The 481,544-nt window shown below is 56.8% G+C and overlaps 18 protein-coding genes and 4 long non-coding RNA genes across 61 annotated transcripts; 11 read left to right on the forward strand and 11 right to left on the reverse strand.

Annotated features, from left to right (window-relative positions):
* Positions 1 to 1,037: 1,037 nt before the first annotated feature.
* Positions 1,038 to 2,903, reverse strand: LOC310896217. Its single transcript, XR_014581289.1, has 2 exons — positions 2,334 to 2,903; positions 1,038 to 2,231 (listed from the first exon to the last, which is right to left on the reverse strand). It is a non-coding gene; the product is annotated as an uncharacterized lncRNA (long non-coding RNA).
* A 7-nt stretch (positions 2,904 to 2,910) lies between these two features.
* LOC310896216 lies at positions 2,911 to 5,882 on the forward strand. Of its 3 annotated transcripts, none has more exons than XR_014581287.1 (3): positions 2,911 to 3,279; positions 3,809 to 4,476; positions 4,616 to 5,882. It is a non-coding gene; the product is annotated as an uncharacterized lncRNA (long non-coding RNA). The 3 variants fall into 3 exon arrangements; XR_014581288.1 differs by having other exon boundaries at positions 3,809 to 4,253; XR_014581286.1 differs by having other exon boundaries at positions 3,809 to 5,882.
* An 11,607-nt stretch (positions 5,883 to 17,489) lies between these two features.
* Positions 17,490 to 20,189, reverse strand: CIMIP2C (ciliary microtubule inner protein 2C; the record flags this gene model as incomplete). Its single annotated transcript, XM_083831117.1, has 3 exons — positions 17,490 to 18,389; positions 19,401 to 19,513; positions 20,067 to 20,189. The coding sequence occupies 3 exons, from the start codon at positions 20,187 to 20,189 to the stop codon at positions 18,245 to 18,247; spliced, it is 381 nt and encodes a 126-aa protein (XP_083687243.1). The 3' UTR covers positions 17,490 to 18,244.
* Positions 20,190 to 22,549: 2,360 nt separating this feature from the next.
* LOC310895958 lies at positions 22,550 to 26,474 on the reverse strand. The gene is made up of 3 exons (XR_014581072.1): positions 25,093 to 26,474; positions 24,862 to 24,950; positions 22,550 to 24,742 (listed from the first exon to the last, which is right to left on the reverse strand). It is a non-coding gene; the product is annotated as an uncharacterized lncRNA (long non-coding RNA).
* Positions 26,475 to 26,993: 519 nt separating this feature from the next.
* On the forward strand, positions 26,994 to 104,699 carry OTOF (otoferlin). Of its 3 annotated transcripts, XM_083827680.1 has the most exons (52): positions 26,994 to 27,470; positions 31,890 to 31,948; positions 36,252 to 36,340; positions 50,537 to 50,636; positions 53,999 to 54,210; positions 56,862 to 56,948; positions 59,825 to 59,860; positions 61,061 to 61,096; positions 61,602 to 61,622; positions 63,015 to 63,062; positions 64,500 to 64,529; positions 69,029 to 69,102; positions 70,970 to 71,096; positions 71,366 to 71,420; positions 73,040 to 73,171; positions 73,531 to 73,593; positions 74,234 to 74,318; positions 75,620 to 75,779; positions 76,855 to 77,041; positions 77,576 to 77,762; positions 78,484 to 78,707; positions 79,943 to 80,051; positions 80,403 to 80,586; positions 82,479 to 82,599; positions 83,378 to 83,478; positions 83,956 to 84,046; positions 84,529 to 84,645; positions 85,919 to 86,071; positions 86,514 to 86,703; positions 87,087 to 87,211; positions 87,521 to 87,655; positions 88,167 to 88,328; positions 89,329 to 89,448; positions 90,044 to 90,205; positions 90,482 to 90,644; positions 91,505 to 91,635; positions 92,759 to 92,788; positions 93,379 to 93,525; positions 93,881 to 93,947; positions 95,408 to 95,562; positions 95,686 to 95,820; positions 96,518 to 96,655; positions 96,910 to 97,037; positions 97,511 to 97,681; positions 98,182 to 98,342; positions 99,144 to 99,286; positions 99,763 to 99,851; positions 100,095 to 100,193; positions 100,837 to 101,078; positions 101,920 to 102,098; positions 102,262 to 102,362; positions 102,831 to 104,699. In XM_083827680.1, exons 1-52 carry the CDS (start codon positions 27,392 to 27,394, stop codon positions 103,009 to 103,011), a joined length of 6,321 nt encoding a protein of 2,106 aa, XP_083683806.1. In that variant the 5' UTR covers positions 26,994 to 27,391; the 3' UTR covers positions 103,012 to 104,699. The 3 variants fall into 3 exon arrangements, with proteins under 3 accessions (XP_083683806.1, XP_083683805.1, XP_083683807.1); XM_083827679.1 differs by lacking the exons at positions 56,862 to 56,948; positions 59,825 to 59,860; positions 61,061 to 61,096; ... (1 more) ...; positions 63,015 to 63,062; positions 64,500 to 64,529; XM_083827681.1 differs by lacking the exons at positions 56,862 to 56,948; positions 59,825 to 59,860; positions 61,061 to 61,096; ... (1 more) ...; positions 63,015 to 63,062; positions 64,500 to 64,529 and having other exon boundaries at positions 95,438 to 95,562.
* Positions 104,700 to 105,253: 554 nt separating this feature from the next.
* LOC310897196 (uncharacterized protein) lies at positions 105,254 to 106,821 on the reverse strand. The gene is made up of 3 exons (XM_083830549.1): positions 106,069 to 106,821; positions 105,811 to 105,914; positions 105,254 to 105,564 (listed from the first exon to the last, which is right to left on the reverse strand). The coding sequence occupies exons 1-3, from the start codon at positions 106,213 to 106,215 to the stop codon at positions 105,348 to 105,350; spliced, it is 468 nt and encodes a 155-aa protein (XP_083686675.1). The 5' UTR covers positions 106,216 to 106,821; the 3' UTR covers positions 105,254 to 105,347.
* A 3,140-nt stretch (positions 106,822 to 109,961) lies between these two features.
* On the reverse strand, positions 109,962 to 110,848 carry LOC310897777. Its single transcript, XR_014582584.1, has 3 exons — positions 110,655 to 110,848; positions 110,398 to 110,501; positions 109,962 to 110,152 (listed from the first exon to the last, which is right to left on the reverse strand). It is a non-coding gene; the product is annotated as an uncharacterized lncRNA (long non-coding RNA).
* A 5,931-nt stretch (positions 110,849 to 116,779) lies between these two features.
* DRC1 (dynein regulatory complex subunit 1) lies at positions 116,780 to 129,987 on the forward strand (the record flags this gene model as incomplete). Its single annotated transcript, XM_083831118.1, has 17 exons — positions 116,780 to 116,985; positions 118,473 to 118,563; positions 118,794 to 118,906; positions 120,130 to 120,313; positions 120,522 to 120,659; positions 121,396 to 121,482; positions 121,715 to 121,837; positions 125,170 to 125,309; positions 125,642 to 125,776; positions 125,901 to 126,130; positions 126,509 to 126,765; positions 126,974 to 127,063; positions 127,926 to 128,012; positions 128,620 to 128,804; positions 129,057 to 129,200; positions 129,609 to 129,711; positions 129,826 to 129,987. The coding sequence occupies 17 exons, from the start codon at positions 116,780 to 116,782 to the stop codon at positions 129,940 to 129,942; spliced, it is 2,430 nt and encodes an 809-aa protein (XP_083687244.1). The 3' UTR covers positions 129,943 to 129,987.
* Positions 129,988 to 130,584: 597 nt separating this feature from the next.
* On the forward strand, positions 130,585 to 135,751 carry TRIM35 (tripartite motif containing 35). Of its 4 annotated transcripts, none has more exons than XM_083830545.1 (7): positions 130,585 to 131,016; positions 131,689 to 132,196; positions 133,112 to 133,243; positions 133,643 to 133,873; positions 134,028 to 134,050; positions 134,549 to 134,670; positions 135,010 to 135,751. In XM_083830545.1, the coding sequence occupies exons 1-7, from the start codon at positions 130,781 to 130,783 to the stop codon at positions 135,573 to 135,575; spliced, it is 1,818 nt and encodes a 605-aa protein (XP_083686671.1). In that variant the 5' UTR covers positions 130,585 to 130,780; the 3' UTR covers positions 135,576 to 135,751. The 4 variants fall into 4 exon arrangements, with proteins under 4 accessions (XP_083686671.1, XP_083686672.1, XP_083686673.1 ...); XM_083830546.1 differs by having other exon boundaries at positions 130,589 to 131,016; positions 133,148 to 133,243; XM_083830547.1 differs by having other exon boundaries at positions 130,590 to 131,016; positions 131,749 to 132,196.
* A 4,888-nt stretch (positions 135,752 to 140,639) lies between these two features.
* On the forward strand, positions 140,640 to 147,112 carry STMN4 (stathmin 4). Of its 6 annotated transcripts, none has more exons than XM_083831152.1 (6): positions 140,640 to 140,742; positions 143,209 to 143,266; positions 143,703 to 143,798; positions 144,395 to 144,603; positions 144,875 to 145,066; positions 145,778 to 147,112. In XM_083831152.1, the coding sequence occupies exons 2-6, from the start codon at positions 143,254 to 143,256 to the stop codon at positions 145,835 to 145,837; spliced, it is 570 nt and encodes a 189-aa protein (XP_083687278.1). In that variant the 5' UTR covers positions 140,640 to 140,742; positions 143,209 to 143,253; the 3' UTR covers positions 145,838 to 147,112. The 6 variants fall into 6 exon arrangements, with proteins under 6 accessions (XP_083687278.1, XP_083687279.1, XP_083687274.1 ...); XM_083831153.1 differs by having other exon boundaries at positions 144,398 to 144,603; XM_083831148.1 differs by lacking the exon at positions 145,778 to 147,112 and adding an exon at positions 145,313 to 145,767.
* Positions 147,113 to 148,726: 1,614 nt separating this feature from the next.
* LOC310897728 (angiopoietin-4-like) lies at positions 148,727 to 161,848 on the reverse strand. The gene is made up of 6 exons (XM_083831617.1): positions 160,471 to 161,848; positions 155,926 to 156,148; positions 152,821 to 152,958; positions 151,277 to 151,493; positions 150,306 to 150,501; positions 148,727 to 149,894 (listed from the first exon to the last, which is right to left on the reverse strand). Exons 1-6 carry the CDS (start codon positions 161,158 to 161,160, stop codon positions 149,748 to 149,750), a joined length of 1,611 nt encoding a protein of 536 aa, XP_083687743.1. The 5' UTR covers positions 161,161 to 161,848; the 3' UTR covers positions 148,727 to 149,747.
* Positions 161,849 to 170,859: 9,011 nt separating this feature from the next.
* Positions 170,860 to 174,811, forward strand: POMC (proopiomelanocortin). The gene is made up of 3 exons (XM_083831180.1): positions 170,860 to 171,020; positions 172,834 to 172,991; positions 173,820 to 174,811. The coding sequence occupies exons 2-3, from the start codon at positions 172,863 to 172,865 to the stop codon at positions 174,447 to 174,449; spliced, it is 759 nt and encodes a 252-aa protein (XP_083687306.1). The 5' UTR covers positions 170,860 to 171,020; positions 172,834 to 172,862; the 3' UTR covers positions 174,450 to 174,811.
* A 1,074-nt stretch (positions 174,812 to 175,885) lies between these two features.
* Positions 175,886 to 214,834, reverse strand: EFR3B (EFR3 homolog B). Of its 9 annotated transcripts, none has more exons than XM_083831166.1 (24): positions 214,817 to 214,834; positions 214,071 to 214,115; positions 201,004 to 201,080; positions 200,270 to 200,397; positions 197,242 to 197,392; positions 192,923 to 193,044; positions 190,698 to 190,847; positions 189,373 to 189,507; positions 188,954 to 189,032; positions 187,623 to 187,758; positions 186,947 to 187,108; positions 186,253 to 186,364; positions 184,398 to 184,449; positions 183,996 to 184,168; positions 183,219 to 183,294; positions 182,320 to 182,481; positions 181,782 to 181,913; positions 181,625 to 181,692; positions 180,756 to 180,883; positions 180,296 to 180,387; positions 179,726 to 179,774; positions 179,323 to 179,429; positions 179,080 to 179,129; positions 175,886 to 178,793 (listed from the first exon to the last, which is right to left on the reverse strand). In XM_083831166.1, the coding sequence occupies exons 2-24, from the start codon at positions 214,084 to 214,086 to the stop codon at positions 178,688 to 178,690; spliced, it is 2,463 nt and encodes an 820-aa protein (XP_083687292.1). In that variant the 5' UTR covers positions 214,087 to 214,115; positions 214,817 to 214,834; the 3' UTR covers positions 175,886 to 178,687. The 9 variants fall into 9 exon arrangements, with proteins under 9 accessions (XP_083687292.1, XP_083687291.1, XP_083687290.1 ...); XM_083831165.1 differs by lacking the exon at positions 214,817 to 214,834 and adding an exon at positions 214,422 to 214,736; XM_083831164.1 differs by lacking the exon at positions 214,817 to 214,834 and adding an exon at positions 214,649 to 214,734.
* On the forward strand, positions 214,730 to 466,617 carry ZNF395 (zinc finger protein 395). Of its 3 annotated transcripts, none has more exons than XM_083831173.1 (10): positions 214,730 to 214,736; positions 457,180 to 457,420; positions 459,243 to 459,430; positions 459,767 to 459,879; positions 460,483 to 460,718; positions 460,811 to 460,911; positions 461,668 to 461,932; positions 462,723 to 462,815; positions 462,905 to 463,008; positions 463,291 to 466,617. In XM_083831173.1, the coding sequence occupies exons 2-10, from the start codon at positions 457,190 to 457,192 to the stop codon at positions 463,400 to 463,402; spliced, it is 1,443 nt and encodes a 480-aa protein (XP_083687299.1). In that variant the 5' UTR covers positions 214,730 to 214,736; positions 457,180 to 457,189; the 3' UTR covers positions 463,403 to 466,617. The 3 variants fall into 3 exon arrangements, with proteins under 3 accessions (XP_083687299.1, XP_083687297.1, XP_083687298.1); XM_083831171.1 differs by lacking the exon at positions 214,730 to 214,736 and adding an exon at positions 451,601 to 452,221; XM_083831172.1 differs by lacking the exon at positions 214,730 to 214,736 and adding an exon at positions 453,109 to 453,282.
* On the forward strand, positions 214,823 to 221,657 carry DNAJC27 (DnaJ heat shock protein family (Hsp40) member C27). Of its 2 annotated transcripts, none has more exons than XM_083831174.1 (7): positions 214,823 to 215,197; positions 216,361 to 216,443; positions 216,934 to 217,003; positions 217,737 to 217,901; positions 218,342 to 218,464; positions 218,691 to 218,851; positions 220,121 to 221,657. In XM_083831174.1, the coding sequence occupies exons 1-7, from the start codon at positions 214,967 to 214,969 to the stop codon at positions 220,251 to 220,253; spliced, it is 966 nt and encodes a 321-aa protein (XP_083687300.1). In that variant the 5' UTR covers positions 214,823 to 214,966; the 3' UTR covers positions 220,254 to 221,657. The 2 variants fall into 2 exon arrangements, with proteins under 2 accessions (XP_083687300.1, XP_083687301.1); XM_083831175.1 differs by having other exon boundaries at positions 214,826 to 215,053.
* Positions 221,795 to 237,247, forward strand: ADCY3 (adenylate cyclase 3). Of its 2 annotated transcripts, none has more exons than XM_083831160.1 (20): positions 221,795 to 224,443; positions 227,612 to 227,761; positions 229,812 to 229,942; positions 230,287 to 230,398; positions 230,687 to 230,814; positions 231,130 to 231,288; positions 231,377 to 231,539; positions 231,618 to 231,776; positions 231,959 to 232,101; positions 232,177 to 232,338; positions 232,434 to 232,521; positions 232,761 to 232,877; positions 233,151 to 233,410; positions 233,488 to 233,572; positions 233,968 to 234,126; positions 234,439 to 234,585; positions 234,683 to 234,796; positions 234,871 to 234,997; positions 235,101 to 235,225; positions 235,549 to 237,247. In XM_083831160.1, exons 1-20 carry the CDS (start codon positions 223,769 to 223,771, stop codon positions 235,729 to 235,731), a joined length of 3,387 nt encoding a protein of 1,128 aa, XP_083687286.1. In that variant the 5' UTR covers positions 221,795 to 223,768; the 3' UTR covers positions 235,732 to 237,247. The 2 variants fall into 2 exon arrangements, with proteins under 2 accessions (XP_083687286.1, XP_083687287.1); XM_083831161.1 differs by having other exon boundaries at positions 233,491 to 233,572.
* Positions 236,346 to 243,615, reverse strand: CENPO (centromere protein O). Of its 2 annotated transcripts, none has more exons than XM_083831177.1 (7): positions 243,486 to 243,615; positions 242,033 to 242,243; positions 241,388 to 241,557; positions 240,923 to 241,034; positions 239,878 to 240,137; positions 239,191 to 239,362; positions 236,346 to 238,199 (listed from the first exon to the last, which is right to left on the reverse strand). In XM_083831177.1, the coding sequence occupies exons 2-7, from the start codon at positions 242,061 to 242,063 to the stop codon at positions 238,051 to 238,053; spliced, it is 894 nt and encodes a 297-aa protein (XP_083687303.1). In that variant the 5' UTR covers positions 242,064 to 242,243; positions 243,486 to 243,615; the 3' UTR covers positions 236,346 to 238,050. The 2 variants fall into 2 exon arrangements, with proteins under 2 accessions (XP_083687303.1, XP_083687302.1); XM_083831176.1 differs by lacking the exon at positions 243,486 to 243,615 and adding an exon at positions 243,335 to 243,435.
* Positions 243,515 to 244,848, forward strand: PTRHD1 (peptidyl-tRNA hydrolase domain containing 1; the record flags this gene model as incomplete). Its single annotated transcript, XM_083831183.1, has 2 exons — positions 243,515 to 243,718; positions 244,483 to 244,848. 2 exons carry the CDS (start codon positions 243,515 to 243,517, stop codon positions 244,651 to 244,653), a joined length of 375 nt encoding a protein of 124 aa, XP_083687309.1. The 3' UTR covers positions 244,654 to 244,848.
* Positions 246,053 to 412,466, reverse strand: NCOA1 (nuclear receptor coactivator 1). Of its 6 annotated transcripts, none has more exons than XM_083831159.1 (23): positions 412,027 to 412,466; positions 363,760 to 363,928; positions 309,993 to 310,095; positions 305,367 to 305,533; positions 284,523 to 284,617; positions 279,411 to 279,588; positions 276,410 to 276,589; positions 275,264 to 275,359; positions 273,962 to 274,102; positions 272,936 to 273,083; positions 270,879 to 272,241; positions 265,876 to 266,050; positions 263,925 to 264,110; positions 260,654 to 260,780; positions 256,463 to 256,631; positions 253,681 to 253,998; positions 253,420 to 253,521; positions 251,918 to 252,317; positions 250,757 to 250,931; positions 249,628 to 249,811; positions 248,622 to 248,711; positions 247,603 to 247,659; positions 247,369 to 247,509 (listed from the first exon to the last, which is right to left on the reverse strand). In XM_083831159.1, exons 3-22 carry the CDS (start codon positions 310,076 to 310,078, stop codon positions 247,615 to 247,617), a joined length of 4,425 nt encoding a protein of 1,474 aa, XP_083687285.1. In that variant the 5' UTR covers positions 310,079 to 310,095; positions 363,760 to 363,928; positions 412,027 to 412,466; the 3' UTR covers positions 247,369 to 247,509; positions 247,603 to 247,614. The 6 variants fall into 6 exon arrangements, with proteins under 6 accessions (XP_083687283.1, XP_083687280.1, XP_083687282.1 ...); XM_083831158.1 differs by having other exon boundaries at positions 247,371 to 247,512; XM_083831157.1 differs by lacking the exon at positions 247,603 to 247,659 and having other exon boundaries at positions 246,053 to 247,509.
* On the forward strand, positions 433,586 to 442,170 carry LOC310897499 (uncharacterized protein). 2 transcript variants are annotated; one of them, XR_014582344.1, is made up of 6 exons: positions 433,586 to 434,124; positions 435,297 to 435,392; positions 435,493 to 435,639; positions 436,562 to 436,613; positions 438,000 to 438,504; positions 440,347 to 442,170. XR_014582344.1 is itself a non-coding variant. In XM_083831178.1 (5 exons), the coding sequence occupies exons 1-5, from the start codon at positions 433,993 to 433,995 to the stop codon at positions 438,449 to 438,451; spliced, it is 879 nt and encodes a 292-aa protein (XP_083687304.1). In that variant the 5' UTR covers positions 433,587 to 433,992; the 3' UTR covers positions 438,452 to 439,403. The 2 variants fall into 2 exon arrangements, 1 of the variants encoding a protein (XP_083687304.1); XM_083831178.1 differs by lacking the exon at positions 440,347 to 442,170 and having other exon boundaries at positions 433,587 to 434,124; positions 438,000 to 439,403.
* Positions 441,662 to 454,646, reverse strand: LOC310897500 (uncharacterized protein). Of its 8 annotated transcripts, none has more exons than XR_014582345.1 (5): positions 447,760 to 447,973; positions 446,172 to 446,304; positions 444,867 to 445,057; positions 442,455 to 443,898; positions 441,662 to 441,796 (listed from the first exon to the last, which is right to left on the reverse strand). XR_014582345.1 is itself a non-coding variant. In XM_083831179.1 (5 exons), the coding sequence occupies exons 1-5, from the start codon at positions 454,399 to 454,401 to the stop codon at positions 441,693 to 441,695; spliced, it is 774 nt and encodes a 257-aa protein (XP_083687305.1). In that variant the 5' UTR covers positions 454,402 to 454,646; the 3' UTR covers positions 441,662 to 441,692. The 8 variants fall into 8 exon arrangements, 1 of the variants encoding a protein (XP_083687305.1); XR_014582346.1 differs by having other exon boundaries at positions 447,736 to 447,769; XR_014582347.1 differs by having other exon boundaries at positions 442,455 to 442,658; positions 444,777 to 445,057; positions 447,736 to 447,769.
* Positions 466,618 to 468,152: 1,535 nt separating the features above from the next.
* On the reverse strand, positions 468,153 to 477,956 carry PNOC (prepronociceptin). Of its 2 annotated transcripts, XM_083831181.1 has the most exons (4): positions 477,786 to 477,956; positions 474,216 to 474,352; positions 470,363 to 470,780; positions 468,153 to 469,303 (listed from the first exon to the last, which is right to left on the reverse strand). In XM_083831181.1, exons 2-4 carry the CDS (start codon positions 474,333 to 474,335, stop codon positions 469,254 to 469,256), a joined length of 588 nt encoding a protein of 195 aa, XP_083687307.1. In that variant the 5' UTR covers positions 474,336 to 474,352; positions 477,786 to 477,956; the 3' UTR covers positions 468,153 to 469,253. The 2 variants fall into 2 exon arrangements, with proteins under 2 accessions (XP_083687307.1, XP_083687308.1); XM_083831182.1 differs by having other exon boundaries at positions 468,153 to 470,780; positions 477,786 to 477,933.
* Between the last annotated feature and the right edge of the window lie 3,588 nt (positions 477,957 to 481,544).

Here is a 481,544-nt window from a genome sequence, read left to right on the forward strand (position 1 = left end):
AGAGCAGGGCTGCTGAAAATAACCTCGGCGCGTGGCGGCAGCTGAAGCCTCCTTCCCCTGATTTACTGCGTCTCCAGCTGCATCCCCACGCATCGCAGCTGCACGGTGCTGAGCCCTGAGAGTGCCCAGGCTGGTCCCAGTCCTTAATGACCCGGCTGAGGTTAATTAGTGCCTGCAGGAGCCATGGGGAGCAGAGGCAGCGGGTCACGGGGCAACATCACCCACCTTTATGAGAGGTTTGGGTTTTTCCTCCGTTTTTCAGCATTGTGAGAGCATCACCAGCGTGTTCTGCTTGTGACTTTTATTGAAAATCCCATCGTGTCGTGCTTCCTGGGGTATTTTATTTTTTTCATATGCTTGCCATCTGCCAGCATCTGCTCTCCCCAGTCCCTGCTCCCGCTGCTGAGCGTTTGGATGGGGAATAAAAACACCGGGTAGGGGATAAATAATTCATGGGGCAGGTTACCGAGTGTGGCAGGGACTGAAAAAAACCACTTTTTTTGGCCAAACCATGCCCCTGGCACCCTGCTCCCTGCATCGCCAGGGCTGGGAGCACGGTGTGCCTGGTGCCACCGGTGTGCCACATCGATGTGCCTGGTGCCACCGGTGTGCCACGTCGCGTCCAGCCTCATCCCGAGGCTCAGGATTGCTGGCAGGGAAAAGGGAGAGGGAGATAAATCAGCTGGCAGGGCTGGATGGGTGCTCGGGGGAGGCAGAGCACTCCTCCTCCTCCTCCTCCTCCTCCTCCTTCCCCATCACTTTCTGCTGCAGTGACCCAGGGTGGTGAGAGCATGCCTCAATCAGTTGAAAAATGATTCAAAATTCAAAATTCAATCAAAAATGATTCACAAAATTCAAATCCAATCTAAGCTCCTGTTTGCCATTCAGCCCTGGGCAAAATCCCCGGTGTGTCTCCTCTGGGGCTGGTGGCACCCCTGGGTGCTGTGGGGGCACACGAATCCTGACCCGGAGGAGAATGGGACACTGGGGACACCTGGGGTGGCCTCATCCTGCCCCAAGGGTGTCCGAGCCCCCCAGCTCCCACCCCTGAGAGCAAGCAGCTCGTTAGTGCTGCCTAATTGCTGTCCTGCCAAGTTTTTTTTTTTTAGCCCCTAATCCAGGGGTGGATTTATTTACCAGGTCTGACCTCAGGGGCTTCAGCTGGGGTTTCCCTTCGGCATTCTGGTTTTACTTTCAGCGTTTTTGGGGTGATGTGAAGTGAGACCAGGACGGGTCCCCACCTGCGTGCAGGGGGTGAAGCCCCCCCGGTTCCACCCTCCTTGCTGGGCCCCCCCTGCCCCTCACCGTCCCTCCTCCTCCTCTTCCCCCAGGACCTGGTTTTTTATTTCGGTCGGGGCTGGAGGAGGGAAGGGGCGAGCAGGATACGTGCGGGCCGTGCCAGCCCACCGCAGTCACAGGCTCGTTTTAGCTCGGCCGAGGTGCCAGGGCATTGTCAGCAAGGAGAAAGGGACAGCGAGGGGACAAGGGCTGGCTGCCGCGGGGTGGCCGAGGGGTTTTGCGCAGGAACCTGCCCCACACGGGGGCTGTCCCCTGCGTGTCCCCTCCGTCCCTGCTGCCTTAGCCAGGGCGGAGCGGCACGGGGCTGTCCACAGCTCGGGACGTGCCTGGAGCTGGGATGGGTGGGTGCAGGAGCTGGGGGTGGGATGCTCAGCATCCTGGTGCTCAGCTCCCGGCACCGACCCTGGCCTGATCCCCTGAGACCCTGCCCCAAAGCGAGTGATGCTGCAGCCACACAACTAAAAAGAGCATTTTGATTTTTTTTTTTTGCTCCATCCTTGGGAAATCTGCCCCAAAAGTTAGGGCTGCAGTGCTGAAGGCTTTTATTTTCTTTTTTATCCTGAGCAACACAATCTGCCAGGTCCTGCACGCGGGGGCTTACCCAGCTGCTGCCGCTTGTCTCGCCGGCACCAAGGGACAAAGGAAGGGTCACGGCCATGAAACAGGACACCAGCAGGACACCAGCAGGACACCCGGTGTGCCCCGGGCAGGGAGGAGCTGGAGTGGGAATAAACCCCCGTGGGGCAGCCAGGGCACGGCACAGGGCTGCCCGGTGCTCCCAGCATCCTGGCCCCAGGGCTGGGCTTGGCACCTCCGAGGCAAGGAGCGATGCCTTAGGAAGGGAAATTAAAAATCAACCTCTTCCCAGCAAGGCGCTGGCGTTTATCCTTGTCAGGTGTCAGCCTGGGTCTGTCACTGGTCTCGGGACTCTTCTGCCAAGGGAAAAGAGAGAGAAGAGTTTGTTGGGTGGTGGAGCCCGGGCGCACAGGGCTCTGGTTTGGCACCCAGGAGCACCTCGGATAACCCATTTCCACCTTTATTAATGCAGGGGAGCGTCTTAAGCAGCGACTTGCATTTAACCCATGTCCAAACAGCTCCTTGCAGGGCTCCCTGGGTGTGAATGAGCCCCAGGGCCACGAGCAGCCCGGAGCTGGCATCGCCCCGTGCCCCCCAGCCCCGCTGCTCCGCTGAGCCTGGCGCAGAGAGCCACCAGCCCTGCCGATGGAGCCTGGGGGAAGCACCAGCGTTTATCTGCACGGTGTTTGACTCTGCACGTCTGTGCCTGCAACGTGGCTGGTCCCTCCGGCTGCTCGTTATCCTGTTGACCCTATTTAGTGGGGTCTTGCTTCCTCGTTCATCATCCGGAGCCTGCGCTGGCTTCGTTGCGGCCGTGGGGAGTGCTCCCGCCTGTGCCAGGAGGCTCAGCCTCCCTCGGAGGCCAGATTGCCCGGCCACAGCACCCCAGCTCCTTCCAAATTAATTTCTCCAGCCCTTCAGACTAGGTCCGAAGCGGCAGCCTTCCCGTGGGAAGCAGAGAGAAGCGATTGCAGAACCCTCCGCGCTGCCGGCCGCCTCCGTGCCCGTCATCTAAGAGCCAAGAGCTGGGTGAGCAAAGGGATGAGAAGCATCCTTCGTCCTCCCTGGCCGATTCCTGCCAGGCAAAGCCCTCGGAGGGCTGGGACAAGCATCTCCCCAAGAGCTGGACCCTCCAGCAGTCAGGAGGGCAGCCTGGCTGTGCCCCCGGGCGGCGCAGGCAGCAGCCAGAGTGGGCAGAGGCAGGGACAGCACGCCCTGCTATCAGCCCAGCCAGGTGTCTGATGGAAAGCTGCGATTGCCACAGCAGGTCCCCAAAATGCAATTAGTGCCCTTAAAACAGCAGCCCCGTGCAGCTCCTGCTTCCAAGGGCAGCGTGGAGGGCAAGGCTTGGCTGGCTGGCTGGGGGGAGCCTGCAGATAGCGCCCCGGCGGTGACACTGGAGAGGTTTGCAGGGGGAAGGAAGGTTTTGGGGGGCTCAGAGCGGGGATATCACAGCCCACATCTGCTTTGGAGCTGCTGGAGGATGGCAGGAGAGGGGCTGAGGCCACCCAGCCATGCAGAGAGCATCTCGGTTTGTCCTGGGGCTGCCTCCATCCTGCCCCCTTCACCGCTCCCCCCGTGCGCCCCTTTCCCCACGCGGATGGGGGCACAGCTCGGGTGTGGGGCAGGCAGGAGGGATTGAGGTCCACATCTCCCTTTGGATGGAAGAAGATCAGGGCACAAATTATTCATCATCTGCTTTCCCCTCCACACCCCACCCTGCGCTAAAACCCTTCTGTTCCTTCCCCTTTCCACGGCAGAGCGCACCGGGCCAGCTTTTCGTGGCTCTAATTGCAGCTCTGCTCCGTGTCAGGCTCTTGGCTGCTCTCAAGGATCACGAGGAATTGATTTTTTTTTTTTGCCTTTGAAGCACTCAAAAGGCTTATTTTTAAATTCTGCTTTCCTCTAAAGCATCCCATTTTTCTTCCTGCAGAATTTAGATCCTCGGATAAACAAGATCCCTGCGCGGATAATAAATATTCCTGACCCCATCTGAGCCCTTCGGGGTGGGTTTGTAGTGCACTGGCTCCTGTCTGGCTGCACGGGGAGAACAATTAACGCCGTGCTGCAGAAACCTGCCCATCAGCACAGGAAGATAAAAAGGGCTGCGAGATCCAGACGTTAAGAAAGAAGTTTAAATACCCAAAGACTGGCTGCGTGACCCGGTGCCATTTGGGCACATTTGGGTCCCAAAGGTCCCAAAGCTGCTGCTCGGGGGGGCAGGACCAGGCTGGCAGCGGGCAGGGGGTGAGGCTCGTTAATTTTTGCCTCCCCGTGGTGAGGGTGAGAGTGTTTTATGCTACAGGACCTCGTGCCCAGGTTTGCCCTTGGGCAGTTTCCCAGCACGGGATGCTTCGGTTGAGGCAGTTTTGAGCTTGGTAAGGCTGCAGATAAATGAATTGCTGCTGGGCACCAGGGGTGCTACAGCTTTGGGATGTCCTACAGCCCCACTGCCTTCCTACAAACGTGTCCTGCTGGGGTGGGTCGGACCACCAACTCCCAGGCTTCTGGGGCCAACAGACCCCCCAGCCTCACCCCCCCTTCCCGTGGGTAATTTGGCCCCAGAGCGGCGGTGGTGGAGCACGCTGGGGCCGTGGGGAGGTGAGGACTGGAAGGAGGATGGAGCTGGGGGAGGTGGCGAGGAGCAGGATTCCCCTCCCCGAGACCACGAGCTGCAGCGACATCTCAGCGTGGCTTGATTTTAGTGTCTCCTTCTCTTTCTCTGTCTCTTTTTTTGCAGCAAAGACACACGTAACACATACCCAGGAGGCGTCCTGCGGACTGGTTTCATACTGGTCTTCTCTCTTCCCCAGGGCCAGGAGAAGAGCATCCTGGTGCAGGACAGAGGCTGCGGCACCGGGTTTGTGCCCAGGGCTGGGACACTTCTCAGGGTCCCACACTCCTCGGGGTCCCTATCCCCTCCACGGGACCTGTCGGAGCCTGGTTCACTCCTTCCACCCACCTCGTCTGGGGCTTTGTGGGTGTTGGTGTTGGGCAGCAGCGCTGTTGGCACCAGGAGGGGCTCCAATCCCTTTCCCACTTTTCCAGCCCCATGCATCTGAAGAGGGTTGGGAGCTTTTGAGGAAGCTCCGAGACTTCTGGTACCGATGCAGGACCCTTGGTGTCACGTTGGAGCCACATCCAGCCTCTGCCTGCTCGAAAGCCTTGAGTGGAGCTGGGATGCAGAGCCTGGACCCCATCCAACCCGAACATGGACCTTTGCATAAGAGGTCTGGTGAGCTGAAGGCGCTGGCCTGGAGAAGATACCCCACACTGTGTCCCACCAGCCCTGGTCGTGTCCCAGCCCCATCCCAGGCTGCCTTTAACCTTGGGTTTCACCTCGGTGGCCTCTTTGCATTCTTGCACACCGGGCAGCGTTGCCCGCTCCTCTTTGATCTGGTCTCCCAAGCGCCACGGTAAAGTTTGCTTCGCAAACCAATCGATAATAAGCTATCTGAGCAGTGCTGTGTTGGGGTAATAGCATTAGAGAGTCCGGGGGGAATTAAGGAAATAACAACTGGCTTTATTAAGGAGCTTAATTAAATTACAGGGGCAGGATGGTTTAAGCTCCAGTCCTGAGCTCTCGGGGCGGGATGCTCAGCGGCAGCAGCGAGCGCACAGCCCGAACCCTCGCAGGACGCCCTGGAAAACTTCAGCACGGGGTAGTAATTCGGATCGAGGTTTCCATGAACAAGTGAGCCTGCAAAATGCTTGCACCCACCTGGGTGCACAGCTGAACAAAGGCAGGACCAGGACACACCTGGGACGAAGGCAGCCTGCAGCCAGCGCAGCTTCGGGCACGCGGTGGCCACGAGGATGCTGGTGGCAGAACAAGGGGGGACGTCCGACAGGTCCCAGCACCCACACAAAGCCCTGGGCTCGGTCTCCCTCGGAGGCCAAACAACAACGAGGAGGCTGCTTTGTCTCCAGGACACCAGGGGGGAGAGCTGGAGCGCTCGCCCTGAACGGCAGCAGTGTCATAAACACGTAGCAGGAGCGGCGAGGGACATCTGCCTAAGACGCGTAATTGAATTTTATGGCAGCGAGTGGATTAAGGGATCTGCAACGGGAGTTTTGAAATCATAACAGCGCAAGGCGAGGGACGTTGCACAACCTGGCTCGGCTGCAGACCATGGAGATGAATACATTAATCCCGGGAGGGCAGGAGCCGAAATATCCGGGAGGCAGCGAGCGGGGCTCGCGTGTGCGCAGCTCGAACTGCAATGCCTGCCTTCCTGCCCCTGCGAGGGTTATAGAAAAAAATGTGGGGCCATCCGAGCCTTTTTCTGCCTCTTTTGGCGAGGTTTGCCAGCACCCTTTGAGAGCCAGAGACCCGAGACCTTTTGGGGGTGGAGATGCCTCATGTCTCATCGCAATTACAAGATCGGGTGCCCTGGATGCTGCCCCCAAGCACAAGCAGGGCGCACGGGGCTGATATTTCAGGTCGCCAGACACTCCTGGCAGCCAGAGGAAGGTCTCAGATATCGCATAAAGGAGCCAGACGCTCTCGCAGAGCACCGTGCTGAGCAGATATAGAGGACCCTCGGATGAGTCCGGCTCTGTTCTGACCCCACGTACGGGTCTGACATCCTGTAGCGACATTCCTGGCACCACACAGTGACAGGCACCACGTGCGGCACTTCCCTGTTTGCTTTCGAAGCCTCTTATCTTTCCCCCAGGGTTGAAAGTCCAGCCGCTTCGGATGGCACCGGGGCGTGCATCTGCCAGGTAATTCACCCCGATCAAAGTGCTGGCTGCAGGATGGGAAAGGTAACCGTGAGAGGTAAGGGGGCTGAGACAGGAGCCCTCCCCATAAATGAGCCCCACGGGGGGGGGGCGAGGGGGGCAGGTTGTCTAGGTGTCAGCGTAAGAGCGAGCAGAGATAAGCTGCAAACAATGAAGTGAAGGCTGTGAGTTACATGGCACTCGTAGTGTGAGCCTGGGCACGTTCAGCCTGGGCTCCTCCTCCCCAAAATCCGCCCCCGCTGATGCCAGCAGGGATGGCACAGGACAAGCCCCTAGGAGCAGGGGGTCACCTCGTGTCTCCTCCACCTCTCCCTCCCTGAAATGCAGTAAAAACACCGGCAAAACCTCGCCGTGCCCCAGCTCCCAGACGTCTGCTGCTGGTGGCTGCTGGGGACAAAGAACCTCCTACGTGGACCTTCCTCCCACCCCATCCGTCCTTCTCTTCCTCGGTGCAAAAGGGGCCTTCCGAGGTGGTCTTGGATCTTCCTGCATCACAAGGCACACCAGCAGCCTTTATTAAGGGTCCCTGAAAGGGGTCCCTCGTGCCTTCAGCTTATTTATTTTGGGGAAAGGAGGGCCTGCATCAGTCTGCGGTGCCGGAGGGCGAAGCAGTTTCTGCAGCTGGCCTCACAGCTCCCAGGTGGTCATGGCACGGGGAGGTTGTCTTTCTCTTCTGGCAGGATGGATCTGGAAAAAGGGCCTCAAAAACAGGGCCTGAATTAGTTCTGGTTCTGGAGATGGGGTGGGACGGGATGAAACGGGATGAGACGAGATGGGGTGAGGTGGGGTGGGAAGGTGAGAGGGTGAGAGGGTGAGAGGAGACGGTGCTGGGGATCACAGGGCCCTTGGGCAGATGACCCCATGGGCTCATGCCATCCCTTAGCACACACACACAGACCCCAAAGAGACAGAATCTGCAACAGCCAAACGAGGCAGCTGGGAAGCAAAACCCCAAACCGGAGCTGGAGCAGGGGAAGGACCCCCAGTCCCAAGGGATGGCCCAGCTCCCCCGGGCACCTGCAGGACACCCGGCCAAACACCCCGAACCAGGAATTCCTGCCCAGCAGGACCAAGCAGGTGAGATAACAATTCTGAAGCAAATTTTTACCCTGGTCCCATTTCCCCCTGGTTTCCCCTCAGTGAGCAGCAGCAGCTCCTGCGCTCAGCGCCCAGCAGGCAGGAGCGACGTCTTCCCTCTGCTGCTTTCTGGAGTCCTGCTTCGATAAAGAGGGGAATTTAATTGCTTCGTTACCAAATACTGGATGACAAAATAATAGCCCTGCACAGTTTCATTCTCCTGAATGAAAACATCTCAGGGAAGCTGTGATCTATTTCATTTTTTTCTCCCGCACTCCTCGGCAGCTCACACATCTGCCCAACAACAATCTAATTAGGAGTGTTGTCCTCGCTCCCTTTCACACACACAGAGGAGCAGCAAAACAGAAAGAGAACAGTTGTATGAAATTATCTCATCCCAGCCTCTTCTGAGCGGGAGAGGACCAAGAGGGTGTTCTCCTCCCTGCACTTTGTGCTGGGTGTGGGGAGGCGAAGAGGCTCTGGCCGTGCATGGGGCGCGCGTTGGGTGCAAGCTGCCTGATGCTCCGTTGTTCTCCTTGCTTCCAAATATTGTTTTTACATTATTCCAAGGCCAGGCTTGCACGGCCAAAAGGACCTTGCTCACCTCTTCCAGCCCTGGAGGGTAATTTGGCTTTCAGCTTGCTGACACCCCTACCGGCACCCCCACCTCTGTGCTTGGAAAGCATCGCCCAGGTCCCCTCTGCTGCCTCTCCGGGGCACACAGAGCAGAAGGTCACTCTGCACTGCCCTGCTGGACACATCAGGACCCAAAAATCTCACGGGGACCCCCAAAAATCCCTTCCCACCACCAAGCCCTGCCTGGTGCCGTCCCCAAACAAGGAGAGCCCTGCGTCACGGTCTGGGCACAGGCAGTGCCTGCAAGCGCCCGGGTTTCTCGTGCGGCCCGGCTCCTCCCAGCTTTCATCTCCGACACAACGTGGGAAGGAGTCTCTGAGGACCGCTTTATTGCATTTCCTTGGAAATTTCGCTGCCCAAATGTGGTCGATGACTGAGCGAATGCAGGCAAGCTAAGCCGCGGCCAGAGAGGCCAAGGAGCGCCAGCGAGTCCAAGCGACACACTAAAAGGGCAGCGATTACCCATCCGGTTCCCTGGAGGAATTAATTCCTCCAAGTACAACTTGCAGAGTATTACTCAGACTGCTGGTTCTCGCCACACGCAGACATTCAGGACTGAGGTTGGGACAAAGCTGGGAGGGTTTTTTTGGCACTGTTTTCGAGCTGTTTCCTCCCGCAGATGCTCCATTTCTGGGGTGCTGCTGGGACGGGGGAGCGGGCACTGGGGTGATTCCTGCCCCAGCGAGCAGTCCCAGGCGGGAAGGGTTCTTTTTGGGCAGGTGGTGCTGGCATTCCTCCTTCGTTTCCAAGCACTTTCTGGGAATGAGTCAACGCACACAAGCCCATCCATCAGCCTGTCCTCCAGCCGCCCGGGGCGGAAATGGATGCAGTGGGTGAGGGCAGCTTGGCTTTGCTAAAAGCACATCCATCTTCCAGCCTCGCTCAGTGCCTGGGGATGGGGATGGGGCAGAGAAAAGCTGGAACGGGAGCCGGAGGCACTGAGGAGAGCTCATGTTTCCGGAGGAGGCTTCAGACCACGATAGCTCTCAGGGGAAAGAGTGCTTTCTGTGCAAAGGAGCCCAGGACAAGCCGGGGTCTGCATTTTGTGCCATCCTCAGCCCCGCATTTCATGGGGATCCAGTTCTCTAAGTCAGTAAATGCTCTCTCTTCTCCATCTCCCACGAGAAGAGCTCCTCACGTCAAGGCAAAGCCATCTGCCTGCCCCTTCATCTCCCCCAAACCCAGCAGGTCCCCAGCAGTCCGTGTGAACGGGGTGGGTTTATCCGCGCTGCTGGCCCAGGGACATTTGGGATGGATGTTCCCTTTCAACGCTGCTGTGAGCAAGTTTGCACCCTGATTTGTGTTTAGGATGAGTGTGATCCACAGCCCTTGTTCATTGGTTCATCAGGCACGGGGGAAAACAAATGTTTTATTTTACTCCCATCCAACCCATTGCCCGTGGCAGCTGACCTCGGAGGATGCCGTAATTGAGCGGAGGATGCTAACAAGAGCGATGCTGAGCAGAGCAGGGTGAGTAAGGGATAATTGGGTTTAGTGACTGAACTGACGAGTCAAAACCTAAAGTTATTCTGTGAACGGGGAAATTCTTTAAGCCCCAGCGCCCCCACCACCCGCAGCCCCCGGGGTACCGCAGCGGGCGAGCACAGCATGGCCGTGACACCTCCGCATCCATCCTGCCGGCGGAGGGGCACGCAGGAGCCTTGTATCTGGGCACAAAAATCATTTTACGCTTCCCATCATGAGTCTGGGCTTTAACAAGTTTCCCCGCTGCCCACACGGAGCATCGTCGTCAGTGCAGGCAGCCCAACAAGTGCAGCAAAGCTGGGACCCGATGCTGACCCATGTGCTGCGTTGCCTCGAAGGGGATTACATATGCAGAGCATGCAGCCATGTCTCCTTTTTTTTTTAATTTTCCCTTTGTCATTTCCCTTTTCAATCATTCTGCATGCTTTAGGGATTAAACGCCTCGTTAGAAAACCCACATTACACGCGTCTCACGTCCCCAGGAGAGAGGACGCACCGCTGCCTGTACGCCCCGAGAATAATGCGCCTGTTTCATTTTATTTTATTAACGGGGAAACTGCACATGTAGAGCTTACAGAAACACTGCTGCCTGGCGTGCCCGGCGGGGAGGGAAGCGCTGGCTCCCGCAGCAGGGCTGATGGATGGATTGCTCCCCGTCCGGCGCTGCTCGGTACTGTCAGCGCTCGGAGAAAACCCTAAATCCTCCCGCAGGGACTGTGCCTCCGGCACGATGGGGGACCCAGGTGGCTCATTATGGACTAGCGGGGACACTAAGCCACCCAGGGTTTGAGGCGGCTGCGTACGAGGTGGCGTTGCTTGGGGGGACACCACCAGTGCCACCACCCCCTAGGGAAGGGGACGCAGCTCGGCTGGGCTCCGGCTGCCGGGGGGGTCTCCAAACCTGCAGAGGAGGCTCCGGATGGGGAATCAGGAGCTGGGGAGTTTGCTGGTGGAGAGGAAGCTCTACAGATTTTATTTTTTTTTTGAGCTGGGATCTTCTGATCCTGTTGGCATTCCTGGCCTGTCCCTGCTGCAGTGGGTCAGCTGAGCCGGCTGCCTGCTGCTGGCTGCCGATCGCCCTCCTGATAATTTCATTCCGTCCCCTTCACGCTTGGGATTTGCAAAAGCAAAATGGTTTTTCCTGCTCGCTTCCTGCTGCGAAACCTTCGCTGTGCTCCTGGTTCCTGGCTCCTGGTTCCTGGCTCCCAGTTCCCAGCTCCCAGCTCCCAGTTCCCAGCTCCTAGATCCCAGTCCCCAGCTCCCAGCTCCTGTATGTATTTTATATATTTTTTTTTTCCTGAAAACCACTTGGGTATCGTGACATGACAGTCGCATTTATTGCCCAGGGCCGAAAGCTGCTCGGCTCTTCCCAAGATGGGAACACGGTCCTGCTCGAGGCGTGTGCCGTCGGCCCTAAATAACTCCCCAACTGTCCTAAACACATCTTCCTGACTTTCAAGCAAAACTGCCGTGCTCATCCTTTACAGGCAAATCCCCGTCCTCGCTGCAGCAGCTCAGCACCACGCCGGAGGCTTTGCTGTCTGCAGCCAGGGCCCCCGCGAAGCCCCCAGCCCTGGCTCTGCTGCTCGCCCTGCCTTTCTGCAAGACCCCTAAATATTTTGGGAGCTTTAGCCCCAAAGCTAAAAGATTGCAGACAGGAAGGTAAGGAGCTAGGGATGTACACTGATCCCGTGCCAGGGCGTTTCGTCTGCCACAGCAGCCCCAGGGGGGACTCGGCCAGCAGCTCACGTCACCCCCACACCCCTGAACATCTGCGGAAGCCAGGAAGGATTTACCAGGATTTCCTCTCTCCTCTGGGCTTGAAATACAAATGAATCATGCAGAGGATTCAGGCCTTTTCACATCTTTCCTCTTGCTTTTCTTTTCTTTTTTTTTTTCTTTTTCCCCTCCTCCTTTGTAGTTTCTCCAGCTGTGGAAAAGCCGCAGAGGGGCTGTGAGAGCTGCTGGGAGGAGAGCTGAGAAGCCCTGCTGCTGGTCTGGGGGCTGCTCCTGGGCTTTGCTCTGCTTTACCCTGCCGGCTCTGGATAAATCTGGACCTTGTGTTTTGCTGCTTTTCACGCTCCCCACCCCAGGGCAGGTCCGGGTCCCCAAACCGCTCCCCGCCGCGCGTCCTCGTGCACCTCGTGTCCCCTGTCACCCCGGCAAAACTCGGGTCCGTGCAAAGAGCCACCCACAGGAGCTGCCCCAAATGGGATGGGGCAGAGGAAAGGAGGAGATGGGGCAAAGTATGGTGATAGGAGAGGCAAGGACTTCAGAGTTTCCTTGGGGTGCTTGTGCCCCCCGTGCCAGCCGCGCACCCCAGACCGTGCCACGCTCCGTGCGGCTACGCACCGCCGTGCCCCTGCTGGGAGAGAGGCTGCTCCTTTCCCCAGGGTGCTGTAGCAGAAGCCAAGGACGCTTTAATGATCAGTCTCGTGTAATTACTTCCCCTCGGCGGTGCAGATGGCAGGGGGTGGGGGACAGATGCTCGCCACGAGCCGCAGCCCCAGCACGGCCCCCGGCCCCAGCTGCGTCACCGCAGGATTACGCTGCCGAGGGAAAAAGCAGGGTAAGTGCAAGGGGGAGGAAACGTCTTTCACTTCACACTGCTATTTCACGTCGTGCCACAAACCTGCCCTCAGGGAGGAGAGGAGAACCTGGGGACGGATCTCTTTGGGGCAGCAGGAGCCCGAGTGGGGTTGTCCCTCCTGCCCTCTGCAGCCCCCCTTGTGCTGCCTCTGGTGCACCCGAGGACCTTGGGGTGTTCCTGCGGGGGCTTCAGCGCCAGTGCCACACTTTCTGATCCATTAAAAAAAAAAAAAAAGAAAAGGTTTCTCAGAAGACAAAAAAACAAATGAGCAACTTCACCATTTCTCTCATCAGAGAGATTCTCTTGTGGCAACCCGTCCAGGTTTCCTCCTGACGTCAGCAGCATCCGTCATCTGTCCAGGGCTTAAAATTTGGGAAATCAGGAGTGAAAAGAGCAAATTCCTGTGCGGGAACCGTTCCTCTGTCCCAAAGAAGAGCAAAAGAGTGAAGAGGGAGTAGACTGAGCTGTGCTTAAGAAATCAAACTATCGCTCTGGAGGGCTTAATTAAAACCCAAGAGCTAAGAGTATTTAGATAAGCTGTCAGCCTGCATTAAGCCGAGCGCGTTTGACTTCCCTACGTTTAATTAAAGCTATCTGCGTGAAGGGCTGCACAAATCTCACAGCTCAACTTTACCAGCTCCTGGAAGAAACGCTGTAAGAGCGAAGAGCTGTCAGGGGCATTAGAAGTTAAGACAAAACAAAGCTGGAAGAGGAGGGGCACCGCATCTCCACGTATGTCGGAGGGGCGGGTGGGAGGGCACGTTTTGGGGGGGCTTTGTGCTCGGTGAGTGTCGATGGAGGTCCTCCCACGAGGCTCTGGCAGGTCCCAAAGGTGCGGAGACCACCAAGGAGGCAGCAGAAAAGGCCCCTGAACCTCCCCAATTTCTCTTCATTTCAGAAAGTGCACACCAACCATCTGCAGAAAGTCTAGCTCTCCAAACCAACCCAACCCAACCCAACCCAACCCAACCCAACCCAAACCAAACCAAACCAAACCAAACCAGCAGAAGATACGTTTAAATCATGCTCAGATTGCTCAAAGCTCTGCTCCTCTGCCTGATCTTCGAGCAAAGCCCAAATCATGAAGGTCTTTGTACAAAAAACGGACCACGTGAGGCTGAAAACGCCTGAGCTGGCCGGGACCCTTCCCGAGGTTAGGGGTTAAGTCCCACAGCCCCAGCTCAGGGACGTTTGTCCCCAGGCAAAGCAGCCGGGACATTTCCCTGGGACTGCCTGCGAGGTCTCACAGCCCGGGGATGACGCAGGAGCTCCCAGGCACGCGCCTCCAGCAGCGTCTGATTGACCCTGCCAGGGAAAAAGCAACTCCCAGGGCAGCCGGGAACGCTGCCTGGACCACAGAGCTTTGTTTTTTCTTGTTTTCCTGAAAAAAATGGGGTTTCAAATGAAAGGATTTTAAGGCCAGGTTCCCAGCTGGGGTGGTCCGTGCAGGGTCACTGCTGGTGGCAGGGGTGGCAGCAGCACCTTGCGGGGCCACCACGGCCCCTGCTGGAAACCTTCAGCGCCCTGCCCCGCTGCTTGCTTACCTGCAATCCGCCTGCTTCCTCCTGTGTGCGTGGCTCCTGCATCTCCCTCTGCGCTCAGGATTGTGCCAGAGGCTTAAAACCCGAGGGAAATAGGGCTGGAAGGGTGCTTGGAGTTTAGCAGTGTTTCTCCCTTCCTGCCCTTGGATAGCAGCGTGCTCCTGCTGACACCCGCCTGCCCCACGCCCAGGCTGCACCCTCCCTGCCTCTCATCCCCGTGGAAAACCATAGGGACATTTTTTTTTCACGTTTTCTAGTGGGAAAACGAGCACTTTGTTATTCTGGATCGTCTGTTTTCTGCCCAGCGCCTGGCTTGGTGCTGCTGGCGGAGCGAGCGCACAATAAAACACATCCCCAGGCCAAAGGAGCTCGGCAGTCTAAACAGGGAGAGGTGGGACAGAGCCAACACCGCTGGCGCACGGGGAGATTAAACAAGTTGTCCCGGCGGGGGCGAGCGCTGGACCGATCCCATAAACCGGGCTGATCCACCTGCAGGCTGCTGGGACGAGGGGCGCCCACGCTGGGGGGCCGAGGGGGGAAGCACCCGGCTCGGAGGGCAGGGGGAGAGGCGGGAGGTGGTTTTCCAGGCGCACAGGAGGAGGGGGCTTGCTCGGAGACATCAGGGGGTTGTGCCAAACGCGGAGCCCGCCCGAATTTGTGGGATGTGGGAAGGGGGCCGCAAGCGGTGGGGTTGCTGCTCCATGACATTTCTGCTGTGACGGATGAGAGGCGAGCTGGGAAACGAGGCGGGGGCCTTCCCTTTCCCCCTCTGCCCCACGGCTGCGTGAAAGGCAGGGGACCCACGTGCCGGGCTTTCTGCAGCTCTGTGCCCAGAGGAAGACGCGGGGAAGCGTCCCCGAGCGGTGCTGGGGCGCTCAGCACCCCCCAAAGCACCTTATATAGTCCTCTGTGACGCTGCGGGCTCCGTCCCTACATCATCCTTCTGATGGCTGGAGCTTTTCCAGGGGAGGAAAATTCCTTTGGATAACACCAGTCCCTGGATCACGGCACATTTTTTTTTTTTTTCATTTCTTTGCTCTCTCTCGGGTTCAGCGGACCCCGGGGGCTCTGCCCGGTCCCTGCTGAGCATCCTGGGGCTGGGGACCTGTTCCCAGCACCTCTCCCTCCAAGCTGCCCAGCTCAAGCTCCCCATTAGGGCACCCCAGGCCCAGCAGCTCCTCCTCACGGCGCAGCCCCCAGCAGGTTCCTCGTGGCTCCTGAGGGCTCACTCCTGAAGGGCTCCTGAAGATTTGAACACATTTTCACCCAAGAGCCCCAACCTTCGCAGGGTGTTTCATCTTCATCCCCTGCCCTTGGCTTTTGCTGCAGAGAGCACGCACCAACCCTTCATTCCTTTATTTCTGCCTGCTGCCCTTCCCTCCTGCCCCCACCACGGCAGAACAACCCACTGTGCCCCCCTTCCAGTGCCACGGGGGCAGCAAAACGCGCCAGCCAGCCTCGCCGAACCACAGAGGAAAATCCCGTCGCCCTGCGCCAGCAGACATGCAGCAGCCTTGCTCGGGTGATGGGTTTTAATCCCGGACACAGCTGAGCCATCCCCCTCCCCAGATGGTGCAAGGACCCAGCTCCTTCCAGCCCCAGCCCCATGCAGGTCCCATAATATTGCAGGTCCCATACAAAGTGCAGGTCCCATACAAATGCAAGTCCCATACAAAGTGCAGGTCCCATACAATTGCAGGTCCCATACAAAGTGCAGTTCCCATACAATTGCAGGTCCCATACAAAGTGCAGGTCCCATACAATTGCAGGTCCCATACAGGTGCAGACCCCATACAAAGTGCAGATCCCATACACTTACAGGACCCCCAGCACCCAGACCTGGACCCAGCGGGCAGAGCCCAGCCCAGGACCCCCGCGGTGCGGCACGATCCGGATCAGGCCCCGGTCCCGGTGCGCGCATCCTGCGGGGCTGCGCTGCCCTCTAACGGGGGAAGCGGGGGGAAAATCGCGGACCGAGCCCTGCTCCGAGCCTCTGGGGAGCTGCGAGAGCTGCAGAGCCAAGGGACAAGGGCATTTTTTTTTTGCACAAACCCTTTTCTACCCTTTTTTGGGGTAGAAACCTGAGGCTGCTTCAATTTGCGCCTTGTTTTAGGGAGAGTTGTAAGTGCTACACCCGCGGCAAGCACTGCGTTTTCTGTGCAAGGATGAGCCACAAACCCCGCAAACCCCCTTAAAATAAGGCTGCAAGGGCTGTGAGCATCCTTGGAGGGGTTTGGGTGCTCTTGTGCTGCAAACACCCCCGTTTCTCTTGGCGTTTGGGGGCTCACCAGGACTGGGAAGGCAGAGGTGTTCCCAGTGCTGCACGGAGCCCTGGGGAGCAGAGGGTAAAGGGGTTCAAAATCTGCTGAAGCAGCTCCATCACGCTGCACACAGCAATTGCCAGCATGGTTTAAGGCTCACAGACCCACCCCAATGCTTCCAGGAGCATCCCATGACCACATTTCCTACAACCAAGAGGAGAGGGCGAGATATCCCCTGTGGAAGCATCCCTCAGGGCACCGAGCTCCGTGGGGTCTCCATGTGCCGGGAGGGTGCTCATGGGGCTGAAACTGCCTTGGAAATGTTGGCCAGGACAAAACATGATGAGATTTCCTTCCTCGGAGGTGTGGGGAGCTGCCAAGTCCCCAGAGGACGATGCTGGAGGGGGGCAAGGAGCTGCAGAGGGGTCTCGCAGGGCCGTGGAAAGCCCCTCCAGGGAGGCAAAATGAATTCAGGAAAAAGGGTGAAAATGGTGCCACGAACAAATTTTTTTCTCATATTCCAAAGAAATACATGTCCCTTGGTGTCTGGTCTTGGCACCGCTGGCACAAAGAGACCTTCTTCATCGTGTCTGCGGGCAGCTGCTAAAATCGTGCACAGTGTGAAGAGGAGTTTCAGGTGATTTTGGAAATGCACTAAAATGCACAAGAACTTTCCTCGGTGTGTTAAAATTAGCTTTTGGAGTGCTGGAGCAGTCGGTCCCCACCAGCCCATCTAATGGGATGACACAAGCTCACAGGGGGAGGGCTGAGCTTTAAAAGAGTTATTTCACTTCAGATGTCAGCGAGTGGAAAAAAAAATCAATAAAAAAATGCTAAAAAAACACATTTCTGGGTTTTCAAATGCGCAAACACCCGGGGGGTTGCATGTCCCCTTCCGAGCTGGCTTCGTAGTGGTCACTGGGAACACTGCTTGGCCTGGGATATTGGTACGGATGTGCTGAGCATCGTCCTGAGCCCATGCAGAATCCGACCCTGGGAGGACGTGGCAGCAGAGCAGGGCTCGTGGGAGCCCAGGGGACACCCCTGGGACACGAGCACCGCTTGCAGGGCTGCTCCCTGGGGACAGTTGGGTGGCACTGCCCTGCAATGTGTCACCCACGTCCAAGTCACAGCAGAAAAGGTGTTTTTTTTTTTTTTTTGCAGAAATGGAGCAGGGCTAAGGCTGTGCCCAACCCCTCGCAGCACCACACACCACCCAGCAGCAGGAGGAGCCTCCCAGCTGCCTCCCCCCGCAGAGCACCCCCGGGCTTGCTGGCCCTAAATTCTGCAGTCCTAAGCACAACGATTTTAGGAAGTGGTCTCAAATCGCCCCAGGGGAGCCTCAGATTGGATATTGGGCAGAATTTCTTCATGGAGAGGGTGGCGAGGGACTGGCACGGGCTGCCCGGTGCACTGGTGGCATCCCCGTCCCTGGAGGTGTTTAAGAGATGCGTGGTCGTGGGGACATGGTTTAATGATGGGAATGAGATGATCTTGAAGGTCCCTTCCAACCCAACCCACCCTACGATGCTATGGGACTCGGAAGGTCAGGCTGGCGGTTGGGCTTGATGAACTTGAAGGTCTTCTCCACCCTACACGATTCCATGAGTCTACGATTCCATTATTTTATGATTTCTGCTTCCCAAACCCGCCTGTTTTCCCTCCCATCCTGCCACATCTCTCGAAGACCCCTTGCAGCCCCCCAGCCAGTGGGCTCCCAGGTGCCCACCACCACCACCAGCAGACCCCCGGGCAGTGGCGCAGCGCAGGGGCTCCTTGCCTGGCAGACGGTGACCCCACCACACCAAGCTAATCCCCTTCTCTTCCCCAGTCCCTGCCAGCCTCTGATGGCCTGGAGCGGCAGGAGGAGTTCCCCATGGGTGGCTGCCCCCTCTCTTTAGGGTCCCCGGGCAGTGCCCGTGCGCACAGAGCCCACCCAGCACCATCTCCCTCTGCTTCACATTTATTTTACGGCTCTGCCCCCCCCATCCAGGAGACCACCTCACCACCGAGGGCAGCCTGGTTGCTGTGGCTCACGCTCGGTACTCAAAGAAGCTGTCGCGGACCTCCCTCTCCTCGGAGGTGACCCTCTTGCCCGAGGGGAAGGTCTGGTAGGTCCGCAGGTTCTCCGGGGACACGCGCAGCAAATGCCACCGGGTCTTCCCGCTGAGCGGGGGGCTGGGGGGGGCAAGGCACCAGGTTACCAGGTAGGGACTGAATTTCTGGTCTCTGGGGGCTGGTGGTAAAGCTGCCAGCAGGTCCTGAAGGCAGGGAGGCACCGGGCATTGCCCACAGCTTTGTTCTCCACCGCCCTTAGCAGCGCAGGAGCTGGCCGTGCACTTTGCCAGCTGAACCCCCAGGAGAAGGATGTGTGCCCGGCCCTGGCAGCAGCTGCTCCCCTCTTCGTCCTCCCCTTCCCACTCTTTCCTCCTCCTCAAAATGGGACCGGGGAGGTGAAGGACACCCTCCTCGCTGCTGTGCACTGCCCTCATTTCAGGTGGCACAGGGCAGGTAACCCGGCGGTGGCCAGTCCGGAGGGGCACAGCATGCAGGGTGGGGGCAAAGTGCTCCGTGCCTACCTATTAACCACTGGGTTAAGCAGCTTTTCGGAGCTCCACACACAAAATTTAAGGGATTCATGGGCTTCCAGGCTTGGTCAGTCCGTGCTGATGCTCCCAGGGGCTCTAGGGGCCTGGAGGGTGCTGTGCCTTCGCAGGCAGTGGGTTTGTCCTAAATCTTTTTACCTTTACGCACCAGCAGGGGCTAGCTTCACCTGGAGGGGCACAACGAGGGCTCCCCAAGGAGAGGCAGTGAGCGGGGTGGGTTTGTCCACAAGGGGTAAGGGGGATGCCACGATCATCCACCCAGCAGAGAGGGGTGAGGAGAGGTGGGGCGGGATGGGCACAGGGGCTGGGGGGACCTGTAGTGCCCAGGAGCCCCCCCGCCTGGTGCCGGCAGCACGAATCGCTGCTTGAGCAGTAGCAGAGGGCGAGTTTTGCCTTTCAGTTTCTCTGGCCTCCTCTCTTCTCCAGGACCCCTATTTTGGAGGTAGCTGCTTGGCAGAGGACCCCCAGCTCTGCCTGGACCAGGTGTGGGGCTGGCTCTCCCCACACCCCTCAGGCTCGGTCCCACAGCCCCGGCTGGGTCACCGGGTGCTGCTGTGTCCTGGGGTGCCCCCCGGGTACTCACAGGTCCAGCGGGTGCGGGTATCTCTCCTTCTCCTTCCCGGGCAGCACAAAGTAGGGGACGGGGTAAAGCCTCCCAGTCTTGTCCTGGTAAAACTCGCGGTGCTGCTGGGCCAACTGTGGTCAAAGACAAAGTTTCGGGGGTCTGGGCAAGCAGCAGGTGCCTCTCTCCAGTGCAGCCCCCAACCCTTATTTGCAACAGGACTTTATGGGGGGTTCTTTTCCTTTGCAAGCCCACCGCTGTCACCTCCACCCCCTAACAGAGCAGTGCTGCCTCTTGGGCACTGGGTTATCCCTGGTGTTGTGCACACAGGTCCCTGCCTGTGGGATGATGCACATCAGACAGTCCCTGTTGCATTCAAAACCTCCCCCCCAAAAAAAAAACCCAGAGATGGGAGCAATGCAACCTCCGGCTGCCCGCCTGCAGCAGCCATGCACAGCACACGCTGCCATGCAAATACAAGAGCAATGCTCGGGCTGAAACACCCGGGGCTTGTTTCGGCTCTGTGAGCACCCCGGGGTGCTCAGGCTGCCTGCGCTCCCAATTTGGGTGCTGCGGTGCCATCCCTGCCCGCTGCCCCTGCATGGGTCCAGGGGATGGAGCCCCCTGGGTGCAGGCAGCAGAGGAGGGGACACCAGCTTTGTCCCCCATCATCGTCCCCGTCCCCACCTGGTAAAACCTGCCCAGCTCCAGGGCTCGGCCACCATCCAGGTCGAAGCGGGTGCGCAGCGGGGTGCGGGGCACCTCCTCCGGGTAGGGCGCAGGGGGCTGGGGGCTCCGCGGCTGCGTCATGGTGGTGGTCCTGGGGTGTGCAGGATGATGGGCCTTCCACACCTGCGTGGGAAACACCTGGTCGGAGTTCCCCTGGTGAGCATCCTTCCTCGCCTTCCTCACCCCCCCAAGCCACCAGGACATGGTGGCAGGGTCTGCAGGCAGGGAAGGGCTGCACGTACCCATTTCTACCACTTCTTTCACTCAAAATTCGTTATTCGGAAGGTCCCCGAGCCCTTTGCATGCTCACAGCTGCGAATCCAGTTATCACTAACAATAATTGTTCAAAAAGTGTGTTTCCCTTTCGGCTGCCCCAAAGGGTCCATACGATTCCCTGTGTGTTTGCCCAGAAGATGGAAATGCGTCCTCTACATCCTCGCCCTCCCTGCAGCTCACTGCTACGGCTGCGTGCCATCAGTGTTCCCAAAAATCCTGGTGTGCCCATTTCACGGGGCCAGGGGAAGCCGCTTCTTTACCCAGGCTCTGCACAGGACCTGAAACCAGGCTTTCAGGTGTTGCACAGCACCTCTTGGTGCACGTAGAGCAGCTTTCCCAGGAAAACCCTTCCTGACCTGCACACCGAAACCAATCCCTTTGCTCATATTGGAGCAAGACGCAGCACCACAGCTCTGCTCGTCGGGGACCCGGGTGAGTTTTCACCAGGTCGTCAATCCAGACCTCGCTGTTAGGTGGGCACTGCTTGCCCGGGGGGGGCTTTTCCTTGTTCTTGCCTGCAGCGTGGCTGCAGTTTGGTGTTGGCCGGAGCAGCCGGGAGAAAAGGAACGGGAGAGATCTGGCAGCAAATCTGCTCCAGGGTTAAAGCACCGAGAGCCCTTCAGCCACAAGCCAGCAGGGGGCTGCCAACAGGGTGCTGGGCCACAGGATGATGCTCTCAGACGAGCCGAGGAAAATTATTTATATATATATGTGTGTATCCTACAGCCACAGCTCTGCCTAGACGGGAGACGTGCTCAGGGAGCAGCAGCAGATCGCTGCCAGCCGGGCACGTAGCCCTGCTAGCCACAGACTGTGGGCAGGGGGATACCAGGGGTGCTGAGACATCTTGCAGTAATTTGGACAAGCCCTGACGGCAGCGGCATTCTTTGCTCATAAAAAACAAAGGGAGAGGTGGAAGAGAGCAAGAGGAGGTGGGGAGAAGCCACTTGGGGATGGGAAGGGGCCAGGGGGCAGAGGGAGGGCAAGCAGGAGCTCGGCGCTGCTGGCAGGGCTGAGGGATGTTTAGGATCCGTGGGGAAAAGCCCCCGATCTCCCCCCGGGACCCGGCAGTGTTTCGGCAGGGAGCACAGCCTCTGCCAAAGGCAGTTACATGAGGACTGAGCAGCGCATTCCCCAGCAAGAGCCCTCTCACGGTACCTTGGATACCTTGGGATGCGCTCAGTGCTTCGGGGCCAAACCCAAGCTGTCGGCACAGCCCCGGGGTTGGATTTGCCACGCAGGAGGGCAGAAGGGAAGCCCCAAAAGCTGCCAGCGAGAGCGTGGTGTCTGCGGACACAGCCCGCGCTGACCAAGCGTAGGATCTGCGCAGGGTGGAGAGGGCAGGGTGCAGGATCCATGCAGTGTCCGGGATCCCTGGGACAAGGTGCAGGATCCATGCAGGGTGCTGGATCCACACAAGGTGCAGGATCCACGCAGGGTGCAGGATCCACACAGGGTGCAGGATCCACGCAGGGTGCAGGATCCACACAGGGTGCAGGATCCATGCAGGGTGCAGGATCCACGCGGGGTGCAGGATCCATGCAGGGTGCAGGATCCACGCAGGGTGCAGGATCCACGCAGGGTGCAGCCTTTACCTGCCGCAGGTGCCCACAGCCCGACCTGGATCCCTCCTGTTCTGCCCTGCCCGCCCCAGCCACGTCACAAACACTAACACCAGGCAACGGGGGGAGCCCAGCGCCATCTCCCCCAGACCTTCCTGCACCCCCCTGCACCCCAACACCCCTTGCACCCCACAGCACCCACTCGTGAGCATCGCCTGCTGCCACTGCCTGCACCCCCCTGGCACCATTGCCTGCACCCCCCGACCAACCCCTGCACCCCTCAACCCACCCTCTGCAATAAAAGTCCCCATATTTCCATTTTTTATGTTTTTTTTTTGTTGTTGTTTCTTTTTGGGGGGGCGGGGGTGTGTGTTTGTTTTGCTTTAGGCAGTTCCTTTGTGAAAGGGGAACCGTGGGCATTTTTCCTGCCCGAGGAAGGTAACTGGGGACCTGCCCCCAAAAACTTTGGGAAGGGTGAATCGCCTGCGTGGAACCAGTGCAGACAACAGTTGCACACACAGACAGAGGCACATTCGGTTAAAATAATTTAAAAATCCCTTTAGGCTTGCAAGGGCGAGCGCTCGAGCTTGGGGACATGCGGGAATTGGAGGGGCAGGTCTTTATCTGAATCTTGATCAGAAAGGTCTGAGATATTGCAAATAAAAAATAAATAAATTAATTAAATTAAAATTAAAAAAAAAAGGAGAGAAAGAAAAGAAAAAGAAAAGGAAAGAAAACAGAAATCCAGAGACCTTCCGGCACCTGCATCGTGCTAGGATTTGCAGCTCTGGCTCCGGAGATGTCCTGGCCACCTCTCCTGGCCAGCTCATGACCCAAATGCTCGAGCTCTTGTGGCCGTCTTGTCTGGTTCCCAGTGAAATGTGGATTCATCCAGCATGGGAGTGGTGGGAAGAGAGAATGGTTCAATCCATTCCATAGGAGTTTTCTACGAAAAACCTCGTGGAAAAGCACCGCGCGTCCTCACAACCTGCTCCTCCGCAGTGCGCATGGATTAGGAAAGCTGGGTTTGTTAGTTGTGCTGAGTTCAAGAAAATGGGAAAACCTCCATATCAGAACTTGTTAAAAAAAAAAAAGAAAAAAAAGAAAAAAAAGGAAAATTTCCCCAAGGAGAGAGCTGCTGCAGAGCTGAGGCTGCCGAGTAACAGGATCAGCTCTGGCATTTAAGGAAGGGCGAGGAGCTTGCCTGGCGTCCAAGCGCGGCTCTCCAGGCGGTCTCGGAGGATACCATGGGAAGGAAAGAAGGTAAATGGAAAATGATGCAAAAGGCCACATGGATTTTTTTTCCATTTCCCCCCGCGCTTTCTTAGCAAGCCCTTGCGTTTGCTCACGCTTCTGCTTTATGTACAGAAACTGCCTCCACAGCATTTTTCCCCCTTTCTTCCGAGACCAGCACGCGCGTGCAGAGCCGCCCACCACCGCGCTCCGAACTGCAGATGATGCCGCGGTGCGGCGTTACCCCACAAAGCCTCGCTCGTGACGGTGGCGTCCCAAAAAACCCTGCAAAATGCAAGAGACTCGATGCGGGGGGTGGGGGGGACACAGCTGGTGCGGAGAGACCTGCAGTGGGCGAGTCGGGTTTGGGAAGAGCAGGGATGGGGAAAGACGGAGGCTGGGCAGCGTGGGGCTGGCCCGAGGAAGGTCTGAGCCGCACAAGGGTCGCTTCTGCTCCTCGCTGGCCTGTCCCCAGCAGCAGCAGGCGATGGAGAAGTGTTTTTGGTTGCCGCTCCCATTCCGTGGGGTTTGGGATGGCGGCTGCCAAAGCCAGAGGGCTGTGGCTGGCGGAGATGAGCGGGGTGCCCCAGGTTTTGAAGCCCAAGCCGCTGCTGAGCTCGGCGGACAGGGGAACCTGCAGCGCTTCGGCGATGGAATAAAGACCCTGCGGGAAAAGGGCAGGCGATGGCTCTCTCAGCAAAATCACCCACTGGAAAACGAAATCCTCTCTATCCTCGCACAAAGCCGCTGCTTGGGCCAGCTCAGGAGCTCCCTGATAAGGGTGGTTTCTGTGTCTGAGAGGAGCCCATCGGCCAGAGCTGCATTAATGCTCGTCCCAGCAGCGAGGCGAGCCTGCGGCGGGGTGAAAAGCCACGGGCTGGGCTGCGCGAGCACATCTCCATCCCCTGTGTCCCCATCCAGCAGGATGAAGCACTCGCAGGACTTCTGGATGTGTTAAATGCCAAATTCCTGCTCCCAGGGGCTCAGGGAGCAGCTCTCCCAAGCTGCTTTCATGGCAGATGCAACGGAAGGGAATTGCTCAGGCATCCTTCGGGGCTTTCTAGCAATCAGAAGGAGATTTGGAGAAGCTCATTTGGCAGAGACAGCTCCTTTGGGTGTGCTCTTTGTGCCGTAGGTCTGGGTACAGCCCTGGAAGGAGCTCTCTGCCTCCTCCAGGCTGAGCAGCAGCTTGGAGCTGGGGCTGCTCGGGCTGTGGAGCTGCTGGGACTTGAGGCAGCACCCCACATGCCATGGAAAAAGAAACCTAACACATGAAAATCTGCCTCTATGCGTGTTCACACACAGCCCTTGAATAATACACGGGCATCCCGGTAGCATTGGCTTGGAGCCTGTCCCAGAGGTTCCTGGTTCCCAGCTCAGTCCCCAGCACGATGCCCCTCTCCGGCTCTCCGACGAGCTGGCGCTGCCCACAAAATCAGGGAAAAGAAAAACATACAAAAAAAAAAAACAACATAGAAACTTTCTGTAATTAATATAAAGGATCTCAGCGGTTTGACAAATGGGGAGGTTGATATGATTTCTCCAAGCGTAGGAGGAAAAGAGCTGGAAAAAAAATAGAGAAAAAGAGTTAAGAAGAGAAAATTTCATTAATTTTGGACGTGAAGTCCTGTAGCATCATCATAAGGCCATTGTTTTGGGATGGATGATTGGATTGGGCTTACTTTGGTGGGATACTGGTGCTGTGGGAGGTGCACGCAGAGGGTCTAGCTGAGGCCTGATCCTGCCCTGGCAAGCTGTGCTTTCCCCTTGCCTTTGGTGTAAACCCATAGTAAATAGGAACAATCAGCAGTGATTCAGAGGTGGGTGTGGGATTTTATTCACATGCAGCGATGTGAAAATTGCAGAGAGGTTGTGAAAATCGAGATTTATGTTTATGAAGGGCATTTTCTCACCTTGCTCTGCTGATCACATCCAGCTGGGGGAACGCTTCGGGTGCGCCGTGCTTCGGGGCCCCGTGTGTTGGCTTGGCTTGAAATCGGGTTCCTGCGTTGTTCCTGCTCACCTTCATTATCCCATTTAATTGTGTAATGGGTCGATAAATCACCAGCGGTGCAGGTGGAGACCTTCTCCCATCTAAAAAAAGCACCGAGCCTCTTCAGCTACGAGCAGACAAACACCAGCAGAGTTTGTGCAGGGACGTGACCAGGGTGCAGCTCCATCCAGAAGACCCATGGGGGATATTTGCACACCCGTGGAGCTCCTGCAAACCCTAACCCCCAGGACGGCTGGGGCTGGGGGCACCCCTGGGTGCCCCTGTCCCCCCCTGCCCCAGCAGGGTGCCCAGCCCCATGTCCCTGGGCTCGGGGAGCTCTCCAAGGAGCAGCCCCCGGCCCCTCTCCGTGGGCTGCAACCCACCAAAGCCAAGCACGTGCCCGGGGTCTCGGTCGCCACTGACCAGGGTCCCACCAAACCCCGAGCAATGTGGGTTTGCCTCCAGCCAGGTCCTTCTTTAAAGATCGCTCATGTGATGTATAAAGAGTAATTTATAACAGCTCGGATATCTGCTTTCTGGTGCTGGGGGGGAGGTTAAAATCAGCTCCGTGGTGCAGGAGGTGCTCTCTGTGTTCTCTGTGGTGCCGGAGCTTTTGGGGCAACGTGGGTTGCTCTGACGGTGACTGCCTGAAGCACTGGTGTAATTTGCCTGCTCTAAAACAGAATTTGAGAAGCGGAGCTGGGGGAGATAAAGGCGAGGACATCTTCTGCTGGATCTCCAGAAAGTACAAGTGGTACCAGCGGGAGGTTTCACACCACTGGTTCTCTCCAGAGCTGCTCACAATGATTTGGAGGAACCCAGGGGCTGACGCTCATCCAGCTGCACATTGGCCTCACAGCAGGGGAGAGCCAAGCACCTGCAGGGTAAAACTCGTGCCAAAACCCATGAGAGCTGCTCTGGATGATCAGGACAAACCCCAGAGAAACCCTCGTTGCCCCCAGCCTCCAGCATTTTAGCAAGAGCGAAGGCAGAGGGGGGAAAGGGGCTGCAAAAGCAGCAGCAGCCTGCGCAGCTCTGCCGAGAAGGACCAAAAAGGAACCAAGAAAATGTTGTTGGATGGAACCAGGTGCCCTATTTCCAGGGCTTTATTACCCATTTATGAAGGCTGCACCCTCGCTTGTCTCTCTCTGGTGACACTACAGCCTCCTGGGCTCGCTCCCCACCACAGAAGTATTTTTCTGGGAAGCGTCCAAGCAGGAAAGCAAGACGTCAGGCTCGCAGCCCCCACCTCCGTGCTCTTCCTCTTCACAAGCCCACATTTTAAAGCTGTTATTTATGTCTCGACCCCCCCCCCCCCCCCCCGTTTTGAGGCTCAGAGCACGACGAGTGCGGACTGCAGAGCGGTGCATGAGCTCCCAGCATTTCCACCAACCTCTGGCCCCAACCCAGAGCAGCTGAAGGGCCGAGGTCCAGCGCCCCTGGGGGGACTCTGAGCCTGTCCCCCCACCCCCAGGGGCTGGCACAGGCGGGGGGATGGATCTCAGGCCCCCCACCACTTGCTCCCCACCCCAGGAGATGCTGAGAGCAGCGGGGTCCCCACGCACCCCATGTCCCCATGGTGGTCCTGGGTGGTGGGACATGAGCTCAGGTCCCCCCAGCCACCATGTCCCCCCCTGTGACATGCTTGGGGGGAGGGGGACACACACGTTTATTCTACCCCCCCAGCCAGCAGCACACCTGGGAGGTGCCTCGCAGCGGGGGGGGGGGGGGCCTGCCTCAGTTTCCCCACTGGGAGATTGGGGGGGGGGGGGTCTGGGGGTGGTTCCTGCATCCCTTTCCCCCCCCCCCCCCCCCCTTCAACCACCTCCAGCCCCGGGGAGGGGCGTGCAGGCGGGGCCGCTGCTGAATAAAGGGATTAATTCGGCGCTGGGGAGGGAGAGGGGGCACCGCACCGCACCGCACCGAGCACCGCGCACGGCACCGCGCAGAGCCCCGCGCATCTCCGGACGCATCGCTCCGCACCCCGCGCATCTCCCGGCGCATCTCCCGGTGGAGACCCCCGCGCATCTCCCCGCGCATCTCCCCCCACATCTCCCCGCACATCTCCCCGCACAGCCCCGCGCATCTCTGGGCGCATCGCTCCGCACCCCGCGCATCTCCCGGTGGAGAGCCCCCGCACATCTCCCTGCGCATCTCCCGGTGGAGAGCCTCCGCGCGTCTCCCCGCACATCCCCGCGCGTCTCCCCGCTCCGCACCCCATGGCTCTGCAGCTCCAGCTCCGCACCGTCTCCGGCCTCCGCGGCAGAGCCGACCGCATCGCCAAGGCGGCTTTCCGAGGTAGCGGGGAGGGGGCCGCGGGAGGCGGATTTTGGGGGGAGGGTCCCGCCTTGGGCCGTGCCCGGGAGCCCCTGCCTCAGTTTCCCCATGGTGGGCGCACCCAGGGGGTCGCACAGCCCTCCCCGAGGGGGTGTGAGCCCCCTTGTAGAGCTGTCCCCCCCCATCCCTGCTGCCCTGGGGAGGGGAATGGGGAGGGAGGGGGAAGTCCTAGGGTGGTGAACCCCACTTCCCAGGGGATAGCTGGGGGGAGCTGGGCCCCTTTTAGGGTCAGGGCTACAGCTCGGGTGGCAAAGCGGTGCCGCCAGGGCAGTGTCACCAGAAGGGCTGGGAGAGGAACTTGCCTGGCTCCAGGACCCGCCGCGTGCTGGGATTTCTTCTGAGGCTGCAGCTTTGGTTCTGCTCGGGTCCCCTCCAGCCCCAAAGCCTTCCCAGGGGGGCTGAAAAAGGAGCCAAACCTCCCCAGGGGTCTGTGCTCTCAGCACAGCCACTCCTGCCCCATCCCTTCCTCCCAAAATCAGCACAGGGATAACCCCCCCGGGAACAGGTTGCACCTTGGACCGATGGAGAAGCCCAGGATGGTCCCAGCCCCAAAACGCTCCCACCTGGAGATGCTCCCTTGTCCCCATCCCATGTTCCCATCCCTATTTCCCGGCACAGTGCAGGATTGCCACCGCTGTCACGCCGGGCAGCGCTGGCTCCAGGCAGGATGACACCAAACCTCACGGCCCCGCTTCCTTCCCCGTGGTGCTGAGCCACCAGCTGGGCTCCTCGTGGGCGTTTCTTTGCCTCTAAGAAATTCGGTGTCGTGGCCGAGGAGGTTAGGAGCTGTTTTCCTGGTAGCCTGCTGCACTCAGCCTCTGTGCGCAGCGGGGACTTGGCCTCGTGCTGCCCATCTCACCGCCATGTGCGGCTGGGGATGATTTTTTTCCCCAGCTCCTCCTGGGCAGCGCAGTCCACGGCCAGGACACCAGCTGCTGCTGTTCTCTGCAAGCTCAGCCCTGGAGGAGAAGCATTTGGCAGCCAGACCCAGCAGGGCTGGATCCTGAGGTTGTGGCTGGCAAAACCCCATGGCTAAAAGGGCAGCGGCGGGTTAGGGAGTGATCCCCATCACGGCTGGGGCAGGACGGGCCCCCTTTCCTCGCCCAGCGGGTGGAGGAGCTTTGGTCCCGTTCCCTCCTGTGCCACTCTGTCTGTGCCAGAAGCTGCAGCGAGCCTTGCCCATGAAGGGACCCATAGCTTAAAGTGCCCTGTTTGTGCCGTGTTAGCGCCATCCAGCACACCCAGCCCCAAATCCTGCCCCAAACTGCTTGTGGTCCCTAAAGGGGACAAGAGGAGACTGCTCGGTGCCTGCCCTGCGTGCAGGGGTGTCCGGGGGCAGAAGCTGTGGGTGTTTTGTGGATGCAGGACATCACAGCTCTCTGCTGCAGGAGAGCACGGGGCTGGGGGTGCTGGCTAACGTGGGGCACGAACCTGGGACAGGTCCTTGTTGTGTGGGGCTGCATCACCCTGCTCCGGATGGATGGGCTGGAGTTATCAGTGTGCCATGATACAGGAGCTGTGCGATCGTTGTAGGAAGGCGATCTCCCCGAGATACCCCTTGTTCAAGAGCTCTGCCAGCTGTAAGGCAGGAAGGAGGATTTGCCCCACCAGCTGGAGCTCCCTGGCGTTGGACCAGAGCTGGGTGGCAGCACACGGTGGGAAGGAGCAAGGAGAGAAGCAGTGGCAAGCTGAGCTGCTGGTTGCTATTCGGACGTCAGAGCCTCAGACCAGACGTGTTGGCAGCCCCGGGGGCTTGGACAGGCTCACGTGCTCACCTCGCGGTCATTTCTCGGTGGGCTTTGTGGATGCTTGCCTGGCTCCTTGCCCCGTGATAATTTAGGATTGATGGGGAGCAGGGTGATGGTGTGGGGACGTTGTGTTATTGGTGTCCTGTTGGCTTCCCAGCCCTGTGCTGGGCTGGGGCCAGCAATGTTGGTGTTGCCCTGAGAGGGGCCGGGGGCTGCTCCTTGGAGAGCTCCCCGAGCCCAGGGACCTGGGGCTGAGCACCCTGATGGGGCAGGGGGGGGACAGGGGCACCCAGGGGTGCCTCCAGCCCCAATCATTCTGGGTTCTGTGACCCTAGTGTCAGCCCCGGGGGAGCATCCCCGGGTGGGCAGCTGAGGTTGGTGCCCAGGAGTTGAGGGAGGAGACTCGTGCCACCCTCCGTTGACTCTACAGGCAGCGTTAGACCCCAGTTTTTGCGGGGAAGGAGTTAAGGAAGGAGCCGGACCCGGTGCGACAGGCTGCTCTGTGCGTTCCTGCGGGCTGTGCTCTGAAATGCTGCTCGGCTCCAGCTCGAGGAGGGGATTAATAAGTCACAGCTCCGATAAAAGGGCTCCGATTAGGGTCCGACGTGGGAGGGGAACAGATCAGGGCTGCTCGTCTTACACCAGGGGCCCCATGCACCCGGTGGCTGCCCTGGTTGTGCTTTGCAAATAGGAGAAACTGAGGCACGGACGGGAGCTGGTTGTTGCTCTCGGTTGCAGGAGGAGCTGCCAGCTTGTCCCCCCCAGGAGGAGAGAAGGGGATAGCCAAAATCCCACCCCGAACATCAGGGGCTCCCCTCCCACCGCAACGTGGGACTTGACTCACCAGGCACCAAAGGGCCACCTGTACCTGGGGGACCGGGCTGTGTGAGCCAAAATCCCGTGTCTTTTTGAGACCCTCAGCTTTCTTAGGAGGTGTGGGGCTGGTTCTGAACTCCATCACGCTGTCGGTGCCCTGTGCGTGCCCCAGGCTGGCTCACAGGGGTCTGCACAGCCCCACGTCCGCTGCCTCTGCAGCTTTCCAGCTTTCCACCCCTTTATTCTGCAGGGAGGACTCAGAAGTGAGCTAATTTGGGCTTTTAAGCAAATCTTTGCGCTGCAAACTGGCTTCAAGGGAAGAGCGGAAAAATGTCCAGGGGCTGGAGCACAAACAAGCACGGTGGGAGGGGGAACACCGGAGGTGTCCGCTGGTGAATTTTCCCCACCCTGCTCATTTTGTGGGGGCCAGCTCCTGTCTCCCAGCAGGATCTGAGCTTTTCCAGGGCTGCAGTGGGACAAGAGCATCCCAGACCCCTGTGCAGGGTGCAGGACGTTTCCCTGCCCTCTTCGTGCTGTTGTGCACCCAGGGCTGTGCCGGTCCCCTGCTGGAGACAGGTCTGCCCCTAGCGCAGTGTTTTCCCTTAAACCTGGTGCAATCAGAGCACTTGTCAGCTAATCGATCACAGGAGCTGGAGAAGAGCTTGGTGAGGTCTCTGGATTAGCTGTGCGTAAATGAGAGACCAGCCAGAGACCCCGCAGCACGCCAGGCACCGTGGCTGATGGCATCACTTTAAGGAAACAATTCCTGGCTGGGCATAGGGCAGGGGCTCCCACCACCTTCGCTTGCTGTAATACCTGCTCTCAGGTCAAATAGGGTGGGTGGCAGATTGCCCACCTTGGGTGGAGTGTCTTCTCCAACCTGCACGTGCCCACCGGTGGCTGATTGTCCCCCCCCGACCTGCGCACGTCTCATTACCCTGGTCTGGTATCTTGGTGTGCATGGGGATGCTCAGCACCCCCCCCTGGGAGCCCACAGCGGTGCTTAGGCGCTGCCTGCACCGACACACGGTGCCTGACCCCATAGCTGGGGACTTTTAGGGTCTGGCTCCTGGTGGCTCCGTCCCTGGTCCTGCAGGTGGAGCTGGCTGGTGTGAGGTCCTCGAGAAAATCCCCCATTTGTGGGTGGAAAGATTCATGGCAGGGGACCGGGAGGGTGGTTTGGGATGTGTGGTGCACCTTCTGGCTTTGCTCCCAGCACCTGGCAAAGGGATTTTCTGCCTCTCCTTGGGTAACGATTAAATCCGAAAGGGCCCAGCTATGGGATGGGGCATTCCCTGCAAAGAGCCGTGCCCGCAGGATGTCTCAGTTTTGGTAAAATGAAGCTGGTGGCACAGTGGGAATGGGGGTGCCCCGGCCTCCAGGGGCTGCCTGTGTAGGCTTGGCCCAAAGCACCCGCCCTGAGGCAGCTTTAATTACCCAGGAAGGAAAAAAAAAAGAAAAAAAACTCAATTTGATTCAGTGAGATATTATTAGCATTTTCATAACACCACAAGAGGCAACGTTATGAAGTGGCTATTAACTAGAAATATCGGTTTGGGGATGGGGGGGGTGAGGTTATCCCACGAGGGCAGCCAAAAACACCAGGCTGGGGCTCCCGGGACGTGGTTTCGTGGTAGCCCTGGCAGCGCTGGGTGAATGGCTGGACCTGATGGCCTCAGAGGGCTTTTACACCTCAGCGATCCTACGATTCCCTGGGGAAGCCGATCTCAGCAGCCACCCCAAAGGCTCGGCACAGAGGCTTCTCTCCCCGTCGCCCTGCTCACAACCAACCCGTGTCTCCTCATCCCCTCTGCAGGGCTCTCCTTCTACACCCGAGTGCTGGAAAGCTGCGAGGACGAGGCCAGGTTTGACGAGGTAAGAGGAGACGTGCCTGCCCCCTGGTCCATCTCACGTGCCTGGCTTGCTTTGCCGTGACTGATTTTCCATAAAAATATCCATTCTCCCTCTGGAGCAGAGGGATTCCCAAGGCAGCAATACCTCCTTGCAAGGACAGAGGGGGAAAAAAAATGCAGTTACAGGTGAAAAACTCAAATTTAAGCGTGTTGGCACCATCTTTATGAGCTCCAGCATTTCTCTGGTGGGTGCTGAACGGATCTCATGGACCACAGGACCCCGGTCTGGTGGGGCTGGGGGTGTCGGGGGTGTGAGACCTGCAGCACTTCCCCATGGTGTGGACGCTCCTGGGAGCACGGCTCTGCCTTCCGCCTGCCTTTCCCCTCAAACGCAGCCCTGGTGCATGTGGGGCACGGTTAATTAAAAAAACAACCCGTGTGGTTGGCACTGAGGTTTCAGGAAAAAATACGGGGGGAACCCCACGGGCTCGTGGCTCGCCGTCCCCTTGCCTAGGAAGGAAGAAGCCCTTCTTGTCCCAAATCTTTGCTCGGTGCCAGCCCCCGTCCCCTGCCCTCGCATCGTGGTGGTGACAAGCTGATTGATCCCTTTTTGGGGGCCCACGGGGTGACGGATCAGCCCGGCGTGGGGCTTGGGAAGGGGGGCGAGAAGGAACCGCAGCCCCAGCCCTGCGTGGTGTTAAAATGCAGCTTTGCCCTCGGCGGTTACCGAGAAAATATTCAGAGATGATTGAAATAAGGTCACCCACACAGGCAGGGAGTAGAGCTGCTGCTCTGAAGTCACTTTCAGAATGGAAATAGGCATTCAGAGGAGAAGGGGTGCTTCCTTCGATCGTTCTGCGCTTCTCCGAGAAGACAACCCATTCCCAGGGGCGGGAGAATAGGTGAGCCCAGGAGAAATATGAAGATTTTAAAGCTGTTTATCACATTTAAAGCTTTTTTTACCGTTAGAAAATAAGATTCCTTCCTGGTTCTGGGTGTGGGGTGTGTCTGTGGGGCGACAGCCCCGAGCTGCTCCGAGGTCGAGGCACCCCCAGCTGCTGGATGTGACCCTGGGGGGGTTTTGCCCTCAGTGCAGGTTTTGGGGGCAGAGCCCAGCCTGGGCTCCCCCCAGTGCCAGCAGGATGGGGTCAATAATTGCTGGCAGGAAAGGCAAGCCCCCGCTCCTGGGCTCACCCCTCCAGCTCTGCGGGTGACTTGTTGGCAGCTCACAGCCCTGCAGGATCGGACCGAGGGTGCTGTGCCTCCTCTGGGTGCTGGAACGGGGCTGCTGCTGCAAAAGGTGTTATAGGTGCAGTCTTGTTTCCTCCCACCCCATTAAATCCCTAATTAATTGCTCGTGCTGCTGAAGCAATGGCCAGGGCAGGAACGTGGGTGTTGGAGCCAGCGAGGGGGTCCTGGGCTGCCCCCAGCAATTAGCCGATGGGAGAGTCCGGGAGAGAAATATTTCCACCTGGGTATACACAAATAACAAGTAATCGACAAGCCCAGATGACAACTTCTTTTTTAAATTAATTTTTATTATTGCCTCACTGCAGCACCCCGAAGTCCCCCCACCAGGAGCCTTCACAGGGAAGGGAAGAGCACATCAGCTTCCCCGCCCCCGCTTAGCATTCGCGAATCCCACCACCAGGCTGGATTTGGGCTGCCCCAGTGGTTTCCTTTTTGTTTGTTTTCCTCCCGTTTCTTTTTTGCAATTATTTTTATTCATGGCTTAATGAATTATGCAGAACCTGGGCCTCTCCAGAGCCTGGGGAAGAAAAGCTGCTGGCTATTCCGCAGGGTGGCCGCGGCGCTGTGGCTGTTTCACATAACCAGGAACAGTCACATCGTGACATCCCACGTGCACCCCGAGTGGTTTCTGCTCCAAGGGGAGAAGAAACCTTTTTTTTCTTCTTTTTTTTTTTCTTTTTTTTTTTCCCTTTGTTAATAAAACAGATAAAACTGACCCAGCAGACATCACTCGCTTGGCTTTGCACAGGGCTTTTGATAAGACTTCTAACAACAAACCAGCGAGGAGAATCACCTGCCAGCCAGCTGGGGAAGGAGGGAGCGCAAGGAAAGCAGGGGGGGAGCTCGGGGAGCAGCCCCAGCTCTGGGAGGTGTCACGGTGATGGATGGTGGGGATAGATGTGCTCTGGGTCTGTGTTAACGGGGTCTGCTCATGGGGTTTGGGGGGCAGAGAGCAGGGGGCAGCCCTTCCCCACATCCCACTGCAGCCTTGACACCTGCAGGTTCAAGGCAGAAATACCCTGCAAATATTTACTACTGAAGGTAACCAGCTGTAGAAGCCACTTATCTGGAAGGGTAATTAATTGCTGATTGAATTCTGGTGTGTCTTTTTTTTTTCCCCTGTTTGTTATTTGTTATGAGTGAGGCACAGGGCATCTCTGATTTAGGAGCCTCTGAGTAAAACACAAAAAAAATCCGTGGTCTGGGTTGTATTAGAGGTCAGTGAGTGACTATAATAATCCTTTCCAGGCTTAAAAATATATATATATATATATATAAAATTCTTCCTAAGGCTTAGAGCACAGCATCCTTGGGGGAGCGATGGCCACGTTTTGCTGCAGGATGCCCCAGGGCATGGGATGGTGCATCTGTAAGAAGAAGAGGGAGCAGGGCTGAATACCCCAAATCATCTGGATCAGTTTTCCACGCACGGGGATAAAACCAGGAGGAGAAGGAGTGTGGATGGGCAGGGCACGGGTCGTCCCCGTGCTGGGGAAGATGTCACAGCTCTCTGTGGTTGGGGATCTGGGTGACGTTCCTTGTCCTGCTGGTGGTTTTTGGGGGGTTGTGGACAACTTTCAGAGCAGGGCGCTCTCCTTTACTGAATCGCATTCCCCAGGGTTTGAGGCAGACCGCCAGCAGTTAGCAGGCTGCGTGCGTGGCTGCGGGTGGGGGTCCCTCTGGAAACAGCCTGCAGAGCTGGAGAGCTGGACACACGGCTGCTTCTCCTCCCGGGGCTGGAGACCTCTTCCAGCACAGAGCACAGCGCCGTGGTGTGCAGCAGGGCACGAATAATGCTGGGAAGAGGAGTGGAGCTGCAGAGAGCAGCAGACTGGGGCTCGTCCCTGTGCTTTGCTGCTCTCCCAGGTGCAGGGCTTTGGCATTTGCTCGCTGGCTGTGGTGTGAACATCCCCCAACAGGCTGCGTGGCATGGAGGGCTCTCAGCAAGGCTCAGCGGGGATGCTCGGAGGGCTCGCCCGTGCTGGGGCTGCAAAAACCCAGAGGGCAAGGGGCAGCTGGGTCCCCGACCCCACAGCCCAGGAACATGGGGCAGGGACTCACCCATGTGCGTTCAGGACAGGGGGATGCTCGTTCCAGTTCCTCCCCAAAATTTGGTCTGTGGACAGTGATGTGCCCAAGGAAGACGTTCTGGGGCACTTTATCCAAAAGCCTGACTGCCCCACTCCGGTGGGTGCCGGAGCCCTGGCACAGGTCCTGAGCACGGGGCCTTGCTCCCCATCCCTGTGGGAAGCAAAGCGATGTCGTGAGGCCATTTCTCTTTTTTTTTTTTTTTTTCCCCTATTTCTGGATGTTTTTATATTTGCTTCCTTGACTCACTGCAGGAAACATAAAAGGGAAAAAATTAGCTTCGGAGATAAGCATTTGAATGTTTCTGAAGAGTCGCAAACATCTTCCTGTGAAGCTGCTTGGCCAGCACTTTCCCTTCCAGGCTCTGAATGCAGCCCTGCAGCGGTGCGGGGCTCGGTCCCGCTGCCGCATCCCCGTTTGCTGGTGCTGCTGCCCCCGAGGCACCGAGGGCAGCTCGGCTGGGGCTCTGCTCGGACATGGGAGGCTGCAAGGGATGCGAGACTTGGAAAATGAGGGAAGCTCGGGTGGTTTGGCCTGGCAGGGTGATTCCTTAGCTTGGGGAGGAAAAAAAAGCAAAAAAATTGAAACCCAAATATATCTATATCTATAACCCAAATATATCTATATCTAATCCAAATCTATATCCATCTATATCTAATCCATCTATATCTAATCTATCTATATTTATATCTATGTAGATATAGATATAGATATAGATATATAGATATAGATATAGATATAGATATAGATATAGATATAGATATAGATATAGATATAGATATAGATATAGATATAGATATAGATATAGATATAGATATATTTGGCTCCAGGACACATGGTTAGCAAGCCTCCTGTGAGACAGCCCTGCCTTTTGCTGGGCAGAAGGGGTGCTCAGCATCCCCCCGTGGCCCTCCCAGCCCCATCCTCATCACCTCTGCCGCCTCTCCCTGTCGCCAGCCTGACATCTCCCCGTCCTTCCTCCCCAGACCTTCCGCTGGCCGGTTGCAAGCAACGTCGATGGGAACGAGATCCTGGAGATCCAGGTCTTCAACTACAGCAAGGTCTTCACCAACAGGTGAGAGCGGGGCTGCCCTTCCCTCCCACCATCCTGCTTGAGCTGGGGCCACATCCCTCGTGGGTTTGGGGGCCGGAGGGTGACGAAGAGGTCGGTGGTGTTTCCTGGGTTGGGCAAGGAAGCCCAAATGTTTTGTGAAATAACACAGCTTGTGAGTGCAGCTGCTAGCACCCAACAATTCAGTTGTGGTCGCAGCCACGTCTACACCATGGTTTTGTGAAGGTGCTGCCGTCTGGTTCAGTACGCTTTGCATGTGTTTAAGAGAAAATTAAATATTTTTGTAAGTTAAAAAGGTGGAAGTTTCTTTAGTAAGTTAACAAGGTGGAAGTTGATACCTGAAAGCGTCTCTCCGGCTTTGCAAATTCTGCACTTGGTTATTTATCTTACTATTTGTTTTAATTTGTTTTCACCTGGATATGGTCGTTGTCAGGACTTATGCATTATGTGCGATGTTATGAGGGTTTTTTTTTTTAAGGTTTATTCCAGTTAAAGTTTTGCCCACACATTGATAATGAACACAAGAGAGGAAAAGTTTGTCCTCTCTGTCAGCCTTAGTGTTTTTCATACATTTTTCCATGCTGTCACTGCAAAAATACGGGAGCGTTTCACAAAAACATGAATGAGATGTGGGTTGTCCTACAGAACATTTACGCTGATATTATAGAGGGAAAAAACAAAAAAAAGATCCTTTTTTTTCAAGGTTTGCAGACTGCATTAACAGACAGCTGATGGGCAGCCAAGGAGAGGTTCTGCAGGGCTTGTCCTGCTGCTGTGCTCATCCCATAGCCAGGCCCTTTCCTCTCCCACGAGCTTTGGCTTCAGAAATAGAAGCCAGGACTTCACGGTGAGCCTAGGAATGGGAAGAGGAAGAAGGTTTGAGAACTGGTGGACAGAAGGAGGGGACCTGGGTGACGTGCAGGTGCTGGTGCCCACGGACAGGGGCAGTCACCGTGAATCCATTTCTTGTGTGTGCAGTGGGGCCAGGCGCTGAGCCCCCCCTTACTGCGAGGTGTAACCCAGCCGTGGCGTGTCCTGGGGTTTGCTGTCACTCCCAACTGTCCTCCCTGGTGCCTTGTCTTTATAAACCCTTCTGCAGCCAAGGAAGGGCTTGGGCTCGTGGCTGGATGTTGGATGTTGCTGTTGGTTTGCCTGTGGTTGGACGTTGCTTGGGTCTGGCTCTCTGGAGGAACACACGTTGCTGAAAGGATTTGTTGTAGCAAAAAACACAGTGGCAAACATTTTCGCTCTGAAAACAAAGTGTCTTCCCCAGCTGGGGCTCAGCGGGGTCCCCAGAACATCTCCCAGATGCACGCAGACGTTCATGCAAAAGCTTGCTTCGCGGCCCAAAAACGAGGAGCCAGATGGTGTGCAGGGCAGGCGTGCTAAATACGCACAATTAAAAAAAAAAAAAAAAAAGAGAAAAAAAGATTACCTACCTTCATCTTGCTTTTAAGTCGGAGCTTGAGCAGCAGAAGAGTTGAAAAACTTGTGCCATTCAAGGAGCAAGGCAAGGAGCCCCCAGGGGATGGTGGCTGGGCTGGGGGGGAAGCATGGCAGATGCAGAGAGAGGAGGGGGCCAGGGAGATCCCAGCTCTGCTTGGTGTGAGCCACCTTGGGCCACGTTCAGACCACTTACTAAAGGCACCTACACTGAGACAGTGGAGCTGGAGAGGTCTCCAGGCTCATGAGCGATGCCCACAGGGCATGTGTGAACACCTTTGTCCCCTGGGTACTGTCACTGCCACGCGGTGCAAGGCACTTGCGGCCAAGGCAGGCTCGCTCCAGCCTGGAGACAGACGATGGGAAGGGACGGGGCATCCCGCCAGCCATGGTGGCTCCAGGCCTCCTATCTTCATCACCCATCAAAAATAAACAAAGTCAGGCCAGCTGAATCAGACGGTTTTGCCTTATCAAACTGCGCTTCAGGGCGTACCTCATTTACCGCCTGGACAGCAGTGTGGTGTGCACACAAAGAAGCAATCCCCTCTCCTCTCTCTCTCTCTCTGAACCTGAAAAAAAAAACACTTGAAAGATGCACTAAGAAGTAGAAAGTGCAGTACGTGTGTCTGCAAACAAAGGACTGTTGGTGTTCCTCTGTGGGACCTGGGAAGAGGAAAAGCCAGGGCATGGCAGCAGGCTGCACTGATCAGAGGCTGAGCCAGCAATCACTCGGGTAATTCCTTCCTCCCCCTGGGCGACCAAATTCTCTTAGAAATCTCCAAATACCCAGCACAAAATAAATATCCCAATAAAGCAGCCAAATTAATCAGTGACTTTTTTCCTTTGACGAACTGCTTATACAGCTGCATCAAGCCAGCTGAGAGCCACTTCCACTCCCAGGACAACCTTCAGTATTAGCATTCCCATCACTTTGGTTATTTTCCTCAGTTTGCCTTTGGCTCATGGGGGCCTGGGCTGCCCACGCCTATCAGCCTTACTTTCAGCAGCAGCTGGTGGTGCAGGAGGGAGCAGGCTGCAGCCTTGGGTCTGCACCTCTGCCTTCCACGGACACTCAGCCGGTGCTTGCTCCCTACGACCCCATCTTCAGCATGAACCAAGCAGCACCGTCACCTTTATCCCTTGCTGCTCTGCACTGAGCAGGGATCCGACCCCAGCTCCCACCAGCTCATCCCCCTCAGTACAGAGAAAGCCCCACGCTGTGCTCAGTGCCCCAGGGACACAGGAGTCACAGCTGAGGCAGCAGGGCTCCTGTCGTGGTGCCTGCAGCCCCCAAAACCAGGAGCACCTCTGCCTGCTTCTTGGCAGGCATTTTCATCCCTTGAAAGTTCTCACGCCTTTGTAGTCAGAGCATCCCTCTGCCTTGCTTTTGAGAAGGCTGCTCCTGGTTTTTTTTTTTTTTTTTACCATCCCCAATCATCTTTGCAGCTCATTATCCCACCAGTGTTCAGTTTTCAACGCCTCCCCTCCAAAGCGCAGGCTGGACACACCTTACCCACCTCCCTCCTCCCTTCACGCAGCCAGGCAGTAATTGCTTCGTTACGCTCCGTGGTGCAAACTCCTGCAGGGCTGTGGATGCACCAGCTTCTTGGAGCTGTTCCCAGGAGTGCAGACCACGATCTGCCAGCCTGAGGTGCTGCTTCTTGGAGGTGTTTTTGGCCCGTGAGTGCGCGTTTGGGTTGGCTCAGGCACACTGTGAGGTCCTCACCATCCTGCGGGGCTGCCTCCACTCCCCAGTGATTGAGTGCTCATTATTTGGAAATTGTTTTGTAAGTCATTTTTACATGTCAGTCACCAATGTAGTAGTCATCGGGGTTTAATAGCAAAATTGCACTATAGCACTGCCATTCAGCGATGACTATCAACTGATATCCTATTTTTAGAGTTTCTCCATTAATCTGCTCTTGTTAGTGTGTAGCATCGATAGCAGGCACTGTAAAACCAAACGTTTTGTAGAAACCTATTCCTCTCACGCAGTTACCAAAAAAAAGATGACTCTGAAGAAGCACACCGAGCTTGTTTTGACATGCTCCGTCTCCTCATAAACCTACCTCGAATGTCATTGATTACACTCCAGTTTTTAATTGCATTTCTGTTGAATCCTATACAGGATTTTCTATGATTTTCCTAGGATGGCTGCCAGGTGAGCCGGGCTCTCTCCATTCACCCCGCGTGAACGCTTTGCTGTGCCGGGATTTCTCTGTTATTCCAACTTCATTACAAATGCTGTCAGTGGATCAGGGGCTGCCAGCTTGTGTGTGATGATTACCCACAAACTACCTCTGGAACAACGCACAGAAATATTTATCCAGCATGTTTGCCTGCTTTATATCATTATGGGCTGGAACAGCAGCTACTGCCCCTGTTTCTGGGCTGCATTTGCCTTCAAAAGTGGAGCTTATTGTCCCCAGTACTGCTGGGGCCAGAGGCCGGCTGGAGGATGCTATCGTCCTGCTGTGGTCCTGGGGTGGGCGCTGGGAGCATCCTGACACCATCAGGACCAGGCTCAGGTGCTGGCACGGGGCTAATCTCAGAAAGATGCTCTGTGGCGGAGCATCCCCAGCTCCCCGCAGCAGCTTTCCAGAGTTTAATTCCCTGTTCCATCTCTCTGCTAAATTAAAAAGCACTTCAGGTTGGAAACAGTTTCCTCGTGCTGGCATTTGCAGACAGTGGTGAAGTGATCCCCGAAGCATCCCTGCAGTGGTGTGTGTGTCCCAGCAGCGAAGGGAGCCCCAGCACGGGGTGCTCTGGTTGTGTGGGGCCCCCAAACCATCCGTCCATACAGCACAGCCCAGGGCAGGGGTGGGGAGCAGGGAACCCCCTCGGCAGGCACCCAAAAGACACCACCTCGAAGGAGCTGGCACCTCTATTAGCGTTGTTATTACAACCGGGCACGATCTTGTCATAGCATATCAGACCTCAGACAGGAACCAAAAGACGGGGTGAGCAGCGAGGTGTTAAATCAGGGAGGTGAGAAACTGGGGAAAGTGCTGAAGGTTTGGGGTCAGGGTGGCAGCTTTGTGTCGCAGCACGAAGCCAGGAGAGCTTTGAAATCTGGGCATGGTAGGCCCATCACGCAGGCACCGCAGGTGGACGGGGACCCTTGTCATAGCCCCCTGGGATGGCTGGGGCTGGGGGCACCCCTGGGCGCCCGCCCGGCCCAGCGGTGCTGCCTGAGGGGCAGGGGGAGCCGCCGGGGCTCCGGGCTGGGCCCGGGGCCTCCGGGCCCGGCCCTGGGCACCGCCGAGCAGAGCCCGGCTCCGGCCTCTCCGCACCTCCCTGCGGGTCCTGACGGCCATGGGGGAGCTCCCCCGGAGCCTCCTCTGCTCCAGGCCGAGCAGCCCCAGCTCTCGCAGCCTCTCCTCACAGCACGGGGGCTCCAGCAGTAACGGCAGCAGTAACGGGCATCAGGGCTGCCACCGAGACAACGTGAAGGAGAAATGAGGTTTCAGGAAACGACCTGCCATTGACCAAGTAACCCTCCGAGTAGCTGAACCCGCAGTGAGCGGCGAGGGCTCTGGAAGAGCTGGGAGCAGCAAAACGCATCCTGCCCTGGGACCATGTGTTTTGGGACCGGGGGGTGGACAAGTTCCTGAAGTTCCCCGAGGCAGAAGGCCACCAGGAGCCCAAGGGGGCAATGGCAGCAGAGCCTCGGTCCAAGCCTACAGGCTGCCTAATGGGGGTGGAAGGAACTGGCTTCAGATCTGAGCATCGGCAGCAGGAATCAACCTGCAGAAGAATGCTCCAAGTCAGAAATATAAAGGGATTAGCCGTGGATTTATGTCCTGCCTGCTGAGAAATGCCCACACCAGTACATCAGTGCCAGGTCCCGAGGCAGGGCCACAACCACAGCCCGTCCTTCTGTCCCAGGAGGAGGAGGACAGACAGACACAAATCTTGGCCAGGAGGGAGAGGAGAAGGGAGAAGCAGGGCCCTGTCCCCAGGCTTTGGAAAGGCGAGCCGTGGTGAATAATTCACGTGCAGCTGATTAGCACAACTTATCAAAGCCCCAGATAAAGGCACGACACCCGATGCAGGCCTGCCGTGAATAATGGAGGGGGCCGGTGCCGAGCCGCAGCTTCGTGGCTATTGCCTTGCCTTTGTCTGCTGCTCTGTGGCCAGCACCATGCAGCTAATTAGCTGGTAAGATAATCCTTCCCTGGCCCTGGTCCCCTGACAGCAGCTGATTGCTTCTGGCTCCACGGAGGGGCTGTGGGCTTGTGCCTGGTGGCTGTCCTTGGGAGCCGTTCCCCAGGGCAATGCATGGCTGGGTGCCCGAAGAAGGGGGCAGTGCCTTGAGACAGTTCATGAGGGCAATGAGGGCACCTTAAATGAGGAATACCATCCTCCAGCCATGGTCGGTGGCAGTTTCTTCAGTAAAAATGTGTAAAGAACCTCCTGACTTCCACGGTGGCCAAAGGACATTTCCCCTGGGATGTTTATTCTCCATCTCCAAACCACTCTCTTCTCTTCCTTGGTCAACACTGCCCAATGTCAACTTGTTGGGGACCAAGCGGAAGCAGGGTGCCCCATGCCAAGGTATAAAATTGTGTCAGTGCACGTCCACAGCCAGAACTACAGAACCACAGCTTCCCTGCCCCTACCTCAGCACCACGGCCGGGCTGGGAACTCTCCCTTCCAGCCCAGACCCATCCAAACCACCCTGGGGACACCCTGCCCTGGTGTGGGTGGATGAGGGACAGTGCTGCATCCTGGTGGAGGTTAATTCACTGGAGAAGGTGCAGATTTAAAATCCTGCACCCGAGAGCCCAAGAGAAGGACAAATAGGAACATTCTTATGCACCCACCCTGAAAGCATGAGATTCTTCATCTGATGCCACGCATCGTGTTATGGAAAGCACGTGATGAAACCAAACAGCTGCTGCATTGTGAAGTGATTTGTAGGAACTCAGTGAGGAACTCCTACAGGAGAACAATTCATTTTTGCCCTTTTCCTTCTGGTCCCCTGGGGAAACCTAAAAAATATCTCCAGGGTGAGTGAAAATTCATGGCTTATGATGCCACAGTGCCCTGGGGGGGGAGCATGTGCAGGAGGAAGGTGTGTGATGTGGGGTCCCAGATGTGGACCCGAGTGTGTCCGGGCAGTAGAAGACACCGTGAGCCACGTCCCAGCGACCTGGGGCAGGGGACCACATGTGTGGGAGATGCAGAGAGAAGCAAGGAGCAAGCGGAGGCAGCAGCCAGGGCCGCACGCCGTGATGGGGAGACACCAGAGGACACCAAGTGGTCCAGCAGCCACAGAGCAGATCCCCAAGACAGGAGGTCCTGCCCTGACCTGGGGGACCGCCGGGAGCAGCTTCTTCTGCGCCCCACGTTCTCCCCGTGCCTGGAGCCAGGACATCCCGTAAGGATGGAGAAAGCTGCACGAAACCTCATGCCTTTTGCTCCGAGGAGGTTTGTTTTCCTCCCCGCTGGCTGCATGTCACCGTTTTCCTCTCCGGGGTGAGAAGAAGCAGTAACCAGATCTGGACAAGGGTGATGCCGGGGTGGGCACGCAGATAACACCCCCGGCAGAAAGCCGATCCGAGGAGAGCAGGCGGCAGCTGGCTCCCCTTACCTGGCCAAGAGACAGAGGGACTAATACCAAGGGCTTTTAATACAGCTCTCTGGGATAAAAATAGAGCTTCGTTTTGTCCTTCGTGCTCCGGCTTCTTCGGTAATCCGGGTCTCTGCAGGATTTGTGCCTTTAGTGAGAAGCTGCCCTCAGCGGGACTTGGGGACGCCGAGGTGCTCACCGCTTCTGCACGCCCGCGGACGGTGACGTGCTGCAGAGTCACCGCAGGAGCCTGCAGCGCTGGGACCTTTCTGCCGCCAGCCGCGCCGAAACGTCGCGGGCAGCCCCTGCAGCATCAGCGGTGCGGCAGCAGGACCGGTGCTCCCCAGTTCCCCCTCAGTGTGCCAGGTCCCAGGGACGCCACGAGGTCGCACCCGGGGGCCTGCGTCCCACCCAGTGGAGCCCTGGGCGCACGCATAAAAATGTGCTTTTTGCGCAAAGAATTGCTCAAAGGCAGAAAATAACTGCACCTCTGCAAATAAAACCGTGTGCTTTTAACCCAGACAAAATGTTTGCAAAATATTTCATCTAATAGATCGAAATGGATCTAATAGACCAGAAAAGGGGCCAAACGCTCTGGAGCTGCTTTATTTTATTTTATTTTATTTTATTATTTTATTTTATTTTATTTTATTTTATTTTATTTTATTTTTTTTTATTTTATTTTATTTTATTTTATTTTATTTTATTTTAATTATTTTATTTTATTTTATTTTATTTTATTTTATTTTAATTATTTTATTTTATTTTATTTTATTTTATTTTATTTTATTTTATTTTAATTATTTTATTTTATTTTATTTTATTTTATTTTATTTTATTTTATTTTATTTTAATTTTTAAACAGTAAATTAAATTAGACCTCTTCAGTTCAGAAGGGGAGATAACTTGCTCTAACTTTTGCTTAGCCCTGAAGTGGTCAGAGAGCTGGACTTGATCTTTGAAGGTCCCTTCCAAGTGAACTATTCTACACTGCGCTATGCTGTGCTATGCTATGCTATGCTATGCTATAACAGACCGACATCCGTCAGGCTAAACCAGGGAGGCAGCAGTTATTCATCCCCTGTTCCAGCAGAAAAATGTGAAGGTTTAAAAGAAGACATCAAGAGGCAGGCTCAGGATGAAGTGAGTCTTCAGACGAAGCCAGCTGGGCTGTGGAGGACCCCAGGACGTCTTGTGGATACCAGAAGTTTACAGGCTCAAAACTGAATTTGGCATCTTCATGGAATAAAAATCTACATGAGTTTATTGAACACCAAGATATTTCCTCTGGGCCAGGAGCCCTACCGTGGGCATTTTTGATGGGCCAGAAGACATGTACACTGACCAACAGGGCTTGATGAGCTGCCTGATGTGTCTGGGTTATCAGTACAAACTGATTTTTCCTCCTGAGAGCCCAGGCTCCCTACCCTTTGCGATCCATGGACCGTACTTTTTATTTTTTTATTTTTTTTTCCTAAAATCCGCACTTCCTCTGCATTTTCCATTGCATTTGTTGGGCTGTGGGGTTATTCGCCTCCAAGGCAGGTCCATGTCCAACCTCTTTTCCAGGAGCTACCAAATGAGTTTGGTGGGATCAGTGAGCAGGGTCTCCTCGAACATCCCCCTGCACTTGGACGCTGCAGAGCTTGCAGTGGCAACCACTGGCCGTGCCTTTAGGTACAAAACAGGGTTCATGCCATGCTGTTAGATGCAAAACATTCCCTCCTGTGGCTTACATGATGTGCGCCCAGAGCCTGAAGCAGCCTGAAGAGCTTTTTTCACGGCACAGCCAAACCGCTGCTTCTTTTGTAATCATCCTGCTGCAGCCAAAGCTTCCCAAATCGCTTACCTCCTCATCACCCTGCTGCGCCCTGCCTGCGTGGACGGTAAATTGGCTTACCCTGTGAGTGTGTGCAATCATTCCTGGTTTGTTAATGGCTGGATAACCCAGAGAAACGTAGGACACCCCAGCTGCTCCACCCCAGCAGCCTCCAGATATGAAAAGTTGCTTCGGTGAATTAACTTTATTTTTTCCCAAGCAAACTCTCGCAAAAATTCTCATTAAATATGAATGGATTTTCATTCACCCTGGAAGACAAGTGGAATAACATAATGAGTGCCAGTCAGCCCTGTCTTGTAGAAACAGATCCTGTCAGGAAAGTCGCTGGGGATGCGATTACAGACCTGGTTGCCAAAGGTGCTGACGTGGATGCGCTCAGGCTTGGCACGGTGTCTGACTCGGCGACACACAATATTTTGACTAAGAAATGAAAACCCAGCAAATCTTGTCACGGCGGGCGCTGGGGGTGTCGTGCACGTGCTAAGATACCCGCAGAGACTGGGGACAGGGATGTGTCACCAGGGAGGATGGCAGCCTGGAGAGCCCTGCGGGGATCAGGGCTCCTCGTGCGGCCGTGCGCACCTCCCCGCACTGGTGAAGGAGAAGGATGGATGGATGGATGGATGGATGGATGGATGGATGGATGGATGGATGGATGAAGGGATGGATGAAGGGATGGATGAAGGGATGGATGAAGGGATGGAAGGATGGATGAGTACAGGGAGGGATGAGAGTCCACCTGCATTCCAGAGGCTCTCCCAGGTTCCAGGAGCAGAATTTGCCCAGGGAGCAAATGGCATCCAAGGGCTGAGCTAGCAGGGAAGGAGGGACAAGCCTTCATGGCCTGGAGGATGCTGTTGGCAGAACTGGACCAAGCTGCACAGACTTCAGCTTTTTTTTTTTTGCCTAATAACATCTCGGGCTTCAGTGCTGCAGCCTTTGCTTTGAGGGAGTGAGCACTTCAGTGCAGGCAACGCCTGGCAGGGTTCTGCATCCCCCCGGGCACTGTCTGTCCTGAACTGCTCTGGGCATGGCATGCAGAGGGATTATTGGAAAGGTGGCACGTGCCACGAGGGCAAAGAGCAAAGGGCAGCACGTGGTGGGATGTGCAGCAGTCCCAGACCGCCCCAGTCCAGGGCTGCAAGCCCAGAACCGGGCTGGGCTGGTAACAGAAGATGCTCGAACAATCTGATAAAATTACGAGTGACCCAGAAAAACTCCCTCTCTCTTTCCATCAGCAGAAATGCCAGGGAAGGGAGCAGGGCACTCGATGAATTATGAAAGGCTCGGAAGTGAAAGGCGGCGCAGACAAGTGCTGAATATTTGATCCCCTCTGGCTTGGCTCTTGCTGGAGACGTGGGCTGGGAGGGGGCCAAGGAAGGAGACCACCGCCCCAAGCCTGACGTGGGTGCATCTTTCTGGTCCTTCCCAGACATGAGCTGGGCTGAGGTCTGCGAGCAGAGTCACAGCTCACAACGGGCTGCAAAGACATGGAAAGAAAGTGGTGCAAGGGCCAACGTGTGGCTGCCTGCTCGGAGGCAGGAGCACCTGCTCGGTGCCTGCTGCCACGATACGGATATTGCGGCTGGGGAAAAACTGTCAGGGGGCCAGAGCTGGCACTGAGACTCCTGCTCTTCTCCAGCCTCAATTAGGAGCACTCACAGGCAGCTTTCGTGTGCTTTTTGGCTGCAGCTCAGTGGGGGGGGAGCTGAGAAGTGCTGGAGGTGGGCATGATGTTGCTCCCCCTCCGGATTTCTCTCGGTCCCAGACAGGAGCAGCACAACAGCAGGGCACAGAAGAAGGGGGGTGGCAGCTTCAGGTGGGTCTGGGGGCTCAGGAGCCCTCTGCTCTCTGCTGCAGCCGGGTCCTGCTGCCCGGGATGTTCCCACTGCCTGCTTGGGGGCAGAGATGTCTCCCCTGTGACTCTGGGGTCTCCCCATCCACAACCACGCTCTGGACGACTTCTGACTGCATGTCACCAGTCCTTGTGATGCTGGGAGGGGGGCTGGATGGGTGCTGAGCCCGCGTCCTCACCCCCTGCATGAGGAACCCGACACTCGGACGTGTCAGATGAGGTCTGCGGGGCCGCTTCGCTCTTCTCAACTGTTCCCCCTGGAGCCCAGCGGGACGCAGAGGGCTGCTTGCGAAGCGCCTCCTGGAGATGTTTGCTCCTTGTTGGCCTCCCGGGCTCTTTTCCCACTCTTCTTAAGATGCATTTTGACAGCGATGGATCCAAACACGCTCTCAGGGAGAGCTGCAGCACAAGCGTCTGGCTGCTGCCATGCCCTAAAGCCCTGAGCCCTCCTGGCACGGCCCAAGCAGCACTGGGGACACCCCCAGGCTGTGCCCTGTCCCAAAATGATGTTGGTGTTAAGACACGAGATGGGCAGAGCTGGGGCCTCTCGCAGCTGCCTGCTGTAGGGGTTTGTTCCCCACAAAGCACCAGGGAAGCGCACGCGCTTTGCCACTGCTATTTGTCTGAACCACGCTTTTTAAGAGCAGCCTGCCCTGTCCCACCAGCAAGGAAGGTCGTAGAGGAAGCAGAATCAGCATCCATGGAAGGATGGATATGGGGGGGGGGAGGGGTCAGCATCCACGGAAGGTTTTGAGGTTTGGCAGGACAAAGCCAATGGCCAGCCTCATCCGGAGCTGGTGGTGCTCACCGCAGGAGGTCCCTTCTGCACAGCCAGACGTAGTGACCCTTGAACGAAAAGCTCCATCCCGGTGTGAGATTCCTTCGGAAAAATTAAGTAAAAAAACCAAAAAAAACACAAGACAAAACACAACTGCTTTGTTGTTGGAGCAGCAGCAGCTGTGAGCCCTGGGCTGCAGGGGATTTCAGACGGGAAGCAGATGTCCAGGTGGTAAGAGCTGGGCACGGGCACGTTCCCACCCCTCTGCAACTAAAACAAGCCAAGGCAGCTTGAAACCACTTCAGAGCGCTCGCTGCAGTGTACGTGGGAAGCAGAAATGTCCAGGAATGAGGAGCTGCAGTCGCACTTTGTTTCTCCTGCCTCCACCAGCCCGAGGATGCTGGAGAGGGCGGTGGAGGCAGCCGGAGCCCAGGGCAGGTTCCCCGGCTGCCTCCAAGTAGCTGCAGCTCATTTCCCTCCACGCTAGTAAGGACTTTCCGGGACTTCCCCACCCCTCTGGGGGTGTTTCCGCTTACAGACACCTCTGCCATGTGCACCAGCCCTGCACCTTAGGGCTGTGCAGCATCGCCAAGGGGCTGCATTTTGTGCCAGCAGGTTAAATACCAGCAGCTACAAACATGCAGGAACACGAACTGCACAGTGAGCTGCCAGCCGAGCCTAGAAACCTTCACAAATAAACTTCCCTAGTAAGCAACCGTACTGAAATAACCTGATTTAGAGCTCAGGCCACAAGAGAAGCCCTCCAAACTGACTTTGAGCAGCTACCTGCTGACATGGATCCAGCCAGCCCAGGGGACAGCCCTCCAGAGCCCCCCAGCACAGCCTGTGATGAGGTTTGAGAGATGAAGACATCTCTAGCAGAAGCCTTTCCAAAGCAACAGAGAGCAGCTTCTCTTGCAAACAGCAAACCTCATTATTTAGCAAACCCTGAAATCCAGGCTGATACGGCATTTTTCCCCTGATAAGTGCATCCCTGAGAAGACGCGGGTCTCGGTGGGAAGCGGTGCTGCATTATTCATGTGTGCAGCAATGGGGAACGCTTGGAGAAAAGGAGTTTGTGATCAACCTGGCGTCTTGGGGGTGCACCAGGGAGCTGGGGCGGGGAGGTGCAGGTCCTGCAGGGTGCTCACGGGTGGGTGGGAGCGCGGCACACAGGAACAGCCCTGCCCTGTGCTGCCCTCTGCTCCTGGAGCATCACGCACCGCCACGGCACCCTGCAGCGGGGTCCCCCTGCTGCTGCTGCAAGCCAGGGCTGGGTAAGTGGTTGAGCCACAGAAAGGTCATTTTTCTGTTCTTTCTCAGGTGGTTTATTAATGTCCCCCCCAGCAGGTCACTTGGCGAGGGGTGGGAAATTGAGTAACTACATGGCACAGCTTGTTTTCTGGTCAGACACCCCTGGGGCTCTGGGCAGCTCCATCCCAGGTCAGCCTGGACACAGCATCGGTGCTTGGGCTGCACAGGGGCAGAAGCGCCCTCCGTGGCCCACACACAGCACGGGCAGTTCCTCTCTGATATCTTATCTTGATAAATCAGCGTCACAGGGATGCCTCGAGGTTCACAAGAAAGCGGTTTTGTCAGCAGCTGCTTCCTTGCTGGAGCAGAGTACTGCAGAAATGTTCCTGGTGCACCACCTCTGTCACCTGGGATCGTGGCGCTGGAGGTGCCATGCGAGGCCAGTGGTGTAAGGCAGCTCCACTTTCACCTTTTCAGGGCTTTTTCCGTGTCGGGAGCCACTTGTTTACTCACAGCTGGCTCTTTCCTCGGGCTGACTCAGCCCGGTCTGCACAGGTCCCTCTGGTGCCGCACCAGCACACGGAGAACATAAAGCCACAGCTCCTTGACAAGCCATGAGCTGGCGAATAAGTAATGGCTTTTATTAGCGAGCGCCAGGCTTCTCTGCTCCCCGTGGCATCCTCTTGGGCTTTTAATTTAACTAGCAGGGCTGCTTTTAGTGCACGGTGCTGCACTCCTGGCTGCGAGAGCAGCGGGGCGCAAAGAGCCTGGGCAGGAGCCACAAAGAGCGACGAGGTGTCTGCAGTCGGGGGGCTCAGGTGCTGGTGCGACGCTTGGGGAGAAGGATCCACGGTGGTCGGGAGGTGTTGTACGCCCTGCATCAGCCTCGGTGCTTGTTGTATGCCCTACATCAGCCTCGGCGTTTCTTGCAGCCCGTGGTGGGAGCCAGCGGGTCCGGTGGGGACAGATGAGAGCCCTCGAGCACAGGAGTGGGAACAGCTTGGGAAGTGTATTATTGCATTGTATTATTGCACAGTGTATTATTGCTCCACGCCTGCCGCACGTGTCTACCTTCAGCCACGAGCCCCTGTGGCTCTGGGACCTGTGCTGCTGGCTCGGGGCAGGCTGTCAGCTGCTGCAGGAGGTGTGACAGCCACGCAGAGACTGGGCACAAAGGTGTCCTGAACCCTACAGATCACAGCAGTAATGGCAATATTGTAGGATAAAGGGTAATATCGAAGGATCTCAGGATGGTTCATACTGGAAGGCTTTCCAGGAGTTCTCTAGCCCAGCCTCACGCTCAAATAAAAATAAAAAATAATAATAATAAAAAAAAGAAGCAGGCTCAGCATCGCCTACAGCAATTAAAATTTTCCCATTTTTTCCCTTTCCCATTAAAAATGAATTCTGGCGGGTGCTCGCTGCAGCTCGCCTGACTTTGCTCTGCTCCGTAGGCTCATCGGCACGTTCCGCATGGTCCTGCAGAAGGTGGTGGAGGAAGGGCACGTGGAGGTGACGGATACGCTCATAGATGACAACAACTCAGCCATCCAGGTAGGTCACGGCCCCCTTCCCGAGGTTATCTACCCGCCTGTCTGCATTTGCTTTTGTGCAATTGCTTGTGCGCAGTTCAGAAATGGCCTGAAAGTGTCCTGCTGCTGGTTGCACTGGTTGTCTGCAATGCTCTGCGTTCACAGCATTTTGCCGTGACCCCAACGCTGCTTTTATCCGACCCTGATAGTGCACGAGAAACGTGAAGTCCCACTCTTTGTGCCTCTCTGGGGAAATCTGGGATAAGAAAAATGGCCCGATCTGGGTGTGCACCCCTCATCCAGAGCTCCCCAGGTCTGGCTGATGCACCTCATGGGAGCTGTCTACCATGGAGACTGAGTTTTATAACACACTTGGAAATACAGCTACTTTTGATCTTCCTGTGTATAAAAACACTGGTGTCTTGATAAAAAAAAAAAAAAGTAAAATTTCTGCCTCCCTCCCTGCTAGACACAAGACTTTCCTGACCCTTTATAAGCGGGTTCCTAGGCTCAGCACAAGGGAGCTTCATCAGCAGAGACACGAGGTGACTTCTCGGGGGGGGAGAGGGAATGAAACTGATAAAATGAATGGGAAGAAGTCCTGAGGAGGGGCAGGGGAGCAGAGGCAGCACAGCCCCAGGATGCGGCGGTGATTTCAGGGCTGGAGAAGGCACCTCCTGGTGTTGTTGGTGTCGAACCTCTGAAGGAAGAAAATCCCGTATTCCCAACTCACGGTGTCACAGGGGAAGAGAGGAAATATCGACGGGTGGAAATTAGGTCCAGGTAACTCCTCGATGCCGAAAATGATGAAATTTTAGAATGAACTGACCTAGGAACAAGGAGGCACCTGCACAATCGGGCACCCGGGGGCCTGGCCAGGTGCCTGGTGGAGCAGTGCAGAGGGTGGACGAAATTTTCTGCTCTCCTTCCCCTCTGAACAAGCCACGTGCTGCTCACTGGTGGTCCCTGGAGAAAATCAACCTTCCCCAGCCCGTGCTGGTGTGCTGGGTAACCTGTGCTCATCACCTCCCCTCGGAGGTCCTGAAGCCCACGTCTCCTCTGCATTGTGTTTTAGCTGGGTATGGGTCCCCCTGGGGTAAGAGGAGGAATCCCCCACATTCTGCAGGCTGCAAGCCACGTGCGTGCACCCACAGACCTTTTGGGGCTTGCTTTGGGCAGAAATGCCACATCCCTTTATTGCCCCTTCATTTTGGGGATGGTTTAGCCCCAGGTCTCGCCTGCTCAAGCAGGAGCCGGGAGGTGAGGGTGCAAGCTCGTTTTTTGGGCTTTCATCAGGATTTCGGTCCCTTCTCCCATGCAGTCTCCATGGCAACTCCAGGAGAGTCAAAACTCACAAATTTGTCTCCAAACCACTGCCGGACTCCGCTCTACGAGGAGGAGGAATTCCCTCAACCCATGGTCCCGGAGGCGTGTGTCCTCTGCGTGGGCACGGCTCCGGCACCGCAGCAGGAGGGCAGGGACGTGGGGGGCAGGTGCCCAGGGACCCTGTGCCGCTGGACCCCCCCGTGCTGTGGGACCCCAAATTTTGGGACCCCTGCACTTCGGGACCCCTGTGCCGCAGGGCTCCAGGTGGGTCCAGTTCAGTGTCACCATCTGGAACCAAACACAGGGAAAGGGCTGAAAAAGGCTTCTCTTTTTCTTTGCTGCCCAGCCCTAATAATAGCGTTACTGACCGAAAGACCCAAGAGCTGCAAAGCCAGGAGGGGTTTCGTGGTCGCGTAATACGGCCATCAACAAGGGGCTCTGGGACACCTCAGAAATTATTGGTAGCTGGCAGGGGAGCAAATAAAATAAAAGCAAAGATAAAAATAAAAATAAAAATAAATAAATAAAAATAAAAATAAAAATAAAAATAAAAATAAAAATAAAAATAAAAATAAAAATAAAAATAAAAATAAAAATAAAAATAAAAATAAAAATAAAATAAAATAAATAAAAATAAAAATAAAAAAACAATACAAATACAAATACAAATATTTTAAAATGTCCAGTGACAGAGGAACCAGCAGTCCTTCAGTGAACTATTCCACTGAGTAATTTTCTTTACCATTAAAAGTCAGAGTTTCGTTTGCAGTGTGAATTTGGTTTCACTTTATAACTACAATTTTCCCTTCAAACGAGCGGCAATTTTATTCAGCCCCAAGACAAAATCATTCATTTTATTGCACCCATCATTTCTAGTTTCTTTTTAAGGATTTTTTTAACTTTTAAAGAAAGTTTTAAAATAAGATTTCAAGAGAAAATGTCTCATAACAGCACTGAAGTGGCTTAAAAATATGAAAACATAATGGTTCAGCGTGGATCTCTCCCTCTCCTCTGTATTTGCTTTTTTGAACCATTTGAAACAGCTTGGTGGGGGCAGCACAGTGGGGCAAATCATTCTGATTGACTCAAATTTGCATTTTGCTGTGGAAAGAACAAAATCAGTCAAAACCTTCCGCAAAGCTGTGTCCAGCTGGGCTCGCTGAATGCCCTGAATCCCCCCCCGGCCACATCCTGCGTCTCCCAGCTCTTCTCCCTCCCTCGGACAGGCAGCACCAGGATGTCCCCCGTTCTCCTAAAAATACAGGTGGTTCTCTTAAAAATACAGGAAAAGGAAGGTTTTCCATCGCATTTTTTCCTGCTCAGGGTTTGCGTCTCCAGCGGTTGCTGGCAGCTGACTCCTGGTGGATGCTAACGGTGGGAAATTACTTGTGCCAAAAAAAAAAAAATAATAATAAAAAATAATCCTAGATTTACAGAATCATAGAATATCCTGAGTTGGAAGGGACCCATAAGGATCATACTGGGATGCAGAAGCTCGGCCACCTGATGCAGGGCAGCGCTGCTCCTCCTGGGGTCCCTCTGCTGGGGACGTGTCCTCCCTCTTCAGGGGTCCTGCCACCACCTCTCCCATCCCTGTGCATGGTGCCGAATTCTCCTTTCTGCTAGGAGCATCCCGTCCTCGTGTCCAACACCAGTTGTGTTTGCATTGAGAGCTACCCGGTAACTTCCCAGCGGAAGGTGGAGAAAGGTTTGGGGTTCGGGTTTGGTTTAATCTTTGCAGCAGCTCGTTCCATAACTGCCTTTCCCAAATTCTCTGGTTTTAGTAGAGTCACTTTACTGGCTAGTCTGACCAAAGCAGAGTTTTTAGGACTGTGGCCATCAGGACAAGCGTGGTGTTGGTGGCTCTTTGCAGCACGATGAGCTCACACATCCTCAGCCGGGCCTTAAACCCCGAAGGCCCAGTCCCCAAATGCCTCATGCTCTGGAAGAGAAGAGGCCCGGGGACGTCAGGCAGCCAAGGCAGCAGCTCCTCCTGCCTTTTGGATTTCGTGGGACCTGCCTTCCTCGGGGCTGAGCCCGTCTCTTCGTGTGTTGCAGACCAGCATCTCCATAGAGATCCGGTACCAGGCCCAGGACGGGACGGTGGGCACGTGGAGCGACAAGGAGTTCCTGGAGACCCCCGGCCTGCGCCCGGAGGGGGACGGCAGGTGCCCTCTGGAGACGGACAGCCTCCTCCCCGGCCTTCGGCAGAGCTCCGACGTGTCCCCGGGGAAATCCAGCCAGCAGCCTGCCGACAGGAGCTTCAGGAGGTAATGGGGGCAGCATGGCGGTGGCCGGGCTGTCGCCAAAAGGCTGCGGTGTCCCCAGCACCCATCTGAGGAGCTTCCCGCCCCATAGCACTCCTCCTCCTCCTCCCCAGCCTCTGTGAGACCCGCACCAGAGCTGGAGGTGAGGATGGGCCGTATGGGGCCTCGTGCCGGTGCCAACAGGACCCGGTGCTCCTCCAGGGCCCTCCAGAACGGAGCCAAGGCCTCCCACAAGCATCGGGATTTGGAAGGCATGGCAGGCGTTGGGTTATAAACGTGATTAAATACAGATCTGAGGAGGGTGAAGGGTCTGGCTGCTGGCAAACCTCCTCGTATCGGGTGGGACTGGGGCTGGTCGATGAAGTGTGGGGTCCCGCACCTCGACCCCCAGCGCAGGAGGTGGAGGTGTGCTGGGGGCAGGAGGCAGGCCGTGATCCCACACCGATGAGGATGCTTCTGGGGTGGTGACAGTGCCTTTGACCTGTGTCCATGTGCCAGGAGCATTACGAGTGTGCACGTCCCGTGGTGAGGCTGGAGGAGAAACCAGGGGTGCTGTGGAACAGAGGCGATAAGCCCTGTTTTCTGCTTTGTCCCCCTGAACGTCACCAGGTTTAAATGACATCTCCATCCCCATGCCGGGGAAGGCGAGCCCTGTTCGGGTTAGCTGAGAACCCCTGGATGGCAGGGGGACACCTCCAGGCCTCTAAGGGATGCCGTTACCGGCTTTCTGTTAGTTTACAGCACCTTGGCATCACCTTTGCGTCTTCCTAAGATCACGGGATGTGATCCCAGATGAAAACAAGCCCAGGAACGGTCTCCCTCCATTGCTTGACACAGAGCTGCTGCAACCAGTTGCAAAGGATGTGTGGGGAGGGCTCGGGGCTGGGGACGCTGCAGGTGGCTGTGCTTTGGGGTGAGGTGAGGGCTGAGGCTGCTGCTTGCGGGTGCTCGGGACCCCAAGGAACAGCCCCTTTACCACTTTGTATGCCACCCACAAGGCCAAGGCACGGATGGACCACAGAGACGCTGGGCTGGATTTCGCCCATTCTGAGCCCCGTGCTCAATCCCTCATCCAGTTTTTAGGCAACAGGAGGGCTTTGCAAGTGTAAAACCACTCAGGTATAACAGCATCGGGTTCACGAGCTGCCAAGCCACGTTTTCAGGCAAATTTATGTCATTTATGTAGTTGTGCTGTCCTGACAGTCACTCCATCTGCCTGGCTCCACTCCAGTAGCTCTTGAACCCAGCTGGAAAAGTGGAGACCTCAAAGCCCTGAACTTGCTTAAAATCTCGTAGAAATTGATAAACAGTAGAGGAGGGGGAGCTGTGCACGGAGGGTGCAGAGCTGGGTGCTCCGGTCGCTCTACACCCCCCAGGACCACGCAGTCCCTGGATGAAGGTCACAGCCCAACTGCTTGCAAGGTGAATCAAAGCATAACCCTAGGAATTGACCGCTTTTTTAAAAAATATTTGCATCTGTGGTGCTGCTGCAGCCATGCATCCCCCACCCTGCGCTTCTGCAGTCGTGTGCTCCGGCACTGTTTGCTTTCTGCCTGCGTTTAGCACTTTATTACCGCCATATAAGGGCAAAATTTCTTTTTCCCCACGGTGAGATTGAGGAAAGATATTCCCAGTCACTCGCATCACTCCTAGGCACTTAATTAACTGTGTGAACTGGGCCGAAACCTGTGAATTTTCAGGCAAATGGAAAGCGCAGACTCGTTTCCCGGCTCGGCGGACTGTGATGCTGCCGGGAGGGAAGGTGCTGAGGGCTTTGGGGGGGTCTTGGGATGGTGTGCAGGCACGGCCCTGCTTGCACAGCCCCCTCACAGGGTCCCATCCTGCCCGTACAGCTCTCAAACGAGACACGAGGAGACTCTGATGTGTCTCTGCTGTGCCCGGGGGCTCTGCACGAGGTCTCCGGGGGCTGCGGATGAGGCTGAGCCGGCCAGCTTAGCCCACCAGGGGCAATTTTCAGGGCAGGCGCCTGGTTTGCTGAGCACCCCTGGTGCTGGAGGCTGCTGAGCTGCCCCCGTGCTGGTGCAGAAGGACATTTTGAGGCCGGTTTGCACCCAGTGGGTGACCCATCCTTCCTACCGGGGAGCTGAAATGAATGCGGCAGTTTAGGAACAGGCAGCAGGGACGTGTGCAGGTTGAACACCACCATGGCAAATCCTACTCGGCACTGATCCTTTCGCTGCGTTCCCCCCACAGCTCAGCAGGAGGGAGAGCGGCTCTCAGGGGTCACAGTCTGGCAAAAGCCTCCGAAACTTGGCAGCATTTTTTCCTTGATATCCACAATACTTTTCAAAAAAAAAAAATCTCCTCCGCAGGGCTGACCCAGAGCCAGGCTGCTGCAGCTCCTTCCCTGGGCATCCCAGGAGCAGGCAGCGGCACTGCAGTCACCCCAAAAATGCAGGGCCTGCTCTAATCACTGTCCCAAGCAGGATATCATGAGGATAAGTGCACTAAAGCTTGAGGGTGGCCCAGGGCTTCACCTGCTGCCTTTGTCCCAAGGAGAAGAGGGGACGGAGAAGATTTGTCCCGCAGCAGCAGCACAGGGGGCTTCGGTCCCCCGTGGCCATCAATGTCACCCCCAATATGAACACCAGGGAGGAAAGGGGCTCACGTTTCCCATCCTACCACCCCCGCAGGATGGAAGAGGACGAGATGTACTACCACAGCGAAGACGAGCTCCTGGGCGAGGGGGACAGCCTTAGCCAGGGCTCCCTCAGCACGAGGTAGGGAGCCTGCCAGCGCCCACCCGTGCTGGTGGCCGTGGGGAGTGCAGTGCTGCGTTGCTCCTGCCGTGTCCCTGGGGATGTCCCGCAGGCGTTGCTGCTGGATTCCCACTTCCCAGCTGTGGGAGAGCTGTGATGGAGCAGCTGTAGCAGCATCCTTGGAAAGGATGCTCAGGTGCTGTGATGCAGGAGGAAAGGCCGTGGGGTGAGGCTGCAGCTGGGGTGCTGCCTCGCCTCGGAGGCCTCTCCATCTCCACAGTTGTCCCCAGAACCTGAGACCAGCCCTGTCCAGAGCAGGGGAAAGATCCTTGTGATGTGTGTTTCCGTTTGCAGTGGCTTTTCTTGCTGTGCAGTGCTGTGGGTTGTTCCCCACCGTGCCCAGAAAGTGTTCGGGGAGGAGACGCAGCAAAGAGAAGTTCGGGTAAAACCCAGGCACAAAGCTGACACCGGGGCCAGCTCCACAGGGCAGATTTGGGGTTATTTCCCGTCCAAAACCTTTCTTTGGATGGGGGAGATCAGGACGGGTGTGATGATTGCCAGGCAGTGTGTCTTCAAAGGCAGGGAGCATGCCCTTGCACCTTTAATCTGGCAGTGCAGAGGTACGAGGCTGCTGTACGTGCCCAGAGAGCAGGATGAAATCTCCTTGGCAGCCCCTTTCATGTAATCCCACATGTCTTCTCAGCCTGCTTCCATCATCTGTGTCCTCCTGGGGATGTTTGGATCCGGCTGAAGGCAGTGGAAAGATCCCCCTGGATTTCCACGGGCTGTCGGTGTCTCCATCACAGAGCTGCCTGCCTCCTCCCGCGGCTCATTAGGGACATTATTTTGTTATTCAGCCGACTCCCTTTCCTGAGAGGGTGCACGGGGGGGGGGGGGGGGAGAACAAACGGGCCTTGAAAGGGAAAGAGCAGCAGCAGCAACCAGGAGCGCACAAATAGTGCCGTGCTTGCCGGGAACTCGCCAGGCGTTCATGTGCAGCTAGGACCAAGGGGGCTGCCTGCAGCTCGAGCCCCGTGTCCTGGGAGCAGGCGCGCACACATCCTGCAGGCAAACACCTCCGTCAGGTGCTCCAGGTCACTCCTCCATCACCAGAGAAAAAAAACATCAGTTCCCAAAAGATGCTCATGCAAAGTGAATGATCTTATATCCTGGACAAAAATAACGTTGGCCCCAAACTCGCCCCCCCCCCCCCCTTTTGCTGTGGCCTGGGGCTGGCTGAAATCCTGCCTGGACCTTGCAGCTGGGCACAGGAGCTCGGACACGGGTGCAGGTGGCTGGGAAGAGGTGGCCAGCTCAATATCAGGGTCACCTCCCTTGGGTGGCTTGGTGGCGGTGAGGTCCTTAGGTGCAGGGGCTGCCCAGGGAGGTAACAGCACTCGGGCGGGGATGATGGGGATGCTCTGGCACTCAGTTATTTTGCAGCAGTGAGCAAGGGATGCCAGCTTTGCCATCTCTCTGCTTTATGTCCCTTCTGCCCAAGGCCACCCTGCCCTCAGCCCTAGGCACAAGGGGACGGCCATTTGCTCCCCATAAAGTCCCAGCAGGATTCCTGGCAAGAAAGTACAGACACAAAGCCATTTTGCTATTATTTTTTTTTTCCCTCCACGACAGGGAAAAATACCAAAGAGCCTGGAGCACCTCCCGGGCTCCCTGCTAATGGTTCTGGCAGAGACGAACAGCACGGTGAGAAATCAGGCTGCGGTCAATAACCTGCAGAAAGCAGCTCGTTGGAGGCTGCAGCCTCGCTGCAAAGCCTGCTTCGTGTCTAGCACCAGCAGCCCCAGAGCTAAACCTCATCACCCCCAGCAGGAGCATCCCCAAACCCATCAGGGACTGTTCGAGGAAGCTATAAAAGCCCTCGTCCTCTGCGGGCTTCTGTGACCCATCACGTTGTTATTTCAGAGGCAGGCTGAGCGACAGCAGGAGGCTGCTCTTTGGGCAAATAGTCCTAAAACACAGCCCCCGGATGTGCTTCCTTATGGCTTAACCCCTGCCTGACGGATCCCCCGGGAGCCTGGGCTCATCCTCTGCTTGCACGCATGCTGCAGCCTGGCTGGAGGCAGGCGGAGGGTCCCCGTGCTGCTCCTGGGGGTCCCAGCCCACCAGTTGTTGTTGTTTCTATTATACCGGAACGTTAGGTGAGAAAAAAGTCAAGGAGATTGCAGAGATCTATCTCAGAAAGGCAGGTTTTTCAGGAATAACAGGGCTGGAAGCTTGCAGCAGGAAGGAAAAGACGCAGAAAATGTCAGTGCAGCCTGTCCCATCCCTGGGACAAAGCCCTGGGACAGGGGAGCTCAGCCCCCAGCTCACCCCAGTCTGCCCCATCGAGGTTTTGGGGCTTTGCTTCGGGGTTTCACCTTGTGCTGCTTCTACCAGGTCCATCTGCAGCCCAAAAGGGGCTGCAAGCTGCATTCGTTCCAGCTCCTGCAGACCCCCTGGATGCTCTGCACCAGGTGCTCACCCCACAGGGGACCTACCCACCTACCAACCAACTGCCAGCCCCACCAGAGCTGAAATCCAGCAGTAAACCCATCCTGACTGCCGCTCTGGTCCCAGGTGGGCTGCCTTTGTGCTTTGCATGCTGGTTTTTTTGGGTGGCCGAGCAAGCTGGAGACAAGACAGAGAAGGCAGGTGCTACAAGTGGGGTGAGGGAAGCCACTGCCACCCCAGCTGAAAAAAAAAAATCAAGCTCAGCTCAGCTCAGACTGGTTGTGGGTCCTCAGGCATGCGTGGAGTGCTTTGCTGTGGTGCTGTGCTCTGAGGTTATTCCTGTACTGGAGCAAATCATCCCTTTTTTAAAAATTCTGGCACAACGGAGGAGCCCTCCAACTTCTTATCACAGTGTTATTTTCCCTCTCTCTCTGTAAATGCCCCAGCCTTGGAGACGACGCAGAAGAAGATCAGCACATTAGGTAAATACCCCCAGCAGCCCTGCTCAGACCATGGCCCTGAAATCCTGCCTCTGACCCACTGAGACACGCTCAGAGTCTTGCTCTCCAGAGACCAATTCCTTAAATCCAGGCCAAAATGTCAAAACCTGGGGGCGCAGATCTGCCACATCCAGGTTTATACATTTCACCGGGGCTCTCCGTTCGGAGCCTGCTCACCCTGCGGTGTCCATAAGACACCGAAGTGTCCAACACAAGCTGCATCGTGGCCAGAGAACGAGCTCTGGTCCATCTATTTCCCATCTATTTGTCCCTGGGTTCCCTCTGATGGGCACTTCCAGAGCAGATCAGGTAGAGCAGCGACTGCTGGCCTGCCCAAATTTCGGTGGGATGGGGCTGTGTGCATCACATTTGCCCTCCACCTTGAAACCGAGCCCCCACGACGCATCACCTGATAGCCGCTGGCCTTGAAATATTGATGGGCAGCGCAGAGCCCTCAGCCGAAAGCAATCTGGGCACGGTGAATTATTGATCGCGCCTTTTTTTGTGCGTGCCCAGCAGACCCTAACCGTGTCCGACCGGGTTCAGCCCTCTGCCCTCCACTAATTATCCCCACGGGTCGCTTGATCCGAAGCTGGCATCGTTGCCAAGCTCTGGCGTTGAGCTTGGTGATGGAAACCTCCAGGACGTGAGGCGGGGAGGTGCAGACCCCCTGCCTCTGTCATGCCTGGGCACCCCCCTGGCCAGGTTCAAAACCTCCACGTCCAAGTAGATAAGGAGGTCTGGAATTGATGGTACAAGCGTGGCATTTGGGCACACACGTCAGGGGTGTTGCACAACGCCTCTGTCAGCACGACTGTGCAACCTGGGTCTTTTTTGTCCTGGGCAAAGGCAATGAAACGACCTCCCAAAGACTACCAGTCCCTGCCACGCTTCCCCCATCCTTTTTGCAACCCTTCCCATATGCAATGAAGTTGCTGGAGATCTTCCAGATCCAGAGGAGCACTGGATGTTGCCTGCTGCCAGCTGGTGACAGCTCCCATGCCTTGTGCCATGAAAGGCAGCCCCTGCCACCCCAGGACCTTCCCTGGGGATGGCATGAGCAGCTATGCTGGAGAAGCCTGGAAGGCACTGGCCAGCTCAGCACGTGCCTTGCTGCTGGTGGGATGCCTCAAGAAGCCTGACGTTGTGGTTGTTTTTCTCTCTTTTCGGTGCCTCGCTCAGGATTAAGTTCAACGACGGATACAAGTCGGTAGCAAGGTACCAAAATGTCATGGCTGGTGGGGGGTTGCCCTCATCCTGGCCCATCTTGGTCGTAGAATCAGGGAATCCTGCTGTGGTTTGGGCTGGAGGGGACCTTAAAGACCATTTAGTTCCAACCCCTGCCCTGACACAGTGTCAGTCACCGGAGGAGATGCAGGAGGAGGTCTGTGCTTTGCTCCTGCTGCTCAGTACCTGGGGGAGGTGGAGAGGATTCAGAATTTGGGACAGGATCGCTGTCCTGCTGCCGGGACGGTGCCTCCTCGCTGCCTGGCCATGCAGTGCTGGCTGAGGCTGGAGCAAACCGTGCCCTTTGCTGTGCATTGCAGTGAGTGAACCTTCTCAGCATCATCTCCAGGAGATCATTCTTGGGGTGGGGAGGGCAGCCGGTGTTCCCTTCTCCTCTTGTGGTGGGCTTCCATGGGCTGTAGGAGGGTACGTCTGTATGGGGGGGGGGTTGGTTCTTCCTCACGTTCACCCTCCTGGTTGTGTCTCTTCCAAACAGTGAAGACCCTGAAGATCCCAGGTACGGGGGATGGTATCTCTTCTTGTCTCAGGCCCTTTGGCCACTCTGTGTGCACGCATGTGACATGTGTTGGCATAACAATCCCTGCATGGTGTTTGGCCCCAAGGAAGGATCCTAACTGCTTCCTGCCCTCTTCTTACTGGCAGGCAGAGCTTTCTCGTGCTCACCCCACTCCCTCCTCCCCAAAGGGCAGGTCTTCTCTGGGTTTGGTCTGTTCTTCCCTATGACCAACAAGGACATACTTCCTTCTACTTGGGGGCCTTTTGAAGGAGCTTGTAGGATGGGATTTATCTGTCTGCCTAGCTATCCATCCATCCACCCACTCATCCACCCACTCATCCACCCACTCATCCACCCACTCATCCATCCATCCATCCATCCATCCATCATGCATTCATCCCAACACAGTTCTTACTAGCCACCACCTCATCCTAATGTTATTTTCTCCACCTGTCCGTCTGTGCTTTGATCCATCCCAATCAAATCCACCCATCTCATTGAATTTCTTTCCATTCATCTGTCAGTGCAATTCTTTCCATCCATCCCTCCCTGCATCTACTTCTATATAGGTCCGTCTCTCTGTCCATCAATCCCAGTGCCATACCATCCATCCATCCATCCATCCATCCATCCATCCACCCATCCCTTCATTTATCCATCCATCCATCCATCCATCCATCCATCCATCCATCCATCCACCCATCCCTTCATTTATCCACCCATCCATCCATCCATCCATCCACCCATCCATCCATCCACCCATCCACCCATCCATCCATCCGTCCATCCATCCAACCATCCCTTCATCCATCCACCCATCCACCCATCCATCCATCCATCCATCCATCCATCCATCCATCCAACCATCCCTTCATCCATCCATCCATCCATCCATCCATCCATCCATCCATCCATCCACCCATCCCTTCATTTATCCACCCATCCGTCCATCCATCCATCCATCCATCCAACCATCCATCCATCCACCCACCCATCCATCCATCCACCCATCCATCCAACCATCCCTTCATCCATCCATCCACCCATCCATCCATCCATCCCTTCATCCATCCATCCATCCACCCATCCATCCATCCACCCATCCATCTATCCATCTTTCTATCCATCCATCCATCCATCCATCCATCCATCCATCCATCCATCCATCCGTCCATCTGTCTGTCCGTCCACCCGTCCATCCTTCCATCCACCCACCCATCCATGCACACGGCCAGTCAGCCAGCACTTTCCCATCCCATTCTCATCTGGCGTGCCTGCTTGGTGCCTGATGCATGCTGCTGAGCATGGTTTTGAGGGGGAGAAGGCGGGTGCAGGTTTTGTCACTGCAGCAGGACGAATCTCACCCGAACTCATCGATCTTTGTGGTTGCAGAGCTAAGGCTAAGGGCAGAGAGAAAAAACACCTCGTGTTGCCATTCAGGTACCTGACTCCCCCTTCCCTGCTTTGGCCCGGGCTCACTTTCCTATCGCTCTCCCTTGGAACAGCTCCAGGGCAGGGCCACAAGTTCAGCTGTGCTAACGACAGTGCTTAAGAACAAGTTTCATGACGACATAAAGTGGGAATTCCCTGGTGATGCCATCCCGGGAAATCCGTGTCCTTCTCTGGCACCAAAATGCCAAACTGTGGCAGTCGGAGAAGCTTCTTTCTGCAACGAGGGTTGGAGCAGGAGAGGCAGGGGATGAAGGATGGGACAGCGAGAGAAATGCAGCATCAGCTGCTCCACGGGGCACTGGAGGAGGGATCTCTGAGCCCCTCACGGAGCTCAGCACTTCTGCAGCCCTCGCGTCCACCCAGGTTAATGGGATCAGCCACCTGAGGACGCTGATCCCCATCCAGAGAGGGGGGCAGGGGAGCCCCAGGGGCACCCCAGGGTGCTTTGGATGGGCTCTGGCTGTGGCAGGGAAAGGTCCTGCAGGGATGAGTCCCTTGGGGAGATGCAGCAGCTCATCCCCATGGCCTGTGCGTGCAGAGACAGCCGAACCAGTCCCGCAGCACTGGAACCAGTTTGGTGCAGGCTGGGCTGCAGGGATTATTGGGGTCCCTCTCCTTTATTTATATTTATATTTTTTTATTTATATATGCTTATATATATATAGCTTATATTTATATGATATATACATTATATTTATATTTATATTTATATTTATATTTATATTTATATTTATATTTATATTTATATTTATATTTTGGGTCATGTGATTTGCTGGTGATTTTATTTTCATTTAGTTGATTTTCTGCTGAAGTTCAGTGTCCCTCCTCGCTGTTTCTATCTGTCTCCGTAACGCAGAAAACACAAGCAGCCCTTTTTTTTTTTTTTTTTTTAAGAGGAAGCTGAGGTCCAAGAGCTGAGGCTTTAAGAAAGCCAAAGCCAAGAGCCCAGCGAGGTGGGGCTGGGAGCTGGCACAGCCAGGAGATGAACCCCCAGGCCAGGGTGAGGAAAAGCCACAGCTTTTCAGGGAGCTTGGACCACATGCATGAACCACAGAGGAAAGCCTGGCGTGATTTAAATCCCTCTCCGCCCCGGGCAGATTTACAATGTAGATGGCGCAGCTGAGCGGCTGCCATCGGTGTTTGCTTTTCTGGGTGGATCTCCTTGGCTGCTCCCCAGCTCCAGGCTGACCCCTGCCCGTGCTGGGCTGAGCAGAAGAGCCCTGCTTCCCCTGCACCTAATGTCTGGGGTCAGCCTGGCTGAGAAAAGGTGCCCGTGGCCACAGCTGGGGATGGGGTACCCGGGAGCGCCCCTGAGGAGCAGGAGAGCTGCAGGAGGGCTGCTTTAGTGGGCTGGCTGGAGCTCCTGAAACGCACTGAAACTCATTTGCCTTTTTTTTTCCCCTGACACCCGGCCACCGGCTCCAGCAAAGGCAGAGAGAAGACGAAGGAGCACAAGTAGGTTTGCTCTCCCCGCTCCTTCTCCTCCTCCTTGTTTCCAGCTGTCCTAGCTCACCTTGGGGCTGGCCCGGTGCCTGCTGTGCTCCCCCCTTCTCTAAATCTGAGCCTGTCGGGTCCGGAGGAGCTCGGGTCTCTTGGATGCTTGGATGTTTGGGGCAGGAGAGGGGTTTGGCACAGGGCTGAGCACACAGGACTTGGCACCAGCTTTACAGCTCCGGTGCCCGTGGGTCAGGCTGCCACAGCATCCACGGGGACGTGTTTCTTCACCTCTTGCCTTGCTTTTATCCCGGTCGCTTGTGCTGGTACCAGACCAGGCTGTGCCTGAGCAGCACCCCCCAGCCCCCTGACACAGATCTGCTGGCGCTTAAGCTCGAGTCTCCTGCGAGTACAGGCTAATATCTGCTGCCCGGGGGACAACCCCTGCCCCACCAGGGCACTTCCCCACCAGTGTGGTTTCCTCCGGCTCATGCTCACTGCACTGCTGCTTAAAGACCGGTTTATGGCAGGATTTTGCTGTGTTGGTCAGGCATGAACAGAACAGGCACTCGTGTAAAGACAGGAGACGGGGAGGAGGTGGGGAAAGGAGAGAAACGTCCTGAAGGCAGACACGAGAAGAGGTGGGAAGAAAACTCCCTGCCCTGAACAGCCCAGCCCTTGCTGGCCTTCCTCCCACACTGGTTGGAAGGGGGAGGAGAGGGCTGGGGTTGGGCTTGGGGCTGGGGTTGGGGTCTTCCCTGCACATTATTAAAGCTGTCTGGAGGACGGTGTGGCCCTGGGGTCTGTCCTTGGCACACGTGGAGGCAGCACCCACCTTACGGACAGAATTCCTGCGGAGAAACGAGCCGTGACAGCCCCGCTCTCCATCCCTGCTCTCAACTCCCCAGTAAAAAGCAATGATTAGAGCTTCCTTTCTACCCCTGAATAATTAACCAGTAACCCGCCACCAGATCTTTAACCAGAAGCTGCCCAGGAGAGGGGCTGCTTCCAGCTCCCTGCACGTGCTGCAGGTTCGCCTGCCCCTGCTGCGGGGCTGCGCTCTCCTGGGAGCTGCAGGCAAAACGTGGATGTGCCTTCCTCCATCGGCCGAAGACGATTAATCTGCTCAGTCCCATGTCAGGCACCAGAAAATCCCAGGGAAGAGCACCGGGGGAGGCTGGGTGGATGCTCTGGTGTCTAATATGGGGCTAAGCTTGCTTGGAGGCACCAAACCAGGTTGCAACGGGCCAGCAGCTGGCACTGTTTCGGAGGGAGCGGGCGGGCAGGCTGGCGGCATCCCGGTGCTGCAGGAGGCTAAGCTCAGGCTGCGGCAGAGGGGGTTGTGGCACAGCTTGTGTCGGCATCTCAGGTTCACGGGTCCTCATGCAATATTCATGCGGGGACGGTGTCAGCTCTCCGCCGGCTCCCACCCGGCTGCTGCCTGCCTCCACGTTTTAGCCCAGCAGGAGCAACGGAGGGGCTGGCACGGCCTTTCCTTAACGCTGCCAAAAAACCCCAGCTGTGCCCGGAGAGGAGGCTTTTGGCCAGGGTCCCCGTCCCTGCTTGACCCTGACCTGCTCGTGGGGCACGAGGACATGGCCATCCTGCCATAGATGTTGGCGGCTCTCCCGTCTCGGCGGAGCTCTTCCAGTGTCTCCTGGAGGAAGCCAGCTCCTGGCGGCCGGCGGGTGAAGGTAGTACCCCCATGGGACGGGGAGGGGATGGGGGCAGCGACTGGGACCTGTCGGTGCTCATCTGGCTTGGAGAGGGTGACACAGGGGGCTTGGGAAGGGGCTGGAGCTTCTGGGGGGGGTTACCTGGGTGTCTGCCCCCAAAGCACCTGGGATGGCTTCCTCCTGGTCCTTTGCTTGCTTCTTCCCTTGTCCTTGATATTTGCCACGCACGCTGCCAAAATCCACCCAAATCCACTCCCTTGTGCTTTTTTTTGGTTTTCCTCGGTGGCTGTTTCCTAAACACTCGTCCCCCTAGGACTGCAGTGCCCGGGGGAACACCAGGAGGGGCAGGGCGAGGGAAGAACTGGGGCTGAGCCGAGCATGGGGACGTGGCTGGGTACCCTCTGAACTCTGCTCTGGAGCTTATGCTCATCTTACAGGTGGGCTGGAGGCTCTCAGGATATGTATTTCCCATTTCTGGGGCCTCTTCATGGAATCCTAGAATGGGTTAGAAGAGACCTTAAAGACCACCCAGTTCCACCCCCCTGCCATGGGCAGGGACACCTCCCACCAGACCAGGTTGCCCAAAGCCCCTTCCCACATGGCCTTGAACACCTCCAGGGCCACCAACCTGCCCTAGTCCCATCCCCAAATCATGTCCCCTAGTGCCACATCCACACGCCTTGTTCCACATGGCCCCAAGCCAGCCCCATCGTTCCCCTGAGGGGGCCATCAGACGCTGTGCTCTCCAGGACCCTATAAACCCTTGGTGGCCCTGGAAGGAGCTCGATATTTCGGTGGGGCAGCAGCACTGCCAGTGTCTTCTCTGCAGGTTCCTTCTGGATCCATCACCAGCTGCTTTTCTGCTTTGTTTTACTTCCCAAGGAAAAAGGCAAAGCCTGGAGCAGGCTGCCCGAGGAGCTGTGGGTGCCCCATCCCTGGTAGTGCCCGAGGCCAGGCTGGATGGGGCTGGGGGCAGCCTGGGCGGGTGGAAGGTGTCCCTGCCCATGGCAGGGGGTGGCACCAGGGGGGCTTTAAGGTCCCTGCCAGCCCAAACCATTCCACAATTCTGGAAGTAAATTCCCAGGACAGATACAGTGATTTTATCACCAACCATCTGCAAGCAAATTGCCTGCACGGCAGCTCGGGGGCTGGTGAGATTTTCTTCCCCATTTTTTAAGATATGTCTTGAAAAGAAGGGAACATAACCAACACCAGAGGTGTGCAGCTTGCCGAGGGGCCGTTTGTCTGCTAGAAGGAAACTTGGCAGTGGAGAGTGGTCTCGGAGCAGAGTTTTACAGCCTGAGCTCCTGCATTTGCTCATAAAAGAGGGAGTTTGCAAAGGGTTTAACAGTGCTGCTGCCCCCGCAGCTGCTCTGGGAACGTAGATCCCATTCCTCACCCATCCTCTGGCTGCCCAGCGAGGGGCTGCCCCTGTCTTTGGGTCCTGCAGGCAAATCACAGCCACCAGAGTGCCCTGAGACCCTGAGCACTGCTACATCCCAGCCAAAGTCCAAGCATCTCTCCAGCAACTCACTCTTTAATTTAGAAGGGAGTTATCGCACGGTGTGATTGTGCTTCTGCCGGTTCAAGTTCTGCAGATGCTGTGGCTACTTTGTGGATTTTCAGCTGATTCTTGAGGCTAAAAATCCACATTACTTCCAGTCTTGTGCAACTCTGAAGCTCCCAAGTCTTTGCAACAGCAGCACGGCCTTGCATCCAAGTAACAGTGAACGGTCTCGCAAAAATGCAAATCTGTTGTTGCCTTCAGCAATCTCTGACCTTTGGTTAAATCTCTATTTTAGAGCAGTCTGGCCGGTGTTGTGATAATCCTGTCGCGTACCGAGTGCTGCATTTTAAGGGCATTTTCTATCACCCTGCAGTACTGTGCTGTACGCAGGTTAGAGTATTTGGTGCTCTACCAGAGCAAGCCAGGGACTAGAAATTAAGTTCATTTAAATGGTCCCAGTCCGTGAGGCTGTGCTGAGCTGAGAAAACACCCCGGGAGGCACCCATTTAAAAAGCTACTCGAAAGTCTGCTTGTTTCCTTCTGAACTGGGAGAGGTGTAAATGGATGTTAACAATAAGGTGAATTTTGAGCTCCAGAAGCCAAACATTTTATCTCAGACTCCTGAGATGCTTCTGTTGAAATGGGGAAGTAACACAGGGTCCGGATGCCTGAAGCACTTGTGGTAGCATCCCACCGCAGCATTTGGAGCTAGGGGAAGTTTTCCTTCTGACGCTTGGCTTAAAGTGATTAACATTTTTGGAAAGCAACTGGCAGGCAAGTTGCAAACCTTTGCCAATCCAGCCCAAACCCTCCCGAGCGAATTTGACCCCAGCCCAGAGAGCAGGCGGGGAGCTCAGCCCTGGCCCCCCGGCTTTGCTGCATACCTAGCCAAAGACGTTACTGATTTTTCACACCAAGGTGGTTAGAATTGGTTATTTTTAGTGAACAATTTTTTTAGGTAATTGCCCTAGGGAGCAATCGCACAGGGGTTAGGAGAGGAAGGGAGCAGCGGGGGCAAGCAGAGAGCGGGGGCATGGGGCAGGTGGAAGAGTTTGCTGGTGCTGTTGCTGTGCTCCAGCCTCGTGCTTTATCTCAGTGTGGGGCATTTCTGAGAAAATGTGAGACCCAAGACTCAGAGGCAGTGCATTTATGGGGACTCTGGCGTGCCGGCCCTCGTTTGCTGCTGTCCGTGTCTGCTCTGTCAGCTGACATTCCTCTCTTGATTTGACCTGTGGAAAGCTCCTACTGCTCTCACATCCAAATCCCAAACAATGGCACTGAAAACACAGGATTCAATGTGTTTTTTTGTTGTTGTTGTTGTTTTTTTTCCCTTTCAGAGCCGGGAAAGGAGTATTTTCAGCCATGAAGCTCGGCAAGGCGCGTCCCACAAAGGATGACCATCGGAAGCAAGGTAGGTGCCGGGAGGAGGGTGTTCCCTGCTGTGCTGCTTTTCCACCATCTCCCACGCCCCAGGAAAGCACCTGAGAGAACCCACGAGGGGCTCACGTTGGGCACAGCACGTCTGTAACTCGGGGATGGGGCAGGGAGTGCTTGGTGCAGAGAGAAGAGCTGGAGGGAAGGTCTCCATGGGGAAATGGGGAGTGGGACCTGATGGAGAGAGTTCCACGATGAACCCTTTGCCAGACAGCAATGTGCAACGGTGGTGAAAAGCCTGGAGGTCACGCAGGCAGCTTCCAGCTTCTTTTTAGGGATAATTCACAGATGTGATGATGCCAAGCACAGTTTTGCCCTTGCACCTTGGTGCTTGCACAGGCATCAGCAGAGCAAAGGACGGGCTCAGCCGCCGCGGGGCCGCCTGAAATCGGACGCCTTCCTGGAGACGCACGAGGGGCAGCGATCGGAAATTCATTGCTGTTTCCATCCAGATCGAATATTGGGTTTCAATGGCAAAGAGTTGGGGCAGTGCGTTCTTGTGGGGAAGGAGGAAACGTTGCATTAGACGCTGGTTCTGGCGACCTCCCCGCACCTGGTGGCAGCTGGTACACGGCAATAACTTCTTCCCCAGCTATCCACGTGCCCCTGGCTTTTGCACGCTTTGCAGGGGCTCTGCTCACTTCACACCACCTCTGTCAGACCCCTGGTCCTGCCAGCTGGTGTTGGGATGGGGTGGCTGTCTTCCCTCCTTTGGTTATACGGCAACATGCGCTGGGTTTCCTGCTGTCAGACCACACTGCAGTGCTCCATGAGCAACACGTCGGTTTTGTGATTCACAGAGTCACGGAACCATAGAATCATGGAATCATAGATTTATAGAACCACGGAGCTGTTTGGGTTGGAAGGGACCTTAAAGATCACCTAATTCCAGCCCCCTGCCATGGCAGGGACACCTCCCACCAGCCCAGGCTGCCCCCAGCCCCATCCAGCCTGGCCTTGGGCACTGCCAGGGATGGGGCACCCACAGGGCACCCTGTTCCCAGTGCCTCACCACCCTCTAACTGATGAATTTCCTCCTAACACCTCATCTAAATCTCCCCTCTTTTATTTTAAAACCATTCCCCTTGCCCCTGGAGCAAGCTGGGGGCCTGCCTAGGCTGGTAGAGACAGGAAACCTGTCCCTCAGGAGCAACGCCCGTGCTGCGAGAGCAGGTTTGGTGCTACCCCGTGGTGCCACCAAGCCAAGCTGTGTTCCACCACCTACACCGGGATGTCTGACTCAAAGGACAGGGACTGTCCCTGCTTTGCTCGTTGCCTCTGAAACTGCTCGTTTCTTGCCCAGAGCAAAGGCAGGAAGGCAGGCACTGCATGCACGTGACCCCCACACAAGGAAGCTCAGCATCTCAGCAACTTCTTTCAACAGAAATGCAGACCTCTGGGTCTGCAATTGCCAGTTGGCTTTGGGGGCTTGACCCACCTGGGACGTGACCCCTTTCTCCTGTTTTTCCAGACCCAACCACCCCTGAGCTGGAGAGCTGGTTGCCTTTGCATCTGCTCTCCTGGTAGCTCGCTCTGCAGCTTGCTCCAGTGTTGCTTTACCCCTTGAAGTCTGGGCTGTTTCTCATTTCTCAGTTTTCCAAAGCTTCCTGCTGTCACAAAGCTGTATACAGCACGTTCCCCGGGTGGAATAATATGTCACATGAGGCAAACCTCCTTTTAATCCTTTTTGGACCAGGCTGCCTGTGAGCTGACCTGGCGCCCATTGTTCTTTGTGTTATCGGGTGAGGTCGATAGGACGTATTGGTTACCTTTCTCTGCGCCTTTAATTATTCACTGAGTGGAAACAACAAGAGACATTCTTTTGTCTCCGTGTGCCTATGCAGATGAACCCGCTGTTCTGGAGGCAGAAGACCTGGACCGAAAAGCCATGAGGCTCGGAGGGGGGCTGGACCCGGACACGATCTCCTTGGCCTCCGTCACGGCTGTAACCACCAATGTCTCGAATAAAAGGTGAGGGCCAGACGTGAGCTTGTGCAAGCAGGGGGGGCACGCTGGCACACGGGGGTAAGGGAAAAATCATGTCATCCTGTGCAAGCAGTGCTTTTTGGAAATGTCCAACAAAAGAGCACGAATGTGCCGTGGTGGCTTGCAACCCTGGGGTTTGTGTTCCTCACATTCACGGGGATTCCCTGCAGATTGCAGGGCTGCCCATGCTCTGTCCCAGCTGGCAGCAAGTCCATCTGTTGGTTGACTGACGGTTCCCTCTGCCCCCCCCAAAGGTCCAAGCCCGACATCAAAATGGAGCCGAGTGCCGGGAGGCCGATGGATTACCAGGTAGGCGACAGCGCTGTGTCCGCAGCTCTCAGAGGGGAGGATGCTCGGCTGGATGCTTTTAGGAGAGGAAGAGGCAGACTGAGAGCTTTTATTTCGAACCTTCTTGGACCATGAATGTCAGCAGAGTCGCTGCCTGAGGAGCAGGAGCTCCTCATCCCGGCACGTGTCCCCCACTTCCCGCGGGACAGCTCAGGGGCCAGGAGGAAGGACCAGTGTGGCTTCCCATGAGCTGGAGTTTCAATAGCAGAGCAACACGTTCTGCATTAAGTCACTTGCTGGTGTGGCTCCCCATCCTGAATCCGATCGCCCAGCTCAGAAAGCCCAGATTAATCTGTAATAGCAGCAGGCCACCTCCAAGGCATTTCTCTTACTTCCCAAGACCTTTCAGTCTGCCAGTTCATACTGAAGACTGGAGAGCCTGGCAGTTAGCAGCCAGAAAATCGCTGTGTTTCCTCGGGTAGGCTGGGACATGGCTGCTGCTCTCTTCTTCAGCAGTGCTCCATTCCTGCCACTTTAATCCAGCACTAAAAGAACACACATTTGGTTTCCCAAGGCTCATATGAGCCATATTACTCCCATTTTTTTTACCAGTTGGTGTCGGCGTGATTCATAAATTGGTTTCTCTCCTCATTTTCACCAAGGCGCGCTGATTCGGCAGCAATTTCGCTTTATGTCCTCGCCTCTCGGCACAGCAACACCTTCCTGGGGACATCTCGGAATGACAGAAACAATGATTTTTGTTAGAGATTTATTGCAGGGCATTGCCAGATCCACTTGTGCATCCCAGATGAGACCAAACAGGAGAAGCAGTTAGAGCAGTATGTATGTGGAGGAGGTTTAATTAGACACATAATGAACCTAGACCGAACAGTGAGGCTTGCGGGCAGTGGGTGTGCTCGGTTCAGGAGTGGTGCAACTAGAACATAAAGAGGAGGGGGAAGGAATTGCAGCCAAGAGACAGAAGGGACACAAGTTCTGGTTATTCCACCCCTGCAAGCAAGAGGATCGCAGGACAGTGTCTGTGGGGGATGGCTCATTTCTGGAGTATGACGGGTTTGCGGGATGCTTTTACACCTCAGCTCCATTGTGCTGGGTTGGTTTGTGCACCGATTTTAAGGACTGGTGGGAGATGTGGAGGTAGGGAGCCGTCTTGGGCAGAGTGACCATGACATGGTAGAGCTCTCTATTCTGTTCTATGACAAACACCAGGCAGCCTTGCCCTCTTCCTCAGGGGGCTCCGTTACCCTTTCTCAGCTGCCTTGCAGGAGCACTGCACCCTTTGCATTTTCTAGCAGAAGCACCTTAAGCCAGCTGGGGTGTCACCAACCAAACCTCTCCTCCCAAAATCCCCTGGACTTTACGCCTTGTGGGAAGCAAACCCATGTTCCGTGCTCTGGGGAGGAAGGATCAGGGATGCCCTGGGTCTCCTGCTCTCACCACCTCACAGCTCTCAGGCTTGTCCGAGCAGCTGGGTGTCCTTGGTGTGACAAGGAAACCCCACAGCTGCCAACACTGTGATGAAAACGCTTCAAAACCAAAAGCCAGGTGGAGATGGGAGTCAAGGAGCGGCATCTGATGCTGCCCTCGCGAGGGGAAGGCTCACGAATCCCTCTCCGCAGGTCAGCGTCACCATCATCGAGGCCCGGCAGCTGGTTGGGCTCAACATGGACCCCGTGGTCTGCGTGGAGGTCGGAGAGGAAAAGAAATACACGTCCATGAAGGAATCGACCAACTGCCCTTATTACAATGAGGTGGGTCTGTCCCCCAGCGATGCTCACAGAACCCCTGTTTCTACATAGTCAATTAAATGGGATCTTTTTTCACCCGGGGTTTCTTTCTTCTGTCAGTTCTTGTCAGAATAAGATGAAATCTCAAACCACAGAGAAAAAGAAAGGGAGCCTTTGCCCTCTGGCATTTTACAAAGTGGTACAAAGCGATCTGTGCCGACCTCTTCTCGGTTTTTCCAAGCAGTCAGTTCTTCCTCCTGGTTGCTCGGACCGCAGATGCTGCCAGGGGCTGGGGTTGTCCTGGTGGAGTGGGCACCATAACACTGTCTTTCATCCCCAAAGGAGCTGCTCTCCTGCCCTCACGCCTGCCCTTTCCCTTTCAGTACTTCGTCTTTGATTTCCACGTCCCCCCAGACGTCATGTTCGACAAGATCATCAAGCTGTCCGTGAGTGAGCGCAGTCGTGTTGTCCTTTTTACCAGGCTTTAAAGAAAACGACACAATTTTGCTCATGCACTGGGAATGGATGTAAAGTCCCCGACAGGAGCCGAGGTGTTCGGCCCTACAAGCCTCACCTTTTTTGCTGAGCCCTGGTCCCTCTCTGCCACTGGCCTTCAATTGCTGGGGCCACACAGCTCCGCTGCCGTGTCCGCTGTGCCCTCCGTGGCTGACTGTGGGTGTTTTGACTCACCAACTAGGAGCCCCCACATCCATCCCATGCACAGACCGCTTGTACAATTTCTCCCACAAAGGGAATTAGGGCACCGATTTTGATCATCCTAAAGACCTTTCATGTAAATGTCCTGGTGCCCTGGTGTCCTGTTGCCATAGTGGCTAGAAAACTGCACCTTGTTGCAAAAATGAATTTATTTGCATTGCTTCTGTTCAATCCAATTAATACAGGCTTGCAAGGCTGCTAAGCAAGAGCTGCCAACCCATCTCTGCCTCTTAGAGTCCTAGTACAGACTAAGGTCCTGCACCGAGCAAGGAAAATGCATCAGCTCCCTTCCTGCCTGACACTGAACACCTCTGGAAAGAGCCGGGGCATAGGCAAACCTCTGACTTGATTTCCCCTCTCGATTTCCAGGTGATCCACTCAAAAAACCTCCTGCGCAGTGGGACTTTGGTAGGCTCCTTCAAGATGGATGTTGGAACCGTTTATACCCAGCCAGGTACGTAGCCACGGTGTGCGACTGCCGTGCGTGCCTACCTGCACCCCTTAATAAATGCCTTTGCAAGGCAGCCAGGCAGGCACTGCTCCCTTGGGTGATGCCAATCTCACTTAATTAGTGTCCTAGACATAAGCAAGTCACCTGGGCTCCCTCTGCAGCCGAGAAAGAGCACTTGGCACCCCCAGAGAAAGTGGCATATCCTACCCGGAATAAGGTGGCACCGCTGCATGTGCCAGCTCTCTGCTGACCCACTGCAGAAGCCCAGGGTAGCTTTGCAAGCACGGCATTGACCTTTCAAATAGCCCAAAGTCCTGGGATGAGGTCCTGGGATCTTGCCCTCTGTGTCTCACATTTAAACCAAGAAAGGGAGATGCTCAGTGTGCAATGAAAAAGAGAAAGAGGTTGATTAGCGCTGCTGCTGTGTTGCTGGCTGATGATAAAGCCCGCAGTGACTTAGTGCAGATGGGCCTAACGAGCGCTCCTGAAATCTGCTGCGCAATTATGGGCCTCGTTTATAGCACATCTGTTTCAGGGAAGCCTGTTTTATAGAACTATAAATGAGAAGTGAATGCTTTTGGCATTCTGTCCTTAAGCGCGGGCAGTGAGAGCAGGCGCGGATGGGATTAGTTTAGGGAATTGTGTAAAAGAGGTCCAGAGGGGTCCCTGGAAAGCTCATTCAGTCCATGCCTCGCTCCCTGCCAGTTTCTCCAGGACACTTCTGCCTGAAAAGCCCAGTCCCTGAATCAGGGAGTCGTGCTGGTCCTGCCTGGGGGACTGACAAAGCAAACACACACCCAGGGGACCTATGAAATGCCTGCTCTCTGCAGAAGAGCATTGCCCCTCTGAGGGCCCCGTGCTTGCAGCATGCCAGAGCCGAACACATCAACTTCCCTTTGGAAAAGATAGCTCCAAGATCACTGCATTTTTTTTTCCTTGCTCCCATGTCATGCCTATTGCAGCAGTCTGCCTCTGTAAATAAGCCTGAGAGCTCAGGTGTAAATGCAGCCTCCAGTGCCTGCACTTCAGGGGTGCTCAGCAAATGGTGCTGGGGGGACAGAGGGAGCATCTGGTCAGGTTCCCTGCTCCACATGGGGATGAAATCTGTCTCACACCATCCAGAAGGCACATTAGGCCTTAAAGACTTCCAGTGGTCGAGGCTACATCCCGCTACAGACAGTTTATCCCGTTGTTTCTCTGTCTTTAACATGAGACAGATCTTTTAATGAATTTTTCGGGAGGTTCTGTCCGAATTCCTGCTGTGCGCCGTTCCAACAGTGACTGTCTTGTCCCCTGGCTTCCAGAGCACCAGTTCTACCACAAGTGGGCCATCCTGTCCGACCCCGAGGATCTCACCGCCGGGCTGAAAGGTTACCTGAAGTGTGACATCGCCGTCGTAGGGAAGGGTGACAACATCAAGACTCCACACAAAGCCAACGAGACAGACGAGGATGATATCGAAGGGTAAGGATTTGCAGAGCCAGCTTCACACATCCGTTCTCGGGATTCATGCCTCTTTACCTTGGGTTGTACGATGCAGAGAGCAGCCTTCCCAGATCACCCTTCTTATGCCCATGCTTACCTTGTGCAATGAAACCAGAGGGACCGAATAAGTTGATTTTTCAGAGAGAAAACAGGACCCTGTGACCCTGCAGACCCTCTAAAAGACTGTGGAAGGAAAAGAAAAACAAAAACCAAAACCCCCCAAAAAAACAAAAACCAAACCAAACCAACCAACAACAAAAAACAAACAGACAAAAAACAAAAGAGTTTAAAACATAGTTCTATCCTCAAATGTTTCAGGCTAATTAAATATCTCCATGTGCATCCACAAGCTTTAAAATCCACTTCCCACCCTCTCACCACACGGTCAGAAACCCAGACTAGGAGCAAAATGGCCAAGTAGCTTTCTTGACTTGCTGGGATCCAGGGCTGGAGGCACCACCTGAGCTGTTATAGGTCATAGTTCTGTGCTATATTTATGATATTTTGTCACTTTTTCTTGGACAGCTCCATTTCTTGGACAGGTCCAGCAATTCCTCTAGAAATTATTTTGTTCACATCATCCCCCACGGCTCTCATTTCTTCTCCTAGAAAAGGCAAAGATCTGCCAATAAAAGGCATGTGGTGGAGTTCAGGTCTCACCCCCAAATGATCATCCCTCCTACCATGAAAAAGGAAAGGCTCTTCTAACATCCCTTTAATAGGGCCTGCTTTATCTAAATTAGGCCAAGTTTAATTGTTCCCTAGACTCCACTGACTATAATGACTATACCCCTTAGGTGGGACGCAGATTGTCCCAGGGGCACCTCAAGGGACTCCTTTAGGATTTTGCTTACAAAACCATCCCTTCCTATCCCAAAACAGGAGGACGGGTGGAGGCAGGACAGCAATAAAATGCAGGGCTGCAGAAATAGTCCTCTTTCCACCTCCCCGAGCTGGTGCTCAGAAAGTGGGGCAGCTTCTCGTCCTTCATTAGCCTCTCCTGCCCAACCTGGCCACCCAAGGGCTGTGCCCAGCCCAATTTGTGCCGTTGCAGGAACCTCCTCCTCCCAGATGGGGTTCCTCCGGAGAGGCAGTGGGCTCGTTTCTACATCAAGATCTATCGAGCAGAGGGCCTGCCCCGTATGAACACCAGCATCATGGCCAACGTGAAGAAGGCTCTCATTGGCGAGAACAAGGACTTGGTAGACCCCTACGTGCAGGTGGTCTTCGCGGGGCAGAAGGTGAGGGAGTTGCATGCAGTACTGGGGGGGTGACGTGAGCAGGAGCAGTCTTGGCACAAGGACACCAGGGGAGGTTTAGGTTGGATATTAGGAAAAACTTCTTTATCGAAAGGGTTGTTAGGCATTGGAATGGGCTGCCCAGGGAAGTGGTTGAGTCACCATCCCTGGAGGTCTTTAAAAGATGTTTAGGTGTAGGGCTTAGTGATACGGTTTAGTGGAGGACTTGTTAGTGTTAGGTCAGAGGTTGGACCAGGTGATCTTGGAGGTCTCTTCCAACCTAAATGATTCTGTGATTCTATGACACGGAGGCACGGAAAAGCCGCTGTGTTTGCTGCGTACGACATTCCCCTCTCTTGTGCAGACTAGGATGGGGTGGCAGCAGCCCCAGTAGAGGAGAAGAGCCTGTTACAGGGGGAGCCACACGGCAAAATGTGGGTTTTGGCGGTCGCTAGCAAGGAGGAATTCAAGTTGTGATGGGTTTTGAGCTCAGACCACCCAAGAGATGTCAAACACCTTTCTTGTCCTGCTTGGCAGGGGAAGACGTCAGTGCAAAAAAGCAGCTACGAGCCTCTCTGGAATGAGCAGATAATCTTCACAGAAATGTTCCCCCCCTTGTGCAAGCGGATAAAGGTCCAGATTCGAGACTCAGACAAAGTTAATGACGTGGCCATTGGTACCCATTTCATTGACCTGCGGAAGATCTCTAATGAAGGAGACAAAGGTAAAGCTACAGCGGGGTGCAGATGGAGAGATATCGCTTTGGCAGAGGTGCAGCACAATAGCCCAGGCTCTGTTTCCACCCCTGGAGGTAGCTGCTTCGTGGTGCCCTGCTGGAGGGACCTTAGCTTGCTGCAGCGGCCTTCCGAGGTCACTGGACACACACTTTTTGAGAACCAAGCCCCATCACAAGCCCCCAGTCCAACACTTGAAGGCAAAGACGCCCAGGAACAGCTGGCCCTTCCAAAAAAATGTGTTTCCAAGAAGGGGTGAATATCTCACAGGCTGCCACTTCCACACACCCAGGAACACACCAGCACACGTGGGCAGGAGCAATGCAAAAACAAAGATGGGTTTTGAAAAAGGGCTGAGGGGGGAGTCCTCTTTTTCTTCACTCTCCCATTGTGTGACTTGTCCCATGGGAGACTCGCTCCTGTTTTTGGGCTGGTGCACTGCATGGAGCCCATCACTGCCTTCACTGCAAACCTGTCTCCACGTGCAGTTGCAAGAAGGCATTTCCATGCACACACATCACTAGATGATCTTATAGGTCCTTTCCAACCTTGTGTTTCTATGATTCTATGATTCTACGTGCATATTTAAGTCCACATCACTGCACACACACCAGGAAAGTGATGCCAACCCATGAGCATGTTTGCACCCTGAGACACAGACGTGCCCTCCTTGCACACCCCCTCCCTACGTGCACGTCTGGTCTGCTGCAGGCTACCTGCCCACCTTCGGCCCCGCATGGGTCAACATGTACGGCTCCACTCGCAACTACACCCTGATGGACGAGCACCAGGAGCTGAACGAGGGCCTGGGCGAGGGTGTCTCCTTCCGGGCCAGGCTTCTGATGAGCCTTGCTGTGGAGATCTTGGACACCAGCAACCCGGAGATCAACAGCTCCACCGAGGTGCAAGTCGAGCAGGCCACATCAGTTGCTGATGTAAGTCTCCCCTAACTGTGCAGAGCTGAAGAGTGAAGAGTTATCTCAGTTATCTCAGTTAGTTATCTCTGTTATCACAAACTGAGGATCTCATTTAGCGTTGCCCTAAATGTTCTGGATCGCCCAGCATAATGAAAGCAAGTCCTGCAAGGATTTCAGGTTTTATGATCATTCAGATGATGGGAGTTAGAGACAATGAGAGTCATCTCCTAATGCCAGTGTTCTCACTCCCATCTTTGGAGGTGGGGTTAAAACAGAAGCCAAGAGCAACTTTTTAGTTGGGCAGATAATGATAGGACAAGTGGGAGTGGTTTTAAACTACAAGAGGGGAGATTTAGATGAGATGTTAGGAGGAAATTCTTCCCTCAGAGGGCAGTGAGGCACTGGCACAGGTTGCCCAGAGAAGCTGTGGATGCCCCATCCCTGGAGGTGTTCAAGGCCAGGCTGGATGGGGCTTTGGGCAACCTGATCTCACGGGTGCCAACCCTGCCTATGGAAGGGGTTGGAAATGGATGGTCTTTGAGGTCCCTTCCAACCCAAACCATACTATTATATGATTCTATCAAATCTATTTCCCAACCATTTCTGGCAGGGTGAAACTGCTCAGAGAAATTAAACTGCTGCTTCCTGACAAAAGGAAGTCCCACGGCTTTAGTCCTGATGTCTAAAGCCTGCAAAGCCCATGCCCTGCGTAAATGGGCACATCCAGGCTTGGATGCCCACGCATGCCAATCCATGGAGCCAAGTGTGGGAAGTAGAAGCGGAGCAGTCGGATGGCAGTGCACATTTAGTGTATTTTGGAAATTAAGTGGTCTCAGCTCACCTCCAGGGGAAATTAAGCCACCTGGAAATAAAGCCGTTCCAGTTCTGAGAGACCATCCAGGTTCGATGCAGTTTGGTAATTTCACTTGGAGAACAAACTCGGGTTCATATTCCTGAGTGTCACTTAGACAGTCCCTCACAAATGAGGGATGGCTGATCTCAGTTTATCCACCACATTTAAACATTAGGCTCAAATCTTCAACTAAACTCTCTCTGCAGTGAGCCTGAGACCCCTCAAGTAGGTCAGGCTGAGGGGGACACCCCAGGGTCTCCTCGAGAACCCATAGGTGGTGGCACCTCACCTCCAGAGGGCCCCTGGGGTGCTGAGAGGTACCAGGTGATGCACCCCTCTGCCCAGCACGGGGTGTCCCTCGGGCTGGCCTGAACCCCGATCCCTGGGATTTCCCCTGCAGAACTGCACTGGGAAGATGGAGGAGTTCTTCCTCTTTGGAGCCTTCCTGGAAGCGACCATGATCGACAGGAAGATTGGTGACAAACCCATCAACTTCGAGGTCACGATAGGTTGGTTGGGTTTCGGCGAGGGTGGTTTCGGAGCATTTACAGGGGGGAATGCAGGATCCAGAGCCAAGAGCAGCTGTCCCCTTTTCCATGCTACCACGTGCCAGAGCACACGGACCAGGGATGATTGAGGGCCCTGGTAAAGCAGCCAGGGGGCAGGGATGGAGAGCAGGGGATGGAGATCTGCCATCAATTTGTGGCTTCTGGGCAGGGTTTTGGAGAGCTTAACACTGCTGTCCCGCATGGGTCCTGCAGAGAAAATATCCCCAGCCTGAATGAGAGGCAGGTCACTGAGCTCGTTTAACCCCCGATAAATTACAGCCCCATGACTTCGTTTCACATTTTATTCTCGAGGTAATTATGGGAACCAGATCGACGGCATGGCCAAGCCCGTCCTGCGGAGGAAGAAGGAAGGAGGGGATGGCGACGAGGAGGAGTCCGAGCTGCTGCAGAACTCGAGTGAGGATGAAGGTGGCGAGGACGGAGAGATGGTCTCCGTCTCCTCATCCCAGCCCATGAAGCCGCTGGTCACAGACAGGTGACGTGCCCGCCTGGCCACAAAAGGGGGCAGAGATGGGCTCCATGGGTGTCCCCACATGTGCTGGGCGTCCATGGGGCCGTCACGGGGCCTAGCAGGCCTAGGGCCACAGGTGCCTTATGGAGGGAACCCCATTCCCTGCTCCGGCAGGGGGATTGGACTAGATGGTCTTTCAAGGTCCCTTCCAATCCCTGACATTCTGTGATTCTGTGATTCTCTGATGTCTTATAAGGGTTGAATTCATGTCTCCCCCACTTGGCCAGCTGAACACCCAACACTCGTGGCTGTCCATTGCTCTAACCCTGTGGTAAACTGGGATGAGGCTAAGCAGTGGATTCAAAAAGCATTCAGAAAATAGGTCCGTTCCTGTACACGTAAGTTCCATGCGTTCAGGAAACTAGTCTAAACCCAGGTCGTTCCCGATGAGCACCGCCACCCTTGGCACTGCACATCATGGGGAGAGGTCTGGGCTTCACCTCTTTGCTCTCTTTATCTGCATGACAGAAAAATGTCACAGGAACCATGTGGAGGCAGGCAATATCCAGCTAGAGATAAGGCACGGATTTCAGTAGTGAGGGTCATTTGTGCTGGGACAAGCTGCATTTTCTCATCACATGGGATCTTAAAAGCTATACAAGGTCACGGCCACCCAGAGAGGGGAGGGTGAAAAAAAAAAAACAAACAAAAAACCACTGGAAAAAGTTCTTGAGAATGAGCTAGGCGGGACACTGGGATGAAAGACAAAATCTTCTCTCTCCCTAGTTTGCAGCATCTCTTTTGGTCAGTCTGTCTATCCCCATTGCTTGCAGTCGTGGACAGGCCACTGGCTGGTGCTTGACAGAGCCAGACTTGGTCCTACCTTTGGTCTGGATGCACGTCTGGTTGTCAGCAGACAGACTCCTTCTCCTCTACCTGCCTCAGTTTCCCCAGCTGCAAAATTAAGACAACCTTTTGCGCCTCCTTAACAAATTGCCATGTAGTGTGCAGGTAGCAACGACCTTAACGTACAGACAAGATCCAGACAGCTGCAAAGTGGGATTCTGGTTGGTGCTTTCTGCCCCAAGCAGCTGGATCAGAAAACCCCAAACTGAGCGGGATCAGCCCATGTCTTAGTGCGTCTGGGCTGGCCTTCAGCCCCAGCCCGGGTCTGCACGTAAAGGACTTGTACTCAGGAAAGTTAATTGGATGTAACCTAATGAGAAGTACTTACAGCAGATTATTTTCGCTGTGTTTTACCAGTAAACAGATGTTATTTATCAGAATTGATTGGCTGACTGAACTCAGATGGGAAACAAAGCAAACCACGTTGAACTGGGGCTGTTTGCCCTCCAGTTAAGGTGTCTGCCTGGGGGTCCCTGGCTTGTTCACCAGCTCCTTGTGGGGGGGAACACCAAACGCTGAGGGGACACACTTGGAGAGCCTGGGCTCAGCTGCTCATGCTCCCTTCCTCAGGGCCTCCAGCCTCTGTGTGCCGGGAGCCTCTCGCTCGAGCACAGGGCTCTGCTGACATCTTCTGGATGGAAATACCCTCGATGGCTTCAGCAGGATGAGCTGAGGCTGGTTTTGGACTAAGGGTGACCCCTGCAAGATCTGCAGTAGCTTAATGCTAGTAGCTTTATGCAATAGCTTTATGTTTGGGTGGGCTCTGGCTGGGGACAGAGTGGGGTTCCCTCCTGGCAATGGCCAGACTGGATGGGGTTTGGGGCAGGGAAGGGTGCTGGGAGAGATGGAGCCTCTGTCCTCGAGGGCACAGCTCACGTCAGCCCCCTTTCTCCCAGCCTGACCCCCCATGTGCCCCTTCCCCATCACAGCTCTGCCTCCGTGGGAGAGGCAGGGGACAGGGTTTGGTGCTGGCCAGGGGCACTGAGCGCCCCTTCTGCCTCCTCCCGCAGGAACTACTTCCACCTGCCCTACTTTGAGAAGAAGCCCTGCATCTACATCAAGAGCTGGTGGCAGGACCAGCGCCGCAGGCTGTATAACGCCAACATCATGGACAAGATTGCAGACAAGCTGGTCAGTGCGGGCCGGGGAGGGAGGCAGCCAGGGCTTGAGTTGGCCATGAGGCACTTCCAGGCTCCCCGAGCATCTCTGCAGCTTGCCACAAAGCTGGGACAAACTGCAGGACTCAGTAACCCACTTGTGCAGAAAGGGGAAAGTTCCCCCATGTGAAATGCTCGATTTGAACGTCCAAATCCCAGAGGCTCATTGAATTTTCTGTGAGTTTGACCCAGGGGTCCCCACCAAGGGCAGCAAGAGGGGGTTGGCTTTGCCTTCATGGACCTTAGGCATGGGCAGGCCACTGGGAGGTCTCCCCGGAGCCTTCTCCTCCCCAGGCCCAACACCCCCAGCTCCCTCAGCCTGGCTCCAGAGCAGAGGGGCTCCAGCCTCTGCTCATCCTCGGGGCCTCCTCTGGACTTGTTTTAATATATCTGTGTCCTTCTGGTGCTGGGGCCCAGAGCTGAATGCAGTGCAGGTGGAGGCTCACAAGAGCAGACAGTGGAGTAGAGGGGTCCAAATAGGACCCACAAAGAGAAAACCTACCAGGTCCAGCCAAGACACTGTGGCCCTTGCTCAGCCACTCTCACTGGGGGTAATGGAGCTATTCCCACCACCCAGAACCATCTCCCCCATACAAAACTGCCCCAAACCCTAGCCCTGTGGACATCAGGTCTGGAAAAGGAGCAGATGCTTCCCTCTGGCAGCACCCCAATGGGGCTGCTGTCTGTGGGGCTGCTGTGGGGCCGGACCCCACCCCACTGCCCCCCTCACGGCTTCCCCCGTTGTGCTGCAGGAGGAAGGGCTCAACGACGTGCAGGAGATGATCAAGACGGAGAAGCCGCACCCGGAGCGCCGGCTGCGAGGGGTCCTGGAGGAGCTGAGCAGTGGGTGCCTGTGAGTAAAAGATGGGCAAAGGAGGTGTGCTGCACACCCCTGCTCTCTGCAGGGCTACGGGCAAGGCTGTGGCACTGGGAGTGTGACCTCACCTTGACTGGTCGTCCTCTGGAGGATGGGAGAGCATTTCAGCCATAGGACTGTAGAATCCCATAATTCCAGCGGGATTATAATCCCATAATTCCAGCGGGATTATAATCCCATAATTCCAGCCAGCCTGGCCGTGGGCACTGCCAGGGATGGGGCACCCACAGCTCCTTGGGGCAGCCTGCTCAGTGCCTCACCACCCTCAAAATAAAGGATTTCTTCCTTTCCTTTCCTTCCATTGCATTGGCGCCACTCCATATTGGCTGCCTTGTGGCTTGGGCAAAAAGACTGAGGACATTTCTCCCTAGACCTGGTGGCACAGAGGCAGCCACACTGCTTGAGGGACCCATCAGGATCCCGCAGGATTCATGCTGCTGACCCTTTCCGTAGGCGCTTCGTGACGTTGGCTGACAAGGACCAGCACCACTCTTCCCGCACGAGGCTGGACCGGGAGAGGCTCAAGTCCTGCATGCGGGAGCTGGTGAGTGTGATGCAGCCAGGCAGGGAAATGAGGAGGTTTCGGGAACAGAGCTAGACCTTGTCAGTGCAGTGGGGAGTTTGGTCCTGGGGTGTTCTGGTTTCTCTGTGCATGGAGGGATGGGGGTTGTTTCTGAACAGAGGAGCCCAAGAGCACTTGGGTCTGGTAAGGGTCCCAGGTGTCCCGTGGGTTCACAAACAGCTGAGGGCACTGGAAAGGAGGATTTTTGGGAGCCCTGCAGAGCACAGATGCTTCAGCAGTAGAGAAAACCTAAATATTTGGGGCTGGTAGCCCAGCTCCTTACACAAGGGAGTTAAACAAGCAAATAGACATCCAAAAGAGAAATACAAAGAGCAGAGGCTTATCCAGCTGGCACAGCACAGGCCATCAGCTTCTGTAGCCAGCTGCATACCACTAAGCTACAAATTTATCCTGTGAAAACCTACATGCCCCTTGTTCTGTCCCGGGCTCTCCTTTAACCGCAGGAGAACATGGGCCAGCAAGCCACGACCCTGCGGTCGCAGGTGAAGAAGAACACCATGAAGGACAAGCTGAAGTTGGTGCAGAACTTCCTGCAGAAGCTCCGCTTCCTGGCGGACGAGGTGAGAGCCCTGCCACGGGGACGGGGACGGAGCCGCGAGGCAGCAGCCAGGCCTCATGGAGGCCTCTGCACGCCCTGAGGGGGGAGAGGGCCTCAGCGCACAGCTCTCGGCCCAAGGAGCCTCTCCGCTTTTCTGCGCTGCCCCAGGCCTCCCAGGCTTGTCTGGTTGGAATGAGTCAGTGCTAGAAGGAGTTTAAGAGCCCTTCTCAACTGGCCACAGAGCTGGGCCCTCTTGCAGCTGAGCTGAAGGTGGTCTCGCCAGCCTCCAGCCATGGCGAGGCCATGCAGGTCCCCACACACCAGCCATGGGAAGGCAGCACCATGTCCACACAGCACTGAAATCATCACCAGGGGGATGCTTCTGGCTAGGCAGGGAGCTGTTAAAGTACATGGCTCTTCAGAGAGCTGTGGGATAAAGCCCTGTTCCCCTGCAGGACTCAAGCCATCTCATTTTTATCACAGCAGCATGCTCTTGCTTCACTCTGGCTCATGGGTAAGAGAGAATACACCATTACATGACAGCTCCTCACAGCACTTCCAAAGAGATGCTGCATCAGCAGGATCTTGTTTTCCTTCCTTCAGAAAATTACCGTTCCTCTGATATTTCCAGTTTCAGATTGGATCAGTGGGGTGCAGCCAGTGGGGGGTTCCTGGCCCTCGTGGAAGCTGTAGTCGTTGCCCCTCCTGTTCTCACTTCCCATGGCAAGCTCCCAGGCTCAACTACATATTCCTTGCTGCAGTAAGGGCTGCCTCGGCTTGGACTCTCCACTACAGAACATAAAACAGACTGTAGGGCATGGTGGGGAATGTGCAGACAGGGAACCTCTTCCAGAGCAGGGAACAGAGGAATGGCCCCTGCCCTACAGTCCCCATGGCCACCGAGTGAAGAGGGAAGAAAAATCTTTAGTCTTTTAACCCAACATTATTATTATTATTATTACTGTTATTATTACTGTTATTGTTATTGTAATAATAATAATAATAATAATAATAATAATAATAATAATAATAATAATAATTAGAAAAAATGTAAATCCCAGTTTCTTTCCTGCTAGGCTTCACCCTGTTGAGATTGGCTCTCAGCAGCTTTGCTTAAGCAGACAAGGTTCTGCAGTGGGAGGCTCAAAACCATTTCTATGGCCCCAAGGTGGCACGAGGCACGTCCATCTCCTGTGGGATCTGCTGAAGTTGCCTTCCAAAGGTCTACAGCCCTGCCAGTGCCTCAGTGGTCAAAGAGCTGAGACACTGACAGGGCTCTTTGCCGGTGTTCGCAGCCCCAACACACCATTCCCGACATCTTCATCTGGATGATAAGCAACAACAAACGCATTGCCTACGCCCGCGTCCCTTCCAAGGACATCCTCTACTCCATCGTGGATGAGGAGATGGGCAAGGACTGCGCCAAAGTGAAGACCGTCTTCCTCAAGGTGCCTGCCCGTCTTCCCTGGGGAACTGCAGCCGGGAGGAGGGAGATGGAGAAGGGACAAACTGGGAGGATGGGAGCTGGAGATGAGGGAGCTGGGTATCCAGTTTTGCTGGTGATTGAATACTACGCACAACAGATCCACCACTGATAGTGGAAATGTGCTGCTAGGAAGTGTAAACCACTGGTCATATGCAGTCTGGTGGGTGAGAAATGGCTGTAAGGAGAGAGATGTTCGATCCGGCTGGCCAGGAAAGGGAAATTTGTCTTGGAAAGAGGAAGCCAATGTGGTAGGAAAAAGATAACGCATGAGACAGAGTAGTGGGCATGATCCAAATTGATGAGGGCTGCGTCCCTGGGTGTAAGTGGGGTACAAGCAATGGTGGTCTGTCCAGCTCTAAGGCCTCCCCTATTGCCACCTAAACTCATCTGTCCTTTGCACCCAGCTACCTGGGAAGAGGGGTTTTGGACCTGCTGGCTGGACGGTTCAGGCCAAGATGGAGATTTACTTGTGGCTGGGCCTCAACAAGCAGCGCAAGGACTTCCTGAGCGGCCTGCCCTGTGGCTTCGAGGAGAAGAAGATCGCCAGAGGCCAAAACCTGCCGTCCTTCCCACCCATCAGCCTCCTTTACACCAGTAAGAGCTTGCTGCCCTTGGTGGCTCTGGGGACAGGACACGGAGGGCAGGGGGAGCCTGGTTGGACACCACTTGGGCCAAGGGTCTTCCAGGAGCTAAGGGGAAATACTTCCAGTTGTCCCATGGGGAGTTCTATGGGGAGCTGGGGTGTGGGAATTGTACCTCCTCCTCCCTGCCCCGTTCATAGCTGCCGTTCTGCATGCTGAGAGCAGGATGCTGAGGAAGTCCTTATCCATTTGGGAATCGTGTTTTGAACCAATTTCCTTCATTAGTGCCGGCCCTGAGCAATAGCATGCCTCAGAGACCTTGCTCTCCAGTCTGAGCCCTACGGCTGGGCTCCAGACTTGTGTACCAACCTGTCTCACTGCCCCTCTCCATTGCAGAGAAGCAGGTTTTCCAGCTACGAGCCCACATGTACCAGGCCAGGAGTTTGTTTGCTGCCGACAGCAGCGGCCTCTCGGACCCCTTTGCCCGAGTCTTCTTCACCTCCCAGAGCCAATGCACTGAGGTGAGCACCATCTCCTGACCTGGAAAGCTGGTGGGAAGTGGGAATAACTTGTGTCTGCTTTCCCGTTGTTGTGGCTTTTTACTACCGGGAAAAGTTCTTGGGAGATGCCCCATGGCTTGCTGGCCCAAAAAACACGTATGCAGCCAGGCGCTGGAGCTGCAGCCTGAGACGTGGCTGAGACAGGCTGGGGCTGTGCTCATTCTCCAGAACCCATCCCTGTGACTGCCCCTGGTGCAGGAGAACTGAGACCAACAGCCTGCGTGCCGCCCCTGCCCAGGGTCCCAGTAAGTCCCTCTCCCTTTCTTCCAGGTCCTCAATGAGACCCTTTGCCCAACCTGGGACCAGCTGCTGGTCTTCGACAACGTGGAGCTGTACGGAGAAGCCCATGAGATGCGGGACGACCCCCCTATAATTGTCATTGAGATCTATGACCAGGACACTGTGGTAAGACGAATCTCAGCAGAGGAAAATCTCTGATATAGATGCTGCAATCGCTCCTGGCTCACAGGCAAGGCGAATAGTGCATAGGGTGCAAGAAGCAGCCTTTCTCCTGACCCTTGGGAGAAGGTCTCCCCACATCTCCCAGGGCATGGACTAGGAGCCTCTGCTTCTCATTAAATCTCTTAGACTCAACTGAATGATATCTTATTTATGGAGAGTGAAGCGAGAGTTTTTGTGAGGTGGGAATCAAGGAGACGTTACCTCAGTCTTTCCCTTCGGAGTGGCTGCTCAACCCTGGCCTTCTTGCTGTCCCAGCCCTAGGCCATCTCCTTCACCTTACTTGAAGATGCTGATGCTTTAGGAAGCGCCTTTGGATGGGAAGCCAGGAGTGAAAGCTGGCGCTGAGCTTTGGTGGCCCAGGCCCAGGGGGCTGGTCCTGTTCTGACCACGGTGGGGAGAGCTGGGAGGCGTCGTGCTGGGCCAGCAAACCCGAGCGCTCTCTTCCCCTCCCCAGGGCAAAGCTGACTTCATGGGCCGCACCTTTGCCAAACCGGTGGTGAAGATGTCAGATGAGCAGTACTGCCCGCCGCGGTTCCCCCCGCAGCTGGAGTACTACCAGATCTACAGGGGCAACTCCACCGCGGGCGACCTGCTGGCGGCCTTCGAGCTGCTCCAGGTACCAACAACCCCAGCCTGAGGGAGGGCAAGGACGGGCTGGAGGGTTGCAAGGCAGTGGGGTCTTTACACAAAGAGCAGGTAGTTCGTACATCTTAGAGGAGCTAGAAGGGTTTAACGCAGCTACTGAGCCAGCAAGAGGGTAGCTCCTGCCCAGTTATGCTGGTCAAGATGATGCACAGCGAGTCCCAGCTTCCTTCTGTACAGGGCACCCCACTAAAGGGTTGCATGAGCCCAAACTCTCTACAGCATCACTGGGAGATGCCAATGGGAGTCTTGGGGCTCTCTGAGATGCCAGGTTGAAGGTATAAGGAAAAAGGGATGAGAAATCAGATCAGCATCCCAAGAATATGGCAAAATTTTATCCGCATAGTGCATGGAGGTACCAGGGTTAAACCCTCCCTCTCTCCTGCCTTCTTTTCCATGCACTGATACTGTCACATTTGTACGGCCACGTCTCAGCAGTCTCCTGGTGTGCAGGGAGGGGGTGAGACCTCCCAGCTGAGAGGAGAAAGGCCCTGGCAAACTCATCACAGTGGTGGCTTTGGATGTGCTGAATGGCTGCAGGCTCCTCTAATGCAGCTGAGCACCAGCTGGGGCAGCGGTCTCAGGGCTGGCCACGCATCTTTGTGCACCAGGAGCAGGCAGTGCCTGGGAGGTGGCCGCTGGGGGTCCCTCTGCACTGATTGAGCCATCCAAAGAACCACCCCAGCAGCCATCTCATCCTCCCCAGCACCGGTGATGTGCTCCAAAGACAAGGCACCCCGGAGTTGGGGCTTTGGTCTCTGCCATGCCACGATGCTGAGGGCTGTGGTGGCGATCAGACGGGGTCGTGTCCTCAGAGCCCCGGGGCAATAGGGTGGCTCACATGGGCAGCCTGGGCTTCTGGGAGGTGTCCCTGCCCGTGGCAGAGGGGTTGAACTAGGTGGGCTTTAAGGGTCCCCTCCAACCCAACCCATCCTATCATTCTGTGATCCTAATCCGAGCTGCATCTCTTCCAGATTGGTCCTGGGGGCAAGTCGGACCTGCCCCCAATCGACGGCCCCACAGACATGGACCGGGGCCCCATCCTGCCGGTGCCACTGGGGATTCGGCCGGTGCTGAGTAAATACAGAGTGGAGGTAATTGCATCGGAGCACCAGATTTTAATGTTCAGCAGCGAGGCGGATACACAGCAAAAGCTGCTGTGTTGGCATGGCCTTGGCCGGGTCACGCTGTGAGTGCTGCTTCTGATGGGTTGTGTAGGGCAGGAGAGCCTGTCCGTGGGTGTTTGGAGGCCAGGGGGGGATCACTGGTGGCTAGCTGGGCACCAAGCCCAGATGTCTGCACTGCAGGGATCTGTCTGTAGTGGCTGCACGGGGAGCTAGGCTGCAGCCACCCCAAAAGAGCAGACGACTGGATCACCCCTTGCTTAAACGTGGGCACCACAGCGAGCCTAGAGCCTGCAGTAAAAGGCACTTGGGCTTGGCCATCAGCATCCCTCTCCCTTGGCTGCCTTGTTAGATAGTGCAGGTGGAGGCAATACAGCCCGAGATGTTCTGTGCACAATTCACCCGTGGGTTCGGGTGTCTCTGCTGGATGGAGATGCTGCAGGACTCCAAAGAGATCCCATTTCCCTGTCTCAGACACTCCCAGGGGATGCTCAGAACCAACTCCTTTGGCCTCCAAGCTGAGGGCAGCCCTCTCATGTTCATGCCTTGCCTCCTCCTCTCCTAGATCTTGTTCTGGGGGCTCAGGGACCTGAAGAGAGTGAACCTGGCGCAGGTGGACCGGCCCCGGGTGGACATCGAGTGTGCTGGGAAGGGGGTGCAGTCCGCCCTCATCCAGAACTACAAGAAAAACCCCAACTTCAGCACTTTGGTCAAGTGGTTCGAAGTGGTGAGTGTTTCCCCCTGGGTCCTCAGCCGAAACCCAGCTTTCTGAAACCCAAACCGGGGCTCCCAGACCCTTGCTTCAAGCTCCCCTGCAACAACAGAGGACTTGAGCTCCATCCCAGCCAGCGGGGGGGCTTTTTCTGCAGGCTCCCAAGCCCTGCTCTGCTGAGCTGCTCTAAACCATCCCTGCTTTAGTCCCTGCTGGTTTTTCCAACCACCAAAGTGAACATCCCACAGCTGACACCCGTCCCTTGCTAACCAGCCCCCCTCTGCTCCCCAGGACCTCCCGGAGAACGAGCTGCTCCACCCGCCCCTGAACATCAGGGTGGTGGACTGCCGGGCCTTCGGGCGCTACACCCTGGTGGGCTCCCACGGCGTCAGCTCCCTCCGAAAATTCATCTACCGCCCGCCAGACAAGAAGGCCCAGCACTGGAACATGACGGGTAACCAGGAGCATGGTTGCGGACAACGGAGGGGCGCGGACTAAGAGGGAGATGAGATGTTTCCTCATCTTGGTGAAGGGAGCTGTGCTGCATGGATGGGGACAACGGGGTGGGAAGCTGCAGGGTGTAAGGCCCCAAGTCCCCTCCGAGTTTTTCATCTGTGGATCTCACTGCAATAACTGCATGCTCCCCCGACACCTGTAAGACAAGGAAGGCTGGTTCACCTCTAACCTCTCTGCGTCTTCATGAGCCCACACTCTCCCCAAGCCTGGGAGGTGGATTTGCCATGCTCTCTGCCTGCTGCCATTATTTGGGTAAAACCGGAAAGCTACAGATGGGGGCCACCCTCCGAATCCCAACCTCCATTCTCTATCAGCCCTGGGGAATCCTCCACGGCAAAACCATCACAAGTTACTGTCCCTGCACCCAGCCCAGCAGCCTGGGGCTTGGTGATCCACTGGAATCGCTCCCCTTCTCAAGGGACTTGCTGGAGGTGGAGGCACTCCTGGCTGGGCAGAGATGGGAGGTCTGGGGGGTTTGCTGGGGTCTGTCCCTGCCTTCAGACACAGATCTGGAGCTGTGTTGCATCTGTGTGCTGCTACTTTCAGGGCAATCTCTTCTCCTTGTCTTTTCTCCTTGGGAGGCTGGGCAGGTGCCTTTGTCACCATCTGCTTTCCTTTGCTATGGGATTTTTTTTTTCATGCTGTAAGGGGCTGTGCTCGTTTTCCCTGCTCTTCTTCTCTGAGCAAGGCGGCCACACATCACTCCAGCATGAATCCTGAGGGATCTCACCTGAGCTCTCAGTTTCTTCTCTACACTGTCCTTCTCCCTTGTTCTCTCTTTCTCTGTCCCCTGTCCAGCTAAACATCTCAAAGGCTACCTGGCAATGGCCAACGGGGCCCCTCGCTCTCGCCCCACAGGGGAGATCGTTGTCAACATGGAGCCTGAGGTTCCCATCAAGAAGATGGAGACGATGGTGAAGCTGGAAGCTGTGAGTATCTGTGTGTCAGCGCCACGTTAGCATCTCTCCCCTCACTGAGTTGCCAATCCCACCCAACGGAGGGCCACCTCGTCCTGCTGAACATGGGGCCGGGCTGACCCCCGGAATGAAGGGCCTTGGGGTTATCAGCAGTCCTACAAAGCAGCCCCTTTCCGTCCTGGCTGGGCTCAGCTGGACTATCCTGGGCTAAGCAAATCAGGCAGCTCGATGTTTTCCTTCAAAAACAGCCAGATGGGAACGAGCACCCGTGAGCACAACCCTGTTCCTCTCTGTGACCAGCGGTGGACAGGCAATGTGTCCCCGAGGCACGGGGCTTTGTGCACAGCCTGAATGTACCTGTGCTCGTTTTCTTGTCCAGAATGGGAATTTCTGCTCCTTCTTATACCCTTCTGCACCAGAGCTTCATCCACGAAAAAGAAAGAAGTTTCTTTTTGCAGGGGGCCTTTTGCAGCAACAAACACACACAGATGAGCAGAACACGCATGTGCCTGCAGGCACGTTGTGGGCTCCAGATGTGCATGGCCCCTCACACGTGCACTTTTACAGAAAGGCTATGGCACACACGTGCCTTACAAGCACACGTACAGGTGCACACATGTGCACACACCCCAAAGTCCCTGGTGCATTTACACGTGCAGCTGTATGCAGAGTTTCTAGCACCCGCACAAGAAGCTGTATCATGTACATCTCACACAGCTTCGTGCAAGAGGAGCAACTGCACATATGAGCACATCTGGAAAGCCCCAGCAGCCTACCACAGTAGCCTGCAAACCTCCCTGGCTGGGCAGGAAAGCTCCAAGAGGGCAGAGAGGAGTTATCTGTGCTGAAAGCCAGGGTACGTCCCCAGAGCCAGGCTCTCATTTTGTGGGACTTTCCCTTGGAATCCCAGAGAGGTGTGTCCCCTGGGTTTGGCATCTCACAGGATTCGTTTCCCATGTACGAGCAGCGTGCCCAGCCAGGGCTCTTCATTCAAGGCTTGTGGTTCCTTCAGCCCTGGCGAGCGGTCTGTGACTCCTCCGGCTCACCGTGCACGCGTGTGCCTGTGTGTGCTTGTACTCGGCTGCGCTGCTAACCTGCTCTCCCTCTCCCTGTTCCCTTCCACCCCGGGCGGCAGAACTCCGACGCGGTGGTGAAGGTGGACGTGGTAAGTGATGGAGCTGCTCTTCATCCCTGCTCCCAACCCTCCGTGCCCCCTCTTGCCCTTCTGTGCGGCTGTCAAAGGGGACCAGCACCCCCTTCGTCCCAAGGCAGAGACAGAACAGCGCTGGTCCCTGCAGACTGGGAAGCACTTCTGGACCTGCACTTCCCAGCCCTGCTGTGTCGGGAGCAGCAGGGCAGCATCCTGGGAGGGGGACGCTGGTTTCTGCCAGCACAGCCAGACACCAGCTCCAAAAAGGACTTGTGGTACCTCTAGGTGGATGCAGGGCACTTTCCTGGGCTAAGAGAGGATTGCTGCCGTGTACAGTGCGGGTGCTGTAGCCTAGAAAATGCATTGATGATAGGGATAGACAGGAGGGGATGTCTTAGGACTCTGACACTGTGTCTTGCTGGAGCCCTGGGCACCTTGCTGCTCCATGCCTGTGGCTGTAAAAGGGGGAAAGAGCCAAGGAGGCCACCCAGCCAGGAGGGCTCTGCCTTCTCATGTGCTTTACCCGCCTCCTTTGCACATCAAGAGACATTTTGTTTTCATCTGATCCCTCTCCTTCTCTGTCTTTGCTTCCCTTGTCCCTGCAGTCTGAGGAAGAGAAGGAGAAAAAGAAAAAGAAGAAGAAAGGAGGAGGAGGAGGAGGAGGAGGAGAGGAAGTAGAAGAGGAGGAGCCGGACGAGAGCATGCTGGACTGGTGGTCCAAGTATTTTGCTTCAATTGAGACTATGAAGGAGGTGGGTATAGAGCAGGGGGGTGAGACACGTAAGGTAGAATAGGAAAACCTTGTCTCCTGTAGGCAAGGTCTCAGCTCTCTCAGCTATTTCCAAAAGCTTGGGGCTGTGCTGCTTTCCTTGCTAGCCTGCTGGCAAGGCTTTTACCTGGCAGAACTGAGCAGGCTTCCCCTTCCTTGGGTGCACTTGGGGTGCGTGGCTTGCAGGCAGACACGGTTCTTTCAGAGCTCGAGGCTCTGCCAGACCCCAGCTCCCTGCTTGGACAGCTGGAGAGCTGCGACCCCCAGGCAGCCACTTCTAGCGAGCACAAGGACCTCGACACAGTCACCCACTCCTTGCTCACTTCTTTCCTTCCCAGCAACTCCGGCAGCAGGAAGCGGCCGCAGCAGAAGCAGAGGAGAAGGAAGAAATGGAGATTGCAGAAGGTGAGCAGAGGGGGAGCGGGGCCACCATGGGAAGGACCGGGGCTCCTCTCGGTGCTCGGGCACCCCTTTTGGTGCATGCAGTTGTTCCTCTGCCACACCAGGTGCTCCCAGCATGTACAGCCCAAAGCAGGATCGATTTTTGTGACTGCAGATGTGGCGTGGGCAGTGCTGGGCTGACACGGCCGGGGTGCAGAGCCTGGGATTGCGGCAGCCTCCAACCCGTCCCTGCTGGGAGAAGGCTGCAGGGGAGCAATGCGGGGTGCTGGCTGGGGGTTGTGCTGTTGTCCCAGGGCATTTTTGTGCAACCACAAGTCACTATGTCATTGGAAGTGTTGCTTTGGCCATGCAGATGTTTTAGCTTCTGCTAAGCGTGCCAAGGAGCAGGTGTTCTAGATCGCCTTCGTGGGGTTTTCCATCCTCATTCTGCAGGAAGCTTTAAAGAAAGAAAACTTGTTTTGCCCCAGCTTTTCAAGGGAAGGTTCAGCCAGACAAAAGGTCTGGAGTTCCTCTAACCTGACCGCTTTTACCTGTGCGTAGAGGCATCCTGGTCTGCTCTCCCTGCCTAGCATAGGCAGAAGAAAAACGTGAGCTTCTAGTGCCAGATCTCTGACCCCTTTTCAGTACTGCGTTGCAATAGGATAAATTGTGCCCTAAATGCATCTGTCTCCGAAGGAAATTGGAGGGGTTGTAGCTCCTACAGGGGCATTGCAGGTGTCTAAAGTTGGCTGAAATAAAATTTGTAACACAAGTGATATGGGCCAAGAATACCAATGAGATGGGCTGTATGGGCCAGGGGTGACCTTGTCCATTTGCAGCCCCTTGCCGGTCCCTCCAGCAGGGCTGGGAAGGGTTTCCCTGAGGACTTTCACTCATCTTCTCCATATGTCCCACATTCACACGACGGAAGGTTGTTGTCTTGCCTGGGTAATGCAAAATTTCTTGGCTGAGATGACTCCAAGCATACTTGGAGATGACTCTGAGCAGCTTCTTCCTGGGCTTGCTGTCATGGCAGGGCTGCCGGGGGGTGTCTTGAGTCCCACATCACTCTTGTCCTGTCTTCTGAGCAGAATCCATTTCCCCTTGGCACTCCCATTCCTTCCTCCTTTCCTTTCCACACCAAGTCCTTGTGGTCGTCTGTCTGTCCCCGTCTGCACTGCCCAGCAGTCATGAAAGCTGGCGGATCGAGGCAGTGAGGGATGGGGATTGTGAGGGCTGGCAGAATGGTCCAGCATTGCCTGGGCTCCTGGAAATGCTGTGAGCTGGGCAGCGATGGCCAGGCTCAGGGAAAGACAGGAGAGGGCTTGAAAGGTTGCTCCGGGGCTGGGCTGGGAGCTGCAGGCAGTCACAGCTGTCAGCTTTCATGTTCCTTCTGTGTTAAGGACTTTGATCAAGACCCCCTTCCCTGTCTTCCCCCCCTCATTTCCATCTCCTCCATCCCCGCTGCTTCCCCTCGGCCTCAGAAATCAAACTTGATGACTCTCCCATGAAAGGCTTCAAGGGCCAGGCAAAGAACAAGGAGAAGTCCAAGACACCCAAAGATGACAAGAAGAAGAAGCAGCAGTCGGCCCCTGAGCTTCCTGAGAAGAAGAACAAGCAGAAGATCGACGAGCTGAAGGTGCGTGTGTCAGCAGGAGAGGAGGAGGCTCTGCCTGCTCAACAGAAGCAGGATGGGAGTCAGTCCCAGCTATCTGGAGCCTTTTTTTTTTTTTACCTGATTCCCCTCCTTTCCATCATCTAGGTCTTCAACAAAGAGCTGGAAGCAGAGTTTGATAACTTTGAGGACTGGCTGCACACCTTCAACCTGCTCCGTGGGAAGATTGGGGACAACGACGACAACGCAACAGAAGAGGAGAGGATAGTGGGGAGGTTCAAAGTGAGTTTGGTTGCTGAGTTAAACCAAGACTAGGGCAGCCCTTGCCTACAGGCTTCTCTCCTGAAGGTGCTTTAGCAGGAATAGAAATAGGAAGCGATTTGACTTGACCCAGCCACAGCACCTTGCAGGGAGGGAAAGCCTCCACGGGCAGCCCCAGGAATCAGATGGCTCCAGGTAGAGCATCCACAGAGGGGATGATCTGCAGGCAAATGGATGTTTCACAGTTCTTGAAGAAGGCCAAGGGAAAAGCAGATCCTCTTTGCTGGCCACTGGAGAAATAAGTCTTGCCCCGGGTTTTCTCTGAGAACCCTTTCTCACCAGTAGTGCTCACCTGGACTCACTGGCACCAGCGCCAGCCCCCAGGCAATGCAGGAGCACCTCTGCCAGCTGTAAGATTCTTGGACAAGTGGAGCTGCTTTTGGAGGTTGTGAGCCTGGCAGATTAAGCCAATTAATGCCAATTTAGCTCTTTGCTTGCATTTAAGTGACGTAAAGAGCGTGGCTGCCTCCTCCAGCTGCTCTGGCCCAGGACTGCCCCTGCCCAGCACAGGATCCCAGCTCGGTGCCAAGGCTCTTGTCCCAATGTCACTTTTACTCTTGGAAATCCCTGCCCATGCACCCTGCTAGTCTGATTCCTAGGCAAGCCTCTTTCCCGGGGCAGCAGGACTCTGATCAGGCTGTGCACTCCATCCCTCCAGGGCTCCATGTGCGTCTACAAAGTGCCTCTCCCCGATGATATCACCAAGGAGGCAGGATACGACCCCAACTTCGGCATGTTCCAGGGGATCCCCAGCAACGACCCCATCAATGTGCTGGTCCGAGTCTACATTGTGCGGGTGAGTGTAACTGCATGGTGTGGCAAAGTGTGATCCTGTGCTCCCTTCCACAGCTCAAACCCACAAACCGGTCCAGCATGCAGCAGGCCTTCTCACCAGTTTAATCCAAGTGACTCAGCTGAGAGGGACCAAAGAGCTCAGCCACGTGGCTGTGGCTGGGAAGGGACTGCTGGTTTCAGGGACCAAGATCGGGGCCATTCCTGATTTGATCTCTAGCACGGATGGAGCTGATCTCTCTCGTTTCTCCCCCCTAGGCCACGGACCTGCACCCAGCTGACATCAACGGGAAAGCTGACCCCTACATTGCCATCAAGCTGGGGAAGACAGACATCAAAGACAAGGAGAACTACATCTCCAAGCAGTTGAACCCTGTCTTTGGAAAGTGAGTTGCCCAAGCTCTGCTACCTGTTTGCTCCTGGAAAGGGTGAGCTAAGCCTGAGCCAAGCTTGACAGCCCTTGGACCTGCACCCTGTTCATCCCACAGCTGTTTGGGGTTCAAAAGATGGGACTCATCACAATGAACTTTCCTTACGAGCAGCGTAGGCACCCTCATTTAAGCCATTTCTCCTTTAGCAGGAGTATGGTCAATACGATAAAGGATGTTTAGATGTCCATATCTGATCACAATTAAGTATCTGCTGTAGGAAACATGAGGCCTGAACTCCAGTGAGAGGGTTGCCTGGCTCCCCAGTGACACAAACTTAGTTTCAGGGCTGTTGAGGCACCCAGGCCAAGCAATGACCATGTGCCACCTCCTGCCTAGGGACAGACCCACCTCACCCACGGGTGGCTTTGAGCACCAGCCAAGTACTTCAGCTTGTTCTCTTCCTCTTCATCTGCTTTCCCCTGGCCTAGATCCTTTGACATTGAGGCCACCTTCCCCATGGAGTCCATGCTGACGGTGGCAGTGTACGACTGGGACCTGGTGGGGACAGATGACCTCATTGGGGAGACCAAGATCGACCTGGAGAACCGCTACTACAGCAAGCACCGAGCTACGTGCGGGGTGTCACAGACTTACTCCATGTACGAACACAGCTTTCCCTGCCCGGTCTCCTGCCTGGACCCATGTCTGTCTCGTCTTCCACACCAAGCCTAGGTTTCCTGCAGGAATCTCCCTCTTCCATTGGCTGCTGATGGGGAAGTCTGTGCTGTACCTTTACTCTTAAAGGGGTTTAGGATCAAAACAGATGGGCAATGGCAACAGAAGGGGCTGAGGGGCACTGGTGGGGCTCAGTAGATGGGTGAGCAAAGGAACAAAGCTGAGCTTCAAAGTCAAGTAGGGTGCACTGGGGTCTGAGTTAGCACAAAGTAAAGGGATTGGGGTGGAAAGGTGCTAGCAAAGGGTAGAGATTGGGGTGCAGAGCGACCTCATCTGCTCTGAGGCCTCACATTTGGAGCCTCAGATCCTTCCCCCGTGAATGCTGGATGCTTCATGGCAGGAGTATTTACGTCACTGGGGAGCAAAATGGCTTTTGCCTTCGGGTCTTGCTACTACCTCACTGACCTTGCGCTCCTATTTGCAGACATGGGTATAATGTGTGGCGTGACCCCATGAAGCCCTCACAAATCCTGTCCAAGCTGTGCAAAGAGGGCAAGGTGGACGGGCCGCACTTCGGGCCGGGAGGAAGAGTAAAAGTGGCCAACAGGGTCTTCACCGGCCCCACGGAGATCGAGGATGAAAACGGTACCTGCCCCGTGGGGTAAGGGTTGGGGGCAGCAAGGCTCTGGGCGTCTCTTCATCATCTAGGGCTGGAGGCAGGTCCAGTGGCCCCATCACCTGAAGCAGCACGGCAATCATTCCCCATCCACCACCTTGCAAAGATCCTGCAGTATGTGGCCTGCCAGTGTCTTACAGACCACCCAGGCACGTGGGTTGCTGTCAGAGTCACCCACAGGTGTCCGCGGCATGGCCAAAAGCTGCCTTCAGAAACCTCCTCCTGGTATGCCTGAGGAGCAATGAAAACTGCCCACCCCGGCCCTTCCAGGGCTTAGGAAGCCACGCGCTATGTAGTTGAATCCTCAAAGGTTGTGTCCCAGCGCACCCACGTGCTCAAGAAAGATGAAGGCAGGCCAGGAGGGGTGCGGAGGACGAGAACACGGTCAATGGACATGGAGCTCGTTTAGCCTCGGAAGAAGCAGACTGGCTGGGGACCACCTTCCGTGAATGGTTACGGTTAGAGAGAGGAGAAAGAAAAGAGTTAGGAAATGTTGGCTCGAGGACAAGGTGGGCACAAGGCAATGGAGAGGAGTAGCTACTCGGCAGCACTGCTCCTTGCAGCAGGGAGGAGCTGGAAGAGGAATCCAAGGGGAGTGTGTGTGCGTGGGCACATCCCTGGGGAAGGTGCTGTGGCTAGAGGTTTGCCAGCCCAGTTGGGATGCCAGGAAGAGCCGGGGTCCTTCTTGGGGCAGGGGAAGAGGGTTTTTTGCTGTCCTTGGTGTCCTTCTGCCCAGACCTCCACGCTCAGCCCTCCCTTTGCCCTCGCAGGTCAGAAGAAGCAGACCGACGAACACCTGGCCCTGAGTGTGCTGCGCCACTGGGAGGACATCCCACGGGCAGGCTGCAAGCTGGTCCCCGAGCACGTGGAGACGCGCCCGCTGCTGAACCCCGACAAGCCGGGCATCGAGCAGGTCCTGGCGGCCCCAGGGCAGCGGGGACACAGCCTGTAGGGTGCAGGGACCTCAGCTGGGCACACCAGCCTTGTCGTGGTCAGCGGAGGGGATAGAGGCGCCCTCCAAACAGCAGCGCTCGGGCACCAACAGCCCTTAGCACCCTCCTGGTGACCCCAACAGACTGAACCTCCAGTGTCTCTCCCTCCCCTGCCTTCATCCACTTCATACCCCCAAGTCTCTGGGTCCCCTGGATCCCCCGTGTCCGTGCACATTGGCACCACACCATGCCAGGAGGGTGGGCAAGGACTCCTGGCACAGGGCAGCCCTGTCCCACCCCACATCTGGCAGGGTTCGGCGTGGTGCTGCAGCCCCTGCCCCACATCTGGCACAGCCAGACTGATGTTGAAGGGCAGGAGGAGCTGGGGGGGGAATGCTACGGGGTCTGGGAGCAAGGAGGGACCCAGGGAGCTGACTGCACCTCTCCAACCCTGCAGGGTCGCCTGGAGATGTGGGTGGACATGTTCCCCATGGATATGCCAGCGCCTGGCCCTGCCACCGATATTTCCCCCAGGAAACCAAAGAAGTAAGGAAATCTCCCAAATCTGTGGGGAAAACCCAAGGCTGGGGGGGGGGGGGGAGCCCCGCTTCTCCCTGCTCTGCTGCTGCTCCACAGCCCAGCCCTCTGCCTGGGCACCCCGACCACCCTGGCGTTTCCAGACATCCCAAGACTGGAGGCACCAGGTGGTGTCTTCCCCTTCCGGAGGGTTCCCCTTTCTCCTGCCCCTTCCCCACCGTCTCCCCTCTTTGTCTCCCTCCCTCCTGCCAGATACGAGCTCCGAGTGATAGTGTGGAACACAGACGAGGTCATCCTGGAGGACGACGACTACTTCACGGGCGAGAAATCCAGCGACATTTTTGTCCGGGGGTAGGTACAGCGTGGTCAGCCCGTGCCACCCCCTCTGCTTCAACCTGGGGGGTGCTGGTGCTTGGGGGGACCCCAGGGTGGGTTTTGGGGGAGCTGTGGGTGTGGGGTCAGTGAGCACCAACACTGCTGTTGTCTTCTGTGCTGTCTCTGCCTCTCCATCTCCATCTCTGGCTGCGTGACCTCCGTGCGTGCCTGTCCCAGACACCCAGCTTGGAGCTGTGGGTTATTATCCAGCCAAGCTGGGCTCCTCAGGTCCCTTTGCTGGAGGCTGGGTCAGCAGAGACAACCCCACCCCAAAGCAGACCCTGCATCAGACCCTAAATCCTTACAAGGGGCTCAAATAAATGTAAAATAAGGAGTCCATGGACACCTGCGGTCAGTGGAGGTCAGACTAGAGGGTTTCTTGCCCTCAAACCCCACTGGTATCCCTAGGACCTTGTGCCCCATGCCCATGCTGCCCCTCGGAGAGGTTGCTGCAGTGCTTCACGCAGCCCCAGCCCAAAGCTTATGGCTCTAGGTCCTTCCAGTCCGTCCATGCCTTGCTGGCCTGGAGACGTCCCGGCTGCACGTGCAGGATGTCCCCGTGCCCTCTGCTCCCTGCTGTTAGGGCACGCCACCCCTGTCACCCCTCTGGGCCCTGCAGGTGGCTGAAGGGCCAGCAGGAGGACAAGCAGGACACGGACGTCCATTACCACTCGCTGACTGGTGAAGGCAACTTCAACTGGCGCTACATCTTCCCCTTCGACTACCTGATGGCGGAGGAGAAGATTGTCATCTCCAAGAAGGAGTCCATGTTCTCCTGGGACGAGACCGAGTACAAGATCCCGGCCCGGCTCACCCTGCAGGTGTGGGACGCCGACCACTTCTCGGCCGATGATTTCCTCGGTAAGAAGGGGCTGAACTGGGGCAATGGGGCGGCCGGCGGGGGTCCCTCAGCGGCAGGAGGAGCAGGGGTGATGTGCGGCGAGACGACACCAAGATGGGAACGGAGCCTGGGAGGGCAGCCCTGGTCCTCAAGCCCAAATCTCCTGCAAGCCCCTGTGAGAAACAATCTGCAGCCAGTAACACCGGATCTCAGTGAAGGAGCATTTTTATTCGTGATTGCCATGGCAGGCGTCCTGCAAGCAGGAGTGCACAGCAGAAGTATATCATAACCTTACATTCCCTATCACCCGACGCTTGATTCCTCCCATTTCCTTGTTGGCTGAGTACTACAGGTTCACAACCTACTCCACACCTTTCTATACCATATATATACAATTTTGTTTGACCAACCACTAATTTCTCCTTTTCCTCTTTTTTTTTTCCTTCTTCTCTTGTGACTAGATATCCCATGATTTTTTTTTTTTACTAATTTGTAGTGCTCATCCTTTTTTTCTTAGCTATCCCTGTTATTTTGGGGCAGTGGGACCTTTCGCTGTCCCCTTTTGTGCTTAACATACTCCCCCCTGTTATGCCACTGTTATGGCTGCACAATCACTTTCAAATATGCAACGTTAGTGTAATTTTACGCTGTAAAAACACAACTTTAATTCTCACACCCCTTTAGGTATAAGAGCAGATAGAACGAGAGCCTTTATTTCCACTGCTGCTGTTCAAAGGCTGTTCCCATAGCAAAGATGTCAGCTTTTTAGTTCCCCAAAAAAAAGTTTTCCAGGACTGTCTCTAGACAAGGTCTCTCATTTCGGGTCTGCCAACATCTTTGCTTCCCATCGTCTCCTGCCAGGGGCCATCGAGCTGGACCTGAACCGCTTCCCCCGGGGAGCCAAGACGTCAAAGCAGTGCAGCCTGGAGATGGTGACAAACGAGGCGGAGCTGCCCATGGTCTCAATCTTCAAGCAGAAGAGGGTGAAAGGCTGGTGGCCGTTTGTGGCCAGGGATGAGAATGATGAGCTGGAGGTCACCGTAAGGATGGGGAGAAGGGGGTGATTTTCTGTCGTGGGGATTGTGCTCTTTGCAGAACACCCCCTACAGCCAATTCTGCTCCCTCAGGCCCCCTCTGTTCCTATGTCTCGGGGGGGCAGGTGGGGAGCACTGCCTCGCGTTCAGCAGAGCTCTCTCTGTGCAGGGGAAAGTTGAGGCTGAACTACACCTCCTGACTGCAGAGGAGGCAGAGAAATCCCCCGCCGGGCTGGCTCGCAATGAGCCTGACCCGCTGGAAAAACCCAAGTAAGTAGGAAAGCCCTCTCCCCAGCAGATACCTGGGCTTGTAGGAGATGCTGTTGGGTGGTCCCTTGGGGAGGGAGGCATACATGGGGAGGTGAAGAAGGCTTACACCTCAGGGGATGTAGAAATGAGAACTATGGGCAGAGCCATCTCCTGTGGTTCCCACCATTGCCCGCTGTTCACTGCCCTGTTCCGTTCCTCTCTTCCTCTTCTCCCTCCCTTCTTGCCTCCATCCCCTTTTCCTGGCCTCCCACCTCCTGCCCTCTAGTCCTGATGCCCAGGACACCAACTTCACCTGACTCCCTCACACTCCTGCATCACTCTCTCTGGCACACATCCTGCTGACTCCCCTTGCAAAATAGGCCAGGGAAGGGGGTCCCAGGGCCTCCCTTTGCCCACCATGGCTCTAGCTGTGCTGCCTGCCCTCCCCATGGCCATGGCATTCGTGACAGGCGTTTCCTTCCCCGGCAGCCGCCCAGACACGTCTTTCATCTGGTTCCTCAACCCACTCAAGTCCATCAAATACCTCATCTGTACCCGCTACAAGTGGCTCATCATCAAAATTGTGCTGGCCCTCTTGCTCCTCATCATGGTGGCCCTCTTCCTCTACAGCATGCCAGGCTACATGGTCAAGAAGCTCCTGGGGGCATGAAGCATGGGGGCAGCCAGCCCCCAGCCCAGCACCACCACCTGCCCCAACCCCGTGCCCTTCTCCTGCCCAAGGCCTCACAGCAGCCTCGGGGGACATCTCACTGCTGCTGGCCCTCCTCTGCTGCATTTATCCACGAATCCCATTTCTGCCTTCATTCCCAGAGAAATGGGTCTGGAGGAAGGCTCTGACCCCGAGGCTGAGCATCTTTCCCCTGGGCTAGTAGCAGTGACCAGCCGGCTGTGGCGGGGCACTCAGGCTGGGGGTCTTGGACACCTTTGCCCAGTGGGGAAGGAGCCGGTGCTCTGCTGCAGCGGGAAGGGGAGCAAGAGCTGGGGCTGCATTTCTGGAGCCGTGGGAGCGCTCCCCAAATGCTCTTTGAGGGACACTGAGAAATGGAGCCCTGGGGCTGTGCAAGGGGCCAGCCCAGCCCTGCTCTGCCCTCCCCGGGGTACTGGAAGAGGCAGGGAAGCATCCAGCAGCACAAGCATCTTCCCAGGGCCACCAACCCAGCACGGCTGCTGGCTGGACACCCCTGGGGCTCATGGGGAGCCACAGCCTCTGTCACCGTGTGAGCTCCCCCTGCCCATCTCACTTATGGCTTTGGTTTGTGCTCATCCAGGTGCATTGGGGCTGGGGCATTTCTGGCTGTGTATATTGGGGATGAGGGAGGGAAGGGCTCTCTTCTAAACTCTCTGCCATACTCAGCTGTTGAAGACCCACCATGCTCAGCTTCAAGTGTGCAAGAACCTCATTCACTACTGGAATGACTCTCGGGGATGTTTTTAGGACGCTGCTGTTGTACTCTGTCAATAAAGTCTCGGTTTCACCGCTGAGTTCTCTGCCGAGCTCCCATGTTGCTCTCATGCTGCTGGTAACTGTCAGTGCTGGCACTCTCTCCATCATCACAGTGTGGAGATCTTAAATGGCAGAGCAGGTGGCAGCCAGTGGTACCCTCCCATGGTGCCACCAAGTGCCGAGCTCTCTGGTGTCCCCAGCTGTCCCCGCTTGCTCCCAGTGCTCCCCCGCTTGCTCCCAGTGCTCCTCCGCACTCTGTCCTCCATCCTGCCCCAGGGCTGCCGGAGGCAGTGCACCCTGCTGCCCTTTCTCAGGCCCTGGGCTCCAGCCCAGCTCCCTGCAGCTGGTCCAGGGCCATCGGGGAGGGCAGATGTGCCCATGGGGCAGGGGAGACGTGGGACCTCACACGGTGAGGGGTCCCAGACATCGTCCGGCCATGGGCAAGAGCTCTGAGAACAGCACGCCCAGCAGCCATGTTGTGGCAAACAAGGCAGCCATTTTGTGAGGTGTCATGGCCGCCTTGGCGGACATCTTGTCCTGGCAGAGGGGAGGACACGCAGCACGGCTGTGGCTGGGGCTGGACAGGGGCTCTGCTGTCTGTGGGTGCTGCTGGAGCTGCTCCTCCCCTGGGGCTGGGTCCTACCAGCCCTTCTCTGCTGCCTGACCAGCCAACACTGCTGTCTTCTGTGCTGTCTCTGCCTCTCCGTCTCCATCTCTGGCTGCATGACCTCTGTGTGTGCCTGGCAAGGCCACCCAGCTCGGAGCTGTGGGTTGGTACTCCCACAGCAGATGGATTTGGTGGTTTGTGTGCCCAACAGTCCCTTGTGGGGGGCTCTTCGGAGACCTCCTGTGACATGGGCAGCTGCCGGCAAAGCACCAGTGGCACTGCAGGCAGACGGGGTGTTCCCTCTTCGAGGCTATTGGTTTCCCCGAGGGACATTTGTCAGGGCAGTGGGAACTAGCCCAAGCCACTGCTTCCCTGCAACCTGGACGTTCACACACAAAAGAGTGGTGCAGGAGGCAGTGAAGCCCTTGGGGAAGCTGCCCCAACACCCCTCCATTGAGGGTTTGTGGGTGCAGAACACCCCAGGAGGCAGCCCCAGGTCTGTGGGGGAGCGGGCAGGGAAGGTCCCTGTGATAGCAACTGGGACCAGGTAACAACCACTGTGATAGCCGCAGTGCTGGTGGCACTGGGGCTGCTGTCACCAGCCTCCCTCTGAGGGCCACCAAGGACGCCCCATGGGCCTCTGGGGACATGCTGGTGGCCATGGCAGGAGCCCACCGCTCCCATCCCCAGGCTGATGGCTTGTCACCACTCCAGGGCACCTCAGGGGTCCCTTCTCCTCTGCACTGTACCAGGGATCCCGGACAGGCCCCTGCACACCCCATTGGGGTGTTTGTGTGGCTGCGAGGACGAGAATGGAGGAGCGTGAAACGGGAGGGAAAGGGGAGGGAGCAAGTCAGGACAAATCGCATCAAGGGTTTCTCAAATAAAACTCCTGGCCATGTTCAAGAACCACCCCCCTTTATTTGCAATATTACTATTTCCCAAAGCGGATTCGTTTCACCCTGTGAGGTGCAGGTGACGATGGAGGTGAGCTGATCAGCACCTCACCCGGCACTCCTGCAGGCATGGAGACAGCCACCGTTGGCACCGAGGGGGGCTGCTGCAGGTCGCAGAAGATGCAGCCCCTTCTCCTCACTGACCGCAGCCAGTACCGCCGGGGCTGCCCAGCACGCAGCCACTTCTGTCTCAGGCTGGGAGGGAGAAAGGAGGTGGTGAGGGACTGCAGGGCTCCCTTTGGGCCCCCTTGAGCTGGAAACCCCATCAGGGAGGCCCTGCAGAGGCCCAGGCTGGGCAGAGCGAGACCCTGGGTTGGGGCATCCAACCAAGGGTGCTCTGAGCAAAGGGGCTGCGCTGTGTGTGAGCAGCGGGCAGCTCCTGGGCATTGCTTGGATCGACCCTGGCCCTCCGTCAGCCGTTCCGCCTTCCATGACACCCACCTCCCTTTGCATCTTCCACTGCGGACGTGCCTCTCCACGAGCCTCCTCAGGGCTCTTCGCCGGATCCTCCTGCTCCTCCATGTGCTTCTCCTCTTAGCAGTCCCCTGGGAGTGCACAGAAAGCACCGCTTAGCCGGGCACAGTTCCCCTCCACCATGATCCATCCCCCTGGCCCTGGGGGCAGATGCCCTGAGGAGCCCAGGAGCAGCTCTTAGTGCTGGAGGAGGGCAGTGCACTTGGGCATCGGGTGCTTCCTTACCTCTGGCGATACCATCCTCACGGACTTGGCAACCACGATGGCTGCCGAAATGGTTTGGCCCCAGACAGAGTGGAAGCCAAGCGCCTTCATCAGAGTCTGCAGCTGGACGATGAAGAACCACAAGGCCAGCTGTCCGAGCACCCCCATCAGGCCACAGGGACCGCACCTCGCAGATAGTCAATGATTTGTGCTCAGTCCCAGTCCTGTGTAACAGAGCCATCCAAAACACAACCAGAGGTTAGCAGTCGGGCTCCTCACGCTCTCATCCCAACACTCCCAGAGCACAGTATGTTTCCCTACACAAACACCTCCTCAACAAAAAGGCTTTCACAACTGCATGAGATATGTCCCCATCCTCCCCAGCTGTGTTCACCCTGCCCAGCCCCACGTCTGGCAGCATCAACCTGCGCACCCAGGGCTGGAAGGAGCCCCGGGCAGGCTGACAAACCCAAGGGGAGGGGAGGCTGGGGCCACAGCAATGCCGCCTGCTCCTACCCGCCTCCTTGCTCCTTCTCCCGGCTCCACGGCCACACTCCTAGCCCAATAATTCGGCTGCTCGCTCTGCCTCTTGCTCACTGCCACGAAGGCAAAGTGACACTGAGCCACCTGAAGCCCACCGAAGCCACCTGAAGCCCACCGAAGCTGGCCGTGGGTGTGATGCAACAATTCCATCCCACTGACACACAATGGGTGGAATGGCCCCAGGACACAGCTGCACCCAGGGTCCCCATGCAGGGACAGCAGGGACAAATCTCAGCGTACCGGCTTCACGTGTCAAAGGTTTTGGTGGCCGAGGGTCGGCAGGAGTAAGCCCTTCTGAGAATGGAAGGGAGCCCCCCATGGTGGGCACAGCCATATGCAGCCAGATGAGAAAGGGGGAGAGTGAAACAGGCGAGGAAGGAGCAGCTCAGGAAAACTCAAGTCAAGGGATTCTCAAATAAAGCTCCTGTCCTCACTCACTCGCTGTCGGGGTTGTGAGAAAAATCTCAGCAATTTTCTTCAGACAGGAATCTTCTGTGAAGCTATTTATTTTGTTTGCGATTGCAATGGCGGGCATCCTGCAAGCAGGAGCGCACAGTAAAAGTTTATCCTAACCTTATATTCCCTATTACCCGACACCTGATTTCTCCCGTTTCCTCTCTGGCTGAGTACTGCAGGTTCACAACCTACTCGATGCACTTCTATACCACAGATGTAAAATTTTGTTTGACCAACTGTTAATTTCGTACTGCTCATCCTTTTTTTTTCTTAGCTATCCCCCTTATTCTGGGACAGCGAGACCTTCCCCTCATCTGCTTAACACACTCCCCACTGCTATGCCACACAATCACTTTTGCATATGCAAGGTATGTGGAATTTCCCACTGCAAAACACCTTCTATTGCAAAAACACAACTTTGTTTCTCGCAGGGTGGCTTTTATGGCCGGTTCTCTCTCCACCCAGGTCAGGGACTGATGAGGTTAAACCACAGGCCCATACTGGTCTGAGCTCTTGGCATGTTGTCACCCCCTGCACTTCCCCTACCCGTTCATTTTGGTTCTGAGCCCTCATGTTGGCCATGGGGTGGACGGACACCATCTGGGGGCGTTCAGGGAAAGGTTGTGATTCGTGGAAGAACTCTACAACTCAAAGCAAATGAGTTATAAAGTAGGTATGTGGTTTATTTCGGCGCCGGGCGCATGTGGGATAGCTCCCAAAGGCATGCGCGCCCTAACACGGCAACTTGCTTTGGTTATACGCAGTAAAGGGTTACATATGCACGAAGTTTCCCAGTACACCTATACATACGCATAACCTATCCCTGCTTTGAAATAAAATCAGCTCCAAGAAGTCATTTCCATAAACTCCTCCTGTTTGCGCCTGCGCAGTGCCTTCTGGTGGTGGTCGTCAGGGGGTCGTGGGGATGAAGGCCGATAATTCCTCTTCATCCCAGCACCATGTCACTGACTCAGAAGCTGAGAAGAGCCCCATCCAAAACTCACCCGTACAGAGGAAGGGAAGCATCCAGCAGCACAAGCATCTTCCCAGGGCCACCAACCCAGCACGGCTGCTGGCTGGACACCCCTGGGGCTCACAGGGAGCCACAGCCTCTGTCACCGTGTGAGCTCCCCCTGCCCATCTCACTTATGGCTTTGGTTTGTGCTCATCCAGGTGCATTGGGGCTGGGGCATTTCTGGCTGTGTATACTGGGGACGAGGGAGGGAAGGGCTCTCGTCTAAACTCTCTGCCATACTCAGCTGTTGAAGACCCACCATGCTCAGCTTCAAGTGTGCAAGACCCTCATTCACTACTGGAATGACTCTCGGGGATGTTTTTAGGACGCTGCTGTTGTACTCTGTCAATAAAGTCTCGGTTTCACTGCTGAGTTCTCTGCCGAGCTCCCATGTTGCTCTCATGCTGCTGGTAACTGTCAGTGCTGGCACTCTCTCCATCATCACAGTGTGGAGATCTTAAATGGCAGAGCAGGTGGCAGCCAGTGGTACCCTCCCATGGTGCCACCAAGTGCCGAGCTCTCTGGTGTCCCCAGCTGTCCCCGCGTGCTCCCAGTGCTCCCCTGCTTGCTCCCAGTGCTCCTCTGCACTCTGTCCTCCATCCTGCCCCAGGGCTGCCGGAGGCAGTGCACCCTGCTGCCCTTTCTCAGGCCCTGGGCTCCAGCCCAGCTCCCTGCAGCTGGTCCAGGGCCTTCGGGGAGGGCGGCTGTGCCCATGGGGCAGGGGAGACGTGGGACCTCACACGGTGAGGGGTCCCAGACATCGTCCGGCCATGGGCAAGAGCTCTGAGAACAGCACGCCCAGCAGCCATGTTGTGGCAAACAAGGCAGCCATTTTGTGAGGTATCATGGCCGCCTTGGCGGACATCTTGTCCTGGCAGAGGGGAGGACACGCAGCACGGCTGTGGCTGGGGCTGGAGGGGGCTCTGCTGTCTGTGGGTGCTGCTGGAGCTGCTCCTCCCCTGGGGCTGGGTCCTACCAGCCCTTCTCTGCTGCCTGACCAGCCAACACTGCCGTCTTCTGTGCTGTCTCTGCCTCTCCGTCTCCATCTCTGGCTGCATGACCTCTGTGTGTGCCTGGCAAGGCCACCCAGCTCGGAGCTGTGGGTTGTTGCTCCCACAGCAGATGGATTTGGTGGTTTGTGTGCCCAACAGTCCCTTGTGGGGGGCTCTTCGGAGACCTCCTGTGACATGGGCAGCTGCCGGCAAAGCACCAGTGGCACTGCAGGCAGACGGGGTGTTCCCTCTTCGAGGCTATTGGTTTCCCCGAGGGACATTTGTCAGGGCAGTGGGAACTAGCCCGAGCCACTCCTTCCCTGCAACCTGGACGTTCACACACAAAAGAGTGGCGCAGGAGGCAGTGAAGCCCTTGGGGAAGCTGCCCCAACACCCCTCCATTGAGGGTTTGTGGGTGCAGAACACCCCAGGAGGCAGCCCCAGGTCTGTGGGGGAGCGGGCAGGGAAGGTCCCTGTGATGGCAACTGGGACCGGGTAACAACCACTGTGATAGCCGCAGTGCTGCTGGCACTGGGGCTGCTGTCACCAGCCTCCCTCTGAGGGCCACCAAGCACGCCCCATGGGCCTCTGGGGACACGCTGGTGGCCATGGCAGGAGCCCACCGCTCCCATCCCCAGGCTGATGGCTTGTCACCACTCCAGGGCACCTCAGGGGTCCCTTCTCCTCTGCACTGTACCAGGGATCCCGGACAGGCCCCTGCACACCCCATTGGGGTGTTTGTGTGGCTGCGAGGAGGACAATGGAGGAGCGTGAAACGGGAGGGAAAGGGGAGGGAGCAAGTCAGGACAAATCGCATCAAGGGTTTCTCAAATAAAACTCCTGGCCATGTTCAAGAACCACCCCCCTTTATTTCCATTGTTACTATTTCCCGAAGCGGATTCGTTTCACCCTGTGAGGTGCAGGTGACGATGGAGGTGAGCTGATCAGCACCTCACCCGGCACTCCTGCAGGCACGGAGACAGCCACCGTTGGCACCGAGGGGGGCTGCTGCAGGTCGCAGAAGATGCAGCCCCTTCTCCTCACTGACCGCAGCCAGTACCGCCGGGGCTGCCCAGCACGCAGCCACTTCTGTCTCAGGCTGGGAGGGAGAAAGGAGGTGGTGAGGGACTGCAGGGCTCCCTTTGGGCCCCCTTGAGCTCGAAACCCCATCAGGGAGGCCCTGCAGAGGCCCAGGCTGGGCAGAGCGAGACCCTGGGTTGGGGCATCCAACGAGGGGGCTCTGAGCAAAGGGGCTGCACTCTGTGTGAGCAGCGGGCAGCTCCTGGGCATTGCTTGGATCGACCCTGGCCCTCCGTCAGCCGTTCCGCCTTCCATGACACCCACCTCCCTTTGCATCTTCCACTGCGGACGTGCCTCTCCACGAGCCTCCTCAGGGCTCTTCGCCGGATCCTCCTGCTCCTCCATGTGCTTCTCCTCTTAGCAGTCCCCTGGGAGTGCACAGAAAGCATCGCTTAGCCGGGCACAGTTCCCCTCCACCATGATCCACCCCCTGGCCCTGGGGGCAGATGCCCTGAGGAGCCCAGGAGCAGCTCTTCGTGCTGGAGGAGGGCAGTGCACTTGGGCATCGGGTGCTTCTTTACCTCTGGCGATACCATCCTCACGGACTTGGCAACCACGATGGCTGCCGAAATGGTTTGGCCCCAGACAGAGTGGAAGCCAAGCGCCTTCATCAGAGTCTGCAGCTGGACGATGAAGAACCACAAGGCCAGCTGTCCGAGCACCCCCATCAGGCCACAGGGACCGCACCTCGTGGTAGGCAATGACCTGTGCTCAGTCCCAGTCCTGTGTAACAGAGCCATCCAAAACACAACCAGAGGTTAGCAGTCGGGCTCCTCACGCTCTCATCCCAACACTCCCAGAGCACAGTATCTCTCCCTACACAAACACCTCCTCAACAAAAAGGCTTTCACAACTGCATGAGATATGTCCCCATCCTCCCCAGCTGTGTTCACCCTGCCCAGCCCCACGTCTGGCAGCATCAACCTGCGCACCCAGGGCTGGAAGGAGCCCCGGGCAGGCTGACAAACCCAAGGGGAGGGGAGGCTGGGGCCACAGCAATGCCGCCTGCTCCTACCCGCCTCCTTGCTCCTTCTCCCGGCTCCACGGCCACACTCCTAGCCCAATAATTCGGCTGCTCGCTCTGCCTCTTGCTCACTGCCACGAAGACAAAGTGACACTGAGCCACCTGAAGCCCACCGAAGCCACCTGAAGCCCACCGAAGCTGGCCGTGGGTGTGATGCAACAATTCCATCCCACTGACACACAATGGGTGGAATGGCCCCAGGACACAGCCGCACCCAGAGTCCCCATGCAGGGACAGCAGGGACAAATCTGAGCGTACCGGCTTCACGTGTCAAAGGTTTTGGTGGCTGAGGGTCGGCAGGAGTAAGCCCTTCTGAGAAGGGAAGGGAGCTGCCCCATGGTGGGCACAGCCATATCCAGCCAGATGAGAATGGGGGAGCATGAAACAGGTGGGGAAGGAGCAGCTCAGGAAAACTCAAGTCAAGGGATTCTCAAATAAAGCTCCTGTCCTCACTCACTTGCTGTCGGGGTTGTGAGAAAAATATCAGTAATTTTCTTCAGGCAGGATCTAGTATGAAGCTATTTATTTTATTTGCAATTGCAATGGCGGGCATCCTGCAAGCAGGAGCGCGCAGTAAAAGTTTATCCTAACCTTATATTCCCTATTACCCGACACCTGATTTCTCCTGTTTCCTCTCTGGCTGAGTACTGCAGGTTCACAACCTACTCGATGCACTTCTATACCACAGATGTACAATTTTGTTTGACCAACTGTTAATTTCGTACTGCTCATCCTTTTTTTTCTTAGCTATCCCCCTTATTCTGGGACAGCGAGACCTTCCCCTCATCTGCTTAACACACTCCCCACTGCTATGCCACACAATCACTTTTGAATATGCAAGGTTAGTGGAATTTCCCACTGCAAAAACACCTTCTATTGCAAAAACACAACTTTGTTTCTCGCAGGGTGACTTTTATGGCCGGTTCTCTCTCCACCCAGGTCAGGGACTGACGAGGTTAAACCACAGGCCCATACTGGTCTGAGCTCTTGGCATGTTGTCACCCCCTGCACTTCCCCTACCCGTTCATTTTGGCTCTGAGCCCTCATGTTGGCCATGGGGTGGACAGACACCATCTGGGGGCGTTCAGGGAAAGGTTGTGATTCGTGGAAGAACTCTACAACTCAAAGCAAATGAGTTATAAAGTAGGTATGTGGTTTATTTCGGCGCCGGGCGCATGTGGGATAGCTCCCAAAGGCATGCGCGCCCTAACGCGGCAACTTGCTTTGGTTATACGCAGTAAAGGGTTACATATGCACGAAGTTTCCCAGTACACCTATACATACGCATAACCTATCCCTGCTTTGAATTAAAATCAGCTCCAAGAAGTCATTTCCATAAACTCCTCCTGTTTGCGCCTGCGCAGTGCCTTCTGGTGGTGGTCGTCAAGGGGTCGTGGGGATGAAGGCCGATAATTCCTCTTCATCCCAGCACCATGTCACTGACTCAGAAGCTGAGAAGAGCCCCATCCAAAACTCACCCGTACAGAGGAAGGGAAGCATCCAGCAGCACAAGCATCTTCCCAGGGCCACCAACCCAGCACGGCTGCTGGCTGGACACCCCTGGGGCTCACAGGGAGCCACAGCCTCTGTCACCGCGTGAGCTCCCCCTGCCCGTCTCACTTATGGCTTTGGTTTGTGCTCATCCAGGTGCATTGGGGCTGGGGCATTTCTGGCTGTGTATATTGGGGACGAGGGAGGGAAGGGCTCTCTTCTAAACTCTCTGCCATACTCAGCTGTTGAAGACCCACCATGCTCAGCTTCAAGTGTGCAAGACCCTCATTCACTACTGGAGTGACTCTCGGGGATGTTTTTAGGACGCTGCTGTTGTACTCTGTCAATAAAGTCTCGGTTTCACTGCTGAGTTCTCTGCCGAGCTCCCATGTTGCTCTCATGCTGCTGGTAACTGTCAGTGCTGGCACTCTCTCCATCATCACAGTGTGGAGGTCTTAAATGGCAGAGCAGGTGGCAGCCAGTGGTACCCTCCCATGGTGCCACCAAGTGCCGAGCTCTCTGGTGTCCCCAGCTGTCCCCGCTTGCTCCCAGTGCTCCTCTGCACTCTGTCCTCCATCCTGCCCCAGGGCTGCCGGAGGCAGTGCACCCTGCTGCCCTTTCTCAGGCCCTGGGCTCCAGCCCAGCTCCCTGCAGCTGGTCCAGGGCCATCGGGGAGGGCGGCTGTGCCCATGGGGCAGGGGAGACGTGGGACCTCACACGGTGAGGGGTCCCAGACATCGTCCGGCCATGGGCAAGAGCTCTGAGAACAGCACGCCCAGCAGCCATGCTGTGGCAAACAAGGCAGCCATTTTGTGAGGTGTCATGGCCGCCTTGGCGGACATCTTGTCCTGGCAGAGGGGAGGACACGCAGCACGGCTGGGGCTGGGGCTGGAGGGGGCTCTGCTGTCTGTGGGTGCTGCTGGAGCTGCTCCTCCCCTGGGGCTGGGTCCTACCAGCCCTTCTCTGCTGCCTGACCAGCCAACACTGCCGTCTTCTGTGCTGTCTCTGCCTCTCCATCTCCATCTCTGGCTGCATGACCTCTGTGTGTGCCTGGCAAGGCCACCCAGCTCGGAGCTGTGGGTTGTTGCTCCCACAGCAGATGGATTTGGTGGTTTGTGTGCCCAACAGTCCCTTGTGGGGGGCTCTTCGGAGACCTCCTGTGACATGGGCAGCTGCCGGCAAAGCACCAGTGGCACTGCAGGCAGACGGGGTGTTCCCTCTTCGAGGCTATTGGTTTCCCCGAGGGACATTTGTCAGGGCAGTGGGAACTAGCCCGAGCCACTCCTTCCCTGCAACCTGGACGTTCACACACAAAAGAGTGGCGCAGGAGGCAGTGAAGCCCTTGGGGAAGCTGCCCCAACACCCCTCCATTGAGGGTTTGTGGGTGCAGAACACCCCAGGAGGCAGCCCCGGGTCTGTGGGGGAGCGGGCAGGGAAGGTCCCTATGATGGCAACTGGGACCAGGTAACAACCACTGTGATAGCCGCAGTGCTGGTGGCACTGGGGCTGCTGTCACCAGCCTCCCTCTGAGGGCCACCAAGGACGCCCCATGGGCCTCTGGGGACATGCTGGTGGCCATGGCAGGAGCCCACCGCTCCCATCCCCAGGCTGATGGCTTGTCACCACTCCAGGACACCTCAGGGGTCCCTTCTCCTCTGCACTGTACCAGGGATCCCGGACAGGCCCCTGCACACCCCATTGGGGTGTTTGTGTGGCTGCGAGGAGGACAATGGAGGAGTGTGAAACGGGAGGGAAAGGGGAGGGAGCAAGTCAGGACAAATCGCATCAAGGGTTTCTCAAATAAAACTCCAGGCCATGTTCAAGAACCACCCCCCTTTATTTGCAATATTACTATTTCCCGAAGCGGATTCGTTTCACCCTGTGAGGTGCAGGTGACGATGGAGGTGAGCTGATCAGCACCTCACCCGGCACTCCTGCAGGCATGGAGACAGCCACCTTTGGCACCGAGGGGGGCTGCTGCAGGTCGCAGAAGATGCAGCCCCTTCTCCTCACTGACCGCAGCCAGTACCGCCGGGGCTGCCCAGCACGCAGCCACTTCTGTCTCAGGCTGGGAGGGAGAAAGGAGGTGGTGAGGAACTGCAGGGCTCCCTTTGGGCCCCCTTGAGATGGAAACCCCATCAGGGAGGCCCTGCAGAGACCCAGGCTGGGCACAGAGGGGGGCCCTGGGTTTGGGGCATTCAACCAAGGGTGCTCTGAGCAAAGGGGCTGCACTCTGTGTGAGCAGCGGGCAGCTCCTGGGCATTGCTTGGATCGACCCTGGCCCTCCGTCAGCCGTTCCGCCTTCCATGACACCCACCTCCCTTTGCATCTTCCACTGCGGACGTGCCTCTCCACGAGCCTCCTCAGGGCTCTTCGCCGGATCCTCCTGCTCCTCCATGTGCTTCTCCTCTTAGCAGTCCCCTGGGAGTGCACAGAAAGCACCGCTTAGCCGGGCACAGTTCCCCTCCACCATGATCCACCCCCTGGCCCTGGGGGCAGATGCCCTGAGGAGCCCAGGAGCAGCTCTTAGTGCTGGAGGAGGGCAGTGCACTTGGGCATCGGGTGCTTCCTTACCTCTGGCGATACCATCCTCACGGACTTGGCAACCACGATGGCTGCCGAAATGGTTTGGCCCCAGACAGAGTGGAAGCCAAGCGCCTTCATCAGAGTCTGCAGCTGGACGATGAAGAACCACAAGGCCAGCTGTCCGAGCACCCCCATCAGGCCACAGGGACCGCACCTCGCGGTAGGCAATGACCTGTGCTCAGTCCCAGTCCTGTGTAACAGAGCCATCCAAAACACAACCAGAGGTTAGCAGTCGGGCTCCTCACGCTCTCATCCCAACACTCCCAGAGCACAGTATCTCTCCCTACACAAACACCTCCTCAACAAAAAGGCTTTCACAACTGCATGAGATATGTCCCCATCCTCCCCAGCTGTGTTCACCCTGCCCAGCCCCACGTCTGGCAGCATCAACCTGCGCACCCAGGGCTGGAAGGAGCCCCGGGCAGGCTGACAAACCCAAGGGGAGGGGAGGCTGGGGCCACAGCAATGCCGCCTGCTCCTACCCGCCTCCTTGCTCCTTCTCCCGGCTCCACGGCCACACTCCTAGCCCAATAATTTGGCTGCTCGCTCTGCCTCTTGCTCCCTGCCACGAAGACAAAGTGACACTGAGCCACCTGAAGCCCACTGAAGCCACCTGAAGCCCACCGAAGCTGGCCGTGGGTGTGATGCAACAATTCCATCCCACTGACACACAATGGGTGGAATGGCCCCAGGGCACAGCTGCACCCAGAGTCCCCATGCAGGGACAGCAGGGACAAATCTGAGCGTACCGGCTTCACGTGTCAAGGGTCTGGTGGCCGAGGGTCGGCAGGAGTCAGCCCTTCTGAGAAGGGAAGGGAGCCCCCCATGGTGGGCACAGCCATATCCAGCCAGATGAGAAAGGGGGAGCGTGAAACAGGCAGGGAAGGAGCAGCTCAGGAAAACTCAAGGGATTCTCAAATAAAGCTCCTGTCCTCACTCACTCGCTGTTGGGGTTGTGAGAAAAATCTCAGCAATTTTCTTCAGACAGGAATCTTCTGTGAAGCTATTTATTTTGTTTGCAATTGCAATGGCGGGCATCCTGTAAGCAGGAGTGCACAGTAAAAGTTTATCCTAACCTCATATTCCCTATTACCCGACGTGCGAGTAAGCAAAGACACTCAGCAATATCTACTTTTAATGCCATTAAGCAAGCCCCTATTCTTCCGTTCCTGGCTTTAATAATAACGAGTGTTTTATTCCGAAATGATTAGTGTGATTGAGCAAGCCCCCACTCTTCTATCCCTGGCTTCAGCTGGACGTGCTGCTGAGGGACACGGTTTATTGGTGACACCGGTGGCAGGGGGACGTTGGACCAGGTGATCTGGGAGGGCTTTACAAGCCTTGCTGGCTCTGTGTTTCCATGACGGAGCCCCCAGAACCCCACCAACACCCCACGGTTACCCCTTCCCACGGATACCCCCTTGCAGCCCCCACATCCAGCCCCCCCCACTTCGCCTCACCCCCCCCCCCGCCATCTTCCCCCCCTTCCCGCCGCCGCCGCACCGCGCATGCGCAGCGGCCGCGTTGCCTAGCGACGGGGGCAGCATGAGGCGCAGGGCGGGCGCGGAGGCGGCTCCGGGGGGCCAGGCCCCGGCCCCGACCCCGGCCCCGGCCCCGGCCCCGGCCCCGGCCCCGACCCCGGCCCCGGCCCCTCACGACCCGGACCCCGATCCCGGCCCCGATCCCGGCCCCGAGGAGCGCATCGCCGCTCGCCGCCGCCGCATCGCCGCCCGCCTCGATGCCAAGCGCCGGTGAGGAACGGGGAGCCCCGGGGCCCTCCCGCGGACCTGACTGGGCCGGGCCCGGCTCCCACCCGAGCAGCGCCCCCGGAACAGCGCCACTGTTCCACTGCCTGCTCCCCAAAATCCAGCGGCTGGTCGTGGATGGCTTCCTTTTCCCTGAGCTGGCACCCCCCAAACCAGGACCAGTTCACCCTGAGCTAATAGCCTGTCCTGAAGGGTTGTTAGGCGTTGGAATGGGCTGCCCAGGGAAGTGGTTGAGTCGCCATCCCTGGAGGTCTTTAAAAGACGTTTAGATGTAGAGCTCAGTGATATGGTTTAGTGGAGGACTTGGTGGTGTTAGGTCAGAGGTTGGACTGGGTGATCTTGGAGGTCTCTTCCAACCTAGATGATTCTGTGATCTCCCACAAGCTCAGGGACCATCCTCCTTGAGCAGGCACCAGGTCTCGGAATATCCCCTACCCCACACGGGCACTGGGCCTGAGCACCCCGACCATGAGCTGGCAGGGGGCAGGGACCCAGCGTGCCTGTGACAGCCTTCAGTGGGTCCAGGACCTCTCCCCCAGCTGGTTCTGGGTCAGGGACTGCCCCAAATCCCCGCTCCCTGCCAGTTGGCGCAGGGTCCCAGTTGCAAAGCGGCACTGGGTTAGGGTTAGGACAGCTTCAGCCTGGATCTGGAGCGGGTCAGTGCACCCTGCGGGCCAGGGCCAGGTCAGTTTCCTATATCAGGGGTCCCCAGCCCCCTGACCCTGTCCTGTCCCCAGCTCAGCACTGGGGCAGTGATTCCCCCTGCTCCAAGACAAGGCCCTGCCACAGACCATCTGCCCCCTGGACAAAATCAGCACCACACCAGTGGCTTCCTGGATCAGGCCCCAGCTGTTCCTTAAACTGGGACTCGCCAGCGATGGAGCACGCCTTCCCCCAAACCAGGACTGAACCGAGGTCCTCTTGCAAGCCTCAGCTGTCCCTCCGGGCTGGGTGGGATCAGAGCAGCAGGTGGCAGTACCCTGCCACCCTCCCCTGACCTGGGGCTGGGTCAGGGACCCAATCTTCCCCCAGCTGGGACTTGGGGACCTCCCTGGGCTGGAACTGCACCAAGGCATTGCCCCTTCCTCCCTGCCAGGCAGTTTTGGACCAGGCCTCAGCAATGCCATCCCCTTGAGCCAGAGCTACTCTGACCGAGTCGTGGGCACCACCCAACATCTCCTCCCCAAACCGAGAGGGAACCACAAGGTGCTTGGGGACCCCGTTGCCAAACCATGGGGCCAAACCTTAACGGTAACGTCCACTTCCACCCAAACAGGCTCGTTTTCCCCTTCCTGAGCTCAGAGCCTTTCCTTCAGGTGAGATCCCAGGGGACTAGAATGGGGTCAGTGATGACCCCCCAATGGGTCCAGACAGCTCCGTGTGGTGGAGCTGCAAGCTTTGCAAGGTGGTTTCTGAACATCAGGAAGTTAGTGTGGTGCAAAATGTTCTGTCTTTTCCTCCCCTCCGCCCAGGCAAGCCCTTGGAGAAGATGAGCCAAAGGAGGAGGCTAAGGAGGAAGAAGAGGAGAGAAGGAGCCACAAGGAGGTGGAGGAGAGCCAGCAGGTGTGGCAGTAGGACAGGAAGGTCCTCTCGTGTCCCTGACCTGTAGGCATTTGCTTTCACCCTTCTAGCTTTGTGCAGTTCCCAGCGTCACAGCAATCTCTACGTGAAAAGATGCAGTGACAGAAACTCCTCGGGAGCGGGGGGGAGGTGATTCCTGGGGCAAATCCCGAGTGTCCCTCCTTGCAGAGCTCAGCTCTCAGGGTGTGATGCGTGCACCTCCTCCTTCACAGAGGCTGGCCAAGCTGCTCTTCGAAGGCACGCAGCTGGTGACGAACATCCAGGTGGCTGCCGACTCGAGGGAAATGCAGAGGAGGGCAGAAGAGGCAGAGCTGAAGCAGCAGAGGTAAGAGGTTGTGCCGTGGGTCTGCGCCGCTGGGAAGGAGCAGTCCAGATGTCGGTGCAGCTCTCGGAGCACCTCGCAGGATGGTTATGTTGTGCCACATACTTGGGGTCTCCGTGCTTGAGAGGCACGGACACAGCTGCCCTCATTCCTGGCCGTCCAAGCAGCGCTCCTGAGCCTGGAGGTGCCACCCTCTGCTGAGGCGGCTCAGCAAACGGCCTCTTTCCGGCAGTTGCCCGCCATCCGTAGGCGTGAGGATGTGCTGGGACAGCCGCACGGGGCTCTGGTGTGTGAGGAGTGGGAGAAACGTGAGGCTGTGCTAGTCTGAGAAGCTGGATGTTGATGTTTTCACAGCAAGAGTGGTCAGATGTGGGGTCAGGGTGATGATGTAGGGATTTTCCTCCTTGGAGATCCTCAGCCCTTGCCTGGATGAGGCCCTGCACAGCCTGCTCTGACGTTCACGTTGATCCTGAGACTTTTCCAGCCTCGGTTATTCTCTGATCCCCTCTGTGTGGCTTCCCAGGCAAACACATCCTGCTCCGCCGGAGGAGCTGGGCGGTCTCCGAGGGACTGGCTCTTTCAGCCCTGCCTGCAGGGCACCGAGATCAGCTGGGAAACACCAAGTCCGAGCTCCTGGCTGCCTTTGGAGGGCACTGTAGGAACAGTTTATGGGAAACTGGCTGTAGCAAGAGCTCTGTCCCTTTTTCAGACGGTTTCCCAATAGGAATTTTGAAGGAACCAGGTGCTGTGCCCAGAAACTGCCCATAGAGGAGGTTTTGGGGTGGCAAGGGTGGGCTGCACATGGGAGAAGCTCAGCCCAGCTGCACGACCGAGCAGTGCCTGTGGATGCCTGAAGGGCCTTCTCCTCAGACGGGCATTTCTGCGTCCAGTGCGCTTTGAATTCCTTCCAGTTGCGGAACCCTTTGGTGCTCCAGGGACTCTGGAGCCTAACGGGTTACCTGAAGGGCTAAGCAGGCTTGGATCTGGCGGCTCCGGCAGCTCTGCTCAGAGGGTGCGGGGCACTGGGTCGGGCTGCGTCGCTGCGCTTGCGGGGAAGCTGCTGCTCCGCTGACATCTGGAAGGACACTTGTCAGATTCAGTCATGCAGGGGGGTGCTCCCGTGGCTCCGTACGCGGTGCGGGCCGCTGAACCGCGTCTGGAGCAGCTGAATAACCTGCTGCCCTGCCCCAGCGCCCCGTTTGCCTTGTGCTCCCCGCTGCCTGCAGGGTGAGGAAGCTGGAGGAGGAAGCCAAGTCCAGCGCCTCCGAGTTTGAGAAGATCGCCTCCAAGTGGGCCTCGGCTGAGGGTGTGACGGTCCCGCAGGAGCTGTGGCAGCTGCTGAACCAACAGCAGCAGCAGTGCGCGCTGCTTCTGGAGGAGAAGAACAAGCTCATTGGTGAACTGCGGCAGGTAGCACAGGGACCGTGGCAGTGGTGAACTGCCTTTCCTCCCACCTTCCCTCCCTGGAACCACCCCTGGACTCTCTAGCCCTTTGCCCTTGTCACCTCTTCCTCTTTGGAAAAGGCAGCATCTGGGTCTCACATTCTCTGTTAGCCCTGGAGGGTATTTCCTAGAAAAATACTTCTCTCTGATTTCAGCATCTCCTGTCCTCCTCCAGGAGCTGAAAAGCAAAGATGAGCACTATGTGCAGGCCATTAAGAAGCAGTCAGATGACATCCACCTGCTTCTGGAGAGAATGGAGGAACAGATCAGGACCATGCTGAAAGCTTACCGTCACAAACTGCATCACATTGAGGTACGGTCCGTTGGGTGGAGGGAGAGCCCAGTTAGAAAGCCTGCAGTCGCTCCCTCCTCCACATCTCTGGCAAAAAAGGCCTCAGGCTCGTTGCACGGGCTGGGCTGACTGCTGCCCGGAGCAGTGGGGCTGATATTTTGGTGAATGAGGCTGAAATACGTCTAAGCAAGAGTGCAGAATGGTGCTGAGTGCTGCGGGGCTGGTTTGTACAATGCTGTGAGTGGCCGTGGTTCAGCACAGAGCAACCTGGGAGCTTGTAGAAGCTGTTGCTGCCTGCTGGCTGGTTATCCGCCTCCCTAAAAGCCCCGAAGGAGCCTTGGGGTCATTTAGCCTTACCTTTCGCAGAGCACAGGAGGTCCCACTTCGCGGATCGAGTTTGTATTTGCTGATGAGTGAGGGCGCCTCCCCTCGTTTAACATCTCGTTAGGCGAAATCAAGTGGCTGTCAGACCCAGCTCCACTCCTAACCTGCAGACAGCGATTTCGTACTGGGTCTGGCTGGGACGGAGTTAACTTCCCACAGATTTCCAGCGAATTCTCGGGGCTACCCGGCACCACAGGCGTCCACCCCTCTGGGTGGCTGTTAGCAGCAGCGCCGGTGGGGCCGCAGCATCAGGTCTCCGCCTGTGAGAGGAGACGTCGGGCAGCAGCGCCAGATCCTCTCCTGGTGCGAACTGGTGTGAGGTGATGGTGAAGGGCTCGCCATCTGACGGTGAAGGGCTCTGCCTCCTTTACAGAAAGCTTTTGAGCTCGAGCGGCGAGAGCTGCTGGACAGCAACAGGAAGAAGTGGGAGGAGGCCATCCAGGCCCACAACACGAAACAGGTAACGTCCCCACGAGGTACGTAAAGGACCAGTGCTGCCGTCCGGCAGTGGGCTGCCGTGAAAGACAAGTGTGTGGGGAGGCGTCTGGCTCCCTCGGGCAGAGGGGCGGTTTTTCAGACCGCTCCGCTGGGGAATTAGCCGTGCACGACCTTGCTTTGCACTGGCTGAGGGAGCTGTGATCGTGGGAGGAAGCCGCCACCGTTAATGGATGGTGTTCTGCCTTTGCCCTCAGCTGGAATACCTGCATGCCCGCGTGAGGAAGGTGGAAGAGTTTGAGAAACAGCTGAATCAGCTGCGGGTGCAGGACGAGGAGGAGTATAACAGCATGAAGATCCAGCTGGAGAATGACGTGCAGGTATGGAAAGGGCGGACGCATGCCACGGGAGCGGCTCTCCCTGGGTTTTTCACTGTACTGCTGGCTCTGGGGGGCAGCTAACCGGAGTGAGAGCTGCACCTGGTATCTGCTCATCGCAGCTCTTCAGCCCCACATCAACAGGGTGATGGAGCTGTTTGTGTCGCATCTCGGTGGGACTCGCACTGCAGTGCCCGGCTGCCCTTGGCTCTTAGGTTTCTGTAGCACGTGAACTGGGATGAATGAAGCAGCTGGGAAGGCTGAGTGCTTTGTTACTTCTGGGATCGTGATCACTAGGAGAATCAAACAGTATGAGTGTCCTGACACCAGATCGTTTCAGATCGAACTAATTGCCTCCTTTACTGGGGTCCTTGGCCGAGGAAGTATGAGCTTTTCCCTCTGACATCTAACCACAGACCCACAATTTCTCTAATGCCCTTGAAGCCCACATCACACAAAAATTACGAGTTTGCCCTTACTGAGGTAGCCAGGCACGTGGTGGCAGAGCACGGCCCTCACACACCGCTGGCTGAGCAACCACTAGGCATCCACACCTCGGAGCCGTGGCTTCCCGGAGATACGGACACCTCTTAATCCACCAAATTGTCTGCGAGGAGCAGTGGGAACAAAGCAGCGCACCTCTGGCTTTCCACAACCCTGCTGGCCTGCAGCTCCAGTGCTTCCCTAGGCTGTGAGGTTTGGCACCCCGGTGTTTGCCCTAGGCTCTGAGATTTGGCTTTCCCCACCATTTTTTAGCCTCCTCAGCTCAGCAGAGGACCCGGCCGCAGCTGACACCTTACCTGCTCGCTGTCATTTGTCGTTTCCCAGGCTGCACGGTAGAAATGGGACATGTTGTTACATTTACTTTAGTAAGGCTCTTTGTTTATCCCTCGTGGTGTTCTCCTAGGAAGCCCAGGGATACGCGGGCTAGGGACGATGTCTGGAAGGTTTTGCACAACCACAGGGGAAGCATTACTGTCACAAGCTCCCTGTCAGCCTGAAGGGGCAAGTCCAGGGGGCCAGTCCTGACTCCGTGCCTTCTTCATCTTCATTTGATAACCCGGAGGGCGATACAGTGTGTAACGTCCAAAAACAGCCCTGAAACACTTGGGGAGGGAGGCAGCAGCACGCTGGAGATCAAGGTTCACAAATGACACCGTGGTGCTGTTGTAAAAATGCACCTGCTATCTCTAGCTGCAGTTTCAGGAGGGTTTTACGTAAGGCAGGGAAGTAACCGTTCCTCTCGGCTTTGTACCTACGTGTCCTTGTCCAGGTTTGGCGACACGCGAGGGAGTAGGGGGGAGAGTCCTGAACAGAGCAAGCAAACAAATGACCTGTAATAAAAGGGTGAAAGACTGGCTCTGTTTAGACAAGGGGAGAGGTTTGTGTTGGGAGATTTGTCTGCAAATATGCACAGTTCAATGGGATGGAGGAGGAGAATGACTTCTCTGCGTCTGTACTAGATGCAAGTAAAAGTTACGGATTTGAGTTTTGGTGGGGAAGATTTAAATTAACCTTCAGATCAAGGTTTGAGATTTCAAGCTAGGAAAGCTGAGAAATGGCAAGGATTTGCTTGGTGGTTATCAGGAGCGTCAGTGCCGTTGGTTTGCTCTTCTTTGATGCAGGGTTTTAGGAATAGCATAAATCAACTTCTGCTGGGCCTGGCTTGGTAAAGTTGTTCCCTCAGTGGGGCAGAGGGATGAGCAAGATTTGTGTAACTCTTTACAGCCCAGACTTCACCTTTCCAGCTCAGGGATAAGAAAAGAGAAGTGGGAAACACCTAATTTCCTCATTAACAGGTGATGTCACTGTCCGGAGGTGTCTCTGAAACAGAGCTTAGTCGAGAGCTAAAGATGAAGACTGTGTTTTTGAGGCTAATTAGTATTCCCCGGTTTTATGAGATGGTAGTCAGCATTTTAATTGCGGGGTTTGGGCCATGGCTTTTCTCTGTCTGCTGCAAGGGGAACGTCCCTTGTCCCTGCAGGGATTTGCCTTCATCATCTCTTTAGGCAAGCTTTGATCCCAGGCCAGTGGGACTGCTGCTGGGTGTCTAAGCATGTGGTGAAGAGCTGGGTCTCTCTGCTGTGCAGTTTGCTGTGACCTTGAAGGAAATTCTCCCCTCAGAGGGCGGTGAGGCACTGGCACAGGCTGCCCGGAGAAGCTGTGGGTGCCCCATCCCTGGAGGTGTTCAAGGCCGGGTTGGACGAGGCCCTGGGCAACCTGATCCGGTGGGCGGCATCCCTGCTATGGCAGGGGGTTGGAACTGGGGGGGCTTTGAGGTCCCTTCCATCCCAAACCATTCTGAGATTCTGTTCTTCTTTCTCTGCACAGCTGAGCCAGTAATTGATGCTTTTATACGGGGCTACGTAGCAACTTAATTCAAATCACTTTCTATTGTGGAAGAAATCTTTCTGGGCCACCCCAGTAAAGCACTGCGCTGTAAATTTTTTCAGTAGCAGATTTTTGCCTCCTCTCCCACATGGAACGTGCTCAAACTGATGAATTAAATTATGCAAGGCCCCAGCACTGCCTCTCATCCATCCACGCAGCCGCGCTGCCCACACCCCACTGAGTCTGGGGTTCCCCGGATCGCGTGCCGTCACGTCCCCTTGAGCTTCTTTCCGAATGGCATTTAGGGCTGACAGAGAGCAGCAATCGTAGGTAGGGTGTGATGCCTTCCCGCTGAAAGCAGCACCCCCGGGAGACAGCAGCAATCAGCCCTGGAAGCGGCTCTTCTCTCCGTCAGCTGTTGAGCAAATGGGGTGCTGAGAAGCCAAGAAAGATGTCTCCATCTCAGCTGTGGAGTAATGGGGAGGGCTCGCTGTCTGCTTCGTGTCCTCCAGGCTACACAGCGAGACATCACGTTCGCAAATGCGTCAGTGCAGAAAGAGAAGCGTTAGTTATTTTGTTCTGGTTTCTGCGAGACCTGGAGTTCATGCAGTCACTCCTTTGCGCGCCTTCCTCCAACTTCTGCGCCTTTTGGCTAATTCAACGAAACCGGCAGGAGGGCAGGGGTCCCAAAGGCACGCAGTTCTTAAAACTGCCGTGAAAATCAGCAGCTAAGGTGAGGAGCGAGGCCCGTGTTAGTGCCCCGGTGAGTGTAAGCTGGGTACAGCTTCAGTCCCTTCTCCTTTCCCCAGAAATGGTCCTGCAGCATGGACAGCCAATATCTCCATCACTCACCAGCGCGTGCCACGTGGCCAGCCAGGCAGGAGGGGTTAGCTGGGAGAAATTGTAGGAAGATGGGACCTGGAGGTGCAGACTCAGTAAGATCCGGGCTTCAGTGTGGCTTTTGCTCACGGCACAGCTCCTTTTCGTGTTTTCTGAAATGCCAGAACCTGGAGAGGCAGCTCCAGCAGACGAAAGCCGCCTATCTGCTGAACCAGGAGAAGCTGGAGTACAACCTTCAGGTGCTTAAGAAGCAGGATGAGGAGAACACCATCACCAAATCCCAGCAGAAGAGGAAGATCAACAGGTAACAGAAACATCCCTGGGAGATGGGCTCTGCCTTACCCACTGTCACCTCCCAGTATTTTATTTTATTTTATTTTATTTTTTTTGTGGAAACTGCCACCTAGCACAGGCCGGTGACCTCTGTCCCAGCCCATCCCAGGGCAGGGCCATCCCCAAAGCAGTTTGAATAAGCTAGCAGTGGGGAAACTCTGCCAGCTGGGTCAGGGTCAGTCAGGCCTCGGCACTGAGTAGTCCCTAGCAGATAGGCAGCCCCAAGTCCCGGAGCCTTCATCCACGCTGGAATTGCCCGGAGGTGCCTCTTCGGGAACCCCCAGCTTTGCTGTCCCTCTTCAGGCTCCACAGCTTACTGAATAACCTGAGAACAAAACTGGAGAAACAAGAGAAGCAGTTCAGGGAGGAGAACCAGAGCCTGGCAGCTGACTGCGAGCGCATCACAGGGCAGTGCAAGGAGGTGCAGAAGAGGATGAGGTGGGCTGCGTGCGGGGGCCTGGCCACCCACCCCTGACGAGGCCTCAGAGTGAGGTACGAAGGGAAGCTGACTCGTTTTGGGGCACAGGGCCTGCTGCCATGGTGCTTTCTCTCTCCCGCACAGGCAGTTCGCTGCTAGCAACGCTGAGAAGTTCACGGAGGTCTGGCTTATGAACGAGCAGGAAGCCAAACGGCTGGTGCGGAAAGCCCTCGATGCAGATCGCATCATTCACACCCAGCAGCTGGGGCTGCCCTGGGAGGAGCCTCGGTACTGGTTCCTCAACAACGTCGGCCCCCTCAGGCGTTACAAGGCAAAGAGGACGGCGACCAAGCTGGCTGCTGAGGTCCTGGCAGGTGGGACACAGCCTCAGCGCCCCTGTGGCACTGGGAGACCCTCACCTTCCTCCGTGAGAGCCCCTTCTGTCTCTCCGTTCTGTCTCTCCTGTCTTTGCCATCGCAAGGTGGGATCTTACTGACTCTGTGAGCCCAGCCAGGGTCTGGAATGCGTCCAGCTCTGAGTTGGCTCGTGCCGAGGCAGCCTGGGGAGCCAGCGTCTCCCAGTTCCAAGTGAGCTACCCCAGAGCCAGCTCGCATCCTGGGCTCTTTGGGCTGCTTTCCAGGTCTCAGGGAACAGCTGTGATTTCCCTGGTGTCCCTACAGTGTTCAGTGCTGGTTTGGGGAGTGCAGTCGTAGCATACAAAGACTTTTTCAAACCCTTTTTCTGTGTTTCAGAGAGCAGCTGTGGAGGAGAGGAGGAGGAGGACAAAGAGGAGGAGAAGGAGAAAGAGGAGGAGAAGGAGAAGAAGGAAGAAGTGGGGAATGGAGAAGGAGGAAAAGAAAACATAGCAAAGGCTGAGGAGAAGGAAGAAGTGAGTGACGGAGAAAGAAGAAAAGAAAGCACAGCAAAGGCTGGGGATAGAGTCACACCTCTGAAAAATATCTCCAGGAAGACTGCCAAGAGGATCCTGGAGCTCTTGAGTGACGAGTCGGTGAGTGGCGATGCAGCACCTGCCCTGATCGGGAAGGGCGGGCTGCCGAGGAGCATCCTCACGCTGCCCAGCTGCTGCCAGCCCTCCCCGTGCAGCCTGCGCTTGCAGGGTGGTGCAGCCATACCATGGGCTGGCTGCAGGGGGCTGAGTTCCGGGCGTGGACGGAGACGCTCCTGTTCCTATGCTTCCTCTTTGTGTGTCTCCCGAGGGTTTCCTCATTGAGAGAAAGCTGCTGAGGCCGCTGCGCGCACTGGGAAAGCACGAACGCACCCTCCTGAGGCTCGACTCCATCTTCTCGGTGAGTTGTCAGTTCACAGAATCACCTAGGTTGGAAGAGACCTCCAAGATCACCCAGTCCAACCTCTGACCTAACACTTAACAAGCCCTCCACTAAACCGTATCACTGAGCTCTACATCTAAACCCGTCAGGGGCTGCCGGGATGCATTTCCTGTGGGAAGGCTGCCAGTCACACGTGAAAGCTCTGGACGCAGGACACGGTGGCCCAAGAAATGGCCCCAGAAAAATGACTGGGTGCATTTCGGGAGGGACAAATAGATGTAGGCCGGAAAAATCGTGTCCCAAAGGGTGGGAGCCAGCCAGGGAGGCAGCCGTTCGTTTAGGCCGCAGACTAAGCGTTGGGAGAAAGGAAGCCACGTGTCACACGCGTAGCCACGAGGGTGTCATAGCAGTCACAGTGTTTTGTTCTGCGCCGCTCAGGCCGCTTCACAGAGGGGGCACAAAATCCAAGAGCGGCCTTCAGAGATGCACGGGGTTGTTGCGCAGGGCAGGCGAGGCGCCTCTGCCACGTGTGGCGTGGGACTGAGCCGCCCAAGGGACGTCCAGCTGGGCCGCTAGGGGCACTTTGCGGCGGGGAGGGGAGAGAAGCACCACAGGAGGGCAGGAAGCACCGTGGCCGGGTACTTCGTGGCTCAAGGCCGTCCTGCTGATAGTTGACACCTCCAGGCCCCCCTGCTCTGTTCTCAGACGCTCCCATGCACAGAAACCTCCGTCTGTCTCACGCAGACCCCATCTTACCGCTCACCCCCCTCTCAGGTCCTGCCACAGCCCTTGGCAGAAGGGCACCCTGAAACATGCGGTTCGTTTAGCTCCCCCTCCCACGGTGCCTCAGAGACGCTAGCCACGTTCCTCTGCCCCCCAGGCCCTCGAGATCGACAGCGAGGATGACCTGCGCCGGCTGGTGGATTTCTTCCTGAAGTACAAAGCCCAGGAGGCGGCTCTCAGCCAGGTGGGACTGCAGAGACAGCAGTGGGGAGAGCCGAAGGGGGTGCGGAGAAGGGGAAGCAGAACATCGCCTGAACCCCTGGGGCAGGGAACGTTACGGTGACCCTGAAATGTTTCCCCGTGACTGGAGGAAGGAGGTGAACGGTGCCAGGGCCGCCCTGCAGCCACACACCCAGGGACATAACCCACCCGGCGCGGGGAAACCGGGCCAGCGCGCCCAGCCCCAGCCCTTCCAGGGGCTCATGGCAGGGCAGTAGCGGAGGTGGAGCTGGGTGGATCCCAACAAAACATTTAAACCAGGTCCCTCGTTTTAGCAATTCTGTCCCCAGGGATGTAGCCAGGCAATGCCAGTCGACCTCCAAGCTGGAGAACACCCTGGCCCATTTTCTGTGGCGCAAAGCAGAGCCTAGGGTAAAAAAAGAGGCTGAGGGGTTGTGAGGATCTTCTGCCGTGGCTGCCCAGGGCCTCTTGCACATGCGTTCTTGCCCGAGCTCCCTAAATATGCTAGAGGACAAAGCTGCGGGTGGCTGGAAGCCCAAGGTGGCTTTTGGGGAGGAGGAGGTGGTAGAAGGGCACCGTGCCCAGCCTGCTGACCTTCCTTCCGCAACCAGGGAAGCCCGGGTGGAGAAGATGTCACGGATCTGCGGGAGGACAGAGCGGGCAGTGAGTCCGGTGCCCAGAGTGATGAGCTCAAACCTCCTCAGAGACCGCTGGGCTCCCTTCCGTCTGCGTACATCCGCGCTGATGATGTCCTAAGGATCCTGAAAGCGTTCGTTCAGGGCTTTGACAAGCCGAGGTAGGACTAAGGGCAGGGCAGAGCAGTTGTCACTGGGAGAGAGCAAGGCAGTGCTGGGACAAGGGGACAAGGGGCTTTGGGGTTGTGTGGGCAGGGCTGGGGGACACCGAATTGCCTTTGAGGCAGCTGATCCCACAGCAGCTGCGGGGGTCTGTGATGATGGCGAAGGCGCTCAGCGCAGCTGAAGGCTGCGGGGCTGTTTGTCCCCCACGAAGGATTGCGCCCCTCAGGGCTTTGTTCTCTGTCCCTCAGGGAGGAGGACGGCTCAGCAAAGGAGGTGCTACGGGTTCGGGACAGCTCCAAGGACGGGGAGTACTGGGAAGCCCTGGCACACGTTATCCCAGAGAGAACTCTGAAGCTGTGGGACGCGCTGGCGGCGGCGCTGGAGGAATATTAGTGAGCGCCTGGCTCCTGGGGACGGGGCAGGCTGGTGGGGAGCTCAGGAGGGGCTGACCCCGTGGCCTTGCTGCGAGAGGGGTTTGCCAACGTGGTTGACGCTGCTCCTGCGGGCAGGGGCTCAGCAGGGAGCTCTGCGACGTCCCCTGGGTGGCCGAGGGGGTGAGTGGGAGCGGTGTGCGGGGCTGCCTTTGTGGGGCTGCCGGCTCTCAGTGGCAGGAGAGCGGTGCTGGTGCTGGGTCTGTGCCGGAGAGCAGCCCGAGGGCACCCAGCGGGGAGGCGGAGGCGGCCCACCTCCCCGTATCCCTGCAGGTGGGCTTCGCCGGGCTCTCTGGGACCCCAGGGACCCTGCTGCCACCTCCCCGCCCGTCCCTGGGGGCCGCCTTAACTCTGCCCTCCCCGCAACAGCACCGTCCTCAGGCGGAGGGCCAGCCTGCTCGCCGAGCTGGACGAGCTGCAGCAGCAGAACGTGGAGCTGTGCCTGATGCTGGAGCGGTACGGCGCCTCCGGGGTGAGAGCGCGGCGTCCCCCCGCAGCACGGGGACGTGTCCCCCGGCTGTCCCCACGCAGAGGACGTGGAGGCAGGGACCTGGACGCCGTCACCACCGGGTTCCTCTCCCCGCAGGTGACCAGCAAGCCGCCGTCCCCTCCCGCGCAGTGCCTGGATCTGGAGCTGCTCTGCCCCGGGGGAGCACGAGGAGTGCCGGGGGCTCTTCTCCGCCCCAAGCTGTTGCCGCCGTGAGCCAGGGCTTCCTGGCCGGGGCTAATAAACCTCTCCCACACCTGGGCCAGGCGTGAGTGTGTGTGTGTGTGTGTGTGCGCGTACCTTCCAAGCGCTCCTCTCACCTCTGAAGGCGCTGGGGGGCAGCGGGGCTGCGTCGCTGTCCCAGCCCATCGTTTCCCGTGGTGGGAGCCGGGGGCGGTCGGGGCACCACGGCTGCGGGACCCCTCCAGGGGGCCTGAGCCAGGACCCCGCTCCCTGACCCCTTCCAGTCCTTCCACCTTGTGGTCCCTCGGCATCCTCCTTGGCCAGAGTCCTGCTGCCAGCTCCCGCACCTCCCTGGGGAGGTGTTTGTGCTGCTGGAAAATCCCTGCCAGAGCTTCTGAAGGCCTATGGGGTCTGTCCCTTGCAGACTCCACCCAAACAACCCACCCCCAGTTATTTTTCCCTCATCAGTCCCAGCTCTGTACCCAAATTCCACGCTTCCGGGCCGATACCAGCCCAAAGCAGTGCCAGGGGAGGAATTATCCTGAGGAATGCCGCGTCGCGTCCCTCCCGCTCCCTGCTTCACCCCAGGCACGTCTCGCTCCCAGCACGGGTGTCCAGGCCGGCTTTATCTTGACCTTTATCTTTACCCTTGACTCCCCTGCGCGGCACCAGCGCTTTCTCACTGCGCGTGCATACCAGAGCAGCACAACACCCTCCTCTGCTCGCTGCCTATCTTGTGCCCTTGAAAATCGTTTTCAGCCTCCTCCTGCTCCCCGCCGGGGGCCCTGCCAGGGCTGATGCCCCTTATGGGGCCGCTGTCCTTACGGGGCTGGGGGCGCCAGCCCCGGGACGAGCCCCGCGCCCCGTGAGGATGCTCCGGGGGGCAGCAGCAGGGCAGCGGCAAGCCCGGAGGGGGCCGGGCCGGCTGCCGAGAGCCCTCCCCGCAGCCCGGCCCCCTCCCGCCCCGTTCCGCCTCCCGGGGCTCCCTCGCCGCCGCCAGCCCGGTGCGAGCCCCGGCCCCGGGATGCTGCCGGCCCCCGCACGGCCCCCGCACCGCCCCGCACGGCGGAGGGGACGCTGCAAACGCTGCCGCTCGCCCCCCGCAAGGTACGGGGCACCCGGGGGGGTGGGGGGGACACCGGGTACCGGGGGGTCCAGGCACCGGGGTGGGGATCCGGGACACCGGAGTGGGGGTCCGGGCACCGGGATGGGGGTCCGGGCACCGGGGGTGGGGGGGGTCTGGGCAGCGGGGGGGGCACCTGGGGTAAGGGGACAGACCCCGGGGTGGCACCGGGGGGAAGGGACAGGGCACCTGGGGCTGGGGGGCGGGCACCGGGGGCGAGGAACCGAGCACCGGGGGCGAGGAGCCGAGCACCGGGGCTGCACCGGGGCAGGGGAAGCGGCCGCCGGGGTTGCGCCGGGGGCGAGCATCCGGAGCGGGGGAAAAGCACCGGGATCCGAGCACGCCACCGCGGGTACTGGGGGGGGGGGGCGGCTTTCCGGGGATAAGGGGGGGGCTTGCGGTGATTTTGCCGGGGTCGGGCGCTGGGGCTGCAGCGGGGCTGGGGCTGCGAGCACGGGCACGGGACCGGGACGAGCCCCGCGCACGGTGCGGCCACCGGCGGCTCCTGCCCCGCAGCATCCCGGAGCCCGCCCGGGGCCGCCGGCAGTGGCCCGGAGCGGTGTCACTCAGGGCCGGTGCCCGGCCGGGAAGGGAGCCGGAGGGGGTGAGTCAGAGGCAGGAAGCCGATTGCATCAGGAACGGGGCTGTTTTTCCAGTCGGGGCTCTCGGAAACCCGGCTCCTGCCTCCCTCCAAGCCTCCTTCCCCCCGTCCCCAGCGCCATGGAGAAGGGAGCCAGCCCCCCGCCCGGCAGCTCGGTGGCCTTGGCCTCGTCCTCCACGGCCACCTTCAAGGAGGAGCTGCTGTGCCCCATCTGCTACGAGCCCTTCCGAGAGGCCGTGACGCTCTGCTGCGGCCACAACTTCTGCAAGGGCTGCGTGAGCCGCTCCTGGGAGCACCGGCACCACGTGTGCCCCGTCTGCAAGGAGGCCTCCTCGCTCGACGACCTCCGCGTCAACCACACGCTCAACAACCTGGTGGAGATGATCCTCAAGGAGGAAGGGCAGCGGCGGGGCCGCCCGGCCGCCCTCTGCACCGTGCACCAGGAGGAAGCCAAGCTCTTCTGCCTGGACGACAAGGAGCTGGCGTGCTTCGCCTGCCAGAGCTCCAAGCAGCACGAAGGGCACAAGATGCGGCCGGTGCAGGAGACGGCCGCGGATTTCAGGGTGAGTGCGAGATGTTCCGGGAAGGAGGGGGGATCGGTTGCATGGGGAGCACCCCGACATCTGGAGGGCTGCGGCCCGCGCGCACCCCGGCACGTACGCTTGCGCCCGCCGGGGTGAAGCCACCACGCTGCGAGGGCGGGTCCCCAGCACCGCTCCTGCCCCTGCGGCACCGCTGCCGACGCTCTGCCTGGCTTCATCACCGCCCGGTGCCACCCCGTCCCCGAGGGCGCAGCGCTTCGCCCCAAAAGCCTGCGGTGAAGGGGAGCTGCTCCGAGGGCTTGGGAGGGGTTTGGAGAGCCGCCCGCTCCCCGCGTTTTTTTGGCTCGCCGGGCTGAGCCGGATCCAGCCGCGCCGGTTGGTGCAGCAGCGCCTCGGGGCTGGGAGCGCTGATTTTTGGGGAGGGGGGTTGCACAACCCAGCCGGCTGCTCCCGGCCCCCCGCAGAGCCGGGGGGGGGGGACGCGGGAGAGGCAGCCCCGAGCCCAGCCCCGCGGAGCCACGCGGGCTGCGGAGGAGGAGGAGGAGACGGGGCTGGGGCCAGGCACCGTGCCAGGACCCGCCGCTGCCGTGACTCAGCCCGCGGGGAGCACGCCAGATTTCAAATGTCGCGGGGCGGCTGTTCCGCACGCAGCCGGCTTGGCGGGCTGCCCACGGTGTGATAGGCACAGGGGCAGGCCGGGATTTGACAGTGCATTTAAAAAAAAAAAAAAAAAAAGGGCTCGAAAACGAGGTGGAGGACTTGCCATGGAGCCAACGTCCTCCGCCTCGCTGGTGCACAGCCCCGAGGTGCGGGTGGGCAGCGCTGGCAGACTGCGGCTGCAGGAGGGGAAGGGATGGACTGAGCAAGGATCCTGCTTAACCGCGTCCTGCTGGGGTTGGGGCTCTTGTCTTTCCGCATTTGAAACCCGGGGCGTAGGCTCGCGAGGGTCCTGAAGGCGTCTCCCCCCCGCAGGCCAAGCTGAAGAACATGGAGACCTCCCTGCGGGACAAGGTGAAGGATTTCGGGGCCGTGCACCGCTCCTACGAGTCCATCTCCAAACACAACCAGGTGCGAGGCTGGCACTGGGGTGGGGGCAGCCACACGGTCCCCCCCCGGCAGGGTGACAACGAGCCCAGCTCCCCGCACATGCATGCACACGCAGGCACACGTGTGTACACACACCCTGGGCAGGAACGCAGCCAGCTCCGGGGTGGAGGCTGCACCCGTCCTGGGCTGCTCCATCGCCCAGTGAGGACGGTGATGCCGGGAGGAAGGACTCGGAGGTGGCGTGGGGTGGCGCCCGCCTTGGCAGCGGGGCCATTTATTTTGGGGAGGGCAGCTCCCAGCGAGAAGCTCGGCGAGCGCCAGAGCTGGCCGAGCATTTTGGGGAGGACGGAGGGGAGCCCGGGGGGTGCTGAGCACACGGGGGCTCCCGTGGGGAAGCCGTGACGTCCCCACTCCGGGCAGGTGGAAGCCGTGCGGCTGGAGGAGCAGATCAAGAGGGAGTTTGAGAAGCTGCACGAGTTCCTGCGGGACGAGCAGAAGGCGCTGCTGTCGCAGCTGCAGGAGGAGACGCGCCACAAGCACGGCCTCATCGAGGGCAAGATGAAGCGGCTGTCGGACGAGAGCCGGGCTCTGCTCAACGAGGCCCGCCAGCTCCAGGCCGACCTCACGGAAGACGACTACACCTTCCTCATGGTAAAGCCCCGCCGGGGTGCTGCCCGTGCCCTGGGGTCCCCGTGGCTCCACCAAGCAAGGGCACAGCGGCTCTGGGCGATCCTCGGGGCATTTGCAAGCCCCCAGGACCCCATACAAGCAGAGGTTTGATGCCCGGTGTCTCCTTCTCTTTCAGACCCACAAGAACCGCAAGCGCAGGTGAGTCCTGGCCCCGGCTGCGTCCCCCGTATCCCTGCCCACGGCACAAAGCGAGGTCTCTGCCCTGTGCAAGGTCCTGTGCCCGCACGTCCCCTCCTGCTGTGGCCGCTCGGGGCAGCGTGCTCCAGCGGGACAAGGTGCTGGGGGCCCCCATGGGTGCCTCAGGCAGGGAGAAAGCACCCAGACATGAAGCAGCATTGCAGGTTTGGGGTTGAAGCATTAAAACCCCGATAGTGGAAGAGGGGCATCCGTGGGATTTTGGTGCTGGGACCTTCCCAGTATGATTTGCAGCCCCCTCCCTGGGATGAGAGCAAGGTGGGGGCCCAGGGGCTAGGGCAGGACCTTCTCTTGCTCTGCTCATGCACCGAGCCCTGCTGGGGAAGCCAGCCCAGGAGGAGATGCAGGGTGCTGGTAGGGAAGCCCCTGCAGAAACCCGGGGTGCCAGGAGACCCAGCCCAGCCCCTGCCTCCACCCCGACCCGGCTCTGTCCTGCCCTAGGATCGCCTGCACGGCCGAGGAGCCAGAGGCTGTGCCCTCAGGGATGCTCATCGACGCCGCCAAGTACCTGGGCTCGCTGCAGTACAACGTGTGGAAGAAGATGCTGGACATCATCACCGTAGGTGAGGCACCAGGGGACGTGGGGGTGCCTCCCAAAGGGCGAGAGCAGCCTTTGCACGGGGCAGCCTGGGGGCGATGGGTGCTGGATCAGTTGTGCCTGCCTCTGATGGGGCTGGGGAGATGGGGGTTGGAGAGCAAGAAAGTGCTCTGGGGCACTTGCTCCCCAAAAAGGAAGCCCCAGAAAGTGCATTTCTCCATGTAGGGCAGGGCTTGTGCCTTTGGTTGTCCCCAGAAAGGAAAGGATGGGTAGGTGGGTGCTTGCAGGGCTGCGCTCCCCCCCCATAAAGCTCATCCCCGTGGCAAGCCAGGCTCGGCCCTCCTAACGCTTGTCCCCATTGCAGTCCCCTTCAGCTTCGACCCCAACTCCGCTGCGGGCTGGCTCTCGGTGTCCGAGGACCTCACCAGCGTCACCAACGGGGGCTACAAGCTGCTGGTGGAGAACCCCGAGCGCTTCACCTCGGCCCCCTGCATCCTGGGCTCCCGCGGCTTCTCCGCCGGCTTCCACACCTGGGAGGTGGACCTGGGTGGCATCACGAACTGGCGGGTGGGGGTGGCCCGGCCGCGGGGGGGCACCCACTGGACCTTCCACCACGACGCCCGCTCCGGTTTCTGGTACATCTACCGCCTGCCCGGGGCGGACGGCGAGACGTGCCGGGCGTCCAACGCGGCTCGCTCGGAGGCGGCGCTGGGCGACCTGGCGCGGATCCGGGTGGAGCTGGACTGCGACGAAGGGGAGCTCTCCTTCTACGACGCCGACCGCAAGACCCACATCTACACCTTCCACGAGAAATTCGGGGGCACCGTCTTCCCCTACTTCTACGTGGGGGGCACGCCGGTGGGCGCGCTGCCCGAGGCGCTGCGCATCTGCCCCCTCCGGGTGCGCGTCCACGAGGACGTCCCCATGTAGCTGCCGCCGTGCCCCCCCCCATCCCGTGCCGCCTCTGCCTGCAGCCGGGGCTCCCCGGGTGCTGTTTTAAGGCAAGCTTTCCCTGGGAAAAAAAAAAAAAAAAGGGAAAAAAAAGAATTTATGTATGTACCGCCTGTTTTTTTTTAATCTTTAATAAACATCCAGTTCTTCTGGTATTGCTGTGTCAACATTTCTCAACATCTGTCCCCAGACTGCTCTGGCTCCTCTCCTGCTCCTCCAGCAAGCGAGCTCAGCCCTCCCAGCCTGGGGGCTGTAAATAGAAAATGAAAGCAGCCGGGGGCTTTCCGAGCTCGTACAGTGGTGCTGCAGCTCGGGGAGCTCCAGGACTCCCTGCTGTGGGTAAAACAACCCAAGGGGGGAAGCTGGGAGAGCTGGCAGAGCCCGGCTGGATGTGGGCAGAAGTGCACATTTCCCTCTGCAAGAATAACCGCCAGTGGGGACATCGGGGACGGCAACGTCCCTTCTCTTCCAACCCTCCTGCCCCGGACTTCAAGGGACCTTTCCATAAATCCCCGGCTCCAGATGTGCAGTTTGTGTTTGGAGGCGCAGAGGTGGGACGGAGGGGACAAAAAGCTCCTCTGGAGCAGGGCCGCCAGCCTCGGGAAAGCCTGGAGGAGCGGTGAGGACTCAACAGCGGCCGCCCCTTGTCCCCACGTCCCCTCCGAGCATCCTGAACGCCCGTGGGCGTGAGCGCCGTGATTGAGCGACTTTTGCTTTGCATCAAAAAAAAAAGGTTTTCCCCCGTAAATCCCTGCCTGGTGCCAAGGCCACCCGGGTGCCCCCAGCCTTGTAGCGTTGACCGGATCCCCCAAAAACGGGACGGCTTCTTCGGGCGGGTCCCTGTCCCCTGCACGCTGGCCCTGCCCATGCCGCCCGGTGGTCCAGGAGCTGCGGGCAGGATGATGATATTAACGCCGGTTTCCATGGTTTCTCACCATTTGCATAGGATGCTCCTTAGGAACCGGAGCTGCTGGCAGGAAAACAAAAGGGAGATGTCGGAGGAGCGCTGCGGGGAGGGCAGAGGGGGGGCTGCGGCGCGGGGGCCACCTGGGGGTCCTTCGCCTCGCTTACGTTGGCTGACGCGATCCCTTTCCAGCAGCGTCCCTGGTACGGGGAACCGGGGAAAATCGGTGTCGGCACCCCGTATCCCTCCCATCCCCGTGGGGATGCTGCCCATCACCCCTTGGCACAGCCTCGAGCTGGCAGCGTTTGGAAATTCGGGCACCCCTCGTCCCGTCTGGGCACACGGAGCACGGTTTTTGGGGGGGCGAGGAGCAAGGCAGCGAGGCTGTTGGAGCCGCCCGGGCTCGAGCGGGGTGAGCTGTTTTGCTTCGTCAGGCCCGAAGGGAACGCTTCCCTGCGGCGTCTGGAGTAAAAAATGGCACTACGGGGTGAAACGAGGCATCGCTGGGGATCGCAGAAGTGAGACGTTCTGACTTTTTCTGACCAATTTGGTGAAAAAAATGTTTTGGGGAAAATATATCAATTAATGAACTACTTAGCTCCCTGAGACTCTGTTTTTTCAGTGTGATCGGGGTACCCGCTTCTTCCCCAGAACTTAATTTCCTTCCCACGGAGGCGGAGAAATGGCTTTAGGTGGAAATCAAGGCAGCGAGCGCCGCTCCTCGCACCCACCCAGACCCCCCCGGGGCCAGCAGCGAGGCCGATGTCGTCCCCCCCCCGGCGCTGAGCACAGGCTCACACGTTTGAGCACCCACTGGGGAAAAGCAGGTGGGGGTGTGTGTGGGGGGGGGGGGGGGGGGGGGGGTTTGTGCCCCAAAACCTGAGCGTGGTCAACACCCGAGCCCAAACCTTCCTCCTTGCGGCAATCGGAAGGCTCCCCGTTTCTTTTCAATCACCCTTTCTGACTTATTTTTGGCTGTGGGAGCTCTGGGGGCTCCCCAGCCAAACGCACGCAGGCCAGGATCGATGCTCCCCCCCCACCCTTCGGGGCATCCCCAACCCTATAGACCCCATACGTTCCTACATCCCCGACCCCACACATCCCTGCATCCCCCCCAGATGGGCACGGAGCTCCCCAGTGCCGGGGGGTTGGGCGGGGGGTTTCAGGGCTGCAACCCCCCTGGGGGGGGGGATGAACCGGCTGCCACGGAGCCCCCCCAGCTGCCATTCGCCCCCCATCCCTGCAGCACCCAGGATTTATAGGGACGGGCGAGATTTCGGAGAAGCAGGCGGCTCTCCCATTGGCTGGCGGCCGGGCGATGATGTCATTTCTGCCCAATCTGGGGGAGGGCGGTGCTTTTTTATATTTTATTTATTTATTATTCCCCCCCCCCCCTTCCCCCCTCCCTGCTTTTCATCCCCTCCCCAGCCCCAGGGCTGGTGCTGGAGCCCTCAGCATCCTTTTTGGAGGCGCAGAGCCTCCGCTCCCGGGGGGGGGGTCCCCAGCCCCGGCAAGGGGGACCCCGGCTTGGGAGGAGCTGGGAAGGGGAAGGGGGAGCTCGGGGGGGAGCTGGAAAAAAGGGGGCTGAACAGCCGAAATTAGGCAGTGGCGTAAATGCCGCGCGTGGGGAGAACGAGGAGGGTCCAAAGAAGGTGGGGGTCTGAAAGATCGGGGGCTGAGCCGTGGCTGCACCGAGGCTGCGGGATGTGTGCCCAGGGGGAAACCTTTCCCGGGTCCCTTCCATCCCCTTCGACCCCATAGCCAGGAAGGTTTGGGTGTCAGCACCAGGGTGCTGAGCAGGTTGTTAGGCACACAGGTGCTGCCAGACCCGGGGGCTTCTCCCACGGCCTCGGCTCGCTGCCAGCGCTCGTTCCTACCTGCCACCAGCTTCGTGCCCAGCTTCTCCTCCAGCCCCGTCCCACCTGGAGCTGGGGACAGCCCCGTGCCATGCTGACCCCCCCCTCACCCCCCCCATCCCACCCGTCCCACCTGGGGACAGCCCCGCGCGGATGGGAAACGGGTGGCACGTGGCAGCCCGCGGTCCCCAGGGCCCTGGCTAGACCCAAATCTCCTTGGCCTCCTTTTTCTGGGCCTCGTTTAGCTGAAAGCAGGACGGAGAGAGGCTGCTGCTGGACGTGCCCCCCCCAGGGATGGGTTTGTGCCCTGAGCCTGCACCCGCGGGGAGCTCAAAGGAGGAATTGTGCAGAGCCCCCCCCGCGGGGTGCCACGCGCCCGGTGCCAGCCGCGGCCGGGCCCGTCCCGCTCCCGCGTGGTCCCCACAACGGCTGTTTGTCCCCCTGCCCGATGCTACAGCTCGATTCTTCCCTCCCCTCGTCCCCGCTGTGCGTTCCCTTCCCTCCGCAGCTCCTCGTCCCACAGGGGTCCCACGGCCCCCACACCTGCGTGGGTGCCACGGGGGCTCTGGCGCGGAGCTCGCCTCCCGCCGGCGCACGGGAGCATCCTTTCCGAGGACGCGATGCCCCATCCAGCTTCAGCGGGAGGTGTTATAAAAGCCCCCCGAGGAGACGAATCAGGCCCCAGGGCCCTTTTCCCTGCACTGACACAACGGTGCTGTGCACCCATGGGCGCAGGTGCGTGCAAAAGTGTGTGCAAGGACATGAGGGGGGGGTGCCAGGGGCACGTCCCCGCTTGTGCTGCCCCGTGCCAGTGCTGCCCCTCGGACCCCGTCACCATCTCCACCAGCGCCCCACGGAGCCACGGACTGGTTTGGGTCGGAAGGGACCTCAAAGACCACCTAATTCCAGCCCCCATCCTGTGTCCTGCTCCCTGCCAGCACCCCGCATCTCTCCCCTCTGCCTGCTCCGCTCCCCGCTGCTCCCCCAGTTTGCTCCTGCTCCTTCCCCAGTCTGCTCCCACTGCTCCCCCAGTTTGCTCCCACTTCTCCCCCAATTTGCTCCCGCTGCTCCCCCAGTCTGCTCCCACTTCTCCCCCAGTTTGCTCCCTGCCAGCTCAATTTTTGGGGGGGAGGGGGGGGGGTCCGACCATCACACCAAACCCCACGTCTCCGCTACACGGAGGGCAGCCCGTGCCAAACGGTCGGCGTCACCTCCCCGAGGTCTGCCGAGCTGCGGTGTCCCCCCGCACGGTGTCACCCCAATTTCCATCTGTGGCCATCCTGGGGCTGCAGGCTCCGCGAAGCCACCCGCCGGGGGCATTTTTTTTGGGGGGGGGGAAACACCTCCCCGCAGCCCGACGCCCGCGGTGTGACGGAGGGGACCGGTGCCTAAATTTACCTGCACGGTCCCCTGGAGGTGCCGGGCTCGTGATCGCCGCCGTCGGCGTAAATAGGCCGGGGTGAACCGAATTGGGGGGGGGGGAAGAAGATCGGGCTCGTGGGGAGGGCACAGACCTGGGAGGCGCTCCCTGAATCCTCCGCGCGCCCCGGGGTGGGGGGGACGTGACACCGAAATAGCTTCGGGATGTGGGACTTGGCCTCGCCGAGCTCCCATTGCCCAGTTTTATTCAGAACTGGTCCTCAGGTGCCTTTGGAAACGGGTCACACCGGGCTTGGGTGGTGTCCCAGCCCCGGGAGGATGGAGGGGACACCCCATAACCGATGACCCCAAACTGGGGGGGGGGCGGCGGGGGCGCTTTGTCCCCACCCGGGGACGTCGAAGCTGCGGGGTGTCCCCGAGCCCCCCGCCTGCAGCCTCCAGCTCCCGACCATTGTCACTTTGTCACTGCCCAGCTGTGTCCTGCTGGGGCGGGTGGCACCCACCCCTCGCCGTGCACGAGCCCCCCAAACCCAGCCAAAAGTGGGACCCCCGTTGGGTGCCAGCCTAATTCTGGGCTCGAACCCTAGAAATAAAAACTAAAATTATATTTAAAAAAAAAAATCCCATTTTCAAGCATTTTCGTGCCTTCCCCCTCCACGCTTCCATTAATTTTCTTTTTTTTTAAATCTTTTCTACAAATATTTTTTTTTAATTTTTTTTTTTAAATTTTTTAAAATCATTTTACCCTTTTTCCCCGAAAATAGCAGCCGGCCGTGACGTCACCGGGCTGCTCCCCGGTTCGCACGGCTCGGGGCCAATGAACGCGGCCGCGGGGCTGCTCCAATCGGCGGCCGGGGAGGTGATGTCATGGGGGGGGGGGGCACCGGGCCCCCCCCATCTCAACCCCCCCCCCCCCCCCGGGGGGGGGCAGCTCCGCCGAGCCCCCCGCGCCCGCGTTAAATGAGCCCGGAGAGCGCCGAGCGGCAGCGCTGGTGCCGGCGGTGGGGTGAGCGCAGCGGGCGGGGAGGGGGAAAAAAAGGGGGTACGGGGGGGGGGTTGGGGGTGGGGGGGGGATGTGGGGGTGGGGGGGGTGTCGGGGGGAAAAAGGATGCGTTGAGAAATTTGGGGGGGGGGGCGTGGGGTGTGTGTGGGGGGGGTTTCGCCCTCCGGACGCGGCTCCCCGGCTTTGTCACCCTCCAGCATCCTCAGCGGGGGGGTACCTGGGGGAGATGGCTGCGCGCCCCCACCCCATCTCTGGGCGCTTTTTGGGGCAGCGACCCCCCTCCCTCAAAGCCCCCCCCCCCCAGCCTGGCATTCCCCCTCGCCCTGCACAGCGGGACCCCCGCCCCTTCCCTGCAGCCGGGGACCCCCCCGCGCCCCCTTTTCAGCCCCCTCACCCCTTTTTTTTTTTTTCCCTCCCCGCTCCCCAAGCGCAGGGGTTGCAGGATGGGGTCCGCAGCCCCCGCCCAGCCTGGGGGGCACCCCGAAGCCCCCCCCCCCCATTTATGCCCAGCACCCCGAGGGCAGGGCCAGCCTGAATTATTGCTGGTGGCAGGAAGCCCCGCTGAAATATTTATTCCAGGCAGGGGGAAAACGAGAAGGAGGGCAGGAGGAGGTGGATGAAAAACCGTCCGCGGCTTTCAAAGCTTCGAGGAGGGGAGCGGGGAGCCCCCCCGAGACCCCCCCTTCCCCGTCTCCGTCGCTCTGCGAGGGAAGGGGGCAGGAGGTGGGGTGTCCCCGCTGTCCCCCATGAGATCAGGGTGCGATGCGGCCCTGCTGGGTGTCACCCCGCTGGGTTTCTCTCGGGCTCCCTCCCCGCCACGTGCGCCTCGCCGCCGTCGCCTCCACGCCGTGGGTTTGAGCGAGGTTTCAGCCTGGGGTGGCGACAGCGGCGCCGGAGCCCCCGCCACACCCAGCTCCGCCATCGGGGCTCAGCGGGGTGGAAACCTCCAAACCCCAAAACGGGTCCTTCATCCGGCGAGGGGGAGCGGGGCTGGTGGCCCCCACCCCTCTCCCCGGTGGCCCCCGACCTCCCTCCGCTTTGATAGGGGGGAAAAAAATCTGCTGGGTTTTATCCTCCAGCCAGAGCAGGAGGGCTGCAAGAAGGGCTTCTGGAGCCCAGAATGCCTCCGAGCCGCCCCCCCTCCAAGCAAGCCCAGGGAAAAATGAGGATTTGGGGTGGTAACGCGAGGAGGGGGGGGAGGCTGCCAGGCAGGATCAAGGCGAACGCTTCCAGGCGCTGCCAGATCCCCGCGCACAGCCTCGTGTGGGCACACGAGCCACCAGAGCATCCCCGCCCTGCCTCGGCTCCACGCCTGGCAGCAGCTGCTTAAAGGCAAAACCCTTTGGGCAAGCGATGGGGAAAGCCCTCAGAGGGGTCTCGCCCCCGGGGGGGGTCACCAAAAAGAGAGGGGGGCGTCTCCAGGGAGGTGTCCCTGCAGGCTGCCACCACGTTTTGTCCCTTTTTTCCCCCCCCCTCCGGCAGCGTTGCCACGCGGTGGCAGGTTGCTTGGAAAACGCAGAGGCGATGAGCGCATCGTGTGCGATGGGGGGGTGTCGGGATTTTGGGGGATCCCACAGGATGAGCTGGGTCTGGGCGTGCTGCGGCTGGGGGAGCCAGCAGAGCCTCCCCCCCCCCCCCTCCCCGAGAGCTCCCCTGTCCCAGGATGCGTGGGGAGGTTGCTGGAAGGCACAGATTTGGGTCCCTTTTTTTATAGAAGGACGTGTGGGGCGGCAGCACGGGCAGATTCGCAGCTCGTGCACCAGCAGAGGCCGTGCAAAGGGGGGGGGGGGGGGTGCGCTTGTTCGTGGGGTGGGGTCTGTGAGTGCGTGTGCAGGTGCACGCTGATCCTGGCACGGCCACGCACGTGCACGCATGTGGCTTGTGCGGGTGTTGGGCAGCACGGAAAGGGAAGGGCTGCATGTGCCCAAAGCACGGTGCTGGCTGCTGCCGCCACACCGGTGTGTGCCCATTGCACGAGTGCGTGCCCATCACATCACACTAATGTGTGCCCATCACATCGCACCAGTGTGTGCCTGTTGCACCAGTGTGTGCCCATCACATCACACCAGTATGTTCCCATCGCACCAGTGCGCGCCCATCGCTTCCCACCACGTGCGCTCTCCACCCTGCTGTTTGCACCTCCCACCTCACCGGTGTTCCCCTATCCCAACACCACAAATCCCATCCCAACGGTGTGCGCCCGTCACACGAGCGTGCCATCACATCTCACCGCCCTGGTATCCCTTACACCACCCCAGCGTGTCCCCACCCCATCGGTGTCCCCTCGCATCACCGCCGTGTCCCCGTCCCCCCACCGTGTGCCCACCACATCGCACCGGTGTCCTCCCATCTCAGCAGCCTGCACGCGAGGCCGGGTGTGTGCAGCTGCCCCCCCCTCCCCGTGGGAGGGCAGGGCCGAGTGAAGCCCCCAGACCCCCCCGCACTGATCCTGCCTCTTTCCCCCCCCAGGCCCCAGGATCGCTCTTGCTGCAGACGCCCGAGGATCGCCGCGCCATGACTCTGGCTGGTACGGTACCGTTGTGGGGTCCCACGGGGACAGGGGGCGGCGTGGTTCCGTGCACCCAGCCCTGACACCCCCATCCCCACGCTGGGGCACCCCCAAGCCCCTTGCCCACCCAAAAGACCCCAGGAATGGCTGACATCCCAAGCTAACCCCTGCCTTGGGATGCGCACAGCACCCCAGCAAGGGGTCGTGCGTGTGGTTACTGCACCAGGACAGGCATAACCCGCGTTGAGAAAGGCTCCCCATCGCCATGTGCCTCAGTTTCCCCATTGCACGGTGTCTTTGCACGCCTTGCCTACCCTTCCTGCATCAGCCTGCTCTAAACCTCTGAGCAAACTGTGCCAGCCCCATCCCAGCCCATCCCCAGCACGTGGCAGCCCCTGCCCGACGCCTGGCAGGACCCCCGCCCCCTGACCCCACTCTCGCCTTCTCTCCCCAGCTTACAAAGAGAAGATGAAGGAGCTGCCTCTCGTCTCCTTGTTCTGCTCCTGCTTCCTCTCGGACCCCCTGAACAAACCCGCGTACACATATGAAGGTAGGAGCCCCGTGGGCGTGCTGGGCCCCCTTCTCAGGGCACCCACAGCTTCTCTGGGACACCTCCAGTGTCTCACCACCATCAGCATGAGAAATTTCTCCCTTAAAGCCAACCTAAATCTGCCCTGTTTCAGCTTCAAACTGTCACGCCTCCTCCTGTCACTACAAGCCCAAAAGTCTTTCCGTATTTCTTGAAAGCCCCCTTGGGCAGGGCGCTGGGGGTCTCCCCGGAGCCTTCTCCTCCCCAGGCCCAACACCCCCAGCTCCCTCAGCCTGGCTCCAGAGCAGAGGGGCTCCAGCCTCTGCCCATCCTCGGGGCCTCCTCTGGGTCCGCTCCAGCAGCTCCACGTCCTCCTGGGACATATAGGGAGAACTGGGACCATCCCCTCCTCACCCTGCTGGCTTCACTTCTTCTGATGCAGCCCAGGATATTGTTGGTTTTCTGGGCTGCCAGCGCACGGTGCCAGCTCCCTCCATCCCCCAGCACCCCCAGGTGCTTCCCTGCGGGGCTGCCCTCGATCCCTTCATGCCCCATGACACGGGAGGATGTGGGTGGGATGCGCCCGTGCCGGCAGTCAGCCCTTGCCCCTCTCCCAGCAGACACCGTAGACCTCACCTGGTGCGTCATCTCTGACATGGAAGTCATCGAGCTCAACAAGCGCACCTCGGGGCAGTCCTTCGAGGTGATCCTGAAGCCCCCGTCCTTCGACGGCATCCCCGAGTTCAACGCCTCCCTGCCCCGGCGGCGCGACCCGTCCTTGGAGGAGATCCAGAAGAAGCTGGAGGCGGCAGAGGAGAGGAGGAAGGTGGGTCGGGCGGGTTGCCTGCAGCAGTGCAGCCTGGGGAGGTGACACGGGGATGTGACATGGGGACACAGCCTCATGCCCATGGCATGGCCACCACTGGGGTCATCAATGAGTTTGGAGGGGATGGTGCCATCGGGGAGGGAAGGAACCCGTGGTCCCTGTGGTCCCCGTGGTGTCCATGGTCCTCATGGTCCCTGTGGTCCCTGCGGTGCCCGTGGTCCCCGAGGCCCCCGTGGTGCCCATGGCCACGGTGTCCTCTTTGCCCACGCAGTACCAGGAGGCCGAGCTGCTGAAGCACCTGGCGGAGAAGCGGGAGCACGAGCGGGAGGTCATCCAGAAGGCCATCGAGGAGAACAACAACTTCATCAAAATGGCCAAAGAGAAGCTGGCGCAGAAGATGGAGTCCAACAAGGAGAACCGCGAGGCGCACTTAGCGGCCATGCTGGAGCGCTTGCAGGAGAAGGTGAGAGCCCGGCGAGGAGGGAGGGGGGGAAGAACTGGGACACCCGTCCGGGCACCCCGCATGGCTCGTGGGATGGCACAACCCCCCCTGGGGACACCACCGAAGGGGGGGGTGCCCCTTCCCCTCCCGCCGCGTGGCGTTACCCAAAATCAAGGTCCCACCGGGGCGGGGGTGACCCCACCGGGCCTGGCGTGTCCGTGCTGCCGTGCCGCCGCTGTGTGCAGACCTCTTCTCTCTCCCCCGAAGCAGGTCTGCTCCCAGCCTCAGCACGGAAGGTCCCACCCTCACCACCTCCAGCTCCCTCCAAAACATCCCTTCTGCAAGGAGCTCGCCCAGTGCCCTTCTCCAAACGCCTCGGCCAGCCTTGGGGCAGAGGCAGAGAGCACGAGATAATGACGGACAATCCGAGCTCGCCCCATCTCCTTTGGGGTTCCCGCTCCGCCTTGTCTGGCTGACGTCTACCTCCTAGATAGAGGGCGAGGACAATCTGTCTGTCTGTCCCCGAGTGCCTCCACAGTCCTTAAAACGCCCCCCCGGGGAGGAGAGGACGCAGTTGACCCACCGGTGTCCCTCCGGGGACGAACCTGGCCTCGCGAACGCCCTCGTGCCTTCGAACCCCTCCGAAGCTGGCCCGCCCGTGGGGCCCGAAGCCCGGCGAGCTAACGCGTCTCCCCCCCTTCCCTCCCACCCCCTCACCCCCCCCCCCCACAGGACAAACACGCAGAAGAAGTGAGGAAAAACAAGGAGCTCAAGGAAGAGGCCTCCAGGTAAAGAGGCGATGCTTGGACTGACAGCTCCGGGGAGGTGGCGGAGGCTGCCGCAGCGCAAGGCCGGCCGGTGGAAGGGGACGTTCCTCTGCTTTCTTTGTTTGTGAATGTACAGAGTTGACCAGTGAAGCCATCCTAGTCGTTTCGGGGAGGGTGGGGAGGGAGGTGAGCGGATGGGTGGGCGGGTGGGCGCCTCCCCGGCTTCGGGGCGCGCGCCCCACGGGGGTCCGGCGCGCCGCCCGCCAAGGAGGTCGGAAGGAGCCAGCCCAGGGCCGGCGAAGCGGAGGAGGTGGCCCCGGGGATGGAGAGGGTGGGGAGGGAAGGGGGGAAATGTGCGTCGTGTGTGACTTTCGTTTGGTGCTGGGCAGGCGGGCGGGTGCGCGCCCCCCTCCAGCTGCGGTTCTCCAGCTCCGTCCTGCCCCGGCGGGCGCTTGGCCATCGATGGGCAGCAGCATCTCTTGGTGACCCCCACTCCCTTCCTCCCACCTCAGCTCCAGGCTCCCAGCCAGGGTGGGTGTTACTGACCCCTAAACCTTACAGCACCACTTTGGGGAAGGGGGAGAGGAGACCCCTCTCAGGAGGTGGTCAGAGCGAGACTCACTTGCTCCAAAGGCTTCACCCGGCTGTAGGAGATGCTGATGATCCTTTTCAGGGTGACACCGAAAAGCCCCATGACTTCCCAAAGAGCTGCTTGTTTTTGTAAGAACTCTCCCAAGACTCATCTTCTCGGTAGTTCTCGGACAAAAGTCCCCTTTTCTGCTCCAGAGTGACTCCAGGGCGAGAGGCAGAGTGGCACCCTGCTGCTGGCTTGTCCCGAGCCGTGCCCCCCAGGAGGTGCTTTGGGGAGGGAGATCTGTGCCTCCAGGGAGGGTGAGGAGGGTAGGGGGTCCTGCCTTCCCAGAAGGAGACGATGGAGACTCTGCCAGGGGTGTACAGCCCCTCCTCTCCCAGTTGCCAGCAGACAATGGTCCCAGTACCGCCAGGCCCTGGCTCCTCTAACCCTGATGCAAACCAAGGTCTCGGTCTCCTCTACGGCCAGAGAAGGTTTTACAAGCACTGATTCAGGTCCGGAGGGAGCCGTGTCTCTTCTTGTGCCATGAGATGCTCGCCCCAAACCCAAGGCCTCGGGGGGACCAGCCCCTGGGCCAGGAGGGGCTGCCAAAAACGGGAGCACGGGAGAAGGCGGCGGGCGAAGGGGATGGAGGGGGCTGTTCTAGCTGCGGCACGAGCTGTCCTTTTTTTGTATACTACGGTTGTAAATAAACTGCCTTGGCATTTCTTTTGTTTTCTCACGAGCGGTGCAGTGTCTCCCGTGTGTGTTTTTTTTTGGGGGGGCGGCACCCCAGGTTTGCTTGCACTGGGGTGGGGAAGGGGGTAGAGGGGGAGCACGAGCCAAATTGAAGCTGTTTGCGTGGAGGGGAGGAGAGGAGATTTGGCCGACATGGTGAGGATGAGGGGGCTGGACATGTACTGAGGTCTATACTGAGGCCAGATGACCCCACCTTGGTCCATCCATGGAACAAAACTTTGTGTCCCTGGTGTCAGGAGAGCCGGGGGGAGTTCTGCTTCCCCAGCCCTAAGGAGGAAACAGCACCGACTCCTCTCCTGCCTTCACTCACCCTGAAAGATGATGGCACCAAAATTTAGGACCAGCTTCCCAAAGGGGCCAAATGTCCATTCCTCCTGGGCCAAGGAGATCCTCACCAACCTGGTCCTCCCCGGTCTGATATAAGGACGTCCTCCCTGACCCTAAGGAGTCGTGGAAGGTGGGTGTCCAACCAAGAAGCTGGTGGTCCCCTGGCTGTGGGAGTCAGTGCCAGCATTAAGACAAATCCCGGGGGGATCCAGTCATTCGTGGGAAAGCAGAGATCATGTTAAGGGTTCCCATCACGCTCAAGTGCAACAGCAAAGGGGGGTATCACATAGGGCCTTGCAGAAAAGGAGATGGAGTCAGCAGTGTGGAGCTCACCATGGTCACACAAAATGGTGGGCTGCGCGTTACCAAACCCCCAAAAGCCACGTGGGAGAGGAGCAGGGGGCTGCAGAAGGTTTTGTTAAATGCAAGAAGTGGAGAAAGGCCGCAGGCTCAAAGAGCGGGCAGGAGGCATAAATCTTGAGCAGATGACATCAGCAGGAGTCTCGGGGCCGACCATCGGCAGATTTGTAGGAGCTGGGTAAACCCACAGCAAATAAAATACTGCTCTGTTCAGTCCATTTTATTTTAATAAACAAAGAATAACACAATATATTGCTCTACCCGAGGGCCCTGTGCCACAGCCTACAACAGCGTGTGCACTGCGGGGCCCAAAGGGCTGGAGGAACCATGGCACAATGGAAAGAGGCACCCATGCTGGGCTGGGGAGGAGGGAAACAGGGAGAGACCGAGGGAGCTTCCTCCGAGGAGTCTTGGAAAACGCCCAAAAGCTTTGAGGAGGGCGGCAGAGAAACGGGGAGCAGAGCCAGGAGAGCACAGCTCGCCCCAGGGAGAAGCCAGTGGGTGGCAAGGGAGGAGAAAAAGGGGGCACCGAGGGTAAGAAGGTGGCAGTGTGGGCACAGGTCGTGGCACCGACACCTCCAGGAGGAGGCTGTTTGGAGGAGCCTCCCCAGGGAGGTTTGGGGGGGAGCAAGGCGCAATGCAGAAGGTATCGGGATGCTCACCCCAAAAACCCAACCGTGTCCGGGCTCCTGGTGCAGCATCCCAGGTTATCCCATCCATAACCACCTGCAGCTCAGATCGTCCTTCGCCAGGCCGCAGCTCCCGATGAGCCTGGACAATGACCCAGCGAGGCCTGGGGAGCTCATTTTTCTCCTCTTGCTGTTAACCTGTAACACATCTGCCATTCCCCTTCCCTGAACCCTCTCTGAACTCTTCTGCCCAAATGAAGCAGGAAAAAGGTAATTTAATTAAAAATTCATCACCAGCCACAGCATGGCCGTGGTCTCCATCTCTTGATCCTGCGAGGAGGCAAGCTGGGGAGAAAAAAGAGGGGCTCTAGCTGCACCTACAAATGTAAAAACCCTACAGAAATTAAAGGAAAGCAACAACAAGTCCTCTTTATCCAGAACAAGGCAGTAAAATAAGACTTAAAATCACCTCTTATCATTCCTGCAGACCGCTTTTAAGCTGGATAGAAAATTCATCAGTTATTTGTCAGAGAAAGGACTGAGAGGTGAAAACGCAATGGAAAATGGAAAATCTTCAGCATTTTGATTTTTAAATCCTTTTATTTGGAGCATAATTATTGCAACTACACAATCCCTGCCAGAGAAGCGAGGACCACTGCAGATCTTCCTCCTCTTTTGCCCATGGTGATGTCTGGGCAGTAACGTTGGGTCTCCCAGCTCTCCCCAGGGCCATCTCAGCACCTCGCAGCCACCCCAGGACATCCCTGGGTTAAAGTGGTGGGCCTCCAGTGCTAAATACACACAGCGATGTGAACACTGAACCCAGAGATGTGGGAAATACATGCAGGATTGCTGGTCTGAAATTACTCTTGGGTTCACATCCAGAGCGCTCGACATCTCCCCTCAACACAAGCTCCGGCCTCAGCGTGGGGCTTAGTCCCACCACCCAGTCCAAGCCAGCACCCAGGTTGGGGTTCAGGCCTTGGGGAAGCCCAATCCTGCCAAGAACTGCTGCCAAGAACTGCTGTGAAAAACTGCCCCATGCTCGTCTTTGCAAGGCCCCTCTCGTGGCCCACCTCCGCGGCGTGAGGAGAGCTTTCACCACCCAAACACTGCTGAAGGCCTTCACACTTCTGCTGGTGGTTCAGCTCTCTCCGAGGCCCACAGGCAGCAAGAAGGATGGTGGCTCAGTCTGTCAGAGATCCCCAGACTCAGTTTTTGCTCCCAAGGAGTTATTTCCAGCCTTCTGTTCCCAGCAGTGGGTGAATCGAAGAAGGCCCGAGGCTGCTTCACGGGGAGAGGTGGGGCCGGAAGGTGCGTGGCCGGATCATCATGACCACCTTCCTCAGGGAGTAGTAGTCCGTGTCCTTCCACGAGTACCACACGATGCCGTCCGGCCCCAGGATCTTTCGGTTTTTAATGGAGTATCGGCCGCCCTGCGGTGCAGAAAGAAGGATGGGAAAAGCATGGAGGTGTCATCAGAAAACTGATCGCTCAAACACCACGGCAAAGAGCTTAGCGGCGATGCAGTGGGAAGAGCACGTAAAGCTCGACATATTTCAGATGGTCCCAGTGGAGATGGCATCTCAGGCCGCATGAGTCACCATCAAACGGCCCCAAACTACAGCATGCAGAGGTGGCTTGATACTTGTGTCTGATCCCTGGCACCAAAAGGGCTGGGCTGCCCCGGTGCCAGCGCTCCCTTGAGCCCTGCCCCAAGAGCAGAGGCTGGCCAAGCCAGGAAGGATTGCAGGGACATGAGGACAGCCCCCTTCCAGCCCCGGGCCTTGTATGGTCCCTGTCCCCAGGCCTTGAGTGCCACCCCTGTGTCCCTGTCCCCCCCTTACCTTGTAGTACACCCCGTTGAGGTTGGAGAAGAAGCACTGGTGGTACCACCAGCCTCCGTGGGAGATCTCGGCACAGATGTTCCCCGAGTCGGGAGTGCTGAAGCTCCTCTTGTTGTGGTACCAGGCGAAGGAGTCCTCCACCGTCCCGCTGAACCCGTCCACGTGCAGGCGGTAGTAGTTGGCCTCGTCCTCGATGCTGCCAGCAAAGGTAAAACTATTTAAAAGGGAGTGTCTGAGCCTCCTCTCCAGTCTGGGGACCGCGTTCCTGGTGTGGGCACCTAGCAATCATCGGGCTGCTCTGCCCAGGCTCCCCACTGTGATTCATCACCTCTAAGAGCCAAAGTCGATGTATTTCTCCCTTCTGTGGGATGCTTTTGTCATGACTCAGGGCACTTGCTATAGGTCCGAGCCGGGCAGACCATGACTCTAAAACCACAACAAAGAGCTGAGATGGCTTTGGCAAGACAAACCCTCTGATTACACAGTTCCGCCTCTCCTCCACAGAGCAAGCATCCTGTCCTTCACCTTGACCGAGATAATTAGTAATTTGCCCCTGGGCTAGCAAAGGTTGAAGGTGACTGCTGCTGCGCATGGCATCTGATGGGAAAAATCGGGGTGACAATTCAGAGGATGTTTGCTGGCAGAAGATGCTCCAAGACACTTTCAAGCAATATTTTTTTGTGTTTTTGTTTGTCTTGTTTTGTTTTGTTTTTTTTTTTTGTTTCCGGGTAGTTTCAGCAGTTTTGAGGTCTACCTTAAGCCCCAAAGCTTCAAACATGCAGTGCTGCCTTGCACATCCTCCCATACAGGTTACTCCGTGGTCACCCACAAACATTTCCAGCAGAGAGAAGGAAGGAGTTTTTCTGGGACAGTCTAGACAGACCTTGCCACCCCTGCTTAAGAAAGGATGTGGCTGATGTGGTACAGATAATAAAACACCAAGAACCAGGGAAGGCCATCCCAGCTCCTACCTGAAGACCTGGTAGAAGGCGTGTTTGTGCTTGTTGTTCCAGTCCTCCAGGTCGATACGCAGCGAGTAGTCCCCTTGGCTCGTTATCTTGTGGATGTTCTCGTTGCCCAGCCAGAACTCGCCGCTGAGGTCCCCAAAGCCCTCCTTGTACTCGTTCCAGGTCCGATTGAAGTCAACCGAGCCGTCCTGACGCCTCTGGATGACCGTCCAGCCCCCACCTGCCAGGAGAGAATGGAAAAGGGGAGTCTGTAGCGAATGTCCATGAGTCCCCACACCATCACATGGCGTGGTGTCGCCTCAGAGGCTCCATCTCCAGCTCAGGAAGGTGTCTCCTTGTCCTGCCCTCTCCCACCAAGTGGCAAACCACGGTGTGAGTTGGTTTACAGGGATCAAACGTGGTGCCCAACGCAGCTCAGGGAAAGGGGCTCCCACCTCTCCCATGTCTGCTCGTGATGATGTTCTCCTGCCAGCTGTCAGGGGTTCATTCCAGACCTTCAGGTGGTTTTAGATGAGTACGGTGGTAGTCTGGGGGAGGCAAATGTTTTGGGACTGGAACGAACTGGAGATCCTGGAGTTTGGAGATTGTTATGTACTGTTCCCGCAGCACCACAGAGGCACACGAGCTCTCTTCCAGCATTGTCTCACTGTCTCCATCTGCTCTCCCATCTGTCTGAATCCCTCTCTCTCATTTTATTCCAAAACTGTAAGACTGAGGAGGGGACTGGGGCCATGTTTTTATTTGCTGTTTGTACAGGCTGTCACTCGGCAGTGTCCAAGATTGTGACAACGGTCATGCAAATAATAGTAATGCCATAACACAGACCACATCGTCTGAATAGCCTGTTTCTTAATGAGTGCTCATGTCCACAAGCCGCCATCACCTGTAGATCTTTTGGGCCAACGTGTTAATGTGACACGTCCAGCCCGGCTGGAGCACACCCATGGGGCAAAGAGCTGACAATCCACCACGGTTCCCTAACAACTGGCATCATTCTTCCAAACTCTGGGTGTCGCAAACTGATTTTGTTAGTAAGTCTGTGCCTGGGGTTGATGGATATGTGTTGTGTATGGATATTTAGACAACAAAGGTCTGGGTGGTCATCTGCTCCCACTTACACACACCAAAATCTCTCTGGGCATACCCTCCCATCTCACTTCAGCACTGCTACAGTTAGGGATTGCTCTCGGCTGCCCGGAGATGCTCCAGGCACCCCCAGGGACCACCCGCTACTCCAGAAGGGCTTCTCTTTCCCAAAGCCCTGTGTGGTATCCACTAGATCTTTGCAAATACCTTGGGTATCTGGGGAGATGTAAAAGAGCCCTAAACGCCTGAATCTAGACAACTGACTCCCAGCCATAATGCCTGGTTTGAACTCTTTATCCAAATATCCCCTTCTTTAGCCAGCAGAGAGGCTGAGCTCCCCCCGGAGATGCTGCTCTCACTGATCGAGATGTGACCCAGACGTAGCTCTCCTAGGACACAGCTCACAGGGACACATCTCCCACCCAGAGCTCTCCTGGGAGATCGTGAAGGTCCCGCAGTACCTTCGGTGTCCATCTCGCACAGCACCTCGATAGGCATCCCTCCGATGGAGGGCATGATGCTGTAGACCCCCGACCGCCGGAGCCCGTTGTAGTAAACAGAAGCACAGTCAATGGGGCAGTTCCTGGCGTGCTTCATCTCTGCAAGAAAGCAGAGAAATGCGACATTTGGTACACAACACAGAAAAAAAGGGTAAGGGTTATTTTCATGCCATCGTAACACAGAGCCTGACAAAAATCCTGAATTGAGAGCATCTACGTTGCATTATGTTGCCTTCCTGCCCAAGTGCAGCGGCCCATTAGTGATCAAGTTCATTAGCGCGGGTCTGTACTTAGGGTGCTGTGGCTGGGGAAGGGTCATCAGCTGACGTGGCTTTGTGATAACATAACAGTAACACAGAAATGTCACACGTCTTGCCAGGCCTGAGGTCTGTTGGGTTACACCTCACCCCAAAAAGTTCTTCAGCAGCTGTTGGTACGTTTGGCAGAGGAAGGATTTTTTTTTTCTTCTCCCAAACTGCTGCTGTGGGCATTGTCTTCAAGGAAAGGGGATCAAAACCATTCTGAAGACTCTAAAGATGTTTCTAACCAGGATGTGCCAGGCGGGATTTATTTTGTCTGGCACGAGCTATCTATACTTCAGAGGCGGTCTCGGCTGGTGTCCTTAGAGACAGGCTTCTGCAGAGGGTAGCTCATCCTGGCTTTACGTGGGAGAGGAGAGAAATCCACTCTCCCTGTCTCCTCCCGTCACCTACTGAAGGGACTCGGCTGAGTTCTCTGCACAGACGTGCCCAGGGACATCTGAGATGCCCGGGAGCATCCTGGCTGGCTCTCAGGTGTCCCAGGTAGGTCCTGTCCTGTACCTGCCAGGCTTAGGGGGATGCTTTGGATGCTCCTGGTGTTTCAGGTGGCACTAGGTGACTGCCCAAGGGGAGCTGAATGGAGACCCTACCTAGTCAGGGCAGTGGAAAGACCACACCTGGCTCAGTCCATGTACTGCTTGCCTCATTATCTTAAATATCCAGCTCGTGTGCGTGTGGGCACGCAAAATGAAGCATTTGTGAGAAGAGCCTCCCTGCAGATGGCGACAGCCTGGTGTGATGATTGTCATCTTTAGAAAGAGAGACACAAAGGCAGCTCCCACGGGCAGCTCCCCTTCCTTCCGCTCATCCAGCGAGGCCAGCCCCAAGCACATGTGGCCTGGACACCAGGCTGGTGTCACTGGGAGATGCAGGGGCCCGGGGGGGATGAGCAGAAAGCACAGGAGACTGCCTTTCCGCGAGGCAAACAGAGGCTGCAGGGTTGGCAGCTGATGAAAGCTCCTGGATGGGAAAATAAGTCTGGGGGGGCAATGACGGTTGAATAGTGGCAGAATCCTGGCTCAGCAACTGGGGAGAGTGGTGGCTGCAGGCTGGGGACAGGCTGGGGACGCTGGGGACATTCTCTGGGGCTGGCACCAAGCAGCTGCTGCAGGAGAGAGTGCAGGGGTGAACCAGCTGGGTGCAGAGGAACCAGCAGAGGTCGGGGAGAGGCAACGCAGACCCTGCAAGCCTCCAGGAGAGCAGGCAGAGCCCCGTTCCTTCTGCAGGGAACAGCTCTAAGCGGCTGCACCCGGGCTGCGATTCTCCAGGACAGAGGTGTCAGCATCCCGGTCACATCAAATTATGGAGGGGGCTGCCATGGGTGTAGAAGGGAGCTCCAGCACCCCTCCACATCCCGGCTCGTGCTCAGGGAGGAGCACACACGTCCCAAAGGCAGCAGGTAGGGTTAGAGCTGTTGGCATTGCCTCCACCACAACATGGATGGTCAAAAGAGCTTTGCGCTCTGTTTTTTTTTAATGCAATTTTTTGGAAAATTCTTACATTAGTTGGCCTGGGGAGAAGTAATGTGCCTTCCCCCCTGGCATCACCAGCTCAAATCAGATCAAAGCTGGGAGGTGAAAGCCATCAGCAGCTCCTGTGCGTGCCGTCTGATTGAGCCCGCTCCTTTCTGGAGAAGGCAGGTGCTGGATCTGTAAGACCAGGTGCACGGCAGGATGGAGGACCATTCTGGAGAAGAATCCCTTCATCCTTCCCTAATGTTCCTCCTGGACTTCTGCTGCAGGGGATCCTGCCCCTCTGCTCAGCACCAGAGTGCTGGGAGCAGTCCTGGACCCCCAGCACTGAGAGACCTGGACCCAGTGCCCAGCCTGGGGCCCCCACGGTGCTGCTGGAGCCCCTCTGCTGTGAGCTCTGGGGGTGCCCCCAGGCATCCCGGGGGCTTTGGGGTTCTGAGATGGGGCTGGGCACGGGGGTCAGCACCCCCTTACCAAGGCCCCGGAGACCCAAAAGGTTGCAAAGCCAACCCCGCTGCAATTCCAGCAGCTCCAGGCGGAGCTGTGCAGATCCCGGCTATGAGAAGCCCTGGTCAAAATGTTTTCATCAATGGGGATTTTTTGGCAGAAAACTGGGGCAGAATGGCAGGAAAAAAAAAAAAAAAAAAAAAAACATGCTTTTTTTGATTGGAAGTTCCCACGTTTGCTAAAAAAATAATAAAATGAATAAAACATTTCAATGGAACAAGGAAATCAAGCAAAAATAAACTGGCAAAAACTTAAATGCATACATTAAATCTAAAGAGTATGAGAAATAATGGAAAATTGTTGGTTTTTCAGAGTTGAAGGGTATTACAAAAGCCCTAATTTCATGTTATGAATTTTTGAGACAAAATTATTTCTTGCTCTTTTATCTTTTTTTTTCTTTTTTTTTTCTTTTTTCTTTTCCTTTTTTTTTTTTTTTTTTTCTATGTTTTTTTTCTGATGGGGAAACAGTCCCTGGAGCTGGGAGGAAGGCTCCTGCAGCTGACTGCAGATGGAATAATGGCGGGAGCGATGCCAACGGGGCTGTCAAAGCCAAAGCTGAGCCCTGCGAGCATCTCACACCATCCGGGGCGAGGAAAAGGAGCCGCCAAGGGACCGGACCCGCTCCTAGGCTGCACAGAAAACATCCCCACAGGATTCCACTGCGCCGAGGAGCCTCGGGAAGGCTCGGGTGAAATCGGGCTGCATGCAAAGGGGATTGAAAGCCTTTTTCCCACCCCCCCGCGGTGCCCCCGGCATCTCCCCATCACCTGGCCGGTGCGTCTCCTCCTGCAGCCTCATGTCGGCGGGGCCGAGGCAGGTGGGGTTGCGCCAGACCCAGTCGGTCAGCACGGAGACGTTGTTGATCTGCGCCTGCATGTCGTAGAGCAGCGTGGCCTGGATGTGCTGCAGGGTGCTGGCCTCGCTGTACCGCTGCTCCAGGTCCTGCACGCGCTGCTCCAGGCTGCGGTTCGGGCCGGCTGCCTCCTCGTGCTGCGGGCAGGGCAAAATTTGGGATGGGGAGGGTGGGGGGGGGGATATGGGGGCACCCTGCAGCCCCCAGACCCTGGCAGGACCCACAACCTGCGTGGTGTTCCCTGGCACAGGTGGGACGTGCACAGGTGAGCCAAGTGGCAGATGGAATTCGTCCCCAAACCCCTCCAACTTGTTGCATCTCAGGGTGAATCCAGCAACCCCACCACCGCTGGGTTTTTCCTCCTGGAGCGCCCTTCTTTCTCCCCTCGGACCACAGAAGCTTTCAGCACCCTGCTGCAAGGAGCTGCCCGTGCCACCAGGAGCCACCTCCTGCTCTTCGGGTACCAACCTTGGTGATGCAGGGCCCCAGCCCCTTTTACCACCTGTATTTAGGATGTGCAGTCTTTGATCCCATGTAGGATACGTGCCCGAGCTCCGCGGGGGGGGGACTCACACTGAGATGGGCACCCCCAGCTCCATCAGCACGCACTGAACGTGCTCCAGATGCCGAGGCGCTCACCTCGCTCAGAGCTCCCTGCCCGTTAGATGGCAGAGCAGGCTTTGAGCAGCCCCTCCAAAACCCCGCAGCAGCCTGGGGAAAATCCTCTCCCTCCCCTGGCCAGCGCAGCCCCCTGCCCCATACCCCGGGGGTCCCACAACCCCTGGCCCTGGCCCTGCACTGGTGGGGTGCTGCTTCTCCCCCTGCCTCTCCTTTTCCTCCTGATGTCCCCATGTCCCCACGCTGTGACACGGGATGCTGTATGGGTGAACCCAGACCCCATATCGTTGTTATCTCGCCACCAGCATCAACCTTAAAGGCGTGCAGGGTGCCCAGGTACCCTCAAAACCACAACGATGCTGCTTGAGCGTGGGGATTTCCTCCTGCGGGCAGGGGTTTGTGCATCCAGAGGATGTTTTCTGCACCGATAACTAATGGCAGCTCTACAGCATCCTTCCCAGTGCCACTTGAGCATGGCCTGGCCCTGCCAACAAGCCCAGATCGCCACGGGATGAGCCTGCCCATATCCCCAAATCCCAAGCAGATAGACAGGCAGGGGGAACGAGGCTGGGAACGAGGGTCTGCGACGATGTGGTGCTCTCCTTATCGGCCCCGCAACGTCTCTGGCTCGCCCGTAAATCAGCTCTGCTCCGCGAGCCGTGACCGACACCAGCAGCCTGCACCCACGCGCCAGCTCTGCGCGTAAACCCGTGATGCTCTCTCCCAGACAATCCCCTCCTCCTCCACAGCCGACAGATTTTTTTTTTTTTTCCCCTGCTGCTTATTAAAACCAGCACAGCCAGGCTGGTTTTAATCAGCAGACCCCGCCGCATCCCCCTGCTCCGCCGGGGCTGGTTTGTCAGGGAGCTTCTCCATCGGAGCGCAGCGGGGTCCTGCTCCGTGGGTGACGGGGCAGTGCAAGCCTTATAGGGCTGCTCACCTAAACCACGGTGGAATAAAGGAGGTGGGGAGGGAAACAAGGCAGAGAAGGGGCCACCTCCCCTGACCCCATTTTGGGGTCCCCGTTAACCCGGGAGGAGCTGGGACCTGGCAGAGCCCGCTGCTCCCAGCCCGCTTGGGAAGGCTCCTGGGGTGCTCGGGGAGACGTCTGTGCTGGGTGGATGAGCCGACAGCGAGCGGCAGGAGAAGCACTGGTGGCAAAGCAGCAGGAGGCTGATTTATGGGGACGGATTAAAGGAGCAACAGCGCCTCAGCGGGAGGAAGGGTAGTGGAGAGCCCTAGCCAGGCTGGATGGTGGGCACGGCGGGGAGGCAGCAAGGGGAGGTGGGGAAAAGCAGCCTGCTGGGCTGGGCACAGGCGTTGGGAAGTGGCCAGACCAACAGAGCTGGAAAACTTCTGGTGGAATTCTCCCTGGGACTGTAGGGTGTGTAGGGGACCAGCTCAGCAGCCATTTTTGCTTCTGGTTTCCTTGTTTCAGCTGCAAGGCCTTGTTTCCCACCCCGCATTCAGCTGCGCTTCTTGCCTTTACCCCCTCCTGCGCTTGGACAGAGGGCTGCGCTCATTGCAGAGCTCTCCAGGCTTTGTTCTCTTCGTGCTTCTTCCACCCCTTTACATTCCAGAGTCTTTTTACAAAACTGAGAAATTGCTGTAGGTCTCTGCCGCAGCTTCCCACTGAAAACAAGGCTGGGTTCAAAGCCAAATGCAATCACTCAGGGCCCTTTCCAACAGAGGGCTGAAACCCCCTGCAAATGGCCCGAAGGGATCCCAGATATCCCAGGGGACATCCCCTCTCTGCGTGCGGCTGTAGCCTGGTGGCACAGGCATTGCTGGCACTGTCCCCAAGGTGTGAACTGCTCGGGGACACCTGGGTAGGGTTGGGGACCTGGCTGCCCCCCGGGACCCCTGGGTGCATCCTTGCAGAGTGCGGAGCCCAGCAGCACTCCCAGCTCCTTCCCTGCTGCTCACTGGGGATCCCATAGAGGAGAAATGAGTTCTCCCAACTCACCCCTTCCTCCAGGAGCAGTGTCTGTGTCACTGCATTCACGGCTCTCCACGAGAGGGATGCTCTCTACGATCCCTACAAGACCAACTGGGTCCCACAGAAACCATTACATGGAAGGCACTGGGGTGTGTAGGGGAAACCCCCCCCCAGCTGCTGCCCCAGAATCGTCCCCATCCACCAGCAGCCAGGGTTTGCTGGGTGAGCATCCCCTCTGCCACCCTCTCTGGCTAAGGACTACTCAGTGGGAAGTAAAAAAAAAAAAAGCAATTAACAGAGAACAGGATAATAAACTAAGCACAAAGACACAGAAATTATCAAGTGGGTGAGAGGGGAGGCAAAAAGGGAGAGCAGACAGGACGGGAAGGGACCTGTATAAGCAGGACATGTACCAGCAGGATGATGGTCAGTGCCCTGGTCCAACTGAGCAGCATTGCCACCTTCTCCCAGCTCCCAGAGACCCTACACAACAGGCAGGGTGTTACGTGGGTTGTTTCAGAGCTTGGAAAGGAAGACAGGATTAAGGGCATGAACGCTGCCTGGAAAATATCTAGTGCACTGCTGTCCCTCTCCCTCCTTGGCTTCAAGCTGGAGAGCTCCGTGAAGGAGCTGCAGCTCCAGGTAGCAGGGACGCATGCTGTGGGGCTGGGAATGGGGAAGCATGGGTTAGACAGCCCTGAGGAACCAGGAGTCACCAGGGATGGATGCGAGAAGCCAAGGATGGAAGAGCTGTCCCATCGGCTTGTCCCGGTGAGAGGGGAAAGAGGGCGAGGAAAAGTGGAGACTGGGGGAGGCGGCGGGGTGGGGGAGCCTGAGATGTGCCCGCTCCCTTGCACCAGCAGCAGGTCGCCCACAAGAAGTCACCCAAGGCACAAACTGCCTTGAGCAGGCACCCAAAGGTATTGGGGTCACAGTGCTCAAACGTGCCCGATGGGACGCAGCTCCCTTGGGATGGTGGGCACAGGAGGGAGCTTTGGTCTGCATGGGGCGTCCCTGCATGATGGAGGTATCGTGGTCCCAAAGGGTGGGCGGCCAGGATGCCCACGTGGATTTGGGGCTCCCCCCGGGCCTGTAATCCGTGGGTATCCCTGGGCTACGGCAGAACAGTGACTTCTGCCCTGCGTGGGGTGGACGTGGGGGTTTCGTGGGGGGAGGTATGGAAACAAAGCCCCAAAACCCTGCACGAAGCCTGGGAAGGGGAAGCCTGGCAAAGAGGGAGCCCGTGGGAAGAGCATGGGCGAGGGGAAAATGAAGCCAAACAGCGAATGAGTCACACGGGTTCCCAGGGCCAGACCCTATCAGGCCCCATCTCTCCTGTTGAGATTTACGCAACAGGCTTCCAGCCTCCACCAAGATATTGCCCCTGGTTCTTCTGCACACACCCCCAGCAGTTCGTGGGGCACCCCAGGCCAGGCAGATGAAGCCCTGCCAAATCTTCAGCGCAGCCCAGAGCCATCCCTCCGTGGTCAGCTTGGAGCCACGCTTCTCCCAGAGCGCTCGTCCCCTTCCCTGCATTATACACGGGGGACTCAGCCTTGGACACCTGAGATGTGGTTCAGCCCTGGCTGCCTAAAGCTTCATCTCTAGTCCCGCTACGGGGTCAGCGACCCCAACCCATCCTAGGCAGGCTCAGAGGCGGTGGGGATGGTCTCCTTCCTCCTACAGCAGGATAAAACCAGAGGGGTTTGCAGCTCACGATAAGAAAGATCAGCCCTGGAAGGCTCTCGATCCAGCACAGTAAGAGGGGTTTAATGGATAAACCCCTGTGGTCAGAACAACGCTGAGCATTTCGCCATCATCCTCTGCATCCCCTCCCTGCAAGCGGCTGGGAGCCGGCAGGGGTCGGGGGGGGGGGGGGACCTGCCGAGGGCAGCCCCTTACCTGCAGCTCCAGGACTTTGATGCGATGCCGGTGGTTCCTCAGCTCCTCCTGCAGCTCCGAGATCAGCTCCCGCAGCTCCAGGATCTGCTGCTTGCGCTCCTCATTCTCGTGGAGCCAGTAGGACACCTCGTCGGTGCAGCGGAACATGTCCGGGCACCGCTGCTCGTCCCCCTGCGGCAGCGTGGCCACGATCCTGCAGCGCCCGTTGGGCAGCACCTGGTTGCTGTACTCCCCGCACTGGATCAGGCCCGTGCCCTCCTGGGGCTCCTCGGTGTCACCGTACGACGCAGGCAGGGATTTTGGCAGCGAGGGGACGCTCAGCACCGCCAGCAGGAGGAGGGACATCCACGGCGCCCCGGCGGGGCCGGTGCTGGGGCAGGGATCCATCGGGCGCATGGGGACGGTCCCCAGGGATGGCTCCGTCACCTCGGGCAGGGCTTTGTGCCCGTGTGGGACCACGTTGGTTTTCCCCACATCCCACTGCGCCGGAACTCCCTGGAACAGGACCCACAGCAAGGATGCAGCTGGTGGGGACAAAGGGGAGCAAGGAGCCCTCCCATCACGCTGCGCATCAAGGGGTCCCACCACCTCCCCAGTCCCCCCAGGGAGTTCGTGGATTTGGGGCTCTCCCCACGCCCCTCTGTATGGTTTTGGGGCAGACGTAGCCATAAATAGAGGCATGGAGGGCATGGTGCCCACCTCCGTGGGGAGCCCAGACCATCAAGACACCCCTGGCAGGGTCAGACCTCCATCCCACGCCCTCCATCCCACCTCCATCCTGGGCTTGCCTGGCCCAATTTCCCCACGGCTGTGGGTCGGTTGTCCCAGGTGGGCTCAGGTCCAAGCAGGATGGAGGGATGGTGACCTGGCTGATAGCAGGACAAGACAAATACACAACTTTGTCCCTTTTATCTGGAGAAATCAGCCAGAGCTGCCCGACGCTGGGGCTCCCCACAGTGCCATCCTGCTCCAGCTCTGCTCCCCAGGCTTCTCCCAGCCAAAAGCCATCCCAATCCCACCCCGATGGGGATGGGGACGTGGGAGGACACCGCGGCTGCCCAGGCACCCGTGGTGCCAGCACGTACCTTGGCAAGGATCGGCTGGGCACTCTGGTAGCAGGCAGCAAGCGGGGACTGTCTGCGGGAAGCGGGGCGAGCGTCGGGGGCTGCTGGGCGCTGATTCCCCCTGATCCTCTCACTGCACTATAAATAGGGCCCTGAGAGCCACCGGCCCCAGACAGGCAGGAGCACAGGTCCCGGCGTGACCTTATCAGCACAAGCGGGGATTAAACTGGAGTCTTGGCAGGAGGGCACGGCTCCCTGCTCCCAGACACCCCCATCCCATCCCATCCCATCCCATCCCATCCCATCCCATCCCATCCCATCCCATCCCAACCCCACCATCCTGTCTCTCCTGTCCCCGTCCTGTCCCATCCCCATCCCACCCGATCCTATAAGCCTTTCTCCGGGGACAAGCTGGCAGTTCTCATCTTTCTCCCCATCATGCTGTCTGCTCCTTGTAAGAAGGAAGAGTAATCATCCACCCAGCTAGAAATGTCAACAAGCTTGCTTAATTAAATATGCTAATCATTCTGACATAGGAATGCGAGCTGAAACCAGAAATTTCCAAGCTGGACAAAAGCATTGGCTTTGGGGTTTTCTTCACTTCATGAAGAGTTTCCAGATGACGCTCCCAGATTGATTCCCACAAAGGAGATGCTTGAACAAGCTCAGACGGGGTCCAAAAGCAGAGGAAAGCCTGGAAAAGGGGAAATTCATTAGTGGACATCTGCGAGGGGGGTGTTAAATATAGGTGTATGTTAGGTGTAGGGTTTTCATTGGTCTGCTTTGTTTCTGCGGGGTTTCAGGGCAGAGCAGGGAGGTGTCCTGCCAGCTCAGGACATGGCACTGCTCCACGGGGCTGATTTCCCCATCTCCGGTGCCTCCGGGTGTCCGTGCGTCTGTCTGCATCCACCACCTGGGGCAGCTCGGAGAAGAAAGCATCCCTGGGCAAACAGACACACCCCCCCCCAAGCCCTTTTGCATTGTTAATGAATGGGGAGAAAGAGGGCAGGAAGCACACCAGCCCACCTCCCCTGCTGGGCCAGGGACCCCCATTTGCGCCGAAAATCACGTTTTGTTCACGCACTGCCTCCCCGAGCTGCACTCTGCTCTTTTTCAACCCAGGATTTGCTTCAAAAGCCTGTTGTGGGAGCAAACCATCAAGGCGAGCATCATCCCTGGAGCAGGAAGGAGCTGTGCGAGCATGGGAGCAGACAGCCCCGGCCGTGGTGCTGGGCAAAAAGGCGAGAGGCACCCCAGGATCAGGCCACAGAGCTCTGCTGGGAGCCAACGGGGACGGCGAGGGAGGCACTGTGTGAAGGGACACCGTGGGAAGGGGTTGGGAGAATGGGGCTGGGGGAGAAAAGGCAGAAGATGAGGGCGGGAGAGGGAGGAGAGGTTGAACTCCGAGCCCACCGAGACGCACAGCAAGGGCAGGGAGGGAGGCAGCAGAGAAACGCAAGCCCAGGGCATGGGACAGCGCTGAAGGGGTGCACCGAGGGCTTTCCCCACACCCTCGTGCTCACAGCACCTGCAGGGCAGCCTCCCCCAGCCTGAGCCTCCGAGGAGGATGTTTCTGCTCCGGACAGGGTGTTTCAAGGCAAAAAGAGAAGTTCATTTGTCGCAGCCAAATTTCCTGCCAGCCCACGTCGGCGCACTGAGGACCACGAGCATCCTCACCAGGATGCTCTGCAGCCCTTGGCCGTGCAGGAAGGTAGCAGCAGGGCTCAGGGGACGGCACAAAACCCACTGTCTGTGATGGTGTGGTGCCAAAATGGGTTTGCTCTGCCAATATTACCTCCATTATCTCTGTTATTGGGGCCCCAACCCTTCCCAGGCAGGGGTGCAAACCTCCCCCCCTGGGGCAGGGAACTGTCCTGGCTTGGGGTAGGGGAAATGGGGCTATTTTGTCCCCCTTAAAACTATAGGTATCAGAGCTGAGAATCATCTGTTCAATGGGAAAATGCTGCCTCTGCAGGAAAAATTACCTCTTGGGCCATGAATAAACCCCAGTCCCTGGAGAATCCCACCTGGGAACAGGGCGCTCTGAACCCCACCAGCTCTCGGGGAGATGAAACGTTGGAAGCTCCGCACCTGGAGCCTCATTTTCCATCCCCGTTTCTCCCTCCAGATTACCCACACCACATCCAACCTAAGCACAGAGCTCACTGCCACGCACTAGGGTTTGTGTTGGGAACACCCCTTGGTCCTGCGATGGCCTTGGAGAGCTTTTGGTGCTCCTCTTTGGCTCCTCCACAGCAGCAGCAAACCCCGCTCCAGCACCGTGGGAGCCTCTCCTCTGCCCAGACGTGGTCGTTCGCCCTCCAGGGTCACCCCAGGAGAGACCCAGGCTGCGGGGACAGGGGGGGATGCGATGGCAGGATGTCTCACCCACACCGGGACGGGGCAAATCGCACCCCACAGCCCCTTACGGGGCGCCGCGGGGCAGTCTCGGGGCGGGGGACCAAGGAGAACATCTCGCTCTCGAGCCTCATCCAAGAGCTCCTCCAGCGCGATTAGCTAAAGACCAGCTTCCCTTTATTGCACACGAGTGGATAGACATTTATCGTGCTTGCCTATAATGCAACCCATTATCCTCGTCTTTGACGGGGGCTGCTGGTCCTGCTGGGGGGCGGCGGGGGAGGCGAGCTGGAGGAGGGATGGAGCCAGGCACAGCCGGGCCTTTGTGCCGCCACTCAGGAGCCACTTTCCTGGTAAATGTTTGGGCTCCTAAATGGATGTGACCTCCCCTCCCCCGGCCCCTTTTCCCTTTCATTTCTTTTCCCCATTATGCTCGGAAAAAACCTCGTCCGGATCATTAGCGTCAGAGGCAGAGAGGGGCGCTGAGTGCCACATGGAAGAGGCGACCGAACATTTCGTTCAATGCCCCTCGAGTGGCGTCTCGCTCAAGGCTGCTCCTTCAACAAAGGGAGATGTGAAAATGGGCCCCGGCGCGCGGCTCGCGGGGTGGCCGGGCAGGAGCTGCCTCTTCAGGGAGACAAAGCTCGGCCATTTCGGCTCCCTTCCATTGATGTCTGCCTCGTTCGGGGGAGCATTTAGCCAGGAGGGGAGCGGGAAGGGGGCGGCGGGGATTCAATGAGAGCCTGGGCGATGCGACAGTCACCGGAGAGACGGCAGCTCTGAGATGCCCAAGGTTGAGCGGTCGGCTGACCCGTCCTCGGCATCCTTGGGGGGGACGCCAGCTGCTACCCTCCCCCGGTGGCCCAGGACTAGGTGAAGCCAGCACCTGGCACCCTTTGGCCAACTCTTTATGAAGCATCAGTGCAGGCTGTGTTGTGCCAGGGGAGGTTCAGGTTGGAAATGAGGAGACATTTCTGCTCAGAAAGAGCAGTCAGGCACTGGGACAGGTTGCCCAGGGAGGTGATGGCGTCACCGTCCCTGGGGGTGCTCAAGGAGAGGTTGGACGTGGTGCTTGGGGACATGGTTTAGTGGGTGACGGTGGTGGTAGGGGGGTGGTTGGACCAGGTGATCTTGGAGGGCTTTTCCAACCCTAAAGATTTTAGGATTGAATGGTTCTACGCACACCAAACTGCCCAGGCTCAGCCCTACCCAGTGCATGCACCCTGCAGGTCCCAAATTCTGGTAACATCCGCACAGAGCACAGCTGATGGAGGTCCCCATCCTCTTCGGGCAGCACAGCTGTGCAAGGAATCGCATCCAGACAAGCACCACATCTGCCCCTTTCCCTCTACCCACGCTTGTTTCTGCAGAGACGAGGTCCCCACCACCACCGCAGCCTCCATCAGCCCATGGCCAGCCAACTGTGCCAACTGCCCACCAATGGCCTTTTTTGGGGGGGAGAAATGATAAAAAACACAATACTTTTCCATTTCTTATTCCTGCCCAGTGGAGCAGAGGTCCCCCAGCTGTCCCCAGTATTCAGCATCCCCTGACTGTGCCTTGGCCTCCTGGAAAGGACAAACCAGCACAGCTCAAGGAAGGCAATGCACATTTGGGACCACTTTGGTGCAAAGTGCCCCAGGGCTCTCCTGGCTCCCCAAACCCATCCCTGTCCAGCCACAAACCCACTGCCAGGACGGAGGACGCGGCTGAGCATCGCTGTCCCTACACATCTGCCACCCAGGAGCCTCCCAGGTGCTGAGAAAGTGACCAGGACGTGCTGGCGTGGCTCAGCCCTGCTGATTTCAGCTGAGGCCTGCCTGCACCTCCTGCTGCGATAAGCCCTGCCGTGGCCACCGGCTTTGTCACCGGCTTTGTCACCTGCTTTGTCACCGGCTTTGTCACCTGCTTTGCCTTCTGTCCTCCACCAGAGCCACGCAGCCGGCATCACTCTGGCCACCACCATGCTTTAGGCAGCCTCCCTGTGCTCCACCCCTGCTGGGACCAGGCATGGAGATGGGGCTGGGCGCTATTCCACCCCCCTAGGACCCAGGAACACGGTGCGAGCACAGGGCTGCAGGAAGGAATCCCCTGCCCGCGGCCAGCTGCCCCCTAAGAAGCCGTAATCCCTCTTAGGGGCATGGGCAGTAATCGTGGATTTGGCTCCGGGTGTGCAAATGCGCGTGCAGGGCAGCGTCTGCAGGCACGTGTGTGTGTCACAGCTCTTCTAGCCCGCTTGTGCCTGGTGAGTGTGTGTCTGCGGGGGTGCCACCGGCTCTACGAGGAAAAGAAAGGCAGAATGAGTGAGGAATAAAGCACGTAATTGGACAATTTGGGGTACCTGGCTCCACCTCGCCCAGTTCCCCCAGGATGGCCCTGCCTGGGCTAATCCGGCACTGCAGAGCACAGGACAGTTCCAAATCCAGGAGCTGAAGTGAGATGAATTCAGTCTAAAAGCAAGGTGTGATGTTTAATTACTGCTTTCTGTCCTTACCCGCAGCTGGGCTGGAGTGAGAGGCACCCAGGGGAGGTTTTCCCATGCAAGGTGCTGCCTCGCTCCCCACCCTTTGTGCATGGACGCCCCTTTCCTGAGCTTCCCAATGCTCTGAGCAGGTTCAAAAGAGCCCCCACCTGAGAGGGCTGAGCCTTCGCAGAGCAAACAGCCTGATCCCTCTGCAAGCCATAATTCCCTGCGGGAGGTTACAGCCCCAGAGCCCTGTGGCCATCCCCTGCAGCGCACTCGTCCCAGGACATCCATGTCCCTCCCGTACTGGAGATGCGCTGGGATATTTTTCATCCCTTGCATTCCCAAGAAAATAAAACAACTATCTTTGCCTCAAAAGCTCTTGCTGAGGGGATATAAATTGCAGTGGCTGGGGGACAGGATGGTGAATTTTTTTTTTTGCAGCTCTGTGCTTGCAGCCAAGCTGGGCAGGGGCCAGGAGGGGGTCGTGAGCCCTGGGGATGCGCTGGGGATGCCCCAATCCCTCGAGGGGCTGCTGGGGAAAGAAGGAAGAATAAGAGAAGAGGAATAAAACTTCAGCCCTTCAGACAGCTCGAGTTGGCTCAAGAAAGAGCAAACTCCTTGGCCCAGCTGCGTATCTTGAACGACAAGCTGGTTTTTGTAGAAGGCCTCGAGAGACAAAATGCCCTCATGCCTTGCCTTGCTGCAGCATCCCGTGGGTCACGCACTGCTGTCTTCAGTGTCGGCCTTCCTCCCTCCCTCTGCCTTTGGCTCTGCTCACTGGCCGCTTCTTCAACAAAACCAGAAGGTGCTGGGGATTGCCACATGGCCACCAAGGTCCCCAAGGCTCCGGGACCCCATCGCGCCGTGCTTGGTGCACGTGCAGTGCCACAAACCCTGCCGCGGTGCGAGCCGTGCAGGTGGTGCCCCAAAAAGCATCCCTGCTAAGAGGCCGGGAGGTCCCCAAGGGGCACCAGGAGCTGCTCAGTGGTGGAGAGCACCCTCTCAAACACGTCCACTGCTGGAAATTTCACTCCGATGTCCAGAAGTGAGGCGCTGCCTTACAGAGCCCTGAGATGGGCTGCACAGCTCCTGGCCAAGGGGGGCTGTAGGGGATAAAAGTCAATGGGGATCCAGCCCCACGCAGCTCCTGCTGGTTCCTGACCCACTGGTTGAGCACTGTCCAGTGGGCTTACGTGGCTCAAGCTCTTTGTAAAAGTCAGGGAGAAAAGAAAAAGCCAGAAAACAAGCAAAAAATACCAGAAGTCATCCCAGGGCTGACTTGCCCAAGGGCACGGTGGCTCAGAGCCTCAAATACCTTCAGTCACTTGTTCCTAGCACAGTGTCCAATTTCTGTTGAAACCAGAGGGGAAGAGGCACCTTTATAGATTTTGGCATGTAAATCGTGCTGAGGAAAAGGCATTGGCACCAGAAATCTCGAGCAGCAATGCGCTCCCCAGGTCACCGTGCCACAGCCGTTTCTTTCATCCGTTTGAGGTCTGATCCTGCTTTTGTTAAAGCCAGTGGGGGGAATTAATTGATTCGAGCAGAAGGGAAGCAGCCCGTGGAAAAGGAGACCCCTCACGTGTCCTGTGTCCCAGCCAAATAAATGATTTTTTTTTTTCTCCGAGGGGCTGACCCGTGCTTCTGCTGCTGTGGAACTCGGGTGCCTTCATGCCCACCTCGACCTGGTCCCCTGGGTGATGGGATGCCCGGTCCCTTTCAGAGCTGCTCTCCAGCATTTTGCTCCAAAAGCAAGGTGCATGGCTTGCATTCCACCAACGTGTGTGCCCAGAGGTGACCGCCTCCACTTACACACCCAGAAATGTCCTAACCCTATGGGTGGCCTGCCTGTTGCTGGCTCCAAGGCTCAGATTTACCATCAGTAAGCCTCCTCTGGCTTTAAAATCTCCAAGCCATGCCACCAAGGAGGTAGTTTCATGGTGACCAACCCACTTGTGCTGCATCTGGGTGTCCCCTGGGTCCCTGCAAACAGAGGATGGGGCTGAGCAGCTGCCGTTGTTTCAGCATCCTTTTTCTGGCCACAACTGCACATTGGGTTGGTTGCTTTTAGATACACCAGAGACAGATTTTCGTGTGTGTGTGCACCAAGGGCAGGCGTTCAGCACATTCAGGATCTCCTTACCAACAAACCTGCACTGACTCTCCAAAAATAAAATAGCCTGGGAATTAAGACAAGCCCAACAGAGCGGACTTCAGACCAAGCTGCAGACCAACAGGAGGCTTTGCTCACTCGGGGAAGGATTTGTTGTCTCCTTTCTGGTGCCAAATAGCCCCCCAGGTCAACTCTGCAAAGCACTGCAGGAAATCTCCAGCCTGAGATAACAGGGGTGGGGATGTCCCAGCCGCCGGCAGCGCGTGGCTGCGGGGCAGAGCCGCGGTGCTGGAGGGATGTGTGGCTCAGGGCAGTGCTACGTGGCTGCCAGGAGGTCCTCACGGCCCCGCAGGATTTGAGCGTGGCTGCGACATTCGCACCCGTGGAACAGGGCTCATTCACACCGAGGTGAGATTTGTTCTCCAAATTAAAGCGGAAAGGCCAGAACTCACGTGGCAGACGGGCTGCGCACCCCCTCACCGCCCCTGCTCAGCCCTGGGGACGAGGTCGGGATGAAGCCACCGGCTCTGGCACAGGGCATCCCCAAAGGATGCATGCCCCAGGGGTGCTCAGGTAGAAGCATCCTCAGGGGGCTCCCCAGTGGCCCCCCAGCCCGGAGCCCCAGCGGCTCCCCCTGCCCCTCAGGCAGCACTGCTGGGCCGGGCGGGTGCCGGAGCCCTGGCACAGGCTGCCCCGAGAGGGGCCGGGGGCTGCTCCTTGGAGAGCTCCCCGAGCCCGGGGACGTGGGGCTGGGCACCCTGCTGGGGCAGGGGGGGGACAGGGGCACCCAGGGGTGCGCCCAGCCCCAGCCAGCCCAGGATCTGGGGTAGCTGGAGATGAGGTGGGACATGAGGAACCCACCCCAATCCCAGAACGAAGGAGGGGATGACGCTGCACGAGGTGGGAGCTGGGCAGCCCAGGGAGGTCTCTGAAGCCAGGGATCACTGGCAAGAGCCTGGTGAGCATGGAACCATCCATGGCAGAGGAATCCTTCATCCCAGTGCCTCTCTTCAACAAGGTTTCCGCGATTTCCTAAGCAGATTTCTTCCTTATAAAAATGAACGGCTCAGATAGGCCTAACGAAGACGAACGAGCATTTAAAGTGGGAATCATAGTTCCGTTTTAGCCATAAAGCATCTTAGAATAGCTCTCCGTCATGGAAAAATATTGCAGAGCAGGGGCTCGGCCAGGGAGGACGGAGGCAGGTAATGCAGTTAGGGGCACGGCAGCGAGGTATGGATTGCTTGTGCCGCGGAGGTCCCCTGGATTTGGGGAGGTCTTGGGGGGGGGTTGCAGAAGGCACAAAGCCCAACTGAAATGTTGGAGGGAGCAAAAAGGGAGCAGGGGATGGCAGAGGAGCCTCCTGCCTGCTTCTCCCCTGCACCTAGCTCAACACCAACCCGGGCGTTCCCTGCACCTGGTGAGCTTTGCCCATTTAGTGACCTGTTTTTTGGGGCTTTTTTGTCTCACCCCAGGGAACTCGGGTAAATCTGCTGCACCCCAACCTCCTTCGGCAAGGCGGTGCTGATGTCCGCAGCCTGCTGGAGGACATCCACCTGCTTCGGGTCGACCCTGAGCCTCTCCAGGCTTCTCTGCCCCTTGGGAAGAGGGGAGAACCTCGAGACATATCCAGGAGGCAACATCTGAGGATGGGGCATCTCCTCCCTGATGCTTGCGAGAGGGGGCTCAGCTGTGCCCCAGCACCTGCCCTTGCCCCGGGGGGGGGTCACTGGTGTGCCCCAGGAGTGGTGGTTATGGAATATCACCCTTGAGATGGTTCCTGGCCCTGCAGACGTACGCCTTGAGCAAAATAGGAGCAAATCTTTCACCCACGCAGGAGGAGACCCCGCTCTCTGGTGAGACCGATGAGGACGTGGCGATGAGGAGCAAGGCCAGAGGCACACGGGGTGCAAACCTGGCTCCAGCACCTGGAAATCTGTGCCACCAGCCCAGCTCTGAACACCCACCTGCAGTTCCCAGGTGGCTCCGAGCCCTGCCTCTGCCCGTGCCCCCAGCCCACGTTTGCTGTTTAAAATCCCCTTTTACCCCCCCGGAAAGTCAACCCCAAACCCCAGCACCTTGCCGGAGCACGATGCCCTCCCACGCCGGAGCCCAAGGAGAGCCGACTGATGCTCCTGTCCCACACCTGTAACAAACAGCCCCCATTTCCCCCCCCTCCCAGCCCCAAGGCTGCTAACGCAATTAACAGCATCTCCCGGAAAACTTGACGACCTTTAGCTCGCAGGGAGATGCTAATCCCCCCATGCCGCTGCGGGGTCCGAGCCGCAAGCGCCCTGCTCCTCGCCGCCCTCGCTCCTCTTTTGTTTGGTACCTGGAAGGGTCCCTCTGTGTGTGTGTGTGTGTCCCCCGCCTCCCCGGCTCCGAAAGGGCCATCATCCATCCAGAAGACAGCGGCGATGCGACGCCCCAGGCTCCCCGTGGGGTATAAAAAGCGCCGGGGCTGCGGCCAAGTCGCAGACGCTCTCCGGGAGCGCGCGGGAGACGGGGACGGCGGCGGAGGCGGCCGTGCTCCCAGCCCACGCCACAGGTAAGCACGGTCCCGATCGATCCCTTTGCTCCAAACCAGCCCAGAGGATGCACGGAGATCCTTTTGGGGTGCACGGGGTGTGTGTGTGTGGGGGGAAAACTTTGCAAAACCCTGGGTTGGATGGATTACGGCGGGCTGATGCGGGCTACTCGCGTGGGTAGGTGGATTGTCCCCGGGCAGCAAGGGAGAGGGGATAAAACACCCCCGCACACCGAAATGGTTAATTCAGCCCTGCCTCCTCTCTCCTCCTTTTATAGTCTGGTTTTTTGTGTGTGTGTGTGTTATTGTGTGCTGATGTGTTACAGGAGTGCTCCCCGGGGTCGCAGCCCGAGCCCCCCGGTGCTGCTGTGCCTGGGGAGCCGGAAGGTCCCGGGCAGCTGCCACCAGGTAGAAAATGGAAAATTCCCCCCCCCATACCTGGGGTCGCTCTGTCCCGCTCTCCTCTCCCCCCCCCCCGTGAGCCGCTGCTCGCTCTCAGAACTCCCAAATGCTTTTTTTTTTTTTTTCCCATCTGCCAAAGAAAGTCTCCCTTCGCCCAGGCGCGACCCAGCAGCTCTCTGGACCAGGAGGAGATTTTCTGTAGTTGGCTTTTTGGGATCGTGGGATGGGATTTGCCTCCCCTGGAGCTCTCACAGAGTGGGGAAAGGTGAAACACGTGAGTCCCCACAAAGTTCAAAAAAAAAAAAACCAAAACTCAGGAAAGTGTTGGTTTTAGCGGAAGAGAAATGTTTGAAACTTACCCATTGCATCACTGATGATACCAAAATCCTTCTTATTTTTTTTTTTTTTAACCAAAGGGAGAGCCCAGGCTCAGAACTTTTTCCTTTTCCTTTTTTTCCTAATTTGTCAAGCTGGGGGGAAGCACATTTTTAGGCAATTCAGCAGCTCCTGAGACAAGGGAAGGGGACAGCCCTGGAGGGGACAGCATGGCCCAGGTGTCCTCGGGGTGCCTTGAACGGGTCCTGTGGGTATCCCTGACCCCACCACACCGATCCCTGCTGGCAGCACAGCAATGACCCAGGCTTAGGCTGGATCCTGGGCTACTTTTCACAGCTTCCACCCTTCACGAGGCAGCAGACTCATTCCCGAGCGCACCAGTTTCCCAACCACCAGCTGCATTTACAATAGCCCTTCCCGCAATCCAAGCCATTAACTTGGGTACTAGTTCATGTAAAATGCTAACATCTCACTTTTCACACAGTGCTCTTTTAATCCAACTTTAATTTTTCGTGCAGCCCTGCCTCCCACCCCGCAGGAGTTTTCCCCCACGGGGGGGGGGCAGGTTAGGAGGAAAGGAGTGAGAATATATTTTATACCCAAATCAGCCGGCGAGCAGCGAGGGGTTAGCAGGGGATGGAGCCTGAAGGCAGCTCCACCACGCTTTCCCCTTGCAGCATAACTCATCTTTATGTGCTTCTCCGGAGAGGGCAGCGAGCCTCGCTGACAGCAGCTGTCAGCAGCACATCGGGTTTCCTGGCGGTGACAAAGACCCAGGATTTTGGAGGGGAAAGCAAAAGGCAGAGGCAGGGGGTGGCGATAGCCGAGCTGCGGCTCCACGGGAAGGGGCAGGGATGCAGGGAGGGCTGGAGGTAGGTGTGCTGCCCCCCGAAAACCAAGCGTGTGCAGCCCCGGCGGAGGCAGCCACCCAAAATTTGGGCATCGCTGGGGCTTGCATCCATGCCACCCTCAAGAAGCTTCGCTCCAGAGAGCCCCGGCTCCTGCAGACGGGGGAACCAGAGGAATCTCCTGAACCACTTGGAGGAAAAAAAAAGTTTGTTTTTTTTTTTTTTCTCCTTCTTCTGTTTTTCCATAGTTTCGTGCCCGCATCCCCCGCCAGCCAGGATGTGGGGCTCGCTCTGGAGCAGCCTGCCCGTGGTGCTGGGGCTGCTGCTCGGCCACCCCGCCGCCGCCAGCGGCCCGTGCTGGGAGAGTGGCAAATGCCAGGACCTGGCCACCGAGAGCGGCGTTTTGGTAAGCGGGGGGACGGGGGGGGGCCTCTTGCTTGCTTGGGTTTCTAACCCAAGAAATGGAGGTGGGATGGGGAGGGGGTGGCGGGGGTGCTGTCACCGTGGGGTCACCACATCAAGGCGATGCCTTGGGCCCCATGACCCAGAGGTTCGGTGGGCTTCTGCCTCTTGGCTGCGTTGAATACTGGAATTGTTTGGGCTGGCAGGGACCTCAGAGCCCCCCCAGTGCCACCCCCTGCCATGGGCACGACCCCTGCCCCCAGCCCAGGCTGCCCCCAGCCCCATCCAGCCTGGCCTTGGGCACTGCCAGGGATGGGGCACCCCCAGCTCCTCGGGCAGCCTGCGCCAGGGCCTCGCCGCCCTCGTCGCGACAAATTTCTCCACGCTGGGTGACAACGGCAAAAATAAACATTTGAGCTTGCGGCGCCCCTCCTACATGGAACAACTCCAGAATTTGGGTATTGGCCTTCCCCCGAGCCCGAGGGCGTTTGGCTCACCCTGACTGGCGCAGGGATGGCGGTGACAGGAGGGTTGTCGCAGCTCGGCCTCCGCAGGGCCTGACTTTGCTCCAGGGACCCAACGCGCAGCCTCTTGGGGGGGGGGATCTGTGCCCCCCAGCACCTTCCACACCCCCACGGAGCGGGTAGGGTGCCTGGGTGGGGACGTACACTGGGGACGTGCAGGGTGGCACCGCCACAGGGAAACTTTGGTGGGACGTGGGAACGAGAAGCTCCGAAGCGCACGTCCCGGGGGGCGGGGGGGGGACGGCGATGTCCCCGATGTCCCCACATGGCCCAGCTCAGCCCCCCCGTCCCTCTGGCCCCCCTCGCAGGCGTGCGCCAAGGCGTGCCGAGCGGAGCTGTCGGCCGAGGCGCCCATGTACCCGGGCAACGGGCACCTGCAGCCCCTCTCCGAGAGCGTCCGCAAGTACGTGATGAGCCATTTCCGCTGGAACAAGTTCGGCCGCCGCAACAGCAGCAGCGGGCACAAGCGGGACGAGGCGGCCGGCGTCCCCCTGCCGCCCCGCCGGCCCGCCGAGGAGGAGAAGGAGGAGGAGGAGGAGGAAGGAGCGGGGCTGGAGCGGGAGGAAGGCAAGCGCTCCTACTCCATGGAGCACTTCCGCTGGGGGAAGCCGGTGGGCCGCAAGAGGAGACCCATCAAGGTGTACCCCAACGGCGTGGACGAGGAGTCGGCCGAGAGCTACCCGCTGGAGTTCCGCCGCCAGCTGGGGCCCGACGCCCCCCTGGGCTCCCTCGACTTCCCCAAGGAGGACGAGGAGGAGGAGGAGGAAGGCGAGGAGGAGAAGGACAGCGGCTCCTACCGCATGCGCCACTTCCGCTGGCACGCGCCGCTGAAGGACAAGCGCTACGGCGGCTTCATGACCTCGGAGCACAGCCAGACCCCGCTGGTGACTCTGTTCAAAAACGCCATCATCAAAAACGCCTACAAGAAGGGCCAGTGAGCGGGGCAGGGCCTGAGGGGCATCCCCCCCCACCCCCCCGCCACCGCCCCGCGTAGCTTTAGTGTCCCGCCGGCATGTGTGTCACTTAGAACAGCGATCGCTCGTCGTCTTGTCGATTATCGCCCCTCCGCCCGCTGCTCCCGGGCGAGGGATTTGTCCTCCCACCCCGACCGAGGACTTCGTCCTCCCACCCCGACGCCGAGCGGGTCCGGGACGAAGGCGCCGACGCAGCCGCCGGGCGCCCCTGGGGAGCGGCGGGTGCTCGCGCTGGGTTATTTTCATACTTTCACGGAGCTGTACAATACTGTAAATGACGGATTAAAAGGATTCTAAAATAAATAATAATTTTTTTTTGCAAGCTAGCCAGGTGTCCGTGATGTCTCTGGGGCTGTTTTTTTTGCAGGGGGGTGGAGAAAGTAACTGCAAAGCCAAATCCTGCAGCCAGGGGAAGCAAAGAGGCATGGCTGGGGCCATGGAAGTGTGATTTTGGAAGAGCTGCTGCTGGTGGCAGGCTCGGCCCCAGCTCTGCTGCGCCAGCTCGGGAGTTTCCCTTCACCTGGCCGTGGGCACTGGGTGCGGGGCTGCATTTTGGGTCAGGGTCAGGCTCCCCAAGCGCCCGCACAGCTTCCCCAGGTAAGTCATTAATTGCCCACTGAGTGATAATGCTGAAGACTCCTAGGTATGAAGGAAAGCTGCATCATTTACAAAGTCGTGTCTCTAAATCATTTGCTGATGCACGGAGATGCAACGAAAGCACGGGGCTGGGGATAACAGTTTGGGGCAGAGCCCTCGGGGAGGATAACAGGTTTGCAAACAGTTTCATCGGAAAGCAAACCTCTGCCAAACTGCAGCTGGGGTTCAGAGAAAACTCTTCCTGGTGCCGAGGCGTAACCACGCCAGTGCCCGCTTCTACCCGTGTGCTGAAGTGGTAACGAGAGCGGGGCGCTGTGCGGGGCGCTGTGCGGGGCGCAGCCCCGTCCGTGCTCACAGGGTCGGGGGGAGATTCTCGTTCTTCGCCCCCCTTGGGTGCCCACCAGCCTCTGATCTGCCTTAGGGACATGGTTTAGAGGTGACAGTGTTGGTAGGGGGACGGATCTTGAAGGTCTTTTCCAACCTTAATGATTTTATGACTTTTGCAGCTCGCGAGGGAGCAAAACCAGGGGCAGAGATGAGCCCAGGACCCACATTTTGCTAAACCTTTCCCCACAGACTGCAGGGAGCAGTGGGAAAATGGAGGAAATAATGGGTGATAGGAGGCTACAGGATGCCAGAGATGAAGTATCAGGCCATTTAATTGCAGGGATGTGCTGCAAGAGCAAGATCTAGCACCTGGAACAGGAATAACAAATCCTCACCCTTTCCTCCAGCCCCTAAAGAGGTGGCACCCAGGTGCCGTGAAGGTGCCGACACAGCAGACCCCGTAACAGCAGACCCCGTAAGATGGCAACATCAACATTTATTTGAGGGTGTGTTTGAAAACACCGACAGCCTCGCGGCCCTCTCCCCTCCTGCCCTCGGCTACACACGAAAAAAAAAAACCACAGTGCCCCGAAATACAGAGATGGAAACGCACACATGCACCTAACGGCCAAGTTTATAGAAATATACTTTGTCATCTATACATACACCAGTATCTAAACTAAACGTGACGTACAAACAGGTCACTTACACGGGGGGGTAGGGACATTTACAAGTGGAGCTGGGGGCCTGAAAGGCGATGCTGAGCGCAGCCAGCACCCAGTTTCGGAGGGAGGGAGGAGGGGGGTGCAGCAAAAGGGATCAGCACTGGGAGCGGGGGGACCTCGTGGAAATCCCCCCACCAAGGGTTTGTCCACGGGGTAACATGCAGGCCAGCCTCTGGGAGCCCCAAACGGCACCGGGCCCCCCAGGATGTGCCCAGTACCATCCCCACGGCTCCTCATTTTCGGCCAGGCAGGCTCTAAAGAGCAAACCCTGTGCTCTCCTTCCCCCCTTCTTTGTGTTTCGGAGGGGTTTTCCCCCCAGGCACACAATCTGGGGGTTCATTGCTTTTCCTACTGCATTTTCATCAGGACAGCAATGGAAACAAACCCTCCTCTGCCAAGCAGCTTCTTCGTGTTCCCGCTGACAGCCCCAAAACCTCACCCAGCCAAAATTCAGGCTCCAGGGGGACTGGGCATAATCCAGGGAGCAAAAAGGGACGGGAGTGGGGGACAGAAACATGGGGGGACCCTGAAGAGGGGCAGCGGCAAGGGACAGCCTCGGGCGCTGGGCAGGGTGGCAGAGGCAGAGCCCTGCTGTGAGCGGGGAAGTGCTGCAATCCAGCCCCGGGGACCAAAATACACCCTTTGTTTTTCCTGTCCTCTTAAGCTAGGTCATTTCCTAAACCCGGATTACAGGACGACCACACAAACAAGCACTGACCTCGGGGCAGCCGCAAACTGTATCCGCCACCGAGAAAAAAAAAGAAAAAAAAAAAAAAAAAAGAGACCAGAAAAAAAAAAAAGATGTTAATGTGTAATTACAGCTTAAAATAACTGCCTGAAGATCTGCGGCGAGACGTGGCAGAGAAACGTGGCGTGGCCGAAACGAGGAGCAGGAGGCAGGCAGAGGTGCTGAGGCCACCAGGCACGGGGGGGGGGGCTGCGCTCCCCTGCTGGCCCTGTGCCACGTGCAGCTCCCACGTCTCCAATTTTAGACCCTCCCGCACCTCTCCACGCAGGGAAGTCGGAGGCGGTGTGGCCGGCTGGAAGGAGAGGGGCTGCCCCAGGATCTTATAGCGGTCCTGGTGCAGGAGGCTCCGTGCTTGGCTCAGCCAAAACCTGCCTGACCGCAGCAGAGGCTGCAGGCTGAGTGCACCTGAGCTCACCCTGAGGACAGCTGCAGTGCACCAAGGCTTGGAAGGCATTTGGGAGCAAGATTCACCCTGTAAATTACTCAATACCTCCCTGGCATCCTTTTCTTCCCCATCCCTACCATCTTCACCTTGCACTTTTAGTTCAGTAGGAGCCAAAAGGATCCCAAATTCTCCCAAGAGGGTATTTTCTATCACACGTCTAAAGAAAAACTCAACAGCCGCATTTCTCCCCAGTCCAAATCCAGAGGTGGGATCCACAGCCCGCCAGGTGCAGGGTCTGAGGGCTGGACCCCATAAAACACCTCTCATTGCAGCCACCTTCCCGCGGCACTCGTGTTCTTCGTGGTTAGGGCTCTGCTGATTTAAGACAGGATTTAATCAAAGGGATTCTGTTAAAAAAAAATAAATCTCTTCTTCAGACAGTAACCCCAAAACTGTGAAATCCCGAACCAAAAATGTGAAAACGGTTGGTTAACGCGTTGATAATCCCAACGTGGTCGCTCCTCATGCCTTGTGCCACGGCTCCAGGTACCCCACTGCACGCACGCTGCCTGCGGGCCGTCAGACTGAGCAACCTGCTGACGACATGGACAAGAAGCACAGCTCTTGTAGACTTCCCCTCCTCAAAAAAAAAAAAAAGAAAAAAAAGGCGTTTTCCCAAATAAAATATGTTTTCAGGTGACCTGGAACCAGCCAGGCTGCTGCGTGCAGCATCTACATCCATGATGGGACAACTGCCACCCTCGTGTCGCACCGGGCACCCCCTCGTCCAGGGCATCAGGGCAGCTTCAAGTGCCCGGGGAATTGCCCCGCACCAGGGCAGCTGCCAGGAAGACGCAGGCTCACAGGCCAGGAGCTGGATTTGGGGACTGTACCCACCCCAGCGACCTGCCTCGAGCACGAGCTCCAGCAGGCTTTGCTTTTACAGCTGCCCCGGGGCACGCTGCGCCCCGCATCCATCCTGCCTTTTACGCTCTCGCGCCCTCCAGCTTCCTCCTGCACCCTCGCCAGGGGCTCTCGATGTGGCTGACAGATGACGCGGGGAGGGATTCCCCAAGGAACAGGTTTGCTTTTTGCCGGGAGGATGTACGTGCCCAATGCTGCCCACCAGGAGCCAGACCCTCTCCTCTCTCCTCCCCGAAACCAAAACCGGAGAGGGAGGTCAGAGCAACGACACCTCCCCGGCACCTCCTGCCGCAAAACGTGGCTGCAGAGGGTCACGGAAGAAAGTACGGGAGACAGGTCTGTGGTGCCAACGAATCTTGGGGTAGCCTCAGTGTCCGTGTCCCTATCTGTCACATGCACGAGGACGCAGTCCCCACGGGGCCGGCGGTCTCTCCCCCAAGAGGTCCTTCGGCACAGGCTGCGCGGGGGCGGCTCCGTCCTAGCAGCACAGCCACCCTCAGTACACGCACAGGTCCGGGAACTTCATCTCATACACCGGGATGGAGTGGTTTTGGGGCTGGCCGTAGGCAGCTGTGATGGTGCCCGATGGGCTCGGTGGTGGCCTGAAAGAGGAGAGAGGGAGGGAAGCGTTTTACAGAGTTGTTTTATAAAAAACTAAAGCCTGCTGCAAAAAAACATGCATCTTACACCGCTACAAACCTTCCCAGTGCCCCAATAGCTCAGGGGAATTGCAGCAAACAAACCAGAAGCTACTCCCAGCAACCCTGTGCCACCAGAGACACCCCAGTCCCGGGCCAGCACCCACTCCCAGCACCCTGCGAGCACCACGAGCGGGATGCTCAGCTAGCGGTGCTCAGCACGGCGTGCTCGGCCGTCTCCCCAACTCACCGTATGGTGATCTCGAAGATCTGGTTGAGCTTGCTCTGCAGCAGCGTCGCCTGCAACAGACACGGGGGCCGTGTTAGTGCAGCTGCACCCCAGGGACTGCAGCCCAAGCAGGACAAACACCCCGCCGGCCTTCCCAGAGAAGGAGGAGGGTGGCTTGGCAAAATTCAGAGCTGCGCCGCCACCGTCCACCTCTCCCGGGGGGAGCAGATTGTGGGGGTTTAGAGAGCCACGGCCCCGACTCACCCGGGCGCCACAGTGAGCAGCGATCTCCTCGAACGGGGCTTTCTGAAATTTCTCCACCACTTGTCGCCTCCGCTCTCGCTCCTGCTCCTCCACGGCGACGCTGTCTACTGAAGCAGAGGGAAGATGGCTCTCAGGTGCTCCCCCCCGCCCCAGCACGGGCCCCCCACGCCGCACCCCCACCTCCCCAGCAGGCAGGGCAGATGTGGGCATCCCTAGAAAGCTGAGGATGGGTCTTTAGGGACACCCCAAGGCCAAGGAGATGGAGCTGCCTGGCCACCCTACAACCTGGGTGTAATGCTGCTGTGGCAACGCACCGTGGATCCACGGTGTACGCACCCAGAGGGGTGACTGTACCCACGCACCACCCACAAAACACGTCGGCCTCCACCTCTCCCTCACTTACCTATTGCCTTCTTCAGCGTCTCATACGTGATCTCTTCTGCTGGTGCTCTCTAAAGGGAGGGGAAAAGCAGAGGAGGCTCAGTACACAGCACAGGACACTGTTTGGGGATCACAGCATCCCAGAACCAGTGCCAGGGGCTGCATCCTTGCACCAAAACACAGCCCGTCCTTAAAGAACAGGGATCTCTTTCCCGACAACCTGTACTTTTTAAGTGCTTTTTCAGGCTAGACTACCCTGGCTTTACATCTCCCATGGCTAAGAAATACACATTCCAAGAAAATAAAGATCTGACACCCAAAAAGCAGTGTGAGACCCTTCCTGCTGTGCAGCTCCCCTTGCACGCTGGGATCCATCAGCACCTGGAGGGGAGCATCAGTGGGAGACGGGGATTTTCTGCCCCCCGCTTGCTGCCAGACATACCAGGGCTGAGTTATACACCCCTGTGCTCACAGCCAGCCAAACACGCAGCCAAATGAAGAATTACAACCCAGCTGCACACTGCCAGGCTGCCAAAAGCTCACAGCACCAAAGGAATGACGCAGTTTCTACACGCCTGGCGTATCACGGTACCTGCTCTCGCTCAGGACTGTTTCTCGACTCCACCTCGACCTGTAGGGAAATGGTCTCACCGATGCTCTTCCTCTTGGACAGGCGGTCTTCATCTGGGGAGGAAGTAAATGGACAGAAGAGCTAATTGCAGCCACCCCAGCACCCCCGGACGTACCTTGTGTCCCATCCCCAGGGTAGCAGCCAGTCTGCTCAGGTTTCCCCCAAATTCACCCAGCCCAGCAGCACCAAGCCAAGCCCAGCGGGCTTCGTGGCTCCACCAGTCCAGCCTGCCATGCATTTGGCAACCCCAGAAAGCTCCCACCTGACAGTTTTGTCTCTCATTTTCCCCAAAACGGCACCTCTGAGGGAAGGCAGACCAAACACCAGGCCCACGTGCAGCACAAGAACTTCACATCCCCATTGCTGTGCAGAACGGGGGACTGGTTTCCTGCCCCCTGGTCCTCCTGTACCCAGCACGTACCTGTCAGCTGGGGGACGTAGGGTGTGCTGAGGCGGTCCGAGTTGTAGCCGCTGCCCCCCAGCACCTCACTGATCTTGCTCTGCCAAAAGAAGACCTCCGGGCCCAGGCGGTCGAGGCTCTTGCTCAGCCTACAGGGATGGGAAAAAAAAAAACAACAAAAAGCAGGGGAGATGGCAGCACTTCTGCTCAGGGAACAGCACCAGGAAGGAGGGGGCTTCCAGCTCCTTTCAGTGAGAAACAGTGGGCTCATGTGGCTCTGCTTAGTGCCACCACAGCTGGACACGTCACGGTATCTCTGGACTCACCGGTACAAAGCCAGGGAGTACCAGAAGCGCCCTTGACCCATCACGACAGACACAGACGTGCTCAACAGCAGAGCACCACCCCAAAGTAGGGAATGCCTTGAGACAACAGCGGCACTCAGCGGGGCAGTTTCTCCGTAATGGACCTCACCACCAAACGTGAGGGATGCAAAGTGTGCCGAGGCTGTCCCAGCAGGAGTGGGACAGCCCAAGCAGCCTCGGCCCCAGGACGATCAGCATGCAGTAGGTGTCTTTGAAATGGTGGCACACCGTCCTGCCCCCTGAGCAGGGAAAGGGATCAGCCAGCGGAGCCAATCCCGGTGTATGGCCAGCTGTGAGCACTGGCTTTGGCAGCTGGACCCTTCCCTGACTGCGTGGGGTCCTCCTCATATCAAAAAATAGGATGAAGAACACGATGTCCTTCCCACCGTGCCATCCCCGGATGGGAAAGGAAGACAAGCAGAGGCACACCAAGGGTTGATCGACTCTACCACCCATGCTCCTACAGACGCCGAGTCCTCAGGATCAGCTAGCAGGGAAGAGGGTGTTCCCAGAGGAGGCTCTCACCTGGGCCTCTCCACGAACACATCCTCAGGGAGCAGATAGGGAGCCTCCTTCTGCCGCATCTGGATGACCTGCAGAAGGCAAGCAAGGAACCAAGCTCAAACCTCGCAGGTGCCAGGGGGGCTGCGGCAGACAAGGCATCAGCCCGAGCCCTTCACACCTCGTGGATGTGCTGGCAGAAGGTGGGCACGGTGATGAGCTGGCTGATGAGGTTCAGGTAAGCTGCTCCGAGGGCAAAGAGCGCGCAGCGGTTGTACGCCGTCAGGTTGTCTTCGTTGATCTGGGCCATCTCCTGCAGCAGAGACACAGCGCCGTGAGACGGGGACAGGCAAGGTCCCGGGGGCGGTCCCCATCCACCTCCCAGCACCACCGCCCTGCAAACATCCCAGCTTTTGGAGCAGGGGCTGGGGCGTTGCAGAAGCTGGCAAGCTGACTAGGATCAACCCCTGCAAGTGCAGATCTGATCCCACTGTGGCAGAAGAAGCCAAGAGCGGGTGAGGAGCTTACACCCCCCTTGCTCAGAGACCCCAGCTCCAAAATAAACCCTTCTCCCTTCAGTTCCTCCGTTGCCTCTTCCCAAGTATAGCCCACATCTGGAGAGATTACGTCTGGAGGGGACAAGGCTGGGTAAGACGCTGGGGAAGGAGCATCCTGGCCCACCCAGCACCAGCAGCGCACCCAGCTTCCCATCTGCCCACCTGCACCGCCAGCACCAGGCGGATGAGGTCCACCACAACCTCCTCGTTAGCCAGCTCGATGCTGATGAGCATCAGCATGCTGTAGAGAGCCTCGTAGTGAGCCTGCACGTTGCTCTCCTCCTTGCATATCAGGTAGATGTGCCGGTAGAGCTGCTGGCCATGCTGTTGGGAGACGGAGGGACACGGTCACCTACTGAGCACCCCCTGCAAGCAACGCTTCCATCGACACAAAGAAAGAAAAGCAGCAGGGCCCAGCAAAGGGGCCACCATCCACGCATGATCCAGAGCTCCTCGGATCACCAAGCAGATGAAGAAAGCCCCAGGAGAGGGAGCTGTGACTACCAGGTGGTGTTTTACCATCTGCTGCTCTTCCTGACAAGGAGGAGGCACCAGCAGGGCTGAGAGCAGCGGCTGGGGCAGGCGAACGGTGCTCGTAGCACCAAGCCCTGTCGCAAGGGAAACGCAGCTCTTCTGAGCCCAGGGGCTGCGCTGCTGCTCCCTGGCGTGCAGGCTAATAAACCGACCCTCTCTCGGCCTGAAGTTAGTTCCAGAGGGGTTTAAAACATTTTCGGGCATGGTACAAAGTTGGGAGTAATAAAAATAATAATAATAAATAAATAAAAAAACGTGGAACTTTGAAAATCACTTGATAAGCAGCATTTGGGACACCAGTACATCCTGAGGTAGTCATTCCTCGGGGCAAATAGCAGATTTAGAGGTCTACAAAGGCCCACGGGCGAAGCACTGATAAAAACTGAATCCCACTGGCTTTTCCCGAGGCTATCCCCAGGTTTAGTGGCCTCATGGGACCCCAGGTCTCCAGAGTACCTTGGGGAAACCGAGACACTGTTCCCACACGGGTCTGCGTAAGGACAGCTCGACCCAGACCCTGACACTACCTTCTTCATGAAGACAGTATCCTGGCGCGAGCATTTCTCCACCTTCAGCTTCAGGACTGAGATGTCGCTGATGGTGCTGCAAGGAAAGGGAAGGGAAAACTCAGACAGGAGGAGGACGCATGATTCCCACACGCCTGCAGAGCTCTGGCCAGGAACGAGCCCTCTGGGAGGAACCAAGGGTGGGGAAGCTGAAGGGTGGCTTCAAAACCCGTGTGAGCAATTCGGATATTGAAGAGAGCCAAACCACTACAGGATTTCAAGGCAGTGGCACTCAGGAACACAAAGGCAAGTTGACGAAGCAGCATGCACGCGGGCTACTTTAGCAGGACCACCGCAAACCCCATGGAGATATTTCCATGTGAGATTAGTCACCTTCTTTAGCTTCATTCCTCTCCAGAGTAAGGCTAGCTAAATGCAGCGCAGCGACACCAGCGCCCAGCAGGGCTATCTGTGGGGATGCAATGCAGTCGATGAACCCCCTCGAGGATATCACTGCTCCTGCAAATCCTCCTGGTACCAGTCTGCCTAACTATGGTTACGTCCAGCAGCGTGGTCCCACACCCCTCTGGGCACAGAGAGGCCCCCGCACCCCTCTGGCTCCCGGCAGACCGTTCCTCTGCAGCATTAAACCACCCCAGAACTGGCACCCGATTTAATAACAACCCTTCCAGCAGCTCCCAAGCCTGCCAGCACCCTCAGCCCGGCAGATCTCCCTCCCAAAGCCTGCTCTGTGGGGTCTGCGGGTCCCAGCCCCGCCGGGGAGCCCCGGGCACGTACCTGATGGTGGCAAATTTCTGCCGGTTGCCGTGGCGATCGATGAAGCTGATGAGGATCTCGAGGACAAAGAGGCGTATCTCGGCATCCTCCATGAGGGCTGAGGAGAGCAGCCTGTCCAGGAAGGCGCTGGGAAGCGCCGTGAGCATGTTACTGCACTGGAAGCCCACGGAGACCTGCAGGCATCAATGAAAAAGGAAGGCAACGTGAAAGCGCCGCTTAGGGGATAAAACACAGCAATAAAGAGGGGATGCAGGCAGAGAAACTTAAGTACAGTTTGAGCTCTTCCTAAACTGCTCAAGGGGAGAGAGCTGCTGAGCTCAGGGCCCCCACAGCAGCAGGTGCCTTTGGTCACAAGCCTTGAAGGGGCTGGACACTCCTGCAGGGACAGCGACACCTCCATACCTGCAGCAGGGACTTCAGGAGCATGATCTGCGTCAGCCGGTTTCGGTTCTCCCTGCCGGGGAGAAAAGAAAGAAATGGTAGAACCCGGGTGAAAACAAAACAACCCTCCTCCCACATCCCCAAAGAACAGAGAGGCCTCAAAGGGCAGGAGCAGTGTCCTGGGAGTCACCGCTGCACACAGCCGTGCTGTGGAAGTCCCCAGAAAATGAGGGTTTACCAGCCAGTAAAAAGGCAGCCGAAGGAAGGATGAACACGAAAGAATTCATCCCAGCTCAGGTACCAGAAACAAGCAGGCACAAAGCGAGCTCAGGATGACGAACCGCTCCGCACGCGCCTGTCCCACCGGCAGCTCCCGAGGGATGCCAGGCACCAGATCTGAACAGGTCCCTCGCTTTAAGCTGCTGAAGAGTGGCAAGATGAAGCCCAGCCCTTCCTGTACCTTTGCTTCTCGCTCCCATCTCTCTTCTTGCAAAGCCACCGTGCACCACGTTTACACTTTGGGGACGTATAACTTTTTTTTTTTTTTTAATGCAAAGAGAAGAAATCTTGAATTCTTTACTGTCTGAACTCAATCCTTCCTAGCCTTCTGCTGGAAGAAAGGGACGCATGGAGCTCCGGAGGCATTTCCAGACTGTCCCATCACCAAAACCCACAGCCTACCCCTGCCTACCACCGCCCTGGGACTAGGCTACACCCCAAGTGGCAGCATTCCCCGAGGCCGAACCGTAGGCTGCAGCTCCTCTGCAAGCTGCTGGTCGGGGTTCAGTCAGACATCCATAGCAAGCACCATCCTTCGCATCTCGTGGGATTCAGAAATTCTCCTGGAGGAAGCTCGTGAGCAGCGACAAACAGCCTGGCGTGGCCATGCCAGCACTGAGAAGTGGCTGGTGAATGGCATCAAGGGGCCACGAGCCTGATCCTGCTGCTGCAGAGAGAGCTGCTGAACAGCCCGGGGAGCCCAGCACGTCTCTCACGACATGAATCAGGATCGAACCAGGAATTACCCCCACGTGAGCGAGGAGCAGAGCACGTCTCCTATCAGCCCAAGCCTCTCTCCCACCAGAAACAAGTGGGAAGAGCCTGACCACACTTCGAGGACAAATATAGCATGAAAATCTGTTCGCTCTTTACCTCCACGTTTCAGCGCTGATACCCTCGCTCCAAATAGCTCTCAGACTCGGTTCCAGCACTTCTCAAGGTATTATGTTGTTTGGGTGTTTTCCTTTCCCTCTCTTCCCCCGCAGCCGGGTTTACACACCGCCTACCGCTCAGTGGCAATAAAAGCCTGGAGGCAGCTCGGAGGGGCCAAACACGGGGTGGGGAGGCAGCAGGGAGCAGCTGGTCCCACAAAGCCATAAGCTTCTCAAAAACATAAGCTTCTCAGAAGCCAGCGGCCGCCTTGCTGCCCTAAGCATCCCATCTGAAGTCACTCCCCTGAATTTTATTCTTTCTTCCCTGCTAATTTGGGACGGCACCCCCAGGACTAAGCTCCTCACCCGAATCCTTCAGGTACCCGAAGGAAAGCGGAGTTCAGCTGCAGCATCACTGCCTGTAAATACCTTTCCCCCTTAATGCTCCAGTGTTTCTAAGGACCCCAAAACCTTGTAATCATGGCTGCAGCAGACGGCAAAGCATTTTCAACAAGGATCTCACGTTCCTCAACCTCCCTTGGCGGAAGCTGTTGATGTTCAGACTTTCCAATAATGCACCCACATCCCACCCTGTCCCCAAAGGTGGGAAGTTTCAGGAGCTCCCCAGCACTTCCAGCCCCACGTTTTTGCTTCCAGGCATGGGACAGAGCAAGGAGAGCAGGGCAGGGGAAAGGAAGAGGAGGGAGGAAGGCATCCGTTCTCACCCAGCTTTGCCAGCCTCGATGGACTGCTGCGAGGACGGCAACGGCACCTTGTTCATGATGAAGACCATCACCTCGGACTGCTGGTACGTGGGCAGCGTGCTGGCGAAGGACCCTGCGGGGACAAGGGCACGCTGGCAACTTGTGAGCCACAGCCCACCACCCGCAGGACCTGCCGCCCTGAAAGTACCAGGGCTGTGGGGTCTGCCATCCCACCCTGCTCCGATCCAGCCCTCGGCCAGGCTGGGATAGGAGAAGGCCTCCCCGGCTCTGGTCCCTGCAGGCAGCTTTTCCTCCAGGATGATTCAAAACCCATCCGAACGCCTCCCGTGAGGAACAGCCCCAGGCTCAGGCAGGGCGAGGTTGAGAGAAGCCAAGCCCTGCCTCCAACCCCTCTTTTTTGGGTACATCCCCACCCTCACCAGCTCCCGCAGGCTCTACCTGCCCTCTCCTCCTCCTCTCCTTCCTTCCTCAGGGTCTCCTACCCGGGGAGAAGCTCAGCTTTGCCCGCACGCAGCAGCTCTGCCGGGGATCGCTGGGGTTGCGATGCCACCTGGCGATAACCCCCCGCCACGCAAGGGAGAAACTCCCACTTCCCATCGCTGCTTTTAGGACGAGGGTGATTTTGTTTCACACCCTGAGATGCAGAAGGCAGAAACCTCCCACGCGGGGGGCCACGCGCTGCAGGACACCCCACCTATGGTTTTAATGACGGCCTCCTGGAACATCCTCTCCTCGTGCTCCTTGATGATCTTGGCGCTGACGCCCGCGGCGCAGTCGTAGCTCCCCGTCAGCGCGTAGTCGATGCTGAGCCGCAGCTGCCTCAGCAGGGTGTTAAACACCTCCAGCACCGTGGGACCTGCGAAAGCCACAGGGGAGAGATGGGGGAGCTGTGCCAGAAGAGAGCCGTGCTTCTTCCCAGGGAGCTGGAGCCCGTAGTTTCCCTAAGGATGGCGTGGTTCATGCCTCCTATTACCCCATAAACTGACTGAAAACCCTTCTGGCCACACGTGCAGTAAGTTTTAAACCCACCAGTCAAGACAGGAGAGAAGCAGACTTCTAGGGGCAACATCAGCTTGGTGTATTCGGAGTGAGCCCCAGAAAAAGAGCCCTGAAAATCCCTTTGCCCCCCTGCGTGGAGGCGAGGGCTGGCATCGCACTCAGCCATCTAAAGCCAGCCGTATGTGGGTGTCGTGCTCGGGTGCGCTGAAATGGCACCCAACGGATCCCCAGCTCTCCTCGACGCTCCGGACCAGATCCCCCAAGCACCGGCTCACACCTGGGAGCACACCAAACCTCCAGCAGCTCTTCACATCTCCCACCGAAATATACGGGCAGCAGGATGGACGGAGAGGACGGATCCGTGCACCTACCTACAGATCCGGAGGCTGCAATCACCGCTGCCTCCGAGAGGACCTCCACGATGCCCGCGCGCACGGTGGCCGCGCTCTTGCTGTTGGCGTCCAGGTGCCCCAGAAGCTGCTGGATCACAAGGTGGGAGTGCTGCGGCTGGAAGGAGAGCGGGAACGTCAGCGCAGGTGCCACGTGCACGAGGCGGTGACCCTCTTCTGGGACCCACGCAGCCACCGAGGACAAATCCTGCACACGTGCCCAGCTGTGCCGAGTCCCTCGCTCTTTCCAGCATAGCTCCAGATGCAGAACAAGAGGGCACCCAGAGGAAGGCTGTTTTACGAGAGCTCGGAGCAATCTGCACAGGGAAAAATGTTCTGAAGAGCTGTTGAGATCTAAGGACATTGTGAAGATTAATCCTGGGGATTTCAGGGAGAAGGGTCCCGCTGAGTTATTGCGACCCTACACCTCCAGTACGCATTAACAGGATTTTATAAAATCTAGCAGTGCTGTAAAGGATTTGGGGCAATTTACAGGATTAGAAACATGAAACGGGAGTTGGGGATGGTGACGTGCTCGTCAGAGCACTGGTTCTCCAAGCAGAGCTGTGGTTTGGCCGAGTCCAAAAGCAAAGCAAACTGCCAAGGGGGTGAAGTGGGGCAGCGGGTCCGGGGCAGCCCCAGCACCATGGGGAGTCAGCAGCACTGTACCCATCATCACACAGGGACCCACGCGTGGAAGAAGAAAGGACGGGCCATTTTCCTTCACTTTGGGGGTTACCTAAATGGCATTTCCATGGCCAGGGCTCCCGGTGAAAAGGGGAAGAGTCTGGCAGGGCCTGTCCCTGTCTAAGGACTTTCCACCCCTCCTTTTCTGCAGGGACGGGGGAGCTTGGGTTAAATTCCCACAGCAGCGATGTGGAAAGGGGCAGCTTCCCACCAAAGCCAGGCCGCTTCCTTCGGAGCGTTTCACAGCCTGCTGCCAACCCGCCTGATTCAGCAGGGCTTTGCTTTCTGCTGAGAGGGAGGCGGGCGCTGCCGGGACTGAGATACGGGCTCCAGGCACAGCACCCTAAAACGCACCCAGGTGGCACAAAGCGAGGCTAAGGAGCATCAGACCTTTATCTGCAGGGCCCCCAGCCCGCCCTGCCACGCAGCCCAGTGGCTGCACCGTCTGCAGCCTGTTTTGGGGCACGTTCAGGGGCTGAGCCCATCGCAAGTGCTCGGTCTCGGCGCTGTCGGGATGCAGCAATGCGGCAGCTGCTCTGACTCAGCCCAGCCCCGGGTGCTCCCGGGCACGCACGCGCGTCCCCAGCCCGCGCCGCTGGCCACAGCCGCCCCCCCCAGCTCCCCACCTGGATCGAGTACATGATGATCCTGAAGCAGCGGGTGGCAAAGATCTTCGGCTCCCAGAGCGAGTGGTTATCCAGGTGGCTGGGGAGAGATGGAAAACGAGGGGACGGTGACTGCAGGTCCCCCGAAGCACGCAGTGCTGCAAAGCTGCCCCAGGAGCCAGGGACAGCCAGGAGCAGCAGGGAGCAGGCGATGCGGGTGAGAGCAGGGACACAAACTGCTCTCTGAAGCGACTTTTCTCAGCAACAGGTATCTATCCAGTGCCACCTTCCCCAACGCATCCAAAAAGGAGAGCTCAGCCTGCAACCCGGTCACCGTCTCCAGCACCGTGCCGGAGGAGCACGTGCCTTCATCCCACCTCCGGCCCTCGTCGGCTGCTTCTCCGTGCCCTTGTGCCGAAAAGGAAGGACGCCCAACTTACATGAGGACGGGTTTGATGGCGTTCTTGATGTTGCCGTACGCCGCCCGGCCCAGCAGCTCCCGCAGGCACCTCTCCGCCAGCTCCGTGGGACTCTCCTTCTCCTTCTCAGTGGCTTGCAGCGGCGAGGGGGAGCGGCTGTGAAAGCAGAGGAGGGCGATGAGAGTGGATCTGAGCGTGCAGCAGCAGCGGGGGAGAAGAGGCACGGAGCCCAGATGGGAGGGGATGCAGCAAAACAGTCGTGGCATCTGCCTCTAGCCCCTGCTGCCACGGGCTACCCCTCGCGCAGCGGCAGCCACACGTCACCCCGCCAGGAAGGTGGCGTAGCTCCATCACGGCACAGCCCAGGCACAAATTGCTGCTGGATTTGGGCCAGATCAGCAGGCAGCGCAGGTGCACGGATCGCAGGGCAGGGGGATGTGCTGGGATGGCCCCCTTCCCTGCAGGAACGGCCCCCCACGTCCCCGGGACTGGAAGGAGACTCAGTTCTCAGCGCTGGCGGGGGGGAAGGACGTTATCAGTGAGGACGCAGGGCACAGTGTCCTCCCAGGGGGGGACACAACCTCCCAGAGGAGGAAGAACACAGCAGTCGGCGTGGCACAGCACAAGTCGCGCTGAACACGCACACCCCGGAGGCGATTTTCACGCTGGGGCTGTGTGGCATCGCAGGGACACAGCAAACGCCTTTTTTCCGCTTCAGTGCTTCAGTTTACAAGAAAAAGGGGGGTTGCATCCGGCCCAAAGCCATCTTCCCAGGACTGATACATCTCTCCTAACCTTCAAAAGGAAAATCCCAGGAGAAATTCGTGCCTGCTTCCCCACTCTGTGCTTCTCAGCTGAACAATTCCCCTCCAGACACCCAGCTGGTGGCGAGCAGGCAGCCAGCAGGGGGTTATGCCGGCAGAACGGAGGGCCAGGGAGCAGAGCCCTGTTTCAGCTCCTCGCATTCCTCTTGCCTGGCTTTAACCTAATTGCTTCGGTAGCATTTAAGCACAAATCCTCGCAGGGCTCAGCCCACCGAGCAGGCAGCTCAGAGCCTTCGCAAACAGAGCGCGTCCTAACTGCAGGGACGGTGCTGAGAGCTCTCCTCCAGAGGTACCATGCTGCCCTGCAGTGGCTGAGACAGCAATAACCTTCCCGGCAGCAGGTAACAGGCAGGGCTCCTGCCATCTGCATCACCCTTCAGCAAGGACGCTCACAGGGCTTCCCCTCTGACCACCAGAGGCCTTTTTCACACGAGGTGCAGGCACGAAGCAGCCCACGACGTCCCCCCCCCCCCCGCAAAACCTGGCTGAAAGCAGCCCCGAAGCCGCCGGCAGAGCCCTCACCTCTCAGCCTCCTCCACGTGCTGCAAGTTGAAGAGCAGCGAGGGCACGATTTTGTCCATGTGCTGCGGGTCCCAGATGTTGGCTTGAAGCTCGTCGTTCACCGTCTTCCTCACCACCCCTTGCAGGCCTTTAATGCCAGACATCCGGATCCTGGGGAAAAAAAAAAATCGACATCAGAATATTATCTATCTATATACGTAGGTAGAACTTTACATTTCTATACGTACGTATATATACATGGGTGAAATTGTACAAGAAGTTGGAGAGAAGGCGCTGATTCTGCCCCACAGGAGGGGTTCACACTGACATTTCCCCAGTTCTCAGCTGTGGGCCTGGTACACCCCAGGGATATCACTCTGCCCTCCATCCACAGAGGCTCGGCTTTCTACAAGCCGACAGATCCAAGCAGGAAAGGCTCTGAAGCAGCCCAAATCGTTCTGGCAGCAGCAGCCGGCTCCCATCCACAGCCTTTCCTGGGAAGCCCCCGGGCGAGCTGCAGCCACGCGCTAACCGAGATGGAGAGGTGGCGCCAGCAGCCCGGCCTCTGACGAGGGATGGTTTTGGCCCCGGTATGCACGGAGGGTTTTTTGTTGCTTCCTCTGTTCCCAGTAACCACACCACACCCACAGGGATGCTGGATACCAGGAAACCTCGATGTGCTTTGGACACCTGTGTCTTTTCTGGGTCCAGAGCTCCTGACTCTGCTCTAATCGAAGCCATCAATAAAAATCTCCCTACGCAGCTAAGTCTGAAACCAGCCCCTCAAAACCCAATGCTAATGCCTAAAGAAGATAGCGTGTGCTGATCTGCAGAAATAAACGCGTTGAATAACCTGCTCTGAGGTCTCCCTATCTCATTTTGCAGACCCGGTCAAGGCAACAATCTGCCCACGACACTACTCTTGAAGAAGGGCCACCGAGCAGGAGCAGGGTCACGGGAACGCCGAGCCCTCCTTTTTAATTACAGGAGAGGCAGAATTTCTTCCAGTCTCCGACACAGCGTCAGCAGGGCCCTAAAAGTCAATTGGAAATAACGAGCCTCTGGCATCACTGATTAAGGAAAAGAAGCTACCTGCAAGTCTGCAGCGGTGACGGGAGGCTGGAAGTCCCCGGAGAGGAGCAGCAAACCTCAAGGGTTCAGGGTTTCAAACCTCAGGGGCTCACCCCTCCGGAAGGCGACCGGTCCCTGGTACCGCAGCTCCAGGAACGGCACCAGCACAGCACCAGGCTGTGCAGAAACGCTGCCTGACACCCAGGCTCCGCTTAAAAATTGCCCCTGGCAGCAGCCACCTCCTCTGCACAGGCTCCCAGCAGCAGCCACGGGTGCTGTGCCATCAGCGCCTCGCGGGGAGGCACACGGCCATTTCAAGTGCCGGGTCTTTTTAAACACGCCGCCGCGAGCCCTGGCTCTGGCAGCAGTAAACAACATTAATCTGTCTGCTTTCGTCCTAATTAATCCCCTCAGGGCACGTTTCCCATCGCAGCAAAGCCTGTCGGTGCTCAGCGCTGTCTAGAGACACGGCCACCTTTAAAGGTGGAAAATAACAGCCCGCAGCTGCAGGAGGCACTTTCTGAACGTGCAATTGTTCTATTAATACTGGGCTTCTCCCCAGCATCACCACCTTTCGGAACCGGGACCAGGATCGTTTCCTTGCCACCTCCTCTGAGCTCTGGCCCAGCCCCGGAGCAGAGGTGAGAAACGCTTGAGGAGGCGCCGAGGCAGCTCGGGTGGGCAGCCTCCGGGTGCTACCTGCCCACGTTCTGCCCCAAAACAAGAAGTTTCAAGTGTGCTGTGCCCAAGGGCACAACGTTTGTCCCTTGTCGTGTCACTGGCTGTGCTCGGAGCTGGCCCTGCTGTCAGGACAGAAAACGCGAACTGTCTTTTCTCACACGTGCAACGCTGCACACAGCGTCCCACACGGCACCAGAAGCTGGATACGTGCTGCACTGCATTTCCTACGCTTCTGCTTCATCCTCCCGTAGAGCCAGGAGGGCTTAACGTGGGGAAAATAAAGGAGGGGAGAGAAGAGCAGCCGATTTTAAGCCTGAGAGCGCCCAGCTCTGGGGAATCACAGCACCAAGCAACGGGCCCGTGCAGCCTGCATCCAACCTGCTCCCAAAATGAGGCGCTCCTCCAGGAAAGGCAAAGGCTGGGGGCACAGGGAAGCCCCCCGGCGTGCCTGCAGAACCAGGGACACCGCTGCTGGCCCCGCTCGTGGCACTCACTTCGTCCGGATCTCCAGGTCGTCGTGGCTGGAGTGGCACATCTCACTGAAGCGGGAGACAAAGAAGTCATAGCTGCGGTGGTAGGACGGGGTGTCCTCCTCGATGTTGGCAAACTTCACGAACTGGGAGAGGAGAAACAGAGGCTCAGCACAGAGGACACAACAAAGAGAGTCTGAAAACACCTCCCCGGATCAGAGCGGACACGCACCGGGCTCCAGCAGCGCTACAAAGGACCCCGCCGCGGCAGCTCGCGCGTGCTCAGGGCCACAAACCAGCTGCACCCAGGACGTCCCCAAGCAGGAGCGTGTCACGGCACAGCCCCACCGGGCTGCAGCAGCGCTCGGGCCCGGCTCTGGGTGCTGTCAACCCCACCGCGAGCCCCAGCAGAGGGCACGCAGAAGCGCAGCGAGGCCCTGAGTTAAAGACTTCTAACGTGCACGCCGGTAACTGAGAGAGAAATTTGCCCCCGGCTTCTTTCCAGCCTCCCGGCTGGCACAAAAACCTTCCCAAACACGGCCTCGGGGTGAAAACGGCCTGGGAAATGACAAGGAGGAAACAAGCTGCAAGTGGAACCACACCCCAGGTCTGCCCGCAGCACCCGGCAAGCCAAGGTCCCGGCCGTGGCTTCTTTCCAGTCTGGCCGCACCAGCGGGCGTGGAGCTTGCCAGGAGCTTGCCAGGAAAGCCGTCTGACCGACAGAGCTGGGGTTTCAGCTTTCAAGGAGAAAAATTAGGGGGAAGAAGGGATAAACTACGTTTTCAAGCTTCCTTCTGACTTCACAAACTTCTTCAAAGGGTCAAGCAGGAAGAGGAGACCTCGGCTCATACAGTCACGCCGCCAGGAGTAAATAAAAAAGGGCAAAATAAGTAAAACGTGTGTAGCATGAGAGTGGACACAAAATCCAAGGCGTCAGCTCCTGGCCTGAGCACATGCAGGACACGGACCCAGGCTGGATCCACCCACCAGCGCCTGGTGCTGGGAACAGATGAGGCTTGCCCTTGGCCCGTGCCACCAGGGCCTCGTGCTTTATCCTCCCCCTCGGAGCAAGGGAATAAGCAGCCGGCAGAGAGCTGGGGGGATGAAATCTGCTGGTTGGATTACACTCCTGTGCTGCGCTCACGTTAGCAGGCTGGGAAAGCTGAGGCCGCTTGGATGGACACGCCAGGAAGGGCGAGGATGCTCCCTGTCCGGGCAAACGCCCCCAAACCGCCCCAAATTGCGCCGAGAGAGCAACGCCGCCGCCGCTGCATTCAAGCTCGGGAGCCGCTCGCTAAAACCGCCCTCTGGCAGGCGAGGAAAGCAGCCAAGAGACACAGAGGAGCCCTTGGGCGAGATCCAAACTCCGACCCGCCGGCGGAGGACGGAGCCGCGCACGCCCACCGGCCCTCCGAGCGAGAACGTCTCCTGCTACAGGCACGTGCCGGCGCCGCGGGAAGGCTCCCTCCTGCCAGACGGGGAGGCTGCGGCACGGGGTGCTGATGTTGGCTCAGCACCGCCACCGACAGCGGCGCAGCTTTGCGGCGGCGCCGGGCGATCCCGCGGCACTCACGCGAGCCATCCGGGGCGGCGCGAAGGCTCGGGCTGAGGTTTCGGGACGGCCTCGATCATCCTGGGAGGATCAGACTTACCTGCAGGGGGTTACCTGTCCCCCCCGGCGCCTCCTTCCTCACCCTACGGGCAGCCTCTCCTCTCTTCTTCCTCTCTGCGGGCAAACGGCCTCCGGTGCCCCCCCCGCAGCTGGCAAAGCCAGCCCTGCCCGTCCCAGCCCTTGCCACCCAGGGCCAGGCACCGATCGGCGTGCGCCCGCTGCGCCAGGCTATTAATAACGTCAGCTGCAAAGGCTGGCTCTGTACCGCCGAAGGAGCTGGCTCAGCCCTGCCAGGAACCGTTCCCAGAGCATGGGGACCGGCTCCGGCTGCTAAACTCCCTCTTACTCACCAGAAAAATGCAGGGCTGTTACATAAGGAACCTCTGTACCAGGCAGGGAGCACAACGTGGTGGGGTTTTTTTGGTGTTTTTGTTTTTGTTTTTTTTTAAAGCTCGTGGCAGCTCCACGTGCAGCCGGAGGCGAGGGCAGGATGCGCAGCGAGGAGCAGGCACCGGGCTCCCCGGGGGAGCCGTCCCGAGCACCCCCACGGCCAGGAAAAGTTGTGGAAAAAAAAAAAAAGGAAGGAAAAGGGGCACGTCCTCGGCAGAGGGGGCTGAGGTTGGCCGTGAGCCGAGGACTGTGCACCTTCCAGCTGCTGCCTGCGGGTGCTGAGCACCTCGGGGCACCCAGCCCACGCGCAAGCTGCCCCTACGAGGGCAGTTGTGGGCAAAATTGGGCAAATGCCCACCCCGGTCCCGCTGCCAACCTGTGCCCCGGGGCAAAAAGCATGGATGGAAAAGTCCCAGCGAGAGCCGTGCTGGCAGGGAGGGCACCAAACCTTCAGGGAAAGGGCTTCGTGCGAGATCCGTTGCTGAAAACAAAGCTGAAAAGCTGGCTCTGGGGCTCCGTGACCCATCTCCCACCGCCAAAATCTAAAACGCTGGACCACAACGCTGCTCCTGCTGTGGTTTGAAGGGCCATGGGGCTGGGTAGGGGTAACGCTGCCGCCTGGAAGTCCTTCAGACACAAACGCATCAGAAGAGGCACATCGAGGAGGGGGAAGAGCCGCTTAAACGACAGACCCGTGACGGTTTGAGGAAAAATAAAGCGGGGACGACGCCGGGCTGGAAACCAGACGGTTCCTACCCGAAGCAGGGACGCTGCCCGGCAGCCTCTGAACGAGGATGAGAAACCGAAGTGGATTTGAGCTGCCACTCCGTATGTTCACCCCGGGGATTACCCAAGGAGGGGTTGGGGCGATCGCGGGCCGCTGGCTATCTGCTGCTGCCGTGCCGGTCCTGGCAGCCCCTCTGCAGCTCGCGGCGAGGAGGGAGGTGTGTGGAAGGAGAGATTTCACGCAGAATGACTCACTGGGAGCAGGTTTCTATAAACAACCTCCTCCCGCCTTCGCCATCGGCTCCGTTATTGTGCAGGCTGCTTGAAGACGGCACCCACTAATTAAGCCCGAGCCCGAGGCGCGTTCCTTGTTAGCAGATCCAGGGAGAAGTGGCTCGTTATCATTACCCACTCCTCCATGAGAGCCCGCAAGGGTTCCTGTGCTGTTTGCCCTCCGAACGCCACCACGCTCCGGGAAACCAAAGGAAAAGCCGTTAAATCGTCACTCCTGATCTGGACCCCTCGTTACAGCATCCACCACCAACTGCTGCCCACGGTTAAACCACGGAAACACGGTGCCTCCTGCTCCGGGGTGCCTGTGTCGGGGCACCCTCGGGCGCAGAGGGACGAGGGTAATGCCTGGAGATCCTGCTCCCATCCCGAGGAGCTTCCCCCTGCAGCACACCTGGGGCTTGTGGTGGCATCGCCACAGTAAAAACACCGCGGCAAGGTGCTGTCGGCAGCAGGCAGCCCGGTCCCGCCGGGCGATCGATGCTCCTGCTCCTCCCCGAGCTGAGGATGAATAAATAGGTTTGCCGACGGGCAGCTCCCAGCGCTCTCAGCCGGGAGCACTCAGCAGCCAGGGAGAAGGGGGTGTGAGAGGTCTCCGCGCCTCTGCCCGTCCCTCTCCCATCACGCAGCAGAGAAAGAAAGATCAGGGCTGAGCTGCCCCTGAATTTCCCAGACACTCAAGACATTTGCCTCGTCCACCCTGCTGCCCGAAGGAGGTTCGGCTTCACCTAACCCCTCTTTTTTTTTTTTTTTTTAGGTACACCCAGTACTCCCAGTAAAACCAGCAAGGAGCAAGCTGTCCCCCAGCAGGAAGGCAGCTCACGAGCATCCCCGCCGGCTACCAGCCGGGATCAGCAGTTTGGACGTCACCTCGCTCGTTCGCGCCGCTCATTTCACGGCTGTGACTGACACATCCCCGGCCTGGTGAAGCCATTTATTTGCTCTGATTAAGCCAGGCCTTTTATGAGCACAAAGAGCTCCCCAAATCCGCGGGGATCATCCTAAGTCGGGCTATTGTCTGAGGCCACTGACAGCCCCCCGTGTCCTCAGACTGCTTTCGGAAAAGCGGAATTCGAGAGCCGGGGGGCACAGCGGCAGAGATCGCAGGCAGCGAGCGGCGGAGACGGCACGCGGGCAGCGCTGCTGGGGGCTCAGAAACCTCACGCACCGCAGGACGCGCGCGGGGGGGACATCCTAAACCCTCACCCACATGCACTCGCCCCTGTCCCGGCGGGGTTTTCTGCCCCGGCCCCGTGCAGGGACGCAGGGGCCGAGGAGAGGGGCAGCAGGGCGCCGCCGCCTCCCCCCCTGCGCTGCTACTCACCGAGTTGGTCCCCAGGATCTGCAGGTTGGGCTTCTCCGACTCCAGCAGCTTCGCCACCATCTTCAGGAAGCTCTCGACGAAGAGGTTGATGCTCTGGCAGTGGCAGGCCATAAGGAGCTGGTCCAGAGCCTCCATGGCGATGCACACATACCTGGGAGTGGGCAGAGGTCGGGGTCAGCACGGGCGCAGCCCCACGGCCCTCCCTCTTCCCCCCTCCTCCCAAACCGCCCGGGTGCTCCCCAGTCAAGCCAACCTAACGCCCACCTTCTGCCCCAGCTGACCCAACGGGGAAAAGTTTACACCCTAAATAACCTCCGGGGGTTGTTAGGCTGCCCCCAGCATCCCTCCTCCTAAGGAAGACCCGGCTGTCCCGGGACCAGGGCTGCCAGCAACACCGTGCAGCCCTCCCCGTGTCCCCTCCGGGCTCCCCTTGCCTTCAGCCGGTCTTTACGTCCTGCGGGGGAGTGCTGGGACAAAGCAGGCTCAGCATCAAGGGCAGCAGCCCTCGCAGATCCAGCCCTGGCCAGGGAGGAGGGACAGGATGAGGCCGCACTGCCGCTGGACTCAGACTGACGTGCTCCGAAAAAAAATTTCGTATTTCGGCACAGCAAAGTATATTCCCAGGACCACCGAAGTTCCTGGGGCGAGAAGCATTTCCTCCAGCAGGAGCTAGACCCAGGCTCTTTCTTAAACCGTTCCTGCCACACTCCTGCCTCCAGAGGAAGCCGGAAAGCCTCGTGCCCAGCGCTGAACCTCAATCGCGGGCCCATTCTGGAGGTGGCAACCGATCGCGGGATTTGTCGGGTGGCACTTCGCGTCTTCGAGACAAATGGGACCGGCTGCTCGCGGTGGCTCCGGGGAAGCCTGCGGCTCGCAGGCTGGCCCTGCGGCGCTCGCTGCATCTGGCTCAGGAACGCTGCAGCAGCCGGAGCTGCTTGTGCCAGAGCTGCCGACTGCCCCCCGTGCACGCGCAAAGCCCAGGGGAGAAGCAAACCGCGACCTCCGACGGCTGCGAGCAGATATTTATTCCAGCTGAAGATGCCCAAAACAGTCATGCGAAAAAAAAGAAACAAAAGCAGCGACTGCACAGTTTCGTGCCTCTGACTCCTGCAGGACCTTCGATGTACCCAAACACCTGATATGGATCCAACACCAAGACACAGAGCGCAACAAACTTTCCGTCTCTTTACCACCTCCCCCTGACTCCTGCTTTCTGCGCAGCTCTGAATCAAGCATCACAGCAGCTTGCATCGGGCCCGGATCTCCTGCCGCAGCCGAGGAAGCAGGTGGCAGGCACAGACCTGTGCTCTTTATCCTGAGCACGATTCATCCTTCAACCTCGATTTTGTGCTCCAGCTCCTCGCGTGGCCAGATCTGCCCGGGTGACACCCAGAAGCAGCTCGACGCAGCGAGCTCACAAGGAGGCTGACATGATCTGCCCCGTGCAAGCCCCGAGTGCACATTAAAGGGCAGCTGGAGAGGAAAACTGCCCTCTCGCGGGAAGGAATAAGTCCTGAGCTTCCAGGTTCCAGCTGATAAAACACAGCAAGACTGATCCTTTCTCCCGAGGCCCCAGGAACTGGTGAAACCTGGCTGCGTGCTCGAGTGGAGCCTGTCCTTCAGACACCGCTACAGCTCGTCCAGATCCCATGAAAATCAGCAGCCGAGTATTCCTGGGCCTGCCAGGCTCCAACCCATCTGTCAAACTGGGTTAAAAACGGCCCAGAGGGAAAAAGGGCAGGAAGAGGTGACCAACAAGCGGCAGGAAGCATCAAGCCCCTTTCTGGGAGGAAAGGAGGCTGAGAACGACGCCACGTGTCCGATATTACCGCGACAGCGTGACTTCTCTTTAGGGGACGTTTCAAATTAAGCTTCAAAACTTAGCCTGCACGCACAGGAGGACGGGGAGGGAACACGTCCCTCCACCGAGGCTTGCCATTAGACGTCAAACCTCTCCGACAGCCTTTCTTCTCCCGGCATTGCGAGCAGAGCCCCGTTAACAGCCGCCCAGCCGCGGAACACCAGGCAGAGCTTTGGACGCCCTGTCCCTCCCGGTGACGGGTGAATGCGGACGAGGCTTTGAAGGTTTGCCAGCTCTCACGCTTCTGAGGCGGGCTGCTGGCTTCTCTCCCCCCCCAGGGATGACAGGCAGGCTGGAGCTCGCGCCACGAAGCTGAGCCGTGGCTTTGTTCAGCAGACGGCGAGGATCAATCCAGGAGCTGTTTCAAAGGGAAAGGATCCCCCCACCCACCCCCCCGAGCTCCCCCGGTGCTTCTAATCAGGGCACTCAGCTATTTCCAGGCGGGTGCTGCCTCTCCCTGCAGTAAACATGGCAAAGCTTTGCGGGGTGGGAACGTGGAGAGAACGGGGCCCAGGCGGGACCAAGCCGGGCAGAGCCAACACGGCAATCCCCAGGCAGCCCAACGCATCCCCCCCCACGTGCTCTCCTGAAAAGCATCAGCGCGCTGCCCCTCATCCTTGGTCCCGCTCGGGCCACGTCAGCACGGCTCCGCGGAGATGTGGACGGGCTGCGGCACACCCAAAAGGGTCCTGACTAACCCCCAGCAAGGGCAGCCCCACCACGGACACGCTTGTCCGTAGCCAGACTTCCCACTGGCTCTGCAAACATCGCTGCGGGCTTTGAGAGGCCAGGAGGGTGCCGCAGGCTCCTCGCGATGTCCCAGGGGGACGATGGCAGCCCTGCAGCGGGGGACGAATGCTGTACGCACGCAGACCCCTCCAGCAGAGGCATCGGAACCCCAGGGAAATGCTGCGCGGCTCCCAGCTTGCCCGGCCCCTTGCAACTTTGCCAGGAGTTTGCACATCCCTGCGGGCTCCCACATCTCACTTCTGGAGGCAGGACACGCCGCAGTCCCTCTGCAGCATGCTAAAAGCTTCGGGACACCCTAGAACACACGGGCGAGCTGGGTTCCCCACACATCCCCCTTACCCAAGACCCCGCTCCTATCTCCTGGCCCGTCTTTATGCCGATGACAGAGGGGGCCCGAAACAGCCTCCCAGCCCTCACCCGTATCGGTGCCGGCTCACGTCGCGGATGAGCCGCTCGGAGAGGTAGGCACCGATGCGATCCAGCTTCTCCGGGGCCGACAGGGCGTAAAACGTCAGCTTCTCCATGTTGGTCTTCACCAGCCCATCCTGAAAGAGAGCAAGGCAGGGCGTCAGGGCCTCCCGGCCAGAGCCAGCGAACATCAGGAGCGTCTGCAGCAAACCTTGGCGGCGACGGCAGGTGCCCGGAGCACCCCAGCCACCTCCTAGCACTTCCCCACTCCTTGAACGCTGGGGAACGCAAATGGGGGCTGCATTTGGCCCCAGCTTAGCGCCCTCTGACGTGCCACAGCTGAGGGCGACCCTGGCGGAAACCTCCACGGAGCACCCCACACGCTGTGAACACAGCCCGAACCGTTTTGGCAGCGTCTCGGCTGTGAAACGGAGACAAAGAGCCCAGGTTTGGGATGCTCCCGGAGCAGCTGGCGGAGCCCTTGGGCATCCCCGTCCCCCATTCAGCGGGGCAGCAGGCGGGGCACCGACTTCCCTGCCTCCAGGCAGCGTAAGCAGCTTCCGAGCTGAAGCTTTAAGAGGGCCCCGCTCTCAGAAGCTGCTTTTCCTCTCCACAAACCGGATTTGAAGTGAAACCGCTCCTCCCCGCGCGGTTTTAGGAAGGCAGAGCACCCCCCCAGCCTCCCAGGAGCCGTTTTGGGCAGCCCCCCAGAGCACGGACGCATGAAGCAGCGCCTGGTTTACCTCTGGGTCCTCGGGGAAGATGTTGTCCACCAGCCTTTTGTAGCGGGGACGCAGGGCGCCGCAGCAGCCGCACACACCTGGAAGAGAGGAGCCGGAGCCGGTGAGCGGGGCCAAAATCCTCAGCTCCTGGGCAAAGCCCTGCGTGGAGATGCCCTTGGTGGAAAAAACATCCCCGGATTCAGCGGCACCGGCTTGCAGCGCAGGGCACCAGCCTGCCGACAACCCAGCTTTTTGCAGCCAAAAAAAAAAAACAAAAACCAAAACCGGGAAGAAAACCGCAGCTGAGAGGCAGGGAATTGGCTGTTGACCAGTGCCATTTGACGTGGGACCGCAGGGCTGCTTCTCTCACCCACGAAAGCAGCGCCCTGAGGTACAAAGTTCCCTTGAATTTGGGTCTCTGTATCTCAGGAGACCTTCCGCAGGTCCTCAGGCCAAGAAGGAAGAAAAGGAAGAGGGCACACCTCGATGCGAATTGTGAAAGGAAGACGCGTTTTCCCGCTCGCAGCCCCCAAGCTGAGCTGCTGAGCACCGCCAAGCGCCCCCGACTCTCCCCCTACCTCCGGGCCGCGGGACAGCACGGGACGGCAGTCCCTGTACCCCCACGAGGACACCAAGCCACCCGTGCGCCTCACGGTGCCACCCCACAACCCACGGCGCCGCGCTCAGCGGTGACAGCGCCGGGTAAAACCACCCAGAACCGGGGGCAGACAGGAGCCGGGGGTTACCGCGCGCAGCCCCTCTTTTTGGGGTGCCTCCGCCGTCGCAGCAGCTCGCCTCCCCATGCACGAGCCATGACTCTCCGAGGGCCAAAACGCCCTTTGAGGGGCGTTAATTAAACTCTCCTTGATTGGGAGCGAAGCCCCAGCCACCAAACGTCCCAAACCGGTTGCCCTGCCCCGCTCCGTTTTTGGGGAGCTGCTAAAGGGGAAGCACGAAGCCACGCCAGCGCTGGCCGCCGAGAAACACCTGCAGAGTTTGTTGGTTTAAAACAAAACAAAAAACCAAACAAACCCCAAAGCTCGGTGGGCGCGCTGCCCTTCGCACCCCCGGGTCCCCCAGCTCCAGCCCCGTGTTTTCCTGGCCCCGGTGTCACCGGGATGCTGCGGGATCCCCGTGGAGCGGGATGCTGCCAGCCACCCCAAAGCCCCGGGGAGGCGTGAGCAACGCGGGGCTGCTTTTTGGCTAAGGGGACAAAGCCGTGCCGGGGGGGGGAGCCGGTGACCGCCCCCGCCGGAAGGCGGCACTGCGCCGTGCTCAGCCCTTCCCTTTTGGGGTCCCATTTCGGGTGCCCAGGAGCAGCACTTCCAGGAACTGGGGCGGCACGGAGCTCCTTCCTTCTCGTGCTCGCCCTGCAACCCCCTCCGCTGTCCTGGTTTGCTTCCAGGCCGCCGTACCTGCTGCGCTCCTTCCTCTTAGCCGCCTCGCATCGATTGCTCTTTTCCTCCCCGAAGTACCTTTAATCTGGCCTCTTAATAAATTCTCGTTTGCCTTTCGCACAAACGAGCGCCTGACGATCTCTCCCCTGAATCCTTTTAGTGCCTTCCCTTCGCCCGGGACGGCGGAGGCAGCAGCACGACTTACCCCACCCCGCCGGGTCCCAGCGACCCCATAAACCCGGGGCCCACCAGCTCACCCTACAAAATACCCGGCGGGCTTCCCCGTAAGCGATCCCATTAAATCCCGCAGCCTCGCGGGCACTTATCCCCCACTCCAGCCGCGGGACTTGGGAGCGTTTCTCAGGCCGAACCCTGGGAGAGCAGCCACGTTCCCAAGCTGCCGCCCTCGCCCTGACGAACGGAGCCAGGAGCAGACCCGGCAGGGCTCCATCGATAATAATTACTTAATTAAAGCCAGTGCCTTCCCTCTCACCCGGCGTGACCCTTTCTTCTCCAAGAATGAGGTTTTTTGAGGCCTCACCTGCAGGCAGAGCAGCAGCAGGACAGAGACGAAGCCCTGAGGTGCCTGCCGGGGGGGGACCAGGCACCGCCACCCCCCAAAGGGAGCATTTGGGGCTCTTTTTGGATGGGGGAGGCCAGCACCGTGCTGCCCGCACCCAAAACCACGCCAGGACACCCGCGGGCAGGATCCCACAGGGCCCAGCTCCAGCCGGAGGGAGGACAAAGCCTCGTATCGGGGCCAGCAGCTCTGATACCTCGTACGACTCTCTGATGCCTCGTATGAGGGCTGAGCTCGCCGCAGCCGGGCGCTCACACCCTGCCCGTTTGCATCGAACCGGGAGGAACTTTCCCGTCCCGAATCCCTGCCTTCCGTCAGCTTTGACCCAGCCCGGACGGACAAAATGTCCGCACAGACGGGGGAGACTGCGAACCTTGAAGAAACCGGAGCAAAAATAGCACGGAGCCTGAAGGAAACAGAAGGTTTTTTCCTCGCTTTATTTCCCCTCCCCTAGGGGCTCTCCAGAGAGAAATAAATAAATAAATAAATAAATAAATAAATAAATTCTGGTCCCAGTATCAGCTGTTTGGGCTGCACAGAATGTCCCCGATGGCTCCAAATCTTAGCGCCAGGGCTGGCAACAACCCCCGCGGCCAGGCTGGTGCCACCAGCAGCCCAGAGGAGCGGCTCCCCTCTCCCAAACCCAACCCAGCACCCCAAAAAAAAGCAATCTGGGAGGGGGGGGGGGGACACGGACACTGTACCTGCTCCGGCCACGTGCAGCATCTCCCAGGAGCGGGCAGGGCCGGCGGCGCAGAGCTGCAGCGCGGGGCTCAGCACCCAGCCGCTCAAAGCCATCGCGGCCGGGGCGAAGGCGGGGGGCTCGGGGCGCCGCTCTCGGCCTCGCAGCGCCGCGAGCGGGGCCGGCCCGGTGGCGGCGGCGGCAGCAGCAGCATCGCTGCGGGGCGATGCTCAGCCGAGCGGGAGCAGGCGTTGAAATAAATAAGGGAGCTTTCAGCGCGGCTGCTGAGTCACCCAGGCGGCTCCGATGGCAGCTGGGAACGCGGCGCTGGCTTCGCTCCGCCGGCGGGTGCGCGGGGGTGGTTGGGGAGCCAGGCGTTTTGGGGAGCATCCCTTGGAGGGGGGGGACACGGGGACAGGGTGCAGGGGTCGGTCCGGCGAGGTCGCCGAGGGTCCAAAGCTCTCATTCAAGGCTGCCCCTTGTTAGCGCTGCTGGCAGACGAGCAGCGTGGGCAGCGCTAATAAGGCGGAGGCTCAGCGGGTGGCAGCTGGCCCCAAAAGAGCAGCCAGGGATGCAGGATGCACGGGGACGGACCCGCGCGGTGCTGCACGCCCTCCTCCCACCGGCAAGCCTGCAGCTCTGAGAACCACGGACACGGGTTTTCTTAAAGAAGGGGTAAACTGAGGCACGGAGAAACACGACGTGACCCCCCCCCCGTGGAAGGAATAAGGCGGGGAACCCACAAAGTCGGGTTGTAACGGGGCTTTTGTGCTGGCAGAGCGGCCAGAGGAGAGCGGGACACAGCTCACAGCCCGTAATGGCCGCACACTCTCCCCCCACGCGCTGCCCTTGACCCTTTCCCCGTGAGCCCCCTCCCCTCTCCCCATTTTAGCGGCAGGCCGGCGATAAACCCCGCCGGAAAGCCTCACGGATGCACTATTCGAGGCGCGGAATTTCCTTAATAAGGGCACACCGACTGATGGCAAATGAATCTTAATTAAATCAAGCAAAATCCCTCGTTCGATCCAATACGCCGCAAAGGTCGCTCGCTCAGCTCCAGGCGGGAACTGGGGCCCGAAAGCAGGGAGCGCGCCACCGGCCCGCTGCCGTCTCCCCCCGAGCCATGCACCAAAGCGGACACCTTCCCCTAATCTGCTTAGCAAAATCTCATTTACGTGCCCGACGTGCGAGCCTCCTCCGTGCCCAGCCTCCGAATCCCTCGGGACTTCGGCACCCGGCGGGTAAACCCGCCTGGGGCGAAGGACGAGATCTCCGCGTCAGAAATGTTGTTGGAAATGTCACCGAGCAATATTCGGGCTGGCCCGGAGACCTTTCGGTCCTGGTCCCCGCAGGGCAGGATGGAGCTGGGAGCCCCAGGTCACGTCAAGAGGGGAAAAGATATCGGGGAAGGCGAGAAATAAGCAATGCCAGCAGGGAGAAGGGGCGGATTCGGAGATTCGGCGCCTCGATGGGTGCCGGTGGCTCCGTCGGGCACCGCTTTGCGGGTCCCGCTCCTGCCCAAAAACCATCCCTGGAGCAGCAGGAAGCCCTCCCAAGGGAAAGGCTTCCCTTAAGCGTTCCTGTGAGCTCCCGTCACCAAGTGAAGAAGCAGGAAAACACCACCAAAAACCCAGCTTCGGTGCCAGCAGGCCCCGCGCTGAGCCAGGGCGGATCCCGATGTAAATCGGGACGGCAGAGCTGTGAAGCACGCCAGTAAATTTCCCTCTAATTGCATTTAAGAGAGCTGAAAGCGCCAGGCACCGACTAAAACCACAGCCCGACGTCCTCGTGGCACCCAGCACGGGAACGGGGTGAGGCTGCGGCAGCCCCCGAGCCAGGAGGGGAGCTGGACGCCAGCCCGAGCCATCCACGACATCCCTGTGCAAAGAGCGAGCGGCCATAAAAAGGTGAGGGAGACCCCCCGGCTCCGACACACGTAACGGGGCAGGCAGAGCCGGGGAAGGTGCAAAGCCTTTTAGCTGAGCAATTAAACCTGCAGCTTCCCCCGGCGCTCCTCCGCACCCTGCTCCTGCCTTACCTCCTCCAGGGCGCACACACCACGGCCTGGGGGGGGGGGCAACACGTTGCCCCATGACGGTTCCCCCATGCGGCGACCCTACGGGGGAGCTGTTTTGGCGGCCAAATCCACGCCGGTTTCGGGACTGGCGTGGCCGAACCCCACCCGGATTTGCCCAAACGCGCTGCCTCCTTCCAAACTTGCCGCTTCCTCCTCGCTCCCTGCTTCCAAAGACTGGGAACGCGCGCACAGATCCCCAGGTTCTCGTCCCGGAGAGGTGCGGAGCACCCTGCGTCACTGCTGGGCCCGCCCTGCCCAACCTCGAGAAGGATCGTCGCCTCATCGAGGTGCTGAGGCACCAAACGCAGCTTCGGCGACCCCACAGGTACGCGGGGGGGGGCACGAATCAGCCCCGCCGGCAGCACGCAGCCGTGACGGATTTGGCCGCCCGTTATTTACGCTTCACCACCCGGCTGCGCCCGCCAGGCCGACACCGCGGCACGCGCGCCAAGCTTCGGCGGCAGCCAGATTAATTAACGTTTCCCGGCCGTGATTAGACCCGGGCGTTAAAACCACACCGACCCCCCTGCAACGTGGGGGGGTTGGCGTCAGGTACCCGGCAGGCGGGCGGCAGCGAGCCGAGGGGAGGAGAAGGGGAGTTAAGCGCCTTAAGGGGCGGCTGGGTTCGTTACACAACGCACGGCAGCGGGAGAGCTGGGGGAGGAAAGAGCTTAAACGGCAGGAAATTTCACTCAAAAACTCCGGCCTCGGCTCGCCTCCGGCTCCTCGACGCGGGACGTTCGCTGGGCACGGCGTGGACGCGGTGGTTTTGGTGCAGGTCCCGCACACAGGGGCAGCCTCCCAAAATCTGCGTAGTTAAGAGCTGGGTTAAGGTCCACGGCCTCCAAAACCTGCTTCGTTAAGAGGCGGGTTCATCCCGGGAGCCCAGGACCCTGCCCCGTGCGGCACAGAGGACACGGAGAGGCTTGCAAGCTGGAAAGGTTTTCCAAGGAAAGGGAAGAAAAAGATTTGCGCGCGCCTCACAAAAACGCGGCGAGGTTTAACGCGAGGGGCTGACCAGACGCCTTCTCGTGGTTCCCCGTTTCCTCCAGATTTGCTAAATCAAAGCCCGCAGCTAGCTGCAGTTTCGGCAGGAAACATAACCGAGCTGCCTCGTTTAGGGAGAAGTGAGATGAAAGCACCAGGGCCACGCTTCCCTCCATCCTTCCTGAGCTGCCGGCAGCCCCTGCGGAGGCCGGGGGGGGGGAACAACTCCAGGCGCCGGGGGGGCAGAGCGCCCTGCGACGGAGCCACGGCGCTGCGAAGAGCTCAGCGTCCCTGGGAGCGCGTCTGCTTGTGCAATTACTGCCTGTGCGACCAATTAGCAGAGCCCTCAAGCTGTCAGGCTTGATGAGCTTCGACGCGAACGACGCTGGCTACCGGCCTGGCACCGTCCCGACCTCCGGCGCTCGCTCCGGGCAGAGGAGTCCCCGTCTTCACTGCAGACGTCAAACGCTGCCGGACGCGCGGGTGCCGTCTGACGTGTGCCCGAAATAAAGCCCCGGACACGACCACAGCCATCGAGGCTTCGCACAAACCCGAAGGAGAGCTGTGGCCAAGCAGCTCGGGAAAGCCCCCGGCGCCACAACCAGCCCCTTTTCCTCCACGAGTGCTGAATTAATTTGCGGGGAGCTTAATTGCGCTTCACGTTCCCCCGCTGAGCCATCCAGTCCCACCGAGCGCGATTTATTCAGCGCCAAACCCATCCGCTGCCGGCTGCGGCTCGGTGGCACGCTGGCAGCCCCAGGAGGCTCGCAGGGACCTTGCTGGCGCCCACCGCCGGCAACGCCTCCTCCCCGGGTAGCCGAAAAGCCTCCTTTCCCCCGCCACCGAAAAAAGGGAACCTCTATTTCCAGCTCCTCCGGTGTGGGAGGAGAAAGCGCAGGGAGGGAGCGTGGCGGAAACAAACCCCGTGGCTGCCCGGGCTGGGTAGGGCTCAAAGGCTGGCCCCGCGGCTCCAACGGGGCCCCACAGCTGCCAGACGTAGCAGCGGACGGCCAAACCCCGCTGGGAAGCACTCACGGGACCGCGAGCTCCATCCCATCCCCGGTGTTGCCGGCTCTCACCCTACACTGCCCGCGAACCCGGTCCCGCAGCCTCGCAGCCCACCAGGCTCGCTCCGCCTTTCGCAGGGATTTCGGGTTTCAGCCCCTGCCTCCTGGAGACCGTGGTGCTCGGCGGTGAGGCCGGGACCTTCAGAGAGCCCCCAGACACGGGGCGACCAGGCTCAGTCACCGGCCCACGAGCAGGACCCCAGCTCCCGTGCCGTGAAACACCCCGAGGAGGAGCTAAGCCCTGAGCCCGGCTCGGGACAGCGAGCTCCCACGGGAGACGGGAAGAGCGAAACGAAGGCCCGGGCTCACAAAACCATGCGCCTGGTTCGCTCGGCACCGGCTGCCCGGGCTGGGCTCGCGGCTCAGTTCTCCCATTTTCACCGGCGGCTGGGAAGGAAACCAGAGGCGGGCAGAAACCGGGCAGAGCTCCCCCGAAAGCCCTCGCCTCGTGCACACGAATGGCAGCGCTGCGGGGTTAGAGGGACGGATGTGCAGGGCGGGAGGGCACCGTGCCCCTAAAACGCCTCCCCGGGAGCCAGGCAGGTCCCCAAAACGGAGCGAGCGTCCCGCCTGCGGAGCAAAACTCCCCCACCCAGGCACCCACCTAATCCCTCCCGCAGGCCAAGGGACGGTTAAAAGAGAGATTAAAGAGATACCGATAATCCCGCGCATCCCTAACGCGCCTCGCATCATCCGAAGCGTCCCGCGGAGCTTTGCCAGCTCCTGGAAGCTCTCCAGGCCCGCGAGCCGCAGCAGCGCCCGGCGCTACGGGCGAAGGGACCGGCCCGGCGTTTGTCCTCAGCTTCGCATTCAGGTCCCCCGGGGACGCTCTGCCCTTCCTCACCCTCCGTCCCGGGAGGAAACGCCGCGGATTTGGGGATTTCGGGGTGGGGGGCGTCCCCGAGACCGCGGATTTCGGGGCGGGGGGCGTCCCCGAGACGCTAGCGGAGGAGCTGCGGCCCAGATGTGGCACGGGGTCACCTCCCCGCGGGCATCCGAGGGACGAGCGGAGCGCATCACCCCCCAATCACCCCACAAGCCCGACACCGGGGCTTTTGGGGTCTCGCAGCTCCGATTTGGAGCCAGACGGACGGGCTCGGCTATCGGGGGCAGCGAGGGGCTGCCGTGTCCCCAGGGCTTGCGGCAGCCGTGCGTTCACCGCGAGCTGCCCCGGGGCAAGGAGGGGAAAGGAAGCGTCCCCCCCCCCCCCCCCCCCCCGGTTCTGCGGGTGGAAAAATACCGGCTGGGAGACCTGAATGACTCAACGGGAGGGCCACGGAGGAGTCAGCACCGCGACGAGGGGAGGAGAGGGGAAAAAAAGGAGAGGAAACCAGGCGTCCCGCCTCGGCCTCCCTCCCCGCGGCCCCGCTAGGTGGAAATCCACTCCCCAAAGCCGCTGGCTCCACTCCTCTCCCCCCCCCATCCCCGTGCGGCATCCCAACGCGGCCCCGCTCCGCGCGTTGCCCCGGCGAGCCCCAAAATCCAGCACCCCCAAAATCCAGCACCCCCAAAATCCAGCACCCCCAAAATCCAGCACCCCGTTGCATAGGGGCAGCGGAAAGCACCGTGCCCACGCTGCGCTCACCCCTGGCACCGCGGCTCCTCGCTGAGCGGGGAACGGGGGGGGGGGGGCTCAGCCAGCAGCGACCCCACAAACCTGGGGGGCCCCGGGGTTCCCACCTCCGCAGCGCTCTCCCCCGCGCCGACAGCTCGGGAAGGATGCTCGGGCAGCGGGGAGGGAGGATTTAAGAGCCCGCTGCCACCCGGCCACCCCCCCCCGAGCCCTTCCCAAAAATCTCCGGGCAGCTTAGCGCGGGATGGAGGGGGGGGGGCGGCCAGCTGCTGGGCCAGCTGCTCCCCGTTACGCCTGGCATCATCACCCCGCTGCGCTTCCAGGGCGGCCTTGGGGTCGACGAGGTCCGAACGCCCCAGGGTGCGTGGGGGTATATAGGGCCGAGCTCTACGTCAGGACCAGCAAGCCCCCAGCATCGCAGGGGGTGCTCGTATATAGGGCCAAATCTCTCCTGCTACGGGGTGGGGGGCGTGGGACCCCCCCCCCAAGTAACCAAGTGGAGCTGGAGAACCCTACACAGCACTCCAGGCTTCCCCACACAAAGGACTGGGAGATTCCCCCATAATCCGGGGGCAGCAGTCCCATAAAGGAGCTTTCCCTCCCGGCCCTGGGGAGCACACGACCCCAGGAACCTGGGCTGCTAACGCGGTTAATGGGGAGGGGGGAGGTTAAAAGACACCCCCCCCCAGGAACAGGGCAATGCCCCACTGATAAAGGGGGTGTACAGCCCTTTATGGGGCCACCGCGTGTGTCCCAGCCCCACAGAGGGGTCACCCCCCGTAACCGGGGGGACGCACGGCGCTGTACAAGACCAAAGTCCCCCCCCCCCCCCCAAGCCTTTAGGGTCACCCCCCAATAACCGGGGGTGGGCCCAGGACGGAGGTGCCCCCACCCCAAAGAGGGGGCACCCCTCAGCCACTATGGGCTCACGCAGCCCTATATAGGACCGAGGTTCCCCCCACCCCTCCGAGGGGGCACCCCCAGAAAAAGAGGGGGTGCACGGCCCTACACAAGCCCGGGATCCCTCCGACCCCAAAGAGGGGACACCCCCAGGAAGGGGGGGGGGACCCGAGCCGGTCCAGGACGAGGCCCCCCCACAAACACCGGAGCGGGGACACCCCGGGGTGGGGGCGCAGAGCCCGGCCGAGGCGCCCTGAACCCAACGCGGGGGTCTCGCACGGCCCCGGCCCGGTTCCGCAGGCACTCACCGTACATCGCTGCTGCTGCCCCGGCCCGGCCCGGCTCGGTTCGCCTGAAAACGGCGGTGCCCGGGCCCGGCTCTGCCGGCTCGGGGGCGGCACCGAGGGGGGGGCGGCACCGCAGCAGCGGCTCCTCCCGCAGGCACGGCTGCAGCGCCCGCCCCTGGCACGGCTCGGCACGGCTCGGCACGGCACGGCCAAAGCCCTGCGAAGGAGCAGGGGGAGGGGGGCGTGAGACCCCCCCCCCCCCCCATTTTGGGGTTGGGGCCGTTTGGGGTTGGGGCCGCTGATCGCTCGGGGTCCCCCCAAAAGGCCGCAGGAGCCCCCCCCCAGGCCCTCACCTCATCCCTCGCGCCCCCCGGCTCGCTAACCAGGCGACGGCTGACGCCTCCCCCGATCCCGCTTGCGGGGAAATTAACGCTTGAATTAAAAACATTTCGGGAGTTTTAATCCTCCCCGCGGGCTCCCCGGGTGGCGGAGCGGGGACCCGTTCCCCCGGGGCTGGCACACCGGGGTGCGGGGATGCCGAGCATCGCTGCTCGGCCCGGCGTAAACCGAAAGCCTCGGGGTAAAACGTGGCGAGGAGGGCAGAGCCCGAGCCAGACGCGGCCAATCCTCCCGTCCCCAGAAAGCCTCGTCCCTCAGCTTGCAAGGATTTGGGACCACTGGCTCGCTGCGAAGGGACACGGGGGTCGCCGGGACAGCGCTATAGGGTGGCCCTTTGGGGACCTGGCGGCGGCCACAGCCCCAACCCCAGTCACCGCCAGGTCCCCTCAGCTCTGCCCGAAACACACGGGGTTGGCGCAGACCCCCGAATTTGTCACCGCTGGAAGCGGCTCCGGCCGCAGAGAGCCAGGCCGGACACGACCACCCCTGCCCAGAGCCAGGGTGCGGGTCCAGGCCGCCTCCGGGACCTTCCTCCTCCGGATTTACGGAGCAAGAAAAGGAGGGAGAGGAATCAAACCCACCCCACCGCCAGCACCGCCCCCGTCGGCCCCTACCTGTCATCGCCACGCCGGGTCGTACCACCACGGGGACCCCAACGCACTCCAGCCTTGCCCGGGGGGGGGGGGGGGTCCCGGCACGGCTCTGCACGGGGCACGGTCACCGCCCGGGAGCCGGCCGACCCCTGGCCTCTCCCCCAGGGAGCTGAATTATTTGGGGACGGGGTGGGGACAAGCGGCCCTGTCCCCGCTTCGGGCTCAGAACTGGGGTGCCGAGCTCAGCACGGCGGGCACGTGGGGCACCGAGGGCTGCTCTGCTCCGGGCCCCGGGGACCCGCTGCGGGGCAGCCCGGCGGGGAGGAGGTGGCCTGCGGGCACCGGGGGACGGCGGCGACGCGGAGCGGCGACGGTCATGCCGGGAGGGAGGCCGGCGGCGGGGAGCCGCTCGCCCCGGGCACCTCCTTTGTCAGGCACGTCCGTGTGTCCCCGGTCCGTCTGCTCCCTCCTTCCTCCCGCAGCTGTTTCCATGGACACGGAGCTGCAGCAGCAGCAGCAGCCGCCGCAGCGGGGTCTCCGGCACCGAGCCCTGCATCCCTTCGCCAGCCACGTGCCCAGGGCAGAACCGAACCCCACGCCCACAGGCCGGCTCCCCGGAGCCGTTCCTGCGGCCCCTCAAGGGCGTTCGCGGCGGCCCTCGCGCACCCGGCGTCCGTTGTGGTGCCGACAGCGGCCACGTCGCTCGCACGGCACCCGGGGACGGGCCGAGACGCCCCAGCTCCGGAGGACAAAACCCACCGTTATTGTGCCGTAGCAGGTCCCCAGCGCATCCCCCAGGGGCCAGACGCACACCTGGTTTCGAGGTGGGGAAACTGAGTCACGCTCTGCCTCCCGCACCCCAGCCCCAATGGCTCAGAACCAGCCAAACCCAGCCGGCAGCGACCTCCCTTTTAGGGGGGCCTCCCACCTCCGTGGGATCATTCAGCACCCCGCTTCATTCCCCAGCTGTTAGCCTTGCCTTGAGGGGTTTCTCACTTGTTTTGCTCCTGACGTTACGTATCTTTAGCTGGCCCCAGGCGCTCGTCAGGAGAAGCTGTGCCCTGCTTCCTGCCGCGGTCGCTGTGTGCCCGGCTACGAAGTCTAGCCCAGTATCAGCGAATTACCGGGTTTGCTGTCATTAAGACCTGGGCAATTGCACTGCTGATCTGTATTCATTACTGCACCGTTTTTAGAGATAAACTGTTTATCCCTAAAGCTGTTGGTACGGTGTCTGGTACCGCATCCCAAACCCGTAAGGCATCAGGGCTGCCTTAAGCCCTTACGCTGCCCAAACCCACGGAAGACGTTGGCACGGTGCTAAACCACCTCCCTCCACCTCCTGCCCAGGCACGGAGGGGCTCTGTCTCTCCCAGCCCAGAAAAAAAAAACACAGAGGACTTCATATCTGGTAGCAAAACAAGGAGATAAAGCGACCTTTCTTTCGCCTCTGTTGCAAACAGACCAACGGACACGCTTGGGCCAGGCTGGAAGGAAATCCTGATTTCCCCCTTCCTCACACCACTCTGAGCAGAGCAGCACACGCTCGCCATGGGGCAGCGGGCAGCACAAACCCGTTGCCACGCTGCTGCTGAGACGTCCCAGCTGGCACCTCAAGGAGGAAGAGCCGAATTCCCCCAACCAGCTCCCAGACGGGTCTGTAAGAACCGTTAACATCCGTACGACCAGAAATGCCTCTACATGGATGCGTAGGACCCACGGAGAAAGGGTGAAAGGGATCAGCTTACAGTGCCACAGAGCGTCGTGTGCCTGCCTTCATCGAACGGCCAGGCAGCAGGAAGATGAAGAACAAAAGGAAGATAACAAAGAACAAACCTAAAGATAAGGTGACACGAAGATGAAGAGCAGAGCTGGAGCCATAAAACACCCGGAGACGTGTAACAGCGGGGCCCTTTTGGCAAAGATTTATGGGAACAGATAATGAGGCAGAAGGTTCCCAAACTGCCCATAACAGATCTGTCAGAGCAGCTTCTTGCTGCCACTCAGGAGGAAGATGGAAGAGACAGCGAGGACTCGACACCCACCACCCGCAGTCCGTGGCACACACCAGCGATCCCCACCACAGCCCCAGTGCCTGTGAGGAGGTGGTGGCAGCGTGTGCGGTCAGTGTATTCCCAAGTTTTGCGCAATAAAATCCCTTTCCTCACCTTTCCGGGTGCCCTGCCACCCCCTGTTCCAGACGGGAACTCTCACAAGCCTGACCCTTGCTCCCAGCAGGAGTTTGGGAGAGGAAAACCCTCTCGGGTCCATCTCTACTGTGACAGTGAAGTCTCAAAGAGCTGAGAGATGGTTAAACTGTGTACATTACCATGAAGCCCCCAGAGATGCTTAGATTATGTGTCCCCTGCCTGGGGATCTCCCGACCAAGAGGTGATTGTGGAAGGGGGCTCAAAATCCCCAGCAGCTCCTTATGAGCCACCTCTAAGGGGGACGCAGCCCTGCCGGTGTCCATAAATCCCCCATCTCACTGGTGTCACCCAGTTTGGTGAAGGTGAAGCCACGGAGCCGCCGCGTCCCCCTCCTGTTACCTTGTCTTCGAGGCATGATGCAGAGCTGCTCCTTCTCGGCAGGGCCTAGAACGAGCAATCAAAGATGTTAATTACAACACGGGGCCCTGGGGATGGCTGCCCAACGGCCCCTAACCAAGACCAGACCCTTCTTTTTGAACCCCACCACCACTGCCACCACTGAACCACGTCCCCAAGCACCACGTCCAACCTCTCCTTGAACACCCCCAGGGACGGTGACGCCACCACCTCCCTGGGCAACCCGTCCCAACGCCTGACTGCTCTTTCTGAGCAGAAATGTCTCCTCATTTCCAGCCTGAACCTCCCCTGGCACAACTCGAGGCCATTTCCTCTGGTCCTACCACTGGTTACCTGTGAGAAGAGGCCGACCCCCAGCTCCCCACACCTTCCTTTGCAGACGAGGCTCAGCACCTCGTCCAACCCGGCCTCAAAGCACCTCAGGGACGGGACATCCCCAGCCTCTGCGGGCAGCCCGTGTCAGCGCCTCAGCACCCCCTGAAGGAAGGATTCCCTCCCGAGCCCCATAACCTACACCTCCCCCTCGGGTTTAAAACCCTTCCCGCTCCTCCTATCAACACCTGACTGAGCAAAGACTCTCCCCATCTCTTTTGTAAGCCCCCTGGAGTACTAAAAAGCTGCAGGGAGCTCAAGGAGCCCCGGGGCGCTGAGGGGGCGCTGAGGGGACCCCGCTGCCCCCTCCCCCCTCCCGCCCCGCCCCTCCCCGTCAGAGCGGCGCGAGCCGCCACCCCCGCGAAATCTCGCGAGATCTCCGCCCGCCGCCGTTGCTGTGGGGACGGGAAGAACCCGGAAGTCTCGCGCGAGCGGCGGCGCAGGGCGCTGAGGAGGCCCCGGCCCCGCTCCCCGCCGCGGCCTGCAGCCGGTCCCGCTCCGCCGCCATGGAGGCGAACGCGCCGAAGCGGAAGGAGCCGCGCAAGGCGCTCCGGATCAAAGTCATCTCCATGGGCAACGCGGAGGTGGGCAAGGTGAGGCGGCGCGATTGGCTGCCGGGCGATGAGGGACGGGCCCGCTGGCCAATCGGGGGGCGGGCTGCCCCGCTAAGGAGGCCGCGGATTGGCCGTTGCGCTGGCAGCGGGGAGCCAATCAGAGCGGCTCGCTGCGTACGGAAGGTTGGGGTGGTGTCTCGTGATTGACAGCGGTGGGGGCGGGGCTACGCGTGGAAGCGCGGCGGTTATTGGCTGTGGGAGGGAGGGGGGCGGGCTTGTATGGCTGCGGGCGGGTGTCATGGCGGCGCCCAGCGGGTGTCATGGCGGTGACCATACTCAAGGCCCAGCGACCGTCACCCGGCCCCGTCTGAGGGAACCCCGCGGCCCTGAGGGTCCGGCCCTGGCGGGGGGCTCCCGCTTCCGATTCGGGTTCTTCTCCCGAGTGCTGCCTTCCCTCCGTGTTAAATAAATAAAATAAAAGTCCTTTAAACGGCTGACACCTCAAAGTCCCCTCAGGGCAAGCGAGTGCCTCGCAGGGAGCAAAAAACCTCGAAGGTTTCCCCAAAACAGCGTGAGCAGGCGTTATTCCCTGGGGCATTTCTCTCTCCGAGGCCTACAGCAGCTAAATTCCTCTCACAAACAACGTCTCACCCGCCAGTCAGGGCAGAACTGGGGCTGGAGGGCGCCTGTTGGGTCCCTAGATACGTTTTTTGGCAGCCTGAGCAGGCAGCGTGAGGTGTTCCCCGAGATTTTGGGGGTCTGGCTTCTCCCCGTCAACAAACGGCTCGTCCAGGCTTGGGGTTTTAAATAAGGGAATAAATCCCCGCAGAGTTTTGTGACGCTCGTACCTGCCAAGACAGGCAGTCTGCAGTCTGCACAGCCATGAAAGCTGTGGACGTGGCCTTGCCTGGCTCTGCAGAACCTTTTGCCAGGTAAGAGGTGCCTGGACAGTGTGGTTTTCCCTTAAATCTCCTTAAATTTCCCTTAGATCTCCCCTTCTAATGCACCCACAGCTCCCTCATTCTCGCTCAGCTGCCAGCTCTTGTGTCCTGAGGCCTGCCCTGGGGATCTGAGCTTTCTCTTCCAAACGCTTAAAGAATAACAAACACCCAGGGGTGGCATCCCAGATTTTCCTTCCTTTTGCAGAAAGAAAACTGTTCCTGGTAAACATTGGCACTTTGGTTATGAGTTAAGTAATTGGTTTAGGGACTTAGGGCAGAGAATGTCTCTGCAGCCACCTCGCAGGCTGGAGGCTGTCGACTAATTCAGCGTTAATGTGACCGTGTGATCCCAGCCCCACGGTGCCGTGTCCTCCTGGTGAGACTTTCCCTCTTCCTTCCTCCCAGAGCTGCATTATAAAGCGCTACTGCGAGAAGAGGTTCGTTCCCAAATACCTGGCGACCATCGGCATCGACTACGGCGTCACAAAGTGAGTACCTTCGTGGTGAGGAGCTGGGAGAGGGGTGAGCCACGTGGTTTGGGGGCTGCCGGGGGGTCAGCGAGGTGTCTGCTGCAGGGGACAAAGGGAAAATGTGTGCTGGGCCTGTCCTGTGTCCCACTGCTCCTGGGTGACCACACGGCCCTGAGCTGGGCATGCTGTGGAGTACAGGGCAGAGACCTGCAACCACGCTCTGCTGCGTTAGTTTCACACATCAGATAATCTGCATTTCGCCTTCCTCTGGTAGCACAGAGCCCCATCGCCGTGTTACATCCAGAGCTGGTGCTGTCCTGCTTGTCTGAGCAGCTCTTGGGGCAATTTTCTGGCCATTAAACCATGCAGTCGGAACTTCGTATTGATTTCTCTGGCCCTGATCACCCAGCTCTTTCCCTGGCACAGAGGAAGAGCGTTCCTCTGGGGGTACAGCCTGGGTGAGGGTTGAGGCAGAGCATTCTCAAGCTTTTCCTTCCTGTTCTTTCAGAGTACAGATCAGAGACCGAGAGATCAAAGTGAACATCTTTGACATGGCGGGGCACCCGTTCTTCTATGAGGTAAGGCAGCCCCGGCCCTGGGCAGCGCAGCGCAGGGCTGCCCTCAGCCTGCCCATCCCCGAGGCGTTTGGCTCCTGCCAGCTTTCCTCAGCATCCCCAAGGGGCTTGGTCCAGTGCCTGGCACGGGATCCTCGCTCTGCCCTGCTGCCTCGTCCACAGGGACACACAAACACGCACAAATGGGTCTCTCAATCAATTCCCAGACCTTACAGTCTCCCCATTTATTGGTCTGATGCTTTGTTTGCCACTGTGCCTCTGCTCTTTTGTGTGTGCGGAGATTCATAGAGTCATATCACAGAATGGCTGAGGTTGGCAGGGACCTTAAAACTCACCTAGTTTCAACACATCTTCCCTGGGCACAGCCCCTGCCCCCAGCCCAGGCTGCCCCCAGCCTCATCCAGCCTGGCCTTGGGCACTGCCAGGGATGGGGCACCCACAGCTCCTCGGGGCAGCCTGCGCCAGCATTTCACCACCCTCCTAGTAAAGAATTTCCTCCTAGCATCTAATCTGAATCTCCTTTCTTTTAGTTTAAAACCATTCCCCTTTGTCCTATCATTATCTGCCCAGGTAAAAAGTAAAAGAAAAAAATATATATAAGTAAAAGACTGGTCTTTTATAGGCTGACTGCTCTCCTGGGAGTAGCCCAGTAAGGTATTACTTGCCTAGCTTTTGCTGCTACAAAAAAAAAAAAAAAAAAAAAAGCTGCTTTTGGCCCTGCTTTTTGGCCCTGCAGGTGAGGAACGAGTTTTACAAGGACACGCAGGGTGTCATCCTGGTCTACGACGTCGGCCAAAAGGAGTCGTTCGACGCGCTGGACGCGTGGCTGGCCGAGATGAAGCAGGAGCTGGGCCCTCACGGGAACATGGACAACGTCGTCTTCGTTGTCTGTGCAAACAAGGTAGGGCACGGTAGGGAGACAAGTTTGTGGCGCAAGGCACTCGGTGCTCTTTGTGTTCCCGGCGTGAGCCGAGCTATTGAGGTCCCTCCAAAAGGGAAATGCTGATAGGTGGTTGTAGAGAAGACGTTCGAAGAGCCAGCCCTGTGCTTGAGGTGTACTGGAGACCTTTTATGAACAGGGCTTTGAGAATGTGGCGACCACACATTGGTCAGAAAGGGATCAAGCAGAGGCTACGTTATATCTGTACCATGGAAACTCTTACAGACTTCTTTATTTTTATTTTCTGTGCTTTCTTTCTATGCTGCCTCCATCCCTTCAGGATAAACAATCAGCTTCTCCAACCAGATCGTCGTTAGATGATTGTCTTCAGAGCTCTATTCCTCCAGCTGTCTCCGCAGACCCCAGCCAGGCTCCGACCTTTGCCTCTTGTCTCGTTCCAGATTGACTGCACCAAGCACCGCAGCGTGGATGAAAGCGAGGGGCGGCTCTGGGCAGAGAGCCGGGGCTTTCTTTACTTTGAGACGTCGGCACAAACGGGAGAGGGAATCAACGAGATGTTCCAGGTAACGTGGGATGAAGGCGAGGAGGGCACAGACCCTGCGTTGACCCAGGGTGGCAGAACATCCTCCGAAATTCCTGAATCCCACAACACCTATTAGCCTCCTGCCCTGGAGGTAACTTTGCAGTGAAGCGTCACCCCAAGAAAGCTGTAGCTTTCCCTTTAGCATTCCCTTTTTTCCCCCCCCACTTTTAGCATTCCCTCCTGCTAACTCCTTCCTGCGTCTTCAGACTTTCTACTCTGCCATCATCGACCTGTGCGACAACGGCGGGAGGCGCCCCGCCTCCAGCATGGGGGTCGGCTTCACCAAAGAGCAGGCGGACGCCATTCGTAGGATCCGCAACAGCAAGGACAGCTGGGACATGCTGGGTGTCAAGCCTGGAGCCACCAGGTGAGGGGGACTTCGTGCCCAACAGTACGTAATCTTTCTGGTACCTTCTGTGGTCTCGTAGCGAGCTGCCTGCGGCTCACCTTGGTTTGCGTAGCAGGCAGGTACAAGTAGTTTGCGTTTAACCACAAAATCGGGGCATTGTAAAAGAAACCCTCTGTCCTGAGCGCGAAATTTCCCCTTCTGGCAGCCAAGCCATGCTGAAGGTAAGTGGAGAGTGATGAACATGAGGACTTCCAGCCCTTCCAGCTGCCCAGCCCCACATCCTGCCGCCAGGCTGAGCTGTCTCTGGTCAACATGTTTGGAGCAGCTCCAGCTTTACCTTCCTTGCTCTCTCCAGGTCTGGAGAAGCTTTTAGGCTGCCGCAAGGCTGCTGCCCGCGTTGTCAAAGAGAGATGGCAGCTTTTCCACCTAGGAACGGTTCTCTCACGAGATGGGCTTTCTCTTGCCTTCCTCAGAGAACTTTTAGCTAGGAATTGGTCACTGCTCGTGTGAGGGGTTGGGTATTGAATCTCCCAGTTCTACTGTGTGACTTGGGCAGCTAAAACAAGTCCCCAGGGCTATGTCTTACTTGCTTTTCTTTGAAACACGAGAATGACGCTTGCGTACACTTTGTAGAGGGCTGGGAGAGTAGATTTTTGGGTAACGTCACTCGGGACTCATCCATTCTCCGAGGCTCAGCTCTCCGAAAGGTAGGTGTGGAGCCAGAGCCCTCCTCTTGCACCCACGGGGAGAGTTCAGCAGCTCCGAGGGCAGTTTGTGCTCTGACCCCTAGCGCGGGCAGACTCGCCTCGCTCACGAGATGCCCCCCATCTCTGCACGGTCCTTGGCCTAGATGCCACGGCTTAAAGGGCTGCAGGGCCGTGCAGTGCCTTCGCCCCGGTGCGTAGGCGGTTTGATGCGGAGCTGAGTCAGGGCGCGTGTGCCCCCACGCTGTCTCCCAGCTTTCTGCTCCCGGGGTGCCACCGAGGCACGTGGCTGCTTGACGGGAGGATTCGTGCCCGCACGGTCCCGTGGCGGAGAGGGTGGGTGCCTGCCCCAGGAGAGGGATTCTCCTCTTCTTCCTCTGCTCGTGCCCTGCTGAGAAGTGCCCCGTGAGCTTTTCTGCAGCTCCCTGTCCGCGTCATCGCTTTCAAAGCCTGGACAACCATGGTGCCGGCGAGGGAGGGCTTCAGAAGCGCCTGCACAGGGAGCTCCTCACCCTACCGTGCTTTGCCAGCCGAGCCACAGCTTTGCTCCCCTCACTGTCCTCGCCGTTGTGCTCTCTCCTAGGGACGAGGTGAACAAAGCCTACAGGAAGCTGGCCGTGCTGCTCCACCCCGACAAGTGCGTGGCTCCCGGCAGCGAAGACGCCTTCAAAGCCGTGGTGAACGCCCGGACTGCACTCCTCAAAAACATCAAGTAGGGAGCAGAGCCCCTCGGAGCTGGAAACCTTCCCCTCCTCCTCCCAGACAGAGGCAATCCCAGCACCGACCAGGGGAGGAAGACCCCAGCGTGCTCGCGATGTGTTGTCAAGGGCGCAGATGGCAACGTGAGGAAGAGGAGGGGTTTGCTCGAGGAAACCTCTGCTGCTGCGGGAAGGGACTGGCTCCGGGGAGAGTCCAGTTCCTCCCCAAACTGTTGTGGTGCCAAGGACGGTCCCTTTGGCAGGACGAGGGCTCTCCCCCTGGCGCTCACCTCCCCGTCACAGCACCTCCCTCCCTCTCCCCGAGCTAAACTTGTCAGGGAGAGCCCCAAAGGCTGCGGTCCCTCCCGCCACGCGCTCCCTCTCTCCCTGCTCTCGGCTTACACCCCCAATGGGAATGCGGTAGGCATGGCTGGGTAAGACAGCCCCCCCCAAAAAATGCAGCCCCCCCCACTCCCTTTTGGCGTTCGTTGCTGGTCACCCCCCAAAAAGTGCTTGTAGGGGCTTGGGATCTGCCTGTTGGGATTCTGAGGGAGGTGATGGCCGCGACGGCTGCCGGACTGAAACGGGAGATCCCTTGGGGTCCCGTGGTTTTGGCAGCCCGTTTTATTTCCTTGCTGCTGTGTCAGGTTGGCAGGGAAGGCCAGGACACCGAGCTATGAAACAGAAGCCACCAAGAGCGTGCAGGGGTGTGTGTGTGTGTCCCTAACCCACCCCCAGACTTACCCTTTTCAGGTTTTTTTTCATTTTTCCTGTGGTCAGTGCAATTTTTATTTATTTATTTCTTCACTCAAGGCAGCTTTTCTGTGTTTCCCCTTCAAAACGTGTCATAAATCAACAGCAGGTCCCCTCCTTAGCAGGAAGCGTTAAGGAACTTCAAGGCCAACGTCATTTTGCGTTGCTTCGGTTTCTGCTTTCTTCCGGGCAGAAGAAACCAGCTGTCCTGCTGGGAAGCGCTTTCTGCTCCTCCGGTGCAGCTGTAGCCAAGGGGAGGTGTTGCTACAAAGGGTTAATGTGTAAAAGAGCTCCGCGTATCCCTACCGAACCTATTTCTCTGCGTGTTTTTCCGCCGAGGAGGGCAAATAACGCTGCTGCTGAACGGCGTGCTTCGCTCTGAGGGCGAGCTCTCCGAGTTGTTTAAAGGCTGCCTCGGCTCCCGCTGCTCGGGGGCTCTCCAGCCCCGCTCGCCCCCCCCTGTGCTCGCTCCTCAGGTGCCTCTGCCCGCCGCTTGGGGGGTTTCTCCCGGCTTTTTACGGAGCTGCCCGGATGTTTGGCGACGCTTTACCCACGCCTGTCACGTCGAGCGATGCCGGTGACCTTCGAAGCTGTGTTATTTTTATAAATTAACCCCCCCCACCCCCCCAAAACCACCTCTTTGGAACAAAGGAAGCCCTGTGAGCTGTCCTCCCGCCGCGGCTGCTTGCTGTTAATGTTTAATTGCCCTTTGACTCATTTCTCTCCTCCCCAGCCGGCTCCGGCCGAGGCTGGTGGCGAAGAGCTGCCCTCGGGGGTGACGGAGGTCGTGAATCAACCCCGCAGAGTGGGGAGCTGGGCGAAGGCACCGAGGGAATGGGGCAGCTCGGGAAGCCCCACGGGGACGTGATGTGGGCCCGCAGCCCTCCCCGGCTGCCTTCAGGGGACCTCGAGCACCCAGAGGTGGCGGGGGGGGGGGGTGGCGGCTCCGTCCTCGCCCCCTGTGCGCACATCTCCGTGCTGTGTGCCTCCTCACGCGCTCCCGAATTTCCCTTTGGCATCCAGCAATCCAGCCGGGAGCCGCCTCGAGAACAGAAAGCCTCCGTCGGGGTGCCTGCAGGTACTGCCCCCCCTTCTTCCCAGCGCTCGGTGGGGCCGGCACGTGGGGAAAACACCGGGATTTGGGGTCTGGCCCCGTACCCCGTCCCCCCGCAGCCGCTGCCAGGTCAGCTTTTTGCCGCTCGAGCCTCGTTCCCTCTACGCGCCTGGGCCCAGGGACTGAACCTTCCCCCTGGGACGAGACCACAGCCGTCCCGGGCTGCGCCGCAGCGATAACCCCGAGCGCTCCGGCAGCCCCCGGAGAGCTGCGGCTTCGCCGCCCTCATTTTGGTATTAATTACCGCACAGAAGCAATTACTTCTCCTGGCAGAGCAGCCGGGACGGCCTCTCGTTAGAGGTCCGGGGCTGATCGAGGGCATCTCCGTCAGCTCCAAACCACCTCCAGGAGGGCCCGAGGGGAGCAGGCAGCAGCTGCAAGGTGGGGGCAGAGGAGGGGGAACTTCCCAAAAGGTTTCCGTGGGGTCTCGGCCTCCTTGGGGCGATTCGGGCGGCCTGGGTGAAGGGGGACATGCGGGGGTGGGGGGGGGGAAGTCTTGGTTCTCTCTGCTCCCCATGGGGATGCTGTAGGGTGGCTGGCACCCCCAGGACGGGTCAGCAGGATCCGGGGGCGTGCAGGGGGCTGGCTCGGCACCCTGCACGTCTGGGAAATGGGGTCGGGGTCCCTGGTGCCCAGTGAGGCTGAGGAAGGCGCTCGGTTCACGACACGCACGTCCCCCCGTGGGGGCCCTGTCCCCGCTGCGCTGGGGTGGGGAGGAGATTTTGGGATGCGGGAGGGGGCTATGCAGGGAACCCCAGTGCAGGGAAACGTTTCCAGCTACCCCGCACCCCAAAACTGCCCCGGGGAGAGCTCCCCGGGCTCTCCGAGCGTCCCCGAAACCGCGCAAGGACCGCGACGGTGCCAACCCCACGGGATCCGCGCGTCCCCCCCCCACACCTCTCCCCCAACCTCACCACCCCATTCCCACCCCCCACAACCGGCGGCAGCAGCAGCAGGGCACCCCCCGAGCCTCCGGCAGCGAGAGGGTTACGGGAGGCGGGGACGCACCGGGAGCGGGGGGCGAGCACAGGGACCGGCACAGCCGGCGGGGGGCTCCCTCCCCCCGGCCCCGGTGGGGGGGGGAAGCCCCCTTCCCCTCCCCATCCCTCCTCCCGGCCCGGGGCCCGAGCCTTGCCGGCCCCGAGGGGATGCAGGAGGAGGAGGAGGAGGAGGAGGAGGAGGAGGAGGAGGAGGGCGGCGGGGGCCGCCGGAGGATGCTCCCCCGCACCTGCGCTGCCGCAGCCGGGAGGGAGGGAGCGGGGCGGCGGGGAGCGGGGCGGGTGGGGGGGGGCTCCGAGGACCGAGGAGGGGGGGGAGGGCTGCGGGGGGTCGCCCCCGAAAGCCGGCTGCCCTCGAAGGAGGGGCAGGGAAGGCAGGCAGCGCGACGTTTTTCCGCTGGCAGTGCGCAGGGGCTGGGGAGGGAGCTGGCGCGGAGCTGGGGAGGCCGGCTCGGCACCGCTCCCGGCAGCCGCTATTTATAAACCCCCCCCCTCCCCTCTCCTTCCCCACCACCTCTCGCCTTCCTCCGGCCGTTTTCCAGCTGGGGAGGGGAGGGGGGGGGGTGTGTGTTGGAGAAGGGGAAGGGCCCCCGGGGCTCAGCTGGATGCTGCGGGCGATGCCCCGCTGAGCGCTTCGGTCCGGGTCCGGAGCCTGGGGATGCGCAGTGATGCCCCGGCACAGGGCGTTCTCCGAGCCCGAGTGCTCGGCCGAATACTCGGCCGACTACTCGGTGAGCCTCCCGTCCGACCCCGAGCACGGCGTGGGTCGGACCCACGAGGTGACGGTGCGAAGCTCGGGGCCCTGCCTCTGCCTGCCCCGCTTCATGCGCCTCGCCTTCGCCCCCGAGTCCCTGGAGAACCTCTACCAGACCTACTTCCGACGGCAGCGCCACGAGACCCTGCTGGTGCTGGTGGTCTTCGCCGCCCTCTTCGACTGCTACGTCCTCGGCACGTGCGCCGCGGTCTACGCCGCCGACAAGCTGGCCCCGGCGCTGGCGGCGGCCGCCGGCTTGGCCGCCCACGTGCTGCTCTTCGCCCTCTGCAAGTACCGGCTGCTGCCCGAGCGGGCGGCGCGCCGCTTCCTCCCCTCCGTCCTCTGGGTCCTCATCTTGGCCCAGATCTTCTGCTACCTGGGCCTCGACTTCTCTCGCTCGCCCGAGGCCAGCGACACGGTGGGCTGGCAGGCCTTCTTCGTCTTCTCCTTCTTCATCACGCTGCCGCTGCGCCTGGCGCCCATCGTGCTCATCACCGCCGTCTCCTGCGGCATCCACACGCTGGTGCTCGGCGTCACCGTCGCCCAGCAGCGCCAGGACGCCCTGGATGAGGGCGCGCTGCTCAGACAGGTACGGGGACGTGGGGGGGGGGTGGCACAGGGCAGGCGGCCTCGTCGGGCGAATCGTCACCGTTCGGTGTTTGCGGGATTCATCCCGGGGTCTGTTCCCATCCCCGCGCCTTGACCCTAAAGCTGGGTTTGGTCCGGACACCGAGAGCCGATCGCGGTGGTCGCTGGAAGCAGGGTGCGCCCCCAGCACGGCTGGGGGACGTGGACGTAGACCCGGCCCCAAAAAACACGGATTTGTCCCCAAGAGCCTACCTGGGGGGCGTGGATGTGTGGGCTAAAATTTGGCCGCGGGGGAAGCTGAGGCACGGTGGGCTGGGGGCTCTCCCTGCCCGCCCTGCCTGGCGGCCCCGCTTGTGCCGATTTCCCCTCGAATTGCAAAACCGGCTAAAAATGGCCATTTTTTTTTTTTTTTTTTGGCCAAAACGTGGCACGAGCCCAGCGTGGGCCTTCCTCCAGGCTCGCAAACAGCCGCCGGAGCGTTCCCAGGAGGCCGGAGCCAGGAGAGCTGGGCAGCCCCACGCGGGCGCCAGCCCTGCCAGGCACCAACCCCACAACCGCCCCCGCCGTGGGGCCGGGTCTCCATGTGGGGGCGCGGGCTGCGGGGCCGCTCGGCGTGGGGCAGAGCCCGGGGACACCTGCGGCTGATTTCCTACAAAACCAGAACCGGAGGAAAAAGCATCCCCGAGCCCAAAAGCAGCCCTAGGGACGGGCCGCCATTTCACGCAGGGCGGCGAAGGATGGGAACGCAGGGAGAGAACGGGCCCCGGCTCCTTGGGCTCACGGGCAGCCTCGATATTTCCTGGGAAATACCTGCCTGGAGCAGCTCGGGACCGCTCTCGCCGCCCCAAATCAGTGGGTTTGCAGCCAGAAGGGCGATGCTGAGCCCCTTCCCCTGCCTGTGTCCCCGCTGATGTCCCCGACGGGGACGCGCTGGCCCATCCATCTCGCACGGCCTTCTTCGGGGGGGGTGGAAAAAAAAAAGGCAGCGCCGAGAACTCGTGCGCCGGTGGCTGTTTACGGGGGGGGAGGAAAATCCTGCTGGAAGCTCCCGGCTCTGCCCGTTCACCGCGAGTACGCCGTGGGAGGACGCTACGGAAAGCTGGGATGCTCTGGGGCAGGTCCTGGGAGACCTCCTGCTGCTCACAGGTGGATAGGGAGGAGGGGCAGGGGGGGATTTGTCTGCTTTTGGGGAGGTTTGGGGAGTGCTGAGTCCCCGATCGCACCAGGAGCTTGGAAATGGAGCCTGCTCTCCAAAGCCCCCCCGAGATGCTGACTTTTCCCTGCCCCTCGGGCGTGTGGTTTGGGGCCAGAGCCCGCACCCCTGCCACGGGACACGTCCTGGTGTCACACCGTGCAAGGAGAAGCGCTTTGGGGACGATTTCTGGAGCACGTGGGTCGGTGCGGTGATGCCCGGCCGGAGACACCACACCGGGAGCCGAAATCCTCGTGCAGCAGCGGCTTTCCCAGGTTTCTCTCCCGACGTGGGACGCAAACATCGCGCGTGGCTGCTCCAAACCTCTCGCAGCCCCAAGGATGCTTCCAGGATGCTTCCAGGAGCAGGCTGCTGGATGCAACGGGGGCTCCATCTCCTCGTTTCGCCCCCAGCACCACGACAGTGCCCGGTGCCAACGTGCCCGGAGCCGAGGGGCTTCTCGGGCATCCCCCCCGGCAGGCATGCGCCGCGGCCGCGTTAATCATTGCTGTGGCACGGCGAGTCCGGGGCCAGCAAAACCTTGGCAACGCCGCATGCCTCAGCCTCTGCCTGCTGCAAAAGAGGAACATTATGTCCAGAAATAAACATCATACGCTTTATTATTATAGACGTTTGTACGGCTCCCTGAGGGCAACTGCTATTAATAGGATGGACCGGCGGGTGCCGCTCAGACCGGAGCGGCTCAGGGGGTTAACGAGAGATGCCGGCAGCTTCTGCCCCTGTCCTGGCTGTCGAGGAGGAACCCCGAGGCTGAATGGCACCGGGGGTCCGGGTTCGGTGGTGGTCGATGCCGACTCAGCCCCATGTGCAGGGTACAGTCGCGCACAAACCGGCTGCAAAGCATTTCCCCGGCTTGGGCACGGAGCGGGGTCTCCATCTCCTGTCCGTGGCTTCATCACCGCTTGCTGGGCTCAGCTCCTGGCCTGTCCTCAATTGGGATGGCCCCACACACCACACAGGGACTGCAGGACACCGTCGGGGATGGATGGAGACGTGCGTGGTCCGATGGGGCAGCATCGCTCCGCTGCGGTGCACAGCCTCACCCAGCCGGGGGGGGGGGCCACGTCCTCTGCACGGGGACATTTGGGGTGCCGGGACGTGTTTGGCATCTTGGAGCACATCTTGATGTTTTTAGGGTCGAGCATCCTCAAGCAGGACGTGCTCGGCTTGGCGGGATGGGGCCGTGCTGTGCGGGGTCTTTGGGCGAGCGGGTCCCCGGCCAGGCGGGGTGCCCAGCGGCCCTACACGTGCCGAGCCCGGCAGAGCGGTCCATTGCCATGACAACCCTGCTTAAAAATAGCGACCGGCGGCTTGTTTGGGGGTTTCTTCTCCGTGCCCACCTCCAGACGCTTCTCGCTTGCCAGCTGCTGTGCTCGGGCTTCCCGGGAATCCCAAGCTGCGGCCGTGGGGCCGGGCTGGGAATGGGGCAGAGTTCAGCCCGGGGAGGGGTCTGGGGGTCCCTGATGCTCCCCGCGGCTCCTCATGCTCTTTTCTCCCCCCAAAAATATTTCCCTGCTGCAAAGCGCTTCAGCATCCCCGCATTTCCCACCACGGCTGGCACGTGAGGCTCCGCGCAGCCCTCCCTGGGGCTGCCCCCGTCCCCTGCGGACCTGCTGCTGCTTTCCAAAACACCTCCGCAAGGTTTAATGAGGTGGCGTCAGCCCGCAGGGGCTGCGAGCATTCCTGTGACCCTCGTCCGGACCCCTCCTGCAGAGCCACCCCTTCGTGACGGTCCCCGGCGAGTCACCCCAGCACTTAACCACGGCCGTGCTCCGGTGGCTCACCCCCAGACTCGAATTCGTGTGCTCCTCCAGAACACAAATGTTTTTTTCCACTTTCACCGGTCAGGCTCTGCTGCCCAAACAGAGCCACGCGGTGCCACCGAGTGCCACCAAGCCACGCGGGCTCCCCCCCCCGGCTCCTCTCACCCCCGTCTCCCTCTCCGTGTCCCCGCAGCTCCTGTCCAACGTGGCCATCTACCTGTGCGCCATCACGGTGGGCACCATGTCGTACTACATGGCCGACCGCAAGCACCGCAAGGCCTTCCTCGAAGCGCGGCAGTCCCTCGAGGTCAAGCTCAACCTGGAGGAGCAGAGCCAGCAGCAGGTAGGAGCCACGGCCGGGGGCAGCAGGGTGGGACGTGGGCGGGTGGCGGTGGGGACAGGAGGACCCAGGTGGGAAATATCTTTGTGGTTTTGCACCCTGTCCCCGTACGGGGACTCTCCGTGTGACTGTCCTCCTGCAGGACTTCGTGGCTCTCGGCATAGCCGTCCCCACGCTGTCCCTGTTCCTCTGTGGGGCCATACAGCAGGTCGCCAGGCACGGCCACGTGGCAGGTCCCCAGGTACGGCCCCGCAGCACGTCCCCGTCCCCAGAGAGAGCCCCATGGCAGGTCCCTGTCCTTGGGCATGGCCCTGCGGCAGGTTCCCATCCCTGGGGATGGCCACAAGGCACGTCCCCGTCCTCAGGCACGTCCACATGGCCGGTCCCTGTCCCCACGCACGGCCACGTGGCAGATCCCTGCTCCTGTGCACGGCCACGTGGCATTTTTTCGGGTAAGGCCATGCAGCATCTCCCTGTCCCCAGCGATGCCCACACAACAGCTCCCCAGGTCCCCACGTGTGGCCCCACAGCGTGTCCCCATGCCCGTGCAGCACGTCCCCATCAGTGTCCCGGCCATTTCGCTTCCCACGGGGCTGATCCTGCTGCGGGGCTGGGGCGGCGATGCTGCCACGGGGAGGCCCTGGCGAGAGGAGCAGTCGGCGCGCTGTTGACAGCAGGCAGCCCCCAAAGCCTCGTTTCCTCCCGCCGCCGTCCGGTTCTGAGCCCGGCTAATTTTAGCGCCTTATCTGGGGCCTCTCTCCCTGTCTCCCATCTCTTATCTGCTTGAGCCGCTGCCAGCAATTTGCTCCCAATGGCAAGAGAGACGCGTGTCGGGGCCAGCCCCGTGCCAGCACCTTGCTTTTTTGCCGGGGCACAAACCCCCCCATCCCAGGCTCCGAGCCCAGGGAGCGTTTCGTGGCCTCTTTCCCACCAGGGATGCCCCATGCAGTGGGGCCAGCCGTAGCTTTGAAGCTCGCCGAGCAATTAGGTGAATTTGGGGGTATTCAGCATCAAGCCCCCGCGGTTGGCTCGGGAAAGCCCTGACCCCCAGCCCCTTTTTCTGGCAGTCCCCGGCCCCTTTTCCTCGCCGCGGGGGGGGGGGCTCGCCGTGCCGGGCAGCCTGTTGCACGCCGTCTGCGTGGTTGCAGCGCTGAAAGGCGCCGGGCAGAGAAGCGGAGCCGTTCCTCCAGCAACGGCGCTGCCGTGAGACGAAACCCCGGGACCCGGGGGAAAACCCACTTCATTAACAGCGTTACTTACACGGAGCGCAGAGCCCCGCGGGCAGCCCGCTGGGGGTTCGTCCCTTCTCCAGCTCCGGGGACAGCGAGGGGCACGATGTCCCCCATGGGATTGCTCCTCCTGTAGGGACCCAGAGTGCTTTTAAATCAAGAAGTGCCCCCTGGCATGGTTTGCCCACCTCCAGGGCAGCTTGCAGGGACCTGGTCTGGGACATCGCTGCAGGATCCCTGAGGCCGTCCCCGTGTCAGGGCTCAGGGAGGGTTTTTGGGCCGCTAAAATCTTGGAAAACCCGGTGTGTTTTAATTTTTGAGCTCCGGGTGTTGCAAGCGAGGTGTTGGGCTGCACGCCCGGCTGCTGCAGAAGGGCTCCAGGTTACAAAAGCAAATTTGCAGCACTTCTGCCTGTGCCAAAAATACGTGTGCGGGACCGTCCCTCCTTCCAACGGCACCGAGCACGGAACCTGCCCCCTCCTGGTCCCCCACACGGCTGCGATGTAGGCGGGCACCGTCGTGCTGCCACTTGCAAACCTCTCGATGCCAACTTGGAAAATGGGGTGGTGGGGATGGCAACAGCATTGGCTCTACCCGTGGCTGCAGGGATGCTCGTGCTGCCCAGATTTCGGGCACCAGGCTGGGAGCAAACAAATATCGGCCTGATTTGGAAATAGGCTCGCTAATGGCAGCAAAAAGTGGATCTGGCGGGCAAGAAGAGAAGATACTTTGCACTGTGGATTCAGGTTGTGCATTTGCACCGTGCTTGGCACAGGCTTGGCTTCACCTCGTGGCAATCTCCCTTTGCTGCCCTGTCCCCCCAGGAGCGGCTGATGCTCTCCATCCTGCCCAAGCACGTGGCGGATGAGATGCTGAAGGACATGAAGAAGGACCCGAGCCAGAAGGAGATGCAGCAGTTCAACACCATGTACATGTACCGCCACGAGAACGTCAGGTAGGGCTGTCTCCCCGCCGTGCTAGCTCTGCTGGGGAAAAAACTCCCAATTTGTTGTATTTGGCGGTCCCGCAGTGACCAGAAGAGCCCTAGAAGGAGATCGGGGTGGTTTGCTGTGCCTAAAGCAAAGGGTGATGGGGGCTGGCTGCCAGCCAGGCAATGCCCTGGGGCCGCCTTTTGCTCCAGACGTGATTTGCAGAGCATCGTTTTCAGCCATGTCCCGAAATAGCCTTTTGGGACATAGCTGAAATGACCATCTCCGTCACGGGAAAAGGAGTTTTCGCCGCAAATCACCCCCAAGCACAGCATATCTGTAACGCGCCCGCTGGCCTCGCTCCCCGCAGCATCCTCTTCGCGGACATCGTGGGCTTCACGCAGCTCTCCTCGTCCTGCAGCGCCCAGGAGCTGGTGAAGCTCCTCAACGAGCTCTTCGCCCGCTTCGACAAGCTGGCAGCCGTGAGTGCCCCCGCCCGGCACCGAGGGGACCGGGGACACGCTGGACATGCCCTGCCCCACGTCGCGCGTTGCAAAAATAGCGCTGGGAAGGGGTAGGGGCCCGCCAAGCCTCCAGGGAGGCGGGGAGGGAATGGAAAATCGGATTATTTGCGTCCCTCATGGGCACGGGAGACCTCAGCACGGGTCAAGGGTGGAGCAAGCCCTGCCCAGGAGAGGGATGGGGGTGGTGACGTGGCCGGAGGGGCCCAGCTGTGGGGAGGGGGCTCACGTTGTGGTCCCCCCCCCCAGAAATACCACCAGCTGCGCATCAAGATCCTGGGCGACTGCTACTACTGCATCTGCGGGCTGCCCGACTACCGGGAGGACCACGCCGTCTGCTCCATCATGATGGGGCTCGCCATGGTGGAGGCTATTTCGTAAGGGCTCCTCGTCGTCGTCCCCAGGGTGTCCTCGTCATCGTTCCCAGCATGTCCTTGTCATCGTCCCTGGGGTGTCTGGCAGAAACTGGGGGGGGGTCCCTGTGGTGGGTGCTGGTGTGGGCAGGGGCTCCTGGTGCTCCACCAGGGGGTGACCCCGCTGGGCTTCTCCAAGCCAAGACACAACCCTGGGGCTTTGGGTCTCCCCTCCTGTGCCAAGTGCATTACATTAAGAAGGGGCTAATAATTAACGAAGGGGAAGCGTGGGAGCATAATGAGCCGTGGCTGACTCCCGTATCACTCCTCTGCCCCCAGCTACGTGCGGGAGAAGACCAAGACGGCGGTGGACATGCGCGTGGGGGTGCACAGCGGGACGGTGCTGGGCGGCGTGCTGGGCCAGAAGCGCTGGCAGTACGATGTGTGGTCCACCGACGTCACCGTGGCCAACAAGATGGAGGCAGGAGGCATCCCGGGGTGAGCATCTCTCGCTGGGGACAAGACACGGTGGCCCCGTGCCATAGCCCTGGGGCGGCCCTGCTTTACGGCACCCTGCACCCCGCAGGCGCGTGCACATCTCGCAGAGCACCATGGACTGCTTGAAGGGCGAGTTCGAGGTGGAGCCGGGCGAGGGGGGCTCTCGCTGCGAGTACCTGAAGGAGAAGGGCATCGTCACCTACCTCATCGTGGTGCCCAAGCAGCCCCTGCGCAACGGCATCAACGGGGTGGTGAGTGGCGGCGCGGGCACCGGCGCCACCGCCGCGGGCGTCCTCGGCGCGCCTTGAGCCACCACCTTCTCCTTGCAGAAGCTGTCCCTGACCTCGTCCCACGGTGGCTCCCCGCTGCTCGTCAACACCAAGGAGCGCAACGGCAGCGTCAGCGTGGCCTGCGCCAGCCCTGACGAGTCCGAAGAGCCCGACGCCAGGGCGAGGGGCACCTTGGAGAGCGGGGAGGAGGATGGAGAGGTACGGCGTAGGGGAAGCATCCCAGCCGGCAGCTCGCTTGCATTTTGGGGGACTACCACGTTGACCACACCAGATGGCCACAGCCCCTTCCAGCAGCTCGCTTGCATTTTGGGGGGGGCTACCACATTGACCACAGCTCCTGTGCCAGCACATTCTTGTTGACACTTTGCTTCACGGCGCAGGCGGTGAACCCCTCCTTCCCCAACCCACGGCGCCGGCTGCGGCTGCGGGACCTGGCCGAGCGGGTGATCGACGCGTCGCAGAACGAGCAGGAGCTCAACAAGCTGCTCAACGAGGCCCTGCTGGAGCGCGAATCTGTCCAGGCGTGAGTTATCCGGCTGGTGGCACGTCCCAGCACGGCCCCGGTGCTATGGGGTGCTGATGGCTGTGTCGCTGGCAGGTTGAAGGGGAAGAGCACCTTCCGGCTCTCCATGCGCTTCATCGACCCCGAGATGGAGACGCGCTACTCGGTGGAGAAAGAGAAGCAGAGCGGGGCCGCCTTCAGCTGCTCCTGCGTCGTCCTCTTCTTCACCGCCTTGGTGGAGGTCTTCATTGACCCCTGGTATGGTGGGGGGGACACAGGGGATGGGTGGCCCCAGCCCATCTTTGGTCCTGCGGGGCTTCAAACCTGTCCCCTCTTGGGTCTTTTTTGGGCAGGTTGGTGGCCAACTACGTGACCTTCGTGGTGGGGGAGATCCTGCTGCTCATCCTTACCCTCTGCTCGCTGGCAGCCATCTTCCCCCGGGTGAGAGGGGGGAGAGGGGGGCCCATGGAGTGGGATGAGCTGTAACCACCCCCTGTCCCCACTGCTGTGGGGACACACCAGGGATGGGGCTGGATAAGGTTTGGGGTTGCTCTGCCTCTAAAAACCTTCCCCAGCTGGGTTCTGTGCCAGCCCGTTGTCCAGTTAGGGTTCTTCACAGCCACTGTGATGTCCCCCTGCGGTGTCCCACCCGGGTGAAGCCCCCTTTCTTCTCCCTGCAGGTCTTCCCCAAAAAGCTCGTGGCCTTCTCCACCTGGATTGACAGGACTCGCTGGGCACGCAACACCTGGGCCATGGCTGCCATCATCATCGTCACCATGGCCGACATCGTGGACATGGTGAGCCATGGGGGCAGTGCAGGAACCTGCTCTGACCTTCCCCATCCCCAGAGCCCATAATTGTGCACGGCCCCGTGCACGGCCGATCGTTAAATCAATTCAGGCTGCACTGCAACGGGGAGGTGGATTTTAGCAGCGGAACTGGCCGGGCACCCAGCAATTAGGATGTCCTTCTCCCTCCTACAAAGCACCGCACCCCTTTGGTGGCTTTGCAGCCCTGGGGGACATCACCACCCCGTGTCCCCTATCCTCACCCTACCCTCGTGCCCCTAGCTCAGCTGCTGGCAGGACTACGGAGGGATGGGCAACGGGACAGCGGTGCCGCCGCGGCCGGGCGGCTGCGGGGAGCAGCCCAAGTACTACAGCTACATCGCCCTGCTGGCCCTGGTGGCCACCATCATGCTGGTGCAGGTCAGCCACATGGTCAAGCTGACCCTCATGGTGCTGATCACCGGGGCGGCCGGCACCGTCAACATCTACGCCTGGGAGCACATCTTCGACCAGTACGACCGCCGCCGCGGCCAGCAAAGCGCGTAAGGGGCAGCGGGGGGCACGGCGCGAGGGGCACGGCCAAGCCCCCCACCCACCTACACCTTGCTGTGTCTCCCAGCAGGTCATCGCTGGTCCCCTCCAAGTACTCGATGACGGCCATGATCTTCATCGTGATGCTCAGCTTCTACTACTTCTCTCGCCACGTGAGTGACGCAGCCCCCTGGCAGCCTCCCTGCTTCACTCCCCTCTGTGTTGTCCCCCCCCCCCAAGCCCCTGCCCTGATTTTTGCACGCTCCGAGGAAGCATTAATGGCCCCCAGCTGCGGAACCATCTCCACCTCTTGTCCAAGGAAGCCCACCATGGAAGCCCAGGACCACATCAACACCTCTATCTCGCCCCTATGATTTAGGGCAAGCGGCATCATGGTGGCCCCAAGGCCAACATCTGCTCTGTGAGGGTCCCAGAGCAAATCCCACGTCTCTCATTAGGACTTCACCTTGTCCCAGAGCTGCCATCCAAGCCTGGAGCAGCCCCACAGCAGCCAGGATGCTCCCAATGCTGGAGGATCCCCGCTGCACCCATCTCCCCCCACCTGCAGGTGGAGAAGCTGGCCAGGACCCTCTTCCTCTGGAAGATTGATGTCCATGACCAGAAGGAGCGGGTCTACGAAATGCGGCGCTGGAACGAGGCCCTGGTCACCAACATGCTGCCCGAGCACGTGGCCCGGCACTTCCTGGGCTCCAAGAAGCGTGACGAGGTGAGGGGCACCCAGGGCCACAGCCCCACTGTCCCACGAGCACATCCTGCGGAGCAGGATTCGTGATTCACCCCAAATTTTTGTGCATGGCTCCTGGATCTAGAGAAATTTGCCAAAGGCTCCAGCTGAGCATCTTTGGCTGGATAGAGGTCATTTCTTGGCCATGCAAAATGGGGACTGCAGAGCACCCTCATTTTTTTTCGCACATGCCCAGGGAAAAGAGAGGCGGGTTGTGCTTTGCAGGAGGGTTTGGGTTTGCTGGAGGTGCAGGCACATCCCCGGCTCACGACCACCCCCCTTCCCCATCCCCAGGAGCTGTACAGCCAGTCCTACGACGAGATCGGCGTCATGTTCGCCTCCCTCCCCAACTTCGCCGACTTCTACACGGAGGAGAGCATCAACAACGGGGGCATCGAGTGCCTGCGGTTCCTCAACGAGATCATCTCCGACTTCGACGCGGTGAGTTGGACTGGAGCTGGCCACGGGGGTGGCACGGGGCTTTGGGGACACCTGTGTGTCCCCCCCGGGTGCCTGAAGCTCTGTCTCCACGGCTCAGCTCCTGGACGAGCCCCAGTTCCGCTGCATCACCAAAATCAAAACCATCGGCAGCACCTACATGGCCGCTTCTGGAGTGACCCCCGACGCCAACGCCAACGGCTACGGCACCAAGGTGAGGGGTCCCTGTGCCACGGGGGGCGGTGGGCAAGGCGGGGGGGGACACGCCTGACCCTGCTGCCCTTGCAGAAGGAGACGCTCTCGGATAAGGAGCGCTGGCAGCACTTGGCCGATCTGGCTGACTTCGCCTTAGCCATGAAGGTGACGCTGATGAACATCAACTACCAGTCCTTCAACAACTTCATGCTCCGCATAGGCGAGTCCGGGAGCGTGGGGAATCAGGGCTGGGGGGTCCCCCGGAGCTGACCCTGGTGTCCCACCCGTGCCACGGGGGTGACAGCCACCCTGCTCCTGCGCAGGCATGAACAAGGGCGCCGTGCTGGCGGGCGTCATCGGCGCCCGCAAGCCGCACTACGACATCTGGGGCAACACGGTGAACGTGGCCAGCAGGATGGAGTCCACCGGCGTGATGGGGAACATACAGGTGGGGCAGCCCGGCTGGGGTGGTGAGGGGGACAAATTGGGAAGCCAAGGGATGGTCACAGCCCTTGGAATGCCCTGTGCGGTGCATGGGAGGGGAAGGCACCGCCGGCAGGGCTGGGGCTGCTTGAGGGGCTCCTCCAGGCTGGGAAAGGAGCTGGGAACGGAGCGTGGGGGTGCTAAAATTGGGACACTGCAGGACAACGGGGCAGGAGCCCGGCTGGCGGGTTGACCTGTTGCCTGAGCATCAGGCTGGGGTCCCTGCTCCCCATGTTGTGCGTTGGGCAGGGACCCCCAGCCTCCTGCTGTGTCCGTTTGTCCCCGCAGGTGGTGGAGGAGACCCACCTCATCCTGAAGGAGTACGGCTTCCGCTTCGTGCGCCGCGGGGCCATCTACGTCAAGGGCAAAGGGGAGCTGCTCACCTTCTTCCTCAAGGGCCGGGAGAAGCAAGGCTCCTTCGTCAACGGGTCGTCTGTCACCCTGCCCCATCAGGTGGTGGACAGCTCCTGAGGGCCTGGCGCCCACCAGCCAGCACAGCCACCGCCTGCCCAGCACCCAGTAGGGCGTCTGGGGGGGGGCCGGCACCCACCACCACGGCCGCCAGGGACATCTCTCCCACCAAGGTCCAGATCTGAAACCAAACTCAAGCAACCAACCCCTTCGCACGACCCTTTCCGAGCCCCCGCCGGAGGTTTCTAGCGGGGCTTTGCCCCGTCGCGCCCGTGGCCGAGCAGGAGGGAGACACGGGGCTGCCCCGGCGGGCTCCTCCGGCCGCTCACGCTCGCGTGCAAGCGCACACAAGCTCACAGCCCCCGGCGGGCACGGGGCCGCCTTTCCCCGGGCATCCCGGGGGACAGCATGGCATTCAAGTAGCATCGCGGGCCCCGGATGCCACCGCACGCTCGGCACGAGGAGAATCACACTCAGGGCCGGATGGGAAGACACCACGTCTCTCCTGCGTGCCGCGAGCGGCAGCCACGCACCGCAGCGCCTGGGGTTTGCTGTTAGTCCATACCGAGTCCATCCTCGTCACAACCAACCATAGCTAGGAGACTGGGGAGAGGGAGAGAGCGCGCGCAGTACTGCCTTTGGCTCAGAGAAGAAAAACAAACACAAACCAATATTGTGTATTTAAGATATATAAATATATTATATATATATATATATAAAAGAGTACAGATTGACATTTATATTTTTAACTGTGCCCATTCGCTCCCCGTGGCAGAGCTCCTCTCGCACACGCTGGGGTCGGCTGCTGTCACGCTGCTGTTGCCTGATGGAAGAGAGGACCAGGAACGGCCGAGAAAGGGACTGCTGTGCTCAGCCTGACGCCGCCGGGGCTGGGGGAGAGGAGGCACACCCAGAGTGTAATTACGCCACTAGTTTCTTGAATAGAAAGCAGTTGAATTTCAAAGCCTGGTTCTGCGTCTGCTGTGTTCTGGGGTTGCAGGTACAGTGAGAAGGGCTTGGCTGCCTCTCCAAGGGAATATTGGAGGGGTCCCCAAAGGGGAGCACGATGCCTTTGGTGGCTTTTGCTCCTTTCCCTTGTTGGGGCTCAGCTGGCTCTGGCAGCAGAGACCCAAAACACTGGGAACCGCAATATGAGTGATACAGGAGTTTAACCTCTACCCCATCCCTCAAAAGGAAAGAAAATCCCCATCCTCAGCCCGCGCTGTTCCCCGTTCTGTCCCTGCACTCGCAGGACCTGGCTGCTGGTGCAAGCAGCACCCACGTGGAACAGGAGCGATGCTGATGCAGGGAGAAACCTGCAGCCTCTGCCAAATGCAGGCAGCTGAGGCTCTTTGCACCCCGGGATATAAACCCGGAGGGGTGACGGGCCTTCTGCAAGCGCCCTGATGACCTGTCAGCTCCTCTACAGCAGCCTCAGCCTGGTGAGCCTTCCTCCCTGAGGAGCTCTGACCATCACGGGCAGGAATCGCTACCTGGAGTTACGACCCTTGTAAACTGGGGGTTACATTTAAACAGGTTTGGTTTGGACAAAGAGCTTGAACAACTACGGAAACAATTAAAAAACAAATTACAAAGCTATTTCCACACGCCTTATCCCACGTGGGGCTGGCACAAAAACAGGGCAGAAGATCCTGTTGCTCAACCCACATGTTATAAGACTAGAAGAATCAATAGATTTTTTTAATACCACAAAAGTTCTATGTCACTGAAATTACCAAGTTTTAAAAATACTCCTATAAGAACATCAAGTTTTTTAAGATCTGATCTAAACTCAGAAGCACAAAGGCAGGACACCATGAAAGCTGTCCCGTGCCCAAAGAGAAGGAACAGAATGTCCAAAGCCACTGCTGGTGTGAAATCTTCTGGAAAGTTTGATGTTAATGCGCTGGGGGGGCTGCCCTAACAACCACAGCTGTCCCCCAGTCCTCCCAGTTCCCAACTTAAGTCCTTTCCGGGCTGTTGCAAGGACGGCAGAGATTCCTCTGCTTGCTCCCTGCTTTCTGAGGCCTGGATACACGCGCAGAGGCGATCCGTAGGGCTGTTGTTCCAAAAGCACCGAGCTGCTGAAGTCTCAGTATTAGTTTCTCACTATAATCACAAAAATTTCCTGCAGCTACAGAGTTCTGGGGCACCGGCCGCAGCGACGCATGACGAGCAGCCATCAAATCGCGCAGAATCACAGCGCTGAGGAACGATTACCTGCATCAGATGCCCAGAAGCCTCCAGGAAACATTGCTCTCAAGATGCAAAACGGGCCAAGTGCTCCTCAGGGGGATCCCAGCAACAGCGCCGGGCCCGTGGGAAGCATTTGCATGTTGAGAGCAGGCCCCGCAGGCAGGGGCGCTGAGGGGAGGCGAGTTACTGGGGAGAGCCAGGGGGACTTATCAGTGCTTCGTCCTGGGTTTCTTCAGCTTTGCCGAACGAGTCGAAGGCTTTGTGCAGAGCCACGCGGCGGAACGCGTCCGAGTGAGCTGCTGCCACCTCTGCTAGCGCCGCGGGAGCGTCGGCTGGTGGGCAGAAGTAGGTGGGGAGAACAGATTTACCAGCACAGAACTATTTGCTTCTCCTTCTTCCCTTGTCCCTAGGGAGCTTTTACTCTCCCACGCCAGTTTTCCTTCTTGTAACCCTTCTCTCTCCTTCCTAACCCTTCGTGCCCTGCGTTTCCCCCTCGGGATTTGAAGAGCTGCAGAGGACCACAGGGAGGGAGCACCTCGGCCACCCTGCGGCTGGGTTCAGCTCACACAAGGGGGCCTCAGACCACGGCTGGTGGCAGGAGATGATGAGCTCGAGCTGCAACGCTTGGAGCTCCATCTAGCTGCACGCCGGTCCACAAACCTTGCAGCCGAGCCAGCCCGGGGGGGCAGACGAGTGGGACGCTGCACGCCTGGGGCAGGCCCACAGCCTTCCGTCACCACGGGGGCCAGAGAGGCAAACGACTCAACCCAGTTTGGTGTTCGGGGTCACCAGCCATAAAACAGCACAGATCGGGGTTAAGCCCCGACACGTCGCCGCGGAAGATGCTCAGCACCGCTGCCTGTGACCCCAGGAGGAGGTCGCATTACAGAAGAGGGGGATCGGGTGGTGTCAGGAAAGCTTTTCTGGCAGAGGGCGAGCAGCATTTTGCAGTACTGCTGGCACCTTAAAAGGGGTCATAAAGCTCACTCCCGCCTCCCTCTGTGCCGCTGTATTTCAGGAGGTGCCAGCACACCTGATGGTGCAATGGGGGCAGCTGCAGCCTGGCTGAACAACGCGAGACATCCCAACAGCAGGCCTCAGGGTCTGCATAACCCTCATCAATCATTCCTCTAATTACACCGCGAGAAATTCCTGATGCTAAAGAGATCCCGTCCTATTTCCCTACAACTAACCCCCATCCCACAGAAAGCTCTTTCCTCCTGCAGAAACAGGAGAGCTTGCTCCTTTCTGTCCCCAGACTGAGGTAGGAGGAATCCCCACCCATCTGTGGAGCTACACCGGGCACCTGCAGCGTCCACTCACGTGTGCACGAAACGATGGCTTCGGTAGGGAGGCTGCAACAGGGATCTGCGTAAAGCAGCCTGGCGGTGAACAGAAAGCTCCTGCCGTCGCTTGGCACGTTGTAATGAAAGACCAGCAAGTTACACAAGGAGTTCCTCTGCAAGGTCCCTTCTAGGCGGTCTGAAAAGCGTTCCTGAGCGGACAAAGACAACTTCTGAACGCAAAGCTTAGGGCAGGAGCCCGTCAGCGTGGGGCTGGGAGCTCCCCAAGCACAGATCCCCCACCCTCTGCACCGTGCCCGTACACCCCGGGGTGGCTGCACTGTCAGCAAACCCCACGAGGGAAAGACTTAAACAAAGAAGTGCTCGTCTACGCCTCCCGGCCACGTTCTCCAGAGGCCTTTTACAAGAGCTCAGCTCCTTCAGCTCAGGGACCTCGGAGAGGGGAGACAGCTTGCCTCGCGTTTGACAGCAAATTTTAACTGAGCCACAGCAAGACGTCTAAATACCTGAATGCCAGAGAAACAGGCAGTAGAGTTTGTAGTCACACAGCTGTCTGTTAAGCTCTGAAAATCACGGCTGCGAGTGCTTTGTATAAATAAACCTGCCCAGATTTCCCCCCAGCACTTCAGAGGTGCATGCCCTCGTAATACTTGGTATATAAAAGGCAAAAGGACAAGTGAAGCATCGCTGCTGCAGCCCCTGGTACCTGTAACTGGTCCGCCTGGTACCTCCGCGCAGCGTAAGCGTTCAGGTGGTCCGACAGGACAGACAGAAAGCGCCTGATGTCCGTCTGCAGGTACTTCTTGGCGATCTGCTCCAGGGGGATGAAGATGGGGACGGAGTGGCGTTGAATCTGCACCTCTGGCTTGGTGAGGACGTCCAGGTAATAGGACTCCAGGTAGGTGCCCTCGTAAGCCGTGCTGATGCAGAAGCACACTCCCCGCTTGGTCAGCTTCCCGCTGATCCCTTTTGGGTCCAGAGAGAGAATTTTTACTCAGTGCTACCAAAACTCGTCACCACAAGGGACTTTTGATGGGGCAGCACGGACTGCAGGAGGGGCTGTATCCCCAGGGAGGTCCCTGGGATGAGCAAGGACTTGCAAGAGGTCAGGGATGTAAAAACCAGCAATTTTTCATAAGGGACGTTGAATAAATTCAAGGAGACTAAAGGTAGCTTAAATTCCCAATAGCTGGGTTATGCTGGTACTTCCGAACAGTCCTGGCGTCCACATGACAGGGAGAAGAGGCTGCTCCCAGGGGAGGAAAACAGCATTTCGCTGCCCCAGAAAGAGTAGCAGGAGGGCTCAGGGGCTAAACCCGCTTTCACAACACAGGGAACTATCCCCACACTGTCCCTCTAAGGACCAGAACACAGAGCACAGGTAACTCGCATCGGAAACTACAAAAAAAATTAATTAAAAGTTCAGGAACAGATGAAAATCAGGTGCTGGGTGAGCACCTCGGACCAACTGGACGTGTAACTACCTAATTCCCAGAGGCTTCGCTAGCACTAAGGTGTTACGCACTTTCCAAAATCTGATCTCAGTCCAGATAGTGCAGTTCAGTAAATAACAGCTTCTGCAACATCAGTGAGGCCTTCTTTGAGAGGCAGAGAAGTACAACACTACTGCTTTTGCTGGGCTTTCAGAATAAAGGCTTCAAGCACCACAGAAGTTGAACTTCGCATCAAATCCACCCTTCAGGACTTACGCCCCAAAAGCAGCAGAACACACGCAAACCCGGAGACGTTACCTGTGAGGTAAAAGAGCTGCAGCAGGGCCTTAACGCTTTTTATTTTCCACTCCAGAACAGCCCGAGCGCTGGGCTGCTCTGGATGCGTCTCGGCACCTCCTTTCTCCAGAAGCTGCAAAAACCAGAAGGAGAGAGAGGGCAGAAGTCAGCGGCACCAAACTCGTCGCCCGCAGGGAATGCAGCCAGGCTACAGAGAAACAACCCAGTTCTGGGAAAAGCGAGGCAGAGTTTCAGGGGGAAGAGGGGGAAAAAAGAGTTCAGAAATAGCCCCACAGTCTCCAGGTAAGTAGACCCAGCAGTCCTGGACTACGCTGTACTGAAAACAAGGGACAGCAGGACTGAACGTTACTTAAAAACGGAAAATACAAAACGGTAGTTGACTCTAAATTAATAACTTCAGTAATTCCATGCTACGGGAGAATGACAGAGCCCTCTGCCAGACCTCTGCAGCAAGCCCTTTCTCACCCGCTTTTGCTGCAGCTCCAGTTTCGCCCGCAGCTCATCCCTCCGGGCTCTCAGCTCTTGCACCCTGGCTTTCAGTCCAGCCAGCTTCTCCTCTTGCTGCTCCTTTTCTTCTTGCTTCAGGGCCAGCTCGTGAGCCTGTGCCTCCAGCATCTCCAGGTGAGCTAACACCCCTGCAGGAAGAGCACGACAGGCTCCAAAATCCAGCTATGATTATTAGTCGTCTGCAAGCATTACCCAAACCAAAATGGGTCCATATAGATACTTAAAGAACCACTCAAAACAACTTTTCAAAGGGGAATAGGACAAGCAAACATCTCCTAAAGGGGCTTTGGGGAATTTAAATAGAAAGCCTGAATGCCAGCAGGCAACAAGTACCAGGGGGTCCCCACACTCGTTAGCTGATGTCCTGAGAAGCAAAGCAAGCTATCAAACGGACAGTCCTGATCCTACGGGATCTGCAACCTCCAGTTTTATTCCTAACCCAGAGCAGCTTGTCTGATGTCCCCGTCCCCTAAATTTGCCCTGAACCACAACGTGGCTGGGCGAGTCAGGGTGTCAGCCCTCATCCCAAGCACTTCATGGTGCGCTCCTCTGAGAGCATACTTCGGGGGACAGCACACTCTACACCCCAAAGCAGCAGCTCACCATCCCGTGAGTACGCTTTCCTTTCCTCCATCTTCCTCCACGACCCTGGTACGAGCCAGAACGCAGGTGTCAGCCCTCCTCTGTCCCAGGAGGTGGCGGTGAGAGCTCTTCCTCACGGGGCCTCTTCTTCCTCGCGCTGCTGGAAGGGGGCTCCGAGAAGCCCCGGGGGCTGGTCGGGCTCCAAGACTGGAGCACGAGGACGTCCTGAGGGCTGAAACGGCACGTTACAAACCACCGAAGCCTCCCACGAGCACAGGCAGGGACGAGATTTGACACCCCAAGCCTAGAGGGACCGCACCCCAGGGGGCTGGTGACAGGGACCCCTCGGGTCGTCCCCACACGGAGGCGGGGAGGAGGCAGGTGGCGGGGACACCTGGGGACACCGTGAAGGGGGACAGAGGGAGGGCAGGGAGGGGAAGCAGGGCAGGGAGGGGAAGCAGGGCACTGCAGGTGCCTGGGGACCCCTGTTGAGGGGTCAAGGGGATGAGAGGGAGCTGGGCAGCCTGGGGCCACCAAATCTGGGGGGGGGTTGGGGGCAAACAATCAAGGGCTGGGGAGGGAACGGGGCCAATTTGGGGGCCAGGGGGACACAGGGTGGCCTGGAGACCCCCAGTGATGGGGATGTGGGGGTCAGGGGCACACAGGATGGCCTGAGGAAGCCCCCCAAAGGGGGGTTGGGGGGGGTCAGGGGGACACGGGGCAGCCCAGGGACCCCCGTCAAGGGGGGTAGGGGGGTCAGGGAGACACAGGGCGGCCAGGGGATGCCCCCCAAGAGGTTTGGGGGGGCTCAGGAGGACACGGGGCAGCCCAGGGATGTCCCCTGAGGGGGATTTGGGGGGGCAGGGGGACACGGGGCAATCCAGGGACCCGCATCGAGGGGGACAGGGGGGTCAGGGGGACACAGGGTGGCCAGGAGACGCCCCCCAAGAGGTTGGGGGGGGGGCAGGGGGACACGGGGTGACCCAGGGGGACACAAGACAGCCCGGGGACGCCCCCAAAGGGGGTTTGGGGGGGGGCAGGAGGACAAAGGGGGGCCCGAGGGTTTTGAGGGGAGGTCAGGGGGACGCGGGGCAGCCCAGGGACGCCCCCTGAGGAGGATTTGGGGGGGACAGGGGGCGGCCGGGGGATGCCCCCCGAGAGGTTTGGGGGGGTCAGGGGGCGGCCCGGGGACCCCCAGTAATGGGTATGTGGGGGTCAGGGGCAGCCCAATGACAGCCCCTCGAGGGGTTTGGGAGATTTGGGGGGGATTTTGGGGGGTTAAAGGGACCCAGGGACCCCCCCGCGCCCCCTCCCCTCTCTCACCCCGCTCAAACTCCGCGCTCCGACCCCGCCGGAACTACGTCACTCCCCCCGCCCAACTCCTTTTTGCCGTACAACAAAATGGCGGCGCCCTCTCCTCTCCGCCCCCAGCACGCACCGCCACGCTCCCCCCTCCCCCCTCCCCCCTCCCCACCGTGAGGCTGCGCGGCGCCGTACGGCAACATGGCGGCGCCCGGAGCGGCGGCGGCGGCGGCGCTGGTGCAGTACGTGGTGCTGCGGGGCGACCTGGCCCGCTCGTGGCCGCTGGGCGCGGTGGTGGCCCAGGCCTGTCACGCCGCCCTGGCGGCCGCGCACGCGCACGGCGGCCACCCGGACACCGGCGCCTACCTGGCGCTGGGCGGCGCCATGCGTACGGTGGTGCTGGAGGTGCGCGGGGCATGCCGGGAAGGGGGCGCCGCGCTGAGGGGGGGGCCATGGCCGCCATTTTGAGGCGGTGCCTGGGGGACCCCCCAGAACCCCTCAGCCTCGCTCCCTGGGGACCCCTCCCCCGACCCCCAGTGGTGGCTTCGTGCTGGGTCGGTGGGTGTGGGGGAGGGCAGAGGGGTTTGTGGTAGCCCGAGGAGGATTTGGGGGAAAAAGGGGTGTTTTGAGGGGTTTAATGCCTGTGTGGGCTCAAAATCCCCTGCTGGTGGTGGTCACTGTGGTAACCTGACGAAAAAAAACGTGGGTCTGGAGCGTGAGGCCTGTGAGGAGCGGCTGAGGGAGCTGGGGGTGTTTGGTCTGGAGAAGAGGAGGCTCAGGGCAGAGCTCACTGCTCTCTGCAACCGCCTGAAGGGAAGGTGTGGGGAGCTGGGGGTCGGCCTCTTCTCACAGGTAACCAGTGAGAGGACTAGAGGGAATGGCCTCAGGTTGTGCCAGGGGAGGTTCAGGCTGGAAATGAGGAGACATTTCTGCTCAGAAAGAGCAGTCAGGCAGTGGGACGGGTTGCCCAGGGAGGTGGTGGCGTCACTGTCCCTGGGGGTGTTCAAGGAGAGGTTGGACGTGGTGCCTGGGGACGTGGTTTAGTGGTGACATTGGTGGTAGGGGGGTGGTTGGAGCAGGTGATCTTGGAGGGCTTTTCCAACCTTCATGATTCAGTGTTTCTCTGCGGCTCTTACGTGCACCTTACTGCAAATTTTTTTCTTCCCCAGGCTCCAGATGAGGCCGCCCTGACGGTGCTGGCAGAGACCCTGAAGCAGCACAGCATTGACCACGAAGTATGGACTGAGCAGCCCGAGAACGTTCCCACCTGCCTGGCGCTCAGGCCCTACCCGAAGGACCAAGTGCACCAGCACCTGAAGAAGTTCAAATTGCTGAAGTGATCTCTGCTCTAACTGCGGATGGCCGTGGGCAGCTCTCCTCCTGAATCAGAGCTTAGCTCGCCCCCAGACAGAAGCCAGGAGGAAAGCTGCTGCGTCTCGGGAGCGCTGCTAAAGTTTATCAGCCTTGTGGGATAGCGGTTAAAAAGTGTAAAACGCCTCTTTAGTGGAGAGGATTAAATATTTGTCTGTGCAGAATGTGACTCTGTTATACGGGCCTGCTGTGTCTGCGTGCAGTCAGTGTGCTTGTAGATCTTCACCCTGCCAGAGCAGGCAACCTTTTAGGGTCTGCCACACCTGGAAATGTCTCTGGTGTGTGTTAGGGGTGACATTTTTCCACGACTAGATCATGTTTTATATGACGTTCAGCTTGAATTTTACCTGATCCCTCCTGTTCTGCTCTGGATACAGCACGTACGGTGCTGCTGTTCCTGCCTTTCAGTTCTGTGGTGGCTTTAATTCGCCGTGTTCTCACTCAGCTGCTCAAATGCTTTGTGCTTTGAGCTTCCTGCCATTTCTGCAGCTCCCTTGGACGCTGGTGTCTCTGTGCAGGATGGGCTGCACGCTCGCTGCCTCGCAGCACAGGTGGTGTCTGTCACTTTTATTTCCCACTGATGCAGGGAGAGGAGGTGACCCAAACCTGCCTGAAAAGAACACAAAAACCCCCACAGCCACCCTTCAGGGTCAGGTTAACCTGGGGAGCTCCCGAAGCCAGTCCCCGAGCTTCTTTGCACCAAGCTGTTGCAAAACCCTGCTGGGAGCCGCGCGAACAGCAGACGGCAGCATCGGCCAGCGAGCTGGGATCGCTGCGGCCCTCAGCCTGCTGATTTCTGCCTCTTTACACGCATTTTTAAAAGCAGCCCCCTCTTGTTAAAAAATAAAAAATAAATCGCTGTTGGCTAAAAGTGCCCCGCGGTTCCCCGGCAGGGTCACGCTGTTAACGCCACGTTGGTTCCTGCCCGTGCGGCCCCCAAAAATCTCCCCGTTGCCCAAGCCCCTGGTGGGTGTTAGGAGGGCGCCCTGAGCCATTTCTTGTGGGGCTTTCAGAAAAAAACCTGAGCTGTTGTTGCTGCCCGCTGAGGTTTAGTAGAAACCCTTGAGAAGCGCAGGACGGAGAACCCCAGCGGTGCTCCTCTTCCTCGCCCACCGCCTCCAGCACCCAGAAGGAGCGCGGCAGACACCCACCGCCAGCCCTGGGGCACCGGCTCAGCACCCAAACGCCTCCCCTCTCCCCCAAAACGCTCAGGCACCCCAAAACCCCGAGCTTTTCTCGGCTGCCAGCAGGTCCTCCGCCAGCCGTGAGCATCGGGGCCCGGTTCCCCCCACCCCGAGCCACCGGGGCTGCGGCACCGCGCCGGATCGCCCGTCGGCACACAGACAACGAAACGTTAGCTGGCAACTCCGGTTCTTTTTTTTTTTTCTTTTTTTTTTTCCATTTTTTTTGTCATCTTTAACTCTTGCAAATGTCAATCAACAAAGCTACACATTATTTTTTTTTTCCACACACCAGCGCGATTTTAGAGAGAGGGAAAAAAAAACCCCATAGCCCCCCGCTCCCATAAAAGTCAGCAGTGAATATTAAAAGCGACCCCCAACTAAAAGAGAAGAAAACAAATTTATACAGAGCTCAGAGCTATTTACAGTGACAGGCTTGAGGGAAAAAAATAAGCTATCTCCCAACAGAGAATTCAATTATTATTATTATTTTATTATTATTATTTTAAATAGTTTAAGCTACCTCAGCTGTTAAACACAATCAAAGCAGAAAGAACCGACTGCTTAATTTTATTTAATATTTAATCAGAAAATTTTATCTACAATAATTGACAGACCCCTCCCCCCCCATCCTTCCCCCTAAAAATTATTGCAGTTTTTTCCCCAAACTGTTCTTTTTTTGTCTTTTTTTTTTTTTGTGTGTGTGTGTCTTTTTTTTCCGGTTGTAATATACACGTCGTAGCCTCTGTTCGCTAGGAGGCCTTAAACCAGCATAAAACATGGAAAAAATGGTGGGTCAAAATACTCTGTTTTTCTTTAAAACCGACAAACTCACGATTGCTAGAAAAAGCTGATTGTACGCACAAGCGGGCTGGGGCAGAGGGGAGAGAAGGTTTTTTTTTGTTGTTGTTGTTGTTTAAGCATGAATAAAAACGGCCTTTCTCGCAGAAGTCCAGCGTCGACCCCGTCTGTGCCCCACGCTGAGACGTGATCAGTGACAGATCCAGCTGAAACTGAGCTTGCTCTTCCTCCTCCTCCTCCTCTTCCTCCTCCTCCTTTTTTTCTCCTTTTTCGCCTCCTCCTCCCGACGCAGTCCTCCAGCTGCCTTCTCCCTCTCCCCTCCCCGCCTCCCCGAGAAACCTTCGTCCAGATTAAGAAGCCAGCAACTGATTACAAAAATAAGAATCATCTGTAATTTTGGCTCAAGAAACCGACTGTCCCGCCTCGTCGCTTCGCCAACATCCAACGCTTTTTTTTAAAAAAAAAAAAGGAAAGGAAAAAAAAAAAAGGGAAAAAAGGGGAAAAAAAAAATAACCCCCCAAACAAAACGAAACAAAACCCCCCTTTTTGCTCCAAACACTACGAGCTGAAGAATGGCTGCGGTTTGAGATATCAAAAATCTCAGAAAAATATATAATATATATATTTATATATCTCTGTACGTCTTATTATTTAAATTTCACATTCCTCGAAAAGCGGTTATTCAGTCAGTAGCTGCTGAAGGAGGCTCTTCTGCTGGCCCTGCGGGGTCGGCGGCACCGCGGCGGCTTTCGGGGCGCCCAGGGGAGCCGGCGGGTTCAGGTAGGGGTCTCCTACCAGATTCACTGTACACTGCACGTCGGCAAACACCTGAACCTGCTGTACCTGCTGGGACACAAAAGACAAGAGGGGGTTTTAGCGGGGATGGGGCAGGGGCCGGCGGCGACGGACTGGGTACTACGTGAAGTGGAAACTCACTAGAGACTTCCTCTAGTCTGGAGCCACCACAGAGAAGAACTCTTCTGTCTTCTTGTCCTATAAAAAGAAAACCGCTGCACTCATTCGGGTCAGAGCTCTGCGAGGTTCACGTTGCTCGTTCCAAAAAAAAAAAAAAAACCAAAAAAATTACAAAAAAAAAAAAAAAAAGCCAGCCTGGCATCCCCTGGGCACGGGGAGCTGGCGGTACGGGAAGGCAGCGGCGTGGTCCGGAGCGGCTGCTTTACGAAATTAAAGAGCGGTGGCGCGTGGCGGCGTGTTCCCTAGGGGCTCTGCAAACCAACACCGCGCTACGGGGAAGGGGGAGACGAGAGGCGAGGCTGAGGGGGGTGGTTGGGAAGAAGGCGATTAATCGGCTGCTCCCGGCGTGAAAGGCAAATCCCGGAACCCAAAGGCGTCGGCGCTCGGTTTCGGCGCGCCGCGAGGAGGCTGCGAGGCACGGGCAGCACCCGCCGGCGCCGCCTGGAGGGACGGACGGACGGACACCGTCCCGCAGCCTCCCTCGGTCCCTCTGTCCCTTTCCCCTTCCGAATGCCCTCGCTCTGCCCCGGATCAGCGCCGGTGGCACCGGGCAGTGGGGACGGATCCTTCCAACCCAAAATCTGAGCCTAGGATAGAAATCCTCCCCGCCTGCCCTCGCCCTGGGGCTGCTCACGGAGCCGGGCAGGGGTTCAGCTCCTCCTGTCTCCAGCATGTTATTTTCCCAGCTCGGGCGCAGCGTTTCTGCTCCTCTGCACTAGCAGCAAGATTTATTAAAGCGCTCTGAGCAGCGCAGCGAGCTGGGGCTCGACGAGGCTGGAGAGCAGAGCGGGATTTCTGAGGTCCCCAAGCGCCAGCAGCGGCAGGGACAGACCCAGCCCCGTGAGCCCAAGCTGGCCCCGACCGAAATCTTATTGCCCGGTGCCGAGCGTGGCGCCACGACCCGGCCGGGATCGCTCCGTTTTGGGAGCACAGCCACCTCCTCTCTGTACCTGAGATGTGCTTAGCAGTTTCTTACTGACCTGCGCCCCATCTGCTTCGGTTTTCAAAAGGTCAGTGGAGGAAAGCTGGTTGCAGTAAAGGCCCGCGGGTCTCAGCGCCGGGTCATTTACCTGTCGAAAGCGAAGACCAAGGCTCAGCGAGGGCTCCCGGAGTTCCCCGGGCCACTCGCCACCCTCTCGAGCTGAGCCTGGGTGGGTCTGGGGAGGGGGAGCCCACGCGTGGGGGGCAGCGCCGGTGTCCTCCCGGCACCAGGAGCGGGTTTGGGACCTTTTTGCCTCTCTCCCAACCTCCTGCACCTTTGCCTCGAGCTGCTGCCAGCTCTGGGAACGTCTCCAGGGAGCGCGAAATGTCACCGAACGCGTTGACAAGAGGGGGAAAAGCCACGGGCTCGGCCCCTGGGGAGGCTGCAAGGCCTGGCCTGCAGCGCTCCCACGCAAACCCCGTGAGCCAAGAGCAGCTCCAAGGAGCTTCGTGGCACCGAGACGAAGCCCAGCACCTAAAACACCCGGAGACATCTCGGGCTGGCCGGGAAGGACGCAGCATCTATCAGCCACGGTGCTGGCGGCAGCATCCTGGCCTTAAATAGCCAAGGAGCAGCAGGTTTCCATGCCAGCCCCTCGGTTTGGGTACAGACACTGGGAAATTTGCTAAAAAAACCCCAAACACCTCGCCAAAGCGGCTCTAGACGGGCTTGGGGTGCTGCGGGTGCTCTGCCCCTGCTAAGGGCACTTTGGCCAGGCTCTGGCACGGCGGCAGTGGAGGCAGAGGCATTTGCTGCTTCTCCCCTCGCCTCTTTCGGGAAGATAAATGCTGGAAAATGTTGCAAGCCCAGCCCCGGCCCTAAACCCACGGCAGGGGCAGCTCCCCGTGGGGGCAGCGGGAGGTTGGGACGCACGGCGCTCGTGAACGGGGTGTGGGGGGGATTTCGCAAACCACGTTAACCTACCACGGCTCGGGGGGGGGCCTGGGGGGAAAGGAAATCACCCCGGGGAAGGTGGCGGGGGGCAGGGGCGAGGCGGCACTGACCTGCTCCGAGCACATGGAGTTCATCCCGGGCATCTGCAGCGAGCTCATCTGCATCTGGCCCGCCATGGGGTTCATGTTCTGGACGTTGGCGTTGCCTCCGGCCATGGAGACGGTGATGCTCATGTTGTTGTACATCCCCTGCTGCGCCGGGGCCGCCTGGGTCTGCCCGGCTTGGCCGAACACGCTGGTAGAGAGAGGGGGGGGGGGGGGAAAGGGTTAGCCAGGCGTTCACGGCACTCGGGAGGATGTTCTCTGCCCGTTCCGGGTGGGATCAAGCCCCCGGGGCCAGCACCGGCTGCGCGTGCAGCTGGGGGGGGGCGTGGGACAGAGGGCGAGGGGGAGAACTTTGCTCCCGCGGCCTCCTCGCTTTCTTCCCTGCACAAAGCAGGGACCCAGGTCCTCGGGACGGAGGGAGGGACGGGGCGCGGGGGGGGCATTACAGGGGCCGCAGCAGCCCGGGGATGCCCTGGAGGGTTGGTGAGCAGGGTGGAAACATCAGCCCTCCGCTCCTGCTGCAGCTGGAGGCTGCTCAGCGCGGCCTGGCGGGGCCGGAGAGACACCGGGGGCAAGGGGGGACCACGAGGGGCAGCCTGGGAGCGATGCGAAGCCCCGGTCTGGGTGACCCCAAATTCTCGCTGCTGCCTGACCAGGAAAGGTCAGCGGAGCTGCGCACAGATACAAAGCAACGCCTCCAGGTGGAATTTTGGTTTGGTTTCCTTTGTTTTTTTCCTGTTTCTGGCGATCCGAAGCTCAAACCTGACTCGCACACGAAAAAAGGCAGAAAATCCGGCGATTTCCTATTTCACCCCCCCCCCAAGTCAGAGCTGGATGCATTTGTTTAAGAGGCACCGGCGCGGGCCTCACTGGGACTGCCAGGCACGGCTCCCTTTATTGTCACGTCTCCTAAATCCACCTGCTTTCACGGCACATAATTAAGCCACCATCAAAAGCCAAAACCTGCTCCGTGCCTCGTCTCCAACCCGTGCCCACTGATTTAAACCAAAGCGCTGCGGGCTCCTGGCCACCCCTGAGCCTGGGCGAACAGCCTGGATCATCGGGGTCGGAACCGGAGGACCTAAAAAATCCCCCCCCCCCAACCCGAAGCACCCGAGGATCCCCGCGACCTTACCTGCTGTTGCCCATGGCTCCTTGCTGCCAGCTCTTCATGTCGGGCGACTGGTAGCCCGGGGTCGGCGGCGCCGGCTGCAGCATGGGGCTCTGCGACGGGGGGAGCTGCGGCGACATCAGGGGGCTGCTGGGGCTGAGCGAGGGGGCGAAGGCGGGCTCGCTTTGCTGACCCATGCCTGGGGAAGGACAGAGGGCATCAGCCGGGGGGGGGGCAGGATGCTGTCGGTACCCCCCTTCCACCTCCTCCCCCTGCAGCTGCTGGTATCGAGGCAGAAGAATCAGCCGCGGCTTTCGGTCCCAGGGTCCCTGGGTTTCATTTCAAGCAGCTGCACCGCTCCCGTATTTGCGAATATTTCAGGGCCGAGCGAGCGGGGAACCCCCTTCCCCCAGTGGTTTCCATCGGCAGGTGGCCCCATTTCCTACCGCACCCGCATGGGAAACGGCCGGGGCAGTGATAAGGTCGCGGCTAAGGGCGTCCCGCACGGCTGCCGCACCCTGGGGCGGCCGTCTGCGCCTTGCTGAGACCCCGCACGGGGCGTGAAGACCTCCAAGCACCCGACCTAGTGCGCCCTCCTGCCCGAGCTCAGGGATTTAACGAGAGCTCTGTGCCCACAGGACAAGCAGGAGCTGTCTGCAGCTCATCCCAGACGTCTTGGCAAGGATTTGGTCTGATCCCGAGCGTAAGCGTTCAGGGAAGCACAACTCAGGGGAGTGCTTTGCCGTTTGATTTTGGTGGGGAGAGTAAAAACAAACAAAAAAATGAATTGTTTGGCCAAATGGTGGTGTTTTGGTTTTTTTTTTTTTTAGATTTGACCAGAAAAGGTTCGCTGGGGGTGTGCAGAAAGAGCAGCAGGACGCGGTGTGAGACGGCGGCGGCGAAGCCCGCGGTGCCGCAGCATCCTCCGAGGTCACCGCTGTGCCCTCCACCTCTCTCCCCGCACCGCTTTGCGAGCAGAGCGGACAAAACCAAGGACGACACCGCGAGCGAACCCCGGTCCTTGCGATAATCTGGGTAAACCCGGATTTCCCGGGAGCATCTTTGTGTTTCTCCCGTCCCTCGGGGCGCGCCTCCAGCTCGCCGTGCCTCCCCGCGCCCTCGCCGCCCTTCCGCCGAGGACGCCGGCGCCGAGAGGGGCTCGCCGTCCCCTCCGGCCTCACCTACCTGACCCCGAATACTGAAAGATGTTCTGCTGCATCTGCGGCGTCATCCCGGCGCCGAACTGCCCGCCGACGCCGCCCATCATCCCCCTGTTGACCATGCCGCCGCGGTTCGCCAGCGCGGCCTCGGGGCTGGACGCCAGCTGCGAGAAGGGGCTGGTGGAGGTGGGGGGGTTCCCGGGGCTCGTACCGTAGTTGGGGGGGTAAGGGAACTGCTGCGGGGGGGCTTGGGGCAGCCGGGCGGCCCCCATCTGCACCGGGAGGCCGGCCGAGGGCGGGAGGTTGTTGCCGAAGCTCTGCTGTCTCATCAGGAGGGCTCGCTGCTGCATGAGCTGCCGCTGCCGGTGCTGCTGGCTGTAGAGCTCGCGCTGACGCTGGGCCAGCATCTGGGCGTTGAGGGGAGGCTGCGGGGTGGGGAGGGGAGAGGAAGATGCCCAAATTAGCCCCCCCTCGCTCCCCTGCAAACGGCTCGCAACGACCCCCCCCGGCCCTCCCCTTCCCCCTCGGCTTGGGGCGTCCGTCCTCGTTTTGCTGAGGTTGAGCTGGAAAAAAAAGCGAGGAGCAGCCCTGAGGGGCACGGGGGGGGGGGGGGAGCGCCGAAAATCTGCCGGTTTGTGCAGATCAGAGGCAGGGCAGGCGGGGGACGTTAAAGGACCAGACTCCATCCAGGCCGCGTCCCCCAGGCGGCCAGGAAAGCTCCCACGATCGCCCCGTTATCGGGCCAATCCTTTTATTCGAGGGGTGCAGCAAAACCCCCTTCTCGTGCCTAAAACCCTCTCCTTGGGCTCCCAGCGAGGGCCACTCGCGTGCCCAGGCTCAGGATCTCCGACCTCCGTCTCTCGGCTGCGTGCCGCTCCCAAAACCCTTCCCCCGAGACTCCCCTCCGTGCCGGGCTTTTTTCCCCACAAGGCCGAGCCAGATGTGCTCGCGTCCAGCACCTTCGAAAGCCACAGCGCGGCCGGCGAGAGCTCGGCAAAGCCATCGGCAGCCGAAAACGGAGCTGCGATGGAAACTGCCGGGTCCCCTCGGGTAATATTCCCCCCCCGGCGCACCAGGGACCTCACGACGCCTAACGAAATTCAGAGGCGACGTGGAATGAAGTTACCCGAACTCGGCTACACTTCCCAACCCCTCCTTGTAGCGAGCAGATGTTTCATCTGCTTCGTTCGAAGCAAAGCGAGAACTTTAGGGCCCGGGGATTTGCAGGATCATTAAGAAGATTCACTGGAGATCCTGGTATTTAAAGGACGCCATCTATTTCCCAGAGACCCTTCTCAATTAACCGCGTTGGCACATCCGCCTCTAAGCGGTAACGAGGTATTTATACCTCACCCAGGTGGAGGGGATGGAATAAAGAAAAAAATAAACCACAGCAGCTCATCGGCAGCCACCTCTCGGCACGCTGGGCGGTTTTTCCCGTGCGCAGCGAGCGAGCGGAGGGGATCGGGTCACCCTGAGCTAACGGGGACCGCGCCACCGCGCCGCGTCCCTCGTGTCCCCCCTTACCTGGGGTGTCATCTGCTGCTGCATGCCCGCCCGCATGTTGATGCCCACCGGCGAGCTGGCTGCGAACTGGTTGAGGATTGCCTGCCGGTTCTGGTGGATCAGCTGGAGGGGGAGAAAAGAGAGAGAAAAGGACGGGTCAGGAAGATCTGCCAGCTAAAAATGCGGACGCCACAGCAACGTTTTCCCTCGGGAGCCGCCCACCCTCCGGCTCCCTAAATCCCCGTCCCCCCGTCCCCTCCTAGCCCCCGAGGGAGGCTTTACCTGCTGCTGTCCCTGCAGCCGCTGCTGCAGCTGAAGCCGCAGCTGGTTGGGGGCCGTGGGGGGCCGGCTGAGCGCCTGCCGGGGCTGCATGGCCATGGCGGTGGGGAAGGCGCCGCGCGGCGGTGGCACCTGCACCGGCACGGGGCCGAAGGACGGCTTCTGGCGGACCATGCCGGGGAAGGCGGCGGGGAGGTTGGCGCTGGGCGAGGCGGAGGAGTAAGGCTGGGGGTACATGCCGGGCTTCTGCTCCATCAGGAGCTGCGGGGCGCTGGCTTGCTGGGGTTGGAACCGCTCCGTCAGGGCTTCCAGCCCGCCGCCCTGGGGGAGGAAAAAGAGGGAGGGGAAAACAAAACAAAACAAAAAAACCTTTACGGTGGAGCCCGGAGGAGTTCGAGCCCGGACCGCTGGCGGGGGGGGGGACGGATGGATGCTCGCCGCGCCGCCCCCCCGATGCCTGGTGCTGTGCGAGCTGTGCCCCTCGAAGCTCTGCACTCGTGGCTTTGTCTCGGTAAATCGCTTAATTTCCAAGAAATTGCTGTAGTGCTGCGCGTTGCAACCCCATCCCTCGGCTGGGTGCACGGCCCCAGGGTTGGGTGTGGGGGACGGCCCCAGCCAAGCGCCCTGAAAGATGCTGCTCTGCCAGGGCGGGCTGCTGCAGGGCTAGCGCTACCCCCCGGGGGGCTGAACGCCCGCTCCCCAGGGCTCTGCAGACCTCAGAGGGACAGAAATGATTTGATTTGTCTTGCTTTGGAGCAGAGACCCCAGAAAAGGCTTTTTGGGAGGGCTCAGGGCCCAAACGGCATCGCGCCCCGCTCGGAGCATCGATCTGAACACGGGAAATAGTTCGGTCTTCTCTCCCTTCCAGAAATTCAGATGGAACTTGCATGGTTCAAGGACCGGGTTTCGGGCCATAAAGCAGCAGCCCAAAGCCAGGCTTGCCAAAACGAGGCTTTTTCACTCTTCTCTCCCCAAAATCCCCAGCTTGCGGCCGCCTCCTGATTAAACGGGGCGCAGACACCTCCGGCGCTTCCTCTCACCACATCCGCGGCAGCAAGGAGAAGTGGGGGGGACTGGACACAGGAGGGGGCTCAGGAAAGGTGAGAGAACCCACCCGTGTCCGGGGACGTGGCAAAGTGTCCCCAAGGCCACCGCGTGCCTGCCTGTGGGTGCCAGCACCGCTCTGCGGGAGCCCAGCCCGCGGCTCGAGGCAGCTGTGCTTGGCCCTCAGAGCCAGTGCTGGCGGGGGGCCTGAAATACCTGGGCCTAAAAAGCAAAAAATCTGAAGTCGGAGTAAATCGCCGAGCTGTCCCCAGGGGGATGCGAACTCCCACCTGCCAACAACATCTCCTGGAGGGGAACTATCAGCACGCTTCCCTCCTGCATGCTGACAGCGCCGTTTCTCTAAACGTGTACCGCAAGCAAATATTTCGTGGAGCTACTTAAAATATTTCTGAGGTTCATCTGAAGCCGGGGAAAAAGCCCGAGGTTCGCATTAATGAAATGATCACTGGATGGGAGCAAAGCCCGGGGGGGCCGGTTCCAAACACGAGACGATCCTCCCAGCCGGGTGCTCCTCGGCCGGGTCGGTGCGGGGACGGCCGGGAGATGTTCGGGGACATCTCAAACCCAGCGTCTGCAAAGTCCTTGTGCAAACACCCAGCTTTGGCAAGAGCATCTCTGGGAGGACCAGAGGGGCCGAACTCCCTACCCCTAAGCGCACTCGTAGGGGAAAAAAAAAAAAAAAAAAAAAGGCAGTTGTTGATTTTGGATGCACGGTGTGAGAAGAGACCTGGTTTTGGAAGGCAAATGCTTGGCTCGGGAATCGCTGGCGGGTCCCCCAGGTCCCTCACGAAAAGGGGACGTGCCACCTCCTGGGATGTCCCCGGCCTTCAGCAGCGGAGGATGAGGCCCAGAGCACCAGGAGGGATCTGCTCGCAGAGGTTTCTTTTTTAGGGCACTGCCATTATTAACAGGTTGGGTTCGCTGTTTTGGAAAAAGCCGAGCGCGAGCACTACGGGGCGTGGAAAAAGAACCCACGCTACGAAAAATCCCGAGCCATCCACCTCATCTTCCGCCTCCCTTGCTGTTCTTCCTACAGGCAGGCTTCCCCCCGCGCCGTGCCCCGGTATTCACGAAAACCCAGCTCCTTCAGACGCCTCCGCGCACGCCGACGCCTGCTGCCGGGGCCACGGCACCATCCAAAAACGACGGCGGCGGCGACACCGAAGCGAAGCTGGCATTTGTTTCTGCGGTTAAATTCGGGCCAGAGGGGCAGCTGCAGTGTAAGCCAATCTCGGCAGCGAGGGCCGCAGGGTTTCATACCAGCCAGGCCGTTAAGATATATTATTAGGCAGCACAATTAAGGCTGAAGGAATCTCCGCCCGCGGGACTCCAGCCGGGAGGCTCCTCCGCGCCCCAAATCCCCCGAGCGCGGCGGGGAAGCGGGACGGCCCGCCAGCTCTCCCCACGCCCCGACACATGAGCCGCGAGGGGCCGGCAGCGTTCGGGCTGGCTTTTCTCACAGGGTGTGTGTGTTGGGGGGGGACTGCATTTATAAAAAAAAAAAAAAAAAGCCGAGAGCGGGCTATTGGATTTCACGGGGCTGCTTTCCAACGTTTCCAGCGGAACGGCACCGTATCGGGTATCCTCTCCGAATCTGCCGGTCCCGCTCACATCTGGCCTCCTGTTGGCGGATGCTGGGAACCCTCCTTCACCCTCGTGTCAGCCCCTCGGCGTCTGGCCCCGTCCGCCCCCTCGGCCCCAAGCCCTTCTCCCTCTCTACCTGCACCAGTTTGTCGATGCCAAGGGCTCGGTCCAGCTCGGCCAGCTCCGTCTCGTCTTTGCCGCTCAGGAAGGACACGAGCTGCTCGAGCAGGGCTTTCTCGTCGTTGCGGCCCTCCGGCGTGGTGGGAGGGCACAGGAGCTCGTCCAGCTGCGAGGTGATGCAGGGGCTGCGGGGACAAGAAGCCGAGGGGGACACGTGAACGTTTGCCAAGAGGCGACGGGGGCCGGGCCCTGCCGAACCCGAGCGGCGCTGAGCCCCCAAGGCGCGGGGTTCGCTCCGCCGGGCGCTGCCGGCTTCCCGCCCCGCGCAGCACCACGAGCTGCTTGCCAGGACCGAATCCGCCAAGGAACGAAGCCAGGAGCGGGCTTCGGGTGGGTTCTGGAGTGCGACTTTGCGCTTTTGCTCCGCGGGAGCTTTGGGCAGGGCAAAACTTGTGCAGGCACGAAAGCGGGGAGGCTGGGGAGGCGCTGGGACAGCTGGAAGCGAAGCAGCTGAAGGCAAAGGGAACCTTCCAGCTGCAAAAAAAAAATAAAATAAAAATAAAATAAAATAACATTTCTGACAAGCTCGCTCGATATTCTTTGGGAATAAGATTAATATGTAATGAGAGACATTCCAGTGACGTGACTAATTGGAGTCAATCGGATTTGCCGGGTCTGACACAATGAAGGGAGCCGTGGCACATCACGCTCGCGGGGAGGCACAAAGGAGAGAGCTCGAACATGCCAGCGGTTCCCAAGCAGCAGACATGTTTATCCTTTTAGCTCCAGATGAGGACCAGATGTACAGTAAGTAACTGGAGCCAACCTGACCAAGAGCGCTGCAGCCAACACACGCAGTTTAATCCGGGGGAAGAGAATACTCGGCGCTGGGATTTCTTAAATCGCCGAGCAGGGGCAGAGAGGGAAGCAGGGGGGCAGAGGTGAAAAGCGGGGCTGCCTGCCCTACAGCCGGGGTCCCTGCTGGTTGCTGCTCCGTGTCAAACCAAGACCCGAAGCCCCGAGGCCAAAGAACGGAGCTCGATGCCCAAACGCGTCGCTCCTGCAGTGAAAGGGGAGGACAAACTTTTTTCCTCCAGGTTAACAGGCAGCGAGGGGATAAATTCAGGTTGGCAACATCTCTTCAGCCCGTGCCGGAGCTGCGCACGGGTGGCAGATGGTTTATAAAGAGATCGCGGGACGACACAGCCTGTAGGGAGCGAATAAACCTCCGACGGGTTCAGGCGACCCCCGGGCAGGTGACCCCAGTTGCATTTGTTTCACGTTTCGACATTTTCTACCCACCACGACCGTTCTGGCTTTTTTTCACGGTGAAAACTCTGATTCTGCACGCGTCGGGCGCGCAACGTGGGGCGCCCAACTCGCCCGCGCGGCTCAGCCCCGTGCTGCCGGGCGGGAGGAATTCGGCTGCTCAGCGAATGCTGCCCGAGGTCCCAGAAAACGCCTCCCCGGCACGAACGCTGCTCCGAAAGGTCTCCCGCCTGCCGCACATGCCCCGGCCGCCTCGGGCATCTCAGCTGGCACGGGATGGCAGCGGCGAGGCCACCGCCTCGCGCCCCGGGCGGCATCCTTGACCTCGGGGGGAGGATTAGAGGAGTGCGTGAGAGCAGCCTGCAGCGACCTGGACGCGGTTCAAGGTGCCTTGGACCCGCTCCGTGGTGCAAGTGCCCCGCTCCCACCGGCGACACGAGCGCAGAAGAGGGGATGTCGTTGTCCTGCCTGACCAAGAAGCGAAGACCCGGAGGATTTGGGGAACGGGAGAGCTCGAAGAGGAGGCTCCCCGTGGCCAGGCAGGAGATTTGGGCACCACCAGCTTGCTGAACAAGGCCAGGCTCCAGCTGAGAAGGACCTCGCGGCTGGAAAACCTCCACAAACACCCCCGGGCAAAAGCTCTGCTGGTGGCACCCTTAAGGGAGGCAATTTTCACCACTTGAGCCCTAACGGGGCCACTTGAAGAGAAAACGAGGAGGCCAGCAGAGAGCTGGCAGCCTGGGGGACACACACACACGTGTGGCAGCTTTGCCATAGCTTGAAGACATTTCCCAGCCCCGCAGGATCTGCTTGCTCCGGCTGGGGTCTCCTCCAGGGACCCAGCAGCTGCTTGGACCGCGGGCACCTCCCGGCTGGAGCCCAACTGAAGTTCGTTAGCGAATATTTATTAGCGCAACTCTGTTTGTGCACGTTGTTAGTGCAAAACTCAGCCGGGAGGCTTTTCCTTGGCAGCGCCCCTGCTCTCAGCTCGAGCCCAAGCCGGGTTTTTGCAGTTTACGCCGCTAGATGGAAGCGTGCGGATCGCAGCCAAGTCCCCTGGAGACGTAAGTCGGGGAGGGACGGAGGTTCACCACCACAACCAGCCCTCTCCACCTCTCGTCCTGCTGCCAGCTCGGGGTCCCAGTCCGTGTCCTGGCTTTACTGGTGGCTCCCACCACGCGGGGAGCCTGGCTTTGCCGCTGGGGGCTTTTCAGCACAGACCTGATGATGGACCCGTGAAAAAACCACGCCAGGCAGCAGCCAGCCCTGCAAGCAACTCTTTGCTTGCTTTCGACCCCTTCAAGGTTGAGAAAAGCAGACAGCGACTTGCAAAACTCTAGCCAGGCTTTTGGTGCCACTCAAACCACTCTGCATGCCCAGGGACTGCGCAAGGTTCGCCACCTTGCCGGAGGTGTGACCTTACCGTGCACGTCCCAAGCCTTTCGCACCGGCCTGGGCCGTGCTCTTTGACTCAGTTCGTAATCCTGCTGCTGCTGCGCGAGCCAGGAGAAAATCCAGCTCCCTTCCTCGCAGCTGTGCTGGCTGGGGAGAAAAAAATGACTCCAGCACGGCTGCCTGACTCAGTGCTTGGAGAGCAAGGCTGCTGAGTAAGGGAAGGTCATTTTTACCCGATAAAGCGAGTAGAGCAGCATTTTAGGGAGCGTTCGAAGCTTAAAACCAAGGTCGGTTTTCCCAGCTGCTCTGCCCTTCGTCAGATCTGCCCCACGGATCTCGCGCCAGCGACGAAGTCATGGCAGCGCCAGGGTTTAAAAGGGGAGTTACTTCCTCGCAGCAAGGGCTCGGGCTGATGGAAACGCTGCCCCTCAGTTAAGCGGGGATTTGTGTTATCTCCCATCTCATTCCAGCAACGAGAAGCTGAGTTGTTCGAGCAGAACTCCAAGTGCAGCGGCAGAGCCCACTTAGGCGACTCTCTCCTTGGGCTGAACGACGAGGTTTTAGAAATTAATCCAGATTTAGCCCCGAGAAGAAGATCTTTGGCTCCTGCCTTGCTCAAATGCAGCTCTTACACACATCCTCTTCACGGCTGGAACACAGTGCTCGTCGGCTTAATTAGCAGAGCAAGTTTCGCCTCTCCACAAACTACGGACGGATTTGGGCAGCGGGAGCTGCGAGAGGATCCTCGCCGAGCTCCCCACCCGGCAGGTTCAGGACCCCTGGGCCAGGGGAAGGACTCGCCTTCTGTCCAGGCACCACCACCTGCAGTGCTGCTGCCAACGCTGACGGCTTGGAGAGCACCTCGAGGTGCCCCCTGCGTGCCAGGGCAGCAAGCACGGAGCTCCATCAGCGGGGCTCCCCACCCTCCTGGCCTCCTGTCCCCAAATAACTGACCCACAGCACCCTCCTGGCCTCCTGTCCCCAAATAACTGACCCACAGCACCCTCCTGGCCTCCCATCCCCAAATAACTGCAGGCTCCTGCATCCATTTCTACCAAGGAGTAAGGTTGCACATCGGGCAGGTGATGACCCCAAGAGGTGGCCAGAGGCCCGCAGGGGGTTGTTCGACCCCTGTAATTATTTCAGCTGAAGCCAAGCACGCGGGAATGCAAAGAGCTGCGGTCACGTGAAAGCACAAAACCGTCCCGTGGCTCTCCGGGTGCCACCGCTGACCCCAGCAAGGAAGGACGCTGGAGAATGTTAACCCAAATATTGGCCAGCGGGGACTTGCAGCATGGATATATGGGATTATACGGGTCCAGACAGCGTGCATGTCTCACCGTCTGCGTCTGCTGACACGGGTGTCCCTAGAGAAACAGCAGACCCTGCACCTCCCCAGCCCCAGCGCCTCCCAGCCTGTGCTTGCTGGGTTTCCAGACCCTTAGTGAAGCTGGGGCACATCCCATTTATTTATCCCAGCTATCGCCAGAGCATCCCAGTGTCCTGCCAGAGCTCAGGAAGCCACCCGAGGCGCGGTACTTACTCATCGGGTTTATTCAGCGCGCCTCGGTTCATGGGTGCCATGCTGCTATCCGTCCACGGGATCTGCTCCCCCATGCCCGGCTGTCCAAACTGGTGATCCGGCACCCCCATCTCCAGCTCAGACATTCCTGGGGGGAGAAGCAGGGGAAGAGGGGGGATTAGGGCGCTGGGGAGGGCTCGGGCGAGGCTGGAGGATGCGCAGAGAGATGCCATCCGTGCTCGGACCTGCCGGGGATGGGGCGAAACCACCGGCGAGGCGCCGCCCCCGTGCCCATCACGCTGTGATGTCTGCAGCTAAACCCTCTGGGAGCCGTAATTTTTCAAAACACAGAGCTCAGCCTCGTACCCAGAGGTACCTGGGCACCTTCACAGGCAGAGGGGTGAAAACCAAGAGGAAATCTTTCACCTTGCCTGTTTCGGTCCGGATCCCAGGGCACGAGTGCAGAGCAGCAAGCAGCCCCAGCAGGAACGGTGCCGGACCCGTGCGGGAGCACGCGGTCCTGCAGAGACTGAGCACCATGCTGCTGAGCACCCCGTCCCACCCCAGCACCCTTGAACCCAGCTTTGGGAGCACAAAACCGCCCCCGTTAATGATGCAATCCGCTGATTGCACTGCGACGGGTCAGGGACGACACGGGGGCTTTATCGTTTTCGCTGGCACGGAAAAAAATGATAAAGAGGGGAAAAGAGGGCTTAGGGATTTAAAAGGAGTGTCAGGAGCTATCAGGAAGCAGAGACACGAAGTCACACAGCTTGTGCAATGCGTGACAAGTCCCCAAAGCATCGAGCCTCGGGCCAGAATCACCTGCTGGAGCTCCTACAGCTGCCAGCCGTGGATTTGTGACGGTCACTGCTGAGAGCTTCGGGGTGAGCACCCACGCAGCTGCTGGGCACGCACCAGACCCGTAAGGCCCTACCCAGCACCTACCAACGCTCTGGAAATGTTCACCCCATCCAAGTTGCTCTTTTCAGAACACTTTCAGCAAGGTTTTCAAACTCTAGTCAAGCCAGAGGGTTCATTCCCGAAGGCCGGTGGTTACTGTCGGGGATTTTAGGTGAAGCAGCACCCACCCACCAGCATCTTCTGACTCTGTTTTGGAGAAAAGTTAATTTGTGCAGGGCAGGGAGCCAACGCAATTAGATTAAGTTCAGCAGAACTTGGAGCCCGAGCCCAGGACAGGGAGATTTATGCAGCTGGAGACCTGACATCATCCCATTCGAAATAGGAGTTGGGACTGAAGATCAAACGGCGTCTTGGCTCAGATGGCCGCGGAGCTCCGCGCAGATGGAAACGGGGGAATGAGTCTGGTTCTGGAATATGCCACGGGTGGCCAACCCTATGCCAAAGGCCCCGAGTTTGTAGGGAAAACGCTTAAAAGGTGGTTACCGAAGTTGAAAACCTTTCTTCTTTTGACACAGCTGAGCTGAGCTGACTCTTTTCCCAACAAATACACCATTTTCTCGTGGACAGCTGCGATCACAGGGCTGCCAGGAGCCGAGGTGGCACCGGCAGAGCTTCCCCAAACTAACAGGAGAGAAACCCTGAGCCCGGCCTGGTCCGGGCAGGGGACGTGGGGCGATGACGGCGACCAGGCTGAGCCTGGGCTGGGGGCTTTATTTCCAAAACCGAGAGCCCCGAGCCCGCTCTCTTGGGATGGAAACGCGGAGAGCTCCATCCGGCACGGCGGCGCTCCTTTACTTCTCGAAATGTCTTCAAAAAAGCCTTAAGGTTGCTTGGCAACAGGCGGATAAAAGCAGTGGCAGCAGCAGCAGCTCCGGCGGGGCCGGCTCGGCGCAGCCGCGGTGCGGTTGCTCCAACCCTTCCCCGCTCGCCTGACGACAGTTCCCCGTTTTGGATTTTTTTTTTTTTTTTGCTGAAAACCGCAGTTTTTCCCGAGCAGAACATCAGGCCCCGGCTGCTTGCACGTGGTCCCGAAGTCCGGGTGTCATCCCGCAGCTGCGCATCGGCCTCGAGCAGGGGGAAGGCAGAGCCAGGTCGTGGATGGGACCCCGCGGCGAGCGCGGGGCTGGCGCTGGGCGCTGCGCTGAACGGGGAGGAAAATCGTAGGGCTGAGCAGCTCAGCGGGCTGGGAGCATCGAGGAAAGAAAGGGACAGTGTCCGAAAAATGGGAAGGAATACGGTTTGACAGGGGAAAAAAGAAAAAGGGAAGGGCAAGCTTCCTCTGATGTGAGCTAATATTACATAGCTGCAAGCTGCAGCCTCTGCAGACTCCGAGCACAGCTCTGGCTCCTGCCTCTCCTGGAGGGGATCCGTTGGGGGAGGAAAACTTGGATGTAAAAATAAAGGGGCACGGGCACAGCGCAAAGCAAAGATTTGGGGCTGGTGCGCTCTTGCACTCGCTGTGGCTTGCACAATCGTGGAAGGAGCAGAGCTGGGCCGTTGGGTTTCTGCGAGGTCCCTCTTCCAGGTCCCATTTAGCACCGCTTGACGCATCGAGCAGCACCCAAAACCCCGCAGGGCTGCGGGAAGGGGGCACAGGGAGGCGGGTGGCATTTTGCCGTGGGTGCCGACACGGCGATTTCAGCACGGCGAGGTGAGGCTGCTGCGCCTGCAGCCCTCGTACCTGCTCGGCTGAGCTGCTGGGCAGGAGCAGGACCCGGTCACCGCACCCTGTCACCTTCCTCCGTGTCCCCAGAAGCAGTGCAGGAGCTCCAGGCTTCGAGGAAATCAACCCCAACCCTGGCCAAGAGGCTCTGGCAAGAAAAGCCATTCCCTCTGCCTGCCTCTGCGGGCCCGGTATGGAAAGAAAGGTCATTCCTTCGCCTGAGATAACGATGCAGAAAGGGAGAAAAGAATAAGCAGAGCTTGAAAGCTCTCTGCTCGTGAAAGCCACCAGCAAACAGGGACACTCAAGCCACCGACTTGAAGCAGCTGTATCGAGGTGGATGGTTTGGGTTTGTAACCTTGGGATGTCTGGGATGGAGGGGCTGGCACACAGGAACACGCACCAGGAAAGCCCGTGCTCCATCCCATGGCACTTTTTGACATTTTAAGAAGAAAAAGCAGACAGAATTACAACACCTCACCACGACAGAGGCATTTTTAAGCCCACTTTGCAACTCTCCAGCACCCACAAGCCTGAGCATCACCGCTGCTCCTCGCCCTTCCCCTTTGCGATGGGGTGACCTTGCCCAAAAAAGCTCCCCAGGCGAGTGCTTTAACGCTGCGTTTTGCCTTGCCTTTTCTGCCAGAAAGCCTCAGCGCGACCTGAGGATGGCGGAGACGAGCGGGTACCTGTGGCAGCACGTACCTGTGTCGGGCGGGAAGGGGTTTGGTCCCGTCACTGCGCCCCTGCCCTGCTCGGCCGGCGCGCGGGGCCGCGGGCTGCTGCCGTTGGTTGCAGGAAAAGCCACGGGTCTGAGCTGAGCCGGCTCCAGAGGGTCGCAGAACTCAAAGGGGGCCCGAGCAGGCTGCACGCCCTGCCCGCTGCTCAGAGCTGGAGAAGCAGTAAAAATAAATAAACGAACGAATGAATAAATAAAGTAACAAGGCAACTCGACCCAAGGGCTCGGCGCAGCATCAGCCAGCACTCGAGGGATTTGCAGCCCCGCCAGGAAGGGGACCTGAAAACCAGCTAAAAAAAAGCAGCAGTCGCAGCAGCTCCAGTGAGAAATAAGCAACTGGGCATAAAAAATAACAACAATCAGCTGGGCATTAAAAAAAAGCAATAAACCAGATGTGTGCAAGGTGAGGGGCAGGGCTGGCATCTGTAATATATATAAAAATAGGTTCTGAACACCTCTAAAAGGAAGGGATCAGGACCAATTCGTTCTCAGTGAACCATCTGTGATCTGCTGGGCACTGCTGGCCTAAAATCAATTAAAATCAAACGGGAAAATGATGGCGTCAAGCCTCGCATCGTGATCATTTCTATTCACATGGCTTTTTACAAGTCCGGCTGCAGCTTGCAGCCGGGGAGCACGGAGCGAACGCCCGTGTTCAGCTGCAACACGCAGGAGGCTCGCTTTCTAACAGCCTCGCACATGGTGACGGCCACCAGCTGAATTTATAACCGTGGCCGGTGGCATCACCTCTGCCCCGCGCGGTCGGGTCCCTGCCAGCAGCCCCGTGCCACCTCCTCGCCCTCGTTCTATGGGCGATTCCCCTTCCTCCAAGGACAAGAAGCTCGGCTCTCATTACACCCACCGCGTCACCCCGTTATGCTCACGGTGCTGAGCCTTTCAGCCTCTGGGACGAGCGGGTCCTCGGCAGGGAAATAAAAGGCCGGAGCGATGAGCTTTGACCCGCTCCCCACGGCGCGGTGCCCCGATGCTGCCGGGATCTGTGCCGCTTCTGCCCGTCACCCTCGCCCCTTTTAGCACCCATCCCGCCCTGCCTCACCCCGCGTGCCTTTGGGCAGCCGCTGCTGGAATTTGGGAGCCCCCAGAGCCTGGTTTTCAGCAGAAGCTGCACTTCAGGGCTCAGCGCAGCTTGCAGCGGCACGAAGGGCAGCGATGCCGGGGATGCAACAAAAGATTTTAGCCGTGCACCAGGAAAAATCAGAGGTGGGATGGGAAAAGCCCCAGGGGAGCGGCCCAGGCTGGCACTCTGTGCTGGGACTGGCACGGGACAGAAGGGGACCGGTGAGGACGGCTGGCAGCGAGCGCCGGCGCGGGGCTGCCCATCGAGGCACGTGCACAGCGTGGGCTCCTGGGCTCCAAGCGACTGCACCGTGACGGCTGTGAGTCTGCTGGGTGCGGTTTTACAGGTAAATTTGTGCTCTCGTTGGTAAAATCTTGCTTTTCCCATTTGCTGGAGGAGGCTGTGCCTGTTACAGCCCCGGCACGGACATGGGGCAGCAAGGAGCCACAGCCACGGGCTCCACGTGTTCCTCCTACAGGACACCCCGATTTTCTGATCTGCTTGTGGGCTCCTTCGGGAGAGAAATCCTCATTTCTGGGGGTCAAACTGCTGGCTTTGGGGAAAAATCAGGGATTTTTGTTTTCTTCTAACCCCTCTGTGCTGGCCCTGGTGCTACACCTGGGCGTATTCAGCCCGTGCGACCAGGCACACCTCTGCTGTACCCCTGCCCTCTTACTCACATCAAGGCTCTTTGGGGGGCAAACCTGGATCCCCCGCGCACCCCTGACACCAGGAATGGGACGGCAGCACCCCTGGGTGCCTGCAGCTCACGTGTGCTCCCACCCGCCCCAGGGACCCGGTTTGGGGACGAGCTGTGGGCTTGCCCCGCGGACACCTACGGTTGAGTCCCGCGGGGGCTCTGGCGGCGGCGCTGGGCTGCAGGGGGGCCGCCAGCATTTCGGGTTTGACGGCCACGCCGCTCTCGCTCCTCTCCGGCCCGCACAAGCCCGGCAGCTGGGCTGCCTTCTCCAGCGACGGCAGGAGCTGGTCCAGCTGCTCCAGTTCGGCAGCAAACTAAGGAAGGAAAGAAGAGCACAGGTCGGTGAGCGAGCCCGCCACGATGCATCGGCAGGACCGAGCTCTGCTTTTGCACGCACACAGCTCCGAAATGCTGCTCCCCCAGCCCTGAGCAAAGCCCTTTGCTTTAAGAAGTGATGAGCAACGAGAGCCTCGGATGTCCCAACATTGCTCGGTGAGCTCTCCAGGGCATGCTTTTGGCCCCCCGGTGCGGTACGAAGCTCAGGGCTGGGATTATTTCTGCGTCCCAGGGCCTGTTGGATTTGCTGCCCCGCTGTCACCCGGGTTTAGCTTGCGACCCCCGGGAAAGAATACAAAAACTCGACCCCTTGGGAAGGAATCGCCCCCAAATCGCACAGACAGGGCATCAGCAAGCTTTCAAATCAAAACCACACCCAAGGGGACGGCGGCACCGGGCTGGAACGAAGCAAAGCAGGGACTGGTGTCGGGTTGTCCTGATAATCCTGGGCAAAGCCACGTCCTCCCAGGGACAAATAACAGGGCACGGACCCTAGGGACAAGGACTGTCCCCCTCGTGCCCCGCCACCAAGCCTCATCTATGGCTGCAGCTTCCAGAGGAGCGCACGCTGCAATTAGCACAATTATTAATGGCTCCAGCAGCACGGTATTGAGAGGGCCATACATAACCGGCAGCAATTTAAAACGGGAGCTCATTTGCTTTGTTAATACACGTATGCTGATGCTGAAATGATAACAATAAAAAATGGCCCAAGAAGCAGAAGTGACTTTCCGGAACCACCGCCCGAAGCTGCACTTCTGCGCCCGCCTCGGGCAGGCAATTACCATCAGTGGGTTGGTGAAATATTGAAATATCACACGGCTTTTCCTGCCTCCTTCATCCCTGAGAGTGGCCGAGTGGATGTTTAGCCCGGGGACTCGAATAAATGGGACAGGGTAAGGGATTTGCACCGGAGGATGTAACGGCGGTGCCGTTCAGCGGCAGGTTGGGATTAAAGGGGCCGAGATAAACGAGCTTCGGCTAAAAGGAAAAATGTCTCAAGGGGAGTCAAATATTTGAAAATCTAAGGGCACGGGCCGTTTCCTGATGAGCCACCCTTCCGAAAGGCTGGCCATTAACGTGTTGTAATGAACAGACACCTCGAAAGCACTGGAAAAAACCTTTGCATTTGATACAAGGCCTGAGGCTCCCGTGGGGAGAAGCCAGAGAAATTCGGCAGGAGCCAGGCGATGGCCCCGTGCCCGCTGAGACGGGGGGCTGAGGCTGACAGCCCATGCCCAGGACAAATAGCAGACGGTTTCCTAAAGGCCGAGGGGTGCAAAACACCTCCGTGCTTCCCAGCACAGCCTGTGGCAAGGCCAGGATCTGGCCCCGGGATCCCTTCGCCCTTCCCAAGCTCACGGAGCCGTTTTGCGAGGTCCTCCTGCAAAACATCACCGACGGGAGCTTTCTTCCCAAATCCTGCTCGGTCGTGTTTTATAACCCAGCCCTAAAACAGCCCGCGGGGGTTGCGACTGCCACGGCAGCTGCAAAAAAAGGATGGGAAACAAAAGCCAGGTGGGTCCTCCGCGGGCAGGGGCTGGCGGTGACGAAGCTCTGCCGCGCCTCCCCGGCGCGGGTTCAAGGTTATCGCTCTCCACGGGCCCAGCTCCGAAGGCTCGTCTCCAGATTTATTCGAGTGCAGCGAGAAAAACTGCGGAAGACAGCTCTGTCTGCCTGCATTAGCTCTTGCTTCCCCTCCCCTTTCTGAGGAAGGACACATCCAAAAAAAAAAAAATTCAATGGTTTATCAAGCACCTAACCAAGGGGTAACACCGAAGTGCTGCCAGGTAGAAACCCGCTAGGGAAAGGCATTAAAACATGCCTGCATGTTTTCCACGAAGGAAAATCAACTGAATAACCTTCTTCTGCCTCGTTTTGCCAAGAGGCCGTGCCGGAGCAGCTGCAGGTGATGCTGCGCCCTGTGGCACCCAGCTCCATCCCTCCCGAACCCAAGATGCTCCCCAAAACCACGATCCCAGGGGGGCTGGGACCCCACAGACCCCCCCTGACACCCCCAGCAATGTCACAGATTTCCTCCTCGACCTTGAGCACGTTTTTTCCCTGCCTCTACAGCCTCGTGGCTGTACCTGCGCAGACGAATTGGTCTTTTTAATACCCGTGGCAGGGCACCTGATTTTTTTCTCTCCAGCGGCATTTGGAGAATTAAATGATGTTTAGGCAACACTGGTGATGGAAAGCCTAAGACGAGCGGCAGGCATCGATACCACGATTTACAGTGCAGTATCCAGGGCTGGTGCAGTGCAGGGACCACATCTGTGCAAGTTTTAACGTGAGGCCATCCCATTTGCAGCTCACACATCTGTAACCTGGCAGCTGCGAAGGGAAGGCCACTTAACGCCTAGAAACAGGGTGGAATAGGAGAGCCAAAAAAAAATTTGTCTCCTACCCCAACCATCGGTGCAGTTAGAAGACCGGGAAGGCGCGTTTGCAGAGCTCTGCTTGGGCTTGCAAAAGGGTTTTCACGATAAACCCCATTTTCAGGCGGAGTTCCTCAAGTTTGCAACTCGATGAGGCATCAGGCTGGGCACGAGGTTATTCTTCCAGCAAGCAGGGTGAGCAAAAGGCTGGGGAAGCAGGCACACGGAGGGGAAAAAGGCATAAAGCAGTGCTCTGGCTGGCTGGGAGACCTGGTATGGAGCGAGCTGCAAGCAAAACAGAGCATCCCTGAGCATCCTCATCCCTGTGAGCCCGGGAAGCCATCCTGGAGGAGCACGGGGTGCCTCACAGCAAAAGGAGCGAGGTCGTCTTCTCAGGAATGATTACGAGGCAGGATCCGATCAGAAATTCGTCAAGGTCGGGATCCTCTTTTCCAATCCCACGATTTTATCGCAAGCTTCAGCTAATTGGAATTTTCTGCAAAGCCCTGGTTCCAGGAGGCACCGATTTCCGTGAGGACCTCTGACTGTTATCGTGCCTCTTTTTTTTTTTTTTTTTTAAACCTTTTGGAGAAATGTAAAGGTTCAGAAACCAAAAAGCAAATGGAGAAGATAAAGCTTTGGTTTGGGATTCTCTCCAAGGCCGGCCCCAGCTTGGTGCAGGCGGGGTGGAGGAGCCGAGCGCTCCCAGGCAAGGTGCAGAGGGCAGGTGGAAGGCAAGCTGACCTGCAGGAGAATTCCCTCTAAACCTACCTGGAGCTCGGCTCATGCCTTCGAGCAAAAGGACTAAGAGACTTTCTAAAACCTTGTCTTCTCTTCTGTACTTTTTTTAACTCTCGAAATCCCTCCTAGCGATGACTACGTCTCTTCCTGAGCCCCGCTCAACCGTTTCTTGCTCTCGCTCCAAGAACAGGTGGCTCCCAGCTAACCCGTGGCGTTTCTATCGGATAAATCCGGAAAAGAAATAATTGCCGGGAGGCCGGCGGCAAGCTGCGGAGTGTGCCCCACCGCTGTGTTGCTCCTAATTGCTATTTCAACGCAAACATGAAAACAAAAAATCCCAGGCAAGTGCTAGATTTTATCTGAAATGGCAGCTCCCCCTCCCCACGCCTCGCTGAAGCCATCTAACTAACAGAAACCATGTGGAGGCTGAACTCCGTGCTCAGATGCTGAGCAGTTAAGGGTTGTTCACTCCTTCGAACACGCGTTTTAAGACTCCACAAACCCTCTCCAGCCTCTTTTATTAACTCTTTGGAAGCACTCGTCACGGTCCGACGTAGAAGCCTGACATTCTCCAGCTGTCTGGGGAGAGATACTTGGAAAGGAAAAGCCACGAACGAGTCCAAAAACGCGAGCTCGCTTCCAAAAGCGGAGAAGAGGGGCTTATAAACACGGCCAGGCTCCAAGTCCTCCGAGGCCAAGCCCTTTTCTGCTTTCTGGAGCCCCGCAGCGGGCACGGTGCAGCCCTGGGCCGTCAGCAAGCCATACCAGCAGCGTCCCAGAAGTGGATGGCACAGGCTGGACAACTCATCTGGATCTGGGAGAGCACGTTAGAGGAAGAGATAACGGGGGAGATTCCCATTTTCCTGCGGCACCGCTGACCGCAGCTCCCCGACGAAGCGAGCCCGTAACCTTATTAAGAGCCTCGTTGTGCGGTTGCCGTTCGAGGCTCGCGGCGTGCTCCGTTCTTCGCGCCGTATCTCTCGGGCTCGGCAGCCTCATTTGACACAGTCGGCGAGCAGGCTATCAGCCTCGCTCTGAATGTCAGCCTCTCTGTTCTCGTCGCTTAAAAAGGATTAAGCAGCCTTATCCAATGTTACCATCTCCCCTGGCTTTCAAAAATAAGAAATCTCTTCTATTCAGAGCCGCATGTAATGAATATTTATACGCTCAAATCTCTATTGCAGAGATCTGTCACTGGATTATTCAATTTAATAATACTTTTAGGATAACTAAAAGGCCCGTATAATTGCTAATCTCAGCCAACAAGAGGGCAACAGATTGAAAATTCCCAGGGACGCGAGCCCTGAATGTGCCCAGAGATGCAGAATTAAGAAGCCTTTCACTTGGCAAGGCGCACGTGGCCTCCTCTCCATTCAGGCCCACCACCTGCAGCAAGGAGCACCATTTCTTTCTCCTTTTTATACACCTCGCCGAAGCCTCTTCCCTTCTCTCTCGGCATTGCCTCGAGGGTCTGAGTTGCCACAATGTGGAGCACCCAGACCCCAGGGCACGGCACCGGCGCTGGAGAAGGTGGCACCGCTGGAGAAGGTGACATCTCACCCACGCCTTCCTGCTGGGGGCGCAATGGGGCAAAACACCCCAAAACCTGCCTTTTTGGCAGCGCTGACCCCGAAAGCTGTGAGGATGCTCACGGCGAGCATCTACCTCACCAGCACGGACTCACCTGGCCCTGGGACTCCAGCTTGACCTCCTCCGCGGCCGGAGGCTTGGCCAGCGGCACCGGGGCGGTGTTGCAGGGCTCCATCTGCTCCGTCTTCTCCACCTTCACCTTCACGTCGTCCAGGCTGAGGGCCGGGGCGGCAGCGAGCTCCTTCTCGTCCTTGTCGAGCAGATAGCGCAGGAGCTGGTGATCCTTGACGTCCTTCTTCTTCAGCGCCTCCGGCTCCAGCTTGATTTCCGGGTTGCCCGGGAGCTGGCTCTGAGCCGTGGGGGTGGTGGCGGGGTTGGGGACGTTGTCCTTTTTCTCGTGCTCCATGGCCAGGGTGGTAATGTCCGAAGGGCTGCCCTCCTGAAGGAGTCTATGCAAAATCTTGTGCCGCTCGGTCAGCGAGCTATGGGAGGAGGGGCAGGTGCTGCTCGGAGGGTTGCCGGCAGCCAAGGTGCCGGGGGCGCCAGCGCAGGCTAGCGAATCTTTGCAGCTCGTGTCCGCGTCCGCGTGCCGAAGCTGCTGCTCCGCCGTGGTGGCCAGCAGCTGGACCAGCTTATGGCTGGTGGCTTGCGAGCACTTGCTCTCGCCCTCGGCGAGCCTCTCGCCGCCGTGCAGCATGCCCGAGTCCAGCGGCTTGCCGTCGCCCGCGCCGCCGTCGGACTGGATCATCTCGCTCAGGATGGAGGCGATCTCCTTGCTGTCCTTCGACTCTGTTTTCATGGGCTGCATGCCGAGCCGGCCGGGCGAGCTCTGGGAGCCGAGCTGTCGCAGCACGGGGGGCGGCGTGGAGTAGCCCACCGGCGTGCTGGCGCCCTCGTTTAGCCCCTGCATAGAGTTTATGGGGGCGCTGGGAAAGGACCTGGAGCCGCCGCCGCCGCTGCCCCCGCCGCCGCTGCCGCCGCCGCAGCCGCTGTTTGCCATGCCCACGGGGGAGTGCATGGTGGGCATGGGGGGGGAGAAGGGATTGCTGGGCCCCCTGGGCCGGGGTACCAGTCCCGGGCTGACCCGGTGCCTAGGAGACATGAACTGCGGCGGGGTAATCCCTGGGCTGTTCATGGGGGAGCTATTGAGGTTTAAAGTGTGGTTACTGTTCTGGGGACCAGCTTGTCCCTGGCTTAAGGCAACGTTGGCTCCTATCTGGTTCCCAGGCGAACACCCAAAGCTCGTTTGGCTGGTGCTGGAGTTGCTGCTGTGGAGGCCGGCGCCGGGCTGCTGCTGGTTGCCGGCGGTGGCCAGCATGCTGCCGTTGGAGGGAGGGATGGAGGGCGGCAGGGCCATGCCTTGCCCCGGGGAGATGCTGGGGTTGAGCGAGGGGCTGACCCGGGGAAGCGCCATCGCCGAGTTAGTGTTCTCCTGGGGAGACAGCATGCCGTGATCCCTGCCGGAGACAAAAGGGGAAAAGGAAAGGAAGAGTCACAGGAGGCTTTGCCCAAGCCTTTGGTATCGCTCAGACAGTCCCCGCCACCCTTTTTGATTTTGTTCTGCAGAGATCTGAAGCCTGGAGAGCAGCAGCTTGCAAGCCCTGGATCCATGTCAACGGCGTGGGAGGAGGGCAGCAGCTTTACCACCTCCCAGAAAGGTGACACAGCGCTGGAGCACGGCCGCTCCCGCCTCAGTCCTGCAGGCATCGCCTCCTCCCGGTCCCATGCTCCGTGCTCCACTACCGTTCCCCTCCACCCCGACCTCCTCCCATTCCTCCCGCACAGCCCAGGTCCGCAGCCTCACCTCACCCTGTTCAGCCAGTTCTTCCGAGCCTCTCCCTCCCGAAATATTTTGTCTAAGTTCTCCAGGGCAAGGCAGAAATCCCAGGCATGTCTGTAAACCTCTACCTGAACGCCCGGCGCTGCCTCTTTGCGAAATGGCCATCATCGACAAAACCCAACGGAGCTGCTGCTGTGCTGGTGTTTGGGCTTGGATCCCCCACGGGGTTCACACCCCCAAACCAACACCACGAACACCATGAGCGGATCCTCCTGCTGCTGCAGGGAACGGCTGCTTTCATTTCCGGATCACCCCCGGGCGTTGGTACGGAGCCCGAGCGCGGCTCGGCAGCGGCGGTGCCGGGAACGTACCTGTCGATGACGTGGATGCCCATGATGAAGGGCTGCATTTCGGGGCTGGAGGGGTAGCAGAGCTTGCACTTGGTGTGGGCGCTGAGCACCGTGCCGTCGCTCAGGGTGAAGCGGTACGACGGGCTGAAGGCCGTGCCACGGGTCATCACTGAGGGAGACAGCCCAAAAGACAGAAAGGCCCCTTAGGAACCCGAGCAGAACCACTCAAAGCACCAGGAAGAGGACGGGGGAAGAAGACAAAGCCCGGGGCAACACGGGGACAAGACCAGCTTCACGGCAACCCAAAACCATACGCTACGTTTTTGCTAACCCCTTAGGCCCAGCTGCTTCCGAGTGAGTAAGAGAGGCCAGAATAACCCCGAGGCCAGGCCACGGTGCTACACTTATTCTCCCAGCTCTTTTCTCACCATTTCACACCCCCCTAAACCCATCGAGCACCATCCCCGAGCGTTCAGAGCTTAAGAGGGGCCATCGCTCCATGTCCAGCGGGCAGTACGGACACGTGGATGAACGCCAGCCAGGCACCAGGAGCTGCAGCAGGACGCTTCCACTGCAGCCCTGCCTGAATGAAACCTCTCCAGAAGCTCAGGCAACCTGCCTGTGCTACCTCCTGCCGTCCTGACATCCTTTTTTGCGAGCATCCTTGCCGACAGAGCATGAAGAAGCGTAAACTCCTTCCACTGAGCCACTGGGGATGGCATTTGCATATGGCACAGGAAAAAAAAATCACATTTAGCTCAACATAACGCCCAAATCGGGCCTGTGGAAATGTGTCTCCATTCTGTAATTTCCTGAAGGGTGCGAGGGAACCTCCTGCTGGGCCAGCTCTGCTCCTCTGCGGCTGGAGGAGCTCCTCCAGCGCTGCTCAGCCATCTCACCTCTCCCTCTGGCACCCGGCGCTTATTATTGCGGCGTTTGTTTTTCCAGAAAGCACTTATCCAGCAACGAGGGCCATGCATCAGCCTCGCGCTGCAGCTACCGCCGCTCAGCACGAGAGGGAGAGAGCCGGGGAGAGGAGCCTGTTACCTTCCTGAAATAGCTGCTTGGCGTAAGATGGCTCTCTGCCCTGGGGCTGGAAGAAAGCGTAGATGCACTTCCGCACTAAATCCTCCCAGCCCGTCCTGCCGGCGGCTCGCAGGGAGCTGGTGTCAATGGAGATGATTTTACCTGGGTGGAGAGAGAAAAGGCACGTTAACTTGAGCGCAGCGGCGCTGCAGAATACATCCCTCAGCTCCTGCACAAAGGGGTCTGCAAACGGGTGCCTGCACAGAAGCCCGACTGTGAAAGAGGGTGGAGAGTCATGCTGTAGGAGCTGATCTCGAGGCACGCATGCGGCTGAGCCCCCGGTGCTGAGCAGGAGGTACGCTGGGGACCAGAGCCAGGAACGTGGCCCTGGGAAGCAGAATCCCAGTACGGACACCTCACCCTCACCCACAAAACCTCTGGGGGAAGTCGCCCTCACCCCTGGGGTCCCCAAATGCGGCATGGGGGCAGCTGGCCTCACCCCCAGCACCCTGCCAGCCTCCCTCCCCAGCCGTGCCCGCTCTGTTTTCTCCCTTGCCAAGACAAAAAAACAGGCAGCCTTGCAAAGCTGGCTGGTATTCCGGCAAGGGACAGGCAGCAGAGAGCTGGGAAGCAGTCATTACGGATCCGCAGGCTGCAGGGAAGTCCACGGTGGTGATTAACTATCAGAAAGGAGGCCACCAGAATGGCTACAGCAAAGCAGAAAGCAATGCTTGGCTGAGAGCAAACTGAAACCTGAAAGGTGATAACTGTTTCGCTCCTATCAGTCAGCAACCTCAAGGCACCCCCGTATCAAAGAGCGGAGAGCGTGTGCGGAATGGGTACGACACATCCCATCGGCTGAGGTGCCAAAAAAACCCCAGGAGGTGCTACAAAAACCCGGGCGAGGAGGGGAGAAGGATGTCTCCAGCTCCCAGTGCCAACCACAACGCTCCCAGCAGCCAGCTGGTTGGAGCCGTACGTAGCTCGCTCTTGCTCCAAGCCCCGCGGCGATGCAAGCTGCAGGCCAGCACCACTCCGGGACCACATCCTGCACCCAGGGACACCCCTCCAAGGGACACAAGTCCGGGTTTCCTTTGGCAGGCTGAGGAAAGCACCAAATCCAGCACTTCCCAGCACCTCCCAGACTTCAGCACCCTCCCCGAAGCCTTGGGAGAGCGCTGGGACGCGTTGCAGTGAAGGAGGTGGGATGCAGCAGAGCATCCTTCGGGACACAACGCGGGGACAGCAGCAGGGACAGCTCGGGAGGGACGCTGCCAGGCAGGAGGAGCTCCGACGGCTCCAGCAGCACCGCTCGGGCATTACCTGTGGTGTCTTGCTTGGTCACGAAGGATTCGGAAGGGGCGACAGCTGCCGGTCGAGGTAATCTTCTCGCGATGCAGATCAGGCATGACTGGAAATCTGCCAAAGCAGAAGGAGAAGGGACGAGGAACGTGAAAGTCAGACCCTACAGCCACCGCTTGCAACTCCAAATTTTAATTAAAATAGCGCTGCAGTGCTCGACTGCCACGTCCTGCCCTGGAAGTGTTTGCCCCGAGCAGTCCTCCAGCCCTTCAAAGCACGGAGGCTGTCTCTAAACTCTATAAAGTTTGCTGGAAGAGAGAGGTTCCCAGTGTTTGGAGAAATTAATTGTAAAGGCTTTTTGGATCTGGCAGTATCATACAATAAAAGTCAGCGCTAAAAGCCAGCAACTGTCGGCTTCAGGCAAAGTATTTGGTCATAAAATACCATAATTTATTCCTTCCAGTCATGATCTCCTGTGTAAACCGCAGTGGATTAATTCAGCTAATGTGCTGGAAAATAATAGCTGGTACACAGAAATGAGAGTTATGGCATTTGCAGGGAAGCTCCTCTGCTCTCCTGCTCCGAGCCCCAGCAGTGGGAAGGAAGCAGCCCTGCCGCTGCTGCTGGGGTGACCCTGCCTGTCCCAAGTCCCTGCGGGGATCTGAAACCTGAAATTTGGCTGAAACCAGGCCGGCAGCACGGCGCTCGGCAGCTCCTGGGGCTGGGAAAGCTCTGGATGGTGTCTTTGGGCACCCACTCCACTTGCTATGAATCAGGGTGCGATGACACCTCGGGCTCACCCAACAACCTCCCCCTTTCCATCCTGCTGAGAAAAAGCTCAGCAGGTAAGGGTTGTGCAGCCAGGGAGATTTCCTTGGTAATGAAATGGCATTTCTCCTTCCTTAAGCAAGACCAGAGGCTGCTTCTGGAGAGCCAGGGAAGCCTTGTTGGCTGGACAGCATCCGCTCAGCGGGAAAGGGAGCTGTAAGCAGCCCACAAAGCACCTTTAGTACCCAGAGTGTGCACACGCAGACCCCGCATCCCTCAGCAAAGCCCCTTCAAAATCAGCCTGCCCGTTTTTTGGTGAGCGAGCAAAATTCTGGAGGGGCAGCTCGTCCCCGTCCCCTTCTCAGAGCACGGCTGGAAGTACGGGATGCTCTGCCCTACCTTCTCCTTCCTCCTTGAACGACTTGGGCTGGGACACGGTGAAGCACTGCATCACCTCGTAGCGCTGGCGAGCCTCCTGGTTCTCCGCGCCGGGCTCGTCGGGCGGCCGGATCAGCATCCTGCAGCTGAAGGTGTGGCTGTTGCGCCGCGTCGCTTCTTGAGGCCAAGGAACTCCGTTTACTGGGGGGGAGAGGGAGAAAGGAGGAGGAGAGAGGGTGTTACAAGCCACATCTGTGCACACATATCGCCAAGCCGAGGCGCCACGGGTCAGAGCTCTGATCCTTACTGCGGATCTGAGGCCGGCAGTGTTTGCACCAGCCCAGGCTGTGCCCACGTTGCCCCAGAGTCCCGGGGGATATTAAACCATCACGATCCTGAGGCACGGCTGCACGGTGTCTCCCTGCTCAACAAACCTTGGCACGGCAGCAGCGGTCCCCATCTCCTCCAAAAGCACCGGGAACCGGAATATGCAGAGAGCGATGTCGGCGGGTGCCGCCTAACCACGGCCGGGTTTCCTGCCAGCCCCTGCTTTCTGCAGATGAACTCTCCAGATGAGAAGGAAAAAGCTCTGCTGAATTCAGCCTGGAGGAGAAGCAGTGCCGCAGCCTGGGACACCCAGTTATGGGATGGCTGGTGAGCCTGCCAAAGACCCAAGGAACAGGTCCGTGATCCCGGACAGGCAATAAGAGCACCTAGAACCCGCGCTGAGGTCAGAACGTCACCGTGAGAGTCATCACACCGATGTTAATGAATTGCTCTGTACACAGCCATTGCTGATAGGCATCATCGTCTCTATCTTACACACAGGGAAACTGAGGCACCGGGTGGCTGAGACACTTCCAGAGCCTGGGAGGACTCCTGACTTGTGCCGTTTTCCTTGAAATCCTCCTGAATGAAGCTTCTGGGACGTCTGCAGCAAGCCAGCTTCCAGCTGGGCATCCCCACAGAGATGGATTTCCTCTTTACTTCCTTCTCATTGCTGGGGCTGATGGAAAAGCAAGTCACCCGCTGCTCTCACCACAACGAGACCTTCTGGTGCCGGTCCAAGCGGCTGCTGCTGCCTCCAGCCCACGAGGAGCTTCGCCGCGATTTCACGGCGGCGCAGCACACAGCAATTAAAACTTCCCCTGGCTTTTCCTCCGAAGTGCTTTAACCACCGTGGCACATCCCAGGTTTCCTGGCCATGCAGTTACAGTCAGGTCAATGCTTCTGTCACCAAGCAGTGCTTTTGGAGGATAATTGGGCTGTAAAAAGTCACTTTTGGAGCTGGAATGGGCTCTCGCGCCTCGGTAGCGGTGGGAAGAACAGCACCAAAACATCCTGCTAACTTTACCTGGCTGTTTCGGAATCACAAAAATCTGGAATTCAAACCACTGGTTTTTGGTAAAGCTGCTGAACTGGCTTTGATATTTTCCCATAACCTGTTTTTTTCCCCATAAACTTACAGACACCTCTTGGAAGGCTCGCGTTGCTAAACCCCTCCAACATCTCCGCAAATATCCATATTCAATCTAAGCGGTTCTGCCACCAGCAGATTATGAAGCTCTCGTACAACCTGATCTGCAAGAAGAGCCAAGGGGCTTGTAACATCCGAGCAAAAGAAAACACACAGCTGTTCACAGCCTTCAGCCGGGTAACCGCAGGGAAGAGACAAAGCTCCTGAAGCTCCACGGGCTCAAACTGACGCACGGCCGTATATACAGGTGGTTAAAACCATCATCGCATTTACCCTGAAGGAAGGCAACTGCGAATTTCAAGAAAAAAGCCCTATTTTTAAGTCGAGCTATTTGGAAAAGGCTCATCTTCATTCTGATAATCATGGTTATTTCTTCAAAGGTGTCGCCGGATGAGGTATCGCGGCTCAGCGTGCCTCCCCTGCCTTACCCATCTGCCGCTGGGTGCAGGGTGCTTTCTGCTGCGGGGAGGAGGAGGATGGCAGAGAAAAGCCCCTCTCCGTAGGCAAAACAGCCCCTGCACTTTGTTGGTCAGCACCAGCCCTGAATCCCTGCTCAGGCTGCTTTGAGCTCAGGCTGTTTCTTGAAGCTTTCAGCTCAGCATTGCTTGCAGAACTGCATTCCTGTCTGAGCGCACGCCGACTGCAGGTCCTTCCTCTGCTGCACGACAGCATCCTCTTGGAGTCCGATGAAGGACGCCTGCATCAAGTCAAGGAATAAAAGCTTCTCCTTTGATTGCCTCTAACGCTGTGTGTGTGCCTTTATGGGGTGACAATTCCTCCCAGCTGTCGGTGTCCCGGTGTGGAGGACAGAAGGCAGAGAAACACCGAGGCTATGCACCACGTAGATCCAGCAAAGCCTTCCCAAAGGGCAGCCCGTGCCAAGCACTTAGGGGCTCTGAAAGCAGCCGGGAACACAGCCTCTCCATCTGGGCGAAAACCCTAAATGAACTGGGAGAAGCGAGCCCCTCGTTCGGGTTTCGGCCCTATCAGCCTTAGCAGTGCCCCATCAAAGGCAAAGCTTTTGCAGCCGGGTGTTTCATGAAGGTTGCCGAGGGCTCTGGTGGGGGAGAGGCTCGTGCTGGGAGCTGAATTTCGGTGCCGTTGAGTAAGCACATTATTTTAAAAACGAGCTTAAACGCCCATTAAGCGATGTGCGTTTTGGCAAGCGACCTAGCGGTCGACGGGTCAGGCTGGGCTCTTTACACTAACTCATAAACAAAGCCCAGTCCTTCCCCAGCTCCAACCCGAGTGGCTTCGTGGAGCCTCGCCGCCGAGCTGCGGCACCGAACACACGGGTTTTGTTAGCAGCGAAAGGCAAAGAGAAGGTTACTTTCAGACTGCCATCCACTAGGACTGCTAGTTGCTCATAAATAGGGTATTTCACTGGGAGGATGTATGTCGGCAGAGATAATAATTTGAGAAACAGCCCGAGCTCAGCACCTTCCAGGTCAAACCTTGACCAGCCACTGTAGAACTGAAAGCCAAAAATGGAACAAACCTCCTGTAGAAGAAGGGAGGAAAAACCCAACTCAAAGGCTTTCTTACCTAAGGATTTGGGCAACAAGTTCTTGACGAACTCGGCGTGATCCCCCACGTGCAGGATGCTGTAGACGCTGGTGTTCATGAGCTCCTCCTGGTTGTAGCCCAGGTAGCTGGTGACGTTCTCGGAGACGAAGACGATCCTCCCCTCGCGGTTCACAACGAAGAAGAAGCCGTCCAACGCCTGCAATGGGAACAAAGGCGGTCAGCAGGTCCCTGCAGTGAGCCAGGGACTGGACATCAACGTCCTGTGACTTGGAGTCACTCCGTGACCGTGGGCAACCTCCCTCTGCCTCTCAGCATGACTCCATCCCCACCTTGTATCCTCACAGAAGCTGGCTTCCCGGCTTCTGGCACAACGAACACTTTTGTTTACTGCTTTCTCCCTCTTCTGTCCCAATTAGCGATTGCTTTACACCCATTTTTAGGTGTTTTACACCCGTTTTTAGATGCTCCTCGACAGGGGCGAGCGGCACCCGAATCAATCAGGAGAGCTGACCTCAGAGCCCAGCTACCCCGCGCGGTCCGCAGGCGGGACAGAGGAGCGAACACGAGGAGCTGCGCTGCGGTTAGCCGAGGGGCACTAACGGGAACGAGCTAGTTCGTAACCGCTGCGGGTCCTTTGCCGGAGATCAAATAACAGCGCGTTTGCTTAAACATGTACCGAGGTCTGCAGGCCGCGCCGAGGACGTCTCCGCTTCCACGTCGTGTGCCAGCAGCCCATAAACAAACCTTTTCCGAGGGCCAGAGCTGTCCGGAAGACTCTGATCTGGCACGACGCTGAAGTTAAGCATATGCCCGATTTACTTAATTGCAGCCCGAGAAGAGCAGAGCCCTAGCGTCTCGCAGAATAACAACTTTTTTTTTTTTTTTTCGTGCATTTAGGATGCAAGTGGCAAACTCCTGCAATCGAGCTGATGAGGACAAGCGTGAGCCAGCCCCGACCACGCGGCACGGGAGCTCTGCTGCTGCCTGTAACGAGGACACGAGGAAGGTTTTTAGCTCCCTGCTTTCTGGTGCTCTGCAATAAGCTCGGAGTTCCTGCGAGGAGCCCTTGAGAAGGCTGAGCGCTGATTTACTCTTTTTAAGGCTCGTTAAATCAGCTGAAATGATGAATTCACATGAGCAGGATTTGATTTTCACCCCCCTGGAGTTTAATTTCTACCTCCCCTACCATCGCCGGCGAGCTCTGACCCCGCACCATCCTGCAGCCGGACCTGGCCACATCCCAGAGCAGGAGGTGCCCTCCAGGCTGTCACAGATTGCCCAGGGACATGGGAAACTTGTCCCTCGTGATGTCCCCAAGTCTGTCCTCCCCATCCCCAGGGAGCCCCCTCCCGGCACCCTGCCTGGCCAGGAGGGAGCTGCTCTGCTGGAGAGCGGCCGGGCTGCGCTCCGAAACGCAGGTTTTGCTGTGCAGAGACAGCAAGTGCAAGAAAGGGGAAGTATTTAAGGGGAAAAAAAAAAGAGACATAAAGAAGAAAGAAATCTTTTGTCAAAACGGTTCTGGCAGATCGGCTGCAATTTTCCTTATTCCCAGCTGTTGCCTGTTGCCAAGACAACCAGCCTTTGCACTTCGGGCGCCCAAAAAAAGACCCAGGCTGGATGGCAAAGCCCCACGGACCCCTCTCCCCAGCAGCCGCTGGTTTGGGGGGGGTGCACTGGTGGCAGGGGCAACGAGGTGACATCCCGTGGGGTCCCAGAGGGTTTGGAGGTGGCAGCGTGCAGCTCTGCGCCCTGATATCACCACCACGCTCCACATCCCCTGGTTCCAAGCGTGCTGCTGGATGTGTCCCCAGCATCACGCCCGGGGTGGCCACTCGGGCGTGCTGGCCCCATCCAGCAGCTCTGAGCCCCAGCCCCGAATCTGGCGGCGTTTTCACCCCTGGGGATTTGAAACCCTGCCACAGCCAAGGGCATCCCGGAGCTGGAAGTCATTTCGGGAATGTTTTTCGGCAGCAGAGGCTGAGTTGCTGCTCGGGGACCAGCGAAACCACAAATTGCTGCTTGTGGTCAATCCGGACAGAAAGCAAATTCCTGGCGCGAGCAGGCTCCCAAAGCTGCAAGATCACCTGCGGGGACGGCAGGCACGGCCACCATCAGTAACACCGACTTCTCCGACATGGGGCAAGGACTCCCCACCTCAAAACGCTTCATGGGCACGTGCTGCCTGCATCCCCAAGGCTGGGAAACCGGCTGCTCCCAAAGCCAGAGCCACGGTGCCTCCGCCCCAGCACCCATCCCAGCCCCTCCTGAGCCAAGGTTGCAGCCAAACGCTGGACACGCTGGCTCTGGAAAAGAAAAACCCAAGGGATCTGATGGAGGACAGCAGCACATTTCCCCCAGGCTCGGTGACAGAGGGTGGCTTTGCTGGGGAACGCAGCTTCCACGTCCAGCACCGCTTCTCGTGCTCCCACGGGGGGCAGACAAGGAAATCACTCCTCGCCCATGCGGGTAATAACTGCAGTTCCACTGGGTGTTTATGACCAAGAAGTACCTGCCAGGTTATTTACAAAGCAGTGCTCACCAAACAGCAACACACCTCCGCGTTCCTTCCTGCAGAAAGGATAGACTGACACCCCGCACAAGCATGGTGTACAATTCTCGGTGATGAAGGAGCTGATTTAATTTATTTCCCCGTGTTTGCAGCGACCTCAGGGTTTTCAGCACCGTTTGTGGCACTGATGTGTGATGCTCCCAGCTGCCCACCGACTCCTCCAGCAGGGTGCAGGGGATGCTCCGAGGAGCTTTTGCCCCACTTGCTGGCACCGTCCAGCGGTCCCTGCATTCCTCATTTCAGGACGTGGTAGGTAAAGGCACGTTCCCAGGGCTGCACTACGAAATCCGGGGATTTACTGCAGGTTTACGGGTGCTGCTTTCTCCAGAGTTCGTGTTTGCTCTGGCACTGTCCCCGCTGGATGCAGTCTCTCGATACAACCTGTCCTGCCCTCCTGCCTGTCCCGCATCGCGCTCCAAGCCTCTGCCTCGAGGCTGTCCCGCTGGGAATGCAGCACAAACCGGCACGATTTGGCTCTGCTGGCACTTTGCATCAGCAAATGAAGCTTTCCATCAACGACCACAAGCCACAAACCATCCAGGCAATTACACCAAGACTGAAGCATCTGGAAAAGTGAAGCTTTCTCACCTCCAGGGTAACACCAAGGCGATCTCTGCAATGGCTTGGGTGCATTTGGCTTGCAGGAGTGCCGAAGCAGACACCTTACCCACATCAGAACCCCAACAGAAATTTGGGGAGGCTGGAAAAGACGTCGCAGGATTCAAGGGGTGGATGAAGGATGAGAGGTGTGCCAGCCGTACAGCAAGCTGCTAGCTCCTCCGCTGCAGTGTCACCTCCTGCAGTTTTATTCATTTGGACAGCTTCACTCCAGGGTTCAAGGAAGAGCAGCACAGTACGGGCAGAGATTAAGCAGGTTTTGGAATGCTCTTCCAAATCTCCCCTTGCACTGCAGGCAAATCCCAACCTTCATCACCACTCAGACAGCCTCGTTCCCTCTGCCAGAACATCCCAAACGTGTCACCTTGACTGCCACGCTGTTCCAGAGCATCCCTGGGGCAGGGATGTTACACACAGCACCCATTTTCTGCTCCTGGAGGCAGGGACGTGCTCCTCTGCGTGTGCTTCTGCAGCTACCGCTCACATTGCTCTCGTGCTGGCTCCATGCAGGGCAATGCAAAGATCATCCCATGGCCAAAAACGTGGGGGATGCCTCCCTCCCTGGTGCCTCATTCGGGATCCAGATTGGTTTGATAATGTGCTCACCACCAGTGGATGCAGGTATCCTGACTCCCAGCCTGGCTTGCTTTCTCCAAAAACATGCCGTGTTTCACCCACCAGTTATTCACTTGGCTTCCAACAGCACTCACAGAATATGGGCTGTGCCACGTCAGGAATTACGCTACTGCAGTCACTAAATGAATCAGATTATGATGTTGTTTCCTTTTGGTCTTCGGATCTGAGATGTCCTAAGCCATTTGCAGCGAAGCAAGGTGGCTGCAGGAAGGTCCTGCCACGCCTGCCCATTCCCGGGGAGCCCCACCCCAGGTACTCCCTGGGAAATGAGCAGCTGAACGCTTTAGGATTCAAAGTTTGTCTCTGGGACCTACGATTAACATCGTATCCAAGTCATACACTCAGCTAGAGCATGCCCACCCGTCACGGGGGTAATACAGCCTCCTTCTCTGCACGTCCGCGTAACAACCACCCCAGGTCCCGCTGGGGGCTTCCTGCCACACAAGGTTGTTCCCCATCTTCTGAAACCAGCAGAAACGTGGAGCACATTCTCCCTGCTTTTCAGACGACGGCAGGATGCGAACCTGTCGGAAGCCATCCATCTATACGACCCATATGCCCCACCCATGTGAACTTCTAGATGAGGCTGCGAGCTCAATTTCATCCACACTTCAAGAAAACTCAGGATTTTATCATTGATATTACGAAGCTATGCAGAACTGCTTCAACTTTATGCCAAGAGCTTCATATACACACCTCAGCTCTTTGAATGTGCTCTGCCAAGCTTGGTTACGACTCCCTTTCTGAACGACTTGTTGAAGCTGAAGACTGAAATGAGTTGCCTGGAGCATCTTCCCCATGAGGAAAGGCTGAGAGACCTGGGGCTGTTCAGCCTGGAGAAGGACTGAGAGGGGATCTTAGCAATGTTTACAAATATCTTAAATGTGGGAGACAGAGGGATTTGGCCAACCTCTTTTCAGTGGTCTGTGGGGACAGGACAAGGGGCAATGGCCACAAAATGGAGCCCAGGCAGTTCTGCACCAACACGCGAAAGAACTTCTTCCCGGTGAGGGTGACGGAGCGCTGGGACAGGCTGCCCAGGGAGGCTGTGGGGTCTCCTTCTCTGGAGACATTCAAGGCCCGTCTGGACGCCTGCCTGGGCAGCCTGCTCTAGGGAACCTGCTTTGGCAGGGGGGTTGGATCCGATGGTCTCTGGAGGTCCCTTCCAACCCCTAAAACCCTGTGATTCTGTCATCCCCGCTGCACCCCCTCTGCCTCCCCCCTCTGAATTTTGCCTTCTGGGTGCACTGCTTTGCTCGGCAGCAGCGGGAGGCTGGCAGCGTGGGTAGCACGGTTTCAGCACCTACCTCCAGCAGAAGAGGTCCCAGCGACTCCTTCTCAATCACTCCCTGGCTGCTGGAGGAGATGTCGGACTTCTGGACTTCATCATCGGCTGCTTTCTCTGTAGCAAAGGAAAAGGGACGTTTCAGCCAAAAGAACCGTAACTTTACTACTGAAATATTCCCAATAATAAACAAAACATCGATGGCTGGACTTCACGTTTCCTGCCACCCAGACAATTCATGATGCATCAAAACACTTCGGCGTTTCCACGTCATCCCTTGGCCCTGTGAAGGGGAAAAACTCGAAGGAACATATAATGTCATTTCTACTCCTAGTGAAATAAAGGCACTAATTAGATCGCAATCCTCCACTGGCAGGAAGAAAAAAATCATCTTAAGCACAAGACTGGAGAAAGAGAAATCCAACATCAACATTTTGAAAAGGAAACAGGATATCCAGTTTACCACGGGCTACAGTGTTTGAGCTAGAACTTTTTGGACAATGCGTTAATAAATCACCGGCAGGGGGGATTCCCGAGGGGCAGGCTGTGCCAAAAGAAACCCAGCACGGCCCGAGGTGCAGAGCTGCTGACCAAGCAGGTAAGAACCAACCCAGAAAGTCTGGTAAGAACCCGAAAATTTGGGTAAGAACCGACCCGAAACGTTGGGTAAGAACACGAAATATCGGGTAAGAACCAACCCAAAAAGTCACGTAAGAACTGACCCGAAACATCGGGAAAGAACCTGAAAAGTCGGGTAAGAACTGAACCAAAACATCAGGTAAGAACCCGAAAATGTGGGTAAGAACCGACCTGAAACGTTGGGTAAGAACCCGAAACATTGGATAAGAACCAACTCAAAAAGTCGGGTAAGAACTGACCTGAAACGTCGGGTAAGAACCTGAAAAGTTGGGTAAGAACCGACCTGAAACGTTGGGTAAGAACCGACCCGAAATGTCGGGTAAGAACCCAAAATGTCGGGTTAGAACCAACCTGAAACGTGGGGTAAGAACCCAAAAATCTGGATAGGAACCGACCCGAAACGTCGGAGAGCGATGCCGGTGTTTATCTCACACTCCCCCGAAGGTGCTAGCCTCTGCACGCGGCCACTCCGAGGAAGGTGGGCTACATCCCGCAGCGAGAGGCGGGCGCCAAGTGGGATGTGATAACGCCCGTGAGCACAAGCCACGGCGCTGCTGGAGCTTTGGGGCTGCTTCCTTTGCTCCGCCACGCACTTGTGCCTCTGTCTCCAGCCTCGGCAAACCCGGCCCCAGGGGGTATCCACGGGTGAAAACGCAAGATCCAGGGTACGACACACTGCGCTTCGGTGCTGGTTGGAACCGGCAAAGGGAAGGATCGGCCATGCAGGATGCAAAAGCAAGCCCAGCGGTCCTAAAGCATCCTTGGTCCAAGCTCACGTGCAAGGCTTCAATGCAGCTGGTGGTTAAAAATTAGATGATTAAAAATCAGAGAGACTCTGTGGCTAGCTGAGAAAGCTTGGGATGTCTCCCCGGTAACTCCTCTCTTATATTTGCATCGCTCCCAAGCTTTTCCTGGGTTTTGACTTGTGCCAATTCAACCTCACAAGCTGAAAACAAAGCTGTGCCCTTTCTGTACAGCTATGACCTGTCGGCAAAAAGAAAAGTCTTGCCTCATGTAGGCCCTGGAAATACATGTGTGTGTGTCAGCAGATGCATTTCTCCATCAACCAAATACCGTGTATCAATACAGCAGGCAGAGGAAAAGCCTATCTCCATAGGGTAGGAGATGTTTCTTTGGAATAAAGCCCGGAGAGCAGCAGCGGGCACACTGAAGATGCAAACCATGGGGTTTCCGTGGCTGGGGCAGGTGCCACCGTGTGTCCCCGGCTGCTGCCGCGGCCACCCAGTGCTCCGCTCCCCGTGCCTCTTGCTGCCCTCTGTCCCCACCATCGTTTTTGTGTCCCTCAGTGAGAGCCAAATTGCATTTAGTGTTTTGCAGCACGTCGGAGTCACCAGCGAAGTGTCTAATTCGCCGTAATATTTACTGCAAGCAGCAGATTCGTGCTGTGATTCATTTGCGCGGAGATCTAATCCTATTAACGAGTGGCAAGTTTTATTACTCAGCATCAAATCACGTTCGCAAGCCTTCCAGATGTGTCACTTGACACACTTCATCCCCCGCATCCTCCCAGGACTTTTCCCCCCCTCTCCAGGCTCACTCCGTGCACGCTCCTCCCCGGCTTTGCTCTTCAGCCTGTGCACGGCACATAAAAGGGCTCTAAGGGGAGCAGGCTTCAGAAAGCGTTTGCTTTTCAGGCAGGACCGAGCCGTGCCACGAGCTTCCCCTGATGATTTATCAGGTGATCTCTGCCTCTGCTTTCGCTCTCCCCCGGAGGCTGTCACCAAATAAATCAACTGAGAAGTGCCGCGTCTTCCCTGCTTGCACGGTCCCGATGACAGCAGGCTCCAGCACGGGAGGGAGCGATGCGACGAGCACCTAGAGCCACCTGAAAGCAAAGAAATCCTAAAATACACTGTTTAGGATGGCATGGGATCGCTGAGGAGGAGCCAGCCCCACGCCTGGTCTCTGTCCCGGCTGGGGGCTGCGATGCCACGGCTCCTGCCCGCTCCTGTAAGCTCACAGATGCACGCAGAGACTTTGTATATTCTGACCAGTGATGGTCAGACTCCAACCCTCCAACACCTGAACCTTGAATTTTCCTACAGGGACCCTGGGTCCCTCGCCTGATCCCCTGGGGTCTCCATTTCTCCTGTTTCAAGCAGAAGCTGGGGCATGTCCCCATCCAAACCGCCCCAAACGCGATCCCTGCCCGCGTGCCCATCGGCTGCCTGGGGTTTCAACTCCCAGGGGAGCAGCAGGCTCACGGGGAAGGCGCCCAAGAACCTTGCAGGCATTTCAAGGTTCCCCACGAAACCAAAGTCACGGGCAGCATCTTGCTCCGCGTGGCACCGGGGCAGGAATTCACCCCTGGCATCGGGGAGGCAGCGCCCCGAGCAGAACCCGTCCCTTAACACCAAACGGCGTGAGAAAGGGCTCTTTTTTTCCTGCTCTTTTATAAATTCATGTGCTTAGAGGCAATGTACTGGCTTTCAGATCTAATCCTTTAATTGGGCTGCGGGATCCTCCTCCTCCTTTAGCAAACCGGTTTCATATGCCATCCCCAAGCCTATTACCGGGGAGGATTAGCTGGCAGAGCGCGGAGCCGTCGCCGTCTCTCGCGTGCGAGTCTTTTCCCTCGCCTGCAGCCCGACCACTGGCCAAGTTCTTGGAGCAGAAGCGTCAGCACAAGCCCCGCTCACCTCCGTCGGGGCGATGCACAGCTCCTTCAGCCCAAGCAGCAGCGCGTCCCGGCGAAGCACTTAACGCAATGCGCTTAAACGCAGCTCTTTAGCATCGTCTGGAGCAGCCGCACCTCGGGAGAGCTGCGAGGAATGCATCACCACGAAGCGCCGTGATGCTCCCTAACCCGTTACTCTCATTTTTCCTTTTTTTTTTTTTTTTTTTCCCTTTTTTTAACACATCTCGCTTGATGCTCCGGTCGATGGCTTGAGCTGCGGCAGCGCCGGGGAGCATCCGCGGCGGGCCAGGCGTCCCGGCGTGACGATACGGCCAAAGTCACGGTCCCGGCGGCCCCGGAGCTTTTAACTTAATTACAAATCTGAGGCCAGACGGACAGATCGACAGGAAAACAAACCAGCACGAGCAACAAAAGCCGCTGTTGCTCCTACCCTTGGAGACAGTCGGGATTCAGCCCCGGGGGCTTTGGCATCCGCTGGCACCGTAAATCCCCCGCACACAATAAAAGTCAGGCACACCAACGGCCCTGATTAGAATGTAATTGCCTCGAACGTGATTAAAGCAGCGTCTTCTCTCAGCACAAAGGGAGACGAGCAATTTGAAATGCATTCCTAAAACGATGCCCTGATTTTCTGACAGCCACAGAGACTTACGGGTGCCTGCGAAGCCCGTAGGAGCTGTGGATCCCCTGCAAGCCAAAAAAATCAAGTCGTTGGACTTTAACCATGCTCGGAGCAGGGCACCCTTTCTCACGCCAGGCGTCAGCAGTAGGGTCACTGCTATTTTCGCCTTTCTCCACAAGGCTCTGCCTCTTTTCCCTCTCTGCTCTGTTTTTTACCCATCCTCCTTGGTTGGCTTTGCTGCTTCCATCCCTTTGGCAGGTCCGTTTCTTTCTCTGCCATGATTTTTGGGGACACAGGATGCCCAGGATCCTGCAATCCATCTGCTTCATAGCCCCTGTACCCACAGCCACGTGCCTTGGCACAAGCAGGCATCCAAAACGGGGAGAAGATGCATTATCTAGAAGCAGGGTGGGAGCCACCACCATGGCACTCGAGGGCACGACAGCAAGTCTCCAAAAAGCATTAACCCATCCCATTTTACCTAAAAACGTGACAAAATTGTGCTCCAAGGGGCTGGAGGAGCGAGGACAGGTCACCGGAGTGACAGCAGGACCACAGGTGGCTTTGGGGACACCTCCCAGAGCTGCCCTTTGAGAATAAAATACAGGAACACAACTGCCTGATTCTGCTCTTCCCTTACAATTTTTCATCGGAAACTCTTTTTTTTCCTTCTCTCCCCACGAGAATATGTAGTTTCAGGGAAAGGAGTACGAAAAAATAATACATTGAATGTGGGTCTTCTGATCCTCGTGGGTCCCTTCCAGCTCAGGATATTCTCCGATCCTGCGAAACAGGGTTTTTGTTCAGAAGCGTCGCGCTCTTAAAAAACAAAACGCACCCAGAAAATCAGAACAATAGTTTCCCCGTTCCCAGCGCGGAGGCTTTTCATATGTGTCATCCCGCAGTGACGCGGGAGGAGCTCGCCGCACTCCCGAGGGAGCCCCCGCCGAGCGCCGCGGGCATCGCCGGCACCCAGCGCAGCCCAGTGCCGCCCTGCCCCATCCAAGGGCTCCTTTTTAACCCCAAATTTCCATGGGAACGTCCTCTTTCCGTTTCTTACGACGGATGACCGAAAAGTCTTGGGGTTTTTGAGTTCGTTCCGGAAAACTGAATAGCTTGGAGACCAAACGTCCGAGGCGAGAAGACTTGGAGCCTGTCGGGGTGGTCGGGCACCCGGTGGGCACCGAGGACAACGGGGCAGGGTCCCCGCAGCCGAGCCTGGGATCTTGGGACAAGGACAGGAGGGTGCAGGGGAGCCGATGTGACGCCTGAAATACCCCAACGAGCCCCAGGCACGAGGACTTGCCTGGCTGTGCCCGCCGACCCCGGGCAGCTCCCGGCCCTAGACCTGCTCCGGCTGCTTGGTGAAAAGAGGAGCGAGGCGAGCAAACCCACATCTGCAATTTCCCCGACGAGGAGCTTTGATTTTTAGTTAATTAAAATCAGATGGAGCAGGCTCGGTGCACCCACGGATCGAGAGCGTGACGGAAAGCTATGCCATTAATTAGTGCCTACTACGGGACTCATCAGGCCAGCAAACCCGACAGGAAAAAAACTGCCATAAAAATAAAGCACTTGGCAGGTTTTCTGAGCGCGCTGCGTGCACCTTCCAGAAAATAAATGGTGTAAAAGAGCCACGAGAGGAGAAAAAGACAATGGCATTCATAAAGGAAAGCAGCATGTGAGGGGATCCAGACTGTAAAAAAAGGGGAGTTTTAGGTGGTTTTGAACAGTGCCCGGAGAAGAAAGCGTGTTTAGGGCTCTCTGTAGGGTTAGGGACGGATGCTGGGGAAAGCCTCCGGGCATCGCTGGCCGCTGGTGGCGGCGGTGGCTCGGCCACCCGGCGAGACCCGAGGTCAGGAGCTCGTGGTGTGGGCATGTGGCCACGTGGAGGCCAGGTTTGGGGACCAACGTGGTGGGGAACGTCGTGGTAAAGAATGCGGGCCATGTGCAACAGCCTCAGTGACCCTACTGACTCACGAGGGCTTACCCACTGGAAGGAGCTGCCACTTCCATGCACGGATGGGGCCAATTTGTGCTGCCCTGGGCAAGGCAGGGACACGAAACCCATTTGTCCCCCCTTTGAAGGCTTTTCCAGCGGCATCCCCCCTGCTCTACAAGGTGATTTGGGATTTCTTTCATTTGTAGCTTGATCACAGGGCCCAGGCACGCTCCCAGAGGCAGCCACTGCGCGACAGCTCCCACCGACCTCCAGAGGGAGATGGAGCTCCCTGCCCAGGACGGCCGTCCTGCCTCGTCTGCAGGGCCAACAATCTCAGAGAAAAGAAAGGATGGTTTCTTTGGAGGTACCACAAACCAGAATCGAAGCTGGAAATTGCCCGACACCCACCTGAGGCACGTCAGCATGTTCGCACAGAGGCAGACGCCGAAAACCCAGCCCCGAGTCCTCCCTTCTTCACTTCCCCCAAGACCAGATTCCTACAAAACCCTGCACGGAAATCGGCAGCTTTTAGGTTGTGTAACTTCTTATTCTAGCAGGAGGAAAGGAATTACCCGATCTACGGATTTCAAAAAAGGTGGGAAAATACAACCTGCGAGCCTCAGAGCTTGGAAATCCCAGCGTGAGAAACAGAAGAGCGGATCTCGGCTTTGAGGAACGAGCCCGGCTCCTTCAGAGCCCCGTGGCGATGGCCTGGTGGTGACAGGCAGCGCGCCGCCAGCCCCCCGACACCCGGCTGAGACGTGGGACAGCTGCCATGGGGACGTCTCCACCTGAGCTCCTCGCCTCGTGCTTCCCACACGGGGAAAGCAGGCAAAAAGGCGTTTTTAGAGGAGATCTACCCAATCCAGATTGTCTATTCTGAGCCTGATCTTGGAGTTTCGGTTTGGTGGTGTTTGTTTTTTTTTAGGGTATTGTTACCCCCTAGTTCTCCTCCGCATCCATGAGAGACGAGCAGGTTTTACTCTGTCTCTTTTCCTTTTATTTGCACCGAGAACTGAAATTCTGTTTTCATCACCTAACCCCAATCCTGGCCCCGAAAAACCAAGCCGTGCACCTCCTGAGCCGGCCGCGCAGCGCTCGCCTCCGTTCTGAGCATTTCTACGCATTCCTGGAGAGCATCCTCACCCGCATGGCCACAAGCGGTGCCTCAAACACATCACGAACCCTTACTGCCCCGTAACACATGCCAGGAGCAACCAACCAAGCAGCCGAGCAGGGAAACTAAACCCTCTGGGCAGAGAAAAGCCGGCTCTAGAGCCACGGTGGGTGGTGAGGATTGAGGGCTGGAGCTGGTGGCTGCTCTACCAAGGGCAGGCCGCCACCAGAAGATCTGATGGTGGAGACAGGTCGGTGTTGGGCAGGACACCGGGGATGTCTCACAGCGCTCCCACGTCTCACCTGAGCTCCTTCCTTCCTGGCCTGGCTGGGCGGACACGCTCCAGTGCTGCTGTACTGGGAACAATGAGGAATAAATGGTCTGGGAGGACCACACAACGCACACGAAGCATCAGTCTTGTTTCAACCCATTTGGCTCTTGCTCCAGACCTCAAAGAACACCTCTCGGTGTCGCAGGCATCCTGATCGACCTGCATAGACTCAACTGAACGGCAAGCCGTGACATCCCTCCACGTGAGGACCTCAGGGAGGCTGGACAACGTTCACATTTGCTTTTAACGAGCCTACAAGGCTAATCCCCATTAACACTGCCGTCGTACAGCCCGAGAAGCCCGATGCAGAACCAGACACGCTTTTGCAGCTCCTGCTGGAGCAGATTAAAAAGCTCGTTGACATCCTCTGAGCCGAGATGCCCCAACACGCCGCACGAACGCTCGTAGCCCTTTGCAGCACGAAGCCACCCCTGGTTTAGGGTTAGGGGGTTCCCTCTTGTAGGACTGCGGGTGGACCCACAAGAGCATGTCTGACCGTGCACCAAGGCATCGCACACCATTCATTCACCAGGAATTCAGCTTAAGAACCACGACACTGGTTCCTGCTCCGACCAACAAACGTGGCTTCCTTTGGCCAAGTTTACGTGGAAAAGTCAATTTTTCTGCTTTTGGTAAAATCCTTGATTAACGGCGAAAAGAGCAGAGCAAAGCACGCTGCCACTGAAGCAGAAGGAGAAGGGAGATTTCTTTCTGTCTTCACACCTTTTAGAGTTAAACATTAATGGTGTAGAGATGTCTTAAGTAAAAAAAAAAGGCTGGTTGTCTGAACAATGCCAGGAAAAATTATACGGTGCTGAGTGAATGCAAAATTAATGAGCGCTGAATGCTGACAGGAGCTAACAGGCACGAGGAGCTGAGACTTTTTACAGTCAACTCCGAGATCAAGCAGGTAGAACATCTCCATCTTACCGGGGGGAGGAAGAAAGGGCAAAAAAAAAAACCTTATATCTCAATCTGAAGAACTTAATTCATTCAAAAACTGTGTCAACTCTGCATGGCCAAATCTGGGAAGATGAGAAAGGAATACGCGTAGCTCCCTCCCAGCTTTAATTCAGCCCTGGTGTAGCCTTTATTCCCCTCCTGCAGGCATAAAATACATTGCGACGTGCTTTTAATGACCCGATTTAATTAATTTTGCAAAGAATTAGACCGACTGCCTCTCCTCCGCTATCGTCCCCATATGCAGTATCTTGACGCCCTGGCACCGCGCGCGCGCTCGAGTCCAGGCGAAGTTAATACGAAAAATTCGCTCGTGTCAACTGCTAAACCCGCTCCACGCTCAAGTTGCACAGGCACGTCAAATATGTTAACTGCACAGGCAAGGAGACGTCTGCCAAAGCGTGCAGACAATGTAAAAGCCGAGCTGGGCGAGCTGACACTTCCCATGCTGCTCACAAAGCAGCGCTCCCCACCCCGGCTCCGCTCCTCCTCCGGCTCCGCTCTCGCGACTCCCATCTGTCTCTCCCGCGGCACCGAGGGAGAGCTGTCAATCCGCAGCCATCGGGGGATCCACTCGCTCTGCCGAGGGGATCTGGCGGAGGAAAAGGCTTGGTGGCGCGGTGCAAGAGCGCCCAGGGGCAGCTGTAGGGTGTGCGTGTAGTCAGTAGGTTCAAGAGTGCCCAGGAGACTGGGGAACAAGGCCGCCTGCCTGCACACCCCATACCCACCCTTCACTTTGCTGCGTGTCCTCCAGAAAACACCGCAGAGACCGATGAGATGGGGTTCTGCACCCGGGGCAAACCTGCAGCCACCTCCAACCACGTTTTTAAGGACCCCGTGTCCATCATTCCAAAGATTTGGGATGGCCCAAACCATTCCCTGCTCCTGCAGCCACCTGCAACCACGTTTTTAAGGACCCCGTGTCCATCACTCCAAAGATTTGGGATGGCCCAAACCATTCCCTGCTCCTGCAGCCACCTCCAACCACGTTTTTAAGGACCCCGTGTCCATCATTCCAAAGATTTGGGATGGCCCAAACCGTTCCCTGCTCCCATATGGAACAGTCCGTGCACAAAACCCAGGCTCGGTGCAGCAGCTGCCCCAAAACTGGTTCAAATATCAGCCTGGGGAACCCGATCTGCTGCTCCAGCCCTCATCAGCCCCACTCCCTGTAACACTGACTTCATGATTCAAAGCTAGTTAGCTGAGACTGGCAGCTTAATTAATTAATGAAAACACTTCTTGGAACGAGGGAGGGAAGCCGCCTTCTTAAATAGCAAGGGCAGAATGAAAGGTGTCAAATATTATGTAAAACCTTCCCAATAACATCGGTCGCTTGGCCAGGCTCTGGGCCACCAGCTCCTCCCCCAGGCTCTGGTTAGTCTCCAAATGCCACAAAACACCCCAAAATGAAATTGTGTGGCTCAGAGAAAGCCCAAAAGCTGGACAAGGAGCTCGGCAGCTTCTCGCTGGGCACTGGGGAATAATTTCTCCCCATTTTGCTGAGACGCGAGACCTTTCTTACGCATGGCTCTTACGTGAAGGCACAGTCATATTCCCATGAGTTTGCTTGCTTTGCCCAACCATCTCTCTTGGCCTAATAAAAGCTATTACCTCCTTTTTTACAAATCTTGCTTTATTTCCTTTGCTCACAGGAGCATTGAGAAGATTAGAGCCTACAAAAGTTTGGTCGGGGGAAGAAATGAAATGAAAGTGGAAGGAATTCCACAGCCACCTCCCCACGCTCAACCCAGTGACTTTTTTTCCCCGTGGGGAGGAGGCTGACAGTGCCGAGTCCTGCTTGCTAAGCAGGGCGATGCTCACGCCGCCGAGGGCATGTGGGACCTCCGAAGGGGCAGGAATTGGGATGCACCGGGGCGAGCTGTGCCCTCCACGCACAGGATGCTCGAGGAGCCGTTCCGATGGGATGCCTCCATCGCCTTCCCTCCCCGGAGCCAAAGGGACGCCAGCTCACGGGGTGGCCAAACCTCCTTCTGATCGCCAACCCAACGAAATGGGGTCCAAAGCAGGGGGGACACCAACCTCATAGGAAGCAAAACCCAGGCTGGGCACCGTGCCGTGGCCAGCACGGCATTGCTGTTGCCTTAGAGGGCAGAAGGATCATCTGAGGGGTTTTGTCTGGGTCTAGGAAGGGTGCCGTGGTCCGGGATAAAGGACTTCAGTGGAAAGGATTTTTTTTTCCCTCTTCATTTTCTGCCTCTCTTAAAAACGAGAAAGAATTGAAGAGGAAAAAAAAAAGGGGGGGGGGGGGGGGGAACAAAAAGCTAATCCAGCACAGCAGAAGGCAAGAGGAGGAGTGATTTCTACAGGTGGTTTATGACTCCCTGCATGATCCACACGCCTGTTACATCCTATCAGAGCCTCTTCTTACAGCTAGGTGCTAAAGGATTTATTAGTTCTTGACAGTGTGAGATGTTTAAAAGCTTGAGGATGTAATAACCAAATGTTCACTTGTTAAAAAAAAAGGCAATGTTTGGAGAGGTCTGCGCAATTCTTAGCAGCCTCCCCTTCCCCTCGTTCTATATTTAAGCTGCCAGCTAGATTAAAACTGTCAGAAGAGGGATGAGAATTTTATTGACATGCTTTGTAGGTGGTATGGCTCCATAAAATAAACATATACAGAGGATGCTCCCTGGCGTTACTGCACAGGCAGCGATTTTTATAGTACTGACCTGGGGGAGTTTGTATCTGAAATCAATTCCTGATATAAAACAGATTCCAGAGGATATGGAGAGACAGACTTCACAAGCGTCTGTGGAGAGCGTAGGCAGAGATGCAACCCATTTAACATTTCACATCGAAACAAACCGTGGAGAAGGGGAGGGCGTGAAATTCCCCGAACCGGCTCCGAGGAACCCTTCGTGTGTCATGCGCGAGGTGCAATTAGCTGCTCTCGTAAAAATACCCTGTTTTTATTCACCCCCGAGTCATTCTGCATCAAAAAGAGCAGGCCTGTCCTGCACTGACGAGGGGAACAACGAAAGCACATCCATTTTGCTGGGAAAAAAAAAAAACAGCATCGAGAGCCATGCAACAATTTCTGCCTTACATCACTTCTGCTTGTCACTTCTGCCTGTAAAAGCAAACTCGCAGCCTGAGTTGTGAATTACACGGTGCATGTTTACAGCTCAGAGGACACAGGAAACGAGACCTCAAAATTCAGAGATTTATGGCGTTTAAGGCCAGGAGAGATCACTAGATTGGCCAACCTGACTTCCTGAACGCTGCGGAGCCATCGGAGTTCACCCACTTCTACCACAAGGAGCCCTCAACTTCTGTTTGGCTTAGACCTGCCTCAAGAGCTGCCCAATCCACCGCTTCCCTTGGCAGCTCCTTCCCAAAGCAATCACCCTCCGAGCTATAAATCTGGGCCCTATTCCTAATTTGTTTTTGTCTGGCTTCGGCTTTGAGTCATTCTTTGTTATGCTGGATTTAAAAACCTCTTGGGCAGCCAGCATTTTCCGTTCTTGACAGTGCTCATGCCGTGTCATCAGCCTGCCCCCACTCCTCCGGATACACTCAGCAGAGCTCTTCAACTTTCCAAGCTGCAAGACATTTTCTCCAGTCGTTTTTCTCCCGAGTCGTTCTCATGGCTCTCCTCTCTGCCTCCTCCAGACTTCGCAATCCCCTTTTCCCAGCGTGGACGCCGGGCCTGAGCTCCAGTGGGGTCCCACCACCGTAATGTCACCCACGTAATGTCACCCCCGAGGTGCCCACTTCACTTTTCATCTCATCAGGGGTTCACATCGACCGTCCTCGCTCCCAGGATCTCCAGGTCTCCTCGAACAGCACCATTCCCCAGGCACCATCCATCCGGCACTCCCGTAGTTACACCCCTGGACGTGCAATGACGTTGCGCCTCCTTCCACGTCCACGAAGGCATTGGGTAGCATCCAGGTGTGGCACAGGCTCCCCAGAAACTCCACAAGCCTCAATTTTGGGAACAAAGGGGTTCATCAGGACAAGGAGAGGTGGCCAGCAGCGTTCCTCTGGCACCCAAGGTTTTGTCAGTCGTGCAGGGAGAAAACACGCAGCCACCAACTCAACGGTGGGCTGACCCATCACCATGCAAGCGGGCCAAATGGTAGGAAGACTACCGGACTGCTCTGCCAAATTGTGCTGATTTCGTCCACCTTCTGCTACTTGAAGGTCACGCACTCAGCAACCGAGAGCAGGAGCTTGGGCCAAAGGTTGGGGATGGCTCAGTGGAGGTGACAGGAGATGACAACGGTCATCCCCAGAAGCCTGGGGTGGTACCAGCAGCAACCTCACGCTATTGGTAAGATCTAGTAATAGAAACTGTGACATCTGGTCTAATTAAATCAAGATAAATGAAGCTGAATTGGAAGAAGTACAGAAAAGACTTCCTAGGCTGATTAAAGGCAAGGCATAACTATGTGACACAAAGCCCAGGAGAGCTTGGTTTGTTTGGACTAGTTGAGCAAAAGTAGAGAACAAGTGCGACAACTTCTTACAAATATATTAGGGAAGAGTGGTAATTACCAAACAGAAGGAAGAACAAGCTAAATTAAAGGGCAACGCGGGCAGAGAAATGATCAGAAACTCATTTCCACTGAAAACGAGCAGGTGGTTTCCAATCACGCACGGAGGGAAGCTCGGTGGTGATGCTCAAATTGGACAGAGAGCACCAGGAACACAACACCCCCCCCCCGCCACTCCCACCAATTAGCAGTGGGATCCTCTTCATTAGCACAAAAGAATTCCCCCAAGGATGAAATTTAATGGTTAAAAGGACTGGATGTGTTTGCGCTCTGTTTGCTTTGGATCAGCCTCACCCGTTGGGCTTTCAGCGGGCACCTACCGAAGCCAAGGAGGAATTCCTCCTCCCCGCCAGGGTCTAATCTGGCCCCCAGGGTTTGCTCGGTTTTCCTTCTCTAATATATGGTGAGAACTTGGCCTCTGAGATGGGATGGAAGTGGCGAGAGATGCTCCTAGTAGCACGAGTCTCCTGAAGTGGTTTGAGAAGAAGCAGCTCCTGCGGGGCTAACGCAACCACCACATTTGGGAACAAGGAAGGTTTTCTCCCCAGCACCTGCAAGCACCCAGAGTCACCACCACCGGCCGAGGAGCTTCTCTCTGACCCTGGGGACGAAGCCAGGGTCTGCAAAACACCACTCGAAGACGAAGGCAAAGCTCCCGCTTTCTGACCTCCTTTAACGCAAACAGAAGCAGGGTAACGCCGATAAAGTCGATGCGTTTAGAGCGGAGCCTACAGAACCAGGCTGACAGTTGTAGCCTGAAGAGACAGCAATCTAATTTTAGATTTGACACAAACCTTAATGTGGTTTTAATTAATTAATTAATTACAAATCCTTTAATTAACGTAAACCCCTTAGAGCGGTTTTCATTTACCCCACTTCCAGAAGACGTTTCCTCCTCAGATGCCAGTCTGCTGCTAACTTTTGTTCTTCAACAAAACCTCAGAGGTTAGAGTTAAACTTTTGCGCACGACAGATCACCGGCCTCAGAGCTGCAGTGCTTTCAGCTCGGGCTATTTCCCCAGCCTTCAGTTTCATGGTTTTCCATGTAACAGGGTTTCCAGCTCCTGTCTATGCAAATATTGTTCTTCCACTGCATGGAAGTGCCCTCTTTTGGGTCCACTGAAGGACCTGTATCGAGTCGGCACCTGAAAACCTCCGATTTGGCTAACTGCTGTCTTCTTGCATTGGCTTCTGCCACGCTACACCTCCTGCCAGCCTCACACCGTTTGTCTTTTCTGCAGACAGGACCACCTTGCCCTTGAACTTCACATCGTAACTTCTCCTCTTGGCCTTTGGTACATGCAGAGTCCCTCCTGATGGCAACCTGCACTCGATAGAACAGCTCCAGCTCCCATCTTCGCCCCTCTCCTTCCACGTGGCCACCCTGGGCACCACGACCAGCTTTTACATCACGTCTTCATCAGGCGGGTGGAGATGCGTGTCCTCCTGACACAACTTTTTCTCAAAAGGAATGCAAGACCACTTTTCCCAACCAAAAATCCAGTCTCCATTCTTCTGGGCTAGCGGAGCAGCAGGGCTTTGGCAGGGTAAGACAAAGCGGAGCGAGTTCATTCGGAGTCCAACGAGAGGGTCAGGGCTGGAGCATTCATCCTGGGATGGGAGGCCAAGGGAAGGGCTTGGCTCGGCCCTACAAGATGGGGGGGAGCTGGCAGCAGCCTGCCTGTGCCTGCAAGGGCATGGAGAGGACGGAGCCGGGCTCTTCAGTGGTGCGTGGTGAGAAGAGGAGAAGCAATGGGTACGAGTGAAGCGTTCAGATGGGATAGGAGGAAAACTTTCCCAGCTGAGTGTTGGAGAAGGTTGCCCAGAGCAATTGCATGCTCTCCATCCCTGGGGGCTTCCAGAACCCAAGTCAGTAAAGCCCTGAGCAGCCTGTGCTGACCCTGCTGCGAGCAGGATGTTGGACCAGAGACCTCCCGGGGCCCCTTCCAGCCCAAATCCTGCTGCGCCTCTGGCCTCAGCGCCCAGAAACGCACGCTGCCAGCAACGGGGCTGACAGATTTCAGCCCCAGCCACCGAGTTAATAACCCAGCAGGAATTCTTTAATCTTCCTAAACCGAATGGAAACCATGAAAAGCTTGAGTGAGAAGCACCAGATCCTGCCCTCCCACGGATTTTATCAGTGTTCTGCCCGTTTGTCAAGTAACAACATTATCGGCGTTGTGATCTTATAAGACACCAAATGAGATGGAAATAAGCTTTGCGGAGAAGGAGATGCTTCCAGGCTGACAGAGAGACTGCCAGAGCCCAGACAAAATGTTAGACTTCTCCAAGAGGACGCTGGGTTACAGCACTGGGAAAGGGAAGGACCAAAATGAGAGAGAATTCAAAAATGTAACATGCTAGAATACACATTTAGAGAGAAATAATAAAAATCTGCTGAAAACCGGGACCTCGACAGCAGGAATTAGCAAGAACAAAGACCAGGGAGCAAAACTGGAGGAAATTAGACACATCCCTGCCCCAGGATGAGTGTGTCCTACTCCTGGGTTCAAAGCACTAAAAAAAGGCACAGAGCACGTTATGCACGAGGTATTTTTTCTCGGCAGCACGGAGGCAGCACTGCCTGAGCTCCAAGGACCTGAGAAGCTCAATCAGAAACTGGAAGCGCTGCCTCCCATTCAAATCACGGGGAGAAAGATGAATTCACATTGGAGTCCGTGAAAGAAGGGTATGCAGAGAATTTAGGAGGATCCTAAACAGAATAAATGCATCAAGACTTTTAATTCCTTATCCCAGCAAAAAAAAAAAAGCAGGGAAAAAAAAAGCCTGGGGAGAGGAGGGAGCGAGGGAGGGGGAAGGTCTCCAAGGCGCCTTCTGCTCCTGCACTGGAGACGTCCAGCCCCGCTTGCAGACTCAGTAACACGGACCTGGGCTAGATTTGTCCTCAGAGCAACCAAAAGTGAGTCCAGGTAGAGCACAACCCCAGGACCACGCACACAGAAGTCGGGGGGAGCCTGGACATGGGCAGAAAACCCAGCAGAAAGCCTTTAAGTGCTCCGCGCCGGGTCCCTCTGCTCTGGGGTAAAGCTCACCAAGGGCCTCGGCTCTGCGACTCGCTTCCACACGCAATTACTCGCTTTGTGGTTTTATGGGAGCGATTTTATGATCTTTAGTACCCTACCACATCACTCGGCTGCCAGCAGCGCCACTGGGACAAGAAGGGGCTCTCGACTCCGAGCCCGAGGATGGGGTCTCCTCCTCTCCGCCCCACAAACGCCCCCCGCTGCCATCACGGGCTGGGGGAGAAGCCTCTTTGCAGGCCACCAGTCCACCCTTTTCTGACCACTAAACCCAAAACCAAAGCCTTTTTGTTTTCTTTTCAGAGCCCTCCATATGGTGGCATTTCCAAACCCCGAAAAGAAACTCGGTATTCATACTGCAGAGGCTTCTATATGTTCGCCCGAGGACACAGGACCTCTCTGTGCCAGAAGCTGTACATGTATATAATAAAATAAATCCAGGGCCAAAGACTCAGAATCTCAGCATATGACAAGACAGCAGGGAAACTTAATTAAAGGCAAGCCACTGACAGCCCAATGATCGTATGCAACGGAGCAGCCAAAGTCAATAATTATTCCATATACTTCGCTTAATTAACCCAGTGTATTTACCCAAAAGGAAAATTACTTCCCCGAGTCGGTTGCCTTACGAACGGGGGGGTATCCATAAATTAAATATCATCTTCTTTTGGGGTTTGGTGTTTCCTAGTGTCTTTGGGTACGGCCACACTTTGGGGAAAAGCTACTCAGAAGCCGCCCGGAGGACTCACCTCCACCACGGCCTGGAAGGGGACGCTTCCGTGGAGCGGAAGAACAAATCCTGGTGGGTTTGAGTAGTCTGAGAAGAGAGAGAAACGCTGTTGCCCTGAACCCCTGAAAATCATTCAACCAAAGGCTCAAGAAATAGCCTCCTGCCCCTCCTTGCCCAAAGTAATTCGACTTACAAATTGAGGGTCATCTTCGCGGGCTAACGCAGCGACGTGCGGAAAAGGAAGCTCGTTCTTAACCCTCTGCCCTTTCAAAACGTCCTGAAATCAGGTCAATATTCTGCAACGTTGTTAGGGAATGAGACCGCAGCAATTAGAGATGTGATTTTTCCCCCCCCCCGTGCCCCGACAGATACAAATTTAGCATCTCGCTGGGTCAGGGGTCACTCCTGCGGCTCCCTCGCTGCCACAAGCAGCTCTACACCGCGCAGAAGCGCCAGGTGCCTCCGTCAGACTAAGCCGTACGAAGCCCAGGAACAAATCCATTCTCCTGGCAAGAGCAGAACAAACCTGCTGGGGTTTTTGGACCTCGCAGGACCGGCAAGTCATACGCAGCCTCCCCGAGGCATCCTGGCGGGGACGGGAGCCGCTCCTCGGCCAGGTCGCTGGCGGCTCCGCGCGGCGCTTTGGGCAGCGAGCGAACATCCTGCAGCCCGGCGGGAGCAGCCGAGCGCAGGAAGGACGCAGGAAGGAGGCCCTGGGACGCCCGCAGGGGCCGAGCTGGGAGCACGCCGAGGTGTTTCAAGGGCAGCCCTCGGCAGCTCGTCGGGTTCCGGAGGCGGCGTAATGAAAAGCTCGGCGCCAGGTTGATTTATCCCGTTAAGGCGCTGCGCTTACGCCGCCCGCTTTGGAAGGAAATGAAGGACCTTATCGATGCAGAGGGCTTTGGGGAAAAGACGTGGTGGCTTAGCGCTGAAAAGGACGCTGCCAAGGTTGGTGGGGCTACGGGGGAGGAGGCATCACCCCTCTGACGGTGCACGGGGCTCGCATGCCCCGTCTCCATCACACCCCCGCGTGCCAGTCACCCCTTCCGCAACCCGAAGGTTGTACGCTGCCAAAACTGGGCATTTCATCAGAAATTCTTCCGGGGAATAAGGAGAAACCTTCCCAGAGCTGGCGTATTGCAGAGCCTGCCGTTGCAGAGGCGCTGGATGCCAAAGTTCTGCCTCTCCTTGGGGCAGGGGCAGCCCCGCTCTGTCCCCAGGGCTCGGGCTCAGGACCCCTCGCTGGTATGGGGCCAGCGGAGGGAATTTGGGAAACCTTCAGGCCGGGTGCCAGGCCAGGAACACGGCATCAGCTCCCTCTGCGTGCAGCACCAGGGCAAAGGGAGGGCAGGAGGGCACTCGGCGAATGCTTGAAGGTGGTAAACGGGGGGTGGAGAGAGGAAAAGAGCTCCGGGAAGCACGGCAGCAGCCTCCTCGGCAGCACCACAAAGCCCATTGCTCACCCATCTCCAACAGAGCCACAGCGCCAAAATTTCACGTGGCTGCTCACATCCAAACCTCTGCCTGGACCCCAAACTCTACAGGGCTTGTATGTAACACAACAACATATTTCACCATTTTACAGAAAAGAAGCAAAACAGGTGGCAGTCCGCACCCCGAAGCGGCATTTCCAGTATCCCTGCTCATTTCTGGAGCCAACAAAATGCCCTATTTTTTTGCCCATAAATACACGAAGGGTTTTTTTTTGTTAAGAAAAGTGGAAATCAAGGGATTTGGTCTCTGCCCAGCAGGGTTTGAACCAGCCCCTTGCTCTGGAGGAAAATAACCTTGGCACCCACGTGCTCGGCACCCTGCAAATCTGGACGCAAAGCAGCGACACGGTGCTGTGCCCCACCAAGGCTCTGCCACCCCACAGGATCCCAGAATCCCAAAATCCCAGAGAGGTTTGGGCTGGCAGGGAGCTCAGAGCCCCCCAGTGCCACCCCCTGCCACGGGCACGACCCCTGCCCCCAGCCCAGGCTGCCCCCAGCCCCATCCAGCCTGGCCTTGAAAGCTTGCCGCCACGTTCTCTTTGCTAAGCCCCACGCTACCTGGGTGACTTCTCCTCATCCAAAAAAAAAAACCTCAACCCTGAAAAACTTTTGCAGGACAGATGAACGCTGAAAAATTAACTGCCTGGCCCCTTCCTCCGCTGCGTTTATTGCCGTCTTGGCAGAAGAATTTCAGGTTGCTGCCACAGCCGCAAACTGCTTGTTCTGCCAACTGTACATTACTAACATTGGAAGGGGGCCAAACCTAGGAATCTTTTTCTAAAAGCATTTGCTTCATACTTTAAATAGCAGCCCCGCAGGCAGGGGGATGGGAGCATGGGCTCGGCGCACGCGTGCGAGCTGCTGCTGGCCGTGCCGCCGTCCCCGTCCCCGCGCTCCCCCAGCGCTGCCACCTCCCTGCTCACGGGGCGCCCGGCCGGCTCCACGTCTCACAGAGACCTTTTCCGAATGAAATTAATAATGGGACATTGCCTGTTTGTTTTTTTTTTAATTGAAAGCCCCCCTGCTGCTCTGCTACAAGGTTGGGTGCAATTCGCCCCGGCGCCGGTGGGTCTTGCTGGTTGTTGGCTGATCGTCGTCACGTGCTGGGATGTCCGCAGAGCGCCGCGTCACGTCATCGCGACCCCAAACCCCCAGGCTCCTTTCCTGGGGGTGAAATAATGCCCACAGGCGGGTTTCCCAACACAGCATGGACACGATCGCTGCCACACGCTGCAGGACACTTCGTCGTTGACAATGCTTTAGCAAGAAAAACTCAGCGTGGATAGCTGGCAACTATTGATTAGTTGTGTGCCTGGGAAACAGAGAGGAGGAAGAGGAAGGGCACGGGCAGGAAACACCACGTCCAACAGCCGGTACAGCTATGAGGACACAAAAAATTGCCTTTGACCATGGGACAAATATCCCGACATTTAGCCAGGTTTCTCCTACCTCCTCACGAAAAGCATTCCTGCAATAAACTGCAAAGAACAAATACGGGTGAAGTTTCTCTTCCTCGGTGACTTGGTGCAGCGCTAGATAAGCCTGCAATACAGAGCAAAGCTCAAGGAACGATATTTTTAAGTAGTGCTTGTCCTAGTTAATGTTCAGCCCTGCCGTGCAATGTCAAGAAAACTAATGAACGGTGAAGCGGCAGCGAGCGAGGAGCTCCGCGTACTCACCCACTACCAAACTCCTCTCGGAGCTCAGCCACGACGTGAATGAAATCTAAAAGCAGGCGCCCCGTTTTTGCGGGAAGCCCGAGCAACGTGAGCCGAACGCTTCGCAAAGCGTCTCCTCCTCCTCTTAGGAGCGCAGCTCGGTGCCTAAATTAAGAGCGAACCGGGAGGACCTTACACCGACGCGTAAATTGTGTGTGAGTGCCTCGAGGTGCACACCCAGGTCCCGGCTGCAGGGTTTAGGAAAACTTTAGCATCTGGTATCACGCTCGGGGCGTGCAGCAGGAGCTTTGGCAAAGGCCCCGTTTGACTGATGATGCTCTCTGAGCGCGAAGACGAGACGAGCGGTGTTCACCTTGTGCGAAAAGGACATCGCCTCCGCGTGCCCGCCCCCGCAGGGCTGGAGACGGGCTCGGGGAGGGATGCTGAGGCTGCGAGGACCGGGATGAATCCTGCTCCCTGACACGCACACACCTTTAAGCACCTCGCCTCTTTTCCTGGGCGTCGCTTGAGCCCTTTGGACCCGCGTATTTCAACCTGCGAGTTGACGCTCGGGGTGAATTTTAACCTTTATATGGCTTTTCAAGCATCTCTTCTCTGTTTACCGTCCGCAGCGCCCGCGTTCACCAGCGGTAGGTGGATTCATGCCCCTCTAATCTGTTTTGTTGGCAGGAAAACGCATCTGACAAGGGGAAATGGGTCTTCACGAAATCTTACACAGCGTGTGGCAGACCTTGCTGTCCTTCATCTTACCCAGCTAGCAAACGGGTTTTCTGTCCACCCTAATAGCAGCATTGCTGATAAGTACTTCATGGGCCCGATCCTGAAAGCCTAACAAGTACTTCTGTTCATTGTCATTATGGAATAAGACCAGGACGAACCACAAACCCTGAGCCAGGTGCCACCTTGCAGTCAGCAGCACCATCGGACACAAAGGGGGCTCCTCCAACAAGCTCGGCGGCGGCAGCGAAAAGCACTTTTCATATTAACGCGTTCATAAAAGCAGGAAAAGGAAAACTAGCACATGGAACTGCCTCTAAGCCATGATTATTTGCTCAATTTAGGGTCCACAAAGCACCGGGAGAAGGCTCCCCAGCTTTCAGACAAGCCGGGGCAGGAGGCTGCCGCCTTACCTTGCTCCAACCTCTTCATCTGCTGGATCTGATCAACCGTCTTCTTCAGGATCTTGCATTTGTCTGGTTTGACGCTCAGGGTGTCGATGTCCCCGATGTTTGCAGACAGCAGCTCCGCCAGCTCCTCTAAATATTTGTTCTCCTGTTCCCGACGCCGCTTTTCATTGCTGTTACAGAAAATAAACAAGTTAAACGCCATGGTAATGAGTTCCCTCCACTGCTCAGCCCAGCCACACCTATGCTAGACAAGGACCTAAAAATACAGGTGCTGGCCACAGCCATGGCCTTGCTATAGTCCAAACATCTCCAAAAAAACACTGGGGAGTTCATTCAGGCCTTTATCTGGTTTCATATGTAGAAAAATGTTCAAAATTAACACCAAGGAAGACACACATGTCCCAGCCAAACAGACCTGTAACATCCAGGACTCTGCCTTTCTCTCAAAGTTAGTTTTAAGGCTACACTGCCTCTTGCTTTTCTAAAGCCACCACTCCAGCTGTCGCCAAGTTAAATCCTAAATTCACACCTAAAGGCTAACAACATCCACTGGAGATCACCGAAGTGAAAATCACAGCGACCATGTCACAGTGACAAGGGCGAGATGAAAAATAATTCATGAGACCAACTTTTTGCCCACTGAAAGCCGCTTTTTATTTTTTTTAGCCCAAAGCCAGTGCAGAAGCCCCAGCACTCTCCCATCAACTATTTCTACATTCTGAGAGCTGAGGACAAATTATTCATGTGCTAGAAGGTGGCCAGCAATAAAGCCACCCTGGACACTCTAACATATCCCTTTGCCACAGAGTTTCAAAGTAGCATGGTCACCGAAACAAACTGTGCACACGGGAAAGACAAACTGAGATCTATTTCCCCTAGTGCACCTTCCTCCGTATCGACTATGGGATGAAATGAGGACAGCTCCAAATGCCAACCCCAGCTCCATACCACCTACCAATGCCTTTTATCTGATTTATTTCTTTTTTTTTTCAATAAGCCACCTAATCTTTCTTGTAAGCTCCGCAGGACACACTATCTGAAAGATGCTATCTTATAAATTACTGCCTGAAAATTACGCCGACAAGACGTACCATGTGAGGTACACGTGGCACGATGGGATGGTTCTGGCCTCAAAGAGGCCAGTATTTTCCAAGCAAGCTAGAGCAGGGTTTCCAGAAGACAAGGCAGGTCCTCCAAAGCCCCTCTGCCCCGCGAGGGGGACACGGAGCATTGCCAGAAAACACTACTTACCCAAGCCGAATCAAAAGCCCATTTCCAGAGGGAATTTGGATCCCATCACGGATGGGCTCTGACTTGTGCTATGGGATGAAACGAGCTCTGCTAGCAGCTGGAGGCTTCGTGAGGAGGCCTGCTTTGTTTTACCTGCTAACAGGGGTGCGTAGCGAGTGCAAGGGGCATCAGGACTTTGAACATCCCCTGGTAACTCTGGGTGATTACATCTGTCCAAAATCGGTGAGACAACGCCAGCCCTCCCCTCCAAGGAGCCACGTGGGTAGCCTGCGTGGCAGTTTCCTTATTCTTTCTTAATTCCAGCCATTTTATTAGCTCAATATCCAGGCCTAACAGGTAGGCTCTGCCACTCGGGTATTTTGCTGTTGCTTGAAGTTGTTCTCAGGTGAAAACATCTGAAGACCACAGGCCACGGCGAGCCTCCCATCGCCTCCTACACCACCTCAGTCTCCTCCTCCCCTTGGCATGACCGCCGAGGGGGGCAAGAGAAATGGTTTGCACTCAAGGCACCCAGCGGAGCAGCAGAACCATAAAAGAAAAGAAATATCATCCACAAGGCAAAGCCAGCTGCAGGGTGAGGAGGACACACGAGCTGTGTTTCTGCTCGGGTCACCGGCCTTGTGGAGCCCACGGTGAAGACTTTCCATGGGGGGACACCTGGGAGCTCCCCTGCAGTGACTTCAGGAGCTCTCGCTTCCCAATCCTGTGGGGTCCAAGGGCTCGCAGGCAGCCCAGGCAGCTCCAGGGCCGCGGGGCAGGCTGCATTCCCAACCGGTGCACAAGCAATGGGGTCCCCGCCACGACCTCAGCCCCTTGTACGTGGGCGTCAGCGCAGGCAGCACTGCAGAGCAAGGCGTGCTCTCCAAAGCGACCCATTTACACCGCGGAAAGCATCGAGCCGTACGCAGTCACACATCCTCGAGGGACCTAACGCGCTTGGCAGGGACTGGGATGTATGTGGAAGGGATGGGTCTACCCGAAAAGTGTCACCTTGCCCCCTCCTCGCTCGTACCGAACGCGCTGCTCCCATTGCCACCCAGCTCCCAAGGACGCGCTGTAAAGAGGCCAGCAGCGCTTTTGCTTTTTCTTTTCTTTTTTTTTTTTTGGATATTACCAAAAAGAGAAGCGAGGCAAAGTGCCAACAGAAGAAGAATCCCTAAGCGGAGCGGCAGAAGCGAAGGAAAAGTGAGGGAACCGATTGCAAAGCCCGAGCGAAGCGGCGCGCCGAGCCGGAGGCACGGACGCGGGACGGATGCGAGCGTGCCGGCGGTGAGTCACGCCGCCAAGCGCTCAGGATCTACCCAGCCACGGGCAGGCAAGTGCTCCTCGCAGGAGCTGAATGAGTATTTTAGTTAAGGTCAAATTAATTCCTAGCTCGCCTTGCGAACCGAAAAGAAATAGCAGGGAAAAAAATAAATTTAAACAAAAAAAAAAATCCCTCTGTTGTGGGTGAGCTCATTTCATGAAAACCCTTAATGTCGCTGTTGCTGTGGCAACTTTCGAATTGTAGGAGGGAGAATTGGCCAATTTTCCTTACATAAAGGCATCATGAGAATATTACAGCAGTGGGCTGTTCTTTATGACTCTGAATTATCATCAAAAGCAACAGTTAAACCTTCCCGGTTTTAACAAAGGAGGTTTGAAGTTCGCTTTGCTCCAGACCACGTTACGAAGGGACTCTGGGCAGTCTGCGGGACTTCAGAAGGACGAGGTCCCTGCCCTGTGCCACTCTCGCGATCCCAACAAAGGAGATTTCCTTTCCTAATGAAAGCAAAAGACAGCACGGGAGAGGACTTCTTGGTCTTGCTCATGTGCTTCAGCTCTACTGCTTGCTGCTTGATGGCTTACGAGCTTCTAAAAATGCTTTTAGGTGCTTCGTGCGCGTAAAGAATTGTTGTGCTTGGACAAGGAAGGAGAATCCCTCATCCCGAAGTCTCTGCTTCTCTACGACCAGTTTGTTCCTCACCCTGCACATCTGGAAAACTTTCTGATGTCTGTTCTCGGGGTGCTGAGTGGTGTGAAAACGGAACACAAGAGACTCGTTTCCCAGAGGCAGACCAGACAAAGCAAGGCCGGGTGTGCGTGCCCGTGTATCTAGAGCAGGTCCTCCAAGAAGGGGGTGCAAGCCCACCTTGCTCCCCAGGGCTGAGCTGTGGGGACTCGAGGCACGGGGGCTTTGTCCCCGGGTGGGGACCAGCCCCGAGAGCAGCCTGGAGCCAGCAGCGAGGGCTGCAGAGCTCTGACTCAAACAGGCACCGACTCAAGTGACTCAGCCAGAAACGGGGAATAGCTCACGTGATCTCTACAGCATTTGTTAGGAATAAGGCAGATACCTCAAGGGCTATCAAAACGTGTTCCGCAATTACTCCTCATTTTAATGGCACAGCTAAGCCATGAGCTACAGAGGCTTTGTGAGGAGGTGTGCGAACCCTACGGAGGAGAGATGTGACGAGCAAAAACTGCAATAAACAGAAATCCTCAGACAACCACTTAATATTTCTCCCCCTTATTCTACTGGAACCCTGTAGCCTTTGCACTTATTGTCTACCATACCATGTAGAGCTATAACTGACAGAAGATACACCCAGAGTTTGCTCAGTACATCAATATTCTGTGACGATGAGCAAACAGGCTGTAGAGGCACAGTCAGCAGCAGCGCTGTAAATTCATCCTTACTAATAGATGATATTGCAATGGAAAAAAAGATGCACAGGATTCACAGAGCCAGCAAAAGCCTGGCTCTCACTCGTGTGGATCTAGGACTTGTTAATGTTAACTCAGCTGGCAACGTAGCTGGGACGTGAAGGCTCAGTCATTAGCAAAGGGTGCGTTTCCGCAGCGAGCTGAGTTTTGAAGCAGTCTGCATCAGCAGACAAACGAAAATACTTCGCACGGAAGCTGTTTCCTAATTGCGCCATGGAGCACAAGGGTCTCCACCGAAGTTTCTGAATATTACACAATAGGAATTTCTTGGGAATCTGGCATGAAGAGGCAGAAGGCTTGGGATCATCTGCAGCCCTCACTACTGCCCTTTACAGAATATCTGCCCGAAATTTACCCTGAGAAAACTTTCTTGATGCTCCTCCACTTGACTGAGTGCTCTCAATTTATAAAATCAATACATTAACTTTGATAACAAGCCTCTAATCATCATTTGCCACCTAACAACAAGCAGAGCAGATGGGGAGCTGCATTTCCATCATGCTCCATCTTCCACCGCAGCCACTGATAAAAGCAAAGCGAAGTTCTGGTGGGAAGTGTGAACGTTTACGAGTGGCTGAAACCCGGCTCCATCTGCTCGAGCAGACGGGACCAAACGACGCCGTCAGAATGACAAAGTAGCCGGGGCAGGGGACGGATCCGGAGCGGCACACGTACCTCTGGGCCGTATCGCAGGGCGAGCCTTTCCTCTTCCGCGAGTCGGGGTTGGCAGGGTCCGTTGAACTGTCCCCAAGGCCGCTCATGTTGACCTACTTTGCACCTGGAAATGAAGAGAGAAGGGGTCAGGACAAGGGTTCTGCAACCGCAGGGTTGGTCCCGACGTGGCAGCACCAGAAAACATCAACCAAGCCAGCTCTGAAGAGGTAATCAACCCAACGCAAGTTGTCCCGATTGAATTTATGCCTCAGTTCGGCAGTTTGTGAAGGAAAAGGTGTGAAGAGAAGACAACTGGTCACGTTACCCTCCTTTTGGTGTCCCTCGGTCACCATTTGGCCAGGCGAGCCCTCACCATCAGCACCGCCGTGCCACAGCCTGAGCTCTTCCCTGCATCCCTGCAGATTTGGGCTTCCTGGCCCTTCCAAGGGCTTTGTTTACACGCATTTCATCCCTTTTGTTTTCTTTCCTTTTCCTGCAAGCGTTGCCTTTTAGCTTTTAACACATCCTCAGCCCCGGCGCCATCTCCTCCCGGTCCCTCTGCCTCAGGGCTTCCCGAGGCCTTGCCACCCGCCTCGTATCCACACCCCGGCTCCCCCCACACCTCCTTCTCCCCCAGCACAGGGCCTGGACTTTAATTAGAGCTGCCAAATGACCCATCTACAGCGGGACACGGCACCCTCCCACCCACTGGAGGGGCCGAGAGCCCCCCTCGGCCTCTCCCTCCATGAGGCACCTCCCGGCCCGCTCTCCTCAGCGCCCGGACGGCCTACGGTTATTTCCAGGGCGTAGCTTCAAGAGATGTCGGATAAAGAACCTGACGGGGGCCTGCAGGAAAGCTGGGCAAGGAATGTGTAAGGCCAGTAAGGGCAAGGAGGCCAGTTTAGGCTCTCCTCTGGACCCTTCACCTCTGAGCTGCATTGAAGGGGTTTGGCCAAAGACCCAAGAACCCAGCCCAGCCCAGTCGGCCTGCTCGGGCTGCCCAGATGGGGCCAAACCTGTCTCCTACAGGGCTGAAACCCCTCCAAGACATCAAACCAAGGGACACCGCTGCTCCAGAAAGCAATCAGCCATGCACAGTGCCTCTCTTGCTTTCCTGAAGCTGTTCAGTGATTTTTTTTTCCAGTAACAGCAATAATTCAATTCCAGATATTGCCACCCTTCAAATTCTTCATTTATTTTCTAATTTTTACAAGTGTTTAGCGTTGTGAGAAGATACAGTGCCTGAGGAATAAAGTAATGGGACCCCACACAAGAATTTCGTTGTGTGGGTAGGGAGCAAAGGGACCGAGTTATTAAACTTGGTTCCCTTCGTTTCTTACATTGCTTTCCAAAAGCTGGAATTTTAACGAGCACTAAAGCGTTGACGAAGAGCTGTAAAACAAACCCTACAAGACTCTTTCATAGCTTCCACAGCCCAGATTACCAAAGCACTTTATTCAGCCAGCCCGAAAGCGCGGCTGGATGCCTCCTCTGACAGGGATGCTCCGGACCGACCCAACGACCCATCTCTGCGCTCAGCGTTTAAACCAGCTCCTCCGAAATAAGGGGACTATCTGTGCTTCCAGAGCAGCAATAAAGGAAAGCAAACTCTTTCTGCAGCACGCAGCCATTTCTGCTAACGCCTGCGTCACCACTACCAAGGTGAGAGCGGCTCCTGAAGTCATTTCGGCGATACCAGCGCCGCCGCTCGACGCCGCCTCCTGTGCGGAGCAGGGTGAGCTCCACGGCTCGTCCAGAGCTCCACGGCTCGTCCACAGCCAGGAACCCTGAGCAGATGCCAGCAAGGCGGCCGTGACCACGGGGCCGAGTTCATTCCCCGCTATTCGGCGTGTTTGAAATGAGGAGCGATGCCAAAGCAAATAGATAGGCGGGGGGGGAAGGTAAACTCTTCAAAAAATTGGTGATCCGAAAACTAGAAGTGATGCATCACCTGCTCGGGGTGAGGAGGGGTTGCTGGGCTTTCAGACACGTTTTCTGGGTTTTCAAACCCTTTCCTTCCACAGCAAACACAGCAATCGGCAGCCTGGTGCCTTCCATGGCTTGCAGTCAACATCTGCCTCGTGCACAGGTCAAAAAACCCATCAATACTGACATTAAAAGTTTAACTTGCCCCCACCAAAACACCGAGTCCTGATAACTCGTGTTGCTCCTCCAGGCCCTGATCCTGCCTTATCAGCGGCAAAATCAAAACAAAAAAAACATTCTTTAGGACCGGGGACGTGGCAGATAGAGGCAACCGTCCCACTGGGATGAGTGACCTTGGCAAGAGCCACCAGATGCCCCAGAGAGGTGAATTAAGGACAAAATTGCAGCCTTAGCTGAAATCCTTGGCTTGCGTTAAGCCCTTGATGTAATACATCCAATGTTTCTTTTTATTGTAAAAGTAGTTTATTTTACACCAAATCTTGCCAGGATGGACAGGCCAAAAATGTAATCTGGTCTAAAAATAGGCAGCTGAGCCCCACGAGCCCTCATGGATAAGGGCAAGGGTTGCGCTGCTGGTGAGACCACGCCGGGGCATTTTCGCAGGAAACCTGATTTCTAAACGCCAACTTCTTGTAAAAATGTTAATATTCTGCTCAGTTAGGAAAGCAAACAGAAACAGATGAAGTGCGGCATGACGGCAATGAAAACAAGCTAATTAGTTCGGCTGGGGGGGGAGCAGGGGCAGCGGTTTCCAGGCTTTGTATGAGTTGTCCCTGATGCAAAGCTGGCCGGTAAAACAACTGCTCCTTTGCTGTCGCTAAGGTTTGCCACCAGAGCTGCAATGAGGGGCTGCACCAAACGCTGCTGATTCACCCAGGGGATGCTCAGGGGCTATTCACGAACCCACGACCAGCGCCGCATCGACGCACGGTTTTTGGCTCTCCAAAAAGGAGCCTCATCCCAGAGACATCGCAGCTGTCCCCAGCCCACCGCTCGGACACAAATCCGCTTCGTGTTGCAAACCCGAAACGTTGAGCGTATGTTTTCTGTAAGTGTGGACGTTCTCAAAAAGTCACTGCACTTTGCAGCTTCACGCGTGGTCCTGTTATGCACAAATCAGGGATCTTGCAGCAGCGGTGTAAAGGAGCAACGCTGCAACTTACCCCGCACGTAGCAGCAAAGAAAGCTCCTCTGACACAAACTGCAGCTCCCCGCTGCCAGCTAGACCGGGGCTAAACTCAAGCAGCAGGCAAGGTCTGGAGCAAGAACTTCTCAACGGTGGTTCTTACCCCATGGAGCCGGACACAGCACCAGGCACTGGTTCCTCCTGCTGTCAGCACGCCGCTGCACCACTGCATCTGCTCGCAGGGGACAATTTGTCTCAGAGAGACTAATTGGAAGGAAAACAAAAAGCTGAAGAGGGGAACGGATCAGAAGCACGAGAGCTGACGTCACCTCCCACAGCCATGCAGATGAATCCACCTCTGATTTCTAACCCTACGCTCTCCCCTCCTTCATCGATCCTGCACGTCCACCTGAAGAAGCTGCTGCTTTTCGGATGCTAACGAACATCCGTGCAGTGACAAGAGCCTTGCTCACCCGGGACACAGAGGCTCCAGCCCCAGCCCACATCAATATTTCAACACGACCTTAGGGATCTTGACAAGAACGCAATTTCCATATTAACAAAAAATAACAAAAAAAAAGAAAAAGCATGTGAATTGCTGAGGCTTAGTGCTTGTGCTGTCATACTAACACCAACTGTGATTTTGATTTGCCCACGACCACTGAAAGCAAAAAAAGACAGAGCTGACCACCGAACCCTTAATTCTCACAGAACTTCCTTTTTCTACAATGTATTTCCCACATTTTGGATGAGTTTGACCCAAAAAAACTGCTTATAAAATACTGCTGACATCTACGGGAGAGAGGCACAATCAGTAGGCTGCTCTACAGAGAACTCCAGTGTTGGAAAAATCCCTCATATTACACCCATTTATCAGTAAAATACAACCCATCTGTGCCTACACAGCCTCAATTAGAGGTAATTAAGAGCATACTCGGAATGTCATAAGGATACATCTATATCGTCGCCCTCACAAGTTCATCACCAGCTGCTAATCCGAGCACTGGGGTCAGAACAAGACTTAACTTAAAAGAAAAAAAAAATGCACAAAAAAAAAAAACTTCTGCAGATTACGGGAGAAACAACGAAGCCGTAATGTGGCTAGCGGGGAAGCGATGGGTGAGACAGAGTGAGTCACTCGCTAACACGCTGCATGTGTTGTTAGTTTGGGTTTTTTCTTTCAAACTTCTTTTCCTGACCTCATCCCCAACAAAAAGAAAAAAAAAATGGAGAGACTTCCAGCCCCGCTCTTTCGGCTGCTGAAGTTGTCAAAAACAAATGTCGCATCTGTTTTGTGCAACGCTCTTTGAGGGGGGGGAAAAATCCCTGGATCCATATGCCACCACGCCAGCACTGGCCAGCAGACATGTCTGCCTTCAAACGAAATCCTCTTTTCTTGGTACCTTACCCCAATTTCCCTGCCTGTCTCCTCCTGTCTCTCCCGCAGCCTGCGAGCCCTCTGTCAGCCTCTGTCTCCTGCCCGAGCCCCACCGAGATGCCGACAGATGGACCCTTTGGCTCCGGGACATCGAACCGTACCTGGAAAGAACAGCTTGAATAAGAAAGACCCCGGGTTTTTGGCAGAAGACGAGCGAAGCGGTGCAGAAAAGAAAGGTGGAAATAAAAACCAGCAGCAAAAGATGCAAGTTGTTTTCTTCCTCTAGGAATCCCGTCTGTTTGCGTTGGTGGTGAGTTCACCTTTACGGTGCCCTGCCACCCCACAGCACATTACACAGCCCAGGAAATGCGAACGACGGGGTTTCTCTTCATTCCCATTACCCATGCTGGCCTGAACATCCCCTCTTGACATCAAGTGATCAGCCTCTCCAGTCCTTGTATCATTACCGCACTAATTATTATTATTACAGCGATGATGTTGGTGCAGCACTCAGAGCCTCCAGGGATGCCAGCTTGGCTCTCCTGCGTGGGACCACAGAGGGGACCCAGCGGCACCTGTTTCCGTGCGGGGATCCAGGCAAGGAGAGATAAAAATCATCACCTGAGACCGACTGACACGAGCAGAATTCAAAGGCTCCAGTATCTCGAGATGCGACTAACCGAGAGGAGCTCAAGGTCGCCAGGAGGGCTCAAGGAAAGCTGCGTTGGCCCCGTGTCTCTGTGGTCATTAGGGCCACAAGAGGAGGGAGCTGACGGATGAAGATTTATTTTCACCGGCCTCCAACGACAGAGCGCTGGGCACCTTTTGGTGTGGGGGCAGAGCAGCCTGCTCTGACGTCCCTGCACACAGACACTGCGCCCCCCTCGCTGGCTGCGCCCCGCGCCCCCCGGTGCCTGCAGGGCTGGTGTTTGCTTCCCTTCCTACGAGGTAAGTGGGACATGCAGAAATCTTAATTATCGCCGGCTCTGCCGAGGCAGCGGGCTAATAAAAGCTGTCAGCTCGGGGATGCGGTGGAGCGAAAGCCCACGGTCTCAATTCTCCAGCAAGCGTGCGAGCGCATCCGCACCCACCTGCTACCTCGCCCCGTGGGCAGGGGGACACGGAGGACAGGCTCGCACTGCCAAAGCCCTCCCAGAAAGGTTTTCCAGAGCTGTTTGCATTAAGGAGAAAGGACCAGTGCTGGTGGGATGGCCGGAGGTCCTTTCTGCATCTCCTGCTCCCATTGAGCACCTTCATAGATGGCTGGGGCTGGGAGCACCCCTGGGTGCCCCTGTCCCCCCCTGCCCCAGCAGGGTGCCCAGCCCCACGGCCCCGGGCTCGGGGAGCTCTCCAAGGAGCAGCCCCCGGCCCCTCTCGGGGCAGCCTGTGCCAGGGCTCCGGCACCCGCCCGGCCCAGCGGTGCTGCCTGAGGGGCAGGGGGAGCCGCCGGGGCTCCGGGCTGGGCCCGGGGCCTCTGGGCCCGGCCCTGGGCACCGCCGAGCAGAGCCCGGCTCCGGCCTCTCCGCACCTCCCTGCGGGTCCTGACGGCCATGGGGGAGCTCCCCCGGAGCCTCCTCTGCTCCAGGCCGAGCAGCCCCAGCTCTCGCAGCCTCTCCTCACAGCACGGGGGCTCCGGGCCCGGCAGCACCCTGTGGGCCCCGGCCTGGGCTCTCCCCGCCGGGCCCAGCTCTCTCTGTGCTGGTCCCAGTGCTTTGAACTGGTCCCAGTGCTTTGAACACCCAGGAGCTGGGCAGGCGATGGGGCAGTGCCGAAGCTGGTGGTTATGTTAACCACACTTGCTGTAAGGGGATCACGTGGAAAATTCCAGTCAGGGAAGAAGATCAGAGCCCACCGGCTGGGTCAGCCCCTACTGGAGCCTCACTGAGGCAGCGAGGCTGAAGTCCTTCACTGACAGAGCGGGTAGACCTGTGTCCTCCGCAGAGCAGGAGGGGATGAAGGGCATACTAATGTGAGACACAGGAGACTGACCCCACCTTCCCTTCGTGGTTCTTCTCCTAATTTTAATTCCGAGCACTAGAAACTCCTCTGTGACCACCCTATGGAGAAAATGAGCTTTGCTCTCCGAATTCAGGCTCCTCCACCGCTTGTTCTTTTACCCACAAGAAATGTTTTGCTTTGGAAACGTAGCACGGGCCATACAATCGATAAAATCGAACGTATGTGGCGGAAGGTAATTCTGTATATGGAAACAAACAGAAATATAAACATCAAAGTGAATTCCTCGAGGAGGAAAGCACAAGCCAGCCGAACGTCAGCTCCAATTGCAGTTCAACAAGTGCTCGCTCGCTACATGTCTGACACCCGAAAAGCACAAAAAAGGGGAAGATGTATATAAATCCAAGTCCTTGCGGACTAAGCATCATCCTTACAGAGACAACGGTCCAAAGGGCTTAGAGAAATGGTGAATTTTAATACACCAATCATCTATATTGTATTTGCAACTCGCAGACCCACAGCAGTCATTCCCCCTTAGCCTAGGGATAATTCCAGCAGCCAATTTGCTTTGCAAATGAATGGGAAAATGTGGGAAAGGGCTCTGCCTTAGCACTACAAAAATGAATAATCCAGCTGTGGGAAATCAATATTTGATGCCTGAGGAGACCTCTGGAAATCCACAATGCCACTCTGTTATTTTCCCAAGCTCTCTTTCAAACCCGCCTCAGCTAAAACACAACAGACACGAGATAACTGATGTGCCGCTTATTACACTAATTGCAATCATCTCCTTGTTACCTGGTGCTCACCCACATCTGTTTGTCGTAGCCATCTGTTGTCTGCCTTAATTAGATCACGCACTCGCGGGGCAGGGGCTGTCACAGCACGTGGGTTCCTAACACCGCCGCGTCCCACTTCTGCCCCAGCATCTCCGCGCCGCCTCGGCGCTAGCTCCTGCCACGAGTCCCCTGGCAGGCCGAGCGACACCACTGCAAATAAAGGGCTGGAGAATAGGAATTCAAAAACAAACACCCCAAAAGCTGAAAATTAGCTGGGTAAGAACCCCGCTGCCCTTTCAGGGCCGGGGAGCAGTGCTGCGTCCCAGGGGACTTGCAGGAAGTCCCAGAGATGAGTAAATGATGACCCAGCAGCTTCTGCCTCTCGCCCTGACTTTCTAGGATTTACCTTTCAGGCTGCTCTCAGATCACTCACCGCAATGACCAGGCCCCAAAACCAAGCCAGTCACGGGGATAAGATGCAAAACTGCACTTTTCCTTCCACTCCATTCCAAAAACGACAGGAAACCACGGAAGGACTCGCCGCCCCACGCCGCTCCTGTCATGGCTGCTGCCCCCGGGCAGGAGCCCACCAGCTCCATGAGGTGCTGCCTTCCACCTGATCTCTCCACATTACTTTCTGGCGCAGTGAGATCCTTCTGATTAATCATTAGCGACTCGATGCGTCGGCCCAAGTGCTTCCTGCTAAACCTCCCTGTCTTAGAGGCTTTCCGGAGAAGGTGGCTGCTCAGAAGATGATTTCCATTGCTGACTCGAGAGATCAGGAGTGACGGTAGCTACACACGAGGACATTAGAGTGCCTACACTTAAAAAAACAACGACAACAAGAACGACACGGTGTTCCCCGTCCCACTAGATGGATATCCCACTAGGAGCTGGGGTAGGATCCCACTGCTGCCGTGGGATTACCCAAAGCCCCGGATAGGACAGCCCTGCTCATCCCAGCACCAGGAGCCAGGGAAGGAGAGCACTATTTAAGAGGGAGATGGCCAGGTACGACGGTACCCTGAAACTATTTGCAATTGAGATCTTTATGGCTCATAATTTTGGACCAGCTGAGTTATTCCCCCTCGCCATGAGCACACAGGTAAAAAGCCTTTTTGGAAGGACGACGGCACGCTTCCCTTGCAAACAACTCAGAGCAGGTATGTTAAAAGAACACCTAAAGATCTCCAAGTCTTAAAGGCGCTCTGTTTTTTACACTCATTAAAAGCCCAATAGAAATTCAAATTTCTCCTTACACCAGCTGTTTTCCCACAACGCACCAACTGGCTTACTAAAGGGCTGCTCACGAGCATCAGCACGTCCTCCTCGAGCGTTTGCATCTATGCATTTCTCCGTTTACGAAACCCGGAGAAGAGGCCTCTGCACATTTGGTTGCTGTTAGCGGCTGCGCAGCGGCCCCGGGAGGGGAGAACCGCGCCAGCGGGGCTGCGGGGCTGCTCGTCCCCAACCCCAAAGCGTGTCCGTGTGCGTGTGCCTGCCCTCTCTGCCTGCAAGGCGAAGACCAGAAGTGGAAACTCCGCTTCGAATTTGCCCGAGTCACGGAAGAAAACCGACAAAAGTTTGTTTACGCGCGTTTTTATTGGCATTCAAGCCTCCACGCCACCCCGAAGCAAAATCGGGCCTAAATGTCACACAAATACCAAAGACCCTCCTTTGCAGATTTATAGTGAAAAGGAGAGGCAAAGGGGACCGGGGTCATGCGGGATGCTGCGAGGTTTACGCCTCTCCCTAAAATCTGGACTTCAGTGCCGTCCAACGCAGATGTAACTATTTTTCATCTTGGGACGAGCGCTGACAGCACCAGCAGATGCTTTTCGTGCAGCAGCCTCATTTTTTCCATCAGTTTCTGCACCGCTTTGTATTTGGGAGCCTGGGGAAGATCCCCAGGCTCTCCCCTTTGTAACTGCGTGCTCTCGGAGCTGCCCCGAACACTGGAGGGGACAGGCGAGGGGAAGCAGGGGGCAGCAGTCACATCTGCTCTACCCTTACCGTTCCCCCAAGGCTGCATCATGCGTGGTGACAAGTTTGGGAGGCAGCGAGGCTGCTAGCAAGGTTAGGTAGGTGGATGCATGGTGTCAGAGAGCATGTGATGGAAGAAACCCTCTGAGAAGGTGAGGCAAGGTTAGGCGTGCACAATTTAATAATGCATCGCTCCAATCATTTTTGTTTTTTGTCCCCTTCCTCCAAACCCACCCTCTTAGGGCCACGAAGTTCCCCGTGATCAGCCCAGGATGACAAAAAAAAAACTGGATCTCAGGATGATAAAAACAAGCAGCTGCCCCCCCAAAAATATGATAGGGATTCAGCGCTGAGCCAGAATTTAATAACCAAGAGCAAATCCAGGCAGAACTGAGTCCAGAGCCTGACGCTGCAAATCCTGCAGGACTTTGACCCGAGTGGAGTTTGGGGGGAGCAGAGCATCGACACACTGCTGCTGGGCACCACGGGGCTCGGGGCTCTGCTTCGGCCACCTCTCGCTAAAGGATGCTGAGCAAAACACACAGCTCTGCCCCCGTCACGATGGGAAAGGAGCCGCTTCTCCAGCGCGGAAAGGAACCCTGCCCTTTCAATATACAAAACCAAAGGTTTTTGCAACCGCTTTGCCCTAATAATGGAAATACGCTGCAAACACAAACTGATGAGAAGCCCCTGACTCGCCTGAACAGAGATGGAGAGACGATTTCGTTGCCATCCTTGAGCAGCCTTCCTCGTGGAGCTGCTTGTGTCTCGAAGGCAGCGAGGATCACTTGGCAATGTTTACAGCAGAGATAAGATAGAAAACACGGCGGCAAGAAGCGTAACCTTTTCTCCCAGTAACTGATAGGAAAAGTGGGTTAATTTATACAGCTTCTGAAAGGAAAAAATAACACTAATTCCCCTGTAGTCACAGAACATTACACACTTAGTTTCATATTACGTTTGTGAATTACACTTTGCAATTACACAATTTTCTCTATGGGGAGAATAAATTATTTGGCAGAACGTACAAATACATCAGGTTCTCATGTAACTCAAATTAAACTGCGGTGGAAGCACATGCGGCTTTGTGAGAAGCACCGTGAGCCCGCCTGGGTTACGCGATCGCTTGCAAGCAGCAGCGCAGGGACAAATCCTGAGCTGGGACACGTTACGGGAGCCTTGGCCAGCAGAAAAGGCATTTGGCCAGCGGTGTGGCTGAGCTGCAAGTCCTCAGCTTGCCCTGGTCTCAGCACCTTTGACACCAGGAGCAGGATGGAGCTGGAAAAAATTAAATTTTTGAGAAGCAAATTGGGGATTCGGACTCCACGGCTGTGCGAACCTACCGGGACCGTGTCATGTTGGTTGTGGTCCTTTTCTAGCGGGGATTTGGTCCCTTCTATCCAAAATATGCAATATTTACAGACATATATATATCTACATACATATACACGACTCTAATTTTCTCATTAAATGTTTCTGTGCTTCCATACTTTAGCTACCTCGGATGCATGGATTAAAGAATGATGGCCAAGGGCCCGGCAGCAAAAATGAGTGAACGCAATCAGCTCGCACAGAAGCTTCAGCTTCCATTTGGGGCCTCCCTTGTGCTACAGCAACGGCGATAACGTCCCACAATCACAAATTGGAGACTTCCAGCAAAAATACACGGGAGGCAGTTCCTTGCTATATGCTTAAAGCTGCTAAAAGTGGAACTCTGGCCTGCAGCTGCCGGCAAACGCTCCCGGTAAGAGCCAAGTAGTGCCAGCGACGGTCGTCCAGCACCCCCGTGCATCAGAAGCACACATTTTGGGGGAAGGAACGGTGCCAAACAGCAGCCCCGACAGCTGCCAAGCCACTCAGCCCTCTGGAGCACAAAGCGTATTTAATTAGCATTCACGCTGCAGCGATACAAACCCAAAATCCTCCTTGAAACCCAGCAATTGATGCCTACCACGCCTGCCTTCATCGGGGCCAGCTTCAGCTGTAAGCCCAGCAAAACCCTCCGAGGGCTCCCGCTGCGTCCTTTGGCACCGAGCGCGGAGCATCCCCGGTGGGGGAAGCTCCTGGAGGGCCTGCAGGGCATTAAGCCGTGCCTCCGTGTCTGCGAGAGGAGCTTTGGCCATCACAAGGGGCCTGGTGGCTCAGGCACCATCTGCTGACTCAACAACACAGCCACTAACGAGACCAGAGATGCTAAGAAGTGGCGTTTTTGGGGGGCTGGCCCTCAAATCTAACGACTAACCTCGGAGCTGCCCTCTGAAGGAAGCCGAAAGGAGGCTGCTACACCTGCAGGAACGTCATCTTCTCCCCTTCTGCTTTTGCTCCTGCTTCGTTTGATCGCATCTGCCCTACTTTCAGACACTTCAGACTTCCCCTCTGTTCTCCTGCCGTCCCCACCAGCAGCACGCTCGCAGGTGCCACCGGCACCAGGTGACAGAAATCCCTGCGGACAGCCTGCTGCCAATAGCCACGACCTCTGCTTTCCACTTGCCTCCTCTGCCTGCTCCTGCCAAGCCCTCTGTGGGACTCCCCTTGGGTTTATTTTTTCCTCTAGGACTCTCCAGGTTCAGTTCCTCTGGGAGAGGGAGGCCGGAGTGTGGAGGATCACAAACCGGAGCTGTGAAAACGCGAGAGGACTTGGGGAAAAGGAGCGGTGCAAGAGGGAAGTGTTGATGGGGAAGTCTTTTCGGGGAAGTCTTTTCTGGGAGAGAGCAGGGCGAGGCAGCCAGGCCAAAGGAACCAGAGCAAGGCGTAACCCCGAGAGGAGCTGACACCCGTTTGTCTCTGTGGGGTGTGAATTTTCCCACCAACACCACATCCCCGGGGAGAACGACGGCACGGAGAAGCTCTCACCGCTGCCATCTCGGCACGGCCCTGCCGAGCTCAGCGGCCAGGCTCCTGCTAGAGCCAGGAAGAACCAAACTGAGATGTCCAACGCCAAGAGGATCATCAACGGATGTCCAACGCCAAGAGGATCATCAGGATCATCAACGATCAGCGATGATCCTTATGGGATCCTTATGGGATCGACGATGATCCTTATGGGTCCCTTCCAACTCGGGATATTCTAAGAGCCAGAGGGACTCCGAGAAGCAGCGGGGACGTTCTGGGGGAGCAGCCGCAACGCGCTCCCCAACTGGATGGGCCTCAAGACGGTGCCACCTGCTGCCACCTCGCTCGCGGAGGTGGCCAAGCCAACACACGTCCTCCAGAGGCTGAGGAGGCCGAGGACAGCCTCCGTGTCCCGAGCCTCAGGACTCTGCGCGCTCAGGGAAAGCAGAAGTCAGAGGAAAAACTCTTCCCACGTCGTCTCCAAAACGATGACATTTTATCCGCCGGAGAGAATTCTGTGCTCACCAAAACAAAGGCGTGCGTTACAGAGCTCATCTGAAAAGCCTGCTGTGGCTTCCCTGTGAATAAATTAATCAATTTTATTAGATGTGATGCTAAATTCCTGACCGACAGCTCCGCTCCTAAAGAGGCGAGCTGCAGGCTGCCTGCCATGGAAGAAGTCTGGAAGGCGCCAGCTCGAAGAGCTCATGTAACACGAAGCTAACCGAGCCGCAGCAAGCACACCAAAAATAAAAATATAAAAGAATATATTCTTAACCCATTGATCACTAGCCTTCTATAAAATCCGAGTTAGCATTACTAGTTAAATTCTGCCTGATCTCTCATTATCTCGGGATTAGCAGAGGAGGCGGGGAGATCATCCTGGTTTAACCGCCCGGGACAAGCAGCACAGTGTTGGTCATCTCTAAGATTTTGCTAAAAGATAACAGAATGCACAAATGCACATTTTTTGTAAACCACAGAAGAAGAAGAAAAAAAATCTGATTCTGATTGCTGAAGCCAAACTTTGGAAAATCTTCAAGCCAAATGTCCCCCTGGGACAGCACCTTGCCTGCCTCTGCCTGGAGCTGCGGTAACCATCTGCGCCCTCAAGTCCTTCCCCACATTTCAGGAGCACCCCTGTGGGTTCTGGACCCAATTCTCCATCCCAAAGCCACCCGTTGATATCCTTCTGGTACCACACCAACACTCAGAACCCTGATGATGGCGTGGAGATGCACAGAGGTCCCTGTGCCTCCCAGCCCGGAGGGTCCCTCGGGAGCACGGGGACACAACTCCCACGGGGACGTCGCGACGGGACCGGGTGAATTCGTGCGTGCCTCTTTGCCTCCCTCCTCCAGTTACAGACTGGAAGCTGCGACGTGATCTCCTGCCAACCTCCTCCTCCCACAGCAAACACCAGCTCCCACCAGCACCACGAGACCGAGCCAGGATACGGCCACGGCCACCGCCACCGATGGGCAGCGCCCAACCTGCTGCCGTTCACCCCCTGCATCGACGGCCAGCGGGGACAACCCTAACGCCATCCGCACATCCGTGTTTCGCCCTCTCCATCAGGCAATTAATGCAGGATTTAAAGGCGTTACTAACATTCGGAGATCTCCCAAAGCCGCCCGGACGCGGGGCTGGGCACCCAGCTCTGGGTGGCCCTGTTGGGGCAGGAGGGGACCAGAGGGACCCGGAGGTGGTCCCTTGCTTTTACAGCTACCACCACCACGCGGCACGGGCACACGTTTGGAGCAAAGCGTTTGCCTCCCTGTACTTGGGCACCCCTTGGGTAGCCCTTGGGTAGCCCTTGGGTAGCCCCTTGGGTTGTTGGCGAGTCCAGAACTTGGGATTTCAGCTCAGCTCCGCGACGTGAGCTACATCCTGCCTGATCAGTGCATCCCGAGTATTTAAACAAATTCCTGTTGGAAAAGACATTTTTTTGCCCGTCGCATTTAGAAGACGGAAACCTCTATTTGCTTTCTCCAAAGGACCTGGCAATGCTCACGGCGAGGAGCATCCCTCTCCAGTGGTGCCCCAGCGCAGAATTTCACTCACCAGTACCTTACACCCGAACATTAATTTGCCCGCGACCAAAGCAAACAATCCATCAAAGCAACCAAGCGCTTCACCCCCGCTATTAACGTCCTACCCTCATGTAACCAACTGTATCAGCAAGACAAGCTAAGTGCTGTGCCGAAGCTTTTTAAATAGAGAGAAGCCATTAGTGAGACAGAATAATAATAATAAAAAAAATAAAGCCAGTGAATTTGGTTTCTTTTCTGCGCAAAGTAAATCTTTTGAAAGTCTGCAGAGGGAGATACTGAAAAAAATAAAAGCACAAAGAAGAATGCGGCTTAAGAAACGAAGCATTAGCTGCCTCTTCAAAATAAAGCCGAACCCTTGTGGAAGGCGCTGAAGATCCAGGCGCAGGAACTCCTGGCTAATTGGATTACTGGTGTTAGAGCGACGTCCCCGAGCCGCAGCAGCGCGAGTAGGCGATGCGCGGTGCGTCGTGCTCCGTCCCCGCCTCGAGCAGAGCACAATACAGGTGCAGACAGCCTCCATATCACATCAGAGCTGCGCTTTGGGCAGGGATGAGCCGAGCCCTTCCCATGGCTCGAGGTGGTTTGGGCACCGGACCCTCTCCCATCGGCCAACAAAGATCTCGGCCCCTCGCCGAGGAGCCGGCGAATCGCCCAGCGGCGTTAGCAGGGAGCTGCCGGCGTGCTCGCAGGATATCTGCTAAGCCTTCTTGTATTTAATAACTTAATTAGGGATCAGAGCGCTATCGAAATTTGCATACAATACGAGATTCGGAAGAGCCGTAACCATCCCCGAGAACAAAAAACCGATTATGAAGCAACCCGGGGACTTGAGGAATACGGGCAGGAAACAAAACGAAACCCAGCCAAACACAACCCCGATCGATAGCCCCGGGGGGAGATAACCCCAGCTGCCCGCCCAAGGGGCTCATCCTGCACCTCTCTGGATTTGGGGGTGCTGTGGTTGGGTTTTTCAACACTTCACGTTAATCAGAGATGGTGGTAATCCGGAGCAAGATATCGCACGTGAACTTACGCCAAATGCAGCAGTGGCGGAGCAGCGCTCGTGGATTATTTGGACACGGTCAGCAGAGCATGGAGAATGAAGGGTTCAGGTTTGGAGGCAGCATCAGTAGCTATCTATGCGTAATTAGCTAACCAAACAGAGAATTATGCACAGCTGAGATCACCTTCTCAGCAGAACGATATCAACAATTGGTCATAAAAGAGCAGGGCGGATGACAAAGCGATTAAAGGGATTTGAAAGGGAAAGATTAAAACAACAAAGTGTGTACAGCCTCGCCGAACCCCGGGGAAAAGGAGAAGCGGCTCGATTTGAGCAGGTCCGAACCGCACATCGCGTCCTCTGCGGGTCTGCAGAGGGTGAGATTTTCAGACCAAGAGGAGCCAGGTTGATGAATCTTGACCAGGGAAAAGCAAGATTGCCCAGGAATTTCCCAGGGAGCGTGGTGGAAGAGGTAAAGGACCGGGTAGACTAATCGGAGAGGGATCCTGCTTTGGGAAGAAGACAACCGAAGGTTTATTTCCACTTCTGTGAAAGCAACCACGGAACGATTCGCTCCAGAAATCGACCACCCCAACCCCGCCTTGTGCCGCAGCAGAAACCCCCCCCCCCGGCTGCAGGGCCAGCACCGAGAGGCCTCCACCTCCACGGGGGGCAGGATGAGGCCCCGGCCACCTCCACCTCCACCCCGCGACCCGCACGAGGCTGAGCCCTGCCCGCGGAGCCAGGATCTCGTTACCTTGAGCCCGGCGCGGCGCTCCCGAGCGAGCATGGCGCGGTCCCCCCCCGCCGCAGCCCTGCTGCACCCCAGGCAGGCGAGCCGGGAGCTGCGGCGGAGCAGGAAAATGCCCGAGCAAGTCTCGGGAGCGTAGCTGCTTGCTCTCGCTCATTACAAATATTCAGGCATCTCTAAGTAGGCGGAGTACAAAAAGAAAGGGGTTTCTAGAAACTCGCGGAAGAGCGAGCAACAACAGTTCATAAATTAGGAGGCGGCTCGGCTTCTGTTTGCTTTAGAGCAATACCTAGAGGGCCCGGGCACGGCCGGGGATCCATCGCACGAGGCTCGGCGGGGAGCAAGCGGCAGCCGCCGCCTGGAGGAGTTCGCGAAGCGCTCGGAGAATGCGCCGGGGGCCACGCAGCGGTGTGTCGGAGGGCACGGGCAGGCCGGGACCTGCCTCGGGAGGAGGAGAACGCTCGAGTCGGGCTCAGCGAATTCAGCTCCGCGGGCAGAGCACGACTGCTGCCTTCCTGCCGCCACCACCGAAACGGCGACGGGGCTCTGGCTTTCCGCCCAATTCACTTCTGCGTTCGCGGGACGTGGGTAGGTCGCCACAAAGCCTCCGTTTACCAGCCCCGGGTGACGTCCTCGGGCCAGGCTGGAGGCAGAGGTCCCCCCGCTCCCCTGCAAGCCCCCCGAGGTGCTTCCTCCGCCCGTGAGCTTCGCAGGTCAGCAGCTATCACGACACAGGGGAAGCCGAAGCGGAGTGAGGAGGGATGAAACGCAAGGCTGGGGAAGAGAAGAAGTGGACGCACCAGAGGGGATGCCGCTCCAAAAGCGCAGATTTGTTTTTTTTCCTCATCCTCAGTTATCTTCCTTTGTGTAAGGCTTGGATCTCCGAACACCTCCCTCTCCTCTCAGCTGATATTTTCGACTAACCATATGGAGGAAAAGGGGAAAAAAAAAAAAACACACAGCAGCAGTGCTGCACGAGGGAGACAAAGCCAGAGCTTGTTACATCATTATTAATCCTCTATTACCAGCGCTCCCAGCTGCAGCAGACACCTCCAAAACAGGAGGATCCCTGCCCTGAGGTCCTTACAAACCCAGCGAGCTGCAATATAATTAAGAGGCAAACAAGGCAGCAGGGAACGCGGTGTGGGGAGGGAGGGGGAAGAAAGGCACCACGAACTTCAGCGGCTCTGCAGAGGTTACCCCTATTTTACACTGAAGTGCCCACGAACCGTTGGACTCGCTATTTTTGGAAGCCATCTGGCGCTCGAGCGCATCTCGGCAGCAGGCGGGCAGCATCCCATCCCCGCGCCCGGCCCCGTTTGCTGCCGCTCCCTCCTCTGAAGCCGCTGCCCGGCGGGATGCTCCCCCTGCTCCTCCCGGTTTCAGCCAAGAGCGGCTCGTTTTCCGCCCCTACTGACCAGGTGGATGGCAGCAGCAGATCTGGGAGCCACGAGGATCTTGCCTGGGGTGCTTGCTGGACGTGGCCCCGCTCGCCCAGGGCATCCTATGGGTTCTGTGAGCGACACCAGCGCTTCCCTCCAGCTTCCAGCCCTGCTTCCAGCTCGTTCCATCCATCCATCCGCCCCGCGAATGATTCAATAGGGCAGGGAGTAGGCAGCGTGGCGCAGAATGACTTGGAGAGCATCAGAGCAGTGGCGCTACGCCCTACACCTGCTCCATTTCCCTAATCCTCCCCGGACACCTCTTCTGCCCGTGCTTTGAAGTCGCTCCGTGACTTTGGGCGCAGCCCCGCAGCCTGTTCGCCTCCAGGACTCGCAGCTTCCACAAACGCTCCCCTCTGCAGCGCCAGGCAGTGCTTTTCAAAGATGCTTTCCAGCCCTTCAAAAGCAGAGGGGCAACACGAGGGGGAAGCCCGACCACAAGCCCTGCTGCCCTGCGGTAAACGTCCCTCCGGGTGGGTAACGGCAGCCCCGCCAAAACTCAGCCCGCGCCACCGCAGGGATCGGCTCCAGGAGCCGCCCGAGCAGACGGATGGGTGCTTGCTCTGCCACCCTGCACCAATGCAGGCAAAAATCAATGAATTGTAGCATTACTGCCATGGGTAGAGACGCCAGTGGTAAAAAACACTGCAGGTCACACCAGCCAAAGGCAAAACTCCGCCAGGTGGGTGCCAGCAGAGACACGGCTGCGGCCAGCGGGTGCCCCGGCACCGCTGCACGCAGACCTGGGCGGCTCACCCACATGGCATCCCATAGCTGTTAATTCACATTAAATCACAAAATACATGCACGCAACATGTTCCTCCCCCTTCTGTACGGATGTGCTAATCCCAGCCAGGATCCACGGAGCAGCAGAGAGAAAATCGACACGGGGATGGATCGCAAAAGCAGCTGACAGCTACCTGGCTAGCTCAGGAGCCGAAGGCAAGGCGCAGGAAGGCGCTCTACCTCTCGTCCCGCTCAGCGTGTCCGAAAAGAGGAAATTCCCCACCGAGACGCAGCCCGCCCTTGGTCTGGAGCTGGATCCTTCCCTGTCTGGGGAGCTGGGAGCTGAGAAGGAAGGCGGCCAGCACCGTCGGTCCGCGTCCCCCGCTTTCACGGCGTTGTGCTGAAATCGTGCAAGAGAGGACAAACTTTTCGAGCCTACCTGGCGCAGCCGAAACGCGGCGAGAAGGCCGGGCTGCTTCGCGCGGGTCAGAGGCGGGGTGCGGCCCCTGACGGCGTGCCGAGCACCACGACGGAGCCCAGCAGCAGCAGCTCATGTGGCAGGGATCCGGCCCGGCGCCGCGCTCACCGCTCCCAGCCACCCTCTCCGGGAGGCACGCCGTCCGCAGCGCCTCGCGGCCCCCCAAGATTTTGCTTTCACGGTCGAAGCTCCGCATTTAATTAAAAGCAGCCTTGATAATTACGGTTTCCAGCCAATCCCCTCGTCTGCAGCCCTGCTGGCTGTAGAGATCCTCGTTTTCAGCAGGCGTAAAGAGGGAGAAGCGCGGCTGCGGCGGCGCCTGGAGGGCTGGGGCTGCGCGGGGACCAGGAGGGACCCAGCGGCGCCGAGTGCCGCTCGCTAACGAAGCCCCAGGGTGGCAAAGCAGCGCCCAGGGAAGGGAGCGAGCCTCGTACCCAGCCACAATTTGCCACAAGGAGCGGCACCGCTGGAAATTACGTTTATTTTCACCTCCGTGGCTGCGCTCCTAACCGCGCTCCAGGTGCGCGGCCGTGACAATTACGGCGCTTACACGACCGCCGCGCCCGGCGGCGCAACAAACGCCTCCGCCAGCAGCAGGAGGACAACAACCATTAGCGAAAGCAAGGTAGCAGGGGACGTTTTAGCACCGCGTTCCCCGGAGGACGGTGTCAGAGAGACCGACCTGTTAGGAGGGGTAAAAAGGAGCAGGAGTAATTGCATCACTTCGTGCCCTTTGAACGACCTTTGGATCCCGACGCTTTTTGCCAGGAAGGATAACGAAAGTCAGGCTAATTAAGCAACGAACATGCCCACGGTAGGGAGTGTGAAAATTTTAAGAAGTCTGACAAGTTGTTAGGAAGCGCGCAGCTCCCAGCTTCGCCTCCCTGCTGTCACTCTGGGAGCAGCCGCGATGGTGCAAAAGCTCCTCGCGCTTTTTCCTCTTCCTTGGGATTGACTTGGAGCAAAGAGCCCGTTTTAAAAACATTTCTGATCCTGCAAGCAGGCACCCGCCTGCTTTTCATGTAAGGAATTCAGTGCTGCTTGTCATTCCTACAGAATTGCAGAATCTCGGAGAGGTTTGGGCTGGCAGGGAGCTCAGAGCCCCCCGGTGCCACCCCCTGCCATGGGCACGGCCCCAAAAAGGTCCCTGAGGGCACCCAGCAGAGCCTGAGCCCACACCGTGGGCGCCCTCCGTGTGCCAGGAGCTACCGCTGCCCGATTACCGACCCTCCCCGCACAAAGGCTGCCCTACAATGTCCCGTCACCACCAGAAAACCCAAAGCACGGGGAGCTGGCACGTTTTAAAGCCCCGTATTTCTGTCGGGGCCACCGGAGCTGCCGCGCTCGGCGCCGGCGTGGTTGGCAACCTCACTGCGAGCACAGGTCCGATCACAACGAACGTGCCTGGCTCTTCCCGTAGGTACCCAGCCGGCACCGGTGCGAATCCCACGTCCTCTCTAACCCCATGCAGAGCCTGTAACGACGCCACGGCCCCTGCCCGCCTCCCAGGCGGGACCACCCGAGGCCGGGGGGCCCTCCCCGAGCAGCAGAGCTGAAGGTCACACGCTCGGGGACACAAAACCACGTAGCCAGTTCCACGTCCAGGGCCGGGGAACTCTCCGAATTGCGGAGAACCACTAACGTTCGGGCTGGTCTGGCTGCGGGAGAGGGAACGCTGGGTGTGGAAGGGCCAGGAGGAAGAGGCAGCAGAGGCAGGGCTGGAAATAGGGCAGAGGCTGATGGCACCCGGGTTATCGGGTCACTGAGGCACCAGCACAGACCCCCCTGCGGCGTGCCGGGGTGCCCGGGCTGGGAGACACAAAGCAGAGGGTAAACCCTGGTGAGCCCCAGGATGGGACTGGGTGGATCGTAAGGTTTTTCATGAAAAAGAGGTTCTTTTAGTGCAAGGGTGCCCTATGTAAGACCTATACAGATAACACGGGGAAGAAGAAGGGCAAACAAAAGCGCTCTGAAAGCCCAGGGGTGATGCGAGGCTGAGGAGCAGCATCACGCTGCCAGCGCCTGGGCGTTATTCTCGCGCTGCTTAGCGGGGCACCGACGGCAACAGAGACAAAACAATTGGGGAAAAAAAAAGACAGAGCCAGGTCTGGAAACGGTAAATTTGCCGCTGCCACGCAGGAGGGGTGCAGCAGTGCCTCCGGCGACAATTTAGCCTTCGGCACCGCCACAGCCGCTTGTTTCGGCAGGGGATGGGGACCCCAGGTTCGTCCCCTGCTCTTTTTGCGCAGTCCCCGTGGCACCGGCAGGGCTCGGAGCCGCGGCACGGCACCAACGCGAGGTGAGGAGCCGCCGAGCGCAGCGCGTGAGCTCCCGACCCAGCCCCGAGTTCAGGTTGCCCAACCTCGCCGTGCAGACACGCGGTGAAAATCGGAGCGCTCCCGCAAAGCAGGTGTGCATCTCTGCCATAAAATGCCTCCTCAGATCTGCCTCCACAGGGCTGTTTGTTTAAGAAAAAAATTAAAATATTTCAAAGCCTTTAAGGCCAGGAGAAATTCAAGCACAGAATCATGCTGTGAGCCCCCACGCAGCCCCCAGGAACTTCCAGCAAGGGGAAGAGCTCCTGCAAATTGTGCAACGCTTTGCTCAGGAGAACCCAAACCTCCCCCCGTACACATGTGAAATCATTAACTTCATCTGCTGCTTTTACTTCTCCCATCAATGATTAACAAATGTTAAGCAATCAGCATTTTTCCTTTTAACGAGGAACACTCTCTTTTTTTTTAAAAAAAAAGAAAAAAAATAAAACAAGTAATGTCCTTACTTCTGCAAGTCGCTGCGAGGATTCTTGCCAGATCCCTCCAGCTTAAACATTTGCACGCTGCTTTTCAAGGTCACCGCTGAACCACGTAATTCTCTCCTTCGCGCATTATCCTCAAGGTGCGCGGCTTTATTCAGCGCCGCGAACGGCGCGCGCCGGCGGGGAGCCGCGCCACCCGAAACGGCCTCGGCGAAGTTCGATCGGTAAAAAGAAAATGCCCGGGGGAAGGCAGCTTCGGAAAATGCAAATATCACCAGGCAGCAGCCGGACCCCGTCCTTTCTTCGCGCGCCGTTACGTAAAAGCCCTGAAAGAAGCAAGGTGGCGGGGAGCTCGCGCGGCGGGGAGCGCGCTGCAGCCGCCCCTACGCAGCCGCCACCCCCGCTCACGGCCCCCCAAAAATTTTGGGTGGCGGCGATGCCGGGTGGCGATAACCCCCTGCCCCTTACCTGCCTGCTCCGGGCGTGCAAGGCTGCGCGGTGCCCGGCTCGTGCCCGCGCTCGCCCCATGCGGTGCCGCTCGCCCGCGCGCGGGGCTGCCGGGGCCGGGTGGGGGGCTCCTCTGCGCCACCCCCGGGGGGGGGGGCACCGGGGGCACCCGGTGGGTGGCTGTGACCGCACGGATGGCTCCCGGGGGGGGATGAGGAGGAGGGAGGGGAAGGAAGCAGCGATGATGCTCGTGGTTTGGATGAAAAGCGGAGCTGGTGCGGTCCTATGGGCTCCCGTTTGAAAAAAATAAAATGCCTGATTTCTGTTTGATTTTCAAAAATAAAAATCAAAAGCAATACGCTCACTGCCTGCAATTTTATTATTTTTTCTTTACTTTTTTTTTGAAATTACTTTTTTATTTTTAATTTTTAATTCAGACAGGTTTTTAACGTGCATCCCTGTAACTCACGGCTGCGTGTGCCCCGCCGAGCTCGGCTTCCCGCGGCACACAGAATTACCGTTCCACGGGAGGAAAAGCTACGATGTGACCAAAACGACCCAAAGCCATCAGCAGACCCACATTTTGCTCCTCTACACCATGGGGCATTTTTGCTCTGAGCACAAGCAGCTTTTTTATTCCACTGCTGGGGGCTCTGCTCCGGTGGGAGGCGTCCCCTGCCCAGGGCAAGGGCTTGGAAGAAAATGATCTTTAAGGTCCCTACGAGCCCAAACCATCCTATGATTGATTCTGTGGTTCTCTGATTCTATAAAAAGGGCTCCCCAGACGTCACCTTGGGCTTGCAAGCAGGTGACCGTGGGACGAGACCAGGGTGACAAGTACCAGTTTGGCTAAAATTTGGGATGCGCGCAGGCTGGCCCGCTAAGGAGCCGCACGCGTGGACAGAAGCGGTCCTCACCGCATCCTCCTCGCAATCGGGGCAGCACGAGGACGAAAACCAAGCCTTTCGTTTCCTAATTACCCACCCTGGGAAAGAGCAGACTCCTGTCACCCCGCTGCCTTCCCCCAAAGCGACGCGTGCCCCGGTGGTCCGCGGCGCGGGAGGGACAGGGTCTCGCCGCGTCCGCGCACCGCGAGTCACGTCGCCCACGCGGCCAGGGTCTGGAAGTCATTTGACCGAACTGTAAACAGAAGTAAACAGAGGAACCTTAAGATGTTTGGGCCGCAAAATGGCTGTTTTGATGCGGAGCCAAAAAGCTGCAGTTCTGCCATCTCTTTGCCAGCGGAAAGGGTGATTCGTGGCGCCCCGAGCTGGGAGCACCACCACTGCCCCTGCCCTGTGCTGCTCGAGGAGGAAGCCCGGTTTTCAAATTCCCTTCGTCAACCCCGCGGATGAATCGTTGCCACGATGGGACTTCTTGCCCTGACCAGCGACAGACGCCGGAGAACAGAGGGAGAAAGCCTCAGAAAGCCGTGGAGGAAGGAAACGGCGGGGAGAAACTTGAAAGGCGCGTGACGGAGAGCTCCAGGAAACAGCAGCCAAGGAGAAAATACCTGAACCCACCGCAGCTGTGTTTACCAGGGAACTGAAAAGCCCAAATACTTTTTAAAAAAGACAGGAAAAAGGATGGAAAACACGAGATAGACATGAGAGGAAGCCCTGGAGGACTCAGAGCCTCTACTATAAGAATAACTTATTTAAGGCACCACGTCCGGGGGCATCCTTTGCAGGTAGGATGTTGTTACGGACACGTCAGGACCCTGGGCTTGGGGTGGCCCAGGAGAAGAGATGGCAAAATGCACAGAGGAATGGCAGAGGATGCGGGGGGAGAGCACTGAGGGGTATTAAAAGTATTTGGTGCTACAGCCACGAAGACCGGTGCCATAAATAAAGCCCCGAGCGCTGAGCGCAGGGGCCTTCCGGGCTCCAGCTGCACAAAGACAGCACGAGGGGAAAGGAGAAAAATGCGAGAGGGATGAAATTCCCCCCAAAATCCAACACCCAGGTGAAAACCCTGCCTCCTCCGCACCCTCGAACAAACTACGCCGAAGACTAAACCTGGACCAGCCGCTCGAAAATCGAGTTTCTGATTAAATTATTTCAAAGCAAAGCTTTTTATTTTATTTTTTTTTTAGAGGGGATATTTCCAGTTTTTCTACTCTTTGCAGTCTTGGAATCTCTCCTGCTGTTGCTTAACCCTTTGGCTGCCTTTGCTGGAAAACACCCATTTCCTTGGAGGAACGGGTAAGCGTCTAATAGAAATCCCCCAAAAAAAATGAGAATATGGTAAGTTTCGAGAGTTTACCAACAAATTCCACCCCTTCAGCTGTTCATTTTTTTTTATGACTTCGGCAGCAAAAATACCCTTTCTGGCATGGCCCGGCTCCAGCAATGAATTTGATTACAGCTGCTGTGTTAAATGAATGATTAATAGACGCCTTTGTCAGAGCTGCATCTGCCTCTCCGGCAGCGGAGCAGTGCCTGAGAACATTGCTGTTAACCTGGGCGGAACAACGAATTTTGTCTTCATTATGTCGCGTCCTGGCTACCCCGCGTATTCCCGAGGCTGCAGAAAGGAAGGAGGTTTTTCAGTCCATCTCCTCGTCCGTAAAATACAGAACAGAGCAGCCCAAGCCTTGCCCGGGCAGTTGGATGCACCCCGATAAAACGCCTCCGTAAAAACACTCGACCGATGGCAACGTCTCCGTAAAAAAAAAAGGGAGGTGAGCTCCGGAAAAGCACTGCTCCCAGCACAGAGCTAAATAAGACAAAAAAAGGCTCTGGGACAGAAAGAAGAATCTGCAGGAGCTACGGAGCGGTCGCGGGGAGCCCACGTTTCGTTTTCCTGCCCGTCCTCCCAGGCGCCGTGATTGATTACGAGGACCGCAGGAAGCGAGGGAGCGGGGGAAGCGAATCCCCCCCGCCGCAGCCCCCGGCCCAGCTGGGACTCACCTGCAGCCACCCCCGCTGAGGCCAGGCTCCAAATACGGGTTAACTGCTGAAACGTCTTTCTTTTTCCCCAAAAATAGTCGCCAATCAACACTGGACACTGAGAACGGTTCCCTGTAAAATAATTTAGAAAAAGACGAAGCCCCGCGGCGATTCACCCATCGTTGAGCTCTCAGGGCACGGCCAGGCTTGTTCTTTTTACGATTTCTCCTGCATCAAGCACAGGTTTTGAGCGAAAAGCTTCCAAACCTTTCACCTAGGGTAAGTCCCACTCCAACTTCAGTGACCTTTCCGCCCCAGCCCTTCCACCCTCCAAACCCACTGGCACCTCCTGAATCCCAAGGCACCGCTCCACGACAGCTTACCAAGCCTCCAACTCAAGAAAATGAATTAAAAAAGAGGTGAAAGCTATTCTTCTGTCAAATACCCCTCCACGGTGGTTCGCCAGGGTACTCAGAGCCAGGATTTAGCTTTCTTTTACGCTATCTTTTATATAAAGGCAAATCTGAAGTGTCGTGATAACCAGCAACACGTCCTCGGGCCCCTTCTCAATGCCCCGAAATTGTCCCCGTGTGGCTGAGAGCCTTCCCGAGCACCAGCAACCCTGAGCTCTCTGCTCCCAGCGATCATAAATCTGCTTTAAATGGGTGCTAAAAGGAGGAGAAAGAGCACACTGGGGCCTGGAGCGTGCCGCGTCCAGGTTAGGGAGGGAAAACGACATCCCTCGACACCCACCTCCACGGAGGTTCCCTACCCGCTCCAGGTAGGAAGCACCCAAGGAGCATCCGAGGCAAGGGTCTGAACGGAAGAGCAGGGACAAAATAGCTTTGTTTTGTTCGAAAAGCCACGGAAATAAGAAGTGGGCTTATGCCAGCGTGCGTAAAGGCAGCAAATTCAGGATCTTGCAGCCCAGTGTCCCTCCATCACTTAAAAAAGCTGCAAGGAGCTGAAGACCTCACCGGGTTACGGGTTCTGTTTGCAGCTAGGAAATGAAGCTCGTGGTAAACGTCTGGTTTCAGCAACTGTCAGCACTTAATGTTTCTATTTACTCCAATCCAAAAGAGCAAACTCTAAATAAAAACTGAACTTAATTAAGCGTGTCGCATTCTTTCAGGCACGCCAGCCACGGTCGTGAGCAAGATGCTTTTCCCGGCCCCTGCGCTACCAGCCCCGAGACACAAACGCACTGCCTGAAGTCCCCAAATCCGTCCCAGCCCACAGGCTGGCTTTATTAAGGGAGAAATCGGCGGCAGAACAAAATCCAGCCCCAACTTTCTCATCCTTTCTCCTCAACTTTCCGCATCCTTGGCACCCAGCTGGGGTCCCTGCGGCAGCGCGAGGTGCTCGGGGTGGGCAGACACGAAGACGCCAACACCCGGGTGCCGGGGGCTGTGGGGTTCGGGGCCATGAGCAAAGCACGGAATAAGCAGCTCAGGACAGGTTTGGGGTTCAAAGTCCCAGCCAAAAAGTCCTGAGCCCGCTCCAGAAAGGGAAGGGACCTCTGCGCCCCCATGGGGTGCGCGTACCTGGGACCGGCGTTACAGGGCGCGGCGAGAAATAAAGTGAAACCCAAGTTACGAGGGAACAGGCTGCCGCTTATTTTCAGCACCAGCTGGGCCAGCAAACAAATGGCTCGTTGCTGACTGCTAAACATGCTTACCAGGGCTAAAATTACCATTTTTCCTTCTACCCACCCAAAATCTGCAGCTGCGAATCCCTCTGCGCGCGTCCACCTGGTGGCTTTGGGGTCCCGCTCTGGAAGGCTCCTTGGGGACAAAGGACGAACCCAAGGAGGCAATCGCGGGGACAGCCACCGCCAACACCCCGAGCGACGCCACCTCCTCCAGATTTCAGCCAGGACCTCCAAGCGTTTCCATGTCTCTCCGGGAGCTGCCCCCGGGCCAGGCGCGGCACACCTGGGCACCGTTTCATCCTCGCCCCGGGAGAGCCGAGCGCGCGCACGCGCGCACGTTACGCACGCGGAGGCAGCTCGCGGTACCTTCTCGGCCAGGAAACACGGCTGCCGCTGCGAAAGCTCCCCGAGCTCCGGGTAAGGGAAGGGTGAATTTCGCTGCCGAAATGGAAGCTCAGCCTGGAATTGCTAAGCGACAAAAACAAAAGATGTTCCTCCGAACGGATGGCGTGTGTTATAAACTCCGCAGTGGTGCGATCTCGATGTTCAGCGGCGCGAAGAAAGAAGTGCAAACTTCGGGGGGGGGGGGAAATAAATAATACCACAGCAGGCTTCTACCCCCTAAATCCCTAAAACACCCGTGCCAAATGCCTTCCACCCACAGCAGACCCCCACCAGCTCGGAGCAGCCACCGAGGAATCCAAAGGCAAAGGCGGAATTTTACAAATCGGGGCACGGCTGCAAAACCAGAGGCAGCAGCAAACTTCCTCCTCTCACCGTGCCCAGCACGGGCTCGCCGTGCGGGAGGATGCAGGAGGGAGCTCAGACCCAGACCAACAAAAAGCCTTCGCTTTTGTTCAGTCCCTGCGAGGGGACCGAACCCTCAGTCCCTGTGAGGACAAGCTCGATGGGTGGCACGGGGCGGGGGTGGGCGCAAAGCTTGGGGCTCAGTTTTGGTTCCTCTTCGTGCAAAGACATGGAGGCATTCCCCGAGCCGGCAGCAAGAGTCACCGCACTACATAATGCGTGTATGTCTTATTATGCACATGTATTCATATTATATGTATTCGTATTATATATATTTATATAGAATAGACTCATAGAATCATTTAATGGTTATAAACTACAAGAGGGAAGATAGAGATGAGATATTAGGAGGAAATTCTTCCCCCAGAGGGCGGTGAGGCACTGGCACAGGTTGCCCAGAGAAGCTGTGGGTGCCCCATCCCTGGAGGTGTTCAAGGCCAGGCTGGATGGGGCTTTGGGCAACATGATCTAGTGGGTGGCATCCCTGCTATGGCAGGGGGTAGGAACTGGGGGGGCTCTGAGGTCCCTTCCATCCCAAACCATTCCAGGACTCTATGATTTAGGTTGACAAAGACCTCCGAGATCATCAGGTCCAACAGAGAACCCGGCACTGCCAAGTCTGCCACTGAACCATGTCCCTAAGCACCACAGCTACACGTCTTCCGAATACCTCCAGGGATGGGATATATATATTATATGGTGTATATATTGTATGAGATATACATATATTTATATATGTATATATATATATATGTTATAATAGATAGTATAGTTATATTACATTATATTATTATATTGTTATATATTATTATATATTATTGTATTATATCATGATATATAATAAGAAGGAAAAGGGTAATTTTAACACTGGTAAGCGTGTTTAACCTTCAGAAATGAGTGATTCGTTTGCTGGGCCAGCTGGTACTGAAAATAATTATATGTTATATATTATATATTATATATCACATGTTATATATTATACATTACATGTTATATGTTATATATCACACGTTATATATTATATATTACACGTTTTATACATTACATGTTATATATTATATATTATGTTTCATATTATATATTACATGTTATATATATTTATATTATATTATACATGTTATATATAATATATACTATATATTTAACAATATACGTGCTATGAAGTATAGCATACAGCATCACATCACATAATATACGTCGTACAGAAGGTATGCGTGTCTGTACACCCCGGATGCCTGCAGACAGACGGTGCAGGGCCCCCCCAGGTGAAGCAGGGCAGCCCCCCCAGGCGGGCTCCCCGCGGGGCTCCTCCAGCACCAGGCCCACGCCGTGACACACATTTTGGGGCGCTTTCTGGCCCCAAAAGCAGTCGGAAGCAGCGTGCTACGAGCAGACCCTCCCTTCTCGGGGAAGGCATCGATGCCTCGCCGCTCGCCGCGTTTTCGTTTTAACGCCTCGTGAGAGGTCCCACGACAGGAATAATTACAAACGAGTTATGAAAATAACTCCCCCCCCCCACGGAGCAGCGAGGTCCTGAGGGTTCAATTACGTGACAAGAGAAAACAATCAGGAGACACCCTGGGTTCAGCCTCGCTTCGGAAAAATGTTTGGCCTTTGTTATCCTTATCTAATTGTACCGGCTTAGGTAACCAGGCTTAATTGGGAGCCAGCTGAGCCCGCGGGACGCGGCCCTCAGAACCCAGCAGGATTTGTACCAGGAAAATGCAAAAAAAAAAAAATAATAACAATAGTTTAAAAAAGGCAGGTTTGGGATTAAGGCTTGGTGGTAGGGGCCGTGTCGGAGATGGACCTGTACGGTGACCTCCTTCCCCCCTCCCTCTCCAGGAAAAATGCTTCCCCAAGCAGGCACGGAGGGAAGGCGAGGGACTTGCTGATGCCGGTGCTGCTCTCAAGATCCCCAGCTGGAAGCCCACAGATCTTTTCTCGTGTCTCCAGACCACCGGGGCCCCACACGGGTCTGCACCGGGGAATACGATGACCCCGGTCCCCACGGCAAGGGCTTGGGGCTGGGTGGGCGTTAAGGTCCCTGAAAACCCAAATTATTCCAGGTTCTGTGATTTTATACCCGTCCGTCATCCCAAAGAAGCCAGCCTGGCCTATTACGAATTATTTTAAAAAAGGAAAATATGTGCGCCAGTGCTCATCCCTGCGCTGCCATCAGCAGCAGTTAGCTCAAAATTATACGCTGCCGGCACAGCAATTTGATAAAATAGCTGCGCTAGGGAAGAGGCTGCTGAAGAAGGCAAGCAGGCACGTGCAAGGAGGGCCAAAACTCGCAGGAAATCTTGAAAACCTTAACCCTTGGGGATCGCAACCTCATTACCTTCCGAAAGGTTCGAACACACCCGAGCTTCATCCTTTCCTCCGCGCTCCGAAATAAAAAAAAACCCTGCCCAATTTTCTGCATCCCCCCCCCACCCCGGAACGAGGGCGCGCAGGAGCACGGGGCCAAGTGGCTGTGGCGGGTCGACGGCCCCAGCAGGAGCTGGGAGGAACGGTGCCGCTCGGCAAAGCCCCGAACCGGGGGTGGCTGCTGGCTTTTCCAAGCCCCCTGCCCTCGAAGGGCACGGAGCCGCTCGGGAGATGGGGCAGGGGAACCATCTCCAGCACCCAGCTCGCTGCGTGTCCCCGTTTGGAACGATTGTCCCAAGGCAAATGAGGAAACAATTCAGATTGTCCCAAGGCAAACGAGGAAACAATTCGGTCTCAACTCCGAAAAGCAGCGCGTTGAGCGCGGAAAGTCCCGGCGGTCTCCTGCAGGAAGATAAAAGAAGCGTTTTTCCCGACGAGCTGTGGTGTAGCAGCAAGCAATTGGCGCGAGGAGGTACCCAAAATCGAGCAGATCGTAAAGCTAATGAGAATATCAGCGCTGCCATTTTCGTACAAATGCTTCTGAGACGGAAGCTTTTTCTCCTTTCTCCCCTTCCCAGCACCAACGAGGCCACGAGGAGGTCTGAGGAGAACCTCACCTCCCACCGAAGCCACCCGTGGCACAGGGGGCTGCTCCTTGCAGAGCTCCCCGAGCCCGGGGACGTGGGGCCGGGCACCCTGCTGGGGCGGGGGGGGGACAGGGGCACCCAGGGGTGCCCCCAGCCCCAGCCAGCCCAGGATCTAGGATCTCCAGGCTTCCATCAGGTGGCATTTCAGCAGCACCTGCACACCGTATTTATACAGCAGAATTAAAAACCTGAAGCCTGATCCATGAAGCCGGCGATGGTTTTACAATCCGCGGTGCCGTGCTGCTGTGAGCATCCGCTGGTGCTGAAGAGCAGCACGGTGCAGGCCCTGCTCCCAGGAAGAAAACGGGCCAGATTTGGGGTTTTGGCTGTCCCCTGGGTCCGCCGCGCCACCGAATGCGCGACAGGTCTCGGTCTGAGGAAACGAGGGGGTGTGAACGGTTCGCCGATCCCCAGACGACACAAAACAGCGCTTTCAGCTGATGTAACACGAACTAAAGGCAGGTGACGTGACCGCACACGACTTACGGGGAAACCACATCTCGTCCCGGACAAGGGACTCGCCAAAAAAAGCATGCGAGGTATGTGTGGGAAGGAGCGAGTATCTCTCGTGAATGAAACGAGGCAGGGGAGCAGCTCAGCACCCTCGGCTCGGGGTGAAACGAGGGGTCCCGCACCCGCAGCACCGAGACTCGGTGCTCCGAGGGACACCCCCCTGCACGCCGCGAAGTCCTGGGGGAATTTAGGGAGGGGAAGCATCTTTCGGCCACAGGAGGCTGGTTTTGCTACGGACGGATTAAGCCCCAGGTGCGGAGGAGCTGATGAGCGGCGGCTGCGAAGGCGCGGGAAGGAAACCCCAGGTTGAGGAGCTCTGTCCCCGCTCTTGGCACCCAGCAGCCTTGCACCACGGTGCCCGCGAGCACGGGGAATCACGTCCAGGCCACAACGAGCTGAAACGTTGCATCCAGGGCAGCGGCAGGGAGAAACCCGTGGCCGACATCTCCCCCGGCCCGCGGCGTGCGGGGCTCTCCGTGGCTGCAAGAACCGGCGGGGAAGCGTCTCCTGGGGAGGTCAACGCGATGCTCCGGGCTCCTCCGGGCTCCCCCACGACAGCGACCCGCGTATTTATTATATATATTTATTGCCTGCAAGTTAAACTCCCCAGAACCCGATATTCCCCCTGCTCACCGCATGCACTCGCAGAGCAAGTCCTGCCACATTTTCCTCGGGCTGAGCAAGATCCCTCCGGGCCCGAGCGTGCCGAGAAGACGGGGTGTAGGCGAGGTGCCCCCGTGGCCATCCACAGCTCTGCGGCTTCTCCAGAGCTCGGGACGAGAGGCTGGGGCCATGATTTCAGCCCCAAAAGGATCGGTCACGGGTGGGGGTACGGGGGAGCAGCGCTGCGGAGGGAGGTGCTGTGCTCAGCACCATGACCTTGGCGGCATTCCTCAGCGTCCGTGTGCTTCCCGGATTGTAAACACCCGTCCCTAAAAATGCCCTTTGCAATCACGCAGTCAAAACAACGGAGACTTGAAAGCCACCGGGTTTCACCTTGCAGAAATTACTACAACCGCACCCGCAGGGGCGGGAGCGAGCAACGCACTCGGGATCGCACGAGGTTGTGCTGGAAGTTGGCGACCGCGAGTGCCAAGTGCTTCGGGTGATAAGGACAAGGAAGGTCTCAGTGCGGTGACAACCACGCTGCTCGGCGTGGCTCTGTTTGCCCAAAGAAGCCCAACGTTACCTACGGCCAAGCATCCCCTGGGAACCCACCGCCGGCTTTATCCCGATGCCTCCTGCTTCAGGGAGGGGCAGACACCGTCCCTGCAGAGAAGCCATTCTGTAATTTTTAGCACCAAAACCCAGCACGGGCATGAAGGCAGCACGGCCAAAACCAACACAAAACCTCCCCCCAGGCCCATCTCCCCCGAGCTACACATCTGGGTAAAGCCCAGCGCTTCCAAGGCGAGAACAAATTCCCGTTGCTCATCTGCCTGAGGCTCCCCGAACACAAGTCCTCCCGGGCACACGGAGATCCTAGAACTTGCTTTTTGCTTTTTCACTGAAGGTTCCCCAAATAGCTTGGTTTTGAAGGCTGCGAGTTGAAAGCCACGCATTTCAAAGTCTGCACAGAAATCGGTGCTTTTGGTAGCAACTGGAGCACGGCAAGGCGAGAAACACTCCTCTCGTTCGCCGGCTTCTGCGCAGACTGCCGAAATCGTTTTCTAGCTATTGCTTTAATGTTAAAGTCCAAAAATATCGTGTTTCCTGGGAGCCCCAGAAACTGAAACCAAAAGCGAGCTGGTACGTAAAGCCACACTCAAATCTAACCACATTTTTAAGAGCTTTTCTATTTCCAGGTGCTTACTGTTCCATTACAAACAAAAATAAGTCTTTCCTCCAAAATTTGTTAATGGCTCCCGAGGAGCCGCTGTACCGCGACGACTTCACATCCTAGCCAAATATTATGCGTGTACATCAATTTCGGTGGCACTCCCAAACAGCACGTCTTCGGCTTCCTCATCAACACAACTCCTCTCGTGCCCAAAACAGAGGGAGAAATTATACCGGAGAAATCAGACTAAGCTCGTAAATGCTTCAAATTAGCTCAGCCGGGGTTTGCTTCCAGCCCCTTTACAGTACTTCCCTTTTTTTGACACGTTTATGCTACATGTTAGTGAGTTGGTTTCGTTTTATTTTTAGCCTGGGCTTGATCCTGCAGACAGGTCCGTGTCGATGCTCCGAGCCGTGGGGCTGTCCCCAGCACGAGCCAGCTTCCAGGGATGTGCACGAAGACCTGGGGGACTCGAGGATTCAGTCTCAGGGGACTCGAGGATTCACACGTGAGCTGGCACGAGATGCATTTCCACCGAATATCCAGAAAAGCAGGTGTTGTGTCTGAGCACCAAAGCAGGGCACCCTCCACCCTGCTTCCTAGAAATGAGAGGAGCAGCTTCCAATCGCCTTCCTCTCCGACTTAATTCCCGTACCCACAAACGTTAACACCCGAAGCGGCTCCTCGCAGCTCAGCAGGGCCAGGAGAAGAAGAATTTCTCTGCAAACACCGCCGCTCGCTGAGCAACGCCTACAAACCCAGGCGACAATTGCCCCCTGCGTCATTCTTTCAACGCTGCCGTCCGTGCCAGCAAGGGCACGGGTGAGGAATGTCGCTGCTTTTCCCACGTTTTGAGGAATACGGGGAATATGGGGAAACCTTTGGGGCGAAAACGTGTCACGGAGCAGGCTCGGGATCACCCAGGCTCACGGCCCTGGACGGCATCGCAGCGGTCACCGAGCTGGCATCGCCCTCCCGCTGCTCCTCCCCGCGGGCTTTCAAACTCTCCTGAAACAGGCTGAAACCAAAAGCAGGGCACGGCAACGAGAGCAGCCCGGTCACAAGGCGGTCACTCCAAGAAAAAGGGAAAATAAGCAGTTTTACCATGCCCCACACCGCACCCGGCACTGCACAGAGGTGCGGCACCACGCAGCCAGCCCTGCATGAGCCTGTGCACGGAAAACGGACACAAGGCAAAAGCCACTACTTCAAACACATTATTTTTCCCTAAACAGTGCCCCTTTTTGAAAAAATATACGTATCAGGGGCTGTAAAAGCCCCATAGGGAGCTTCTGTTTTTAAGCAGCCGCAGGAAAGGCGGCGGTGCTGCTTTGGGGTGCTGCACGCCAGCGCTGAGCCTGTTTTGCTCCATGCTGGCACCAGGACCGGGACCAGCACCGGGACCCGAGCCTGCCAGCCCCACGCCAGCCCCACGCTGTCCCTGCAGCGGGGTGGCTCGCTGGCTGTCACTTCGGCACCAGCAGGGCTCGGGGAGGGACGGATCCACGAGGGTAATTAGTTAAAGGATGCTTTTCCGCAGCTGGAGGTGGAGACCTGAATAAGCAGCCAGGCTGGCTTTCAGCATGTAATTAGCAGGCTGTTAAATTTGTGTGTCAGGTGTCACCGCGCTGGGGAAGATGAAAACACCCCCGGACTGCATCTGCGGAGCGCAGGAGGATGCGTGAGCTGGGTGGATGAGCGGGGCAGAGAGGCACAGCGAACCCCACACCTATTTATCTGGAGGCTGTCTTATCTGCTACTTACCTGCTCAGTGGAAAAGGCTGAGCTCTATCCCCCTGTGAAAGGAGGGGAGACTTAAAAGCTGATGAAGAATACCAAGAAACGGAGATTTCTTGGTATTCTTGGTTTCCCGGTATGCCCCAGCAAAGCCCACGTAACTCCAGGGTACGGAGACCCCTGGCCGTCAGACCTGAGCTCACAACTTAAAACTTGATTAAACTTCCCCTTACCTCCTGCAAAGCACTTCCAAATAAATACTTGAGTTTACCAGCAAGGGAACTTCGTTCTCTGCCTCGTTCAGCCCGAGAACCGAAAAGCCTTCCTTTCTAACTCACAGCAGCCTAGCTACACATCAGATGGGTGAGAGGGTTTCCATACTTGGGAATCAAAGCGCAATTACGCCGGTAGTAGAAATTTGCTATTTCTTCTTCCAAAAAAAAAAAAAAGGAGAAATCAGAGTCAATCACGTACTTCGCAACTCCACTGCAAAGTCTACCTAGCAGTTCGAGGTAGCCCTGATTGCCAGGTACTCTAATCACTCTGAGCACATCTCGTGCTCCCGGTCGCTGAGGTTCGGAGGTCCGGGGCTGCAGCGCGGTGGCGACCCCCAGGAGAAGCCAGCGGTGCTCCCTGCAAGCCCCCCACGGGCTCAGCGCGGGTGCCTCCCCCGCAGCTCCTCGTCTAGGCTCTCTAAAGCACCCCCGGAGAGTCACGCCCCAAAAGGACAGCCGAGGGCAGAGCTACTCGGCGGGGCAGAGGCTGATTTGGTGGAAAAAGGTGGGAAAAAGAGTAAGGGACGGTGGGAAGGGGCAGGCAGAGAGCAGCCATTTGGTGATCAGTCTTAGAAACGCAAACCACACAACAGTTGCACTTCCTTAGTTAATGCATTCGCTTTGACGGAAAGCCCCGAAATGTGAGGACAGAGGGCGAGTATTCCGGCAAGGAGGAGGGACAGGGAATAAAGAGACGAGCGTGGCGCAGGGAAAGAGGAGCAGAAGGAGCCTGCCGTGCCTGCAGGAACTCCCGCGAGGCGCAGAGACGGTGCTGCATGCCGAGGGAACGCGTGGGTGCGGGCGGACGAGAGGCTTCATCCCTCAGCACCAGCCTTCAACACCGGGGAATTAAACCCTCAGCGACACTTCTTCGAAGAAGGAAGGTACAAGTTCAAGCAAACATACCTGCACATACTTATTTCCTTTGCTTATGTAAGAGCCTGTAAGCCTGTATGCAAATTTTGTGGCCTTTGGATCATTTCCGAGTTACCTCTGCAGCTCCGGAGCTGTTTCGAGCGAGCAGCCCCAGCCGCCGGCCCGCTGCTCGCAAGCGCGCTGCAGCCGGGCTGGAGCTCACTTGCTGGTGAATCCGTCCCGGCCGTGACCGCGGCAGCGCTGCTTTTTCTGTGCAGCACATCCTGCCGTGATTTTAAAACGATACTGCTCATTAATCACGCAACCAAGGGGTTTTTTGCAGCTCCAGCTCAACAGCCACGGATCGTGCGGCCCCTCGCGACGGTGGCTGTTCTCCCCCCGGACAGCAGGACTGGGGTTCCCAGTGCTGCGACCCCACTGCTGCGCCCACACGGGTCCCTTTTAGGCTCCAAAAACACAACCCACGGGTAGCATCAGCTCCAGAAGACCCAAGGACCGGTGCTGGCCAACCTCTGCACCCCAGCCCAGGCTCCTGCCTCGCTGCTGTTGGAGGAGCGCATCGCAGGAGGCATTTCTCTCCACCTAGGAATGGAGGAATTTTAACACAAAATGCCCTCCAGCTTACTTATTTCTGCAGCAATTAGTCCAGAGACAGCACAAACGAGCATTGGCCAATTCGGAGCAGAGGTTTGGTTTTATCCCCCTTCCGCCTCCGAGGTGAGGAATTCCCTTCGGGGTCGCGGCACTCGGGTGGAAAGGGAGCGGGCGGCGCGTGCGTGACAGCCCCGGCTCTCCCAGCTGCAAGCCTGAATTTTCTCCAGCACGAGGAAGTTGTCAGAAAACGCACTCGGTAAGCAAAAAAACCAAAATAATCAAATAAATCAGAAAAATGTAAACTCAGCTTTCCGGGAACTCGAAGGCATGGAAGAAGAGCGTGGTGGCTCCGTGTGAGCAGAGGACGGCTCGCAGAGCACACAGGTTGGGCACTCCACGACTTTGTCACGCCGCTAACGAACCTGTATCTGCTCGGAGATCCTCACCCATCCCCACCACCACCCCAAACCAGATGATGGCGGCCCCAAAAATAGCCCGGAGAACTTGCAGGATCCAAACCCAGCAAAACAACTGCATCACCCGGAGGGCTGCGCTGCTTACGCGAGCCTCTGCTGCAAAACAAAACCGATGCTGGCCACATGCTGCTGAGGCTGGTGGCAGAAGCCCACCCTGACACGGGGATATTGACTTTGGGGTTGGGAACTGGTTGTAGTGGTCGGGCTGTGCCAAACCCAGCACCCAGACGCTGGACTGAGCGCGGTTTTGGGTCCTGTAATAGCTCAGCGCCGCCGCACCGAGAGGCGAGCCTGAGAATCGATCACGTTCCTGTTCGGTACGTCCTGAAATACCAGCAGCTCGTGTCCTAATGAAATAGATTTTTCAGGCAAAACCTAAAATTACAGCGGACAGTTACGTAACAAACGACACGTTTTACACCGTAATCAATCTCTCCAAACGAGAGGTAACTTGTGACGTCACAGCAGGGTCAACGCCGACCGCGTTACCGCCCCTCGGAGCCTGGGAGAAAAATGGGAAACCGTGGGGGAGCACCGAGGGGAAGGGAGAAGCATGGGGAAAAACGGGGGAAAACATGGGGAAAAAGGGCGAAAATCAGGGGAAAACATGGGGAAGAAGAAGGGGGAAATAGGGGAGAACTGGGGGAAATCCAGCCGACAAAACCCAATGGGCGAGTGCTCACAGCGAGTGGTTGCAGGTTTTTTTTCTTACCTGACCCATTTCCATGCTAAAGTTAGACTCTGCGAGCTCTGCTTGATTTCAGTGCGTTTCCTTTATTTTACTTTCAATTTTACTTTGTTCCCCCCCCTTTCTCATCTTTTTCACTGGGGTTTCCATCACCTTTAAAGCCTTCTCAGGCCAAATTACTTTATTTTTGTGAGCGCAGAGAGGTCTCACAAGACTCAAACCACGTTCATTGAATAAATCCTACAAAATTGTGGTTTTTTTTTTTTTTTCCCTTTTTTAATTCCTCTCAATTTGCACATCTGGCTGATGGCTTCCCTGTCTCTGCTCTTACATTTCAACACTCCCCTCCCACCTAGGACCATTTGTGGACCTCCAGTCCTGACGTTAGCAAGAAATCCTTCCATCCTAATAGGTAGTTCTGCGTTTAATTTAGTATTATTATCACTAGTATTGTTATAATTTAACAGTGTATCTGCCTCCACACCTTTCCAAGCGCATCAGTTTGATGCAGGGAGACGAGCCCAGAGGGGCTGATGCTGCAAAGCGAAAAGTCTTCTTATGAGCTGTGAAGCACAATTGCTGGTTTTATTTATTTACTTATTTAAAAGTTCACCAGCTAACCTGACACCAAGTTGCGAGGCGTCCTTTTGGAGCACACCTCAACTCAGATTCAGAATCCACATGCAAACCAACGGCTGACAGCAATTACTCTTCTTGCTGGCTAAAGGTTTAGGCTTGGGCCAGTGCCTTAACTGAGGCCGCATCCCTCCCTTTCTGAAAGTTTGACATCTCACCAAAAATCCTACAGAAAGCAGATGCTAAATTCCAGTTTGCTCATGCACCTTTTGTGGGAAGAGCAATAGGTGGTAGAGACTACGGCTAATTTTAACTTAAACTGGCTCTCGTCCCAATTAGAAAATGCTATTTCCAAGCTTTAGGAAGCATCTAAGTACTCTGAAAGTGAGTTACAAGATCGTGTGGAGGCTTTCAGAGACAACAGAATAAGGGTTTTCCATCCATTTGTACACAGTGGTTAAAAAACCCACAAAACTATAATTGTGTTTTACTGAGATTCAATTTAAGACCAAGAGGAACAGAAAAGCTTCTTATCGTGCAGCTACCAGGGGTCCTGCTACATAAAGAATTAAAAATTATAGACAGAAGATAATTATTAACTTTCATGCTGATTACCTTCGTATCTGTCAAAATACTTTAAAATACATTTTGAGCATTTGTTCCTGCTTATACAGAAATTCACCACTTCACATTATTAGACCGTTCTTAGAGGTGCTCGATGTTTCAAACACTAAAAAGCCCTTCACTAAAATCCTGTTTTTGCTCCAAACGTGGCCTTTGCAAGATCCCCATTCTTATCTGGGTATTTTTTTTAGTTGCATAGCATACCTTAAAACCCCAACAACACAACTCGGGCTTTGTTTATTTTTCCAAAGCCAACTTCTCCAAAGCAATACTCTTAACTATTAATTGAGATTGCCCGATAAAAGTCTACCCGTTCCTATTCACGCAGCTATTTTTGCACTGCCTACCAACAGATCCACAAACTTAACTCCCGGTAGCATAGCAAAAGCGAAACCCCTTGAGTGATGCTACGAGGGAGCACGCTGCACGAAACGAGCCCCGTGGAGCCGAGCGTGCTCAGCTCTGTGCAAAGAGCAGGCGGGGAGGTGAACTTCCTTCTTCCATCGCTGCCGAGCAGAGCAGCTGCACAAAACACCTCATCTCCCTCCTCCCCCTCTCCTTAATCTAAGCATGTTGTCAACACGGCTGAAGCAAGAGAAATCTGCAAGCGTAATTACACCTTGGGACTGCTAACATGACATTCTCTAATAAGTACTCCCCCGAGCATCTGCTGATCTAATAATTGGCACTAGAAAATAATGCGGGCTTATCTGCGCGGCGATGAACTCATTGAACGCGGTGGCAAGGCACTGAGCTGTGGCAGGTACAGGGGAAGCATGAGGAGCTGATCGAACTTCTCAGACACCCATCACGGTGCAGTGCTATCTCAGTACCTCGGCAATTGAGACGGTGGCAGAAGAGTGTTAAAGCATTTAAAATCGGGAGCGCGCCCGATCGGAGCGGCTGCCGTTGTAATGCAGTCTGTAAAAAGAATTAAAAAATAAAAATAAAAAAATCCCTACCTGTCGGGAGTTTCAGGAGTACCCATTTTTCCATCACTCAGTCAAAACGGCATTTCAATCTAATTTGACAGCGAACGCCATCCTCCCACACGATGGCCCGGGCAACGCCTGCAGGGAGCAGCCTGAGTTGGTCTTGCCCGCCTGTTTAACGTTAGGGTCGCCGTTGTTATTAATCATTAAAAACCATTATTTCTGGAGCTCACTGTGGTGTTTCTTCAATAGCCGCCCAGGCATGGTGCTGGGTGCCCTGCTCGGGGCGGCGACCCAAGGTGCCTCCAGCCCCAACCATCCGGGGTTCAGGGCCTGGCACTACGCCACTTAATCACCCTTTTTTGAGCCCTGTCCGGTGTGATTCTGTCCTTAAGCACTCAGCTACAGCCTTTTTTGAGCACTCTCTGTCGTGACTCCATCTTTAAGCACTCAGCTACAGCTCTCTTGGGCACAACAAGGCCGAGGCGATCGCGCCGCCAGGGCCGGATTCGGCCTTGTTGGAGCTCCGTGCCGTGAGGCACTCCTGGCCACGAGCTAAGCCACCACGACGCCCTTAATGCCTCGGTAATTAGCTAGTGGGTGTTAATGCTAAGAGGCTCCCTTCCTTCAGTTCGAGAGGGATGGGCTAAAGGAAGAAACTTCCGAGGTTTGGCAGGGAGCACGGCCTTGCGAAACGCCGGCAGTTCACAATTCCTCAAAGGACGGCACCGGCTTGCTCGTGGAGGGCCAGGTGCTTCAGGAACACACGTGGGGCCATCTTCCCAACACACGAGGCTGTCCACGCTACCTCATGAAAAAGCACACCCAGCAAGGCGATCAAAAACAGTCGGCGTGCTCTGGTGTGATAAAAATACGCGAGTCCTCGCCGCCTGCCCAGGCCGCGCTTCCCCACAAGCCCACATGCCGCACGCTGCGACAAGAGACGATGGCCAGGAGAGAGCTGTGAAACACCCTATTTCCAGCTAATGATACAAAACAAACTGCATTTTGCAGAAGCAGACATTAAAGAATGAATAAATACAAAAATACCTGCTTCAGCTGAATGAATACACGAAAACTTCCTCACGGTTAGCCTAAAGGTGGCCCCTAGCACGGACGAAAGGCCTGCTGTGAGGACCAGGGCCTCTCCTCGTGCCCCAGGTGCCCTACACCACCTGGTGACCCCAAGCTGACCACCCCAGGAGCGAGCCCACAGCCCACAGACCCCAACCCACACCCCCAGACCTTTTGGTGGCCAGACACCACTGCTCAGCTCTTGGGGACCCCCTTGTCCTCCCTGGAGGGGCACCGGCTGCCGCTCAGCCGTGGTGAGGAACTGATAGGGTCCAGTCGATAAGGAAAGGTCATTAATTCAGGAAAAAGGGGAAAAAATGCAACGAACATTTGTGAACAGCAGTTGCCGAAGATCTTTGGCTAGAAGCACAGTCGGGTCCAAGTGACGTGGCAGGATTTGGGAACTTTCACCCTAGGGCCATAAACCAAGCTCTTCAGGGCAACACAAGGCTTCTCCTACGCTCCAAAAGAGCACGTTTCTCCCCAGGAGATTGCCCCACCATGGCAAAGTTTAGCGATACCTCACCCAATCTCCGAGCCAACTGCTCACGCTCAGCAATATTTGCAGGATTTGACGAGTTCCTTCGCTAGGCGACAAAAATCCCCTGGCAATCCTGCGGCCACGGGAAATACCCTGGACATGCTACAAGCAACGAGAAGGGCTCGGGGTGCAGGGGTGCCAGCCCCCTCTGGTGCTGCAGGGACAGAGCCCACCGGCGAGGCACAGGAGCTGCAGGAGGATTTCACGCCAGTGGAGCACAGCCTGGAAGGGACTTGAGGTTTGTCTGGCTTTTAGCTTTTTGTTATTAAAAAGGGAGCATGGTAAGCGGTTTCTTTCCAAATCGAGCGCACGTGCCCTCCTGTTCCCCAAACAGGACGGGGAAGGGGCTGTGCATGGGGCCACATCTATCCGGTAGGTCTTGCTTGCAGAAAGAGTACCCAAAATAATTTCAAACAGAGCCTGGCTTGCTGGAAGCTGCCAAGAAACACAGGGAAGAACCTAAATGACACCTTCTTAATTAACAACCTGTGCTTTAAAAGCAGAATGTATTCTTCTGGTTAATAGCAGATTACCTGGGAGTGCTGGTGACACCCCTGAGCAGAAAAATCCTCATACCAGCCCAGCCTGGGCCAACTGCAGTTCTTCCTCGGAAGGGAACCAGGAGACAAACCCTTCTCCCTCCTCCAGACCGTTTTATTTTAGGAGCTGTTTGCCTCAAAGCAGGACGCGAGGACGTTACCTGCTCCCTACCACCGACGGTGCCACTTTGAGGGAGCTGAAGACAGAGGGGTTAAGGAAATGGTATGGAGACCTTTAATTAAAAAAAGAGCTAAGTAGTTAATGTTCACAGGCAGCTTCTGATGGACATATGCCACCTCTGCTCACCTCCCGCCTTACAGCAACAGCCTGGTGACAACCTGGGAGGCTGCTGAGCCCGGACAGGGCAGCACAGAGGGCTTGGCTTCCCCTAGCCTGGAACAGGTGATAAAAAAAAAGGTGATAAAAATATGTCCACTTCCTGAAATGAGTCGACGGGCTGTTCCAGAGCGACGCTGGGAAGCTCCAAGCCAGCTGCCACGCGCCACGAAACGAGAGGCCAGCTTCAGATGCTCCCTGGGGTTGAAACCCGTGAGCAACTGGAGCAGGGACACGGGAGAGGAAATGGAAATCAACACCGAGCACGGAGGAGAGCAGGGCATGTTGCATACGGACACTTTGGCCTGGCAGAGTACAATACAACCGAAATCTCATACTCGGATTCAAATAAAGCTCTGCCATTCTGACAAGGGAAATGAATACGGACTTTGAGAGAAGAAAACCAGGAAGAGAATTTAGGCTCCTTGCCCGAGATCAACTATTATCTGCGGTAAAGCAAATTTCTGACCCTAAATTACTGCAATCTAATCTCTAGATAGCATCTGACTGCCCGTCCGATAGCACGCAGCAATATTCTGCTGTGAAACGCCAGCCTGTTAGGAACAGGAATAACCACCACGCTCTCAGTCATCACATGAATACTCAACGAACGAAAATGAATCGCAGCAGGAAGGAAAAACTTATCAGTTCCATGTAGTATTAATTACTGCTTCTCGTTACCACGAAGTAACCTCGGCGAGAAGCGAAGCGCTGTGCTTGGAGCTGGAAGCTTCGTGGTCAAAGCACGGCCGCGGGGAGCAGCGGGCTGGTTACGTGCCCCGCTGTGTCGCTGCCCGTGCGGCTCCCGCGCCTCGTGCCTGATGCTCAGCGATGCCAAGCGAGCTGCAGATGGCTGCAGGGGAAGCTGCTGGTGCTCCGTACCTTTGGAACAAATTCAGAGCCCCCCTGAGAGCTCCGGGCTCAAGCCTACCCCGCGCACAAATAGCATTTGCCACTACTCACAACTATTTGCAGTCCTATTTCGCAGTGCCCTGGTGAAGTGCGAGCGCGAGGCACGCACAGCTCGGGTTATTTTGTTTATATTAAGGCCAGCCACTACTGACAGCATTTTACCACGCCACAGGAACGCTGAAGTGCGTGCACGCAGAGCAAATATTACATCAGCGAGCCCGGCACGTGCGCAGAAGCGGCTCCTCCTTTCGGCTGCCGTCCCTGCAGCAGCCCCAGCTGGAGGTTACTTGGGGCAAGCACACGCTGCCCTCGCCCCCTTTCACTCCAGTTTTGCGCCCCACAGCCTCTGATGGTGCAGGGGATCCGGTTTCGTGCCCCATAGAGCTGATGGTGCAGGGGATCCCGAAGATGGGTGCTTAACGTGACTTCCTCAGATACGTGCTTTGCAAATGGGAAAAAAAGAAAAAAAAAAAAAGTGATTGCTCAATGCTACGATCGCTTTAATTTTTTGAGGCATGTCCGAGCTTATTGAGCTACAGAACTTTCAAGCGCAGCTACAGGCAACGCGTTTTATAAGGTTATAGGTGAACACGCAGCACGGATCTGGGTGCTGCTGGGAGAACTGGACTGCTCCTCGGCCCTGCGGGATGTCCCTCGGCCCCGCAGGACGCCCCTCGGCCCCGCAGGATGCCCCTCGGCCCCGCAGGACGCCCCTCGGCCCTCATGCAGTTTGGAAACACATCACTGCCTAGTGCTATTCTAGCCATAACAAGTAAAAAGCCACTTTTTCCCTTTTTTTTTTAAGCTCTATCTACATATGAGGGTTTTCTCTTGGTTTATCCCCTCCCCGATTCCCCCAGCACACCGCATCCCCGCTCAGATTTGCTAAGCGGTGCATTTGAGGAACAAAAGCATTTTAAAGGTCTTTGGGTTTTTGTTTGTTTTCCGTACAGACCTGCCCCCAGAGCCGGCTCCAAGCCCTGAAACCACCTTCCATTTCCGAGCAGAAGCTCCCTCCAGAAGCTCCCACGGCTCAGCACCAGCATCCTGCTCCCTGCGGAGGGCGAGCAGCACCGCGGGGGTGCTGGGGCAGCCCTTCGGCGCTTCGGTTACCCAACACGCCATTTCCCTCTTTGTTTTTGTGCTTCACCGTAGCAAGCCCGATCCATTTCTTCGTTATATAATCGCTACTCACATTCTCCTTTAGGCTTTTCTCCTTGAAGCAGGCTGCAGAGAGCTCCCATGGCATTAGCTCTGCAACAAAGGCATCTGCAACGGGAAGCCTGCAAAACTCGAAGTTCGGGAGGGCCCACTGGGAGACGCTCCAAAAAAAATGTTAATTTGCTCGCGGAGAAAATAAGACAGGGCTTCGTTTCGTCCCACCTTTCCTACGCGTCGCCTCCAAATTAAACAGAAGCGCCACGAGTCGGTTTGTTTGGCGTGCGCGCAAGAGGCAAAAACGCCACGGGCTTCTCCGCACGGTGTCCTCTCCCCGTGGAGCTGCTCTTCCCCCGAAAGGAGCCAGGTGAGAGATGCAGCTAAGCTAAAATGACAGCGTTTTGCACCCACTTCACCCCGGCAGGCCCCTGCTGTGCGTGTGTAACGAAGAACGGGCTAACGAGAGGGGGATCAGCTCCTGCTCTCCAGCATCCCCGCAAGCGCGCGCTTTGCGGGCACGCACCCAGGCTTCCTCGCTGCCTGCTAAATCATAGGCTTGGCTAAAACAATAGGTACTAATGGAACAAACAGCAGAATGAGAGGCATTAAAAAAAAAAAAAAGGACAGAGAACTGTAATTATGAGTGCTAAGAACGAAGAAAAGGGATGGGGCAGCACCACAAACCATACCCTTGCTTCAAGGAAGCGCAGAAAATGCTGCGCCAGGTACTTAATGTCTCGTGCCCTAGATACGGGAGGGGGGGGTTAAAAAAAAAGAAGTGATTGAGTGTATTTAAATGGGGGAAAAGGGGTAATCTCCTACCGCAGAAATGGGTGTAAGTGTGCCTGGGTAAAGGAAAAATGAACATTTCTTGCGTGGCACAGGGGAGCGAGGACGCGGCTGCACGGAGGAACGGGGGAAACCAGGAGGGGCCGGGGGAGTTCAGCTCCCCCCACAGAGGGACCGTGAGGCGAAACTCATTAAAGCGCACAGGCCACGGGGAGTTCCAGGAGGCAAGTGCTGCAGAAACAAGCCCAAAACGATGCTATTAAATCGCAGCTATTAATAGCGGAAGAGAGCCACGATTATCCGCTGTGTTAAAACGGAGGGCAGCTTCCAGCTGGTGGGACCCGGCGCGCGAAGCCAAGGTGTTTGCCATCTGCTCTCAGGTGAGGGCTGGAAAACACGACCCCAGCTCCTCGTGGTGAGCCAGGCACCCCAAATCCCAGCTCCATCTGGGAGAGCTGCACCCTAAAACCCCTTCCTTTCGGTCACCTGGGGCAGCGGTGGTGTCACTGGGTGACGCTGCGGTGCGCGGTGGCCTTGAAGCACCGATGCAAAGCAACAAACCCCATTTCACACAGGAAAATTACATCAAATCCCTCCACCGACGCTACTCAGCAGCCCTTAAAACCAAGCGGTTCCACAGCACAAAAATAGGCAAGTGCCGGGGAAAACGCAGCGGAAAGGCTGGGCTGCTCCACATAACGTTTCCGAAAAGTAGGACATCTTTTGAAAGGCACAGGATTGCACAAAGGTGACAAAGGGCTGCGAGCTATAAGTAACCCAGTGTCATTCCCGCTGAATTCTCCCCCAAAATTCGTCACTCGAACAGAGCTCCAGAGATGTGGCTTCCTGCTTTGCCCATGAACCTTTACTAATGAATTAAACGGTTCCCAAAAGAGCAAAAATGCAAGCGGAAGACCCAATCTTTCAAAGAAAACTTCAACTGGGATAAAAAGCTAGGGGGAAAAGCCAACCTGGCTGCAGCCCCTGGAATTCAGTAGAGAAAGCATCTTCCATGCAAACTGGAAAAATTGAAGGCCAGCTTATGTAACGTTGCGCACGCAACAAACATGTTCTTTGTGTAACTGCACAACGTTTCTGCAACGATGTCCTCAAGCTGCCGGCGCAATTTTTTGCAAAGGGAAAATGAAGCTCGCTGTAAAAAAAAAAAAAGAAAGTGCCCAGTATTTGGTAAATCGTTAAGAAAAAACGCTTGGCTCACGAGGATGAGTGACCGCGCAGGGGGCTGCATTTCACCACCACGAGCCGCCCAGGCACGCGGTGCCTTCAGCAGCACAACCAACACCAGCAAATCCGACGGCTCAAGCACTTTGGCGTGAAGTTTGCCCCGGTGCAAGGATGCGGCTTGCTTTCTCCTGATGCCATCACACGATTATAGAAGTAAGACTTTTATTTTCCCCCCCAGTTAAAGCACCAAAGCACCAAGAAGCCTCAGCTGCAGCGCGGCGCTTGCTAAGGGCTGGGGACGGGCGCTCGCCCCAGGGAGGCTGCAGTGCTGGGTGCTCGCGGTGGAATCGCGCTAATTATATCAATGTTCACGTGAAAAAAGTGAAGAAGAAGAAAGGCAATGGATCGCCACCCTATTTCATAACATCACGCCATCCCGAGGGAAATATCCAACATCGTTGTGAGCACCGCTGCCCAGCCAAGACGAACGAGGAGCAAAGTGAGAATTTAACGGGTGAGTCTCACTCCCCAGCCTTGTGCCACAGCAGTCGCCTCCCTCACTGAGTTACCCTTAGAAACAGCAAAGAATCAGGCCGGTGTGCACATTTTTGATTTCTGTTCTTTTCTTTACAGCCCAGCTTTCGCATGCCTTGCACTGCAGGAAGGAAAGCTCGCTGCAAGCACCCACAACGAAGGGCTTTTTTTCGGCCAAGGTGGGCGCTGCTCTCACGAGCTACAGCCCTCAGCTAGCTGTCGTGAAATATGTATCAGCCTGCTGATGAGTTAATTAAAAATCTTAATACGATTCCCGTACTTACGGAAATCATTTACCCCGTGTATAGTCACGGTGTTGACAATGGATGGTAAGTGGCACACGGAGCGATTTCTAATTTTTTTCGTGACTTATCTACTCGTCTGCAAATGCTCCCATCGCTGCTAACAGCTGTAAAATTTATCTGTCCTTCATCTTCAACATGCAGAACAGTTGCTGGATTGCTCCTACCCTGTCATTCATCCATTATTACTCCATCATTTGCACAGACCGCTGCAGCATCCAAAACCCAGCCCCGGCGCTGCGCGAGGGCTGGCGAAATAGCTCTCCATCAACACTGGCGTTAGTAACGGCAGGGTGGAAGAGGGCTGGAGTTTAACTGCATACCCGAAGAACAAGCAAACAGCGTCTAATTGTACCGAAGTTATTTCATCGGCTGGAGAAACAGGGATACGATGGGATTAGCATTGTGCTTTGCGGTGGTGCCGTTCTTCGGGGTACGTTCAGCAATAATACGCTTGCACCAACTGGAGAAGCTTCCTGCCCGTTTCTCCATCGGTCAGGAGGCCGCTGCGCGGCTGTATTTTCCATCCAAAGATAGAGTCTGGAGAAATATCGAGCGACGGGGGCTCAATTGTGACATTACACCATTACATTTAAGCAAAAATGCTGCAGCTGTATCTGTACATCATCACTCTGACATGTGCTTGGGTCTCTGATTACCGGCTTTTATGAACCAAAGACGCAGGAGAGAGGGATTAAAGAGGAGACAAATGCAAGAAGTTTGGAGGAGCCTCAGGTTCGGGCGAGACTGAAGCCAACGACAATCGGCAGCTTCACTGCACTCCTCGCTGGGGCGATCGAAGCAGGGGGAAGCACCGGTGCCCTGCGGTTAAATAAAGGTGCAAGGAAACCCCGGTGGGGATTTGGCACAGCAGGCGGGCGAGGAGAGCGCCGCGGGGTCAGCAATTTGGTCCCAGTGCTGGGGCACTGCTGCTCCCCCTGCTGCACCTGCCCACAGTGCCGGTCTATCTGCGAGGGAAAAGGGTTTTTGCTAGGATTAATTTCATGAAACTCAACTGCTGACCACCTGTGTGAGCACTACAAGTGTTTTGCCTTGCTAGACAAGTTTTTTCTACGCTGTACCAATGGTAACGCATGGATCCATGTGGCATTTCCTACGAATTTTAGCAAATTCCTATTTTAATTGTCTATCAACAGTCATGAGCCTCGTGCCGGCTTTGCAAAAATCGTGCAAACCTCCGCCCAGCACAGCGGCCGGTCCGCGACCCCCTACCAGAAATAACCCTCCCCACCAGCACCGTTCTGCTTTGTTTGGGCTAATATTTTCTACTCCATCAAGAGTAGAAACCTCCGCCAGGGGAGGTTTAGGTTGGATGTTAGGAAGAACTTCTTTACCGATAGGGTTGTTAGGCATTGGGATGGGCTGCCCGGGGAAGTGGTTGAGTCACCATCCCTGGAGGTCTTTAAGAGACGTTTAGATGTAGAGCTCAGTGATACGGTTTAGTGGAGGGCTTGGTGGTGTTAGGTCAGAGCTTGGGCTGGGCGATCTTGGAGGTCTCTTCCGACCTGGATGATTCTGTGATTCTGTGAAGATCTCGAATGATCCGTTCCCACACATCGATTTCTTTGCTGTTCTTTCGTTTGTGCGGTTAGGGGTTTGGATTGCCCATTCAGATCTGTGTTTGTTGAAGGGTTTTTTTGTTAATCCATCCACTTCTACTCATTTTCTGTCTCCGGACCGCTTCCTGGTACAGTTGCCATACGTTTAACGCTGCCTTTAACACATCCCATTCCTCTCCCAATTTTATTCCGGCGTCTCAATAAAAGATTTTCCCTCCATTTGTTATACATTCAGAGAAACACGGAAACTGCTCAACCGTACAAATCTAACGCTGAAAGACATACAATCCATCTGATATAGCGTTACTTTGTTATTAAAATTCGCTAATTAGTTTGCCTTTCCACTCTTCACACTTGGGCTTAAGACAGCGGAGCATTTCCCCGCAGATGAAGCGCTCCCTGCTTAGCAAACCGTTCACGCTCCTACCAGGAGCGCGCTTTCTCCCAGGTGACGTTTTGCTATCAACTGTAACAAGCAACGGGGCAATTTGCCTTTGATTTTGAATTTCATTTTAACTTCTCAAAATATATTTTAATATACATTCCGCTGTTCATCTGTAGCGGGGATTTGTGACAGCTCCATTAAACAAATGTGTGCCTTTCATGGGATAAAGGAAGGCCGGGATAACAAGGGGAAGGGAGCAGGGCTGGGGAGGGAAAGCACGTTAAAGTCAGGGCTTTATCAACCTCACGAGGCTCCGGAAATCTGCAAGGGGAGGCTGAGGTCTTTACAGAAATAAAAGGCGAAAGCATCGATGGGGTTGTGATTTGTTCCTGCCACCTCGGCCTCTTCGCAGCCGCCGCCGCTCTCCTAGCCCCTAACTCACCTCCCCAAAAGGGAAGTAAAGATAAGGAAGCAAGGGCTGGGAATAACTGGGGAGGGGACAAGGAGATTTTAGGAAGAACATCGCTCACCTTTCCACCCGCCAGAGCGACGGGGGAGTTCCCACGTAGGAGCTACCCCAGGTGAGCCCCAGGTGAGAGCCATCCCAGGGGAGCGGGCATCGGGCTCTGCACCGTGCTCTGCGGGTGCTGGATTTCTCTCGGTGGCGTCGCTCCTGCCTGCAACGTCCTCAGAAGTGCTCGGCACCACCCGAGGTGCTCCGAGGTGTTGGCACGGCCGGCAGGGCAAGGACCGGAGGAACGCGTAGCGAGGAGGAGCAAAATTCAGATTTGCATCCCTAATCACCAGGATTTCGTGGCTGCTGTGCTCCTGAAGCTCGCTCGTAATGACAATTATGTACCAGCACTTCTGGTTCTTGGAAAGTACAGCTGTAGACGACGCCACTGCCTTCAGCTCACGAGCTTGACTCACCCGTAAATAACAATCACAGAAACCAGTATTCAGGCAAAATGGCCAGGAAATGCTTCAAATTTTGGTCCACGCGAGCAGAGCAGCTCCCTGCGATCTAGAGGACGGGCACGTGTGCGTTTTAAGGTGCAAACCCGCACACAGCAGGATCAGCGCGTCGAGAGCTTGCTTCCAGAGAAGCAAACGGAGCCCCGCACCAAGCAAAACCTCGCTGGCACGTACGCGAAGCATCCAAAAACAGCTCCTCGAGGAAGCAGAAACCGGCACAGAAACTCTTCGCACTTTTTGCCAGCCAAGAGGTGGCTTTGGGGGTCTGTGTTTGTTTTCTGAAAGTTTCCCAGAAACAGATCTTCCCAGCCCTGCGTTATTGACAAGCGGTTACTCGCATCAGCACTGCAAAATGATTTGGGTGATAAATGGAAAAAAAAAAAACCCTCCCGTAACTAAAGGCACAAACAGTCTCACTGAGGGTTTAACTCTCTCCAAATCCTCCGCTCTCGCAGACAGACCAAAAGCACCGAAGCGAACACAAAGGCAGCTCCGAGCAGGTTTCTTTGGTATTTTCAGAAGATAAGAGGGCGTCTTTTTGGGTACCCCGCTGTGCCACGTCTCCCATCAAAGCCATGGAGGGGCAGCGTGTCCCGCAGGACCTGCGCTCGCCTTCCTCTCTCCCTCCACCACCACGACCCTGTCCTGCACCCATGGGGAGGCATCGCTGCCCTGCAGGCCAAACGCTCCCCCACGTCTTTATTACTTGGCGCTGTTTTTTCCCTAAATATTTCCGTGCAGAGCGGATGGAGGGGTGCTCGGTGTGGTCCCGCCGAGGAGCACAGGCAGCGTTTTGCACACTTCTAGTGCTCTCCGAGTCAGCGCCCAGCTGAGCTCCGGGAGAAGCGGAGCCACACCGAAGTGGCGTCCTTGAGAGGCTCGGGGACGTAGCCAACGACACCGACAAAGAGCCACCAAAATAGCTGGAACGATGGAAGAACCAAACAGGCGGGGATTTACAACCACCTATCCGCAGCAAATCCCACAGCAGGCAAAGGACGGCGAGTCGTCAGGTCCCGCGAACGCACGGCCTCACTCGAGTGTGCTCTGCAATTAAACGATTCATCGTCTTTGCGGCCCGGGAAGCAGGAATTCCTGCGGGGCACCAGAGAAGCCAGCAGACTACAAAGCCCCTACGATGCTCAGCGTCACTGCCCCTGAGCGCGGCCCAAGGACTAGGCTGGATTCAAGCAGAAATGGGAAAATCTAAGAAAAAAACGCGTTTGCGTAAACTTTCTAGGAACTGCAGGTCAAATTGACAAAGTGGGTTGTTCCAAAAGGGAAGCAAAATAAGTCTGGAAGTTGGATAGAAGCAACCAAAATGGATATAAGCAACGCTCCTGGGCAACCAACACTTAACGCCAGATGAACAAATCCTCACTCGGGCATTTTAATGTTTTGAAGGGGCTAAGCACCAAAAATTTCTCCCTAATGGAGGAGGCATGTGTCCCAAATACTTCCTGCATGAGCCACGCACCCAAGCTGACCCAACTACAGGATTCACAAGAGCATCCGATGGTGTTTTAGGATTTTAAAAAAGGAACAGAGAAAGATCTCAGATGTGAAACTACAGCCAGCTCCCCCATCAGCACCGCCCTTCCTTCGCTTACAGAGGAGCCCAAGTCACCAGCAGACATCTCAAACCCCATACATTGTTTTCTTCTCCACGTAAGCCCAAAGCTTTTGTCTCTGGCATTGCGCAGACACCTCTGCAGCACGTAACAAACACCCAGCAGAACGGACAACTTCAACATCAAGCAAACACGGCCAGCAGCAGAATCCAATGATCAAATAAAAACAAAGAGGGGGGATTCAGCTCAGACCCGAACACCTTCAGCAGTGTGGATGCTGTTAATATCAATGAGAACTGCTTTGCTAGGGACAGCTGCCTGCAACGTCTGCCCTACGAGCACGGAAAGAAACGTGCTGGGAGACTGCACGCCCACGCGCCCGGGCTAACTTTTTAAAAAGGACAGCAAAGAAAAGTCTTGAATATTTTTGTTTAGCAATCTGGAGAGATTCTAGATTATCTACCCGCTGCTAGGGTGGCCGCAGGTGGGCGTGCAGGGCCCACAAAGCCCAGCTCCGAGAAGCAGCGCTGCTGGCACGTGTCCTCTGCAAAGCCACCGAGCTTCGGCCAGCAGCCAGGGGAGCTTTGGCTACAGGGGGCTTGCCTCGTTTGCGCTCTTTGCTCAATAAAAGCAGGCGTCAGGAGAGCCAAACCTGGGGGTCTTGCTTCCCAAAGGGCTGCGAGCTTCTCTGGATAAGTGGGGCTGAAACAACCAAAAGCAACCGAAGGTGAAAGCGCCGCCGCTGCTGCCGGTGTCCGTCCGACTCCAGAGCTCACCTCCGGCAAATACCTCGCACGAGATAGGCTTTATAAAGCGAGATAGGCTTTATAAAGCGTTGCCACACTTGAAAACCTCGTTAACAGCAGGAAATCTATTTAAGGTGGAAGGAACAGGATCATTAAGGAATAAAGAGGGAGTTTCAGCACGGCAAAGACCTAGGGCTAGGGCGGGGAGGCGGCGGGCGCAGCCAGCGTTATTTACAGCTTTTCATCTCAAAGCCCCATCGCGGGATAAAGGGGAAGGGAGCTCCACCAGAGCAAAGCGATTCAGTGCAACGCCAAAATGTCCATTTGCTAGGGGAAAGAATGAAATTTAATAACACGGGGGGGTGGAGGGGGAAAGAAGAGCAAACAGATGGGAGGTGCCAGGTGGGACAAAGGCAGAGCCCCCCCCGGCTCCCCGCACACACACACACAACTGCGGGGGCTATTTTGCCAGCCCCCGATATCAGGGGAAATCCAGAGCACCTCACTTAAAACTCATCTAGAGCCCTTCCTGCCCGCAGCTATCCGATTTCAGGAGAAGGAATTTAACCCTTCCCCCGGCGGGGCTGCATCTGCCAGCCCGACGCTCTTGGAGCTGCCTCAGCCCACGCACGGCCACGGCCGGGCACCTTATTTGTGCTCGGTGCTTTGGGGAGATTGCAGGGGGGGGAGAAAAAGAAAAATGTGGAGCCAAGCACGCTGCAAGGTCACCCCGCCGAAGGCTGGATCTGGTCGAGGCGCCGGAGAGAAAGCTAAAGAAATCTCAAGAGTAGCAGGAGCTGGGGGTTTTTGTTTGCTTGTGATATGCTTTCCCCGCTTCCAATCAAAAAGTGGCTGTTATGTACAGAGGGAAAGGTGATCTTTTTTTGCGGTGAAAAAGCCTGAATTCACCTGTTTGTTTATCGGAGGAGTCCGCCAGCGCAGTTTAATCATTAACCGCGCGCACCGCGTCCGGCGCTGCGCCGGGGCTCTGCCGGTGCCTCGTGGCTTGAGGGAGATGCCCAGCAAGAAATCCCCCCCCGGGAACTGGAGCTGCGGAGTCGTGCGGATGACCCGTGGTGACGGCCAGGAACGAGGCACAGCGCCACCAAAGCAATAATGAGTTTTACAGCCAAGCCATCACGCCCAGGCGGAGCTTACCCGAAGCGCAGGACCGCGACAGGGTTACAGCTCCAAAGGCAGACGGAGCAGCGCGACGGCTCGCAGCCATTTGGCCTTTTTTCGCCTTACGGCATGCGAGTCGAAGCCAATTTTCCCATGGAATTAGGGGTACAGGTCCTCCCTGCTCCCAGCAAGCGCTCCCAGTCGTGCTGGAAATCCCGCAGCCATGCAGCTGCTGCAGCCAACCCGTCTTCTTGCTACTTGTTTTCACCGTTCCGTTCATTTCTAAATATATTCTACTGTCTTTCCAAGTTACCGCTCCATTACAACTATTTTCCTTGAAGATATTGCCGGCTGTGGGCAAACCACAGAAGTGTTCAAGTCGTTACATGCATCAGCTAGTAAGTGCTACAAGGATGCTGAGCACACGCTTCTTGCTCTCGAAGTTGTATTAGTCCTTGCCATAAAACATTTTGACTTCCCAAGTTGGCGACTTTTAAAATTCTCCAGTTATGGACTCGATTCACCTGATCAGAAGCCCTTGAACACTGCGAGCCAGCCTACAATGTAATGACTTACCAAAACCACGCATTATTCTTTAGCACAAGCCCTCTGCATACCATTCTGCCACCACAGCAATTAGCTATTCAATTTTGCAAAACATATTGAGAAAGAACGGTTGATTCAGGCAATAATTGCATCTTTACGAGCTTTTAAAGCAACTCTTGTAGCTCCGAAGACGAGGCAGACTGGCTGCACACCTCACGTACGGAAAATAACCCAAAGGAAGCCAAGGACAGAGAGAAACGGTGACTTTTGCCTTCAGCTTTCTCAATAATTAATTCCACATGAAGAGGTGCTCCAGCGAAAGCCACCTCCACGACAGGTTTAAACATATTTTTGCCAGAGGAAAGAAAAAAACCAGAGACCTGAAACCTTACCTCTACCTTCCCGAGGTGAAAGATGGTTCATGGGAAAAACAGGACTCTGCAGGTGATTAAACAGCAACGCCGGCGAATCCTAGGGCTTCAGCAAACACGGGCATCGGCCGTCCATGGGCAGCCTTCGCATGAGTTCTTCAGACAGGGGACCAGCATCAATTACTGAATCCTGCGGAGGAGAAGACAATTTGTCTGCATTATCTTCCAAATAATTCACACGATGCAATTCTCGGCGCTTCGAGTGGGAAAACAGCAGTTAAGGTCAACTGCTAATTCGCAGCAGCATCATTAATAGCTTGTTGACCTTCTCAACGCTATCAATTGCGAGGGGTTTTTTTATTACTATTTTTTGTAGAAGAATTCATCAAGGTTCCTCACGCTGTAAGTTTCTTGGGGGAATAAAGTAAACGAACGCTTCAAGAGTCCAACCAACGTGCATTTTTAATTCTCCCCTCCCTCCTTGCCAGCGCCACTCCTCAGACGTGAAGATTACCCTCCAGAAAAAGGCGGCACGGCCCTGGGAGCAAATCCGCCGTCGCGAGGCGGCATCCGCACAAGCCGGGAGATAAAAACCAGCACCAGAAAATTGCAGCGGGTGTTTACAGGCAACAGGCCGCAGACCACCACCGAACTCGTAAAACGCCGGGATAATTAGACGGTTCGGTGCCGCACAAAGGCGCTGCTAGTAAACTGCCGTTGTTACTAAGCATGGAGCTAGATCTGGATCAAGGGGATTTCTCAAGTCCCTCCTCTTCCGCAGACTTGCTGCATCGCCTTCAATAAGCCGGGGAGCCTCTGAACCCGAGACGAGCATAAATAATGATTTCCGAGGCACATACGCTGTAAGAAGACATCGAGCCCGCGATGTGTCCGCGCGCTCCAGCCGTCCGCTCTGCTCTAAGTCACGGCACGGATCGAGAGGAACCTTGCTCCTCTTGATGCCAGTGCAGGTTATTTTAACAAACCCAGGGCCTGCAAAGTCCTCGCTTGGCTGAAAAATAAAATTGTGCTCTTCCTATTACGAAGTATTTGAACAAAAAAGTCATTTCAGACAAGAACTGCAGAGACGAGCTCCGGAAAATCTCCTCCAAGCCACTCCACGCACTGCAGGCTCCATCTGATCTACCCGGCCACCACCAAGACAAGTCACAACATTGTTTTTTAAGTTTTATTTGTAGCGGCTAGAGGATGCAATTAATCTTCATCAGCCTGAGCCACCTAAGAGCTGATAGGAAACCCAGACGTGTATTTGTGGGGTCCCTCTGCAGCCACCCCACGGAGGTGCCCGTGGAGGTGCCCAGACATCGCAGCTCAGCACGCGGGGCTGGCAGCAAACCCTTCTCGTTTTAATTGCCTTACTTTGATTTTTTTTCTTCCTTGCTGGCTCAGCCCAGGGTCAGAAACACAGTTAGGCTGTGGGGCCAGGAATGGGACGGGAGGAGGCAGCAGGGGGATCGGGTTTGGTCCCCAAGGAACCGCCAGGTCCAGAGCCCACATTAGGGCGAGGAATTACTTCCAGGACATGCCTGTTTCCCTCCTCTCTCTTACACAGGGTTACGGCACTTCTAGGTTACGTTCAGGGCTCCAAACCCAGCACCTGCGGTGAGATGAGGGCAGCACCACCGTTAGCTCAGCACCATCGCTGCTCCCGCTATTACAAAAGAAGTCGGATGGAGCTGATCTCTAGCTCCAGCTTGGATGGAGTTAGATCTTAATAACGCAGCCATCGTTAGCAGTACGACCACTGTAAGTCACTCGTTATGATTTATTCACGCAAAATCAGGGAAGGCAAAAGGAGGGAGGCCGAAACCAGCAGCAGCATCTCCGAGGCACTGACAAGGAACGGCTCGGGAAGCGCAGGGATCTGCACCCCAAAAGGCACGGCACAAGGAGAGGGGATGCCCCTGATGCCCCCTGCTCCATACACACAGGCACAGGAATGGGCACGAAGGTCCAGAAGAGGAAGAAAGAGCATCTTACTGCCATCCATAACAGCTCTTGAGCATACACGGGGATTGCGATGAAAGCTAGAAGTCAGCAGCGGCCGCGGCTGTTGAAATCGCTTCCACCAAGTTGCTCATTAGAACAAAACCTAAAGCAACATCCCCCATCCTCAGCGTGCTGGGAGGGCTGCGCTCACCTCCCTTAGGACAAAGAGATGGGATGGTTCGAAGGAGGGAGGGTTAAAAACAGAAAAACATAAATACTGACGGCAACGGTGAGTACGTGTTTGCAGAGTCCCGGGGTGAGGTGTGTGGCGGGGCGGGGATTTGGCTCCTGGGGGTAAAAAGGGAAGTTGGTTGTGTTTTAAAAATATAAACTGCCCGTCTCAAGCTGGCCCCAATGGAAAGGAAAGAAACTATCAGAATATATATTTATTATATATAAATGTATACATATTTATATATATATATATGTAATCTGTATATTAGAATTATATATATATAATCTGTATATTAGAATTATATATTATATATTATATATTATATATTATATATTATATATTATATATTATATATTATATATTATATATTATATATTATATATTATATATTATATATTATATATTATTGTTATAGTATATATTATTATAATTATATTATATAGAATATTTATATATATATATATAAAACGGAGAGAAGAACGAGTAAACTGTTGGCATATTAAAATCCATGAGAAATGAAGCGATACAAAAGAGCAAGAGAAGCCAACAGGCACGAGAAGAACACGGTACTCGTGGGTTTGAGCACACCGAGGTATCCACATTACCTAGGAACAGGGAATTCAGGCAGGGGCTGAGGACCGTCGCTGCACGGGACCAGAGCAGCTACCAGCAATATCACGGGAACGGCAGCAGAATGCAACAAATATTCCTGTTTTTTTTTTAATTAAGAAAGGAACCCGACGGTATAGGCAAGCTGCAGGATGACACGGAAACGTTTCCTACTCCAAACAGCATTTCAGGCAGCTGGGAAACAACAGCTATCGGCGCTGGTCATTTTGAAGCAATTGATCTTCACCTGGATCTTCAACAGATCTTCACCCCGAGCACCATTTATCTCACTTTTCAGCAAGTTTTAACTTTGGAGGATTGAGAACACCGAAAGAAACGCTGCTGGGCCAATATTTTAACCACCAGGAGGGCGACCAAGCGAGCAGCAAGCGATCAGCCCAGCCCACATCCCAGGCAGGCGAGGGACACGCTGCTGCTATAACCCCCGATCAGGAATCAGAGGAAGCGAATGACTGATGTCTATCAGCACAGATCACTTGTGGCTGTTTTCGCCAGGATTACAAGGTCGGCTGCAAACCCTACCAGCTCTGATGCAACGTACTTGGAGTTCTGTAAATCATTGAACTTTGCAGAGTATGATTTCTCAAGTCACTGGAATTGCATTACATAACACGGGATATATTAAATAGATTAATAATTGGCCAAGCGACGAGTCATAAAATCTAACTAGATCATCATTAATCACGTGCTCGTGCTGAAATCCCAGCGGGATCGGTTCTCGTGCCCTACATTACTCATTTCCCTGCAGGTCACAAGCAAAACTCAAGCTCACGCCGACTCCAAAGGCTTGCAAGCAATAAAGGACACCAGATCTGCATCTTTTACCACGCCGACTACAAGCAAAGACGTCACACATCTTTATCAACAAACGCAAACTTGCGTCTAGGAACAGAAACCCTTCCCAGGCCAGAGGAGGGACGCACCAACAGCGGATGAAGTTAGCAGCAGCCTGCTTGGTGCAGCAACAAGGCAGCAACAAATGAAAGCAGCAGGTGGCGAGTCCAAAACCAAACCAGAGACGGAGGTTTCTTCGCACACGACCCAGCGAGGTGCTCGAGCTCCTCGCCACAGGATGTTGTGCACGCTGAGAGGCTGTGCGAGCTCGAGGGGGGGGACTGGACACGCCACAGAGCAAAAATCCCCCGGTGGTTGCTAAATACGACGGAAATCATCTCTGGCTGAGAGAGTCCTGGCCATGTTAAACGAGCAGAGGCTGGAGAGCCGGGCGAGTGTCCTGCAGTGCTTGCATCCTCTTGGAGGCTGCACTTACAGAAACCGGCTCCAATCAATGCAGATCCCTTAATGCCATCCTTAGAAGAGCAAACATCACTGTAAAGCAGTAATTTTGGAACAGAGACCGTGGGGGCTGCGTTGCCCTGCCCCTGGCACAGCAGCACAGCGAAACCGGGGAGATTCACGAATGACAACGCAAGCGGCTGCAAGGACGCTGAAAGACCCAAGGTTTTAAGGAGAAGATTAGGGGTGACTGCATCGCCACCTGTAAACACCCACCTTCAGAGAAAAACGTAGGCACCAGGTAATTCAGACCAAGAGGTAAAAGAAACCAGGGAGCCAAGAGCCACACACCGTGCTGACAAGGTCGCACGAGATGCTCGGTGCAGGAATTCAGGACTGAGAACAACTGGACGACCTTACACCGATCAATTTTGGCACCGGATATTTAAGAACAACAACCCCCAGCCCACTGTTTCAAACAGATCAGAAGCCAGGAGGTCCCGCAGCCCCTCGTACAGGGCATCGCGGCAGGTAACAACAACAACCTCTCCTTCTCCAGAGGTGGGGAAACCCTGGCACGTTTTCTCGCCCTGAATTACGCGATTCTGCTAAGCTGGCTCAGGTCGGGGAGGCTGCAGGGCTGCTCTCCACGAGTCGACAGCAGCCCACGAGCAGGGGAAGCGGCCGTCCCACTGCCAGCAGCCCGGGAACGGCAGAAAGGAGTTAAAAGAGCTGAATCTTGGCTTTCCTTCCCAGAGCACGGCACCTCGAGGCAACAATAAAAGTCACTTTACAAGTGGTATTATGCACGAGCTTTCAGCTGAAGATATAAAGACACCTGGACGACAGGCAGAGGAAATACGTATCCATAGGTTACATGCATCAACAGCACTGGATATTTTCCCCCTCACCAGAAAGCCTTTTAATTAGTAGGAATATGCATTTAGAGACTTCCAACGTTAAAAAAAAAGAAAAAAAGTCCTTTCAATAAAGCTCGCATTGACTGGTGATCTTTGCTCTTGCGTTTTCGTCCAAAATCCTGCGCTCAGCATTTCTTGCTCACACTATTGACACCTTCCACTGAAAGGCGTGAAGTGAGGTTTTAAAAGCGGCCACATCTTTCCCCAATTCCGCAACCCAACAAAGAGAGATTGAAATACCCGATGTAAGTCAACGGATTGCACCGTGCATTTGACAACGTGGTCAAAGACACACGGGAGTGCCTGGCACCTTGCTGGGCCCATCAGGCTTTCCATTCACGCGCCTACTTTGAAGCTGTGCTGATCAATGTAAAAAATCAGAGGAGAGTATAAAAGGGCTAAGGTCTAGCACGGCGTTTAAGCCCAAGAACAACCGATAATACGTATTTGAGTAAAATACATCCACTAAACCATCTCAGATGTTCCAGCGGCCAGAAGAACAACTTCCATCACCCTCAGCCCAGGCTAGATCTCGCCCCAAACCTTTCAGCTTCAGCTCACGCCAGCACTTACAGCCCCTCGAAGCCACGGGATTTTTCAGCCAGGGCCCCCACGAGGCTCCGCCAGCGAGCGGTCAGCGCTGACCGCGCAAAGCAGGCATCTTTCAGTCGCGTTTTAAATGTTTCACTGATATTTCCTAGCTAATAAATGACACCCTGCCATAAAAAAGCAAGCAGGGAGGAGTTAAGGAGGATTTACTGTTGGTCGTATGCTGACAAAATCCCTCGTGTACTTCCTTGTTGCTCACTGCTGGGCTGTGCGTAGCGAGGACACCAGGAGAGCAGCCTGCCTGCGAGAAAGATGCTGCACCAAAGCTTTTTTGCGGCTCCTCCACACTCCAAGGCTGTTGGGCCAGTGTAAAAACCTCCTTTTTAGCTGTATTTAATCTCCCTGGAGTGAAGGCACTCAGGCAGCAGTTTCAAGGCAATGCTAACACTCACTACCTTCCCCCCCCAAAAAAAACACACTCAATTTCAGGTGCCCTTTAAATTTGATTTTGCTTAAAAACTTAAACGTTTTTGAGCATATAGAAAGCCTCTTCTTCTCCTTATCTCCTTTTTCATGTGCTGCTGCCTGATTTATACCCGATACCAAGCGGAGACAGGGAGAGCAGAGCCATTTTGCAAGAGGGCTCAATCTGCTTTGCCAGTCCGCTGTCGCAAATTAAAAGGTCAGAAAAACAATCGCTGTATTTGGAAAGAATAATTTTACACAACTAAGAAGGCAGCAACAACAACAACAAAAAACATTAACTTTGTTCCAGTAAAGTGAGCCGTCTTATCTGCTCATGAGGAAGTTTAATAAACAGCTCTCTGTGCTTCTTAGGTTTCTGAACGCCTGCCAGGTTTTGCAGGGATCTCGCTTGTCCTAGCAGCGACTGCAGGGCTTTAAATGAAAAGCAGAAAGTGTAAAATGTTTTTTTCAGAAGAAATCCGAAAAAGAAATTGATCGGTTATGTTAGTTTAGCCAATTGATAACGACAGGCAATGCTGCGACTGGAGTTACAGCTGCGGATTGCTCCTGCTGACAGCGATCGGGCCCTATGAACTGTCTGCTGGCTCCTGCTCCTGGGGATGCTGGCGGGGCTGAAGGGGCTGCCACGCTGCGAAACGTGGGGCTCGACCTCCTGAGAGACGGGCGAGGAGCAAAAAAAGAAGGAAAAACATCATCAAGGGAAAGGAAAAGCCACATTCGTGCATTCGAGTCCGAGTACGGAACATCCTCCAGCGGGTCTCCGCACCTCCTGCGCCCACGAATGCTCACCCCGCCGTAAATCTGAGTCTTCCACCCGCCTCATCGAAATGCAGAGCTCAGAGTTGCCACTTTTGGTGTCTACACAAACCGCTGTTGTTCCGAACCAGCCCAAAACTCCCCAAGTGCTGCAAACCCCCAGCGGCGCTTCGCTGGCCCCAGTCGCCCAGCCGGGACGCTTCAGGAGCTCCCGTCCCGAAAAGGCAGGAGGCACGGCAGTGCAAACCTCGCCCTTGGCACAACTTGGCCATTATCTACCCCTCTGAGCTCTGGGGAGCACCAAAATTGCTGCAGGACCCTGCAAAGAGAGAAAGCAGAAAGCTCTTCAGGGGGCAACGCTTCCCAAGGGAGTTTCGGCCGTTGCTGCCACCGCGCCCGCCAGCGGGACTCCGGTTCTGCACGTCCTTTAAAACGCAGGAATCCGGGGTAAGAAACATCTTCGGCACTCCAAATCCTGACCGTCAAACTACCAGACATCAGAGAGCCGAGATGAATCCTCCCGCCTGCCAGCTAAGGCAGGAACTTCATTAATTACTGAAGGAAGCTGAGACGGAGGCAGACCGAAAGCAGAAGCGTGCCTTAAAGGGGGCAGGAAAAGCCCCAAACCAACCAAACCCAAAGCGTTTTCCTTTCCCCGCGCCACCCGGCACCCCGTCCGCTACGTTTTGCTCGGCGACTGCCAACTCAATCCACGGCTTGCTCCTCGCCCGAGGATCACCAGATTCGCGTCCCAATACTCTCAAGTCATTAACCGCCCTAACGGCACGCTTCGTATTAGTTCGTAATAACTTCCTGATAGAGATTAGATCAGCCTTTGCTCCTCCTTCACCGGCTGAGGCTGAGCTCTGTGGAGCTCAGATATCGCCCTAATTTTTGGGACGGCGTCCGCATTCCCAGAACCTTCGCTTTCTCTCATTAGGACCCGTTTGGCTCCCAGCCAAACGACACACAAATAATCATTTACACGGCTACGTGTTCCTGCGTTGCTCGGGTCCCTTCTCTTCCCGAGCCTAACCGTTATCTTAAGAAGCGTCTGCTGTCGTCGGCAAACTGCTTTGTCAGACCGATGCCAAGGGGCGATAACCGCTCGCTTTCCTGATGTCAGCTCCTTGGGAACGCTGCGATGGCATTGCGTTTCCACAGGGCTCTACTTGGAGCTATCTCTAAGTAATCCAGCAGAGACGATCTCGTACAGAAGAGAATAACTGCTCTGAAGAGCCGTGCAAATGCTAATGCCATGTGCTGCAAAGACGGCGCATGTTTGGGAGTGGAATTGAAGCTGCCACAAGGTCCCTGTTCCCACAAACCCAGCTGCTTCCAAAAATGAAATAAAAATCATTAATCTGAGTTCTCCCCCAAAGAACCATCCTGCTCCGAGGACCGTGCGGCTGACTTTTCAATCTTTTCCACCTTTTTTCTCTCTCCCTGCTCAAAGCCCGTGACAAAGGCAAGCGAAGGCGAAGCGATGCCCGAGCACGCGGATATACCACGGCGGATATACCACGGCGCTGCGCTCGGCCCCTCGCCATCGCTCCAACAGCTGTGCGCTGGATTACAAGGATGTGGTGCGGTACTTTAAACTGTTTACTTTCTTCCTATCCCTCATTAAAACGTGCTTAATAACAAACACCAGCAGCCTAGGACAGATGTTCTTGCCTCGTTTTCTTCCGCCACAAAATGCAGTTTTAAAAAAAGCTAATGGAAAAGGGCACCGTGTCTTAAACAGACCACGGATATTGTATATAAAATTAGAGAGGTTTCAACAATTTTAGTTCGTTTGTTAACACAGTGAGGGTGCTCTGGAGTCCAACAGACACAACTTTGATATTAATTTGCACATCTGGACTTCTAGCTCTTAATCATCACCATCTTATGCTCTTCAACGCTAAAGATGCTTTATCGTCCTGGTATCGAACCCAATCCTCCCTGGCACGGGAGGGAGGCCCTTAGACATCGGGAAATCCCAATTATCTTGATTTCAAGGAATTCAGAATTTCACCTAAATCAGACCTCAAACATCCTTTCCCGAGGGCTTGGGCCATGCTGTCTGATGGGAAAAATGTCAGGGGAGTAGTTTCCAAACGGGTGTTCCACGGCAGATGCCTCCTCATACCCATCCCCAAAGGGCACAACCAAGGGGATACATCTTCCCGGCCAGCACCGACAACATAAACATGTAGTTCACACCTTCAGGAGCTCCTCATACATTTGCAAAGACGTAATTCAGCCAGAATAACAACTACGTCCAGCGGGGGGAATAAAAGCCCGCAAGGAAGGAGGCTCAGGCGAGGAGCTGTGCGGGGAGCCACGGCCGGGCTCGGCAGCAGGGCGGTCACTCGAGCCCTCGAGAGCTCTCGGCTCCAAAGCAAGCTTAAGTGGAAGATGCAACGCACTCTGCAGCACCAAGCAGACATGTTTCTAACACAAACAGCCCTGTCCTCGGCCCCACGACTTCAGATCTGTATCTCGTCCTCTTTATTGAAGCCAAACTGTGGCAGAGCTCCTTATACCCGAAGCAGCTTGGAAGTTTCAGAGAAGCTGACTAACGGGTTTCTTTTAAAAAGCAAAGCTGCTGGAATCGTTTTAGGATGTTCAACGCGTCTCAAGTGCCACGTCTTAACGATTAAATATATTGGGATGGTGGAGAGGAAAAAAAGAAGTGAAGGAGACTTTCAGAAACAACTGGCACTTGGAGATGTGGAAAGCTGCGCTGCTCCCTCTGCCCCCATTACTCACGTCACTGCAGCTGAAATTTTGATACAACGCAGATAACTCAGATAACAGACTGGATATTCATCCAGGGGTACTGCATTTACCCTAATCCCTGGCTGCCCATTAAATAACCCAAAGCCTATTAATGCTAAGAAAACAATTATGCCGGAATTCCAACTCCGTATACTACGGAATACAATAATTCCATATATGCACCACATAAGAATATGTAGTTACGGCTACAGAAAGAAAACTCAGTAGTAAAACGGTAATTTGGGGGATTCTGAGTGAAAAAAAAGGTCAAGCAAAACCTTCATCATTGCTACGTTACTGCACGCTAAAATACGATGCTGTTTCAACAGCTGAAAATGTGTTTATCCTGTTTGATTATTTCAGTATGATGCTTGGAAAAAAAAATTAAAAAAAAGAGACTTTGCGAAAAGCCGAATTACTTAAAGCAGTAAGAACACTCGCGGGAGGTTTCAAAGTCAGGACCCAGCAGCCTGCCTTCCTGCTGCTCTGGAAATAAGAGGATCACCAGGAACGGGTGCCTGCCTTCATGGAGAGATGAAGTTAACCCGACAGCTTTGCATCTTCATCTCCATGTACTCGTGCTTTCTAATAAATAAAAATAAAAAATTAAAATATATATATATATTAAAAAAAACAGCAATTTCACAATGTTTTAAGTTCACCTGCAGTCACCATTTCGGCTATTTGAATGATTTGCCCGCATCTATCCCCGTTGCAAATGGGGAACGTGGGGCAGCATTGCAGCCCGCCGTCCCACTGACTGCGCTGCGTGCCCCCCGCACACCCTGCCCTGCTGGGGAAGGCTTCGTGGTCCCTGCTGCTCTCACCGGCCATCACCCCGTAACTTCCACATGTAAGGCCCGAGCCCCATCAGGGCTGGGGGGGGAAAAGCAGATCTGTGGCAGTTAATGGGGCTGAGCCTGCGGAGCAGAGGGAGCCGCAGCAGAAAAGCCAGGGGCCAACCACCGCTTCCCCTTTCTCCTCAAATCGCTCATGAAAACCCCTGCTGCCCAGCCTGCTTTCCCGTGATTTCAGCAAATGGCAGCAAAAGGTGATTCCGACCCCAAAGGCAGACCGGAGAGTGCAGGTCCCCAGCCCTCTGCACCCCATCGCAGCGCAGCATCCCATCACAGCGCAGCATCTCGTTGCTTTTCCAGGCAGCCTGCGATCCCAGCCAGGCACAGGCAGGGCTGGAAAAGGCCCTTTCCAAGACGGGTGCTTATAAAAAAAAGCATTTCCTAAAGGAAGCCACGCAACGTGAATGCAATGGTCTAAAAGAGGGGGGAAAAGCTGCTTACAGACTGCTCTAAGGCAACGTGTTGAGAACTGTTTTCTGCAAAAGCTGTCAGAAATCCAGATGCTCCGGGCGAACCAGCCCACTCCGCTCGAGCTTCTTCCACCCCTGACTCCGAGCTCAAGCTCCCCGCTGCTTTGAGCCCTTCAGCGAGCTCGGCTCCGGCATCAGAGGACGTGGCCGAGGGCTTCCACCTGTGGCTCGCAGCACCCTGAGCAACCCCGCTGCTGCAAAGCCCCTCAAACTCGCCCCATAGCACTGCGACTCCTTTTCAGAATGAAAAGCAGATGGTAAAGGAATCAAAGCGCGTGCAAGCAGAGCAGTTATCTAAGTTCCTGAGAGCCAATGTCCATCGTCGCTCTCCAGCCGAAGCGCACGGCTTTCAGATTTACAGCCCGGACTCCAATCCGATCCCTGGTTTGCCATAGCGGGGAATTTCCTTCTCCTTTTCCAACAGCAGCTCCGCAACCACACGCATTCAGCAGTTCCTGAGCCAATCCTGCTCCGAAGCCTTAGCAGGAAGGAAATAAGGAGAAGCTACCCGGGAGGTGGCACCGAGATGCTCTCTGCTGAAGAAACTTGCGCATCTCCTGCCTAAAAATACCGCGCCTCCCGCAGGAAAGGCTGCATCTCCAGGAAAAAAAAACTCGGTGCCTCCATTTGAGGGCAGAATTTGATGTGCCCATTTCTGGCAAGCGAACAGCTCAGATAGGGATTCGGAAGCGTCACCTCCACGTCCCTTTGATCCACCAGCAGCGGCCGAAGGGCAGCGTGTTTCTTGGTGAAGCCACCTGCAAGAAGCCGAGGGCTCCGGACCCTTCGGGTGCTCCCAGCCACGGGAGAGAAAACCACGGGCAGGATGAGGTTGAGCATCCCAGCCAGCACCCCTTCGGGCACGTTCAGGTAATGCCAAACCCCACTTGCCAGGGCTGTTTTTAATTGCAGACCCATCTCCTAAGAAGCACTGAAGAGAAGAAGCAGCGTGGCGAGAAGTGGAGATATTTGGGCAGAAGACACCAGGGTGGGGAAGAAGCTCCCTCAGGTCCCCAGCAGCCCCAAACGTGGTCCGGTGATTCCTCCATCAAGCCCATGAATTCTGACTGTCTCTAATTCCGCTTCATTCACATACCTAGAAAGAGAGCTTAGAAAAACACATCTCGGCTGAAGCACCCATATAATGTGGATTAATCCTCCGGCCACGTTTCCACGAGAGCACCCAGGCTGCAGTCCACTGCACAGAAACATTGTGGGGAGGAAGAGAAAACTGCAAATCCAGCAAAAAGCGGCCAGCCCCGCGTTACAGGTGGCAACCAAAGTGACCTCCCTGCAGCATCTCCGTCCTGCTCACTGCGTGGAAGGAAAGGCGCCCGAGCAAGGCGGCGTTTATCGCTCCTCGCGGCAGCAAAACGAACCAGGAGCACGTGCATAAAAGAGAAGGGAGAAGGAGAGGCTGGGAAGCCGCACGAGCTTCCTCCTGCTTCATTTTCTGCAGGTGCGCAATGGGAATTACTGGCACCGGCACCTTCTGAAGCGCTGTGTGATTTGCTCGCTTCGCCTTGCAGAGCAGCAGCGTCTCCGACACGAGTGACTTTGAAAAACCGTCACCGATCTGGGAAGGGAAATTGCACGAATCCAAGCAGATGGCTAATCAAAAGGTTAGCTGCTGGATCGCCAGCCAGAGGAAATAAGATTTTTCCCCGGCGAAAATAAATCACATGAATAACGTAAACACCGGTGGCTTAAGTCAAAATAAAAGTTTAGTGTAATTTGGACTTAATACCTCCATCTTCAACCCGCTATCGAGGCGCTCCTGACTTTCAGCAGCCGAGTGCTAAAATAACCGTGGTCCTGCCCCGGTCCCGGCAGGCAGCAGCTCGCAGCACGGACTGCTGGTCACGTTCCCAAAATGCAAACGGGTACAAAGAAAGGCATCTGCGGTTCATTTCGGGGGCAAGATTTTCATTTATCGGCAGCCAAACTCGTCGGACTGTCACATAACCCGAGCTGCAGCTTGGTTGGAGGAGCTCTTGGCGTTTGTTTTCTTTTTGTGTTAAACACATAAAATACAAATGGACGACGCTGACGTCCCACCACATGCTGGTAAGAGCTGGTAAGCAAGCACTGGTCTGCGGCAAGAGACATTTTTAAAATCGGCTGTTCGGGGATGAGCTTTATATATAAAATTTCCATGGTTACCTCCATGCAAGTTACCATGGATTAGACGGGACTAAGCACTTATTTTTCCGAAGCCATTTATGAGCATTTAAGAGATTTTTCCGTTCTTGCCTCAAAGTATTTCATACCATTAGCCACTGTTTTTCTGATCACATCCATTATGTATTAAGTCCTAACCAAAACTTAATTTTATGCTTTTACAGTTTACACGAGCCGCATTAGGGATGCATGCGATCGGGAGATACGGCATACATTTGTATAAAACGTCGAGCTAATTTTGACAGCTAGCAAAGTCATAGCGTGAATGCAAGGCTACGAGGAAAGATTTCATCCTTCTACCGGAGGAGACAGCGATTGGATCAAAGAGATTTTTCCAGATGTTCGAAGAGAAGTCAGGGGCTGTACCCGCATCCATAACTGTGGCCAACAGCTACGCAGCAGCATTTAAATGGTATTAATGATTCCTGCTAGCTCTGAAGGAAACCAAGGTAAAGCAGCGGTGTTTTCAGTCCAAAGAATAAAACCCTGAAGAGTATACAAATTAGACTTGTCGGTGCTCAGCACCACTTATGGAAAAACTCTCACCTGGGAAGGATTTCTGTATTAGTAGTTCAAGGAATACCAATGTCTTTTTACCAACATCTCCAAGATTTATTTTAAGTGCTCTACGAAAAAGAAGAATACTGTTTCACAAGGGATGCCAATGTGTTATGAAGAGCTGAGCTTGAACATCAGCTGCTCCGTCGGGAGGACACATTCTGCTCAGCGAAATGGGTCACATCCAGCCCGAGCTGAGCTGCTCGGGTACAATGAACAGCGGCCCCACTTCTGCGCTGGAATTTGTTTCTGCTCAGCAGCCAGCCTTGCCTTGTTTCACACACCAAGAGCCACCAAACCCTACCAGCCTCAATCCTCCCACCCCACAAATACCCACGCCGTGCCCCTTCTTTCTCTCCCCTATACACTGCGTAAATAAAATCCCCCCGAAGGTAAGGCAGAGCAGGCGAACAGTTCATCTGAAAGGTCTCGGTCCCACCTGACTGGGACTACGGGTGTGCTAAAATGGAATTAAGACACAGAAAATGAGTTACACACCCCTGTTCTTTGCAGCCCTACTTATCTTCCTCAAACTGCCAGAGGCATCTTAATCCCTGCTTTCAAGAGAATCGGTTCTTCAAATGAAAGGCAAGTCATTTTCAAAGCCAGCCAGCCCAGAGGGGCACGGGCTTGCCCAACTGCCGCCCCCGAGGGGTCCCTGAACGCCAGCAGAAGACATCTGGGAGACCCCCTAGCCCGGGATCCAGCGGGATCCTCCTCGGGATCCACTGCTGCAGCCCTGCCCTCGTTGGGCACGGGGCCAAGAAGCATTAAAGACGATTTAATCCCCCAAGAGGCAGTAGGAAAATCGCGAATTTATCCGGCTGTCGCGATAAAGACATCACTTGGGTGCCGCGCGCCTCGGCGCCCGTGGGAGTCGCACGGAGCGGTTTCTCTTCGAGGCATTATCGCGCACACAGCGTGCAACAGATGGCTGGGACGTGGCTGAGCTGGAGGTTTCGACCACATCAATATTCCCCTAAGTTAAAACAGCTTCCCATGGAGTTTTGGAAGCAAAAGTTCGTTTGGATACTGTGCAAATTTAGTCTCCCTACTTCGGGACATTTTTTGAGGACATGCAGATAAGCGCTGATTTTAAGAAAACACACTACAGAACAGCCATATACGCAGATGAAAGGGAACTATATTTTTTTAACCGAATAAAAGACATTGCAAAACACTAACGTATGCAAAATACGCTTCAAAAACGATTTATTTTTTTCCAGATCAATCCTAAACAAGAGCTCCTTGTGATCAAAACCACACAGGGATCTAAAAATAGCTGGCCAGGGAAAACACTAAGCAAACATTTTAAGGATGCTTCCCCTTTTGAAGGGATTTATTCACTATTTTTTTGGTTTTCTTTCTTTCTTTCGAGGTTCCCAGCACTGGTTGGGTGTGAGGGGGGAGGCAGCGCCACGGGACCGGCCTCCTTCTGGCGTTGCTTGGCCAGAGGAGCCCAGCACCACACGAGGACACCATGTCAGCACACCTGCACCTTTTTAAAGAGATCTGAGAGCATGGAGCAGTTGCTGAAGCCATCCACGCCGGGAGCAGCCCATCCGCAACCAGTTTGTGCTTCCAGCCGTGCCGCAGCGAGTCGCCTCCCTGCCGTTTGAAGTCCGGGGCGAGCTCGCTCCATCGCAATTCTCGCCTGCAAGTAGCTGCTTGCGGCAGCCGGCGGCGGGGCCAAGGCTCCTCTCCGCTTCGGATAGCTCTCTCAAGAAGAACTTGTTTAGTAAAAAGACCGTGGAAGCTTCTGAAAACTGGAGAAACGTGGGCAAATGGTATTTAAAAAGTCCCTCCTGGAGCAGGCTGTCTGAGAGGCTCTCCGCTGCGCGCCTCCCGCTAGGCCGCACAGGCCAAAGCCGAGAGCTGCCTGTGGATTGAGCACACTGCTTTTGGGAATGATGCTTTTCCTAGGTTAGAACAACAAGAGGCTTTTTGAGGAGGCACTTGATATCCAGCCTCGCTGGGCTCTGCAGAAGGTCCCTGTGTGGAGAGCAAAGCTTTGCCCCCACAGGACGAGGACACGCCAGCGCGCTCCACACAAGCAGGCCAGCCTCAGACACACCACAAGAAACGAGCCGCGTGCTGCTTCCCTTCCATCCCGCGGTTATCTGCCTCTCTCTTTCCAAACACCCCCCCTCGTTTCCTCAAATTTTCACTAAATCTGTATAAAATTTGCACCACCTTGGCCACAAAATGCCCTCCACCTCTCCACACAGAGATTTCACTTCAGTTGTGCCGCTCACTTTGCGCCGTACTCGCCATCAGCAGCTTCTGGTTCTGCTCCCCTCCCCTTTCCCCAACAGACCCCCAAGTGCTCAGAAACCAGCCCCAAAGTCCTCCACAAACCGAGGCGAGGCTTCGGACACCCGGGAGAGAGGCCCTAACCTCTCCGAGGTTTTATTTCACAGACCTTTAAGGATGCAAAACAAAAGGGTACAAACGTGGAGCACCAAACCAGAGCCCAACACCGCCCTGGCAGATAGAAATTAAACTTTAACACGCCTCGAGAGTCCTCTTGTAGAAATAAGCATTTGAAGCTGAGCAAGTGTAAGCCTTAACATGGTTTTAAATATCTGCTTGCAGGAAGAAACAAGCTCAGCTAGGAGGATTTGGCTACATACAAAGTGTACTCATTTCCCATCATGAGCAAATTAAAGGACAATATTTTTTTATTTATTTCCATGTAGAAATGTGACTTTCAAGCTGATCGTGCCACCTCTGGAAAGCTATCCACGAGGCTAGTGAAAACCGATGGAAGTACAGAAAACTCATCTCAGAGAAATTCTGGACTAATGTGTAGGGCTACATGGAGACTGTCAACAAGAATCCACATTGGAAAGCAAATGGAGGGGGGTGGGAGGGCAGGCAAACTGCTACAAAATCCAGAAGCTAAGTTCAGCAAATACTATTTACTAAAATACTAAAAACAAGGACTGGGATCCAAACGCGAGCTCTGCAGACGTCCATCTGGCAAATGTCGGAGCCGTCCTCCTAAAGCTGCCTTGGCTGTGCGAGAGCAGGACTTCATCTGCTGAGGAAAAGAGATGGGAAACAGCTCACAAACCTCCTCCGTGCAGGCTTCAGACCCTCTGGGAATGGTATTTTTTTCCTTTTTATTCTCTCCATAGGAAATAACACGCTAGGAGATACTGTTATCTTTTGCAGCTTGCTTAATAATGTGCCTAAAGCTCTTTTAACATCTACAAACGTAGCCTGGCTTCACTTCCACGTGCTCGGAATTTGGAAAGGGATACACACAGACTTGTCTCCCAAGAAAACATGAAACTATCCCGGCCAAGCTGGGATGTGGGACATACAGGATATAGGACGTACGGGATACGGGACACACGGCTTCATAGTTGTGGAAAACCTGCAAATGGTGGCTCCGATACGAGCGCCTGCGTCTTGTTAACTCTCCTCGAAGATGTGCTTGCAGCCAACTACACCGCTTTAGCCAACTGATGAAACAAAGAACATTTGCCCCAGGCTCGAATGGCTATTTCATTAATTATGTGAGAATTAAGCTAAGATTAAGCGAAGATAGAGACCTCTCTTAAAAGAGCAGAGGTCAAGAGCTGAGAATTTGTTTAATTTCATGGACAACAACAAACTGACATCAGCAAGAGGCAACGTTTCGCAAATGCATTCTTAAACACAGGCCTGAGATTTTTGTAACACTAATATTTGGGTAGAGACTGGGTCCACTGCAGCAACCCGATGGATGCTTCCCAGCTTACGGACCTTCTCCACACGGGGAGAAAGACTCAACCTGGCTAATGGCACACATAACCAGTGGCATTAGAGACCCTGTGGGCAAGGTGAGGTGGAGAGGTTTAATTTGGGGTAAAAGACCTGGCCATTCTGTGGGACCAGCGGGTCTGAAGCTGAGCCATTTGGGAAGTTGCCACACCATAGCTAAGGCATCGGTACGCGTGGGGGCATCTGTCACCCACCCAGGAACAGGCAGAAGCCATCATCTTAGAATCACAAATAAAATCCCAGAGTGGTTTGGGCTGGCAGAGCCCTCAGAGCCCCCCCAGTGCCACCCCTGCCATGGGCACGACCCCTGCCCCCAGCCCAGGCTGCCCCCAGCCCCATCCAGCCTGGCCTTGGGCACTGCCAGGGATGGGGCACCCACAGCTCCTCGGGCAGCCTGCGCCAGGGCCTCGCCGCCCTCAGAGGAAGGATTTCTTCCTAATTTCTAATCAGAATAATGTACTCGAGATGAAACTCGTGTCTCACCTCGCTCTTCAGTTCCTCTTGGCGTACTGCTTTCTCCTTAGCTGTGGGGCGTTCAGGGGTCAGATGATTGCAGCAAATTAATTTTCCATTTAATATGCAATTTTCTATGACCATTCATTGAGCTTCTTGCCCTTAATCATTTTGCTTAATTCGTCTATCAAGGTTGGTTTTTCTCTGTGCTAAGTGCAAGGCCAGAGGGCTCTGAGCAAGCCTCGTGCCAGGAGCTCCGCGGCCCCGGCTCGCTCCCTGCACAGGCTGCAAGCCCCCAGAGCCCCCTGCCAGGCACAAGAAACACTGCCAGAGCTGCTGCCGTGCCGTGACTTTTCCCCAAAAAGATCCTGCTCTTCTGCAAAGCCGGTGGAGCAGGCACATAAAAGATTACAGATACGTCATCTCAGCTCTGCGCAAGGGATGAGGCAAAACCCAGCGAAAACTTACAATTTGTTCCGCATTCTAGGGCTTTTTATGTAATTTTCTTTCAAGGGGATTTTGCTGACCCCTGAGCTATTCCCACGTATTCCCCACTGCATGACAGCCACGTGCATCAGTGGAAGGCTTCATGTCATGGTCCTGCAAAGAGGAGCTTCCAGCTTCCCAACCAAAAACCCCAAGTGGGGGAAGCAGCCTGCGAGCGCAGCTGAGCTGACCCCCGAAAAGGCAGTGCCAAATTGTTAGCAACACGTTATTTTTTCCAAGGGAGAACTTCCAACTTTTCTCTCCCTTCATACAAGCGTAGATATGAGTCCCTGTCGTTTTAGGCTCTGAGCACAAGAGACAGTTCACAAATCTGACCATAAAACAAGGGCCCTAGTGGCCGAGCTCAGCCCTGACCCGAACCTCCCCTGCTTGGCAGGCGCTTTCGTTTCAATAACCCATCCCTGAGGCGAACCCCATCCAAGAGCTGGGGAAGGGGAGAAAGGAAAGATTGGATTCAAATGCCTAGATTAACATATAGAAACGACATTTTTCAAAAATATTACGCTTCCAAAAGTCCTGGCACGAAGCAAGGGCTGACATCCCTCATCAGAACCTGGGAATGCCTGGGACTTCCCATCCCAGCAGCTCCTCTCCCAAAAAACCCACAGCAGATGCTGGACATTACGCCTCTCTTCCCAGTTTCTCACTGGGAGCTTACCGAAGCGCCTTCTCCCTCTTTGAAAACATGGGTGAGGAAATCCAACAAAGCTTGGGTGTTGCATTTTCTTGCGTGAACAGGGATGAAACCTATTCTGCCTCTCCTCCGACCAGAGCCGCAAGCAGCGCAGCTCGAGCGAGCACCCATTTCCACCGCGGGCTTGGTGCTTGCCCTGGGGCCTTTCAAGTCGGTAGGACAGCATGCCAATGGCACGCTGCACCGAAGCCCAGCCGAGATGGAACCAATTCTCCAGGACAAACATGCTGTGTAAACACCAACACCATAATCTGCTTAAAAGCACTATTACCGACGGCACAGAACCACCGCGAATTTTCTAACACGAAGATAAACGCTAGCACAAATATTTGTTTAGTGCTAAACGGAAAGACCTGAAAGGGAAAGGATCCTGCCCCAGAGCAGCTCCAAAGAAACCAGAGCTGCCAGAGCACCCCGATGTCTCCCCGAGACGTGGAGCCCCTCGAGATCGAGCCTTGCCACCGAGGATTCGCGCAAGTGGGTTTACCTGATGGCCAGTCACTCCACATCCTTGTTCCAGCCTGCTTCGCGTTTTCTGAATAAATTCCCCTTTTTGTTCGCCGTTAAAATTACAGAGTTTTCCTTTTTCTTTTTATAAAGCGGTATTAATATTTTATGATTGCATTCTTCTGCATCGCAAACATATAAATAACTCCAGATTGCCAGGCGCTCCGACCGCCAAGAGTATGTTCTCTTCACCCTCTTCTGATTTTTTGTGTTGCAGGGGGGAAAAAAAAGGTGCATGAGGTACAATGCAGCCTGACATCATCCGTAATTCTAGGCTTGTTCAAAGACTTCACATCTCCTTAAGAACATGAAACCATCCTAGCAGGTCTGGTTAGCAGGGACGCGGAGTAATGCGGATATAATGAAACTGCAGGAACCGAACAGGCAACACAACAGGCTCGGCAGCAGGAACGCTGCACTGAGATTATTCACTCATTTCTCCTTCGTTTTAATAATTCTGTGCCGATGTATTCTTTGGCCAGCTCCACGCAGCCGAAGCAGAGAAGCATTTGGAGGCTGCTATTGCAAATTACAGCAAATGCTGCTGGCAGAAGCCCGTACGCCGAGACCTCATGCTATCACACGCAGCAAGGGAGTTGGGGGTAAAATCAGAAATGATACGATTCCCAACTATGAGAATACGCCCTGAGATTTTCCACGCACATGCTACATTTTTGAGGTTATTCTTCCCTCAAGGCTTCCTCCAGTCATTCGTATCCACTAAACTCTCCCCACGATACGCTGAAATAATCATTTTTTTGATGGGAGCCAGCAGCAATCCTGAAATCTCATCTCAGCCCCTGTTCAGCGTTTCCATCCTCCCTCCTTCGAGCATGTAAATGCCTGCAAGAACTGCTGAAAAATACCACCACCAAGTGCATTTCACTCAAAATTGGGTAAAGACACACCAAAAAGCCATACAACCTCCCGGGCTAATGAGGCCGAGCCAGCTCTCCCAGCCCCACCGCTTCCAGCTGCCCACCAGCCTGCTCTTTGTAGGGTTGGGGTTGTTTTGTAGGGTTTTTCTTTTGCAGGACCAAACCGTCACGTCCATAACCGTCCACCAAATAATTTGCCACAGTTTCAGACATGCGGAGGCCACCACGGCCTCGTGCCACCGAAAATCAGCAGCTCCTTCCAGAGGCAGCTGCGGTCCCAGCCCCAAACCGCGCATCGGGGAGCTTTGCTGGACTCCTGGGGATGGTGACAAGGTTCAAACCACTTGGTTTCCGCATTTTGCTTCTGCCAGCCACGGGCATGAATGTGGCAGGATGGGACCACAGCATGCACCAGGCCTTCAAAGTCGAGCTGATGAGCAGAGAGAAGGAAAAAAAGGAAACTACAGGGAAGTAATTTCACAAAATAAACGAACAAAACCTCTCAGGCTACCCAAGAACAAAAATGCTGTGCCCATCGACTTCTCAGACACCACGTTATTACAGCAAAAGCACGCAAGTGCAAATCGTGGTCCCGTTTAACTACAGCAGAAGTTACGCTGCCAGTTTATCAGCGGATGGAAGAGGAATGACACCGAGGAGGAAAGAGCTTGTGCAGCAGCAGCCTGCTCCTACAGAGCAATACTGTGTGTTTTTCTAATACATAATAGATCAAACAGCTTAATAAAAAATAAGCTTGTTTCTGACGGAACAAATATTCAAGGGCATGAAATACTGGTTTAAATTATTTCACTTACAGACTCGAAGAGGGGGAAAAAAAAAAAAGAAGCCTTGGCTGAGCAAGCTGCATGTAAAATTGAAGCGCTGTGCCGGAGGCTGGGGGCTTCGGCGTGCCCCCCCGGATCCCCTGCTCCCTTCAATCAGCAACCAGGCCAGAGCTTGCCCCTTGCTCCGTTGTAGGTTTAGGAGCAGGTCTTGTCCTTTCCATGCCAGGAGCATTTTACGTGGTCAACAGCGACAAAAGGTAATGGCGCCGGGTCCTCAGCGCAACCACGGGAGAAACGATCCCCAAGGCTCCAGCAAATCCATAAGCGCTTTCCTCCAGCATATAAAGAAAACCAAATTTAATATGCAGCCGTATGTTCAAAATTACTTGCCTCTGCCTTACTTCTGTCAAATCTGCTCAGCTTGCAAGTCATTTCTATTTTTTTTTCCTTAGCTGCCTGCCTGGTAAAGTCACCTGGGAGTTCAACGTCAATATACGTCGCGCTTTGGAGCAAAGGCTCTGCCATTAGAATCCTTCATTACAGCACCGGGCATATTAAACGCTTTTATGCATTATTCTTTTTTGTTGTTTTACTTACTTTAGCTGGTAACTTTGCTTTTGGTTCTTCTTACGGAACGCCACGACGGTTTGTGTTACTAGTTAATAAAATATTTAAAGTCGTGTTCTCCTACAAAGAGATCTCACGCGTTAACATAAACCAGAAGTCACTGACAACTTATAAGCCCTTCAGAAGGGGGGAGAAAAGAAAAAAAAAGGATCTTTATAGGGAAAGAAAACTGCAGTAGGCTCCGGGACACCACAATGCGTATTTCTATCTCGAAAATCATTGAACAAATCCACTTAAAAAATACCGAGCACAGCCCCAAGGCCGCAAACAGAGGAAAGTGGTTTAGCAGGTCAAACGAGACAACCCGTGCTTCAGGAGCCCTGCTGAACCCACGACAGCGGGTCTCGCATGGAAGCACTGCGCAACGAGCCCCTGTATCTGCCCAGTAAGGACTTTTTCGCTCACCATCACCCCGCAGTTCTTTCTCAGAAACGCCAGGACCTCCAGCAATTACCCCCAGACGTCCTAATTGAGTCAGCAACTGGAGATTTTCATTTTTGCAGCCCGCTCGCTGCAGTTAGCCCTGATTTAATTTCCCCTAATCTTCCACAATAAATTACTTTCACCCAGGCTTTGCCTCTCCGTGAGATTGCTCAGGCGGAGGCACGGCACCAGGAGCGGCCGAAAAATAACTTCGGGGAAAGTTAGCAGCCATCTCTGAAAGGTTGTCATTTACAATAAGTTAGGCTGAAAAAAAGAAAAGGCCTCGCACGCTGGGTCAGAAGATAAAGGTGAGAACCTACCATGGGATCTGGGGCGGTATTTACCATAGGAGAGGCTGCCAGAAGGCCCCATACACCCGGCTCGCTCGCCACCGGGCGTTACAGGTCTCCGTAAGGACACGCTATAAAGTTTGCGGCCTTTTTATCATTTCGCCGGTTCTCATTCGGTGCTTTGCAAAGTAAATAAAAAGCATGGGGGGGGGGAAAAAAATGAGAAAGCAAAGTCTTAGAAGTCGGCGTGCCGCGGCTCCCAAAGCCCCCAGAGCCCATCAGTGCCCTCGGCTCGCGAGACGTTCGACGTCGTGCCCGCCGAGCCGACCCCGGCACACGGAGAGCTCTCCCGATGAATACAGCAAAAGCCCTTTTCCCCAGATTTAGCAAGCCTAATAGGTTAAAGTACACGTCACACCCTTTCTCTACACCCACTACATAACTCTCGTCTTTGTTATGCAGACAAGCAGGCGAGCAGCTTAGTAAGCATCTCCGCGTGTTTACAGAAGGCCTCGGCACGAGCGCGCCGATCTTCCCCGCGCCAAGGCCCCGCGAGAGGCGGCTCCGCTCCTGAGCAGGGAAAACAGTTCCCAAAGGGAACCCCGGGTTCAAACAATACTTGAAAGGCTCGGCCGCGTGCTGCAGGCCCATGCGGGCGATTGGAAGCACAAAGCTCCCCAAACAAACATTTCTCCCTGGCACTCAGAAAGCCTGGATAAATTCTAAAAGCTTCACGGGGCGATGCGGAGGAAAGGGGTGTTCGCAGCTCGGGCGCTCCCAGCGCCATCTATTTGGGGTGTGAGCTGGTAGAGGAACGAGGCTAGCGAGAGAAAGGCACGAGGAACGGAGCAGAATTCCCCGTGGTGCCACGATCCGAGCCTTCGGGAAGCCGTGGTCCCCCACAGCATCTCCAAAATCCCCGCAGCCCCTCGGCGCGCCAGCCTCCGCATCTCCTGGTCTCCAGCGGGACGAAACGAAGGGGCTGAGATGAGGCCGGGCAGGCAGCGAGCCCAAAAGACAACGTGCCTGTCCCTATTCTTACCTCACCCCTCGCTTTTATTTCGTTGATGTGACGAGCTTGTGAATTCTCAGGGCAGCACGCACCAGTGCCGGGTTGTTACCCGCGAGGTCGCGCTCTTCCTCGCGGATTCTCAGCCCAGCCCCAAAGCAGGAGCAGAGCACGAAGGCAGCCCTGAGGAGCAGCGGCGAGGCCCTGCGCTTCGCAAAGTAGGTCACTGGTTTTAAATGGAGGTGTGGATGGCAGCAACAGCCCCACAGCAGGCGCTGCCGCGGCTCCACGTGCCTGCAGAAGCATTCCTGCCGCGGTGTAATTACGGGCCGGGACCACAAACGCGTGCACAGCTTTCCTCCTCGGCCGGCATCGCGCGGCCGGGCTACAAAGCGATCTGAAAGGCTGGCATCCCTCAAGACCCAGCTCCACAAGGCAGAGCCGCACGCGCTTTTAATTGATTCCTGCTTTCCAGCGCGGCAGCCAGACCCCTATGAATAGAAGCAGCAAAAGCTCAGGAAATGGTCTTTTTCCCCCCCCCGTTTTGAACAAGGGGATTTTCTGGCTCCATTATTGTCATCCTTCTGACTCAACGCACGCACTTGCGTGCGTGCATGCACATCAGAGGGAGATGGGGCTGCTATTAACGGAGAGCCGGTCTCCTGGCAATGACAAAAGGTTCATTTCTACTCATTAAGGGGTCTTGTAAAACGCCAGTCAGCGCTCGCGCTCGTCCCTCCAGCACAAGAGCAGGTTTGCGGAGCGAAATTTTCAGGAGATCAGAAAACCGAGGGCTGTTCAAGCCCCACGCAAATGCCAACTCCCTAGCAACACGAGCTTCCTACACTGGAACAAAGGCTCTCCAGGAAAGGCTCCTCATCCCTCTGGGTCGGAGAACGCCCGGCATCACCCAAGGGTGCTCCCAGCCCGGCTATGGGAGCAAGCCCGCGCAGCGTGCACGGCGATGCACCGAAACGCGGCTTTGTGCTCCGGCAGCAGCACGAGGCGAGGCGCTGGGTGCAGCCGACGGTTTCTGCGGGTCCCAAGAAACCCTTGGTTTCTTTTTTCAAGAAAACGGATCTGAATGTAGGTCAGCACGCGGAGCAATAGCTGCCGGTCACGGGTACCCAGAGCAGCCCCCGGTGCCGTGCTCAGGGTTGGAAACGCAAAGTGGGATCCATCCAAAGAGCCAGGCAAGACTTCAGAAGCAGTGGATCAAAAAAATTCTGCAACCTTCTGGAGAGCAGGCAGAAAAAATACCGATGCTGAACAGCCACAGATCACCAGAGACAGACACTTACCCTTCTCCCCTTTTATCATCCTCGCCCTCGTGCCGGACCAGCAGACGGGAGCCCCCGGCTCACCGCCGGTGTTTCTCGACGCCGATTTGCCCAGCCCTTGCTGCCGTGTTGGTTTGCCTCGGCTAAAGCCTTCTGTTGTCAAGGGAGGTTTTGTGGCCGCTCTCTTCTGGTTACAACCTCGCATTTCAGGCTCTTGAAACATCTCTTAATTCCTCCTTTTGTAGTGAGAGTACGGCGCTGGTCATGGTTTCCACACTCGCTGCTTGTTATCAGTCATCCAGATCCCTCCGAAAAGGGTTTTTTTAAAGCAGTCGAGCATAACACACCAGTGTAAGAACGACTTAGGTTACAATCTAAGGCCTCCTGAAGATTAAAGCCAATTATTTCTAGGCTCTTACCCTGGTTTTCTTCTTTTCTCACCGAGGCTAAACAAGTTTGTTGAGGTTACGTGACCTTCTACAAACCTAGCCTGCCTCTTTTTAACTTCTTCCTTGTTCCGAGCGCTCATTTCTGTCCAAGAATGGTGTTGAGTGTTTGCTTGACAAAATGATCTCGCTACCTATTTACGGGGTACTCTCCTTTTGAAATATTAATCCCCTTGACTAAGAATACCGCACACATCTTTATTTCAGCCTGTTTTGAAAGGGACTTGCAACAAGACAGCTTGTGGTCTAAGCGGTGCGATACTAGAGCTCCATTATTTTATTAGGAACGAGCACAGCATTCAAACCCCTTTAGCACCTTCAAATTGCTGGGGGTATACCGACAATGTTATGGATGAACTTTGCAGCTCTAGCAAAAAAATAAAAAATAAGAAAGTCAAAGAAGCAACCCTGAACATTGCACCCCATGCACCGTGCTGCGTTCGAAGGAAGGGTTTGGGATTTCTTCACTCTGAGGGTGGTGAGGCGCTGGCACAGGTTGCCCAGAGATCTTATGGGTGCCCCATCCCTGGAGGTGTTGGATGGGCAGGTAGGAAGGCCAGGTTGGATGGGGCTTTGGGCAACCTGATTTAGTGAGAGGTGGCCCTGCCCGTGGCAGGGGGTTGGAACTGGGTGACCTTGAAGGTCCCTTCCAACCCAAATGGTTCTGTGATTCTATGATTAGAGCAGGAAACCTTAGAGATACAAGTGCCTTCATACAACCACTCGATAACGTTGATAGTGGGGTGTTCCTGCCACCAAAGCCACGACCATTTCCAAGATTAGTGCCCAGCACCAACCAGGACAACCCTGAGGACGAGCCGCGGGTCGCCACCAACCCAGCTCGCCCACCCGGGGCTGGCAGCATGCTCCACACCTCGGGATGTGCTGGGCTTGGGGGAAGAGCCCCCTGGCTTGCTGGGGGGGCTGCAGACCCCCTCGCTGCCACTTGCTTCCCAGAGCTCGTGCCGAGGCCGAGCCACCCACCTCTGCGCACTCAGCGCCTGCGGGGCTCAGCTCCGAGGCAGTGCTGAATCGGTCGAAGGAAACGTCGCAGGGAGATTTCAACGAGGGAACAACTAAAAGAGCCCGGACCACCTGAATTTCTTCCCCTCGCCGCCTTCTGATCCCTCGTTTCTCCAGATCTTGGCCGGCTGCTGATTTTTCCGTGCGTCTCATCTCTATTCCGCAAGCGAGGAGGCGACCGAGCCGCCTTTTGTCCGGTCAGCACAACCGCGCTGAAAAGAACTGGGTTAGGCGGCAGGCAGGAGCTGCACGGGTCTGGACACATCGCAGGAAGTTGACTGTGCAGAATTAAATCCCAGTTTCCTCTTTGGGCCGTATATATTGGCCGGCGATAAGATTATTATATTTTTTCTGCAGCAAGGACCGGGGTGGGGTTCGCACGCCGCAAGCTGGAGGTGCCAAGACGGCTGAAGAAAAGGATCAACAGGGTTTGCATCAGGATGGGCAGCTTCGGGCAGGAGAACAGAGGCATTTCGGAGCAGTTCATTTCATTTGACGTTTCCCCTTCGTTACAGCTTCTTTTTTTTTTTTTTCCTATATACACACACACACGCAGTTTATACAGCAGAAAATGGAACTCGGAGGAAGCAGATGTGAGAGGGGAAATTTCTGTGAATTTATCCTGCCTGCCGCAGAAGCAGGGCTGCTCCCGGAGCCCATTCTCGAGCGCTTTGTTAAATGAGGCAGCGAAGCCTCTGCCACCATACTGATGAAATTGCCTATTAGGAAATCTTTACTTTACATGTATTATAAATTTAGACAAGAGGGTTTGTGTGTTTAACAGCTATTCCGTGCAAGCTGGTTTGTTTTCTTCCAAATCCACAAAATCTTGCGGACAAATTGTCAGAATTGCCCGAAGTTCACTTTAAATTCCTCGCTACTAAAAACCTGTTAATTGCTCTCAACCATCCTAGCTTTCCCTGTCTTATTTTCCCCTTGTATCAGTTTCTGTACAGTTCACACCTTCTGTGGCTTAGTGTCAGACTTCCCACCTTAAAAATACGACTTGAGACAACAGAATTTATTTAGTTTGAAAACAAAAGTCTGGACAAATGCGTTTCGTGGCACTTCCTACCAAAACAGATTTTGGCTAAGACCCGAAGCAACCCCCAGCCTCGCTGCCACATCTCCTGCTTCAGGACTGCGAATCCCAAATGTCCGAAACGCACGGGCTAAGGGGCAGGCTGCCTTTTCTCCAAGTGAATCTCACCCTGATGATGCGGGTTTACATCAGCCTCGTTTCCTTACGGACCCACTCTCCAAATACACGGGAGATCTTCCGTGAGCACTTCCCGGCACCTTTTGGTTATCGGCTCTGCCCTACATCTTCCAGCACTCCCCGGTCCTCTCCACACACATCTCCACCCGGAGCAGTCCCTCGGGTGCATCACCAGTCGGGATAAAGCATCCCAGTTCTGCAGATCCAGCAAGTATCTGGATCAAAAGATGCCACCAGTACCAGGGGCACGTTTCGGAGCCCGAGCTGTCCTCACACCCAACACAGCTCCCTCCATACAAACCAAAGTTTATTTAACAGCATCTTTACACTTTAGTACGCTGATTAAAAAAGAAATAAACCAAATAAAACCTATCGACTGCTGGCACCGCATCTGTTTTCCCTTTTTGCAACCTCCCCTTTAGAGCTTTTTCTAAATAAATAATTTTACGGCCTTATTGTAGTTACGATGGTCCAGACCGTGTTATTATGCAACCTGTTGAGACAACATTTTGAAAGCGTGACAACTGGAAGCGGTGATGATGCCCTAATTATTACAGCATGACTAAGTAGTTTCACCCTTCTGATGTCCAGGGACGGGACTTTACATAACTTCCCAAGGCAACGGGAAGATTTCATCCTCAGATCGCTCTTCACGAGGCTTCTCCTGAAGTTCTCGAGCTTTGGCTCCGGCTCTGCAGAATTCCACCAACGACTTACTCCAATCTCCCAGGCAATTTATGGTTCTGGCACGACTTAGTGCAATCTATCACTCGGGTGACAGACAGAACATAAACTGTATCCTGGCTGACATCACTGCTGGAGTCCCTGGTGAAGTCAGAAGAAACTATTACCAAATGAAAAACAATGCTGTCAGAACTGCACGCGCTCTGCCATTCCTCTCCTGCCGTACTCCTTCCTCCACGGAGGTTATTCTGTTTAAAAGCAGGCTTGCTTTGTCCAAGAGGACTTTGTAACGTCGGTATTGGCCAGAGCGCCGAAACACTCAAATAAAAGACTAAATAGGACAGCAAAGAGCCAGGCTCCGAAGGCGAGGCAAGGGAGGTTGGCGATGCTCAAAGCAGCACCGTGCTGCAACTACACAAAAATTGTGTTTAATAGCTAGTTAGGCCTTAAAAAAAAAAAAAAAAAAAAAAAAGTGTATGAATAGAGGTTGAAGCTTCTAGAAAACGAGCAACTGATTCGAGGCTACCAAGGAAAACACAAAGTGGAGAGGAACACAATTTGCTGAAGGCGTTGTAAAATAAATCCCGACCCTGCTATAACGAAGTAAAGCTTTTACTTAGATCTGATGCACTAAAACCTGCCACGCAATAATTTGGTGGTATTGCATGGCCCTACCAAAACCTCACAGAAAGGTAATTAAAACAGGCCAACTCCTCTCTCTTTCCTTCCTCCTCTCTAACACCTTTATCCAGCCTCCTTCCTCCCCTCTTCCCTCTTCCTTCTCCCTCGTTTCCTCCCCACAACGGAGCAAGGTGTGAAGAGCGAAGGCAGCCTCCTCTCCCGCAGGGAAGCTGCTCCGTCTGCTCCTGCGGTGGCTTTTTCTGTGGTTTTTTTCTCCTCTCTCAAGGGCTCTGCCACCAGGAGCACGAGGAGTTGCAGAAGGCGAGACGCTTCGCTGAGAATGCCAAAAGCAAGCAGCCAGAATCACACAATAACCGAGGACCAACATTAAAATACTGGTGTGATTCTTTGCTTCTCCTATTAATGGTCTTAATAATTTACCTTGCAGGGTACGTAAAATATTTTTCACGGCAATGCCTGTGAAACTTAAGAGAAGGAATAGATGCGTCCCAGGAAGCAGAGCGCGGCAAGGCAGCGCGGGAGGAGCTCCTGAACGCCTCCACCACGACTCTGAGTTTCCAGGAGTGGAAAGCACAAAGCCCAGACCCCACACAACATTTAAATCTAGAGGGAAGGGAGGCTGCAGGCAACCCTGAGCACCACGGCTGGCGGCTCCTCCGTCAGCAGCTCCCTGCTGCGGCCGAGGCGTGCCCGAGCTCGGCAAAGCACCCAGGGGCTGCTGGCTCACGGTACCCGCACCGCTTCCATACTTCTGTGCACTACAAATCGAGTTTAACCTAAATGTACGTCAACTTTAAGCGACATCTATCCTTCTAGAACACTTCTTACCTTTGTAAAAGTTTCCTTCAGCAGTTTTGCCTTGCTTGCACAAGTTCCCGAGCGGGCTGCTGTCGGTACATCGTGCTCCCGTGCAGGAGATTACGGTCAAGACCAAATCGAGCTCTTGCTACACATCTAACTGGAACAGCGAGCCTGTAGATGTACTGCTATGGGCTTTTTTTTTTTTTTTTTTATCTAAATCAGTTTAAATAAATAGAATTTGCATCTGGCTGGAGACGGCGTATAGATAACCGGCATTCCTGACACACCAGTTGCACAACCTGCACGCTGATGAGACTCGCTGATGCCTGGTGGTCAAGCTGCCCCAACGCTGCTCTCCTCTACAGCAGCACAACCACCCCACAGCTCTCCTTACCCTTTTTTTTTTTTTTTTTACAGCTAGACAGCCTGCGACAAGAGCAGCAGGCACTGCTGGCACAGCTAGCTAATCTGTTCATGCTGGGCATACTGGTTCCCAGCCAACGTTTTAACAAACTCCCAAAGTGGCTTAAGCCAAGAGAGGACCTCTCAGGTTGTGATGAAGATACCGAGGAACAGCAGTGGCAGGGAAAGCCAAAACAATCTGCTCATATGATTCTCCGAGGCCACGTTTTATCCTGTTCCCATGATGTAACCAGCAACAGGGCAGCTCGTGCGAAAACACAGGGTTGGGAGCATCCTCAGCTCTTGCTGCGGACAGGAAACAAAAGCGGTGCTGATCCCGAGCCTTCTGCAGACACAGAAGCATTAATAATCCTAGAAGCAAAGAGTCAAAAAGGAAAACGAGCAGAAAGCAGCGAAGAAGCAGAGTGAAGAAGCTGCCCAGAGGGGTGCGGGTGGCCTAGGAGCTTGGACACACTCCGACCCCCAGCCCTGAGGAACCAGCACTGGGGATGAGCACGGGTTTTTTTCCAGTACAATCCTACAGGGTGGCTGCAGAGCACACAGCCAGCATCACCTTGCACGAAGCAGCGTCTGCTCCCTTTTTTCCTTCTCCTGGCAAGGGCTGCTCTGCAAGGACACGCGCCTTAGAGCCACCGCGTCGGCTGCGAGCTATTCACCACGGCGCCACCAACTTCTCTCCGACAGACCAAAAGAGCTTAGAAAACCATCCTGCTGGGCCTGCCTCCCTGCTGAGGAGCATCCCCTCGTCCTTGTCCAGGGGAGCAGGAGCAGAGCACGGCCCCTCCGCAGGGATGGAGCCCGGGACACCCCGGAGGGGCGAGCAGCACGCAGCCCCTCACCTGGAAGAAGCGCAGCGAGCAGAAGCATCCTTCCTTTCCCCCCGGCTAGCACTCGTGATGCGAGCTTCTCAAGATGACGGCCATTCTGATTGTCTGATTTCTACTGATTTCTCGAAATAACGGGTCGAGCCACCCGGGCTCTGGCAGCTTCGGGCTCCTCACGCTACGCGCTGTGGTTTCCTGTTTGTTATGTTTTCCAGCCTACTTCCGACACCGACGCGAAAAAAAGTTCCTCTGCACCCCCCCGCCCCAGGCTGAGATTGAACCACGTAAACATCAGGCTGGGCTAACAACTTGGTCTCGCTTTCGGAAGAGGAAAAATTGCCTAAATTCAGAGACTTCATTGCATCCCTTTGTCAATATATGCCTGCTATACATTTTTTTTTAAATAAACGTTCATCACGGAGTGGTTTAAGTGCTCAAAAATAAGCCAAGAGAAAACTCGAAACTCATTTCAATTACACTTTGATAAAAAAAAAAGTCAACCCCTTTCTTCATCCACTGAAAAGCAGTCATTTAGGCTGTCATCTCAGCGAGTGAATTAATTTTCTTAAGAGCAAGCGAGAAAATTAGAACGATTTAAGTCAGCACGGAGCACCCAGCAAGCGCCTGCAGCGTTTCCCCAGGTTGTGCATTGCACCCACCACCCTTCCTTTAGGGGAAAAAGGTCGATCTCATGGTGGAAGCGTCGAGGCAGGACACCTGCACACCCCAGGGGATGCAGGCACCGTCGGCAGGGTTGGGGTGAGACAAGGAGAAGGGTGTTGGAGCATCACAGGCAGAAAACCACTGGCTGCGTGCTGCCGAGCTCCGTTTAGATGTCATCAGGGACACCCCAAAGCCAGATTGCACGAGGCTTTATTCCCCTGGGACTGACCGTGTTGCTGGTAGGCTGAGAAACATCATTTTCAGGTAAGGTTCCAATGCATTAGTCTTATTTTTAAACATCATATCAGCTACCGGAGCCCTGCTTCATGTCATTTTACAAAACCTTATGAAGAAAGGGTGTGAAAATTACGTTTGAGACAATCTTCAGGTTTTCTGCCCTTTTCCTTTCCCAGCTAGTCACCCATTACCTTCTCAGTCCCTAACAAAGTCGGCAGAACGTAGACTTTGACCATCTGCAAACAAAACCCGTTCTGGGCGACTACGCACATGCTCTCACGCCTCCAGCCGCCGCTGGCAATTAATTCTCTCTCGAAAAGTTGGCGCAGCGCTCAGCCCCCGGCTGCCACTGGCATGGAGGGACATCCGAAATCTGCCAGCGGACACAGGCGATCCTGTAGGGAAGACGAGGTGAGGAGCACGGAGCACGTTTTGGGGTGTTGTGGCTCAACACCACTAGCTGTGTGTCCAGATCCCAAGGTGCTCCGTAGCCCTAACCCTACCTCGTCCACCTTTTGGCTTTGGGGACTCTCACCAGTAGGGTTTTTCTGCTGGTAAGGCTATCACAGCCATAGGGCTTTGTCTTTCAAAAGTCCTTGAAATATAAAGAGTCGGATTTTTTTTTTCTTTACTGAAAAAAAATTAGTGAAAGAATATTCTCCTGGAAACACGTGAACCGGGTCATGGGAAAACGAACAGCAACTCAACGTCATTCACGCCATCTGAGAACACGATCTACGATCCCAGTTATAAAAAAAAATGTACCAGGCTTCCTGAGAAGTACAGATCTGTTCATTGTTCGATACGTGGCTATTCTGATTTTTAAACAGGTTCTTGGTCATTTCAAACAAGGCTGCAAGTGGCAGCGCTGCCGCCTTGTGCCAAATAAAGGGCTTCCAAGAGGCTTTCACCCAGAGATCAGGCTAAATGGGAAACAAGAAACCTCCATCCACAGTAGACACAACAACAGCTGAAACTTTCACTGCACTAAGCCCTAAAAATTCAAGTTATGGCTTTAGCATCGCAATGGGAACAGGTAGGAACCGGCCCTGGCATTTCTGTGATTCCCCTGGGAGGGTTTTTCCAGCACTCATCGGCTCGGCCCCGCGCTGGGAGTTTGGAGATGCTTCCCACTCTCAAAGCATCATGGTCACCTTCCCAGCACGGTATCAGATACAAGAAATAAAATAAAATAAATAAGAAATCATTTACATCATTCTTTCAGACGTAATTTGCAAAAAAAATAAGTTGTCAGCGCTTTTGCATAACACATGCACGTCCATTACGTTTGGAGCAGAAATGGCATTGAAACCACTTCAAGTAGGAATTAGTCAATTCCAGAGATCCCGATAGGGCATAATACCCTAAACGAACGTTGCCGAAACATTTCAAGAAAAAACAAAAAACAGATGGACACCACATGCATCTGTTGGAGGCAAACACAACCTTGCCCGGGATAAAATCTTCATAAACAAAAAAATAAAGCCCTGCATATTTTTAGCTTGACTAAGAGGATTAGGCGAGGGCTTTATGAAGACATTTACACCAGCGTTGACAAACGACACGGGAGCAGCAGACCTGCCCACGTAACTACAGCACGCAGCAGCCGTTCCTCCAGGACCTGCAGAAATTCAGGCTTCGTGGGTCAGGTAGTGCTCATGTCCATCCCAAGACGAGGGTGCTGTAAAGCTCTAGTGCCATGATTTTTGGTATTCCCAGCCCTGGACGCGTGGCTTCTTTGCTTCTTCCACACCGAGCAGCACGCGGCCGATGGAGCAGAATCGCCCTGCAATTCTCTTGGGTCTCTGCTCCCTGCACCTCCTAGGCCGCTCGGCCACCAGCTGGTGAGTTTAAGCAGCAAAAAGCGAGGCTGTAGGAGCTAACGGAAAGCAATACCCTATAAATTCCGGAGGTTTAAAAACAAGCTTGCAGTTGGAAGCAAGGCAAAGCGCCGCAGCGCCGCTTGCTCCGCCAACCACGGCTCACACGTTACGTCAGCCACCATCAATATTTCTAAGTCATTAAAGTGTCTTAATGGAAACGCGAATGCCTGCCCCGAGCCCACCGCCACGGCGAGCTGTCCAGCACCCTTGCTCGGGATGCAGGTGGAAGCCCTTCCTCCCCAGCCCTCGTCTTCTTGATAAATTCATGCCCAAGCGCAAAACCAGATTTTCAAAAGATGGTAATTACTGGCAGCGTCTTAATAGCATCATTAGAAACGAGAGCTCCCCATCCATGCCAGGGATCGTGCCAGCATGCCAAGGAAAATTAACAGTGCTTTCCTCTAACAAAACAGGCATTCCTTCTTTAGGTAATGACAGCACGATTCAAGGATTACAGCATTTCTTTTTTCAAAGGATCACTATTAAACATACAGACCTCAACAAGCAGCAGGGATTTTTCTATCTACATATATTCACGTATCCGCTTTTGGGGGAACCATTACAAAAAAAAGCAAGGCAATTCTACTGCTCAGCCGTGACCTGCTCCACGGGGCCAACTTTGGATTTGAAGCTCCAGGATCTGACTAGGAAGGTCCATTTGCGGTTCAAGCATGCATCCGAAAATCTCGGATCTATTTTCAGCTCTGCCATAAACATCCTCTAAGATCTTGAGCAAGTCCGGTTCAACCAAACCAGGAAAAACTCTCTTCCTTTAGAATCCGAGAGTCGTTCTGTGATAAGAGTGAACCGCAGCGCTTACAGCCTGGAAATAGATAACTACTCCCAAATAAACCGATGTACGACACGGTTAGCTCACAGCGTTCGCTTGGGTAGACAGCCTTACTTCTCTTAATTCTTGGGAAACAATCCCAATGGTTGAAGCCATTTCCAATCTAACATCTTCTCATCACTCTTAAATAATTCAGCTTTTAAAGAAAAAAAATATTTTCAGATTTGATGGCTAAAACTTATTCTGGAGTTGGTTTGGACTTTTTTCTTTTTGGTTGGAAAACACAAGGAAAACACAACAAATATCTCTTTAACAGCCCCTGAAAGTCTACAAACTAAAACCCAAAAAACATCAACAGCTGAATTTCCGGAGCTGGCCTTGAACTAGTAGGGCCTTTATTCTACCCAACAGAAATTGCGGTGCTTCCGTATCTCACAAGAGATACTAAAGGTAAATTCAACTGAACTTAGCGACTGCGAAGCTCAAGATACCAGAGCTGCAAGGACTGTAGAAAAAAACAATGGAGCAATTCAGAGAATTTCAAATTCAGTGCAACAGCCTGAGTGTGAGCCCATGCAGCGAGCGAGGACACGAAACAAAAGTGAGCCATTGACCAAGGCTCGTGCCATCCTTCAACTTCCTTCTTCATCCTTCTACGTCCTTCCTTCTACATTCTTCTCCTTCTACATACCTTCCTACTGCTCCGAGTAGGGTAAGTGTCCTGATGCAATAAAACCAATCCACAACTGCACACCGGTGTTTACAACTATGAAAGAGCTGCCTGTGGAGGCAACAGCTCGGGCATTTCGGCACTAGGAAGGCAGGAAGATTATTTAGGCAACGTTTTTTATGGACAGCCTTAAATATTTAGAACTCTGTGCCACGGACATAAATTACTCATCTGGGACAGGCTGTAAGTGCGCGGCTGTTTAATAGATAGCACAAGCTTCCATAAATTAGGCTTGCATGAAAAATAGTTAATAATGCTCAAGTTGACTATTAAAATACTTCCCGGTACTTATGTAGCACATATTAAAGAAGTGGCTAGGTAGTAACTGAACGAACCCCCATGAAAACACAACGATAATGCCAGATTTTACAATTATGTGGATACCATGACGGCCGTATTTGCCCAGCTCGTGGCTGGCGTGACTAAGGGTCTGCTGTGGAACACAGCTCGCCCAAAGCAATTGTCACAACAAAGGTCTAAATATTGAAATATTATTTCCTCAAAACTTCTGCTAAGCCATTGTGGCTGCTTAAGACCCACGGTCCAAAGACTTACCCATGCTAACAGCAAAGTGTAACTAGGACTGAAAAAGGAGAAAAATTTGTTAGAGAAAAAAGGAAGGCGTTCAACCATTTTTCCTGACTTTTTTTACTGCAAATATTCACTAGATTGTTACTCAAATATTTAGCTCAACGCTTCATGCCTATGAAAACTGCTGATTTAATTGCAATCTGAAAGTCCTTAATGACAAGCTTGCTAGCAGCAAGCAAGGCTGCAGTCCCTAAGTCCTTACGTGACATCTCACAAGCACGCCACACCTTGCAACGAGGAGTATTTGAACTTAAAGGCAGCTGAAGACTGAAATTAAGCACAGTTTGGGTATGACAACCCAAGAGGGATCAAGGTAAGTAAAAAGCAGACGGCATATATTAATAAAGATTACGCTTACGTGACTAAAAAAAAGGTGTACTGAGCATCACATTACAATATATTTTAGACTTATTACAAGAAATGACAAATACACTTGAATCACGGCAGTCCCTCCCTAAGTAGCTTATTTGTTTGTTTAGTTCCAGGCACAATGGGAGCTTGGGCTAATTCAGGTTGCCTGTTACTACCTCATTATAAATACTAATTACTGCTATTACTTACTAAACGTTTATTTGGGTTAACCTATAATGCAAGCCAAGATGCCTTTTCAAGTCTATCTCAGAAGCTCAGCAGGAGCAATTGTGATTCCAAAGCGAGCGCGAAGACAGTGTTTTATAGACTTTCTCCTCCTCTCTAACGAGGGCTTGATTTTTAGGGAGAATCCACTCCTTCGGTAGAAGGAAAAAAAGGAGAAGAAATCCCTTCGAGCCCTGGCCCAGAGCAGTACGAGGGCAGCTGATGGTGGTGCGAAGCCCAGCGGCGTTGTTGATGGGAGAAGGGGGAGGCGAGTTCCACTCTTCCCCCTTTGAAAAGCAAGGACTTTGCTTTAGGTTCCACTAGTCGTGTTTTGCAGTTCTGTTCCAAGTGCTTTGCAATCAGCTTATTAATCCTCGATACAGGGAAGTGAGATACTTGTTAGTTTTTGTTAGAAGAAAAATCACGAAGGACGAGAAAATTACTTAATAAGCTGAAAAATCAGGTTTCGAGCCATCTCAGAGCAACGAAACATAAAATGTTCTTTATCAAATTGCAGCATATCCCCCGTCCGAACACCAGCAGTCACCACAGCTAGTTCAAACCCTCCCCTATTGACTTAGCAGATAACGCTTTAATAATCCTTTTATCATTTCATAGCATAAACGACTGAAATAGGTATTAAAATTAGGTCCAACAGCTCTACCCAGCAGTGAGAAGGAGAAAAAAAAAAAAAAAAAACAGATAAATTGTTCTATAGACAGCAATATCTAGTGATTTCGATCCGGCTAGCTGTGTTTCTTTAGCAAATCTGTGCCCGTGCATTAGGCAGGCACATCTCCGAGTGACTCCGAGTCCACGCATACTAATTTTCTCCCACAGGAGAATTCTAATAGGTCACTTCAGAAAAGAAAGATAAGGGCTTTTATTTCTTTTTTTAATGAGGAGGAGGTTCAAAATGGCCAGGTATACAGAACTTGTGATGTATTCAAGGAGCCTGCAGAGATAAGACTATTCATAACATTTTCAGGGACCTTGAACCGAAGACGTGGTAGCCTTACACAGCAAAGTAGGAAATGAGCCTGGAATAAACAAAGCTGGGTTTCAATACTCGGGGAAAAATAAAAGAAAAAAAGCCATTTCTGAAAACACAACAGATTGCAGAAGAGGACAAAGACCATCATCAGTTTTGACAACCTACTGTGAAACAGGAGGGACAGGAAGAGCTGAAGGCTCAGACGAGGAGCCTTTACCATACAAATGTACAGCCTCTGATGCCTTTTTACCTACGTGATCAAACCCTTGCAAAGCATCACAGAGCCTTCCCCTGGCTGTTTTATACTATTTTATTCCATCTCTGCCACATGGTGCTCTCCAGACCCCATCGTACAGAGTTCAAGAACCCAACTGCTGCGTCAGGAGACCGCTCCGGCCATCCCAGGAACTAAGGAACCTTTGCTAAAACATGACAAAAAATTAAAATCCTTGACTTCGGGTATGTCTAAGAGTCAAAACAGCAGACACTTCCATTGCAGCCTGCCAGGGCACGAGCACCCTGCCACCGGTGCAGCAAATTGCAGGGCTCCTCTCAGCCCTCATGTAAAGTCCATCCCCTTTTCACTGCTCAACATGAAAGCAGCAGCTCTTATTCTGCTCTTCATGCTTGTATTCTCCAGCATGACCCTTCCTCGGCCGTGCTCTTTCATTATCTCCTCCTGATGGAGAAACAGAACAGCCTTTTAGAAATTTCCAGCACTTGGAAGACACGGCTCCCACTCATCACACCAGAGAACACTTAATCCTACAGCCTGTTCACGTGTCTGAAGTTCCAGATAGCTCTTTTTCCCTGCTAGGAACACAAGGGCTACTTCCCTTATGCAGAAATCTTTGTGGACATTGAGAAATGCCTTCTATCTACTTAAGTCATCTTCCGAAGGTGGAACTACTTGCTGATTAAACCCAGTTTGCAGCGTATCACAATTCCCCAAATTATTTCACCGGCAAAGGCTGCTGAGAACAATGGCTCTGTGATGAGCCACATGCATCATTTTGTGGGTTAGCTGAGAACTCATTTAGTGCTCTAAATCTCATTATAACTTGCTGATCAGGATGTAAAATACGCGCTTATCTGTGAACTGAAGGCTTTCAAACAGCTCGAACCAAACTCAGCTCCTCTGTCTTCAAGCAGTTGTTGCTTACTCCTCGCGCTCTGGGAGCCCTATCTGAAGAAATCTCGTAGCAAACCAATTAAGATTATATTGCCGTACTAGATTAGGAGACTTAAACCGAAGCCTACACGCAGGTACAAAGGTCAAACACCGGAGCTCCGTACTTCCCCACGGCAAGCTGGACAGGCCTGTGCCGATCTGCGAAATGGGAATACCTTCCTACCCCGCGGAGGCGGTGCTGACACTTTGCAAAAGCCCCCGGCAGACTCCGGACGGCGAGAGGCTTGTTCTCCACAAGCAGGAGCTCTCAAAGCTCCTAAATTTGCAGGAAGACAAGTCCAGGTGCAGCAAGGCACTCGTCCTGCCAGCGCTACGCCACCAGGCACCAGACTGCAGCAACCCCTGGCAGTTTCAGTACCGAGGTTTCCCCGGGCAGCAGGCTAATGGGCGGCACAGGGGGGAGGAAAATGTTTCTAGGCTGGTATTCTTTGGTTTTGGGCTGGGTTTTTCGGGTTGGTTTTAATTTTTAATGGCTGTTCTGTGTATTTCCCCCTCGCACTTTAAACCTCCGCAACAAAACTTCAATCTCGTTTAAGGAGATTCATTTAAAGTGTTTTTACAAACCCCAGAAAGTTTATTTCCAGCCTGCCAGTTGCACGCGAAACACGTGAATTACCGAACACGGGTCTTTTCCAGCATCTGAAGGAAATCCAAGAGGAAAAGCGCGCTTCTTGCTTTTAATACGCCTCCTTAAAACGCTTTCAGGGTTATTTAATACTGTTTTTAAGAAGTCTGTGGCATCTCTGCAATCATATATCCTGTGGCGAGCGCCCAAATGCAGGCACCCAGCCCTCCTCACACGCAGCCCCGCACGCACACCTACGGGTCCGCCAGCCGCACGGCGACGAGCGGGCCTGCTCCACGTTGGGGAACTAACGCTGTCGGGATTTTTTGGAGGCCATTATCAGCAGCGACGGGTTTCTGCTTTTGCCTTCTCCCCAGGCAGATCCTCCCTCCTGCTGCATGACATTTCTCGGCGGCAGGACTTGGCTGAATACCTTCCCACCCACTCCCCACCTGCAGCCCCGAGCTCAGCTCCGGGCCCGGCACCAGGAGGACGTGGAGCTGCTGGAGGAGGCCCAGAGGAGGCCCCGAGGATGAGCAGAGGCTGGAGCCCCTCTGCTCTGGAGCCAGGCTGAGGGAGCTGGGGGTGTTGGGCCTGGGGAGGAGAAGGCTCCGGGGAGACCTCCCAGCGGCCTGCCCGGGCCTGAGGGGCTGCAGGAGGGCTGGGGAGGGACTCTGTGTCAGGGGTAGGGACAGGACAAGGAGGGGGAGGCTTTAAACTCAAAGAGGGGAGCTTTAGATCAGACATGAGGAAGAAATTGTTCAGTATGAGGGCGGTGAGGACCTGGCGCAGGCTGCCCCGAGGAGCTGTGGGTGCCCCCTCCCTGGCAGTGCCCAAGGCCGGGCTGGATGGGGCTGGGGGCAGCCTGGGCCGGTGGGAGGTGTCCCTGCCCACAGCAGGGGGCTGGAATTTGATGATCTTTAAGGTCCCTTCCAACCCAAACCACTCCGGGATTCTGTGATTCCACATCCCAAAACGAGAATCCCGCTGCTGTCCCCACCCCACCCGAGCAGCACGCGCCATTCTCCACAAACGAGGACACGAAGCCTGGCTCCCACCATCTCTCCTTCGGCATCCCCCAGCCCCACGTCCCCGCCACCCATCCCCACCCTCACTCCTCCCAGACACAGACATCAGGACAGGCTCCCCGCAGGTGCCACGACGGGGACAAACGTGCACCGAGGGTCCTGCAAAATCAGGAGTTACCCCCTCCATATCCCCAAAACGCCCCATTTTGAAGCGCTCTGTGTACCAGGAGCGTCTGCACGCCGCAGTTTGGGAACCTCTGCTCTCGAGAACGAAAGCCATCGGATGCCTGTCAGCAGGGCCGCTTGTCAGCAATGCGGAGACTGCTGAAGCCAAGCCTCTTGAGGGCTGCTGGCAAACTCAAGGAAAGTTGCACCCAATTTAATAAATCCACGTACGCAACTGGAGTGGTCGAGCATTCCGGGTGCTTGAGAATAACCTGTCAAGTGCCTTTTACCTTTCAGGAACACCCTGCTGCTTGGGTAAATTATTAAATTTCCATGATTCTGTTTTATTCACCTGAAAAATGGGAGCAAAGACCAGGATTTATTTATTTTTTTGTCTTGCAGGGGCATTACAAAACGTAGCCAGCGCACGTGCGATGCGCAGTTCATATCAAAAATTAACAGCTTGAAGCAGCTTATCATCTAAAAACATTAGAAGAAAATTAAGTAGGTTGCGAAAAACTGAGCACTAAAAATTATAGAGTAACAGATTTATGATCATCTGTGCAACCTTAATCCGTTCCACTTTGTTGGTCCAACCCATACAGTGAATAAGTCAGAGAATCTATGGAAAAATATCATGTGGCTACAAAATTATAATTACAGTTGCATCTGTTTTTCCTAACTTTAGAAATGTTCAGCTTTACTAACTAGATAGGTTTTTTATTTAAACTTCCCAGGTTTTGGTTCTAGTCTGCAATAACAAATTTGGTTTGTTTTTTTATATGCCATATTTAAACATACTTCATCCACAGAAGTACCAGGAAACTCTATTAAATTATCACATTGTCACATAGAAAGAGACTTAATTAATACAATTTAGGTAGTTTATTTTTTTCATTTTCACTGAATATGAAAAATAAACCAGATTAAGTTACACTTACCATGTAGTTATTTTCCATACAGCAAGTTTTGTATATACAATACTGTTTCCGTTTCCAACTACAATAAAAGTGTAAAATCAGGCCAAATGCTATTTTCAATGACATTTTTGAATTCGTTAAAGCATTTTCTTCTATTTATTTTGGGCCTTCAAAGGGATTATCGCCACTGCATCTTCGAAAAAACAGAACTTCATGCCAACATCGTCGAGTCTGGGCAAACTGCTCTAAAGGTTAAGGATGTGACTATTAATCTAGCTGTCAGAGGTGCTGGGTTAGCACAGCTTCCACTGCTTTCGGTGTGCAACATGCCCCGAACACAATCTGATTACACCAAAATATGAATCTACGAATGCAATTTCACACACCCAGAGAAAATTCACATACAAGTATTTTTACTAAGAAGAGTTAAGAGTAACCTCTGTTGAAAAATAATCGTGTGGACGCTAGGATATAGACGGGAGAGCACCAAGAAAGCCTGCAGACAGGACAAACACAAAGCATATTCTAGAATGCTGAGTTTTTACAGCCTTAATTTAAAAGAAAGCAAGAGTTGCGTGCTGCCGAGGCAGAGCTAGTTCAGGTCCTTGTTCCTACCCCAGGAGTCACAGAGGCGTACCTACCGCGGTGCTTCACCCGACCCTTCGCCAGCAGCTCTCCCTTGTCCCATGAACCAGCACCCTTAAAATGACATTTGGAGACACGAACGGAGATATTTTGTACATCGAATCCACTCCAGGAAATTCTGACTACCGACAATTAGGCTTCACACTGATTACATCTCAATAAACATTGGGACTTTGCGCTCAGCTTCGCCTAAGTTGAGATATAAGCACCTCGTAAACGCTCAAGTTTCACGCTTAACAGTATCGTGCACGCAGCACTTCACTATTAAATTTGAACTTAGGAGTCGTACAAGAATGCAGCATGGCTCCTCCTATAAATGTTTCTACTGTAAATGTTTCCAGAGCGTCCAGTTATCACGCCTGAAATCCTAACGCAGCATCTCCCATCATTAAAAACTACTTGTCTGGTATCCGCCTCTCCGCCGAGCGCAACGGGAGCATGGAAGAAAGTCTGGGGAACTCATCCTGCTCCAAGTCTGCCTGGAAATCTCCGCTCATAAAAGAGAAACAAGCAGCCAGCTGTTTACAGAATTAGCCACAAGGCCCAGGGCTCTCCTTGTCAGCAACCACGTTCAAGAAACACAAGAAAGACAGAGGGGTGAAGCTCACGCACCCAGCCTGCAACAGGTTTAACTCTGGCTTGTTTATTTCCAGGCACAATTTTTCCAGTATGATTTAAAATAACTGGTCACAAGCATGTGTCAAAATCCTTTGCAGGTTAGTCAGACTTTTTTAAACAAGAACTTCAAAGACGGAGGCTTGAATAGCACTTCCAGTAAAAAGCTCATCTCTCAACTTCTTCGAGACCTTTGAAGTGTGTTGATAAAACTGGATGTAAAGTCTCAGATTAAGAGCAAAACACAGGCTCTGGGGGAGAGAAGAGAGGGCGGATCGGTTAGAAGTATGCTGTTTACAAGAAATAAGAAGAAAGAGAAGTTAAGGAGTCCAAGCTGTGAGATTTCTTGTGCACTTTACACATGAATTTAATTGATTTAATGGTCTGAAAAGTTCAGGGCTTTCCTCTCCTATTTTTTTTTTTCAATCCAGGAGTTATACAACGTTAACAGAAAAGGGGAGAAAGGAGAGAAAAATATTTTCAGTTTTCATTTTTAAGCCCTCAGTGCACAGTTCCACTGAAAAATTATAATACCAACTTTATCTTTTATTTATTATTGAAACTTCAAACACTATTCTGAGATCCCTGGACAGGGAACGGATCGCTGTGCTGGGGGTTGGATGCTCTCCCCCCTCCTGAGGCCCGTATTTCCCAAAGCCAGTGCACGCCGTGCACAGGAGAAAACCCTCATATTAGGTGTGTAACGTTGTCAGCACCTAACCGTTTGGAGGCTGTGTGATACCTTTCAAAAATCAGGGCAGAGTTGTGATTCTAAACACATCCCTCTGTTCATAATCAAGACCTGAGCTTCACGTATGTAGGAAAGCTGCTGATCTGTTTGATTTTGAAACAGTTCCTCGTCCCTATTTTCAGCCTAGGAATACAAGAACCAAGCCTTCTTGCCTTGCCTGCCACATCGCTTTATTTTTCGAGTCGTTGCATTCTGCAAACCCCAAGGAAAGAGACCCTTGGAGTTTCAGATGTCAAATTAAAAAAGGAAAACAAAAACCGAATCCAAAGAAACCCAGTGCTCAGCTCGTTTCATGGCATATTCCATGACATATCATTCAAAATAAACACGGAATACACATAAATAGCTCAAAAATAGACATTTTAATGATTTGCGTTTCAAAATAGCTAGCTGCAGGATCAGCCTCGGCTGGGACATTTCTGACACTTGTTTAAAGCAGGACCTGGTGCTTCAGGATCCTTTTTTCCTCTGCAGAAGAGTGCCGACACACCCCAGAACCACTCCACTCATCTGTAGAAGCTGTAAGCTGACAATTTATGGATTCTTTAGAGCAAAATATGGGTGCTGGACAGTCCGCTAACCAAGGCAAGCCAGCAAACTGTTGACTTCCATGTTGCCTGCGCTGTTTTCATTTCCTACATCACCTTCCCGCCACTCCAACTTGCATCTAAGACAAGGCAAACCTCTGCATGGACACGCCGGTTTAAAATTGACCACCAGGATAGCCTGCCTCAGCTTACAGAACAAACTAAACCAGGTTTAAAGAGGTTTAGGAGCATCTACCCGCAGATTTACCCACGCTGGTTTACAGACCTACCTAGTTTAGGCAAGGCGACCTTGTCGGAGCAGCACAGCCATTCCAAGCACATCCAAGGTCCGTTCCCAAAACCACGTCCTGACTTTTTCCACGCTCCCCCAAGGGCACCGAAGGGAAACGTCCCACTGCTCCTGGTGCCGAGATATTGCTTCCCAGGCAACCGGGTCAACTGCACGACAGCCTACCCGTCTTTCGGGGGAAAGAGGAGGAAAAGCATCGCAGGATGAGCGGCGCAGAAGCTATGGAGCCTGCGTTCTCCCCGCAGAGCGCGTTGGCTCTAGCCCAAAGCCAAGCGAAGCCTAGTTTCTAACCTACATTCCCAGTCAGGTAAATTAGTTCAGGCTTACAGAACCTCCAAACCAGTTCAGCAGATTTTTCCTTTCGTAAATGACAGGGGCGCAGGCAAACCGCGCGGTGCTGACACATCCTTGATGCTCAGGCCGGGGCTCTGAAGCCTCCGAGCGCTTTAGGTTCCGTCCCACACCGAAGCCGCAGCCTTTCGAACGGTCACCGTCACGCGGGGACGCTGCTGCCGTGGTACAAACCCCTCCTGAGCCGGCCCGACCCTCACGCGCCGGGCTCTGGGTGCAGAATGTGACGGCGCTTACGAGCGAGCCTGAACTTTTAATATTGCGGCTGCAGGAAAACGAACTACTCCGGGTCCTGCTGCATCAGGGGGAGAGGTTGAAGCCTCCCCGACACTCGCTGCTACACCTCTGACCTGTCAGCAGAGCCGCTCGTGCGAATCCTCCCCGGCCCAAGGAGCCGGATGGGCTCAAACGGTGCCAGGGGCTCGCACAGCAGCCTCCTGCCCCTTCTTCTGCACCGTCCCTTGCGGATCCACGACAAGCACCGGTGTTTGCCTCCCAGCGGGCCACAAAGAGCTCTTGTGCTGCAACATTACTTAAAATGAAACCAAAACACTCGGTATTTAGGCTGCTGGGACCACCGTCCTGCTGCCCAGCACCATCCAGTTGCTCCCCCATCACGGCTCTGCTCCTCCACCTCTTGCCTTTGGTTCAGACTTAAAAGTTTTTTGGAAGTGGCGCCCACTTTTTCTTTATTTTTTTTTACATCGATCCCCACTGCAAACCCGGGCCAGGATTCCCAGGTGCTGCAGCAATACAAACAACATATAACCATATAACCACCAATAAAAATCACTTGTTTGCATCTGCCAACAATTAAAGCCTGTATATACAGGAGGGGTGGCCACATGCTACTGGATATTACACGCTGCCTCGGCCCTTCAGGAATACCTCGTTAAAATATTTACCTGCAACTCCGAGACATTCCTGCCCCAAAACCCTGTCTTTAAAGGAAGAATCTAACTTTAAAAACCATTTTTTCCATTCCTCCTCTTTGATCGACGAGATAAGAACCATGCTTCAAAGAAAACACAGTCAACCAAGCGAAACAAGAATAACTTGTAGTATAAATAGTTTCCTTATACAAAATATACTGTTTTTCGACTGGCAAACTATTTATGCAGGAGCCGGGATATTTTTAGCAGTAGCGCTCGCACCTTCGTTTCTGACAACCCCTGCGAAGTCTCATGCAAATTACCCCCCTCCGATTAGCAAGCGGCGAGGTGCTGATCTCCAGCAGCTCTGTTTGCTGCAAATATGCTCATATAGCGCAGCTGAGCAGTCCTGAAGGCTCCACGTATTTGTCAGCAGCCCACCCAATAACCGTGGCGAGAGACCACAGGGAAGTCAACAGAGGGCACATGCTCCCCGACGCAGGCTTTTACAACGTGAGAATGACACTGACACTACTCCAATAAATCTAGAGTGGAACTGGATGACTAATTACGTGAATTAGTCATGCAATTGTGAGCATGTGTCTTAGCATTATCGGAGGGCACGGCTCAGGGAAAAACACGAGCACGAAAATCAAAGTCAGCCACTTGTGAGCAAGAAGCAAAGGCCTCCCGCCTCCCCGGCGCTCAGCCCCCCTGCTCCCTTCCCAGGGAGCCTATTTGTTTTGGAAGCGGGGATTTGCGCTGCCATATTGTTTGGCAACACGTTTCAAACACCAGATACCCATCTTGAGCAAATAAGTCGAGATTTAACATTTCATCATGCCCATCGGCTGCGAGCCAGGTACGGTGCTGCCACAGCTACTACTGTTTATTATCTACCGCCGAGAGCTGTTTGTCCCCTTAAGTGGCAACTTGAACTTTAATCATTTTCACCAAACAGTGCTCCGGAGTGGGAACGCTTCACCACTTACCCGGCTCCCCAGGAAATTCGTAGCTTTACCCCCAGCTTTTCCTGGGTTTACAACGTTTCTCACCCTGCTGCTGGGCCAGAGGCCTGGGTTCATCGCTCTACGTGCATCGCCTACCGCAGACAGCTCCGCATCCGACGTTTTTAAAACTTTCCCTTACCTAAAAGCAAGCTGACGTTTAGAGCACAGGGGTGTTCGCTGAAATTACATACAGGCAGAAGAACACAGCCTCCGAACTGCAATGGGACGGCGTGCCCCTAGAAGAGGGGATAAAGCACCAATTTTCTTCACATACCTCTAGCGTCTTGCACCCAGGTATACCACCCTTCCATTCATATATATAAATATACACACACACGCATGCAAATGTTGCACGCACACGCATATATATGTATATCCTGCCAGCCCACACAAACCAGGTCTTTTTTTCAGATTAAACCAGCAACACAAAGAATACGAGCCCTGAGACAGGCTAAGGAACGTGCAAGCACCACCCACACGAGTCCGAATTTCCAGTTACAATATACTTTGCTGTGTCACTCTTTTTTTGGCTATGCCCTATTTGGGTAGTGAAAATTGGGTATCTACCGTACGCCGATCGAGCTCCCGGGGGACCGAAAGGGCGGCCCGCAGGGAGCTCCCCCCCCACACCTTCCCGCCCCCCCCAAAAAACGGGATCTTTGGGGGCGCAAACCCGGGAGAGCATCGCAGAGCGAACGCGGCCGTGACCCACTTCGCAGCCGCTGAAAGGTCAAAGCGCACCTAGGAAACTGGAGGATTTCAGCGCCTCCGCCAGCCTCCGTCGGAAGGAAACGGCTTTTCCGCCACGGATTTTCTGCCGCGAAATGTCATCTTCCCCCGGCGAGACCCCCGAACCCGGCCGGGGGCAACCCCGGCTGCCTCCCGCAGATATTCGGGACCGCTCGCAACCCGCTGCCGGCCTCTGCGGGAGGCACGGAGGCGGCCGAGGGAGGTTTGGGCCGCGGCGGGTGCCGGCAGCGGGCGATGGGCACCCCAAGTCGCTGCGCCCCCTTCGCACCCTCCCCGGGGCGAGCCGGCTGTTTCCCCCCCAAAACCGAGCGCGCAGCACTTGACCCGTTTCCCACTGAAATCACACCAAAAGCCCCCCCGCTACCTCCTCGCTACCTCCTCGCCACCTCCAGCCTCCCCCGACCCCCCAAACCTCACCGGCGCCCAACTCCCTCGCCCGAAAAACCTCCGGGAGGGGAAGGAGGCCCGGGGGGGGGGGGGCAGCCTTGGTGGGGGGGGGGTGCAGGAGGCGATTGGGGCTGGGGGGGTTGGTTTGAGGAAGATGCGCCGGGCGAACAAAGAGCTGTCACCGCCAGCAGCGCCGCCGAGCCCCGCGGCCTCCCCGAGGGGGGGTCCGAGCCACCCCCCCCCCCCCGGAGGCCGGCGCCCTCCTTTTCCCTTCAGCCATCTTTCCCCGGGACGTGGAGGATCGGGGGAGGAGGTCGGTGGAGGGGAGGAGGTCGGGGGGGGGGTGGGTGTGGGGAGGGGGGGTAGGGGTGTGGGGAGGGGGGGGGGGCACGAGCGCTGCAAACTGCTTTTCCACTTTATTTGAATCAACTTTCAAAAATTAAGAATTATTTAAAAAAAAAAAAAAAAAGAGAAAGGGAGGGGGGGTGTGTTTGGAGGGGGGGGGGGAGGCTCGCGGCCTCACAGCCCCCCCCCACCCCACCCCCCCGTGGATATCGGGGGGCCCCCCCCAGCCGCCATAGCAGCCCCGGGTGGGGGGGGGGGGGGGGGGCAGGGGGAGGCCGTGCCTCCACCGTCGCCGTCCTCCCCCCTTCTTTCACCCCCCCCATCCCGGCCATGACAGCTGTACCTCCCCGGAGGCCGGGGGGCTGCGGAGGGGCCGTCCCCCCCCCCCCCAACCGACACACCCCCGCCTGCGCGGCGGGGCAGCGGCGTGCCCCGGCCTCCGTCCCTCCCTCCCGGCCTCCCTCCTCCGGCCTCCCTCCCCGCCTTCCCCTCCGCCGCCGCCGCCGCTCACCTGCCGCCGCTGCCCGGGTGACAGCAGCCTCCGGCCTCTCTCTTCCCTTCCCCACCACCACCACCACCACCACCCCCGCCGGTCGCTCAAGGCGACAGCGACTCCCCCGGCCGAGAGACGGCGGGGGCGGCCCCGGGGGGGGGGGGGGAGGCTGTGGCTCGGCTGGCGGAGGCTGGGAGCTGTGAGGACGAGGAGGAGGAAGGAGGAGGAATGGAGGGAGGGAGGGAGGCTGAGGCTGCTGCTGCTGCTGCTGCTGGGGGCCCCGGTTCCCCCGCTGCGGGGCTCCCGGGCACCCGGGGCCCCTTGCCTCGGCGGCGCGCTGGAGGCTGCGGGGCTCCGCTCGCTCGCCCTCCCGGCGGGACGGGGCGGAGCCGGGCACGGAGGACGAGGGGGGCGGTGTCGGTGGAAGCCGCCTCCTCCTCTCCTCCTCTCCTCCTCTCCTCCTCCTCCTCCTCCTCTCCTCCTCCTCCCTCTCCTCCCTCAGCCGCCATCTTCCCTCCCCCTCCCCGCCGCCCCCCGCCCCATGGCGGCGCGGCGAGGCCCGGAGGCCGGGCTGCGAGGCGGCGGTGGCCGGGGGGTGGTGGGGGGAGGCCGCCTCCAGGAGGCTCCTCTCCGCTGTGGGAAGGGGGGAAAGGGGGAGGCAGGCGCCATCTTAGCAGCCTAGGGGGCGGCCGGGGCCTGCCCGCAGCGGGTGGGGGGCTCCGAGGGAGGCGCAGAGGCCGGCAGCCCTCTGGCTGTGTCACCCATGTCGCTGTGGGGCTGGGTGCAGCTCTGTGTGTGGCTCCGGTGCCTCGCTGCCTCCGTCTGCTCCACCACTATAAACCATCCTCCGGTACATATTCACTGGCGTGAGGCTCAACCGCCTCGGTCTCCGCGTGCCCACCCAGCACGGCCTCGGCCTCCATTAGCACCACGGCCTCGCGAAGGCTCGCGGTTCCCTCCTGCTCGCCAGCGCCGTGGCGGAGCGGAGGCATTTTGTGCCACAAGTCACCTGTCGGGTTGGGTTTCCCACTCGCCTCCCCTGCGGAGGCTTCAAGGAAGAGCTAAAGGAAGGCCGCCCTACGTCTTGCGTTAGCGTTGCTCTCCTCCGAGGCAGCCAAAGCTCCGAAATACGTCTTATTTTCAGTTGGCACTGAAACAAAAAAGTTCACTGAGGGGTACGGAGTGACAGGCAGCCCCGCGCAGGCCTCCCCGCGCTGGGTCTCGTCGGCAGCATTTTCTGCTATTTCCACGTAAAAGTGCTGCAAGTGGAAGAGCCGCAATTGCTCTATCAACTGTTTTATCGCATCCAGGCTGTGTGGTGTTACATTATTCATCGTCTCTGTGGAGCTGTGAAATCCCCGAACACCTTACGTGTCACGAGGCAAAACAACTCGATGGGTTGAATGGTTAAAATAAACCAGAGCTTCAGGTGGCTCATTTTCCTCTGTGGGGGCTCTTTATTCCCCAGGGGCTTGAGAGTGCATTTGTTACAACAAAACAAATTGGCCTTGAAAGGCCCAGTCAAACGCACAAGATCGCAAATCCACCCGGCGTAGTCACCCCCATCGACGTCTGATCCGGATTTCGGCTTCTTTTTGGGGGGACCCGCATGGTTACCTCGGAGGTTTTCTGCTTCCCAAGGGGAAAACCCCTGTGCAGGCGTGCATTTCATAACTGCCTCATTATCTCTTGAACAGGATGGGCAGGCTGAGCCTGAATTAACTCTTTGGAAGGTAAAGGGCCGGGGGACATTGATCGTGTTTGTTGTTTTCCCTCATTTGGGCATCAAGAGGACTTTTTATGGGCTAATTCATACCAGCACGATTATCTGCAGGTATATTTGTATCTAAAAGGCTGTGTATTTCGTCCACCTTAAGCTAGGCAAGTAATTAATGATTTTTTTTAAAGGATTTCGGGCCTGTATGTGTAAATGAAAGCATTGAAATAAGTGGGAAAAGAGTGAAGGAAAATGCTAAGAAAAGTAGCGACCCGTGATCGTGCACCCAGAACAAATTCCCCGCTGCAGAACCCACGCTGCCTGCGAGGTTACGGAGGAATACTCCTGATTCCCCTTTAATTGCATACTTCACAGGGGCTGAGGCAACACTAGCTGCCGCTGCATGCTGCTGCATGACCCTTTGTTGCAACACATCTAGGTGGAAGTGCTACCAGATTCCTCCTGGTCCTGCTCCCTTCGTGACAGCAGCAGGGGCAGGAAGCTGTGTAAAAGTCCCTGGCTTTTCCTGAATTGCCAGCTCTCCACTGCCTCTGCAGGCTGTGCCCACTTCGCTTTTACTCAGGCAGAAAACGCTCAGCCTTCCCGACTAATACCAAGTCGCAGAGCTCGATGTTAGAATATTCCCCTCCATTAATTCCTCAGGAGGAAGGAATATATGAGCTGATCTCAGGCAGTCGGGGCGTTTTTAAGTTTTCAGTGATATTAACACTGAGAAGGATAAAGCCATTTTTATTACTTTAATCTGCAAGTTAATTTTTAAATGGAATGCGGGTATAAACAATGCCATTTTTAAGTACATTACAGCGCTGTCAGGCTGTGACAATTTAAATGAATGAGACTTCAAAACGCATTATGGAAGGGATTAAATGTCTCATTGAAATACACATGGCAAAAATGAAATCCATCAGTAGAATGAAATTACATTAAAACTTCCTAGAATTAAATCCGAAACAAAGGCCTCCCCTACCAGGTAAGTGAGACCGCGTTGGGTGAGGCTTTATCTGAGAGCAGTTTTAATTTCCAACTGACTGCAAATGACAAATAATTCACTCTTGTTAGATCTTTCCAGCCCAAGCACTTTGTAAAACAAGATGATATGATTATCTTCATGTTACATTTACACAGCAGTGTTTAAGAGGTTGAAGTGGAGGTCAGGCAACGAGTGAGCAGTGGAATCGCCAACCAAACCAGCGCCGAGGCTTTCTGCTTGTCGTGTTCCCTCTGTGTTATGCTGTCACCAGCAGCCTCTTTTTCCATACAATTCACTTGGACTAAAGTCCATTTTCAGGCTTTATTTCGGTTTACAAAGCAGGCTATTTTAAGAGTTTCTTGTAAGTCACAAGCAGCCACCATACAGTCGTTAACCCAAGAAGGTAACTTTAAGCGTAGGGAGTTTAAAAGCTTCTTGGCCAAATTCAGCGTTGTAATAAGTAATAAATATTTTCTTTGATGGTGGTGTTGCAAGCATTTAGGGCGAGCACGGTTCTTTAGAGCTCTGCATACTTTCTGAATATGGGCTTGATTCTGTTTCATGCTGAGCCCCCGGTGCGCGCAGAGCTCCCCCCTTACTACTGACTTGCTTATTCACTAAAAAGGTAGCAGAAATGGTAAAATTGGTCCAAGTGGGGGTTGAACAAGAATGCTGGGTGTGGCAGCAGCAGGAACAAATGGCAGAAGGGTACAAGAGCGGTATTCGATGATGGCATCTGGGCCAGCAGGTCGCAGCGATTGCAGCGTGGGTGTAGCTGCAGGGAGCCTGGCGACCTGGGGGTAGGTGTCCCCACGGGGTGAAACGTCGCTACCAGCTACTAAAACATGGTAAAATCTCACATGTGGAAGGAGAACCGAGACCTGAGGATGAATATCCAGCTCATTGCAAGATGAGGCAGAGCCCCAGGCACAAGCACCTTGGTGCCTGAAGGCTGCTGGGACTGCCTGGGCACCGCTTGGCGCCTCTGCGCACGTGGGTACAAGAATACGACCGAAACCTGCTTTGTTCTAAGTTTTCTCCCCCCTTCCAAGGTCTCAGGTGCAGGTGCTCTATGTATTTACTGCAACGTTGGGCCATCATTTCCTGTGTGACAGCCTTTTTGCTGGTGTTTCAGACCTCCACAGGGTACGAAGGTTTGGCTTTCTACTCAGCAGAGCGTGCACTGTGCTGAGAACCGAGAGCAGGACGCTTTCAACACCCTGCTTTAACACCTTTTCCGTACCCCTTAACTTAAACGACCTTACAGACGGGCTGCAGACAAAATTAATGCCCAGCCTCGTGCAGGTGAGTGAATGGTTTCGCGTCCAGCCCGTGCCAGCCGATGCGAGCACCGTGGCCTGGCTGCAGAGCTCCGGGGAGGAAATCCTTGCCCGGGATGGTTGGTGGAGGCAGCCCCGCTCGCTGGGGAAGCCTTAATGAAAAGCAGCTCATCAGCACTTACGTAACCTAATGATAATCTGGCTCAGGCCGGGCAATGCTTAAAGCCACAGCCTCTCTCTGCCCTGACCTATTTTACGCTCGATGCAAAGGCAGGAGCGTGCGGTTTGGAACTTTGCTGGGGCTTTTATTGCCCGCCAGGAGCGAAGCCCCCCGCGCACGTTTCCCCTGCCTTCCTGGCTGCAGAGGAACCGCTTTGGGTTTGTCGGTGGCTTTTTATGGTATCGGCTCCGAGCGCAGGCACAGCAGAGAGCAAATTGTAAACAATTCGGAGGAAAACACTTCGTGTCCTGCAGGAAACTCAGCGTACTTCAATCCCTGCTTCAGAAGCTGCCCAGGGTCCGGGGGTATGTTGCAAAGCACTTCTTCTGCCATGCCGAACCACACAGAAAGCTTTTGTGTTTTTATTAGCCCTCACAGAGCAAAAATGTATGCTTCCACATTCCAGGCTCATAATTACATTTGACTTAAGAAATTCATTAAGATTGTGCTGGCATAACTCAAACTTGTACAAGCGGCCAGCTCCCTGTAATCTTTTTTTTTTTTTTTTTTTTTTACCTCTCCATCTACAGAAATATCAACAGGAGATTAAACGCGGAGATGTTGATTCAGATCTCAGCATTTAATCTGACCACAGATGGTGTCAAAGAGGGACAGCCATGCAAAATAGCGACAGATTTTTTCCTAAACAATCACTTTTTTTGTTTAATAAAGATGGAGAACAAGGCACCAACTTTAAAATATAGAGGAAATCTGTTGCCTACAGTTCCCCTCCCAGAGAGCTCTGAAGCATTATGAATGGGCCGATTTCTGTTAATGATTAATAACGTGTTTATATTTATGTACTTAACTGAAGTTATTATTGTAACTGTTATTAATTGCTATCTTTAACAGGGTAAATATGCCATTCCTCATGACACTGGACAAGTTAATGACACAGCTGGTCACAAAAAGGAGGCTGTAACGTTGCGCTGAGCAGAAGAAATACTGCCTGTTACGTGTGGGTATACTCATTTTGGAAGACACGCTTACACAGAACCTCGTTGATTTGAAATCAGCGATGCCAAGACTATATATTTGCTGCCACAAGGAATACCAGGCTTTGCAAAAATTTACTACCAGGCGTAGCGCTTCTTGCTGACGGATTCCTGGGGCAGATTTCGTGGATCCCGCTCTTACGGCTTGAAAGTTTGCTCGAGCTAGTTAGGAGTGGTTTTTAAAAGCCGGTTTTTAATGCCCAACGTTAAGGCCAGAAATTAAATTACTTTGAAAAAGGTTTACAAAACTTCGCGTTGGTAGGCCTATTCCATGACATTTAGAAAAATAATAATAATGAAAAAAAAAAAATTGTGGTGATCGTGTTTGTTGACATTTGGAACATCTCCCCATGGAGCCTGCAACCAAAACACGGCCGCATTGTGCTAGCATTTAAGAAACAGAAAGTGGAACTAAAGGAAATTTATTAAAATAGTGTGGCTGATTATAAACTCTAAAGGGAAATCAAGTAACCTCATTTCCTTATCTCATCTGAGCAAAAGGCTCAGATGAAAAAGGGGGTGGGGAAATGCACTTTTTCGGTTTTAGTCATCTCAAGTATTACTAATCACAGAAGTACAACGTAATTTAAAATGCATTTCAATATGCTTCCGAGCCCTTTAAAGTGGACTTCTTAAATCAGAGGCTACGGTGGTGTTTCGTATTGATTAAGGGTTAAGGGGCAAGGGCTAAAGAGCTCCTTTCAGCCCGGTGCAGGTACCAGGTCCCGCAGAGCTGTGCAGGATCAGGCCAGGTAGGTGCCAGCGCCACAGTTCTGCCGTTCTCAGCAGGCAATATTTGAGATTCAGCTCTGCTTGTAATGCGCTTGGCTAATTGGATAATACTGGAAATAGGAGAGAGTATTTTCATGTTCCTTCCTGAAAGGATTTTTGTTTGTTTCTGACTTTTTTTTGTGTGTGTTAAAAAAAATATATTGATCGTTGCAGCCTGCGTGTAAGTGGCGTGATAACTCCCATCAGAGTTGGTGTAACTTGTCCTTTTTTGGCAATCACGCCGGCGAGACCAGGCACTGAATAGGGAATAAACCAGAGCTGTTCCGTAACCCTACCGAGCTGATCCCACTGAGAACTCCCTCTATTTACTCATCTGCACTTAAAGACTGTCAGTTTTATTCAGATGTCTACTCGGTCTGCGAAATACTTCCCTTAACCTACTTTTGATGCCTTTGAAGTATCGTCTGCTTCACTAGTTTGAAGAGCACTAAAGCCCTCGTGCAGCCAATAGGCACTTAAGTGCTTACTTTTAAACCCATGAGCAGCTCCGTGAGGCACACAAGAATTGCCGCAGCTCGACAGATCTGTCAGTCCGTCTCCTTCACTCCTTTGTCTCCGACAGCACTCGACACCAGATTCCTGCTCCTACGCCTCCCTCTCCCTTCCCCCCCTGTGCGTTAGGGAAAGGAGAAGAGGGCCGATGCCACGACAGCAACTTCCCCACTGATTTGGGCTCTCACAACACGACGGGTGCCACCACGGGGCTGATACCACCACGGCAAGCACCGGCTTTCCGTCGTGTCCATCCCCATCCAGGGAGGCGTAACACCAAATCCACCCCATTGCCTAACCCCTAGGAGCAGTGCTGCACCTCAAAGCATGAGGTGGAAGGAAAAATAAAATATGGTTTTTTTTCCCCAAAAAACGTTGTTGACCTCTGTTATGAATTATCCTGGGTACTCTTGTTATCCCCCAGAGATGCCTCAGCGAAATCCTGTGCGGTTAATTAGGTCCTTACTTGTACCGCAGCCTCCCGCAGAGGCAGATGCTTTAACCTGGATAACAGGCGCACCAGAAGTGATTAGAAATGCAAGAAAAAACAGGGGAAGCAATCAAGGAGAGAAGAAAGAGGTAAAGGTGGTGCTTTAGGAGCACGATTTGCAGGATAAATGGGAAGCAGTGCTTGTAGTGAAATGGGATGACTTCTTTGTCATACCAAATCAGCGAAGTACAAAGGGGAAATGGGCGCCCTTGTCACAACCTGAAATTTACAGATCACGAAAAAAAATATTCTCCATTTTGTCCTCCACAGGTAGCACAGAGGAATGAGGAGCCAGAGCGTATTCGTGTTGTTTTCCTCTGCTTTGGTTTCTTTTCTTTCCTCCTTTGTGCAAATTTAATAACTTTCCTTGTTGGTCAGCTGCTGTGGCTGAAGTCAGGAGCAAGAAAGGAACCGGAGCAGAGCGAGGGCAGGGAAAGTAGATCCCATTTGAAGGCGATTCCAGCTTCAAACGTGACAAGTGTCCCTGCTGCTGTGTGTGCCTCCTGCTAGTGATCACCATAACCCCTTCTGCAGCAAGCTGTTGTGAGGGATCCCCGACACTGTGAAATTTGGGGTGCTGGCACCCGCTTTTTGACTTCATGAGGGCCCTGTGTGGGGGTTACAAATGATAACAACCTGGCTCGGAGAGGCTGTCCATGTTCTGGATGGTCGAATTCATGTAAATGAGACGAATTGTGAGGGGGCCTGGATTTCTGAGTGACCTGAGCGATGCGAAGGGAGAACACCACACCCTGAGGTTAAACCAAACGTAAAATCCCAGAGCGGAGTGGAAACAGAAACCGGGAATGAGACGTGCTCAGATCACAGCCCTTTTCTTGTGGAACCAGGGATCCTTCCTGAGAAAGGAGAAACCTTTCGTTTCAGCAATGCAAGGCTTCCCCTCTGTGGCAACGAGGCAGCAGGGTGTCCCGCTGTTCCACCGCACACACGCAAAAAAAAAAATAATTTCCTTTTTCTCAGAGGCAAAGTCCAGCAGAAACGTGGCCCTGAAGTAAAGGAAATATTTACAGCATAGGCAACAGGCTGGGCTGGGTGTAACGGTGTACAGCACTGCGAGAGGCCGAAGCAATCCTGCTTTATGAGCCCAAAGTTTTTAACTCCTTCGGCAGGGAAACTCCAACCGGTAGCTGCCGAAACGAGGAGGTGCCACACGGCAGTGACAGGCAGGTTTAGGGATCAAAGGAAACTTTAACAGCGTCATATTGGGATCATAGAATAAGGAAAGAGTATGAGAAATGTCTATTTTCTTTTGCAAGAAAAAGGATTAACCGGAGAACAATGTTAGCATCACTGATGCTTGTACCCAACTGCAGCTGTTTGCTGTTGACGGCACAGGAGGCTCTCCCAGTAATGATCTCATACCACAAAAATACCTCTCGCCATAAACATATATTATCTAAAAACTGGTGTCCAGGTTGATTTTAAGTTCCAATCCTGGAAATGAAATGGGACCATGATATTAGGAGCCGTGCGAGCTAAGATGATGCATACAGAAAGGGTGGCTGCCAAATCACGCCTGTATGGGCAGGCTGCATTCGCATTACCCCAAAAGATTTCCCAGTCGCTATGGTTACTCAATATTACAGCTCAATAGATTGGTAACGTGAACTGATAGCTCTAGCAATGCACTGCGGAAAAACGGGATTAAATAGGTCCCACTGAAAGGCAAGCCTGAAAAATCTGGTGCTCCCAATGAGGCGACGATAACGGGGCACCGCCAGGCAGTTCGGGATCGCTGGGTATGGGACACGTGGGATGGGAGCTCGGTGCATCCACTGCGGTGGGGGTCACCTCAAACAGCTGCCCCCCCCGTGCGTAATGCCTCTTGTGCACGTGTTGAAGGGGTAAAATACACACCAAGCTGTCTCATGTGGGACCCCTGGAGCAGAATCATGGCTTGAGTCCCAGCAAGAAATCTTTTTTATGAAGCTAGAAATCCAGCAGGCTTTTCGAAAGCTGGTCACCCAAAGCCCCGGCGGTGCTGCAGGTGGCTCAGCACCCTGGCGTTGCCCCCTTCAGGCCTCAGCGTCAGCCTCTGTTCTATCAAAATGACATGGGATTGTCTTCACAGGTTGTCTAATATTCTGAATAGTTTTATCCGGTCGCCTCCTGTCTGCCTGTTCCCCAACGTAGATAACAGCACGTCGCCTGAGCATCCTATCCTTACTGCCCTTTCCCAATCGGGTTTTTAATCAATGCGTTAAAAACTAGACCCGCTGCAGAATTACACGTTGCTGTAATGTTGGATGAAAGGTGAAAACCCGAGGTTTATTTGTACTTTTTGTCTCCTAGCCGCATTTTGGGGCAGGATTGCAGCTACTGTCCTGCTGCCGGCTCCAGCTGTGCCCTGACCCAAGTTCCTACAGACCGGCCGCTGTTAGGACATCGAGGGAAAGGGGAAAACCACGACACGACGACGCAGAAAGAGGGAAGGAGAGACCTTAGTGGTGCAGAAAGCAAGCATGCGATGTCCGGGGCCTCGCACCTCTGTCTGCGAAGTGGGAAAACAGAATTTCTCTTCCGTAGGGGTACTGTACGGGTGGATTTGGAAATGACCGGGAGGTGTTTGGGTGCTGTGCTGGTGGAGACGTGGTGGATACAGGGAGAAATACGAAGGCTTAAAGGTCAGGCAGAGAAGACGTGTGTCTCACTGAGAGCATTTTAAAGAAGCAGAGGGAAGGAAACTGTTCCGAAGAAAACACAGTAAATGAGAAAAATTGCAACAACAACAGAAGTGGAGAATAGGAAGAGAAAAAGAAGGAAAGCCCAGAGGGGCCATAAAGCAATTCTTTGTTTTTATGGAGAGTTTCCACTTCTTCATTCAATTTTTTTGAATGCAAGTTTTATTAGTGGTTTTGGCCCTGCCCTTACAAACAAATCAGGCAGCACTTACCACCACCAGCCTGGGAGGAGGTGAGATGCTTTTGGAAGTCACGCATCGTCCTCTTTCTCCTCGGGAAAAGCTGGCTGGGGTAACCCCACTGATGGAAAAATCGATTGGCTGTCGATTGGCTTCTTAGAAAGCACACTCTTGTCCTGGATGGGCCTCGTTTGCAGGGCTTGCCCTGCTGAAAAGACAAAGAAAATGCTGTAAAAAAAGCCAGAGGCACTCCCACTACTGACATAGCACCTCCGCACAGGAACCTGCACATCGACATTGGCCTAAAAAGTAAAAATTAAGTAGACCGCAACACAGCAGATAAAATTTGGATTATAAACCCAACACCACACATTTGGAAATGTCCCTACATTGGTTACTTATTTGCCCCAAAGTCTTGTGCAACCATTAAGCCATCTTAATGAAGACGCTTTGGGATAATCCGGGACATTCTGGTGCTGGAGAATTACGGCAGAGGAAGTCACCAAAATTGCAATTAGAGGGCTTGGGTCATCAGGGCTTTGCCATGCCCACCCGTGTGCATGTCCTTGTGCCCTGCTGGGAGGCTCTTTGAGTTGTGCTCAGCGAGGGAAGAGATTTTCCTCGTGGTGTTGTCTTGTTGTAAAGGGCTGGGGGATGCACTCACGGAATTTGGGCAGGTTTTGTGTTGGAAGGACGGGGCTGGGGTCCGGTGATGTGGACAATGGATGCTGTGGACAGGACTCGGCAGCCTGAGGATGGTGCTGAACCGAAGTCTGCTGTGTCTGCGAACAATACTTCCCAAAATACCGGACTGCAAAGCGTAGTTTGTTTTTGCACGGCGCTTTAAGATCCTGGCAGAAAAGTGAAAGGTGATGAGAAAACACATGGTTCTGCAGTGCTGCTTCTTAGCTCTGGGAAAAAACTTTCCTGTGTGTCAGGGCTTCTCCCTGACACCTCTCACCTTCTTTCTTGTTGGTTTCCTTTTTTTTTTTAAAATAAAACTCAACCTCCCTGTTCCCGCAGAGGCTTCATTTCTCATCGTTGTACTTGATCTTCTACATCAGAGAAGCGCTGCTGCTGCAGCCATGCAGCCCTCGCTCTGCCCATGCAGATGACAAATTAATCTAACATTTCACGTCCCAGAAATACTTATTATTTCTTCCCTCCCTTTTGTTCTCGCCATCGCTGTGCTTCTTGAATTGTGAGGCTGGCCTCCCCGGGGAAGCTCTGCTTTCTTCCCAGAGAGACCGCAGCAAGTCCAAGGGCAGTGAAAAATGGAATATTATTTTCTTGCTGGCTTAGTGATTTTCATTTAGGATTCAGCAAATGCAGAGCCATCTGCTATGTATGAAATATCCAATAATAGTTCTCCAGTTGCTGAATTCGAAGTGGAAACAAGCCAGTGAGGGAGGCAGGGTGCCTGGCTTGCCTCAAAGCTCCTCTGTAAGCACATGCAGCCAAGCTGCACCCATGTCTTTGCCACCTGATTGTAGCAGCGTTGCCAAAAGTACAGGGAAGTTGGAGATGGGACTGGAGGTCAGAGGAACAGGACTTTCAGTTTTCCCCCTCTGAGTGATCCTGTTTACTGCTCTTCTTTGTTTAGTGGGTGTATGGGGACATGATGCCTTACAAACCCTAAAATCCCAGTGTTTACTCACAGAAGTGCTGGTTCCCTCTCCCTGAGGCCAACCAGGTGATCTGGAAGGTCCCCTCCAACCCAAACCATTCCAGGACTCTATGATTATCTGCATTATCAAACGTGCTGGCACTGGGAACAGGTTCAGGTGTTAAAACCTCATCCCTAAGATCCAAGTCAATGCATGACAAGAGATACGGAAATCCCGGCAGCAGGAAGCTCAGTGTACAAAAGCTACTTGCAGCTTTTCATGCCCAAATCCTCTTCGTTTCCCTGCAGCTAACAGCAATGCAACACACATGGCATTTCCAGGTCCAGCGCATGGATCTGCTCTTTGCCTAGCGCCAGTTTCACTGAGTTTTGCTGCTTTTCTTCAAGTTCCTTGATTTCCCTGCCTCCCATGAAGCGAACACTGCATTACCTGCAGAATTATCTGGTAGTGCTGATATTTAAGTTGTTGGTTTAGTGCTGCCAGGCTGCACGAATGGGAATGAACCAAAGCTTTGCCCAAGCCGCTCTTCGGGACCATCTACATTTAGCGCCGTCAGTCTGGGACCATCTACGCTGCTTGGCAGACCTCACCCAGGCAGAGGATTTTAGCATTTGTTAGTGCAAAGCTCAAGAGCAGGGGTGCTGTGCTAATATAAAAGGCTCTGTACTGATGTGATTTCAGCTCATAAGCCAACCTGTGTTGGTAAGATCGCCAGGAGTTCATAGTTCACAGGTCAGTGCTCTGTCCGCTCTCAGCATCACACAGGTCACACACCTTGCCATTTTGCTAAGACAATCTATGCTTTTGTATATTATATTATATATATGTATATGTATATATATATAAATAATGCTAAGACAAAAAAAATAAAAATAAAAAATTGGGTTTTACAACCCAGGCATGTTAGCTGCTGGTGGGCATTTGCAAAATGCTAAAAAATGCCCAAATCTCTCAGGCCAGGGCTGCTTCCACAGGGCCGGTCTGGGGGGATGCTCCGCTGGCAAGCGGACAGCACAACCTCACAGCAACCCTAACAGGGCATTTCCACTGGTGATTGGGGGGGGTTGTCCCTTTTTTGGGGTAAAAAACAGGCTGGGGGCTGCATGCTAACAGGCGGGAGCCAAGGAGAGAGTGCCAGCCCTTTCACATCACCTAATGGATATCATGGTTAAAGGAGGCCAGTGGGGTCAGCATAACTCCATCCTCTTTATCCCAGGCTTTCAGGATGCTTCTTGGGACCCTAAGGAAAAAAAACAGCTAGGAAATGTCCTGATTTATGTTGGGACGTGGTTTGTGTCACCCTCAGCAATCCGACATGAACCACAGCATCGCCGAGTCCACAGGTGATGGGGCTGGGTCATCAGCAGCCGACGGGCCAGCAGGCTTGGGTATTTAAAATCATTAGTGCCATGGAAAAGGAACATCCTGCAGATTAGAAACAACGGAGTGTCCGAGCCCTGGTTTTAGATTTTCCCTTTGGATTTTTCTTTTGGCATCCCTAGACACCGTCGTGCTGGGTACAGTCAGGAGACAAGCGGATGCCACTAAACAACACATGCAAAGGGCAGCCTCCGTCACCGCCTGCGGCGTCTGGGCTGCGTGACCCACAGGAGAATGACAAGGAAATCCTGAAATTTTAGGCCGAAAGAGAAAGCGCCTTGCTGTGAAGGAATCTTTGGGCTGCTCATTGATGCTGCCGCCAGAGCTCGGCTGGTATTTGGGGCTCCGGCGCCCGCCCGGCCCAGCGGTGCTGCCTGAGGGGCAGGGGGAGCCGCCGGGGCTCCGGGCTGGGCCCGGGGCCTCTGGGCCCGGCCCTGGGCACCGCCGAGCAGAGCCCGGCTCCGGCCTCTCCGCACCTCCCTGCGGGTCCTGACGGCCATGGGGGAGCTCCCCCGGAGCCTCCTCTGCTCCAGGCCGAGCAGCCCCAGCTCTCGCAGCCTCTCCTCACAGCACGGGGGCTCCGGGCCCGGCAGCACCCTGGGGGCCCCGGCCTGGGCTCTCCCCGCTGGGTCCGGGTCCACAAAGGGGTGACAGCAATGGGGAAAGCAAAGCTGCCACCTCCCCACCCGGGCCCCTCTGAAGCACTGGGACCAGTTCACAGAGGATGCTGGACTGGGCCCTGCGGGAGCAGGGTGGTGACGGGGGCACGGGATCCCCATTTCCACTGAAATCAGTGGGAGTTTTGCCCGCAGCACGGAGCGGGAGTTCGGATTTCCTTAGCTCCTCTCCTGGCTCCTCCTCATGCCTGTCGACGAGCCCTGGGGACGGCAGTTCAGCCATCAGAGGGTGCAAACTGCTGCGAATCCCCAACACCCCGACCTCCTTGGCCCACCAAGCCAACCCAGGCTTTGCCCTCACAACCTGGGGTTGAAAGGGGGATAATTTTATTTACCTTTCCCATAAGGATGTGGCAAGGGCGAGCGGTTTCGATCCTCTTGTCGCAGAAAAAAGTGTGAAGTGTCACTATCAATGAATTCCCCTCGAAATACAGCCGCTTCTAACAGCAAATTTTAAATGAGAATTAAATGTGAAAAGGCTCCACTCCCACTATTAATTTATTCTCTGCGCTGTTCCCTTTCCTCTTTTATTCTGCCTCATTTTCAGTCCCTTGCCAACGGATCCTTGGCAGCTCTCATAAAAGCAATTATCATTTTCAGCGAAGTTTTTGCAGGACTTTTTCTGGATTCTGGAGCCTCTTTCACCCTGTGCTGCCCTCTCGCCTGCCCCAGCTCTGCCGGCCGCATCGCGTGCACCATGGTGCTGCTGGGGCTTGGAAAAACCTGGAAACTTGGAAAATTTGGGAAGCCCGGGGATGTTTGTGATTGTTGGGGGCTTGGAAGCAACCTGAGGCATCGCTTGGAGTGAAATGAAAACCATCACCCTGCCCGTATGCACCTGAAGGGCAGGCACTGCCCCACCAGGAGAGGCTGCCGGTGACATTTTGCCTCTCCTTGCATTTTGGGGAAGGTCTGTGGTTAATGCTGTACCTGGAAAAGGCAGGTATGGGTAATCTCTCTTTAGAAATTTCTCCTGACGAATCCCAGAACCACAGCACGGATGGGGCTGGGGGCACCTCTGGCCCCTCTGCTCCCCCCCTGCCCCAGCAGAGCCACCTCAAGCAGGGTGGCTTTGGGAGGTCAGAGCTGCAGACGTGAATTTCTGCAGCCGGGGAAAACTCAGCAGCGGGGCCAAACGGGCACTTTCCATCTACATCCTCTCTTTTTGCTTTAATTACGTTTCCTGTTGGCCCGCTGCAGGCGGTGCGCAGGGTGACTCCGGGATAAGCCGGCTCTGGCACGGCTCTGGCTCGCTGCGTGCCCCGGCTGCACGGACAGCAGCATCCAGCCCAGATGTTGGCACCTGATGGATGGAAAAAATGGAATCATGGAAACCACCTAGGTTGGAGAAGACCTTCAAGGTCACCAAGTCCAACCATCAAGCTGAGCTACCGAGTCCCATCACTAAACCATGTCCCTTAGTGCCATGTCCACACGCCTCTTAAACATCTCCAGGGATGGGGAAGCCACCAGTGCTCTGGGCAGCCCTTGCCAGTCCCTCACCACTCTCTCCATGAAGAAATTCTGCCCAATATCCAATGTGAACCTCCGCTGGGGCAACTTGAGACTGTCACCTCCCATTGAACACACTCATTTCCATCACACGCTGTGTTCAAGGGTCCCAGCGGGCAAAGGGTCCTTTGTAGCCCAGCTGCTAAGGAAAAATCTCCTTCTGTTCCCATTTTTTGGTTGCAAAAAGGCCTGGAAATAGGGATGTAAGAGTGAAAAGTCAAGACCCTTTGGGCTTCCCTTCTCCAGGAGGCTCCAGAGCCGGGTGGGATGCTGGGCTCCGGCGCCACCGAAGGGGATGCGCTCGCTGCGTGCCTCGGCGAGGCAGCAGATGTTCCTAATTGGGCCACATGTGCCTCATCCCTCCCCAAAACCGGCCTGCTGTGTGGCTCTGCCTCCCTCCTCCTCCTCCTCCTCCTCCTCCTGTGATCTCGGAGCAGACGGAGCGGAGCCGAGCTCGCGTGTGACATCGAGGAGCGGGCGCAGCCGCTGCGACCCGCTGCTGCGCTCGCTGTTCCTTTTGTGAGAACGGTTCCCTTCATCCCGCCGGCAGGCCGGGCGCTGCTGGTGCTATACATCACTGCATATTTTCCACTTGAGATCAATACCGCAGCCCCCGGTCGCTTTTAACGGCCCTGCCGGCATGGGGGCTTCCCCAGGCAGCGTTTGGAGAATGACACGAAGCGGTTTGGTGGCCCCAGCGCCGTGTCCCCAGCCCTGGCGCTCCTTGCCCCCTTCCTTCCCCACGCCATCATCTCGTCCTCCGTGCCATCATCTCGTCCTCCGTGCCATCCTCTTCGGGCAGAAGTTCTGCCAACAGTTTATTTTATTACGTTCCGCCGCGTGAAAAAAAAAAGCTCTTGGCAAGAAATCTGACCACTCGGAACTTATTTGTTGCCTTTTTTTTTTTTTGCTTTAACAATTCTGCATTGTTTGGGGCTGTTGCGCTCCCTAGGAGTCTCAGGTTTCGTGCATTCATTTGCTCTTGTCTTGTCAGATCTGTCTGCCGGGCTCCTCGCACGCACGCTCTCCAGTCTCCAAGCCATTCTTTTTCACTTTACGCCCCTCTCCTGCCAGCTCCAGCTCGCTTTAACCATGCTGCATGTTTGGTTTCTGCACTTTGGCTTCCCAAAAAGGGAGGAAAATGCCTAAATATGCCATGTGGAGGGCAAAACTCCCTTGCAATGGCTCCCAAACGAACCTTAAGGAGCCGTGCTTGTGGCTGACTTTGCATCTATCGCTGCAGCACCGTGAGTCACAAACCCGTCCGGCAGCAGAGCTGGGCTCTGCTCTCGGCTACGCACGTGAGAGTCCGGATCGCATCCCCAGCAGCACGAAGAAGCACCGATTCCTGCTGATTCCTGCTGATTTCTGACGATTTCTGCTGCTCAAAATGAGAGCAGAGCTCGGATCTTTTGCCCTTTGGTTTCGCACGGCAGTGAATTACATGCACGAACATCTTCCTGCCCGAAGAAACACTCGGCATCTTCATTCCCACGAATGCATGAAACGATCGCAGCCTCTCTGTGTCCTGCGGGATGGGGACTGGTGGTGTTTTCCCTAAGCCTTTGATACGACAGGCCTGGGGTTTTGCATCAGACTCAGGTGGAATTGGGCTGCCCAACATAAACCAAGGCTTTGGTTTTGCCCTCTCTGCACCTCCCAGTGACTCCAGCAAAGGCTGAGGGCTCCCACGACCAGCAGGCGATGCCCCAAACCAGGGAAGCATTTCCCTTGCTGGCAGCGATGTGGCCATCAGGTTTTGCTCCAGTTCCCCCAGTGCAGTGAGACTGGACATAAAACACGCTGGAAATTTCTCTGTCATGGTCCAATCGATCCTGCCACTAGATGATGGGCAACCCCGCTCTCTGCTCTTCATGGTTAGAAAACACCTCTTATAAAACCATCAGGCTGTTGCATGGGATCTGCATGGGTTTCAGTCTTTTTGGAATACTTTTCTTTTTTTCTTACTAAAAATCATCGGTCCATCCGTTATTGATCAGCATCCATCCCCTCTCTCAGAGCAGAGCGCTGCTGCGTAAGGGGCTCAGCAGCTTGCTTCTCCTCCTGGTTCTGCCATGAACGGCTCTGCCATGGGCTTCCTGCAGACCATGGATTAAAAAAAAAAAACAAATTTTCAGCATCTTTGTGCCCCTTTGCATTTGAACTGCGTCTTGGAGATGCAGTTAAGGACGTTATGGTGAAGACCGGCAGCTGGTGGTGGAGCCAGGCTCCCCGCTCTTCCCAGCCCTTCATCTGGGCACAAATACACCTCCTGTCCGTAACTGGGAGTATTCGGTGGCCCAAAACGTTTATCCCCGAGTCCTCTGATGCTTGGGGCGTCTGCAGAGGAAAAAGGAAGATCCTGTAGGAAAATATGTGATCTGATGGCCTGGCGTTCACTTGTCTGCCTTTTCTGCATTTCTGAAGTTTTCTGAGAGCAGCCTTGCTTCGTCTTAAATTCTTAACTTAACCCTGCTCGATTCGAGCATTCATTTGCTGTGTCGTTCGTTCAACTTTAAATTATTCATACATTTAATCACTGCATTTTAGTGCCCAGCGTGGTGAGGACCTGAAAGTCGGAAAGTAACGGGCTGTGTTAGAATTATTTAAATTTTGGCATTTAAAAGCAGAAGCAAACCCACCGGTTCCTTCTGAATTTGCAACACGGAAAGGGGGGACTTGCACGCAGCTCGTGTCGACCCAAAGAGCAAAGAAAGGAGCTTTAAAATGTCTCATTCACCCGTATGTACCAGGACCTATGTGTGTGTGCGTGCATATGGGGCTTGTGTTTAAAGAAAAAGGAAACATAGAAGTATCTATGTTATATGTATATATTGTTGGTCAGAAATGGGCAAAGAAAAGGTGCAAAAATCAAAATATCCTTGTTGATTTATGGTGTCTAGTAAAATTCTATTAAAGTCTATTAAATAAATAAAGTTCTGTTAAATAAATTAATGTTCTATTAAACAATGTTTAAGGAAGAAACCCCTAAAAACACAATGAAAAACTGGCCCATGGAATTAATGAGCGAAGGACGGCAAGGATGCAGTGGGCTGTTGTCCCCATGCTGCAGGGGCTCCAGGGTGCTCACGGCAAAACCTCCCTCGGGGGGGAAAAGAGAGAAAAAATGGGAGCTTTTCACCCCAATCCAGGCTTGCCCGTCGCTGATGCCACACGCCGGAGAGGCTGCAGGCTGCAAGGTGCTAAAAACTTTGGTTTTGCTCCAGCAGATCACTGAAGGGTGTTGGGAAGGGCTCGCAGGCTTGAGGCTGAGCGTGCGCTTGAGTGCTTTGCTGGCCGCTGGCCAGGCTGCTCCGAGTCACGCTGGCCGGGTGGGATTTTTTGGAGGGCTCACCCCTCGGCCAGCTCCGTGGGCTGCCTGCTCGGTGCCCCTCTCGTGTGTCCTGAAGGTACCGAGCCGAGGGGGCCGTGCTCTCAAAGCAAAGCTGAGCACGGAGCTGGCCGAGGGCACCACGGTGCCAGGGCGCGATGCAGCACGCTCGGGTGGAGGAGGTGCTCAAAAACTGCCTAAAGGGCCAAAAATTGCAAATTTGAGTTCCCTCTGCTTTCTGTGGCAGGGCAGAGAGATGGAAGGGTTGGGTCTCCCTATCCACCAAGCAGGAGGGGAGGGTGGGGAAGGACTTTTCATTCCTTTGGCTTTCAGGTGGGTTTTGCTCCCAGCGTTGTGTCTGGCAGCAGCCGTCAAGAGGCTCCCAGAGCAGCCCAGCGGGAAGGGGCCTTGAGCAATCTTGGGTGGAAAAGAAAGCCCAGGCGAGATCACCCGGCGCCCTGTCCAGTTCACAGAGTCCTGGAACGGTTGGGTTGGGGGCACCCCTGGGTGCCCCTGTCCCCCCCTGCCCCAGCAGGGTGCCCAGCCCCACGGCCCTGGGCTCGGGGAGCTCTCCAAGGAGCAGCCCCCGGCCCCTCTCGGGGCAGCCTGTGCCAGGGCACCTGCAGTGATGGAAAACCTCCGGTGATGGGGACTCCACCACATTTCTGGGGAGGTTGTGCCAGCGACCGATCATTCTCCCTGAAAAAAATAACATTCTTCCTTACACCAAGATGACGTTTCCATATGAAGATGGTGTTTCCTTACCAAACGATGCACTGGTACCAGTTGGAAGCATCAGCACCCCAGAGAGCATCCACCACCGTCCCCCATCTGAGCTGCTCCTTTCAGGCCCCCCAGTTAGGCACAGAAAGGTACAAACCCAACCTCGCACGTGGCATCGCACCGAGGATGGCTACGCCGACGGCACCACCGCCGTGCCGAAAGCTCCCCTCTGGGCTGCCCGCGTGCTTTCTCCAATCGCCCTGAAGATGCCATTTCCTGCATTTTTGATGGTTTTAAATACAGGTGACCAGCTCTTGGTCACGCTGCTTTTAAGGTAATTCCCTACAAAAGCTGTAAGAGTGGAAAGGGGAAGGAGGAGAGCCAGCCACGCGCCCCGGCAGCACCGCAGAGCTGCAGTACGGAACGCCGCGTCCATTTCTCGGCCTCATGGAAAATTTTAAAAGTCATTAAATTTTTAAGTGAGAACGTCAGAATGGCACATCAGCTCCCGCGGGCTTAAAATAGGGCGACAAATGACTGCGGGAGACACATGGCTTAATTACCAACGGCAGCAGGCCGGGATCGTCAAGTGTCACCGCCGCTCCCAGGTCCGGAGGGCGCGGGACGGGGCCCGGCGTGCCGAAATCTCCGGGCTGCTTTTCCACCCCGGGTGCTCGGGGTTGGTGGGACCTGGTGAGGAGGCAGCGCCGGTGCCTGCAGGCAGGACGGCTCCAGGTCTTGTCCGGGTGCTCTTCCTGCACGGAGCACCTCACCTTTCCCTGCTACCCCGTCTTCTGCAGCCTGGTGTCTGTAAGCGCAGTATTTCGGTGGGGGTTTTTGCACCCGTGAGCTCTCTCAGCCCATTGCTTGTGCAATTATTGGCTTCGTGTCGCGGCACTTGGGCTGGAGAAGGAGCCGGGTCGTGTTGGCACCCCCAGCGAGCGAGGCACCCTACAGCCGCCCACATCCACCCCGGGGTGCCCCGACCCTGGCAGCACCCAAAGGATGGGTGCTGGATGGGGCTGGGGGCAGCCTGGGCTGGGGGCAGGGGTCGTGCCCACAGCAGGGGCTGGAACCAGGCGGGTTTTGAGGTCCCCAACCCAAACCAGGAAGAAAAATTCAAGTAGTTTAAGTTCTACCCGTTTCCATAACCAGGCAGAGAAGCTGTGGTTTCATAAAGAGCTTTTGTAAAGCAATTTGGCAGCGAGGAGGCTTCGTCCACATGGGAATTGCCCGTCAAGCGCTTGGCTGAAAATCGCAGATTTGCACCCAGAAATGGCACCGGGAACGAGTCGGGGCTGAACTCCTGGGTCGTGCTGCCCTCTGCAGAACACGCGGGCGCCGTCCAGGCGGGCTCGCAAGGAGCAAAATGTTCCTGGTGCTGCTGGGTGCGATGCAAAGGGGCTTTGGGGGCTGCCCCAGCCCAACGGGGCAGGTGGCTGGATCCGAGCCCTTGGCCAAAAAGTTATTTGTATTTTTGGAGTCGGTCTGCGTTGACGTGTCCGGCGCTTTGGGTTGCGTTTGGGGGCTCTCCCGTGGGAGGATGCTGGTGAGAGAGAACCACAGAGGGTGAAAATGTCCCAAATTCCCTGCCACAGAGGGCGAAAATGTCCGTCTTTGTCCCAAATTCGGTGCCATTAAATGGTATGGGGTTGAGTAGGTTGAGGCTTGGGGGAAGGGAAGGGAAGGGAAGGGAAGGGAAGGGAAGGGAAGGGAAGGGAAGGGAAGGGAAGGGAAGGGAAGGGAAGGGAAGGGAAGGGAAGGGAAGGGAAGGGAAGGGAAGGGAAGGGAAGGGAAGGGAAGGGAAGGGAAGGGAAGGGAAGGGAAGGGAAGGGAAGGGAAGGGAAGGGAAGGGAAGGGAAGGGAAGGGAAGGGAAGGGAAGGGAAGGGAAGGGAAGGGAAGGGAAGGGAAGGGAAGGGAAGGGAAGGCCGATTTCTGCCATGGCCCATGCTGCATTTCAGCAAATCCTCCCAAGTTTCCAAACCTCTCCAACGTGCCCTGGTCAGGGGACTTGTGGCCATGCGAGGCCGGGAGGAGTTCACAGGCTTTCCACCTCGCTTTTTAAATAAATAACTTAATGTAATTTGCTGCTCGAAGCAACAGCTTCATGTTACTGAGCTCGGCCTTTTTCCCCTTCCCTGTTTGGCTTCTAACAGCATTTTACAGCCTTTTATGTGCCTCGGTGTCTGGATGCTGGTGGGGTGACAGTGCAGAGGTCGGCTCCTTTCGGGGAGGCGTTGTGCCTGAATCACGTGGAGCCGTAACACTGCTGTGATGCTCCCAAAAAAGAGAGGGGATTTGGGATGGAGGGGATCTGGGAAGGAGGGGATCCATGACAGATGGGATCTGAGATGGAGGAATATCAGGGATGGAGGGGGTCGGGATGGAAGGCATCCAGGATGGAGGGGATCTGGGATGGAGGGGGATTGGGAATGGAGGGGGATCCGGGATGGAGGGGGATGGAGAACTGGGGGGATATGGGATGGAGGAGATCGGGGATGGAGGGGATCTGAGATGGAGGGGATCCGGGATGGAGGGGACCTGGGATGGAGGGGGGTCCGCAGTGGCCAGATCCAGGGCGTTTTGGGATCCAGGAAGGACAGGGCCCCAGGATAGCTGGGAATCCAGGACAGAAGGGGATCCAGCCCAGCAGGACGTCGAGGACAGCCAGGTCCCCGGGACGTGGTTGGCACCGGGGCCAGAGGAGCTGGCTAAGAGCCGGGTGCCCGCGCACAGCACAGGGGGGGAGCGGGCAGGGGTCCTCACGGCAGCAGCGAGGGGGTCTCACGGCACCTGGGGGGGGCTCAGGACCCTCCTGGGGGTGCCGGTTTAGGGGCCGGGGGCTCCCGGTGCACACCCACAGCAGCTGGCAGCATGCGGCGGGGCCAGGCGAGGCGCAGGAGGCCGCCGGGGCGCGGCGGGTGCCACCCACGGCTCCCGGCCAAAGTTGAGCCGAGCGAGCAGCCGGCGGCACCCGCAGCGCCCCGGGGGTCCCCCGGCACCCAGGTGAGCGGCTTTGCACCCTTGGGGGGGGAGGAGGGGGGCACAGGGGGGGTATCCAAGGCCTTGGGGTACCCCAGGTTGGGTTAAGGGGGGTGCAGGCACTTTGGGGTCGGTCTCAGCACGCAGCTGGGGAAACTGAGGCAGGGTGGGAGGTGGCGGACACCCCGCTGTGCGCCCCAGGGTTAGGCTGGAGGGACAATTAGGGTGCCCCCCAACCCCAATTCACCTTGTGCTAGAGGAAAAAAACCACCTCTGGGCTGTGACCCGTTGTGGTGCCAAGCCCTGTGGGTGGTGGCACTGCTGTAGGACGCTCGCAGCAGCCAAGCAGGGGGACGATTCCCCCCCCCCCCCAGTAAAATCCTGGCACCGTGGACAGGGTACTCCGGGCATCCGGGCACGGGGGGGGGGGGCCCAGCACGGCGCTGCCAGCACCCAGGAAGGGCTGGGTCCGGGCTGGCAGAGCGGGCTCAGCCTGTTCGGCAGCTCCCGGCCCCATTTGCTGGGCTCCCATCCCAAAAACCTCCCCGCTGGGGGGGGCCCAAGCCAGTGCGAGGCAGAGCTTTGGTGGGAGATGGGGCTGGGCTTTGGGGGAGGATGGAAATGGGTTTGATGGGGGGGGGGGGGGGGCAGCCTTGTGGGATGCCTGGGGGGGGGTCGGAGGAGTCTGGCAGGGGTGCGGTGGGGTGCAGGGGGGATGCAGGAGGGATGTGGGGGTGCAGTGGGGATGCGGTGAAATGCAATGGGGATCCAGCAGGGATGCAGCAGGAACGCAGGAGGGGATGCAGCAGGATGAAGAGGGGGGATGGCCGCAGGGATGCAGCCCCCCTGCCCCGACCAGTTTTGTTCCCCCCCCCCATCTATTTATCACCACAGAGGGGAGAGCAGCCCCCAAACGCGGCGTTTTTCAGCAAGACCGAAAGCCGTGGGGCGAGCCGGGGTGTGCCGCCGCCGTGTCACGGCGCAGCTATGCCAGCAATCCGGGACGGGGCACGGCTTCCTGGTGCCAGCGCTGCGTGTCCCCAGCCCACCCCAAAATCCTCCGCAGGCCGAGCTGGGGGGGGGGGACGGAGCATCCCGGTGGGGGGGGGTAAAGGACGGGAATCCTGCAAAAAAAGAGCACCCCCAGACCCCAAAGCCCAGCCTGACCCGTGCTCGTTGTCGTTTCCCCCCCCCAGCTCCTCCTCGATGGCCCCGGTGCCACCGTGGGGCTTGGCCATCGCCGTCCCCGGGGGGCTCCTGCTGCTGCTGCTCCTCTGCGCCTTCTTCCCCAGGTACGTGCCCCGGGGGCCGGGGGGGGGAGTTGGCGAGGCCGTTATTAACACACCCATTTAACCCCCCCCCCTTCCCATGCCTAAATCCTTCGTGGAGCAGGAGGTGGGGATTCATTTGACGCCCGGCGCGCGGCCGGCGGTGGCCGCAGGGACGCTGACGGTGGCCGCATCCTTCCGCAGGGCGAGCGGGCGCTGGTCCAGCCGGGCTGCCGGGAGAGAGGAGCCGAGCCCCGGGGTGCTGAGCGTGGTGAGGCCCCGGGGGGGGGCTTCGCCGTGACCCCCCCTCGTCCCCTCCGTGTCCCCTCCGTGTCCCCTCCGTGTCCCCCCGTCCCCGCCGCCACGCTCCGGTGACGACCCCTCCTGTCCGCCCCTGGAGGGGGGCAGGCTGGCCGAGGGGACAGCGCCTTGTCCCCAGCCCTCCTCCCGGCCCCATGGACCAAATCTTCTCTTTTTTTCCCCCAAAAATAAAACGAAGGGCCGTTCGCAGGCGTCGCGGCCCGCCGTCGCTGTCCCCAAGGCTGTCGCACGGGCTTGGACAGCCCCCCAGCGACAGCTCCGGGAACGGCCCCGAGATCCATCCCCCCCCCCAACCCCCCCCAAAAAAAAACCCCAAATCATCAGGGTGACCCCGGTGGGGACAGCGGCAGCCCCCGGGGGGGGGGGTCCCGGCTTCGCGGGGGGGGGGGGGACGGGGAGGAGAGGAGAGGAGGGGGGGGGACCCCTGGGGGCGCACCGAGCCCAGGGCGCCCCAAAAATGGGGAGCAGGGGTGTGCGGGGACGGGGGGGGGCTGCGGGATGGGGGCACAAGGTGTGGGGGGCGGATGGAGCCGGCGGGTGCCGGCAGAGAGCAGCTGCCCCCCCCCCCCCCCCCGTGCTCCCACGGTGACCCCTCCACGGTCCCGAGACCCGCAGAGACCCCAAAAAGAGCTGGCACGAGTGGCGTGGGCATGCAGGAGGTTTGTTTTTTTTGGGGGGGGATGCACAAATGTTGGGGGGGGCGCAGGAGTGTGCAGGGGGACGCACAAGTGTCCAGGGGGCTGCACAAGTGTCTGGGGAGGTGCACGAGTGTCTGGGGAGGTGCACGAGTGTCCGGGGGGATGCACAAGTGTCCGGGGGGGCTGCACGAGTGTCCGGGGGGGTGCACCAGTGCCCGTTTGTTTCTGCCGCAGGTGAAGCTCTCGGAGCCAGGCCCCAGCGAGGGGGGAGCAGCACAGCCAGCAGGTAGGGCACGGCGTGGGGACACGGACGGGGCAGGCGGCCGTGGCTTTCTGCCACCCCCGCGTGCCCCTCGCACGCCCAGCGCCGCGGGTGCTGGGTGCCGGCTGCCACCTCCCTGCTCCTTGGGGGGGGGCTCCTGGGGGTGCAGCAGAGACCTTTTGGCAGCCCCCCCACGTTTGGGGCAGGATTTGGGACCATGCGGGGGGCGGGGGACGCCGCCACGCGTGTGCCCAAACGTGGGGCTTGCACGTGCGCGTGCGAGCGCACAGAGGTGCTCGCGCCCTCCCGCGCGCGCTGCGGCCACGCCGCGGTCCGAAGGTCCCCGGGCGCAGCAGCCGCGGCGAGCGTTAATGATTTGCTCGGCTGATGAACTTGGAGGAGCCCCCGGGGGCTCCGCGGGACCTTTGAGCCGGGCCGCTGCCCCCGTGCAGCTCCGGCCCCGAAAATGCCCCATGGCAGCAAAAACCGCCCGGGGAGGTGCCAGTTCCTCCCCCGTGGGTTGTTCTCCGGCGTCCTCCTGCAGGGGAGAAAAGGAGAAAGCATTAAAAAAAAAACAAAAAAAAAAAAACAAAAAAAAATCAAACAAACAAAAATAACGCGCGGAGCTCCGAGGAGAGAAACCAGGTCACCAGGGCGCTTCTTTTGGGATGCTGTTGGAGTGCTCACGCTGGGGGTGCTCACCTTGAGGGTGCCCCGTTAGGATGCTCCCACGGGGGTGCCCCCCATTGGGATGCTCGCACACGGGGTGCCCCCATCGGGATGCTCCCATTGGGGTCCTCACGGGGCACCAGGACACCGCTGGGGGGGGCGCAGCAAGGGGGCCAAGGCGCTGGCCTGGACTGAGCAACACGACCCAGCCCGTGCGCGGCCGGATCCTGCCCGCCGCCCTGCACCTCCCCGCCCACGCACCCGCCGCCGGCCGGGGTCCCGCTCCCCGAACCCCACGTCCCCCCAGCTTTAAAGCAGGAAGAGGAACGGCGGCTCACGTGCACCGAAGCTCTCTTCCACAGCCTCCTCCGTCGCCTTCCGAGCGAACCAAGCGGCTCGGCGCCGCGCTCTGCCAGCTCCGGCTGCTGCCAGGCCGCGCGGACGCAGCGGAGCCCCCTGCTTAAATAAATATTGGAGCAGCGCGGGAAGGCGGCTCTGGCCCCGTGCCGGGGACCCTGCGGCCCCCGTCGGCAGCCCTGGGATGCTCGCCCGGGTTCGCCTTTGCTTTTTGTTTTAGCTCTCACAAAAAGCAAAGAGCCGGGGGCAGAAATATCGACGCTGGCAGGCGGGGGGAACCGCCCCACAGCTCTCATTTCCTCGCGTTTAATTATCGATATTCCATCCCAAAATTAGCGGGGTGCCCCCCCCCTTTGCTCAGCCTCTCCCTCTCCCTCCCTGCAGGTGCCTCCTCTTGCAGCGGGACGGATGGCACCAGCTCGGGGGACCCGGGTGTCCCCGGGCCACCTCCCCTCCACGCGCCCCCCGGATCGACCCCCAGGACCCCCGACTTTCTGCGGCACCGGCAGCTCCCGCTCGTGCCCGGGGATCCCCAAACGCCCGCGGCAGAGGCACCGCGGGACGCCGAGGGGCCGATCTACGAAAGCATCCGCTACAAATCCAGGAAGCTCAGCGCTGGGCTGAGGAAGCCCTGCGGTGCCACGGGGGACGGCGGGGACCCCGGGCAGGGCTTGGTGGTCCAGGAGGAGCCGTGCGGCGACGGCAGCCCCTGCCCCGTGTACGCCCGCGTGCGCAAAGCGCCCCGCGCCCCGCAGCGCTCAGCGCCCAGCCGCGGCCCCGAGCCCGAGGAGGAGGCACCTCCGGCGCTGCCGGAGAAACGCTTTGATGACCTGTAGGACCGGACGGAGGTATTTCGGAAGGAGTTCGGAGCCTGGGTGGCCCGTGCAAGGTTTGTGGTGGGATTTGGTTTGCTCCAGGCAGGCGTGGAGCATCCCCCGGGACTGGCGGGGCACTGGCTGCCCCATAGAATGGAACCGGTGGCCTCGGTTTGGGCGCAAGAGGGACAACGAGTGCCACGGGGAAGGGCACGGCCCAAAGAAACCGGTGGCATCGGCTCAATGCTGCCTGAAACACCGGGGGATGCAGGAGGGGAACGTGTGGCTGCTTTCTGGAGAAGCTCGGGACACGGCGATGCCGGCTGGCGGGCGAAGGGGACGCATTAATTTATTTTCTGCTCTCCGTGCACCTTTTCCTCCCTATAAACATCGAGGAAAACACCCAGAGCGTGTCTTTTTTTCCCAGCAGCAAGGGGAGCTGCATGAACACTCCCTCATTGCCGTTTTAATCCCTTTGCCCAATGCATGCCCTGCACCCTGCTCCCTCCCCGGGCCCTTTGGCAGGGCTCCGCAGGGGAAGCAGCGCCAGGTTTTGCTCAACCCCAGCCCTGAGCTGCCCCGATAGAGGCAGGACCCGGCTTATCTCCCCCTGAAGGACCGGCAGCAGCCCCAGGAGGCCGGGAGCAGTGTGCACAGAGAGCAGCGGTTACGTGGAGCGGCTGAGATAACTCCTGTGTGCATTGCCGGGACGTCCCCGCACAGCTGCAACCCCCTGCTCAGGGTCCTCCGAAGTCCGAGGCATCCCCGTGCCTTGCTCCAGAGATTTTTTCCCCCTCAAAAAAATGCCAAACTGCATCCCACGGGGATGCAGCATGGCGTCCCCCTGCCCCTAGTCTGGGTTTTACTTTGCTTCTGCACAGCGGTTGTGCTGGGGCTGAGTCAGACGGGACAGAAAGGGATTTCACTTTAAAGGGGAAAAAAAAAAGAAAAAAGAAAAAGCCTTCAAACGTTATTCCTGGCGCGGGAGCCGGGGACGTTTCTATTTTCACGTGTTGATTGTTGGCGGCGTGCTGCGGCGAGCGGCGGCCTGAGTCATTTCGGCACGGCCCCAGCAGCGAGACGAGGTCCGGGGAGCTCAGAGCCGGGGGAAATTGGGGATTTTTGCTCATCCTCTTGTTTGGGCGTCACCGGAGCTGCCCCGCGGAGCGCTGCGGTGCCCCCTGCTCACCACGGGGCCGTGCCAGGCTCGGCCTCTGCTCGCTGGGGGCAAATCCCAGCACTGCTGGGCCTGGAGGTGTCCGCGTGCTGAGCGCTCCCCAATAATGCACACGCACAGCACGATTTGCAGCCCTGAGACAACCACCTCTGGCACACGCTGGTGTCGCTCACCTGCCTTCCTATACGTCCATCTGCCTTGCTATAAGCTCACCTGCCTTCTGCTATGCTGATCGGCCTCCCTATATATTCACCCACCTTCCTATACAGTCATCCGCCACCTCATATGCTCACCCGCCTTCCTACATGCGCCTCCAGCCTCCTATATGTCCAGCTGACTGCCTACATACTCACCTGCCTTCCTGTATGTTCCTCTGGCTCCCTACAGATGCACCCACCTCTCTATACACTCATCCACCTCCCTACACACTCACCCGCCTCCCTGTATAATTATCTGCCTTTCTATATGTTCACCTACCTTCCTATATGCTCACTTACCTTCCTATAGACTCCCCCACCTCCCTATAGGCTCACCTGCCCATGGGCGCTGCCGGCAGCACCCCAGCACCCAGCTGCCCTCGGTGCCACCCTGCTGCCAGGCGGGTGGGGGCTGTGGGGGCCGCATCCTGCCCATCCCGGCTGCCTGGGACGGGGTGAGCCAGCCGGGCTGCCTGTGCAGAGGAAAACCACGGGTGATTTTGCGTTTGCAAGCAAATGAGGTTTTTGATTCCCCTTCCCAGAGGTGGCCAACTTCTGCCCTGCATCTGAGGATCCGAGAGCTGAGATCCGAGCGTCTGAGATCCGAGATCTGAGCTTCCCAGCATCCGAGCATCTGAGATCTGAGCATCTGAGCTTCCAAGAATCCGAATATCCGAGATCTGAGCATCTGAGATCCAAGATCTGAGCTTCCCAGCATCCAAGCATCCAAGATCTGAGCTTCCAAGAATCCAAACAGCCGAGATCTGAGCATCCGAAATCCAAGCATCCGAACTTCCCAGCACCCGAGATCTGAGATCGGAGCACCTGAGCACCCAAGATCCAAGTCTCTGAGCTTCCCAGCATTCGAGATCTGAGCACCCAAACACCCGAGCACCCAAGATGGGAGCATGCAGCCCGGGCACTGACCCTTATCCCATGTCTCTCCATCGCTGGCCGCAGCGCTGAGCTCTGCCCCGTCCCCAGCAGCGCTGCTGTAGCCAAACCCCTGCTCGTGAGGCCACCAAAACCCAAGGCGTGAGGCTGAGCCCCCATTTTTGGGCTGCGCCATCAAAAATCTCCAGCTCCCGGTGCTGGCACCTTGCTTTCTGAGCACCGATGGCTCTGCTAAAGCAGAAGCTTTCCCTTCTCAGCCCACGAGCCTAAATGGGAACGGTAAAAATGGAGAAGAAAGGCAAAAACAGTGCCCTAGTCCTCTTATCTCGGGGTTGCTTTGGCGATGACACCTGCAGCGTCCGAGTCCCGCTGCCCACCCAGCACATGAAGGGGTGGTGAAGCCGCTTACAGCTGCGTGAAGAGCGCATGTGAGCCAAAATTGGGTGAAATACCCTTAAAAAGAGATGAGGAAAGAGGAAACGCCGCTTGAATGAGCAGCTAAAGCGCGGCGGGGGCAGCGCTGTGCAGAAAGGCGCCTGAGAGCCGCTCCGGCGCCAGGACCGGGGCAGGCGGCGAGCGCCGAGGGATTGCTCAATTTTAGCAGAGTCTGGCAAAGAAAAAATCTCCCGAAGGCTCAGAGCAAGCTGCTGGGGCTGGCTCGGGTCTGTCCCAACCTGGGCCAGGTCCCCTGTGATCACTGGGTGGTGACGGGTAGAAATGAGGGGGCAGAAAGATCTGCGGTGCCCCCAAAATCACTGGGGCCACGTGTGTTGGCACGCTCCCTGGCCCCTAATAAATATTAACCCGTGGGTTCGTTAGTGCTGGGGTGGAGAGGTGAAGCCAGCGGCATCTCGCCGAGAGTCATGGAGAGGCAGGACCAGTCAGAGCATTTCACCCACCAACAGAAAGGGCAAACCTTCAGGGAAGACGGTTTTCTTCGTCGGGTTCTGCTGGAACTATTCGGTTTTGGCTTCTCCAGACTCGGTTGGCGTTCTTAAAGCAGCAAAAAATGGGGATTTTCCTGGGCTGTAGCGGACTTGGGATGGGAAAACACCGAGGGTTCCCCTTCTCTGCTGTCCCTCTGGGCAACCAAAGCATCTGTCACAAAAAAGAGAAAAAAAAGTTTCACAAAACTTCAATTGTGTCTTTGAAAAATGAGCAGAAGGAGAAAACCCAGCCGAGCCACACATCTTCTGCGGCATCTCGCCCCGTTTCCGTGGCACACAACCCGAGGAAGAGAGCCCCAGCAGCGGGCGGGGATGCTGCAGGGGGCTGGCGGCCCACCGGCACGCCCGGGGAGACCCCACCAAAGCCAAAGACAGGAGGTTTGGGGGAATATTCTCCGTATTTCGCTTCCCGAGAGACGCAACCCAGGCAGGAGGAGGGCAGCATGAGCTTCTGAAGTTCCCCCAGGGAAGGAGCGAGGCCATTTGGGGTGGAGGGAGGCGCGCGGAAGGGGAAGGCCAGGACGAGAGGACCTTGCAAACACCGGTGCCACCAAGGGGACGGGGGGCAGAGGAAGAGATCCCACCCCGAAAACACGGCGGGTGGGAAAAGCAAACAGGCGCCAGGCTACGTCTGGGCCGGCGTCACCAGCGGGCAGCAGGTGTTATGCCAAAGGACGAGGCGGTTAATTATTAATTTTCCCTTTGGAATGGAGCGGAGGGGAAGAGCCAGGGCTGGCTGGGGAACGAGCCCTGGGCCGCGGGGACGGGCAGGTCGGGGTTTAAACACAAACAGGCCCGAGAATAAATACCTGAGTTCCCAAAAAGCTGCTCGGGGAGCAGCACCAAGTCCTCATCTGCTTTACTGAGCCCCAGCAGGTCTTCATCACGCTCCCCAAAGAAGAAAATTTCCCCCGAAACGGCCACGCTGGGCTGCCCACCCCGGCCGTAGAGGAGCTCCGGCTCATTTCCATCGGTCCCATCTACGACACAGCCCCCGACGCCTTGGCTTTTTCCTAGGAGCGACACATTTCAGCAGCTTGGATCCGCTCAGCTTCCAAAACTAGCCAAGATTAGATGCAAGAAAAAAGAAAAAACAAAAAAACAAGGTACCCTTGGCAGAGGACCTGGGTGTTAAAGGGTACTTGAGAATTTGCCGAAGCTGGGTCGGTGCGGCGAAGGGAAGAGCAGGGCTGGGAGTGAAAGCAAAGAGTTAAAGGCAAAGGAGGGAAAAAAAAAAAAGCAAACAAAGCAAACAGGACAGTTTGAAAAAAAAAAAAAAGCCTAAGGAGGCAAAGAGCAGAAAAGGAAACCTCGTGAGTGTCTCTTCCCCTCTTGGCTTCTCCCGGCTGCGGGGAGGGGAGGCTCTGCTGTGCCAGCGCACCCAAAACAGCCGGGAATTTCCAGCGGCAGCACCGCTGCGCCGAGCAGAGGAGCCCGCCACGAGCCGGAAACCTGTGGTGCCAAAAAAAAAAGGGGGTGGCGATGGGGCACCGAGCAGCAGCTCGGGTCCACCACGCACCCGGCTTTCATTTTAGGAGCCAGAATGGTGGGAAAAGGGGGGCGGGGGGGGGATAACCATCTGCTGCTGTGTCAGCCCCGAGCGTGCAACACCCCGGCGTTGGGCATGCCAGAACCGGGAACTGCGCGAGCTCTGTGCGCGAGGCTGTTTGTGCAACCACAGACACGTTCGGTGGCTTCTGCTTGACCCCGGTGGGTTTGTTTTTTTTAAATCAGGCTCTCAAGGCGCGCTCACATCACGTTTCCAAACATTTTCCTGCTTCCAGCAGGATAAGACACCGAATTTTTTCGATTCGCGAGCTGCATCCGCCGGGAGAGACGCGCCCGGCCGCGCCGTGTGGGGCAAAACCTGGACAAAAACCGTCCCTTTTGGTGAAAACCCAGCTCTAAAAAAACCTGGTGACGGCCCCAGCACTGCGAAGGGCGAGCAGCCGGGAAGCCCACTGCTGCGCTCTGCGTGGCCAACAAGCCGGGCTCCCTTCTTCTTTTTCAAACAACCCCTGCATCCCCCCCCCCCCCCAAAAAAAAAAGGATTTGTTTTAAGCTGCGCTTGCAGCAGCAATCGCTTCATTTTGAGGTTTGTCTTCTCAAGCACCTCCAAACGTCCTGCTCAGCACCCAGCGCGCTCCCACGTGGAGGAGCCGTCAAAAGTGCTTTAAAACCGCACGAGGCTCGGAGCGCCAGCTCTCGCATCAGCGCTGCGACGGGCGTGGTGAAGTAACTGCCCTGCTCGAGCTGAAAAAAAAAATAATAAAAGAGAAAACTCCGCAAGGCAGAGCAAAAAGAACAGCAGCCGTAAAAGAAACCCTCATTGAAGCAGCGGCACGCAAGAACTTCATCGTCTGATGGCCCATTTAAAGCTTTTCTATACGTCAGAAGAAATTAAGGCTCCGCAAAACCGAGACGAGAGAGGCACTTACAGGGGACAGGGCTCGGGCACGGCTTCCCCTCGCTGCTCTCGGCTCGCCAGAAGCCACGGCAGGGAGGCAAACCCCTCCACGCGGCCGTGACGAAAGCCGTCCCAGCCTGCACGAAGGGGTTTTGGAAGCCTCGCTTCGAGGAGGCAATCAGCCGCTCTCATCACGTGGAGCAAGCAGAAGGTCCCGTTGAGACACGATGGATTTAATCGTGGGATCGCTCTCGTTTTTAAAGGCAGGAAGGCGCCCGGGTGCCTCCCGAGCGGGAGGCACACGTGGAAAATATTCAGGGCAGTCGCAGCCGTCACCCCTTGCTCCTAGCAGGCTTTGGGGATTTTAAAGAGCTGGTTGCAGAATTGTACAACGCCGTTCCAGAGCAAGAGAACGGAGCGGAGGATAAAGAAACTTTTTGAGGGGCTAAAAATCCACGTTCAGTAGCGTGGATGTGGCCAGACCGGGTCTCAAGATCTTAGCGCTGCTAAACTCACTCACATCGTTCTCGACGTTGAGGCCAATACACAAAAAAATAAGAAAAACCCTCCCAAATACTAATGGATTTCGTAAGGCCAGGATTTGAGGCAAATAATCTCTAAATATGAGCCAATACAGGAGGCATTTGGGTATCGTATGGTATCATTAGACCCAACTCCCCCTCCAGATCGCCCTTGCGAGATGTGTCTTTAGGGGAACACACACCTCGAGTCTGGGAGGCCACGCAGAGGCGTCAAGCTCTTCTGCAGACCCCTGAGTTGGGAACGAGGACGAGAGCAAGGACAGGCACCAAACCTGCACGAGGCAGCACAACGTCCTCCTTCAGAAAGACGAGTTTCTGCCTCAGGAAACCCAGCTGGGAGCATCCGAAGCCATGGAGGGTGCCTCTCAGGAAAACATCATGGTTTTCTCCAAGCGTGGCGGCTAGAAATTCACTTAATTTTCTCCTCCTCACGTTTCTTCCCCAAATTGCTTGATCCCACAAGCTGAGGAGGTTAAAAAAAAAATAAATCACTTTAAGCCTGAGACCCTGATTTTCCCACTGTGGAGTTGCCCAGGTCACAGCACACACCGGTTCCTTTACAACATCAATGGCATAGCAAGATTTGGTTAAAAATAAAAAAATAAATAAAAATAAATAAAACAACTCCTGTTTGTTTGGTTAATTTGGTACTGGTGGCTTGGCCCCGCTTCCTCTCGTACCAAAACAAAACGAATGATATTAATAGACTCAAAATGTCAGTTAAGCAGTTTATCCCGAGCTTGTGTACTCAGAAATGAATAATCTCTTGAGGCTGAGGGACAGAGGCCAAAGCGAAACGCCAGGCAGAGCAGTGGGTAGGTAAAACCCAGCCAAGCTTATTCAACCGCTCAGCGCTGTTAGACTCAAGCGAAACGTTTAATATTAACCAAAATTAAAGATGTGACTAACGATCATCCTGTGGACACTGTTTTATGTACAGGATTTTTCTTTCCGTTGTGTTTTTTCTCATTTCAAAGTGTTGCACAGTAATTTAAAAAATTGGGCAAGCTGCTCACGCTGCATACGTAGTGACACGGGAACTCTGTGTTAGGGGACGCTACGAAGTCAGGAAAACAGAAATCAGCATATTTCAGTTCTACCTACATAAAACAGACTCAACTATCACGTAATACTTTCAGCTGGAACTTGTCACTTAGGTGTTCCTGGAGATTCACCAAGATTCCCTGACTGATTCTAAGAGAGCAAGATTTTGGGGACAGGAAAGGAAGCCTCTCCTGTAGGTAACTGGTTAATTTTTTAAAAAATCATAGTGCAGGAATAAACAGTTTCACGGGCACTCCCTAAGGAAAGGGGCTAACAGAAGGGATCCCTCACACATCTGGACCAGGCTACCTGTTGGTCAGCACGGTTACAAACGGGGAACAGGGAGGGACGAGGCGACAACGTTCACAGGGAGGACAAAATTATCCCAAATACTTGTGCCCAGAACCAGGGAAAAGATCGCACAGCCGGCGCGATGAGGGGATACAACAGCAGACGGGATTTAATGTCAATAAGTAACACATCTTGGAAAAATTAATCATACACAGAGTTACAGGCTCTAACTCAGCTATTACCTCTCAGGGTTATTGTTGATAGCTTCAGGTATTACCTCTCAGGAAAAGAGACCTGGGGGTTATTGTCGATAGCTCCAAGAAGAGAGCACTGGTTAAAACTCAGGAGTAGCCAAATCCAGCGTTGGCAGCTATCCTGAAAGGAACAGAAAGCAAAGTAACAAACGTTATTACGTTGCTGCTTAAATCTGTGCTGCGCCACGTTCTGATGACGCAGGGAAGGGTTACCCGGAGCACCAGAAGGAGAAGTCAGCTCCTGCATGAGGAGACCAAAAAGCCGAGGACGCTGGCAAACTACGTGACAGGTGGGGCAGGCAGGGAGAATCTGATAAAGAGCTCCTGAGTCACGGATACTGCGAGGAAGACTGAAGAATAGTTACGCAGCATACGGTTAAGACAAAAGCTGGGGACACCGAAGAAATCCCAAGGCAAACAAGGCGAAGCAAGTTTTTCACGTAGCGCTTCGGCCACAAGTGAACCTGCTGGGGCAGGATGTCATGGAGAGCAAGCGAATTAAAAGAGTTCAAAAGGGACTAAACAAATTAATGGATTCGGGGTGCACTAGTGCTATTAAACACCACAGGCTGATGTTCTTCAGATTAAAAGTGGGCCATTAACTGCGGGGAAGCTCTCTGCGCTGCACGAGATGATCTCGGCGCACAATTTCAAAGGCTGCTCTGTGCCTGCACTGATCATGTTTCATTTTATTGGTATAAAAAGGAATTAACTGCCCAGGACTACACATTTGGGCTGTTTTAACTGCTAGATTGCACACATACACTGCCTCCATCTTATTACTGAACAGTATATAATACTACATCTATACCAAACCCTTAGACCAGTTTTAAACAAGTACTATTAATTCTCATTTTCTTCAGACCAAACTCCAGCTCAGCTTCTTCAGTTTAATTTCGGTTAAGATTTCACCTGACCTCAACCCCAAACTCTTTCAATAAAGGTAGAATTAGTAAAATGAGAATTACTAAACCTGGAGAGACCATTATGTGTATTTTATATAAATGTATCTCAAAAGGTTAAGTTTTCCAAAGTCTTTGAAGAACTGTGCTCAATTTAGGACAGATAATTCATCAGCACAACTAATTATTCACTCAAATTTATGCATTTTTAATGGGTTGTAAGCCAGCCTTTAGAAGGGCGCTGCCTGACGCTGCCAGGACACAGCTCCTGCCACAGCCACTGAGCCTCCTGAAAAGAGCCAAGTGGAGAAATTTAAAGTAAACAAATAAATGAACAGTAATCTTTCCCTCAACCTGGATTTTTCCGTTTTTTTTTAACGAAACAAACCCAAAAGCCGCCCCCACGGGGCGCTGAGGGCGAGCCGCCGGCCTCCCGCCCCCTCAGCAGGGCCCTGACAGGGGCTCGCCTCAGGAGCCCCTTCCCCGGCCCGGGAGCCGCTGTCCCCGGTCCATCCCCCACACGACACCGCCAACCCGGGCCAGGAGCCCGCAGGAGCCGCCCCGGGAGCCCTCAGCCCCGCCGCTCCCCTCACGGGAGGGAACCGAGCCGAGGCCCGCGGGCGGCTGAGCAGAGCACGACCCCACCCCACCTCCTCCGCCCGCCCGCCACGCACTGGCGCCTCGCTCGGCCGCAGCCCCGCTTGAGGCGCCGGAAGGCGGGGCTTCCCCCGCGGGACGCGCTGCCATTGGCCGCCTCTCCGCGCCGTCCCTTCCCATTGGTCCCTCCGGGTTCTGATCCCGCCCCTCAGCCGCCCGCCGATTGGCCGCGCTCCCCCGGAGCTCCCCCCTCCCCTCGCCTCCTGGCTGGCGGGGGCGCGAACGTGCGGCGCGGGCTGTTCCCTGGCCGGGGGGCGCGCGCGGCCTCCACGTGGGGAACAGCACGTAGTCAGCGCGCGCGGGGGGGGGGGCGCGCGGCGTGCCCGCGGGGGCGGGGCGGGGACGGGAGGGGCGGGGGGCACGCGCCAGCAACCGCCGGAGGGGGGGGCAGCCATGGGGTTTGAGGGCGGTTATGGGGTCTGAGGGGGGCTCATGGAGGATATAGGGCGGTTATGGGGTGTGAGGGGGGTTATGGGGTCTGAGTAGGGGTCACGAAGGATATGGGGCAGTTATGGGGTGTGAGGGGGGTTATGGGGTCTGAGGAGTGGTCATGAAGGATATGGGGCAGTTATGGGGTGTGAGGGGGGTTATGGGCTCTGAGGAGGGGTCATGAAGGATATGGGGCAGTTACGGGGTGTGAGGGTGGTTACGGGGTCTGAGGAGGGCTCATGGAGGACATAGGGTGGTTATGGGATGTGAGGGGTGGTCGTGAGGTGTGGGGGCGGTTACGGGGAGAGGGGTGCGGTTATGGGGTCTGAGGAGGGGTCACGAGGGATATGGGGCAGTTATGGGGTGTGAGGGTGGTTATGGGGTCTGAGGAGGGGTCATGAAGGATATGGGGCAGTTATGGGGTGTGAGGGGTGGTCGTGAGGAGAGGAAGGTGGCTATGGGGGTCTGAGGGGTGGCCATGAAGGATTAGGGGTGGCAATAGGGTGTGAAGGGTGGTCATGAGGAAATAAGGACAGCTGGGGGCTGCTGTGAGGGGCATCCATGAAGGATTAAGGGTGGCTATGGGGTGTGAGGGGCAGCTGTGAGGAAAAGAGGGCAGCTGTGGGGTGTGAGGGGTGGACATGAAGGATATGGGACAGTCATGAGGTGTGAGGGGTGGTCGTGAGGAAATAAGGGCGGCTGTAGGGTCTAAGGGGTGGACATAGGTGTGAGGGGTGGTCTTGAGGAGATAAGGGGAAGCTGGGGGCTGTGAAGGGCGTCCATGAAGGATTAGGGGCGTCCATGAAGGATTAGGGGCGTCCATGAAGGATTAGGGGCGTCCATGAAGGATTAGGGGCGTCCATGAAGGATTAGGGGCGTCCATGGGGTGTGAGGGGTGGTCGTGAGGAAATAAGGGTGGCTGTAGGGTCTAAGGGGTGGACATAGGTGTGAGGGGTGGTCTTGAGGAGAATGGGGCAGCTGTAGGGTGTGAGGGGTGGCCATGAAGGATTTGGGGCAGCCATGGGCTGTGAGGGGTAGTCATGAGGAAAGGAAGGTGGCTGTGGGGTGTGAGGGGTGGCCATGAAGGATTTGGGGTGGCCGTGGGGTGAGAGGAGCAGGTGTGAAGAGAGGAAACAGCCATGGGGTGTGAGGGGTGGTCATGGGGAGAGGGGGGCAGCTGGGGGCTGAGGGTCATCCATGAAGGATTTGGGGTGGCTATGGGGTGTGGGGGGCAACTGTGGGGTCTGATAGGCAGCCATGAAGGATTAGGAGCTGCCATGGGGTGTGAGAAGTGGTCATGAGGAGAGGAGGATAGCTGTGGGGTGTGAGGGGCAGCCATGAAGGATTAGGGGCAGCTGTGGGCGCGAGAGATGGTCATGAGGAAATAAGGGCAGTTGTGGGGCCTGAGGGGCAGTCGCGAAGGACTAGGGGTGGTCATGAGGAGAGGGGGGCAGCTGTGTTGTGTCAGGGGCAGTCACTGGTGTGAGGGGTGGTCATGAGGAGATGGAGATGGCTGTGGGGTCTGAGGGGTGGCCATGAAGATAAGGGGCTGCCATGAGGTGTGAGGGGTGGTCATGAGGAGATGTGGGGTGGCCAGGGGGCGGAGGGGCAGCCGTGGGGTGTACGGGGCAGTCGTGAGGAGACAAGGGGCAGCCATGGGTGTGAGGGGCCATCAGGAGGAGGTGAGGGGTGGCCATGGGGTGCGAGGGGTGGTCTGAAGGATGCACACTGGCCGTGACGGGTAGCTGTGAGGGGTGGAGGGCAACCACGGCGGCTTCTGAGACAGAGAAGGTGCCCGGAATCTCCTCCAAGGACAGCACTGAGGTTGGCCCCGATGCCACCCCTGCTCTCCTTCCCCCCAGAGCAGGAGGCTCACCCAGGACGGCGTCCCCAGCCCCCTCCTGCCACCCAGGGGACACCAGCACGCGTCCCCGTGTCACGGCAGCGCGGGGACGTCCCCTCCGTGCTTCGGCAGCACGTCTGTCCTGAGCGAGCCGCCTCCGGACGTGCCTCCTGAGCCGGGCACGGGCTCCCCCAGGCACCTGTCCTCATCCCCCCCCCCCCCCCGTGCGTTAACGTCCGTAATGCCTTCCAGCAAGCGCCCAGGCGACTCGGAAACCTAAGCCTGCGGAGCTCGGGAGTAAATTGCGGGGTGTAATTGTCACTGGAAGCTTTTGGCTCCTGCTCGGGCGCTGTGGAGAAGGTACTTGGCCGCATAAATACGTAACGCGTGTCGATAAGAACTACTGGAGCCCTAAAGTAGGCAATCTTAAATTTTTATACGACTAGTGGGCGATGACCCCTTCCTGTCCCAAGAACTTCGTATTAAAATTCCGTATTAAAATCCCAGCTGACTTTTCTCCGGTAGTTCTTTCGTGGTTTGCAGAAACACACGTTTCTGGGTTAAAATGAATCGTCCTGCCCGCCCCGAGGCTGTAACGGTACGAGTGGCCCTGGGAGCAGAGGGCAGGAAGATGGTGCTTTCCGAAAATTATTTTTCCTCCCTCAGATCAGAAATTAAAATGCCTGGTGTGGCCCAGCTCGGAGGGCACCCCGTGATACCCAAAGAGGTTTCCCTCGCGTGTCTGGGACACATCCCCGAGATAAACACCTTGCACCGACAGTTGTACGTTCGCCACCAGCCCCTGCCCAAGCAGCAGCCGCTGCCGTGTGAGTTATTCTTTATTTTTAGCGTGAAAAGAAGAGCCAGGGGCTTGGCTTGCGCCAAAGGTGCCCTTTTTTATTTCCCCCTCGCTGATTGATTTAGGTCCATTTTATCTTTGATACTAAATAATCCTCATTGGCCAAATTACCTCGCTTGACAAATTAGGCTGGGGGTCCCGAGTGGAGTCCGATTCTGTGATCCCTGCCCTAAAGCACTTGCACTATAAGGGGACAAAGCGGGGCTGCGTTCACCGTATAGCGAAATAAACCCAAGCGGAGCATCGCTGGTGTTCGTTTAATTCTCGTTACTGCTGACCTGATGCGGTGGAGCTGCCCTGGCAGACGAAAAACCTTTCATTTTTGAAAAAAGCCGGCGAAAAGTCACCCAAAAGCGCGCGGGAGGTTGAGTTGTGGTGTCCTGGTGGGATCCTACGAGGGTCTGCATGGGTTGGGGGCTAGGGGATGAGGAGTTGTGGTGTCCTGGAGGGATCCTACGAGGGTCTGCATGGGCTGGGGGCTGGAGGTTGAGTTGTGGTGTCCTGGTGGGACCCTACGAGGGTCTGCATGTGTGGAGGGCTAGGGGATGAGGAGTTGTGGTGTCCTGGAGGGATCCTACGAGGGTCTGCATGGGTTGGGGGCTAGGGGATGAGGAGCTGTGGGACCCTACAAGGGTCTGCATGCGTGGGGGGCTAGGGGATGAGGAATTGTGGGACCCTACAAGGGTCTGCATGGGCTGGGGGCTAGGGGATGAGGAGTTGTGGTGTCCTGGTGGGATCCTACAAGGGTCTGCACGGGCTGGGGGCTGCTGGTGGGGAGCGGAGGCCGGAGCAGCCCCGTCCTTGCGCAGGCACCGAGCCCGGGCACGCCGCGCTCAGCCCTCACCGCGCTCTCCCTTAACATTAACATTTCCTTTTATTATTTTTTAATCTTTTTCATTTTCCTTCCACGAAGCGGCTCTCAGGGGCCAACACAGCTCGGAGAAACAGACCGAGCCTCACCGAGAGCCCTGCCAGCCGCCACGCCTCGCCTCTCTCTCTCCCCCCCCCTCCATTTCCACGCCCGGCTCGATACAGCTCCGGTGCCCCCCCGGAGGAGGAGCGGGGACCTCCCCGCCTCCCCCCGGGGGCTGCCGGCCGGCTCCGAGGGAAAACACCGGCCCGGGGAGGACCGAGGGGAGGGGGGGAGATCGGGTGCCCCCATCCCCTCCTTTCCCCTTCCCCTTCCCTCCCAGCCGGGCCCGGCCGGCGGGGGCGTGCATGGAGCAGGCGGCGGCGGAGCCAATGCGCAGGAAGGGGCCGAGCATGTGGGGAGGTTGTTTACACCAGCCCGGCCCCGGGAGCTTTAACCCGGCCGGCGGCGAGGAGGGAGGCACGGCCCCGGGACGCTGTGAGTAGCTCCCGGGGGAGGGAGGGGGGGAGGAGGCCGACGGGGACACCCCCCCCCCCCCCTCCTTGCTCCTGGGGGTCCCCCGTTGGAGAGCCAGCTTTGCGCCTAGGGGTCCCCCCCCCTTGTTCCTAGAGTCCCCCCTTGCTCCTAGGGTCCCCCCTGGCTCCTGGGGGTCCCCCTCGTTTGCTCCCGGGGGTCCCCCGTTTGCTCCTGGGGTCCCCCCCTGGCTCCTAAGGTCCCCCCTGGCTCTTGGGGGTCCCCCCCCCTTTTGCTCCCGGGGGTCCCCCGTTTGCTCCCGGGGTCCCCCCCTGGAGACCTCCCGTTGCTCCTGGGGGTCCCCCTCCCTTGCTCTTAGGGTCCCCCCCATGCTCTTGGGGGTCCACCCCTTTGCTCCTAGGGTCCCGCCTTGCTTCTGGGGGTCCCCCCCCTTTGCTCCTAGGGTCCCCCCTTGCTTCTGGCGGTCCCCCCCCCTTTGCTCCTGGGGGTCCCCCTCCTTGCTCTTAGGGTCCCTTCTTGCTCTTGGGGGTCCACCCCCTCGCTCCTAGGGTCCCCCTTCGCTCTTGGGGGTCCCCCTCCTTGCTCCTAGGGTCCCCCTTCGCTCTTGGGGGTTCCCCCCTTCGCTCCTGGGGTTCCCCCCCCTTGCTCCTAGGATCCCCCCGTTACTTCTGGGGGTCCCCCCATTGCTCCTAGGACCCCCCCCCTTGCTCTTGGGGGTCCCCCCCTTGGTCCTGGGGGTCCCCCCCCTTTGCTCCTAGGACCCCCCCCCCCTTGCTCTTGGGGTCCCCCCCCCTTTCTTCTCCCGGGGGATCCCCGCTCCCCTTGAGCGGCCTCCAGGAGAGGGGAACCGGGAAGGGCGGGAGGGGGGGGGGGGGGGGGTAAGAAAAAAAAATAAAATAGAAAATTAAATAAATAATAATTTAAAAAAAAAAAGCGAAAAGCAGGAGGGGGGCGGGAGCGGCGGTTCCCGCCCGGCCGGGCCGCGCCTCCCTCCAGGCCGGCGGCCGCGTACGTGCGGCGGCCTCCGCCGGGGACACCGGGGGAGGGGGGGCGGCCCCGCCGAGGTAAAGGGGGTCCGGGGGGGGTCCGGGGGGGGGGAGGGACCGGAGGGTCCGGGGGGGACAAGGAGGAGGTGGGGGGGGGGCCGGCAGCCGGCTCCCGCCCGCGCTGCGCCACGGGGGAACCCCCCCCGTGTTCCCTCCCCCCTGTTCCAAAGTCCTTCGGGTCTGGGCTGCCCCTGGTAAGCGCCCCCCCCTCTCTTTGCCTTGCACACCCCCCCCTTTGCATTGCAACCCCCGTTTGCTTTGCACCCCCCCCTTTGCCTTGCACCCCCCCCTTTGCCTTGCACCCCCCCTTTGCTTTGCACCCCCCCTTTGCTTTGCACCCCCCCTTTGCTTTGCACCCCCCCCTTTGCTTTGCACCCCCCCCTTTGCCTTGCACCCCCCCTTTGCTTTGCACCCCCCCTTTGCTTTGCACCCCCCCTTTGCTTTGCACACCCCCCTTTAGCTTTGCACGCCCCCCCCTTTGCCTTGCACACCCCCCCTTTGCTTTGCACACCCCCCTTTAGCATTGCACACCCCCTTTGCATCGCACGCCCCCCCCTTGCATGCTCCCCCCGCGTGCCCCGCCCCCCGGGAATGCCCGTTGCACGCCCCCCCCTCCTTGCACGCCCCCCCCCCGTTGCACGCTCCGCCCTCCCCGGGCTGCCCGGTGCGTGCCCCCCCCCCCCTCCTTTTCCCCCCCTCCCCGGTCCCCGTGCGTGTCCCCCCGCCCCACGCACACGTGTCCCGCCCGGGGCCGCCCTCCGGCCCTGCCGTCCTCCCCACGTGCCCTGCACGCCCCTCGCACGCCCTTGCACACTCACGCGGACGTCCGTGCGCGCTCGCACGCGCAGCCCCACGTGCGCTCACTCGCACAACCACGCGTGTAAATACTCGCAGAGCCCTCCGGCCCTGCCGTCTTCCCCACGTGCCCTGCACGCCCCTCGCACGCCCTTGCACACTCACGCGGACGTCCGTGCACGCTCGCACGCGCAGCCACGCGCGTCCGTGCTCGCAGGTCCGCGTGCGCGCTCGCACGGCCGCGCGCGCGCTCGCTTGCAGAGCCTCGCCGCACGCCCGCGCAGCCTCGCGCGCTTGCACACCCACGCGCTCTTGCACACCCACGCGCGCTTGCACACCCATGCACTCTTGCACACCCACGCACGACGCCTCCCAGGCGCGCTCGGGCGGCGCGGGACCCGGCGAGCTGCCGCCCTTTCCTTCCTGGCCGCCTTCCCGCGGGGCCGGGCTCCCCCCGCAGCGCCAGCCCCGGGGGCCCTTTCCCCCGGGGGGTGTGCGTGGAAAAGCCTCGCCGCCCGCGTTCCTCCCCGCGCCGGGAAGTGCGTTTTTTTTTTTTTATTATTATTATTTTTTTTTTTAATTTTTTTTTTTAGGCCTCCTTCCGAAAGCGTTTTCCTCGGGGATCACCCAGCAACGGCTCCCCGCCGGCCGCTCGCTTTTGCTTTTCGAGCAAATGGCAGCTTGGGGCGGAGAGGGAGGAGGAATTCGTACGGGTTTGTGCTCCCTGCTCCGGATCCTGGCGCCGCACCAAGCTGTTGCGTTCCTGCTCCCGGCCGCTTGCCACCTCTCTCAGTAGCTTTTTGCTGCTTTTTGCTTTTTTTTTTTTTTTTTTTTCAATAAAAGCCCAAACTTCGCAATTCGCTCCGTGCGGATATCTCTTTCCCGGTCGTCTGCGCGCGGCCGTGCTGCGGTTTGGCAGGAGCTTTTGGGGGCGTTTTGGGGGTGAGGAGGGGCTTTTTGAAACTGGAAAGCGAGGGTTTTATTGTCAGTTATTGCGGCACTTAGAGGCTCTTAAAAGACGGGTTTTATGGTCTGCTTTGCTCGTCTGCGGTGCTTTGTGGCGGGAGTTCGGCTCCGTTTGAAGGAACCTGGCATCTGTATTTTTTTTTCCCTTTTTTTTTTTTTTTTTTTCAAGAAAAGGGGGAAAACCGGGCTTTGCTGGACTCGCCGCGCGCGCCTCTAGCAGCAGCGTTTCCCGCTGCGGACCCGAAGCTCGGCACCCGGGTACTGAGCTCCGGGCCCCTCTCCTGGCTTCGCCATCCCCGACCTTCCCCGCCGGCCAAACGAAGCTCCCCTCGTTTGCCGAGCGGCCGCTTGCCCCCCCCCCCACCCCGGGCTCCGCTCCGGTGCCCGGCTGCTGACGTGCGGCGCGCGCGGCCGGAGCTGGAACACGGCGCCGTCCCAAAAATGCACGCCCGGCATTGAAGCGAGAAAAATCATTCGGGAGCGGTGCCGGCGCTGACCCCCGCGGCGCGTGATTGCAAACAGCTGGGAGGGCCCGAGGCGGCTCCGGCGGCAGCGGCGAGCCCGGCGCCCGCTCCTCGCCTCGCTTTTGTGTTCCTGGGCTCCGGGCGGAGCGCCGAAACGGGATCCGGCCTTCAAAGGACGGGGTCTACTGGAAGCAGATGTGGCTCCAAGGCCGAAAAGGGATTTTGGGGGACGGGGGGGGAAGGGTTTTTGCTTCTCCTGGTCGCCACCGCGCCTCTTTCCCCCCCTTTCCCGTGCCGGGAAGGGCATCGCGTGGAAATCGACGCGTGCCGCAAGGCGAAATTTAGGGCTAAAACATCCGGGAGCAGCAGCGGCGCTGCGTCCACTCCCACCCTCCAGCCTTCCGAGGAGCGGTTAGCCAAACCGCCGTGTTATCTCCCCAAATCCCGGCCGCACGGTGGTGACGCCGGGGACGCTGGAAGGGAGCGAGGCCGAGGGCTTTTGCCGCGGCCCGGCGCTGGCGTTTTGGGGCCGGCGCCGCGCTGGCGCTCGCGTCCTCTTCCATCGCGGGACGGCGGCGACGTCCCCGCCGCGCGCCGCCTCCTTCCCTTCCTGCTGCCCGCTTTACGGCTCCCAAGGCGCCGTTCGTTTTCTGCTCGGGGACGGGGCGGATTTCGGGGCAGGACGGAGCGAGCCGAGCGCGCGGGGTCGTTCCTAAAGCAGCTCGGAAATCCCGGGCGTCCTTCGAAGCGGGACGGGGTTTGGAGTAACCCTGCCCGGGGACGACTCGGGAAGCTTTTCTGGGACGGCGCGCGCGATAGCGCTGCCTGGCCCAGATGTAACGAAATCCTCGCGTCTTGCAGTAAAACGCCGCCGCTCTGTGACCCCGAACCAAGCGTCTCTTGCCTCAACCCCCGTGCCGGCCACCGGCAAACCCCCACGGCCGGGTCTGGCACCCTGAGGGATGTGAGGGTTTTTTTTTGGGGTGCATCCCGAGGCACGGGGGAGATGCTGGCAAGAGGAAGGGATGAGTTTTTGCGGTCCCAGTGGGTGCTGCAGCCCTCGGCTGTACCAGGATGCGTTGCCTGTCCCCGTGCCTGGATTTCTCTTGGTTTTAAGGAACCCTAAACCCACTTTTTTTCTTTGAAAACAGCAGTAAAAAACTGTAAGCCCAAAGAAACAAGCCAGGGGAGGCAGCTGTCGGCATGTGCTTGCTAGAGTCACACCAACCTGAGCAAAAATAGGCTAGGAATAGTTACAGGAGGATTATTTAGACCAAAATGCTCCAAAGGCTTCGTTTTTAAGCAAAACTGGGCAGGAGGACGCGGCCGTTTCCTTGACCCTGGGAGTGCAGGGCACGAGGTGCGAGCTTGCGGGAAGCTTCCCCAAAAGCCCCGAGAAGGGGAGCGTGGAGGAAAGGAGAGCATCGTGGGGGGGGGGGCTGCTTTTGGTGTGGAATCGGCAAAAACGGGGCTTATATGGGCACCATCCCCACGTGCCTGAGCCCCCGGGCGTGTGGAGATGTCAGAGCATCGCCGAGCCGTGGCTTTGGCTCCCCGGGGTGATGACGGTGTGGGGGGAAGCACCCCCTCGGGTTTTTGGGGTGGGGATGCTGGTTGCGCGTTGCAGTCCTGTGCCGGAGATAACCTCCCTGTGTTTTTTTCCCCCCCCCCTCCCTCCCCAACCCCGCAGCGTGGCCGAGATGGCGAGCGTGCTGTCCAGGCGCCTGGGGAAGCGCTCCCTGCTCGGCACCCGCGTCTCGGCGCCCGACGGGGTGCTGGCGGCCCCCCAGATCCACGCCTTGCCCGCCGACCTCGGCCGCCCGCCAGCCCACGCGGCAGAGGACGGATCCTGCCCGCAGCCGGCGGAGGAGAGCAGCCGGGCACCCAGGTTCCCCAGCCCCGGGCATCACCAGCTCTGCGCCGGGCAGCAAGTGCGTAAGGAGGCTTTTGGCTCGGGGCAATGGGGGGGTGGGGGGTAAACCTGGGGGGTTTCCCCTAATTAAAGGTCTGAGGGGGATCTGTAATTGGGGGAGCTGTTAATGGGTGCTGGCGTCGGTGCACCTGGCCCCGGCTGTGCCTGATGGGTTTGGGTCACTGTTGCCTCGCGCAGGGCCCCGTCTGCTGCCTCCGATCCTAAAAGTGGGTGTCTGGAGACGACCGGACGCTTCCCTCCGGTGTTCTCCAAACGTTTTGAGGCTAAAGGAGACGGGTTTCGTACCTCGTTTCCCCCCCCCCCAGAGGACTGCTCCTCCGTGAGCTTCTCCCATCTCCCCATAATCCATCCTAACACCCGAAGGCACCCCACGTGGTGGAGGGGAGCCCCCCCCCCCAGCTCCTGCTCGGGCTTCGAGCTGCATCCGCGGCAGCTTTTTGCCCCAGGATTTAGGGTCTGCAGGTAAGGACCTACCTGGGGAGGCAGCCCCTGGGGAAGAAAGGAGGACGGGGGGGTGACAGCTCCTCCAAAACGTCACCCAGACGTGGTGACACCCCCGGGTCTTGTCCCCTGGGCTCCCGAGGGCCGTGCCTTGGCCTGCGGCAGGGAGCAGCGCGCGTTCGTGGCTCCTACCTGCAGAGCTGTAAAAGCTTCTCCGGGCGGAGGTTGTGCAAATAAAGCCCCTGGTGGGTTTTCTGGCTCCTCCTGCGCCCGGCACCGCGCTGCGGGGAGGGCAGGTTCCTCCTGCCCCGTGTTTCTGAGCCGCGGGGACGCTGGGAGCTGTTTTCTCCTACGTGCTCCAGCGCGGGGAGGGTTTTTTGCCCGCTTGCTTTGCTGCTGGAAATGACTTTAAAACAGCAACTTTGGGGGTGGGGGGGGTGGGGATTTCGGCAGCACAGCTGGATTCTGTCCTGGTGGCTTCGCAGAGCAAAGGAGACGCCACCTCCCTGCGTGGTGCCCGGCTCAGGGGACAGATGGTGCTCGTGGGGAAGCCTTGCTCCTTGTTTTGGGGAGCATCAGGAAGGGGTACGGGCTGCGAGGGAGGTCAGGCTGCTCCTGGTGCTCGTCCTTCTAGCCCTGCTGCCCCCGTGGCTTTTTTTTTCCACCCCGTTGTTCCTGCTGGATGTCCCACCCGAGACGGTCTCGGGCGCTTTCCCCGGTCGGTGTACGGGCGCGTGTGCCCGTCCCGTAGCGGTCCCTCGGTGCGACACCGCCGCAGCGTTTCTCTAAAGAGGGCTCCTGGGCCTATAAATAGCCACAGACGCACGTAGCGTCTCCGGACACGGATACATTGCCATTACCAGAAATAGGCTCGGGGCTGGTAGTGGCGCGGAGCAGCCCCGTCAGAAGAAAGCGAGCCGCTGTGACAGAGGAGGAGGTGAGGCCCGAACGCCTCCTCCTGCCCGAGGAACCGAGGTGCGGCCGTAAGGTCGCTGCCCCCAGGAGACCTCCGTTCCCTGGCTTTCCGTCCTCTCATCTACGTGGTTTCTCCGGGGGTTGTAATAACTGGGGGCGCCCGTGCCGCAGGGTGGCACGCAAGCAAAGCCGAGCCAGGCAAATTAACCGGGGAAAAGTCCGTCCAAAGGGGCGATGCTCTGCGAAGCAGCTGACGGTGAGATCGCCAGAGGTGGGGAGCACGCGCTGGGGAGGGGCAGAGCTTTCAGCAGTGGGGTTGGGGTGAGCCCCAGCACCCCCCCCTGCTTTGCTGGGACAGCTCTGAGACAGCCTTCGTCCCAAATCCCCCTGCTCTGGGGACATCCACGCGCACGGGTCAGGACCCTTGACGGCACCCACAAACCTCCCCTTGTCCCTTTTTTCAGGTTCTCGTCGCCTACAGCGGGCAGGAGTACGCGGGGCTGGCGGAGCAGCACGACCCCCCCAGAGACAAGGTGAAGGTGCTGCAGCCCGAGCAGGGCTTGCACGCGTGCTGGAGGGCGCGGGACGTGGGGCCGGCCGCGGCCGAGGCGCTGCGGAGATCGGTGTCCAGCAGCATCGACGTCCCCAGGAGGTACGTGCCTCGGGCTGGCGGCGTCAGCCCGGTGGGAAGGGGTAACGCTCGGTTCTCTGCCAGCAGGGAGAGGTGACGGGGAGATACCCCTGCCTTACCGAAGGGTGGGTTAGCCTGAGAGCGGCGCAGTTGAGGATGAAGGGGATTTATTTCCCGCAAATGCTGCTTTTAAGGGAGAAAACGTCCTTCCTGCTGGCTTAAAAAATGACCCCGAGTCTGCGAGGCGCTGGTGGGAGCCTGCTGCAGGTTGTTGCGGCTCCCCTGCTCGTGGCGGGATGTTCCTCTGCTTTTTCTTCCACGCATTTTACATCTCTTTACCCCCACCCCGCGGTGCAGGAAAGACGATGCCGCCGTGGAGATGGACGAGATGGTGGCGGCCATGGTGCTGACCAGCCTCTCCTGCAGCCCCGTGGTGCAGAGCCCTCCTGCCAGCGACAGCGGCATCCCCCGTGAGTGTGCATTAAAAAAAAAAAAAAACAAAAAAAAAAACACATATAAGAATAACGACATCTCCCCTCAAAAATGGAGAAATACGGGCCGTGGTGCCACCAAACAGCCGCTGGGCTGGGCTGGATGTGCCCCAGAGGAGCCCGTGGTGCTGGTGCCGCTGGGGACCGTGCAGACGGGGTGACCCTGCCCTCCGCGACCGTCCTTGGGGGGGGGCCGGGGAGCCCCGGGCCGGGGAGCACCGCCCGGCTGCTCCTTTTTTTAGAGGCGGTTTCATTCCCAAGGAGTCAAATGGAGCCGAGGGGATAAAAATAGCAGCTGGGAGCCGTGGGAAATGGTGCGTGCCCCAGCGCCGGCCGCCCGCCGCCTGCTGGCTGTGCCCCCCCCCCCGCCTCGGACGAGGATGGGGACGTGGGATAAAAGGGGGAGCTGGCACCGAGCAAAGGCGCGAAGGCTTCGTTTAAAAACGCGAAAAAAAAAAACCAAAAAACAGAAGGGAAATGTCGTCGCGGTTATATCCAGCCTCGGGGGTGCTCTCAGCCCCCTTGGGGGGGGGCCTTTTGTCCTCCCCACGGTGACGGTGGCTGCGTGTCCCTTCCACGCAGCCTCGCGGGCAGCGTGCGATCCCTGGAAGGAGAGCGGCGACGTGTCGGACAGCGGCAGCAGCACCACCAGCGGGCACTGGAGCGGGGGCAGCGACATCTCCACCCCCTCGCCCCCCCACCCCGAGGGCAGCCCCAAGCACTCCAGCGAGGCCCTGAGCTCCCCGCCGGCTGACGACGGCTTCGAGACCGACTCCGACCCCTTTCTCCTCGACGAGCCGGCTCCGCGGAAGAGAAAGGTACCAGAAACGCCGGCACCCCGGGGACAAACCCCCCCCAGGGGCCGTTGTCACCGGGCTGGGGGTGACGCGGGCTCTCTCTGTCCCCCCAGAACTCGGTGAAGGTGATGTACAAGTGCCTGTGGCCGAGCTGCGGCAAGGTCTTGCGCTCCATCGTCGGCATCAAGCGGCACGTCAGGACCCAGCACCTGGGGTAAGGCCGAAGTTTCACCTCCTCAGCCCCTGCCCGGCCTCCAAACCGCCGTGCCCTGGTGCTGAGCGCGCCGGGAGCCACCGGTTCCTGCGCTAAATAACCCCAGAACCAGAGGTGCCCCGTGTCTCTGTGCGCAGAGCTTGGCGGCTCTCAGCCTGCTGTCGCTTGTCCCCCTCCTTGCAGCAGGAGCCGGGCTTCAGGACTGGAAATTTTCAGGGGCGAAAGTGCCCAGGGTTAGTTTGTGCAGCTTCGGGTCTGCCTCAGGCACCGGATTAGGGTGTGGGGAGCGGCTTCGCTGTTGCGATCCTCACCACAGCCTCCGTTTTTTTGTCCTTCTACGCGTTTTTCTCCTCCTCTCTTGCAAATGCGAATGCTCCGGGAAGAGTGCTGTGGCGCAGCGGCAGCGCTGGACTGCCATCCAGTGCCGGAGAAACGCAGCGGGAAAATAACCAAAAAGGCTTGTTTTTTTTTTTTTTTTTCCCCTCTTGGGCGAACCTCAGGGCTTCGCCTGCAGCCACGCTAAATGAGATCGATGAGAAAGCAGGGTTTTTTCAGCAGTGCCTGCTCACCGTGCCGGTGTTCCTGCAGGTGCTGGAGGATGCGCTGACCTTCCTTCAGCGTGCCAGGTGCTGCCACAGGCGCAGCCAACGGGGGATGCTTCGGTGCCTGCAGGCAGAGCCGTCCTGTCTTGCAGCACCCCCTTCCCCGCCCCGGGAGCTGCCTTTATCACCCCTTTCCCCCTTTTCTCCCTGGCAGAGACAGCGCCGACTCCGACCAGCGGAAGCGGGAAGAGGATTTCTACTACACCGAAGTGCAGGTGAAGGAAGAGCCCGCGCCGGAGGCGGCCGCCAGCCCCACGTCCGTATCCGCGTCCGCTCCCATCGTCATCCAGCAAGCCCTGGCCAAGCCGGAGGCTCTGCTGCTGGAACCGCCGGCGCTGGAGCCGGCCCTGGGCAGCAGCGCGCTCAGCCAGTCTGCGCCCAGCTCCTTCTGGCACATCCAGGCCGATCACGCCTACCAGGTGAGCTGCTGCCGCCTCCTGCCCTGCCAACAGCCGGGCGGGGGTTTGGGGGGCTCGGGGGCTGCCGCTGAGGTTGGGGGGCTCGGGGGGCTGCCGCTGAGGCTGTTGGCGGGCCAGCGGAGCTGTCGGCCTCCGCTGCTCCCCTGCAATTACCCGGCGGTGGTATGCAACACGCCCCGCTCCCGGCAGATAGCGCCCGGCTGGAATGCGGCCGTGCCGGATCCTGCGCGGCCCTGCTGCTCGGGGAACCTGGAGACGCCACGGGGCGGTGGCCTCGTCCCCGGTGCCTGTCCCGTGTCCCCTGCCGTGGTGTCCTCGGAGCTGCAGGGGCTGCTGGAGAGCTGAGCGTGGGGGGTACAGATCCATACGCTCCGTTTCCGTTCCCGCCCCGGGGAGCGGATACGTAACCGAAGGCAGAAAGCTCCTTGCCAGCCTAACTAAAGGCAGAAAGCTCCTTGGAGCCTACGTAAACGGGTGCAAAAAAAAAAAAAGCACGCCCGTGTAGGCTGCTGCCTGGGGTTGGGCGTGAGCCCTGCAAGCACACGCAGTCACAGGAGTGAAGCAGCTGCACCCTAGCAAAGGGTTCTGTCGCACGTGCCCCGTCCTGTGTTAGCAGGAGCCAAAGGAGGGCTTGCACCAGGGGTTTCCTTCCCACCCCCAGTGCTCCCACTTTGGGGGTGCCCCATGCTGGTCTGTGCAGGGAGGCGAACGCCCGTGGGGCAGCACGTGGGAACGGGACCCCCCCGGGGCTAATGCTGACCCCCCTTTTTTCCCCCCTTTCTCCCCGCAGGCCTTGCCCTCCATCCAAATCCCAGTGTCCCCCCATATCTTCACCAGCATCAGCTGGGCCACCGCCACCTCGACTCTCCCGTCCCTGTCACCGGTGAGTCCTCGTCCTTTCCCCTTGCTCCTTGGGGAGCTCCCAGGGCTCGCTCCCGGGTTTCAATGTCCCTTCGCTGGCTGTCCCCGCAGGTGCGGAGCCGGTCGCTCAGCTTCAGCGAACCCCAGCCGCCCACGCCGATGCTCAAGTCCCACCTGATCGTCGCCTCGCCGCCCCGCGTGCCCCTCAGCACCAGGTGAGGGCCCCGTCGGAGCGGGAGGGATGTGTTCCTAGGTCACCGTCCCTGGGGGTGCTCGAGGAGAGGGTGGACGTGGTGCTCGGGGACGTGGTTTAGTGGTGACATCGGTGGTGGGGTGGTTGGGCCAGGTGATCTCGGAGGTCTCTTCGACCTTCACGATTCTAGGATTGTATGAAAATGCCGCTCAGCGGCGCTTAACGGGGCTTGCCCTTAGGTACAACAGAGATGTCACCTGAAATTTCTGCAGTTCGGGGTAAATTTTGGTTCTTCCCTTCGCAGGAAAGTCCGCGGTGAAGCCAAGAAGTGCCGTAAGGTGTACGGCATCGAGCACCGGGACCAGTGGTGCACGGCTTGCCGGTGGAAAAAAGCCTGCCAGCGCTTCCTGGACTGAGCCTTCCCTCCCTGCTCCCGCCCGGGGAGCACCGGAGTCCCTCACTGCTGCAACCAGGGACCTTGGAGGCACCTCCTGGGACTCCAGAAGAGACCTCCAGAGCTGCGTGTAAATTCCTCCTTCTGTATATTGTACATCAGCTGGGTTTGCTCTTTTTTTTTTAAAAAAAAAGGAAACGTTTTCCAACTTTTTTTTTTTTTTTTAAAACATGAAGAATATCTCCCTTTGTACAGTAAAAAGCGGGGCTGGGAGGAGGAAGCCGGCGGCTCGGCGGTCGGGGGGAGCTTGTATAGGTGATCTGGGGACCAAAGAGCTCCCTGCATTTCCCAGGTCAGCACTAAAGCCTCCCGAACCGCCGCACTGCGGCCGGGGCGAGGCGTCGAGGCAGCTTTCCCTCTCCCTTCGCTACCTAGAAAGCGCAAATCCCTCGTGTCCTTTAAGGGATGGTGTCAGTAACAATGAGAGCTTTAAAAAAATGCTGTTGGGCCGTTGCTAGCAGGGCGGGGATGGTTCTCGGGGCGGGAGTCACGGGTTTCCCTCCCCGGTGCCCACGTGGATGTGGGCTTTATTCGCGCTGCATCGCACGGTAGCTCGGGTCTGCGCGCGTCTGGTTCCAGTTTGTTGGTTTGGAGGGAAGAAAAACCTTGCGATCAGGAAAACGGTCGGGGTTTTTAAAGCAAAAGCAGCTATTCCTTCTCATTTTAGGCTTTGTACCTCTGCTTCGTTCCGTGAAAACCTACATCGTGGCCCTCACCGCGTCTTTCGAAGCCAGGCTGAACAAACTTTTTTGGTTTTTTTTAAAAGAACTTCTGGCTTCACCCGTAAAGGCAGCTGGGAGGACCGGGAAGGGCTTTCCCTTAGCATCACAGCACGGCTCCCGTTTTGGCAAGCCACGTCAAAATTTGCTTCGCACCCCATCCGCAGCGGGGCAGGAATCGGGACTTTTTTTTTTTTCTTGCTGCGTTTTTGATATTATTCGGTGTTGGCGGCTTACTCGCGGCCCCTAACCCGCAGCCGCCAAGCCGAGAGCGATCCCAGCGCGAGGCCCGAGCCTGGGGTGACTTTAAGGGCCACGCGGTACAACTAAAATCCCCCGTAAAACCAAACCGTGTGGCTCTGACAAATTATTTTGCTCCTGGATGGACGCGAGCCCTGCCGTTGAAGGGGACAGGGGAGGCGAGGCGGGTTTATATATACAGATATTACTGGTGCTTGCCAACCTTTTTTTTTTTTTTCCTGTGCTATAATTTTGTATATATAAACAGAATATCATTCCAGAACCTCTCTTCTCTCCTCCTGGAGCCTGCATTATGCTGGGGTGTTGGAAAAGCCCTTTCCTCTCCTGCTGGCATCGGCCGGCCCCGGAGCGGGGGCTGGCGCTTCACTGCAGCAGCGGGTTTTCAGGTTCGTGCCCTGCGTCCTGGTGGCAATTAGCTGCGCGGTGGGCTTCTTGCACTACTCAGAAACTTGCTTTTAGTTTGCTTTCTTTTTAAAAACGCCCCCAGGCCTTCGCTGCCAGCTGACCTTTGGGTTGCAGAGCCAGCAGGCCCCCGGTTTGCCGCTGGCCGTCCCCGCTTTGCCCCGCGCAGCCCAGCGCGGTTGTCCCGTGGGTTTTTGGTGATGCTGAAGGTGCAGGTCGCTCTCCGTGGGGGGGTCCAGAAGTGACAAAGTGCTGCTTTGGGAAGTCCCCCTGCCGCACCTCGCCGCGTTTTCCCTTCCCAAATTTTAAGAGCCTTGAAGCAGCACCCGGAGCATGGACATAAAATTGCAAAAAGGGTGAATTCGGAGTTCCCTCAGCCCCCGTGCCTTTGCTCCCGCGACTCGGAGAGACCCAGAGGTTCTCCCTTCTTGCTTCCCATGCCCTTCCTGCCCCAAAACGGAGGTGGGGGCCCCGTTTGGGTCCCCATCACTCAGGAAACGTCACGCAAGCCATTGCGGGGCCATCGCCGCCCCGGGGCTTCGCCCCCCCAAAGCAGGGTGCAGCGTCCGACAATCCGCACCAACCCCTCGCCCTTCTTCTGCTTCGGGTCAGGGTTTTTCTCGCTGCGGGGAGCCTGGGTTTGGGAAACGGGAAATAACTTTCTGTTAAAGGCGATTTTTGTAGGATGAAAAGGTGTCGATGACTCTGGAATAAGCAGGCGCGCGTGGTGTGCTGGGTCCCCGGGTGAGACGGGGGCACGGTGGGACCCCCCAAAATTTGGGGGATGCTGCCCCCGCCACCCCCAGCCCGTGCAGTGCCTCCTCCCCCCAGGGAATAGCACTTACTGCCAGGATTTTCCTGCACAGGAATGTTTCGTATCAGTGTTTTATCCAGGGGGTGGGAGGCGCCTACAGCTGATTTTCTTCTGAGGGCTTTTGCGGTACAGACTTAACTGGACAAAATCGTCCTTTTGCTCGTGGCTCTTTCCTTTTTTGTTCTTGTTTTTAATGGAGAAACTGGTGCAGGGTTGCTTTTTTTTTTCTTTCAGTTCGGGACTATTTCGTTGTTTGTTTTTTTTCACACTTTAAAGCAGAAAAGCCTTCTCGTCTTTCTGCAGCGATGATAGCAGGCTTCCACAGCGCCTGTCGGGGCGGCTGGCGTCTCATTATTTCGCTTTTCTCCCCTTTCCCATCCCTTCCCTTCATTATTTTTGAACTCGCTTCCAGCCAGCTCCCGACCATCTTTTCTGCTCTCAGCCAACTCCTCTTCAGCCCCAGCCTGTAAACTCAGCTTGGAGAGTTTTCCCTGGTCCGGCTGCCTCCCACGTGTATGTATGTATATAGGAACCTCTTAATTGGGCACTAATTGGAGGCTGCTCTCCCTCTCCAGCCCGGCCACGGTGACGCCCCGCTGCTGCTGAGGGTGCTTGCACCCCGAGAGGAAAACCGAGCACACGTAGCACAGGGTGGCCCCGCGCTGGCACCCAGCTCCCCGTCACCATCAGTGGGTGACATCGGGGTGGGTGACAGGCGGTGGTGGCACGGGGAAAAGGGGTTGGGGACGCTCGTCCCCATGCTCCTGCGGGCCCCCGCTGCCCGGCCGGGCTGGGATGATGCCGTATCGGTGAATTTTCTGTCTTCTTCGGAGCTTTTCTCGGCTGTCTTCCAAGTATTATTTTTATTGGGAAAAAAAAAAAAAAAAGAAATTTAAAAAAAAAAATAAAAATGTGAAATGTAATTTTTACAGCAGCAATATGAAATATATTTTATAAGAAATAAAAAGAAAAGTTGCCTGACGCCTTGCTGGCTCTGCCTCGTCCTTGCAGCCCGTGTCCCCGCGTCGCGTCCCTCTCCCCTTGCACTTTCTGCCCAGCTCGCGCTCAGCCCCGAATATTTCTTCCCCGTTGGCACAACCACTTCTGGCACCACTAGATAGCAGTGTCCGCCCGCCGATGGCACTGCCTCTCCCTCCTGCAGCACATGCTCCGCTTCCTTTTCCCTCGGTGGTGGTTTTCCTCCCCCGAACCCCAAACCCATCGAGTTTCAGCCTGGAAGCTGCAAGGGGAGGTCGGCGCGTGCCAACCCCAGCGGGTTTTCAGGCGGTGTCCCGCTGCGGGGGGCTCTGCAAGGTCTCGCAGCCCCTTGCAAGTCGCTCCGTTGACCTCAGAAGCTGCCTTGTGCTGCGAAAAGCCTGGATAACGGTTTTTATTTTTATTTTTTTTGCGCATGGAGGCGAAAGAGGACGCGGAAAAGGGTGGGAGGAGAGGCTGAAGTCTGGAGAGAAGGGCCGAATGGGGATGCAACAGGTGGCGATGCCTGCCCTGCGTGGGAAAGGAGAGGAAAAAAAATCCGAAGGATAAAAAACTGCATCTGGGAGCACCAAGTGGATGCAATTCCGAGCAGGTCCGCAGGGTTTCGTGGCCCCGTAGCGGAGGGACGCGGGGACCGCCGCTCCTAGCTGGACGTGGACAAAGCAATGGATGCCCACCGGCCAAAAACGCGGCACCGGTCCCCTCTCTTCGCCACCCCCGTGGCTTTGCAAACTGGGACCGAACTGGGGGCACTGGGGGCACCCCCGTAGATTAACCCCGAGCCTCCCGGCAAGACCCGGCCACGGCGTTTCGGTGACGATACTAAAACCCACCCGGCACCAGCCGCGATGCCACCACCTCCCCAAATCTGACGGGGATTGGCACCGTGCCACCCACCGAGCGGTGGCCGGGCTGGCGGTGCCCTGCGGGGCAGGGAGCCCAGACCCCAAATTTTCCCCTGGGGATGCAGCACGGCAGAGGCTGGAGCATCCCAGTGTGGGATCCCTCATCGCCCTGACCGAAAAGGGAGGCTGGCACGTGGCGTTGGGGACAGGAGCTGCTCGGCACCCCGGGGACGAAGTTTGGCATCGAGCACTGGGGTCACCACTGTAGGGGACATTGCCGAAGTGAGCAGGCACGGTCTCAGCCTGACCCGCATCTCCTGGTGTCTCCCTCTTGTTTTTTTTTCCATCTGCTTTGTGCGTATTCCCCCTCCCTCTCTTAAGCTACAAAATCCCCTTTTTTCCCCCCAAATAACCCCCCCGATCCACCCCTTTTTGTCCCATAGGACACGTGTACAATGACGTGACGCCCCCTGAAGCACTGTCGCAGCCCATACCGGGGGGGGGATCTCTGCTGGGAATCATGCACATTTACAAAAATCTCATTTTTTCCCCTAAAACCACGCCATTTCCCAGCTGAGCGGGGCGGATCGAGCCCCCCGGGGTGGGGGGCGGCAGGGACCTTGCGCTGCAAGCGTTGACCCAAGTGACGGTCGCCAGTCGCACTGAGATCGTAGAAACAGTAAACTAATTTATTAATCCTTTTGCTATGTACAAGTTTAATGGAGAAATCTTTGTATGAAACAATTAAAAAGAACAGGGGGGAGGAGGGGGGGGCGAGATTTTTTTTTTTTGCTGTTTTTTTTGTTTTGTTTTGTTTGTTTCCACGGGGTGCGTCGGGTTTTTCATTATCATTTTTTTTTTTGTACAAACGGCGAAGGGGCGGCGCTGCGGGTGAGACCCGGGCGCGGGGCACGCGGGACATGCTTCGGGCAGCAAATTAGGCAGAAGGGTTGGGGGGGGGGACACACACGGCTCCGGGGTCACGCTGGGAGCCCCGGGAAGGCGCCCCGGCGGGGACGGCAGCTGGGACGCGATACATGCCGGGGGGACGCGACAAGAGACGCACGCGCGGCTGTGTTGCTGAGCAAAGAAGTCAACCCCGGAGTCCTTATCAAACCTCAAGGAAAGCGCAAAAAAAAAATAATAATAATAAATCATATTGAAAAAAAAAAATAAAACCACAATTCCAGGTGTTTTCTACCCAGCCCTGGGTGCTGCACCGTGCTCCGGTCCCCTCCTGCGGGCGCACGGGGACCGAGCCACGGCGGGATGCGACCTCTCAGTGTCTCAGCATCCCCCAGCCAAAAAGGTGGGGATAAATCCGGGGGGGGTGCGGATAAATCCCCCGGCCGGGGTCTTGGTGGGGGGGCTGGGGCTGGGAGGGGATGCCCAAAAGCGTGAAATAATAATCTTGGGGGGGGGAGGGGGGAGCAAAACCAAAAAAAAAAAAAAATCATTATTTTCCACTGCGTCCAACGTGTGGGGTGTTTCCAATGGCCGAGCGAGGTGCGAATTTTGCAAAAAATCCCGTTTTCCTCTTTTTTTTTTTTTTTTTGGTGGTCCCCCTCCCCGCCGTCCTCGCTCCCGTGTCCGGCGGTGGCCGAATCCTTCCCGTCCTGGCTTTAAATTGCTACCGAGTGAAGAGCGGTCACGGGCGGGCACCCAGGTGGCTGCTCCCCAGAAGGGAGAAAAGTGATTTCTGAACGCGTGCGAGTCTGAAGCGCTTTGGGGTCCGTCAGAGAGAGGTGGAGGCTGCTTGGGTGGACAGGAGCAGGGCTAATTTTGCCTGTGCCTGGTGGCGGGTGCCGGGACGCGGTGCCGGAACGCTACAAAAAAAAACAGAAAGAAAACAGAAAAAAAAAAAAAAAAAAGAAAGAAAAAGAAATGCAGCTGAGAGCGGAGCGGGCGAGGGGCCGGGATGCTCGGTCCCGGGGGCTGCGGGGCCGGGGAGAAATCCCCTATGTTAGGGAGATGCCTCGCAGCACAAAAAGAAGAGGGGGAAAAAAAAAAAAAAAAGATAAAAAAGGGGAGGGGAATTAAAAATTCCCCCAATCCTCAGTTTTGGGTGTTTTGGGAGGTGGGTGGCCTCGCTGGGTGCAGGGCAGGCGCTGGGGGCTCTGAGCATCCCGACCATCCCGGCTTCTCCTCCCGCCGGCACCGCTTTTCGGGGACTGCCCCCCACTCGCTGCTAGTTTTTGCCAACACAAAGCTTTTGGGAGGCTTCATCTCATTTCTAAAAGCAACAAGTTTGCCTTTTTTTGATTTTTTTTTCCTGCTTTTTGGGGGCTGAAACATTCTGTGTACCTATTTGGTGTTGGGGACAAAACCCTTTCGCCCATCATCCCGGTGTGACCGATGGCAAAGGGACTTTCCTGGGGCTGTCACCGAGCCAGGGACATGCAGCCTCGCCTCGTGGCTTGGTCTTTTCAAGCCATTTTTATTTTTTTTCCCCCCATTTTTAATTTGCACCCGTGGGAATGGGGAATGCAGCGCTGGAGCATCCCCACCCAGATCCAGCATCGCCATTCAGCGGGGCGAAAACGGCATTTATGGGGCAAAACCCAACTACTAGGAAAAAACAAAAAACAAAAAACAAACCAACAAAGAAATAAAAGGGGCCAGGGATGGGTGGGGTCTTATGGGGCAAAACTATGGCACTTTGGGGGGGGGTGCAATGAAAAATAAAATTAAAAATAAAGCAGCCATCGCTTCCTGGAGAAAACCGGGCACGCACGGGACCGGCTCGCGATTCCTAACGGAGGTTTCGGGGCGGGGGGACAATGGGTTGACTTTTTTGGCCATGGCAGATCCACCTCCAAATGGGTGCCGCGGGGCCGGCTAGATCTCGTTGTGCTCGCTGAGGTCGCCGGCAATGTCGTACTCACTGGAGCGGGGCGACATGCCCAGGTACTGCTTCAGGAACTCGCTAAACCTCTTCTGGTTGTTCCACTTCCTCGCCGACTTGCGCACCCCGATGAAGCCCCCGTACCGCTTCTGCACCCCTCGGGCCGCCGGCCACGAGCCGCGCGTCCCCCGCGGGAAGCCGCCGCCGAGCCGCCGGGAAATGTCCTCGTCCCGCGACGGGAAAGCGCCCGGCGCCGTCCCCGCGCCTCCGTCTTCGGCGTCCCGCCGCCGCAGCAGCTCGCTTACCTGCAGCGGGCTCGCCGCCGCCTCTGCCAGCCCCGCGGCACTGAAGACGCCGGCACCGGTGGCCTCCCGCCGCGGGGTGGCTCGGTTGGAGGCGGCGCACATCTCCCAGGTGGCCCGCGGCACAGCTTCGCCTTCGCACTCCAGGATGCAGACCTGCGCGGGGAGACACGGGGACGGGTTTCGGATCAGAAATCCCAGAATGTTTTGGGTTGGAAGGGGCCTTAAAGATCAACAAATTCCAGCCCCCGGCCACGGGCACTGCCAGGGATGGGGCTCCTCGGGGCAGCCTGTCCAGGGCCTCGCCACCCTCATCATAAAGGATTTCTTCCTAACATCTAACCTAGACCCGCCCTCTTTCAGTTTAAAACCATTATCCTTTGGGTCCTTGGGCATCCCCCCACTTGTAGCCCATCCAACCTTCTGGAAGACACCCCAGAAAGTCACCAGCAGCTCATCAACACTTGCCTGCCATCATTTGATCCCAAATCCAGGGTTTTAGCCATGCTCAGGCTCCCAGAGGTGATGGAGATGCTGCCACGGCAGCTCCACATCCCAAACCCCATCACCCACCACCTTTCCCCACTTCTCCACTGAAGCCCAGGCTCCCGTCCCATCCCAGGTCCCAGCCAAACTCACTGCCGGGTATCTACACCACGCTTTGTCCACGGCCACGTCAAGGGAGGCAGTCCCAAAAGCCTTATAAAAGCCAAGAGAAGCCAGACGTCTCCCTGCAGAGAGCTCTCGGGGTGGCTAAGCATGACTTCCCCTCCATAAATCCACGCTGGCTGCTCCTGATGACCTTCTTGTCCTTCATGTGTCAGGAAATGCTTTCCAGGATGATGCTCAGGACCGAGGTGAGGCGGACCAGCCTCATCCCCAGATCCTCCTTCATGACTTCTTTCCCGAGAAGAGACAAGTGCCTTCTCCATGTCCCCAGGAGCCTGCCCTGCTCACCACATCCCTCCAAAGGCCATCAGGATGTGGCCTTTGAGCCATCAAGAGCGACTTCACCAAGCCATCAGGCTTCCTCAGCTCGCAAGGGCGCGTCCCACCGGGGCCATGTCCCATCCCTTTCCAAGGGTCCACCAAGACAGGGCGCAGAGCCAGCTGGGGATAGCATCCAGGAGAAACCACCCAGGAGAAGATCCCAGGAGAGACAAATTAATCAATATCCAGAACTGGGGGTGGAGGGCGCGGAAGGCAGGGCTCGTCTTCCCTTGCCTCGTCTTTCCAGCCCAAGTTGGCTTCGTGGCGGGCTCTTCCAAATGCTTAACACCAACCCGAGGAGCCCTCTGGCCGAAACATGTCGGTGTCCGTCTCATAGCTTTCAGAAACGGTCATCTGCAAGGCCAAAACTCTTGCAGAACCGCTCTTTGCCATGGGTCTGTTGACTTTGCTGGGTGAGAGGTGCCACAGGTCCCCACGTGGTGTCCCATGTGGAGCTCAAGCACATGACTCAGCAGCAACTCACAATTTCCATGCCTGAGACCAACCAGGCTCTTTGGACGAAGAGAAAAAAAAGAAAAATAGTTGTCCCAAAGTGACTTTGGGTCTCGTTCACCCACAGCAGTCCTTGTGCGGGTGTCCTGGGCCAAGCCGAGGTCCTGCCCCCAGGGTCTCCAGACCTTTGTTGTTGCCTCCTGCAGATGCTCGGTGTCCCGACAATGTCCCAAATGGGGATGAAGGCTGAAGGACGTTGCATGCAGATAGCATCTCTAGCTGATAGGCTTGGAGAGGAATCATCCAGGGCGTCCAGCTGGAGGCCATCGGTGTCCTGCCATCCATCCACAACACAGCCCCGCGGTCACCTCGGGGTCCTCAGCCCTCATGCTGTTGCCTTAGTTCACATGGAAATGGCTTCTGCCTCCTTGTGGTGCTTTGGGAGTCCTCCAAGCAAGCACGGACCAACGCTCCTCCATGTCCAGAGGCAAAAGTAGCTGGGAAGGCTACCTCCCACCTTGGGCTGGCATTAACGGTGCCACCGTGGGTTTGCACATCCCTAGGTGGCATCTTGAAGACCAGTTCCACCAGTTCCCCAAAGTGGCCCCAAGACATCTTCAAGGAGTCCCTGAGGTGGCCTTGAGGTGTATCCGAGGGGGCTGTGGTGGCCCTGAGATGGCCCTCGTGTCCCCAAGGTGTTCCCTTGTGTCCCCAGGGTGGTCCCCAGGTGGCCCCGGTAGCTCCCAGGTGGCCCTTGTGGCCCCAGAGCAGCCTTGGTGGCCCCAAAGTGGCCCTGGTGGCCCCAAGGTGGCCCCGAGACATCTTCAAAGACTCCCTGTTGGCCTCAAGATGACTCCGAGGTGGCCTTGAGGTGTGCCTGAGGTGGCCCTGAGATAGCCCTCGTGTCCCCTTATTGTCCCGTGTCCCCTCAATGTTCCCAAGATGTCCCTGTCCTGCCCTGGCAGCTCCGATGGTGCAGGCACAGCAGTAACTTCAGGGCGTCTCTTGTCCCTACCACTGAAATCTCGGCTCTGCAGCCCTTGGAAAGCTACGTGGACATTTCCAGAGTCCTGGGTGAGGACGGATCAGCCCCTCGCTGATGGGATTTCCTTGGCCATTGCTTTGGAAATGGGGGGCTTTGTGCCAAATCCCAACAAGCCGCTTCCCCGGGCTGAACCCGAGCCTCCAAGGTCCCCGGGCTCCTCTTCCTCAGAGGCACAACCCCATGAGCCACCGACCACCCCATTTCCTCCCCATCTCACTGGCCACCAGTGCCGGGGGAAGACAGAGCAGGAGGGCAGAGCCCCTTTCCAACTGCAAAACGATATTCTGGACCCAAATCAGCGCGATCATGCCCCAGATCTTGCATCCACTGGGACTTAGCAATGGGGTGGCTGCGGCATCTCCACCGAGCTTCTGGTCCCCGCTGTTTTGGGGCCCGTTTCCCACCCCCGGGGGCTTTCCCCGTCACAGCCGGCTGTGATTTATCGCTGATGGAGAGGAGAGCGGCAGCGAGGAGGCGGCCGATGCTTCCCCGTGGGCGGAGGGGGAACGGGGAGGAAAGCAAAGCTCCCGGCCAGAGCCCGGCCACGGCTCAGCGGAGGGGAAAGGAAAGCATCACGGGCAGGGACAGGCTGATTCATCCCTTTGCAGCGTGACGTTTTCGCCGTCACCGCACCTCCCCTGGGCTCGGCAGCCCTTCGGCTGGCTGCCCCCCCTGGAATATCACATCCCAGCTTGTATCTGCAGCCCCGCTGGGGCACAATGCTGGTCCTGCTGGGGCTCAGAGGCAGTTTTGGCGGCTTTTTGGGTGCTGGTGCCTCTGGCAGGGTGCGTGGTGGTGATGCCGTGAGCCACGAGGGCAGGAAAGCTGGGGATGAGGGGGGTCTTGGACCCTCCCCGGCACAATGTGCTCCATCCCGTGGCCGTCAGAGCCTTGGGGCCATCACTCTCGGAGCTGCCCCTTTCCTTGGGACCACCTCGTAGGCTTTGATAATGTCCCTGGGCATGGCCATAGCACTTTTGGGTGCCCACGGAGAAGGGACAACGACACCAGCACCCTCAGTGCTCATCATTCCCAACCACCCCACAAACCCGGCGCCCTTCCCAAGAACCCCAAAGCCCCAACCCGGCGCGGGGGGCACTTACGAGGACGTCGAAGCTGTCCCTGTAGAGCTGGCGGTCGCAGCGCAGGCAGTCCCCCCGGCAGTCGCCCCGCGCCCGGGCGAAGAGGCAGAGCAGCAGCAGGTCCCAGAGCACGGCCCTCATGGTGCCAATGGCAGCGGCTGCGGCCGGAGACAAAACCCGTCAGCCCCGGCACGCGCTCGCTGCCACCTCCTAAACGGGCAGGAGCAGCGCTCAGCCCTCCCCAAAATGATTTATTTTTTTTTTTTTTGGGAAACGATCCCCTCCTTCCCCCCGCCCAGCTTCGTTTTCCCAGGCTATCCCATGACACGAGTGCCGGCAGGGCTTATTTTAGCGCCGGGACGTGGCGGGGAGGCACGTCGGGGCTGTCCCCGAGCAGGACACCGCCGGGGCTGAGTGAGGAGGAGCTCCCCACCTGCCTTTCCCTGTTCCATTTCCCCTTCCCCATCCATTTTCAAGGGGCGTTTTGGGTGCTGCCACCCCTGTCCCTGTCTCGGGAGGTCCCAATGTGCACCGATGCGGGCATCGGTGGCACGTGGTGGTGAAGCGACGTGGCCGTGGCAGAGCGGCGAGCGCTTTCCTCCCGTATCAGGATTATTTAGCCCTATGCGTCCCCACGGACCTCTGGTCCTCCTCAAACCCCTCCCTGTGGCTCTCAGCGCCCATGGAAGAGGGACACGAAGTCTCCGTGGTGCCTGACAGCGGGTCCGGGGGCACTGTGCCCTCTGGGGGGGTGCCGAGGAGACGGGAGCAGAGCCAAATGGTGACGCGGAGGTCGGGGCTGCCCTTGGTGGCACCTTCGTGTGAGCCGCGTCCTGGGCAAGGGGGTGGCTGAGATCTCCAAAATCCTTCTTCAAGCTCAGCCACGAGCAGGTGAGGAATCATTCCCCTCAAAAAAAAAATGATTTCCCGGCTTTTCCCAATTTTCTGATGGGGTCCAAAACCCACGTGCTCGGCGGCTTCGCCCCGGCATGGGATGCTCGCAGGCGAGGAAGACCTCGGTGGCAGCAGCGGTGGCTTCGCAACCCGTGCTCCATTGTCATTTTGGGCCACTTTGGGGGGTTTTGAGGGTGGGCTTGCTTTGCCTTTGCAGGCTGGGCAGGGCTCAGGGCTCATTCCCGTTTATTTTCCAGCGAGATGGGAACATCTTGCAACAGGAGCAGGGCACGCGCTGCCCGGTGTCACGGTCACCTTCCAGCTCGGTGACACAGAGCCTCGCCGAGCCGCTTGTCATTTGCTGGAGGGAAAGCTGATAAGGAGCAGGAATTAAGGCTTAATCTTCGCTGAGTCTCATTAAAACTGGCTGCCGGCGTGAGTCAGAGGATTGGCAGGATGCTCACGGGAGAGGGCAAGCCCCCCCCCCCACCCCCCCGAAAATCTCTCGGCCCCGCAGCGGGGCTGCAAACCCTATCGCATGTCCCCGAAGGGGGTGTCCGGGTGTCCCCAGGAGGGCTCATCTGGCTGTGGCACCGCGGCCGGGGCAGGCTCAGGGATTACAGCCCGGCTGCTTAATGGAAAGATGTTATCGAGCAGGAAGGGTGCGAGCCCCAAAAATAAAGAAAATAAAGACAATAAAACCCCCTCTACCATGCATCAGTGCTCAGCCAAACCCCAAAACGCAACCAGCCCATCAGAAGAGCTCCTGGGCACACACAAATTGTGCCTGGATGTTTTTTGGGGCTGAAGGGATGTAGCGTCCTCCGAAACGTTGCGGTGAGCCCCACCACTACGGCACCCCCGGGGGCTCCTCGTCCGTAGTTGACTTATCCTCATTAATATTGGTATTAGGGTAAAGAAAAAAAAAAGAGGGATTTGCTGGCAATGCAGCCTGCAGTCCTGATAACAGCAGGGTCTGGCTATCCGTCAAGGCGGCTGGCTCTTATTTATGGCTCCGGGTGGGAGGACGCGGGAGGTGCAGATGTTTAGAGGGATTAATTTCGGGGGGCAGCGGCCGGGACGGAGCCGGTGGGACATCAATAACCCGCGAGGAGAGGAGGAAGGGGAAGCAGGTGCCGGCTGCACCGCACTCGCCTTCATTCGATTTGCTTTGATTGGGTTTCGGCCGAGCGGGAACATGGGCGGCGCGGGGCTTTTGGGCTGAAAATCAGCCGAAATGGGGCTGCTCGGGGAGGTGCCGCGTCCTCTTCCCCGGGGAAATCCTAACGCCGGGGACGGTCCCGGCACGCTGCTGCCGGCATCGCCAACGCATCCGCAGGTGTAAATGCGGCGGTGCTTTGGGATCAGGATCAGTCCTGCTGTATGGGGACAAGCTCCATGCCTGGAGCTGAGCTGGCCCTAAGGGTTTTTTTGATTATTATTTTATTTTCTCCTAATCCCCGCTCTTCCAACCCAAAGCAAGGCCTGACCCGGCGGGCAGGGAGAGGCGGCCGGGTGGGAGCCGCATGGAAGGGGTCCGGCCGAGCGGCGCAATATTGTCCAACAGTGTCCCCCACTGGCACCAGCTAAAACGCTTCCCCTCCCGCTCCTCCAGCATTAAAAAAATGCAAAGTTGCCATCGGAAAAAAAAAGAAATAAAAGAAAAAAAAAGGGAGAAGCCAAGGGGAGCACGATGCTACGGCTCCCGCGAGGGCGCCCGAAACCTTTGTGCCGGCAGCTGGGCGAGCGGCGAAGGGGCTGGGGGCTCGGGGAGATGCTGGGGGAAGCCGGGGGGGGGGTCGGGGCTGCAGCCCCCCCCCTCCCTGCTTCCCCGGAGCTCGGCAGAAAAACCGAGCTCTTCCTTTTGTTGAGCCCCTCGATCAGGTAATTGGCCATAATTGGCCCAAATTGCACACACTGCGGCGAGGCGATAAACACAGATGGGGCAGCGACAGACCGCGGGAGGCTGCCGAGAGGTAAAAAGCCCAGGGAGAGAATTTCTCCCCCTGTCCATCCCTGCTCCTCAGCCATTCATTGGGGGCTGCGAGGGGAAAAAAAAAATAAATAAAAGGAACATCAAAAAAACAACAACCACATTTTCTTCCCTTTTGTGCTCTGTTGGAGGGGGAAAGGTGCCTGCCAAGCCAGGCGTCCCCCGGCGCATCCCGCGGTGCCCAAGTTGCGAAGTTCCCTTCCCCTTTTGTCCTGGATATTAAAAAAAAAAAAGGGGGGGCAGAAACACCGCGAGGGGAAATTTGCGGTGTGGAGGCTCTGCTGCTTCTCCCCGCAGGCCGTCGGGGATGGAGGCACAAAGACGGGGGGGATTTTGGTTAAATCCAGCGGGCGAGCCCCAAAACCCCTTCGCCTCTCACCTGCCGCGCCCGCGGCTTCGCGCCGGCTCCTGTTGCGTCCCTCGGCGGCTTGGGTCCAAAAAGGGGCAATTTGGGGGAAGGTGAAACTTTTTTTTGGCAGGTGCTCGCCCGGCCGAGCACGGCGCGGAGGGGCTGCTCGTGCGAGCCGAGATATTTTCCTTTACAGGCAGATATTTCTCTTTAACCCTTGGCGGGGAGAGGGACATCTCCCAAACGCATCGAAGCCTGAAAAAACGGACTGAAAAAAAAAACACAAAAACACGAAAACGAAGAAAAATTTCCCCCCCAAACCCAAGTAGGATGCAAACCGAAGGAGATCTCCTACCTGCGGGTGTGCTGTCAGCCGCCGGCTCCTCTGCTCCGTGACTCCTCCGGCGCCGGTGCCACGGTGGTATATATAGACGGTGTGCACACCCGGCCCCACACCTCCCTCCCCATCCTCCGAACACGTGCGCTGCTGAGCCCACCCCCGGGGGCTGCCGGCTGAGACGGCACCCGGCAGCTGGGGGCCAGGGATTTGTGTGTGTCCCCCCCCACCCACCCACCCCTTTGCTGTCCCCGTCCCTCCGTGGCCGACAAACCCAGTCCCCATCGTCCCAGCGAGGCGTCCTCCGGCGTCGCGGCGGGATTTTGGGGGTGCCGGAGGGGATAAGGGGTGTGCGTGGCCCCCCAGATCCCCGTCTGGGAGGGGATGGGGGGCACAGGGGGGGCACCCCCCCTGTAAAGGACCCGCAGAGGGGTGCTGGATTTGTGCCTCGCAGCCTGAACCAGGGCACGGTGTCCCCAAGCACCCTGGGGACCAGGAGGATGGGGGGGTTATGGGGCGGGGGGGGGTGGGGCTCGGCTTTGGGATGCCCAAGGGGGTTGTAGGGGCATCCGGCTCCCCAAATCCAGCACCCGGAGCATGCCCTGGGCATTGGAGGGCACCCATTTCCATCCCCCCCCTCCCAACCTCATTTAGGGCAGAACGGGTTAAACCCACCACATTTCCACCAGGGACCCTCCGAACCTCCACCGGTGCAGCCCCAGGCTGGGGACGGGGCTCCCCCCGACCCCAAAAAAGCCCCAGAGGGGGGTCGGAGGGTTCCCGGAGCTCGTTGCTCCGGCACGGCTTAATGAGCGCGACGGGCATCGACCGCGGGCGGGCGGCCGTGAATAATCGATTCCCGGCTTGGCAGCCGAAGGGGGAAAATTAAAAAAAAAAAAACTTTTCATTGGGAGGCGCTGGAAAGGGAGGGGACCCCCGGCCCTGCCCGAAAATAGGGCTGAGCCACGGGGGCGCACGCTCCGTCGGGTCCTTCCCAAATAATGTGAGTCCCCGCGCTGCCACCTCGGGGACACGGCCACCTCCGGACCTTCCCTACACAAACCAGCGTCGCCCCAATTTGCCCAGCCAGGTGACGTCCCAAATCACCCCGCTCGGATCTCCGAGCGTCCTTCGCCACCCCAAAAATCCTTCGCCACCCCAAAAATCCTTCGCCACCCCAAAAATCCTTCACGGCCCCGAGCATCCTTCACGGCCCCGAGCATCCTTCACGGCCCCGAGCATCCCTCGCTGCCCCGAGCATCCCTCGCTTGCCCCCACGTCCCGATCCCAAAATCTGCAGCACCGCTGAGATCGTGGCTCGGAAATTCCCCGAAACAAGTCCCCGGGAAGGGCTGGCTGTCGGAGCGACACGGCTCCTTTTGTTTTTTGCTTCGCCTGCTGAGCGAGCACGTTTCGCGTCCTGCCCGACACCTCGGCTCCGTGCGCACCCGGGCGGGCGTCAAAACCCCCCAAAATCCATAAAAATCCCCCAAAAAGCGGCGGCGCTGCCCCTGGGGAGCCGCGGGGCGAAGCGATTCCTGGGCTGGAGGTGGGGAAAAAGGGAAAAAAAAAGCTGATTTATTTATTTTTTAATATTTCCATCGCTCAGGCTTTCCTCCGGCGCTCGGGTTGCCTCGGGTTGCCATTAGGGGCACGTTGGTTTTCCGCGAATCGTGTGACGTTGTCTGAGGTCCCGGTAATTAACCAGGGGGGGGATAATTGAGGTCCCGGTAATTAACCCGGGATGATTGGCAGCTGGGGGCAGCATGCCAGGCAGGAGCGATGCCTGGTTTGCTGCATTTCCAAGTCCAGCACCCTAAACCCCGTGAGAAAGGGAACTGATTTGGGATTTGGGGAGGATTCGCCCACTTTGGAGAATAAGGAGAGGATTTTTGCGGTTTCCATCCTTTGGGGTCGCTCGAGGCAAAGAGCAGCCCCAGCAGGACGGGGTGGGAGGACCCCAAAAGGCGGCGATCCTTTTTGTAAAGAGGACACGAAGCAAATGGGGTCCGGTGCGAGGGGGGCGCGGGGAGGGTTTGAGAGACTGGGATTTGAGATTGGGATTTGGGGTCGGGATTGGGTTTTGGGGTCAGGATCGGGTTTTGGGGTCAGGATCGGGGTTTCAGGGCAGGATCGGGATTTGGGGGCAGGACCGGGATTTGGGGGCAGGATCGGGATTTGGGGGCAAGATCAGGGTTTCAGGGCAGGATCGGGATTTGGGGGTAAGATCAGAGTTGAATGGTATTTGGGGTCAGGATCGTGATTAGGGGGCAGGAACAGGATCTCAAGGGGCAGGATTGGGGTTTGGGGTCAGGACCGGGATTTGGGGGCTTCATTGCCCCCGAGCTGGTGCTGATCAGTGCCAGCGGTGACCACGCTCCCCTGCTGCTGACTTACCCCGGACAGGGACATTTTGGGGACGAGGGGGGGTCCAAAATACACCCACCAGGGTGAGGATGAGCACGATGAAGGCTCTCCAGACCCCATGGGGACCAGCACCATTCCCCCTCCCGCCCGACCGGGACTCGCACGGCCCCCAGGGCCGGATCCTGACCCCGTGCATCCCCCCCGTTGCCCCCCTGTTGTCAAAAACCCTTAACCACAGCGGGGGCCACATGCGGGAGCAATCGCTCCAAAATCCTGATCCTGCCCCCAAATCCCATCCTGCCCCCAAATCCTGATCCTGCCCCAAAACCGTGACCCTGACCCCAAAAGCCAATCCTGTCCCCAAATCCTGATCCTGCCCCCAAATCCTGACCCTGCCCCCAAATCCTGACCCTGCCCCCAAATCCCGACCCTGCCCCCAAATCCCGACCCTGCCCCCAAATCCCGACCCTGCCCCCAAATCCTGATCCTGCCCCCAAATCCCAATCCTGCCCCAAAATCCTGAGCCTGCCCCAAAATCCTGACCCTGCCCCCAAATCCCGATCCTGCTCCAAAAGGGGGGCTGTGATGGGGACGCGGGGACAGCCCCCTTCCAGGCAGATGCTGCAGGTCGCCCCGGTTGGGGACCTCCCAGGAGGTCCCATCCCACCTCCCCAAACCTTCCTGACCGAGGCAGGGGTCAGAAACCCCACCACCACCCCCCGACACCCCAAAACCTGCCCTGCTTGCGCATCGACGTGCAGCCCCCATCCTTCCGCCAGTGCTGCTTTTGGGGTCTCAACCCCCTGCAAAGAACAAAAAGGAGCGATGCCTTTCCCCTAAACACCCTTCCATTTACCATCCGAGGGGATTTTACCCTAAAACCTCGCTGTGTCACCACCACGACCCTTCCCACTGCACCCACCCCAATCCCCCCGGGCTCTGCCCTAATCCCACAAGGCACAGGGGTCAGGATTTGTGCCACCTCGCCCCAAATTCCTGCTTTATTCAAAATAAAATCGCCCCCGTTTACCCATCCCCCAAACCGCCCCGCAGCGCTGACTTTTTGGGGGAAAAGCTCCTAGATTTAGGCAAATCCCTACCAGCGCTTCAGGGCAGGGGGAGTTTTGTAGGGGAAATTTTGGGGAGGCCACGTCCATAAATACACACGGACATGCTCTTGGGGTCCAAAACCCACCCAAACAGCCCCAAATTGCAGGGTTTCTGCTCCACCACTGGGGCCAGCACCCAAATACTGGGGTCGGGGGTGTCAAAGGCATCTCCCCGTTCGTCCCCCGACCCCGAGCTCCGTCCCACAAAATAAATCATCCCCAAGGAAAGTCTGGGCACCCCACAGTCCCCGATGAACATGGGACGCTCATTTCCTACCCATTTTCCATCCACCAAACGGCT

The sequence above is a fragment of the Anser anser genome (assembly GCF_964211835.1).
Source record: "Anser anser genome assembly, chromosome: 3".
Classification (NCBI taxonomy): domain Eukaryota; kingdom Metazoa; phylum Chordata; class Aves; order Anseriformes; family Anatidae; genus Anser; species Anser anser.

What these genes read in the sequence shown, in the direction of transcription:
- OTOF (XM_083827680.1), top strand. Translation starts at nt 27,392, where the DNA reads ATGGCTCTGCAGCTCCAGCTCCGCACCGTCTCCGGCCTCCGCGGCAGA. An exon ending in GGATACAAGTCGGTAGCAAG is followed by an intron (nt 61,097 to 61,601) that starts GTACCAAAATGT and finishes TCTTCCAAACAG; the next exon opens with TGAAGACCCTGAAGATCCCA. An exon ending in GAAGACCCTGAAGATCCCAG is followed by an intron (nt 61,623 to 63,014) that starts GTACGGGGGATG and finishes TTGTGGTTGCAG; the next exon opens with AGCTAAGGCTAAGGGCAGAG.
- LOC310897196 (XM_083830549.1), bottom strand. Translation starts at nt 106,215, where the DNA reads ATGGGGGTGCTCGGACAGCTGGCCTTGTGGTTCTTCATCGTCCAGCTG. An exon ending in TGAGGATGGTATCGCCAGAG is followed by an intron (nt 105,915 to 106,068) that starts GTAAGGAAGCAC and finishes GTGCACTCCCAG; the next exon opens with GGGACTGCTAAGAGGAGAAG. An exon ending in AGTGGAAGATGCAAAGGGAG is followed by an intron (nt 105,565 to 105,810) that starts GTGGGTGTCATG and finishes TCTCCCTCCCAG; the next exon opens with CCTGAGACAGAAGTGGCTGC.
- TRIM35 (XM_083830545.1), top strand. Translation starts at nt 130,781, where the DNA reads ATGCTCCGGGGGGCAGCAGCAGGGCAGCGGCAAGCCCGGAGGGGGCCG. An exon ending in TGCCGCTCGCCCCCCGCAAG is followed by an intron (nt 131,017 to 131,688) that starts GTACGGGGCACC and finishes CTGTTTTTCCAG; the next exon opens with TCGGGGCTCTCGGAAACCCG. An exon ending in CCATCTCCAAACACAACCAG is followed by an intron (nt 133,244 to 133,642) that starts GTGCGAGGCTGG and finishes CACTCCGGGCAG; the next exon opens with GTGGAAGCCGTGCGGCTGGA.
- STMN4 (XM_083831148.1), top strand. An exon ending in CGGCAGAGGAGAGGAGGAAG is followed by an intron (nt 144,604 to 144,874) that starts GTGGGTCGGGCG and finishes TTGCCCACGCAG; the next exon opens with TACCAGGAGGCCGAGCTGCT. An exon ending in TGGAGCGCTTGCAGGAGAAG is followed by an intron (nt 145,067 to 145,312) that starts GTGAGAGCCCGG and finishes TCTCCCCCGAAG; the next exon opens with CAGGTCTGCTCCCAGCCTCA.
- LOC310897728 (XM_083831617.1), bottom strand. Translation starts at nt 161,160, where the DNA reads ATGCCCTCCATGCCTCTATTTATGGCTACGTCTGCCCCAAAACCATAC. An exon ending in GGAGGAGACGCACCGGCCAG is followed by an intron (nt 152,959 to 155,925) that starts GTGATGGGGAGA and finishes GCTTTCTTGCAG; the next exon opens with AGATGAAGCACGCCAGGAAC. An exon ending in GTGCGAGATGGACACCGAAG is followed by an intron (nt 151,494 to 152,820) that starts GTACTGCGGGAC and finishes CTCTCCTGGCAG; the next exon opens with GTGGGGGCTGGACGGTCATC.
- POMC (XM_083831180.1), top strand. Translation starts at nt 172,863, where the DNA reads ATGTGGGGCTCGCTCTGGAGCAGCCTGCCCGTGGTGCTGGGGCTGCTG. An exon ending in CCACCGAGAGCGGCGTTTTG is followed by an intron (nt 172,992 to 173,819) that starts GTAAGCGGGGGG and finishes CCCCCCTCGCAG; the next exon opens with GCGTGCGCCAAGGCGTGCCG.
- EFR3B (XM_083831162.1), bottom strand. Translation starts at nt 203,757, where the DNA reads ATGGCTTTGAGCGGCTGGGTGCTGAGCCCCGCGCTGCAGCTCTGCGCC. An exon ending in GACGCTGAAGAAGGCAATAG is followed by an intron (nt 179,430 to 179,725) that starts GTAAGTGAGGGA and finishes CCTCTGCTTCAG; the next exon opens with TAGACAGCGTCGCCGTGGAG. An exon ending in CTGCTCACTGTGGCGCCCGG is followed by an intron (nt 179,130 to 179,322) that starts GTGAGTCGGGGC and finishes TGTCTGTTGCAG; the next exon opens with GCGACGCTGCTGCAGAGCAA.
- DNAJC27 (XM_083831174.1), top strand. Translation starts at nt 214,967, where the DNA reads ATGGAGGCGAACGCGCCGAAGCGGAAGGAGCCGCGCAAGGCGCTCCGG. An exon ending in ATCGACTACGGCGTCACAAA is followed by an intron (nt 216,444 to 216,933) that starts GTGAGTACCTTC and finishes CTGTTCTTTCAG; the next exon opens with AGTACAGATCAGAGACCGAG. An exon ending in TCGTTGTCTGTGCAAACAAG is followed by an intron (nt 217,902 to 218,341) that starts GTAGGGCACGGT and finishes GTCTCGTTCCAG; the next exon opens with ATTGACTGCACCAAGCACCG.
- ADCY3 (XM_083831160.1), top strand. Translation starts at nt 223,769, where the DNA reads ATGCCCCGGCACAGGGCGTTCTCCGAGCCCGAGTGCTCGGCCGAATAC. An exon ending in GCGGGGAGGAGGATGGAGAG is followed by an intron (nt 231,777 to 231,958) that starts GTACGGCGTAGG and finishes TTCACGGCGCAG; the next exon opens with GCGGTGAACCCCTCCTTCCC. An exon ending in CGCCGCGGCCAGCAAAGCGC is followed by an intron (nt 233,411 to 233,487) that starts GTAAGGGGCAGC and finishes TGTGTCTCCCAG; the next exon opens with CAGGTCATCGCTGGTCCCCT.
- CENPO (XM_083831177.1), bottom strand. Translation starts at nt 242,063, where the DNA reads ATGGAGGAAAGGAAAGCGTACTCACGGGATG. An exon ending in GCAGCTCTTTTACCTCACAG is followed by an intron (nt 240,138 to 240,922) that starts GTAACGTCTCCG and finishes TGGACCCAAAAG; the next exon opens with GGATCAGCGGGAAGCTGACC. An exon ending in AGCCATCGTTTCGTGCACAC is followed by an intron (nt 238,200 to 239,190) that starts GTGAGTGGACGC and finishes TCTGCCCACCAG; the next exon opens with CCGACGCTCCCGCGGCGCTA.
- NCOA1 (XM_083831154.1), bottom strand. Translation starts at nt 310,078, where the DNA reads ATGAGCGGCCTTGGGGACAGTTCAACGGACCCTGCCAACCCCGACTCG. An exon ending in CCCTGCGATACGGCCCAGAG is followed by an intron (nt 305,534 to 309,992) that starts GTACGTGTGCCG and finishes TTTCTGTAACAG; the next exon opens with CAATGAAAAGCGGCGTCGGG. An exon ending in AGCTGGAGTCCCAGGGCCAG is followed by an intron (nt 266,051 to 270,878) that starts GTGAGTCCGTGC and finishes TTCCTTCCTTAG; the next exon opens with TTTGCTGCCGAACTGGAGCA.
- LOC310897499 (XM_083831178.1), top strand. Translation starts at nt 433,993, where the DNA reads ATGCGGCGGGGCCAGGCGAGGCGCAGGAGGCCGCCGGGGCGCGGCGGG. An exon ending in CTCTGCGCCTTCTTCCCCAG is followed by an intron (nt 435,393 to 435,492) that starts GTACGTGCCCCG and finishes TTCGTGGAGCAG; the next exon opens with GAGGTGGGGATTCATTTGAC. An exon ending in GGGAGCAGCACAGCCAGCAG is followed by an intron (nt 436,614 to 437,999) that starts GTAGGGCACGGC and finishes CCCTCCCTGCAG; the next exon opens with GTGCCTCCTCTTGCAGCGGG.
- LOC310897500 (XM_083831179.1), bottom strand. Translation starts at nt 454,401, where the DNA reads ATGGGTGTGCAAGCGCGCGTGGGTGTGCAAGAGCGCGTGGGTGTGCAA. An exon ending in GAGCGTGCACGGACGTCCGC is followed by an intron (nt 446,305 to 454,224) that starts GTGAGTGTGCAA and finishes TGTTCCTTTCAG; the next exon opens with GATAGCTGCCAACGCTGGAT. An exon ending in CAGGTCTCTTTTCCTGAGAG is followed by an intron (nt 445,058 to 446,206) that starts GTAATACCTGAA and finishes TAACCTCCTCAG; the next exon opens with CTTGTGGGATCAAGCAATTT.
- ZNF395 (XM_083831173.1), top strand. Translation starts at nt 457,190, where the DNA reads ATGGCGAGCGTGCTGTCCAGGCGCCTGGGGAAGCGCTCCCTGCTCGGC. An exon ending in CAGCGACAGCGGCATCCCCC is followed by an intron (nt 459,880 to 460,482) that starts GTGAGTGTGCAT and finishes CCTTCCACGCAG; the next exon opens with CCTCGCGGGCAGCGTGCGAT. An exon ending in CTCTCCCGTCCCTGTCACCG is followed by an intron (nt 462,816 to 462,904) that starts GTGAGTCCTCGT and finishes CTGTCCCCGCAG; the next exon opens with GTGCGGAGCCGGTCGCTCAG.
- PNOC (XM_083831181.1), bottom strand. Translation starts at nt 474,335, where the DNA reads ATGAGGGCCGTGCTCTGGGACCTGCTGCTGCTCTGCCTCTTCGCCCGG. An exon ending in GGGACAGCTTCGACGTCCTC is followed by an intron (nt 470,781 to 474,215) that starts GTAAGTGCCCCC and finishes CTCCCCGCGCAG; the next exon opens with GTCTGCATCCTGGAGTGCGA. An exon ending in GGGCATGTCGCCCCGCTCCA is followed by an intron (nt 469,304 to 470,362) that starts GTGAGTACGACA and finishes TTTTTTTTGTAG; the next exon opens with CGTTCCGGCACCGCGTCCCG.